General features: G+C 40.1%; 2 protein-coding genes across 7 annotated transcripts; one reads left to right on the top strand and one right to left on the bottom strand.

Annotated features, from left to right (window-relative positions):
- Positions 1-71,952: 71,952 nt before the first annotated feature.
- MSL3 (MSL complex subunit 3) lies at positions 71,953-95,877 on the bottom strand. 4 transcript variants are annotated; one of them, XR_010622491.1, is made up of 14 exons: positions 95,077-95,216; positions 93,442-93,524; positions 92,787-92,882; positions 92,013-92,113; positions 91,327-91,415; positions 89,293-89,415; positions 88,706-88,866; positions 87,220-87,378; positions 86,525-86,787; positions 86,235-86,344; positions 85,943-86,042; positions 85,453-85,537; positions 76,424-77,214; positions 71,953-72,481 (listed from the first exon to the last, which is right to left on the bottom strand). XR_010622491.1 is itself a non-coding variant. In XM_065741323.1 (13 exons), the coding sequence occupies exons 1-13, from the start codon at positions 95,851-95,853 to the stop codon at positions 77,115-77,117; spliced, it is 1,482 nt and encodes a 493-aa protein (XP_065597395.1). In that variant the 5' UTR covers positions 95,854-95,877; the 3' UTR covers positions 76,339-77,114. The 4 variants fall into 4 exon arrangements, 2 of the variants coding, with proteins under 2 accessions (XP_065597395.1, XP_065597394.1); XR_010622490.1 differs by lacking the exon at positions 71,953-72,481 and adding an exon at positions 75,799-76,052; XM_065741323.1 differs by lacking the exons at positions 71,953-72,481; positions 95,077-95,216 and adding an exon at positions 95,842-95,877 and having other exon boundaries at positions 76,339-77,214.
- A 34,409-nt stretch (positions 95,878-130,286) lies between these two features.
- ARHGAP6 (Rho GTPase activating protein 6) lies at positions 130,287-418,008 on the top strand. 3 transcript variants are annotated; one of them, XM_065741365.1, is made up of 13 exons: positions 130,287-130,335; positions 362,201-362,360; positions 377,062-377,133; positions 386,036-386,292; positions 390,659-390,854; positions 393,925-393,980; positions 397,495-397,645; positions 398,765-398,913; positions 402,284-402,463; positions 407,297-407,394; positions 413,437-413,699; positions 415,508-415,588; positions 415,899-418,008. In XM_065741365.1, the coding sequence occupies exons 2-13, from the start codon at positions 362,222-362,224 to the stop codon at positions 416,603-416,605; spliced, it is 2,349 nt and encodes a 782-aa protein (XP_065597437.1). In that variant the 5' UTR covers positions 130,287-130,335; positions 362,201-362,221; the 3' UTR covers positions 416,606-418,008. The 3 variants fall into 3 exon arrangements, with proteins under 3 accessions (XP_065597437.1, XP_065597438.1, XP_065597439.1); XM_065741366.1 differs by lacking the exon at positions 130,287-130,335 and adding an exon at positions 271,218-271,291; XM_065741367.1 differs by lacking the exon at positions 130,287-130,335 and adding an exon at positions 351,074-351,407.
- Positions 418,009-576,716: the final 158,708 nt, after the last annotated feature.

The raw sequence follows: 576,716 nt of genomic DNA, 5'->3' as shown, positions 1-576,716 counted from the left end.
TTTTTCTATAAGAGATGCTATTTTCTCTGCTCCTCTTCAAATCTGTGTGCCCTTAAGAGATCTTGTGAAGAGATACAAATCTTCCTGTAAGGATCAGTGCCAAGATCTGTTATCTCATGAGGAACTCTCCTGTTTCCTTCAGACTCCTCAGGTCTGAAGGATATATGGGAATTTGGAGTACAATTTCTGTGTACACAGAAAAAGCAAACACTTCAATTCATTAAGTAGACTACAAAACTCTACTTAGCCATATTGAAATTCTCAAGGTAGAAATAGTGAATGTTAGGGGAAACATTCAAGAATTCTTCAGGAAAATATTTCTACAGGAATCATTGCTACCCAGAATGGGATGGATATGCATAGACATTCAATTATTGGCAATAACACCTTGAGAGACAGGCAGACAAGTCAGCAATAAACAGTAACTTGCTGGTAGTTATCACTTTTACTACTTTTTCCAGGCCCTAACTTCTGCTAGGTAAGTAGCAAACCATGTGACACCTTCTGCAGTTTGAATGCTGCCTCCTCCCAGGAACACTGTAATATCCAAAATGGCAACCCCATAGTACAGCCCTTCCCTGTGCTTTGTTCCATCTTCTCAGCCTCTAACGCATCTTCTCATCCCTCATGCTATTCACCAAAAGACTTCACATTTGCAGTAATAACCAAAGCCAAAAATACAAAACAGCCCAACAAAATTTCTTCTAATAGCTTTAATACCTTGTGCTGTTTTGCTGGCTGTAAATGTAGCTGAGACTCAATAAGCTCGGTCATATTTTCTACAGAAACCACCTTCTGGCAAAAACAAACAAACAAACAAACAAACAAAAAACCCTGTGTTGGTGACTGGATTAAAAATGGACAGCTTTCATTAGAAAAAAAAAAAAAGATTGTTTCATTAGAAAAAAAAAAAGATATTGTTTTCTTTTTTTATTTAAAAACAACATACCAGAACTGAACATTATTCTTTCTAGGCTGAAAATCAAAATACTTTGGACAAAAGCCAGAGCATTTCAACTGAGAACTAGCCAATGCTTCATCACTGTGGTTAGCAGATGTGACTGGATGCACACAGGGAGTGGATTTGTTCAGCAAAACCTGACAGTTCTTCACAGTCCCTCTTCAAGCAGAAGATAAGCTCTTTGAAAAGTGCTGGATTAAAAGGAGATCATTGATTGTTTGCAGAGGAAAGCCACCCACTTGCCCATATAGTGAAACAGGTACGAGGGCTCTCTTGCACATTTCTTGCTCTGTATTCAGCCCACCTCACAGTTTGTCAGTGCCACTGCAGGAGGCAACAGTCAGACCTGGAGGTAAATAGGCATGCAAAGAGCTGTCACTTCAGATATTTCTTTTAAGTGTATCAGCCTTTCATACACTGCACTCTGGTCTGATGGAGGAGTACCTCTGCTGAAGGCGCACAGCTCTGCATGATGTAACAAGGCAATCTCCACTTAACATGTCCTTTAAGAGAGGAGCCAGATGAGTTTTTAAAACTGTAGAATCACAGAATCGTAGAATGGACTGGTTTGAAAAAGGACATCAAAGATCATGTAATTTCAACCCCCTCGCCATGGGCAGGGTCTCCAACCACTAGAGCAGGCTGCCCAAAGCCACATCCAGCCTTGCCTTGAATGCCTCCAGGGATGGAGCATCCACAACCTCTCTGGGCAACCTGTTCCAGTGCCTCACCACCCTCTCAATGAAAACCCATGTGGTACTCAAAATTACAACCATTCAGTATTTTACTCTCCTACTTTCACACAATGAAATGAAGACTGGTTTGTTTGTTGTCACCTCAACCACAGACCTTTAAACCTGCGTGCATGCAGCCTGCTGCAATTAGCCCACTCTAGTTGCTCTCTCAGCAGAGAGAGCCTGTACTGCATGCTTTCTGAGCACTCTCATAAAGCCCTATGAGCACACAGCCTGTGTGATGGAGCCTCAGCTCAAGGCCAGGGAGCACACATCAGCCTGCTTTCTGCTGGGCCATGGAGGAACACTGCGAGGCAGTCATCACCAGGGAAGCAAAGCCCTGTGATGGCTGTTCAGCACTGTCACAGAACAAAACACTTTTGGAGACCGCAGCCCTGAGCAGGGCTCCTTCTGACAGAGCTGCATTCCCTCTTTTGGCCAGGCAGCTGCTTTGTTTTTCCTGCTTATGAACTTCAAATGTTAAGAATTCGAAATGTAAAGGACTTTTTTCAAGCATTTTTCTCATTGTTCCATTCCTTTCTTACACTTACTATTCTAAAGTGGTGCTGTACTGTTTGCAACTACATCAAATGGTTGTTTTCTGCTTTTAACAGTTCTTTAATACTGAGTTTTTAATGAGCTTTATTCTAAAGCACCCTTGTGATTCTGACCAACAGTGATGTGTAAGTGCTATGCTGATGTTGACCAAGCAGAAGCATTTTCAGCATTCAAAAACTACTTGTGTCATGCACTGGTAAAATATGTGGATTTTATCACAGGATGTCTCATGTAACATACTTCTGTAATGGTGGTCTGAATTTTTTTTTGTTGTTTTTTTTTTTTAATTAAAGCCACAGGCAGTATCTAGAAGAAAAGGCTTTGGGGGGTAGAACTTTTTCGTATGAAAGAGCCTTTTTTTTTTTTTTTTTTTGTATAGGATTGTAATACATTTGATAATGGGCCAAAGTAGAGTGATGTGCAGTAATGGTTCTGGCATGTTTTCAGTGATCATGACAGAATTTATTTCACTTCTCAGCATGAAGGGGTATATTCCATCGGGTAAGGAGTGCTCATTATTTTAGGCTTGACTCAGTTCAAATATATATTAAAAAAATGAATATAACTAGCTTCAGCCTACACAAAGCCATGAAGCCAGATGTCTTTTTTTGCTTCGAATTCAAGTAGGCCCTTTATAAACTGGTATGGAAAAAAAAGTAGAAGGGGAAGTTTTAATTATATGCTACAATCAAGAAGGCATTTTACATCCCAATTGGCAAAGCTCTGACTGTGTATTTTAGGCAAGATGAAGATGACAGAAGAAAGAGGGGGAAAAAAACATCTTTACTAGTTCTCTGGTGCAAGAAACAGCTTGATCTTATTTATTGTATAGTTTTGGCAAGTTCTGATATTTAAAGCCTTACTTGTAACATTCAGGAGGAAACACTAAGTCTTAACTATAGTAGAATGAATTATAAATTAATTTCCTGGAGTCATAGCCACGGCTCCTAGAGGGATATTAACATGCATGCCATTTCTTTTGGCACCTAATGAGGCTCTGTTAGATCTTTCATCATTAATCTTCACCAAAATTTATGAGGATTAGGGGGGCAGGGGAATATCTTTCAGTATTTGCTTTATAACTTTACAATATTTTACCAGGAGAAAAAAAAAGAAAAAGAAAAAAAAAAAAGCAAGACATTATCAATTCCTTTCTTAATTAATTTGCTTTGGCAACTGCCACACTTATCTAACAGCTTTTTTAATATATCAAAACTTTGAAGTGGCAGGTTCCAGGATTAATGCCCAACCCTTACAAAAATTACGTTTTGTAGTTGCTCACCAGTTGACTTCCTTCCCATTCTACAGAAAAGACTGATCTAAATAATCAGCTCTTTGTGCTTTAGTACATTTACTGTACAAATTGAAAATCTTGTTTTTGATTAGAAAATAGGACTCAGGAGCAAGCTTTTTAGATAGAGCTGCCAGTAGCTTTTGGCCAGTAGATTTCACACAAAGTCATTCTCTCCTCATTTCTGTAAGTTTTGCTGTTTGTATGATGAGCAATAATCATAATCATAACCATTAGCTTTAAGTATAAACAGTTTGCAGTGCTGAATAATTTTACAACTCTGAAGACTTTGCTTGATACATCTAGAAATGTAACTACAACACATTAAACCTGAAGTTTCCTGCTTTGTTATGAGCCTGAAGTAAAAAGGGTAATAGTGCTTTTGGGGATAAAATTATCTCTGAAGAGTGGAGCTGTTAATGTTTTCCAGGCAGTACCAGTAAATAGCACTGCCTGTTTACAGAATGTGATTAATGAAGTGTAATGATTGCACAGTTACACACCGGAAGAGCAAGAATTACCACTGTAAACAATAGTGAAGTTTCATTCCTGTAGTATGGACAGCAACATATTTGTTACTTCTGATCTGATTCACAGAATCACAGAACTGTAGGGGTTGGAAGGGACCTCTAGAGATCATCGAGGACAACCCCACTGCCAAAGCAGCTCCCTAAGCCCAGGTTGCACAGGTAGACGTCCAGGATTTGACTCATTTAAAGCAACCGAGACAAACCAAGCTGTCTGATTTCTCCCTTCAGATTTTAATTTGAATTTAGATTTTAATTTCTCAATCCTTCATAACTGTAGGACACCTAAGGATTTGCTTAACTTGATGAAATGATACAACCATTAATATTTCATTAAAAATAGTTGTTACAATTCAGGCTTAGATCTTACTTGTCCTCCTGTTGGATAAGGCAGGAAAACCTTCAGGCACAGATAGTCTGACATCCTCCTTCCTGTTGGGCATGCCAGGCCTTGACATCCCACTGCCAACACTAACTGCTAAATAGAAAAGCTTATGCCCTCCTCAGAAATCTAGCATCGTGTATGCTGTCATACTACTTTACACTTCGAGAAACACTTTGACTTGTAAGGAAAATAGAGATTTTTTTTTTTTCTACAGAGGGACATCTAAGTAAAGGACCTTTTTGACACACACAAAAAAGGGTTTAGAAAGTTAGATAAAAATAAAGCAATGTGCATTGAAAAATCCTTTCATTAATGCTCTCTAAAATCCCAGATGCTCTCAGACTAATGGCTCCCAAGGGTAACACAGCCCTCTTGCTATTCTCAGAATGCACTGGTGAGCAGAGCTGGAGTCTTCTTTTCATATGAAATGGTATGCTTTCTACCATAGACCTAAGCTCCTTACTAACAAAAATGGGCTTTATCTCAGAGATAAATACTATTTTGCTGCTACATATTTTTGTGAATGAGTTACTAAATCAGAAAAATTCCATAATGTCCAACTGGCAAAGAAATGAGGGCTAACCATATGTCTAGAAAACATTATCCAAATAGTTGAGGGATCCTCAGTGTACTAGAAAATATTTTTCCAGTTATCCATTAAATAACATTTTTCACATAACTGCCATGCCTAAGTAGAATTTTATACCTGAGTACAACACAGATATCCTAGTTTTATCTGTCTGCGTTGTCCCCAGGTATGCATTTCATATCTAAAGGCCAAACGTATGCAATGAAGATCTAGTTCCCATGGTCAGTAATATCTAAAAGTAGTTGGGTCACTCTATAAACTCCACTAATGTTAATGGGAGCAGAGGAATCTGCACAGACCTTAGTGAAGAAAGTATAAAATACAGTGGGAGGTAGCAACAGATATAAAATTCACATGACAAGCATCAGCTCAAATGTTCTTCAGTTTTGATGGTTTTCATCCCTTCCTCACCAGCTACTAACAGGCAGTACCCTTCAAAACAATAGGGTTTGGAACATTTTCTAAGGAGCCATAACATCTAGCTTTGAAAGCCAAATACCTAGCTAGTTATGAGGCACATCCCATCTATTGATTGCATGCCATCTGGAACCATGAGCTCAAACAGCTACAGTCATCCATTGCATAACTTGGATAGAGCCAGACCATCAAGCTATGTTATATCTCTGGAAGTGTGGTACCATGAAGAATACTATCTGGCCACAGGAAAGTGGGGTACACAACAAATAATAACTAGTTACATCGGGGGACAGAATTGGACAGGAGCAGAGTAAGCCCACTTCAGATAATAGATGATAAAAGTAAAGGAAAAGGGGGTCAAGAACAGTCAATAGCTGGAACAGAGGATTAGGCATAGAGCCATTCTGGTGGATTTGGGCCAGATACAGCCTGAAGCTGTACTTAAGCTGCTTCGAGTTGGAATGTTTAGATGTTAGTTTGAACGGCTATAAAAGTTTAATTAATGTCTGAGGGGCTTGGGGAGACAGATGAGCAGAGAATTAACATCCAAAAACTGCTTCCCATAATGAAACCCTATCAGTTTCTCATAAACTTACAAAAGCAAGGAAAAATATATGAAAAGATTTTTTTCCTTTGTTAATATAGAGCCTTTGAAGAATTCCTTCATAAGGCTCAGAATTTTTACTGCAGCCGTAATAATTATTTCATACTGCATCTATTTCCTTTCCAGAGTAAGAGGCTTATTTGTAAATGTCTTTGACTTCAAAAACATTGTGACCAGAATGAACAAGCAAATCTTTACACTTGCACTTTTGTTGCACTGAAGTCTGAAGGTGCTCTTCCCTGACATATCTCAGTGTAGCAAACTTAGAGGCAGAACAGCTGAAGAACGTGAGGTCATATTTGTAGGTGTACAAAACACTGCCTGTGTTGGTGCATTACACATTTATTAATTGCTGACTGTGGTCAGGTAGAATTTTCTCCACAGTGCAGCACTGCATAGGTGAATGTGGATGGCATTTGCATCTCAGCAGCATTCAGCAATCATCAGTTCTAGATACAAGATATTTTACCACCTGGACTATTAGTATGTTTTGATTAGGTACGTATTTCATTTCTATTAATATAGATGGATTTATGAATACATTCAGTACACAATATAGTACCTAAAAGACAGGCGCAAAAAATTACACAGCAAAATGCAACTCATTACTCCTGCACACCCATATCTGGTAGTCTCAAAGAACACTCTACTAAAGCTCCTATTTTCTGCGTGCTGCCTTATTTCCTCCATGACCCAAGAAGCTAATCCAAATATATCTCACCTTCTGCCACACACCTTCAGCATGGCCAGCCATGCTCTCTTTTTCCCTCTGAAATAGAAAGTTCTCTTTGTCACCCAAAATAGCACTGGCCCCTTTAACAACATAACAAAATAACACTTAACAAAATAATCAGGACAGGAAACATTCAATCTTGTAACATAATAAGTTTATAAGATTGGCAGAGCATTTTGTCCTTCACATAAACTAGAAGCAGGAGGGCTATGCTGCTGAGAAACATAAATTTACTGTTTACCAAAGTATGCACAGGTACTTATTTTACTTTTTTTCATCTGTCCCACAGGATTCCCTGAAGGTAGCTGGCTGGTTAGATTAATTCCTGTTGAAGTTGCTGTTTAATGCTGTGAGAACATATTGTGTGGTTAATGACAGTAGAAACATATAGCCTTGGATGGATGTCTTTTTTCCTTCCTTGAATCTGAATAAATACATGAAATTCAACCTATTTGTCTTCCTTATTGTTCTCAGTAGATAATAGCTGCTGGAACCTAGGGAATTTAACTGGACCTCCATATCTGAAGACATATTTGTAACCATACTAGATATTTTAGTGTTTTCTTTGACAATTTTTTTTTCCTGGAGTAGAACTGCAGGCTTAGCTTAGATAGGTTTAAACAGAAGCCACATTCAGAAAAATCAAACCCACTTTTTTCTCTAAAAATGCTCAGAAAGAGATATATTTTCATGATAAGCCTTTTGGAACAAGTATGCTTAGATATTAGGTAATTATATTATTTTTCAAACATCTGAATGAAAGTGACTGGATCATCATGAATATTAGCCCCTTTCCCTTTCAAGTGGAATTAACTGAAGTTGAGATTTTTTTTTTTTGCAGTTCAGATAGCCAGTCTTTTCCACACAAGAAGTGTTTGGGTTCAAATGTCTGGATTTTGTTGGCACGGGAATATAGGTATGCTATTCTAAGGAATTTCTTTTGAGACTTCAAATAGAGAAAGAAATCAACAAAGCATTGCTGGACTGCTGTAGCAATAGGTACATTAATGTGTGGCATCTCTACTCTGTCTGGAGATTCCTGTAAAGGAATCTTATATGCAAAAACACCTGCATGTCTATACGTATGTAAGGTAACTTCTGAATGTGAGAGAAAGAACCTAGTCCATAAAACAAGAAAACAAGGAATGAAAAATCACAATCTCAACCCCAAATATGAACTAACTGGTACTGCATTTCAAATATTCAGTTTCCAGAAGAGAATACAACCAGTGGAGGTGCAGCACTTCAGATTTCCATTTCCCAGTAGAGAGGAGCGGAGTCTACAGCGCACTGGGAGTGTTATCTGCTTGAGTTTATCTCCAGACACCTCACTAAAAATTACTATCAGTAATTAAGTGTTGCTAATATCACTGCTGCTGTGTGGGTCCTTTTTAGTATAAACTTACCCCTTGTCTATGTAGGGATAATATTCAAAAAAGATTAAAAAGACAGCACTTGCAAGAATATTTCTACTTTGGCAGCATTCTTCAACTCTTTCCTCTGGAGAAGGAGTGAATATTCCCTAATGTTTTTGCCATGCGACAGATGGCAGCAGAGGGGCAAAATGACAAAGCAGTGTCTGACATGGAAGCGTGTATGAAGCAAAGGGGTGGAACTGAATTCTTTCATGCAGAAACAATGGTACCCACTGGCCTCCATTGACGCTTTCTAAATGCTTCTGGAGACAGAATAGTGGATGTGATCACAGTGAGGCAGTGGGTGGTGCATTTCAGCCGTGGCAACAGCATGTTGCCTCCACTGGTAGGGATTCAACTCTCGTTCATCACTGGTCAAAATGCGCAGCTAGTCATGGTGGCTATGTTGTAGGATAGTGCTTTGCAACTGAGAATTTGCTCTATATTTGTATTTGCTGTAATTTCCATAAACAGGAGGCATTACTTTCAGAGCAGCCTACATAACATCTGCTCATTTCTAGATTCTACTGGTATCCTTACAATGAACCAATTTATTATTAACGATACTATATTTATAGCCAGTACAATGGAAATCAATTCATTAGACTGAGAAGTTTTGCTGCATGACCATCCCTAAAGCCTTATCCTACTCGTTAATTAATGTCAGGTTTTGTCACTAATTACACTGAGAGCATGCCCTAAAGAGAATTATGTATAAACTCCAGCCATTATATTCTACAGATTAAAACTAAGAGGAATGGAAACTCTCCAGAAGTTCTATTTCAAGTCATGATTCATCTGTACCAGCTCCAGGGAAATTTTGTCTGTTCCCTTTAGACCAGTAGCTGCAGAAGAAGTAAAAATGCCTGTATGTATGAAGGACCCCAAGATGCTTTACAATTAGAAAATCACTCCAACACGCCCTGAATGCAGCCTTCTTTGTCTTGAGATGGAGTCGCTGCTCATCTGTGCACATCAGCAGCAGCACACAGCAACATCAAATTGAACAACATCAGTTCTGGAAGCACAGGGGCAAATTTGGGACAAAATATTGCAATTGCCCAAATTCACTTGTGCCCAGAATACTGTCCCCAAATGAACACTCACTACAACCTGCCAACACCTAATTGACCACGACCTTGCTTTTTAATGCTTTCTTCCAAAATAGGGGGGGGGTGGGCTGCAGTTACAATGTGCTGCAGCAGAGAATCTCACACCGCTTCATTTCTAGTTTGACAGAGAGGTGTACAAAGGCCCCATAGAAAACTATGTTCAGAAAAAGGATGGAGGTGAACTTCATATCACACATAAGGTGAAGTCATGTTTGACCAGATCTCTGAAATGGCCAGAACGGGCAAATGGAGCCTACCAGCCCTGAGGACTTCTGCAGAGAGGTCCCAAAGTGAACTGCATTTCATATTCCTCTGCCAAAGGGCAAGTAAAATCATCTCTGGTCAACAGTGCCATCCTGGCACTAGCAAAGCAGCAATACACGCATGAGGTTTCAGTGCTGCAGGCAGCGCTGAAAGTAGGTGAAAACCTTCAGACCTCTGAACTCATCACTAAGCACATTGTCTCTGCAGCATCTCCAGCACCAGGTGTACCTATGCACACCTAACCTACTGGATCCACAAATTCAGTAAAAGAAAGCCTCAGACTCCATGGAATTTTGTACTACTTCAACTACAAAAGTCTTCAGAGATGAGGAGAGTTACTCAGTGTTATCTGAGAGAGAAAAAATGTCTTTTCAGACAAATTCATCCCAAACTCTGAAGATATGTGCAGGGTGGATGCTTACTGAAAATCATACATGAAGCTCTAGAAGGAATCAAATATTGGTATCCTATACAAGTGTTACCTGTTTGCTTTTTTTTTTTTCTTCCAGCAGGAACACATTAAGTATCTCCTCAAGGGAACCAAGCAGCTTGCAAATATTCTTCATTTTACGAGCAAGATTATAGACCACCAAAATTGACTCCTCTTAGATCAAGCTATTGCAAATATCCTTGAAAATGGCTTGTGATGTAAAGAATCATACATATTTAATTGACAACTAAAAAGCATCTGCTGTTAACGTGCATTGAGCTGAAGTGATTGTTTCCTTTGTATCCTTTTTAGAAACACTAGTTTTAAACATCAGGTTCAAACATGACCTTCATTCTTCTTATGTCATTAATTTATTCTCGCAATGACTTAATCCTTATAAAAAACTTAAAGACAACTTTGCAAGCACTTCCTTCTACTGTGCAAATGCACACATGATGTTCTTTCAGGGTTAAGGATTGAACAGTCATTGTCACAATATGGATTTTGCCTGTGGATCTTGTAAGTCATGTCAGGTTATCCTGCAAAGCATGTAGCTGGTATCTTCTTCTGTAGTAGCATGATATACTCAAAGTTCAGTGAAGTTAGAAGCGTTTGGGAGCTTCTATGCACCAAAACTAATTTATTCCACCTTATCAGATTGAGATGAATAAGTCATAAACAAGTGTATCATGGCATGGATTCAAAGAGTAACACAGAGCATAGGAAGACTTTCCAAGTTTTGAAAACTATTTTTTGCTTTTATCATAATCAATATTTTTTTCTAATATCAATAATAATGGGTTTTTTTTTGTTTTTCTTTTTTTGCAATGACAGAATAGTTATTGTATCTTTAAAAGTTTTAAGTCTTAGCTGTATTCCTTAATCATTTCCATAAAGTCTTCATGGAATTAAAAGGCTTTCATATCTTAAAGATAATTTTTATTGCTGAATGGCAGTCCCAGCCAGCTTTTGGTGCCCCTAGCTTGACACTAAAATGATAGATACTCCTTAGTGATAGGTACAAACACGTGAAATGTAGAAGACAAAGTGGATGATTACAGTGATGCCAAGCCAATGAATACGCTGAACTGAAACTTCATAAACCAGAGATATCTTTTAGCCTCCATAAAACATTGAATGCTTTGCTGTCACAATCGAAATGGTGACATAAAGAGCTTTGCAAAATGTCAGAGGGTGTATGGAAGATTCTAGTGGCCTATTTGATGCAAAAAAAAAAAGTGAAAAATCAATTTGGAATATAGCATAGACATGTAGAGCTCATCAGCACAGAGCTGCAAACCACAACCGGCAATGCTTGCCTATTGATTATGGTTTTAATTGTCATACTCAGTATGTTAACTGACCTTCATCGGCTGTATGTTCTAGCTTTTATTTCCATTAGAAACCACTAATGGAACATAATACAATCATTCTATAATTTGTAATTAGATAATTGCCTATTAAATAATAGATATGTCATGCAGACTAGGAATTTGATTATGAAATTTCCTGCAGAAAAGATAAGCCAAGAGGACTGAAGGCAATGCTACGTAGGAACAATCAAGTCTGATAGTCTTGTTTTAAACAGTTTTAGAAGCTCAAGAATTAAAAATCACCATGAGACTGCCTCTTTAATGCAGGGCAAGTATAACCGAGAGGAAAATGTGCCGGTAGGTGGCTCTCTCCAGCGCGCAGAACTACACAGGGCTTTCCAGGAACACCATTAGTTTTGCTGGGTATTGCTGACCTGATTGCTTATTGTTGGCCTCTGGAAATCCTGACTGTTTTATTCCCTGAATGTACAGCTAAAAAGTCACTGCTGACTCTAGCTAGCCAAAGATAGCAAAAATAAATGGAAGCATTTGATGAACAGCAGCACAGTGTCTTTTCTCTGTCTTCAAGGCAGTTCTGAGATTATTCTGACCCAAACATAACAAGTGGCTGTCTTGCGTGAATGGTTGCATAAAGAACAGTCAGTCTGGGGCTTTGCAACCTTTCACTCACCTCCTGCTGACTGACACCCAGTACAACATTACGTCCATCAGCACCACAAGGTCTCAATCCCACCACGGCCCACAACCCTCCACACGGTGTCATAAGGCACACAATGAGCCTGGCCTCATTCAGCCCCTGTCCTGGCCCTGCTCTGGCCAGTGGCTCTGCTGTGGTGTGCTCCCATCACTCACCAACAACCAGCCCAACACTGATGTGCTGTTAGCACTGTTTCAGCTGGAAGCAGAAAAACACAAAGATGTGTGTCAACAGGTTGATCGATAAGGCTCGCTAGGCATGCTTGACAGACTCTCCACTTCCACTCTCCTCAGTGAGAAGCAACCATATTTTTACCAAGCTGAGATCTTCAGGATCCACCTTTCACCAGAAAAATAAAAACAATTAAACACAATAAGCATGCATTATTTTTGTTCTTCAGATAACTAATTCTGATTTGCTCTGAATTTCCAAGGGAAGGGAGTGTTATGCCTTTTTTCTTTGAGTAATTGCTAATAACTCCTTCCATGATCTGTCTAGAAATACAATAAGCACTATATATACACATATATAAACGCATATATAAAGAAGGAGGCAATATTGAGAGTAAAAAGGCTGTCTTCTCTGAAGGTGCTCCATGCTCATCTTTACTGCCACTCTGTGACATCCGTTGTCAAGAACATACTGACAGTCCAGGACAAAGGAGAATGCCTCACCCTTTATTAAGATAATAGATAAATATTTGAAAGTGTTAATACCTGCAAATGTCTAACTATTGTAATGGCCTAACCTATGTCTCTCTATTTCAATTAAAAGCATATATTCTGTATCTGGACAACACTCTTATGCATTTTTGGGATGTTCTTCATAGAGACAGGAGTTGGACTCAATAACCCTTATGGATCCTTCCTACAATTCTATGGCATTTAGTTTCTCAGCTTTCTTCAGCATTATGGCCAGTTAAAGACAGAAAGCTGTTACAGCAATTGGTGTCGTAATTGAAGTCTCAAGTCCTACCATGCTGTGCAAATTATAAGGAGAAGAACTAGAAAAACCAAAGATACAAATTAGTAGGCAACAGAAACCTATTATTTTCAGTCAGCACTTCAGAAATATCACACTGTACTCTTTAAGCTCTCTAAAGACTGCTAAAAAGTGCAACAAACAATCTCTGTCAATTGCAGTTGCTTGTAGAAGATGAGAAAAAAGATGCAGACATTTAGTTATTTCTGTTTACTCGGTAGTCCAACAGACTTTAACAAGTGCAACATAACACTTATCTTTGTTTTAACTTTGCATTCTGTTCTAATCTGTAAGAATCAATACAAGGTCTAAGTTATCTTCACTAGAAAACAGAAAAAGAATAAAAGCTCTGAAATAGCCATTGTAGGGTATCTTAAATCCAATTTATAAATCTTTACTTGGTAATAGCATTCTTATTAGACATGTGACTTAACTACCTTTACTGGTGAAAATGTGTGCACAGAACATAAACTAGCAAAATAGGAAACAAATCACTGTTTCTCATGATAACTGCTTCGAGCCATTCTAGGTCATACAATATTGCATCTCCATTTGTATTAACTAGTCAGATATTAATAATAATTTATCAAGAGTCATTTCATTGTAGTTAGCCTACTATGACTGTTTCATTATAATGAATTCCTCCAGATTCAGCCAGCACACTTCTGCCTCACTCACACATTGCAGGGTATTGGGAAATAGCAGGTATTCTAACCCAGATCCCCTAGGGTTTTCTCCTTAACTGTTTTGGTTTCTTTCAGAGCAAAGTGATCCATTGATTTGTCAGGGTTGAAGTTACTTCAGTTAAAACACACACACACAAAAAAATCTATAGCCCACCTTCCCCCTGCCTTTTCCTCCAACTTGCAATTGTGCCACAAGCATTATAACATGGAATTAATAAATAGAAAACTTATTTGTGGTCTTAGGTTTCTGAATCGAATTAGAAAAGTCTTTCTAATTTTTCCAGCTACAGTAGATATACTAATCCTGGTTTAATATGGATTCAGAGCAGAATGCTGACAGGAATTTCAGTGGGTCTGATGGAGTAATAATTGTCTTCTGTGGGCTTAGGACAGATGCCAGGAGAAATACTAATCAGTTACATCATTAGCTATGGCTGACAAGTTACGGAAGACAACTAACTAAAGAGTTAATAGCAACACAGAGGGTGTGCTGTGGTGACTTCGTAACTTTCAAGGGATACGCAGAAGATTTGTGCTGGAAGATGTCATCAAGCTCCAGGGTCCTCACTTATAAGGGTGACATCAAACAAAGTCTGACCCCTGTGGCTCTCCATGCAGCTGTGAGGAAATTGCATGGATTTCAGAGTGCAGCATGCAGGCAACCAGCATACTCTGTCCTCTAGAAAAAGAGGACACTGTTTTCTACCAGTGGCCATTTTACCTTGGTCTCACAAGTCCCCTTGGTACAGCCCTCTGTGCTTACCTGTAGACAATATTCTGTGTTTGTACAAAGCTCTGTGTAACATCGAGAGTTGCATCAGTCTAATTCAGCTTGGTTACCATGGGGCTGTTTTACTCATCCTCCATTTCTATGCTGACTTCCCAGGAAAAACAAGACTCAGAGGCAAGATTTCTGTCCTCATCTAGAAGGCACTCCATAGCTTGGATCTAAACAAAAGCTAACATTGCTATTGCCCTAAGGTGAGGAATATACCTTTAAAAATCTGCTCCTCAGATACAGTGTTTAACCATTGCAAAGATACAGATGCCAGAAATTGCTTGGTAGAGAAGAAAAAATTGAATCTATAGTGTGAAACATAAATCTTACAGATAAACACAAACTGCCTTTATTGGTAAGTCATACTTGCTTGACCATGCCTTCATTGACAGATCTATAGTGGATACACTATTATATATTAATCTATGCAAAATACGTGCCTATAAGGAGAGAAAATAGGAGAAAGATACTAAAATCAGAAGTTACATTAAACTGTGCTTTTTGTTGAATTAGTGAACCATAGAACTCTGCCACTGCTTACAAGAAGGCAATTAAGAATAACACTTCTTTAAATATTACCCATCATTTTGATACATTAAATACAAACATAGTATTAATATACCATAAACTATGAAATAAAATATTATATCATCTGCTAAAGCAAAATTTAGTTTTCCTTCTTGTTTCTTGCAGCTCTTGGTATTTAAAGACATTCATATAAGTTGATACATCCTTCTGTGAAATACATTTTAATTCTATTAATGCACATCATCTCCTTTCTGTTTTCTGCTTGTCACTTTACAAAAAAAAGAAAAAAGAAAAAAAAAGAAAAAAGATCTCTCAAATAGGCTTAGATAACTCAATTGTTCTAATTCATGACTTTATATAACGATGAAACACTGTACTGTAAATATAGCTCCTTTCTCCTTGTGTCTTACTCAAGTGCCTCTCTTTATGGTGGAGACCAAACTAGTTTAGAAACTGGTGCCTAAACTTACATTCCCACACAAGTCCACTCATACATGTGTTGCTTCAGACAGGAATCTGAATTAGACCAAACTGAAGCAGATGCTGGAAGGTCTGGGAGCCATCCATGTCATTGGATGCTCAGCACCAGCCAAGGTTACCATGTGGGATGAAGCTTTGTGATGTTCTTTTCTGCTGCTCTTGCCAGCAAAGTGTAGTCAAATGGCTACTCATGAGCAATCTCATTTGAGGGGCATCCAGTTGGCACACTAAAAAGCTGTCCTTAAATTACATCTGTGTCCACTGTCAATGCACTGTGAACCAGTTTGAAATACGCATGTGATCAAAACAGATTTTTCCTATGCCAAACTTTGGCTGCATCTCAAAAGAAAGCACACCTGGTTTCTGACTTTCATAGCTTTGTAAGCAATTTCAGATAAAGCAGTGCTAAATATCCATAGAAGAGATGCAAAAAGTTGTATGTGATTAGCACTGCTATGTTCATTAAGACAAGAAAAAGGGGAATTTCTAAAAATAACTTCTGATACCAATAACCTAGCTGAGATGTGCTGGACTTGTTTCAAAGGAATCAGTTTGTGTTCTCATCCAAACCAAACAAGACTTCAAAGTGGGACACCCAGAATTCCAGACCCTGTCTGAAAGTCCTGATGTGATTATTAAAAGATCATCCAGAAAATCCGTGGCAAAACCACGACTAGATACCCCATTCTTACTGCAATCCTACCCACTTATTTAAACCTTTTTTTTTTTTAATAAATCCAAGGAATTATATATAAGCCACTTGCAATGTCTTTAAAATCTCCAACCGAAAGAAAACATCCAAGTCCTTATTTTGCCCCAGGCAACTCTGGCTTACTGGTCTCCTTTCTTTATCTCCGTGCCAGCCCTCTGCAGTGCATTCTCAGTGGAAGTTGGGATTCAGAATAAACAGAGCATGTGTGCAGGCCTGCAAAATTCTCAGCAGAGGTGTCCTGGTCCACACCAATTGCATTTTACAGAAGTGGTTAGCTGCTGTAGAGATGTTATACTAGTCTTTTTTTCTGAAAGCAAGAGTGCACAATGTACTTCAGATTTGATGAGAAAGAATAGTAGATGAGTGCCTGTAGCAGAATGGCAGTACGGAGCAAGGACATCTAAGGTTTTGCATGCTCACGAGTCAGATTCTTAGATGGCAGAACATGGCTCACTGGCACTTCCAGATATCTGGGACATACAAGCAGTCCACCTACTCTTGGCTTTTTTTTTTTTATTTTGTTATTAAATTTTATAGCAACTTATTGATTTACTATTAGTTTACACTCATCACTAGCTGTTCTCTAATTCTTCAAAAGGAAGGACTGGTTAGGGCGTTGGGCAGAAGCTAAGAATCAAGTCTTGAACAAGGTCTGAACCCGACCCATTGGACAGAATAATCCTAATGTCATTCTTACCCTCCCAACGGCTCTAATAGGATAATTTAGGCAACGTAGATCAACCTTTAAGCAGTTTAAACTGTGCAAACTTTAAGATGCACCGTAACTAAAGAGACTATTGTGATTTATATTAGGAAAAATTAATCCTCTTTTAAAATATGACAGTAAAAATACATTTAGGAGAGGCTAATGAAAGAAGATAATACAGCTGAATTTTAGAGGCTTAGCTAAATATACCTGATTTGTGTTCTGAAACAAATGAAATCAAAGTACCCCAGAGGTACTTTGCAGCTAACCTCTGCAGCTGACTTAAAAGGGAATAATATTCATGAAAATTATCTCAGCCTGTCTCTTGGCAGTGCCTGAATCTACAGAAGAGCTTTTGCAGTTTCCAGTTGCTTAAATGTGTTGCTATTCAAAATAGCAGCTTCTCTCTCAACCTGAAATGAAAGTGCAATTCCATTGATTGAAAATTACATTGAAATGAACACTGCCCTACGTATCCTACCAGGCTGCATTCCCTTTGGTTTATGCAGCTTTTGCTTATGTATGCTCTGAAAGGATTCCAAGTGCCTACTAAGAAATCCTTGGCATACTTAAAGGTCTCAAAGAAAGTTTGACATATGTATGCAAGAGACAAAAATTGCAGGTTATTGAGATGCTAAGGGAATTAAAACTGCGTGCAAACAGTAACTTTGAAAGCCACTACCCAGTGTGTGCAGATTTCCTATCCTCAGGCAGCACCTTTCTCAAGCTTGCTTCCCTGCCTTGCTGCTGCACCACTTCCCTTCTGCTTTGGGAGCACAGGTAACATCCTGCTCTGGGACCTGTACTTAAGCTGCTTTTGCACAGAGCAATGGAGCAGTGTGCCACAAGAACCAGGAGCATGGGCTGGAGAACACACATGCTGCGATGGCTGCAAGGGAGGAGGGAGAGAGAGGGCAAGGTCCAAAAGTGACATCCTGGGCACCAATAGCGTTATTAAGACGATACCTTCTTCCTATTGTGTTGATGGCGCATCACTCTGAGGCCGAAAAGACAAAATGTTCTGGTACTGGGAAAGAAGCAAACTCATCACCATTTGGTCTCGCTTTCTTTGAGCAGTTTTTTCATCAGTGAAGGATCACTGTACTTCGGGCTCCTCTAATGAAGCCCATTATTTCTGTGAGTTGAACTTTGCACACTGCAGTGTTCACTGTCACACTCTGAAAGCTCTCAAGATAATATTTCCCTTGACTGCACACACTTCTTGTCAATCAAGTGCTTTTATATCACTGTGAAATAGTTCATTTGATTAATAAGATATGTCTGCTAGGCTTTTGGAAGCTATACTTCATGGGCAAATTTGCTGGTATTAAGCAGCTAATGCTTACTATTTAGACTAAGAACAGTAAAGAATTTGTATCAGGAATTGTATTATGAGAACATCTCCTTTAATTAACCTTAAAAAAAAATCCATGCAAAGAAGGCTCAGCCTGAAAAGCAATGAACATCAGTAGCAACCACTTATTGTAGCATCTGGAGCACTGGCCTGAAAGGCACTTATCCCCCTCCCGCCTCCCCTGCACCACTCATGGCTGCAGCTCAAGCCATCAAAAGCAGTATCTGCTTTTTAGGCCAATGGATGATGCAGAAACACACACACCCCATCATTTTGTTTTTACTTAGGTTAAATTTCAGATACAACTATGTGGCATGAAGTCAACTCAAGAAGACCTGCACTGTCATTCCTTTCATAATCGATTTGTCTGTTTTTTCATTAAAGAGCCCTGTTCAGCTCAGCTCACATCAAAATATTACAGCCTAAATATAATTTACTCAGAATGAGCTTCTCAAGTGTCCCCAGCTCCAGAGTAAGAGGATGCTCTACGTCAGAAAGGGCATGAACCATGTCCTGATATAAGCATACCAGCCCTTTGTGAAGGCTTTCAGTTCTTACATAACAGTAATAATTTCAGACTGCACAAAAGTGCCTCTGCTAGTGGTTTACATCGTGCCCTAGATCAGATTATTTACTCAGAAATCCTTCTGTTTCTCTTATCCTTTTACAAGCTGTTCCTGCTCGTTAGAAGGATCATACTGAGTGCCTCTATACTCCTAAGTAAAACAAGGCCAGGGAGCAAGCTTGATCATTGGATGACCACATGGCTTAATTGTTCCCTGAGCCCTTGGCACTGCTTTGGGTTGTTCCATGCAGCTGCCTGCAAGGCAGCACCAACCTGCAGGAGGATGCTGCTACACAGCATGCGTGTAAACCAGCCCTTGTCACTTGCAGAGAATTTGACTCCAGGCCCTCTTGCATTCAGCAGTTGTTGAAAGCAGTACAAGGACTCTAATCATGGCCTACGTGTATAAAAGCAAGGCAGCTCACTCCCTTGAGAGATGCCCGTTATGAATGCTACCATAACACAATATCTTCGTACACACTACTGTGCTCTGTTCACTTTTCTTTCTTATATTTCTACATATTCAACCTCTTCGTGCAGCAGACAGGATACAGCAGACTGACATTTCTTCTCCTTTCCTAACAAAGTGAAAGCTGCCTTCTGGGAAATGATACTATCAAGTGTAGTTCCTTAACGAGCTTCTGGATGGGAGGGTGGCAAAAATATCAGTGTTTTTTTCCTTCTTTTTTAAATATGGAGATGCACGGGAGATTGATCAACTTGAAAAGCAAAAAGGCAAATAGATTTTCTGGTGAAGCTACCTCCACAATGTAATAAAGAACCAAAGTGAAGGTGTGTGGACAGTTCTTGTATATCTGGGAAGAGTCAGTATTGACTTTGTGAAGAAAGTGCTGCCCCACAAAATGCTGAGTCTATGAGAACTTAGCGGGGTTCAAGCATACCAAGTGCAAGATGCCGTGTCAGGAAAATCTCAGACATGGATACAGACTGGGAAATGAACGCACAGAAAGTAGCTCTGTAGAAATAGACCTGGGGGTTTCTGCTGACAAAGAGCACGGCATGAGCAAGCTGTGCATGCCTGCAGCCTGGAAGGCCAGCTATAACCTGGACTGCTTCAAAAACAGGTGGCCAGCAGGGAGAGGGAGGCAGTTGCCCCTCTGCTCTGCTCTTGTGAGGCCCTGTCTGAAGTACTGCATCCAGGCCTGGGGCTCCCAGCACAAGGATGTAAAGCTGTTGGAGCAGGTCCAGAGGAGGGCCACGAAGATGATCAGGGGCTTGGAATTGGGTGAGCTTTAAGGTTCTTTCCAACTCAAATTATTCTATGAAGTACTCCTCTCTAGGAATCTGCTTCTGATAATTGCTGGACAACATTTGGCTACAGCCAGTACCACTAGCCTTGTTTTGTGGTAGAACAAAAGCAAAAAGAAAATGCATGTAAGGAACAGTAATTAGATTTAATACATTAATTTAAATACCAGGGAAAACTGGTATCACCTACAATGCAAAATTACGTGCTTAAGATGGGGATGTGAAAATATTCCCTGACAAGAATCCACTGAAGTTTTTGGGATCTTTCCTACCGGATTTCAGTTATTTTGCATTAAACTAGGCAGCATGTGCAGGAACATTTTTCTTTTAAATATTCTACATACCAGCATGTGGGAAATCTATTTTATACACAATCAGCAAAGAAATAATGTTGGTTTTTCAGCTACTAATGTGTCAGTCTAGTTGAGCTTTCCTTCCCAGGACCTGGATTCCTATATTTAAAAGTCTCAGATGTGATAATGCTTTTTTGTATGCTTACCTTCATAGTTTGCCATCTAATTCAGTAGAATTCACAGGAAAATTCCATTTATGAACAACACTTTACATTTAAAGAAGGTGCCAGTCGAACAACCTGTGAACTGCCTCTGAACCGTGATATTTAAAATTTTATTTTATTTTATTTTTTGCATTACTGCATTATTCATGATTGTCAGCTGCTTCAGAATTCATTGCTGTCAGCTACGGCATGTGCTTTTTTGGATTATTCTGTACATCTGGGTAAATTGACAGGCATAAGTATTTAGCATCTCTTCCTACACCAAGTACCAATTAATGCAACTAGTTATCTGATCGAGCCTACTGGGAAAACGCTATAGCGGATCAAAAGCTACTTCTTTTTGAAATGACTTCTTTGGACTTACTTTGCATATCATGATTAGAAACCTCTTACCTGCTGCTGATTTTTCATGGAGAAAAAAAAAAAAAAAAGCAATATTTCTTTACCTGGTAGAGATTCTACTTCAGCTTCTGGCAACTATAAATATCACAATAGGCATGTAGCAACAGAAAAATGAGATTATGTCAAAGAAACAAACTCAGGCAATGGCCTTGGAAGGGCCATGAGCAGTTTGCCATTAGCAAGGACCCCAGCCTCCTCTGAAATGAAGCAAGGTGATATTTCCTCCTTCATTTTGCCACCGGCATGGAGGACCCCTTGCAGCTCCTTTCTTCTCACCAGTACTGATTCTTGCTGTTATTTCTCTCCATATCTTCTCATAGTTATTCTTGGAAGGAAAGAATCTGCCCACAGATAGGGGCATTTAAATCAGTTTTATATGAATATAGTTTCAGTTAATAGAAAAAAAAAACTTTTTTTATTATTTAGACTCATCTCCTCCTGATAAGTGAATAAATGATAACCCTTGTTCCAAACAGGAGGATAAAATACAGTCTGGATTTTGTTGCCTGTAAAACTCTTTACAACGTTCACTTAGGGTTAATGTATATATGTTAATGAATATCCAAATCTGTTCCTATAATTTATGGGAGGGAAGTGGCTGTTCTCATTAGGCACGCTCATCAGTGCATAACAACCATTTAACATAGCACAGAATACTCCCAGGAAACTTAGGTGACCATAAAAATGCCATTGACTTTAGACCCAGAAAATTTCAGGATCACTGCCTTCCCGTGTTCCTAGCTCTGTAAATCACAAAGCGCCCAGAGGAGGAAGAAGAGTAAGTAATATTTGCTGCAGCATGTGCTAGTGTAATTATCACATGCATTAAGAGGGACAGGGGAAAGGTGCAGGGCAACAAGTCATCCACTGTTGCTCATAGATTCCAATGAGTTCATAGAGTCAAAATGCTTTTGATAACACTTTTGTCCTTTAGAGCGCAGTGCTAATACCTCTATTTCCATCTGACTGACAGCAACCCCAGAGACCAGACCTAGCAGAGCTGGCTTCCTCCAAAAGACAAAACAACGACCCTGGATCTGCAAATACTCTAGGCAACCTTTGTTCTACATGCATGCTTCTGAAAGAAAGAAGATCGAACGACCTACAGAGCTCTCTGTTCATACATACACCAAGCTGCCAGAGAGCCACTGTCCTTTAGGAAAGATTTCAGATGGGACAGTAAGGATGAAAACAATCTTTCCCACTGCTTACCCAGCTCACAGGCTTCGAAAGCTTCTCAGAGGCTGCCACACCAGAAATCACAATGCAGAGTGTTTTCCTGAAACTACATGTTTACTCATAAAAGAGGAGAAAAATCTGAACGCCTACATGAAATAGAACCACCTGGCTCACCTTTCAAATAATACAATAAATGATATCCTGTGATGAATAAGTATCAATGTAAGTAGTGTGTTATTTTGATGGTGAACAACAAAGGCCATTTTCAAGAGCTTACTGCTGTTGGGAGGGGAAAAGTAAAAATAAATTTTACAGTAAAAAAGAGTTATAGTTCCTTTTCATTCTATAAATACATACATCTCATGCTGACTCACAATCAAAACAGTCAACAAAAGGCAAGTAGCACATCCATTAGCACACCTCCATGGTTAGGAACAAAATTATACAGCAGTAATATATTTAAATGAAGAAAGATAAAATAACACAAAGCTAGGGATCCCCTAGCGAACATGAATGGTTCTCACACACATGTAGAGCGGATTAACATAGTTCTTACTTCAGTGCTGTAACATACCTGTGCAAAGCAGCCATTGAGTGACTAACTTAAACCATGTGAAGTTGTTAAAGGCACACTTTCAGCTTTCTTGCATTATATTGACGTGACAGAGAACAAGTAAGACAGAAAAGAATAAAGAAATCAATCTGCTTTTTCTCACATACTGCAGCATCTGAGCTTATTCTGCTTCTTCTCTGGGGAAATCTCTGGTAGCTGCAGCAGAACTACTCCAGAACACGTAGGGAGCCAAACTGAAAAACAACATGAGCCTTTACAACAAATCCACTATGCAAGAGTAGCTCTCTTTCAGTTAAGAAAGAGGATTAAACACCTGGTGAAAGAAACATCTGGTTGTTACTGAGATCTGACCTACTGCAGTTCTTAGTGTTAGGAGTTCTAACAACTCTTCTTGTGCTCTAGAAGACACAGATGGGAGAGAGGATCTCCTGATCCCAGCCTTGCACATCAGTGTTTGCAAGAGTTCAGCCTTGAAGCTGAAACTTCAAGTTCAGGGAAAGTAAAGCTATTCTGACTGCCTTTCCTAGCACTCTATTCAAAATGTTTTGGAGTGGAGTTAGAAACTCTTTTATTCAAACTATAGATAGAGAAAAAATAATGTTGCAAAAGGAAATGTAGTCTGTCTTCTTAGGGATCCATGGTGTGATGGTGTGTAGCTGATTAACTTCAGTGTTTAATCGCAAGCTCTGATTTTAGTATTTCTATCAGCATGTTGCCTCTTTCCTATTGAAATGCAAAACAAAACAAGAAAAAAAAGAAAAAAGAAAACACTGCAGTCTTTTCTTATATGAGTGTACTTGAAAGTTCTCACTCCTCTAACAGCACACTGATTTGCACCAGCTGTGTATCTCTTCCCTTCACTCAGCTACAGCCAGAATTGACCAGAAAATGCAATAGGGAAAGGAAAATGTGGAAAGAAAGTGGGCAACCTCAGCACACAGACATAGACCATGAGATTGTCAGAGCCATCAGTTCTCATCCAAGCTCTTTACTCGCCCACCCATAGGACCAGAAGGGAAGCTGTTGCTGGTTAGTATACCTGATCCTAAGGTCTACACGTAAAGAAGAAGGCAGGTACTATTGGCCTCTGTACTGGCCACCCAGATGAGCATCTAGTCATGTAATAATGCATAAAGAGCAGAAGTTACAGTTTAACATGTGAAATAAGGCAAAAAAGATTCTTATGTAGTAGGTCTGTCTAGTCAGAATAGATTTTCCCTCTGTTTCTGCAGCTGCAGTATCTGAGCACACTATGCTGAAAGATATTTCATTTATCTTCATGCACAAATGCTGTAATTAAGTGGAGATCATCTGGTTTTAAGTGTTAGCTTTTAATATTTGCAAGTTTGCAATTGTATTCAAAAACTGTGACAAAAGAATATGTATTACAATAGAGAAGTTAATTTTGTCTTTACCTGTAGGGAAAAAAATCCTGTACCTGACATAGCACTGGCAACAAATGTGATGTGTGCATAGACTCCAGGTTTACTGGATTCTCAATGATCATTCTTTGGAGCTTAACATATTTTCTTTCCATAAAAGAGCAATGGAAATGCAGTCGTCATCGTTACTGAGATAGCTTTTAGCTGTAGGAACATGCAGTGGGATCTGTGGTATTGCCTTAGCAGATCACACCATTACCCACTAAACTCATACTTTTCATCTGTCCTCCAGGTGCCTCAAAGCACTGAAGAATCACAGCAGAAAGCCCTGCTGCTAGAGGAAATATCATTTTAAGCCTCATTGCCTCCATGTCTGTAATGGAGCAGAAAGCTGCTCATTAATTTATTTATTTTTTCCTTGGAGTGTAGTTGAATGCTTTCGTTATTGATGCAACTGCCCAACTGCTTGGAGAATCTTGCAAAACCCTTGGGCTCAGTGGTTATCATACAGCAGAAAGATGTACAGACCAGTAATTCGGTGTTGAATGAAGAGTGTCTCAATGTTCCAGCTCATTTGTACTTCAGAGGCACCACATACTTTCTTAAATATATCACCTGGTTGCTCTCCTCTGCACCAGGATTTCATACACCATCCTTACACTTCTTCATATCCTCTCTGAAACAAAGAATCCATGTTTACTCAGTTTAAATTCCTACAGAAAATTGCTGTTCTTTGAACTCATTTCTATAGGGTGTCCACAGACAATTAAAATTTTATAAAAGGCAGGGAAACAATGAAATATATTTTTATTTGTGTATCAAAATCTATGTGTGGTGGTGTTTCTATATACATGTTCTGTACACATATTTTATATATGCACACATAAAATAACAGACGTATTGATGCCTCAGAGGTAGAATGTCACAATACTACACAGAAAATCTGAATCATGCAATTATCTTTTTAAACACTGGTACCTCTGCAAATTCAGCTCAGTAAATGGGTTAATATTTTATGTCAGTACATATATAAACTCAGATGTATTTATGCATTCCCATTCATGCACATGCAGATTTCATCTGAGGATACATCATACAGGTGCAATAAACTGTGTTACATGTACAAAATTACATTGTTTTGTTGATGCTTATTTTGCTATTTAGGCATCCACTCAATCATCACTGCCAACAAAGAACACTGTGGTGATAATTTTAAGGTCCTTCTTTATCCCAGGTGCTGTCTTTTTTTTTTCTTTTGAAAGGTAGTGGTATTGTCCATGACACTGTTTTGTTTTCATATTCCACGTATCGTCACACTGCCAGTTTGCCTAGCTTTGCTAGATCCCTCTTGTACATGCTCTGCTGCACTTCAGAGGTGAGCTCTTCTGTCATTTGAAATGTTTTTGACAGCATTCATAGTGCAGCTCTGCTGTCATCACTTGGCTGGCCTCTTGCCAGCCTGGAATCTGGACATTTACTTATATTCCTTGCTTTTTTTATGACTTGCTACTCTATAATTTTTAATGACTTGCTACTCTATACTCGTACTTTTCCTGCCTCGTCATTTTCCTAACAGCCCCACCTTGTGAATTTTGGCAAAAGTAGTCCTTAAAAGCTCAAAGAAATTTCTTCTGATTACTTTGCTTTAGACATCCCTATGCTAGCATGTATCGTACATTACCAGTACATTGTAAAAAAGCATTTTCTTTTACAGAGTTTATGCTGATTTGTATTACGTACCCTTGTCGTTATTAGCTGGGAAATAACTAATTCCAAAGTTTTCTGTAGTTAAAACAAACACAAGAAAATAATTGAATTTGAAAGACATTCTTTTACTTTCTTGACATCTTCAAAGATACATGGATCTGAGAAAAGTAGCATGATTAAATATGATCCTGACCAAATACTTAAAAGTATGTGTGAGGGAGATGGAAGATTGTAGTATGTATTTGGATCCCTGATCTAATCCCTCAATCTAATGGGTCATTAAACATACAAATAGAAGTTATCATATGTTAATAAGACTCGTCGAAGAATGCTACATGGAAACAAGGTCTTATCATTTCTGTTATTTCAATATATTTAAATGCTAATAATTTGCCTTGAAAACTAAGAATAATCTAATCTTAGAGTGACTATCAGACCCTCACCGAGATGCTTTCCTGAGAGATGTAGATTCAGGGTCCTCAGGCTTTAAAATGCTCAAGCAGAGGAGTAGATAGAGAGGCAAAAGAGGGACATAGCATGGGTTTTACTACTTGAAGTAAGCACTCTTTTTCCTTCAGCCATGTTTTTATGTAAACCACCAGAAGAATTAGACATGCACTGAAAACTGCTTCTGTGTCAAGTAGCAGAATGAGGTGCCCAGGGTATTTCTGTAAAGATGGAAGCAGACTTAAGCATGTAAGTAAGCACATCTGGAACTGTCCCCAAAATAAGACAAGATTCTGATAAAGTTTTCCAGTAGTATTACGTATCAGATAAACTAAAGGAAAACAGCAGTGAATTCAGGTGCCTTGATTTCACAAAAATCCCTTCTTCAATTGAAAGCTGTCCACAGCCACCCTACACCTTACTGGAAGCTAGAGTACCCAAAATCAATGAAAAATTGGTGGCACCAGTACTTCTGAGTGAATGATTTCTGTTCTTGTACATTTCAAAAGAAGAAGAATGCCTGCATATTATTTTGAGAAAGAGCAGTAATCGTTTCTCTGGTAATTATCTCTAAGACAGGACTCAAAGTTGTGAGCTATCTCTAATCAGTCAAAAATAATACTGGCTGTGCATCAGAACAAAACTCGTGTTCTATGCCTCCCTGTTGCTTTCTGCTTCCTGGATAAGTCCTGCAATAGCATTAATTCTCTACACATATTGTCGGATGAGCAGAGACATACCTTCTGAGGGAAATTTCTACTGAATGGAACATCACCTTGTAAATCCACCTTGTGAGTGCAGATTGAACTCTTTATTATTATTTGGGCATATCAATTACATCTAGTTGTGTATCTTTAGTTCTGTCCTCTCACTTCTGCAAAAAGAACTGGCAGGATCTTTGCTAGAGATAGAGGAGCAAATGAGGAAACCCTTTGGCACAGGACTAGCTCAGAAGCACGTAAAAGAAAGGTCACTCTGTCTGGGCCTGCAACGTATTTAAGGACAAAAAATCATGAAGAGCCCTTAAATTCTGCAACATTTTTTTAATTTACTTGTGGTGCTGAGAGAAGCAGGACTGAAGAAGACTAATGCAAAGCTAAAACCAGCCTTTTTACTGAGCTCAGCTGCTGTTGATGGCTATTTTAGACCATAAGGAATGTGGATTTAGTCAGTTGTTCTTCTATCCCCTCTTCCTTGGAAACTCCAAACAGAGAAAAAAAAATCCTTCATTAGCAAAATCAGTCAATCAAAGAAAGACAGAGCAAAAGTTCCATCAAACTGTGCTCGAGGACAGGCATGTTGGCATGAATTTTTTTCGCAAACTCTTCTGCTACCCTATCCTGACAACTTCAGTTTATTCAAAAGTTGTTACAAGCCACTAGATAAACTAATCAAAGGCCTTGCTCTATAGCTGTGTCATATATTGTTCATGGAGTCAGATATTTACTCTATTCCCCCGAGTCATTTCATACTGAAATGGAGTTCTAGCCTAGCATTTCATTAGATTCATAAGCAATACAGGCTGAAATAAATGAATAAAGGCAGAAAGGTATTGAAATTTTTGCAGGCAACTTTCCAATTGGAATGTTTCTCATTTTGTTAAGAATTCAAATGTTGCTCACATTTTACTAATCTGAAAACTGAATCTACACACTTTTTTATCAATTTCATGGGGCACTGACTCTAGAAAGTTGCCTATATACATAAGATGACATAAGGTAATAAGGGAAAGTGGCATAGTCACTCTACAATTCACAGAGCTACTACAGCAGCAGGAAATGCAGTTACCAGCAAATAACACAGTGGCCTGAAGGTGAACATATGGTATTTGTCATGCTGCTCAGCTGTGAAACTTGCCAACATGGCCACAGGAGTTAAAAAACAAAATAAACTATTTCATTTAATCGGTGTGTGTGACTGGTTTGATGTAAGTAAATTCAGTTTTCAAAAGCTGTAAATTACAATTTAAAAGTATTAAATAATCTGAAATATTTTAAATGAAAAAGATATCTCCTTGAACTGGAGAAGACCATGTTATCTATTGCTGTAATCTACTGAAAAAAGTTGGATTCTGAATGTTTAATTATACCTCAGTTCAGCATATCATAATTTTCATCTCATTGTACTCAAAAGATAGCATGGGCAAGCATATGGATCTTAAAAGTGTTTAAATTAGTGAATAATTTACTGAAAAAAAAAAGTAGAAGATATATAAATAAGAGTTGAGGAAAAGAATATTTTCTTTTTACAGTTAACATATGCAAAATTTAATATTCTAGATAAACAGAGCAAGGCTCTTAGCTAAGATAGAATATTACCTCATATCTTAGCACAACAAATACCTGATAAAATAAGGATGGAGATCTTTCACTAATGAGGTCTGTGGCTAAAAGACAGATTGTTGTGCTTGGAAGTAGCTATTTCCACTTAATAAAAGACTCTATGGGTCAGTTGCTCTCCTTGATCTTGAAGGGACAACAGTGCAGACGCAGTAATGCATCTTTCATGTATGGAAGGAATATGCCTCTTCAGAATACATAGACACTACTGAGGCCATGGCACGCAAGGAATTGTGCCAAAAATTAGGGTCCCAAAGTGGTTAAACAAAGGAGCAAGTTTTCCAAAGTGCTCAGTTGGCAATAATTTCCTTTTGAGAGACAGCTGATGAGAGCTCAGCATTTCCAAATGAGTTTATGTACTTAAGCATGCATGTTGGAAAGTTTGCCCCAAGTGCACAGGATTGAGGAGATGGAAAAGTCTTGCTGCCTTAAACCAAAGGCAGAGTGAAAATATTGCTGACTGAGATGATGGTTAGCTGATTAATCTATACAATTTGCTGCCACAAGACCTTATTGAGGTTGAGGGCTTAGTACAACATGCTGTATGTGCAAAGCTGTCTTGGTTTAAAAATACTTGATGACTTACAGGTTGATGGAGTAATTCAGGCTGGGTGAGACATCAGGAGGTCTTAAGTTCACCCACTACCCAAAGCGGGGCCAGCTCAGTGTGACTTGCACTGTTGCCTGGCTAGGCAATGGTTGGAAGGCAGCAGGCTGGGCTTCAGCTGCCTCCTTGCAGGCCCATGGGTAGAGGGGCAGACTCACTGTACAGGAGCCCAGGGCCTCCAGCCACCCAACATGGAAGGTCCCCAGAGTCCTACAGCCTTGCCTAACCCCCCTGCCCCATCAGAGCTCAGGTGGGAGGTAGGAGGCAGAGGTAACCAGGGCTGTCTCCTGGTCCCTCCTCCTCAGCTGCAGGCCTGACCTGGTGCCCTTGCAGCACGACTTGCCACCTTCACAGATAAGTTTTAAATCGATTCAGCCAAACTCCTCTAATTTTAGGTATGAACTCAAGTAAACTGGTTTAAATTCGGCTCACAGTGACTCAGCTGGCATTTATAAACACTAGTGTAACAAAAAATTAATTTTAAATGTGTTCTTGTGTATAGTTGCATCAGTTTAACCATAGCAGCTCACATGTGGATTGAAGCTAAGCTAGCATTGCTCTGTGCATCACTGCCTAGGTTTGGAAAAGGTGACATGCTCATGCACAGTCGTCAATTGCAATTATAAAATGTTTCTGCTAGGGTATCTTCCTGCTGCAGGGCATAAACTAATCAATCACCTGCTGCCATACAGACATCTTTCTGTAGGAGTGAGTGTCTTTCTCCCAAGTGCCTGCTGTTGTCCAGGGCCACTGGAAGGACTGGGAGCTGCACAGACCGCTGCCCCTTCCCTACAATAATCAAATGCTCATGTAAAACAAAGCGATGTTATCATCAAATTGGGACCAAATCCAAAGTAATAGAGAGCATAGAACAAATAGTTCCCTTCCGCCTGATCAGATGCCTTTCTTGGCATTAATTGGAAGTGCGTCATCAGGGGAGGTAACTCTGTTAGCTAAATGAATAACGTTACTGAAGTTTCTCAGGTTATATGTGCCAAATCTGTGTTTAATCGGTCTGACTTGGAGAGGCTATAAAGGATCATTTTATTAATCTCTAAGGTCAGAATTTTAGCAAGAATTTTGAATTATTAAAGAAACTGACTGATAATTAGGATAGGAGGTAGGGTCACACTCAGCTGTGAAATCACTGCCTCAGCAAAACCTTCAGACCTATTGCTGGATTTAAAGGGACTGAGAAATCCCGTTAAACTCAAGAACAGCATTATATAATAAATGATTTAAAATATAGCAGTAAAATCCATCTGGATCTGGCATGTTTTAGGGTTTGCGGAACAAAACTGTCATGTAATTTTTATGTCTTAAAAGACATGGGTAAACCACTGTAATCAGAGATTTAATATTTCCTGACTCCTGTTAAATTAAAATCTTCAAACATGAAGCTGTATCAACTTGAACAGTTGTAGAGAGCTATAAAACATGACTTTGAGAGTTTGGCTTGAGAACTCCCCAGGCAGTCATGCAGAGAAATGAGAGCTGGTTGAGATCTCCCATTGAAGTTGCTTCTCAGCAATGTGAACAACCTCCTTTGTGCACTGCCACAGATATCCTTCTCCCCAAAAGGATGAGCCATTCATCCCGTGTTCGGACATTCTGAGCAGGAGGAAACCTGCAAGAGTCTGACTTTTTTTACTGGCTGCTAGGCTCATGTCTTACCATCACTTTCCTAGGCTGCATGATTTAGTTCAAAGTCACCCTAGGCAGTCTCCATCCTAAACAATGTGTTTTCATTCCCTTTCCTCTTCTCTGAGAGGTGGAAGCTGTTTCCTCTTTACAATTGTGAGAGGACAAGAAGACAGGCGTTATACTACAGGTGCCACAGAGAGAAAGCAGCATCCCTGGAGATCTGATTTATCACTCAGACTCCTCAGGGTAAAATTTCAGCAGTTTAAAACAGAGACCACACTGTTGTGAATGCACTTCTTCGGGGAGACATAGGTTGGTCTAACTCAGCTCACTAATGGAGAAAGAGATTTTCCAAAGCTCTGTTCATCATAGGAATGCAACTATGAATTACTGGACTTCTCTCATCAAAATGATTCAGGCATTTAGCAAACATTTTTTAACACCAGTCATTCACTGTCACTAAAATCCGTGATCATTTGAGAGGCTGAAACATTTAGAGTGGCAAAATCTCTTTGCTTCTCCAATTCCTATATCCCCCTAGCTGAAATTGCACCCATTTATATGAAATATTTCTGTATTTATATGGCTTACTCACCTAAGGTCAGTGTTATCTTATAGGACGTGAAGGCATGCATTCAGACCTCTTTTTCTTTCAATAATAAGGATCTGCAATATACTTTCTCCCTCTCAAGAATTATATTGCACAGAATGGATATATATCCCTTAATAAACTCTTTTTCCATTTGTCCATTGCCTTTACTTTCTCCATATCAGCCTTTGAAAACCACTTTAATAGTTTTCCAAAGGAGAAGTGTCTTTTATTTCCATCAGTTTGAGCTCTTTCCTGTGTAAGAAAAGATTGAGATGTTTGGAAAGGTAATATGCTTTCAGTTTATTAGAAAATAGTTACGTTATTGTTTTTGCAAAGATCAGCAGCCATGAGATATTATTAAATATATTTCTGAAAGTATTTAATATCCAATTACAATGCAGAAAGTAGATGGCTTAAAACAAGTCTCAGGATGAGCAGACTCCTTCGGGAAATGCCATCTCCAAACTGAAGATTTTTAGCTGTAAGGGCAGTAAGCCTTTGGAATATGATCCCAAAGGGCATGAGCAGCATTATATTGTCCAGAGGCTCTAAATCTACACTGGAAACAAATATCTGACTTCTCATTTCAGTAAGGATAGGATTTCAGTCTGAGTATTTTCTGAACTGAGTATCTAAGAGGCTGGAATTCACTGTGGTTTCCATGAAGAGAAGGAAATTTTAGTGACTGTTAAGTGCAGGTTGGAGTGGACATTGCTAATGGATGGAGCAGAGGTTTTAAAACCTCAGAAGGATTCTAAAGTATTTATATTTAACCTTCTAAAATATTTACATTTTCTACATAGAGATCAAGGTGTGCTTTTCTGATATTGATGAATTTTTAGGAGTCCAGTGAGGTCAGTAATTACCTGCTTGCTGCAAATACAGAAACCAAGGCAACCAAGGTTGAAGTAACTTTCTAGGAGCAACAAAAAGAAATAAAAATATCAGGCTACATTGTCTTGTGATCCCTCTGCAACACTTCCAGTCTGACCTCAAACCTGTCTTGCTGAAGTGATTACTTTCAGGTTACTGGCAAGGTACGCCTTCTAAGATACACTCATGGATATCTCTAGGTATGCTTGGCAGAAAGAGAGAAGTAAATTTTTGTCCTGCTGCAGCAGCAGAATTTTGTATTCTTTCTACTTTCTCCACTTAGGTCAATTTTCAAACTTTGTTTTGCAAAGAAAAAGGGAACCCCCCCCCCCAAAACAAACAAACAAACAAACAAACACACCTTTGATCTACATCTTTAATGACTACTGAAAACTGATCTATTTAAGAAGTCTGATGTTTTGTTGTTACTGGTAGGGGTTGGCCTCTTCTCCTGGGTAATTAGCGATAGCATCAATAGAAGCAATGGCCTTAAGTTCTGTCAGGGAGGAATTCAGGTTGGATATTAGGAAATATTTCTTCTCAGAAAGAGCAGTGAAGCACCAGAACTGGTTGCCCAGGTAGGTGGTGGAGTCAACATCCCTGGAGGTGTTCAAGAAGCTTGGAGATGTGGCACTGAAGGTCATGGTTAGTGGGCATGGTGGGGATGAATTGGTGGTTGGACTAGGTGATCTTAGAGGTCATTTCAAACCTTAGTGATTCGATGACTCTATATAAGATCAAACTATGCTATATTCAGTCACTGTTCTCAGGCTAGCAAATTGTTATTAGGCCATGTAGTAGGAAAAAAAGGGTAAAAAAAATCACATCAGAAGAGACAGTTGCTGTGAAAAGTAGAGGCTAATTGAGATTACGCTGGAAAGGACAATATTTGACAACAGACTGACAAATTTCTCCCATTTCTAGTAAGGTAATAATACAGTAATATAATTATGTGAGAAGGACTGATATGGTGCTATTTTCCATCCCATAGAGCTGAAGAAAAATAACAGGCACTTTGACAAAAATAAAACTGTGAAAATTATTTTGTTAATTCACCTGTGATGATTTCTGGTCTTAGTTTTATACATAGATAAGTGGTCATAAGTACTTCTGATTTTTGTTTATCAGCACATAAATTTCCAGTGAAAATTAATTTCCTGGTAATATACTTGACCTGAAGTTCAACGACCATGAAACAGGATTTATTCAGCAGGTGACCTGTATAATCTCCTGGCTAAGGTATTGCAGGTTGGAATGATATCCTGAACTGTTGGTTTTTATGATGTTCCTTACTATGGCTCTGAAAGGCTTCTAGAATTCATTTACAATTCAGGAATGAGTCACAGTAGTCTTTCATTATATATGGAGAAAAAAAGCCTAATGACTTCCACTGGGAGGATACCATGTTCCTGTGGAATGACTGTAAAATTTATTTCTGCTTATGACATTTCTGTGGGTTTTTTTTTTTAACTCCTTCTTCTGAAATTTTCCTGAGAGGCAATAAACTATTTGCTGTATGTATAACAGCCTAAGAAAACTTCCTAAGAAAACTTTAAAAAACTTAATGGAAAAAGGAATTTTCAAACTATGGGGGGAGGGGGAAGCCTAAAATACCATACAGAAGAAAAAAATAAGTCAGCATATCTATGAAAATAAAAGATCATCGATCAGACATTTCTGCTAGATTTCATGTAATATGTGCCCATACATCTTAAGCCATTTTTTTTTGCAGTTATCTGGGAGTATGATCAGTGGATATGTTTACACATTCAATATTACTGTGCAATATCCATTGATGTTAACTGCTGGTTATAAACCAATGGATATTTTCACCCATAATAAGCAGTGTTAGTTGTAACTGGAGATATAGTAGTTGATCTAAAATATCTCAACTGTTGCTAACTGTTAACTCTGTTATCTGCATTTAATTTAACATCACAGCAATTCTACTTGCATGCTTTCATAAACAATATAATGTATTGCCAATGATTCCATCATTTTTTTTCATTGTTTTATCTACCCGTTTGTTTCCTTCTAACACAAATAAATGACTGCTCTGAGAAAAGGAGATTAAAAAAAAAAGGAAGAAAAACAATAAGGAGAAACAATAAGTTTTCACTAATTAACATAAGCATGTGTTCAGTTATTATTTAGTATGCATTTATCTATCCATTCACACTTCAGACTTCTTCCAATGTTGTTCTGTACCATAATTCTCTGTCTTGTTCTTAGGTATGAAAAGGTTAAGTACCTCAGGGACAAAAGTCTTTTATAACTGAAGAGGTGATTATTTTTGTTTTGATGACCAGTAGGATATAAGGAATCATTTGGCACAAAAACTGAAAATCTGGCCAACCTCCACAGTAATGAAGGTTTTTCGCATTAAAAGGTCAAATGTCTGGTGAACACCAATGGGCGCGGGGCATCAGTGCCTCTCTAGGAAGCCAACCCAGTGTTTGAGGGTAGTCATGCTCCCAATAAGACTTTAACATTCAGTTAGCCCTGCAGTGGTCAGGCAGTTGTACCTGATGATCTTTTAGGTCCCTTCCAACTGAACTCCTCCCCTCCTCTCCCCTCCCCTCTTCTCTTGCCAATTTACACATCTGACTGCTAAAACTTCTGTGTATATTTCCAGTTACTCTGCATGTGATAGGAAGAAAGGAAATTCTGATACATTTTTAGGTGAGAGGAAACAATGCACTATCTGGGAAGAGGTTTTTATTAATGAGATTTGCTCACAAATTGGGAGCGTTCTTCCAGGGACCAATTCACATGTGTTTAAAGTGATGTGTAATAAGACCTTTATCTCTACATGCAGCCATTTGTCCTATATGTAGAGAGGAGCAATGAAGATTCAGGGCCAGCACTTGTAACTTCCTAACTCACATGTGAAGAAGCCTGGTATTTAAGTAATCACAGTCAGAAGGAATATCTTTGAGATACTTAATAACAGTGGTTGTAGAATACATGCATTTTTTCTAAATTTAGCAAGGGGTGGAATAAATTAAATCAATTCAAGAAGAAGTTAGACAGTATTTTGGATGAACAATCCAAGCAAGTTCTACCTAAGCCTTATGGTGTTAATGTAGCTATAAGATTTTGGACAGCTGGTCTAGGTAAGCAAAACTAAAAAGTTAGCCAGAGAGATGGAACACTGTTTGATCTATGCATTCCTGTATGTAACCCTTCAAGAAGGCTGGGATGTTGGCATGGATGGAATGAAAAAGTAAATGTGCCTGATCCCCTAGAGAGTGGTGATGGGAGAATGCAACTGCTGTTATCGTGCCTTCAGTGATGCTGTCATACATCCTTATAGGAAGAGAAAATCTATGAAACAATCTATATTCATTTTACTGAAAGGATATGTCTAATTTCAAAACTCTGACAGCTATCTCATAAGGCTGCTTTGATTTATTCTGGGTTAAACTAGGAAATTTTACTTGGCAGATATTTCTGGTTTCTATCCAGCTTAGCTTCTGCTTGTCCTCCAGTATGTATTACTAGTGAGTAAATCAGACTCCAGCTGTGCCAAAGATAAAACTTCATTTACCTACTACCACAACAGCTACATTTACCTTGAAAAATGGTACAGGTGAGTTAAATGGTCTCACAGAGCAACTAAATTACTATAGTGTTGCAATAACTAGCCCATTTAGGAAGTCTTTCTGTCATAGGCATCTTTCACAACTTCACTTTTCTTCCACTTTTCAATGTCTTATTAACATTTAGTTTTCTCCTTCTCTCTCTCCAAAACCAAAGCAAAACAAACAAGCTGGGAAAGAATCCTCAAGCATTGTGTAAACCTTGAAAAGGATGAAAAAAATTAAGGTTGCTTGAAGATTGCTATGTACACTGCTACTAAGAGCATATTGAAGGTTCGGAGATACTACAGAGAGAACTGCTGGCCCAAAAATAGACTGCTTTAAAACATATCTGACCTTGACTGTTACCTATGGTGGAGAAAAAAGCTGTGAGCTAGTTCAGACATGTACTTGAGTTTTTCTCTATACTAGTCCATGAAATAAAGTATTATCTGCTCTCTCACTTCCTAGTCCATAAGTCAAACCTCAGCACCCTGAGATGGTGGCCAGATGGGCCCTGAAGTCACTTGTTGCTTCACCATGAGGGAAGATGTTTATCCATCTTCTTGTGAAGACAAGCATTTGCTACTAAAGACAAAGGAAGGAAGGCTGTGCTAAGGCAGATTTAGTGTGAAAAAAAAATCAAAGCACCTACACCCTCCTCTGCAAGATCCCAGCTGCCCCCTCCCAACTCTGCTGTCACCCCAGCGATCATTCCCTCAGGCAAAGCATAACCCCCTCCATACATTAACTATCTCTCCTCATCCAGTAAGAAGGGATTCAGGACCATGGCAAAAATGGATTCTGGCTGTGACCAGATAAAAGAGCCTGGAGCCAGCAATGATAAGCTGGGAGGAGGGAAAAGTGCTCAAAGGAGTGCTCAAAGGCAGAAGGGGAATTTTTCTTCACACTGAATGCGTTTCCAAATATATACATACCTATATATATATACACACACATACATACCTAGTTTCCAAATATATATATATATAGTTTCTAGAAAAAAAAATCAGTACTCTCCGAAGTTTCAACCAGATCTACTGAGGTAGAGGCCAAGGTCTGAGCATCCTGTTTCCATTGTGCTTGCTGTTTACTCCAAGGCTAGGAAGGAGACAACACCTCTGTCTGAAGCATAGGATAAGGATTTCCTAAACCCCATCTCTCACTGTTTGTCTGCCAAATCTCTGGACTTGAAGCTACTGATATCTACCTTACTGGTCTATAGACTGCCCACGTGTTTATTCTGGGTTGTAAAAAAGAGATGTTGTAATAGTTAACAGAAAGAGATCTCTTAGACAGGTGAGTAGACTGTGCTCAGAATATTAAGGTTTGATCAAGAGCGAAGTGCCTGTAGAGTTTTCTCTAGGGAAAGAGTTGCATCTAAATATAGCAGAGAGAGAAAAAGAAACACAAATAAAGCAGTGGGTGTTTAGAAGGCTCTACTAGGCAGAAGATGGAACAGGAGAGAAATATGAGTTTGTTGCTTTGTCATTTTTTTTTTTGACCAGTGTTCATTTTAGCTATAGGGATTCAAGCCAGATTCCCTTTCATTGCTAAATACATCTATTGAAGTCCGAGCAGCAGGCTAATTGCAGCAGGAAATTGCTGTTTTAAAAGGCATATCTGTAAAGAATGGGAGAATGCACATGGCACATATGTGCTTCGACAGTTTTGCTAAATAAACCATGAATTTTGACAAGTGTGTATCTGTACGTTTGCCATGGAAATAAGATTGTATAACATCAGAGCTGAAACAAAAGTTCAGCCTCTGAAAACTGTGGGGGTGTGCTGCTAAAATGTTTGCTTCCAATGCTAGTTGACTAGTTTCATAACTCTCATGCATCTACTTAATGCTCTTTTAGACAACACATGGAAAGGGTAGATGCCAGGACTGAAAAATAAAAGCATAATAATTGTTATATCTAATGGTCAGAGCTCAGTTTCAGCATTTCACAAAATGACAGGTTTCTTGCATTAGAAAATTTAAGAGATGAGACTTTCCTCTGTGTTTATACAACATTCTATCAAGCAGAGGTGTGGGAAAATATTTAGTTCTCTGTTTAATGAGGAAGCCACGTTATAGGGTACTAATATCATTTTGGAGAACAGGTTAGTTTAGTGAACCAATAAGGAATGGGCTATGAAGACTTTCAGGTTGCTAAAAAGCCATTCCCCTGATGCTGAGAGCGAGAATTACAGTGAGGAGGTGATACTATTCATGACCACACGAATCAGCTCACAAGTCTCATCCAGAACCCAGCTCACAAGTTCTCACTACATAAAGGACCAGTGTGTATGGCAAAGTGTCAGCTCTCTCATCAACCATGACTAAGAACCAAGCAGGTGAGAAAGTCCACACCCACAGAATGCCCAGAAGTGGTAATTCTGGCACAGATTCAGTGTGTTAATTATTAAATTTGGGAAACAAATTGCCATGAAACATAAGACAAACATAGATATCTTTATCCAAAAGATAAACAGCAGGATGAGGGTTCAATGTCCTTTCATCACACTGAACTGTAGAGTTCCCTGCTCTGGCTTTGCATGTCAATTGTTCCCATTCATACTATCTTGCCAGTGCTCAGGGGATGCAAAACCTGAAGTAATAAAACTAAGATTTTCCAGATTTGGTCTGAATTTCAAGGTCGTTGGGATCATTCACCAAAGGCCTGTTTTGTATTTCATATGAACTCACTCACAGTGATTCCTGAAGATACTAGCATAACCATAGCATTTTCTCCAGGTGGCCTTTGCTGCCTTTTGTTGTAGAGGGCTTTCTTACTTTGTTCTAGCGCAGCAAACAGCAAAACCCACCCTGTCCCTTGGCATAAGCACCAGAAAAGACTACTCTACTGCACACCACCTTTTTATCCCCTAAAATCAGCTGTCTAGTGTAGAAGGGAAGGTGTCAAGGTATGAGTACATACATGTGTGTGTGCAGGTATGTGCATACAGCTGTATATATGCATACATTTGTGTATGTGTGCATGTGCTGTCAGACAGACTCCTTAAGCTACAGCCCTAGAGGAAATAAGATGTTGTCAGGAGCCAAAGTGTCTATATATCCTGTTCTGTAGCCACAAAATACACTACGTACTGTACAAGACCTGCCTTATCAAACACTACTTGGGCTGATAGGGAAACATACTCCATGGCATTTCCCCAGGGACAATGGTCCAGCTATTTCTAATTAAATTGTTTCTTTAATTATAAGCAACATCTCTTGGGTTGTATGCAGTACACAGCTGCCATGATAGTGCATGCCATGAAGTGTGCAAACATGGAATTCATGTATCTCCTTTTGCTCTCTTCTCCCATGGTCTGGTGGGAGATAAAATTAAATTAGAGTCTCATTAGAGCAAAACATTGTAAAACTCTTGAAGTTTGTTCACACCTCTCATATGGCAACACTCTAAAGCAGAGGATAATGTCATCTGCAAGACAGGAGCGGTAGAGACATATAGCAGATATGCAGCATCTTGGTAGGAAATTTGAAATTCACAGGATGGCGAAGATCCTGTTACAGTATTTCCCTCCCCCACTGCCAAGACACTTGATCTATTAAGTCACAGAGAGCACAAACCCTGTACTTCCAATGCACTGGGAGGATTGTGTTAAACGCAGTCAGCAATTATCTGTAATACTGGATAAAAATCTTTACTCTGAAAGCAAGCCTTAAAAGGTCAGAATGCAATTGCTGCCACTGATGGTAGCTACAGCAGCTCTCAGCCCTGTTGCAAAGCAATAGGGAAATGCAGACTGTAAGTTGAAAGCAAGGCCTAAAATACCATTTCTGTCATGGTTTTAATGCCAAAATTATAGACACAGCACACATCAGCTTTCTCAACACTTGCTAGCCTTAATAAGTTTACCTTTATTCTTCCCCAAATTTCATCTGCATTGTTGTTCTGTGAACGTTCATGAGCCAACACAGAAATGACAAATGAAACAGGGAAAATGGGAGCTGTGCCAAGGAACCAGTGGGAGATTCAGACAAGTTTTCAAGGCCTTTTGCATTCCTCACGGAAAAGGTAATATGCAACTTAAAGTTGCATTGCCAGATTAGGGCTGCATCTGGACACTGTGCCACTTCCACTGCAACAAAATGGAAAACTCCAGTGTCTGAAGCCCCATTCAGCTATCTGGGACTTGCATCCTGTCAGGAGCTAGAAGCTGTACACTATACTTACACTATAACCAGTGCTGGCAGCCCCTGCTGCCTCACCCCCATGAGCTCAATAGCCAAGGCTTTTCCCAGAACTGCTTCTTCATCTGGACAGCCTTCCCTGCTTGGTCACATCTGCCATTCCCCTCCATGGGTCCTCCAATCCCCCGCATAGCAGCATGCCCTTCACACAATCAACACAAAAGATTTCAGCTGGCCCTTCCCTGCTTCCAGAACCCTGCTGTCTCCCCTCAAAATGTTCACAGACAGCAATCATCAGAGTTAATCCCAATCCACTTTTAAGGTGGTGCAGGTAAACCTCATTATATTCTCACATAGGTGCTCTCATACAGAACTGAGAATGTCTTAAGAGCGATTCATTGCTCAGACTCCAAATTTTGAGGTAAGATGTTACTGCACGCCAGCTCCTGCGTAAGCATCTGTGTGTGCTCTCTGCCCTAGCCCTGCGCTAGCTTGAATGATTTCACAGTTGCTGTAATATTAACAATCATTGACAATTACTGCAGATCCCTCATACATAATAATTTGCGATCTAAGAGCTTGCTGCCTCGACTACACCACTTAGTTTATATCACTTTGAAAATAATCTCTGCTTAATTGAGTTAAGGTCAACTCTTATTGAGAGTGCTGGCACAGTGACTAAATGCAGTTCAGCTTATTTATCCTTAATTCATATTTTAACATTCCTGAGTGTTAACGTACAAAAACCAGATTTTTCATACAGGAAACAAGTAAACAGGAACATCCTAAGCATTGCAGCCATTCAGCTTTGCTCTGCTTTGTGATGCTCATCCTTTGACTACGTCCAAACCCACTGGAACTAAAATAGTCTCCTCTTCCTGGGAAATCGACTTCCTATTGTAAAACCATTCCATAAGTTGCTTCTAATAGTGGCTTTACAAATGTCTCATGTGCTGCTTCAATGTTTCTAATTTGCTTAATAAAAGGACAATTTTTAGTTAATCAAAATCTTCTCCATGGAATTGGAAGTAACAGTTGGCTTGCTGTCAGGTAAAATTAATTAGATTTTTTTTCTCCTGCTAAGAGAGCAAAGTAATCTCTTGTTCAAACACATTTGCGATAGAAGCTACCAGGAGACATCGCAGGCATTTATTTTCTGAAATGCTATAATATCGAACTTTGTCCAAAAAAAAAAAGTTATTAGTATCACAGCTTGTGTATAACTATTTTTACTGTAAACAATCAGAGTTTCTGGCCTTAAAGCCACACCTCCTTCCCTGTTTCATCTTAGTCCTAAAAACCATAGCAACCTACCTGTCCATAGGAGAGGCTGGAAGGCCGTGTTACTGGCATCTTCCCACAGCACTGTGCCTGCCTTGAAATTTTCTTCATTAAAAAAGCAGGCATTGCTGTGTGCAATTGAAGTGGACATTGTCACAGAAGCTGCAGTACCAAAACCCAAATGCCACAAGTTTCTGAGTAACCATCACTCCTGCAGTACCCAAGCAAGGCTCGATATCTCTGCGGCTCATAGCAAAGTGCAGCTTTCAGACAAAACCCCAGCCGACTAATGCAACCACTGATGCTTTAAGGAAAGATGAGACAATTCCTGTATTGACCCAAATCTAAAGCAAGCCTGAATCTAAGGTGACCTTCAGCTTTGGAAGAGCAGAAATTGTGGAGTGGCATACTGCATATCAAAACACTTAATACTTGATGCTCTCTCTTGGTCTTACTCCCACCATTTACTTGCAGAGCTCAGCCAAAATCTCCCACATGCCTCTGTGAGCTCTCCCACAGCACAAGGAGACCTTCTTCCTCCATAGAATAACCTTGGTAGGCTGTGAGCCACCCCGTCACAAGACCCTTCTCTCCCATCCTAACACTTCTTAGGGCCAATGCAAAATGCTGAAACAAAGTAATCTGGTTAAGAGATGTCAGTACATTTATTTGTTGCTCCTGATGAGGTTTGTCTACCACTGCTATCTGTATATTCATTTGTCATTCATTTCTAAGAGCTTTTGGAGCTGCTGACCTATTTCCAGGAAGTTTGACAGAGCATTTGATGAATCAAGTGTGTTTGGTTTGAGCACGATTCATGGAAAGAGGAAGTGAAGCGGAGAAATGACTGCCATGAAGCTGAACCAGTGTCCGCATGGTGACTCAACTTCAAGACACAAATCTGCAGAGAATCAAAGCATGAAACTGGCTCCACTGCTCACTGAACCATTCCACCACCACTCTGAAATCCATCAAGAACATCTGCTGGTACTCTACTGTAAGTGAAGCATGTGTCTTGGTTACTGAGCCAAGGGTTTCACAGGCAGCTAACAAATTGTGTATGCCTCCTGAAGTGATGGTCAGTCAGCTCCAGTGTTACTATATGAAACTAATAATACTTACACTATGACCAACAAACAAGAAATAAGCCAGGTTCAAAATCACTGCCAGAGTTTATCTCACCAACAGTGACCTACATGAGCTTTAGATCAATTCATTCAAAAATATTAACTTCGGTTTAAAAAAAAAAATAGAAGCCCAAACCAACTAAAGTGAAATATTAATGTCGCTTCATCATCTTAAGGTCATTTGTCCTGAAAAGTGCAGGAACTGCAAAACAGAAGTCAAAAGAAAATGTATATAATGGCCTTTTGGTATGTGACATCAACGTTCATGAAAAGAACCTATTGAATCCTACATGCCTTCACATCCCATGCCTGTCCTTCCTGATCATCAGCAGAGTTGACCTCCTCTGGTAGAGTATCCAGATGATTGCAAAAGAAAACTGTACTTGTACCTCTCTCTAGGACTTGCTATTTTCAGCTGTTAGTAACCATTTGAATGGACTTTGTATGTTGTCTTATGGAGGGAGGTTGGAAGCATGCCATATGTGCAAGTATAAATGTATGCTTCAAGATTTATTTTAGCTGTGATTAAACTGATAACAACAATCTAGACAGAGGCTATTAAGATAAAGAAGGGACATTGCTCTGAAACAATAAAGAGATTTGTGTCCATGTTTCCCTTATTTGTTGTCTTTCTTTATATAATTAACATCTTTTAAAGGTTTGTATTTTGTTCTTAGTACTGGCAGAAGTGTTATTATGCTTGTGAGAGGCCAACATTGTTTCTGCTATCTCATTCATTTTACTATTCCTTCCTTTGGTAAATAAAAAGAACAGTTTGTATGGTAATAAAATTATTTTTTTTCTTCCCAAATACAGGTTATTTGTCTCTGTATGGAATGGTCACCAGAAAGGAGTGACCCTAGGTCTGGGACACCCACCGGCGCTCTGTGTGCTGTGGGCAACCCACAAGACTTGTACTCTCAATAGCCAGGCCAGAGAAGCTGATCAATGGAGTAAATTATCCCAGATCTGAACTGGGACGTATTCTGACATATACACCTGTCTTACAGGGCTATGTGGTAGGAAAGATGATCATGACCCTTCCATTGCCTGAGGTACCTGATCATGCCAGGGTTTACAGCAGTTTACAGCTTCTCAGTTGGTCTGTGTTAGTCCTGGTAGACAAAGACATGCTCTGTTATTTTTTTCAAATCCACGAGAGCTTAGAATGCCCTACAAGCAAAGAGGGAGAGGCATACGTCCAAGTGCATCTGTCAAGCCTGAGTACAAGATCTTGACTCAGAAGAAAACCCAGGATAAAAGAAAATTATTTAATTCTACATAGTTCCTTGACTACCAGCACAAAAGAAAGAGTCAAGTTGTTGTGAGTCACAGTCGAAAAGCCAAGACTTTGGCCAACTGTACAGCAACACCTCAACCAAGACACTGCCCTCCAGAAACATGCAGAGAGATCCTCCTCTTCCTTCCCCATGTCTTGAAATTCCTCTCCATAAAATGCCTGTTAATCTACAAAGTTTGGAAGAATAAAGAGCAAGTGGAGCCAGACAAGCTTTCCTGTTCCCACCTGGAATAGGGGAAGCTTGGTCAGGACAATTTTGGAGGTCACTAAGCATTTGAAATAAGAGTATTTCACCCAGCTGTTGCTGTATTTGAAAACTGTCCTTTCCACTTAAAAAATTTGATCATTAATGTACCCATATTGATTGCAAATGACATCTGAATATGTTTGTGTATTGTTAAGCAGTTCTAAAGATTTTTCAGGAGTCTGGTGTATGTACAATAATCAAAAGAGACATCCCCAATTAGTATTGAAGTTCAGCCAAGATTGCTCATCTTCTCAAAGATTAAAACTGAAGCAAAACTTGACTTTGTCACTTCATTAGTCTAAAGTGCTGTCAACATCTTTCACCTTGTGCCAACCTCCCCTCATCCCTCCAAAACCATTCTCTCAGTTTTAGCAGTTTTAGCAGATGGATACTCTGGTCTTCAGCTTCACAAGATACAATACCTAGGCAGAAAAAAAGTACTCTGTACCCTCTAATACCAGAGGGGACTTTTGACCTTTTAAGAGAAGAAAGACTTTCCCTCAGCCCTTTAAAAAAACAAATGTGTACTAGCATCTGAGCCTGGAGCTGGTTTCTCTATCTGCTCCTTCAAGAACTGCATCTATCTTGACTTGCTTCTTCCAGTTGCTCTGAAAACTTCACCGCAAGCACCAACAGCAGCTAACAAATGAAAGGTCACTACTCACTGGCAGAACTGCTCCTCTTCCTCTTCATCTGTGACTCCATCGATGTCCCAGGGAATGCAAAGGGTTTGCCTTCTCCCACTGCCAAAGTCTCTCTCCATGATAGGGGCAGGAATAAAACACTGACTGCACCCTTCCCAGGAGCAGGGAGTGCATGGATCTGCTCTGCACCCACTGCCCTTCAGCCAGGTGAGGATGGAGCCAGCTGGGCTCGGAACTGTCACGGGAAGGGAAAGCGGGTATGGGAGAGAGGGGGAGAGTGACAGCGGGTGCCTGGAGTCCAATCACGTTTCATCATTTTGCAAGTTGGAAATAAGATACTTCTACGAGGTCATGTGCCCCAAGTGATTTACAACTACGATGGCTCTACAGGAAGCTGTGAGGTTTTCTTTTCAACAGAAGCAGAGCTTTTTATTGATATTTTGTCCAACATCCAGTCTTAGAGATTGCCCTTCACATACAAGAGAAAGTACTGAAGCACTTAAAAATATATTAAATCTGCTTCAAAACCCTCACGAGGAGGGGGGGGAGAGGGGGAAGGTGGGGGGAGCCTCCAACCAGCCAGCAGAAATATGGGATTTAGCACTTTCTGAAGCACTCTGAAAATTTCTCCGTGGCAGTAAGTGGAGTCTTGGATCCTGAGCCTAACACTTAGGTTTGATAAGGCAAAAAGCCTTGAAAAGGAAAAAAGCCAGGCCAATTTACTGCAGGGGTGAGAAAGATGACAACGTGAGTGTGGCTGTGTGCCTATCCCCATTCCTCTGGCAAGTGAAAAGTGCAGAAAGCAGCAGCAGTCTTCTGCTCTGTGTTGGACTGAGCTGGGATGTTAGCAGGATGGTCTTACACAATGTAGTAAATAAAATGTATACACTGCCTCATATATCTCTGTCTGGCAGAGGCTAATATTGTAATGCTTGTAGAAATGAAAAGAGATCCCTTGCTTGCAGGAGCATATGATGAACTCACATTCCAAGTGTTTAAAGTCCACCTAAGGGGAAATTTAAATGTAGCACTACCAGTGAGGAAGGGAAAACTGTGAGATACTTCATCAGCAAAAAAAAACAAACAGAAGGGAGGGTGGGAGGGAGGAAGGCAGGGAGGAAAGGAGGGAGGGAGGAAGGCAGGGAGGCAGGGAGGCAGGGAGGGAGGGAGGGAAGAAGGAAGGGAAAGAGGGAGGGAGGGAGGGAGGGAGGGAGGGAGGGAGGGAGGGAGGGAGGGAGGGAGGGAGGGAGGGAGGGAGGGAGGGAGGGAGGGAGGAAAATGAGGCTCTGAGCACACAGGAGCAGACCGAAGGCTGAATGTCTTTGCAATTCTTACCTCCAATTATGGACAACACTGAATGATTTAAAGGGACATTGTAAATTCAAATGCAGGGCTTTAAATAATTTAAACTCAGAATATAAGTCCCTTGAACAGTCTATCCCTACATGGGTTTGCCTTCTTTCATCTGCTTAATGTATTTCACACCTCTCCTCTAGCACAAACTGAATTTAAAGAAGCTGGAGATTTTCCTTAGTTGAAAATGCGGGAAACATTTTGCACACGAAAAACACCTTCTGTCAGATGATGCTCTTAAAAACTTGCAGCAGACTTAGTACCTTCTGAGACTGGAGATCACCTTCAGGCGTCGGGTGAAGGAGAAAAACACAAAGGATCCTGGAGTGCCAGCACCTTCATATAGGCAAAGCTCTGATAGGCAAATCTGCAATCTGGCAATAAGTGCTCATGTTTGGACCATCGAAACCAATCCATGTGCACCATGACTAGTAAGATAGGTCTACACAGCATTCTAGGCATAAAAATCAGAAAGACAGTAGAGACTGGAAGGAGGTTGAGATACTGGGAGAGGTTGCTGACAGAATCCACCTCTAGGCCACAGCCTGGGCTCAGGGTCAGGAGTTCATGAGTGCCACTTTTGTAAGGTGCACAGGTGCTTCACATTTGTCCTTATGTGAGCTGTGTTGAAAATTGCTGTCAGCTTTCTCTGGGAGCTGGCCCACAGTAGCATCTGCACAGGTTAGAAAAGGGACTTCCTATTGTCTGTTCTTGCTGGACCACCATTTGGCACTGCAAGCCTCTGGCTTACGGCCAAGTAGCAATGATGAGACAAAGCAGGGTCAGCACTGGAGTGCTGCTGTCCAGCAGAGGTGTTGCAGAGCTCAGGGTCAAAGAAGTGGTATACTGGATGTCAGGAGGAATTTCTTCTCAGAAAGGGTGGTTATACGTTGGCACAGGCTGCCCAGGGAGGTGGTGGAGTCATTGTCTCTGGAGGTGTTCAAGGAACGTGTAGATGTGGCACTGAGGGACATGGTCAGTGGGCATGGTGTGATGGGTTGATGGCTGGACTAGGTGATTGTATGATCCTGACACATCAGACCCTGGCCTACCACAAAGCACCTCAGAAATAGTTCTTACTCCAAGCTCCAAAACACAGATGAAAACATACACTATAGTTATATCTTCCCTCTGTCCCAAGCTAAAATCCAGAGGTGCAGAAGATCTTGGACAGCACCCTTTTAATGTGATGGCATTCTCATTTCCCACTCCAGTTGGACTGTGCTTGCTGTTCTCCCTTCCTCCCACAACTAAAATAAAGACACTGCAGCCTTTTTGATGAATTTCATATTGAAAACCAGAATGATAGTGAGTATATTATGGAAAACACTTTAAGAGACTGTGGCTCTTCAATTATTTACGGCAATATTATACTCCCAGATTTGCCTTCGCAGAAATAGTATCAAACGGGAGCAGAAAGGGAATAAAACATTGGAGCTATTTTTAAGGCACCTAACACACCACGCAGCTCCACACCCACCCCCGAGCTCTGTTCTCTCACACTGTGCTGCAGCAGGGGGAGCGCCAGCACTGCCACGGGTGAGACAAACCTCACCCTGGAGCACTCCTTTACAGTCTGCAGGGTCCTTTGCAATTAGCACCAGCAATATCATGTTCATTGTTTCCATCACTTAACAAAAGCTCTGAACGTATTTTAATTCATGGTTAATTTCTGGTCTGGAAAATCCTGGCAAGCCTGAAACACATGCAGATGTCGCTTGTCCTATTAGGACAAAGATGATTTTGTAGGTGGTCAGTGGGAGAGCAGATGGCTCCCCTGAGCCCCATTCCCTGCTAAGGTACCCTTCCAGACTTGTTACAGCTGCCTGTTTTGTGCATCCAAATCAGCTGCCGGTGGGAATTTAGGAGCAATTCCTTGTACAAGGCACACACTGCACTGGTATTTATGTCTTTATTTATGTCTGTGGTGAACCGCAGAGTCTGGTTAATACATCCACCCTTGCCTGTATGCGTTACAATTTTAGGAAACTCGAGAAGAAACTCAACCCTCCCGCCATTGCTGAGGACATCCCTTACTGCCAGGATCCTTGCGTCTTTCAGCAGTTTACTGTAGGTACAGCTGCAACAGCAGGGAAGCAAACACTGAGCTGCTCTCTCTCCTTTGAGACTTATTTTACAAAAACAAGTATCAGGCCAGAAGCATAATAATGTTCAGAGTCAGGGAACGCTGACAGAGAGAATACTTTACCTTTGTAGATCCCCTCCTGGGATGGTTCCTGCTCAATCAGGTCCTCCATTAACTCTAATAGTAGCAGAAATGGCTTCATCCCCCTTGCTACCATTGTCCACCTGTGCAGGTGACCTCCTTCAGATGGTTTATGGGTAGAGAATCGCAAGAGAAGGGAATATTGTTTACCTTACTTCACCTTAGACATCTGAAAATACCCTCTTGCTTTGGAAATACAGTTGAGTTGCAGTAATTTTCACAAAACAGCCATGACAATCAAGGAAATTTAAACACAGCTCAGGGAAATGCATTCATATTCTTAATTTGGCTTCCAAGAGCGATTCCATGGAAACTCATGGGACTGCTCATATAAGCAAAGTCATAAGGAGATGCAGGCTTTTGTGGAACTGGATGGGTCTGTATTCCAGTGATTCTTTACAACCTTGCATCTCTGCTGGTCAACACTCTTTGGAAACATCTTCCGCAGCTGTGTTTGTAAGCAGGAGTGTGGTGTACAACAAAGACAGGCTGCGTGCATTGATGAGCCACACACACGCTTGAGGAACTGCATGCAAACCTCACTATCTGAAACCCAGCTGATAGCTAAAGAGAGACAGTTAAAGAAAAGAAGGAAAAGGAAAAATACAAACCAGACAGTTTTCCTGTTACTGTGAGCCTTTAAGAACGTTCATCAGGTAAATCTAAATCACTCTTCCTTTTACTTTTGGAACACTGAAAAAAAAATGCAAAATATGCAATCCAAAAGCTTTTAAAATGCTTCATTTGCCCTGAACATGCCCTTGCATGCTCTCTCCTTCCTAGATCTTACAAGAATAAAAAGCCTTGAAGACCAGCTAAGGGCAGATTCTCTATTGCTCAGCCATTCTCCTACTCAGGGTCCTCTGCTGATTGCAAACCCTGGTGCTGCACAGGCATAAGAATTCCTTTCTGCAGCCTGTTCCTACCCTTTCCCAACCAGGGCGAAGCTATCAGTGCCATGCATTGCTCACCATGTAGTGGCAGTCAGTCATATTTGGGATCCATTTGCAGACATTCACCTTCAGATTGAATCACGTGCACACAACTCACTATACACTTAGGGCAACTGCCATTCATTCTTTTTTCACTGCTTCTATATTCAACAAAAGCACATACAGAGAAATGATAGAGAGGTCTCATTTTCAGAAGAGATAGAGCACAAGCAAGAGACCAAAGTCAATGAAGGAATCCAATGGGCTGTTGGACAGAGCTCACCCACTACCCACGGGCAATGCACCCTAAGTGTGCAGGTGAGGTCACCCATCATGTCTTTTCCAACCTCAGTGATGTCTGAGAAAGAGAGAGAAAAGTCATCTAAGGAGGTAAACATTGCAAATCTGACTTTACACTTTATTTACCTATGTTTTGTAATTTAAATGATAGGAAATGTTTGAACATTAGGAAATGAGACAGGAATGGCAAGTAATAAATAAATCCTTACGGGCTGAAGATTTCTTTTTAATCTTTAGGAAATTACCATTTGTGCCTGTGCATGCCATCTGTAGAAGAACAAAACTGAAATTATGTGAGCTACAATATCCATTATCTTCTCTCTCATCTGCATTTCCATTATCTTCTGTGAGGAAGAAAAAACAAAAACAAAAACAAAAACAAAAAAACAAAGTTTGTGAATGAAAAGGGAGAGAAAAGGCACAGTGTATCAGGTATATCAGCATAACTGCATACTTTAGTTCTCATAGTATGTAACAAGGTAGAAAAAGTAGAGAAATAAGCCTTATCTTTTCTCACAGATAAAGAAGAAAAGAAAATATATTTGTAATTAGTCAAATTAGTTTTCCATTTCTCCTTTCTAGAACAGAAATCAAATGAGAAACATTTCTAACGTAATTATCTGCAAGCAGTTCAAGGCTTCTCAGAGGATATTCAGGATCCAGAAGGTCACTGTGAACTTAATGAGGTTTTCATTCACAGGTAACCTTCAACAATGCATTTTAATCAGCCTAAGGAACTTTAGAAAAGAAGTTGGATTGTGTTTAGGTTTTTAAGAAAGGGAAGATGGGGTAACTTTTTTTTTCATGCGAGATGGAAAAGAGTTTTAGAGACGGTACATGCTGTGCTCAGAACCGATATGCGATATTCACCGGGGCACCAACGGAGGTCCAATACAGTCTGCAAGCTGAAGCCCTGCCGCTGCCGGGGGATGGAGGCATAGGACGGTGTGTAGCCAGGTATTCCTAGGCACACAGTGCCTCCTACAGGCACTCTGTCAGTCTCACTGATTGACGGGCTCTTCTGGATGCCACCTTTTCATCAGGTACCTACATACCAACTATGAGTGCATACAGCTACCTAAAAGCTGCAACCAGGGTAATGAGAAGTCATAATATCGGTCCAGAGGACTCCCTCGCAGATCCTACATTGCACAAGGATTGCGTTTCTAACCCCTTTAATCCCATCAGGAAGGAGAAGCTAAGTCAGAAACGGCTTAATGAATTTTCTTTCTTTTAGTGTTTGAATTGCAGTGCTGGACTTGAGGTTCCCTCTGTTACTGTAAAAACAGTAAGAGGCAGTCACTGGCTACAGAGGAGAAACCTAGGGAGATGGGAGCTGGAAAGACAAATGACACAGAGAGATGCAACGAGTTGTGCAATGCTGAGCAATAGCTAGGGAGACAGCAGCCAATGGACAGAACTGGATTTTACCTTCCTGTCAGAAACGTATCTCAAATCATGATCATTTATATCACTTTATTTCCAATCTCAAATCAAAGAAGCTCTCTTGCCTGGAATATTTTCTGAACTCCTCTCTGTCACTGGTAAGAGAAACTGAACTCAGAAAAGCCAGGAATCAAGGAGCTATCAAGGGTAATATTGTATCCTTCACAGTGCAGTGACAGAGCAGTGGCACAGCTGCACAGAGAGGTGGTGGAGTCTCCTTCTCTGGAGATGTTCCAGACCCACCTGGACGCCTACCTGTGCAACCTGGGCTAGGGAGCTGCTTTGGCAGGGGGCTGGACTCGATGATCTCTAGAGGTCCCTTCCAACCCCTACAGTTCTGTGATTCTGTGATTGTTGCTTTTATTTACATAGCTGCACTTCAGCTCCTCCCAAATTCTATACACAGCTGTAGTGAAGCTGAGCTTTTACTTCTTTCCTTGAACAATATGGGTGAAATTATATCAGGTCTCACTAACTGCTCTTCATCCATTTCACATAGTTTGAGTCTTGTTAGCTGCGGAAGAGAAAAGGGAAAATGCAGTTAAGCCCTATCACTGAAACAACTTTCACTGAAAGAACAACAGCACATCAGACATAGCTTGTCTGTGCCACGTTTGAATCCACCCTCAGTGCTGCCAGCATGCATTTGTGTTGGTGAGCAAAAGCTGACAGTAAAAGCAGAGGCCCCTGGTTATCCACAGCTCCAGGGACATGGCTTTTCCCTCCCCCTCAAGCAGGTCCATGTGGGCACTGAGTTGTCCTGGTGGAAAATATTTGCAAGATAAATCCTATCTTTTCCAAGTCCTGAATGCTAAAACAGAGAGAGGAAAGCCTGCATGGACAGCATGGTGTGTCTCTGAAACTCCGTAAGGTCAGAGGAAGGAGAAAGAACCTGCAGCCAGACAGTATGTGTGCCCTGCTGCTGGCTCAGAGCATCCCACCAGGAGAAGCCCAGAGAAGCTGTGGTGCCCCATCCCTGGAGTCGTACAAGGCCAGGTTGGATGGGGCCCTGAGCAGCCTGAGCTGGTGGGGGGAAGCCCTTCCCATGGCAGGGGTTGGGGCTGGGTGGGTTTTGAGGTCCCTTCCAACTCAATGAATTCTGTGATTCTATGATTCTAAGAGGAGCTCAGCTCCATTTCATTCTAAAGGATTGCTAGGAAACATAACTGTGCAAAACAGTTGCCTTCGTCTTCTTATTTCTGAAAAATAGAGACCCCCTTCCATGCTGGATGGTAACATGACAGCAATGGATGAGATTACACTGCAGTGTCCATTAACATATATTAACCTCTTCAAACATACACGTCTTTATACACAAGTTATAAATGTGACATTTTCTTGAGAATGAGGTGGTCATTCTGAAGTTATCAGGCACTTGCTTTTTCACATATAACTGTATTTAACAACTAAGACAACAGCTCTGTCACATACATATGCAAGGCTGACATCAAGTGAGCTTGATGTCAGATTAATTCCCTACCAAAAAGTCATTGCTTTCATAAAAGTATCCCTATGAAGGCCAGATTTGGCTACTGTTTTCATTAGTAGCCATGGTTGTGTATTCTCAGAGGCTGCATGAGTGAGGCTGCAGGAAGGTGGGTAGAACTCAGCAGGTGGAAAGCAGAGCTCTGCTTTCTCCTCGGAGCTGTTCCCTCCTCCAAGCCAAAGGGCAGTGCTTGAGCTGGAAGCCTAAGCAAAGTTTTTGCAGGGCTGTTTTATCAGCATCACAGGTTCTTTCAAACAGTTTGTCAGCTTGTGATGAAATGATCTCAAAGACAAGATGAGCAGAACAAGACCGTCTGATCAATAGAAAATAAAGACATGCAAAAAAGGAGGTAATGAACACATTTCATCTCCTAATTAATCTATCAAAAGCTCTATTTTTCTTTTAGTCCAAATTAAAAAAGAAATTCATAAGATTTTTTCAAAGAATAGCTGTATGATTGCTGTACTTTTATTGACTCTGATTTTTAACCTTCCCTTATGAGAAAGGATTTTTTAAAACCTATATGTAAGGAACACTTATTAAGAAGCTTTCTCTCTTTCTGTAACATCTACACGTGTGAATGGCAGACAAATTAGGATGGAAGTGTTGAACAAACTCAAAACACATTGCATCTGACTGTGCTGGCAATAAATAGATGAAGGATATAAACTGTTTAACCCACAGTTTCCCAAACTGTTTCTCTCCTTATAAATGCACCTGTCCTTCCTGTAGCAGAGTGGATATTTAAAGCACATCAAAGATATTTTACTCAGGATAAATTACACAAAGTAATCAGTTTTAAAAGTAGACCTGTCCAGACACACACCATCTCCCTTCCCACAGCCCCTCACCCTGGGGCAGAAGCCTTTCAGACAAACTCTTTTCTCTTCTGCTCCTGCTACACACAGGGTGGTTTGCTCCTCCAGTCAAGCAACAGGCAGCACCAGCCTGGATAGGATTGCTAAATGTTTTGACAGTCTGGAAACAATAAAAACTATCATCACAGCGTTGACCCATACAATAAGTGTGGCTGTTTGTATTGAAATTCAGAGACGCTGCAGGAGAACACTGTTTGATTGGGCTGTAAGATCTCATTGCATCTTGGAAACGGCACAATCAATAAGAGCTACATTGCTTAAAAATGGAAGTAATTTGGAAACAATAACAGCTGACAAAACCAATTTAAAGCACCACTGTACAAAGGCCCTGTTACTACTTTGCATCCTGTGTTGGATGAAGTTTTCTTTTTGGCTCAGCTGTGTCATGCCCAAGGATAACAGGTAACCCACCTTGTGCTGAGTGCCACAAAACTGTGTACTGTACATTAAACACAGGGATTCAAATTAACATACCCCTATTTTCAAAACTGAACAACAGCAACGGCGCCTGTCAGCAACATGAAGAGAATGAATCTGAGATTTGCTCCCAAGTCAGATCTGAGCCTTAATGTGAAAGCCAAGATTTTATGAAAAGGGTAGATGTTATTAAGTAGACAGCTAATCAATCAGCCACCACAACACTTGGCTTCTCACTGCCTCTGGTGCCACTTGTAAATATGTTGAATCTGGAATGAGATGCAATATAAATGCAAGGAATGATTATGGGCAATCACACTGCAGTGATGAAGTGCCAAGGAAACATCAATAGCAGTCAGACAGTAATTTTTCTGATTGCAACATGCAATCACAGGGCTGATGCACAGTTTCACACCAACTGTTTCAGACAAGTAAGTTACAATCCGTGACTAGGTAAAAAAACATGTACTACAGCCTAAGCACATACTTGGGTAACATTGTCTTCAGTGGAGCATAACCATATCCCTACTTTTACAAATGTGTTCGAGTATCCTTCTGATGGGAAGGTGCTGTTAATGAGGCTCATTACAGTAATTTGTATTGGAGAAGCTTGTAGGCCAATGTCCCACTGTGTTTGGCACAGTGCAAAAACTGGAATGCAAGTTTCTCTGCTCTATAAATTACAAAGTGCAAGAGAGACAAGCAACTGACTAGGTAGCAGATACATGGAAAGGGGAGAAGAAGCAGCAGGAATATACGCAGCAAGGGACAGTAAAAAACAATGAGGTAACCATGGCCACAGCAAATGGAGAATAGTTTTCATCTCACTTAACTTCAGATCTTAGAACATAAATCTGTGTATCTGAGTTGGCTGCCTAACACTCCCTACATCTGAACCATTTATCCAACTTGCCATTCTGTGCGTTAACATACCTCATCCTCAAGCATTACCATGGAGTGACTGACTCAGATGCAACAGTTGTATAGAGCCACCATCTATGAAAACTAATAATTGAGAAAGAGTATATAAGAATAATGGTACTACTGCCCTGCACAGCAACTTTAGCTGAAGAGTGAACATGCAGGAAAAGAAAAATCTGGAATTCTAGTTCAGACAGAAGGTAATATACTGAGATCAGTTATGTTCTCATATCAGCCACATGAATAAGGCAGCTCCTCCTGTGGAGGAAGATAGAGAGGAGGCTGACACTTATAGATACTTCCTTGAATTTTCGCTTACATAGTATTGTAAGCTTCATAACCCTTCCGATCCAAACTGTTGCTGAAGCCTTCTTTTTGTGATTGTTGGATTCAGGTGCAAGTTAGACAGGAGCTCCTGGGAAACCTGTGGGCTGGTTCAATAAGAGTTTCTTTCTGCACAATCCATCCAAGAGTCTCCTGCAAAATATTTGTAGGGAATTCCTTGCCAAGTCCTCTGCCATATTCAGAACGGCCCTTGCAACAATGTCATATGGGTGGGGAAAGGCAGGCAGAGAGTCCTTCTAAGAAGATTTTGCCCTTTCCTGTGGTTGGTCACTTTGTGAGATTGGTGGGTAGTTGCCATCCACATCCCACACCATGGAAGACCAAGGGACCTACAGATCCATGTTGCTTCCTGCCTTGCTGATGCTCATCCCTGACCTCACCTGACCCCAATGCAGCAGCTGGTTACTATGTTCTTCTTGATATCTTATGTTCTAGATTTTATCTGGAGAGTGTGTTACTGTTAAACGCGTGCCTACCACATGACAGTAGTGTCTGTGACTGTACTGCATATGCATGCCGATGATCCACATCTGAAAGCAACAAATTTGTTCTTTTACCACTCAGATGGCATATGTATCTCCTAACCATGCCCTCTCCCCGCTTTTCAAACATGTAGATTCTCTTGCTTTTTGATGCTGAATTGGCTGAACAAGGGTACCAGTTTCATCTTCAAGCATATGAAATGTCTGGGACTGAACTAACCTGAGACAAAAGCTGCTAAGTAACAGCTGCTCTAGAGTGGATACACCAAGCTTGGAGCAAAGAGCAACCTTTCCTTTCCGTAGAACAGAATCACAGAATATCCCAAGATGGAAGGGACCCACAAGGGCTACGGAGTCCAGCTCTTGGCTCCACACACACAGTTCCTGACTTTTCATAGAATGATAGAATCACCAAGGTTGGAAAAGACCTCCAACATCATCCAGTCCAACCTTCCACCTATCACCAATATTTCCTACTAAACCATGTCCCTCCATACAACATCTAAACGTTTCTAGAACGGGACAGTGACTCCACCACCTCTCTGGGGAGCTCATTCCAGCACCTGAACACTCTCTTGGAGAAGATTTCCTAACATTCAACCTGAATCTCCCCTGGTGAAATTTGAGGCCATTCCTTCTAGTCCCATCGCTAGTTACACAGAAGACAATTCCCATCTTACCATACCCTCCCTTCAGGCAGTCGTAGGTCTCCCTTGAACACCTCTTCTCCAGACTAAACAGACCCAGTTCCCAGTTTAAGCCTATAGCTTAAAGACCTGGATGAGAATCTGCTTTTGTTAAGTACTGCACTAAGGAAAATCATAAAGCTGAGGTTTGAAAGTTTACATGATAAAAAAGAGCAAATGGAAACACGGACCAGATTTCACTGCTCTGACAATCTCACGGTCTCATTAGGATCATCTTTCACTTTCTTATGCACCCTTGGTCTACCCAGACGTTTCTGAAGAAGGCATTAGCCTTGTCATAAAGAATGTATTCTGTTCTAAAGCACACAGCAAAATAAGTCAGACACTTTTTTAAAAAATTGCAATATTCAGTATGCCATGCTACAAATAAGTTTCTAAAACATCAACAATTCCTAAATAATTGCCAACCGTGCCTGTGCAAATGAAATGCTGATAGAAACAGCTATGTTCTATTGTTCTCTGGATACATTCACTGTCTTGGATAATCCTTCATAATGCAGCAAAAGGGGTTTCATATTCATTAGCTGGCTCCCGTTGGTTGGAAGCGGTTGATTTACTAAATATCTTGCTTATTAGTGTGGAGGCATGGAGCAGAAGGCAATACTTCATGATTGCATTTTAATAAACAACGCTGAATATTTTTAGTAAGTAGCTGGCAGGAGGTAGGCTACCAGTTTTTCTTTATGAAAAGATTCAACTGATGGATTCTGAAGTTTCCTTTAAGTCGACCGTGTCCTTTTCTGTCATCTTCCTACAAATACAGTCCTGCCAACAATTCAGGATGGGAATCTTGCCTGTGATAGCTCTATAGATTAAATACTCTGATGAGATCCCCAACAGATAACAACACTCCTTGCTGACTCACTTTTTAAACTTGAGCTAATCGTGTTATCTACTCTTGTAGGAAGTGTGTGAAATTGATCCACAGTATGCACGTACTGCATTTTGAAGAAGTAATAATTGGATAAACACCTCTTTTTGCCATGGGACAATGGTTGGGAAAGAATCAGCTTTATGATCTAAGTGTCCAGTACCTCAAATCCTGACCAGTGTAACGATTATCATTCTTGGAATTCTGTAATGAGCTGTGCCTCACTTGGAAGCTTTGAGCATTAAAAAAAAAAAAAAAAGGTGTTATTTATGAGAAAAGCTAATAGAGCTTCAGTTTGAGGAAATAAGAAAAATATATCAAAACAAAAAGAGAGCACCCACCCTTGGTAATTTTGGCAATATCTAGCTAATGCTATTCTTTATTCATCAGGATAAACACCAAAATACAAGCTGTGTTTGTAACTTCCCTCTCTTCTTTCTTCTTACAATAAATCCTGCCCCTGTGTGGAGGTTAGACATTTCCTCCACCCTGCTCATATGGGAGATGCAAATCAAATATCTATGCTGTCCCATTCCCACCTTAGCAGCCCTGCTGGATTTCAGTATGTTCAGGATTTTGCCCCAGGGTTTGTATGTACATCTGTGTATGTGGCAGAAGGCATAGGAAAGGGATTATTTTTCACTTTTGACAGCATAAGGGATTTGAGCACCGATGTTAGGAACACCGCATCTCCTCGCCAACGTGAAATGAAGTCTGCTCTAAAAACGCAGTGAAATGGCAGAGACGGTCTCGATTGCGTGCTTTGAGAACATCGTTACGGTCACACTATAAGCAGTGCTCAACAGAAAGAGGCTGTGCTTTCCAATTAGTCCAACCAGAAAACAGAGAAACGCAGCAATTAAAGTCTCAGACTGAATATAACTAATCTCCTTGCCATCCATATGTTCTCCACGCAGCGTAGAATGAAACAGAACAAAGCACTGGCTAACTCATCTGCAGCCCCTGAGGACAACAGGAGAACCATATAGACCCCACAGGCTTTTGGGTCACACCCTAAATGCCCAGATTACATTCAGAATTTCCTAAAATCTGACTTAGTTCTCGCTACAGAAAGTTACACTGTGTTGAGCTCTATCCACTCGTTTTTGCCCGCACTTATGCTTCGCACCAATGCACTTCATTTGATTTTAAATTTATTCTTTTCTTTTCCTCGGGGAAAAGATTGCTGAGATTTCAGTGCTGTTGTGATTGCCAAGTGTTCCTGGATAATGCCAACACTTGTTATACTTTGCTAAATGTTATGCTGGTGCACGAGAAGCAGGAAATTAAAATAATTGATAAGTTTTCCTTGTTCAGTCTGAACAAAGCACGAGGCATTAGAAAATGTGTTTCATAAAAAGAAAACATAGCATGACTTATTACAGTGTCCCCAGGAAACAAGCAGTCATAGTTTTTTAAAAGGGTTTTAATCTCCAAGTGACCATATGGCCTATTTCCAGCCATCCAGAAGAGAAATGCAGACATGAACACAGAAAGATCCTTCACAAAACTCAGTCAAATGATACGGACAGCCCAGAGGCCCCCTGTCCAGACAAAATGAGGCATCCCCAGAAACGCCTGTGTGGTTTTCAGGGAGAACTCACAGTGTGAACGAGAAGCGGGCCAAGAAACTGTCTTGGTGACCCTAATCCTGCCTCCAAATAAAACCAATTGTGAGCTGAACCGTAGCAATCTGAAGGTATCCACTCTGCCCAGATTGCTGTACACCAGGCAAGCATCACATCCAAACATTTGTTTCTCCTGATAGCCAGAATGCATTCCAAGGATCTTTCCAAAGGATGGAGCAAGGAAGCTGTGTGACTAATCTCAGCAGCAACTACTGCTGGGGAAGCTGCTGGTCCAGAACGACCTGCTGCCAGCCCTGCCATACACAAGCTCCCTGCAGCTCTGCCCCATGACACCACTTCTCATGGGCACCCGCAGGCTCGGAGGAACACACCGTTCTTCCCTCCAGAACTCCACACGCTCCCAGCCTATCTGTATGCTTCTGAAGGCATACACTGCCTTCTCAAGGCCAGGTTATTAAATGTTGGTGTTTCCTACTATTTTGTTCTCCAGAGGATGGGGAAGAAACAGAAATTAAATTGTTATATTAGCACAGAAACCGAAGAAGCTACAACAGGTTCCCCAAAAGACAGATGATTCATATATTTCATAAAAATTGTACCGTAAGCATTAGCTATCATTCTGAGATAACATTATTGTTGTAGGCATTGTTGTACTTAAGTACTTCATTCATCTAAACTGAAGCTTCGCACTTGCACTCACTCTGCAGGTCTCAGCCCTGCCACAGTGGAGCACAGTGTACATACCATCTCTATCATTTTCAGGATGGTTTCAGAGCTCCTTTGTAAATGTAGACTTACATTTTGGAAGGTGAGTTGTAACTTTGAGAATCTTTATTTTTGGATGAGCATGCCAATATCCTTCATGTAGGACTGATCTTTATTTAAAAAAAGGGACTCAGCACTTCTGACGCATGGGCCAGTGCAGGTCTCTCATTTAGATATTCTGAAACAAACATGAAGAGCCAGTTGCTGCTTTTAAAAATGGTGTAAATTAACTTCTTTTTTTTTTTTTTAAAGACACTTACTAAAGCAGAATATTTTACCCCATCGTGTGCCATTGTTCTGAAGTCAAAACATGATTCTTTTGTTGTTTCTAGAAATCTATTCTTGCATATTTCTTGCTACTTTAATAAGCTATTACAGACCTTCTGTAAGGGCTGGGGAAAAGATTTGTCTCTTATCAATGCAATTACTTCCATTAGATTTTGTCACTGATAACTTTTTCTCCTACTGCTTCTCTGGCAGTAAATATTCGATGGCTTCCCACTCACACTGTGTTTCCCTTCAGTCTTCAGTTTTTTGGAGGTTCGCCTCATCACCTCCCAGAAATTAGTACCTCCTATCATTTACAGCCTTCACTGTGAATAGGGTTGGGTGTCATTCCTTTTTAATGGGCCTGTGCCCACCTTAAGAGTGATGGGAATCCCATCAGCATTAGTGAGAAGTTCTTTATATTCCCAAATATCTTGACCCCTTAATTTTTCTCATATAAGATTTGTGAAGGTGGTACCCACTTTATGATCAACTGAGGCTGTATTGCCAACCTGCTTGAGCCCTGGGGTTGACCTTGTATCACTCTCAAAACACAAGCAAGCATTAGGAAGATGGGGGTTACTCATCTCACAGTTATGGTAGCACACATGCCAGTTTAAATTAGATCCAAGAAATCAAACATTTTTAATAAACAAATGTATTTGGGAAGTGTAAGGACCCACCTATTCACTTACTGATGGAGGAGAGGAAAAGCTGCTGGGAACCTTTCACAATGAAAGTTGCAAAATGGTTGCTGTCACAACTCTGCCAGTAACATTTTATGCTTAATATTTCCAACCATAACTCATGAGCTATTTGCCATCGTTCTTGCCTGGAGAGGCCAGCCAGTATAACCTGCCTGTCCTCCAGAAATGCATTTCTATTTGCAGATATTTTTTGCTTTTCCAAGGTGCTTAAAATAATCACTTGCCTATCCCAGCTCAGCTGCATTTTGGTAGTGAGTTTCTTCACCTCAAGATCTAAAAGCAAAACCTAAGCTTCTGCAACTGCCACTACTGAGCACAGGCTGGAAATTTTTCCACTTTTACATTATCACTTTCACAGGCTGCGCTGACAGTGAAAACTGCTGGAGAGTTCACATTGCCAGAGGTTGGATTTTCACCCCATTGCTGAGTTGTAAATGCATCTAGCTCATGCTGTGACCCAGCTGTAAGAAGACATGTGACATGGGTGCATTAGATCTCTAGATCTGCACTGCCGTAATGCAAAATGGGGTAGATGGCAGAGCACACGTCAACAACTGACTCAGATGAAATTCTTCTTGTTTTCTTTTTCGTAAGCTTTGGAAATATGATAAAGATTTAAGCAGACTACAAAGCAAAACCAAAAAAGCCACCCTCTTCATCTAAAAATCAGAGGTTGTAGTTTAATGTAGTGGTGAAAAACTTTCTAGTTTTTGTTTTCCAGTCTTATGTTCTCAGGTACAGAAAACTTATAAATAAGAAAGAATGACAAGATGCAAAAGGCACAGTAGGTTATGTAAATATGTCTAAAACAAAGAGCTTCTCTTGCCTTGAGACATGTCAGAGTGCACACATTAGCTTAATTTAACTTACTAATATAACTGTCTTTCCTGCAGCTGAGTTAAACTTGAGCCAACGCTTCATTTCATTTTACATAAACTCGTGCATGCCAAGCATGCACATGCAGAAGTCCAGAGATCAGAAGACAAGAGCTTTGTTTGGAAGTCCCTCTGCAACACCTTCAGAGAAAACAAAACAATGAACAAAAATAAAACAAAAAACACCACATTAATTTAATACAAGGCAATTTTTTTAGAAGAAGAAAGGTCACTTCTAAACTCACTGCCCTCGGTACTCAAAGAAAGGGCGAGGGCACTGAGTGGCTTCTCCCTTCTTCCCTCCCAGTAGGGGTTTTTATTTATTCTGACTTTTCGCTGAGCAGACCAATCTATCTCTGTTTTTCAAATACTTATTTTCTTTCCTTGAATATCTTGCATTCTTAAAGCACTGTCCACTGATACTGAAAGATGAAGCTCACAGGTGTCAGGGTGCTTATTCTTCTGGCCAGTCTTCGCCAACTAACTGTAAATCACTGCTTATAATGCTTGCATTTGCAGGGCCCAAGCTGGAGTGTCACTGAAGAAGAACAAATAGTGAATTGTGTCCCATTTAATTTCTTTACAAATTCGGACCACTCATCTGCAATCTCCAGATTTGTCTCAAATCAAAACACCCAACTAAAAAAATAAATAAATAAATGGCACACAACAGTGTATTCATGCTATTGTTCTAGGAACATTCCTGCAGTGGCATCTAAAATAGCCCTAGCTTATTCAGCTGACTCACTCCACCTATTTGTGATACCAAGCAAGCATTATAAGCCCCAGATGTAGAACTTGAAACTGAAAATGAAGCTTGAAAATACTTGAACTTAGAAAGAAATGCTTTTTCAAAGATAAAATTACTTCTCTTTCACTTATCTGATGCCTCTTGGAGACTTCACCTTTGGAGTTCAGAACCAGAAATACAAAAATACTCCATGATTAGAATGCTTTAGCAGGGCTGGAAATCACATGGCACATAAAACAAAGATACTCACTGAAATTTCTAGAGTAAAGAGAAATACCTCTGTGAACGTGAGCTTTCAGATGCTGCCACAATCTGAAACATTTGACTATTTTCCCTCCCTCCCAGATTTCTCCTACAAAGAGGACAAAGCCATCTTAAATGATGTTCTGTGGTGGATGAGTAAACCATTCTTCTGCTGAGCTGACTCCACATTTGCTCTCAGCACTCTGCAGGCGTCAGGTAAGAAATTTTAGGTTGTGTTTCAGTGAATGATGCTTAACAACAGAAAGTGGAAGACCAATAATTTATAGAGCAGTAAATGGTGGTAATTAACAAGCATGATAATTATCACCAACTTGCTATTTGGACAGGACATCTGGGGCTGAGCTTAATCCAAATGAGAGATGCTAGAAGCATGCTGGAAAGCTCTTCTGCTAGAAGAGAAAAATGAAGTCAAAGAAGGAGAGATTGCATTCTCAGCTCACATTTTCTTCCACAAAGTTTTCATGTTTCCGTTCTGATAACTTGAAATATTTGCAAGAAGTTCTGGCAAGGAGATAATTCTTCTGAAACAAGAGGAGCATGTGTCTCTACATCAGGGTGCTTGCCTTCGTAACTCTAAAAATATAGAGCTTTTAGAGCAAGAGCAATTAAAACAGCTATGCATTTAGACTGAAAGATAGGCAATGCCTTCACAAAATTAATAAATAAATAAAGAATAGAAAGCCCTCTAACAAGACCATGCAGTCATTACGGCGAGATGATCACGTTGGCATGAATGCAGCATTGCAGTATGTCTCTGAAGAATATAGATTAACTGAGATTTATTATGAGTTTGCTGCTCACTACCCCCAACTGCTATTTTAGAAGAAAAAGCCAATACGTTGAGAAAACATTTTAGAAAGCTTGAAGCACATTTCAAAGTTTCGGTAAAATAACTGGAACCTTCCAGAGTTTCCATAATTGTGCATTTCAGCTAGCTCCTAAGTCAGTGATTTAAAACTTGAATTAAATATGTGAAAAAAGCCTGTTATTTCACTTGAAATAAGTTTTTGGGTTTTTCTCCCCAGACTAAGAATTTGAATTGTTTTTGTTATATGGGAAGATTCCTATAGATTGTGAAATTATTTTGTCTTGTCAAGTTAAGATGCTTTCATTAAATCATCGCAGACAGACTTGGTATGATCAGCAGAGAAAAGCAAAATATAAAAAATGAAGCTGCAATAGAAAAAATTGCAGTTGTTTTATCAAAATGGTGATTTTGAAGTCTATTAACAACTGTGGGATCAAAAGGGAGATGAAACTGTTCTGACCAACAGACCCAGAAATCCAAATCTCCTCCACTGGAGAAGAAATGAAGATTTTAACAGTATTTCAGATCAGTCGTTATAATGAAGAATCATACTGCCTACCACTAGACAGTGAATGTACTTTTTCTACAGTGTATTTATGGAAAGGAGTAAATTCCAAAATGTAGTGTGTTCCCAAATGTTTATGTGTGGTTTGCTGGAACCAGGCTCACCACGTGGCAGCTCAAGACAAAATGAGCAAGTTCACAAAGCCTATGGCTCTGACCTCCTGAAAGACTGATCAACAGCAAGTCTTGCTGCAGTCATTTTCGGAACACACACACAAGCTGAGCGCTTATAGCTGCCCCAAATGCTGCTTGCTGGCTGATGAAAAGCTTTGCCAGCCACATCCATGAGCAGGGTCATTGGTGAGGAGTGCAAAGGCCTGGTTGTAGCCACCAGCTTCTGTGAAGGTGCACAAAAACAAGGCAAGCTCTGGTTATCAAGTCTGTGCACCTGAAGAACTAGCAAGAGAGTGAGGAGTAAGGGTCAAAATGTTACGTTTAAGATGCTAAACTACTCTTCCTAGCATTTGTAGCCCAGAAGACCAGCTATATTCTGGGCTGTATCAGAAGAGGGGTAGAAGCTGGGAGATGGGAGAGACTGTCCCCTCATTCTCAGCCCTCATGAGGCCCCATCTGGGGTATTGTATCCAGGCCTGGGGCACCCAGAACCAGAAGGAAGCAGGGAGAGCAATTCCAGAAGAAGGCCACGAAGATGATCAGAGGGCTGGAGCACCTCCTCAATGGAGAAGGTCCGAGGCCTTGTTTAGTTTGGAAAAGTGAAGACTCCACGGAGACCATGCTGCCAACCTTCCAGTACTTGCAGGGAACTTATAAACAGGAAGAGAAGCGACTATTTAAACAATCAGATAGCGATGGGGCATGGTAGAATGGCTTGAAAGTAGAACAGGGGAGACTGTGACCTACTTGGCATGTTCCTGCTCCAACAGGGGGATTGAACTAGATGATCTTTCCGTGTTCCTTTCAATCTCCAACATTCTGTGATTCCATGACTTCAGTTTAGGTGTTAGGAAGAACTTATTTACCCAGAGGGCACTGAGGTGCTGACTCAGCTGTCCAGAGAAGCTGTGGTGCCCCATCCCTGGAGGCACTCAAGGCCAGGTTGGATGGAGCCCTGGGCAGCCTGAGCTGGTGGGGGTAGCCCTGCCCATGGCAGGGGTTGGGGCTGGGTGGGCTGTGAGGTCCCTCCCAACTCAAACAATTCTGTGATTCTATGATTCCCATTTAGGAAACATCAATTCTCTATTAATTTAGACCAGCAACAAACTTGAGAGGAATAGCAAAGCCAAAACGCCATCTCTCCAGACCAAACCACTAGGCTTCACTTCCCCTTCACGAGGTGCCTTCCCTGCCCTGCAGGTGACCGATGATTTATTTACAGAGACATAATCATTCTTGCAACAACATCGCATCAACCATTTGTCAGTTAAAACAACAACAAAAAAAGCCCTTTCTAATTAGCTGTCCAACTTAATAGTTGAACACATCTAATTACACACAGCTTCGGCCTGTAGCAAGACATCATCCTTCAGTGACATGCATGCCCTTACCAAGTAAAGCCCTGATACGATGACCATAATCTCAGAGCATCAGCAGCTCCACTTCACAGCCTTTCTTCTGCATTCCCATCAAAATATTTTGCAAGTTTCTGATACCTGCCTTTGCAGATACATCTTTTACTGTTTAATGTTAACATGGCTTCATGGTTGAAGGATCTGTGAACATGTGAGCAAATAAAACTTTACTGATTTCTCTAAAAATATTGTGTTATTCATTCAGTGCAGAAGACTACATGAGATCTATGGAAAAGCAAACACGAAAAAAATAACATCTGAATCACTGCCTCTGTTTTTCCACTACACTTTTTTGACATGCCCAGCGTCTGCAAAGACCACAGGACTTTGCTCAAGCTTCACCTGCTCCTGTCCCTGCAGCCCAATTGCATCTTTCTTCTTCTGATTAGCTAAGAAGAGCTGCTTGTAAGAAAAATCCCTTATATAACTGCTAGTCTACTTCTTCAGAGAGAACACATTGACAGCCGAAGCTCTGTTTTGTTGTCTCATTATAGGCCACCAGCTCATCCAGCAAAGTATTATTTATGCAAGGATGACAAACCTATACAGCTAAACACAACAGTTTTCCCAATCTGCTTTAGGTGCACCAAATCAAAACAAGGAGGCTGTCTCGTATACAAGAAAGTATGCGTCAAATGCGGGTGGGATGGAGATTAATTCAGTCACATACCAACCCATCACAATGCTGGTGGAGGGAAAGTCAACAAGTTTCTCAGGCATGATGATTTTGTTAGAGCAATTAGTAACAGAAGAGTCATTGGCAAAACACAACAGCAGCCAAACCTGATTTCTTTAAACGCAAGCACTGACAAAGCTGGGAACAACAGATGCAAAGTTTTGCTTTATTTCCAAGAGAGAATGAAAACAAGACACTGAAGCCTCTATGCAGAGGGAAACAAAATAGTTACTCTCCCTCAGGTACAAAGCGTGAGAGACCAAAGCCTGCTGTTAAAAAATGGTTTGAACTATTTGCCCCTGGTTATACTATGGGAAGCACTGTTACATGATAGTGCTCATGTCACAAAGAAATCACAATCTATATATTTCTGTTAATGCATTTACATTATTCATGTTCCCTTTATCCACAAAAGAACCTGATAGTTATTGAAGTTGCATCTTGTCCTTGAATGTTCCTTTTTTAATCTAAACCATAAGGTTTATTTCTTGGTCTATCTACCATCCCTGCTTTCTCTGTAATCTCTCAATACCATCTGTGAATTCAGTAGGTATTTAAGTTTTCTTCCAGAATTATTTTAGGTCACTTACAGAGAAATGAGTATCAGTATCATTCTAATCCCCATTGAACTCTACTTCATTATTTTGATACTCAAATATTTGGCTTGTCATCGTTCAGATAGTTTTGCATTAAAAGCACATATTCTTATGTTTTGCTGCTTGAGATTTTCGTTCTGTTTGGAAAAAGGATTTAAGTTAGCTTCCCTTTGCAAAACCCCTCCAGATCTGCAGAAATCTAGCTATACTTAGTAATTTCAGTAGAAAAAGGACAAATTAATCAAATAAAGCAATGAAATCTGTCTGATTTCTATAAGAACTGTGTGGCCTGCAGCATGTCTCATTACATCCATACATGACTGCTTACACTACGGCTTTTTTTAGTACTTACTGTATGGGAAGTAAATATGTTGTATTCTTCTATACATACTGTACTTCTACACACACTGTATGGATGATGGGATATACAATATGTCCACATCCACATTTTACTTCTGATGCACTATAACGATATTGCACACCTCAAGATACATGTTTAGGATTTGTATTATCAGAGTAGAACACTTATAACTCCTATCTCTTATCTCTTCTTCCATGTAAGATGAAAAGATTACTTATGTTTACTTACAAATGCTTCCTTTATATGAAAGTGCAAAAACCAGGGATTCCTTCAAGAAAAACTATATATATATAAATTTATATAAATATTATATATAAATATAAATATTTATATATATAAATATTTCCAGACAGCATCAACTATTAATTTAAAAAGTATCTCAGGACTTCTAAATAGCACACAGTGAGGTGCAATGCTGCATGTAATGAAATCCATATACATCCTTCCCCATTGGAGCACTCATTACTCAAGTGTATTTTCCACCATGAAGCAGGGAGAACAGAAAACACTCAACTGTCCACATCAAATCACCTCTTCACTGTTGCTCAGACAGCCCTGAGTCTTGTCCAATGTTACCAAGACACAGTAGTATAGAAATGGCTCCACTCTAGCCATCTGATGACCCCAATTAATCCCAGTATTCAAGGCTGTGCAGTGTGCTCATCTTTCTGTTCCTATATGTCCAAAGCACTCAGGCAGCTGTACTTACATTTTTCAAGCTATTTATCAGAGACAAAGGTGCTGACTTCACTTTGTTCTTGCACATTACAACTAACGCACAATAAATGCTACAGAATGACTGGAAAAATACCTAACGTAATTCTGTATTCAAGAAAACAGTGTTGTCAAAAGGGGGGGGGGGAGGGGGAAGAGAAAAATTTTAGGAAATATTTTGACTGATTTGCTCTTCTACTCTCATGGCTGTCATTCATCGCTCCACGAGACATGTCAGATTCATTTTTCTAAGTGGAAGATGTGAATTGGAGTGTTTTGTGATCTCTCCATACGCTAAATATTTTTCCCTCTGCACTTGGATAGCATGATTAAGAATACTTCATTTAGAGTTTGAATCTTTAATCGTGGTTATCCTAATAAAATCCTCTCTGGTTTGATGGATTTCACGTTAGTTCTCTTGGAGTGAACTCCAAACTGATTACTTAACGGAGAGCATTATCTAATTAATTATTTAGAGAAACAGCTACCAAATTGCACACAGAGATTGAGTAGCATATGGTGACTCAGTTGTAATCCTCTGCTCCTCATCCTAAATCTGAGGTGGGAAACTACACTCATCTTCTTAATCAAATTCTATCTGTATAATTCCAGAAAGTGAACTTTTTTCCTTCTGAATAATTCATAATTTCATCAATAGTAACAGAAGAGCATACAGCCATCCCAGTTTTGAAGGCATACGTTACATGACTACAAAACCTTCATTTACTCCATATCTTAGAAATTCCTCAGCATTCTGTACGTTCTCCTTTTCATGCCACTCACTCCCATGATCACCTGTACAACTCAACCCTTCTCTACTTCAGGACTACTCTGAGTGCACTACTGATGTGCTGATCTCCCTAGTATTTTCCCAACGAGGGAAGCCCAATCCCTTATTTCATCCACTCCTAGTTCACATGTGCTCTAGATGACGTTAAGGAGACAGACTGAGATTCCAATATTCTTTAGCTCTTATGACTGATCCCAAGTCTATTCAGAGGAGTAGCTGAGCCTCTTAGTGGCTAAGTTCACACCAGGCACTCTGTAGCTTCATTTGATCACATTCAATAAGTGTAGATGGATTTTTAATTATTATTTTTATATTTTAACACAGCTGAAGACTAAAATGGCTTCAACACTGTTTAGACAAAAAAAAAATACATTACAGAGAAAAATTAAGGTCTGCTTTTCAGCCCAAGTATATACTCAAGTGACAAAATTAGTGTCAAATAGATCAGCATATGCACCCTTGGACTTCAGAACAGAAATGAAAACGTAAAAATAAAAATAAAAAGAAACCACCCTATATTCAGAAATAATTCTTCCTGGTGTCCTGCAGCCATCATTAGAGTCTCAAGCATGGCCTGAAAGGAAACACACTGCTAATCCTAACCAAAGCCATGCAAAATCCTGTGCAGCATTGAGTCTTTTAAATCCACATGGTGAACACAGATCAGCTGTCCTCAAACCCTTCAACACACTGTACAGACCACACTGCCACCTCATACAATTATTCTCAGAAGTCAAGATGATCTCCAGACATCCATTCCAACCTCTATGGGCTTTTGAAATCCAATAATTACATACATTTTATATATTTATGGATAAGTTACCTACAAAAGCCAACATCCCATAGGCATTTCCCTCTGAGCCAGGCAGGGATGCACACATAGCTGGTCAGTCTGGGTGCTGCTGTTCAGCCCCAAGATGTCATGGACTACGAGAAGTCCTCATAGGAGGCAGTCTCTGGATGGTCCCTGTTGAGCAAAGGGTTGGGCTGGGCAGACCCAGAGGTCTCTTCCTACCTCGGTCATACTGAGATTTGGTGATTATATGAAATAGTTGGCTTCAATCCCCATAGTACAAGTATGGTTGATGTACAGCTGATTTCTCACCAGTGCAATAGGGCAAGATGAGAAGAGCGGCAGAACTGAATCCAGGTTATATCCTCTACTGATTTTGAGTTACGTGCTCCCAAAAAGAACAATGATTTATGCAAACATTTATAAGTCATGACTGGTCTGGAACTGGAGACAAACAGTCCTTCAGTGAGAAGAGTGCTTAAACTACTGGTAATTTCTCCCTAAACATCATCAGCTTTCTCAGTGCCCCAGCAAGAATTGATAGCATACAGTATAGGATCTTCACTCCAGGATCTCAAAGTACAGGTTTCAGTGACTGGCTATACCCACCAGGACACCAGCCATGACAGTGTAAATGCTGCAGGAAAAGCAAGCAAATGCACAGGGTGAATTTCACCTATTCTTTGCTTTAAACAATGTATTGTGCGCACATGAACCTGTTATTTGCCAGCTCTCTCCTTCCACAGTTAATCATCACTCTTCACACATTCTGTGCACTTTTTCACCTTGTGTTTCTCTTTCCTCACTTCAGAGGTTTCTGAGTGCTGTTGTAATAAGTAGGTACAGCAGTAATGTAGCATCCTATATCAAACTCAGAGCAAGGATGATGCATTTACAAAAATCCCCTAATTACTGTAGGACAACAGCATTAAGTTCTAGCATGCCTAAGGTTGGTTTGAACTTAAAGTACAGGGCAGGATCACCTCACCCCAGCCTGGATTGTTCTTCAGATGCCCACTGTCTTTGACAGAACCAGGCCTACGGCAAGAGCGACAACTTGCTGCCTCTTGTGTTGTAACCACAGAGAGAAAAATAAATCAACGAGAGGATTTAACAACCTAAACAACTTACTACTCTTGCACACGCAGTAGAATCCACATCTTGTTTTCTTCCAATGCACAGTTCCATCAGCTTCATCATCATGCACAGGGCAACTCTGTTACTATGGTAAGCAATTTAACTCTTGCTTTATTAATAGTCATTCCAAACAAGTAAAAAAATGAATCCACAAATTTAGATTTATGCCTTTGGCAAAGACAGACTGTTTGGTAGATTAGCAGATACAACCGCCCTACCCGGAAAACCTTGCTATCTGAGGCTTGTGTTATGTTCTCACAGATGTTCACAGATAAATTCAGTCTCTGATTATTTTCAGATTAATAGCATCCTGTTCTATTAAAGCATTGCCAAATCATCATTTTATTGCCAGTCTTGCAAGGTTTTGTGTTGTGGGTTGTTTGGTTGTTGTTTTGTTTTTCCTCCACTAAGGCCCCAGCTCTGAAACGCATGTGATTGGCAGAAAAGCTCAACTTCCTTTTCTAAAGTCTTGAGCAATTCATGTTGTAAGCCTGACTCATGTTACCCTAGGGACTCAAAGAACAGGAGTTAATCTTCACATTTTCTTAATCACTCTCAAGACTTTTAAGGGTCTGACTCATCATTTTAATGCCTTCAGTTGGCAATACTGCATATACGTTACATGTGTCATATCATCCATCTGCCAGTAAGCAAAATCCTTACAAAATGTCCAATTAGATACTACTCAAGTGTTTCTAATAGACAATTTTATATTTCTTTTAGAAAAAAGTCCAAATGCAATGCCAAAGAAATCACATCATTGCACTAGTCACAGCAACAGAAAATGAATTCCTCCTTATCCTGACTGAAAACAATTAGTAAAATCTACTTCCTACACAGTCATGCATGCAAAATCTAAACACAAATGAACTACTTCATACTTTTGAAACAGAAGTAACAAAACAGGAGGCTGCGAGCAGTGAAAACTCACTAAATATCAGCGATGCTTCCATTCTCTGTGCCCCTATCATTAAAACACAGGGATAAGATGCAACTTGCAAAGGCTGGTTGCACTTGAGGGGTCTCCCACGGCACAAGTACAGATGTGTATACCAACCCCTACCTACCAGGGGAACATCACAAGCAACTTCTCCCTGGATGAAGATGTTGGCAAGTGCTATTTGTTACCTCAGCTATTCCCACCCTCACCAGAACAGCTGCATGACAGCAGATTTGTCATGTACTGTATTTCTAAGAAACTCTTGTAAAAAGAAGGGCAGAATGTCTTTGCTCCTGATGTGGGATGGTAACATTTCTGTGTTTAGAACTAATGACAAAAATGTGATGTTTGGATTACTCATGCTGACATTTTATCAATTTTGCACTCTAGAGAATAGCCCTAATTTACAGTACTTGTCATCAAGTGACCAAGACAAATTGGAGAACTGTATTTAAAGTAGAAATATCTACAGAATTGAGTCTGAAAGCATTCTGTCCTCTTTAGGTTACCCTAAAATTTGACTATATATTTGAGCCCTGCAAGTTACCTCTTCAGTTCTGGCTTTACCTTAAAACCTACCAACAAAATCTTATTATGTTTAAGATAGATTTGATGATCAAAATCAAATACAAATCAGAAACATGTAGTCTGTCAGAACTATTCTCCTCCTATCCGTGAATCTTGCTATTTTACTTACATTTAGTCTAGGAAAACCTAAGTAAGGAAAGAAAATAGGGAGTAAAGCCGAAAAGTACTTGGGAGATATCTTTATTTCAAGGAGCTTAGAGATCAGTAAGTTAAAATACTAGTTCTGTAGATTAATAGATTATAATTAAAGACTAGAAAAACATTCACAGAGATTAGAGGCATGAGAAATACACTACTGCTTTGACAGAAATGTCTGCTGCTCATTTTGCTAGAAACTGAACACATTTATATCCACACTTTTTGCTATGCAGGTGTTAAATACACTCTGGCATCACAGTGAAATATCCACAGGAACACTGTGTAATTCAATGCTTTAATACCTGGATTACTTTCTCCTGAAGTAGATCCAGCATCCTGTTATCAGTGAGAAAGGTATTCTCAGTTTAAACTTCCTCTGCCATTCTTTTCTGGTAGAAATGCCTGAATTTACCCTGCTCCTTGGGGGACAGTGTTAAAGGTTTCTATGAGTGCCAGGATGTATCAATTTGCATCTCATGAATTTCCTTCCTTTTTACCACTGTTAGCCACATTACGTGACGTGATCAACCAACGACATGCCAAAGAAACAGGATGCACTTCTTTCTAAAAAACAAAACACTTTTCTTCTGATTTTTTCTTTTCATCTTTGGACAAGTTTACATTTCACTGATTGTACTCAGTTTGCAACAATCTCAAGCCTCAATGCAAGAAAGTCAGCTGTTACACGGATTAGAAAGGCAAAATACAGAATGCATGCCATAGAGAGGATGCATTGAGTTAGATCTTGCAAGCATCTACGTCTGCCTCTTAGTCATTGCTAATAACATTTTCCCAAGGCAATTTATTCTTCCAACTTTTTGAAGCAAAGATTACCAAAATTGAGGTAGAAACAGCATTCTAGAGTTTCTATACCATATTTCTCTGGCTGTATGCATATAGTACCTGTATTCATTAATTTATCACAGAAAAAATTGTGCAGCTGTAGAAAAAGTTGGCAATCCCTCCAAATACATTGTCTCATAAACAAGTGGGGAAAAAATGACAATGGAAACACATCCAGATTGTACTGATTATCATCACACAAATCAAGAAAGCAACATGCTATCAAGAATCATTGTTCCAGAGAAGCTCATTACACTGAGTTGTACTTACACAGAAGAATAAGTGACTTGGCTCGACAATACTATGAAATGCTACCAAATCATATCACAAAGGAAATGCTACAGCACACAGAACAAAGCACAGATATACACTCCTTGGTGCATTTGGGCTAAGCATACTCACACTGTGATTATCTGGCAGTTTCTCCTTGAAAGTAAAGTAGAATTTACTGAGGGTAAGCTTGCTTTTTTGCTCAGCTAATGGGCCAAGGAGTAGGAAATGATCAAACACTGCTGGCCAGAGGTTAAGACTTGTGGCTGCCCAAGCTTTGCACAGCTAACTACCACGAAAAACGTTTGATTTGAGGCTTAATGATATGTAAACACTGCTTCTTTACTCCCTGAAAAGCTTGCATTTCCACTCCTGTATAAATGCTTTTGGGAGACACACAACTGCAGAGGAGCAACGGATAGCTTTCAGGAAATTAAAATACATACAAGTACGTAAACCCTTAACTCCAATAACCAGCTCCTCAGTGTATTTACCAAATGCCTTGATAACAGTTACAATGCTAACATGAAACGCAGTAACAGCTTCTTATTTCCTATTGGCATTTACTCTTGTGACTGCAGGCACTTCTCAGTGTAAAGCAGAGCAACCTGACCCCACATTTGAGCCCGACAAGCTCACACTGAACATCTCAGACACAGCAGCAGACTCCACACACGCTGCTAGCTCACACTAAATGCTAACTGAAACTCCAACACCTGCATGAGCTTTCTTTCAGACTGAGGGCATAAAGCATACTTTAAAACCAAAGCACTTGTGACCAAGTGCTATTATCTCAGTAAAAGATGGCACTATACAGAAGCATGAGCTCTGGAGCAGTGTTAGCTGTTCAGTGGGGTTTGAAAAACATAGCAATGCTATGAAAGGTGATGCAGCAGCTCTAGGTAGATGGCACACAAGGAAGAACTGCACAGAACCACCTGGATTTTTTGAATAGGTGCAAGTCAAATAAAACACCAGAAACCAAGCTGAAGAATGCTAGGGTTACATTTTGTTAAGCTTCTTTGGTCATCTGAAAACACTTCACTCACACTGTCTCATACTTTTGTAGTCCAGTCTCATGTCACTCAAGCACCTCAATGTTAACAAAAACGAAAGCAAGCAGACTGCAATTTTCCTTCTCCTTCCCACAGGAAGGGTCAACTAGCTCTATTCAAAACCCTACACCATGCTTAACATGCTGACACTGCTCACTCTTGAAGACACGTGCCAGAATTTACCTTCAGAGATTTACCAGCTTAAGTATGCACTATAATCACACTAGTATAATTCCCTTAAACACATACACAAAATACACCATTCAGAACCAAGGCACGTCAGCTACAGCTGTGCCAGTTTAAGTCATTGCTGTCCTTCAAGCTGCTTCCTCAGCTCAGCCCCTCCTCTGCAGTAGGCCTGCTGGCAAGCATGGCCACATAATACTTGCAAGCCTGCTTCAGTCAGGGTTTTGTATTTCTCCAGCTAACCTAAGTCATACTGACTGAATCGGGTTAGAAAACACTGATATGAGCAGCTCTACAAACAGCAACCAATGAGTGACAAAGAGCTAAGCACAGAAATCTCTTTCATCCGTTCAGATAGATATGAATCCCATAAAGAAAATCTGATTAATTAAGGACATTTGAAGAGTTAGAGAAGACAACCATAAGTATGGTTGCACTATTAAGCTTCCCTTAGCCTCCTAGAATTCTGGATAGTTTAGTGTGAATGTTATAACTACGCTCATTCCCAATCTGGTTCAAATTGCTGCAAGACTCTTGCATTGTCTCCAGATAAAAACGAGACCAAAAACCAAACAAAAAAAATCAAGCAAAAAACAGAAACATCACCCCCACAGGTATGACAATTACAAAAAAAAAAAAATCAGTTAAAGGAAGAAGTAACAGCAGGGAAGAGGATGTCAAAGATGCACATCGATGTAACCCAACATAAACAAGTTTTTATGAACTCAGAGATACTGCCCTGAGAGGTCACACCAACTGAAAGTGTCAAGAAGTACAAAAAGGTGATACTTCTGAGAAAAGCTTTTTAGTTGTTATAAGCAAGACAGTCTGGAATGTAACCAGTTTCAAGTGAATGCTATGATCAAGTCTGTTCACATCGGGACTGTGCTAACTGGGCCCTTGGAATTTTCCACCTGCCTTTTGAGAATCATCACAACCTATCAAGTGAGTCAATAATGACAACTGATAACCACTGCAAACAGAGGCTCTCATTGTTAACAGTTAAACAGGCAGACAATTACATTAAATTCCTCATAATTCATCTGGTACTCAGATATAAGCAGTGGAACAAAAATTTCTCATGTCATACACACTAACATTCCTACAGCATAACTGAATAAGGATGGAGTTTCAGGCTGCATTCCAAGACAAATGTCTCAGAGTGTCACTGGAATTTTGTTTTACCTTTATAGAAGATGACAGCCCAAGCACAGAATGAAACACTTGCTGAGTGGATTTTGAGGTACTCTGAATCCATCAGATTCAAAACTTCTGTAATGTGAGAAACACTGAAGCCTGCATACTTTTTGCATTACAGAAACACAGTACAGAGTACCACTGAACACTAACCTTGAGAAATGAGGACCAAATTTGCCTGCATCCATGCAACACACATGTTCAGCAACCGTTACATTCAACAGAATCTTTACACAAGCTTTTCAAAAGAGCACAGCCTGAATTGCTAAAAGCGAAGTCATCCCTAACTTCTCAGCAGAAAAACTTAAACCAGCTTGGTGCTAAAGAATTTGAGTGTCAATAATAGATTTCAGATTTGCTTTGCCCTCTTAGACTGTTTTCCATTTGCATTTGAAAAATAATTCCTCCTAGCTACTATTTATTTACTACCATATTTTGTCTTTTACACTTACAAGTATTCCAATGGAAGTGTTGCAAACTAAGCAGGATGATAAAGTGAAGAGGGCACTATGAGTTTGGAGTCCAATTTTCTGCCCACTCTACATCTTGACAAAGAAGAGAACTCTGATGCACGCAGTTCTACGCTGCGGATGAGGTTTTGATAACATTCAAGACAAGAATATTTCAATCATGTTCTACTGCACATATTGTCAATGCTACAAATGAGTTCTGATTGAATGCCTATTTCCAGAGGGAGTGTGTTAAAGAATGTTTCCTTCGTTGGTTTTAAAGACTGTACAAGAAAACAGTGTTACAGAAAAAGGTTTCTTCCCTACCATGTCAATACTCCCATCTAATGCTGTGCATACTTGATCTCAAAAATATTAATCAAGCACAAACAAGACATTTTAGACAGTCAAAACCACACACTTAAGAAGCAGCCATTATGTTCTTTATTAAGAAAAGTAGTATTTGCCAGTTAAACTGCCATCACTTTATTGACTTTTCTACTTACTTGTAGAAAATCTGTTCTTTTATAATGGCTCTGGAAATCATTTATAGCCAAGGTAGAGGTTGTATCACTGGCAAGGCATGCTCTCCTTGGAACTCTGATAGTCATGGAAAGAGCTAGCGACATCTTTGCAAAACACAAAGTAAGCACCTCATCTTTCATTTAAGCAGAGTCATTCTTGAGGCAGATGTCATACCAGCCAAACAGCAAGAAAATCCTTTAAGTTTAGAAATCTTTTATAAGTTTCACAAAACGAAGTGCAATTTGTAAGGAAAACTTCCTAAGATACCAGTTATGAACACTCTTCATGTAATTGTGCAGTCAAGTCTTATTACTCAGGCTGGAAAGGGTCAAGATAAAAACAAAATCACAACATCCTGTTGCTAATGCATCTGCTTTTACCTCCCTTTTTAATAGTTCTATGCAGTTCTATGCATTAGCAGACAGAGTGAGGCATCTTCGTTCATCTGAAGTAGAGTTTGAGTCAATTCCCTAAGCAATTCACAACGCAGTCTATACACATTCTCTGAGCAGAAGTTCCTCATTCCTGCCAAGTAATCCAGCCATCAGAAGATATTCCCCTATTTCAACTCCGGAAGTTGTTTCAATTCTTTTCATCTTCATCTTGTAGCCACATGGCAGAACAGCGCTGTCACAGGCTACATATAGTAGGATTCAATCTTTATTAATAGCTTCAGTAGATCGCTCGAGGATTTTTAGTACTGTAGTAGGCTTCACATGCAGCTACATAAGCAGATTCTGGGAAGAAATCATCATGGTATTCGGCTAAAAACCTAAGTGAAAGCACACACAAAGAAAACAATGAAAAAAACAGAACACAAAACATTTAAAAGAAGCAGTTTTCAATTTGGTTTTTAAGCTCAGCAAATCTTCAGCCTGCAAATTATAAGTTATTACATTTTGAAATCTGTCACACAAAAAGTTTGCCCTATTTTTATTTATGTCTAAGTTCTATACAGTAAGAAACTTCATTTTGAGAAAACTATTCTCAAATCCAAGAGCATTAAAAGTTTTGCTAAAGCTCCACAATGGAAATCCACAAGCTGCATTCCTTTCTACGTGCAACTTCCAAGAGCTATGAGGGAAAACAAGTGAAAAGATGCTTCTTCAACTTCTGTCAGTCACATGCTCAATTTAGTAGTATCAGTTATGCAAAAACTCAAGCATTTTAGTATCACCTTGTCAGTATCTTAACTGGCCAATAACCAGTAGGTCAAACTCTATTCTTTAAGGCAAGTAAAACTATGATTTGTTTTTCCACAAGTCCGTGCATTTAGGATCTCCACCCCTCTAGCACACTTGATTTATGTATGTCTTCCAACAACAAATACATATCTTTTGCATATCCTGTTCCCTAATTTCAAATCTTTCCAGTCTGCTCTTCAAATATTGGCCACAGCCAAGCACTCCCTTTTTTTCCCCTCAGGTCTGCTAAGATACAACTATTTCCTGGCTCAGTACAGAAGACTAACACCGTTGTTAATAACACTATTAAGAAACAGATAAAACAGCACCCTGGTCCTTTCTTTACATTCAGATAGGTGTGTTATGCAAATGGGGAGACAAGGGCAAAACAGTTCTTAAACCCTGATGCACACAAACAAACTTGACTTCAATAAAAAAAGACATTCAAAAACATCTGGATATTAAACATCAGCATCAATAAAAATGGAGAACGTGTAGCTAATGCTTTTAGCAAATGAGTATAGGACATAATGGAAACAACAGGGAAAAATGTCACCTGCACAATCTGGTTCTTGAGACCCATCAGCTAAGCAGCTGGCTCACCTACTAGAAGCTGGAACTATGAGCTTTGCATCACCAACTCTGAGCTAACACACCCAATAAAAAAAAAAAAAAAGAACTGCAAGTGCAATTAAAACCGTAACATTTCTCCAACACAATTTGCTACTCTGCCTAACCTAGACACATCTTTTGATCTTAAAGCCAAAGTACCAAAGAATACTGATAAGATTAATGTAAGAGTCTTCTACAAGGCAAAGAAAACTTAAAGTAAGAATATATTAATCACTGAAAGCTCATACGGAAAGGTTACAGCACAAAAATGAAGATAAATGATAAAGTTTGATTCCACTCCCTCCCCCATCCTTCTACTAGAGCATGGTCACCTAACAATTGTAAAAGCAGAGGTATACCTGGTTATATCCTACTAATTCTAGGAAAAGCAACGAGAGATACAAGTTTAGAATAAGCCAATTATTTTTATGTGCCACCATTTGTTAAGAAGGCACTTTGTCAGTATCTGTTCTTTCTTATTTCCTAATAATTCAGTAATTAACACTACAGAGGGACCCAGGCTAGTTTATGGTATGAAACATTAAGGTTAAGACATGCAAGTGTACTGACTGTCCAGCAGCTCACTTTCAGAAGATGAAATGGGGGAGGTTATTTTTGCTTTTAGACATTACCCAAGGAATTAATCAGCAAAGTCTTCATTATGTGACTAATAACAGCATCTGAAGAAGAACCTAGTTTCTGGCAACATTCAGCTGGTATAGTTACTGCCAAGAAGGGAGAAAGATGTCCCTTGTATTTAAAGCAAGGGCCTAACTCGCTCTGCCACAAACTGACACCACATAGCTATCATAGCAAATAAGAGCTATGGTTCTACAGTCCTTATTCACAAAATCCTGTGTCTGTCAAATACTTCAGCATCTCTTTTTTGTTAGTATCCATTGTTGGAACCAATGAGAAACTCAGCATACAGCAGCTTTGAACTTAACAGCAAAAAGCAAAACAATTATGCTATACAGTTTTGAGAGTTCATTTAATAAATCTACCTATATAGAAGTCAAACCAATAAAACACCATTTAATATTAAAGTATGGTTACAGCTGTATTATACTAAGTTCCTGTTCACAGAAATAAAGGCATATTTAAATAGATAAAATAAAAAGAATGAAAAATTTTTCCCCTGAATGAACAAGTTGAAGTCAATCAATGCAAAAGAGTACTGATCCAAAATGGTTAAAAGCTAGAAAGAGAAAAAAACACAAAAACAACACAATAAGCCTAGATCAGAGCCACTAATACTTGATTAACACACTGTTTGAACCGTATTACTTAGTGATTTATTAGCCCAAGTCACATTTAAATGTATGCCTAGAAAAGTAGATGGTGACTGCAAGGAAATAAATTGATATTTTATAAAATGATTCTTTCAAAAGATGCAGAGAGACTCCTAAGAAAATGATCCAAAAAAACAGACAATTCACACGGTCAGACCTTCCTCACCCTTCACAGAAGTATGCTGTTTTCTTCACACTACACACACACCCCTTACTCTGCTGAAATCAGAGCAATTTTTCAATTGTTCACTTTTTCTTAAGTTTATTGCTCATAAATGGCACTATGGCTCAAGCCGAAATGACAGCCAGTAATGCTGAGAAATTTTAGCTGAGATGTTTGTGGCATGCCTTCAAGTCCAAAAAGGGAAAAGAAAAAAAAGAGCAGATACAAATTGCTTCTCTACAGAAAGTGGTAGGAAACAGACAGAAGGACACAAGGTCAACTTTTGTCCCTTGACTACCTGTATAAAAATAGCAGCTGCCCTTCTGCAGCAGCTTTCTACCCACACAGTGCAAGAAAAAGGTACAGAAATATTGGGAGTCCCAAAACTCTTAGCTATTAGATATTTTACTAATGCTCTGCTCTTGGAAAGCTGAAGTAGCACAAAGATCAGTTACACTAAGCCTCCAATTTGTGAGCCAAGATTCAGACACAGAGGGCACAGTACTAACTTAGTAGAGTCAAAATGTCCTGCTACAGATCAGAAAAAAAACTGCTATTTATCTTTTCAGAAATTGCTTCAATACTTTACAATCTGGAAAAAAAACACTCGCTTCTACATTTTTGTATTTTTTACAGAGCTTAAACCTGAACAGTGAAATTGCCTTCTAGTTCTGAGACACATCATGCACACACACTTCTTAACATAAGGCTGCACATTTTTGTTTTGCTGAGCATCCACCAAAACAACACTTATACTTTACCCTTGTGTTCAGAACATGGATGTAATGACATAATTCTATTTTCCTTTCTACCACAGATTCCTAGAAAAGCAACACTTTGGAAAGGACTAGAAGGAGATGGAAATCAGAAAATAGATGCCAGAGCAACCTAGTTTAAAGAATTCTTATGTTCTGCATGTCAAATGAGGCAGTCCATTAGCAAGTTTACCTCAGGTGACTCCAAAGCAATAGCCTCACAAACATACCACCATCTGGCTGTGAGTTATACAGGCAGAACTACCGAGAAGAGGCACAGAACTATCATCACGCACATTAAAAGGCCACTTGGCATGTATGTCAGGAACATTTATCAGCAAGGTCACTGAATTAGTATGAGCTCTAAGAGCATCATCTGGTACCAAAAATATTCTCGTCCTGGCAGCCTCAACACTTGAACAATTTCTGCATGAAGAAAACAAATCCTCCAGATGTCAGCTACCAACACGTGAACAAGGTGAGGGACTGCCTGAAAGGTATGAACATTCCACATAAAAGAAATCATTTTACATTATATTAAATATAAGAGTAGTACAGATTTAATATAAATGTAATCCTCAGTAATAGTGGTACAATGTAAGATACATAACATACAAAACAGAAGAAAGGAAGTATTTGCAGGAAGGTAACATCTTGCAGTTTAGCTACAGCTCCGAGTTCTAGAAAGTAAGCAGGTGCCCCCAGAGAGATCAGTAGCTTCAGCTAAATACTGTTTGAAAGGCATCTGAAGATACCTGCTGAAAAAGCATGATGATTCATGGAGCTCAGACTCATCTCTTCAAAATAAATGTCTTTTTCAGATTAAGAAGCTGTCTCCTCTCCCTGACCACTACTGAAAGGCAGCATTTTAAGCCTCAAAGACTTAGTTCCACACAAGGGTTTATGTTAACATCACTCTCCATGTCCTCATCAGCTGGGTGCACTTCTATGGTGCTCCAGCAAACTTCACATGCTTATTCTGATACCCAGCATCACAAGAAACCAGCAGGTTTGTTGAACTGACTAGATTCTTCCAACCAGCCAGGATGGAGCAGAATAAGCAGAATAAGAGACTCCAGAAAATAACAGATTCTAAAGTCACTAAGAGCCTCATACTGAAAAGCCATTACCATCAATGTGCCAAAGTCTGATAGGAGCCACAGTGGCAATTAGCTTTCTAGCCACCCAATGAATACACCAAACCTAAAATGCAAATATGTGCCTTATCATTTCAGAACAATACTCACACTTTCACTGTACAAGCACAGCTCCCTCACTGCAGTGCTTCGAAACTTTAAAGCTACAAACAAGTAAAGGAACATTTAATGATTATTATTTTTGAAACCTCTACCTGGCCAGTGACACTCAGAACTTTGATTCTATCATATTTAAGATGCAATTCATTTAAGCTTTCTAATATGCCATAATTGCAATACTGCATGAGTAGTTTTTAATCAAGTAACCAATTCATCCAAGAACTGACAAGCAAAAAGAGAAGTGCTAATTAACAGGAGAAAAACCAGCAAATCATATGCTTGGACCTTTCAAAAAGGATCATTTTCAATCTGTTGTCACCTTGCAACATTACGTCATAATGAGATGAAACTCAGTCACAAGCAGCTTTACATAAAGATGTTCTGTTTCGCTCACGATGTGCAGTATTCCATTTTTTCCTTCTCAGAAAGCCACTAATAACATTTCATTAATTGCACGTCAGCACAGACTAGTGGCCATAATTTACCACTGCAATCAAGTATGCTATGCTCAAGAAACACTGAGATACCAAGAACAGAGGTCTATTTAAGGTTACTTTTGACAGCTCATAATCCTTCTAGTAAGGGTTTTTGGCTTTGTGGAGCTCTGTAATTTGGTCACTTTCTATGTGGCCCCTCCTCATATCAAACTCAACAACCCTTCTCATCCATGGAGCAGATTCACACAATACGTAAAAGCAGGTTATAAAACATCCGAAGTAAAAATGAAGAATCAACTTACAGGACATACTGAGTTTGAGAGATCAGTGGGTTTCAACAAAACCAAAGTAATTAACAATTAATCCTTTCAGAATCTGAAATACTACATGGTAGCACTCTTTGTTTCAGGAAAGTAGAAACACCTACACCTTTCCAAACCACAAAATGCAAAGACAGAAATTACCTATTCTGAAAACAATAGACAGGTTACAGCCTCCTAACCCTTAAGCATCTACTGCTGGACAGAAGTCCTGGGAGAACAGTTTTGCAAGTCAATGCTGCATTCAAGTAAATGGAAACGGGGAAATGAACTGGCACATTACTGCCTACTGTTTAAGCAGCATCTGGAAGCATGCTAAGCAACTCATAATAAAGAGAAGTCATGTACAACAACACATCTTATTGACAAGTAATTTACTAAGAATACTACTGAAGTTATGGAATTAGTTAAAAAGCAAGACTTTATCTCTACAACCACTATCTGCTAGGGAGATTTAATCAAGTGCTCTTTGCTAATAAAATTACTAGTTAGCAGGCAACAGTTACTGTACTAGCTTTCCACTGTTTGCTCCTGAAGACTAAATCCCAATTAAGAAATTTTCTGAAACCAACTAGCAATTAGGACCTTTTTTCAGACTCCTCCTCTTCTATGGGTATTAATAATTTCAAGACCATACAGTTTGAAGTGAAGACTAAGGCTGTCATTTAATTTGAGAAACAAGTTTATTTAACTTCTGCAAATCCTGCAATTGAGAAATCAATTTTTATCTTCTCCAAGAAGAAGTGTTCATTAAATACACTTACAGAATGCTGCACTATGCACAAAAAGCACAGGCTCTATTTAATATGAAACTCAAAGATGAATTATATATACACTCCTTAAAAAAAAATGCTGTCTGGAAAACTGAGATCAATCTTGACTAGCAGCAATCTGAGAAATTACTGAAAAATATTACTGATGTAGCATCTCAAAGTGAATTTAATGCATCTATCAAGTACTGAGTAAACTCAATCAAGCCAGCTTCCAGACAAAGTGGTATATTAAACAAGTCTCAGTTTCTAAGCCCACATGAGATTAATGGTATAAACATTAAATGAAACTGTAAATTTTAGTAGTATAATCATAATTCATAATGAAATCAGTAGCTATGCCAAAACTGAATCAGCTGTGTATCACATTAAAGTTTTAACAAAGTGAATAAACTGCTTTGCTTGGAGGACTCTGCGTAGAATTCAAGGAAGGTTCGGGAACAGTTTTATTAATGCTATCAGGCAGCTTCAATCCCTTTTCTGCTATTAGAAAAATAAAGAAAGAGTACTTCAAGCTTGACAGTGCAGAGTAATTCACTGTAAGAAATTAGGCCATCTGAAGTGGCTATCTAATGCATACAGACTGAGTAATGCTGTTCTTGTATAAAAAAAACAACTAAGCCATAGCAGAATCAAAAAATATTTTCATTAAGTACCCACTCACCCTCTCTTTCCCATAAAGGAAAAAAAAGTGAAATTTGAGGAAAAAATTAGTACAAGACACCATCTCAATTTTTTCCTCTTGTAATGAGAAGCAGGTAACATAGAAGTATATGTTATAAAAATCAAGTCTGAGCTTTCCAGGAAGGTTAGTTACTTAACCACTTAACCAATAATGCATGGGAAAGAAAAACACCAAAAAGGAAGATGATTTAAAGCATCAGAAACATATGGTTAAAAAAATGAATTTATATCCACTGTTTCCTATGTACCATACATGAATTTACAGTTATCATATCTAGTAAGAAATTGATTTTAAGAACAATGTTTCTGATAGAGCTATGTAAAATTAAACACTTCCTACAGCAGGAACTGTAATTTTGAGTGTTTGTCAGAAATGTTCTCAATTTGACAGTTTCTGACAATTACAGTCTTTTCAGTATAGAAAAGTCTTTTCAGTATAGAAACCATAAGAACAGCATCACCGAAACACCCGTAACAGCTTAGAAAGTATTGTGAAACTACGTGCAATCCTCAGATACTTTCATGTATCAGATCAGATAAGCAATATCCACGTGCTCATTCAAGGGTAGGGGGGATGGTGGTGTCATTTTGGTTTAATTGCAATTCAGTCTTAAGCACCGAATGCCCCACAGCACTGAAGCACAGCTCTGGCTGTTCTCCACAAGGAATCCAGTTTGTGCATTCTGAGACCAGTGTGCGATGCAATACGAAGCATAGTAAGCAAGAACTAATGGGAGATTTGCTCCAAAAGCACAGCATTACCTGACATAAAAATGCTTATGTGGAAGCACTCACTTTTTCCTACTGATAGATAGATAGGCATTTGAACAAGATCAGATAGAAGAATACAATGTATTTGGATGCTGCCAATACAAATCTGAATCACTTTCCTCCTTTATCCTATCCCATTCCACTTCTGCTTATCTATATAACAGGATAAGAACATTTAAGACATTAGAGTTAAGACCTGCTCTGATGAAGAAGTATCAGAACAAGAACAGATCTGAAAAACTGATATGATCAACAGCAAATGAAGCATCCTAACTAACATTCACTATAAGCAAAGATGCCTACTACCTAGCTTCCAAAACCAAGCATTAACATCATCCTGTTTAACATCACAATATTGAGTACTAATATGAATTTGACCAAATAGAAATGTAAAAAGGAATCAGTGAAACTTAATGAAATTATTCAAGAGAAAACTTCTGTAACGTATAAACTTTTGACATTTGAGATACCTATTTTCATTAACACATAAAATGAAAGCACCTTGAAGTTTTCAAGAGGATCATCAGCCCTTCTTAATCAAATCAGAGGTTTGATATCCTAGAGGCATGTTACATTATTTTTCAGTAAAGTATTTGATCAGTGCTGAATCAGAAGTCCCGTATTTATTCCAAATGTTTAACATTTACAGCACTACCTTAAAAGCTTACTCTGGAAAAATCCGTTTTTTGATGTGTTGACATACTGGAATGACTAAATCTACGTAACAGTGCATTCATTACTACTGTGGTAGAGTTTGTCACATTACCTTAGAAACATTTCAAAGTGTTTTACTAAAGCCTTGAGGTTTTTGTCAGGAAAGCACATCTTCCCCAGTATTTCTGGTAGCTTTACTGTAAATAAGAAAAATAATGTTTACACTTAAAAAAAAAAAGCAATTTCTCATCTCATTTATCTACAGTGTAGAAAAGACTAAGAATTTCGCTGCAGCCTCCACTTCTCACTGAAAGATGCTCAATTATCTTCCAAAACATTTTATAACAAACATGCTCAGAAAGCACATGCTGCTTGGTTTAATTATGTTTGATAATGTATTGGAAGCAACACCTCTTCACATTTTTTTGTTAAATACTTAGAGGCAGCAAAAGAAAACAGAAATAATGAACAACATTAAGTTACAAACAGACAAAAATTTACATTTCTCCAAAAATAAAACTGGGATAAAGCAAACAAAATAAAAATCACAAACTGTCAACAAAAACGAAAGAAAAAGCTATTCTGATTCCACAAAGGTTTACCAAACATGCGTAGCAAATGTTGAGATCCATAAATGTATGATGGAGGTGGTGGTTGATCACTTGGTGGATAGTTCTCTGGCATCAGTTTCCAGGACAAAACCTGAACATAAAACATGAAAATGCTGGTTATGAGAATTATAGCATCATAATGAATTTAGCCTGTACAGAAGTCCAAAACTTGAGATAAAAATAAGTAAACTAATTTAAATAATGCTTTTTCTCATGCAGTCTTACTCCAAGATACACTATACCTTTAAACACCGAATCTAGGACAATAACAAAGAACTGTTACCTCATTCAATTCATTGTTTCTTCTACCTTCGAAGCCGGTAAAAACTGCACTCCCCTCTTTGCTAGGAGTCAGAGTTATAGGTGAAGATGATCCACTATGGACAGGGGTTTCTTCAAAAGAGAAACAAATTTATACATAAGACAATCTGTTTTGTGAAACAGTATATTCAAAGTATTAGAACACCAGAAATCAGTAAATGCTGTCTCATGCAGTTCACAGCTCGCACAACATTAAAACGGCACGGGATTCGTTCTTGTTTAGAGTAACCACTACGAAATAGTAAAACCTACTTTTCTCCAGATGCAAGAAGAGCTTTGGCATAGAAGTTGGGGTGTCAAGATGCCGCCGTTTAGGCTGTGGGGAAGCACTACTCTCTGATAACCTGTCACAGTTAGAGGTATGCCGTGTAGAACGCCTCAGTGACTGCAGAATTTCAGGTTCAGCCTTCCGCCTTTTTGGTGTGGCTGGCTCTGCTGCTGCAGGCTGGCTGTCTGTTGACTGAGGCGTTGGTGGATTCAGTAGAGGAGGGCTTGGAGAAAGCTCCTCCTGATTTCTAGGAAACAAACAACTTCACTGAGGAACTGAGGAGATCAAGAGGCCTTTCCTTGAAACAGCATGTCTCGCTCATCTTGTTAATACTTATTTGAATTAAGAGCCTGCTCTCAAGAATGAGCAAAGTAATGACAGCTTCCAGAAGCATGCTTATTTTAAAGGTTAATGAACATAAATTAAAAATCAAAATGTAATTTCACAAAGTTGCAGCACAAATCCAGTCAGTACAAACCCTTTTTTGGAGTTCAGCAGAAATTCACAACAAGCATTCTGAATTCAGGCAAGTAATTCAGGAAGCAGTTTTAGACAATTTACCAAGAAGACCATATTTAAGTCCAAGCATATGAGAAATCATAGCATTTTAAATGTGTAACCACTTCCTACTGCATTTTCCTCATGAGATAAGCCATGAGACTCTTTGTAACCAACATACCTGTTAGTATTCGTTGAGTTCTCTTTGATAGGAAGAAAGAATTTTGATGAAGTCACCTTCTTAAACTGAGCTTGTTCATAAGGATATAGCAAAATTAAAGGAAGTGTAAAGTCAAAGGTTATTCTCAGCCCATCCACCATCTCCTTACACAGCTCAACACTACAGAGAAAAGAAGAAAGGAATTTCAAAGATGCACATCAAAATTTCCTGTTGCTCATGATGTGTATGTAGGGGGAAAAAAACTCCATCTTAACTATGACATGCTGTTTCCATCCCTTTGTAAAAAGCAATTAAAAGCACACCAAGTTTATTGTGCTTTTATAAATAAGAGTCATCTGTAAGGAAAAAGTATTTAATAGATCAAATCCCTGCCTAGAATCCATATGCAGGATTTGAACTACAGCAGCTAAGATGCAGTTAAGGCTATTCTTTGGAGATCTCCACTAAATCAAAATAAACATACATTCCCATTGGCACAGATCAGTTTCCAGTAGGCTGCTCCTAGTATCCACTAGTACTACATTTAGAGGCTACAAGGAATTTCTGATTTACACTAGTCAGTGTAAATCAGATTTAAAACAGTCTTGCTATCAGGTGATGGGCAGAGACAAGAAACATGAACTCAGACATCCAGGCTACCTCCAGCACCTCTCATATCTGTGAAGGATGAAGGTAATCACTTCTCAGTTCTCAAGTGCATATAGACGCATATGGTACAATCAAATAATGTTATTAGAGAATTTCTAACATGGATCTCTTTATCTCCCACTGAATCTGCTTAAACTATAAAAAACACTACTACCTACAAGTTGGGTCAGAGCAGCAACACGTGCAGAAATTCTACCAAGGTCAGTCTTCTGTCCAGTAAGGACTACACTATAGCATTATCAGCTCAAGCTCATCTACTAAACTGCTCACTGAAATTCTGAAATCATGATCACTTCCCCTACTGAAGAACCATTTTTACTAAGTCACAAATGTACACCTTTTAAAATCCTAAGGTAAACATAACCTTTCATTCATATTCCCTCATACTGTCTCATTTAACTTCTTTGAAAAATAATCTCCTAAACAAGAAAGGATGACTAATCTGTCCTATAATTAATGATATCAACAAAGTGAAGCACTCATGCAGACCAAGATATTCCAGGAAATAGCATTGTTATGCAGTGCTGAAAAAAGAATCTTGACTTTCATTATGTTCTGTGTTTGATAAAATGCAAAACTGCATGCCAGTGTAGACTTAAAGGAATAGTCTCAATATTGAAAATCTTTATAAAAGAACACTGCAAATATGCAGACTTAACATGTTACATGTGTAGACTGGAAAAGGATTACACAAAAAACATACAAAAAAAGCATACATACAAAGATGTGATCTATTTTAATAAGCAGTATTGGTGCAACTACAAACATTCAGTTTCCCTGCATTTTGACTCTAAAATTGAAGAATTCTTCCTGTGACTGTATACTGAAGATTACTTACTTCTTCTCTGGTGGCACATAATGAAGGTTCATATTAGCATGTGGAGTGATCTGATGGTGCCGAGACCTTTCATTGGCTGAAAATGCAGCATTAATAGCAAAATGTTTCACATATGACTCCAGGATGGTTATTATATTTGTCTGGCAAGGAAGCTTCACAAGCTGAAAAAGAAAATAAACTGATTTCTTACAAACATTAAGTAAATGCTACCATCTAGAACAGGAACTAATGAATTTGAGCTCTTTTTTAAGTCTCTATTAACTCAAAAGTAACTTCTTATAATTTCAACCTCTAAACTACCTTTTCAACTCATAATAAATATTTAGAAAAAAACAGTCAGGTGAACAAGAGCACAACATTTTCAGCTTTACAGAACCCGCACTCTGAAACATGCTGGGTAAATTAATGTCACACCCTTAAGTGGAATGAAAACTCACTGTTTTAGCTATACAGAACACTGCTCTCTGCTTTTTGTTCTTCCTTACGCTAAGCTTGCCTTTGCAACGAAGCTCAAAAAAGGGGGTTGCCATATATAAGTATATTTGATCCCCACCGCATGCATATTTATTTCACTGCTTATTTCATACCCGTTTTCTTCTATTAATATAATAACAGTCTTCTTCAAGCTTCTTCTTCAAGACTTCAGGAATTTCTATGTTTATTGCTCTTTCTTCCATCTCCCTTTTTGAATGAGTGTCTTGATCTTCTTTCTATAAGAGACCAGTGCAAGACAATACACTATTTATTAATATTAGATGAAGTTCTTTTTCACACATTCTTTGACATTCAGTGAAGTTATGACACACAAGTAATTATAATTATGATAATAATGCAGTTTTAAGTTTATACTAACACCTACAAAAGCAAATAATTTAGCTTGTTTTCTCTATGTAAGTCTTGTGTTGTAAGGGAGAAATAAGAAGCAAATGCGTATTTTTAGATTACTATCATATTTTACAGATTATGTCATATTGTAGCTTTCAAAAACTCAACTACAGTAGACAACTTTTCTTTCTGAAATTATATATTTAAATTCCAGATAAATCACAGACTCATAGAATGCTTTGGGTTGGAAGGGACCTCTACAATCATGCAGTTCCAACCCCCGGCTATAGGCAGGGACGTCGCCCTCTAGAGCAGGCTGCTCACAGCCCCATACCATCTGGCCTTGAACACCTCCAGGGAGGAGACATCCCCAGCCTTTCTGGGCACCCTGATCCTAACAGAATCACTGCCCTCAACTTGCTGGTCATGTTTCTCTCAGTCCAATTCTGGATATGGCTGGCTTTCTGGGCCACAAGAGCACATTGCTAGCTCATGCTGAGTCTTCCATCAATCAACACTCCTAAATCCTTCACCTCAGGGCTGCTCTCAAGCCATTCTCCATCCAACCTGTACCTGTGCTTGGGACAACCCCAACCCAGATGCAGGACATTGAACTTGGCCTTGTTGAACTTGATGAGGCTGGCATGGGTTCACCTCTCAAACCTGTCCACGTCCCTCTGGACAGCATCCCTTCCCTCTAGAATGTCATCCGCACCACTCAGCTTAGTGTCATCCACAAACCTGCTGAGATGCATACTCAATCCCACTGTCCATGCTGCCTGCAAAGAAGATAACAATGGTCCCAGCACTGATCCCTGAGGAACACCACCCATCACTGGTCTCCACTCGGACACTGAGCCACTGACTGCAACTCTGTAAGCGTGACCATCCAGCTAATTCCTTATCCAGCAAGTGAGCCATCCACCAAATCCATTCTTCCTTCAATCTGGCAACCGGGATGTCATGTAGGACTATGTCAAATGCTTTGCACAAGTCCACGTAGATGACATCATTCCTTTATCCACTGATGCTGTAACTCTTGAAAAGGCCACCAAGTTTGTCAGGCATGACTTCCCCTTGGTGAAGCCATGCTGGCTACCACCAGTCACCTCATCTTTATCCTCCATTTGCCTAAATAGGTCTTACAGGAGGATCTGTTCCATGATCTTGCCACGCACAGATATTAAACTGACTGGCTTATAGTTCCCTGTACCATCTTTTTTTCCCTTTCTTGAAAATGAGAGTAACATTTCCCCTTTTCCAATTGGTGAGAACTCAACTAGACTGCCATGATCTTTCAAATATGATGGATAGTGGCTTGACAATTTCAGTCACCGGTTCCCTCAGAACTCGTGGATGGATCTTGTTGGGTCCAATGGACTTGGGCACCTTCAGGTTTTCAGATGGTCTTGAACCTGATCTTCATACAGCAGGCAGATCTTCCAAGTTCTTACCTTTCCTTTCTGCAGCTTGGGTGATCTGGCTAGAGCCCTTACTGGTGAAGACTGAACGAAAGAAGTCATTGAACCCCTCAGCTTTCTCCGTATCCCTCATGACCAGGTCTCCAATTTCCTACCACTGAGGACCTACACTTTCCCCAGCCTTCTTTTAATCACTGATACACTTGTAGAATTTCTTCTTGTTCCCCTTTAAGTCCCTGGCCAGATTTAATTCTAACCAGGTTTTAGCTTTCATAACCTATATAAGCCACCAACTGCGGTGTACATATTCTTCACTTCAATTCCTCCAGTATTTTAAACACAGATTTTTAAATTAAAGTCAAGGAGACAACATACCATTTCTGTCCTCTCTTCTATGTCACTTTCTTCACTTTTTATTTCTTCATCTGTTCCTTCATCACTGTCATCAGAAGAACTACTTACAGCTGTGTAAAAGAGATTTCATATTTTTTACATTATTACACTGCACAGGTTTCAGGCCTAAATTAAAAAATAGCAACTTGTTACATTTATTGTTATTAGAATTTGTCATTCTTATTAAGAATGGTATTTACAGCACACAATAAGCTTCATGAAAATGGACGACAGTAAGTTTACAGGAAATACTTTTGCACCCCTTCTAAATGAAACACACTCCGCCCGAAAAGCCTCCTTATGTTGTTCTATACACACAGATATTTTCAATTTGAAATGGAACTTCAGTTCTGGGGTTAATGTACTAATTCAATCAGTTATGCAATCAGGAGATTGCCAGAACATCAAACAAGTGCCAACGCTCTTAATGGTTTCCTGATGGGAAAAGTTGAGTTGACATAAGGAAGTCTCTGGAACACAAGGTGAAATGTGGTACCTTAGCCTAAGAGAGGGTCAACGTGAAACATTGCGCTCACTCTTCATACAACTGCCTCAGTATAGTTCCATGACAGTCACATCGTACTAAAAGCAAGTTACAGTGCTCACAATACCCCTAGCTCAAAGTTAAAGGCATTGTGCTAGCTACTAAAGAATAAAAACAAACTCACTTTTTTCACTATTATGATCATTTTCCTCAGCAGGAAGGCTTTTTAAAACAGAGTCAACACCAGGCAACCTGCAACGTCTCTTCTTTCTTCCTTTTCTTCTCCTACAGAGCATAAAACAGTTCACGTAAACTTGGCCAGTCTTGTTTAATTTATCTTAGCTAACATCTCTACGTGAAAGCACATAGGATGTGTATCACAGAATCATAGGGGTTGGAAGGGGCCTCAAGAGATCACTGAGTCCAAAGCAGGTTCCCTACACCAGGGAATGTAGGGGTGTGTATGTCTGGGTTATTTTCATGAATTAACATTGAAATGATTTGGACAGTGCTCATTTTAGAGTAAATACCTTCATTACCTTGTGTCTGTGTTCTCAAGCAGAACTTCAAGCCATGGCTAACTGATATTAAATTACTGCCTCTGTCTCAAAAATACCTCAGGTCTTCCTAATTTATTTTTCAAGTACATTTCTTTGAGAAGATGTAGATCCAAAAAAATAAGACATTTCACAACAGTAGGTAAGAACAGTGTATATTAAACATAGACAACACTTAAACATTAAAACACTGAGAAACACTTAAACCTACATGTTCAGTAACAACATGCAGGTTCATACCTTAATATGAAAGAGTATCTCCCTAGAACACACTGACTGAACAGGTATGTACGATCTACGGCAAGAGCTTAGAGATCAAACTCACTTGCAGACATTTAAAGCAGCTGTCTGAATCTGAAAATGAACCTGTTATTCATCTTGAGACCAGAAGTATTACTCACATGCGAGCCACAGCCTTCCGCGCCAATTTACGCTGTAATCTGCGATTTTCGTCAGTATCACGAAGGACATGATCTTCAGCTGCCCATCTATCCCAGCTAAGAAGCAGTCAAGAGAAAACTATTAATGGCTTAAATATATTCCATTCATATTGTCGGCAAATTAATATACGTTAAATGTGAGAAGTTCTATTTTAACATCACTAAGAAGCAACACTGAGTTGCACTCTTCAGTATTTCCACACTGACACCGCTATGTCAAGGCTTGAGAGCTTTCAGACATCACATGGCAGTGCTGTAGCACCAGCGTGCTATAGCCCATGATCAGAGGCTGGCCTCGTTTACTAACCACAGTAAACAAACTACTTAAGCTTAGATTTAACGAAGGGCAAAAATGATTTTATTAATAGAAACCTAGGAGCCACACCATACACAAAATACAGATTTCCAATAATGTTTAAACCGACAGTTATCAAACTGATACACTGATATTTAGGTACAAACCAATCAGTCAACAGCACACAAATACATTAAAAGCATTCACAGACTATACATGCTCGTACAAACATTAGTTCTTTGACATTCTATGTAATAATTTTATCTGGAAAACAAAAAAGGAAGACATGAAAGAAATAAAATTAGCTATACATGTTCTTACCTTCTGTTCCAACCGTTAAAATGGATTAGATATTCTGGAATCTTTCTGCCTTTCTCATCTTTACCAACAATAATATCAACAATCTGAAATAAACAGTGAACAGCACTTATAAAGCTCAAAAGTGACCTTTTGAATATTTAAGGAACACATACACACAGAATATTAAAAACACCTAGAATTTTGTCACTGACTGTATAGGAGGAAAATATATAGATTATACTAGTGGTGAGCAAAAGTTGGTTTTTCATTGGGCACTTCTGAAGTGCGGCTGTGCAGATACACTACATCTGGGCAAGTAACATTTTCTCCCTTGTGCTCGTCCCCTCTTGATGTGGCAACAGCACTACACATAAACCTCAGAAACACTGTTCCCTTGAGCACAAAATCTAGCTATTGAAACACTAATTTTTTTTATGAGGGAGCTTTTATTTCTTCCTCTTTCACTTCAGCAAAGTGACACAATCACAGAAAGGCTTGGGTTGAAAAGGATCTCAAAGACTGTAGTTTCAGCTCCAAAACCCATCCTCTCAGGCGTTCATAGGTTTATTATGACCAAGCGTGCCAAAGTGGAAACAAAAAACACTATTTATGCCAGAGGCATTTTCTGAAAAATTGTTTGGAGAGGAGTGCTTTCTTCATCTTACTCTCAATAGTAAGACACAAAGATGCACTGCATTAAATACTCTTGCTTTCTGTCTCTGTTTCAGAAAACAGAGATTCGGTATCTTTAAAATGTACAGACAGACAAAAGAGAAATACGCTTCACAATGATCAACAGGACTATTGAAAACAAAGGAATAATTCCAACCTCATGTGAATGGGTGCACCACTTCAAGGTGCAGCCAGCAGGCAGGCCGCAGGAATGTTTAATTTGGGGGGGTCCAGAATTTAAGGAATTGCTGAGACCAGGAGAGCTTTGTTCGAGCTCAGGGTATTTCAAAGCAAAGATAAGGTACTACTACATTTCTGCTCCGAGGTTGCCTCAAGGGCCTGCAGTTATGACGGCTGGGATGGTCAGAACGTAACACATGCAGAAACACAAGGACACCTCAAATTATCACGGGAAGCTGGAATTCGAGAAGAAAGAAGTTTGAATTCCCAGCACAAAAGTATGAGCCGGTCAAGAGCCCAGCTGTAACTTCTTTTTTTCCCCCCTCAATGGGGGAAAAGAAAAAACAGCAAACAACCCCCCCCGCAACACACTGGAACTATTTACTATCTGCTAGAGGCAGAAGGAAGCGCGGCCGCTCAGCAGCGCCCAGCCGAAGCCGGGAAGCGGCGTGGCGTTGCCAGTGCGGCCCAGAGGGGCAGCGCCGCTCTCCGCCTCAACACAACGCGAGGCCCCGGCTCCACCCGCCTTTGTCAGCGGGGCCCGGCGGTACTCGAGCGGCCGGGCCTAGGGAGCGGCTCTGGGGCTCGGACACGGCGCGGAACCCTCCTCGGTCCCGGCAACCGTTCTCCGCACCCAGTGTCAGCGGCGGGGCCGCCTCCCCCCCGGCCGCGGTCGTCTCCGAGGCGGCGTTCCCCTCCCGCCCCTCCTCCGCCTCCCGCCGCGCCGACGAAGGAGCGTTATGGGCGGCCCCGCCTCCCCGCGGGCCGGGGCTGAGGGGGCAGGGTGTGAGCGCGGCCGGTCACCTTGGCATCATAGAGCACTTTGGCCTTGGTGGGGTCGGGCTCGAAGCAGAGAACTCTCTCCCCCCGGTGGAACTTAAATTTCATTCCCCGCGAGGTCATTTGTTCATCATGGCGCAAAGGAGAGCGCCCCGCCCCGCCCGCCGGGGTGGTGCTGCCGCCGGCCCCGCCTTCCCCAGCTCCTCGCGCGGAGGCGGCGGGAAGATGTTGTGAGAAGGTGGCTGCAGGATGGTAAATTTCTCCCCATCCGAAAGTTACGTACTGGAGAAAAGAAAAAAAAAAAAAAAGTACAACAACAACAAAGCATGAGAACTTGCTGGTAAGATAGCGAAGAGGGAGAAGTACAGGAGCGCGCTGATGTTCAGGTTAAAAAGCAGGCTCAAAAAATAATCACAGTACGGTTTTGGTTGGAAGAGACCTTTAAGACCATGCAGTTCCAACTCCCTGCTATAGGCAGGGACACCTCCCTCTAGACCATTGCCCAAAGCCCCATCCAGCCTGGCCTTGAATGCTTCCAGGGAGGGGGCATCCACAGCCTCTCTGGGCAACCTGCTCCAGTGTCTAATGTAGATGTGATATTGACTGCAAAAAGTACTACTGAAGTTCGTTTAATTATTATTATTACTTTTTTTTTTTTTTTTTTTTTTTTTTTTTAAGGAGAAATAATACTGTGCAGCTACAGAACAGCTGCTGTCCAGGAGTTACTACACTTAAAGAGGAAACGACAGCAGAGAATACTGAACAACACACTTATGTTCTTATCCTGGCCTGGTATGCCATTGACAGTAGTCACAGCAGGTGATCAACCATTTCTGCCTGATCTACCACAAACTGCCTTATGTTTTGTCCTGTTGTCTCCTTCCTCCCCACTGCTCTTAATTTCCAGATTCTGCTTCTCGTTGGTCTCACTTCAGCCTCTCTGTACTCACCACAGCCCCACCCAGGCTGCTTTTCTTTTTGACTCACATTTCTTGTTCAGGTTTCCTCTTGAGATAAAGGGCATCTGCTCTTATCTCCCTTAGCCACCTGGCTGTGCATCACCCTTGCCAGCACATCCCCCACTCTGCCAGATCTCTTTCCAATGCTACTGGAAGATTTTAAAAGAACTTATTAAGACATGGAATGCACTTAACAAAAATCCATCCAGAGGGAGCTCTGAGAGCACAGAGGTGCCCACACTGAAGAAACACTGACTCTGTGATAGTGTTACACAAAAAATGCCTAGATCTACCAGAACGTTAAATACAAGATGTTAATTTTACAAGATGTACCAGGTTCTCCAAGGGAGGATGGTCAAATGGCTGTGCAAAACCAGCAGAAAAAAAAGCACTTGAAAAGTGGGTGTGTTGTATGCCTGCATATACATACTGCATGTGCAACATTTGTGAAGAGTTGTAGTTACCACGTATAACATAAACAAAAGGCACAAAGTAACATATATCGAGTTTAGCAAAGCTCAAAACAGACCTCTTTCGCTTGCATCTAGCAAGTCCCTTCAAAGTATATATAAAAGTGAAGGGCTGTGGGGCTTCATCAGGTTCAGCTTCTGTGGGGTCAAGGTCCAAAATTCTGAGGAAAGGGACGCGGGGTGGTTGCTGAGAACTGCCAGTAGAGCAGTTTACTTGTTTAATGTCTTCAAGCCACAGGATGAGCTGACCCAATGCATATTTTGATGAGATTCCCAGGACACTATAGAGCTTGCAGGGAAGAAATATGATTTTATAGCTCCTCTGGGAGACAGAACAGCCTGAGAGAGGAAACCCATGCCTGCCGTCAAGACACCCTGACAAAGGGCACCCCAACAGATCATAGGGGCTAAGGGTTTTGTGAGGAAGCATTTCAGCTGCCTCGTGTTCTGCAGCTCAGAAGACAAATTACGGGCAGCTCTGTGGGCACAGTTTTGTCTTTACAACACAACCAGTGCTGTTTGTTCCATGGTACTGGAGAGGACTCCCAGCCTTGCTGCCACCACACAACATGGCAGTGGGCACAGGGCATTCTTGGAGCTGTAGTCCAGCCTCAAGAGACCGGGTTGCTCCCTCACCCCTGAGGGATAAAATATCCCAGCATGTTTGTTGAGGAATCAATTTAGAATTTTCAGAGATGCTGCTGTTCTATTAATGATGCAATGAAGATCTTGTATGTGTAGAACACAAATTGCAAAAGTGAATTTCCAGAAGGAATGATAGAGACACACACTTTGCTGATTGTTAGTAGTAAATCTTGTAGTAATAGGTCAGTCTAAATCACTTTCATAGAATCATAGAATCAGCAAGGTTGGAAAAGACCTACAAGATCATCCAGTCCAACTGTCCACCTATCACCAACTGTTCTCTCTAAACCATGTCCCTCAACACAACATTCTTTAAATACCTCCAGGGTTGGTGACTCCACCACCCCCCTGAACAGGCCATTCCAGTGCCTGACCACTTTTTCAGAGAAGAAGTATTTCCTAGCATCCAGTCTGTATTTCCCCTGGTGCACCTTGAAGCCATTCCCTCTTGTCCTCTCACTAATTACAAGAGTGAAGAGGCCAACCCCCAGCTCACTATTCCTCCCTTCAAGTAGTTATAGAGAGCAGTACGGTCTCCCCTGAGCTTCCTCTTCTCCAGACAGAACAATCCCAGTCTCTCAGCCACTCCTCATAAGACTTGTGCTCCAGACCCCTCACCAGCTTTGTTGCCCTTCTCCGAACAGGCTCCGGGGCCTCGATGTCTTTCTTGCAGTGAGGGGCCCAAAACTGAACACAGTACTCGAGGTGTGGCCTCATCAGGACTGAGTGCAGGGGGAGAATTACTTCCCTGCTCTGCTGGCGACACTATTTCTGATACAAGCCAGGATATCATTGGCCTTCTTGTCCACCGGGGCACACTGCTGACTCATGTTAAGCTGTGCATCGACCAATGCCCCCAGTTCTGTTTCCTCTACTTTTATCCACTCTGCCCCAAGCCTGTAGCATTGCCTGGGGTTGTTGTGGCCAAAGTGCAGTACTCGGCACTTGCTCTTGTTGAACCTCATTGGCTTCAGCCCAGTGATCCAGCCTGTCCAGATCCCTCTGTAGGGCCTTGCAACCCCCAGGCAGATGGACACTTCCAGCCAATTTGGTGTCATCTGCAGACTTACTGAGGGTGCACACAATGCCCTCATCCAGATCATCAATAAAGATGTTGAAGAGGACAGGCCCCAGTACTAACCCCTGGGGAGCACCACTGGTGACCAGTCACTAGCTGGATTTAACTCCATGCACCACCACTCTCTGGCCCTCTAGCCAGCTCCTTACCCAGCAAAGAGTGTACCTGTCCTTTAAACTGTAGGATATAGCTGTTTCAAATAGAAACTCTCAAACACTGTCAGATCACCAAGCAAAATACACAAATTTGCAAGACACACATTGGCTGAAGGATTCACTACTTACTTCATCAGTATTTTCTTCTTGTCTTGATGAAGTTATACTCCATCAGACAGAGGTGAGACCTCTGGATACGATCACAGCTTGAAAGAAGTGTACGGAGAACCTTTCCAGCAAAATCCTGGCAGAAAGCATGCCTAAAGCAGAGACCAAGGACACAGTTTTCTGGTATGCTTGAGATTTTATGTGTAATTAGTAAATAGCTTTGCCTTCAAGGAGAACCTGTTCCATTAACAGCTTCTCCTTCAGTAAGCAAACTATTTTCTCCTAGATATCAAATGCCTGCTTGGATCACATTTAGTGGATATCTTTTTATTTTTTCATCTTATAAGAAGACACACACAGAATTAGTTTAACAAGATATGCACTGTTGTAACAGTTGTTTCAATCCTCCCTGAATTTCATTATTTTGCATGGGATTATGTTACCTGGTAGTTACCTGGGTCATCCAGTTGCTTCAGTGCTTAGCCTTCACATGCTGAGTGGGGAGACACAGCAGTCAAGGTAGCAAGGGTCAGTGGTGCATGCAGCAGTGCTTGCTTGAATTCCAGCATCCACAGTGCTAGTACATTTTGTGTAAGTGCTGCTGGAACACCAACTCCATTATACTTAACTGATCGATATTTTAAGCCTTCAGTGAGTTTTTCTTTAAGATTCCTCCTCTATTCTTTCAGGCTAGGAAACACCAAACAGAATTTTTTAGGCATACTTGAGGGTATTTTGGCTTCAGGAGTCTCTAGCTGTATTGCTTACTTTGAAATCCCTTAAGATTACGTAATTTTTTCCTATGCTTTCATTTAGCAGAGGTCATCTGCATAAGCCATGTTGTGTTCTTTGTTTGTTAGAAAGCAAATATATTCCTTTCGGAGTTGATCAGGAGAAGATAATACATTATCTTTGGCAGAGTGTTCCTTCTTTTTGCCCACTCAGTCTTTCACATGTAATTACAACCAGTGGTTTTAGTATTAGCAACACGGTTTTCCCACTCAGAGGAAGCAAAGGGCATCTGCAGTAAGCAAAAGAGGCAGTTAGAATAAAAGCACTGTTCATGAAAAACAGATCATAACGCTTCAAAAGTATTTTGTTGCATAGAAATGTTGCTGAATTGTGAAGCATGGAAAACATGATATCTCCACTTTACTGAATAGGACAGTCATCATCTCTTTGAAGTTAATAAAAATTAACTTAAATGCCAACATGATACTGTCCAACATTTTTTGATGTAATCCTCAATAAGCTCAAACGGTAAATATTTAAGAAAAGAAACACATTTATCCAGTATCTCTACAAACTAATTGTTTAATTTCATTAAGGCAAGCCCTGTTCTTCTCAAATCTCCTAAATTAAGCCCTGGCACTTAGGCTCATTTTGGCTGTTTACATTGGCTTCATAAACTTTCAGCCTAAACAGAGAAAAAGAAGGAAGGTTTCTTCCCATGAAACAGCTCCAGAGAGACATAACTTAAATGAACTGTACTTCCTGCTTCAACGTAATTAAATGGAGAGGTCTTTACAAAACACCATACACACAAACACCCCACCTCATTTACTGTAAAGCTACAGGCATCTCTGGCAAACACGGGGCTTGGCTTCCATGAACTACAAATAGTGAGCTGATTGGTACCTGTGGGGGATATTCCTCCTAATGTTCATGTTTGGGTATCAGTTTCAAATGGAGAAGATTCAGGAAAAGCAGTTGGTTGCTTCTGGGACAGGGCTGACATCTGACATGCCCTGGGGAGTGTGAGTGTGGCAAAAGGAGAGAAAGCTGGGCAAGGGAGATGGAAAGGAGGCAGGCTGATTTTTGGTGGCCTTTGGTTCATAGTACCTCTGGAATGGGCTCCAGCACACGCCTTCTGATGCATATACTGTCTGGGACAGCGCTGGTTGACATAAGCCAAAGATTTTCCAGGACATATGCTTACAATTAAGCATAATGAGCAATTAGCAGCTTGGTGCTTAAGCTCCCTTCCAGGCCATTTTTTTTCTTGTGTTGTAGACATAGCCTTAGAGAGCTTTGGGCAAAAAAAACATTATGCTGTAGATGGTCAGTAGAGACTTGTTTAATTTTAGAAGGTCCCAGGCCAGGGTTCCCCAAAGCAGCTTAAGAAAGTTCTGCTTCTGGTTCTTTTTTCCCCAACCACAGTCAGCTGTCCAGACACAACTGTGTGTGCAGCAGGGAGGCTGATCTGAAGAATAGGTTGAGATCTTACAGCTGTACCAGAACTGGGCTTGGGCTGAAATGCAAACAATACGTAGTAAGAAATATTATTAAAGAAAAGAAAAAAAATAATAAGAAGAAACTGCAGGTGAACAGCCCAATTACACATTATGTCAGTATTTTTGCCTTGGTTTCTGGCTTGTAAAATCACAGATTCACAGAACCATAGGGATTGGAAGGGACCTCTGGAGATCATGTACTCCCACCCTCTGCTAAGCAGGTTCCCCACATCAGGTCACCCAGGTGGGTCTTGAGTATGTCTAGACAAGGAGACTGCACAGCCTCTCCCGGCTGCCTCTTCCAGGGCTCTGTGGTTCTGACAGTGAAACAGCCATTCCTTGCATTAGTATGGAACTTCCTGTGTTCAGTTTCTCCATTGCCCATTGTCCTACTGTTGCTCGCCAAAAGTAAAAGGGTGATTATATTTCAAAGCCAGCAGTTCTTTGTTCAGAACAGGTTAGAAACGCGTGCAAATAATGATGTGTGTTTGATGAAGGACAGAAAAGCAAATGTAACAAATGCGCTACCTGAAAGCTTTTCAGTCAGCTGAGCACATTGGTTCTGAGAAAACCTTGACCACAGTGGGGTCAATGAAGCTACAGGAGTAAAAAAAAGAGTGTGAAATATTCGTAATCACGCGTAATTCAATGGCTGCTCATTGAGGCTTTACAAATGTGCAACCCCACCCACTATAAGGAATGTATGAAACATTTAGCTGATTTCTTGTACTACTTTGCATTGCTATATAGGACAAAGACTGCAGAGAAAGAAGTAAGGTGTTTATACATACCAGATATCATAAAGATTAATTGTCTGTAGTATCAAATGCTGTCATTCTGGGTATTGAGCATGTTTTGGTTTGGGGGGAAAAAAAAAAAAAAAAAGCTTTATTGGAATCCAAGCCTCCATTATTACTGGCCTTCACACTGAGACATCATAAATAATGCAGAAAGCTGCTGCCCCAAAGCAGGAGCTTGGAATGGAAAAAGAAAATACAGCTCCTATGGCTGTCTTGTGTCTGGAGAAGTGCTGAGCCAGGCAGAGTATAAGGGTGTGTGCAGTTCAAGTGGGGAGGGAGCAGCTGCAGCAGGAGAGCTAGGTAAGAGCTTTCTAGCAACCCAGAAAAGCAGGATCCTGCTCTCTGAAGTCTGGATTTCTGGATGCATGGAGCATGGTGGGACCATGAACCAGAGCATATCCCCAGCTGCCAGAGCAGGTTGCCCAGGGTATGAAAGGCACACCGTGCCATAGGACTCAGCCTTCTGCATTCTGCAGTCACCGCAACACAGAAAAAATGGTCATTTTTTTTGCTGCTTCTTCATTTTAAAGCCACTCCCTTAGTGCTGATGCTTGCAAGAGGGCACTGCCTAGATGTAGTGTGCAGAAAAATCCTCGACTTTAACCACCTGCAGAGACTAAGGTGAAATCCTTGGCTTTCGGTAGGCATCTCTTTCCTCTAAACTCTGCAACTGCAGCAGGAGGGTTTTCTTTTATCTGTTCCTCCATTTTTTATTTAACATTTTTGATTCTGTGGCCTCTTCCACTGCATCCTTTTGTGTCACCCGCTATCACTTGATTTTCCTCAAGTCTTTTCCCGACACACTGCCTATTTTTGTGGGGTGGGAAGAGCCAAAATGACATTTTGTTTTCTAAAGTAATGGGCTGATGTCCATCCCTGTCATGGAAAATCAATGAGAAAATTGACATCTGCATTTTCACAAAAGCCTCTTTTTTATTCCTGCTCTGCTTTCCAAATAAGAAACTTGAGAGCATTGAGAAAGACTCCCAACAGCATAAGTTTCATGCAAGCATCTCGCACCCTGCCCATGCCACAGTTTTTAATCTCTTTTTATAGCCTTCATCTTGCCATACCTGCTTCCCTTCTTGGAGCACAAGGTTTGTAGTCATGATAATTTCATATAGGGTATTTTTGGATGAGTCAGAAAGGGCAGGCAGAGAGGAGCATTGGTTTTGGGTCAATATTTCTCCTCATGTAGATTTAAGAGTACAAATTGCCAAGTCATTAAAATAACTGATACTAAAATTTGACCTTGTGCGCTTATAGAGTCAATAAGGTTGATGTGAAGTATGGGCAGGCAAACTACACTTTTCCTTATGAACTGTGAGATTATGTTCCGCAAAGACTGCCAGTGTGTTGCATATCTTCAGCTTGTATGCTGATACAGTAAAATCCATTTAATAATTCATTTTATAAATCCATTCTTTTGGTAAGCTGTTCTCCACACTTATCTTTCTCCAAAGTAGAAAGGGGGAGGGTCAATCAGTCTTTCAGTCTTTTTTGATAGATAACAGTGTTTATCGTTGTTTATTCTGTAGGGCCATGCAGTCACCACTTTCTGCTTCTCCCTTTACTTTTGTACTTGTGCAGTGAAGAAGTCAGACACAGCAAGATTCCAAGTGCTAAGGTGCTGAGTGCCACTGAAATATGTTTTTCCTGCTTGAAGGAATTCAGTGACACTCCTTGCTTCATCTGGTTCATCATATCACTTCCATGTCAGATGCCATTGTGTCATTTTGCCCCTCTGCTGTCATCTGTCACACAGCAACATGTAATGGGATATTGGTGGAAAGGTTCAACCTCTACTACCATACCATCAACATCCATCTGGCATTGTGGGCCAGTGTCATAAAATAGGAAACATTACGTTTGGAGAAGCCCTCATAAAATATATAATATAGTTAATGTATACAAGTAACAAAACATGTTTTAATTTTTACTGGTTTTTTTTTGTTAGAGCATATGAAAAAGAGAGCAAGAAAACCATAAAAGTAATAGGATATGTGACCTTATCTTTGGCTTATTAAAGTCTCGCAAAGAGATGGGGTCAGATTTTTGATTGCAGCTCTACACATTCCATTTGAAAATTCGCAGGTAATGTATGTGTGTCAAATGAGAATGGAGTTGCAAATAAACTGGTGATTTTTTTTTGTCTATCTTGAAACCTGTTCCCAAATTCCTGTACCAGAATGGAAAGCACGGCTGCATATTTTTTGCTGTTCATGGAACTGTGTTCAGCCAGTGTATCAAAGTGTATAAAGTGAATTGCTATAACTGAGGTAGCACTGCACTGCACCCTCCTCGTGTCCTGTTTTCAGCCCTGATGGTGCTGAGCACACACTGATGTGTGGTTGCTGCTGAGCGATGGGTGCGTGCCCAGGGCTGTGTTGCAGCATTCATTCAGCTGTCTCTGGTACTGCAGGATCTGGACTATACAATTTGTTATATATCTGTGCAAAAAAGCTACCGGGGTAACCTTTGGAAAATGCAAATTAAAATACCTGGAGTAGTACAGAATGCATTCCGTGGAGCATGCTTAGAAGTTTTTCTTCTTACATGAGAAGAGTTCTTTTGAATTATTTTTAAACAAACTGATATGGGGAAAAAAAACCATACTGAAGTAGTTATTTTTTAACTTAATCCACTTTTATTCTTCTTTTTTTTTAAAGCGATGGCTAAGTAACTCGGATTTTGAAGTTTGAAAGTCACATTTCCTCACATAAATAATTTTTCCTGTAGTTTGATATTTTTCATATTTTATTTGACCCATATGCTTTTAAGTGACTTTTTTCATGATTCACAAAAGTCTTTTAGGCATCTCCTGAGATATTTAGACCCTGAACATAAATTTCTGTAGTCAAAGCATTTAGGGGATGTGTATTTTCTTTTCTTGTTCGCTTGGATAACCCCAAAATAACTTCAGTTTGAAACTTGGCATGCAGCTACTTTGGAACAGAATACATTTTTTCTGAGTGCTCAGAGAAAAAATTCCCTCTGAAACAGTAAGGCTCACAACACTGCTCCCTGCTTGATGTGTATTTGCAAAGTAGCTTGGTAGTGTAGTGTGGCAGACGCTGCTTCATGGGAAATAACCAGGAATGGCCTTTGCTTTCCTCAGAGTGAGGATCTGACTAATGGGTTTTGGAAAAATTAGTGTAATGAGGGGTGGAGTTCTGGGAGCAGTTACATCTCTTCTCACATTATCTTCTGCTCTTCCCAAGTTGGTGGAATAAACTGAGACAAATTGCTATGGGCAGGCAATCTGTAGTATTGTAGCCTTGGTTACAATTACAAAATGTGGGATATTTGGCATGAGGTGGAGGTCAGAGGTGGGCTTATGAGTCAAGGACCGTGAGCGGTGAGCAGCAGATGTTGTGGGAAAGAACTCAGGGATCACAGCAGATCTGTGTGAATGAAGCCAGTGCATTGTGAAACCCCACCCTGCAGCCTTTCTTTTACTTCCAAGCTGTGAGTGACTTGGAAGCCAGCTCAAAAACACGGTGTAAACATTCCCCATCCCTTCTGCCCTTTCAGTCCATCCTAATTAAGGAAGGCTAGGAAAGCCAGTCTGCAAGTGGGAGTGAAAAAACAGGAGGTAGGACCTACATCTGTGCTTCCCATGGTCAGTGCTTAGTGGGAAATGAAGTGCCAAGAGGAAAACTCATGCTTGCCTAGCCCAGTAGCTGCTGGCTGCAGCACTTTCTCTATTTTGGAGAGAGGTAAATTTGGAGTACTAAGGTAGAGATAATACTATAGCCACAGTCTGTCCCGTTGTATGTGAGTGCTGCTGAAAGGACTAGGAATAAAACCTCCAACAGGTGTGTAATTTATTTCAATCAAACCTATCTAATAACTTAATATTTGAATTACATTCTGTACAGCCAAACATTAATTTACCGATCAATTGGATTTTTCATTTACTTTTGTTCTATTTTAGATATAAGCTTTGTTATTTTAGTAATATAAATATTCCCATCATGCTTTCTACATAAATATCAGGAAATTTTATATGCTAAATTAAAAAAAAAAAACAAAACACCTTAATCTTGTCTATTACTGATGCTGTTATCACTAGCACATAGAGAATTACAAATGTCTTGTCACATACTATCAGGCCTTGAGTATTCATTTCTCAGCGTCATTATTTTGTTCTAAATGAGTATGTCTTTGTTCCTTCTTGTCTCTTCTGCCTTCTGTTATTAGTGTGCCCTTGACTAAGCAGCTTTTTCCAGGGAGGAATGGTTCATTTAAAGAATGTAGAGTGTAGTTTGTTTATTTTGCCATTTCCAAATTCAACTATCAGAGGTGATATACCTCAAAAAAGAAAGAGCAGGAAAGCTTTTCTGCTTGTGGGATCATTAAATTATTTGGTTCTTATGCTGTAGGCCCCCAAAATAAGCAAAACAAATAAGCCCATGTTAGAAATTCTCCATTTTATTGGAAAAGAAGCACAAGCTAAACTCAGTTCCTACTCAGCAAAGCATATTAGCACGTACTGAAATATTAGTATCTGTTTAAATGTCTTGATGAAACTGTGCCTAAATCATTCTGATTAAGAAAAAATAATCTTTTAGAAAGAAAAAGCTTCTTAGCTGTTCTCCTAGTCATTACATTTGTGTGACTAATTTAGAGACATTTGGAGGCAAGCTGGAAAGTGGGAAATACACATGCCCTGGTTAAACTGGATTTACAAGAACACTTTGATACAGCTCCATTTAATGGACTAGTTAAACTGAAGGCAGCAGGGGATCCTGCTTGAACCATGGGAAAGAATAAAAGACTTGGCTAGAAGACAAAAGAAAATACAGAGGGGAAAAATGGATTGTTGCCTAATAAGGAAAAAGAGGAAGCACTAAACAATTTTCTTACAAGGCCTGTTGTTATTACCTGTCTTTCTAATAGTGAGTAGATCTCAAGAGATAAAAGTTATACTCTTTAGCCTCATGTTTATCTGGAGTTCCTTCTCACTGAAGGGAATTAAATATTTGAGACAGTATAAACTGACATGGTCAGACCCATGAAGTTCTGAGGCAACAGCTCTTCAAATTATATTTTAATCCGTAGGCATGGCTTTTCCACTTGACTTTAAAACGGTGCAAATATTTAAATTCTCAAGTTGGCAAAACAGTTTGCAATCATTTATGTTATGGTAGCTACACTTGATAGGCTGCTAAAAAATAGGAAGGAATAGATAAGAGACATCAAATATCAGTTGTATGAGAAGCATTACGCTTATTTTCCTTGCATGCAGTTGTAAAGAACAACTAAAGGTGCCTGGCAAACTGCAGGCCTTCTAATGGCCAGAAGATCCTAACTCCCGATCCAGCTTTGTTCTTGTGGTGCCCAACTTTTGAGTGCCTAGAAGTCAAGGGGTCCTGCAGGACTCTTTTTCATCAAGGATCAAATAAGAGCTACCTTGGGAGTTGGTGACAAAACCTGCCAATTCAGGAGAGTCAGTGTGAGCTGGAATCTCTGTGGCTGGCAATGTGGACTGAGGTGGATCTTGGGACCTTCTCAGATTGTGAGGAACATAGGAGGAGAGCTGAAAGAGGCTGCAAAATTCATGAGGTGGATCATTTTCAATTGCCTGTGTAGCTCTTTCTGATAGTGACATTGGAAAGACAGGTTGTTGGGGCTATAGAGATGCTAGCTAGAGTGAATGGCTTGTTCTCATCCCATATTAATACAGTATTTGGCATCTGAGGGATGACATTTTGCACTTAGATTCCTGTGTATACTAAATCACTTTACATGACACTGTTGTTTTCATATTTCTACTTAATTTATTTATTGGAGTCAGTTGTTTATATCAGGCTACTTGTGTAATGTCCAAACTTCTTCTGATTGTGTATACTAAGCTGTTAAGCAGAATAGCCTTGGCTATTGAAAGTAGCATAGATTTATATCTTCTACATATTTGAGAATACCGAGGACTAGAAAAAGGTCCTGAGAAATGTTTAAAATACCTTTGAAAGGAGTCTCAAAAAAAACTGACTTAGACCTATACAGCATAATAGAGGGAGGACATAATTTATAAGAAGAATATGGTCTATATAGAACAAATAAACTTAAAAATTAAGACTGAAGGATATTTTACTGCTCAAGTTCCAGAAAACTAGCAGATAAGAAAAAGGCATGGTTATTTAAACTCTGATAAATGAACACAGAAATACTATTAGACTCTGATCATTTTTCAGTGTATAAACAAACCCAGTCCTTCCTTCACAATAACGTAACATCATTCTAAGGCTAAACATAGTTGAAGGTAAGAAAAATGGTTCATCTGATTATATTACAGTAACCTACCACATTTCAGTGATACATTTAAGTGAAGGAATCTAAGTGTGAGCAAGAAAAAAATGGAAATCATCCTATTCACAATGTAAAAGAGACTCTAATTTGTAATGTTGAAGTTTGTCAACCACCTCCTGGAAAGCAAACTTCCTGGGGAGTTCTGAAGCCCACTCACCTGCTCAAACACAAGCTGGGGGGAGGCTTTGACACATTCTTTCTTGTTCAGGATAGGTTTTCTGTTCAAGACAATGTAAATGTTTGAATACAGCACAAAACGTAGTTTCCAAAATACCAGCCTCAGCTCAGCACTGTTCTGTGTAGCTTCAGGTGTCATTTAAGTATGCAGATACTCCCAGGAGCCCTGCCTGTTTCTTTACATATGACGTAATTATGAAGAGGACAACATTTTTCACCTAGATGATTTCTGGTGCAAATGATTTGCAAAGGCCTCCTTGATTTTTTGTGAAGGCATTTACAAACATTCTTCCTGGTACTTGGCTTCTATTAAAGAGCCAAGTAAGGGAACGAATAGCACTTCATATTCCAACAACAGAAGAAAACCCTTTCAGGATGTGTGCTTTCCATATTTTCAGATTTGAAGTGCACCTCTGGTACTGCTGAGAACATCTGGACCTCTCGGCATATGAACCTCTTCAGAAACTGTTCTACCCAGATTAGGCAAACGTGATAGCACCAGTGTTTGGATCCCAACATGCAGAACACTATTCACCTTGCTTTGTATTTCCATTTGAAAGTCGAAAGTTTTCCTTCTGGCTCAGGCTGATTTCTGGGGAATTAGCTAAACATTGCCAAGTTAATGGACAAACGGAGGTGTTCACATCAGATCTGTGCTGCCAGGTGATCCAGTAGAACAGATGCTATGTTCGTTACCATGATTAACATCACTTTTACAGGTGATCTTAATCCAAAAATTAGCAAAACGCTTCCTTCAGTCCATGGCTTTGGAGATCAAGTGAATCTCTCATCTGTTTGCTCTCCCCAAGTTAAAACAAACTAGGTAACCTAACTGTTTTTGATAGAATGCTTCATTTAAGAGAACTGCTTTACCTCATTCTGTAAAATCCTGTTAAAATGACTTTCCCACAAAGCACAACTCTTAAGAAAAAGCATTTCCTATTTATCAGTGCCACGTTTTAACTAAGTTTAAAACTGGTGCATCTATGGGGCTATTAGAAAGAAGTCTTTAGAGTGATTATTATTCTGCTGGTGCATTGCTCTGGGAAGATGAAGGACAGAATCTTTGGTGTGGTGAGGTGCCTGTCAGCCCCTGGCTTGAAGGCAACCCCAGGATAAAGCAGACAGCTGGTGTGCGGATCAGCATTACCTGCTTCAGTTACAAAATGCAGATACAGCTTGGGATTCAAAGGCACAAAAATAAAGGAATGTTTTGATCTGGTTTTGTTTTTCACTTGGCTCTGTTACAGTGACGTGTCAGCTCAGCCTGCTGCTGGCTTTACTTCCTGTTAGCAGACCTGAGTGCACACATAATTCTCCTGATAATGATCCTGTTCTTGAAGTCATATCCACAATAAAGTGTGTGACTGAAAGGAAGACAACAGCTTCTCATGAAACTGCCTCAGCCTTCATGAGGAGCACATTTTGGTTCGTGAGGTGTTGCCCTGTGGTGCCTGTTGGAGCACAGGCCATGCCAGGCAGAGCTGCCATCTCAAGATGGAGGCAGCGGCTGGGAGGTTTCATGTCACAAAGGCTGCACTGTGAGACACACCAGTCACAGAAAAGACCAGAGTTGATGCATGAATGGTTTATGTATGAAAGCAGTGAGCAGGTATTGCAGCACTGCGTTCCTGGCAATGCTCCTTGTTTGTGACTCAGTGCAGGCCTGGAGGTCTGCAACATCAGGTGGCAGAAGTGGGGCAGAAGGAGACATTTTGGTTTTTCTGTCCTATGCCAGTTTTTATAATGAGGCCACAGCACACACCAAGAATCCTACCTGCTAGAGCATAAAGCAATATCTAAGCAGGAACCATTGCACTGTGGTGACATCAGGACTAGTAGGTTCTGACAGGTTAACACCAGCATTTATTTCACCTCTACACAAGCGGTGCCGCAGGAGCACAGAGCTACTTGTACGTCAGCACTTGTTCAAATCAGTCTTGGGCAGTGGTTTTATAACACTGTGCCTGCTGAACATGCACTTGAGGGGACCAGTAGTGACTTGAAGCAGACTTGAGAGTAACAGCAAAGTAATGCATCTCCTGGGTGCAGCTGATTGACTTCCAGTCTTGCGAAACAAAAAGGGGAATTACAGCTTGCTCAAGAGGTTACAGCAACTGTGCAAAAGCTGCAGGTTCAAGGAGAGCTCTGCTTTGGTGTCTTGAGCACAGGGCCATGAAGCCACAGAGGGCTAGGAAGTGGAAGGATACAGTTAAACCAGATTAGGCAGTATTACTGCCGTATGGGCCACTCTGTGAAAGGAGATTATTGAATGATGGGAGTACTGATTAACAGGGGGAAAAAATACAAATACAAATACAAATAACTCCTCCCCCCCAACCTGGCTTCAAAACTGAGTATCATTTGCTTCACCTGTCCTCCTTTCTCCCACCGTACATGATCTTACTGTTGTGGTTTCTATTAGGCCAAAATTTTTTCCACCTTTGCTTTACTGATTAGAGCCACAGAGTTTCGATCTATTTACTTACTGGTTGCAAAAGAAAGCCCAAATCAATGAACACTTTTTAACCTGCTCCCAAGCTGATTAGTTAGGCATGCCAGTGTGTAAGAAGGAAAGTAAAACAGCTCCAGAAGCAGGAAGGAGCCCTTCAGTTTGAGGGTAAGTTCAGAGAGAGGCTATGGAGCCACGTGCATGGACAGGAACATGGGGCCAGGTCCAGGATGGGACCTGAGATGCAGGCCCCAGCCACAAGGCAGGGGAAGAACACTCACGTGAAAGCTAAAAGAGCAGTAAACAACAAAGGAGAAAAGAAACAAAGAGAGTAGGGACTATATGTAAAGAATAGAGAGCTTACAAGAAACTTCAGAAGAGGAGTATTTCAGATTTAATAACTACTAGCTGTGGCCAGTATTGATGAAGAGCACATAGTGTTCTGGAGTGTGCCTTCTCTAATGATGTCTGTCCCTTATCAGTAAGAAATAGCACCAGGTCTATTAACCCCCCTCTAACTTCATCTAAAAATGTCATATACTCTTAAAAAAAAAAAAAAGAGAAATTCAGCTCAAAAAGGCTGAGGGAGTTTTTTAGTTGCAACATTTTGGCTTGCTTTAAGGACTGAAAAATTAGTATGAGGCTCAACCCTAACAATTACAGGTACCCTGCAAGCTGCAAACATCTGACCTTCCCCAGGGCATGCCAGAGAACTCTCTGCATGGTGCAGAGCAGGAGCTCATGCAGCTACTGACTGGTGCTCCACTCCCAGTCAGGCTCTGTAACTTATGGATGTGGCCTGGAAATGTGCCCAAGGCCTATTTGCATGGCTCAGCCAGGGATTTGTTGGGTACATCCCAGAGAGAATGACAGAGTGGCTTTATACCAATGTGCTGCTGTGAGGTTGATCCCAAGGACTGCTCCATGTTGCACCGGTTTGCTGGTAGGGACCTTGATACCAACACCTGTCAGCAGTGCACTAACAGCAGTCTCTCAGTTTCAGCAGGCAGATCCCTGGTGATGGCAGAAGGCCAAATGCAGGTCAGCAGTGCTGACGCATAGGAGCCATACATCCTCCCCCAGTGGTGAAACCCTCGTCTGATCCATGAACGTATCAAAAGGGGATGGATCCTTTCCTAACCCTTTAACTCAAGAGCATCACAACCTCATTTTTATGATATTGATGTCTTGGTAGTTATTGATGGGCATATATGGATGAAACCAAACAACAGAGCCTACAAGTGTGTATTGAATATATAAATGTAATAGAAATGAAAAGGATTTGATTTAACAATACATTGAACTTACTATTTCAATATATTGCCCATTAGTTGGCCAGGAGTTGTTAACATTATTTAATGGAGTTGAGCATGCAAGCATTTAGTGGAAAGAACGGGCAGATTCCATGTATTCTTTCTCTTGACTTAAGATGTCAAAAGACACACGCATGCAAATAAATACCCTTGGATTCTGCTTTCAGCTTCAGGCAGATACAAACTCACTATTTCCATTTCAAATGTTTATTTATTTTGTTTATCTATTCTCATCTTTTTCCCAGGACAAATGTTAGTTCTCAGATGAATTCATCCCCTTAAAACTACAATATGAAAGAGCTCATTTCTTCAGTCAGGAGGACAAGATGTGTAATATTTTCTGTGTTATGAAAACATAGCATCCACTAAAAGTTTGTAAAACTGAAGTACTCATTTTTTTTATCTGCTCTGTAGCCTGCTGGGAGATCTAAAAGCAATAAGTGAAAAGACTGTTAGTACCTCAAGAGGATAACGAGAAGTTTTATTATTCAGGATAGAAAAGTTTATATTGAAGCTCAGCGGATACCAATTCCATGCATGTGAAGATAAAGCCTGTTTTAAAAAAAAAAAAGACCAATATTTTTTTGATATGTGGGAAATGTTCCTGGGATACTAGAACAGTGGGCACAAATAGAGCAATTGGAAAACACTTACAAACCACATGTGGTCAATTTTTCTGTCCTCACTCCACTTGCCTGGGTTAGTTCAATAAAACGTGCCTTGAGTCCTCAGGGCCGAAGCTCTGCGGTGTGCTGCTGAGGTAGCAGCCACCTCCCTGAAGTTCAGATGGCAGCTACTGCTGCAGTTGGTGCACACAGCACCCCTGCAGCTACCAGCACTGCAGCATCAGGCGGCCAGCTTCCAGATAGAAGATTCCTTCTCTTGGAGTAACAGGAAAAGCCTGAGGACTTCATTTCTGAACCACATAGATGCAAATGTGGTATTGGATAAAGCAAACGCAAATGGGCATTTATTCATTTATTTATGCTTAGACTGTTAGCATTCAGTTAAGGTTTGGAAATGAAATTAGCTTTATATTTACATGTGGTTTTCAGATGTATTTATTTAAACTTAGATTTATTTACTGGGGAAAAGAGGAATAAATGTAGACAAGCACAATTCTTTGGCCTCTTGTACAGCAGCTCCCAGTACTGTACTTGATCACACACAAGCCTGGCCTCTGCTGCCATCAGGCCTGCTGTGAGTTGGACCCAGCACTCCCATATGCCCAGTCTGCTTTGTAAGTCACATCCTGGCTCTGTAGCTCACACTACAGAGGTGACATCTGCCTTATCCCTAAGTGACAGACAAGCAGCAGCTCACCTGCTGTACGCTGGGGGCACTGGTTGTGCGAGTGGATTAATGCTGCCTAGGACTTATACTCACCAGGCCAACAGGACACGGATGCTGCTGGGGCTCTGTGGCATCTAAACCCGGGATCAACATAGCTGTCTTGGCACCATGCATATCCCTTCTTCACAGTGAAAGTGAAGCTGTGGCAGTACTCCATCCCCCTGCCATGGTCTGGCACACAACACTAACTTCGCCTTCTTTCCTTGGCTTCTTGGCTGCACTTCCTGGTGGTTTTGATTCGTACTGGTGTTGGGAAAACTTAGTACTATCTGCCTTCTACGTGTGGATCAGATAAATTCAGTACAGCATTACTGCAGGCACAATACCGCTCAGCTACACAAAACACCTTTTGAGAGGCAGCATCTTACAATCGTGAGATGTTTGGTACAATTTGTGTCTTGGGAAGAGTCAGGATACTGTCTGACAAAAGAATCCAACCATCTGGAATCACTTGCGTAAGAGCCCTTCATTTCTAAATCCCTAAGCATTAGATCTGTGCAAGTCTGTGCACACCCAAAAATCCCATTAACGTTGACCAGAGAAATGGCTGCAAACAGTCTTGAAATGAGAATTTCTTCATGTTAAAGGCAGATTAAATTCCAAGTTTAAAGTAGCAATTGAGTTTTGTAATTGCTTCTTTCAGCTGTGGCTTTGTAAGAAGTAGAAAATAATTGCACAAACATTGGTTGACTTAGAAAAGTCTGTTCTGAGGGGAGGTTTTGTGAAATGTTAGAGATAACAGATCATCCGTTTTTACATTGCACCACAAAACCAAGTTAACAAAAAAGGTCTGGCTCCAAGCTGAACCACTGAGATAGAAACCGAAGGCAGTGCTACAAATTGGTTTATATCAATTTTGCTATCCTATAAGTAGAGCGGGGAGTAATTTAAAATCTCTGAGTTGGTAAAGTTTTGAAAAATCCCCCTCGTCTTTTATTAGTGCACACGCCTGCACGCATTAAAAGGCTGCCCGTCATTAACCATGGCAAGATTTTGCAGTAAAGTGAAAGACATTTCTGTGCAAACTCCAGAATTTCCAAATTAATCTGTTTTCCTTTCACATATTAAAAAGGAGCAAAAATATCTTTAAATAATTTTGATGGGTTTTCAGTACCTTTTCTGTTTTATGGAAATCACTATTTTCCTGAGGGGAAAAAAAACCTTTTCTCATGCTGAACTTGTTAAACAGCCTTCACCAATGAATACACTCTCTAAAGTAAAAAAAAAAAAAAAAAAAAAAAAAGGCAAGCAGGTGTGATGCAGAGCATACAAGGCCCATCTGCTGGGAAAGCTTGTAATAATTATTATCTATTTGCTGTAGAAGCAGTGTTACTTTAGACAATGTGGTTGGGTTTTTTATGGCATAATGGTAAATCCAAGGTCACGTGTACAAGCTTTGTTTTGGAAACATGAGAAGCAGAAGCTTGTACTGTAAAGAACAGCAGAACTAACAAGGACAATACAGGCTGGAGAACACAAAGCTTGAGCTTCTCTTACCCTCTAGCTAGCAAACTGATGCTGAAGAGCCTGCACTGAGAAGAAATCAGAATGGATACTGGAATATTTGAAAAATTACACGGATTAGTCCATCTCGAAATGAAGTTCAGAGGGCTCTGGCCAAACATTCTGACTACACAGAACAACACAGATAGCATCCAGTACAAATAAAAGCACAGTAGTACAAAGAAGGTAGACAAGAAGCACAGTACCACCACTGCCTGGTTTCTGGGAACTTCTGCTCAATAAAGCCCAACATATCAAGAGAAGATGTTCTGGGACAAAGACTGGATTAGAATCCACAACAGGAAACACAATGAAGAACTAGCAACATGGCACTCTTCACAATTTGACCTGCATCTTTATAACTCTTAGCTGCATCTCAGTACTGACTGTCTGCAGCACAATATGGAGTAAGGTCTTGCCATTTCCTTACTGTTTGGAAAAGGCTTCCAAGCAAAGAGCAGGCATATTTCCTGTCATTTACTACTGACTGTGTTGTCTCCAGTCCCCTAATGTTCTGCAGCCACAACTTCTGATGCTCACAGATATGTAAAACTGAACTTTTCTAGATATCAGTGAAATTCCTGCTTCTGCCACCGGCTTCCAAAGCAAGACAAGCTCAGCCAGCTGCCTTCCAGCTGTGACACTGCACCAGCCAGCATACCATTATCACCCGCATCAACCCTCCAACAACAGTTCTCCATGCCTGTTCCCTGTAGCATCATCAGCTGTTCCAGCACAACTCTGAGCTCAGGTACATTGAAGGCTATGAAGTTTCCTAAATAGCTGTAAAGCCTTCACACCAAAATCTGAAATCACTTTCCTTCTAGCAATGGCATTTCTCACATAGACAAAGTAACAAACAAACAAAAAAACATCTACAGAATAGGCCCTTTGCTTCTTGTTCATTAATAAGATTACTAGAAACTCACTGTGGTATTTCACAGGGATTAAAATAGCAGCAGAGAAGTTCACTGTATTGGCAGTAGTTTTGAGTAGAACAAACAAACAGGTGAAGCTGTCAAGAGCTAACATCCCTTTGCTTTCAAGTTCTTGCTTGACCAGTCCCAGCATTTATAATACCATTTAAAAAAAAGCTCACTATATTAAACAGGCACATGTGCTCCAGGCAACACCCGGATCTCAAGAAAGTAAATTCTGCATTCCGAAGAGGCGAAATACATATTACTTCCCCTGTTTGCAATGCTAAGCCTCTGAGCCAATCATCTTACACAGACATGTTTTGCCAGATAGCTTTCTCCTCCTCCATCAGCCAAGTCATCCCACACCCATGCCACTGTGCCAGTGCACAGGGTGTGTTGCCATAAACTGCAAGGCAACACAAACCATAGCACTAAGCATGCAGGGCTGAAGCTGCAAAAATGTCAGAGAGGAAAAAAAAACAAGCCCTCCCACAAAGCAGGTGGGTTTCTTGGTTTCCACGCTCTCTGGAAATTCACTGTTCCTGTGGAAATATGGGCTGAAGAGACCAAGAGAATCAAAAAAGTGCACACATCTCTGAGTCCAACAGCTCAGTTGTTGTGAATCATGGGGAACCAAGTGGCCCAAGGTCATGTTGACACTTCTTAACTTTAGGAACAACCTCACCTTAACAGCTTCCTCATGGAAGAGGTGCGAGAAGGCTGCACTTACCCATTTCTTCTCCATTCTGAAGAACAGCTATCTCTCCCTGCAACACAGGGCCATAAGCCTTGCCCCCACTGTTGTAACATGCTAGAACTGTATGTTTCCCATGATTTCAACACTGAGAAAAATAATATTGTTTTTAAATGCTCGCTAACAAAGCCAAAAACATTAAGTAATCTTAACAAAAGTAAATGTGTCATTCAGTACCTTGTTTGCGTCCTAGAAGTCAGTTTCATTCCTTCCCATTTCCAGGCAATCAATATGTTTAATACACAATACATGTTTTCACAAATGTTGCATACCAGTTACCACCCACTCTCCTATAGAAAAAATGCGTTTGCAACTGGAAGTTATACATTGTTATTTGTTGCACTTTGCAGTTATACAAGCTAAGCATTTGTGTCTTAAAAAAAAAATAAAAAAAGGAATGCTTAGAAGCAACAAGAGGAGCAATCTTTCTATAGCCAGTTCAAGTACCCTCGTGCTTGGTGTGTTGGCATCACCAGCAGCCTGCCCACCTGGGCTTCTTTTGCTCACATACTGGCCTGCAAGGCACTGCACAGCAGTAAGAACACATGCATTTATTTACCTTTAATCACCTCAAGATACTCTACACATAGTTTTTTTTTCCACTGATTGATACCACATCAAGCTCTGTAGCTGAATCTTAGGGGAAAAGAAGATAGACTGGACCCCCTTAAGCCACCTTCTTGCCCTTCAATATCACCAAACCTATTATGCTTCTTATGGAAAACCTGCATTCTAGAAGATGTAAAAAGTCACGCATTTCTATTAGTGATCAAGTGTAATGAAGATTTTTCCTGTTATCCACCAGTAACACCAAATCACTCATCTGACTGATTGCTGAGAAGGAAAAAAGGACATGAAAAATGACATGGAAAGGAGAAATATGAAATACTTCTCAATCCAGAGCACTTTGAGAAACCAATTGCTTCAAATCCTTCTCCCTCATTATCTGCAGTCACACTGAAGGCAGCAAGATACACACTTGCACTCTGTGAGCAGAAGCACCCTGAATATTTTCTAACCTTGAACCAATCTGTATTTCATTGCCAGGAATTCACGACTGCAAACACTTCTAACTCCAGAATCCCTGTTAAAGAGTTGTATAAATCTCATTCCTCAGCTTTAAGAAGAAAAAGAAAAAAGCCTGTTTGGCATACAATCATTCCCAGGAGTCACATACATGGTAGAGAATATCTGCGTGCACACTAGTGCTACTCCTTCCTTCCTTCCAAGCACCAGCTGACTGATATTAGACCATTACAGATCAGGGGATGGGGCAAGAAAAACAACAGAAGAGCAGAGGGATCTACGGTGGAAGTTAAAGACCTGAACAACAAAGGAAGGTGGTAGGCCTGGGCAGTGGAGGTAAGAGCTCTCTTGATCTGTTAAACACTTTGAGGAAGTTGTCCTGTTCTGCCTGTATCAGGAACACCTATCTTACAGGGGAAGACACAGTCCAGGGCCCCCTCCTCCATGCTGCCTCTTGCAGCTTAGAGGTGACAGTGCCATCAGCTACAGTCAGCACAACCAGCCCTGCAGCTGACTGTGCCTGCCTCTGAGGAAAAAGCCACACACATGAACACACTGAAGCTTCATATGCAAGCAAACTTACCAGTGCATCCCAAACAGTGCACACAGCATGTTAACCAATGCAGAAGGCGCTTGAAATATCTAAAGCAACTGTAAACCACATTTCAGTTTTTATGCAGTCTTTCTTGATTTAAGATCACTAGGAGAGTCATTTTAATGGAGAATGGCATTTCTGACAGCCACTGAAGTAGATGCAGATCCAATAGTAGCGTTACAAGATTCAGAAAACAGAAAACTGGCAGTGAATGCTATCTGAATTTTATACACTGGACAGAATGTAAAGAATTAAGCTAAATAGTGACTAAATAAAAAGGATTTTATGGCTTCAAATGTTTGCAATTAAACAAATTCAAAGAAAACAGATTTGTTTGGATGTAAACATTCCCCCCTGCTTGCCCTGGAAATACTCAAACAGCAACACTGCACTGAGACACTGAGAAGAAGTGCTCTCTGAAGTAAAGAAATTCAAGAACCACCAAAAAAGGTACAAGTACTTCCCGAAATATTTCAAATCTATGAATATCATAAAGACACTGTACATGATTCTGCTTTTTAAACCTCAGATGCCATTTAGCTGGTTGCCCCGTAGACTACCACACGACAAAAACGCCAACCAGTATTGATGAGAATTCCCAGAAATAAAAACCTGAGCAAACAGAAAGGAGTGCTGGACCCAGATTATACACATAAGAATATATTTGGCTCAACTACAGCACACTGAACTTTGGGATAGTGTGACAGTCAAACTTGAGGGTCAAAATGAGAAGGGAAAAGTAACATCTAGCCTTGTAATTTCACTAGCAAAGTTTTCAGGGATATAATCACTCTGCTAAAGGAACTGCCAAAAGCACTTCCATAGACATTGTCAATTGCTGCCAGTCCCTGCTAAGCAGATGGCCCCCAAAATATTTGATAACTTTACTAGGCAACATTTCCACAAACACTTTGGTTGTTAGCACTGACTCACATCCCACCTCTCACTGCTTACAACAGTCTCCAGGGTTTTGGTTTTGATTTTACCATGGGAGTGCACAGATAGATCTGTGTCCAGCTGCACTGTCCTCTGAAAAACACATGAGCCTTGCAGGCAGCCTCAAGTCTCCCACGTGCACTCCATCCACACAGTTAGATGCAACCTAACTTAAATGTTTATGAAATTTCTTCATAATGGACCACATTAACTCAGTATACTAACTACGTACATCAGTGTGGAAGGCTCTGTGCAGGCAGGCAGCCCAGTGCAGACACTGCCTGATCCTAAGGCTGGCAGAGCAACAATACAGGCTTAATTTGGAAGTCACACTGAAAAACCAACAGGATCTCACACTGGACCCCAAAAGTAAGGATTTTCCTCAACTGCACATGTGGAGGGCTACCTCATGTGCAAAACATTCTGTCGACTTAAGACCCATCACTACAGTAGATAAAAGCAGAAAAGTAGCAAGTCTCATTTTTTAGATGCTCGCATCACACTGCTGCACACAGTTGGGAGTCTGAACAACCACAGATTTGACTCGCTGTACACTGACTCTGAACCTCCCAGTCCTATCGGTTTGCCTAGGTTTATGCAGTTTTGTCTCATCCCTTTCCAACCTGTAACACTCTTAGTGCTGCCAGTCATGCTGCACTGGTTTTAATTAGCCCTTTGTAATAAGAACGCTTATCAATCCAGTCCATAAAAAGCACATCTGTGAAAGAAGTACCTGTACTGCCAGAAATCCCTAACAATAAACTTATCTGAAATTACATGACACAGTTCCAGTCAACACACAAAAACTGTTTTTCTGTACCATGCTGGTTCTCCCAAACAAATCCATTCCCACGCATTTTAGAAGCATTCACAACTGGAAATTATATCAGTCTTCCATCTTTGCAGCAGCTTCATACAAATGTTTGAGATGTATTTCAAGCAAAGCATCAGAAATCGCAGTGACACTGAAGAGCGAGCATCTCCCCATCCTACCTAAGTAACAGAAGTTATCAAAACAGTATTTAAATAATTGTGTATTCCCAATTTCTGCTGCAACTGTGGTTAGAATATGGATAATAAAGTCACGACTCACTTCCAATCTAATCCTCTCACCTACTGTGTGCTGTTATATTCACACATCACTCAGGAAAATGATTGCCCCTAATGTCTGCTTTCAAACAGCAGACATCTCCATGCTGTCCATAATGTTCTGTAAATGACAGCAAGTTTGGTTTGTACACCAGAAGGAATCTACTCATCAATTAGCAGTGAGCAGAAGATAGGAGGCTCTGCACCTCCATTTCAACACAGCCAGCACACTGACCCAACAGACACAGCAACCTGAGGAGCAGTAAGGGCAGGATTCACCCAGAGCCATTGACAAAAGTACATCCAGCAGTAACCAACTGCTCCAAACTGAAGAAACTCTCTGAAGTTGAACTGAGAAAGGGAACTTGCATGCAGAAGCTTACAACACAAACAACAAGCAGGGAAGCACATGTCCAGCAGTCAACACCAAAGCAAAGGCATGCACTGATATTACTGGGTGGCTCAAAGATACTGATGAAAGCCAAGTTTATGAAGAATTTTAAAAATAAAAAGGCAGGGGGGAGGTTGAGAGGAGGTCCCACATGTATTAAAAACATCACTAATGATTTGAAAGGCAAATTTCCTTATGAAAGCAGGAAGCAATTTTAAAGCAGTCACCAACAGTGGAGAGAAGGGCAAAGCCCTGGCAATGGCCTCCAGCAGACAGAGAAGTCAGGGTGGTCCAACCCAGCCTCAGCAGCAGCCAGGAAACTGGGAGGTGACAGGGTGCCAGGAAGGGCACCAGTCTGCATGGGGACTGGAGAGAGCAACAAACAAAACCAAGATTCTTGGCAGAAGGATTCAGCAAAGAGCATAGGAAGTGCAACAGACTCCAGCTGGGTACGCTGCTCCCAAGGAGGACAGGAAAAGCACAGATGCTGCTTTGCTGCTTTGAGTCAGTAGGTTAAGACTAACACTTGTTCAATTTGTCACTGGGACAAAGGTGACTAATGACTGCTCATCCTTCCTTTCTTCTACCACCATCTGATGCCCTCCAGTCCCCCCAGATCCTGTTGCTATTACAGAACATAGTCAGGAGATGCTTGCAATGATTAATATGTAACAATGCTGGGAAGAGACACAGCACAGACCAGTGAGTAACACAATTCTGATTCCTTAAGAAAACAGGACAGGGAAAAAATGCTCCAAGTGATTACCTGAGCTTAAGCACATCCTCAAAAATGATTTTTTACAGATTGTGATAACATTTGTAAAATTATTCTTCATTCTGTCATACTGAATGCTAGTATCAGACTGGATCAGAGTCCCATTTCAGAGGCCACTTAAAATACTGGTCACAAAATCACAGAATCATAGGGGTTGGAAGGGACCTCAAGAGATCATCGAGTCCAATCCTCCTGCCAAAGCAGGTTCCCTATATCAGGTGTTTCAATTCTGCAGATATCACATTATCAGACAGATCCAAGCCTGGTGTACTGTTGTCTCAGCAAAAAGCAAATAGAAATAAGCTGTGAGAACTACAGTTACAACATTACCAAATCTTCAAAAATTAAAATACTGAAAGTCAATATCAAAGGCTGTTTTTTGTTTCTAGACAACAGTTGTGGTTCTGTTGTCCTTTCCTGACAGAAAAACAGAAAAATTGTGAAAGCTCAAGTCATGGAAAAAGGTAACTACAGAACAGGAAGTGACAATGTAAGAGCAAGAGAGAGGGGGAAAAAAAAAGACTAAGATCAAGAACAGTATTTATATATATAAAAATTTATTTAGGTGAAATCACAAACATTTTCTGTTAAATCAATTTACAAACACTTCATGTTAAGCATATCATTGAAACTATCAAGAAAGGAGAGCAGATAACGGCAGGTTGTTTTTCCTGAAACAACTAAAGGCATACCCTTACCATCAAGCGCGTTACTGGATCATAGCATTACCTTGATCATACTCCCTAGTATGCAAGGGGAAAGGAAAAGAAAACAAAATACGGAGATGTAAAACAATTAAACCATGAACCAATGAATGATTTGCATCAACACCAGACCACAGAAGTCTGGTCTGATGCTCAAGATGCTAGCTATTCTATGAGGATAAACCGAGAACAATAATTTAGGTCAAATATTAAATATGTTAAAGAATTTTGCAATACATAATTGGGCTATAAATTACTTCTGGGAGTGACAGCAATGGTTAGAGTTCTTCAGAGAAGGACAAAGAGGTTCTACTGAGCCTCGTGGAACAATTTTGTCAACAACCTGAGTTATACCAAATGTAGGATACTGTGTCAAGTCAAATATACATTTACGTTGCAGATATTCTCAATGAAATGCTAAAATTAACAGGTGTAACAAGACAAGTTAGGATTTATTTTTGAAGCAAATAGAGTACACATTTATTTTTTTTCAAGTGTCCAGTCATGATCTGCAAAGATCCAGGATTGCACACAAGTTTGCTCAAATGAGTAGGGTTAATCTGCGCATTAAATTGGCTTATACTTTCAAAGTAGTATTTTAGGGCAGGGCTCTCCTCCGGGAGACTGTTCCTGACCTCATTCAATCAACGTTCAATTTATTCACCTTCCTGAATCTTTGCCCTCTTTGGATAGTCTGTGACAAGTGCTGCGCTGCAGGAATTCCTGTTTTCCAGCAAACTGGCTTGCTCTGCAGGTTTGTAGTCCATTGTTACAATTGCTGATTGGATAAAATGAATTTCCTACGTCTTCTCTAGCACAGCTTGCAACGCAACAGAAGCAGAGGTAAAAGAATGCACTAGAATACCAGAGCTCCACTTAAACACCAACGGAGTCAGGCTGTTGGCACCAATAAGAAATTCTGTATTTAACAAATCTGTAAATATTTAAAAACCAAAGTTAGTCAGTTTTATATATAAACTCACCCACTTATTCTGCCTGCCATTCCAACTGGCCTTCTGCTTTCACACAGTCTGAAATAAAAAATAAATAAATAAATAGACTGTCCAAAGATAATCCAGGCATAAATTCATAGGAATGAATCTCAGCTATCCTACAACACATGTCCCAATTGTTGCTTTTAAACAAAAACTAGGGTTTCTCACTTGACCGAATGCAAAGCAAAGATAGAGCTCACTACTCGATCTTCAGAACAACTGGCCTCAAATACATCCCTTTTATTTTCATTGACTTTATTCTTACTGGTTGGCCTCCTGTGGAACTGGAAAACTAGAGAAATACAGACACTGCAAGAAGCTGAAATGTAAGGAGTGCCCTGCTGAATGGGGAGATGAAATCCAATCTGGCTGCCTAACGCTGACCTTTGAAGCCATGAAAATAAAATAAATCAAACAATCTCAAAGAAAAGTTCTCTGTAAAACATTTTCCCTTCCTCTTGAGAGTATGAAGGTAAAAAAAGTTCATATTCTGCTCAAAGCATATTCTCTCACATTTAAATTAGAGAATTCTCTTGCCCAAATGTGAAGTCATAGCCTTTCTTACCTTTCAAGCAGTTACACAACATAGTTAGAGCTTGCAAGGAGCTGAGCGTGGGCGAGGGGGAACCCCATAGGTCACCTGGCATTTCCCTGCTGCTGCCATGCCAATGACAAGCTCAAGCTTTATCCCAGTCCTAGCCTACATTTAATAGCTCCTCAGTCAATTGTTTCAGTCAAGGACTTAAAAAAAAAATAAAAAAGAAAGTCATAAAATACCCTGTGTTACCCATTAAAAACTGCTCTAATCATAGAAAAGTAGTTGAACTCATAATGAGCAGTGGCATTTACTTTTTCTTTTAGTTACGTCACTACATCCCCGTAGTTTTTACATTCAAGCCAATCATTAAGCTAAACGCTATTTTATAAACTAGCTAGCTAAAATAAGCTTGATTCTAATTGACACGGCTTCCAATATCTTCTTTAGATGCGAGTAAAGTCAATGCCAACACTAAAATTAATTGGGAAATATCCACAAAAATCAAAGGAGATGGAGAAGTCTGGTGCCCAGCAGCAGCAGCAGCAGCCTTGAGCTCTGCACTGACAGAACAGCTATTGTAAGAACTATGGCCTAGGTAACATAACGAACTGAAGACCCTGAACAGGACAAGAAGAAGTATCTTATATTTTCTGCCTGGTGCTCACATAACATCAATAGTAAAATAAAAACCAAACTGCCGTTCTCAAGAGTGGAGAAATCTAAACAAAGATACCATAACAAGTTATGTAATCTGGAATACCAAACACAGATAGCACCAAGGCCATACAGCTGGCACTGGGATCTATTACAGCATTCATTAAATGGTGTTTGTTTCCACTCTTTTCCATGCAGGTAGGCCCAAAGATGTTGCTAGGCAGAGAAGTCAGAAGTTGGTGTGATGTGCTGAACACTCGCAGACATCCTGAAAAATACTGTCCCTTTCCAGATCAGACTAATTTAGCCACTGCTGAGTATCCTACAATATCTGTGGAGAATAACCCTTTGGGAGTGCAAAGATCCTTCCTATGGGCCTAAAAGAAACAGTTGAGAAATAAATATGAATAATCTAACAGAATCTTTCAACTGCCTTTCAAGTGGAATAAAATTTGAATGTTTGGTGTCCAGCATGTCATACCGTGGATCTGACAGATTCCAGCCACAAGTATTTAAAAACATAAAAAGCTGCAGTACAACCCCAAATATAGGAAGGCAGCACTCTTCTACCTCTGGCACTTGCTGTCACCACTCAAGTAGTGGAAACAGCATATTTGCCAGTGTATGTTTGGGGTTACGCCAATTCTGTGACACTTGGTGCTCATAATAAAAGCAAATCCTTGACAAAAACAAAATCCCCCCTACTTCCCCTAATCACACGCATTCCCCAGCACAGGCCAGAACTTGTGGACTAAACCTACAGAGGCTGAAACCAAACTACATCTCCAGACCGCAGTAAATTTGCAAGCTGCAGCCATTAAAACAGAAGTTCCTCTTCACTGACACCCATGTTTGTGGCCTCCCACAAAGCTTGCAGCTACCACACGCTCCCACAGCAACAGGCCTCTACACTTTGTCTTAGGAACAGTTTTATTGCTGAGAAAGCTATTTTTTTTTTAAGACAATTCAATAATAATAATAAAAAAAATCTTTCTTCTGACACCATTACATCCCAGGGGAGGGAATGACTGAGATTTCCAATTTCTGAGGGGCAGAGCGATAGATACTGCGGCTATCTGCTGCAAGCCCCTGTCCCCACAGCGCCCACCCCCCCCAGCAGACACGGTCCAACGTCCCGCAGGCCCAGGACAAAGCCCTCCACGGGCACAGCGATGGGGAGCAGGCACCCCAGCTGCCCTCGCCCCTTCTCTGCCCCTCCGATGGGCACCACCGGGGCCAGGGAACCACCCCGCTGCCGGCTGTCACACCTGGCTCTTCTCCTCCTTCTTGGGGCTCTGGGACGACGATGAAGGCGGTGGCTGAGCCGGCGGTGCAGCCTGCGGTTCGTTCTCCATACGATTGTGCCTGCTGAGGAGCGACTTGAGAGGGGCCATCCACTTCATCCACAGGTCCAGGTCGACGTCGCCCCAAGGCAGGTTGGGGTCCTTGGCCGCCCGCCGCCGGAAGTCCTCATCGTAGTTCATCCACGAGGTGCCGCCGTAGGTGGCGTGCAGCTTGCGGATGGTGTCCAGGTACTTGAACATGGCCCCGCAGCGTGCCGGGTGTTTCTCGCACACCACGCTGGCGTACACCAGAAAGGCCGACACCCACTGGTCCAGCGTGTCCCCCGGGTGCGGGCCGTGCTCGGGGGTCAGCTCTGTATGGAGCAAGGAAAAGAGGTCAATGAACTCCCCCCGCCAGATGCGCTCCTTGGTGGCCTTGGCCAGCTGGTAGCCCAGGGGCCGCCGCAGCCCCACGTATGGGGTGGCCGCCGCTTCCGCCGTGGCGGGCGCGGGCGCGGGCGCTGGTGCCGCCGCCGCCGCCGCCTCGCCCTGCCCGGCCGACGCCGCCGCCGCCGCCGCGGCCGACGCCGAGGCCGCCGCCGCCGGGTCCCCGGCCGCGCTGTTCGCCGCCGCCGCCGCCTCGGCACAGGGGCTGGCCGCCGCCGCCGCCGCCCCCAGCGCGGCCTGCCGCTCCAGCCAGCGCGGGTTCACGTAGACCGTCCGCAGGCGCGGCGCGGCCCCGGCCGCCGCTGCCGCCGCCGCCGCCCGCGCCGCTCCCTCGGCGCCCGGCTGCAGGCGCAGCACGGCCAGGGCGGCGGGCGCGCAGGCGGGCAGGTCGCTGCCGTCCCGCCGCGGGGCCGGCTGGGCCGCCGCCGGCACCTGGAGCAGCGCCGGCGCCGCCCAAGGCGGGGAGCCGCCCCTAGGCCCGGCCGCCGCCGCCAGCGCCTCTAGGCCCGGGAGGCCGAGCCGCGAGCCGGGCGCAACGGCGCCGAGCACCCATCGGGTCTCGGCCACCGCGCTGCGGTCCCGGGGGCTCCGCGACCTCCCTTCCTCCCGACGCCCGGCGAGCGCCGTCCCCAACGTCAGGGGGGCCGCGGTTCCGGCCCGGCGCCGACGGCGGCTCCGCCGCCTCCCACGTGGCATCGGCGCGGCGGCTCCGGGCAGCGCGCGCGGCGGGGGGCGGGGGCTGCGGGCCGCGGGCGGCGCGAGGCGGGGCCGGGCACAGCCGGGGCGGGGCGGCGAAGCGCTGCCGGGGACCCGGGACCGGGCCGCGGCTGCCCGCAAGACTCTTCCCCCGGGCCTTCGGCGTCAGCGAGCGGCTGGCCCGCGCCTCCCGTCCGCCCGGCCTAGGCTTCAGGCTGTGCTGCCGATACCAATGCGGCCTCACCCGGCCCGGCTGCTCCGGTGCAGCTCGCCTGCCAGCATGGGCAGCCATAACTCCGTCATTAGACGGGTCCGGAGGCGTTTCGGCCAGTTCCCTTCTCCCAGGCATTTGGAATGGGTTTATACTATGCGGCATTTAGTTGATGGCTGGAAAATGACAGAAAAATCAAGAAGTATCTATTTGTCCAGGTGGCGCATTGGACGCTCCAAAAGTATCGCCTCTTATTTATTCCATGGAAAACAACCGATTCAAAGAATACAACACCGCTATTTCATAGAGCAAACTCTCAGCTACAAAACGCCCGTTTCCAGCCCTGTCACCACCATCAGCTATGCATTTTCACCAGCAGTGAACAAGAGCCTGCATGTCATGCTGTGCTGGAGCTGACTCACTGTTGCCCCTGCTGAAATGCACCACCTCCCCTCCCGCCCCTCACTGTGCTCACATCCAATGTTTGGTCTCCACAAATGTTCAGCAAGGGTCAGTGAATGTCAATGAGTACTATTTTTTCCACGTGGAAGAATTCAGTTCCGTATTTTGCTGATCTAGTGGTTGGCAAACATGCCCACGGCAGTGAACTTGGAACTGGATGATCCTCTCCAGCCTAACCCATTCTATCATTCTACAACTTTTCTGCACTTCCACGTCAGACTGCCCCTCTGCTGCCTATCTGTCGAACAACAATAAAATGTAATGGGACATTGGTGGGAAGGTTCAACCTTTACAGTTCAACATCCACCTCTGATGTTGTGGGCCAATGTCATAAAAGCAGAGACATTACTTTTGGAGCAGCCCAGCCTGGGCATCTTCCACTCCTGCTGCACTGACCTCGGTGTGCCTATGGGATTGTTGTCACTTACTCACAACTCTGAGAGGTGCTGAAGATGTCTCAGTGACAGACCTGCAGTCCTGTGCTACGTAAGAAACAGAGGAACATGATGACTTCATGGAAAAACACAGGCAATTTCCATTCTAGCCATGTCAAATCACTTTTGTTGTTGGCATGGCACAGTCACGTACATCTCACCAAGATCAGTGGCAGAACAGTGGCCCCTGTAGAAATAGCATGATACCATCGCAATACTTGGTCGCTGTCCCTGTAGAAGTCAAACACCACAAGGGCCAAAGCTGTTGATAGAGTGCTGGCTTCTTCTGTGTTCTCAGATTATGCACCTGCTCTTCATCTGATTCTGCAGACACTTTTGTAGTGCTCTCCTCTGGAGGAGTAGCTTTGAACGTTATGCTCGAGTTCCCATAGATCAATCACATGGTTGTATGGACAAAAGTTCTGTAAATAACGTAGCTGTTGTGTGTTCACATTAAAAGGAGAGCTGAAAGATTCAAAGAGCTGAAGATTTGTCTTTTGTCCAAATATTGAATCCCAGGAATTCAAATATATGGAATTCTCTTGTAAGAAAAATAGTAAGGTTAAAAGGCAGCTTCACTTTTTTTTATTCTTTTTTTTTTTTTTTTTGCTCAGTGCCCTGTCCAGGTGGGTCTCAGAAACTTTCAGTGTTAGGAATCCACAGTGTCTCAAGGCAACCAGTGCTTAATGACCCTCTGTGATTTTTTTTTTTCCCCATTGATTAGTCCTGTTTTGGTTTACGACTCCTGTCTGTCATCCACTCTCTCTGCACTCCAGTACAGAGACTAGCTCCACTTTCTCTATAACCCCCTTGTAGATACTGGAAGGCTGCAGTCAGACTGTCCTCCAGGCTGAACAAGCCCAGCTTTCCTAGCATCTCAGGGATTCCACCTCCCAGCTGTCCTGACGTCCCTCCACAGGAAGCTGAAGTTGATCAGTGTTCCTTGTATTGGGAACACTCAAACTAGATACAGTATCCCATACAGTTCCTGGCTGAAGTTGTCACGACACAGTTTTTATGGTCTTGGAAATCTGGAGAGGTGGCAGTTGGCCGCACACTGGCCAATGACCCCATTTCCAAGAAAGGTAAGAGAGAAGACCCTGGTAATTACAGGGTCATTTTCAGAACAAAACAAAACAAAACAGACAAACAAAGAAAAGAAAAACAACCCAAACGCATTTGGAAAAATCAGTGAAACTATCTCTTTTGGAGGTGATGGACCGTTGTTGCTGCTGAGCTTGAAATCAAACCATGAAGCGGTGTGCTCCCTCTATCGATGAAAGCAGGAATTGCTGACACCGAGCCCTCCCCGCGCAGCTCCGGGAGGACACCACAGCCCTATCCTGGTGTCGAAGGGGACCAAGAGGGGAAATAACTTAGAGATGTGCTCAAGGGATTTTTTCAAGCTGGACAGTCTGTTTTCTAGGGGGTTCTCTGCGATAATTTTGGGGGGACTGTGGAGATGGTTGTTTCTCAGAAGGATGCTTAAGCCCCAAAGAACCTGCTGCTGCAGCTCCAGCAAGCGGGCAGGAGTCGGATCCCTGCACTGCAGCTGGGATGGGAGCTGATGACCTTTGTTTGCAGTGTTTCCTCACACTTTTGGCTTTCTCAAGTTTCTTTCTTTCTCCCGTTAAAGGTTTCCTTGTCTGCGCTTGTTATCCATGCACTGACGTCCACACAGCACTGCGTTGCTCTGTGCAGGCTGTCAGACGGACGCGGTGCAGCGTGCGCTCAAGCAGGTGCTTGCAGGGTTCAGATAAACGAGGTCAGAGAGGCACAGGATGGGAGACGTGGGCCCGAACGTCTGTGTGGGTCGAGACCCACGGCGGCCCGTCAGGCGCACACCAAGAGCACCCGCGCACCGCTCTGCAGGCTCCGGCTCTCCGCGGGGCTCTTCCCGGGAGCGCTCCGTCCCGGAACGCGGCCTCACGAAGGGGTCGCGGAGGCGGGAGCAGCCCGGGAGCCGCCGCCCCGACGTGGGCGCCCAGGGACGGGACCCCTCTCCGGGCGGGCCCCGGGAGGCGGCGAGCGGTCCCGAGCGCGTCGCGGCCGCGGGGGGGAGTGACTCTGGCGGGCAGCGGCGGGCTGAGATAAAAGCTCCGAGGCTGCCTCTTTCCCACCCCTTTTCTCTCGCAACTTTTCTTTTTTTTTTTTTCCCTGCCTCCTCTCCCTGCAAAGGGACCGCGGCTGCGGCGGCAGCCCCGGAGCGGACGCCGCCGCCATGAACCCCCCGCTGCCGCCGTCGGACCGCGCCGCCGGGGGCTGAGCCCCTAGCCGGGGCTCCCGGGAACCCCGTCCGTCTCCGTCGCGCCCGGGACAGCGGCCGCCGCGATGTCGGCGCAGAGCCTGCTGAGCAGCGTCTTCTCCTGCTCCTCCCCGGCCGCCGCCGCCCCCGCCGCCGCCAAGAGCCTCTCGAAGCGGAGGCTCCGCCAGACGCGCAGCCTGGACCCCGCCATCATCGGCGGCGGCCGGGAGGAGGGCGAGGGCGCGGGCCGGGCGTCCCGGTCGAGGGCAGCCGGCAGCCCCCCGGGAGAGCCCCGCACCCCGCGCGGCTCCTCCGCCTCCACGCCCAGCTCCCCGCTGGAGCGCTCCCCGCCGGGCAGCGCGCTCTTCGACGGCGGCAGCCCCCGCGGCAAGCGCAGCCCCGGCCGCGAGCCGTCCTTCCTCCTGCGCGCTCCCTCGGCCTCGGCGCTCAGCGGCCCCGCCGCCGCCAACAGCATCTTCTCGTCTCCCCGCCGCTGGCTGCAGCAACGAAAGGGGCAGCCCTCGCCGCTCGGCTCGCGCCCCGCCGCCTACGTCGTGCGCAAGTCCGAGGTAGGCCCGCCCCGCCGCGACCCCCGAGTCCGTCCCACGCGTGTCCGCGGCGCCGTCGGGGTGGCAGCGGCGAGCGGCGCGTTCGGAGCGCCTTGCGTGAGCTTCGCGAGGTCCCGTCCCGGCTTCGCACCTCCTAAACGGGGATGCGCGAGGGCTCCCGAAAGGATGGAGGAATTCCTTTGAGCCGTGTCAGAGCCTTTATTTGATGCCGCACGTGTGTCGGAACCACGCGGGGAGAGATCGTATTCCACGGCGAAGGCAACTGTGCGGATATTGACTCCTTTCACTTGGGTGACTTCAGCGTTGGGCTGCAGACACGGTGCCGTGGGCACAAATACATTCATTGAACGTAGCGCTGCTTCTCGATAGCTTTGCTTTGCGAGCAGGCTGCTGTGGGGCACTGCGGGTTCCCAGCTGACCACTCGGTGGTGGCTTGGGTTGTGGCTGGAAGGCGGCTTTCCCATTTATTTTCATGGCAGATACATGCATTAGAAATATCCGGTTTACTCCAGTTTCATGAATCTTAAAAGAGCTAAAAGTTCGCCATGTCAGAGGGAGGCTTTGTGGGCTTCTGTCAGTGACACGGAGCACAGTGGGTGATGGAGTGAGGTGCTTGCAAGGGTGAGGTGCCCACGTACCCCATAGGGCTGGGTAAGGGACTTCAGGAAGTGTGGAATTTCCTGAATCCGAGGCTTTGAACACAGCCTGAGGACTCTGGGTGTGAGCAGGTCTCTGCACTGCTTCCACACAAAGGTGTCATGTGCCAACCTGAAAGGAGGTTGTACTTGGGTCTCTTCTCTCAGGATACAGCAATAGGATGAGAGGGAATGGCCTCAAGCTGTGCCACAGGAGGGTCAGGTTGGATGTTAAGAAAAATTTCTTCTCCAGAAGAGTGGTGAGGCAGTGGCACAGACTGCCCAGGGAGGTGGCAGTCACTGTCCCTGGAGGTGTTAAGGAACCGTGTGGATGTGGCACTGAGGGATATGGTCAGTGGACATGGGATGATGGGTTGGTGGCTGCACTAGGCAATCTTAGTGATCTTTTCCGACCTTAGTGATTCGAATCCGATTGTGTTTCATCACGATGTGATTTGCAGCTGCATGTGCTGAGTATCCTTCATCTAGTAACAAGTGGAAGTTTACACTACTAGAGCGTGGTCTTATATTTTGAAAGCACCCTTTGTGCTGCCAAGGCAAGATGTTTGCAGTAACAGCTAGCTCCGTGTAAGTGCAGTTGGAAAAATCAATCAGCTTGAAGTTAGAAGAAAAATGCACGGGATTCCGCCGCAGGAGAGCAGCTTAGAGCTGAGTGCTGCAAGGAGTGCTGAGTGCCAGTGTCTGCCACCTGCCTGCGGGCCCTTGGTGAAGCGGCAGTGTCACTGCAGTCGCCCTTCCTGCTGCGTCACCGCAGCCACCGTCACTGCGGTGTTACTGCTGTCACTGTCACAGCAGTGTCCTCGCAGGACCCGGTGACCCAGGACCCACAAATATTAGCCAAGCTGTAACTTTCGGTGATGACAGGTATAAATGACTTCCAGTTGCTCTCTCCCCTTTTGTTGTAGGTATGCATCTCATTGCTGGGCATTCAGTCTGGTTTTGCTGTAAAATAGCATCGCTCTTAAAGGATTTAGCTGGTTACTCCTCTTCAGACTTCACTGAAAAGGAGTCGTGAAGCTTTTAAAAGCTTTTAAAATATAAAGGGTTCTGTATTTGTAGGACTTCACCTTTGCTGTGGCAAAGCGATGCTTCCCGTTCCCGGTCCTGCTGAACTTGGAGATGACAACTACCAGTAGTTTTTTTCCTAGGGCAAAGCTGCAGGGGATTTTTAACGGGGGGGGGGGGGGGGAGCATTTATCCTTGGTTCCCATCAGATTTCAGCTGTACTTTTAGGACATTTCCTTTAAGGAAAATTTCTTCTTTTGTTTACAAAATTAAATCTATTGTGGTTATTATGTTTTCATTCATTAAATGTTTTATAAGGTTAAGTGACTGTTTAAGCAGACTAGATATCATGGAAAAATGTGGTAAAAATATGGACAGTTACCTTAGAGCCTTGCTTCTGCCAACACGTAATGACATATGAATGCTCTGCCATGCCTGCAGCATTGTAGAAGTGAAGGATACAGTGAGAAGCCCAGTGTAGCTTAGTAGCAGTAGTTCTGCATGGAGGCTCATACAGTTTCAGCCCTCTGCCTGCTTTTCTGTCCTGAGGACTGGAATGGAAAACTAAAGCACGTATATAGCTGATGATGTAAATGTATTTTAGCAATGTCTTGCTTACCAGGGGAGCCCCTGGTGTCACCCAGCTGGTGGCAGGGTTGAGAGCTGCCTGCCTGCACAGTCAGCACAGCGGCACAAGTTTGACTCAGTTGCTCCATAACTTCTGGTCCAGTCTTACAGAGTGGTAGTTTAAAACACGGTAGTGAATGTTCACAAAACCAGTTTCAGCTAATAGGTGCTTTGGGAGGTCAGCTCCCTTAATTCCACTCATTATATTCAGAATGAAAGTTCAAATCCATTGGGAAGTCCATCTCAGACTCCCTTTTTCCATATCTCCACACTTGCCAAAATTTGCCTCCTGAGCATCGTTACCATGTCACCATGAGTGGCTCACTCAGATCTTTTCCCTTGCTCCTTTCCACTTTTTCATGTCCAGCATTTCCTTCAAAACTATGCTGGTGGAAAGGCGTACGTGAAAAAATTCACAGAGAAAGTGCAAATTGAAATTCTTCAAATAATCTTGAGCTTACTACTCAATTTGACAAACAGAGTATATATCTCCGTATGCTTCAAATGGATATTTTTCTTTGAAGTTAGTAGGGCAAGTTGTTTTGCAGAAAGGAAGGGCCGATTGCAGTCAGCTTTGAGGGACATTTAGAGGAAAGAGAGCTCCTCTTTGTTTTTCCCTCGACTCACAAGCAGTGTTTGGTATCTGTTCTGAAATGTGTGGGATGCCTACAGCCAAGAGAGAAGGAAGGCAGTCTGCTGTTCATTAATTTAATAATATTTATAGAATTATTTTAATGGAACACCTCCTCAGCCTTTGCTCTTCTGTGACAACTCATATATATTGGTGTTTGGTTGCCATAGTCTATCCATGCTGTTGGCCTTGTGTTTTTTACCTCGTTGTTACTGCATTTTCCTGCGTGTGTTGTGTGGCTTGCTATGATGAGATGCTCTGGAGTTGCTACACCATCAGCTGCAATATTTGTCTCTCCTTGGAGAGGAATCACACGGAATGAATTAAACTGCTTTCAGCACTAGCTGATCTGTTTGCCATAATAACCTCTGAGGCGATATGTAGCTGGTTAAAGTAGAGCCCAGTGTCAATCCCACGTTCTTAGCCTTAAGCACCTTCAGACCTAATCCAGACATTTTTCTATATGGATGGAAGAGTTTCGAATGAATCCTTGTGTGGAGCCTTCATTAACTATCCAGGGAACAAAACAGGAATCAGATGGGTTTAAAGGGATTTTGACACCTTCTTTTGTTGGTCTTCTGTCAAACACCAGGCACTTCTTCACCCCCAAAATAGGTAACCTGCATTTTTCCCTTTGAGGATTGGCTATTTAGTGAGTTGGAGGGTTTTTGTTTTTTAAAGTAAAAGACTACATCTGCTGATATTTACCACTGAACTGTTTGCTTTGCTTTCTTCCATAAGACAGCCTGAACTACTAGATGCAGCAGATTAATTCCAGCCTAAGTCCATCCTGCTTGCTCAATGCTGTCGGAGTTTTACAGCTGCCAAATTTGTTAGGCAGACGTATTGTGGGTCTTGTATGAAGAGGAATGCCATGAGAAGTAACTAAATATATTCAACATTTCTGAGTTGGCAAATGTACTCTTTCCATTCCTGACTAAATTACGTCTGAGGACATTTGGTGAGAATGTGGGAACTGACAGCTAGGACAGACAGAACTGTCACCACGTGTGTGTTGCTTGAGTAATGGGAAAGGAACTTGTGGAAATAATAGAAATTAGTCTGAAAAGTAATCTTGAGCAGCTTCTAAAATGCCAACAACCCAGACCTCTGTCTTGACGGTGCTGATACGGAGCTGTGCAGGATGTCCTGTGTGATGGCTGTGGGAGCTGGGACAGCTGCAGGTGGAGAGCTTTGCAGTGCTCACCCTTCACTCTTCTGTGTCATGGTGGCAGTTTAAGCATGGCAGTGTCAAGCATGTGGTTTTGTCCTTCCAGATGTCAGTATGATGATGAAAACCAGCAAAGAGTTCTGAGAAAGCAGGGCTGAATACTCCTTCCAGTATGGCAGAAAGTAGATCATATCAGAGCTGCAGAGTGGATGCGTTAATACGACAAGGTAGTGAAAATTAGAGCTGTAATAACAAGTCTCTCACATTAAATATGAAGGTGCTCCTATTTAATTTTCTGGCTTTGTGGTGAGAGCATGAGTGTGTTTAGGAACACAAGGATCACTGGAATTAAGCTGTTCTAAACTGTATATGTTGAACATCCTGGATTCCTCAGATTATTGACTAAACTGGGTATCTGGGTGGTGGAAGAAGAAGCCAAATATCCCATCTACTTTTGGAAATCAAAAGGGAGCAAGAAAGAGATAAGGGCAAGATTCAGACTTCATGAGAAGTTGATCTTGAGATTCATCATCCAGTTTTGTGAAATCTCAAGCAGTCTGACTTGAATCTAACAGAGTACTCAGACGTGTGCCTTACTTTAGCTGAGTGCATGCTACTCATTGAAACAGAATATCAGGCAGGGAGCAAAGACTGTAGTTACCACTCAGTCATAGGAATTTTACTTAATTCACTTTTCTTTAATATTTTCTGTTTATTGTTTTGTGCATTTTTTAAGTGGTGTCTGTTCAAAATATTTTGTTATTCTTATATATTGTTATCCTACAAAAAATAATTGTATTTATGTATATCCAGGCTTTTTGATGAAGTTTCAGTTTTCCCAAGGTATTTACAGACTGGCTGTTTAAGGTTCCGTACCTGTTCCACTCTGGCTATTGGCACAGTAATATGAAAATCCCTGGGAAGGTTAAGAGTGTTTTGGAGGATCTGATGAACTTCCAGTACTTGATGCTCACCACATCATCATGCTGGAATCAGATGTTGGGTACTACCTGTTCTTGCTTTTGGAGCTATGCATGCCAGGTGCTATGTCACTGGCCCATAAATACGAACACCAGTTATCCAATCTAAAGCTGTCATTCCTGGGTCATCATCCAGTCCTGGCAATGGGATCTGCTTGCATCAACTTTCCAAGGCGTGAGACCAGAACTGGATTTTCTGGATCTCCTTAGTTGTTGCTGCTCTCTCTCTTTATTTTCTCAAAGCAAAGGTTTATGGTATTCTTCCATGATGGCTTTTTGACGGTTTAAAGTCAAAGTGAGATTTATGAGCATTGTTCTTAGCGAGAATGTGGAAGAGTTTTCAGTCCCATGCAGAACCCCTTATGGTGCTGTGGGCACTGAGCACTTGATGAGACTTGGATAGCTCTTGCTTCCCTCATTTTTTCCTGCTTCTTTATGATTTCTTGTTCCATGCACTCTGACTTGTTCACATTGGCCGTACTTTTTACCAATTTCCCATTGTCCTCATTACATGTATTTTCACATCCATAACCAAGCAATAAAAAGGAAGATAATGTGTCTTTTTGTTTGATTTCATCGCTCGAAGTCTGTATTAAAACCTGCTTTACTGCAGCTCCAGGTGTTATTTGGATTGGTTAAATCAAATGTTAAGGAGTCCTTATGTTCTACTAAGTGATTTGTCTCATAAAAGTACAAAATGGTTTTCAGCAAAGTGTAAAGTGTGATAAAGACTTCGCTAGCAAATGGAATATTCAGACTACGTTGAATATATTGGGAATGCATGCTGCACATACACAAACTCATTTTTATATGGTGTGGTTAAGATTACTTTTGTGCAGTATCATCCTTCTCTAAAGGACTGTCTCCTTAGCTTTGATTTTCAACGATACAGCTGTACCTCCACTGATCATCTATAACCAACTTTATAAGAAGACTAGTAAGCTTTCCCTCGCTATTCTTGTTTGGTTTTATTTTGCTTTTCTTCCACTGCTGTATTATGGCAATATTATTTTTGAGCACAGTGTTGTATTTTTTTTTTCTCTTAAGGATAATTTCAGTTGAGTTGCACCCTACCGAGAGTAATTTGGTGAGAAACCAGTTGGCAGTATTTTGTTCAGCTTTCATTTGCCTCTCTCTTAAAGTCTAAAAATATTCCTCCTACAGGAAATGTATTTCATTCTGTTATGGCTTTTGCTTCCCGTAGGATGTATTACTTTTAATTTATTGAATAAACCTTTCTGAATTGTATTCCCATAAGAGCTTAGGCGCAATAGAGTCTCTGGGCAAGTTGTCCAAGAGGTCTCACCATCTTCTCTTTTTAGCAGTGATGCAGTTGTTTTTGCATACATGCAACATTAAGCTCAGGAAAAAGTTTAGAAATGGGAAAGAAATGGGAAAATCGGATGCTGAAGAATGCCGTGACTTCTCATGTTTTCTTGTGCTAATATTCTCTCAGTTCTTTTTTAAATCATAAAGAACCCCTCTCCTTCTGTTTTTCCTGCTCTTGATTTTAAAAGGAAGCTGAACAATAATTTGATCTCAATGTCATTATTACAGTTTCTTCTTTAACTATATATGTGTGTAGAAAGGCCAGATCTTTGTAACATCCTGTTTGGAAGTCAGCTATGGCTGGCTGTTAATTTAATGTGGATGATGGGGTAGAGGCTGATAGCTGAAAAGGGTAGGGAGGGGGAAAATAGAAATTGGGATAGATTACGTTTTCATGGTCCAAAATTAGACCCTATCTACTCCATCCCAAATGTGAAAAATATGCTTGAGTTTTCTTGTGTCTATTTCATGACATTCTTGCTGACAAAATATGCTGGTTTTTTTGCTCACTGCTTCACTACTGTTCCTTGAGCACGTGCTCACGTGACAGCTCTTGTAACAGCACACATGGACAATGGCTTAGATCTTCAGAGTGAGATTATTTGCACAGTGGATTGCTCCAGAGAGCAGGTACCAAACCATAGCCATCTGTGAGAATTAGGCAACAAATTACTTAAGTAAACACAATTAGAATCTTTTTTTTTTTAATTATTATTTTGTTTTTTGTTTTTTTTTTCCAAGGAATACCATCCCTTACTTCTGTATTTATGAAGGGAATGGGATGTAGTTAGCAGTCAACCTGTGCAGAGAGCCTTAAAGCAACTTTAAATAGAACAATGAGTAATTTTTATGTTTATATATTGCTTATTTGAAAAATCTGTGGTACAGCATGCACAGTATAGGCTTCTTCCTTCTTTTCTCCACTTGTGATCTCAGGGCTCAGATAAAGGTTTCCTAAACCTGCCCTTGACAGAGGCAGAGTGAATATGACAGATAAGCATGCATTTCTTCTTGTTGTGAACTATATAACAAAGCATGGATCGGAGGAAGTCCAGCTAGATAAGTTAGTGGATGGTGGAAGATATGTGACGAGGTGAGCGAGAGTCCTGCAGATTGGGCTGTGGGACCAAAAAGATAACTAGTTGGTCAAGAGAAGTGAATTGGCCTCATGAGTCTGCATCTAGAGGCTGAGTTTGGGCTCCCTCATATGATGGAGGTACTGACTTTGGGGAAAAAACTCTTCTCACGTGTTTTGCAGATGTATCTTGATTGTGCCACAGCAGAACTTCAGCAGGGACTTAGTACAATTGCACCTGGCAGTGAAGCTTTAGTGGTGACTTGCTGGGTAGGTTTGCTGCCAGCCCATTTAACCACGCTTGCCTGCACATAGCAACATTAAGAAGCCTAAGGCTTGCAAGGTGTGTAACAGCAGGACAGTGTGCCACCTGCTCTCACTTTGATCTCTGTCTGCTTTTGTGGGCTATATCTCTTTGGATTTAAAAATACTGAATTCTTGCAAAGCACTGTTATTTTTACCTACCCCACTTTGTGTTATCTCAGCATGCTCACAACAGGCCAGATAATGTGCTACATAAAACATTTCAGTTAAACGCCTTCAGTAAAGTTATGGTATGGTATCATCCATAACAGTTTAACTTCACTAGCTTTCATTTTTGTCATGCTCCCAAATGCACTACAAAAGTAAAAGGCAGGGAGAGAATCAGCAGAAAAAAAAAAGAAAAAAACTAAAGTATGCAAGAAAGGAAAGGAAATATCCTGCTGAGCTTTGAGCTGGGGATTTCATTGGATACATGGGAAAATGGGTATGGCAGGAGGAAGCTTATGCCTCATCTGTATTGTCTTACACAGCAGCTGAACCTGATCCTGACCTAACGACCAAGGAGCTTAAGGGCACAGTTATGTAACTGGGATCAGCAAAAGCTAAACTAAACTGGAGTAGGTAGTTGGGGCTGTGCAGCCCAGAAAAGGCTGGTACCAAATTGGTTTGCTTAACTAAATGCTTCTATGTAGCTGCTTAAAATGTGTACGGGGGACAATTTGCTGCTGTTTGCAATGTAGAGCTGGGCTTTTCTGAGCTTCTGGAACTTGTTGGTCTACACCTGCCCTCCTGCGTCTTCTCATCTTGTTCTTGGAAAAAGCTTTTGGTAAGCTTGGGTTGAGCTAACAGAGGGTTTGTGAGGCTTCTGAGTACGAAAGTGGGTTGAGAGAAGGATCCTGCCTGCAATAACACCAACCTTAGTGGTTTAGAGTTGTAACTTTTTCTGGTTTCTTGAGTTTTTGGTTTTGTTTTTTTTTCCTTGAATGGGCAAGAAGGAATTATGTCTGCATGGTTGAAATGGAAGGATGGGAAGGAGAATGAAACAACATAAGAAGTATGTAGCTAACATTCAGGCTGGCAAACAGGTTTACCATGGATGTAGTACTATAGCTGAGAAGAACAGAGCTCAGACCTGCACCTCCCTGCCCTATCCTGTCATGTATTTCACTGAGCCCATGTGTTCTGTGGGGCTGCTCTGTGCATCTCAACTGTGCTTGCCACGTAGCCTGGCCCTCAGGGATGGGGAGGTAGGTGTTTTGGTGCTGCTATGTTTGTCCTGGTAGGTTGCTGTCTGCCTTTTACGCTCCAAGTGGGTCCCACTGTTGCCTATGTAAGTGAGAGTTTCGAGAACTTCTGTGTCACTGTGGAAAGTGAACCTTGAGCACCTAAATTGTTGAGGTTTTTTTTTACTGTAGGTGCTTTTTATTCTTACTTTCTATTGTAATATTTCTTCCTTCCTACCTTCTGGCATCCAGCATGAGATTTACCTGTATGCTTTTTTGGGGGGCTGAAGATAGCAGTCTTAAGATGTCACTTGGATTGCAATTGGAAAGAATGAGGTTGCTGCAGTGAGTTACGTATTCTTGGTTTCCTTACTGTTTTCATGGAATACCCTCTTTTGGGTCACTCAGTAACCATATTGCTGTGCTAGTGACTGGGCATTTTAGTCAAAATGAGACCAAAATATTTGTAGGAAAACAGGAGCTCCTCTTGTTCTGGATCAAACTCAAACAGATGGACTGGAAGCTGTAGGAAAAGGAGCAATATGGTTGGCAGCATCTGGGGCAAATAAAAACAAAGCCAGAAGGGATGAATTAGTTGTGATGCTCACAAGGAGATTGTGAAAGATTTGTGTAGAAGGCTGATAGCAGAGGATGCTATAGAGAAGCATTCCTGCTGATCCCTCTTGAGAGAAAATTCAAGACTAGGAGAGGTGAAGCAGAAAAGTGAATGCCGAGTCTGGCTGGTGTTTTCTTTGGAGCCAGTGATAAAGTGCTGGGGAGGAAGAGATGTTCCTCCAGGACAGAGGGCAGTGCAGCAGAATTGCTGAGCCCTGTTGAGAGCACAGAACAAACAGCTTATGGTGAATGTAATGGGACTTCCCGTCGTGTCCAGAGATGATGATGATGATTATTTTATAGCCCAACATTTGCATGTAGAGAGACTGAGAAACACTGCTGTTAAGGACAGTAAAGCTTTGGGAAGGAAGGGCTGGGATGCCTGGAAGGTCATGTGGCTGCTGAGTGTATGTGGACATGTAGCTGAGGGAGCTGTTGTATTGATGTGCTTGCTATGTTTGGGCTTAAAGCACCACGTATGTTGTGGGATAAGTGGTTTGTGTTGCTGTGGCTTGTTTTATTAGCAGTGATTATTTTGCATGGTGGTGAAGTGTCCTTATCTGCTTTATGAGCCATAATGTAGCTTGGAGTTAAACCCAAAGTGGGAATTTGTGAACTGCATCTCTACTAGATGGAATGTTCTGTAAGCAGTAGTTGCCCAGGTGAGCTGGATCACATGTAGCTGATGGGAAAACAGGGAAGAGCTTGGGAACACATCTCTCAGCAATAAATCAACATTCTATTGTCCATCTTTTTCTTTCTTCTTCCAGGAAACATCTCCTTTCTAAAAGGGATGGCTTCCTGAGAATGAGGTACTCCAAAGCAGGGTGGGTAGAATCTGGAGTGGGCACAGCTGAGGCACGTAGTGGGCACTGCTCAGATGTATTTGAACTCTCATTGTGGTGACCCAGTGGAATGTGTGCCCCCATATACCGCTTCCTGAGTAGCTTCTCAAGCAAGGTGGCCTGCAAACAGCTGTGAGATCAAATAGTTGGAGGGTTACCTCCCTTCTTCAGAGAACTGGAGGGATGGGTGTTTTATGCCTTCTTTGTTCAACTGGCACAGCATCAATGTGTAGAGAAGGATCTAACATGATGAATTTGAAATTGTATTTTATTTTTTCCATGCATTGTATTAGGATTCTGGAAATACTCTGTTTCTGGTTTTGCTTTTGTTCTTCCTGGCTTTCTAGGGAATATTTGAACAAAAGGAATTGAGGCTGTTCTCATGACCATTGAGATACAACTGAATTTTTCCAACTTATAAAGGGAGCAGCTCAAGATCTTTCTGCGGAGACTAATGAAACTTTTGTCTTATTTCTTCTTCCCTGGTGTTACAAACTGGGATACATCTACCTCTGTAAGCTTATGTGCCTTATTTACAGTATGCCTTGCTTAGATGTTTCTTAGCTTTTTTTTTTCCTTCCCCTGAAGAGCAGCAGGAGGCCTGTGATTGCTCACATCTTGGGAGCTGCCTGGGCAAAGCTCAAAAAGTCAGCACTGCAGGCGAGCCTATGCATTTGATATCTAATCCCCACAGGAGCACAGATGTGCCTGGGTGAGGACTGGGTCTCTGTGCCACAAGACACTGCTAAGCAGGACAGTGGGACACAGAAGGTTGGGTGAGCTGCTGGGTGTTTCCCTAATGGGAGAGATGATGCAGTTAGTTATTTTTGGAAACAACCCAGCCTACAGGAGTTATATTTAGCTGTTAGGTAACTGATTTAAATTGGGATTATGCTGAAATTAGAGACGAGGAGATAAAGCTGAGCGATAAGAGTATCTGTTTTTTGTTCCCTGACTGTAGCAGGTTGAGGGACACGAATAAGGATCTGAAAGCATGAAAATCCTTACAGAATGCAGGAATTATAAAGAAGGGACAGCAGACGGACATAGTTGTAGCAGGAAGAGCACAGAGACTCTTCTTTTATGATACTTAATAGCCTCAGAAAATGAAGCATTCAGCAAGTATTTGGGAGTGTTAAGTCATAGGGAAAAAATGGGTTGCTTAGGGCAGATGTTTAGGGGAATCCCTTCAAAATATGAGAGGAGGAGTGAAGTTCCCAGAGCACAAAACTGGGTAATGGGGACATAACATAGTGGAATGAATGTAGGTAGTAACTGGAAAAAATAGGGAGGTTGGGACTAGTTAGAGAGGGGGTGTGTTTGATGTAATACCAGGCTGAGATTTAGTAGGAAGCTTACATAGGAAAGGGTGACATTGTTGAAGCCAAGCAGTCTTGCATACTGGATGGGTGTATGTACAGTGGTATCACATTGGAAAGATAACAAAAGAGAATGCCACAGCCATTGAGAAGATAAGGAGTCTGCACGAGACTTCTAGCTAGGCTTTGTATTTTTAAGACATTATGTAGGGGATTTGTGTATAAGCATATCTTATTCTAACTCCTGGCTGGGGGCAGCAGGCAGGAGGACTGCTGCTTATGCTGACCTCTGCTGACTTGCTGACCCATGTTGCCAGCAGAGAGATGGGATTTACTGTGTGTGCTGGAGAGTATGTCTGGCTGCACTGTGAACCATGGTGTCCCAGCTGGAAATGTGCTGCCTCTCCTACAGCCCCTGGCCTGGGGCAGATGAAGTCTCCTTGTCAGGATGTGCCAGGCAGGTCCCTGACTCCTGGTAGCAGACAGGAGGACATGCTGCCCTGTAGGTAATGGGTGCCATCTGTGGTACTCTCAGCTGGCAGAGACAGAGATGTCTTTATCAGAAAGGAAGAAAGCGATGTATGGCTTTAAGTACAGAAGGTGCAACTCTGTACAGCAGCAACACTTCAGTGTTTTGTTTTCTTTTTTTTTAAGAGCAGCGAGAGGATGAATAGGTGTAGTAATTCCCTTTGTCTGAAAGTTGCTCAGCTTATTCCAAGTACCTTTTGCAATGTTTTCTTTATGCACTGAATGACTTAATGAAGAGCTGGCATTTTGCTGTGAATTATTAACGCTCACCTAACAGGTGTTTACATATGTTTGCCTTGAAACCTGGCTCTGCAATGGTATCTGAAAATGCTGAGTTTTGGAGCGTGTGCTGTAACAAAGGTGTAGGGGAGGTTGGGCAGGATGGCTGCCACTTGTTTGTGTGTAGCAGCTGTGCTGTCAAACAAGCACACCTGGGTTTTTTACCTGTTTGTTACCACTGCTTAACTACTTTCGACCTCTTACTCTGCCAGCCAGATTATGTCATCTGTGGCAACTGTAAAACTCTTATCTAAATCACTTTCTTTTTTGTAATTCCCCTGTGAAAGGAGCAAGCTGGTCTTCTGCCACAATGCTCTGGAGAGATCTGTCACCTCCAGGCCTGTTTGTGCCACAGGGACAGAGGCCAGGGCATGGATGTAACCTCCTCATCTGAGAAGGAAAGGGGCTCCCAGGAATGTGATGCTTTCTTTTGGATGGGTATCTTTACGCTTTTTATGCTTTATGTTATGTTACAGCTGAGGTTGCATTAGGCAGTTATTGAGCCTGATCCTCCTGCCTTCTCCAACTGTGTTGTCCTTCCTGCTCCAGGCATTTCTTCTCTGAGAATTTGCTTTGACTGAAGGCAGGCTTTTTTTTTTTTCCTCAGTAAAGGTTGGTTGTGCAGCTGCCACTTATAAGTACTGGAAAAAAGAGGGGAAAAAATGAAAACAGAAGAAGCCTAAGACCTATTCTCAGCGTAGCAGGTCAAATATCTTCCTTGGGAATGCAAGTTCAGGATGGTGACTTTAATTATTGGTGACCTTGCCACTTGAGAAGATGAATGGGTTTGTATATTTTGCCCTGGAAAATGGTTATTTCTGTGTCTTGGTGTGAGCAGCTGAGAGCACAACAGCCGCTTCTCGTTCAGGGTTCAGCCCTTCAGCCTTGCTGCAGCAGTGGCTTTTCAGCAGGCCTTGCCCTGATAGTTAGCCATTACTAGGAGGGATCTAATGATTTACCCTCACCTGAACAAGCACTTCATGAGGGACCAAACAGCATGTGCAATCATGCCTTCTGTGTCAGCTGGAACTCATTATGTTGGGAGGAAGTGCTCTGCAGTTTGCCAGTGGCCCTGCTGGCACAGCTGGCAGATTGTGCCCTGCACAGCCTGGCTGCCCTTCCATCAAAACTATTATTTGCAAGCTATACACTCCCCTTCTCTCAGATGTGTGATAGTGTACATGGAATAGGAAGAGTAATATTACTCAGTGAATATTTAACCTGTAAGGTTTAAAATGATTTCTTTGCCTTAAATGGCAGTTAATCAATGTAATTCCTAGAATTAACTAAAAGATAAAATTTGTCTAAATTGAGTTTCTATTTGAAAAATTTTTAGTTAGAAAGGAATACAGTTGGCTCTCCTTAAGAGGCAGCTTCCTACTGATTTCTGAAACTGGGAAGAAGGCCCCACACTGAGATTTGGGGATTGATCCTTTCCAATCCTTACTATTCTGTGATATGCTGGGAGAGAACTGATTGCATGCAGAATTAACGTTTATGGTGCCTCACTGGACTGTGTTAAACTTTGAAGTGTGAATCTTTGACTGTTTTGCACAAATACAAACAGTTTTGTAGCAGGAATATTTCCAGCTCGAAAATCAGAAATATTTGTAGCAAGTTCTCCTGTTGTGTTTTGTTAAAAAAAAAAAAACCAAAACCTAGAGGTTGGTATGACCAACTAATAAGATGCTCCATCAGGCAGCGTGTCAATAATAATTGGTGTGGTTTCTTTATCAATGACAGTCTTATTTACAGCATGTCACAACATCTTATGGAATCAATTGAACATTTCTTTGCAAAGGATATAGTGTTTCAGCAGATGTATAAACACTGTGTTCCGCCTGACAGGAAAAGGGCCACAAGCAAGTTGGCCTCGAAATTACAGTTGGTCATGAAGGAAATGCTGTCTTTTATGCAGAAATAATAGAAGGTACCCTGGTTCATATTTTGAGACTGAAGCAGTGTTCCTTTTCATCAGTAGGAATCACAGTGAGTGGCTCAATTTTAATGCATGTGTTTATTTTAATAAAATGAAAACTAAAATTGAAAAGAAACCAACACATAGTCCAATGCTGTCAGTCAGAACTTTGCTGAGGTCCCCACTAGACTATATTTATTTCTGTCTGTGATTGGGTTGTTGTTTTGTTTTTTTTTTTCAGTTAATTTGCCTTCCCGTAGTAGGAAGGACTTTATTTTTTAAATTTTACTATGCCTAATCTAACATGAACACCTGCTGGGGAGCTGTAGTACAGTGTCAACTGTGGCAGTGAGATAAGGACCTGATTTGTTTTTACTTGACACTATTTCATATTTACTATATTTCTTTAAAAATCTTTCTGGAAATATTTTGCTGGTGTGAGTTATTTTCCTAAAGCTGTCCCATCAATCGCTGCTATGTTTTACTTCTGCATACAATCCCTTGCCTATCTCCAGTTTGCCCCTGTGTGATTCTCCTGGTAACCTTGTATGTAAGACACACTCTGCCTTCTTTCAGACTTCCTATGTGCATACTCTTATTTAATTATGAGACTTCTTTGTCTTCACTGTTCTTCTTTGTTCTTCAGATGACTGAACACTCAGCAGCATAGGCAGATACTCATAAAAACATTCATTCATATTATGAGAGATTAAAGAATACTTATTCAGGAAGTGTGTTCATCCTGCAACTTAATCCAATACTCTGATGGGCAAAGAAATGCAAAACATGTATGCGTTATTGTGTATCTATAATGCATGCCCACGTCTTGGAAGCTGACATGTTATGTGATCCATCTTAGTAGGAGCATTCAACAGGATGGGAATTACTTTGTCTTGACGTATAAAAGTAATTGTATAGTGTCAACCTCTTCTCCCGAAAGAAGAATAACCAACAGACAAGCTGATTTTAAAAGCATCAATTTTACGTGTATGTAAATGAGAGATTGTATCAGTGACGTGAGAATGTGTAAGGTAGTACATATTCACACGAAGATTTTTCTTAGTTTGTTGCCTTTATTTTGATGCTGTACAATGTTGATCAGTGTGAATGTACCGTTTGAAGTGTCCCTTGAAACGAAGGACGTCGCTCATTTTGATGTTCTGCTATAAATTTGATGCTGACATCTGAAACAAATGTGTGTAAGAAGATTTAAAAGAACTACCTTGATATAACGTTGTGAGTACTTTTTCATGTGCCCATGTTGTTTTGTGCCTGAATAATTAGCGTATGTTCCAAATGAAGGACAAAATGTTTCCCGCATTTGGCTTTGGCAGGCAGAATGCTACGTGTGAAACATAACAAAAATAAAGATCCTTTATTGGCCTCACATCTGAGGAAGCTCTAGAGCATAACATTCATAATATTTTCCTCCAAAGTCCCCTTTAAACTTGTGTTTAGTAAATTAGCTTCAGATCTTTCTTTCCAGTGCTGTTCTAGTGTATGGAAAAAGAGCTTTAGCTGACATCTGCTCTTCTCCAAATATTGACCAGTGAACCACAACATGTGCATGGTGCATCTTAATATGATTTATGGACAGGGGGTGTTCTGTGCAACCCCCCCCCAAGCAGTGTGAATACAGTGAATCTTGCTTCTTTTATCTAGATCTGCTTTCTCTGCATGTAAAAGTGGAGAGGTAATGGAATGGGAAGAACAGACTTGGTGCAAATCACCAGGTAGGGAAAAGAATCAGTGGGACCTAAGGATGAAGAGGAGCTCTGCTGATCTAAATCTTCAGCTAAATGAGCTGCACTCTAGGAAACTCCACTTTATGAAGCTCATTTAGCTGAAGGTTTAGATTAGTTCCATCCTAGTAAACAGAAGAGCCCTAAGCATTTAAAAGATAGAAGTACCACATAACTGGTTTCTGTATGACTTCTGCAGGTGCTTTTCATTTTGGCATGTGATTGCATATCTGTTCCAGGAGGAACATTCTTCTGTTTACAGTTGCAAAAAAACCAGCATGCAGTGTGTTGTGCTACAGAAACTCAGGGAGATGAATGACTGCTTCCTGCCTGACTCTGGAGTCAGTTATACAAGCAAATTCATCACCAAAAGCTTTAGTTTTAAGTACAACGTTCACAAATTCTGTTCTTGTAAAGTAGCTTGTTATATGGGATTGCAGTTGCCAAATGTAAAAGAAAGGTTCTGTGTTTTTCTGCTCTCTTGTTTATCTGGTTCTTCAGTATGTTAAAATTCTGGGAATTGTCAAAAAATAACAATTTTGTTATGTTCCTGTGCATGTGTGGAAATGTGGAGTTGCTGCAGTCTGTTGTTGTTTTGTTTGGCTTTGTTAAAGGCAAGTTGCAAATGAAATGTCTGAAATTCCACCTCCTTCAGCAGAATCTTCATAAACATGGGCTCTCACATCTTCCATATCTTGTTTCCGCTCCAGTGCGATGACTCAAAATGCCTTGTGCTTGCCTGGCTAATTACAATGCTGGGTGAGGTATACTTGACCCTTCTCCATCTACAGTCCTCCAGGGGTCCTCAGGTGGCTTTTGGAGACTTGTCTGTCTTAGTGAAAATGCCTTCACTCAAGTCTCTTTAGAAGGGATTTCACCTCTTTAGGGTGATGTAACTCTGCACTGAAACAGCCTTCTGGAGTAGGGAACAGACCAGCAGAAGAAATCTAGCTGTCTTCTTTGAGGGCTCTGAGCAAACAGCTTTCTTTTTTTTGTCTATAACAAGTAGGTAAACATCCAAGTTTTTCTTTATCATATTGCTAAAATAAATGTAGTTGCAGGCATGTGCTGGGGGTATTCAAACAAACAAAATGCCCTCACTTTAGCTGTGGAAAAGAGAATAGAAGTCACTGGGAAAACAGCCAAACCTATGTAATTTATATATGCGTACATAAAGGTGCAAATAGCAGCCAACGTTTCCATAGGAGTAAGTTGCAGTAAACTAGAAAGAGCTACTGCATTCATTTATGGTTTGTGCTTGGATGCTTTGGCATCTTGGTTTTTAATTCATTTCAGGGAAGTGTTCCATGTGCTGGAATGGGCTGCCCAGGGAGGTGGTGGAGTCGCCATCCCTGGAAGAGGTGTTCAAGAAACATTTAGGTGCTGTACTAAGGGATGTGGTCAGTGGGAAGTACTGATGGTACGTGAATGATTGGACTGGATGATCTTGGAGGTCTTTTCCAACCTTGGTGATTCTATGATTATAGGGATGTCATGTACTGCCTGTGGCAGAGTTATTGCCACTGCTCCTTGTCTGGATCTTCAGTTGTATTTTTGTCAGCAGCCTTTTAAATCTGTTTCAGTTTTCAGACTGGAGTCATTAGCTAATGTTATTTTAATAACTGATTTTTAAATCTGTACTCAGTCAAGTTTCTTGCTTATTGATTGTTTTGGATAATATTTCATAGTATCATTACAAGATCAATTGGTATTGATTGACAGCTTTTTCTTGTGTTGAGTGTCAATGGCAGTATAACTTCCTTAATTTGGTGTTTCTTTTGCTGTGCAGCCTGACATGCTGCACGTATACTCTTTGCTAGAAATGACGATTTATATATTTATTTAGCATGTGGTCATATTTCACTCATGGTGATGTGGTTCTGGAATTCAGTTAAAGAGGCAGAGTTCACATCGGTGTCACTAAGTTGCTTAATAACACTGCATTACATTTATGAGAAGCTCTGAAAAGTGAGTGAAACCACATTTTACTCTTTAAATTAAAGGAATTATCAGACAATCAGTTAAGACTGCATTAAAATTTGCACAATAATTAGGATCAGGACTGTATGTTTGGAAAGAACTGACTGTCTGCACTTGATGAGCTTCAGTTTGCATCCTGGAGCAGTTATGGAACACATGAACTGAATTTCTTTCTGATGAAATTCAACTGCAGAACATGCTGCTGTGTGTTTGGTCTACATTATGAAAGCTGGACGCTTAAAAAAAAGCAAGCTGTGTTTTGTATCTGCAACTCAGGGAATCATCAATTTGTTAGAAACCCTGAAAGTTGCCTTTAGGTAGGACTGTGGTATCTGGCTGGACTGTGTTACCATTTCTTTTGAAGTTTAGAGCTGTGAGACATCAGCCTCTTGTACAAAGTTTTTGTAGATTTGGAGGGAAAAAAATATATGTTCCTCAGCCTTTAATTGAACTCATTCTTGAACTGGAACGGTCTGAAGAAAATGTTCTTCATTAACAGCAATATAGTTTGTGTTCAAGCAAGCCCCTTTGCTGTTTGATCACTGTGATGCATCTTACAGGTCCTTAAGCATTTTGTTCTCCAGTTCAGTGGTGCAGCTTTCTTGCAGACTTAATCAGCAGATGTGTGCTGATTAATTCTTTTAATACTGTGTGATGATAATAAGTAGGAATTTTCACACACTGATGCGCCGATTTAGAAATAAATACATAGAAGTTGTGGTTAACTGTATTGTTAGATACAAGTGTTTCACTGCCTCAGAGTGTGCTTAGATCTGGGTTAGGCATGAAGGAAATGAGGAAGTGGCAGGAATGGGAGGTTCCTGAGGCAAAAAGCATAGGCTGGGATCTGTATTTCATCCACCAAATTAAATCCCTGCTCTCCACCCACTCCCAGCTGTATGAGCCAGCCATGCTACGTTCCCTCAGGGAGCAGCTGTGTGAGCTTGGCTATGGCTCACGGGTCTTTCTGAAGGTTGTGCTGCCAGTTTGATGGGGCTGGAGGCATGGAGGTTTTTGCCTTAGGTTTGTGGCTTAGCAGAGTGCAAGGTCAAGGCTGCAACAGGTCCAGCAGGCCCTGCGGGTGCAGCTATAGCTTGGACATCTGTGTGACCATGCTCTGTGAGCTAAGGAGGATGCGTGCTGCTGAACTCTTCCTGTGCTTGAGAGCAAGAGGTCCTGAAAATGAAGGAGGATTTTCCCTTCTTGCTGTTGTGCTGTTGAGGGCCAACGTAAGCATTGGTACTGAAAAAAAAAATAAAGATTTTTCTTTGTTTCAGGCAGGGTGTTTGCACCATTTATGCTTTTGTCTATTAAGAAAGAAATATCTTTTTAGTATTTCATTCTTCTAGATAATAAACACTGTGCTAAGCATCACGACCCTTCTGAGCAGGCAGTTTTGTAGCAATATTTTAGTCTCTTGTCTTGTTTCGTAGTGTAGTTTGGTCTCCATTTGGCTGCAGCAGCATCATTTAACAGTATGCCTGCACTTTGGGCGTCCCTTTACAATAAAATTTTCCTCTGGTATACTATGTGCTGTCATTTGATAGTATGATTGTATGTTCTTTTCCTTCTCCCCTGTTCCCTGCTGTGGTTGTGATATCTGTCAAAGTTTTATTGCCATTTGCAGTTATTTACCTTTTTCACAGCTCCTCTTCAGTGTGGTTTCTGTTTTCCTCCAGGCTGTTGCATTTTGCCTTCAGGTCATCAATCTCTACATTCCCTTCCCAGGGAGGTCATGGAGGATCAGACCTCAGAGGTCTCATGGAATTTTCTTTAACGGAGTCCAAGGTCGTGAGGCTGAATGCATTGTTTGAGTATTCATCCAGCAAGACCTTTGGATAGGCAACAACTGAACTCAGCTGAGTACTGCTGCTTACAGCAGTCGTGATCAGCCTTTGTTTATTTAACCCAGCTGTACTTGAAAGAGGCTTTGGTTACAGGCATATTTGGAGGCCTGTATAGATTGCAGCAGCACTGATGGCTTTATATTATCGCTGAGTGTCTATTGCTGCTGAACAAAAAGGGAGACTATTCTTTTCACAGTTACATAATTGAGTTATTCTAATGACTTTTGGATAACGTTATTTGGGGAGATTATGACTGAACTGCAGAAGATCGGGATCTGAAAAAATGAGACTATAATTTTATAGCTTAGAGAGAAACATGCGTGCTTCAGCAGTTCTGGTACAATGCAAGTTTAGTTTTAAATTTATATATATATGTGTATTTCTAGTTATCTTGATTTCTCCAAGAGTTCCTCTCCTGAGTTTGCAGAGGTAAGAACTGCTTTCCAGACTGTGCTGTTAGGCAGCTCCAGAACTTGCCAGTGTGTGAACTTTGCCAAGCTGTAGACAAGTGATTCTGATAATGCTGTGGACAGTTTCCCTCAGGCTATTTAGATTCTTGTGACAGAATGGAGAACAGTAAAAATCCATGTGTTCCCACTTAGCTGTTCGTGCCTTCTCGGAAGAAGTTATAAAAGCAAGTTCACCAATATTCACAGGGAAGGAGAAAAAGGGGTAGTAAAGGATTGAAGTCAAAGGGTTAGGAAAGATTCCTCCTAAGCAGCTGATGAGATGCTGGTGTGTAAGGTGAGGCCATCAAGCAGGAGGTATGCAAGGAGTTTGGATACTGCATGTAGATCTGTTGTTAGATGTATTGGGAGGCATCTCAGAACCTATCAACACTACTAAAAGGTTGGTTGTTTGAAAACTAGAGATACACTGAAGAAATATTAGTCTCTCAGGGGCTTTTGTGAAGCTGCTGCTCATAGTGAGTCTGGTGCATCTCTATCAGATAGTCTGTGGATGCAGGGTGTTAAGACTGTGATGCTTCAGAGTGTCTGACAGTCTGTGGTGGTTCGCTTGTGATCATATCGTCCATCAGCTCCTGGATCTGGAGAACCTCCTACTTATCAGCCAGCCTCACCAGCATGGCACTGGGCTGTCAACCAGAAGAGCCATTTCGGTAAACCACCTTTTGTTAAGTCTGTATTGGCCAGGTGAGCTTTCAGTACCAGTTTTGGCTTGAAAGGTTCAGAGTTATTGTGAGAACAGCTAAGCCAGGAGTCCGGAGCAGGTGTTAATTTCCAGTGAAGTGGAGATGACAGGCAGGACAGGAACAAAAGCCTCTGGAGCCAGCATGGCTGTTATTGCAGAATGACAGGTGGCCATTTGGTGGTTCCAGCTTGGACATTTGAAAGGTATTTGATACCCACAGTGCATTTATTTCATATTGTCATCTTAGATGTAAAACTCCTGCTATTGCTGTTTGGCTTTTGCCATATCTGCAAATTCTGCATGGAATGCAAAAACACTTTGTAGTGTTTGGTTCAGCTGCTTAATAATGGTTGGAGTATCACTGTATGCTCTACTAAAGCCATTTTAAAAACTTTGTGTGATCACGGTAAAAAATGAAGGAATGCAGTATTTGAACATCACTGAAAGGTAATGCCTGTTGCTCTAGAAGTCAGGCCATGTGCCACACAGTCAGTTGTTCTGACTCTGGGTAATGTTGTGGAAGATGAAAAACTCATAATGGGAGTGTGTGTATCTGTGTGAATACAATTACCAAAGGAATTTAGATGCGGTGACTTCAGACAGAACTCTATAGCAAGCAGAAAATCACAGTTTTGCCCGTGTGCTTTATCCTAAGATATCCTTATGTGTCATCATACAATGCATAGTTTGTGTTCTTTAGAGTGTGCAGTATAAATGATGCAACCACAATTTTAGATACTCAGCTAACCATGGCACACTGCCCTGAGAAAAGCTCATTATTCTTTGGCTTTGCTCTTCTTTTTACTTTTTATTTATTCAAACAGATTACATTCCCATTTGGATGGGATTAGTTGTGGTTAAAAAGTATTGCTGTGGTTTGTCCTGTGAAAATGAGTGTAGTACTAAGCTGCGAGATGCCTGTTACATGACCTGAAACACTGGATTGAGTGTACAAGAGAGTCAGCATTTGTATCTAACTACATTTCCTGTCCTATAAAGACATGAGGCACATTTGGGGACTTTTCATGAACTTATTGCTCCTCTACCTCAGGGAAAAGATGGAATTTAGGGCATTATTCAAAGCTTTCCTAGGAAACATGTATTTTCTACCTTGCTGTTGAGCTTCTGGTTAATGCTAATGAATGTATCAAGAACAGGATAAAGCAGCAGCGCCTAACACTTTGAAGTGATGGGGCACACAAGAGTAAGTGGCAGATGTGTGCTCACGTGTCCCTCAGTCATCTCCCATCCCATGCCACACAGAAACACAGGCACAGTTATTTCTTCAGCAGTCAGTAGTGTGCCCTTGACTTGAAAGACCTTAACTTTGCATTTTTCTTAGGATTAAAAATAGCCAAACAAGTACAGTAGATGTAGTTTGCATTTCAAAATGCGGGTCAGGGCATTTAAGCCACTGTCAATAGTTATGCTGCTGCTACGAATGTGAAGTATTTTTCCTAATTTCATTTAACAGCTTTATTTTGGATACAAGTAATTCTGTTAGTGTTGGAAACCCGTGCATAGCTCTGTCTTTTAAGAACAGCGATTTTAATTGACTCTCCTTGTCACTGTGAAGGCACAGTGTAATGTAAACAAGAAAACACAAACCATACATGGTGAAAAGCTATCCTAATGAATTTCCACCTCCTGAGCTGGGCTACTGAAAATTTGTACTGGGTCAGTGTCAGTGGTAAGGTGCCCAGCTACAGAACTAGGAGCAGTGGGAACCAGCTGGAGCATGGGCAGTTCCATCTGAACATGAGGAAAAAAAACCACAAACATCTCTTTACTGTGAGGGTGACAGAGCACTGAACAAGCTGCCCAGAGAGGCTATGGAGTCTCCTTCTCTGGAAATGCTCAAAACCCACCAGGATGCTTTCCTGTGCAGCCTGCTGTCAGAAACCTGCTTTTGCAGGGTTTGAGACTCTCCTGAGGTCCCTTCTGACCTCTCTGGCTCTGTGACTGGCATGTGAAGTTACTGAAGTTACTTTATAAGACTGCAGGATTGTGTTTACGACTGATGCTGCCCTCATCAGCTCTGTCCTGCCTGGTCATGGAGTTGTTCTGCTGATGAAAACCACTTAGCATGATCCTCTGGATCTAACGTAAGGGAGAGATGCTGACTTCAGTGAACTTTGTGTCAAACCATTTCTGAGGAGCTGGACCAAACAGCCCATTCCCACAAGAAAGGAACATGATCTCAGCATTCCCCCGTTCAGAGATGACTCCGGCTTCCAAAGTACAGTTTATTTCATCTGTGAATCAGTGGTAAACATTTAGAACCAAAGCTTACTACTTCTTCAGGCTGGACCTACAGAGGAGAATTTGTTCTTTTTTCTATTTTGGGGCTTTCTATTTTTATACTGCAATGAAAAGAGCCACCTAAGTACTTAACAAGAACCTCTGATCTCTTAAGTGTAGTTCACTCTCAGGATCTTGAGACTGGTGACTCGCATTGATTTTATTTTTTTCCCCCAAGTCTTTTCCCCATCCCTTTTGAACCAGTGAGTAAATCTGTTTTTTTTTTTAATTGCCTATGCTGTGTCTTCATTGCACTCCACAGCTGAAATGATTTCTTAGAACGGGAAACAATTCTCTCATGCTTGTAGTATTTTGTTGATAAGGGTGAACTTCTGAACTTTTCCTGGTTATCTATATATACATTTTTTTTAATTCTGGAATTTGTTCAATTCCCTGCTTAATCTGTTAATTTTTACAGCATTCAGATATAACATGATCAGGGTGGCAAAACTTTTTTTTTTTTTACAAGAATGCATCACTGAGACAAGGATGAGTCTTTGCTTGCTTTCAGATGCTGAAAAAAGAGGCTGTGTTTTAGGTGTGTGAAGCGGCTTTTTGGATTGCAAAGTGCTGTGTAAAGGCATTTAAAGCCTACTGCAGTCATCAGACTTTGTCAGCTTGGTCCAGGGATATCATGCAGAGCTGCAGAAAAGCATTTTATGGTTAAGTCTGGTATCTGGTGCAGTCCTCAGGAGTACTGCTTGATGCTTTCCAACAACATTTTACATTTGAAGCTGTACTCATGATTTGTAAAAACATCTTCAGAATTTATTTATATGTTAGCATTTCAGCAGGGTTTAGAGGGCAGAATATAATAACTGGGGTGAGGATGCTGCCTGATGGGTGCATGTGTGCTTTACATATAAAATCCCATGTGTGTATGTAGCTACTGATGGACAGAGGGATACAGCATTCATACAAAGGTGAGCATTGTAGAGGGGCTGCTCTTGCTCCTTTCCAACTGATTAAGAAGAAAACAGACACAATACACTTTTTGTGTTTTATGTATATATATTTAAGATAAGTATTTGTTGATTGTATTGTTCCAAAAGTAATGCTTCCTACTTATTTCTATGGAAAATACAGTGGATAGAAGAAACACAGTAACACTACTTGATGGAGCAAATTCTTAGCTACAGAACTGTGTTTTTCAACTTAGTCACCACCATTAGTCAATTAGTGTAGAAGAGCTGATTGAGAAGCAGCTGTGTATGAGCAGTCTGGAAGGTGGCTTGTCTTTCATGTTGCTGCTGCCACAGCTGAAACACACCACCCACCCCTCACTGTGCTCACATCCACTATTGTGATCTCAGAAACGTTCAGCAAGTGTGGATGAATGTCACCCTTTTTTCCTGCATGGAGAAATGAAATTCCACCCCTATGCTTCACCTGCACTTCCATGTCAGGCACCACAGTGTCAGAGTGCCCCTCTGCTGCCATCTGTCACACGGCAACAACATGCAATGGGATATTGGTGGGAAGGTTCGACCTCTACTTGGCATACAACCAGCATCTGCTGCTGCTATCGTAAGCAAGGAGGCATTAGTTTTGGAGCAGCCCTTGTATATACACTCCCCAGTCCAGTCTGTAGTTGTGCCCAGCTCCCCTCGGCTGATGCCTTCTGGGCATTTAGGCCCTGAGTCGCAGCTCCACTCCACCCACCCTAAATGAAGCAGTGAAGTCATACCTATTGTTAGGTGCCTAAGGGTGCTCACCTGCCTTCTTTTCTTTATTTATTTCCCAGGGTAGCTGAGCGTCGGGAAGGTTTTCTTTGCTGCACAAATTGGGTGGTGTTTTCCCCTCTTTGTGCTCCTTGGAGTGGTTGGGCTGCCTTTGCAGAAAGCTTCTTAAAAGCTGCAGCCAAGCCCTTGGGGTGCACCCCTGTGGGAGGTTACTGGGGGGCTTTCGTGAGGGCTTTGAACAAGAAAGAAAGAAAGAGAGCAACCAGTTTGCCCTGAAAGGATGGGTTCAAAACCCTGAAAGGAGGCTTTAGTGTGTGTCGTGTTACTCTGAGTCAGTTTTATCGCTGGGAAGATTTAATAATAGCTTTAAACAAGCTGCACCCTGAGTCATTAAGTTACTTGCATTGGATGCTGATACTTCTAACTTAACATGCAACTTAAAAAATTAATTTTATTAACAGTAAGATTAATAGCTGTTTCTTTTCCACTACGTTCATTGTTCTTAGTGTATGCTTTGCAGTGAGGCTACCCCTTGTATATAAAAACAGGAAAAAAGGAGCAGAGCACACTGTGATCTTTTACTACTGAATAGATTTAGGAGAACATCTAGCATCCTGCCAGAGTCTGGTTTTGTACTGTGTATTGTTTTGTTCCTTTTTCTTTTGCTGCACTGGAAGTAGTCTCTTACGGAATGAAAGCTTAAAGGAGAGTGGTACGCTTGTTAGAAATTTTGAGTTTAGAATGTGTTTTTAGAACTTGAAGTATTCAGTGCTTGGTTCAAATTAAAGCACAAGCCCGTGGGCTGAATCTGTGACTTCAGCTGAAGAAGGGATAAAAGGTAGAGTAGCTTTCAGACGTAAAAACCATGATTCTTTTTACATTTAGGGGGGAAAATTGGAAAGCCTTTTGTCTGAAACAAAATGAAAGTGATCCAAGGTGACTTTCTCAGCTCACTGCGCTGGTTGGTTGTGCTGTGAGATGAAACAGCTCTGAGCCAGAATCATGGGGACAGTGTCACCTGTAAGGTGTGCTGCTTTATGCAGAGTGAGGTCTTCAGTTGCAAGCCTTTAAACAATATAAATTTGAAGTAAAAACATTCAATCTGAGACGATGAGCCAGTGTTGACATTAGAATAGTTTTCATCCTGTAACGCTGGGATTTGCATTGAGATTTGAAATCCCAGCTGTCTGTTGCACTGAGATAAACTATAGTGCTCAGGTCTAACCTACCTAAATACTTTCTGCGAACTGAATGTGTGAGACCATGTTTACAATGCTGAAGGTTATTTGATTCCTGGTAGCTGTCAGTGTATGTGATCTCATTCCACAGAAGTGAAATAATTCAGGACGGTTACTGCACTTGGTACCTCTTGGTGTATAAGTTGGCATTGGTTGGAAGCAGTGTACTGACATCAGAGGAATACTGTTAGAGAAGGGACGTTCACCCTCATGGCCTCAGTGCTTGCCTGGTTGACTTTTTTTCTCAGTGCATTTTTCCCTTTGAGAACTATCCTAAATGGATCTCAACTGAATTGTCAAAAGCTCCAATATCCTTGGAGTGTCCTCCACCTTGGTTCAGTTTTCTTCTGAAATGCAAGGAGATTGCCCAGTGAGTTCTGTGTTGGTAGGATTTTCTGAAAACCCTGTAAGGATTTCATTTTCTACCACAGAAAACACAAGACTGAAATTAGAAAAGCTGGAACTTGGCCAACTGGTGATTATTTTTTCCCTATTGATGGATGGGCTTTTCTCATCACTAATCAATAGTTAGGAACTTTTCAGTGTTTCTGGGGTGCTTCACCAGCTGCAGAGCAATTAATGGCTTTTATTAGCAGTGTGTAACCTGTTTTGGTGGCAGACAGAGGGGCACATGAATGTTTCCCTGGAGTGGCTACGTGGATCTTTCAAATCTGGTAAGACACCAAAAAATGAATAAAATAACTGTTTTCCAAATCAAACAAAAGCTAATAATATTTTCTGATATTATAGTTCAAGAATGATGTTATGTCTGACAAGGTACTGTAGTGAAACTTCTAGCTTTGGAGCTTGGATCTGTTCCTATCTTCAATGTCTACCCTTGAGGCTGCCTGTCCCATCTAAGAAGGATGATTCTTGCTACACAGACTTCTTTTGGGCTGACTCACTGTTATCACCCTCATGGGAAGATGGACAGGAGGCCTTGCCTGGAACTGGTCACAACTGTGTGATTTCTAGCCACCTTATCTGTGTATAAAGCTGGATTAATAAACAGCTTTAAGTTTTAATGCTGTCATGAAGTCCACTGAGGCCATTTCAGTTAGGTAGCCCCAGGCTGTGTTGGAGAAGCACACTGCACTTCCTCCTTCATTTTTTTTTTTTTTAATTCTCTTCCCATCCTTCTATTTACACTTCTTCTAAATAACCATAATAATTTAGGGTTAAAAAAAGACATGAGGAAGAATAATATCACAACAAAAACATATGTTTGGAACTGTGAAGAGTTGCAGGAAATCATGTTCTTCCAAGTTTTGTGAAGTTACAGTACATTAACTGCTCTTTTGTTAAAGCCCTTTCCAGTTTTGGCTTTATACACAATTAGGACAGGAGTTGCTGAGTTTTGGAGTAACTGCATAAAGTGAAAGTTACTATAATTGCAGAAGAGTAATGTGATCTTTACTAAGTCTTAAGTATCTGAAGTTTTCCTGAGTATTTATTTTAATAAAATTTGGAATCTGTCAAAAAAGCTTGAAAGATTGCTTTTGTGTATTATGACTGCTTGTATCTGATGGCTACAAAAGTAAATTTAAATGAAATCTATTCACTGGAAAGGCAAGCTAAAAAAGGCTAAAATTAGTAACCACTCTTCTATTGTCCTAGCAGAAATAAAAGACTGTGTTAGGGGTCTGTTCTTGATGAAGGTAGTGTGGCTGGTCCATATGCTCAGGAATGTTTTGTAGGACCCTACTCTAAGTTGAAGAATGAATTACAGGTCATTAGCAAATGCAAAACTGTATGTATTAGTACTGCTATGGCATTTTGCGACCTTAAAATCCTTCAAAAATATTCATTAACCTATCCTTCCAGTATTCCTGTGATGTAGGTGACTGGTTTTCCTGCTCTTTTGAGGTAGAAAGAGATGAAGCTGACAACCTGTTTGGAGCTACCAAAGACTCATCTGAGAAGCTCTGGGGACCTTGCTTAGGCTGAGATCATGTTTCTGGCTTACAAATCATTCTGTTCACAATTTATTAAATCAGACCCAAAAAGGAAACAAAAGAAAAACAAAGCCAGATCTTCATCTGTTACAAGCTGCCTTAGCTCTAGCGGTGCTCTGTTAATGAACTTAGGTCAAGGATGCTTCTGAGCTGACTCCCTTAGGCTAGGAGGAGAGATAATCAAACTACTATAAAGACAGCCTTATAATACTAGGAAAACAAGCATTCAACCATCCTGAAAGGAATATGCAAGGGATCTATAGATTTAACGTATGTTGAAAAAAGCCATATCACACCATTATCTTAAAATCACAGAATGGTTTGGGTTGGAAGGGATCTCAAAGCCCACCCAGCCTCAACCCCTGCCATGGGCAGGGCTGCCCCCCACCAGCTCAGGCTGCCCAGAGCCCCATCCAACCTGGCCTTGAGTGCCTCCTGGGATGGGGCCCCACAGCTTCTCTGGGCAGCTGTGCGAGCGCCTCACTGCCCTCTGAATATTCTGGGAGTTTCCTCTTTACTATAAAATGCACTGTGAAAGAGATGTTATGGTGGTACATAGTAAAGAGCTAAGTAGAAAGGTAGATATTAGAGATGTAAGTAGCATCTGTAGCCTTCTGCTTTCTATTGTAAAAAGAGATCTCGTGAATGAAGAAGCTTTAGAAGCAAATTAACAGATAAATCAGTCCACTTACCTTCACTTTGCTACACTTACCTGGCAGTGAGAGGCCAGGATATTGTAAATTGCTAGGAAACATGTCTAATATTGTTTCCTCTCGACCTGAGGTGGCTTTGGCAGTGCCAAGCAGGATATCTCTCATGCTTACTCTATGGTATTCCCAGTTGGAGGAGAGCACCGTGTTGAGAGCTGGGAGCAAAGCCTTGAGGGCAGCAGAGAGGGTAAGCATGGACTTTCTGCTACCCAGTTCCCACCGCAGAGTGGATATTCTCCCTGCTGGACATCTGCTGACGAAGATTAATCCAAACCCTCCCTGCACAGTGTGTCTTACAGAAAACAAATAACAACCTAGTTTTGTGGAAGGCTTTTACTCACATTTGCTTAAGATAAACAACATCATTCCTTTGTGGTTTTGCAACTCGTTGAGTAATGACATGATGTGGAACTGTTTTAAGCCTTCAGACCACGATGGCAGTGTGTTTTTGTGTAATATTTTGTTTGAGTTTATCAGTATTCTGACAGGTGTCTTAAAGTCGGTAACACTTCTGAAGTGTTTTTTCCCCTTTTTAGAAATCGTTACTGTATTGTAATATGCCATAAATAATGGAAGTGAAACAGATGTTCATCTCCTGAGTGCCTGGAAGCTTAGCCTAGAGTATTCAGCTTTTCTTGGGGAATAGTACTTATGTGGCTGATCTCTTTTCCTCTGATTTTCACTTTTTTTGCTCTTGGGGTGGAACACTTCTGTACCTCTTTCTTCGATGCTTAGTCTGATAAGTTAAGTGTTCAGTTCTCAGGGCCACAGGGAAAATAAGTGCATACAAAGTCCCGTTCCAGCTCTCAGCATCAAGCCTGGATGATAAAGCGTCTCACTATGTCATGAGGAAAGAGGTCAAAACAATGTAACACCAGGACACCTAACAGATGTCATCACCACTTGTACACAAATGTATTTCATAAATAAATAAGCAGTTTTAAAGAGTACACAATCTGTTAGTTTTAATAAAGTTTTCCAATGAAAACTTTTATAGCTAAATACTAGGAGAGATGAAAAATGTCCTCTGTAGAACTGTAACACTAACACAGTGTTTTAGGAATGGCTTTCCAAATGCAACAGCTGTGGGATTTATTTATTTTTTTATGTGAATGGTCTTGGTTTCTAAATAACATAGATGCTTACAGCAGAGGCAGTATGGAAACTGTAATGTAAATATCTTTAATCTCAAAAGCTTGTTGCTCCATCTAATATGCATGCTTATATCTTTATGTTAACATATGGACATGTATTTGCGTATAGATACATGTGAATTTCTAACTGTGTTATAGGCCAATGTTACCTGAGATTTTGCAGGAGCGAGGAGGAGGAGGAGCTGGCAGCTTTCAGAGTCTGTTCAGTGTTCTGCTCTGCATCCTCCCAGATGAGAAGTCATCAGGATTTATTTAGCTCTGCCTGTCCTACAGAGTTTATAATCCAAACAGATAGCAAAGAAAGGGCAGAATGTGATAGCACTAAAGGACGCTATTGCAGTGGTTCATCTCACTTTCTGCAGTAATGAGTTTATCCAGTGGGGGTCCATCATGTTTCTGAACATTAAATAAACACATTTACAATTATGTTAAGAAACTGTTTGTCTTGTGACTCTGAAGTAATTTTGTTTTGTGGCTCTCCAATGAAACAGACAAAGGAATCAAGAAATTGGATCCTAGATCTCTGCTGATACTGTTTAATCCCATTACTCTTCTGAATAACCAAAACAGTTTCTCGTTTCTTATGCTTAGTTCAAAATAGTTATAAAAATCAGTAGCTAACAGATGATGTTACCGGCTTCCAAAAGTAATTCCCTATGCCCTAGCTTTAAATTCAACAAAAGATGCTCTGTGAAATTCACTGTCTTAGCTCCTGACTTAGGGACTCTTGTAAAGGAGCTCCAAATAAACTAGATTGTTGCAGGGACACTTACTTCAGATGAGACTGAATTTTACCTGCTTCCTGATAGGATGTTATGCCAGAAGTCTCTCTCTTCTGTTTTTGTTTTCTATTTTGTCCAGTATTCTCATTTGGAGTAGAAGATGCCTATGGCTCTTTCACATTTCTTCAGGAAAATAGTAGTGTAGTCTGGCTTTCAGCAGTTAATAGTAAAGACTCTACGAATGCGGTACTTGCAGGTTAATTTTTCTTCATATTTGGGCTACCTCTAGGCTTGTGATGATGGGCATATTTCTATAAAGAAATATCAAAACTGGTCATAACTTCTCCGCACCCTCGTGTGTCTGCTGCCAGAAATATCTGCTAACCTTTGCAATGGGAAGGAGTTTGTGCTGCTCATGTTTTCTGTGCCAGCGCTGCGGAATCAACTGATATAAATCAGTAAGCTTAATCTGTTGTATAACTGGGACAGTAATGAGTTGAAGTTTTTGTGTTTGCCTTAATTTTCGCAGTGTTCAATCTCTGTTCTTATTTTTGAAAAACTCTGAATTAGCTATTCTTTTCAGCTATTTCATTATACATATGGAGTAGTAAGCGTTCATTTTCCTACTCAACTGCTTCTTTCACAAATGGAGAAGGTGGCTCAATATGAAAGGAAATCCAAGTGCCAGAGATGTCCTAACACTACAGGCATCCTACACTAGACTACAGTCCATTATTTTATTGCATTAGAGTTTTGATATCCTAAAATCCAGGGTGGATTTAACTGAGCTTAAGCTTTCTTCGATTACTTGAATGCATGATGGAGAAAATAACCACTACAGCCCATGTTACGGGCACCAGGGAAAATTTTAGTGTTTATTATGATGAGAACGGTTAATCTGATGAAATCCAAATCCCATTGCCACCCAGCTCCCACCAAGTTTGCTAAATCTTACCACTTATCTAAGTGTTGCGGTTCACCTTCTCTACATCCTCTAGCATTCGAATTGAGGTGGCAGGGAATCCAGTTAAAGTTATTTTTGTTCCCTGTACAAAGTTTGTATTTCAAAAATGAACCAAGTGGTCTTTACATAAGGGCAATAATGTGTGTGAACATAACATAGAAAAATCACAGTGGAGAAATCACATCCTTAAACACGAAATAATCTGCTTTACAAATTAGAGTTACGCCAAGTCCCATCCTATCTGGGGTGTTTGTAAAGAGACTTTCAAAAACTAAACATCTGTTTCACAATAGATGGGCAGTAATCAGCTGTGTATATAGATCTGGTTTAAGCATTTTACTTTCTTTCAAGTACAACTACACAAGGAAGCTTTCCTTGCATTTTCTAAGGATTTGTTTATGCTCAATGCCAAAATAAAGTCATAGACCTTAAGGCAAGAGCAGGGCATGGTCACCTAGGCTGACCTCCAATGAGGCTGGCTGTTTCTGTATTAACCTCAGCTTCTTGTGGCTAAAATAAATCAACTTGCAATTTTTAAAACTACAAAATTAAATGCTTAAAGGCAAATGAGCAATTACACTAATTTTTATTAGATATGTGAGCTCTAGATGTCTGATACATAGCTTGCTTAAAAATTGATGCTTTTTATTCCCCAGGTTTCCTATATTATATCTGAAATAGAAAGTATATTATGTGGACTGAATGAAACCCTTCTGAATATTTGATTATACCAATCTTCTCTTATTCAGAGAAAATGTGTGGAGGGCATTATAAAATCAGCTGAGAGCCTTGATTTTCTGCAAATTCTGTCTCTTTGGCTAGCATAGAGGTTTAACTTTGAGGCAGCAGAGAGAACTGCTGTCATTCCTAGAGAATAGTTTGTTGAAAACACTGGTGTGGTCAAAAGAAGAGCGCTGGTAAAATGTCACAAAGTTGGAAGAAGTACTGGGAAGAAAATCCTTGGAGAAGGATATTCAGGCTGAGTGTTGGCAGGGTAGGGCTGGAACTGTTACCAAAGAAACTTATCTTTTCTTTGATTGTATTGTGTAGAAGGGGAAAGGACAGTGCATGGGTTTTGTAAAAGAGTTGGTTTTTATCAGAGAAATGAGATTCCATTGTGTTTTCTTTTTCTGACAGAAGTAATTTGCTAAAGCAGAAGTTGGTCTCTATGAGTTGGAAATGCTTCAATGCATTCTCAAAAAGCATAGTCATTTCTGATGCAACAAATAAGCTAAGGAGAATAAGTATTGAAGGTCAAAATCTGATACAGTTATTTGCTTCCCCATAACATACTTCATTTCAATACAAAAATGATAAGAAGCAGGTAGGCATCTAAGCCAATACACTTAAAAAAAGTAGTGAATGCATTTTGTACTGATTGGTCAATTTGTCTTGCTCAAACTCTCTTGGCTCCTAATATAAAATAACTATTGACCTAGTTCTAAAAAGGATCAGGTAATACATTAATTCTGACTAATTTTGTTCAAGCTTCAGGATGCTATCACTTGTAGCTGGCAGGGAACAGTGCCACAGTGAAATGCTACAGGCTGGGAAAAATCACCTGCTTGTCTTGGGATCGTTTCCATCTCTGACTGCCAGAAATGTTGGGCTGGTCTTCCGGCCTCTGAATTGGATGCAGATGTTCCCAATGTGAGAGACATTTACCTACATGATACAGGGAAGAGGCAGCAAGAGGTGACACTCAGATGCATTTGACATTACGTCTGACTTCTTGTGGCAAAAAAAGGATAGGGCTTTTTATTTTCACTCCTTTTCTCCAAAGGCAAACCCAAAATCTGGTAAATATTAGAGCTTGCTCACATACTGGAAGAGATTCAGGACAGCTGTTTGTTTTTGGCTGATACAATTTTAAAATACATATTTTTAACAAAATGATAGAAAAGTGTACCTAAGCATGTTGTACCTTCCTTTGGCATTTGTGGTACAGCGAGTTCTCATTAAAGTTATAATCATATTTATGTAGCAATTGGGTACCTAATCAAAACCCTTCACGCTCACATACAGCCAGACCCGTGCCAGGAGTACTCAAGCAATGTTTTATGTTGGCTTTCCTTATTGCCCTTGCTCCACTCCTTCTTTTATTGGTCACCAGCACTGTGAGCTAAGTTCAGTATTCAGTCCAGATACTGGATTACTTCATTCCCACTTATTCGCTCAAGCTCTATCTTCTAATATTTATATTGAAAATGGGCTGCGATAATTTTTCTGGATTTACTGAAATGGGAAATTAAGCAGGTGGATGCCTTTCCACTTTTAGTTTTTATGTCTCCTTGGATCCCAGCTCACAAAAGAAAGCATCCGGTAGATGACAGGTAGAGGTATTAATCTGTTGCAATCTCTAAATCTTTGCCCTGGTTCAGCAGACGGCAACCAATAGTCAGTCTGCCCTGTTCTTAGTGCTCTAAGGATATTGCTAGATGCTTTTTATTCTCTCTGTTTATAACCTGCTCCTACCCTCCGTGGGTGTGAGGAGGTTTATGGGCCCTGCCCTGTCACCTTGCCTCCCCTCTGAACCTGAATCCTTAGATGAAATCTAGAGGTTCTTGGAGGCCTATTTCCTTGTGTATTTGTTTAATTTCATGCCGAATCAACTGTCTTCCTGCTCTGGGCTTTGTTTTGATGTTACTACATTTTGTTTTCATTATTTAAACTGATTTCCTGTTTCCTTGTAATTCTTTCATTTACTACATTTCAACGTATCTGTCCATGTTTCTTTCCTGTGTATATAATGTCAAATAAAGAAGCAAAACTGGGACAGTATAAAGAAAAGCTTTATCAGCATTAGCTCGTGGATAGTTCTGTTATTTCTGGGCTAAGGCCACAAATGAGTTATTCAAGACATGAAAAAGGGAGGAGAGTCTTGTAGGATACTTCTCTATCACCCACATAAATCACTGAATGCAAGCAGAGGAATACTTTAAAGAATGTTGAAGTCGTTGGCTAGAATGGATCCAAAATAAAAATGTTGCTTTACTAGAAAGCTTGAAGCATATAATAACTTGGAGTTTTTTAGAGCAGTTTAGTAATGCTGAGTTCTTATGAAAGCGAGACAGGCTCTGATGGATGCTTGGCTAGATGAGATTTCTGGCTGACTCCTTTGAGGACCACATTTCCATCTCCTGTGTCGTTTGTTGTGAAGCCAAAAAGTCTGGAGACCTCAGGCCTGAGGTGGGGAGGTACTGTGACATGAAGGTCAGGGTTTCCTTGCCCTTTGCTTGTTCCTCGCCTTAGGATTAGCACCCTTAATGCAACGTGATGAGGCATGTTGTCATTGTGTCTGTAGTGACAGTGTTTATTTTACTGAGGACACACAAGAAGGAGAGAGCTTACATGTTTTTGGCAGAATTACATTTCTGGCCAGGGATGATGTATAACATCTTTTATGTAGGTCCAGTTTGGTCAAGAGACCAACTAAATGCCACTGAAGCAAGCAAGTGCTAGTGAGCCAGCACACATGATTTCTGTCAGCTCTGCCTGGGACTCCTCTATACAGCCAGACTGGATGACCAGCATACCTCAACCTTTGCACCAGGCTCCCCTGGCAGCTGGGAGCTCCCCAGGTATATTCTGTCTGCTTCAAAAGCCCACTCTTTCCAGAACTAGATTATTTAGCTTGATTCAAGTTAAGCTTGGAAAATTTGTCCAGTAGCATTGAGGACCATGTTTCAGTCCTGCGGAGATGCCAGCAGTCAAATAATATTTTTAATGAACTTTATAAGAGATCAGTTACTCTTGGTTACTCTTCCCACTTTTCACAACACTGAGTTTGGTTTGTCAAGTGCTTCCAGCCATAAAGTATTTTATTCTGTGAAGTGGAGGAAAAGAACATCTTCCTCTGGTATGCTTACTTGAAGTATGTAGCTCACTGGTGATCAGGAATGTTGAAAGAAAATGTGAGGGAGGGATTAATTCTGTTTTTTTCTCATTCTTAAAAATAGAAAAAGCTGGGCACAGAAAGAAAAGCAATTTTGATTTATAATGTTTAATTTTACATTGATGATAGCAAGCAAGTGATCACTTACACTTTAGAGATGAGATCTTGCACTTACAGCAGGAAATTGTGTTTTAAAAAAAAAAAAAAGACGAAAGACATGAATAGATTTTTAGGAATCATAGACAAAGAACAGAGAGGGGAAAACAACAAGAGCAAAACAGAAATGGAGATGCCTGATCCATCTCCCTCTGCTTTGGTTTGCCCGTGGGAGCAACCTCAGATCCCATAGGCTGGATTCACTTTAGGTGAAACTATTCCTGAATGCACTTCAGAAGCATGTGTAATGTGCTCAAAGTGCGAATGGGCATTCAGTCTGCCCTACTCCTGGACAACCCCCAAGCAGGCTTTGTGAAGCTGAGTGCTCTGCTTGGCACACCTGGCACGGGAATGGTTGGCATGGAGGTCACCAGGGAGGCTCCTGCTGCAGCTTGATGGGGTGAAGGGAGCATGCCACACATCTGTGCTGCTGTGACTGCATGCTTGTGCCCTGCTCCAAGCACCTCCGGCTGCTGGAGACACAGTGCTGGAAAAGCCAAACCTTTGGCCTGTTACAGCTGTGTGAAAGATATCAGGACCTTAATGGAAACATTAATAAAGATGTTGATGGTTGAGTCACCATCTCTTAACGTGTTTTAAATCCATTTGGATGTGGTGCTTAGGGGCGTGAGATTGTTGCTCTGTAACCTTTTCATTTCAGGTGACTTTTGACTCTCGGTGATGACCTGTCTTAATTTTGCCTACGACCTCATCCAAATTGCCTTGAGAACAACCCCTGGGGATAATTAATACGGGAGAGCTTCAGGTTGCCTACCATTTCTTGATATGTAACAGCCATTAGGTTCTAGTCCCCTTTTTTATGCGGTGCTCACAGTCCATGCATGAGGCTGGACTGTGTCAGCAGTCAGTGTCGGCAGCGGATTGGGCAGCTGCTTCAAATGGAGAAGAAGTGCAGGTGTTCAGGTGATTTTGGTAAGCCCAGTAAGTAATTGCTTCAGTAATCAAAGAAACAGTGGATGTTTTTAAAAGAGACTTCTGCAGAACCAGAGAAAGACTGAAGAGAGAGTTTTGGCTCCGTGCTTCTTATTCAGGAGGTCATTCTTTCTTATTCAAGTATTCTAGTGAACTGTCTTCAGTGGCCCTTGCCTACATGAGCTGTGAGTGTTGGTGCTATTCTTCTCAAGCACATTGGCCCTGGTACACTAGTGCATCAAACTTGTTTATTTATGAGTTTTATATATAAGATTTTTACTTCTGAATGAATGCCAAAGATTAGCAGCTAATACATGTGTATCTATGTAGAAAGAAGGATGCCAGCTGGGCAGTGAGTTGCCACTTCACTTCTCTCTCACCCTCCCTTCTTCTCTCTCTTTGCTTCTCTCCTTTACAATGAGACTTTGACTGTCAGCCCTAGAGCCAGCTGCTGTAGGACTGTAGAAGATTTGATGCCAGCGGTGGCATCTAAATGCCCAGCACAGCTCTTTGAACTATGGTCTTTATTTCTAATGCAGTCAGCATGCAGAAGGAATGTTTTTATTTTAACTTGTCTGGATGCCTTTCTCTTTGACTCACCTTGCATTATTTGTAGTTTATATACTTCCATGGGAGAAACAGGACTCTTTGCAGTTGCTTCTCTGGACTTGTGTGGAGAATCTTTGCAGTTCAAACTCCTTTCTGCCATTGTGTTTGGATGTGTTTCTTATAGGAAATGGTACACTAAAGTTTGTTGCCGTCTGCAAGTTGTTGCACACTTACCAAGAATATGATGAGACAGTGAGTGCAGATAGAATAGTTTTCACATAGCTGGTTGCAAACTTTTTAGCAATATATTTTCAATTTATCCAAGAAAATACTTTCTGTGAAGCATTTTGTTTTCTAATGAAGCTTCAGCAAGGATCTTTCTTTGATCTAAGGTATAATTTCTACCAGCAAGTACAGTTGTGAAAGCAGAAGAATGAACAGTTAGTAACACATCTCTCCCTGTCCTCACCAGGGTGGAATGGAGGTAGGTCCAGGTTATGGCTCTACCCAGTTTGGTGCTCTTACAACCTGGCTAAGATATGTCACCCATTACAACTTTTACTCAGCTAGTTGAGGAACTGAAGCTGAGTCCAGGGCTTTCCTGAACCAAGGGGTGAGTTTGGAAGAAGGAGTGGAATGTCTCTGTCCCCAAAATGATAGAAATCATGGGGTAAATCTGGGTATCAGTGCTGCATCTTATTACAAGGTCACGTCTGTGGTCCAGGCCATACTTGACAGCTCATTTTCCTTCCTTGCTAGCTCTTTTACTGCATGAGACATCTGTGGTGCAGGTGCATCTGCTGCCCCTCGCTGTGTCCAGAGGATTCTTTGCCTGGCAGCAGCTTCCTTGGGCTGCCAGCAAACACACACCCCTCAGAACGAGAAGCCAGAGACTGCCAAATCAGGAGACAGGATTGCTGATGAGGTCTGCAGGGGTACCATGGAAATGTAGAAGACAGCTTTTAGATCTACCAGCTGCTCTGAGGAAGCCTGGAGTAGTTTCTGGAGCAACGGCAATGTTGGGGGATGCAATAAAAATAAGCAAATATTTTGGGGCTGGCTGGGGCTTTCTTTACTTAGGGCTCAGTGGCCTTCACTTTTGGTCCTCTGGAACAACTTCAAGAGGAAAAACTGCTTTTCATTGAGTCTGAAAATGTGGTCCCCAAGTGCATTAGGTGAGTCCTTTCTGGGGGAGCACAAGGCAGTGTGTGGGCACTTCCGTGCAAGTTTAAGATGCTGTCAATACTAATACTAGGTCAGCATTGCAATTCCTAGGATTTCATGTGTTTTTTTTCCTACCTGCACTAGCGTGGTATTTTCCCCCACTTGGCAGATAAATTAATTCAAATAATCCGGGAAAATGTGACTGCAGTTACACATGGTGCTTGGCAAGGACGCTTTGTCCTGTACGTTAGCCACAGATTTATCCTTCTGCTATTTGTACCATCAGTTTTTCATTTCCTCCCTTTATTCTGTATTCCAGTTTCCCTTCTTTTTTCTTCATTATCTTCGCCTTTGCCCAGCCTTGTTTCTCCTCGTAGCTCAATGGCTGCCATCATCCATCTTGGCTGTCTCCCTTAGTGTCCTTGAGAGGAGCGAGCGTGCACATATGACAGTGTCATATGCCACCTGTTAGAGGAGGGAGGGTTGCACACATTGGTTTTACACAAGTGCAACCATTATCCATCAAATGCATGTGTTGGGATCCAAGCCCACATGGGTGTGTGCACATGCCCTGTTATGTCCCTGGTTGGTTTTGCACCAGTAATTTAACCTAAGCCGAGCAGCTTTTAATAAACCCACAACTGTTAAACAGGGCATAGGCAAAAACCTCAAACCATATGTTTCTTCTGTTTTACCACATGCAGTGACTAGCTGAGCTGTTTGGAGTGCGTCGTACACATGATACGTGTATGGCCCCAGTTGAGCTGGAACAAGGGATGTTTACTAGAAGGTGGTCCTTGGATTTGCAGTTTGGACTGAACGTACTGCAAATAAAAATCTACATATCTGTTCTGTGTCTTTCAAATATCGTTGCTAACAGTTTTTGTTTCAGCAGGAGAGAAGTAATTTTGGGTAATTTGTAATACACTGCTCTTAAAAGTAGGGGATCCAAAACATTCACCGTGTTCTAATTCCAGCTCTGTCCTTGAAAATACACATTTAGTCAAACAGGGGGCTTTACGTTCCTGGATGTTATCCAGAGTTCAGGCCAATGACACTTAAAACACAGGCAAGAAGTAGAAAATGTATTTCCTATCCTCTTTTTTTTTTTTCTCTTTATGTTTCTCCCTTATTTCTGTGGAGAGTTAGCTTTGCACTATATTCAAGTGATTGTGCTGAAGATACATTCCCCACATTAAAAAAAAAACAAAACATGAAAACCTTAATTTATAAAGTGTTGACATTGGAGAATGTCCTTCTTCAAAACTGTGTTGCTATTTTTAGCTTTGTTAGCATTGGTATATAGATTATGACAAAGAGGACTGAATGTTAGCAATGATTTTAGGCTTCTGCAACAAATGGTGACGCCGAACTGACCTGTCCTTAAAAACGTGTTAATAAATCCCCACCTAACTTGTCAGTAGTGGTGAGTTAAAGGATGTTGTGCCCCACTCTGACTTTTGTTGAGAAGAGGTATCAGAAAAGTTTCTTTACAGCATAAAGAAAAAGCTTTTCAGTGGAGGAAAATGTTAAGCCTTTCCAAGAACTGAGACTGAGCACGTTTTTAGGAGAGTGAATGGCAGATCCTCCACATTCCTCCAACTTGTTCTTTCAATTTTCATTATCTCAGTTTGGTATATTTCTGAAATATGATTTTGTATTTATTTTCAGATTAAGCTGCTCTAAACTCATCACTGGGGTTTTATCAAGTACCTTCTGGACTGTTTACAGGACACACAGTATGTTAAACATCTTTGTAGCTTTGTGCAGGGCTAGAGCACTCCTCAGGTAACAAGCTTTTCTCTCCTTGATTGAATTGCTGTTGCAACATTTATTTTCTTCCTGCTAAATGCATAGTCTGTCACTATTATCAGGAGCACTCTTAACACCAGCCTACTTTTCACAGTCAGTAGATGTGGCCCGTTTTCTGCTCAAAACTTTCTGCAGAATGCTGCAATTTGGTTTGCTTTGCAGAGTTGGATACAGAGCTAAAAGAAAACAGATTTTTCATACACAAGACTCCCCATTCCCATTTTGAGGTACAACTGAGGAGGCTGCTAAAATCTTTTTTTTTTTGTTTTTTGCTGATAAAATCTAGTCTTGATGGTCAAATGCAAAGTGCTGTGTCCGCAGGGAGCGAAGCACTCATCCACTGCTGACTTGTTCTGCTCTTTCAGATTTTTCAGGTTAACTTCATGCCAAGAAGTTCTTTTGTGAGTCAGATATTGCTCAGGCCTTCTGCAGCCTGCATACAAATGTAAAGATTTGGCTCACTTAGGAAAAATGTACCGACACGGCCGATCCTGAGCTGGATGAAATTTCTGCTGCTGGCTTATCTAGCGGTGCACAGGTTGGTGTCATGGAGCCACGTGAGCTGGCTGCATGCTGTGCTTCAGTGTGTGACAGATACTGTCAGCTACCATAAACAGAATGTAAGTATCTAACAGAGAAATTACCAATGATTTTAGCATTGTCTCACCATGTTTTAAGTGAAAAAGGGAGAAGCAATATAGTTACTTTTCATAATAATTAAGGCATACTTTACGTCCGCTGCATTGCTACTTCATCATCAGTGGTGTTTATTAGGAACTTCAAAGGGATAACACAGTAAGATGAGAATACTAGCAGTTTTTAAAATACTTGTTTTGTTTTTTCGCTTTAGCCCAACTTAGAGTACTGAGCAATGTCATATTTTGAACTATAACACTTCAGCTTTCACTAGTGCTGTGTGACTGATGTGTGACTGAGCTATTGACCAGTGTACCTCATTTTATTTCCTTTGTACTTCTGTCAGTGCTTTTACAGAAGTAGCACAAAAATTTCCTTTTCCCTGCTGTGATTACAATTCATTATCTCAAGATACTTTCATTTTTCTCTCTTTCCATGGTAAAAAAAAAAAAAAAAAACTATATATACATATATATGTACATATGTATATATATGTAATAATTAAGTGCTTGTATACCAGTGAAAAATTGACAAAAAGCATCAGTCTTTAAAGAAAACACAACTCTGCCTTAACATCTGTTTTTTTAAGGGAAGGAATAGTTCCATTCGGGATGAAAAATATGTATTTATGAATACAGAATTGTTCTTTTGCAGTGCTTTGGTGCATTTCCTACATTCCGACACTGGATTTTATGTTAGTGAAGGCAATTTGATGCCATAAAATATCTGCTTGTGCTATCTGGTGGGTGATATACTTCATACCCTCCAGAGTTTTGCACTAACATATTGCCACACCAATTCCACCCCCCCTTTTTTTGTTTGTTAGTTATTCAAAATGGACGGATATAATGTTGCTTTACACATTGAATTCAAGGAGATAAGCTTTGGAAAGAGGGAAATGTTCAGAAAATGTTTGTTATGGCTGTAGAAATTCCTGATAAGATTCCAGAGACCTTTGCTAAGAATATCAAATTGTAACAGCCACAGGACAGCCTTCTCAAGAGATGTCCAAGAGGATAGCCAAGGCTGTATTTGGAGAGAGTATTAGTGGTTGAACCACTGTGGATACTTGAGATCACTGGTAAGCAAAGCTTTGGAAGTTTGGCAGATGTAAGCTTCGTAGTATTGGTTTATCAGCATTGCCCAGTGCCTAAGCAAGTATTTCTGCCCAAGGATTTCCCCCCTCTAGTGAGACAGGCTTTGGTCAGAATAGGCTGGTTGCTAAAAGAGGCAAAAATTCAGAGATACCACACCACTCACTTGGTAAAGCTACCAGGTTATTCCTGGGGTCTGAAGAAGACAATTAGACCAAACCTGGGGAATCACAGAATCTCAGAATTGTAGGGGTTAGAAGGGACCTCTAGAGATCCTTGAGCCCAACCCCCAAAGGTCCTGAATGTCAGTTTGGAGACTGATATCAGTCCTCCAGCACAATTCCAGCATTTTTTGCAATCCATAAGAAAAAACAGCCTCAGATTAATATGACAACTGGATGTGTTTTCAGGCTGCCTGCAGTAACTGAGCCTGGCTTTGCTGGGCAGTCACAGCCATGGGCCCTAGGAAGGCTGCGGGGCAAGGAAGACACATCTGTGTCTCCACTGATGGGCTTTAAGACTTTCAAGTCTTCAAGTGTGGAATCATTCCAGGAGTTGTGTATCGTCAGTTGGAGGCTGACATACGTGTGCTTTTTTAAAGGTCTGACTGTACTTGATGCATTGATATTTTCTTTTTTCTACCATTTCTATTTATCTAATAATAGCTTCTGGGGTGGTGAACCCAGGCAAAATTATTTTCAAGCCATGTAATTACTGATAATGCAGTATCCAGAGAAGAGTTTACTCTGTTCTTGTTGGAATGATCTTAGCTGAAATATAGCAAACTCTGGATGTAGCCAGGTCAACAGAAATGAAAATTTATTACTCTTGGTTGCATTTCTTTTTGTAGTGAGTGGGTGTGAGAGAAATATTTTCATGATTAGTCTCAGATTTGGGACACAGCATTGGATCAGATGGTTAGTAATAATGTCTATCTTGTTGCTTACTACATCAGTTGACTACAATAAATAACTTGTTCTGGAGCACAAAAGTTCATTGTATCCATGTTAATTTTGTTTCAAGACTTTGCTTCATTGCAATCAGGTCACTCATGGCAGACCTTCAAAAAGGAGATGGGACCATGTGTACATGGGTTTGGGGGCAGTATGGAGGGAGAGGGACAGCCTCCTCTTCTTACAGAGAAGCCCTTGTAGGTGCCATTAGGGAAGTCAGGCTGCCACTAGGAGAAGGGAGAACACAGATGCAGACCTACTGTCTTACTTTGCTGCCAGATCCAGGTTACCTGGGAGCACTTGCTGGCTTTCTCTTTTCAACACCTTTTCCTCTCCACAGGACCTTTGGGTTTGCACTGTGGAGACCTTCTTAACTACTCAGGCCTTCCCGGTCGTGAAAGGCAGCGTGAAGGCATTGCGTTGCAAAAAGGGAGATGTGGCTGTTTTTTCTTTTGTGTGATTCCCTTGTATTTACCAATAATCCCATCCATTTTCAGGTGGAGATGATGTTACTGCTTGTAAGCAAAGGGAGGAAATCCCTCCTGAGAGATGAGAAAGTCAGAGGGTAGCTCTGATGATGAAGTAGGCTCTCTAGTTGACTTTTTTCACTCTTCAGGTTTTTTTTTCCATGAAGATTAGTGAAACAAAAATACTTTTATAAGAAGAAAACTCTGGGATTTTGTAGCATTCTCCTGTAAAGCTCAGGAAGGCATTAGTAATATGCAGCACACATTACTTATCCAATGTTGAAAGAAGTGGGGAAAAAAAAAACAACCAACAACCGAGAACTCAGTATTATTGGAATGAAAGAAACGTTATGCCATGACTCTATCATGTGAAGCTATATGGAAAAAGACTATTCAAGAGATTATGGGAATTTGACAAGCACAAACAGTTGTGATGTCTCCCCTTGATTTTGAGATTGATGGAATTTTTGTAATTCAGGACATTTTAATTACTTAATTCAAATGTTGGTGCATTTTCACCAACAATTTGACTTTTTACGCTGATGTCACAGTGTTGAAAAATACTGCATCGTATATGGAAGTAGAAACTATCCATGAACTTTCATTATAAAATGCCCTTGGTGGACCAGAACATTTCAATTGTTTATCACATACACAACAGCATTATGACAGGCTGGCTAAATACAGTAAAGCTGGAGGAAAAGAACGTGGGTCCATAGCTTTCATTTTTCTGAATTATATAACTGCTTCGTAAAACTAATCTCTTTAAGGACAGAGGATCAAATTCTCATCTCTCAACCTAGCTGGAGTTACCCCAACAATTCTGGAATGCTTCAGTAGACTCTCAGTCCTTCAAACTCTTCATCTTTGTGTAAGCTTGTGTAGCATGAGCCACCTGGCCTCGTGGGAGCTGTCAGCCTTCAGTGATAGGAACAGTGAACAGGACTGCGTCCTGAGTCTCACCGAAATTCCCTAAAAGGAAGGAGTGCTGAATGGCCATCTCACAGTGGGAGCCCAGCTGGTGGGTGACACAGGCAGAAAAACCAAAAAGCTGCCAGAGTAGGAGACACAACGAGGTCAAAGTGAATCAATTTACCTGTCTCATTACATCTGATTTTCTTACCATTTTTCTTTTTATCCTTCTTCTCACTTAAAGGGATGTGTATTATAAATGATATATATTGCAACATGTCTGTGGCCCAGCAGTGTACCTACTTAAACATTTATATCAGTGTGAACTATTGTGGATTGCATCAATTTTGACTCAACTACGTGGCAAAATATTTGATAAAGAAATTGCATGTATTGATAAGAAGCAGCAGCTGCTTGTTATTATCCAAATAAAACCAAGAGGCAAGCAGATAACAGGAACCACAAACATCACAGTGGAAAATCTCTCCCTGAGCAGGGCTGCAGTATCTTCTCTCTTTGCCTTCTTTCCACAGTGCTCATATTGACAAGCAGGACGCAGAGACACGGCGTGAATGTGGCACCCAGAGCAAAACCCATCACCTCCATCTGTGAGCAGCTTGGATTGTGCTTGCAGACTCTGCAGGACCAAGGTGGTCATGCCTGTCATCCCATGGACTTTAAAGCACTTTTATGAACAGTCTTTGTGTGCAAAGGGCAAGGAACAAGAGAGAGTCCTTCATGCCAGGCCAGGTGCTGTGACATGCTTGGCTCTTGCTCATGAGATGCAACACATGAGTAAAGCTGTGGGCAGCTACTACTACAGTACTGTTGCCAAGTGCTAGTTAGATGTCTGCCAAGTGACAGTGTTAACCTTGGTTTGAAAGGCCATCTAGCTGACAGCGTGCTCTGTGATGTGCTTGTAGATTACTCTCCGTTCATTGGTCCATCCTAAAAATAACCATTTTTCTTAGAAGGTTCCTGCATTTAAAGTTTGTTGAAGGAATTCATTTTACCAGAGTAGTATCGATCTGCCTTATCCTCCATTAGTGAAGTCCTTGAAGAGTACTTCTCTTTCAAAGGAGGGAAGCAAGCAGTGTTATTTTAATTTTGCTTTGGCTCACCATGCATTTTATGGGCAGATGCTTTGTTGGCACTACAATTACTTTCTTACAGTAGCATTTCTTTTGTTACGCTCACATGAATTTTTATAATGGAGCTGATTTTCATGTAGCTTTCAGAAACATTCCTTCATTAAATTTGCATCTACATTAAAGTGAGATTATGTAAATTGTATTACAGAGTTCCTATAAATGAGTTCACTGAAGAAAATTTCCAATGGGAGAATATTTTACAATTGCAACTTTTCTTAGCAGCATGTTTTCAACAGTATTTTTCTTGCCATGCAAAGTAGCAGAGAACACTGATTATTGAGGTTTTATTTCTGAAAATGCATTTTAAGGTCACAGAAGCCATTAGCACTGACTGTTTTAAAATATCCCAAACAAATGGTGATCCACATTTTCTAATTTCAGGTTTTTTCTTCATTTGGTTATTCCAGTGTTGATCTTACATCTTTTAGTACTACTAAGAAATAGAAGCTTTTGCTGCTAATCTTGATAAAAATTGCTGCTTCTGAGATGTGAAAAAAATATATATTTGCTTCCAGTTTCACTGATGCGTGCTATGGCTGCTTTCCTTGTAACTTGCCCTTGATTCAGTACAGTAAGTTCCGTGTGATTAGTCATGTCTTAATATGTAATTAATAAAAACAGTTGTCCTTGAAATAGAGCTTGTAGTAAACAATGTTTTTCTATTTCTTACCTACATGCCTTGAAAAAGCATTACTACTTTTCTGGGCTTGTTGCAGCACTTCAGATTTCATCTATTTTGCATGTTGATCTCTAGTTGATATAATTCAGCGAGTTTGCCCTTAGTAGGCCGTTGCTGGGCTAAATCCTCAGCCATATTGTCACTAAGCTCTCCACACTTGGGCTGTCCTTGCAGGTCATTGACAGGCAGGCTAACTGCAGTGGAGCCTTCTGTAAGGAGGAGAATTTAACCAGTGAAGAAAGATGCACCATCAGGGCTGAATCAGATGTAAGAGATTATATTGTTAACTTGCTTTTAAATGTATAAATGAAATGGTCTGTTGTTTTTCATCAGCTGGACCTTTCTGAAGATCCTGGTGGTGCTGCTCCAATGTTGTCCTTTTACCCTTCAGTTTCTGATATATGCAACTTTGCAGATTGCACTTCAGCTGGAGTTGGAGTACCCAACAACTCACACAGAATCACAGAACTGTAGGGGTTGGAAGGGACCTCTAGAGATCACTGAGTCCAACCCCCTGCCAAAGCAGCTCCCTAGCCCAGGTTGCACAGGTAGGCGTCCAGGTGGGTCTGGAACGTCTCCAGAGAAGGAGACTCCACCACCTCTCTGTGCAGCTGTGCCACTGCTCCGTCACTGCACTGGGAAGAAGTTCCCATGCACATTTGTGCAGAACTTATTGAATTTATGCTTCAGTTTGTGGCCATTTCCCCTAGTCCTATTGCCACGCACTGCAGAGAGGAGTCCAGCCTCGTCCCTTTGCCTCCTGCTCCTTAGATATTTATAGACGTGGATCAGATCCCCTTGGAGTCTTCTTTTCTCAAGGCTGAACAGACCCAGATCTCTCAGCCTTCCCTCACAAGGGAGGTGTTCCATGCACTTTATCATCTTTGTGGCCCTCCACTGGACGCTTTTAAGGAGATTCCTGTCTTTTTTGTACTGGAGAGCCCAGAACTGGACACAGTACTCCAGGTGAGGCCTCACCAGGGCGGAGTAGAGGAGGAGGATCACCTCCCTTGACCTGAAGAAAGATCATACTATAACAACACATGGGGCTTAGATGCTGATGTAGAGCCCAGCCTGTGGGTGCAGAGGTTCCTATTACTGTTGACGTGGTGTGTGTTCACCTTGGCCATCTGGTCAGCCTCATCGTACAGCTGGTGCTCACTGTGCTGGCCCACAATGCCTTCTTGGCTGCATGAGCTCAAAGCAAGCTACAAATGCCACTCTGGTGCTAGTGCCTGTCTCAGCAGTATGGTCAACAGCAGGGTCCTTGATGAGAGGGATCAGGAAGCAAAACTACATATGATTCTTTAAACATCTATTCCAGTGCTGTAATTTTTGTGGGTAGTACTACATTTATCAGAGGAAAAAAAAAATCTGTCTTAAAAAAAATCTTAAATTACTGGTAACAAATAAATCCTTTTAATTAGTTTCTTAACATAATCTTAATTCCAGTTTAACGTAACACTTAGTTAGAAAACTTTTTATGTCATGTTGCAGGAATAGTTCAGATTTAGGCCATTCGAATATATAAATAGATTTTATTGTGTCATGGAAAAAGAAGAAACCAACAAATATGAATGTTCCTTGAGTCACTCTGACCGGATTTTCTATCCTATGGAATATCCTTTTAATTGAAAATGAGAAAAAAAAATAATAAAAATCCCAGCCCATGTGAAGCAACCCATTTTCTTTCAAGCTTCCTGTCTAGACTTCTAGTCAGAAAAAACCTCCAGGAACCGCTTCTTCCAGTGCCATCTCCAGCACAGGATCCTGCGGCAGGGGATGTGTGGTCTGCCTGGTGCCATCAGGAGCCTGGCTTCGTTGTGTGTGAGTACTCTCAGGAGGCATCACCATTTTTAAGCTAGTGTCCACAGGATCCCTGGGGATAAGAGATGGTCCTGCATCTGAAAGTGCCCCTACAGCATGTCTGTGGGTGAAGAACAAAAGCAGGACAGTGCAGTTGGTCCTAATGAAAATGCAGGAATGGTATGTGGGTATCTCAGCACCCCTGTGTAAAGATCCTAAAAGGCCTCTTGTGCTGACGGGTAGGATTTTCTTCACTTTACTTGTTTGGGTTGTTGGCTTTTTTTTCTTCTTTCCTTGAAGAACAAAAGGTAAAATACCAGCATGGCACTGCAGTCAGTGGAAGGTTCACCAAAGATTTTAATGGCATTCTGTAAGCATAATAAGATTTTATTTTGAAATATTGGGATGATAGGTTGGTGGTTAGACTAGAGGACCTTAGTGGTCTTTCCAACCTTAATGATTCTATGATTTTGCATCTGATGTCCAGACCTGGAATGAGGCTAGCTACAGAGAGCTGGGTGAACTTACGGCTTTGTTAGTGGGAGACATGCAGGAAGGGCTAGTATCTTATGAACAAAGTAAGATGTGAGAAAGCCAAATGGGGCTTGAAGCAACTGTTGGTGTTTCTAGATTGCTTAGCTCTCCCATATTCAGTAACAGTTGTTAAAATAGTGAGGGTCAGAGCAGTGTACTGGTCAAACCTGTAACTAACACAGGTCCACTTCTCTGGAAGAACTCATTCCATTTATTGTACATCTTAATTTCCTTTGGATGTGTACTTTAGGAAATAGCAGAAAGCGCTGCTGTCATTCTCTACTGTGAGGGGGATTGTTCCAGGAGCACCATGTCACCCAGGGAATGAGTCCTTTCTCATCTGAGCTACTGATCCCTAGCTCCAGACCCAGCTGGAAACACTACCCTGGTCACTGCAGTACCTGGCACTCCCAGGGAGGTGCAGCTCCCCATTGGGTAGCCCAGGGTGCACTGGTGCCTGTAGGGAAGCAAGTTGGCAATGCTACTGCACAGGGGGGCAGGGGTTTTCAGTTCTGATTTTGCAAAACACAGTCGATTTGACTGGATGTTGCTGAGTTGTTCTGGCATCATAGTGAAGTAAGAAAGTGAGTAGTTGCTTTAGCACTGAAAAAAGTAAAACCACTGGGTACGAAATATCTGAAGTTTGTAGCAGTTGGAACAGGGCAGACCTGTATATTTCAGGTGTGCAGTGTCAGGCACCATATCAGGCAACAACACGCAGTCTGGTTTTGTCCAGGTGCATGAAAATCGGAACTGAAAGAGAGCAAGGAGAGTCTGCTTTACAGCCCAGCCAGTTTCCTGCATCCCCAGATGGATTTTAGGATGCATTAACTTCTGATGTAACCGTTTGGTATTGCGTTAATTCTTTGCAGAGCCAGCACAAAGGGACACTGTGCATGTATAAGTTCAGCTGCGTGGCGGCATGACGTGTGGAGTTTGTGCAGGCCATATCCCTACCACAGCCCTAGGAAGAAGCCGTAACAATTCAGGCAATGGGCAGATGTTGGATTGTTTTGTGAACTGTGAGCTCAGGGAGGCCAAACAGGTAGGAAGCAATTAGGTGTTCCTCAGCCCTTTGGGATGACTGCCAAATGGAAGACGGGCTAAAGAGCCTTGGTGTGCAGCAAGGGAATGAAAAAGCCCAATGAGGAGAAAGTGAGCTCATGTCCAAATGTGCATATGCAATTTTTTTTTCCTTTGTGTGTTTTGCTCCAGATCACTTATTTGTGCACCACGTTCTTGTCCTTAATAGTCTATCGTACTTTTGGAAGGGGATGAAGGGGGAATTGGTCAGCAACAGCTGACACTTGTTTTTAAACTCATCGAGCTCACACGTGATGGGAAACATTGGAAACAGAGGCTGTTGAGAAGGGAGAGCTACAGCCTTGTCCTGGTGTTGTGTATTGGTACCGAGCCAAATGGCTATGAAGTTTGCAGATTTGGTGGTTATGGTAGTACAAGTATTAAAGTATGATGTGCATGAATTTCCTATCAAGAGCAACTGTGGAAGGAAATTATTCCAGATGTCTTGAAAAGGCAAATTTGTTACTTTTCCTAGTAAAGTTGTTGTGGTGTGATCACAGAAAATCATGGCAAAGCTACAGATTCTATAAAAAATTGATTTCAGACAGACTTCTAATTGAGAGAGACTGCACGCTCTCTGTATCTCTTGTATGTGACTGTTTCTTGCATAAGTCTTGCACAAACTTCACTTTGTTTCACTTTGTTTGAAAAGATTTATTTTGCTTGATTCTTTTCACATCAGGCTTTCTATCTGTTGAAAGACTGCTGCAGTCCAAGTCCTGTTGCAATAGTGTTTACCACTGTGACATATTTCTAGGAACCCAGAGACTCCAGAAGGCTGCAGGTTACAAAGGAGATGAAATACTAGATCCTTCTTCATACAGCTGTAGTGCATTAGGAATGTCTGTATTGGGCCCATCGTACCGTGTCACAGCATTTCCATTCTTTTGAAGAAGGAAGCAGTGGGGCTGTCCTTTGGCATTCCTGAGAGCTGGCTCCCCTTTTTGAAAGCTGAAAGACATTGAGATTGCAACCTGGCACATGATACCAGGGAGGACTCAACTCAAGATACTGCTTTTCCTCCTTGTGAAGACTTTAACACTTATTATGAGAAGGAAATGTAGACTTCTTCACTAACAAATCACATAATGATTCTGGGGATCCATTTATTTTAGAGGCTCCTAGCTGGAAGTCCTGGAAGTGCTTGTGCAGAAGATATAAGAGCTCACACAGCTGACTAAAGCCTGAACTATATTATTTCAGATTGCACTGGAATGAAGTTTAGCAATTTCCAGTGTTGTCTTCACTTCCTGAGTGAGATAGGAGCTTGGAGCAGTGTCCTGATGTAGGGTCAGGGCTGTAACCTTGTATGCTTATGTGGTGGACAAAGTGGTTTCCTCCTGTCTCTTCGAGCAGCGCTCCCTGCCTGAGCAGTGGGAGACACATTCCTGGAGCATTGATGGTGCAGATGGAAATATGAGTCCCTATAGCTGCACAGCACTGGTTTGCTTTTGTGTCAGGAATATGATGGGTTTGCACTGATAGAGATCTGGATGAGGGAGGCCTGGCTGGTCCCAGCTTGCTGTGCAAGAGCATGAGGCATGGATGCCCTGAGAAAACTGATGCCAGGATGCATGCGCTGCAGGGATGCATACACTGCTATTAGTACGTCCCAGTGGGGCCTGATGGCCTGCACGCTCATGTTTGAGTTGTGGAGCCACTGACGTGTGGTCTGTGATGTCTGTCTCTGATGCTTCCTCCTTCCTGTCCCTTGTGCGTAAAAACTGGCCACAGCTGACACATGGTGCCCCAGTAGCATTCATCTCTGTCTTCCCTCTCTTCACATGCATAACTGTATTTTTCAGATGGTGGTGGGATATTTTGCTGTTTCTTCCTTGTGCAATCCAGTTGCTCTCTACATCTTTGTTGAAGCTATGGATTTCAGGCCAGGCAGCAGAGTTTGTAATTTCCCTTCTCCCATGGCTTTCCATTTTTAATTTCAAGCATTTTATCTTGTAGGACATTGAGGTCAGCATCACTATTGAGAGAACATTTTCCAAGCTCTCATTTAACTGACTCTCAAAATTCAGCAAATGAAGGATTTTTCATGAGCCAGTGTGGCCATCCCAAGAACCCACAAGTGGGCGGAAGCTCAGCACAGTGAGATAATTATTGAAGCAATTGCTACCTGTCTTCATAGATCTCCATATGATGTTTCAAAGAGAGGGATTTTATTCTCCCCTCCCCCAGGATTGTGTGGTGTTTGTTTATTTGTTTCTTTCTTTCTTTCTTTCTTCTGAGTTTGAAGGCCAGAATTATCCTGAGTTGAAATCTGCTCAAAATCTGTAAGAATACTTACATGTAATTAACTAGTCTCTGCTTTCAGTCCTTCATTTTATTTATACTCGGTAATTTTTTGTAGTCCAGCTGCTACTACCCTGTATAAATAAGAAAATAGTGAAATATAGTAGAGTTTCCCATCAGATACCCTTCAGAGTGTGTTTGGCTCTTCTTGCCTGTGCCATTTGGTTTTAACAAGAAGGGCTTGGATTAATCAACCCTAACAACTGGTTTAGCAATATTACATTTTCTAAATAGATTGGTATGATAAGTATGATTATATTTGGCATGATATCTGCTAGATTGTATTCCTGTATACATAATCATTATTTTTCAAGAGGGAATCATATTTTTTCCTCTGAAGAGTGTCACTAGCACTGGAGAAGTGGACTGAAGAGGTAAATAATGTTGCATCAAACCTTCTAAAAATCACAGACTCCCCATCAAGAGGACTCTATGCCATTCCCAAAAGAGTTTCTAAAGCAGATGTAATTTATATCCTATATTATAAAACTAGGATCCAAATTATCAGTAATTGTTTCCATATCCTTAGAGCTTCTAGTTGGATGTTACTCTTTCTTCTTCAATATTTCATGTTTTATTATTGCTTCCCATTAGCTTTCAAAGATTATGTTAATTTATTTATACTCCTCCTAAACTCAGCTTGAAGTAGATGAAAGCCATATGTGATCTAATGATTATAGATACAGGCCTTGTACAAGATCTAAATGCTTGTTTCTCTTTTTTCATTCTCTTATGAGCCCACATTGAGGATTTTTGCATGATTTATCATATTAAATAACAGTTCACTGAGAAGCAGTTCATTTGTGCTCAAGAATTTGGTTGAACATGGAATAAAAAGAATGTATGAGTTCAGTGAAAAATTCCAGCTGGAAAAACACTGAGACATTATTGAAAAATCAGGGCATTTGACATCTTATAAATCAAATATTTCCTTTTTTGCACTGTGAAATAACACTTGATACTGAATGTAAACACACTTTCATTAAAAAAAAAAATAAAGTAGCTGCTAACCTCTGAGAAAAGGAGTAAGGAAGTATGGATTGATGAACTCTTTGTTTTAATTTACAGTAACAGTGAAGCTTGGCGCTCCTTTTTTCAGGAAGACAACCCAAACAGTTTATATGCAACCAAACTGTGTTCTCTGCACGTTTTTGGTTTTCACATTTATTTAGACAAAAATGTTTTGTAGCATGATATAACAATGTACATTGCTTCTCAATGCCATAGAGCATTATTATTATCAATTTAAATATATCCTAAAGTCATTCAAAAAATGAGTGGATGCAACACTGTGGGACGTGGTTATTGGGCATGGTGGGGATGGGCTGATGGTTGTACTGGATGATCTTAGTGGTCTTTTCCAGCCTTTATGATTCGATCACACCTATGTGAGCATAAACTGGTTTAATGCATTGAGTACTTAGGCTTGTTTATTGCTCTGTGCAAGAGTCTGTTTCTCCTGGGAGTTAGGACACAACCCCTCATAGGCTTGCTTGCCTTTACAGGGATGCTTCTGCTTCACGTGGACACACCTGTCAGACCTGACAGTGATAGAATGTGTTTGTTTGTTTGTTTATATATATCTGCTATGCATTCTATTTACACTGCTGTTCCTGCTTGTGATTTCTCTGAAGAGGCTTGTGAGGTTGTTTATATTTGATAAACACTATTGAAAGTTTTATGTTACATCAGTTATTAATATTAATATTATAATGGAAATAAATACATTCAAAGTCAGAGCGATGCACCTATTTTCAGAGAGATTACAAGTTGACAGTGTCTTGTTGTTTAATGCCTTTTTATTATCCTGGTTACTTCTGGTTCCATTTCAGATGTGAAGCATACCACAGGTGTATGACAGCTGGGGATGCTCTTGGTTTTGAGTAAATGTTTTGAGTAAATGTAGCTCGGGTGTGGGAGTTTTGCCATACATGGAGAATGGAAAATTGTATGGTTTCAAACTACTGTGATCTGCAAAAGATGACTCCTTAGAATCAGAGTGGCTTCATCTAGACTCTGTTTTCCAGGATACCTCCCATGTTCTAAAATATGAATGCACTGGGAAAAATGTGTTTACACAGAACAGAAATAGAAAAAGCATATATTTATAGCTTCTGCTGGAAAAAGAAAACAAACCATTTTATACTGGTAAAAAAACTAACTCATGTCACGTTTTGGAGGGAAAAGAGCCAGATAGCAAACAGCAATTTCTGTTTTAAATCTCATTGCATTTCATATGCGCACAGATTCATTTTCAATGAAGTTTGACACATAGATAAACCATAGATAAACATTACTTTTTTTTTTTTTTAAGGAGAAAACGTGACCCTCATTTTACCATAGCAAACTAGTGTACTATGTATACATCTACCCTCCTCTGCCTGCCTGTGTGTGTGTGTGTGTATATATATATATACACACATACTTGAACTGAAGAAAAACCTGCAATCCCATTGAAGTTAATGCTGCTGGCTGCTGAAGTATAGAAATAGTGTTGTTCTGATATTTCATTATCTGAAGAACAGTGTGTGAACATTCATATTCATTCCATGTTTGTGGACTCCTACCACAAATGAAAAGGGGAACACAGTTAAGAGCATCTCAGCAATTTCTTCTCTCTTTACCATTTCCACATCTTTGAGCACTTTATTTTGCAGTCTTAATTTTCCCTTCTTAAATTTTTAAAACAAACTTTAAAACAAATCGTTTAATCCACGTGGAAAGATTTAAATCTGAATGCTAAAATTTGGATTTAAATTTTAATTTGTTGGCTTTTCTGACAAACTGTTAAGAAATGAAACTGCTGCTTGTTCATGTTACGTATAGTTATTAAAAGCTTTTCTCAGTATTTGGAAAACAGAAAACGATATGTGGTACAAAAAGGGCAATTTTTATTGTTATCCTTTTCTCTTTCTTGCTGGGGCTTTCCAAATGTAAAGCAGCCAAAGCAGGTTTGTTGGGGGACACATCTGTCTTTGGTTCAGCCATTTCTGAAGCATGACTGATGGTTCCTCCCTACAAGCTCAGACATGGCCCTGCAGAAACAGGGACTGAGTGGTGTTTCAGGAATTGTGCTGTCACACCAATGAATTCACTGTCTTCTGAAACAAGACGGTTGCTGCAGAAATGCTGGGGCTAAGCAAAGCAGTTTATTGGCCAGTGGTTTGCTTTTGGTCGTGACATCTCACCTCTGGGTGATGAGTATCCTGGTGCTGTTTCCATCCCAGCTATTGTGTAGCAGGTGTGCCTGTGCTCCAGCCAGGCTGTGCTTGGGGCAGTGCTGCTTTGCACAGTAGAAGCAGAGATTGATGATGCTCAGCTGGTTGTTCTTTGAGCATTGTTATACTGGGCTGCTACAAACTGCTCTGCTTTGATTTCCTCCAGGTCTCCAGCAGCTATATGTCTTTCAGATGTATTTAAAGGTGAATCTTCACTCCTGTTCTTTCTCTGTTTTATTTTTCCCATACTTCCTAGGAACTGGTACATGCTGCCACTTTGATTCATTAGTGTCTCTTAGAGGAGGCAATACTATCCTGTTACTTTCTCTGCAGCACCTCAGGAAAGCCAGAGTTCAAGTAAACTCTCCTCCTTGCATTCAAGTGTATACACAGGGGCTGCAAGTCCTGCTTTGCACTTTCTTTTACCCACTGTTGATTTTCACCATTTATTATTGATAAGATAAAAATAATTGACGAGATCACTTTTTCCATGCATATGATGGGAACTAGATAAACAAACAAACAAACAAACAAAACATTTCATAGTTGTTCCTTGCTTCCTTATTCCTAGGCTCCTGTTTTTATTAGTTTGTGTGCTAATTCTTTTAGTTGGCCACTGATTATCCTCTCTTTTTGGTCCCTGCTTGCCCTTTAAATGTCAGGTTTCGACTTTAAGCATGATTGGCAGATGATTATCCATAATCCCCAAAGAGAAGTTCCCATCGCTGTCCAAAAGGAAGTGTGCTGGATATGCAGTGTGGAAAGCTCTGCGGGTGGATGATTGTGCTGATCCTTACATATCTGGCAATCTCCACAACAAATTGAGTGTTCCTCGGAGATGATGCTATTTTTGTTTACTGTCAGGGATCTGCCAGTTAACATCATGCTCTACTTAGTAACACGGAGACTGCTGTCTTTCCTTCTCTACACAAAAGCAACTTCCTTTCTGTCTCATCTGCTTCCACCACCGTTGTCTTTGTGATGGAAATGAAATTCAATGAGCCTGTGAATGCTAAGTGGATGAGTAAGTAAACTGCCCAGAGAGTAAAATATGGAGTGAGCAGACTGTTTCATTTGTGCTGAGTGTGTCTCGGAGGTGAAGGAGAGGGGCTGGCAGCCCCATCAGCTCTGCACACCAGCACTGATGTGCTAGCTCCTTTTGCCGGGGAAGCAGCCCCTCTTACCTGCACAGCTGCTTGTGCAGCCACTAGTGACACAGTGCTCGGTTAATGGGGCTGAAACAGGCTGGAACAGGAGGCAGCAGCCCCACATGCAGCACTGCACCCAGACCTGGCGCCCCCAACACAAGAAGGACATGAAGCTGTTGGAGTGGATCCAGAGAAGAACCATGAAGATCATCAGAGGGCTGGAGCCCACTTCCTACGAAGGAAGGCTGAGGGAAAAATAGCTGTTCAGTCTGGAGAATAAAAGGCTCTGGGGAGACCTCACTGTGCCCTTCCTTATAAACGGGAGGGAGACTGACTTTTTACACAGGTAGATAGTGATAGGACAAGGAGGAATGGTCTTAAACTAAAAGAGGGGAGATTCAGGTGAGATGCTATGCAGAAATTCTTTACTAGGGTGAGGCCCTAGCCCAGGCTGCCTAGAGAAGCTGTGGGTGCCCCATCCCTGGAGGCTCTGAAGTCCAGGTTGGATGAGGCCCTGAGCAGCCTGAGCTAGTTGGGGGCAGCCTTGCCCACAACAGTGTTTGAAACTGGAATCTTCAAGATCCCTTCCAGCCCAAACCATTCCCTGATTCTATGATGGGTGCAGGCATGAGAGATGTTAACACAGAAGGAAATTTTGCCCTGTCTGAGCAAAAAACATGACCCACAGGTCTCTTCCAAGTGTCCAGCCCATGCTTAGCACCAGCAAGTCCTTCAAGCTCAATCAGGGCTCCCCCTCTCAGTGAGGTGTTTTGTGTAATATGTCCAAAATGATGCTATTCTGCTAAACCATGCAGGATTTGGGTCTGTCTCTGGACAACTGCGCTGCAAGTGAGGCAGCTTTCTCACCCGGACACATGTGCAGCACATGGCTCTTACAGTTGGCAAGGCAGTCCCATGTAGCAAAAAGCAATGTAGTGTTACCAGCCCAGATCAGCATTGTTCTTCTATAAGAACTGAAAGACTAGGGATAATTAGGGACTGTGGTTGAGTACAGATGCCTTCACTTTGTTATGCTTAGGCTCCATATGTGCTGTGCTGTAATGGCATTCTAAATGGCAATATTTTACACTGGAATAAGGATGCCGAAAGATATTTTCGAAAGGGTAATGAGAATTTTGGAGGCAGCGCTCCCATAGGACAAATTTTAAATAATTACAACAGAGGCACATATCAAGTCATAAAAGGAAATAGTTGGGCTCCTTCTGCTGTCATAAGGTCTGGAGCTTGCTTTGCAGTCTGCCGTGTGCACAGCTGGCCCAGCAGCATAGGAGCTGCCGAAAGGGTGAGAGCTGCTTGGGAAGCAGGCTGGGTTCTTCTGGGCGTGGATCTGTCTCTGTCTGTGTGTGGTTTAAGCACCCTGTTATTTCAATCTTGCATTAGTTCTTGGAGAGCATTTTTCTTTTGTTTTTGTTCTATTTTTTTTCTTTTCATTTGTTGGTTTTGTTCCTACATATGGGTTAGCAGAATCCAGTTGGAAACACAGTTAAGAATAGACAGTAGCATTCCTTTGTTGTGCTATTCCTCTTTCTCATTTGTTTCTCTGACAGTCTTCAAAGGCTGCTATGCTTAAGGAATCCAACAGTGTAGATCCTTCCCTACTGAGTGAAGGAGTTAAGTTTAGGGCTAGATTATGTTTGAGGACCATGCAAACTGCCTCCTTGTGAAGTGGCAGGCAGAGCTGATGTTGCCTGCATGCTGCAGCGGTAGATGAGTGATAGGTGTACCAGAATAACCTGGTCACACTTCATGAAGGTGGGACAATTTGTTTGTTTTGTTTTTTATGGTGCATTTATTTAGTTGCTTTTTCATAATCAGAATTTGCTCTAATTTCAGATTTGAAGTTCTATAAAGCACTGTGATGTAATCAGGTTAGAAATGTGACCTGGTCCAGGGGAAAGGTGTGGAGTAGTTGATTGACACAACTGAACCATGGCATTGCCTTCATCTACTCCTTCCTGCTTTCTTGGTTCCTGTTGGTGATAAGTCTGGAGAGATGACAGCCAGAACTCTCTGGTATTTCAGTGTTACTGTGAAACTAATTCAAGTCCACATTTCTGTAGATGTGTCCCAGCGCTCTGTTTGTTTTTCTGCCATTCTGCATACTGAACAGTGACCTTCACACTAAGGCATGCTTCATTTTTATTACACCAAGTACACCTAAGAAACAAAATAAAGCCATTTACTTTCACGTTCAGGTTTTCCTAAATGGGTTGCTTATGAGAAAAATATACAGCTAAGGAAAAAAGATAATGATTTTAGTTCACACTGAGCAATAACATGCTATCTGGAATTTAAGTGCAACTGTTGACTGCTGTCATGCCACAACATAACAATAAATAGCTGAGTAAATTGCACATGAATCAAAGATTTCAGTCAGTTCATCAGTCAGTCTACCAGTTTATTGTTTCTAAGTTTGGCTGATAAAGATCTATTATTTTAGCATTTATGCTGAAAATTGTTGATTTGTCAAATTAATATATTGCATGTTACTTTCCTGGTATTTATTAGCTATCTTTACAGGTAGCTTGTTTTTGCCTATTTTCATTTTCTGTGTGCAAACTCGATCTTTGTCAGCCCAGATGAAACCTGTGGCTTCTCATGCCTCTACTGTGAGAACTCTTTCCTTATCATCCTGCGATAGAAAGCTTTAAGACTTTAATTTAAACAGAAATATTCCAACGACCTTTGCTGTCTTCATTATCGTTTTTGGTTTACATAGATGTAATGTTGACAATAAAACATTTTGCTTTTGCTATAACAGGGCTCGTTTCTGGAGGGAGACTACCTTTCCATTGTGAGGTATTGTCTGGGAGCTCCTACCAGCCCTCAGAGCCACAGGGTGCTGCCTTGGTCTGGGGGGCAGCTACAAGTAAAACACCAAAATGAAGTGTGCAGAGTGAAGAAGGAAAAAGTGTTTGGGTAGTCAGATTGTCCTGCAACCTCAGCATACCCTGCAGGTTCTGGCCCCATTGCTTGGCTGGCATGTGTAGAGTGAAGGGCAGCCCAGATGGTCAGATGGATGTGTGCTGCCCTTGCTTTGGGATTTTCCTTCTCTGGACACTTTCCTGTAGGCTTCTGCTGGGGTTTCACAGTTTGTGGAGTGCCTCCTCTTTGCTATCTCTCTTCTTCAGTCAGATTTTATTGATTCTGACCAGGGAGTGTAAGTGCATCTGCAGGCTGTGATAGGCAGGCAGGAGTGCACTAGCCCTGCTTCCTTAGAAAACTGGCCTCAAAATGGAAAACAAACAAACAAACAAAAAACCCCACCGAACTCAATTGAACTTCATTTTCCCAGTCTTTTGTATGGAACTGCCTGAATTAAAGTCATAAATAATTCAGAGCCAAGAATTCTGCATGTGTTAAAAGCTGAGAAGCATTTGGGTTTGGAGTTGCCATCATATTGGTGGTTCTAGCAGTGATGACAAAGGGGTATGTGAATAGCAGGCCAGGTTGGCTTCCTACAGGATGGTTTTAAAAGCAAACGTAGCTAGCAGTGTGGTAGTTTAGAAGTTTTTGTGATGTTGATGGATTAAACCATTTCAAACAGCCATTCCATTTAGTTCAGTGGAGGTTTTTAGGCCAGCAGGAAGGATGTAACATCGAACATTTACCAACACAATCCATGTCACTACTGCACAAAAATGCAGTCCTCATGGAAAGTTTTGCTACAGAAAGACACTCATACTTCACTTTTTAAAATTTTTATAAATAAAGGCATGCCAGCATTTTTGGTAGTATGCCATTTTGTTGAGTCTGCATAGAAGGACTTCTTTTTCCTCTTGCATTTCAATTCTTGGCGCAGCCTTTGAAGAAAATAAACCCAGTCATATTTGCTTGATTTAGTGAAGGAGCAGAGGTGGAAGAGAAAGCCTGGGTAGTAGTGAGTAGTGTGTTTTGCCACGTTAATCGTTCAGGGTTTTCTTACTGGAAAATGAAGCATTCCTGATGTTATTCTAAATTGAGTATGTGGTAGGTACAAGTGGATGTATTTATGTACATCTATCAGACATAACATATTTGTTGACCTCTCTTCAGCAGAATACTTTGTTGCTTCTTTGTGCTGAAGGAAAAGATATTTTTTGGAACCACAACCAAAAAATATCAAGTGCTTAAGATCTGAATGTAATTTTGTGGTTTTGTTCACAGAACTTATTTTTAGATTGGCCTGTCTTTGCCTCACTGAAGAAATAAATCACAAATCATTTATAAACAGCAGATAACAAACTGCAGAACTTCAATCTGTGTGCCCTTATCACAGGCTGGTGGACTTCTCTAGAAGTGTTAAGAACTCTCCTAATTTTTACTGATGAGAGGAGCACCTGGCTTCAACTGTACATTCATCAGTCTTGCAGTCTGCTGGACTCAGCTCCAGCTTTAGTCTCCTTTTCTTTTTTTTTTGTCCTTCTCAAGTATTTCTTCAGTATTATTTTTTTCTTTTTAGGAGCTAATACTCCTTTTGAATTCTGTATGTGTGCTTCCTTGGTTTTGTTGGTGAAGAGACTTGTGTATCTCTCCATTCTTATATGTCCAGCCCTGGAGCTATGCAAAGCAGATGGCACCCACACTGACTGTGCTAGCTGTGTGTTTGTACTGCAGTCCAGAGAGATGATGTGTAAGGGAAATCTCTGCTTCTGGAAAAGGCCTTTGCATGGGGCTGTGCTGTCCCCTTGCATCTACTTTCACTGCCACCTGTCATTTAGCTAGGGGACCCTTAGCTCAAACCATTAAATTAAGCAGTGCTTTGGAGATGTCCCAAACACACTTGTCCTCAACCAGGTGACCCTGGCAGCATTAAGAAGCGTGAGGGATGGGGGATTTTGCCTGTCCTTGGATGCACAGAGTCTGTTTTAGCAGCTGGGAGCTTATCAGAAACTGAATGCAGCAGTTGCCTCTTTTTGGCCACGTATTGGATCCTGTTTTCAAACTGAGAAGAGTCATTAAACCATCGGTTTAACCTCAAAACGGAGTTGTAACATAACATGAGGAAAAATGTCTCCCCATCTTCCTCCCCCCCACACACTGATTGTCCTCATTAAGGTATGCCACTTTCCTGTAAATCAAATGATATCCAGGACTATTGGAGTTACGATCCAATTACTATGCCATTGCTAGGCTGCCTTTTGCATGCTTTGCAAATTTGACTAAATATATTTAGCTACTCCAATTCTTTGTATGAATGCTTTTTTTGTAAGCACCACCAGCAACATGTTTATGTGTAGCTGTGCTGTTTCTCAAGCTCATACTAGCAGCAGCAGAATTTGGTAGAGCTGAACGCAAGCCTGTGATGTTTTCCAGCATTTAAAGAAACTCAAGGAATTATTGTGGGGTCAACTGCCCCCAAATTTTTTAGTAAATCCTGGCCAATAGATTTATTTCAGGCTGATTGAGAAGCTTAATTTCACAATTTTTGTAGGTTCTTTTTTTAATGTCTTTTAAGTATTTTTGCACCTTTGCAAAGCACATTTTGAAACTAATGCACTGCAAGTTTCAAAAAAAAAATACTGTTGATGGTGCAAGGGATCATAGGGATTCTAGGGAGAACATGATGTTGCTACCCAAGGAATTGGTGGCAGGCATTGTGTATCTAGCCTTAGAGGCCTGGTATGGCCTGCTCGACCCCCTTTACCTGCTGCAGCCCAGGAAAGGACTGAAGCCATGTACAGCCAGGCACAACAGGATTGCTTGCTGCTGCATTCTGGCAAGGGCAACGTGGGCAGCCACTTGGTGTCATGTACAGCTATCCATTTCACCTACCAGATGTATATATTTATGTTTTTTTGATTTTCAGATTGCTTCCTTTGCTGTTTTAATCACTTTGAAAGAAGTTAATCATTGTTTGAAAAATAATTTAATCTGACACACGCAGGCTGAGACTGAATAAATGAATTATTATTTTTTTTTAAATGGCTGTTAATGCTGTTTCCTGTTGGCTTCATTTTATGCCATTAATTACTATTAGAAAACATCACATAAGATCTATTTCCTAGAGATTTTACCCTAAGGTATTAACTTTTTTGTTCATTATTGTATATAAATTGCTGCAATGGCTTTGTTGTTGTACTCAGCTTGTTTTGGATATGATTTGAGTTTTGAGTTTTGATTCTATGTGGAGACAAGAGTTGCACTCAATCCTTGTGAGTTCTTTCCAACTTTGGCTATTCTGTGGCTCTATGGTTGTTTTCTTTGAACCATTGGTCTGCACATCATACTGACACCCGTGTGCTGCTTGTCCTTGTGCAGAGATGGCAGTGGGAGGGTCAGGCTGCAGGTCAGATGGGGAATTCTGTTTAACATCAATATCTATAAGTCCTAGTCTCAGTTTAATTATTAACAGTAGCATCAGTGCATGGTGGGCTCAGCAGCACACTTGGCATATCAAGCTGTGGTGAATGCTACCCTCCACACAGACTGGGAGCAGAAGCAGTACTTGCCCCTTGGAGGAACTCTATCCTGCAGGATGCCACAGGACCTCCCTTTTTTTTTTTTCTTTTTTTTTTTCTTTCCCATATTTCATTGAACAGCTTCAAAATGCAGAAATGCTTACAGGTAAACTTTAATCCATAGACCCTACCACCTGCTTTTTGCCAAAAGAATGCACATTTAGATCTGCAATGTTAATTTTTTGTACTGATTCTGCATTGTTGCCATTGCTTCCTAGAGTGTCCTTTCCAGTTTGCTAGAGAAAAATGCATATCCAGCTACTGGGAGCTCAAATTCATTTACTGGGTGACCATGGCATTGAGAAGGAGAGTTGGGGTACATGGATGGTTACTAATACTTGAGATGACCTAGGGGCTTATTCTAGAAATATTAAGTTCTTGATTACAAGATCAGAAGCACCCTCACCACACAAGAAAACAAATTTCTGGAAGACTGCTGACTGTGAAGATCATCTGTTGTCTTAGAAAACTGTATCACGTTGCCCAAAACCTCTGTGAAACTATCACGTTCGTATTCTTTTGGTAGAGACAGATCTCAGCTCTTTTCCAAGAATACCACACTTTCCTCTAGTGGCTCTTTCCTATTTTTCATCACATCTTTTCTTTGTTATCCATGAATTTCAACTGTCATCTGCTAGAGCCACAAAACAAATAACACACCTATCTTTGCTCTCTTGAAGCAGTGTCTGTCTGTAGGAAGTGCTATGAATGCATATTTCCAATGCATTCTCCATAAGCTGTAGAGTTTCTTGCAATTCATGGGATGTTCATGAAGGTGGCAAAATTTGAGGTGTATATTTTTAGGATTATTTATAGTGCTTACTACAAACCAGACTCATCTATTTAAAAGAGCATTACAGAGATGTGACAGTCATTAAAGTCTGTCTGTGTTATCTCAGTTGTCCCCATGAGCGTTTTTCAGTTTGTGGATGCTGGATGCCATAAAAGTTCTCAGGAAGCAGCTGAAGGAACCTGGTTGAATGTAAAAAGCCTCCTTCACATCTTCTCAATGCTGAGACTGCTAGTGAGTGCCAAGGGCAAGGATAGCTGCTAAGGTTTCAGTCTGAAGTGAAGATGGAAGAAAAATGAATGCTCATGAACAATTGCTGCACCTGTGACATTCCCCAGTCCAAGATCATCAGCTTTAGAGTATGCTGTTCAGTACCATTCTAAAGCTGCTTATTAAATGCCAGGATATTCAGTCTCACCTGCACACAGCCAGAATGATATTCCCTTACTCACTTGGCTTACCCCTGGCTTTTGTAGCTTGCAAATTAGAGGCATGCTCGAGTCATCCCGGTCAGTTTCCCACCTGTGCTGGCAAACACAAAGGATGGTTGGTCCAGTGAGCTCTGCCTGCATCTCCTGTACGGCAACAAAAGCAAACAGAAGAGCTTTAGATTTGAGCTATTTAGGCTTCCACAGTATAAATAATATACAGGCCGTGATCAGCAGGGTGTGTGAGAAGGTTGGACTTCTCCTGGTTGCTGCTGTGGTGGAGCTGAGCCACTGGGCCCCAGCCTGGTCCCAACACCACCATCCCGCTGGATGCGGATGGATTTTAGCCACAAAGAATTGATTTTTGTCTGTTAGGCAAAGCACTGCACGGAAAGTGGATCAAAGGACCTCAGTAGCTCCAGATGAATTGCCACACACCTCGTTAATCAACTAATAAAATGCAATGGATATCCTGCACTCGGAAAGCCAACTGAGAGGCCTAGCAGTCCCTCACACCACGAATTTCCCACTCTGTCCTCATTTAACCTTGATGTGCAGTGTTTCTATTATATATTACTCATGGAAGTGAATCTTATTGTAATCCTTTCTTCTTCAGCAGTTGGTTGCATCCTCATTAACAGCATCAAGTGCAAATAAAAAAACCAGAGCCTCCATATATTTTTGGAGTTAATTTTACAAACCTGTTTGTAATGGCTAGAGAAGAAAACAAAATTAATAAGGAAGCAGGGAGTGGAAGCTGTGTTCTTTTATCTGAGTATTTGTTTTGGCAGTGAGCTGGAGTTCTCTGAAACACTGGCTTCATTGTCTCTCAAGTTTGCCAACTGCAATTTTCTCTCCTATTATTAGAAATAAGGGCATTTTTTTATTCACTTGAGATTTATTTTCATAGCAAATACATTATGCGGATGCTGTTAATGTAAAAATCTAACATGTTTCTGTTAACATCCTGCGTATAAATATGTTTCATGGATCCAAGCCCAGAGATTTAACTCCTAAGGAGCGTTAATGCATCCTGAGCCAGTCCATTTGTGAGGGCAATTTCCTGCCAAGCAGTCCCCTCTGTGGACCCATACATATCCCTGCCAGCTTCTAGGGCTTTAAGGGAAGGAAACATATTCAGACCTTCTGACCCTTCTGAGCATGAAAATTTCCCTCTGGTGGAGGAACAGCTATATCTCTTACACAGATAACTGCTCTCAAATCATAAGCTCCTGACTCAAAGTATGTGAGTGCTCGAGCTTAATTTCTTAGCAGCCCTGTGCAATTTATAGTTGTATATTGGGCTTCTTTTAAAAGCAAAATCTAAAAGCAAGTAAGGAAAGCGTTTGACTTTTGATACGGTACCAATAGAGGTTTTTTTCATGTTTTCTGTACAGTACTGACACAGAACATTTTCCACAATGGAATATTCACATTACTCGAGGTATCAAGACTAAAACCAATTAAGACTAAACTATCAATATTGCATGAGTTGTGATAAAATTATGATTGCTGGCAAGGTGATTGCTTTTGCAGAAGGGTTTCCTGGGAGTAATACCTCTACTGATAATGCTCAGCTTAATATGAACAAGTACAGAAGGTGGAGTAAGCAATCTGTAACATCCACCAGAGAAGACATTTTTTGCTGTGTAGCATTGGCTTTGCGGAAGCTGAAGGGAGTCTTCAGATCAGATGGACTTTTCAAAGTATTGATGTGTGTGTGCAAATATGAACAACTGATGTAAATTCCATGGTGCTTTAACTGGTCTTTTCTGAAATTCTTCAAGCAAGAAGGCTTCCTCTGGACCGCAGGACATGCTTTGACAGACAAGCTTCAAGTGCTGGAAGCACTGGGAGGGCTATTTCTTACAACTGTTCCATGTCATCAGAAAAGAAAACACTCAATTTTATAATGAAGAAGAGAATTCAGCCTTTAAACTACCTTTCAGCTTATACTGTTTGTTTTTCTGGCAGTTACCTACAATCATTTTGCTTTAATAATTTCAACATGTTCCCTTTTGTTTTTCCTTCCCTCTCTTCCTGTATTGTTACTTGCTTAGAAGCAAAATTTAAACTCTCCTTTGTGGGTTTTTTTTCCACACTGAGGCATTTGTGAGACTGAAGTTTGAGTATCTGCTATCTTTTGTATGACTAGCATTCTTCCTAAAAATAGGTCATGAATCAAATTGGCTTTTAGCAGTTTTTGTCATTATCTGGTTGGTGTAGATTTCCAACAGCTCTTTGTAATAAGATTTCTCTATTTATAGTCATCTTGCTAACTGAAAATGACCTTGGGAACTTTATAATTTTATGTTCTGTAACATTAAACTATCTTCCTCATTAGTGAAGGATGATTTTTTTTCCATCTGAAGTTAAATTTGAAGCGTACATCCACAGTGTGGCAGAGGAAGAGAAATAAACACAAGAGCATTATAGCTTTTAAATATAACATTTACTGTCGAGAAAAGCAATTAAAACATAACAGAACTATGACTTTGGTTGTACTGCGGTGGATAGGTTGGGTGTCAGTTGCATTATCACATTGCTACTGCTTAGTGGTTTACCATGTTTTAGTGAAGCAGCTGTCTGTAGCAGTCTGTGCACGTTTCTCGCTTATGGCAAGTACAAAGTAATTCAATTTAGCTTAGATTACAGTGAAAGTACAATAATTTAAGTCATATTACCTTGCATTTGTCTAGGTCTGGGAATATATATGGAGAGGTTACCACAGCTGGCACACAGTAACTTGTTAACTCATGTAACAAATGATGTGACTGAGCCTTTTAAATCTGCCTTGGAAGGGAATCCCTACAACATTTTATAAAACTTTATAAAATATCTAAAAATCTTCAGTCATTTCGTCTTAGCAAGGAGTAGAATACTTCACATTTAACCGGAGAGTGGTTTTCGTGGATTTTAACATTCTCCGTGGATCCACAGAAACCATCAAAAATGTACTTTTTGGTTTATGGAGCATATTGAATCCAGCTATTCCGACTCTTCATTAAGAACAGACTTCTACTTTTTTGGGGGGGAGGAGGAATAGTTTGCCAAAAAAAGTGGTTTGTCATCCTGAAACTATTTGGAAATTTGGGATGATTTCCTGAGTAGGTTTGGATGGAAAAAGCTTTCAGGATAAAGTGGTAATTGTTCTGCTTTGGCCAATTACTTTGTCATTAGGGTGCTCACAGATGATAATGGAGAGTGGGCTCAAGGCCAAAAGGACTTCAAGTCACATCAATCATATCTTAAGAGAGTAATGTAATCTGCAGAAAAAATGATTTGGGGGGCTATATAATTCTTTATTTGTCCTTTTGATTATATTCCGCTAAAGTAATGAAATAAAAGACCTAAATATTTACTAAGTCAGAGGTATAAGGGCGTGAGTGCCAACATGCTGCTGGTTAGGGCTCTTGCCCTGGCTGCAGACCTGGTTCAGATGCTTATTTATGCACTTAGAGCATCTGACAATGTGCAACAGCATGCTAAAACGAGGGGTTGAGATCCTTTTTTGCTTCAATAAGAAAAAAATATTTTTAAAGAAGACCAATTCTCGTTTTCTTCCTGTAAGATAAGGAAAAGAAGCAATGAGTTATTCACACAGAAGCAATTTAAATCCATGATGCTGTCAAACTCGGTATCCTCACCTGGGCTTGTTTCTGTGTAGCTCTGACCCAAGTGGGGTCACTTCATTTGTTTAAAATGTCTGGCAACCTTGCTATTCCTGAATGCCATCCTTTGCTGCTCACCCTGGATCAGCAGACTGTACGAACTGGAAAGCTGCAGAGTAGAAAATCTAGAACTGTGATAGGTCTTTGCAGTGTAATTATGGAAGTAATTTTGAAGAGTTGCATTAACAGAGTAGAAATCTTGATGGGAAAAAAGGATGCACTGTTATGTGTCCTTTTAACACCTCTGATAAGATGACAGAGGGTGCCAAAACCCAACTCTTTGCTTAGTCTGTCTGTGGAGGGACTGAGCCTACTGCCATGGTCACGTTGTACATGTAGTTGGAGAGAAGATCTCTCAAAGACATTGTTATTTAGCTTTTCTGAAAAATAAGACCAAAAAAAACACCATAGTGAGTGGATTTTATAGAAGCTGGAAAGCTTTATACTAGAGATAGGGAACAGTTTTTCACTGAGGTTGTACCCATTTTTCTGTCCGATGGAAGGATATGGTGGGATGCCTGTAAGATAGCATGCTACAGGCAGAGTTGGCTTTCTAGATGCCAAATATTTGAAATGTGTTTGTTTTGTTTTTATAGCACTTCCTTTAATTGGCGTGAAAAGTTTAAAATCCATAATTTCAAGAGAAAATATGTTTTTAACCATGTATTATTTTGATAGAATTAAACCACTTTAATACAATCAAGTCATAAATTTAAAGTTTTATCTTAATTACGGTGTAGTTGTGGAACATAATCATTTATCAGATAATCTCTTTTTAGTGGAGGTGCTTCCCAGTGGAAGTACTTGCTCAAGAGAACATGTTCCTGTAGTACCTGTAGACCAGAAATAGGGTAGGTGAATTTGTAAACCTAACAGAATTCAAACCCTCTGATGTATATTTTTACTTATTTTTATAGAACTAAGTTAACAGTGTTTGAATTCTAGAAGGATAAAATAGTCATCATTGTTCACTGCTGCTATATGGCATTACAAGAATGCGTGACATTTTAAAAAGAACAACAGGTTCCTTTTAAAATCAGCATTTAATTCAGAAATGACTCTGTCCAGTGAAAGATCACGAGAACAGTAGCAAGGCACGTACTAACGCTGACTTGAATTTATAGACTGCTTATCCTATCCTCCTTCCTAATAACGGCAGCTAGAGCAGAGGGGAGATATTTGTTGAATTTTGAGTTTTGTGGACTCTGAAAGTAGAAGCCACCAGCTAGGGCTGCCAGGAACACTGGCATGGGGTGGCACATGCAGCCTTTTGTGCTGGCATCATCCCTGCAGCTGGTAGCTTATTTGCTCAAGGGGGAAATGTTGCAGCTGCTTCAGGCCCATGCAGGGCTAGCAGCAGGCACGTGATGTAGCAGAGCTTCAGCTGGGCATGATTACAACCAGAAAAGTGAGGAAAAATTTCTAAGTGTCTGTGAAAAACGTAACATCTTGGAAAAAAAAATGAGTAAGGCCTGCATGCTGTCTTGAACTGTCCTTAGTTTTGTCTTTTAATGGAGGAAAATAGTGATGCTGCTTCTTGCCACATGTCATAGTTCTGGGAAGGTGTTTGACCTGGCAGCAGGGAAGTGGATGCATCTCCTGCCATACCCATGTTTCAAGGGGCCCTTCGGAAGGGTGCAAGTCATCAGGGATCCTTGCTATTACTCAGAACCTGCTACCAACTGCTGCAGAGCACCAGGGAAAGTTACTGAGAAAATGGTGGCATTTTTGCAAGAGAAATGAAGTTTCTGTGAGCTTTTCCATTTTACAGATGGACAGTAGGAGTTCCCTCTGCAAGCAAGCAGGCAGTATGGCTGTGCAGAGGAAGATTGATCGGCTGCTGTTCCTGTTACTGTGTCTCTTTTGTAGAGGTTATGAACAAGAGTGAGGAGCAAACAAAGTTAATTTCTCCAGAGTTCATGACAAGAAAGCTGAGCTTCTGAGACCATCCTCCTTTTCTAGTGTCTTGCTTCCCAGAACATCAGAGCTATTAAAAAAAAGGTGTTGTCTACAAGAATTGTATTCTGTTAGAGCAACATGAAGCTGAGAAAGGCAAATTCCTTGAAAGATATATATTTTTTTTATAAGACAGTGTTTCTGCTTTTGTAAAATGTCTGCGGAATTGAAGCTTTTTTCAGCTTCTAGAGAGGAGCTTTACTGGCCTCGTGTACTATTGCCTTTATGTCTTGAGTGTTGCTTTGTTTTGCTCCCATTCTCTCCCACATTCATTGTTGAAGCACTGGACTCCGAATAGCTTTCTGTAGCCACAGAACCACTCTTGGTAGTCACTGCCACTGTGGCATTTGGCATTTGCACCACCTACCCTGCAGCTTGCTATTGCTTTCAGTGCTTCCCTTTGTATAATATCTGGTAAATACAGGCCTGCTGTATTTTCCTTTCAGTAAGTGTGTGTGCTTGAGTATGCATACTTGTGCATGCTTAAGCTAGGTATTATGTTTTGTCTACTCCTAAATTAAATTTGTGCTGATAGGCAGCTTCCCTTTCTTATGTGTAGTGCGCTTTCCTCCATTTGTTGCTCAGCAGTATCTCCTGTGTGGGCTAACAGAAAATTCTTTTGTTTTGCAGTATTTCATACATTAAAAAGCAGAAGCTAGTAAGCGGGCTCAGAACTTGGTTAGCAGTGGCATTAAGTTCATCCTTTTTCCTCCCCACAAATTACTGATACCCAAGATGAGTCACTGCTTTCAGTTTTATTAAATCCCATTTATGGATCCCACCAACACTAATGCTGAACGTGGGAATAAGCTGGATGTGTTATCACTGCTTATTAACTTCCAGTGATTTTCAGTAACTCTCTGAAGCACACAATAAAATATTTCTCATGTGCATAACATTTTAATAACAGGAGGAAGGAAGGATGAGCTCGAGTTTAGCTGTCACGTATTGTTGAATGCTCTGCTTTAGCTGCCTGCAATTGCTGTGGCACTTTTGTTTAATTCTGTAGCAACTGTAAGATGTTCTCAGTGGTGGTTGTTTGTTGTTTTTTTTTTCCATAGGACAAGGGGTCATGTATTAGAATTATATAACATATGCCTTTGGGATTCTGTGTTCATAAAGATTCTAAACAGTCCTAGATTGGTATCTCTCTTTAAAGACCGTAGTTCTCTCTTTTGTATTAAAGAGTCTCTTGTATTAAGTAAAAATAATGGAAGTCTTCCAGTACAGTTAAAGTTCATAAGTTCATAAGTTCATAAGTTCATAAGGTTGGAAAGGACCTATAAGATCATCTAGTCCAACCATCCTCCTATCACTATCTCTACCCAACTACTAAATTAAGTCCTTTAGCACCTCATCTAAACGCTTCTTGAACAGCGCTAGGGACGGTGCCTCAACCACCTCCCTAGGCAGGCCATTCCAGTGCCTGACCACTCTTTCAGAAAAGAAATGCTTCCTGAGGTCTAATCTAAATCTTCCCTGGCGCAACTTGTGGCCATTCCCTCTTGTCCTGTCATTACTTATCAGGGAGAAGAGGCCTACCCCCTCCTCACCACAACCCCCCTTCAGGAAGTGGTAGAGTGCAATAAGGTCTCCTCTGAGCCTCCTCTTCTCCAGACTAAACAATCCCAGCTCCCTCAGCCGCTCCTCATAAGACTTGTGCTCCAGGCCCCTCACCAGTTTTGTTGCCCTTCTCTGAACACGCTCCAGGGCCTCAATGTCCTTCTTGTAGTGAGGGGCCCAAAACTGAACACAGTACTCGAGGTGCGGCCGTACCAGAGCTGAGTACAGGGGGATGATCACCTCCCTGCTCCTGCTGGCTACACTATTTCTAATACAGGCCAGGATGCTGTTGGCCTTCTTAGCCACCTGGGCACACTGCCGGCTCATGTTGAGCCGAGCATCAACCAACACCCCCAGGTCCTTTTCCTCTCTACATTCTTCAAGCCATTCTGCCCCAAGCCTATAGCATTGCATGGGGTTATTGTGGCCAAAGTGCAGGACCCGGCACTTGGTCTTATTGAACCTCGTCCCATTGAGCTCAGCCCAGCTGTTCAGCCTATCCAAATCCCTCTGAAGGGCCTCCCTACCCTCAGGCAGTTTGACACATCCTCCCAGCTTTGTGTCATCTGCAAACTTACTGAGGGTACACTCAATTCCCTCGTCTAGGTCATCAATAAAGATATTAAACAAGATGGGCCCCAAAACTGACCCTTGGGGGACACCACTCGTTACAGGACGCCAGCTGGACTTAACTCCATTAACCACTACCCTCTGGGCACGGCCCTCCAGCCAGTTCTCCACCCAGAGAAGAGTGAACCTGTCCACACCAAGTGTTTCTAAACTTCCTTGCTTTGTAAGAAAAAGAGTATCCAGATAAGATTTTCTGGCAGAAGAAATGTATTAAAAGCAAGCTGGATAGATAGAAGTTTTCAGCATTCGAATGCAGAAAGGACTAGAGCAAATATAGGCTTGGTAAAGGGAGTGTAGAGCACTGTGATGGTAGTTTCTGGTCATCTAAAAGTGCCTGAGGTCAAGAAGGCTTGCATGAAAAAAAAAACAAAAAACCTGATAGATGTTTAGGATCTGCAGTATGAGAAGTGTGCTCTTTTTATTTACAGCGTTCAAGTGGCAAATTACCACACCGATCACATCTTTGTCTTGCGAGACGGGGACTGAGTTTCCACTTAGCATTTGTTTAATACTGCTCAGGCTTCATTTTATTTATGTTATTAAGTTATTGGAGGGAAACAGAGATTGATCTTTGACATCAAAGCTCTTTCTTTTTGGTGCTTCCAGTATGCAGAGGTCACCTCCCATTAAGGACAGGCTGGCAATAGTTCCCCATTTAATGCTGAGGCTCTTTCAGAAGTTCTGAATATTCAAGTAATTAAGCCAAGTAATCACTCAGTTGGCAGAACAAATTTCAGGGAAGGGGCATCTAGAAAGTTAGTGACAATTGCTCAGTGATATTTTCAGCAACACCTTTTGCAGTGCAGATGTACAATTGGATGGAGAACAGAAAAATGTTTCGTGAAAGTGTTTGCATGAAAAACATGTCACATTTTTAAGATGAATTTACTTTGAGATGTGAGCTATTTTACTTAATTCACTCAGATAAGGAGAAAACTGGAGTCATTGTTTATGCCTTGCATCCTCAGCCACCCCTTCTTTTTCTTACCTGCACTGTCATGGAGTGAAAAGAAAGGCAGGGGAGAGGGTTGCATTCAAGAGCCTGGAGTGTGTCTTGTGCTTAAGACTTCTCTATAGCGGTCTGCTTGAAGGATCTGCCCAGATGCATGGCTCCAAGGATGACACTGATCGGTGTCAGCGCATGTTGATGTGGCGTTGCCTTTGCCAGTCTCTGCAGGTGGGATTCCTCATGCACTCCTGCTTTCCCAGGAACAGTTTAAGAGAGCAGGGAATCACTTTTATGCCTTCCTAGTGCTAATGGCCTTTGGATGTGGGTGCAGCAGTGCAGTTTTCTGAGCTCTGACTGCAGCAAGCCAAGCTTGCTGGCTGTGCTTAGTGAAAGTGACTTAACGCATCTCTGCCTTGCTGGTATTCCCAGCTTTGCAGTGACATAAAGATGGGCGTGACACAAACATGGGAATGATGTTTTCTTGCCAAGGTCATTATAGGATTATAGTTATAGGATTATAGTTACAGTCTATTTCTGTGCAGTTTTGCACTCTTCCATCTCACAGGAGCTTAGACTAAACCCAAAATTCAGTATAATACACATAAAATCCTTCTGTTGTCCCTTGCATTTTGTGTGTTGTGGTTTAACTTCTTTTCACAGAGGTTTATGAACTTAAATTTCATTAGATGACGTGCTTTTAAATCATCTCTCTGGCCTCTTCTCCCTTCCCTTTTAAAACAGTTAGTGTTAGAAATTCCTAAAGTATCATCCAAATATGTGGAGAAGTTCTTTTTTGTTAACAGAATTTGAGTCAATGGCAGTAATAAATCTAATGAATTGATTAAACTGAGTTAATCATTCTCTGCATTTGTTAATAAGAATGGCCTTTTACAGTTTATTTTGTAAAACGTGAAGCTTGAAATTAGGAACTGGCAAGAACTTTGTCCTCAGACATGATGCAAAAATGCTGATCCTCCTGGGGAGATGTTGATGTTACATTTTCTTCTGCTGCTTCCTTTTTTCCTGTAATGTGACAAACCCCATTTGTTCTGAACTTAAAATCCTTTCCAGCTTCCAAAAGAAACTTAATGGTGTTGATCTGTTTGGCTTCTCAGGCCCTTTTTAGGAAAACAAAATATTTGGTCTCAGGCAACAGATAAGCAGTAACCCTGTGTTTTTAAAACACTGCATACTCAGGATTGGGTAACAGGGTGATTCCAAGACCTTTGGTAGGACGGAGCTTTGTTTAAATAGCATCTGCTAGTATTTTCTTGAAGCTACTTGTAAGGACAGTCGTGTCCTGTGCTTAAGTTATGAATTGTTTTCATTGCTGTCCATTGTGGGGGTGATGTATCACAGTTTTCTGGACTGTATCAGGGTTGGTACTGATGTTTTCAGAGCCAAACGGAACTGCCTTGTAGTGAGCAGTAGAGTAAGGGAAAGTCAGGCTGCAGAGATTGTCTCCTTGCCAGTTTTTTTGTTTACTTTTCGTTATGATTAAATCCCTGCAAAAATAAGCTGGTGATTGAATCCAGTCCTTAATGTGAAGGGACAAAATGGAACTGGGAGTAGGAAATGTCACGCCTGAGTCCCTTAGTCATTAAAAATCAAAGCCTTTGGTGATGTTTCTTGCTGAATCTTTTCTGTTCACTGGAGGCCTGCAACTTTCAGATAAGGCTCTAGCAAGTCACTTCCTTGGAAGGTCAGTGCAAAATCTTTGGTTTCCATGGAAGAAAGCAAAGTGTTCAGCTACCTGGGAGAGGACAGTCAATACATGGGAATAAAGTGCTAATTTTAGCGTTGTCAGGCTGAAGCGGTACTGTGCGTCTGCCATGGTCAGCAGCAGCCATGGTGGTGTGACTGCTGCTGTGGTCACAGCAGGACACACTGGCTTCACTGTGGGACCCAACATCCAAAAAATGTCTCTTTGAAAACAGCTCTTCCCCAGGACTTGGTCTGCAGCATGATCTGTTGCTACTCTTCCTGTCTCAAGCCATTCTTTCCATACTCATTGGCATAGGTGAGTATAAGTTCACCTCATCCAACTCAAGATGTTTGCAATGTATATCTCTATTTGAGGATTATTCACCCCAGTGTGAAAAATAATAATTCCTATGTCTTTTAGAGAGTGATAGGGACAATACACTGGAAGTACCAGTTTTGCTTATAAAAGTCTACTTCACCACCTTGCATTTCTCATGATCCCTCCTAGCTTTGAGTCAGTCCTCTGACCCGGACTTCATAAAAATGGCAGTAAATTCAAAGGAACAGTTGCAGTTTGATTTTTTCATCTGGATGTGTGTTCCAGCAATATTTTGTGCGCTTAACACACATTTCACATTTGACTGTTCCTTGCCTGAAAGTCCCCACGCTTTCTGTCATTCCTAGGAAAGGCTTTATCATTTCCATTTCAGGGTCTGTCTTTAGGTACCTTATAGTCTGGGAGTAGACCATGCTTTCCCTTCAAGCTGGCAAGTATTGTGACTCTGTTTTATTCTTTGCTGTAACTGAGAACTTACTTTTAAATGAATTAGAAGATCAGTTTAGATGCTAGCTGTGACTTTTGCATGACTGTTAAAGACCTTATTACAGATCTGTGAGATCTCATTTGTTTTGCCTGTCACTTGTTCAACAACCCACATCCTGTCATCACCTGTCACAGTGTCTGTGCTTTTGGCCACGGCATGGATTGTGCTGCCAATGTGTTTTTCCCACAAAGGAATTTTTTTCATGTATGCTCTGGTTTTATCTGACACTACATCCCCAGAAACATTGGGGCATCTGGCTGATAAGGAGTTAACACACTGGGAAGGCATCACTGCAAACTTGTGAGTTTAGTTTAGAGAGGGGGTTGTGTGTTTATTTTTTTCTCTAATCTTTAGTATTGCACAAAACTCTCTTCTCAATTTAGAAAATTTAAGCTTGTTCTCTGGCTTACAGATAATAAAACAATTTTTTCCTTTAGAGTGGCAAAAATAAATAATGTGTGTCCCTTGGTTTTGGAATATGTACAGAACAGTTGCTTTTCTTCAAGAAAAAATCAACAAAGTGGCCCACAGTCTGTCCAGGATTAATAATACTAATTCATTTCACCTCCAACAGGGTCAGGTTGTGCTCTGTCCCTTGGATGTAGGCCTGATGCTCTGAATCTTCTCCATGCTGGTTCAGGTAGATATCAGCTCATCTTTTCTCAGGAGCAGTTCTGTGAGGCACCACCCTGAGGGCCCTTCTTCCATGCAAGGACAAATAGCACACTGGTGCTAAGACAAGGCAACAGCATCTTCTGCTGTTTTCAGGAGAAAGGACACCGAGACCGGTGTTTGGCAGTGGTGCTTCAGCACGACTAGAAGTAACATGAAATGGTAGAGTGGCATGATCACTAAAACAACAGTGTATCTTTGGTGAACCTTTGGGGAGCTTTCTCTGCCCCAGATGTTCTTAAAAACAAACAAACAAACAAAACAAAAATATAAAGAAGGATATAAAGAATATCAGGATCTGTCCTTGTACTTTAAGAAAGCAAAAAAAAAAAGGGCTTAAGTGCATCTATTTGATCATTGTGTGTTTTGGAAGATCAGTTACTTACATGAAGAGCTTGTGCATCATTAAACAGCTATTGATGTTAATGATGTCAGAATGCTAACAAAATTGCCAAATGTTAAACTTAGGTGCTAAATGTGATTAAATCTCCTTGATCCATTGAGGAAGTCTGGCTGAGATTGCTGCTGCTGATACTTCTGCTCATTAATATGGAAGGAGATCTTTAATATATACATGTGGGTGTTTTTGTTAAATTGAGATACTGAAGAAATACAAGAGGGACACAGTCGGAAATTTTCCAGGCTTAGTCACGACCTTTTCTTTTTGCAGAGATTATGCATGAGGCTGGAAAGCACACATCTATTATACAATTCCACAATCACTGTGGAAAATTATTCAAGACCTCTTGCTGTCACCCCTTTTCTTTACCATGTTAGCTTCCAGGACCTACTCTAAAGAAGATCTGATATAAATTTTAACTCTTGAGTTCTGGTGCCAAAGTTAGGGCCTGAAATTCTACTCCTTGTAGCAGATTTCTGGCTATGCCTTAAGTCTACAGGTCAGCTATCTTGACAGTCCCTAAGTTGATGAAACCAAGGAAAACTTCTGCTCGTACAGTATTTATCACATTTTAAAATCTTTTAGCTTTCTACAAAAGGAGCTGCCATCTAGAAGAGAGAGAGGAACCTTGACTGTACACACTGATTTCCTCATGGAAAATATAAAAGCATTTGAGGTCACTTGGGAGAAGAATTATCTACAAAATTATCCCATCCTAGAAGGACTCATTTGTTCAAGCTTGGTTTAATGCTGGAAACATTGCATAAGAAACAGATGCACTTTTTTAACAGATTATCTATCATAGTTTCCGTAGTGCGTATGATACCAGTGGGAATTTTGAGCCAACTGTCAAAGGATAAATTGCATAAGAGTTTATTGCCCCCGTAAATCATTTTTGAACATGAGATGTGTATACTGCAGCACAGTCTGCAACTAGTTTCTCCCTGGTTTGAGGATCCCGCAGTTTTGTGAGTATGTAGGCTAAGCTAAGAAGTCCATCTGCCCAAGGAACTCAAGCAGGATCTGAATCTGTCCATGTTACTTGTTAAAGTTTGTCTTTTAAATCGGATCAGATCATAAGGCTTTTCTCTGTGTAACAGTCTTCTATGGATGTGTCCACATTTGGGAAGACTATGAGAGAGGAAAATATTTAAGAGAAGGGGAGCTGCAGTAAGAAAAGAGAAGACAAAGCTATTAATTCACTACTCTTTAGAGCGAGTTATTTATATATGCTCCTGCTCTACAGAATAGAGGCACTAAATTTTAGTTTTCTGAGATGAAGGTTTCCAATGATGCAGGTCGTAAGGCATAGTAAGGGAGTTTACTATATATATCCTGCAGATAAGGTTGAAAAAAACTACCTTAATTTGAGAAGTCCAAAGCAAAAAATCTTGCTTTGAAAGAGCTAGAAAATCCATTTTATAAAATGATGACAAGAACTGGTCTTTGAGTAGGAAATGAACATTTTCTTGAAAATGAGATACTTTGTAGGATAAAACCTTTGCAAGAAAAAAGCATTTTATGCTGAAGAGTTGCAGACACTTGGGATGTTTTTCAGTTTTGTTATCTCTTTCACAAAATTATGAGAATGAATGGGTTGATATAAAGTCAAGACTTGGTTTTGCATCATCAGTATCCTTTATTTCTTGACAGACATCACCAGTGGGTAATTTCAAACAAGAAAGTGTTCCAAATTACTGAAGTGCTACATCACTTCGACAAAGAAAGTTTGACAAAGGAAAGATGATTCTTAACCTCTGCAAATTCATCCCTTACAATGCTTGAATCCTTGAGGAGTGCACTTTACTTTTAAGTAATAACATCTTAAATTGTTAGCTATTGACAGAAGATTCTTCTAGTGAGTGTTCTTACTGTCCTCATTCTCAGGGTCAGGAATTTTTAAATCCGGAATCCCCAGTATCTACAATCTTTTTTTAGCACTTAATGTGATTTTGTTTTATGCCCCCTAGACAGTTGGTTCATATGGCAGCTATTGGAGGAAGTCCTTTAGAATGTGTTTGATTCAGTTTGCTTTTCACATAGCTGTGCTTCAAAGCTGTCCTCCTGCTGGGATCGCTTTGGGTAGGGTACTGTTGTTGATGTAGCAGTATGGATGGTCAAACTGATTTGATCATTGTCACAGAGTGTCTCCCCACGTACAGTCAGTGGCTTTATGGACAGACTCACCTTGCCGTTCCCTGATGGTGTGCTGAATATGGGTTGGCATGGGAGCTGGGTGCAGTCAATGGGAGCTATTTCCTGCTGACTGAAGAATGCCATGTGGATGCTACTTATGCCTTCACTCAAGATTTGGCTTCCTCATGTGAATTTGTCTTGCTTAAAAAGGGAGGATGCTGTTAAGAAGAAAGGTGAGAGAGGTCAGCTGCCATCCTGAAATGAATGCTGCTGATTCATACAGACTTACAGAAGTTATACATGGGACAAAATGCATTCTGAGGTTCAAAGTACCATTATTAATACTTATTTCTCCTTTGCTTTTGGAGTTTTGGTGGGTACATTCTCGATTTCTAGAATGCATTTGATCAGGGTAAGAGACAGAAAACTGTTTGCATGAATCTTGAAGGAAAAATATTAGTGTATTGTGAGAAAGGTAGGGCAGAAAAGCCAGTATGTGGCATAGCAGAGCTTTGTGGAGATGAGCCTGAGGAGACTGTTTATGTTCAGTCCCTGTGCCAGAAAGCCCTTCTGGCTGGAGCTGTTCCATTTGGCATTACCAGACTGCTGGCTCTTCCCATCCCAGTAGATGTGGGGGTAGGAACAAATACTGACAAAGAGATTTAGGTATTACGAGATGTGTTCGTAAAAGACTTTGTCCCTGAATAACCATTATATTTTATATGTGGTTTGGTAGAGGAACTGGAAGCAGTATTTCAAGCTCAGGATAAATGTTCTACTCAAATAATGAACTTTTTGAGGTGGTTAGAAGTAACTAGTGAGTTTTCCACAAAGAATAGGAAAAAGAAGAACAAAAAGACCAATAAAGAAATGTTTGTCAGAAAAAAGAGACCAAAAAACAAACAAACTAAGTCCAGCATAGTTACAGTAAAAGGAAAATGCCAATATTAAAAGTTCTCAAGCTATACATATTAGGGAATGCATTTGTCTGCAGTGATGGTACAGCTAAGAAGCAAACTGATCAAATGAAAAATATGCATAAGCATTCAGTGATATCCACTGAAGGAAAGAGAATTTATGCCAGTGAGGTTCAGAAGTGGAAAATAGCACAACCAAGAGGAGGACAGCTCAACAGGGTGATTCAGAAGTTGTTTCTCTAATTGTTACCAGGTTCTTAAATGGTACATGGAGCTGTAGATCGCACAAGAAGTATGTTTAATGAAAATTCTTGGTGGCTATCCCTAAAAGAATGCAGGGCAGGAAATGCAGCATTCAAATTTTACAAGGGAAAGAAGAAAGTGGTCTAGCGTTATAGTTTTATTAACTGACTTCCTGTATAATCTGAAGACTTTCAACATACACAGAAAGAAAGACTAATTAAAAACATGGAAGGAGGTGGAAAATAATCTAATGCTTTTCTTTGACTGGAGCTCATTTTCCTCAAAGGGGAAAATGAAGAGATCTGGTCTTTTTTTTCAATATCACTTCGAAAATCATAGGAAGTGTAGAAGATGGTTATCTCTGTCTTCATAACTTCAGTAAACTGCATGTCTGCTTGTGTAGGCATTAATGGAAATTAAACGCTGAGCAAGAGGTCAGTCTGTATAGTGAGCCAAGGCATCTGACATGGTCCAAAATTAATTATCATTTCTAATTAATGACTTGGAAAATTGAGTAGAGTTTATTCACTGTGTAGCTAGTGACAAACTGAGATATAAATTAATCTGCAAACATTGAAGGATGGGATTAAAACTAATTTATTTTGAACAGATAGGTCTGAAATAAGATACAAGTCAAGTGCAAAATACTGTATTTGGTTATTAGCAGACAATATCCCCATGATAGGAGATGAATCGTTAGGCAGTAGTTCTGCCAAGGAAGATGCAGTGATTATTGTTGCCTTAGTTCTAAAGGGAGCAAACAGCAAACCCATGTGTATAAACAGTGATTCTGTATACAGGACTTGCAAAGTAAACTGCCTATTCTCATTTGCCCTGCTGAGGCTTCATTGAAAAACCCACAAAACAGAGTGAAAGGGAGAGAAGTTAAACATTAAGATTTATTTGATGGTAAGGACAGTGAAGCATAGAAACAGACTGCCAAGCCTGTTCCTACCTTTCAGGGACAGCAGTTTCTCAGCTCTGTTAAGTAACCATCCCTGGAAGGGCTCAGCTGGGATGGATCTTGGCTGTCAGGATTTTCCAGCAGGGCCTTCTGAGGTGCTGAGTTCTGCCACAGCTGAGCATAAGACTAAGAAAGAAGTAGAGAAGGTGACATTGTGTTTGTTGTTCTAGACGTAGATGGAAAATTCATAGTCTGGCAGTGATTAATTCTATTGTAAAGTAGGATATATCTTCCATGTATTCTAACTCACCCAACAATGTGTGATGGAATTTGCTGTTAACTGTCAAGAGAAAGAATCAAAGATTGCATGAAGTCCCCTGTTGCCATCGTACTTTAACAAATCACTGAGAAAATACAGTGATTAATAGTAGTGCACATTCTCTTGTGTGTACATAGCTCGCATACCTGGAGATGTCAGAAGGCTGTAGGATTATTTACAAATCCCTCATGTGAGGAAAAAGGCAACTCAGAACTATTGCTGTGAGTGCTTCTTAAATCCAGCCTTTCTTGGAGGTGACAAGAAGCACGCTTCTGGAACAAAGCTGTGCAGCTGCAACTGCACATGAATCAGTCTAGCAAGATGTTTTCTCTGCTTGTTAATTTGTACATGATGTGGCACATGGAGCTGAAAATTGCTCATTCTGTACACTCATTAAAATAATGAGCAACATTTCTGCAAGCATAGTGGGTAGAATCATTTCCATCACTGTGACGAGAAACAGGCTCTGATACCCATGTATGTGTCAGAAGTACTGGCTCTGTCACAGCCTGGCACCAGGAGTCTACTCTGTGCAGGTAGGACAGAGAAACAGGGAGGAAAAAACATTCTCTACATTGACTGGTAAGCATATGGGCAAGTCATTCAGTTGGCATTGCTTTTTTGATGTGGCTGTCTGATGTGGTAAGAAGCAAAAAGAGCATATGTTGGCCTAACCAGTGCCCAAGAGCAGAACTGAGCTTATATGCATGGAAAGCTCCTAAATAAGGTACTTTGAAAAACATAGTTGAGTTGCAGTTTCATCTGTTGGTGGTGTCTTTCACCCACTCCATGGGTGCTATTTATCATTTTACAGTTGTTCTTTTCTTCCACATCTCTGCAATAAGCACTTTTTTTCTTTTTCTTAATGGATTGCAATAAGCACGTTTTTTTTTTAAACGGATTGCAAAATTTTGTGGGAAACGTTTTACTTCCTTTCCTTTCTTTCCTCCCCTTCCTAATCTTCCTTCCTTTCCTTCTTTTCTCTCTTATTTCACTAGTCTGTATCACTTGACAGAGGTTATGGTAGGACTGGATGAACAGTTAAATTAGGACAGCTGAGAAGATGGCAGCTTTAGATGAGAGATGTACTATTGCATATATAGTAAGTGGGGAAACTGCATTTGGCAATAATAGAGCACTTTTTGTATTCTTATGGTCGCTTTTGGATAATCCATTACTCACATTATGAAACTATCTTTGTCCCTGGTGGCATAAAGAAAGTTCATAGCTTGCTGCTACTGAAATACACAGTCATTATTTTTAAAAAAAAATCATTCCTCCTATTCAAGCCTCCTTTCAGGGAACAAAGACCACAATTTATGGGAGTCCACAGATAAATAGAAAAAAAATCCCAAAGTCTGTATGAATGACATAAACAGGTTAAATGTGGCTGCTGGATGGCAATGAAAAGAGAAGTGACTCAACTCTTTGTTTTTGTTGGGAAGTTTCAAGTGCAAGTCTGAGGGAAAGGCAAATTTGGCTCTTCAGTCAAGTTCTTGCCCAAAATGTACACGCTCGTAGAGAGAATATCGGAGCAAAGGAAGAAGGTGGGTAGCAGCATCATACCATGAACTCATTCTGCAAAGAGGATTCTCTTCCCCTACATGTTTAAATCAATTCAGTGGTGCAGAAATCCACTGTGTATTGTGTCCCAAGCTTCCACTTGCTTATGCATCAGGATGAGTGTAGGCAGCCCTGCGCGTCTCATGTGTGCAGTGGGGGATGGACAGGAATGTGTGGCTGCACATTGTTGGTTGGAGTCAGCCTAGGCATACTGAAGCCTGTCAGTTTGGACTGTAAACTCTTTCAAATCAACTTTTCTGCAATAAAAGCACAAGAAGCAAAGTGCTGTACAACATAAGAGGCCCTAACCAAAGGAAGGAAAGAGGTTTCATTCTCAATACCAGATGAGGGCATTAATGAAGACACGGTACAGTTTCTACCCCATGGATATTTTATTCTGGAGAGAGAGTGAAATTGGAAAGTTTGGGCTTTGATTTTGTTTTCCTAAAAGGTTGAGTCTGGGCAAGTTCCTCTGTGCACATACTCCTAGCCATGAAGAAATTCAAGGCTAGCGTAAAGCCTGAGACAAAAATCAATAGTAAGAGAAAATAACTTTGCAATGAAATACATTTCATATACCAAAAGTACATGGTTCCTTGTCTGAGAGTGTGCAAGTTTTTCAATGCTAAAAGTCTAATATGAGTTGATTCTGGTATGTGCACATAAAGACAAAAGCATGGAAGAAGCAGTAGTGGTGGTTTTGAGAAGGACGAGTTAAGAAACCAAATGGAAAGGAATTGTGGTCTAAGCCCTATGATCAAGCCAGATTAAAATGAAACTTAAAAACACATCCAAAATCTTGTCAATATATTATCTAAACCTTTTCCTGATAATATTTGCATATATGGATTCGTGTGTAATAACTCTGGATCCCTTTTTTATTATTATTTGTGACCTCTTCTAACATTATAAAAGAAAAAAAAAAAAAGGATTGTTGACAGTTATTGCTATTTCTCATGCTTTTCCTAGAAGTTATGAGTTGCTGTGACCCAACGTTATTTCTTGGCATCCAAGTGTACATCCTTTCAGTCAACTTAGGTTTGTAACTTGCACTTTGGTTCTACTGAAAAGAAATGGGCAGATGAGTCTTGGTTCATGGTTAGGAAGGGGCAGTTTGGTGATGGGACTTTTGGGGATGCAGATCCAGAATTGTATCATATCTAATTTTATTCTGTACTTCTCTGCTTCGCAGATGGCAATGTCTATTTTTAATATATTAATCCCTCCCTTTTTAGTTTATCCTCTGAGGAGATGTATGTGATTCAGCGTTGCTGAAATCAGTAGTATGAATTAAAATTATCTGTAAGATGTATTTTACAACAGTCTTCATTCTGAAACTATCAGAAAAGACTATTGTGTAACTCAGAAGTGGCAATTTTGCATGTCAGCAGACTGCTCAGGTGGTTTTCCCAGTAAAATGATGTAATTCCATATATTGAGAACAAGGTATGTGAGATGTTTACTTAATTCTGGCAACTTTATGTAGACCACTGCTTCAGCTCTTGGTAGTAATGCCACCCAGTGGAGGAGAGGAGTATATGAGGCTTCCAGCAAGGGAAAAAAGGGAAAAAAAAGTCTTAAGAGATGAAAGTTCAGAAGAGATTCAGATTTGTTCTTTTTCTATATTCAGTAATTGTCCTGTTATTTTCTTATGTCTATTTATTGGAAATTTTATTCTGTTTTCTTCTGTAGTCATTTTGCTTTCTTGCTGCTATTAAAGTACCATCTGTATTTTAAGATCATGAAAACTTTGTATGGAAAATGAAGTCTATGTGACACATGAGTTTCCACGATTTCAAAAATCATCTTCTCTTCTAATTAGAGTGAAAATTAAGCTCTCTCAGTGTTCTACAAGTCAAAAGTTTTGGGGAAAAAAAAGATTAATTAGAATGTTTTTTTCTTGTATAGAAATATTTTCTTACATAGTTAATAATTTCTTAACATACAAAAGAAAAAGAGATGCGGAAAAGTTTAAATTCAGGGTTGGTTTTTTTTTCCACAGTTCATAAGTTCCCATGTACCTTATCTCAAAAAAATTTACTTTGGTGGAAAACTACTTTTTTTTTTTTTCTATTGGGTCATAAATGCATGTTTTTGAAGTCTTGAGATTTAATCAGTGGTGGATTTGCATGATAGACAGTCAGTCCTGACATTCTTGGAGAACCCTAGGATTGCCGTCATTAACCAAAGAAGGATTTGGGAAGCTGCATATTTCTTTGAATCCATTTGTGCCTCTGTTCCAGAGGTGCAAACCACTCTATGTGTTGCCTGCTAACTTAGTGTTAGTTGAGCATCACTGAGCATTCCTCAAAGGCTACAGAGGCTCCTGCAATTGGGTGAGGTTTGCTGCATGCTCATCACTGAAGGGTACAGCAGCAGCTGAGATGGAGCATGAGCGTGTTTTAAAGGAGCAGCTGGATTTAATAACTTTGGTTCTACCTTTGTCTCCTCCATCTGGAACAGAAAGGGTTTGGATTAACTGTGCCTGTCTGATTTACTGCTGAAGTTGCCTGATGGGAACCCACACAGGGGAGCCCAGCACGACACTGCTGTCCCATCCCAAAGAGCTGCCTGCATCCACTGACAGGTCTTGTGGAATGAGATTGTTCAGTTCTGCTCATGAGCTGCTGTGAAACAAGTTAATTTTTCCTGTATTTGATTGCTTGGCAGGTGAAAAGAGATCAAATTACTTTCACTTATGTTACTTGGCAATCTTACTTGTTTCTGTTGCGTTGCGAGGGCGACAGCATCCATCACAGCTCAAAGCCGTGCTGCTATTAGTCATATATTGGCCTGCATCAGTGCTGCACAGATTTTGGAAAACTGAATCCTCACAGGCGAACTGAAGCCTTTGCCAACCCAGCCAACTGATCCTGAACTCAACCTGATGGTGGACAGAAAACTGGACATGAGCCAACAGTGTGCACTTGCAGCCCTGAAAGTCAACAGTATCCTGGGTTCCATCAGAAGAGGGGTGGCAGCAGGGAGACGGAGGGGATTGTCCCCTTCTACTCTGCCCTTGTGAAGCTCCATCTGGACTAGTGCATCCAGGCTTGGGGCCCCCAGCACTGGAAGGATGTAAAGCTGTTGGAGTGGGTCCAGAGAAGAACCATGAAGATGAACGGAGGGCTCCCCTACAAAGAAAGGCTGAGAGAAATGAGCTGTTCAGCCTGGAGAAGAAAAGGCCCTGGGGAGACCTCACTGTGGCCTTCCTGTACTTGAAGGGAGCTTATAAACAGGAGGGAGACTGACTTTTTACACAGGTAGATAGTGATAGGACAAGGAGGAATGGTCTTAAACTAAAAGAGGGGAGATTTAGGTGAGATGCTATGCAGAAATTCTTTACTAGGGTGAGGCCCTAGCCCAGGCTGCCCAGAGAAGCTGTGGTGTCCCTGGAGGCTCTCAGGGCCAGGTTGGATGGGACCCTGAGCAGCCTGAGCTGGTGGGGGGCAGAGCCCTGACCACAGCAGAGTGTTTGGAACTGGAATCTTAAAGGTCCTTTCCAACCCAGACCATTCTCTGATTCTGTCATTGAGGGCTGTGCATATTTTGACTTGGAGCTGTGGCTGCAGGCACATGAAATACCAGATGATAGTGCTGAGTGTTTTGCCAGTCTCTCTGCTACAATTTGGATTTTCCATTTGCTGTTTCATCTGTGTCCCTGGTTTGATGTCTTGTAAACCTGTGGTCCCTTCTGGCACGGGCCAGGGAAGAGCTCAGTGCGGGTGCAAGCAGGCACAGGCACGGCCAGAAGGAAGAAGGCATCGACAACAGTTCACCTTCTTCTTGCTTTGTGGATGCTTTTTCAGCTAGAAAACCTGTTAGTGACCAAAAGATGGGTTTGGTGGTTATTTTTGGTTCTCTAACCAAGACCTTTTTCACTTCTTTTGAGCTCCTCTGGTTCTGTTCTTTGTTCTTTCGTGCTCCTTCTGACTGCATAGTCAATGATTTTATTTCCTGTGCGTTTGTGCATGTCACTTTGTTGTGCCTCTGAACAGAACAGCAAGACATGATTAGAGCATGTACTGATGGAAATGTATTGATGTCAACTGTAAAGCTGAGGTCTGTGAGTCAGGAAGTGAGTCTTTTGTGACATGTCTGCTGCTACCATAGGGACCCTCCGTTTTAAGCTGTTTGTTTCATCAGTATTGAAGCTGATGAAGTCTTCAGAATGCCAATGGTATGCATGTTAACCATACCAGATCCCAATTAGAGGAATATGTCTATGCAGCTACGTAAAATAAAAGGAAATGTCATTCTTGTTTGTTTATGTGCAAGTGTATACATATTTGACTACAGTAGAGCTAGTCTGGTGGCTGCATGGGACATCTGTGATGCAGTTAGCATGCAGTGATTCACCAGTACAGAACATGAGGACGCATGTGATGACTCACTTCTTCCCTCCTGCTTTCTTATCTCACCAATCTGAAGAAAAGCTTGACAGCCTGTACCAGAGTTTTAGGAATGACAAATACAAGCTCTAATAGTATGACAGTGAGATGTATTTGACTGTAGATCGAATTTCCCTTAAGATTGCCTTGTCTCCCTTCTTTCCTTAGATAAAATTGACCAATACAAAACACTTAAGAATTGCTTCAGGGATTAAGCTTGGAGCAATGTCAGTTTTTAGTAAATAACTGTAGCAAAGCTTACTAGTTTGGTGGGGGGAAGATTAAATTAATATGAAAAAAGATTGTGCTCTTCAAAGCTTCAGTATCTCTTATTTACAGATATAAAGAGATATTTTCATTTGAATACCTCTGATTTTTCTGATAAAATAATACAATAAACAAATATATTCTTCTGGAATAAAAAAAGTTGTATTTTTTCCTCCGAGAAGGAAAAACCTGGTATCTGCTTTAGTTTTTGATGGGCTAGGCCCCCTGTAAAAGTTTAGATTTTTCTGTCAGTGTTTTCCTATCTCCTTGTTTGATGTATCTGTTTGACTCGGAAGGACTGATTTTTCACTTAGTTTGCTATTTGATGGCAATTCTAATTCAGTTTTTCGAGAAGGAAGAACTGTACGTGAAAAACCACACGAGGGAGCCGTGTGCTGTGTACATAGCAGATCTCTTGCTAACCTGGGACACTTAAGCTTTTTTTCCTAGTTAAAGGAAAACATTTTCTTCAGCAGTTCTCAGCTTTTTCCAGGCTGAACGAGTCTCTCGTTAACTCAAACCTCTTTTCAGTGGATTATTCCTTAATGATGGCAGATTCTGAGTGCTGGTGCTGCTGCTGGCACTCAGGCTTCGCACCCTGTGCCTCCAACATGCTTGGAATGTGAGCTTTGAGTAAGGGGAAAGCTCACATGGTTGTTTTATGTGCTTTCTGTTTTCCTTTTTCATGCCGGTGTGAGTGCAAGTTTGGTTAGATTTTGGCAAAGAGCCTTTATATTGTACTAACTCTAGTTCATATTAGAGTGTCTTCTATGCCAGAAGCATTTGTGAAAGCCCGTTTATTTTGCACTTTAGATAGTCTCAGAGCATCACCCTTATTGCTTTACAGAGAGGCAGTTTGCTTTAAGGCTTGCATTGACAAATTAGCTGCAGTTGTGTTTTTGGCAGCCCTAAAACTGGCATTTTTTATGAACTCAGTCTTGATGCTCAGTAGCTGCATGTCTGTAAGGCAGCAGCCAGGATGGCCCTTCCGCATGCAGTAACAAGAGGAGTGTTGTTGTGACTGTAATGTGAAGTCAGGACAGGAGTTGATGATGTCAAGGCCAGGCTGGATGGGGCTTTGAGCAGCCTGGTCTAGTGGGAGGTGAACCTGCCTGTAACAAAAGGTTGGAACTTAATGGTCCCTTCCAACCCAAAGCATTCTATGATTCTATGTCGTTTGCTTATCTCATAAGACAGGTAGTTGCTACACATTGCTAGGTGACCTCCAAAGGCCTGTACTATTCAAGTGTTAAAATGAGGTCTCTGGAGTAGATGCTGCCAGAAAACGACTTTTGGCAATTCATCCAACACACACCTTTCTTTCCCTTGAGGAACTGGAACTTTTTTTCTTGGAGGAAATGCTACCACATATTGAAAGAGTGTAATCTGAAAAGCCCTGTAGAGAGCATGGCCATCACCAGTCACTCCAGAGAAACATAATCGGAGTGTGATTTTACCAAGACCTGAGAGTGGGCAGCCCTTTTCAAACCACTGTTGTGAGTGACTCCCCAGCAGTTTCATCTCTCCCTGCAGTGTAATTCTTCATATGTATTTATTTCAGCTACTTCTTCTGTCTACACAAGGCACTTTGCTGGGCAGAGCAAAATACCTCTTTAGTCATGCATGCCTGCTTTTCCCAAGTGGCCTCTGTGTCAGAGGTGGAAATATTTTATCTTTTTTTTTTTTTTTCCCTGTACAGTTTCTCTTCCATGCATTCCTCATTCATGAAATTCCAGAGGTCACATTCAAAGGCTTCAAGGAGGCTGCAAGGAGTTCAAAATACTGACATACTTGAGGCAGTACCATGAGCTGTAGTCATACAGAGTTCTGTCAGTTCAGCAGTGTACTTCAGTTTGGTCGGTGGGAGTCATCAAAAGACAGTTAAGGTAGATAAAGTATTCTGTCTGACAAGAGTAGTAAACGATCAAGTAACACTCAGCACTCCCTAAATAGCTCCAAATAGTTCCAGGAAACACGTGTTTCATCCCCATTGAGAGATGAGAAATTACACTTGTGGACAATTAGCTTCTTGGAACAATCTCAGTGGAGCTAACAATAATGTATAGTGATAGGGTTTAAACATACAGAGGAACACAGCTGCTGGGTTGCACCTTTTATTGTAAGATAAAGCACTACACTCCAGTGCCCTGCAAAACATAGTAAACACTCCATGCTGGAATATCCATTTCAGTCAGCCAATGTGCAGATTGTTTCCACCACACTCAGTCCCAGAGGAGGCAGTCTTCTGTGCTGCGACTTGTATTTCTTCTTCCAAAGTTTAATTTTTTCCATTTTTATGGAATGAATGCCTGTGTTTTGTGCAATTGGCAATTTTTAATTATATGTCCCAAAAAACTTCTTATAGTTCCAGTCAATCTGCAAATGAGTGTGTTTGCTTTCTCCATTTTTTACAGCTTACTTTTCTTTTTTTTCTCTTCTGTTTCCACATGCAAACATATATTTCCTCTCTAGGGAAGTGTATCACAGCCTCAACTGCCCTTCCTGTTGAAGTGGCAAAATACTAGTGGACTGGTTGGACTGGATGATCCTGTAGGTTTTTTCCAACCCAGTAATTCTGTTATTCTGTTCTGCTGTGTCTGTGACCTGTGTCCTTGACAACTTGCACTTTTTGTCCCGGGGCTAATCTCTACAACTCCTCCACATTTCTGGAAGTCTCTTCAGTTCTTGCTCTCACATATCGTCTAGATTCTGCTTGTTAGAGATTGGGCAAATCCCCTCTTAGAAACATACAGGTAGAGAACATGGCTCTGCCATCCAGCTGGTGATCTTCCAAAACCACACAGCTGTTCAGCTGCTCCAGAGTCAGTCACACCTTCCTGTTCACCAGGCTTTCAGCAAAAGACTTTATAACCTAGAAGGCCAAGGGTAAGTTAGGCCCCTGGCTATGAGGAGGATTTTAAACTTCTGCCAAGCTTCTTAGCAAGATGCAGCATTGCAACAAGTCAAATGCATGAGACAACAGTACTGATGATGAATTCATCAACACAACCTGGGGAGCTGCTGGCTGCAAGGATAAATTACAGCCAGCTGGGACTTGCATCTCATTTCCTGTGCTGAGGGCTGCCCCTCGGCTAGATTTCTGCTAAGAGTCTTGGTGTGTACTCCAATACAACTTGTAGGAAAGTTTTTCTTCTCATCTTCCAGTACTGCTATTGCTCCTTGTTTTGATGTGTCTCTGTTGCTGTGCAGTTCTGCTGAAGTTCTGGCTAGGTATGTTCTTTTGCTTATTGCAAACTACATCACAGCAGTAAAAACAAAACTTAGAAAAGCTATTTGGGTGTGTATTTATGGAATTTTTGAGTGAATATTATGATGCATGTTGGTTTCTGGTAGTTATCTGTTTTCTTCTGTAATTTATGGGAGGGTATCTTACACTGGATAAAATATTAGGTAAAAACTACTGTTTTAGTGCTACCTGGGTGATGTGGGAATATTGGACAGGAGAATTCCTCGTGAATGAAGAAGATCTGCCCGTTTTAGGAGTATGTGATTCAATTCTTACAGAGATCAATTTCTTACATTAAAAATGAGTTTAAAAAAAAAACTGATTAGGTAAGAACAAAAATGCTTTGAATGTAGCTTGTGGCAGTCCTTAATCTTTGCGCTACTGAAAATGAGGGAGAAAGCCAGGATAAGGATAACTCCACTCTTTCTCATTCTTTGTATGGCTTTGTTAAATGTGTAGTATGGTGAGAGAGGAATTGACTGTGGTCAAGCTTACCTTTGATGTGATGCTCTAAGTCTCACAGATGCCTTCTCATATGATAGCAAATTTAACTTGTAATGCTGTCTTGATCCTCAATACGAATTTAGACTTTCAGGTATTGATGCATTTACATGTACTCCTTAATTACACATCAGTTCCAAAACAGTTTGGGCACTGAAAGAATTGTAAAGGCTTATAAGGCAATTTGGAGGATGAGTTACTCTGTTATAAAGAAATTTTGAATTAAAAATGAAAGCTGCTTTTACATTTCAAAGTAGATGCAGAAAGACTTGTCTGTAGTAGTTCCCTTCTTGAGTCTGTTAGTACTATAGTTTCATATTTCCACCCTTATGAGCAGATTAGGCATAGATATGACATTGCCATCTTGGAAGCACTTGGAGATCAGTATATTGGTATCACATTAGGAAAAAAAAAAACCATTGTTTTATAAATTAGCTCTACCACAACCTACTTTGTCATTAGTGTTTGGGGGAATGGAAGCTAAATCTCATTCAGGTATTATGAAGGAAATTGTATTTTTTCTGGAATGTTTAAGGATAGGAAAGGATATTTAGGGAGAGGGAAACATACGATCATGATAGAGCAACATAACAGAACTGTGGAATGAAGATGATATCTTGATTTTTGGAGTGAGCAGTAAACCTGATATTCTTGAAGAAAAAGTTGACCAATGTGATTTTTTTCTTACACTAATTACCAGTGGTAGCTATACTTTGAATTTGATTTACCTAGAAATCCAATCCTTGGGTGATGCACTATCAGATGCACTTAAAACCATACCACAGTGACTGATTGATGGAATTTTTCATCCCAGCACTGAGTTTGAGGGGTATTGTCTTCAATAAATGGAAGAATGAGACCTAGTTCTGCCAGTGACTTGCAACGGACACCCTAGAATGCCTTTGCTCATAAATATAATTACTTCATATCATTTTGGTAAGTTTTAGTTTTGAAAATACCTTATGATCCTTGAATAGCTATTGAAGCCATGTATACACAGGTAAATTATTTTAAAAATACAACTATTCAATTGTACGAAGTGTAACTAAGATTTCGTGTATGATTATGGGAATCCATATTCAAGCACAACGACTGAGGACTGGAGTACATCTCAGCTGCTAAAAATCAGGAGGAAGATCAAAAGATTTTAGATTGCTTAGCCTCATAAAAGAAGGACATTGAGAAGGCGGTAGGATTATCCGTTCTTAGTCAGGACCAAATACTAGGGATGAAATGGGAGAGCACAGCTATTTAAGCTGAAGATTTACAGGGCTGTGATGTGTCATTGAATAACCTTAGGACAGAAATTAGAAGATCACTTCCAACTGTCAAAGCAGCAAAGCTCTGAAGCTTGCGAGAACAAATATGAGTAAATGCAACAGGTTTAACGTAGGACTTGTAAGAGAGCTTTTGACTGTGACCTCACCAAATACCACAGTAGTTGGCAGTGGCCTGGACTTTCAGCTCAGGGGTGTCACTTATAGTCCCTGTACTTCACATTTTGCAGCTATAGTCTGAACTTGTTTTACTTCCAGGCATATCTTTCTGTATGACAGCAGAAATAGCGTTCAAGAAGATCTGCCAGCCACAAGCTGCATTAACCCAAATATGTGCTTTAAGCAGGCTGAAAGTGAGCCACAGACCTAGAAATCCATTTCAGAAGCTGGAACACTATCACAGCATGTTTGGTAGTAAAACTTCCAGGTGCAAGATGATGCTTGTGTCTTGAATGTGAAATGCAGTTTTATAGGGGAGCGGAGGCGGCTGAGTGTGTGGCTAAGTTAGGAACATGGCTTGTAAGTTCCCTGGGTGGGTGATTATTGAAGCGATGAACTCTGTTTTAAGACAGTGCTCTTTAAAAATGAGTGTGTGGTCAGCATACTTTGGGAGGCCTTAAGAAGGAAGAGCAAACAAGGCATTGAGTCTGGCCACTATCTCACTTAAGAGAAAAAGGAGAAAAATTGTGTGTAAATCTACCTGGCATTGGTAGGAAAAGTACCAAATCAGCAAATGATGGTTCTATTGGCTTTTGTCTTCCTTTTCTTTCTTCTTTTTATCTGTGCTTAAATTATAAATATATATATTAGTTATGCTTTTGTTTTTACTTTGATTATTGAAAAATACTGATGTGGGAAATGAATGGTTTTAGAAGAAAAATATATTAGACTGTGAACTGCTGTTTTTGGATAATTAGCTAACACTGGACAAACAAACTAAAGAGGCAAATGAACAGATCAAATGTAGCCCTTGAGTGCATGGGAGGTTATAAGAAGACTCTCATAAGCTAGTCTCTGTGGTACAATGCGTACATTTCCATGGCCTTCTTTATACAAAGAATTGAGTGGTCAGCTTAGCTGTTCTCCTCCTTCTCTCTAGGCAGTCTCACATTTTAATAATGCAATTATCATTGGAGCTGTTTAGCACACCTACTGATTATTTCATATTCCCTCACCTCTTTCCTAACACAGGCCACAAAGCAGAACATGATGCTTGAGCAAAGGAAAGATTGCTCTTCCCTCCTTCCAGTTCCTCACAGCAAGAATAGGCCTGGCTTTATTTCAGGGGAGAAGAGCTTCTTGAAGGGGAGGAAAGGGAGTCAGGGAATTACGAGGCTGTTTGCAGAACAGATATGGTCTTGCAGAAGAATGATAAGAGATCTGAAGGTAATCCTAGATAAACAGTGGGAATGGAAAGGGCTGTTCATCTTCACTACCATTGCTTCCTCTTGGTCAGGCTTTCTACCATGGATGCCAGTGACATCAGGATGGACAGAAGAGGCATGTGGCATAGTTGAACTTTGCTATCTTCCTTCGACATGGCCTTCTGGTACTTTGCTTATTTTAGGGGAACAGTTGTGACAGGGCAGAGGGTGCATCATGTTTCACCAGCTCTAGCTGAAGTTCAGCTTGAGAATGAGCAGGTCTTCCCAGTGATTCTGAGCTGCTCAGTTCATTCAGTCTCACGGCCTAACCCAGCAGAAATAGTATGTATGTGGTAAACCCAAACTTCAGTACAGCTTTTATGGTACTTACCTGTTTGGGAAAGAGGAGAGGATTGTTAAAGGGCAGTCAGCAGTACAGTTCACCAATGTGTTACATGTGGAGAAGTCCAGTGAGGGGAGTTTCACGACAGTCTGGACTGCTGTCTTAACTGGGGCCTCATCAGACTGCTTGGACTGAAGTCAGGTGTGTATAAAGTCCTTTCCTCTACAGAAATGAGGGAGTATGCATCAGAAGGCTGTCCTAGAAACAAACAGAGGCTAGCCTAATCTGAAGGCCTTGAAGTGTTTGTGAATCTAAAAGCTGGTGGCAAATATCCTGCTCATGGGACTTGTGCTCGCTGAGACATGTTCATGTAGATGAAAGTTGTTTGCCTAGATGGCACTCAAATAGCTTTGCTTTCCATTTCCTTGTGGTAGTAAAAGTACTACACATGGACTGTATTCAGGAAGTTGGCCCTCTTTATTTCTGAAATGCCTAAATATTTACAATTTTCTTTCTGGATGAAAGAAAGCCAGGTGAAATTGCATGAAGGTCTGTCTATCAAGGGGCATTAAGGGAGCTGATTCAACAGTCACCTGTTGATGGAGAGGATAGCTCTGTGGTTACACACGCAGTCTGAGGCCAGGTTTATATTCCAGTCCTCTGCCAAGATGCCTGGGTCACAGCTGGACTATGAAGATGTGTACTCATGGCTTTGCTGGGCAGAAACATCTCTGGTACAGGTAATTCCTGTGGTAAAACTTCATGTAAATCAATGATCCTCCCTCTTACCGTGGAGGCTTCCCATGTATAAAACTGCAGTGCTGTGAGAATCAGGATGCCCAAATTGGAGGCTGGTTTAATAGATTAGCCTTTCTGTGTAAGAAAAATGTTTTTGAGCCTCAGAGTAGGGAAGTCTAGAATCACTCTTGACAGATTCCACAGATTATCATGAGTAAACTGTAGCTGAGCACTTGGGTATGTAAAAGTTTTCTCATCAGCCTCTTCTTATGCCCCCCCATCCCCCTTGATACCCCGCTTCTGCAAAAAGGCTGAACTCAGTTTATCAATGAAAAATGACATTTGTTTTCAAGTATCTGGAGACATAGTAGTCATAGGTGATTCTGTTTGCCCCACTTGAAGATATTTTAAGAGCACTTAGATTACTTCATACTTACCAGATGTGGTAGTCTGCAGCAAATCTCCCTGTTTAAAATCTTTCAGTTTTTCTAAAGGGGTTGGCAGTGTTGAATGCCTAATTTAGGCCAGCTATCTGAAGATAGAAAGCACAATAAAGTTGCCAATACTTAGTGTTGTCTGCCACTGGACTGGGTATACTATGGCTTATACGCTGTGGCAGATGAAGAAGAATTAGTATTTTTATAGTGTTAAACCACGGCTCTTTTGAATGCAGTTATTCTGTATGTTTCCTTCTTGTCTCCAACAAAAATGTTGTAAAATGTGGTTTATGAGGGTGGAGAACACTAAAATTTTATGCTTTTTGAAGGAGAATTGGCTTGAAAACTCAAGCCACAGAATGGTTTCTTGCTGATTATTGGTTATAGTGCTGTAGGTTTAATGTTCAGGGAATGCATCTTGAAAGTATTTTTGTGAGATAAAGTAGAGTGTGAGTTGATGGCAGACTGTTGTGAGTTCAAAATGGAAGGAACTTGGGAAACCATATTTTAAATCAAGAAATTAACGTTGAATACGTGGCAGATGTACTGAAAAAATGTGTTTTATCTGTGAAGCTGAAATCTCTCTAAATATACATTGGTTTAAAATAAGGACTAATGTAATAGTAGTTTTATGTAATTAGCTGTTGTTGTATCTTTTCTTTTTTCCTGGTATCAACTGTGTGGGTTGTTTGTTTGGGTTTTTTTGGTCTTTCTAGTTCTTTCTGGAAGAGTTTCATTTGTTGATACATTTTATGAAATGCTTGTGAAATGCACTGAATGAACCTGACAAATTGTCTCAAAACGTTTCAAACATCTTACAAGTGTTCACTGTTAGTTCCCCACTCACTGCATTTCCTTCTTCCAGTAGCATCTATTTAATCTCCTGTTACTGTCTTCTCACAGTAGCTTGTAGTTCTTTCTGTTTCACTTTGTGCAGAGGCATTGACAACAGGACAGCTCCTCATTAAGTGATAGTTGAAATGAAGAGCAAGATCTCTATCCAGCTAAATTTACAACATGTTGCTCATTATCTCCTCCAGCAGTAGGATGAGAATCCTGCTGTATTTCCCTTCCTCCAGCTGGGCAAGTGGAGATCTTGCTAAAAAAATAAATGTAGCAGTGGAAATCAGTACAGTTTCAGCTTCAGTCAGTTACCCAAGGGAATTCTGCCTAAGCTGAAAGCTTGCTCATTTTTTTCATGAGATTTACCGTTATGCATGAAATAACAGGCCTTATATAATAAATACAGTGAATAATATAAATATATTTAAGTCTAATGTAGCTGTGAAGTAGCTTTGGCTGATAAATACCAGGATGCTTAAAAATAATGTTGCATGCTTTCCAGCAAAGTACTACTAGAAAGATTTGCCACACTTTGATTATTATAATTTACAATCTGATTTTTAATCCCCTTGGGAAGCATCTATGTTCTTTCGAAGTCCTGGGAGTTCAGTACTAATTTTTCATTTTCATTTTTCATAGGCATTGCTTTTTTTTTGTCAAAGGAGGACCATCTTCTGTGTTCATAATTGTATCTCCTTATGCAGTAAGAGATATGAGAGAGAAGTTCTTGTGAGTTAGCATGGGCAGTGCATACCCTTCTGGAAAGAAGTTGATTTTCTTACTATGGGCCGGCCTGATGTCATTATCTCTTCCAATCCAAGTACTGGATGTTCTTCCATGTTTTGTTATTCCGTAATCTTTTTTGTATGTGGAAGAATAGAGCTGAAAGGTTCCTAGTGGAGTTCAATAAAGTGTGGAACTGACAAAGTTGGCTCCAATGTGATCTTTCCTAAGGGAACAAGTCCAGCAGTGAGCTGTGAAGGGCGCACTGTTCAGAACAGTAATCTTCCCTACAGGAATAGGAAGTCCAGACTGTTTTCTTACTCATGAAGATGAGCATGTATATTATCAAAAAAGAGGCCTTCAAAATTGATAGTATTTCCTAGTTTAAAGTGAACACATCACTGCTCAAGGACTGTGTAACAATTCTGTTGTCATTTTTCTCTTTCTTCTTAAGGGCTTGTGTGGAAACAAGGAGTTTGCAATATTTATCTGCTTCTTCATTTCCATTCTTATTCCTAAGTACTTCCAAAAGAGTTGCAACTTGCTAGTTTAGGTTCCAATCTTTCTCACCTTTATGTATCCCTAAATTTAATATAGATGGATAATTATGGTGAGATCAGTTAAACTCATTCTGTGTGTAGGAATCTACACATGTATGTTTCTTGAAAAACAGTTGAGTAACATTTCTGAGTACAATGTTTGTGCACAACAGAAAGTCGGTTTGTTTTTGCTTTTTTATTTTTAATGTATAGTAGAAAAGGACAGATATGGTTTAAAAACTCCAGTTGGGGTTCAGTGTGCTCCTGTAGTTTTCTGGTGGTTGTTCTCATGTAGACTTAATGATAGTTGAAAGCACATTGATATGAAAATGACACTGAGTTGTTTGTACTAACTGAAGTCATTTTCTGAAAATAGTTTTTCTTGCAGTTTCCTGCCAAAGACTAGGATCATGTGAGGAAAGCACAGTTATAACTCTGCTTGTCAAATTCACACAGGAAGGCACTTGCCACGATGCAAAAGTAAATAGAACTAAGGCTCAAAGAAAGTGGCATTTTTAAATTAGAGTCTGGAGGACTTGAAAAATCTTTACCTCTGGAGTGACTTTGGCTCCTGGTGTTTTTAAGTCATCTTATGAATGGGTCAGATAAATAGCTCACCTCTAACAGAAGGATAGTAGAAAGAAGTTGTTAGGATGTGCATGGAGAAAATCAGAAAGACAAAAGCCCAGCTTGAACTCAACTTGACCATTGGGGTAAAAAGAGAACAAAAAACATTTTTACAAATATAGTTATAGTAAGGAAAGGGCTGAGGAGAATCTCTGTCCTTTACTGGATGTGGTGGGGATCACTGGGGATGAAGAGTGGTCATGTGCTGGAACAGGCTGCCCAGGGAGATGGTGGTCACCAACCCTAGAGGTGTTCAAGAAACTTTTAGATGCTGTACTGAGGGACATGGTTTAGTGGGAAATATTGGCTGTAAGTGGACAGTTGGACTAGATGATCTTGGAGGTCTTTTTCCCATCTCGGTAATTCTGTTATAGTCTCATTCTTTCCTCACTTGATTCTTCTCCGGACCAGTTACGCTGTCTCTCCCCTTAGTCTTGGTGGTGATTCAGTTCAACTCTCAAACATAGTAAAAAATATATATATAGATCTCTCTATATATATCTATATGTATATGCTAGAGGAATATTCCAGGTTTGTATTCTAGAGAAAAGAAGGTGGTGGAAATTAACTAGACTTAACTAGAAATTATTCACTTGTCACTAAAGAAATTAAGCTGTTCTCAGACCAGATCATGAAATTGCAGCATTTAAGCTTGTTCCACCAGGTGAGGTAGAGTGAGGTGTGATTTTCAGTAGTAGCTGTATCCGGATAGTTTTCTGCATGAGTATATGTCCTGGTTTATGTATATTTATTCCAGAGTAATTCTCCATGTAGACAGGTCTGTGCTATTGGCAATTCATTAAAATAAATCAACTTGCATTACTGATTTCAAGCAGGCTTTGCAAGGCTAGGAAAAAAACCTGTTTTGCATAAATTGAACAAAGTCTTGATTTGAGTTTAATAAACTTGATCAGTTTAAGTACTTTTGAACAATGAAGTGCTGGGTTTTTTGGTTACTTTTCAGTCAGAGTGGTTTTAAAAGCACCATGCTATTCCAAAATGGTGATCTTTTCACTTTCAGAGCCTGGAAACCTTCAGTTCTGAACAGTTTCAGTGTTAGTGACAGAAAGCTCTCAGATTCTGCGTTGTTGGAGCAATATCTAATCTGTCACAGAGAAACAGGAAGTACAGCATTGCTGTTCCCTTTGTGCCATGATGTACATAAGCTGCAACAAAACACGTTTTGTTGAGAATCTAGGATTATCACGTTAGTCATCAAGGCTGAGCCCAAGGGGAAAGCAGTGAGCTCAGTGGACTCTTTCTCAATGGTTTTGAAATTCTTATTTCAGTAAGCTATGGGCTTACAAAGCACAAGAGTTTTGTTATGGGAGACCAAGTAGACAGATTGCCAGCTAGGAAGAGCCACCACATACTGTAGTCACTCTGACTTGATGTCACTGCTTTTCCACTAACAGTAGGTTAGCAGGTGGTCCTTCTCTTACATCAGGAGACCATGCAATGAGCTGGCTTTCCCTGAGCTGCTTCCTCTAGTGTATGACTTGCAGAAGGGGATAGAGACACTTGACTCTACTGGGAGCAGTGGCTCCCTGGGGATTAGGATCAATCAAGGCCAGGGTAGGATGGGCCCAGCTGGGTGGGGGTCATGGTCAGGCTGGGCAGGAGCCAGAGCCATGCCCTCCTGCAGCCCTGATGGGATGAGCTGCAAGCCTCCATGATAGCATGGAGCTCTGGAAGTAATGGAATTAATTTCTCCGCCTGATTTTTTTTTTTTTGGAGTAGTTTGAATCATTCCTGGGCACTGTTTCTTCATGAAGCATCCAAATCGTGTATTTTATTTGCATTCAGCTCACACTTTTTCATGGCTGCTGGGGTTGATTCTTCCTGCTTTTGCTTGAGCTGAAGTAACGATGCTGCCTTTTAGGCACAGTAACAAGGTTTCTATTCAAGAGGTTAAATTCATTTGCCATCCTGGTGATTTCATTCTGTCATTTCTGAAGAGCCCCCCTCTTCTGTGCTCTTTTTGCTGAGAAATGTACCACAGTTGAACTTTGGAAGCAGTATCTCCTTGGCATGGGATAGTCACAAGTAATGCTCACAATTAGGTGCTTCTGCTAATTGTTTTACTTAAAGATTTTACACTATTTGATATATGCTTAGTTTTAGGATGCTTGTAGTTCTACTGCCATTTTCTGTGGTTCTTCACTGTATGATTCTGTGATTCCCATAATTCAATCCTGGCCATATTAGACAAGAGCAAAACTTAACATCAGATAGAATTGTGTGGCTGGGTTTAACACTGGAAGTTAAATAGTGTCTGCCCTGCCCTATTGGGTTACACATTTAGTAAGACAACAGTGAACCTCATTCAAAACATTGGAGTCTTTTCTGGAGATATTCAAGACCCGCCTGGACACCTCTCTGTGCAACCTGGGCTAGAGAGCTGCTTTGGCAGGGTGGTTGGACTTGATGGTCACTAGAGGTCCCTTCCAGCCCCTACAATTCTGTAACTTTTAAATGTATAAATATTACAAATAATAAAAAAGAAAGTTGAGAATGTCAGAGCCAACTGTTCTCCCAGGTAAAAGTATCACGATATCAAACTAATTGATGCACAGGAGTAAAACATCTTCCAAGGTGTTCAGATTCTTTGCTTTTCATAAGTCATTGATCTTGGTTTTTCTGAAGGGCTGTTTGTATCGCGACTTTCAGATAATAATTGCTTCTTTGTACAGTGCTATTAATACAATGCAACACAGGCACCCTTAATTCTCAAGGGATTACTATGTCTCAGTGATGAGTGTTGTAGTGTCCTGTCTATTCTGCAAGTGAATATTATTGTGTAGCACGATTCTGTTAACTGGGCTGATACTGAGTTCTGTGGACCCACTTAGAATTGAACTTGGAGGTACCCTTATGTTTCTTTACATTTAGGTCTGCTTAGGTTGCAGTTTAATCTTGTGTTGCTGAGAGGGGAATGTACTTGAGAATTACTGCTTCCAAGTATGCAACTAGAGAGGTGAAGCAATGGAGCATTAAGAGCACTCAGTGATATGCTTCTGGTGACTCCTTTCCTAACAGTCCATTCCTGGCATGTGGTTCCCATTGTGTAATCTTCCAGTAACATTTCAGTTGGCAGAACTGTTAGCTAAGGGTTAATGAAGCATCAAGACTCTTGTTTTAAACAGACAAGAGAGGAGCCTTTCTTTTATGTTTCTTATAGGGTCCCTGTGTTTCCACTCCACCTCCGTGCATCAGAGTTGGCAAGGGGAACTTGGAGACCTTTGAAGCAATAGGGAAAGAGCTGTGAAGTGTGTTATGTAGCTTAAGTCACAGTTCTGTGAACATGATTATCATTCTCATTATCCTTGTACTGAAGAATGACAGAGCTCCAAGCTCACCGCTAGTTGTCTCCCCTTCTGCAGATGTCTGAGTATTCTGTGATCTTTATTTCAGATTTATATTTTGGAATGCAAGGCATTCCTGGGCACTGGAAATCCAGCAGGAACACTCCTGTAATGAGAGTCAAGTAATAGTTCACATTTCTTCAGTGGTGGAGATCACAGGACAGAGGAGTGCAGGGGATAACAACCATAATCCAGGAAGAACCTTCCAGAGGCTTTGCTAGCAGTGTGCATCCCTCATGGAGCGGAGCAGAGCAGCATGATCTCTGTGCTGGAAGGAATTGCTCAATGTTATTTGCTTTCACACATGATGGAGCAGGCATGGCAGCTGATGTGTTCCATAGCAGTATTGTACTACGTTGCTTGAGATGTAGTCACAGCAGTGAGGCAGTGTATTTAGGAGCTGACTGTAAAATAGAAGTAGAATGTAGTTCTCTTTCTTATTAGGAAGTGGTATTGTACACTCTTTGGAGAGCAGATGCAGTATAGTTGTTTATCCTTGGTGCTATAAAGCAGTCACTGGCGTCATCCGTTCCTCATAATTTTATGTACTTCATTTTGTATTGGTTTCAGTTTGTCATACTTCTACCCAATGTTTGATTCTCCCTTGAACCATCATATTCTTAAGTTTTTTTTTCTCTAACATTTTCATACCTTATTTCTTTAGGGTATGATATTTGTCTATCCTGTACTTGTTTCCACAGAATCATAGGGGTTGAAAGTCTCCTCTGGAGATTAACTACTCCAACCCTCAAGGGTTGCTTCAAATTTGCAATGATGCAATTGAATGAGCAAATGCTTAAATTTTCATTGCTAAACTTCTTCAGGAGCTTGGTAGGTTGCTGTCTTAGCCAGATACTGGCAAACTAGTGTGTTTCTGAAGAATGGTCAGGAATCTGAGGCTTACCTCTTAGGACAATGTTTGCTCAAGTGAGCAGCCATTCTTCTGTGTTATTACTGAGGAGTAGAGGAAAAAGCAAGTTAAGGCTCCTCTTAACGAAGCAGCCAGCACTCAGCTGGGAGGACAGCCAAAATTCTAATGCCAAGTTTGTGGCTGTGTCTTCCCAATGACTTCTAAGTGCAAAATCTATAGGCAGTCTTGGCAATCGTGACAGGAACTCGGGTATTTGCCACCACAGGATTAGTGATGGAGAATAAGATTGTCAGCCCCATTTTCTCAGTATTGCCTGCTGTAATGTATTCTTCTACATCATAGCTGTGTAGTCTCCTCTTTGTTGGACGTAGTTAACTGTGATGTCTGCTTACTGTCATAACATACCAGTTTTCCAGGTCTTGCATTCTGACCACTACTGCGTATATAATGATGAAGATACACACAAAAATAAATCAGTTGCGTGCCCTTAAAAGGAAGTGCATTTAGCATAGAGAACATCAATCTTAATTGCCACTTATCTCTTGAGTGGGATCATTTAGCCATTAGTTGAATCAGAATTTACCTGTATACCTGAAGGCGTCTTGCCTTATGATTTCTGTTTTCAATAAGGTAATTTTTTTTTATGTAGCGCCAGGAAGCCCGGCTACATGGGCTCTTTAGGAACACAATTGCAGAGTATCATAACTTAATTACACAGAAGGATTTCTAAGTTTTGATAAACTTGCTAAAATAGACTAACTGCATTAGTGAAGTTAGAGCTGCATAACAAAGAACCCACAATCTGGGATCGACAGCACTCTCTTAGTAATTGTGTCATGGTGCTTCAATGACTCCTCTGTTGTCTTGCTTACTACTTACTAGCAAGATATCATTTGATAGTGTTTACAAGTCAGATCCTTTTGTCATCTGATTTGCAGCTGGTTTACCTTTGCAGCTTTCTGGCTATTTGGAAGTAAATATATCTATAGGTTTAGGCTTGCGGTAACCAAGCTCTGAAGGTCTGAAAATAGTTATGTTCCAAAGCTGCTGCTTTTGTTGCTATTTAATGAAAAAGAACCTGGAGTTAAAAGCATCTGCCATTGTGTGGGATTTCATCATCTTACAGTCTCTAAAAATGAGCTGTCAGAAAAACAGTATTTTGTTGAAAGCCACTAGGGCTGAGGCATGTAGAATAGAACCAAAGAAGCAAATCTTACATGAAATGAAGGATCCTTGCATTTATTTGACCCTTTGATTAGATTAATGTTCTTTGCAATTTTTGAAATAGTTGAGCTTACTCTGATTTCATCAGTTTCTGTTACTTCTTGTTAGTTGGTCTACTACGTACTAATGTTTTTCTTCACTTTACTGAAGTTTATCTTTCAGCTGAAGTGGAGTTTTGTTCCTTACTGTTACCGATAAAATATTGTAATGTGAAGTTTCAAACTTGTGCTTCATGGTGTCTAAAGTTACCAAAAGTCTTCCTACCAGGATATTTTTGTTTAAATCATTCTTGGTGGGGCTGGGTGGTCCAGAACATAAGAGATGCTATGTTTTATAAAAACAAAACCTGATTCTGTACAGCTTTTTTTTCTCAATTGTCCTCAGCACGAATTAGACAAAATTGAGGTCAAATTTTACTTAGAAATCATTTACCGTGATATTTATATTAAAAATATTTACACCATTTTTGTATTTACTGTTTATACAAAAATAAAGCCAATGTATTACTAGCATAAATTAACAGATAGGAAAAAAATAATGGTACAAGTTAAGAGGCTAGAAGTTCAGCTTCTAGATAGATACTTTTAAGTTTCAATTCTGAGGTGGAGTTCACAGAATCACAGAGTTGTAGGAGTTGGAAGGGGCCTCTGGGAGATGATCATAGAGTTCAACCCTCTGCTAATGCAGGTTGCCTACAGCAGGTTGCACAGGAAAGTGTCCAGGTGAGTCTTGAATATCCACGGAGGAGACTCCACAGCCTCTCTGGCCTTTCTCATAAAGTATCAAAACTCCTGTCATCTAGCACCAGGATCTAACACTCCCCATCTTTACCCCCATGCTCCAATCTGCTACCCTCTCTGCTGTGCCCAAACCACTGTCCCTGGCTGGCAGTGGGAATGGGGTAGTGCTGCAATGTGACCCCCTTCTCAGTGTGGTTACATCTGTGTCATGGTGGGTGGTGGTGCTCATTCTGGAGCAGAGGACGGAATGAAGCACCAAGGAGATGGAACTGAAACTACTTGAGCCATTGTTAACTGCCAGATGATTTGTAGAGCTGTGGCCTGCAGGGTCAGTCCATTTGGCTCTACTACCAAGTCGTCTTTTCACACCCTTCCATGTTGCTTTAACTTAAGGCATTTGGTATAGGTTTAGCCTTTGAAATGATTTAATAGGATCAAAGAATGGCTTGGGTTGAAAGAGACCTCAGAGATGATCTAGTTCTTAAATATGTTTGTTGGCATAGTAAGGTTTTAGCTCTTATCTGGCTGGTGTGGTCAAGTTCAGGGTAAGTGAAAAGCAGGAAGTGGTAGGGTCCAATGCTTTAACAAACATAATGAGGTTTTAGCTACTCTACAAAAGTAAGACTGTCTTACTTCAAAGGGCACAGTCATCTTGGAAGATACATGTTAGTGGGATTTACAATATTGGAGATGTTTGGAAATACTTTTGAAGGAGTTTCCTGGTTATGTGTCAAGAATGTATGCTAAGTACATAAACAAGAACTTATTCACCTTCACCCTTTTCATGGTAACAATAAACCCCTCAAAGCAATGTATACTGAGAGATTACTGCACTTCTTGAGTGGGTAAAGTCATTCACTCAAATACACAAAATAACTGATATGGCAAGACTATTTCATGTTGCAAACAGCATTAACCTTCTGTCACAAGAGATCTTGAAGGAAGCATGCAAAAATGTTAGCATATCTCACTTGCAGCAATGTATTGTATGTGGACAATCATCTGCTGATTGATTGTATTTGTGTGCTTCTAGAATTGTGCTAGTAAACAGGAAATATTTTCATTCCTGTTGTAGATTTTTTTCATTCTGGAGGTTCAAAGGTTTCAGTCTCCCAGAGCGTTTTAATATTTCTGGTGCAGTATCTTGGACAACACAAGGCCACGTGCTGCAAAAGTTCTGTCTTTATGCTCAGGTTCTTTCTTACGAGTAATGAATTACTGTTGACAGTCATTATCCGTGAACTGTGTGGAAATCAACTGGTGTATCTGGGTGAGATCACTTAGGTTCAATAAGAATAAATTCAAAGAATTGGGAAGTACCATCCTCCAGTGGACATCTGCTTCATTTCTTCAGCGTGACTGTAGTCGTTGCCCAAAGTAGGGACAGTAGGTTAAGTATTGCCACCCAAAGCACCTGTTTCCTTCCATGCATTTGAGCAGAGAAATATCCCATTTTGTTGTCCTTACTGCAAGGAGAAAGGGGTAAGAGACAGATGGACAAGGCAGACAGGTGGGGATAGGAGCTCCTCACTGTGATCTGGGCCCACATACACACGTGGATTTGTGGCTTGTGCTGTAATTGGTTTTAGAACTGGTTTTGTAGCCATCTCAGTTGCCTGAGGGATATTTTTATTTTAGGTAGATATTACTGATTTGCTAGCACTGGTACTCACAGCAAACTAGTTGAGAAAGGTAAGCTTTTGAAGAAAAGCCAAGTGATGGTTTTTCATTTGTGTGAATTCTTTATATCAGCTGCTATAAGCTAAGGAAGGAAGAAGCTGGTGCTGCCAATGATGAGCTGAATAGGAGAGCACTTCATTTCTTGGTAGTGCATTATCATGAGCTATAATTTGGAACTGCACCTTCAGCTGCCTTTAATTCACTGAGCCTTCTGACTTGGTAGATCAGTTTAAAATACCACCTCTAGGATGCTGCAGAATGTGTTCTTACAAACCCTGCTTCGGCAGTTTGAGAAGTTATCAGTCCTCACTGAGCTGCCCCCAGAGAAATGTGAGCAGAAGAAAAGGTCTGTCAGTTGGGTGGAAATCTTTAAATGTTGGCATAAAAATACTTTAATCACCAGTTTAAGCTGAGAAAGCCAACATATTTCTAAATCAGCTTTGACACAAGTGCTCCTACAATGGAAAAATAACCACGGCTGAGCTTTAAAATCATGTTTTTACTGTTCTCGGTGCTCATACTGGCAAGAGGAGGGGGGGGAAAGGAAATCACATAGTCCCCACTGGAGGGGCAGGGTGTTTAGTGGAGACTTTTACTCTTACAGCTTTGGATGATCTACATAGCTTGAAGATGACAATGAAATATGTGCCTGGGCTCTTTCTTTAATAGGATATCTTTTGAGATATACTTTTCTTAACTGGCTTTAATTTGATTACACAGAGTTTTGTTATATAAAAGTTGGATTAGTAGAAAATCATCTGAGATGAGTAAAAGGAATTGGCTAATAAGAGTATGACAACAATTAGTGTTGAAAGAGGAAATGTTAGCTAGAGGGAAATTACTAGTGAAATTCCTGTTGGTCTTAGAACCAATTTAGTAAAGCAGACCATTGGAATGGAAGAATAATTGTACTAATGAAATATGCTGATGACTCAGCTTGAAGCTGCTATCAATGCAAAATGGGATTAAGATAGCCTTTTCTTAAGGGGAGGGAAAGACTGGGCTATCTTGTGAATCAGACAAGTGGAAGTGCTGTGATAGGAAGAAGAGAATGCCCTTCCAAGGAAGTGAGATTAAAGGTTTGGCTGCTTGGTTTAAGAAAACAAAGCCTGGGAAGATTTGATTATTACCTGTCTGAGGATAAAAGTCAGGGGACATCAAAAACTGTTTCAGTTAAAGGACAGTCTTAGCATACAAAGAGATGACCTGAAGGAGTCCACACTTTGACCTGAAATATGGGAAAAAAAAACTGTCAAAGGAGTAACATCCTGCAGCAGCTTCTCAGTGAAAGAAGTGGAGACACTTACCTAGTTGTGCATGTGCACTTGGTAATTTTACAGAACGTTTTATGTTACAGTAGGAGACTGGGTTTGAGATGCACAGTTAAGCATTCTTTTTCCTGTCTAGGTTAAATAAATCTTGGGGGGAAAAAACCACGCTGACATTACTGTAAATTCTGATCATAACCAACTCAAGCTGCTTATTTCAGAGTGTGATTTTCCTTCTTCTGGTAATTTCATTAGGTCATTAACAAAGCTGATCTTCATTTATCATTGGCTTTCAAAATCAACAGCCTTCTGCTCTGAGCTGAGAAGGGTCACACCTCTCTCAGCTGTTGTTTCAGGTAATTCAAACACTCTCCCACCGGGCTGAGCTGAGTCATTGATTGCTTTAAAAGTGCTCTTTGCAGCTCAAAGGGTTAGGGATTTACCAAAGTTTCTCTTACTTACGTGGTAAAAGATTCCCATTGCAGCAAGGCTTACCACATAGTATTGTGAGCCATCCCATTGACCACCGGGCTTGGCAGGAGGGTGTTGACGCCATTCCATTTGAGATGTGCTGACCCCACTTCCCAACTTCCCAGAGCCTGGAACTTCAAAGGCATGTCAGAGATCTTGAATGCAGCCAGGTGCTGCCAATTGCAATGATTATAAAGAACAGACAGTTAAAATAACATGTGGTTTAGGTCAGGTCAGGCAGACAGCGTGTTTGTTCTGCAGATTCCTAAGGCTTCTCAGCAGAGAGGTCACAAGTTCCTGGATCTACCTGGGAACACAATGGCTCAAAGTGAGGGATAATCGAGTTCAGCTTATTTAGGAGCAGGTTTTGTTAGTCTTAGCTTTGCTTTTGAATTCATTTTTGTGATTTAATGACACAGTTATCCAATTCCATTAGCTGTAGTTGGGATCATAATTCTGAGAACTCTGATGGGCATGGTTTTCCTATGCAGCCCTTACCTGGCCATACCCTTGCTCATACCTAGCTACTCTTGCTGTATAGGAAAAATAAATAAATCTACAAGGATGAAGTTGGTGGTTTTTTTTTTTTTCCTCGAGGCTTTTCTAGTATTTTACATACAAGTTGTGATCTGATAGTATTTTCATCCTATAGATGTTCCCATTGGCTTTCCATTTTTATGATCATTTATGTATCCCTCACAGAGGTAATTACAAAAGGACTTTGCATGTTGCCTGTTCTGAACAATGTCTCTGTGTTGTACGTGCTTATATACACGATAAGAGAGATTTTGGTCAGAGAAGTCTTGCTTGCATAATGGGATTTAAATATCCCTGGATACATAGATCTTTTGCAGTTCTTGATGGAGGTGAAGCTTGCTCATTTTCCCTGCCAATCCAGTACAGTAGGTGTGCTATGAACAAGGCAGGCTGCTTGATGTGATGAGAGGCAGCTATCCAGGGAGGTGGCTTGACAGCCCATTATTTCTCAAAAATGTCTTTTCGGTGGAATATGTTCATGTCACATGTTCAGCCTTTCACTTCATTGTTCCGTTTTAAAAATAGAAAAATAAAAAGACAAACACTGATTATTTTTTCATAAGATGGATGTTTACAAATCATGCTCACCTCTAATTCCTGAGAGTTTAAGAACTATAACATGAATATTAAACTATTGTATTAAAAAGTACTTTCTTGACTGAAGAGTGAAACATTCTGAAGTCTTAACCATCTTTGTTACCTACTGCCTATCCTGCTCCATATCTTTATTTACCTCAATGATACTGTTGATCACATACAGTGATGCAGCTTCAAAAAGTAATACATAAATACAATTGAAGTGGTTTAAGTAAATGGACAATTTTTTTTTGTCATTAATTTGGATCTCTACATTCATGAATCATCAGTAAATTATATAATCTTAAGTTAAATTCTTTAGAGAAGAAAGAAGCAATCACAATGAGAAGTTTAGTAATTTTAGTTCAAAGCCTCTATTTAGGATGCTTAGAGGATGGTGTGTGTGTGTATATGTGAATTTAAAAGAAGTTTTCAGTCTGATTGTTTTGTTGCTCATGTTACTTTTGTTTACCTGCAGTCTCAGACAAGGCCTTATTCAGGCATTCCTACTTATGGTATCTTAGAGGTCTTTTCCAACCACAGTAATTCCAAGATACATTTCAAGTGTTGTCAGAGCTAATGTGAAGGCATTGATCTCCATGTCTGGCCAGGAACTGGACTTGCAGGTCAGGCCTAAGACTGTACCTTTCCTGACGCAGTTGGAGCAGTGGTGTGTCTATGCACAATATTAGTGCCTTCAGTAATTTTTTTCCTAAGGATTGAGTGCACAGTTTCCTTGAAGAGAGAGATGTATCCTCGGTCAAAGTGCAAGTACTGGTTCCTGAAACCCCTTTTGCCTCAGCATCTTCATTTTGTCCTCCCCTGCTTGCATGTGCTCTGATAATGAGGTCTCAGTTTCACACCAATTCATCCAGTGAAATGACAGCAGCTCCCCTTCAGTGCCAGGCTCCCCCTGTGAGCTTGCAGAGGGGAGTGTCAGGAACTGATTGGGACTGCCAGTGATGGATAACTTGCTGATGCTGCCCCTGAACTTACTGTCAGCTGTATCTATTAGAGGATGTTTTTTTTTCTTTTTAAAGGGCAACACAATGCAACAAAGCGGTCAGCCCTGAACTTGAAAAACGTCTTTTTCAAACTGTGGTTACACTCTGAAATTCTGAGAAGTCCATTTTCCATTTTTGTGTTGTCATTGTGAAAAGTGGTTGAGGCCTCTTGGTGTGCTGAGCGCAGAGCAGGGGAGCTGAGGGGAGGCCTGCTGGCGGCTGCAGCTCTCCCAGGGAGCGGAGGGGCAGCGCTGAGCTCTGCTCTGTGTGACAGCGACAGGGCCCGAGGGAACGGCATGGAGCTGTGTCAGGGGAGGGGCGGCTGGGGGTTAGGGACAGTGCTGCACCACAGGGCGGTGGGCACGGACCCGAGGAGTGTTGGGAACTGAACAAATGTGCCATGACAAAGAATAAGAGCCCTGGATACTATTTTAATGAAAATAATTTCTCAGTGAAGAAATATACATTAAGTGTGTGCTGTCTTGGCAGTCCAGAGAGGAGTATGGACTAGAGCAATACGAACTAGGAACTCTGACATCTGCTTCTGGAGAAAGAACAGCTGAAACTGGGGGGAGCAGATCTGCTCTTTCCAGATCTATTTGGGGCTGTAACAATGTTAGTTCCCAGCTACTGGAAGCTACTGATTTCTCACTGAGTAATTGAATATGGGAGCACTTACACTTCACTGTGATAAAATGGTTTGCTTAAATGGCCCTGCTGAGGAGGTGATGATTTCTGGCTGAGATAAGGTAGCTAGCAGCTGTGGCCTACACTTGGTTATTTGTAATTGCCTCATTATTGCTTGAATACATTGAAAAAAAAAATGCTTCTACTTATGTTATAGTTTGGTCTGGTGCTTCCTGAAACAAGTAACATTCTTTTAACAAATAACAAGAACAACAAAAGGCACATCTTTTATTCTTTTATTTATATATTTATCTTTTATATATAATATATATATTTATCGTTTATTTATACTTAACTGTATGTTAAGGCAGAGCAAAAACTGCTAACGTGTGGAAAATACTGCTGTCCAGAATCAAGATCTTAGGGCAGTTTCTCTTTCACTTATTTCATCAAAAAAATTGGCAAGTGTATCAAAGAAAATGTCTTTTGTTTGTAATTCCAAGGGCTCTCTTGTCTGTTCCTCCAGACATTTTCTCCATTTTTGCTGTCAGTCCCAGGGCTGTGGCTTTATGAGCCTCTGCTGTCTCCTAGCTGCTGTGTCATTTTGGTTCTCCTTTCTAGGGGCCCCTTTCTCCAGCCTACAGCTTTGAAGCCACAGTGCTAGTGGGAAGCCTAAGCTTAAACAACTCTGCTGTTGTCCTGCCCTTGTCCACAGCCCTTAGAACTGTTCTCATTTGCCTTGTACTGACCTCCCTAAGACATACAAGTTTGGTTTATGTCAGCACTGGTAAAAATAAATGCACGTGTATTTATCCAATACAATTTTGATGCACTTTAATAATGATTATTTCTTTTCCATTGTCCTTAAGGATGCTCGTACTGTGGAAGGTCACTAACGTGACATGGTTAAATGTTAAGAATTACATGGACAGAAAACCCCATAAACATATAAAAACTCTGTAACCATTTGAGTTAGAACACATGTGCTTTGTATCCATTGCCTTTGTCAGCCCAAGGTTTGGCTTATGGGGTGGTGCTCCCCAAAGAACACTTGTGTCATTGTTTAAGTACTGATATATATGTACGTATGTAGTTACGTGTATAAACCCATCCTTTGGGCTTGGAATGTGCTTTGTGATGACAGCAGTTCTAAAGATTTGAAAACAACATGAGACATTTTGCTTTGCTCTTTCGTAATTAGTGAGTTCAGGCCACATCAGATTGTAGTGTGAATCCTTGCTGGTGCCCTAGCAGAGTTCTGGCTGTGGAGGTTTCCCCTTTCTGCTGCTCAATGGTGAGAGCAGGGAGGGAAATCAGCTGAGGAGTGGGGCTGGCTTCTGCTGGGACCAGGCCTTTCTCACTAAAGAGAAGGGGAAGGCGACCATGTTAAGAAAGATTGGGATGGGAAAGTGAGTAGTGGTGCCTGAAACACTCAGGTGTGTGTAGGTCAGTATTGCCTATGATAAAAAGACTGAGGGTGGAGATTGCCCTGGTGCTACATTTCCCCAAACACAAAAGATACAATGTGATCGCTGTATCCCACAGTACATATGCTTGAGGTTGTGCATTTCAAACTGGATAGTCATCTAGAGAAAACCACCATTTACTGGGTATTTAACAGATGTGACATCTATTAATATGCAATAAGCAAGGCTGATGGTGTAGCAAATACTGTTCAGTGGAAAATGTATTGCATCACTCTGTTAATGCATTTCCTAGGAATCTCCTCTATGCCTGGAAAGAACCTGTCTTTCATTAGTTTGAGCATCAGAGCAGTTTATGTGCCTTGTTGGGGGTTCTTAACATATGCTAAGAACATCAAGATAATATCAGGAAGACAGAATGGAAAATAATTATTTATGAGCTGAAATGTGGCAGAGCTGGAAAGAAAACCCCAGGTAATATTTGGCTTACCACTCTGCTTGGTAACCAGTCCACAGGTTTCCCTGAGGCTGGTACAAGTAGCTTTATGGCCAAGAACCCCATTTGATTTCCTCATCTTTTAGTGAAAAATGAAAGTACTCACATCCATCCATATTTAATATGTATCAGATCTCTGCTAGTGAAAGTCTCTGGGCTGTTACAGTGGAAGACAGAAGATATGCAAGAGTTATTGTAATGTCATACTCACAAATACCCCCTTACACAGCTGGTATGGGGTCAACCCACTTTTCTGAAGGAAGCAATGCTTGCAGATTTTGGGTTTTTTGTTTGTTTTGACACCTGGTCCTTCTTTCATTTAGGAAGACTTTTGCTTATCAGAAATGTGCTCTTATAAAATGAATATTTATGGATGAACGTTTTAATACTTATTCCATTCTACCAATCTCATAGTAAACAGAAGGTGTAGCAGAAAAACCTGTGGTTGTTTCTTCAGTCTCTGTGATTCATCTGGAGTTACAGAATTTTTGCAATAGGAAATGCTCCTGACTGTGGGTACACCAGAAATACCGTTTAAACTCTTCATGTGTTAATTTAAGTTAGTAATCATGTAGAAGATCAAAACAAGGGGGTTACAGAAACAGAAGGATTTGAAAGTTGAGGTCACATCTATTCATATATGTATAAATACTCATACACATATATAAAAAATGAGCATGATGGCTAAGTTCTTAGGGCTGCTTTTACAGGTAAATTCCATGCTATTTGCAGGTAGATTGGCTACTAATGTTTCTAACAAGAGCAAAACAGAGTGCAAATGCAGTGTCCCTGCAATAGACTGATACTCATCAACTTCCTTTAAACTATATTAAATAAAGACATCAATGAAGAGCAGATAATAAAATAATTTGAATACAGACATAATAACGAATAATCTCTTTGCATTTAAAGTATTTCTTTTTTAGCAGTGACACGGAAAGCATTTAGTGCAAGAGCATAATATCAGCATGATTATAAGGACAACGGCTGGGGCAGGTTAGCTGCATGATTGTAACTAAACTCATGTAAAAGCTCTTTTTTTCAATTGATTGTGAGAAGACAGTGAAGGAAAGAAAATCACATCTGGACTTTATTCCGCAAGAGGACGAATGGGTTTTCTTTCTATGTGCATGACAGTTGAGGAGATACCTCTCTGTATTCTCATTCAAAGTTCATCGTCTTTATTTTTTGGAAGCCACTATAAAAAAAAATCCACAGAAAATGTGTATGCAGCTCATTTTTGCTTCCATGTTGATATCAAAAGTAATCCAGTGTTTCATATGCATGGCAGTAGGAAACTGTTGTTAAGAGGCTAGGTGTGGTTCTTGAGCAGAACTTAGGATTCCCTTAACTTCTCATTTGAAAGCTAAGTATTTGTTTATGCTTTTTTTTCTCACAAGGAAGCACAGGAAGCCTCCAAACTAATCAGCTGAATAATGAGGACAAGTATTTGTTGTCTAGGTATGCCATCTTGATTCAGAATCACAGAACTGTAGGGGTTGGAAGGGACCTCTAGAGATCACTGAGTCCAACCCCCTGCCAGAGCAGCTCCCTAGCCCAGGTTGCACAGGTAGGCGTCCAGGTGGGTCTTGAATGTCTCCAGGGAAGGAGACTCCACCACCTCTCTGTGCAGCTGTGCCACTGCTCCATCACTGCACTGGGAAGAAGTTCCCAAGCACATTTGTGTGAAGCTTCCCTCATTTGTTAATCTCTAATAGTAAAAGTGTTGTCAATTCTGTCCTGAAATTTTGGGATATGCTGTTGAAACCAATATGGCAGAGGTCAATATATATTCATACCTGATAGAAGTGAAGAGCTGAAGAATCTGTATTTAACCATCTGTTGCCCCTACAAATTACAGGTTTTTTTGCTATGTTTTGAAAGTCAAAAGTTTTTTTGTAAGGAATATATTGTTAGCTAAATACAGTGTGGTGATAGCTGAAGCTGAGATCCCTTCCTGGATGTTGTTTTCTCCCCTGATCCCTAACGTTGTCCACCCGGTGCTGAAAACCTGAGCTTTTCATTTCTGAGCTGTATTTTTGCTCATCTCTAATCTACTCAGGCGATTTGGATATGTAATTTAATGCGATGAGTCACAAACTCAGTTTTATCACATGAAGAGCAGACAAAAACAGCCATCGATTACGCCAAGGAATTTTGTCCCACTCATCTCTCCATTCCCTAGCTTGTTTCCCCCTTTCTGTCACAGTAAATCAGTTTACACCAGAGATCTGGAAGCAGCCTTCGGGTACAACTGTAATTCATGTGTTCTCTTCGGAACAGTCCTGCTTGGTGCTGATGTTTAAAATAAATTTGCAGATGCTTGCTCTCTTTCTGCTGTTTAACAGCACCTGAGAGGCAGAGGCTGAGCAGCATTCCTGAGCTGTGAGCTTTTCCAAAGGCTCATCTGCTGCAGCTGAGCTATTACTCTTCTGGTAGGTGAGTAGCATGGTCCTGCTCACTATCTAAAAGAGTATCTCAGTGCATTATTATGAATGAGCCCAGAGGAGAGAAGGTTTTGGTGTACTGTTAGGAGTCAACATGGTGAAAACAGCTACGTGGGGGCATTATAAAATGCCTTTGGGACTTGCATACATCTTGTTTTCAGTATTTCCTAACTGTTTTTTTTTACTTTGTTCTGTTTTTCATTGTTCAGGAGGCACATGATGCAAATTTTTCACTGTAACTGTAAATCTTCAAGTGCAGCCTAGATTGCTCAAGCTTAAAGTTGGTGTCCTTGACAGTGTACTTGCACTGCTATTGTTGATTTATGCTCTTGTGTTTGTCTTGTTTTACAAATGCAAATATTGCCTCAGGTATTTAAAAAGGTAGATCCCTTTTTAGTGCAAAAAATATATCCATCCCTCAGCATTCTAATAAATCCTTTAAAATAATTTTAGCTTGAACAGAGCAGCAAACAATAAATAAATCACACACACAACTGTATATCTAGCAAAGAACCTCTCAGTGAAGTAAGTAAATCCGTAACATTTTTTACAGGTCATTGCCTCAGCAAACCTCTTGTGTATTCTGCCTTGCTTCTCCCCAGCTTCCCACAAAGTGTAATAGGTCAATAGACACCATTATGTGTATCTGGGATACGACACTGACAAAATTATTAGACTCTTAAGAAAAATATCATGGGGACACATGAATTTGGTTGCAAGTCCCAGGATTGTTCTGGCTTTTGGAAGGTGTTAGTGTGGGTTGGGTTCCTGAGCAGGCATGCAGAGTGGTTGGCTCAAACAGGTGCTGTATTGTCCAGATGCAATGATGGAGGTATTCAAGCCTCATAAAACACTGCTTGGATGCTTTTGAATTGCTGCAATTAAGATGAACAGGCCAAATCAAGGCAACATATTGTATAGAGATGGCTGGCATGTTTCTCTGGAAATAAGATCTGTAGCTTTTGAGTATAAATTACTCTGCGCAATGTGAATTGCACATGCCAGGTCTTATTAAAAGGCACAGCCTGAAAGCATAGCAGCAGAAGAGAAATCAGGGTGCCCCTATTCATCTTAGCTTTGAAGTCTAAACAGCAATTTAAATATCTATTACTGATTTGTGGCAGAAAGATTGGAACATCCAGCAAATTGTTTTATTCCACTGTAGCTGGAACTGCTGATATTTGCCCAGTTGACTGATTGTTCCATGTGTGTAAGTTATATCCACGATATGAATAAAAAATAATCAAGTTATAAAAACAGTCTAGGGCAACACTGATCATGTTCTGTTTCTCTTGCTGAGAATACATGCAAGGATTTGGCGATTTTGCTGCACAAACATTTCACCTTTAAAGGTAATTTTTAGAAAAGCCGTAGACATCATTTTTACAGGAAAAAAGATGTTCACTCTCTCCTCTTTACATCACAGCCATGAAAATAACGAAGCTGGTGCTGTGTCTGTATTGTCTAAGAAATGATGTGCAGAGATACTGCTGCTTGCATCACTGCCAGTGCAGTTTGGGGTTGGCACTTTGGGCTAAGGCTGGGCTGCTTCATGGGTGCAGTTAAGGACTTCTGTACCTTCTGCCACTGTACCACATAAAAATGCCTGTTTGGATATTCTCTGTTCTAGGTGCCATTGGCCCCTTGGCCAGTTTCTCCCCACTCCTGTTGCCACCTTCTCTGTGACAGATACCAATGTGGCCACCCTGCATAGCACAGGGGGGAACAGTCCCTTGAGCCTCCGTGGGTGCTTATGAGTGTTGGGCTGGCTTTACCCATGCATCTGCTCCACTAGGCTAGTGAGCTGTGGGGAAGGTGTGATGGGAAGAAGGTGTTTCTTCCCATCGCCTTCTATTTCCTGTCCTATTTTGATTTGTGTTGTGGGAAGGTGACCTTGGAGAAAGATGCTTGTGGCCTGGCATGCAGGAGGGTGCTGGGACACCTGACTTGTTCTTAGCCTGCCAGCTGAGCATCTCTGCTACGTTTAGTGTCTCCATGGTAGTGCTTGCATGTGGCTGTGTGTTTGTAGAGGGCCTGCCACAGGGAGGCCTTCTTGTTGGTACCTCCCACGTTGGTGTTCTGCAGAAATCATAGAATCATAGGGGTTGGAAGGGACCTCAAGAGATTGAGCCCAACCCCCCTGCCAAAGCAGGTTCCCTATGCCAGGTCACCCACATATTGCTAGGGTTGGGGTACCTGCATTGTACTATTGAAAGCAATATAAACCTGTATGAAAACCAGGTACCTACAGTTGATAGCTCATAAGCATCACAGCAGGACACTGTTGTTTATAGATGCTTCCTCCTGGAGGCAGACAGGGTGGCTGCTATCCTGGATGCTGAGCTAAGCCATGGTGCTGTGACCTGGAGCCAGCACTGTCTGATAAACAGATCTGTTCCTGGTGATGAAATTGAACAAAGTGCATCTTTTCTCCTTATTCCTACTCTTTGTACTCTGTGCCATGGTATTGTCATTATACGGAATGGGACTTTTGACCTATTAAGTGATGCATTTGCTATTTCTGTGTTCATCCAAAAAGAACAAATGAAGTGAATATGACCACAACTCCTGTGCAACTGAGGCTGAATGCAGTACGGCCAGGAATCTTTGGCACCTGTGCAGGGGGAAAAAACAATATCTAACAAAACATTTTGTGATTTTTCACTAACGTGAAACACTGCAGTTGCAATGTAACGTTCTTGAAGTCAGAGAGTTACATACTGATTCTTTTTTTTTAATTATTTTATAGAGAAGGTTGCATTTTTTTTTACAGTAACAGAATTAACATTAAGAGCTGGCTTCATGCATTCATTTATAAGCTGGCATGAGTCATGAACTTGAAAAGGAGTCTGCCTAGCTGATTAATTTTCTGTGTTACTGTAGATCACGCTATTTGTTCGTGTATTTTCTTTTGAACTGATTTTTATTTTAACAGTACTCTTACAAATGGCTTCCAGTACAGAGGATGGTGGAAATTCAGCTTTAAATTCATGAGTCTTATGCTCGAAGAACCTGTCTGGGATTTAGTGGCTTTGTGACAGAAGACCTACCCAGATGTGCAGTCTTTTGCAGGTTGTTCCCTTTTTCAGCTGCCATCTTTAAAGTGGGGCTTATTCTATTTATTGTGGGGACGGCCTGGGAGTTTGAAGTATTTGTGAAGCCCAATTTCATAATGATAGAGATCCTTGGGTTGTGAACTTCTGTGTCTCGTGTCACTGATCTGGGATCTTGCTGGTATGTTTGAGATGCCCTTATGTCCGTATAGAAATGGAGAAGGCTGAATCATTTGCCTCATTCTTATCAGGCTTCAGCAGTGAGAAAAACAATCACATATTATCTCATATTAGCACCAGCTCTCATAGCAACCCTGTATTTGCTTCAGACCAATTTCCCTCTGGAAATCCTATCTACAGACACTCCTTGAAGTGCTGGGAGATGCCCCAAAACTAAGATGGGACTGCAGAGCATTGTTTCCAGCCTTGTTATTGCATCTCTTGTTGATACTGGCATGTAAATGAGGGGAGATTGAAGGCGTAGGCAGAATTAGTTGAATCTCACAAATGCCACCTCATCAGGCAGTGTCCTGTTGGTGCCAAACATCATGCTGCTACATGAATAAAAACAGTGCATGAGATGTATGAGAAGCTAGTTTGTGTCCCTGCAAGAAACATAGCATACTAGCTTTATTGATTCTGGTGCAAATTACTGTGCTGGTAAGTAAAAATATGACTGGTATAAAAATCCTTGTATTAGCAAATCAGTCCTTATTAAACTACATGCTTTGGGTCCTAATAGTTCCTGACTTAAGAAAGTAGTTTATAGTTAAAACATTTGTTTAATGCTTGGAATGTGTATTTTAACTATATGTTTTGGCCCCAAAGTATTTCTCTTTGGGGGGAAAAAGTAGGATTTGGTAGCTTACTGGAATCTTGTGTACTCAACTGGGTGCAATCCATAGATAAATGCATTTAAAAATGATTAATACAGTTTATAAATGTTATAATGAAAATGTTATAATGAGAGTCAATTTGGAGCAGCCTGAATGCCTAATGTGATAAAAAAAAAAAAGTGATCAGTTTCATGAAAATGTAATGTTTTTCTCGAGTTAGTGCCATAAAACTTTTCCCTTCAGGAAAAAAAAAAAAACAAACCCATAACTCCAAACAACACAGTTTCTCTCTGTTGTTGCTTTGGCAATAAGAAGAAATTTAACTAATAAAAGCTTCTGTTTTACATTGGATTCATTAGTGCCAAATTTTGTTTCATACACATGAAAGAAAAAGATTTGTTTTAGGAAAGATTTCTGAAATAATCTGAGAGAAAAGAGGTTGGATCTGAACCAGAAGTCTGGAGTACTTGTGCTTCTATACTGGGCATGGGCTTCTCCCATCTGATCTTAGTTTGGGATGGTGCTTAAAGAGCATTCTGTTGTATTTCACTATGTCCTGGGACCACTGAAAGCACAGGAGTTCCCTAGCTTCTTGATGAGCATACTAACTCATTAGGAGCAAATTTGCTTTCTGGATGTGTGTGCATTCCTGCTGGAAAAAGCTCTCTGGATGAGTGGTGGTGGTGTGTCAAGGAGCATCATCTTGGGAGTGATCTGCACAGAAAAGGCCTGGAAAAAATAGCCAACCTAGAGCTCAGACAGCTCATGCAGGGAAAACAAGTTATATAAACTCTGTGATCTGTTTCTACTACTGTTTGATAGCTACTTGCTACGTGCCATGACTTTTACTATTTTTGAAGACATCTTCATTTTCATTATCTTTCTTGTCCTAAAGCAGTAGGTATGAAAAAAGACTGTTTCCTACTTTCCTGCTTGTCTAGTGGTTGAACAAATGGAGACCTGAGAATCCATCCGGTCAGTTTTCCCAACCAGAAGCTACTGCTTGAGACTTCTGTCTAGCCTCAACTGAGGTTTCTGTCTTCTTAAGAGGCTTAGCATTAAGGGTATGGCCTCTGTCCTCTCCATGTTGGTTCAAATACTGGAAAGAGGTGAACAGGCAGGAAAACAGCTAAATAATGAAATGTTCCTAACGCTGTGTTGCTAGATGTTTACTAATGTCCACCGGTGTATTCCACTAGGTATTCCTTGGAGGAAAGTGCTGCATGGTCACAGCATACAAAGGCAAAGTGCAGAACTGGGGGACCCGATTGCAATTGTTGAATCCTCTTTCATCTTGGAAATGAACCTGGCAGCGCTGTTTTGTTCTTTTTTCTTTCAAGGGTGGAACCAATTTCTACAAACCCAAGGATGAAAGGCATGTGTTGGAGGTCAAGGAAAAAATCTTACTGCTTAAAACAGTGCTTAAATGTTCCTTCAGGACAGAAGAAATGATATTTATTTTGTTAAAACATCTTAAATCTGGGGGGAGTATAGTCTCTGATTCCTGGCAATTGTGCTTCTCTCTCAGGCTATCATTTTCTAGAGGCTCACCCTTTTCCTGAAATACTTTCTAGGATAGACAATAATTCCTCTGCGGACTTTTTATTTATCTGTCTGAGTTATTTGTTTTTCTTTCTTTCCCTCTGAAGGAAGGGAGTGTCCATTGATTGCTTTTTCAGTAAACTCTGAATTGGTGCTGCTTGTACAGCACCTGGCAGACAGAGGTCTTAGTTCACCTCTAGGGCTCTCAGCTATTACTAAAGCTCTAAGTAAATCACTGGTCTGAAAGCATTGCCAGTGTGGTGAGCTCCGTGAGGCTGCTGGCTGGGCATTTTTAGGTCTCTGACTTCCAGGCCAGTTGGCTCCTGCTTCTAGTACAGTTTTCCTGCAAGTGCTCTGCTGTGGGTTCAGATCTAGGTTACTGCAGGGGACCTAAATCCACAAGCAAGACCTTTCTCTCTGGTACAGTCCCTTTGGGCTCTGTCATTGCATGTGTCCATTGACTGGAGCTGAGCTGCAGGAGCCAGGGGTGGGCACCCCCCAAGTGTGTGAGTGTGCTGCTGTGAGCATTGCTCAGAGCCTGAGCTCTTTGAGGTCCTTTCTGTGAGTGACAGTAAAGATAAGGAGGTGTTTCTGAAGATGTTTTCACCTGTTTTCAATCCCTCTGGCCTCTTTATTCTGGTGCTGCATCTTGGGATGCCTTCGGCACACTGGTAGGGGCACACTATACTGGGACGGAATCTTCATTTAAAATCTTTTACCATTGACAGTAGGGAGACATTTCTTATTGCTGAGAGAAGAGTGAGAACTGGGGTAGGTGGGAGCAGGCACTCCGAAGAGATGCTGGTGTTGGAGTAGGACTAGCAGTTGCACAGATATCTTCTATCCCACCCAGCTAACTATCCCCTTTTACATTAAGCAAGATTGATGTTCACAGGGCTCTGTTTAGCCACTGCTATGTCAGCCTGCTTGGTAAATTGTTTTGAGATAGCTTGAATATGGAAAGTGTGAAGAGAAAATGCCTTTTATTATATTTTAAAGCAAGCCAGAGTGATTTCCAAATGTTGTCAAGTGGTGAAAGATTGCCAGTAAAACAGACTTCACTCCCAGATTAGAGGTAAATCTATGTGACTCATGTTTCTTTCTATTTATTGTATGTATATATGGAAACAATTGGCTTTTGTGATAAGAAGGTTTTATTTGCTTAGTGTGCTTTAGTGTCTATCATCGTCTATTTTATCAACTGAATTACTCTAAGAAGTACTCTAAAGTCTTAGTTGTTTTTGATCCGCTATACAAATTACCACATTGATTATTCACACTGAGAAAGGCAAACTGTCATCCTACCTCCCAAAGGTGGCTAGAACCGTTTGTGTCCTTTATTTGGCACAAAGTTTTGTCCAAGAAGCAGTTCTCAAATCTGTTGTTTTTCACATCTGTGCAATTCTTTTGTCCCCATTGTCCCCACGTGCAGCAGTTCACCCATCCATCCATGTATTCTTCTCAGTGAGTACTAGCTACAAAATACGTTTAACAGTTAACGTTTCAGTTTAATATTGAATATAGCAAGTTTCTTACTAAAATGGGGAAGAACATTATGGTAAGAATGATGGAGCACTGGAACACATTGCCCAGAGAGACTGTGGAGTCTCATTCTATGGAGATTCAAGACCTGCCTGGACACCTACATGTGTGACCTATTGTAGGCTACCTGCTTTAGCAAGGGGCTTGGACTTGATCTCTTGAGGTCCCTTCCAACCCCTGCAATTCCGTGATTCTGTGAATACTGGTTTGCTAAATGACCTTTGGTGCATGACCACATTTAATAATGTGGCCAAGGTTTGGTTAAGTCTGATTTAAATCTTGGGTTGTTTGATTTCCTCTCTCAACTCTATACCTCTCTTCTTTGCAAGCTGTATTAAAAACTTTCACCTTCCAGTGCTTGCTTTCTCCTCAGAAGGCCTTGTGAAGAACTCTGCATGAAGCCAAAAGCAATATTAGTTTGTGGAATCAGCTTTCAGTATGTGCTGAAAGTTGTGTAATCACCACCTTACCTCTCAGAAAGACTGGGTGCTTTCCTTTGGTACATCTCACAAACATGTGGAGCCTGGGAAAGTTGTCTTTTTCAGAAACTCAAGAGGCCTGACTAAAAAAAAATTACATAGTCTGGAAGTGTATCAAAAGTTTATCTCCTGAGTTCAAACCTAGGCCCATCTTGACATTGTGTAAACTCACCAGATGCTTTCTCCAGGCTACAACAATATTTTGATGCCAAACAGTATTTGAGGAAGAAAAAAAAGAATGAAATAAAACTTAAAAAAAAATCATAACTAAAAAAAAGTAATAGGAAAATGCTCATTAAGCTTTTGACTCTTGTTGAAACATAATGTGATAAGCACAGAAAGAGAGATGTGAGGAGGAGAGAGAGATGTTGAAAGTGCTTCATGGTCTGAAGGAGAGCTCTGATGCAGAACCAGGTTTCCAGAGAATCAGAAGTGCTGTTGTGTCCTCAGTTTCAAAGCTGTGTTCCCTATGGAGGTGGCAATGTAGCTGCCCTTAAATGAATGTGCATTCAGAAAACCTTTTAACACAACATAGGTATGTTTTACCTGCATTTGGTGAAGTGGGCCAGGAGCGCTTTAACGTAAAATCCTGCCAGTAAGAATATGATTCTGTGATTTCAATTTACTTTGAAGTACTGGACAGAAACTGGTGCTTCAGATGCTGTTCAGCTTTCTTTGCTGCCTACATCTGAGGAGCATGGATGATGGACTTCAGTGCCCACTTCATTGTCTTGGTGCATGAGAACTGGAGTTACCGTGCTTAGAGATGCGGTTACTTTTTAGCTGGTTTAAATAATATTTGGTTTTAGGTAGTTCAGATATTTATGAAGCATCTTGAAGTCCGCATAAGACAAGTCATTCAGGACTATGCATGTGTAAGCATCTTGTCTCTGCTTTTAGAGCAGCTGCCTAAGCAATTTTTGTGATTAAAAGTTGTATATTTTGGACTCCAGCTCCACAGTGTGAGGGGTTTGGCAGCAGTGCTGGATCAACGAGTTCCTGCTCCTGGCACTGCCTGTGGCTGTGGGTATCAGGGCATTCAGGATAGTGCAAACTATGGTGTAGATGTGGGATTTGCCTTTGATATCTTGTACATCAAGAAGACTTTAACTCTGGTTTTGTTACTAGCCCACTGGTCTTACCAATCACCAAAGGCATTCTACAATGTGAGAAATGCAGCAGAATAACTACAAAGCTGCCAAACATTGACCTGAGAAGGGCTTTTCATTTGGTGAAGAAGCCTCCTCCCATTGTATGGTCCATCAGAAACAGCTAGTGGGCCTGCTGTGGTTGTACATACCCTCATGGGAGTAGGCAGGGGCTTGGTAGGTGTTGAGGAACACCCAGCTGCAACTATTCCCTGCTCCCAGCCCCAGAGCACAGATAGTTCCGATATCTGCACAGTGCTTTAATGAGGAAAAGCAGTGTATTGTTTGTTATTCAAAATAACGAACTCCTGAGTCTCCAGATAAGCAAATCACTTTAGAATAAGCTAGACCTGGAGATCTGGACTTGAGTGTCCTGAAGGGAGAAGCAGAGACCTTCAGGTGATGCAGAAGGGGAAAAGTCTGGCATGTTTTTCTGCTGCAGTATCTTTTATAGCTACTCAGGGAGCTGGTGGTCAGTTAGTCTCACTTCAATATCCAGTACGATGGAAAAACAAATAGGGATTATTCTGTAAATGTTCAGATGATAACTGGTTTACATACAGTGGGAACATGCATTTCTAGAAAACTGCAATTTATGTGAAGCATAACTTAAGTATTTTTGAAGCAACTTTAATAAGGTAGATAATATGAAGTTCATGGTGAATATTCATTTGAGACTGAATTTAGACATTAATGAAAACATTTATACAAATACCTTTGTATCAAGATAAATCTATATTTTTAAAAATTATTCTGCTTTCATGAATTATCTGTAATTTTAAATGCGATTATTATTGCAATTTGTGGAAGGTTATAACTTAGAAGCATTGAACCTGCCAAAGGACATGGAGAGTTTGAGCAAAACATGCAGTTTCCAAGAGGAAATTCAGTGTCATGAAGTTATGGCTGGGGGGGGGGGGGGGGAATCCCAAGCCAAACTGTTATCAATCAAAATGCAGAGGAAAAAAAATATATAATAGGAGTGGGGATTAAGATCTGTGCATTAATAGATAACAATTTAAACACACCACAGTGCAATTTGCAAAAATGCTGTTCTGGGCAAGGTTCCTAATGTTACTTCTGCTTTTAATCCAATTCTTCCCTGTTGGGGCACAGTTCTCTATTCTCCTCAGTCTTTTATATAAAGCTTGCAGAATCATAAATCACAGGTTGCAGATGGTGTATACTAAATTAATTTCATGCCTTTGTTTAAAGCTGTATGCAGTGGGGGATTGTGTGTGTGTGTCTGGATGTATGTTTGGATTATTATAGGTCACGGTGGTAGTTCTGAGTTACATTTATTCCTTGTATTCCTTTTAAGTCTTCAGTGATGGTTTCTTGTAGTACAACACAGGAGAGACCAGGAGTACTGCATGGAGAAATCAAGAACATATCCAAAGACTGTTGATCAAGGGAAAGAGTCCAAAAAGCGAGGAGAATTATATTAAGCTTAGTGAGAAGGCACATAGAACTGGAAATACACAGTGTAGAGGAGGGATGGGATTTTTTTTTAAACTAACATTGGTAGTTTTGAAAGTAACAGAGAAAAAAGCTACTGTGAGTGACCAGTGACCAGAGAAACAAGCCAACAAAAAAAGGTAAATAGAACAATGTTTTAGGAAAAATATGTAAAAGATTTACATCATTTCTGGAGTTAGGTGCATTCACAATAAGATTAGCACTTGGAGTGGATCTGGTGTAAATAGGTTTTATGGAAAACCTGGTCTTTATAAGAACACCTCATTGTTCCAGTAAGTAATTGCCATCCTCCCCTTTTGTCAGGGGACTTCATTAAGTCGAGAAAGTTACTAAATGTTCAGGCTTTCTGTTGTTAATTGACCTTAGCCAATTAGGCAGAAACAGATGCTCAACCTTTTGGGTAAAGGTGAAGGTTTCTCCCAGCAGCTCTGTTACCCCTTTCACATGGCTGAACGAGATGTTCCCATGTGCCAATGCTGAGTGTTGGCAAGGCGGAGACTGCAGCCATACTGGCTGCCCCAAAATCCATCACTGGAGAGGGTAGGATCTGCCTGCCCTGCCATGGCTGCCTCCACAGGGGTGTCTGAGGAGCCCTGATTTCAGCCAGCTCCTCTGTAAAGTTGCATCTTCACCCTCAGAGCACTTCTCACTGCTTGTGGCAGGAACAGCCAGGGACAAATGCCTGCTCGGTCACAGCAGCACAAGGGAGCAGAACAAAGAGAAGGCTTCCTATCTGCCTTCTCAAAAGTGCCTCCCTTCCAGCTCCAAAGTATGGTATCTCCAGTCCCTAAGGCTCTCCTGAACCACTCCCAGCAGAAAAGGGAATGTTCTGCACTTTTCTCCATTCCCTTCGCCTCACTGCTGTGGGCTCTTGGGAAGGGTGGAGGAAAAATGTGTCAGTGGGAAAACAAGGAGTAAAGCTGTGATGTACACTGGCTTTTCTGAATATAGATCATTGAGGCAGAGCAAAAATAACTTTAAAGAAGAACAGGAGGATTTTGGTCCCCCTTCAGTGGACTGCATGACTATGAGACTTAAAAGCTGTGCAATGAGGTGGGCTTTTTTGTTAAGGAAATGCTTTTTTTTTTTTTTTCTGGAGACTTAAAAGCAGCTTAAAGTAAAACAAGCCTGAGCAATCACAGCCTAGTGGTTAATTCTAAGATTGCTAGACCACGAGGCTCGTTTCCAGGTCTGACCTGGAGAGAGCAGGGCTCTGGGTGTCAGGGCTGCTTCAGCAGGGTGAGTGGAGGCTTCCATGCAGCCCCAGCCCTGGGCGGGTAGGGGAGCAGGAAGGTGGTGACAGCACAGGAATGCGGGGACTGGAGGGCTTTGCTTTGTTTTTACCTTTCAGAGCTGCGAGCCTTTCTTGAGGGGGCCTGTCTTTTTCTTGGCTAAATATAGGGCTGCCTTTCTCCTTCCCATTTGGTACATGTGCTCTGCCGGCTGTGGGTGCCAAATCTGTCAGCTTGTCTTTTCTGTTTGTTCTGCTGCTGTCAGCTCTGTACTGATCCTGAAGGGACCGCTGCTCCCAGCTGACCTGCTGTTGTGGCTCACACCTGGAGCAGGCTGGAGGGGGACAGCCTGGGGGGCAGGCTGGGGTTCAAGTGTCACTCATGGGCACCTCCAATGCCACAAGGATGGAAGTGTCTGTCAGGCACTGCTTCACCCTGGTTTGCCTCTCCTCATCATGGGTAATATTAAAAAAAAAAAAGTCATCTTTGCGGATTTCATTTTTCCCCTTTGGCCCAAAAGAGAATGTTTTAGCAGTCACTGTATTTTTCCTGCTCTGTACTTCTTTTTGAGGGCATTTGGTTCAGGGATCTCTTCTTCCTCCCCTTTTCAGTCTTCCTTCAGCAAACAGCTATTTCCAGAGGAGTTCAGATTTGTAGTGATGTGTTGATAATGCTAATGATAGCGCTGTGGTTTTCTTCAAGGGTCTCACTGATTGTGGGTGAGGTGGAGGACTCCTGTGAGATGTGTGCATGCCTAAGACCAGCAGTCGCATGCCAGGCCAGCTCAGGAAGGAGCCCCAACACCACTCTTTTCTGTGGTAGGCAGGAACCAGTCATTAAAAAAATAGTAGAGGAATTGAAGATTAACTATTCCTGGTGGTTAGTGATTTAGGATCTTTTGAACTAGGCAACATCTATAGCATTTTTTTCTTTCTTTTATTATATCCAGAGATGCCTGGGAACTTGTCTATTTGCAATCAGAATGCATTTTCACTCCTGGCTCTTAGAGCTGAAACAGGGAATTCCACAGTGCAGTTACATACTGCACAGGAAAATGCTTACTAGTGCTGACAGGGGCTTGTCATCTTGTACAAATGGAGGACAATGAATGTAACCTCTTCTAGGAGTAATAAACCCTGAATGTATAGGGTTTCAGGAGAGCAAATTGAGTTGCGCAAAGTGTTTTATTCAGTTTAATTGCAGGCCACTTTTGAAAGGCAACACATAGCCATTCATTCCTCTCAATGCCCTGCATTGCTTACAGCAGTTGAGTGACCTCAGGGTGAGTGGATCTGACAGAAAATTGATTCACCTTTTAATTTTCCCTTATTTTGATTCATCAATCCACTATTAATTGTCCTTCCAGTTAGCAGCCTTCCCACAAGGAATTTGCAGCAGAGGATGCAGGAAATCCCTCCATCTGGCATCTCACCACCAGATGGGTTAAATGCAGCATGAGTCTGCGCAGGGTCTCAGTGGTAGCAGTGTTTGAGAAGTGTAAAGCAGCAGGGCAGTATATGGCACATACTGTTTGTCTAACATATCACATAGATACAGTAGCTTTTCAGGGCTTTCTTGTAAAGTGAGGAACTTGTTTGGTCTTTTTGTAATCCACTAAGATAAACTCCATTCTCTGTGGTGTGGGGACAATGGCCACCTAACTTTGAAACAGAACACAGTTTATTAACTGCACTGAGAACAATGGGCTTGTTTCTATTGTGCTGGCATAGCAGGAGCCTCATAAATGTAGTTATCCAATGTGTTTCCCTGACCTCACTTGGAAAAAAATCCCACCAACTGCGCTACAAATGGTAACTACATTTTTCCTCCTCTCTATCATTCCTTTCCAGATCTTAAATCTAGATTTTCCATTACAACATGAGGCTTCAATGCACTGCTGCTTTGTATAATGCAGAGTGCTTAGCCACATATTGGCAGCATCTTTATGTTCCAGTGCTGTAGAAAAGAGTTCAATTGCAGATGAAATGATAGCTACTGTCAAGTTTACTTAAGTATTCGGTTTTTGCATCTAAATTTAAATTAAAAACATCAATTTGTTCAATTTCCTTTCCTTTGTATTTATCTCATTATTTAATGAAAATATTACTGTTTTTGCCATCATTATATTGCTCATGCAGTAATACTCAGAATAAGTGTGATGGTTAAAACAAAAAGATCTGAGTCAGATAAAATAGTCCCAGAGCTCAGACCTTGAAGAACCTTAGAAGTTTTCTAGTAGAGATCTTATCACAAAACAGTCTGAATTTTAAAAACAGGGAGGGGAACATCTGAATCTCCCTTCTCCCCACTCAAAATGGCTGCAAAGTTTTTGTTAAGAAATAATCAGAAAAGGTTCTGGGTAATATACATGCTCCCAAGGGATGCTGTGATCTAGCTGAGGGTTATCAATGGCTCTAGTTTCTTGTTTGCTACACACAGTATTCTCCCTGTTGCTGAGAGTCTGTCCACATTTGTTTTGGTTGGATTCCCACAGAAAATAGTAGAACGTAGGTCTATATGTCATGACAACACTCAAGCAACAGAATTGCTCTGTTCTTATTAGTCTCCATACGGTGGGTACCATGGTTTCTGCTCTGTTACCTCTTTCATTGTTCTATACAGGTGAAGTAATTACTCACTTCACAGTGCAGAGCAAAACACTTTGCCATTGATTCATATTTAAGGGGTAATCCGGAAGAACTGATAAATGGTCATGACAGCAGGAGGGAGGAGGCAATGTGGAAGCTATTCCTGCATGAACTACCACACCTTTCTAACCAGTTGAAATAATGTGTCTGAGAGATAACTTCTCCATCTGAGAACCTTACCTGGATATGAGATCATCCTAGAGGCAGCAGGTAGAAGAGTCACAGAATTGTAGGGGTCAGAAGGGACCTCTAGAGATGGAGTCCAACACCCTGCCAAAGCAGCTCCCTAGCCCAGGTTGCACAGGTAGGTGTCCAGGCGGGTCTCGAACATCTCCAGAGAAGGAGACTCCACCACCTCTCTGTGCAGCCAGTGCTCTGTCACTGCACTGGGAAGAAGTTCTTAATCACATTTGTGCAGAACTTCCTATGCCTCAGTTTGTGGCCATTTCCCCTAGTCCTGTCGCCACACACTGCTGCAAAGTCTGTGAAACCTGGAGGTCTCTGACTTCCTTTGCTTTTGGAGTAGTTTTCCACTAAAGAGGAGGAAGAATCCTAGAGTTGTCATTTCCAAGAGTTGCTGTTGGGTTCACCATACTACCCTAATGATTTATGAAGAATCACAGGAAAAAAAAATAATCAATTTTGACTTAGATCTTGACAAGCATTTAAGCATGTAGAGTTTTAAAAGTCTTTGGACTACAAGCATACTCGAAGATATGTGAGTACTTAGCTGTTACCTTGAATCACAGCCATTGTCTCAGTGGCTTGTGATTAAATGAAGTATGAAAGAAAGATTTGTATCACACTTTGAATGCTTCACAAGTGATTTTGGATAAAGTAACACAATACCATGAGCGTTCGTTCACAATTCAGAAGGGTCACTAGGATCCAGATTTTCCCTTTAATCAGAATAATCTACAGAGTAAACAGGCATATCAGTCTTCTGGATCCCTCTAGGCTGATGGAACAGCTCATAGCAACCATTTGTTCATCGGTGCATTGTGCTGGTAGCTCTCAGAGGTACCAACAGAGCAGGATGTGTGAATGTTGGCTGCTTATGGTTCAGATCTTCTCCAAATATCAGTGTAAACCATTCAAACTAGCCAAGATGCTAGAAACAACAATAACTTGTGCAATGATTCACCTGTTGTTGACATCCTTTGTTGGATTGCCTATCTGTAGAATGATGCTGAGGCTGGAGCACCAACAGCAGCAGCATAATGCTGCTTCTTGCCTTCTTAGAAATTCCATCAAAAAGGGAGCTACCCTTTCCATGTCAGAAAACCTTTCTGGGTCACTCTTCATGACCTCTGTTTTCCTTTGGAGACTCTTGTGGGCCTGTAGCCATTCTCTTTAGTCCTCATAGAGCAGTTCAAGTGTCATGGCAGGGACTAGTGGTGAGGTTATGCTAGTGCAGGAACTGGTACTCATCCTTGTCTGTGGCTAGAGCTAAGCCAGCAGAGATTGCTCAGACCGGGGTCTGCAGCTGACTGCAGTGCAGGGCTTGTCCCATGGAGAAGCAGTGTCAGCTCCTGACATTGTCTCCTCAGTTCCACAGGCTGCTCTAATGATTGGGCTGCCCTGAGTTTATTGGCAACTGGTTACATGAAGATATTCATTTCCAGTTAATATTCAAAATATTTGATCATCCTTGCTGTATTTCCATAGCCATGTCTTTATTCCCATAGCCATGTCTTCATTCTTTTGTTTGCCTATGTCATCTTTTCTCACCTTCTCTGTGGAAGGAAGCTTTTCCCCTCTATTTATGAGGGGACAGCTTTAGTTTGTTGAAACAACAAATTTAGTAACAAAACTTTACCTGTACTGAATACATTATATCATAATTAAGTGGAAAAATCAAATTGTTTTGCAAATTTCAGCTTAATGGTGGATGTGGAGAAGATGTAAATGAAACTGGGGGAGGATCATCTTCAGATCTTGTGACCAGGCCCAGGGAAATCTGCAGATCCTTTTATTCCTGGCTTTGATATCTTCTCTTTGAGTACGTCAGTCTAGGTTTTAATGGGTAAATTTTTATCTGACATTTCATTGAAATATTGTGAATAAACTGAAATCTTAAACAGAGAGACATTCCTTGGGCTATTGGGTTTGCAAAGTACATCTTTATCTACAGTGAAAACTGTGGAATCCTGTTATTATAGCCACAGTAATAATCCTTATAAAGTGATTATAGATATCCTAAGCAATCTGAATGAAACAGGAAATAAAATGTATCCATTCAATCCCTGTAATTGCACCCACATCAGTACTTCAGCTACACGAGTGAAAAGGCACGTTTCTAAAGGGCCTTTTGCAGTACAGGGCCAACCTTGTGTGAGACTTGCATTAAAGCAGATAAGTAGGAAAGCGAAGGAATGAGGGCTACTGGTAGGGAAGAAGAAGGAAATAGCTGATCCCCCTGTTTCCTTTCCTCCAGCTGTGCCATCCAGCTGTTTCTAGCTCTGAGAACAGAGAGCGAAGCAGAGCATGGCAAAAGAAATAGTTAAAGTGGCTTGGAGAGAAGCAGGGACACTGTAGAGCTGTGGAAGGAAAAACACTTCCCAAAATGGATCAAAAACAACAAATACGAAATGTACTGAATGGACTTTTGTTTTTGCTTAAGATTAACTTCATTTTTTTTAGAAGAGTAAAAAACACTTTCTCTAACAACGTGAACCCTGTGTATATTTACCTGGGGCTTATAGACATAGCTCATATGACAAGTCTGGCTCCATAAACTCCGGCTAAGAAGCCTGGATCAGCAAAATTCAATCTGGAAGCTGTCTGTAAATGTATGAAACGTGTCTAAAGTTTCCAAGTTAACTAATAGAGTCAATTTTGTTTTGTAAAAAGATATAACAATTTTATAAAATAATACTGAAATCCATGGAAGTCAATTTTAAGCTGTCAGTGCTTTAGCTGACCTTAGTTTTTATTTTACCAATAACGAAATGCTGATTACATAAACAGGGGCCTATTTGTGAATATGTTTAATTATTTGTTGGAGGTATTTTTGTCTCTTTTTACTCACTGGAGACTTTCAGCAGTTTCATGCTTCAAATAAATCTTAGGGAAGAAGCTAAAGCAAGCAGTCAGCTGCTCTAAGACTGATCAAATAGTGCTTTTCAGCATGTTTTACTAACTGATGAACAAGTGATCCCATTTACAGAGCATACTACATGTTGACAGAGTGCATTACTTCATTTTGGTATTGGCAATTTGAGATCTTAGCAAAACAATGCTGAGGTTGCTCTCATTCTGCATTGCTATCCTTGGAATGCTTCTCAGATTTTCATTAACTCTGTCCCTGCAAGATACCCCAGATGGAGGCAGGTTTTATGGGGGGGGAGGGGGGGGGAGTAATAAACATTAGAGACCAGAGAGTTGTAAACAGCTTAAATTCTTTGTCCTACATGGATGAATTCCTTAGGAGTCTGTGGTGTTTTCAGCATCTGTAGCTGCTTGATCTAGCAGGAGCTGATACCCCCCAGCTGCTGAATGGGGAGAAGTGGTCTTAAACTTCTGCAGCCCATGAATGTAACCTTCAATACAAACCTTAAGTCTTGAGATTCAACCTGGTGTTTGGCTCACAGCTTTCTGGCTCTGCTCAGAGGCACAAATCACACATGGAGCTACTTCCACGCTTTCTTTCCCCTTGAACTTTTCAATCACGGGAGAAGGGCAATGAGGAGGGAAAAAGCACAGCTCTGCTTTAATGCTGCATTATTCCAACTTTCCCCTGTGTCAGCTTTGACTTCATTGGTATTGCATCAGTTTCAAGCTAGAGTAAAGCTGTGGAGGATCAGAGGGAAGCTTTCCAAAGCCTCTTCTACCGGCATGTTCCACCAGAACAGTTAGAGCAGGGCAAGTCACCAGAGAAGAATTTACAGAGGAGCTAGGTGTCCTTGCAATGAGAGCAGGCTTGTGTGGGATGCCTTAGAAATAGCTGTGGTGCTTTCAATTCATGGTTTACCTTTTTCCGAAACAATTGGCTGAGAATAGGCCAGCGTCTTTATACAACCTAGCAGTTCCCAAACTATTTTGCCCAGGGGGATCTTCTTCTCCCACATTAGTAGAAGTGTCATTGCGCTGTGGTTGCGCTACCTCTAGACACAAGAGGCAGTGGGCTCTGCTCTGCTTTCACCTTCCTTCTGCCCCTGCAAAGTGGAAAAACCCTAGTCTGGGATACACAAGAATAATTACACTTAGGCCAGGAGATATTCAAAGTATGTGCCGCAGTAAAGGATCATGCAGCTTAAAAAAGTAGAGCTCTGCAAAGTAGAGAAAACGTGCTTGGGGGATGGTGTATTTCTTATATGAGTCATGCTTTAATATTTCTATTCCCTTTTTAAAATCACTTTCTCAACAGTGCTTGCGCTCAGTTATCAGTTTCCAGGTAACAGTGAGAATCAGACACCCAAGTCCTTGATGATTTAGCCTTTCATTGAATACAAATGGAAGGCAGTTCTTAGCACTAACATACTGTAATGCTTCAGCATTGTATGCATCTCTCCTGGCCTGAGTTTTAATTCCTAGGGAAGATAGGCATCAGACTTGACTACTGTGCCTTAAAGACATCAAGTGCTGTCAGGGCTTCTGTAAGAGAAAACAGAAGTGTAACAAATGCACCTTTTCCAGTAATTTGCCAATCTGCGTTTTCAGCAGTGTGCACTGTGCCTGTGCATGAATCCTTTAGGGTAAGGGATTTTACCTGGACATGTTAAGATTAACCTTTGTGCAAATCTCTTCCCCAGATTCCAACCTGTGTGCATTTTGGTTTATGTTTTGGATACACATGGCCATTGAAACAGTCTATTCAGGAGAAAAGATATGCAACATCTTCTTTGCTTTGGGTAGCACAGAGACCTATTGTAGACATCTGTGTGTACACGTGTCTGTGATGGCAGCATCCACTGGTGGGCATGCATGGTCTGCATGTGCAGTTGGGTCTGGAAAGCTATTCAAGGGGGTCAAACACAGTGTCTGCTTTAAATGGATATAGACTTCTTTAGACTCTAATTCTTTAAATACTTCTGTGTCAATAGACTAGGCTTTCAGTGGGGACCCAGATACCTAACTCATGCGTGTGGATACCTACTGTACGTATCTGAATCTGGAGATGAATACCACCTGTAACATGTATACACGTATTTCCTTTATTGATTTGTTAGTTTGTTTTCCTACCAACTTTATAGTATTTTTAGAGTTAAGGTAAGAGCCACTCTGAGTGTTCAAGATTCTCCATTTTCCCATCTATCCTTGGAATGCCTAAGTCAGTTCCCTCATATTCTCCCTCACTTGTTATGACAGGAACGCTTGAATCGTTAGGTGATTAAAGTTTCTTACCAGGAAGTAAATCTGCTTTGATGCTCCTGCAGCAAGTGAAAATAGAGATTGACTTATGGACAGAGAAAATAGTGCTCAAATAAAAGTTGTTGCTGATGGTAGTCCTCGGAAATCCATACAATGAAACCGCAACCGCATCTGTTCTTCAGAGCAGCGCCATGCAGTGAATGTATATTGTTAGAACACACTGTAAAATCAGTCATTTTTGATGTGGTGGACAGCCGTATAAACAAGTTTAAATTACCTCATGAAGAACTCACAGCATGTGGCTATTGCATGCCATTCCATCGTATGAATCAGAACAGATATTTCAAAAGCCGTTAATCACAGTAGTTGTTAGAAATTTGCTGCAATGAAAAAAGCCCATTTGCTGGCCTTCGGCTCTTTCATTTAAAACTCCTTGAATCCACTTCTAGTGAAGACAAGAAAACTCTCCCTGGGTTACAAACAGGCTTTAGACTCTTGAGTTTACAATGGTGAGGAAACCCATCTGGGCTGTCCCTCAGCCCAAGACCTGGAGCTGATGCACAGTGCTTATCTTTGGGCAAGTCTACTTACGGATGCAGACTGAGGCCTGATGATCCCAAAAATCCTGGGTTCCCATCCCTGATGCGGGGTGCCTGGCATAGTAGTGGCCCTCTTCTGGGCTTTTTGGCTGTGGGACAGACCGTGGGACTTGCCATGGGACAGGCAATAGGACAGACCACCTGCCAGGGCCTGGCATGTTCAGAGATGGCACTTCCATGTCATGTGCCAATGCCAAGACCTTAGGGCTTTGCAGGACTGTGGCACGCACACATTCCTTGGCAGTTCCCAGGCTCCCTGTCCTGCAGCTGAGATGGCCTGGGATGCCCCTGGGGCTGTCATTCTGAAGGTGGTTTTGCATGAGCTCCCTCGGGGCTCAGAGAAGAGGATAGTTTGTATCAGGCTTGTTGTAAACAGTTGTGATAGCAGTACCCAAGCAAACTGCATCATGATTTGATGTTTTATGTCAAAAAAAAACAAAAGTGTACCAATTTACAGTCAACAAGAAATTTTAAGATGCTGTCTTCAGTTTCACACAGATGGAAGTCAGATTTTCTAAAGCATGGTTCCTTATCATCTGGCTCTTCAGCAAACTCCTGTGAATGCTAACTAATTTATAGCTGTTTTCCTGATTCCCAAATTACTGGCAATTGCAAAAACTTGATGTGGGTAACCATTTTAGATGTAGCCTGAAAACTGTTAAACAATGGCTTCTTTTGAAGAGTTATTAAGAATTATGAATATTATTATTGCTGGTCACAGCAGTCTTGGTCTTGTTTCAGTCTTGAAAATTAGTTTACAGATAACAACATTAAAACAAACTTTTAGTAGTTACATTACTTCTTGGGAATTTGTTCTAGAATTATTACTCTGCCCACCAAATAGATTTTAACAATTCTATCCACAAAACAGTATGGAGTAAACTTTTGTTATGTTGAAAGAACTCTTCATCTTCCCAGATTCTTGACAAATATCCATGTGGTAAATTTAGATAGAAGCCCTTGGTTCTGTCAGTTGTTAATAAGCATTTCTATTTCTAGTCAGAGAGCAAATCATGTATCTGGAGCTGATTTTTTTCAAGTTAACGGTTGTTATTTTTCTTGAATAGCTGCAATTTCTGTAAAAGTCACATGTAATGGAAGAAAATTGTGCCTTTCTCCCTCTACAGTTCTCAGAACACATTATAGATAGAAGGGTAATTGATAGTAAGAGCTCAGCACAGTGGTGCATCTTATAGCGAACATGAGTTGCAAGGAGATAAACAAGGAAGGAAACGCATGGAGTTATGCCCACTTTCAGTAACTAGAAATGTCTCCCAGCGAGTTGTTGTTTACCCAAATGGGTATTGTGTACGTTTGCTGAGATATTTTGTTTGTAAGTTTAAATCATTTAAGCTCTTTAGAAGCTCTAAACTTGTAAGTTATGTTTGCTTCCATTTTGCTTCTTTTTCTTCTTCACCCACCCCTTTATTTTTTTCTACTTTATTCCTGTCTGCCTTTTTGGCTTCTTCCATCAGGAAGGAAAAACCAACAGAAAAAAAAAAGAGGCCCAAATGTCACTTATCTTCATATGAAACCATGAATGATCCCATTTATTTAAATTGCAGCCTTTGAGGAGAGAAAAATATATCAAGATACCTGTTAATTTCTTCTGCAGCTCTGAAAACTAAATGAACTATAGCGACTTGCAGAGAGTAAATGTTAATCTTTGTTGAAAAACCATTTTGTGCTACACGATAGGGTCACAGATTTGACTTACAAGTCTGTAGCTTGGAGTTTTGTTTGGAAATGTTATATTGAATTTTCTCTGATGGTGGAGAACAACGCGCAGACACAAGGAATGAGAAGTAATGTATCATTCTTCTAACATGGGAATCTTAAATTAAGATTCTTTGCCAAGCTGTTGGTAACGGTGCAGTAATGTGTGGTGTCACATACAGAACATTGTTCTGTGACTTTAAAAATTAAAGACTATAGTGATTTATTGGATGAAAAAAATGGTGAGTGTGTAACCAGAATGAAACGCACAAGTGCAAGCAGACTTTCTTTATGTTAGTGTTAGTGTGCTAACAGACTTTCTTTATGGAAAAGATTTAGCTTGAGGTTCTGTGAGTGTCTGTCTCTTGTACTGAATACTTACTGGTTTTGGCCCTGGGGCTATTTTGTGCAGCTACTCCTTCCCAAATGGTGCCCATCAAGCAATGGTAGCACTGGCTTTCCTCATGTGTGGGTGTGGGGAAAGGTGTAGGGAAGACTCTTCCTCATAGCAGTGGCTTAGCATTGCCATTCCTAAGAACAGATGCTGTTCCTGCCTCTCTTCAGAGCATTCTGCAGGTTTGAATGAGAAGTCTGGGGCCTGGTTTCCTCTCATGGGCTTTGTAGAGTTGGAGAGTGCTGGACCATGATGTGGGTGTGCACAGAGTATGATTCCTCTCTGCTTGTACCACCTGGAGAGATTGTGTTTGAGGAACACAACCTCTGCTGCTTTCTATTGGCTCCCTAGAAATAAAACTTCAGCTTATTCACTGCTGCTAGGAATAACACTCAGACATCTGTATGCCTTAAGAACTGTAATGGTGTCATGCTCTTCCAGTGCACCAGATCTCATATAAATGGGCTTCAGATATGCACAAAATTAGAGCAATAGAATTATTTTTAAATAGGAATTATTTTGTCTATGAAGATATATGTCACTATTGTGAAAAAGCATCTCTTTAAATGAGATGAGATGGCATTTCATTCTTTGCAAGCATTACGTACCATTTCCCTTAGTTCTGTTACAAAACAGTGAGAAACTATCAACATATTTTGATAGATAGCTAATAAGAACTTTTCTGAAACAAAGCAAAAAAAAAAAGGCTATTTCTGAACAAAGGATTTTTGCAGTGTATTACCTCTGAATTTTAATTCCTTACTTTCTAGTGTCCATTAATGGATGATTGTGCAGTTCACTTACTTGTCCATCATCTTTCCTCTCTTTTCTTTTTGGGAAATTGACTTACACTGTAACTGACCAAATGAATATTTGACCAGAATAAGTGCTGAATCCCTAAGGAAGAAGTGTGCTGCCAGTATCACGCTTGGCCCTGGTTCAGCAGCCACAGAGACAAGCCTTTTCCAGATTTGGAACTAGCTCTGTGTGGAAGCTGCATTCATGAAGCTATTAGAAAGGTCAAGCAAAACAAGATCTTTATGCTTTTTTGAAGCTCCTGAAAACGTGGACTATTTTCACACCAGGTAAGCACTGCTGCTTACCAGAATAAAAAGCCAATCAGGATAGTGTGGCTGTTAAGACCCTTTCTGCAAGTTGTAAGTGAGATGTAAACGCTGAGCCTGTACCTCACCGCTCCCAGGGCAGGCTTCCCCACTCCGAGGGGCGGTCATCTGCACTGAGTGTCCTGGGCAGGCACTTCTGGGCAGCAGTTGATTTGACCAGTTTTAGATATCTGCCTTGAATGTCAGAAACTGTCCTATGGAAGTGTATGCTTCTTCCCACGTTGCAGGGAAGCCTAGGGTGATAACCTGAGATGCAATTGTAGGTGTTTCAGTTTAGGGAGGAAGAACCAAGCTGCCTTCCCTCCCTTTATAGGGTGCATTTTTCTATACGTCAGCTGATGTGACATCGGGCAGCTTGAGTCATTTGTTCCAGGAGTCGTGTCAGAGAGGCAGAGAAGCCATTCCTCTACAGTGTCATAGTTGCTTGCTGTCTGCAGCTGTAGGGCTGGTTTCTTTTTATTTTAGAGCAATTAGTGCGGAGAAAGCACTCAGTCTGCACAGCAATACTGAAAAAAAAAAAAAAACAACACCAAAAAACAAACAAACAAAAAACCCTAAAAGCAAAAACTGGCATCAGCAATGATCAACACTGTAAAACTCACTTACTCATTTACCAGATGCTAGGTTGGAAGCAACTAAAGTGTAGCAGAAACATTGTTGGTTCTTCTTTCCTGTTGTCAACAGTGAGTGATAAATAGGAGAAAAAGAGAGAAGGTTTTACTGTATAGGTATAATGCATGCAGTACAGCTTCTTAAAGCAGCATAGGGAACAGCCACAATGAGAACCATGGAAAACAGAAGAAAATGGAAGGGCGTGAGCAATTAAACATATTTAAAATTATTTACTGGAAAAAAAATAAGCTGTTTTGTATAGCTTTTTCTTGATTGAGTAGCCTGTGGGAGTGTGCAGGAAATAAACTATTATGCTTAGTAAGACGTGTTAAGAGAGGCTGAACTTTTAAGAGGCATGCACTTTCTAACACAGTTTGCATGCATCCATTGAGCAGCTGTTATCAGGTCAATAAAGGAGGAAGGAAATCTGGAAGGAACACGGGGACAAAGCATAAATGAACGTGAAAAAGGGAAAGTTAGCCTGAAGGATCTTCTGTGAAGGATTGGCACGTTAATGGTAGGGGCAAAATGGCTTAAAATAGGGGCAGGTGATAGCAAGAAACTGAGTAGCACAGCTCTGCCTGGAGTGTTCATTTCTCATCAGCACTGTGCTCCAAATGCTGTGAAATGTGAAGTCAGGTCTGGCTTTTGAACACGCCTTCTCTATTTAGCAGTTGCTTTTGAACTTTGTTACTAGGTGCGGAAGAGTGCTGAACTACACTGTTGCAGTTCTGAAACATGCAACTGAGCAAATGTTTTATGATTTAAGAATGGAAATATTTGAAAAATCTTTTTTTATTATTATTTTTTGGTAGTATGAGCAAAAAAAAAAAACCCCGAACGACCAGCACATCTAGTAAATGCATCTAGTAATACCTCTCTGCTAAGTTTTGACCACAACTCCTTCCTTGCCACTGTGAAAGAAGATGCTTTTTTTTTTTTTCTGCTTGTATCTTCTTTATTTTCGGCCTTATCCGCACTGTTGCGCATCCCCTGCTGCCCCCAGCACCCTGCCCCAGCCTTGCAAGCTCCTGCAGCCCTTTGTGCCAGCTCCAGCAAACATCTCCCTGGCGAACTGACCCAGCCTGCTGCACGGGAGCAAGCTGTGCACTCATTGTGCTTCATTACCTTGCAGTGGGCACCTAAAGAGACAATGGCAGGAGGTGGGGGGATGCAGGGGGGTTACGGGCTGAGCTGCTTCTTGATTACGATCAGTTGCCAGGGCAGACTCGTTCAACCTGCAAAACCTCATCTTTTGTCTTATTCCTGACTTTCTTTGATGATCAGTGCTCCCTTTTGCATTGACCACTGCCATCAGGCAGGGCTGAAGAGCAGGCAGTGATGCATGCATCTCGGTCTGCTTTTTGCTGCTTCCTGCAGCCGAATGCCACAGCTGCCAGGCAGAGGAAAAAAAGCACCAGGACTCAGAAGGGAGGGCGTGTGTGGAGTGTCCACTGAAAGAAGTAAAAAAAGCAGAACTTCAGAATGGAGAACCAGGCGCTTCACTCTGTCTCTTGCCTTTTATTTATTTAGTTGGTTATTTTTGCCTGGTGATTTGAAATGTTCAGTACATAGTATTTGCTTCCATTGGGTGCTGCTTTTCAGTGCATTCTCCGCAGTTGCACAGATACCTCCCCACCTCATTTTCCAGGAAAAGGAATAGCTCAGATGAAGAAACAACAATGGGTTTTATGGGTAAATTCAGTTATTGCATTCTTTGTCCAGGGCAAAGTGAGCTGAAACATGCCCTCTGTGTGCATGGGAACTCTTAAAATGCTTTCCCCTGCAAAGGGAATGAAGGCCTATGAAGGATCTGTAGCTTGCTGGGCACAGCACTTACCCAGCGGTGTGCATAGGAATGTTGGCTTAACCTGTGTGTTCTGGGTTATGTATCCTGAGTTCTAACCCAAATGTGTCAAAGAAAAACATTACCTTTCTTTGCGTGTATTGCAAAGCGCTTGTAACATGTTTGCCTGGATTATAAGACAAAAACAGGGCAGCTCGTTAATTTCACGTGCATTGTTTCCATGGAGGAGGACTCACAGTCACTGAAGGACATAAGGTTGTGATAGGATCCTGCACTGAGAAATGATTGCAAAGGTCGGAAGCAGGAGAGCATCGAGCCCAGCCCAGGCCTAGGATCAGTTCTCCTCACTTGGGCGACCGCTGCCTGAAGTTTATGTATTTTTAAACACTGCCGTTGATGGCAATGCCACAGTCTCCCCGGGCAAGTTACTTCTAATTATAACACAGCAGAGTGCAGTTTTCACCGAGAATTCGTTTCCTTTTCTGTGGGTTCGCAAATTGGTTTGGGGGTGGGAGGACCTCAAGGACCATCCGCTTCCGCTCATGTCGCGGACGGGGACTCCGGAATCACACCTAACCAAACACACGTATGAAGAAAGCAATCAAACAACCCGCGGGGGATGACCCTGGACACCGGGCTCTCCTCCGGCGGTGCCGGTGCTGCCGGGCGGAGCGGCGGGCGGAGAGCGGGCCCCCTTTCTCCGCCTTCTTTTCCTCCTCCTCCTCCTCCTGCCTGGGGCTGCCGGGGCGGGGCGGGAGCGGCGGCTGCCGGGCGGGAGCCCCGAAGGAGCGGAGCCGAGCGGAGGCGAGCAGAGCCCCGCACCCATGGGGGACTCGGTGTTCGGCGAGCGGCCGGCGCTGCGCTACGCGGTGAGTGCCGTGCGGGGCCGGCTGCGGGTGCCGCTCCCGAGGGGTGACCCCGAGAGCAGGTGCCGGCGGGCTGGGAGCCACCTGGGGCTGGGGGCCGCTCCCCTCGGCTGTCCCGTGCGCGGGGTTCGGCCGCAGCAGAAATAAGCCATGGGCACGCTCGGGAGTCGCGCAGAGCGGGCTCCGGGGGCTGCCCGCCCCAAACTCAGCGCTGCCCCGCGTCCCTGAGTGCTGCCTGTCCCGGCCCCACCGGCTCCTGCGCTTCGGATGATAGCGAACGAGTTTGTTTTTCGTTTAGTTTCCTTCGCCAAGGCTTAGCGCCGTTGAGAAGCCTCTTCCTTTTTGCGAACCTTATTAGGAGCATTTTCTCAGTTGTTCGGGCAAAAAGAAAAAAAAAAAAAAAAAAGAAAGAAAAAAAACCCCGCCGCGTAAAAACAACCGGCTGCCTCTTGTGCCGTGCTCGTAAATAAGCGGCGGCACGAGAGGAGCGTGTGCGGGCTGCGATGCTGCTGTCGTCCGCGCTGATGCGCGCGGTGATGCTGGGGCCGCGTGGAGCTGCAGGTCGGGGCTGAGCGACCCTCGGGTCCCCCCGCCCGGTGCTGGGCTGCGGCGCTCCCGCCTGGTTCGCGGTGGTGCCTTCGGTGTCAGCGGTGGAAGTCAGCTTCTCCTTGTGCTTTCCTTAAGCCTTGTGCCGGCAGAGTAGAAGGAGGTTTGGGGTTTTTTGTTGTTATTTTTTGGTGGCGAGTTTCTTTTTGAGTGCTGTCATACCCGCTCGGCTGCCGTACAGGCATACAGAAGCATGGCACATCTGCGTCGCCTATGAGCAGCGGCAGGGATTTTCACTGGGAAACTCATTCTGCAGCCGATGAATACCTGTTCGTTTAGTACGCAGATAGCCGATTACTTATTTAAGCACGCAGAAGATCTGGAAGAGCCGTGGCTCTTGGTAGCTCCATGAAACTTCAGGCTTGGTACTTCCCATGGCTGCACTTGGCTCTCACCATCACCTGCTGCAGGCACACGGCTGCTGTCGCTGGTCAGCTGTCAGTGCCCACAGCCAGCAGCATTCAGTAGAAAGCAACAGAGCAAGGAGTGGGATGGCCAGCCAGCCACCCACTAACCATTACCAACCACCACGCTGTATGTTGCAGCAAAGGGGAGATTTGGCACCTAAGAATGCTTCTAATGTTTTGAAATGCTGCTCTTTTAGAATAACTTATGCTTCCAAAAAAACATGTTCTAATAATAAAGTAGTAGGTAAGTGGATTTTGCAAGTGTTGTTGCTGATTAGTTTAGAGGGTGTGGTTCTGGAAAGATCGATGCTCTGCATAGTCCATGCTTACACATGTTGTCTGTGAGTAGCCCAACCAAAAATCAAGTGCTCGTTGACCTGAAGGACTCAATTCCATTCTTAGTGCTGTTCTTATTAACTCTGAATAATTATACGGTCTAAGTACAGATCACGTTCGTGGATTGTTTTGATTGCTGTGAGATAAAAATTATACTGTGTTATGGTATTTAATAGCAATTAATTTATTGGCAGAGCAAATTACAGTGATTTGCATGGAGGGCTTTTCTTCTGCTTTTTAGGACTGATAATTAAAGTCTCATGATTTCCATAAAAGTACGTAAGGAAGCATCTGCTTTGCACTGTGCTTTTGAGGCAGATCTCCCAGCTTTGTTCTGTGGTTTGAGACTCAGGGCAGCCTGGGAGCATGGGAACTGGCACCCATTCAGATGCCAATGGCCTCCTCAGGACTGAGCTATAGGCAGCTTTAGGTAAGCTTCTGAAGTTTGTTTGGTTTGGAGATGGAGTCCCCAATACCACCTCCTCCACACTCTAGTACCTACTGCTGGAGGGGCCGTAGCTGAAGTCAGCCACTGTGGCTCCAAAGTGTCACAGTGAATTGGCAATTATAGTCCACACAAATGAAGACTTAAGACTCTCGTGCCTGCTGTGATGATCGTGTGTTAACCAACGGCATTTGAGCCAGCATATATTATGTGTGAGTGGGATGACTGATAATTATGTCACAATTACGAGCTGAATTGAGCATTGGGGTTGACTCACAGAAGAGCTCCTACTGGTAAAGAGTTTGTATAACCAACTGGAACATTTTTGTTGGTGAAAAGTAAGTTAAAATAAATGTTAGCTGAATGTAGTATAAAGATGTATTACTGAAGGCGAGTACAAGAAAAAAGTTATACCTGCATTGAGTCACACAGTGAAAGCTCTTTTTCCTTTCTGATGCTTGTATCTATGTAGTATTTTCATGAACACTCATAAGGAGTTAAATAATATCTCACTACATGTTGCCTGACCAAGCAATACCCTTTAATTTTTAGGTCTAGGTTAGCTGATTAATCGTCTGCTATTCTCTGCTGAATTTGCTATGATTTATGAGCTGTTTTTGAAATTGTGATGTCTGTAACTGATGTAAAGATCTTCAGTGGTTCTGGAAACATTTTTCAAATGATTTTGTGAAGTGAAGAGGGGTGGTCACCTTCCTTACGTGAGTTTTCTTGAGTTTCTTATGTCTTAGCAACATTTACAGAGAGATAAAAAACAGTGCCATGTATTTTGGCTAGAACATCAGAAAACTGCTTTATACTTATTTCAAGAGATCCATTGGTAATTTGGAATGCAGTTTTCTGTGTAAGTGACTAAAAATAGCCTTGGGATTGCACAACAAACCTCTCAGTGGGGCAAAGCGGGAAGCTTGAAGTGTAGTCTGGTTTGGATATAGCCATGTGAATCTTGATGTAGCATCTTTAATCTTGATTTGTCTTCCAGCATTTACCAGAAAGGATTTCCCTCAAGGGAGAGGGTGCTTGCCCTGGGAGGGAAATCCTGCCTGTCTTTCACTGGGGAGTAGGAGAGCATGGGCAGCAGGGCTTTGGAAGAGATTTCATCTGGAGCTAAGCCGCAGGGCATTTCCCTGGGGCAGGAAACCAGGGCTTTTGCCAGGTTGAGCTATGACTAGAAAGAGGGGACAGCTGGATCCCTAAAGGACACAAGTATGAGTTGGCTTACCGTCACCTCCAATTTGGATGTCACTGTTTTGGGAAGAGAAAGATCCTTCCCTGCCTCCAGTAGGCACTGGCAGTGTCTTATGATATTGACCTTGTGGGGTCAGTAGGTGGGCAGACTTTTCTGCTTATTTTTACCATCTGGAATATGTCAGTTTAAGTGGAAGGGTGCAGAGAACAAAAGAAACAGTGTCACAGTTTCTTGGTGAGCCACAGGATGCTTTCTGGGGTATGGAAGGAATTAGAAAGAAGATAATAGACATTTCCTAGCCTTGTTGTAGTCATGTTAATTGTTATTTGTTAAAAAATTAGTTTACAGAATAATTCAGAGTGCAATAGTGAGATTGGTGGTGACACTTTAAAATGTAAGCTAGAGCTGTAAAATGTTTTTTGAGGTGGACCCACGTACTGACATGCTCCTGTGGATTTGATTGCCTTTTGCAAGAATCTGTTTTCAGAGCCGCTTGCTTTCCTGCCTTCAAGACATGTTGCTTGATGCCCCCCTTCAAGACATGTTGCTTGAAGCCTTCAACCCCATGTAGATTTTAACAACTCTTAGATATCACAAGCAGACCACATTTATTACAATGATGATAATAAATCCTGCAAGAAATTCATTTTGCAGCACTAATACTGTCAAGTTCTTTCTTTGCTCTAGAGCAATTCGCTCAGCTGCCCCATGGCTGAATGAAACTTGCCAAGATGGCTCATCTGGCCTCCTGTCCTGTCAGTTCAATAGGGCCCTTTGGGAATGGACTTGAGACTGCATAAGTTGTCCTTGCAGTTGCAGGCTGTCCCCAGCTGTTCTTTCTTTGGAGCATGCTGGACTCTTTCCCCACCACTCTTGCTATGAGAAAAAGCTGGGTGGCCCTCCAGGAAAAGGGCTGCTGTCCAGGAGTAGGCTGCTGTCACTGGGGCCGTTGTTCTGGTTGCTTCACATTCCCCACAGGCTCTCCAAAAGGGAGCAGAGCAGGAGTGGAGCACAGCAGGAGACCAACAGCATATGTGCTGACCACTTGCACTGTGTTCTTGCAGACAATCTTGGTGCAGTGGGATTCAGGCATGAGAGTAGGTTCTTGTCCACCAGGATCCAGAAGTTAAACATCTCTGCTCCATAGGAGACAGCTGCATATTTTCTAATGCCCAGAGTACTCAAAGACAAAGTTAACTAGTTCTAAAAGGTTAATTCACTCCATAGTTGTTTTTTCTAATTAGGAAACTGTGAAGAACACTTCCAAATTCATCAGATAAACAAGTTACAGGAGAGATGGCTAGAAGGAGAGCAGTGGTTGCATGTTCACCTTCTGGCATCCTGTCCTCATCCTCTCACTAACTGCATGCGTATGTCACTGTTTGCTAAAGGAATATGGCTTGGGTTCACTCTTGAGTCCAATCCTTCCTTTTTCATTTTGGATGAAATTCCAATTGACAGTGATGATTCATGTTGCAAACATGTGATCATTTGAAAGTGCTTTTATTGCTAATCCCTTAAGAACGTATATAAACATAGGAAACGAGCACTATTTGTCACTCTGTTGTGAGCACCAAGGCCAAGCTTTGATTGGGATTGATGGACTCTGAAGTATGTCCAGCCAGCTTTTATTGTCCATGCAAAGCAGCAGGGAGTTAACAGTAAGGAGTCAGGAGGAAGGGATGGAAGAATGAGCTCTTGTGTATCTCATAGGCTTTTGGAAAGCTGCATGAAGCAGATTTCAATTCAGATTTGCTCATATTTTTACAGTGCTTGAACTCTTAATGTGTTCCCAAGGCTCTCCACGCATACTTGTGTATGCCTTTCTCTTGTGTGTGGGGGGAGAAGATGGGGAATGATGCAGGTTGCATTTGGCAAAGCTTCTCAGGTCAGATGCAGAGCTGCACCGAGCTGGGCCCTGTTAGGTCTGTCCCCAGAGACTAGCTGGAAACGGAGGTGTCCTTGTGAGCAGTAGTGGTGGCCTTCAGCTAAAGCTGCCCTTTCATTAGGTTTCCTCTGCCTGTCCCTATCTGGTATCATCTATCACTGCAAAATGGCTACAGATCTTGTAATAGTACTTACAGAGATGCTGTTTAATAAAATGTTGTGACTTAAGCTTAGGGACTTTCATTCAGAGAGGTGCACGGTGCTTTGACTTTGATAGAGCTGTTTACTCACTTGACAATTTCCACTGCTTTCACATCTCTTGAGAGGACCAGCACTATTCCCTTGTGAAGCTGCTGCATGAATGAGACTTCATTCTCTATGATACTGACAAGGTCCATGGGAGCAGTAAGGTCACCTGTGGCAAAAATCATCAGCCTGCACCATGCTGGAAGGAGGGACAGCCAGGCAGATGATTCTTCTGAACTATTGTCCCTTATGTGGCACATACCCTTGTCATTTGCAGAGGCTAGGAGGGTGCTGGCCTCCTCTCTCCTTCCCATGGCATGTCTGCTCCTGCAGCAGCAGCGTGGCCGACGTCTTGTTGGCTTGGAAAAAAGTATACTCCAAGTTTGCATTTCATTCTATTCCTGTCTGGCTGTGATATTTGAGAATACAGAAAGCCATTTTACTCCGGGAAGTGAAATTGCTTTTTCTTGTCTAGGGAATAAAGGAGGTGTGCATGCATTGTGTTACTCACAAAAAGAACTTGAACACCTTTCTGCAGCACGCCCCGGCTGATGAGGCCACGTGGTTCACATTCGCTTTCTCTATGGGGGTGTCAAATCTGAGTGCTCCTGTGGGAGGTGCCTGGGTCTTATCTGGACTGACTGGCTCAAGAAGAAAAAGAAAACTAAGTAATGTTTTTCTTCCTAATGAAGAAAATGCTATTTGCTATCTGAGACATTATCGACAGTGCACAGTTGAAAGGATTTCCTGAATATATCCTCTACTAAGTCAAAAAGCATTAGGACCTGCTAAAGGGAAACTGAATATTACAGCAATGGCTACATAGACTGCAAGGAAGTGTTCATTTGCTAAAGGCAACATGAGTGGAGTTTGGGTCTCTCCAAGCCATGGTGCTCTCAGGTAGGCAGGAAGAGCAAGTACTAATTGTAGCTACCTGTGCCACAGTCTGCTGTTATTCCATAGGGGGATGCTTTACATTCTGGAGCAATTGAATAAGGCTTTGAAAGTGATACTGGAATCTGCTTGGTATTTTACCTTACAGTCAGACTGATTATTTTAAAATAGAATTTAATCCATGTATTTTTTGTGCACTAGTTTATCTGCACCTGATTATCAATCTGCCATGGCTACACTGCCTAGATGAGCCTGTGATTTTATGACAGCATTTTACCTTATAGCCAGTCTTCAGCCTCTTTGTTTACTACAGATGAACACATAGCTATATATTTTTTACTTGTTTTTTAAATCAAACATCTTGCATGGCTTCGCATGTCTGTGGACACCTGATCTATAGCACCCAGACTTTGGCTTGAGTGTCTGTATCTCCTGAAATTTGCAGTTATTTTTTCATGACCTTGATAAGTGCATGATTTTTGCCAACATTCATGGATTTGGAAAGCTTATTGTGTTGTCTAGGCTGTCAGATTTGATTTAGAGACATAAATTAGGTGGTGTTTAATATTGATTACATTCTCCCTTAACCCAGTGGTCTGTATGAGCTCCTGTTAATGCTCATCTCTACATGACTTGACATATGGATGCAGTCCATTGCAGGCTAAAATTCTTCTCATTTTGAGTAGATTACTGCATCTCTTCCAGTCTGATCCTTTTAATACATGCTCTGAGCCTTGCAAAGCACTTTGGTGTTTAAATACAAGCTGTGGAAAAAAAATCTGAAGGTGTTTTTTTCTTTTCTTTTTTTAAATACAGATATTAAGCCTACTTAAAACATCTGAAAATACAATTAAGCACTGCGGGAGGGAGGAGGTCTTGAATGTACATGATACGTAGTGCTGTCTATAAGAAAAAAAGACAAAGCAAACCTCAGCCTGTGCAGGAGGAAAGCCATAGATGCTTGCAGCCCATTCTTTCCTTACTGAAGTATATCATGGGTCTTGAAACAGTTGTTGAGTCCCACACTGTTTTAAAGAAGCCCCACCCGCTGCTTCCCTTGTCAAATTGTCTCACTTTCCAGTGACCTCTGGGTAAAACATCCTTTTATTGGTACTCTGCCCTTATATGTTTCCTTTTTTCCTCTTGGTAAACTGTTCACGTTTTGTATCTTTTCAGGCTGTCGTTGATATTTGCATGCCACAATTATGTACCCCTGTAACATCAGTTTGTAGCTGTGCATATTGCATCACTGAAACATGTCCCATGCCCAGAAAAATTATCTTTTTTTTTTTTTTTTAATTAAAAAAGGCAATTGATTTGTTGTAGTGCAGAGCATGGTACTGAGGAACTTGTGGCAGAATACAGGAGATGATGTTGAGCTAGCTGCAAGCAGAGATATGAGTAATGGGGAACCCCAGTGAGCTGGCTGCTTCCTCTCCCAAATGCCTGTTTCTGTGGTCTTGCCTCATGGGTGCTTTTATATTCAGGTGCACAGCCTATTTCAGTATCTAAGCACATCTGGAAAAATGGTGCAAACATGCTGTGTATGCTGTACATAGAGTGAAAGGGAATGGCCTCAAGTTGCGTCAGGAGGGAGGTTCAGGATGGGTATTAGGAAAAATTTCTTCTCAGAAACAGTGGTCAGACATTGAAACAGGGAGGTGGTGGAGACACTGTGCTGGGGTGTTGAGGGAACACGTGGATGTGGCACTGAGGAACGTGGTTAATGAGCATAGTGGGGATGGGATGATGGTTGGACTAGATGATCTTAGAAATCTTCTCCAACCTTAGAGATTCTATGATTCCAACGTTAATTATTCTATTGAGCCTAAGCATTCCAGGAACAAACAGCAACAGAACTCACCTGCTCCCACACGCATGGCACTGTAGATCAGTATAAACATGTATGTAATTTTCCTGCGTGACCTTGTCCTGAAATGTATTTAAGTGTGTTCTTAATCAGACATAAATCTGAAATTCAGCATGGAGAACAGACTGATGGTATGTGGAGTTGAGAACTTGATTCTTACATTCTTACAGAATGCATCTGCTTTCTAGTCAGGATTTTCCACACACGATCACATGCACAGATTGTGTGAAGCAATATCAAATTGTGTGCTTATGGGAATTTAAGATAAAAATGTTGCGACAGGAGGTGTTAATCTCCCCTGGAATCACAAAGAATATAGAGGTAAAGAAAAGCAAACTGCAATTTGTCAAATGCTTTTGTTACTAAATTTCCTAAGTCTGTGTTGGTCATGTTTACAGAAAGGTTGGCATTGTCTTTTCTGATTGCTTATCAGGTCACCATTACTTTCTGGCTAATTTATTTTCTGGGGGAAATTTTCTCTGCTGTCAGCTCACTAATGGAGACTAATCATCCAAGTAAAGGTACTTCATGGCATCAGAAGTGACCCTTTCATTTAATTATCTGATGGCTCCGTAGTGTGTGAAAGCTTTCCTTGATATGAGAAATTTATTGATTCTTTCTTTTTGCATACGGAGAATTTGTTGCTAGTGGTGCTTGTGATGAGCAGAATCATATACCTTACTTCTTGAGAGGACTGTATAGTAAGTAGCTGGAGAGTATTTAAATTCTTCAGTGCTGGAACAGTATTTTCTACCATGAATTCAAGATGCCAATGTGTCTTTCAGGCCATCACTGAGACAAAGTCTGTGTCCCATCCTGAAATGGGGTGAATTTAGGCTTTTCCCATTCTGTGCCACACCAGTTTATATCACTTTTCATTTATGCCGTTACGCATTCAAGGTCATCTAGTTCTGTATTTGTGTTGGTGCAGGTCATCTGAAATGAAGGTGAGCAGGACCTATGTTAGTTATTTTAAATATGTCGTAGTGACATTCAGATGTGTTCTATAAAGTGCTGGGGTGATATGACGCTTTGGATTCTCAGATGTATTGTCTTTCAGTGACTCTCAGATCTGCTCAGCTGAGTTTAGAAAGATACCTTTTCTATTAGCTGGCCCTGTGAATTTAGCCAGATAAAGCCTAAGGCATGTTCTTCTTCGTGCACTATTGCCAAAAAAAAATACTTGTTAATTGTTACCACGCAGCAAAAGTCTCCTATATACTGTTGCAGCTCTTTTTTCTTTCTGGAGGACTGAAAACAGTAAAGGTCAGTATTTCTCTCCATATAGTAAATAGAGAGTAATTGAAATAAATATGGAGTCTGTCTACTGAGTATTGAGCTGGGTTTTTTTTTTTTTTTTTTTCTGTCCCTAAGCATAACTCCAAAGTGTTTGTCTAGGAATGATTCTGCCAGGAAGCCCTTACAGTTTCTGTGTATGACTATAAATGTGGTACCTTATACCTTAACTTGCATGTAACATTAAGCAGAGTTTATGTATATCTTTCTTCTGGCTTATTTTGTACCAGTTGTTTAAATCGTTTGCCCTTTGCTTAGAATTCATGCCTGAAAAAGGAATTCATCTGCAGAAACATCGTTGAATTCCTTTCCTTTAGTAACACGTTCCTAAGGATGGCTTTTTAAGCTCTCTTAAGTGATCTCTGAGACGTTTTAATCAGTTTTTCTAGCCTGCACTATATCTTTGGTGTTAAAATAAATACAATACAACTAGGTACAAATAATTATTTACTTTGTGTTATGTTTTGCAGTTTATGGCATTCTTTCCACTAAAAGTAACAGGAAATAGCAAGTTTTTCTACTTCTCTCAAGTTTTATGTGTCCATATTTAACTTGTTAATGCACATTCTTCAATAGAGGCTTAATAGAATTCTCCTAAGGTCTTCATGTGGCTCCCTCTTCTTAATAATTTCTTAATTTTACTGAGTCTCTGTTTTGAACCCTTCAAATTTACTTGTGTTGGAGGGCTTCAGTTGCAAAGATGTAGAACACTGAAATGAAAACTATTCCCTCTTTCTCTCTCTTCCTTTTTCTTTCCCCTTGGCTTACATGGATTGCCATTGCATGGCGTTGCGTGTTAGAGACATTTGATTTGGTGTTTGACCCTCTTTCTTGCCGCTGTTCTTCTCTTCAGGGTGCTATTTTGGTCTATGTCAAGTTTGCCTTTCACAAGGATTAATGTGTTGTTTACAGCATATATTACAAATGCTCTGTGTGAAATTTTCCACAGTGCTGCAACTTTGCTCACGCTATGGGAGTAGACTTAAATGATTACATTTGAAAATACCGGCCTTCACGTGGCTGCTTAACAGGGGTGAGAATGGTTTCAGCGTTCTTAGGCTTGCACATGTGATCTTTGTTTAAAGTAGGTTTTCATACATTTCCTCTTTCTGCTTCCATTTATATGTCATCTCTACTGTTGCATCATTCATTCTCTTCTGTGTGTTCCATGTGCCTCTCTTCTAGCTCTGATACTGTGATGCAATCTGTACTGGAGAGAGCAGCATTAAAAATATGTCATATTGTATTTCTTGCTTTGAAAGGCAAATAAATGTTTTATTTTCTCTCTTGCAATCAGTTAACATTGGAGTTGAACATTTTAGAGCAAAGTGTCCATCTGAAACATATCTTGTCATTTTAGAGCTGTATTTGCTAACTGAAAATCAGAAGCAGAGCATATCCCTCTTTAAGGTTTCTAGGGTTGAACATTTTATGCTGAGTATATGATTTCCATAGTTAATAATGATATCAAACTTAGGAACTGCTAGGAGCAGAGCTTGCACTTAGCTTGCTTGGTATTGTTTAAGGCATTTTTTGGTCTAATCAGAGGTAAGAGCATTAGAAGTGTGTGTGTGTCCTTGGTTTTAGCAAATAACTGTCTTGTTTTCATGGTGACTCATCTTGCTGTTTTCTAGCACAAAAATTTCTTTTTCAGCTATTGGTAATACTATGTGTATTTCTGCTAAATGAGTAGAATTGTTGTTTGTCTATTAAGCATGCAAAAGCAAGAGGAGATTAGCAGGTCATATTTATTCTCGGATAAGTACCTGCAGTTAATGGAGTTACCATGAGGAATTAATGTGCCTTACTATTCATATTAGCTCTCTGATTCTACCTGGTCTGGCCTCCTCCTATTTCTGTGGATTCATTTTAAAGCAAGCATGAGTGCAACTGAAATAAGATGAGCAGAGCAAGGTAAGAGCAGATGCTCTGGTTTGTATATGTTTAGGTACTTAGTCAAATATATAACTGCAATCAGGATCCAAATAAGCAGATGAGGAACAAGCATTTTTGATTGAGTTGATCAAAGTAGGTTCATTTTGTGAACTATCTTTTAATCTCCTCAGACCTTCTCTGCTCAAAGAAAAAGCAGGAAACAAATGTCCGCTGATTGCCTGTCACCTCATTATAGTTATATTTTATGATTAGGCTTCTTTGCATTCAGAATTGTGTTTTTGTCTGTGCTATGCCACATGTGGATTGGATGGTGCCAGCCCTGTGAGTGGTGCTTTCAGGCTCAGTGATATTGTACATAAGCATATCTCTTGAAGACTGAAGGTTAGTACCATTGCTGCCTCTTGAGGAGTAGGAAGCTGCAGCTGTGTTCCCATTTGTTTCAGTTGGGGGGCAGTGGGGACACCCTATTCCAGTGAGGATGCAGATAGAGCTTTGCAGATGGTTCAGCTGGTGTCCTTCTCTATGCCCAGTGTGTGCAGAGCAGTCAGTTATCACAGGGGCACCAGCTCTTCAGTGGCCACTACTTGATGCCTGCTCTAGGCACACATAACCATAGATCACAGCAGAACGGTTTGAGTTGCAAGAGGCCTTGAAACCCACCCAGCCCCAACCTCCTGCCATGGGCTGGGCTGCCCCCCACCAGCTCAGGCTGCCCCATCCAACCTGGCCTTGAGCATCTCCAGGGATGGGGCACCACAACTTCTCTGGGCAGCTGTGCCAGCACCTCACTGTGCTCTGAGTAAAGGATTTCCTCCTAACATCTAAACTAAATATCTCCTTTTCTAGTTTAAAGCTATTTCCCCTTGTCCTATCACTTTTTAAATGCCCACGTAAAAAGTTGGTCCCACTCCTACTTGTAAGTTCCCTTCAAGTACTGGAAAGGATGCAGTAATGCATACAAGAACTCCTAGAGAAATTGAGTGGAGACTCAAAAGGAGACTGAAGGAAACCCCCTGTCTGCCTGTGAGTAGTTACTGAATACTGAGTCCTTTCAGCTGACTCTTCAAATAATGACCAGTGGCTTGGTTTTCACTAGTCCTGTAGATTGCTGGCTTCTGGTGGCTTCAGCTGCAACTTTGCTTGCTTAATGTTACTGAAGAGCAGCACCCAGGAATTGAGCTATAAATTCATCTAAACCTTACTGGCCTATAAGCAAGCCTGCTGACACAGCCATGAGGACAAAAACCAAGCCAGAAGGCACCTTCCCATTGCCTTAGTGAGATGCCACACTCAAAAGGAGAAATTTCTTTTGGAAAAGAGTACCTCATAATCACAAACATGTCTTTCTTGTGTGTGTGTGTGTGTTCGAACTTACTGGTTGCATATTGGTGTGCATTTTAGTGCTGTATTTGCATATCCTGTTTGGTTTAGTTTCTTTTAATTTTTCTGCTGGTAGGGTTTCACTTGAGGTTGTTGACAAGTTTACCCACTCAACCTATTGTCACTGGTTTTTAATGTCACAGCTTAGCCACCACATGGGACAGAGTGAGGGAATCACACATTTGCCTCTTCAGGGTGCAACAGAAAAGCTGTTTTGTCTTGCATGAATACATTTATCTAGTCGAGATCACCTTTAGTTATTCATTTGGAAATGTTTCCTTTATGAGTATGGGGATTCCTTGTGTTTTGTTAACAATAGAGCTCCTTGCCACTTCCTAACACAAGGTTACCTTCCTTGACAGAATGCTTTAAGTGACTTTTGGTTGTAGCATTTTCAGTGTTTTTTTTTTATTATTATTATTATTTTATTGAGAGCTCACATATGAGTTTTGGATAATTCCCTAAAATACTGTTGTTTAAAAGCATTTTTTCTCAGTGGTTACTTTAGTCTTTCACCAAAAATTATTAGAAAGTTGTAGTTCTGACAGTGGCAGAAGTAATTACAGAAGTTCCAGGAACAAAGCCACTGTGGAGAAAAATTTTAAGTACCAACATATAAGTATAATTAAAGCAAATAAAGTAATAGCGCTGATGCTTTTTTTGCTCACAGCCGTGCTTCAAGAACACCCCTTTTGCAGCATGTAGTCTGAATCTGATGCATAAAAATGATTTATCCTGAAGGTTTCAGGTCATTAATTTTGAGAGCCTGTTTTCTGGTGCTTTCTTTTAATGCTTGTGTACCTCTTCCTTACTGCAAGATAAAAAATGTTACTTCCATTTTGCATTGTCAGGAGAGTCACCCATGATCTTATAGGCCACTTCTTAGTCCCATGTTCTTATACGTGTCAGTAGTGTTCAGTAGTTTCCTGACTCGTGTACATTTCCCATTGGCTTGTACTGTCTTAAATGTGAGTTCATTCTTAAATGACTGCTGAAGCATGTACTTCCACTCTTAGTAAGTCTGCATAGATCTAACTTAAGCACTGAGGAAGATTGTATGGGGCGGAAGAGTAACTTTTTCTTGACTTTCTTTAAACATCTTCCTGTCACCTGTTGCTTCAGTGCACATCTCCCTCCTGCCTGCAGCAGACATGGATTTTTTTTAGCACTCACACTTTAATCTATTTCCTGGAGACTTAGGCTGTTTAGCGCTGCAGAGGGACTAGAGGAAATGATCTCTCGACTGAATCTATTAATTATAGTTCTCTTGAGAATCTGGTTTGTCCTCAAAAAGGATGGCACTAGCACGCAGTAAAAGTGCTCTGGTAACAAATGCAATTATTACTCATGTTTGGCAAATTAGGGTTCTGACCATTTTCCCAAAGGTTTTGAAGAAAGCGTGTTCTGTTTCGATGTAACTTTGTCTTTATATAAAGAACATCAGTCTTCTTTGAGGCTAGAATTCTTCATAGTTCCTTGAAGCTTACAAGCGATTCATTTGAAAGGAAAATATTTGGGAAGTCTAAAAAATTCCATTTGAACAGTATCTAGGAATGTAAGATGGGGGTATTCCTGGTCTATGTATTCCTGCCCCTTTCTGTTGCAAGGAGCAGAATGTAATTCTTTACATAAACACAAAGCAGTGAGCTCTGCCTCAGAAGCAGTTTTTCTTCAGTTTACTCCTTCTGTTGGAGGACTCTTCCAGATCTCATTGTCTCATAGTAATTTTTGTCTATCAGACTGAATTTGTTCTTGGGGCAGTGTGATCTTTTAGCTTAAACTGCACTTTTGCTGCCCTGATGTTGATCCAAGTCTTTCATTTCATTTTGGCTGAAGAAGTGAACCTTGCTCTTTGCATGGATGTCTTTATTGTGTGCTTCTGCCTCCTTCTTGTGGCTTTACCTCGGAGTGAGCTTCAGGTGTGGTGGAAACAAATGGCTGTGTTGGGGAGCAGGGTGGCAAGAGCTCATATCATGGCCTGAAGTCAAGAGAATACCCACAGCCCTGCTCCCTCCCCAGCTCCAGCTTTAATCGAGCCTGAGCCTATCAGCTCACATCAACGCCGCAGCATTCTCCATGGAGATAAATGCTGCCATTTGCGGCCTTTCTAACTCGTGGGTTGTTTGTTTGGTTATTGTTTTTATTTCCTGTATTTTAACTAGATGCCCTCATCAGCCTTGTTCCTCTGAAGAAGCATGATCCTGTAAGAGAACAATCTGCTGCCTCCACAGGCAGAGGAGATGAGGGAAACTAGAAATAATGCAAACTTTGGTCCTCTTCTTCTCCTTCATTCATGTACTTTACTGGTGCTGTTCTTTCTGTTTTGCCAAGCTTAAAAGAGCAAAAAATATGAAAATCTATTGCAAGTATTATCCATTCAAATTGACTTTATTGCTCTCTTGCATGGCTACAGTTATGACTTGAAACCATTATCTGTTTGCTGTGCTGTGGAACTTGTGCTGTGTGCTCTCACCAGAGATATGTTGTATTTGCAAATTGAATTTATACTTGTAGAATTTGGTGTCACATTAAGTAAGGTTGGGTGTTATTTTGTTTGTTAGTTTGTTTCTTTTTGACATTTCATGAATCCGAATGGAGAAGAAGAATAACAGATCTTGGTATGCCTCATTGTTTAAAGTGCAAGTGTTTCATCTCTAACCTACAACATTTTCCCCAGGGCTTTAAGGTTTTGGTGGCACCTAACAAAATGTTCAAAGGAAATGTATGCCAATGTGATTTTAAGTATAGCATAAGGCATTTTGAAATAGTGACTCATGCAAAGTGTTAATGAATGTTAACTATACTGAGATTTCTTAGAGTTGCCCTTGTTACAAAAATGAGAGTTGCTTTTCAGTTGCCAAATCAATTTTAAATCATCTGTAAACTTGTCCTTCCGTATGTACCTGTCTCAAGTAGGTAGGAGTCTTCTATTAAATTGTCTATTTAATGTCTAATTATCTGACAATTTTTGACAGGGAGTTCCATAAACTTAAAATGTTTTAAAAAACTTCCTGAAGTTTCTGAAATTCTCATGTTTTCTGTCACTAAGAGCACATTAGAAATGGATTCTGAATGAGTTGGTTATGAGATAAACAACAGTTTCTGTCGTGCTTTCCAATCTGTTCACAAGGTCCCCAAATGGTGTGGGAGTGGTGAGAAGATTATCCCAGTTTTGTGGTTCTTCTGGTTAATGGGCAAAGACATAGGAAGTTTCCCATCTTTTGTTTTACATCTTCAGGACAGATTTAATTTTTAGGTAGTCCTGTATGGATCTGATAGATTCAGTCTTTAGGAGTCTGTTCCAACTGAGGACATTCTGTGATTCCAAGACATCAGGTGCAGTGGGATCTTTTCAGGCATCTGCCTTGAAGTCCTGATGCCGAGTTTAGATTCGGTCTAGCAGCCCTTATGTTACCAGGGAAGGAAATACTACTGGGAGATGCATGTTTATGGGAAATTTTTGTTTCTTGGAGAAGATACTATTAATAATGACAGATATTTCTGGATGTAGTAGTCAATATATTTCTCTTCCTTGTAGTTACTGAGTGAGAAGATCACTCTGTCTTGGGCTTAGTTTTTGTATGTGGGAATGACCTTGTAGAAGAGCCATCAGTGAAAACAGTCCACGAACATAGGCTTGCCATTTAATTCATTTCAAATAAGCAAGTGAACAAAATATAATCAGAAGTAATTAAAGTAATTAAATTAACTAATTTTTTTTTAAATCATAAGTCCCCAAACTTCCTGAACTGTACAGAAGATGTTTTATTGGAGATGTAAATGTAGGGTTAACTGTGAATGAAAGGTATGCAGAGATGCTGTGAAGCATGCTCTTGCTGGGAGGTTAAAGGCTTCTGTGAAAGCTGTCAAAAGCAAGGCTTGTTTCTTCACATAGGAAACTGATACAAATAATGGGTTCATCGTAAAAGTGCTCATGGTCTCACCTGGATCCTGAGAACCATGGTATCCATCCCTGTGTGACCACAAGAATACTATCCAAAGTCCTGTGTATGTTTCTGCAAGTCTGAGTCCGTTGTGTCACTAGACATTGTCCCAAATTACAGTAAGGGCCTGACACAAAAAAATATAATTAAAAAAATCTCAGTTCTTTTTGGTGAATTAGTCATGTCAGAGCTGCTCACACAGCTCAGGAATAACAGATAATTCTTATGCTGAGAGGGAGCAAAAGCGTGACTCAGGCACCTACAGATTATTTTGACATCAGTTGTGTGAAATGCTTTACAACAAGGAAGTCTTTATTAAAGACAAAGAATAATGAAGAACAAAAGAGGAACCATAGCTGAATTGTGGCAGAGTAATTTGATGGTTATCCTTAGTGGTTGCTGTACTTTTGTGGAGCTTGTGTGTTTTGCTCTTTTCTCACCTTTGGCCTTGGCTGATGTATCGGGTGTCAGATTTTCATGGAGGAAGTGTTTACACCACTGCGTAGGACACTACTGCAGTTTCTCTGGGGACCTGAGAATGTTTCTAATGTTCCCAGTTCAAGAGAGATGAATTAAGTCTGGAAGAACTGTAAGAAAACATTCCAGGAAATAGAGGTACTGTGATCTTGAGGAATGGGGGAGAATAACTTTGCTTAGTCTGGCAAAAGGAAAGACGAGAAGACTGTGATTATTGTTAGCAAATACATCAAGGGAATAAACAGAAAAGAGAGTTCTTTCAATAAAAGCATAGTGATGGCATCAAATAAATCACAGGCTAGGCATAAATAAACTCGGATTAGAAGTTGAGAGGCTTCTGCTCTGGAAACAGGGTGATCCTGTGCAACTTCTCCACTAGATTGTGTTCCCTGTCCTGTTCTGCATGGTCCTTCTTGTGTTCTCTCATCGTAAACGTTGCCTGGAATAAAAAATAACCATTCTGGCCAAAACTGGTGGAGCTCCACAAAAAGCATTGGTTTTCACTGAACAATTTTAGATTTAAAAGATTTGCATTGAGGAATTTTACTGTGGTTTCTGTGTGTAAAAGACTGTTAGGATTGTGTGTGTCTGTTCAAAGTCTCATATTCTGCTCCAAGTAAGTGAAAAAGAGGGCTGTGTGTATCCATGGAGACAAAATGTGCTGGAGGACATAAAATCTGAAAAAAAGTTATAAGGTATTTTCATCTCCCAAACTTTTCTGTTGAGTGGTCTGTACTTACAATGAGAGCAGATCACTTTGAGACGTCAAATCCTATGTAACAAGTGGCCTTCTGGGCCATTAATGTTAGGAGGGCAGGAAATGCAGAACTTAAGCAAACAAAGCTTGGTAGTCAAGTGCATTGGGTAAAATAAAAATTGAGCTTCAGTGTCACTGGGACAAAAAATAGCTTGTAGTTTTAGTGCAATGACTAATTCAATTCCTTTTTTTTTTATTTTTAATTCTTTTTATATATGCATGTACTGTTTGTAAAGCACTTCTTTTTCTTTAAATAAGAATTCTACAGAGAGTAAGAAATGTCTCCCAGCCATCCTTTCCCCCATGGAGAAGAATGAGGTGGGATTCTGTCGCCATGCATATGGGTGCAGAACACAGTTTTGAATCTTGAATAAGGACAGAGAAGAGCTCTGGGAAGCACTCGTAACCCAGTCCAGCAAATATGTGAGGGTTGTGTTTTGTTATTATTATTTTTTTTAAGCAGAAGCTATGCAGCCTTAAAAGGACTTGTTTAAATTTTTCTGTATGTGTGCTGAATATGTCGAGTCTGTAAGGAGCTAGTGATTCTTGTATCCTTTTAAAGTGAAAATTATGGAATACTTCACTTAGTGTTTCTCACCAAAATGCAGATTCTATCTCTTGCAACAAGGAGAATCATAAAACTAAACATAGTGAGAAACAGCATGTGGACTCTTTAATGATTTGCTATTTAAAAATGGATTGGGAGACCAGGAGCTGCTGTCTTCTAACAACTTTGACGTGGTGCACTTAGAAGGAACCCCTACTCCTACGCCTCCAACCACAAACCCAAACAAGTCCTTTTAAGGCTGTATTAGAAGGAAGGCTTGGGATATAGGTGCTATATAAAACATTTAATAAGTTAATTAAATAACATGAGAAGTACTGGACTGAAACTGAATCCAGAAATGGCAGAAGAGATGAAAAGCTCTGTGGAAATTAGCCAGAGGTTTGATGCATTTCACAGCTTCTTTGCCTTAAATTGGTTCTGAAGGTTGGGAGTATGTTGTGTAATGTTGTACAGCTGTAGACAAACCACGCTATCAGAGGAAGGATGTGAAGAGCGTTTTATAAACAATAACTGGCTTACATGAATTGCTAGAGAGTACAACGATGGAAGATTCATTTTATGTGGTTTGATAACAGGGAACAGAGTGGTAGAGTGCTTACTTGCCTGTCATTCTTCCAAATGCTTTCTTGCCATCAAATCATACAAACCTTTGAGCAAAATGAAAAATCTACTTGTTGCTTTTGGACAACTTCATTCTTTCCTGCCTAAATTCTGTGTCTGACTTCGTCCATTCTGAGCTCCTTTGTTGAGGCCGCACATCATGCCTCACATCCTTTCCACCAGGCACTGTGCTGGCACAGGGGTAGCATCAGTACTTGTAGAAAATGGGTGTTGGGTGGACGGATGGGTGGTGCTTTGCAAACTGATATGACAATTTTGTCTTTTTTTTATTCTCTTTTTCTTTCTCTCCTAAACTTTATTGTTTAGGCATTATCATGGATTTAATGTAATATCACTTAGATTAGTGAAACATTAACATCATTCCTGTGAGTAAAACCCCTTAAGGCATCTTCTCATCATTGAAGCTCCTCTGGAATTGCTTTGGCTTAGCCAAAGCTGTTCTGCAACAGAAGTAGCAGTCTGGGAGCTGTGATCTGGCTATGAAATAATGTAATGCAGTGAATTCTATCCTGATAAGAATTTCTTGCATTGCTCCTGTTATATGCAGAATTTTTAAAACCTATTTGATTTCTGTGTGGTTCTTAGCATATGTCTGTCTACAAAGCTCTTATCCTAATCCCTTTAACATGAATGGGAGTGGTTTCTTCTCTCATTACCATTAGTTGAAAAAATTTTCAGTTGCTTTGTTGTTTCCTCCCCCCACCCTGACACTGCTGGTATGTCAGATGCTCCAGCACCACTTAAGCATTCTCAGGTATCTGTCTCATTTTACCTCTGGAAATGGTTTTGTTGCCAGAACTTGAATAGTGTCTTTTTAACTGCGCATTGACTTCATTTATCATCATCAGGACATGGAGGGCAGAACAACCTTAGCTAATGTATAGGACTCCGCATTTTTTTATTACTGATTATGATTATTGTGACATACCACTGTGCAGACAGTACAGGATGCATCTGAATGCAGCTATGGATAAATGCTTGCCAAACATACCAAGTTCATCATCTTTACCTCTGTTAGTATGGGATGAGAGGCTGGCTGGAGGCATAGAGACTCATGCCATCTCTTCATGACATTCTCTCTTCAACACAGAATAAGCTTCTTTTAGCTCAGTAGCTGTTGTTGTTTGGGCATCAGTGAAAGTCACGTGCTGCATATGTAACTGAGTACACAACTACTTCAAAAATTGGAAAACATCTTTGCTGGAGAATGTAATCAGGATACACTGAGTTGAAACAGAGCTCTTATAGAAATGCATTCTGATAAGAGGGCCAGACAAGAGTCTTGATTAGGGCAGCACTGATCCCAGTAGAGTCCTGGGGTCAGACAGATACCAGTATTCATGGGGTTTTTAATGTAGTCGCTCATCATTCTCCTTTTTGAGTCCAAAAGGAAAATGCTGTTCAATTCTGGTGGAATTTCAAGGCAACAAGATAAGCTTAAGCTCCTCAAAGAAAGCCATTGTCTTGGTTATCTTTATCATTTTGTGACTTCAGAAAGTGTGTTTTTATTTTGAGAATTCCTTTCTTTGATTTGCAGTAAAAGACCAAGAGTGTTTCATTGGATTCCTCCCTAGCCACAGTTTCAGGTAAATTCACATCCAGACTTGGACTTAAATTCTTTGGGTCAGTCCCGACATTGGTATAAAATAGTAAACTGTAATCTAAATGTGATATGTTTCTTTTGTATTGAATGATTTATTAGGTTATTAATTTCTTTGGGTAGCTTGGTAATGAGTTACTCTGCCAAATTTTTAATACATACTCTTTTAGTTCTTTTTCTTATTATTTGTTACCCTACAGGGGATTTCTTGCTTTTGGCAGCGATTTTTATTGGCCACATTTAGATGAAGTACATGTGTGCACAAAGAACACTTTAAGTTCCATAAAGAAAAAGTGTGTGCTATCAGTTTGCTTGATGAATCAGTTTGTTTTCCTAATAACTTTTGAGTATTCTGTTGGGTGTACTTATTTATCTCGATAGGTACATTTTATTTCAACAATGCTCTAATTAGCATGTTTGTACTCTCTAGAGATCCAAGAGTGGTGGTACAGATTTGGGGAAAATAACATCATGTACTAATTTGTTCTTTATATGAAATTTGTCACCTGTTTTTCTCATCTGTCTGATAAGTTACTGTTGGATAAAAATTGCTGCTTGTCTGACAGAAGGAGTTTTATGGGCTTAAAATGTTCTCCCTTTGAGAAGAGTGGAGAATGAAAGTAATAACGTAAGTCTACTTGAGTAGACTAAGCTTAAATGAATGGCACTGTCAGCTTAATAATTGCATCTCACTACCAGTTTTACAAATATACAGTCTTGACGGCAGCATAGGCAACTTGCATAACCCGTTAACTTAGGCAGCATTTGACATCTTGGCTGACTTTTAGGCCTTATGATGGCTACTTAACATATTTACATTGTTCTGCTGGAAAAAGATGGTCCTAGAGTTGAAATTGGTCCTGTGGACTCTGTGCATGCAATGTGGATAAGAATACCCAAGCTGGGTCCTGCACTGAGCTGTCTTCATCCTGGCTACTTTCATGCTGTACCTGACACAGAAAAGTGAGCTCATATCCAAGCTGTTCTGGCACAAGGAGAGTTGGCTCTGTTTTCAAAGTCCAGCACAGTGGTTTGTAGGTGCAAGTGTTTTATCTTTAAAGTGTGGCTCTTTCACTCGTATTATGGAAATGGAAACAACAGTTATAAAATACTGGTGTAAAAGAACAAAAATTAGTAAAATTCAGGAGTAGGCTCAGTACCTGCACCTATTCCTTGCTCCCTTTTTATGTTGTGCTGGATTTCAAGTCAATGCTTTTTGTGTTTCTGTTTATGAAGTAAAGGAACTTGGAAAATATTATGGTGCTTAAAGGATAAGTAGCCCTGCATGCAGACATTAAAACACTTGTTGTGAAATCTTTATCATACTGGATTAATGTTCTGAAACAAACACAAGGAAACCAAAGGTAGTTTCTGACATTTTCTTTGTGACTTTACACAACAGTGCTTTTAAAACAGCATTAATTATTTCTTTCAGACATCTGCAAAGATGTAGCTCTACCTTTCTGAATGCAAAAGACTATCAAAACAGTAATCCCCCTTTTCCACTCAATACTTCTATTCTCTTCACTAAGGAAAACTTCTCCATATAATGAAATAATTAATTCTTTTAATAGATGAATACTTAAAAGTACTGAAGCCTTGAAACCCTTCAGCAAGCCACATCAACAGGCAGCCTTACACAGCAGCAAATAGGTAAGGAATAGGAAAAAAAAAAGAGAGAAATGCCTGAGTCTATACATTAATAATTGTACATATTCCATAACTCTCTTGAAAATAACAGATTGGTCCAAAAAGCAGGTGGAGACTGAAGATGCGAAATGTATTTATATTAGTAGTAAAATCACAGTGTCTTCTAACCACAGGCTGTTGTAATGAGTTGTGTATCTGAAGTAGCTGAGACAAAACGAACTGGACCAACCATCACTGCTCAGTGGGAGGAAAGAGAAGAAGAGGAGCAGTCTGAACTTTTCAGCAGAAAGAGGGAGAGTAGAATCTTTTCTCTCATCTTGGATATTCCTCAGAACCAGTCAGTTGGCCAAATCCTTTCAGTTTTACAGGCTGAGGTGCTTTGTCATCTCTTTAGCCCTGCTCTGGGCTGTGAATGTACGCTCTTGGAGATGTACAAGAGAAAGGAATGTGCCAGAGCTATATTGATGCTGTAGAAATTATTAATCATTTAGGGGACTCTTTCCTTTTTTTTTTTTTTTTCCCAGCAGTGGCCATTTCTCCCTAGGATGATTGGTATTCCTCTTATGTAATGCTCACAGTGTTGTTGGACTGAACCGCTAGTACTCATCAGTTCTCCACAAAGGAATCTCTACAGAAACTGGACTGAGCTAAATACCAGTGTGGGAAGTTCATGAAATGGAGAACGTGCACATATGAACCTCTCTACACATTAACCCTATCTGTTGTTTAAAAACTAGGACTTGATGGTGCTCCTTCCACTTGGGAAAGGATGAGTTTCTGGTGTACTGTCAATAACTAGCCACACCACATTGTTAATGCTTACAAGGGGCATTAATGTTTTGTTATATAATTAAATGTGTATTGTTGAATACAAGTATCCCACTGTAATTGTGGAAGTTTGCAGGGACTGATTTGTTGTAGTACCATTGTCTTTTTTTACTTTAAAATGACAAAGCTTCATGATCTGCCCCTTGTGGACTGCTGCCTGGAGGCACTGGTGTTGCAGAGTCTATCAGAGTTCATCTACTACAACACTTTATTGCTAGAATTATTTAATGGTGACCTACTAACTCCTCCATTGTATCTTAATGTAGGACTTTAGATAGATATATATTTGTGACTGTTTCCTCAGTGTCTCAGTCAAGGTGACCAAGGCTGACTTGCTGCGTATGTGAAAGCCTCTTTACCCTGGTAGCATGTGATTACTCTTACATTGGTTTTATTTATAACTAACAGAACTGGTCTCAGTGTATCAGTATGTGAAAGAAAGGCTATTCTGATATATGTCAGTTAAGTCATCTAGATGGTACAAACTGCTACTTCTGTTTTTATTCGGGTTCTGTTCTAAGAATTGCTTCCTCCCTGGTAATACTGGGAAATAAGGCATGGAGTTTTTTGAGGGGTAGCAGTTGGTGGATTCTTAGTGTGTGGTAAATGGCCACTGTACTTGCATATTGCTTGCTATAAAAGGGCTGGAATAGTAATTTCTGCATGAGAAATTTTGGGGGCTGGACTCAGTATGATTGGAGCTTCCTGTTAAGTGTGTAGGTATTGTGACAATATCCATTTTTGCTAGTGTAACTGGAAGGAAGCTCTGAAAAGGCAGAGTTTTTCTGTGGCTTACTTGTAACCATGGGTAAATAAATTGCCTCCATCCATTGTCTTTTAAGATAATCACTATGTGTGATGTATTTTCTGTCAGGTAGTATTACAGTACCTGCTTTTGACTCTCTGTTGCTTACAATGTTCTTAGAAGGTACAGAGCAACTCCCTCCATCTCATGCATCTATATTTTCTTTGGTAAAGGTGTTGAAACCCAGACCTTTATCCTCTTAAAACTGGACTTTTGACTGTTGTCAGTGATGTTATCTCATGTTAGGGAAGAACGTGAGGAGATTTTGAGATCAGATCACAGAACAGTTTATCTGAAGAGTCCTTGCTGTACCAAATCTTTATGCATAATGAGATTGTCTCTATTTACATTGACCTGGCTGAGCACCGTGGTGATGCCCATCAGAAATGTGCCTGGGTGACCTGCACGTGCCCAACGTGCCCGTGTGGGCCTGAAGGATTAATTCTCTCAGAAAGAAGAAGAGTCAGTGTGACAGTTCAGTGTCACACGGAGGAGAAAATCGTGCGTGTGCTCCCAGGATATGTTGGGCTGTTGATGTAATTGGTTTACGCTGAGAGGAAAGCCTTTTATTAGAGTCTAGTAGGACAGTAAACCACAATGAAAACAGTTACATTCGTACACAATGTTAAGAAGCTCATTTAATCCTCAGGCAAGTTTCAGAGGTCAAGCCCTTTCATCTCATTGCTTTGTGCTGGCAGAGGCCCAGCACTGAGGGTGAGCTCTGTCTTTGCTCTTTAATTCCTCCTCCAGACAGCCTCCTAAACCAGAAGTTGTTCTGTCTCTCTCAGCCTTATAATCCTCTGGACCTGGGCAGTGCTCACACTGAGAAGCTCTGTGAAATGGCCTTTGTGCTGGAAATGCTTTGAGAGCAGCTGTTGATGACTCTTATTACCTTCTACCCCACCAGCTCTTCTGTCTGGCCAGAACCATGCACCGGATGGGGTTTAGGAAGCTGGGTCCTGTGGAGGCTTCTTGTGGTTGGAAAGAGATGGAGGGAGATGCATATAGGTTTCAGAGGAGGTAGAATGAGAGGCATCCTGCACACATGAGAAGCAAGATAGAAGATTTCCTGGCATTTGGGATTTAAAGGGAAGAGGAAAGCTGGTATTCCAAGAAAATGTTGGTAAGTAAGTGTGAGGACAGGACTGAGATGAGAGACATGGACTCCATCTGTTTGAAGCTGTTCCTCTTGCTTGAGGGAAATACAGCTAACCTCTTCTTACACTAGTTGTGGAAAGCTGAGAGACATCAAATCTTATTTATGCCAGCATTATCAGAAGTGCTTGTAAATTGTCTTCTTCCTGATTTTTTAAGACATTCTCCATGCATGTTGCTCAACAACTTGAAAAATGAAAGAACAGTTGTGAAAATCTGGCTACACATTAGTCAGTTTTCACAGATGGGGAACCAGAAAGCACTTTCTTTAATAAAACTTCAGCATCTTTCATCATGTACCCAACTGCCCAGTGATGTTCCCAGTGAATGTGACATTCAAAATATTTATACAAGCTGCTACTTTGGAATTTTCTAGCATATCTCCTGGGTGGTGGGGACCAGCAGCTGCGTGGCCTCTGAAGGCAGCAACGTCTTGCTACCAGGTGGGGTAGCTGTGGGGAGTCTCTGTGTCATCCTGAGCTTTGCCTTCCAAGGAGCTTATTTAGCTCTTGTCAATTATTTATGATAATCAAGCCAGCTGTTACAGTAAAGTCACATTAATTCATGCAGAATGAGCTGTGTAGGCATGTATAACTGAAAAGGTACAGAGAACTGCGTGAATTGAAAAGGAAGATTTATTCAAAGACAGGGCACTGCTCTCATTTCCCTGAATACACAGTCAAGTGGATAGGATTACACTAAATGGGTTGGCACTGTAAAGCTCCGTCCCCGAAAGAAAACATTAAGTTCTTTTAAGCATCAAGCATCGAGGGAACTTCTGGCTTTTCAGGTACTCGGACCTTGCAAGATTAAATGTTTTGAGACTTTTTATTTATTACACACATTTAGCTGCTAACTAATCTGCTAGCTCCTCAGTGGAGAGAGACAAAAATGAGTTAGCACGTATTGAAAGATCCATTCTATAATAAATGATAGTTTTGTTTCTAAATGTTCATTTAGCTCTTGCAGCATTTATTTACTTATTTTAAAGGATGAGAATGTGATGCCCTTTCTTTCTTTCTTTCCTCCTGACATTCTGTATAACTCTTGAAGCCTCAAGTTAAGGGAGAATCCTAGGAGAAAAGGGATTAAACGTTCTTAGTTGCTCTGAAGTTCTCACAGTGCATCTCTGTTACACTGTTTATAACGAGACAAAAATATTTAATTTTTAGTCCCCATTAAATGAAATCATGCTATCAAACAAGAAAGATTGCACAAGATTTAAAAAAAAAAAAAGGAAAACAGAAACAAGGCTCTTTGAGAAGTTTCATGGACTCTGTCTCAAACAGAAGACTCCTTTATCATGTGATAACACATGCTGCATTCTCTGCTGCATTTTCTATTACACATAAGTTCAGTTAACACTTGCACTATCAGTCTTTTATACTTCTCTGGCTATGTAAAGCAGCTAATAGAGATAGCAAATTGATACAGTGAAGATCCAGGATATAAGTGACAGCAAGACCCCAAGTTCCTTTCTTGGAGAGTTGACGTTTTTGAAATGTGAGCAAGTTGCAAGTTTATCTGCTGTTATAGTTACTGTCCATTACAAATGGTCTTGATGCGTGATACCTGAGAAATGGCTTATTCTTTTGCCACTGAAGACTGAGAGTACTGTTTCATATTCATTGTGAGGTTATGGTGTGAACGAAGGCTTCTCAGCTGCAGTCTTATCACAGACTTTATCCTGTGGCAACACTGTAGAAGCTGCTCCATCTGTACTCAAGCTAAGAAGAAATTAGACAAAAGAATTAATAATATTTGATAAGAAGAGTAGAAGCAGAGAAAGCAGTGCAACAATGGAGTTAACTGAGAGGTTAACATGTAATTTCAAAGTAATTGTCCTTTTTTCTTTTTTTTTAACTATAGTGCTAGGATCTAGTAGGGGTGTAAAGGATGTGGGGAAGAAAGCATGGCAAATGAAGTCAAGAAATCTAAGGAGAAAATGAGGAAAGGGAAGTGTAGAGCTTAGCCAGGCAGATCAGATGAATCGGAAGAAAAGTATTTAACAGAAAGGGACAAGCTGAATGAGTAGAGGGTCAGCTGACTCCTGAGTAGATCTCTGAACAAGGAGTGAAGCAAATGGCTCACATTTTGGCATCCTTTTTTGACCTATGAAGTCTCTAGTTTTTATTGAATGGAAGAAGTGAATAATGGTTAATCATGTTGATAAAGGATGTGGGCTATGTCGTTCACCTTTACATACCATGGACGCAATTACATGGGCTGTTTTGGGCTATCAGCAGTAAAGGTTAAAATAAAATTATGTGAGGCTAAGCTAGATGGGTATTCCCACTGACTTCTCAAGAATATTCTATTCTTAAGTTTTTAGTGTCTTGCTGACCAAACCAATAGTATGAAATACTCATGAAGAGCTCTCTTAAAACATTTGCACCTTAAGATCTGCATCTGAAAAAAGACTGCTCACTTAACATTTGAAATCTTGAGTATTTTAGTTCATTGTTCAAAATGGATCAAAAAAATCTCAGATATTAGTTTTCTCTAAGACGATAATGGCATTATGACAGATTTTAACTTATAATTGTCTGAACTGAGGAGAATTGGGTATTCTTCCTTTCCTTTTACTCACTTCTATTGGCACACCACTTTTCAGTGGTTTGAGTTTCCCTGTTTTTGTACTGAGCCAGAGAATGTCTGGCATCACTTTATTATCTTCAGTTATTAAAAATCAACAGTCTTCTTTATTATTGTTTTCATAGATGATGCATGAAAGTAACTTTGAGAGGTGGTAAGGCTGGGATTCTCTAAATCATGAGTGCAGCAGTCACTCCAAGCTAAACAAAGATCTGCCATCTCTGCCCTCTGAGAAGGTTAGCAAGGTTTATGATTCCCATTAATGAATATTTTCTTTCATGAAAAGTGAAGCTTTCTTGAAATGAGTACATTTCCTTACAAAGTTTTCTATAATCCTTTTTCAAGTTCACATCAATGTGCTGCATATTTATGAATATAGTGCTTGTGAAAATGTAGTAAATATTCATGTTATCTTATATGCAGATTAGGGTTTTTAGTGAAAGAAAAAAATGCTGGCAATATGATTTTATATGGATATGCGACCCTCTCTTTTTGGTGGAACTATTGAGCACTTGGTAGGAGGAGGGGAAGGACTGTCTGTCCAAGTGCTGATTTAGCTAGTAACCAACCTTGATTTTATTTTTCTCTTGTGTATGTCCATTTCTTCCAGACAAGTCACTTGTTTTTAAGTTATCTTTCTTGTTTTCTTTGAAAATTTCTAATAACTAATGGCCTGGAGATGCTTCATCCTTGTCTGTGGCAAACACTACAGCAGCCAAAAAGAAAAAAAAAAAGAAGGAAATATGTTTAAGAGTTTTGTAAACCTCTGGAGATGGATGGGAAATTTGGTTAATAACGTATGTTTCTTGCTTTTGTCTTACATCACTTACTATGATGTGAGAAGTGGGAAAAGCTCCTTGAGTTTCTTTGAAATTGCAAAGTATTGCACATTTTGTGGTGGTATTCTTTAAACTTACTTTACCTCCACTTTCTTTAATGTGTCTTTTCAGCTAAACATTGAAGTGGGGCAACAGACAGAACGTAAGATAAGGAAAGAGAAGGAAAACATTTAAAGAATATTTTATATCCATGTGCAACATTTCTGTTCCAGTAGAGAGTGATAAAATATTTAATCAGGACAAGTGGAAGAAAGTTGGAAATAAAATCATAATAGGAGGACTTAACATGTAATGTTTGCACTTGATCATCTTTCTTGATTGCCAATACGATTCTTTTCAGTAATCTCAAATCTGTCTCAGTACCTTACACTGTGAAAAAGCAATTACTGGGAGACCTAAACTGGTACAGAAAAACTATTTGTCATAAACTGGTAGATTTCATCCAGGCGTACAGTGAGAAATCACATTTGAATTGTAAATGGTTCCCATGTGTATAAATAAAAAGAGAAAAATGGTTATGAATTCAAATTTTGTGTCACATTAATAAAAAACAAAACAGGAGTTCAGTTGAGTAACTGTACTGGGAAATACTTTGAAGATGAATAAACTGCAATCTGTTGCTTACAGTAAGTGTTCTGTTTAGTTTAATCGTTTCGCGTTGATTCTATTTTATTTTGTTAGTGGATAAGCCTTGGGTGTTTTGAGCTTTTTTTTAACCTGTATTGTGGTTAAGCTTTGGTTTTTATTACTGGCATTTTTTTTGACATCTGCCCTCCTGCCCTGTGTGTGTTTTATGAAGATTCTAAATGCTATGTCACTGTTTAGTTGCTTCTCCTGATGCTATTGTAAGTCCCACCTGACATCTGTTTCGGAGTCCATGTTCATGAATAAACCAAGCAGCCACAGATGTTTGTCAAGGGTTTGGGATATATCCCAGCAAATCAGGCAGACTCCACTTGTCTCCGGTGTCCCATGCCTCTCAGCAGTGCTTTCACTGTGTCCAGATGGAACTGCAGCAGGGGACTTCTGGGACAATAACAGCCTGACAGACACACAGGCTGGCTGGGCTCAAGTCAGGTTTCTCCCCATTCTTCTGATCTGGTAGGTGTTGAGTTATTTTGTCTGGTCATTGGGCAAGACAAGGAGCTTGTGGCTGCATAGCTGCCTGCTCAGGAGCATGGGATTGGGTGTGGCACAGCTGTGATGCTGAGGAGCACCTCACCAGGGCCAGCACTGTGAGCACACAGCTGTGCTGCAGGTAACCTCTCGCCTTCACATCCCAATTTCAGAATTTCCATGTTGGCACTCAGATCCCGATAAGGGCTCACAGGTACAAGCCTCTCCTTGGCTGACTTTGCTCCTGTAGCTCTGTGAAGTAATGCAGGTTAGGTCACCCACATCTGCTGCTGCCTGCTGGCTGCTTTCAGCAGCTGCTTGCTCAGTGCACCGATGGTTGTGAAAGCCGTTGGCTGACGCTCCCGTGTCCCTGGTACTTCCCGGTGAGACGCAGTAGGTTCTCTTGCGAAAGCTGAGTACTGAACTGTGAAGTATCAGGACTGTCAGTCCTTTTCACAAACCTGACCCTTGAAACTTCTTTTTCCCAGTTGCTGAATGCACTGGCTTTTCCTGATATTAATGAGTATTGCATGCATTCAGCTCTCCTAAACTCCGAAGAGACTGGGGTTTTAGTAGGAAGAAAAAAAAGCTGCTTGGCTCAGACACACCTAACTATTTAAGTAGATGCAGTTGACTTTCTGACCTTTCTTTCTCCCTTAGCTCGCTGAGGTATCTCCTACTCTTCAGTGCTGAATGTTTTTTAAAGCTTATCACTATACAGAGCATACACTTTTATCTTCTAAGCGTGTAAACATGTATTGCTTCGGAAATATTAGCTTTTCTTCTACTTCACCACTGCTCGTGGTTCTAACATGGTTTTGCCAGGAATCATCATCATAAATTGTAAGTCATTAGGTAATTGTTTATGAATGCTCTGACTTAAGCTAATTATATATCTGTGTGGATTAGTTTAACTTCTTTTCATAAATGGAGATGACTTATTCACTGCTGGGGACTGAACAGCTGAAGGGTCTGCAGAAGAGACTTGTCAAGATGAAAATAGGGAAAACGGTGCTGCTCAGGCTTTTCTCCAGTGGTTCCGTGTGGGAAACATGACATCTTTCTCATAAGATAGTGGGAATGTTTTCTTCTGCAGACTTGAGTCACTTGTGGGGAATGTTGAGATTAATGCACGAGATGAATTTTCTCAGTGCCTTCCCTTCTGTTGCAAAAATGGAAATCTGCTTGCCTTTGCAATTTTCTCTTATATCCATTGAAACTACAGGAGCATTTTTGCTTCAGATTAAAATTCATTTTTGTTTAGTGATGCCTCCTTGTCTTTTTGGGACAATGAGAAAAGAAGTCAATGTATGTCTGTTTCACACTTGACTTTTTTGGAGTACAGCAATTAATCTTCCTTTGTTTGCTTTGGTGCATTTTGTGTGCTGCTGCAATATACAGGAAAACATTCTGTTCTCACAGAGCTGTGAACAGGGGTGTTTAATTTATCAGAGTTCCCTGGGCATACAGTATCAATGTAATTGAATTTTGTCCATCTTCAGCATAATGTCAATTACACGTAATGTGTAACAACATATGCTCTAAAATGACATTTATATCTAGTGCTGGATTCTTTAAAGAGATTGTGCCCACTTTCTTCTTTCCTAGTTAAGCATTAAGAATTATTGAAATAATCTTCCTAATTACAAAAAAAAAAAAAAAAAGGAGGAAATGGATGGCTTTCTGGACTACTTCTGGCGAGTAGCAGTGTATACACTTTGAATCTGGTCAAAGATTAATGGCTGACTGTGTGTCAGTTTTTGATGCACTTGATTTCTCTGTGGTCCCATTGAATTTGAGCTGAGAGACTTAAGACTATAACTGAAATGAATAAATCTGGTTGAAGTAACTTTAATAAAAGCAGCAATACAAAAGTAAGTTATTGTTCCCACAGTGAGCGCACCTTCATTGATATCTTTTCAAAATTTAGCACGTGTAGGTCACGGCTAAACAGTTTTGAATGGGCACAGACAGAACTTGTGCACACAGCGTGTACCACTGCTGTGCATCATGGAATGGAATCATCACAGAATGGCCTGGGTTGAGAAGGTCCTCAAAGATCATCTAGTTTCAACCCCCTCCTGTGGGCACTGTCACCAATCACTAGAGCAGGCTGCCCAGAGCCACATCCAGCCTTGCCTTGAATGCCTCCAATCTCCCCTGTCTTAGTTTAAGACCATTCCCTCTTGTCCTATCACTATCAACCCATGTAAACAGTCATTCCCTCTCCTGTTCATAGGCTCCCTTCAAGTACTGGAAGGATCATGTGGCTGAGCATCAGAAAATGCCTGCTAATTGCATTCTCCTTGATTCTTGTGTGGGTGGAGAAGCAATTATTCCAGTCAAGGATATCAAAAACTAATAAAGATTATTTCCATTTTAGATCGTTTACTTTCTCAGGCTTCTTTGTTGTGAACATATGTGAAATCCTACTCTGTTCGTGTCACCAAATTTTCCGCTGTTTTCTTTATTGAGGGTGGAAGTTGAATTGGGGTTCCTATAATGTTGAGGGGTAGAGATTATCTTACAGCAAATGCCCCATTCTGCTCTTTGGGATTGTAATTCTCCATTGTGATGAGCAGATCACAGGCCGAAAAAACATCATGTCACATCAAAACTCTTGGAAGTTTGTCATTTCGTTGAATCAGTGATAAGGTCTTAATTAGTAATTGAAAAGATCATTAAAATTTGACACGTTGCTGAGTTTTGTGTATTATCTTATTTATTCCTTGTTAATAGTGCCTTTGTCATTATCCTTATTCATCATTCTTTTGGCCTTTCACCCTAGCCCTTTCTTGCCTTCCTTCCACTGACTGCTCAAGTTTCTAATATGTTGAGTCTTGATTTGTTTATTGTGGAAACCCTATTTCATACATTGATCTCTTTGTTTACATGTTCTGCTTTTACTTCATAGGTCTCACACACTGAGTCTGCTCTCTTACTCAGTCGCGTATTGGGTACTCATTAACTGCCTTTGAATTGTTTCCTTCAGGCATTCAACAAATACTTCTACAATTCCCCGTGATTCTTCTTTTGTTTCTTTCGTGTTACACTAGAATCAAGACTGCTCATTATTCCTACATACCAACATAATTTTTTGAGTGGTACACTTAAGAATAAACAAAGTAAGCATATATTTCAGTGTGCGTAACAAGGACAGAAATTAATTATGAATATTAAAGATAAAATCTTAACTTGTTTTGTTGCTAGCATTCCTCTCAATTCCAAGAGTCAATTTGAGTTTTCTATTTAGATGACCTTGTTATTTCTGACTATTTGTGTTTAAATCACCCCTTCTGTATTTTTCCCCTTACTAATAATAATTATCCGTACTTTTTCATAGATCAGTTATAACATGGATGAAAAGTCCTCTTAGTTTAATTGGGAAAGAAATGAGTCTTTGTAGGACTAACTGAAAATATGTGAAGCACCATACAACTTCTAACAGGCCAACATTTTAAATTAAGCTCAAGCCGAAACAGAGTAAAACAGAACAAAGGATTTCCTGAGCATCTAAGTTCTTCAGAGGCATCTGTTTTGTTTACGGTCTGTACTACCTAAATATGTTTCTAAGCAAAGGAGAGAAAGGAATTGGTCATGAGAGTATAGCAAAATAGTTGAAAAAACCTTAGTACTGAATTCTAGCCTGTGTCATAAAAACTGCTGTGAGTCATTTGGAGAAGAGAGAGGGATAAGTCCTGATTTTTGAGCTCTGTACTCATGCAGTGAATAGCTGGATGTGGCCTTCACATGAGATTGATGGTGTACTTTACTCCTGCCTCCACCAATGGTTCTCTTTTGACCTTAAATAATTTTCTTCAGGGAAAATTAAAAGAGAGGGAGAGGCATCAATATGCAATATCATGACAGACCTGTCAAATGTTTTTTCAAAAGAAAATCAAGCTCACTCATCCCTTATGCTCTCAAAATTGAGTAAGAAAAGGTTTACCTTCTTCTGAGTTAATAGGATTTTCTGTAACAGCCAGACTGATATATTCCATAGACTAAACTTTTTTGCATTATTAATTATTATTATTATTTTCAAGGTCTTGTGCCCTTTTGTTCACTTAATTATTGCAACATGGCATTAAGCCCATCAATAGCAATTACTCATTTATCACCAGACTTCCTTGTCATTTACCACATGAAATCTTTATCCTGAGAAAATAGACTTCTGTTGCTGTAGACTCTACTCAATCTCTAATACTTTTTATGGAGCCCTTCCTTTTGAATATGTTAAAAAAAAAAAAAAAAAACAACAAAAAAAACCAACCCCATTCTGAAGTACTGTGGGAAAATGCTGGTTGCGAAAAATCAGAATGTTTAATTCTTTTTGTATTCACTGAGTAGTGATTGAACCTGCAAAATAACTGCCTTCAGGATCAGCATGAGAATAGTTGTGTACCTGGGTCCAGCTCTGTTTAGTCCTTGTAGAAAGGCTTTCCCTTCAGTCAAGCCCTCTTCCCAGTGAGGACGTTAGCAGAAAAAGCTTTCAGACAAATGAAGTGTGAAGTTAGAACAAATGAACATGGTACTGCACCTGCTAATGTTTGCTGAATGGCTGGTGTGGGCTTGCTTCAGGTCAGGGGTGCTGCTCCCTATTCCAAGGTGCCATATATCTTCTGGATAGCTTCCACTTGGCTTTATTTTTATGTATGTATTTATTTTCTTAACAGCTAATTTAATTTGATTTTCTGACTTCACTAGGGACTGTGGAAATGTGACACTGTGGTCACTTTAGGGACTCAGCTTTCTGGACTCATTTTTTTGAGCAATACACAGGTTTCTCAGCAGTGAGCAGTGGGTTTGGGTACCTCAATTTTAGGATAACCGGTCAAGATACTATATTTTTCCTGAAGGTTGGGTGCTCATCAGTAACACACCTCGAATATATAGGAACTGATATTCCATGTTAGCTGCCTTAGAGAGCAAGATTATCACTTCTCTCGTTCCTGGAGTGTTACTGTTAACATGTGGGAGGGGGACCACCAGAAGATGCTCACACTGTGTCTCTACAACAGCGAGCTCTCTTGTTGAATGAGGAGCAAGAACAGACTGATGTTTTGGAGTCACACAGACATTTCCTCTAGAGATGTAGAAATGTATAGAAAGATGTACTAGAAAGTATAGCAAACACAAATTTGGTACAGGTCTCTGGTACTTACTTTCTGATACTTAGAAGGAAACTTGACTATTTTACTTTTATGTTTGCAAAATGTACGTAGGATACACTTAAGTATTTTTATCATTTGCAGTGGCAGTTATAATTCTTGGGCTGTCTATCCTTTTACCGAGGAGCTAAGTTTACATCTGTGGCTAGTTTTGTGTATTACACATCGCTACATATTAAAGTGGTGGAAGGTTGGTCTGGATGTTCTTGGACGTATATTCCATCCTCATGATTCTATGATTCTAAAGCAATTTCTCAGATGAGTGCTGATTCGTAAGTCTCTTACTCAGAGTAGCCCCACTTAAGCTGAAGCTGTGCCTTAACTTCAGGAAACATGCTGTAATTAAATGTCAATAGAAATCATTAACTAGGCAAGAGCTCAAGCACTGTACTGTGTTGAGAACTTGGTTTCTTTGATGCCAAGATTTGAGCTAGTTTGAGCAACACTTGATTTGTCCCAATTTACAGGAACATGACAGATCATAATCTAGTTGCTGTGCATTGGAATACTGCCCTGAAACAGAAGAGTACTGATCACTTTTTGTAACTATACTGTTTTTATAGCTCATAGAATATGCTTTATATGTAATTATTAGTATAGTCCGATGGGAGCTGGTTAGCTGATATCAGGAGAAATTAAAAACATCATCAAAAGCAACAGAGAGGCAAAAGTCTGTACTGCATTTATAGAACAAATGGGAAAATTCCCTGCCTTGTGGATTCAGTGAAATATACATGTTCCCAAATATGACTTATTGGGTGTTGTGTTGTTTTGTTTTGCTTTTTCTCAAGATACGTTTCAAGAAATGACAGTAAAATCATTTTATTTTTCAGTTCTCCGACCCCTTTACCCCAACATTTAGCTCTAGGAATAGCCTTGTATCTAAGAAATCCCCCTTCCATTTTTGTACTTTGACTTAGTGTTATGGAATAAAAAGTAGAGTACACGCTATTCTCAGTGAGGAGCAAACAAACTGCAGTATTTCAAGCTGCAGTGTAACTTGTTTACTGAAGATTCTGATATTCACCTGCTTGGTTAGTCAATAAGGATCTTTATTCTAATGCATAAAACAGGTGGCAAATTAAGCAAGCATCTTGTATAGGAAAATCTTTACATTGCTGTTTATCTGTTTTAGAATAATGGAAGCTGCATGTTACTCACTGTTCTGAAAAATTCAGAAGCACCTCTCTAAGAGTTCAACACTAGAAACAGTAAATTTGTATTCATCAGCTCCATTGTGCAAAATTGTACAGATATGGCAGTTCAGATAATATGATAGTGCCGAGCAATTTTCTTCTAATTTGCTTAACTGAGAATGAGATTCAGTCTTCATGTTCTGAGTGCTTTTCAATCTGGTGTATATATGATTAATGTTGGTGAGTCACTTTCAATGGGAATTTTAGCTTTCTTAACACAGTGAGGTAGGGAGACATTCTGCCCCTCCCACCACGGGTTTAAAAGCACTACAAAAGACAGAGTTGTGCCCTATTACAGGAAGCGAGGAGATAACTGCTCCACTGGCAATTGCTGCACAAGTATCTGCAAACCAACGAGGACAGCTGAGGTTGGGATCGAAGTGTAAGTTCTTTATGATTGTCTTGGGAGATCAAGCATTCTCACTGTTTATTTAAAAACTGTATCTGGCAGGGAAGGTGAGTTCAGAAGAGGGGGAAGGAAATAATTTTGAAGGTGCAGGTAGGCAAGTGAATCCTGTATGGGTTTGTTGTCAAAATGAGTGGAGTGCTGGAGACCTGTCTATGCAACATTCCCTGTTACTTTAGAATGATGTTTTTCTTTGTATAAGGACTATAGTATATAGTGTGATTATAAGATTTAACTTCCTCAAAATCCATCCAGTTGGTCAGAATGATTTAGAAAATCTTTGTTGTTATGAAAGTATAATCTAAAACTGACCAACAGAATTCAGAAAATCTAAGGGTCTTCAGTTCACATCTATCTGGAGACAAGATATTCTACGGCACATAAAGTTGGCTTGAGTTAGCATGACCACCAATGGGACTAGGGATTAGGCAACCTGCTTGCTTCTGCCTTATAAAGCCCTGCTAGACTCTGTGTGAATGGTTAGATTTACCTAAAATTGAAGCCTACCCCGCATCACTTCTGACACAGAGCACAAACCACCTGAGTTTGTGCTTTGTGGGTACCTTGCATCTTTTGGTCTCTGGGTCTGTATCATCTGACCTGTTAAGCTGCAGTGTAAAAACAGGAAAGGACAGCAGCACTTGAGGCTGACCTCTCTTAACGTAGGCAGCTGTATCAGATGATTTTTTTTTTCATTACAGTAGTGGTATTCACTATAACATTACAGACTCTTTAGTAATCTCCAGTTGTCTCCAAAGAACTAGGATTTCAGAGGATTCTCAGATGAAAACATAAGGCTGCAATGAGTATGAATATCAATTATCATGACACCAATAATAATGGTGCTTCTGCTTTGGATTCATCTTATTGTTAGGAATGCATTCGTAATTCATTTCATTATGGAGAAAAAATGACATTCAATTTATATTACTGCCAGGTTAGGGGATGAGAAATTAACACTTGAAAAAGACTAAAGGAAAAATAAAGGGCATTATCCAAAGCACACCGTGCCAACTCTTTAGAAGGTGACTTCCATAAAAAGACAAAAGATTTGAGGATTGTTCTGTACTGTCTGAGATTTATTTCTTGCCTCCTGCCTCTGCTCGTCACAGCTCTCCAGAGCTCTGTTTGTTTAGTCAGAAGTACAGTGACATGCTAAGAGTGGCTGAAAAAGCATATTTTCTGCCTGAAAAAGGATGAGTGCTTTGGTAGTATATCGCCAACATGCCAGTTTGAACACTGAGGGAGAAAGTAGATGTTTGGGTCAAAAGATCTTTATAATCTATTTGTTTGTTCTAATGTTGGTTTTCAGTAGTCCCTGCAGACATTTTTTCCTTTCTGAAGAAATAAATGTGTAGCTTCTTCACGAGTTACTTAGCCCCATTGGTTTTGAGAATTCATTTCTTCCTGAAAGTCCCATCCTGCAGGCAGAAGGTGTTCAGGTCAAACTGCTGGCTGCCGTTACACGCACGCTCAATGCTAAGCACACATGCTGGTGGGTACTTGCAGTTATCCAGTGAATAAGGATAACCTGCCAGCAATCCTGCAAAGAATTGCAAAACGTTCTGTAAGGCTGCCATCTCTGAGTTCTTAGAGTACAAACAGCATGGCTCTTTCAATAGCTTTTTAAAAGGCAAGTCCAGGGAAGGGGTTTGGGAGTGGGTAAAGAAAAGCCTAGCTGCATATTTGAGGGCAAGAAAGAGAGGGGTATTCTCCAGGGTTTTGGCTTGCTCCTTTTCTCCTCTGTATTGTCCTTTCCCCATTTCCCACAACTGTCCCTGTTGCACAGAGCTTGCAGGGACCCTTCCACGGAGCAGTGTGTGGGCAGAGGGATCAGTGGGCAGTGACACCAGGGACTGACCAGTGTAGGGCCACCTGTGGGCTAGATTTGCACCACAGCCTACCTGCAGACTTTGAATGTATGTGTTCAGTTGTGTGCATGCCGAGACCATCCGACTGCTTCCTAGTGGCATCTCAAGATCAAGACCCTGCTTGCATTTGTTCTTAACAGAACAGCATGTGGAAAAATACACTGCTTGGATTACTTATTCTGAGTGTAACACCTACACCTGCAAACGGCAGTGACAGCCACTTTCTGAAAACCCTGAGTAGAACATAATGTTTTTGTTATTCTGCTGAAAAGTAATTGGAAAAATAACTTAGTATGTCGCCTCCTTTGAATTCCCATTTTTCTGTACAGCAGTTGGAGGCTGTGCACAGAGGTTTGTCTTTTCAAATCTTTATATCATTTGAAAGCACAAAGGAAATTTCTCTCTGCCTATTTTTCATGTCATCCTAACAACTAGATAAGGAATGTTTGGAGAGAAATTATCAAAGGGTCGGTGAATAGCAGATCTTGATAGACCCAGCTCTGTTTTCATGAAGGCTGTTCTTTTTTATGTGATGCTGATCAGACACGTTCACCATCTTTATAGAGAAGCTGTGGTGCCCCATCCCTGAAGGCACTCAAGGCCAGGCTGGATGGGGCCCTGGGCAGCCTGAGCTGGTGGGGGGCAGCCCTGCACACAATAGAGGTTAGGGCTGGGTGGGCTTTGAGGTCCGTTCCAACCCAAGTCATTCTGTGATTCTGTGATGAAATGGTGACATTTTAATTTCTGGTACGTCACTCGTCTGTGCTGTCTGTAGAGCTCTATTTGTAAATCTTTGAAAATAGATTATTCTTTACAGTAAATGGTCAGTGTACAACAGTTTAAAATAACAAAGTGATGCCATCTGCTGTCTTATAATCTTATTTAATACTGCTTTGGATGAAAGAATTGTTATTGCAAGAAGCGATGGAGACAGCCTATGCTGATTGAAATGTCACAGCTGTGACATATCAAAGTTATGCAACGTAAACATTGGTTGTGACTAAATGCAGTGGACTATAGAATGTCAGAAGGAAATGTGAATTAAAAGTAACTCCACAGTGAATCTATTCTAAAGTTACTTAGAGGTTTTTTGTTTTGCTCCTTTTTTTTTTTTTTTTTGGTATTCCTGAAAAGGAATGTGTAGAATCCTGAGGAAGAACCACTAGGTTGGAAAATCATGACATACCATCACTTTAAATTGTGTGTTTTATCAAAATCTAAGCAGCGAAATTCCCCATATTACAACTATATTTAGTACAACTTGTTACCCACAATGACTTTACTTTTAGGTGCTTTATGGAAAGAGTTAACCTGACCATGGACTTCAAAGAAGCTGAGAACCACATTTGTGTAAGACGTATTATTCAAAGAGAATTTACCCATCATCTCAAAAAGGTAGAACAGATCATAACATTTAACAGTTGAATTTTTACACTGAAGTAAGGTTCAAATTAAGTTGACTTAATTCTACAATGCTCAGCCTTGAAAAAAGCTTTGTCAGAGAATATATGTATATTAATTAAGGTGTGTATATGCATTATTAGATTGCTTGGGTTTTCAACAACTTGAATTTAAGGCCTATTTTCTTCAAATGTATCTACACCAAACTGCAGTTCATGGATTACCTCCAGATAAAAGAATGAAACATCTAAACTGATCTGAAGTCCTGCAGTCATCAGTGCTTAGAAGGTATAAAGTGGTACAGAACAAAAGAGGTAGAACTTGTGTTTTGCATTTAGCTTTCTCTTCCTTCATTTCTGTTCGAGAAGCAAGCAAAGCACTGAATTAATCATGGCCTCGTGTAATTTTGTTTTTTCTTCTTAAGAATCTAGTGACATAAATCTGGACTCTGTGAAAGAGACTATAAATCTCAGTACTGCAGCAATTACTAACTTTGTTTCCCCCTGAACATAAATGTCTTATTTAGTGTGGCATGAATAAGGATGTGTTTGCGTATAAACATATGCAGAATCAATGTCTGACAAATAGATGTTTAATTCCTTGTGATTTTTTTCTCAAGTATCAGTACTTCAGTTATGTGTATTTCTAGTTGTAAATTGAAAAAATGCACAATCTGTGCTCTCTTGTGCTTTTGTGTAGTTTTAATTTTCATAGCAAAACTCATATGATATGTAAACACCCATTTGTAGATGTAATGTGTTAGAACTGTCCCATGCAAATACAGTCATACCAGAAGCCCCACAGCCACCTCTTCCCTCACTACTTGGGAAGCTATCCACAAGGTGCACAGCTTCACAAGCATCAAGTGAACTTGGGAAAAGTCTTCGCATGGTTCCTGCAGACCAAAAGCCCTGCAGATGAGGGTAGCACAGGTCACAGTTTGGCAAGAGGGAAGTTGTGCATGTATTGACATCCTTCTTGTTTGCCATACGTCTTTGTTTTAAATTTCTGTAGAATTCCTTTCCCTTACAGCCACATTTTTCAATCTGGGCCACTCAAAAAGCACAAAATGGACTGAGGAATACAGAGATTTTAAAAATATTTGTTCGCGGTTCTTTTGTTCTGTTTTGGTTTGGTTTTTTTCCTAAACATTTACATATTTTCAAACTTGTCTGTGCAACTCTTAAATGATCAAACCCTACTCTGAGAGGCAAAATGAAATGTAACTTTCAGATTTCCATGTTATCAATCAAGAGTTAGTCTTAAAAATATCAGGAACTTGAAGGAAAAAGGCCTCAGTTCACTGCTGTGTGACAAAGTGTCCATCAGCCAGAAGCTGTGACAATATAGAATGGGGTTGCAGTTACTTAGGTGCAAATCTGCCGTTATAAATGTAACCCCACATGGGCAGAAACTGTAAAGTAGATGTTAGACCTTTACTGAGATACTCTCCAAACAAGTGAGGAAAAGAGAAAATGTAATTTAGATAATGTAATCCATGAGCTCATGTTATATTTCCAGGACAAATCTTAACGCTGTCACGATTAGAACATCAATAAAAATGCAAGGAATTTTTGTGACCTTGGCCACAGAGAACCTTACCTGAAAGCAGCTGTATGTTTAAAGCTCTTGTTGGAGGAAGTAGAAGGTGATTTTTACCCCTCATGAAAACTCAAGGAGCCCTTGAGATGGTGTTTTAAAGAAATTCCAAAAATGTTCCAGTGAACAAGTTAGCACATCCTTCTCAGGGAATGGTGACTGGCTGTTAGCAAAAGTTTTCAGGAAATACCTAGGCATTTGGAGAATGTGCGTTCTGTTACTCCAGGCTGGCTGTGAATAAAATTGAGTGGCAGATTGCAGTTCTGTAAGGTGATGTAGAAAGTAGAATGTGGATGGAAAATATGGCTGAGGGGAAGAAATGGCTAAGAGGTGATGAAGATAGTAGAGTGAAAGAAGAAAAGAAAAACCAGGATGTCCAAATTGGCTTCTTTCAGTCTGCCCAGCAGGATTTTTTTATGCTACGTTAATCTTGCTGCTACATAAGTGCTTGATAAATTCAAAATGTAAACCCAAAGAATTTCCCTTGCCCTTACTCTCCAGTGCAGTTTTTACCTTTGTGACTCTTGTTCTTTTCCACTCGAATGCTGTTTCCAGGGAAGCCAGTTCGTGCATTTTGAAAGTGAACAGGGAGCTCAGGGAGCTCTCAGATCATCAGACTAAAACCAGCATGAAGGCATAAGTGAAGTAGTGAAAGACCTAGTAATGCAAGGAGTGATGCATATGATGGGTATTTTTCATCATTTCCAGTACTATTGTTAGAGGAGAAGAAGCATCTCTGTACCTCATCTGCTTTTTGGGTTAAATGCTGAAAGGAAGGTTGCTAAAATACCAAAGACTTCTGAGTCTGGGTGTAAGGTCCAAATGATCAGAATATCTTTTACATCTTGAGGTACGAGTTTGAACACCATATCGTACAAGGAGTCTTGTTCGTGTTGCTATAGGCATTTGCCTGAGTTTACAGTGGCAGCTCCTACCGTTTAGCATTACAGTCTGACACCTGGCAGGCAGGTGAATAAATTGAATATCATCACAAATAGTGCTTTCTGATCTTCAAGCAATAGTTACTCATTGTGAAATTTTGATCTGTGAAACAAAAAAAAAGTCATGTTACATCCTGTGTTTTTGATACCAAAATTCAGTGTCTCTGGTAGATAGCAAGAGAAGTGTAGTAGTAGTATTGGGACTGCTTAGATTACCTACATCACTGAATTAAAAGCTGGTCAAGATCATGGGGAAGGTAGCTGCATCAAAAAAAAAAAAAAAAAAAAAAAAGCTTGTAATTATAAGCTATTTCCTTGGTCAGTGTGATACAGGAATGTTTGATTTTAAACACAGTATTTCCCTGCAAACTAAGATTGGGTTGATAAACACTAGCTTTTCAAGAAAGTTTAGTACTTGTGGGATGGGTTCCAAACCTGATGTAATACTTGATGGACTTCAGATGTTTTCCTCCATTCTCTTCAGTATTGCATTTTTATTTTTATTTTATTTTCATTTTTACTACCTCAGTTTATTTTGGGGATTCTGTAAGCCTCTTCTTGAAAATTCTGTTGCATTGAATACACTTATAACAGTTTAAGTGAGTATAGTGGTCTGATACTTCAGATCAAAATTAAGATTCAGTCTCTACTTCAGATGAGTCACGGTTTAAACATTAAGTTCTTAGTGTAGTTTGTTGTCAGTTTGTAAAACAATAGTGAGTTATTTTCACTTACCAGGCAAAGCCCATAGTACACGTCTTACACTAAGAGAAATTCTTCTGCTTGTTAGAGCAAAACTCGGGCAGCTGTGTTTTTTAAGATGAATATGAATACTCTTTTGAAGAACAAGAACACTTTTCCCAGTTCAGTAATTTTGTTTTTTCTTTTCATTTTGCTTCTTGCTGGAATTTCATCATACACAGGAAAACAGTAGATTCTTCACATGAAGCAAACGGATTTATATCTATAGCCACTGTATTTTCCTTATTCTCTTAAACCAGATGTAGTAAAAAGAGAAAGATTTTCTGAGTGCACTGTTCTTTTCTGTACTTGCAGAAGTGTTGCAAACTGCATCAACAGTTCAGCAGTGTTTGTGTGGGTGCTTCTAAGGCCGGGGGGTGGGGATAGTAAATCAGTCGGCTGCATCATTTAATTAATCTGTTCTGTGTGTGCACTGCTTTATAGGAACGATTAATTGTAGCTTTTTGGAGAGTGTAAATTGAAAGAAACTGGATGTAAAGTTTCATAAAACACTCCTAAATTCATATGCATTCTGAGATATTTATTAATGTCTTTATGTCATTGCTCTTACTGTTATATTGTCAAGCTTTTAATTGCAGTTTGTATCATCAGATCTTGACTCCAGCCGATCATTGGTAATGCTTTCCAACTTAGGGGCTTGAATGCCTGCTCTTGGAAATTAAGGCCAGAGATTCACAGTGCTGTGGTGGTGCACAGTGGGGAAGACTTTTGAGCTGTTTTATACTGTAAACTTAAAAACAAATGAAACAAACAACAAAATGACACAAAATCCCTGCCCTGTTAAAATTAGACTCATTATGTCTAGGTATGGTGGTGCTGTTAAACATTTTCATTTTCTGTACGTTGTCTTTTATTCATTATCAACTTTTCAAATTTACAACACTGAAAAACCAGCAAAGGGACAGACAGAAAGTGTGCTGGCTATGATGATAGAAGCAGTGGGTTGATCCAGGTTCGTAGTGGTTTAGTGGTTAGTTAGTGCCCAGGGATTGGAGTATCCAGCACCTACTTCTCCAGGCAGTCTATTCCAGCGCTCTGCTACCCTTATTGTAAAAAAATTCTTCGTTATACCCAGTGTAAATGTCCCCTCTTTTAGTTTGAAACCATAACCCCGTGTCCAGTCATAACGACCCTGCTAAAGAGCCTGTCCCTTCCTTCTTACAGCCCACCTATAAATTGGAAGTGGGTCAAGCCAGTAAGAGTGTCACCCTCAGACCATATCACTGTGGGTATGGTGTGTGTGCTGTTTGCACTTCCTTCTTGGAGCACTGCAGCGGCTGTGAGTCCCAGGCTGCTGCTTGATAAATCTCTCTGGAGTAACTCAAACCCTGTACCATACTCTGTCTAGCTGTAGTTAACGTCAGGTTTGTGAAGGCTTACTGGTGGAATGAAGTTTGGCAGATTCTTGCTGACCCAAAGGTCTTACAGGAAATTTAGAGTCCCCAAATGTGGGAACAGAACCTGCAAGAATCTGTAAACTTGGCCGCAGAGAGAAAATGACCACATCCATTAAAACATGAGATAGTGTATCTCCCACGCGCTGAAAAAACAAAAATGCAAAACCAGACTATGTAAAAGCATTATCCAGTATGTCTAAAAACAGCACTGTATGTGTTTCTCCTTCTATTTAAGGACTATTTAACATAAATTGATGTTATCTAACTCCACATGCCTCTGCTGAGGGAATGTTGTTCTGAGTGCACAGGACGTGCACACACTGACTTGAAAGGCTGAAACACTTCACTGAAAAGAGAGAACAGGATTTCCCATGCTACCTTTTACTTCTTTCCTAGATCAAGGATGTGTCATAAGCAGGCAGAGAAGCAAAACCAATCTTTTATTACAACAAATTTGGAAGGGGAAGGGAATAAGATAAAGCCCTGTAGACATCTGAGCTTCTGTAACCTGTTTCCTCTTTGCATCACAAATACTTGGACTGCTCTGGGTTTTGTGCTATATGAAAGCTACCTGGAAACCTGATAATGTTACTTCTCAGTTAAGCCTTGGGGTGCAATTGCCTTCTCTGGCTATTCCTGAATGTCCAAGCAGCTCTTCTATTGAAGACTACTCTTCCTCTGGCTACTGTTCATCTGTTAATAAGTTGATTTATGAATTCATTCATGTGCTGAGCCTGCATAAATGGTTTAGTAAGCATGTTTGAGGAACTGACATAAGAGCACATCTCAAGAGCTTTGTATTTATTAAACTGCTTGGCATATAGGTAAGTCAGTTTAGACAGCTTGCTACTGAAGTCAATTTCCACGTGAAATAGTGTGTCAAGGTAAAATTCCTCCCTTCTCTTCCCACATTTAGCTTAAAAGCACTTCTAATATGGACACGAAGATGCAATGCAAATGTGTGTTTGAGTTATTTCAAGATCGTGTTTTACAATAAAGCTGATGATTGATTATTTCCCATGGGGTTACAACTCGTTGCTGTGTTGTCTTCCTGACCTCTTGGGGTGAGAGCCTTGGGGTTAGGGACATGTGGTGGGACAGGCAGCTGGCTCAGCAAACCTCCTTAGTGCTTCTCTTCCTTCCAAAGTTGCATCTCCCTACTGGTGACTTTGTTTTTGTTTTTTTTTCTTTTCTTTCTGAAGACAGAAGGTAGGAGTGTTCTCCATTTCTGTGTATATATTTATGTGTGTGTTCATACCTTCCCCATTATGAAAGGTTGGTCATTAAATGCAGTAGCTATTCAGACAATATGATATAGTAAAAGACATAATCCTTCTCACAAATTTCATCCTTTTATAATCAGAGGCCTTTTAATAGATCAGAGGGTATCCTTATAATCAGAGGCTTTAAAAAGCTTTTAAAGCTTTTTAATAAATGGAATTGCTTTATCAAAGGTAAGTGGGGTTGGAAGCCACTGAAGATTGCCACTTTCTGGGTTCTCAGGAACCTCTTGAAACTGATTTTGTACTAGCATAGAAAACATAACGACGACTATCATGCAGTTTTGAGAGGGACAGGAAAGCAATGGTAGATGGTGTTGGTTAGGCACATGATAAGTAAAACACTGCTTTCATCTTTTCACTGCAAGCTTTGCCTCTCATGCTGACTGATCCAGCCTCACTGTTTGCCTTTACTCTCCCATCTGCTCAGCTGTGTCCAGCTGTTGTTTCCTTTCCTGTGCTTAAAGTATGCTCTTACTCCGATGGTGTGTTTACAAACAGCGCGTACTCTGCTGCAGTGTCTCTGCTGATATCTGTGTCTGAGAGAACTGGTCATGTTTAGGCAGGAAATTGAGCTCAAGTATAACGCTAGGCTAATGTGACAATGAACCCGCCTGCTTCCTGGAAAGTAGGATTAGTGTGTCTCCATTCAGATGTGAAAAAAGCTCTAGAATTTTATTCCTTGAAGCAGAGACTGTTATTATTACTGCTATTGCTAAGTATTTGTATACCCTACTAGTAATGACCTGATCCATGACCGTAATGCAAGGTAACTGTAACTTTAAAAGCAGTTGAAACGTGAAAGAGCAGTAGATGCCAAGAGCAACTAAGGCTGCAAAGGGGAAGAGGGAATGGTAAGAAAAATATTTTTCCTTTAAACATTCACAGATGTATTTTGTATAACATACTATATATATGTATATGGGTATGAATGTGCGTACATATGCAGCCCTAGTACCAAAAAAATCCCTAGTTTTTTTTGTAAAGATCATATTAACTTTGAGTTAATCCAGTGTCCATTTGGGGTGACTTGATTACAGACAAGCAGCTGAAATAACAGCTTTGCTTAAGTTTTTAAAATAATGTTATTTCTGGAAATAAGCTTGTTGCTCATTTCTCACAAGCAGCTATTTCTCTAGTGCTTATCTCTGTGTGTGTATGTTTTGGCGAGACAGATAGAGCAGTATACATGCATCCAACTAGTACATTTTTATTGAATTTTCTTTACAGTGTACTCCTTCGGATGCTTGCGTTTAAAAAGAGACAGGTCTTATTATTTATCAGAATTTCACACTGAATTTAAGACTGATATTATTACTAAGGACATTTCATGAAGTCATTTCCTATCTGAATTCCAGAAAACTCCCCAGCACTGAGCTCAGAGTGTGTTGTGTTGGTGAGTGCATAACAAGCAGGAGTCCACAGCGGCATCACAGCTTGATACTCATAATTAATATTCTAACTTTTTAAATTATTCTGCAGAATTTTCTGCTATATGAACAGCAGTGTTTCCATCAGAGTAACAAAATGCAAATGTTTCTCAATGGCTAAATGCCTAATGGTACAGTGGTGAGGACAGCAGCATTTTGGTCGTGGGATGGGCACATGTCTAGCTGTAGGATGGAACAGATGCTGAGGCAGCCTTTATTTCTAGTCCTAGTGCTCCCATGTGCTCCCATGCTCTAACCTGGCCACGTGTATACTACTGACTCAATAGGGAGGGCCAGCACTTTGTGATGTAGCTGATGTTCTTCATTTGCATCATTGTGAAGGGACCATGAAGCTTTCAGAAAATAGAGAAGCTGAAAAAGTGGCAGATAATCCAGACAAATGGTTAAACAGGCCAAATCCAAGCTGCTGTATCTTGAGCTTCCCTGCTAAGTGCAGTATTATAAACATGGACAGATCCATAAATAGATGTCATGGTATAACTGGGGCTGCAGTCAGCCTTCTATCTTCCCACAGTACAAAATTAAATTTGACTGGGGAAATTCTCTGTTGATGAAGAGTGGTATTTTGGGAATTGATACTATAGTTAATGTTCTAACCATAGCTCAGAGCTGAATTTCTATCAGGCTCTGAAGGGAAAGCTTTGACTTAGTTCACCATTACTGTTCTTTAGCTCTTCAATAATTATTCAAGATCTTGGAATTTCATAGTTGCTTTTTTTTTTTTTTTTATCATAATACCAACTATATTATTAAAATGCAATTATGCTGTTCTTTGTTGAAAGTCACTGTTTTAGTCTAATACTAGAAGTTCTTGATACCCACTACTAACTCTTAAACAGCACTTGACATGTGCATTAGGATGTCTGTCAGATTTTGTATGAATTCTGCTCTGCTTGCAACAACAGAAACACTTTCTTTGAAATAATATACTTTACTATAAACAAGTTTGTTTGTTTGTTTGTTTAACAAACTACCTTTAAAGGAGATGGAGTAGGAACAGTTTGTGCAATTGCAGTGCATCGCCTTTAAGGAGCAGCAGTTCCTCATAAAATGGAGAGAAAGAAAACCCAGAGAAGAAAAGAAAGTGACTTTGGTTTTTTGGGTACTATTATATGTGATCCTGTAGTTGAAGCTTTCTTACAATTTCTTGCTTTTTCCTGAAACTGTTTACTCCTCTTTCTTTTTGCAAAATGAGAAAGAAATACCTAAGGGTTTGTGCTGTAGTACATGCATGACTCATGCCTCTTTTGGAGAGAAGGAACTTGCTGTACACTGGTATGCATTCAGAAGTAGACAACCCATGAGGCTCAGACAGTTGATGGTTTTTTTATTTCTATCAGGCCATATTCATGCATCCTTCCTGCCTAAGGAAATGCGTATAAACTACTTTCTCTTTCCTTCTCCTTTTTAAAAAATATTTTATTTTATTTTTATTATTTTATTTTTTGTTTTTTTTATTTTTTTTAACTGAGGGTCCTGAATTTCTAGTATTCAACTTCAGGACTGGGACATGTGGGAGATGAGAGACTTTTTGGCTTGTAGTTAAAGCAGAACTCAGAATAAAATGCTGTCAGATATTTGCATGTAAAAAAGAACAGGTTAACTTTAAGCTTTACAATGGACAGATACTGTCTCACAAATTAAAAATTTAAAGATATAAAAACCATTAAAGAGGACTATTTTAGTAACTCTGCAGGTTAGTTTTTCTTCCACATTTTGTAATTTTTTTAGTTTCTATTTTTAAAATGTCACTTCATTTATATATGCTAACCCTTGGCTGGGACCTGTATCCTTTTATGATAATTTTTAATGAAATACTGTAGCACTTGATGAAACAGTGACTTGTACATTATTACTGTTCTAAAGCAAAGCACAAGAGTTTTAACAAAATAAGTGGTACTGAAAGTGAAATAAACTTAAAACAGAAAATACAAATGGAACACCAAAACCAAGTAATGCAATTCATAATGTCCTTTGAAACATTAAGCTGTAGATAATTGAGGAATTGTTATGGAAATATTAAGAAACCTTTTATAATCATATAATCAACTACAGAGATTGTCAGCCAGTGCTACTTAAATAACATTCCAATGTTTGCATCATACAGAATATCGCATTCCTGAAATGGGGCCTGAATCATCAGCAGAACATGCTGAACACTGATGAAGGAAGAGCTCTCTCTTTATGTGTGACAACAGGAAGAATACATCTTTCTCTTATCCTTGTTTTTGGGCAAACTATGATAAGCAGCCTTTTGCATAGTTTGTGGTCTGTGACTATGCCCCTTGTGAGCATACTGTCTGCATGGACTCCTCCCTGAGTTGCAGACCTCAGCCACTCCTCATACATCTTGTCCTCCACACAAGTGTGAATGATAGTCTGGGCACAAGGAAACAAAACTGCTTAGGCACAAGATACAAAAGATAGGCAAGGTGCAGAAGGAAAATAGGATATGGGAATAGTCCAACGATCTGAAAAGGGTAGCAAAGAAATATCAGCTGGCTTGGCATTCCTGATAGAAAGATTAGCCATCAAATACTATTTATATATTATTCTTGATGGAAAGAACTGGGAACCAAAAATGAACCCCCTCACTGAACCTAGCCTAATTATAGCAAAGCACAGAACTGTAGTTGGAAGAGACTTCTGGAGATCACCTAGTCCGTCCCACTTCCAAAGCAGTTTCCCTATTGCAGGTTAAAATGGTTGGTTTTGAGTATCTCCAGAGAAGGAGACTCCACAGCTTCTCTGAGCAGCCTGTTCAGTGCTCTGTCACCATCACAGTAATCAAGTTTTTTCTCATATTCAGATGGCACTTCCTGTGTTCCAGTTTGTGCCTGCTGCCCCTTGTCCTGTTGCTGTGTGCCACCAGAAGAGTCTGACTCCATCCTCAACACACACTCTTTAGGTGTCTATAAGCATAATAAGATCGATAAGATTGCCTTTCAGTCCTTCTCTTCTTCAGGCTGAACAGTCCCAGGTGTCTTGGCCTTTCCTCTTAAAGGAGGTGCTCCAGGCCCCCAGTCATCTCTGTGGCCCTCCTCTGGGCTCTAGAGAACTGAGGAGCCCAGAATTGGACACAGTACTGCAGATGTGATCTCACCGGAGCAGAGCAGAGGGGGATGATCACCTCCATTGCCCTGATAGACATGCTGTAGATAATTTTTAGCCTGGGGAACAGATGGATTTGAATGCTTGCAGTTGAAACTAGTGTTTGTGTCTCCCTGGTGCAAAAAGTCAAGTGACCTTGTTTGTGCTGTGTAGTTGAGTCGATATGCAGCTGTTTCCATTGTAAACACTCATATAAAACTGGTTTCAGGGTATGCCTGTGCATATTACACTGCAATTAACATTGTGTGAACACACATTTTAACCCCTCCTCCACTGGTGCCTAAATGCTTTCTGCTGGAAGTGGCAGAACAAACATATTGTACCTTTTTTTTCCCCTCTCTTCATTTTTGCCCTAGATGGGAACAGGTTGGTGAGTTGGGAGGCATGAAGGCAGTGCTTTCAGCACAGAAGAAATAATCTGTAAGGAGAAGTAGCTAGTTGGTTCTGGTTGTTACTGAGCAATGGGAGTGCACCCACCTGGCTGCTCAGAGTTCAGAGCTGCTGCTGTAGTGATGTGATATGGGGCCAGGACAGGTGCCTTGTGTGGAACCATTAACTCTCCAGTTTATACTTCACAGTAAAATTAAGACTGTAAAACTATGACAGGAAGAGGCAAGCATATCTAAGTGAAATAATTTTAAAAGACCGTGATCTTTACATATTCTTGAATACAGTCTGCAATATTATGTTGCTCTCTTTTTAGACAGCATAATCATCCCATTAGGTAAGAGAACAGATTTGTTTGAGTTCAGTGTTTCTGGTTTTAGGCAGCAAAATGGTTTTAAGCATCAAATTCAAGTTAGAAATAGGATGGAGCTGCTGGAGATAGATGGCAGGAGTAGCTAAGAAGCTGAGGCTATGGAGAGTGGCTGTCGCGTTAGGTGTAGTGATGACATGTATCTTTCCCTTTTCTAAGTCAGAAATGTTGCAGCACGTGCTTTATGCAGTGTTTTCCCCTTTGTGCACGTTTCCCATGAGGGAAGGAATGAAGGAATGAGAGAGGTAGCCATGTGGGAGGAAATGGTTGTATAGGTATTTTGCTTAATGAAGGAAGATGCAGCGATGAAATAAGCTTAATGGAACTGTGTTCTCATGGATACCAAGACAGAATGGAAAAAATGATGAAGTGAAAAAAAAATTAAAAAATGAAGAGATAGAGACAGGAAAAACATCATAAAAATCTTTTAAAATCATTTTATGTGAATAGAGGTGTCAGAAAAAAATTAAGTCCAGTTAGATTCATAAAGTGATAGTATAAAGACTGTAACTGATGTACCTTCCCTCATCCCCTTCCAGTCTTCCACTGTGTTAAAATAATAAGCGATATATGTCTTCGGCTCAAAAATGACTATTAATTTGCCTAGCTCAGTCACGTTTATGTTTGATCTTTATGGAGACAGCAGAGAAGAAACTATGTACCAGAAAGCAAGAATTCAAGCACATCTGACAAGTATGCTTTGCAAGGGAAAAATGCATTCCTTGCTCTGCCTGAAGAAGTGCTGTTGGATGTGGATGTCACCAGGCCAAACCTCTTTTGTCTCCTAGGTTCCTGTCTTCTTCATCTCCTCTCCCTCCCACCATGCTTATTTTTTGCAGATTTTATAAACTCTTGCTGGTTACTGTAAAATTATTGTTTATGTAGTAAAGAGGATGTATGGTGGAGCAAAGGAAGATGATGAGGCCAAGTGGGCCAGGAAAGGCCTTCTGCTAGCCCTCCCACAGCCGTGATGCACAGCCAGCTGCTTGGAGCTTGGCAGGGAGATGTTCTCAAATATCTGCTGTCCAGGGACAGAATTCAGCTGTTCTGAAGTATCTGAGACCCAACTGGCTACTGACATATGTGAGGAGCAATACCAGAGCAGAAAGAAATAAATAACATCTAGAGCATACAGACACTTGCTTTAGATACAGAAAGGTAGCTCACTCTGAGCTTTCATCAGCCAATTGAAGGTTAAGTATTTAAATTTAGGGTGGTTTCAGTAGCACTTGTTATTAATGAAATTTGTGAAATTTTACAGAGGAAGAGAGTTTAGCTGCCACTGGAAATTTTTGAAATCTCCTCCTTGGGTTCTCTATAAAATCAGAATTAATTAATTCAAGATAGAGTTAAGGTTATTGATTTTGGTTCAAAATTAATAATTAACAATTAAACATTTTCATAAAATGAAATATAAATATAAACGGTTATGGAAATCTTAAGTATAGACTTGCACAATTTTCACATCCCTCGTAAGAGTCCTGCTTTCACAAATCAAATGTTCACCTAGCTCTTTAGAAATAAGTTTTATGTTACAGGTATCCTTGGTAATATTATGAGCATCAACAAATCATAACCAGAGCTCTGAGTTTTGTACATTTGAATCCTGCATTTTGTTTTGAAGTTTAAATAAAAGTTACCTTTGAAAATTGCATAACAATTTTAGACTGTGCACTTACCAAAAATTATGACTGAAATAAGATCAGGTTTTCCAGTGAATGACCCTGAGGAATTTTACTGGAATAAGTTCACTGCTCTTGAGTTGTTGAGAAACAGTGCATGAAGCGTGCACATTTTTTTGCACAGATGAGAAAGTAATAAACATTTGCCACCAATGTTATGCTTTTTGAAACTTGGTAGATGAGGAGTTATGACCTTCTAGCCATTCAGTAACCAAATCCCTGTGATTCTTGAAAATGTCAAAATCTTCTCAGATACCCCCCCCCAAAAAAAAAGAGATTGGAAATATTTGTAGGAAAGGGAAGGCTGGTAGAAAGCTTTCTCTTTAGATACTTGCATTTTATTGACAGTATTTATGCCAAAATTAATTTACATTTGGCATCTGCAACATGATCTTTCTCCCCATAGCATAATGTTCACTTTTCCTTTTTGCTTACATCCCTCTCCTCCTGCATCCTTCACTAGATGTTGATAAATCTCATCTGCTGTCTTTCTCTGACTCACTCATTTGCCCCAGTGACTCAACCCCACCTCCACATCTTTTTTATGCTCGCTCCTTCAGGCTGCCTGTAAGTTACCCACCTGAAAGATGCTCCTTTACATCTCACTTCTTTTCCTTACTAATACAAACTTGCCCTGTTATCTTAAAAAACAAGTTGCACTCTTTATTCTCTTCCTATTGCAGCTGCTGCCCACCTCCCTTTTTGTTTTCATGTCAAATTCATTGATTCAGCTACTAGGAGTTACTTTTCTTCAGTTCTGCCTGGATTTCTTCCAGACTGGCTCTCATCCCTGCCACTGCATCTAAATGCTCTCAACCATCATCCCATGACTGCCAAATAGCATTGCATTATTAGAGAGAACTGGGAGAACTTCTTGTACTTGATCACTGTGCCTTGTTTCTGCTCCTTAAATCACATAAAATGGAAATCTTTCAGTGCCACTGAATTCTTCATTTGGAGATGAAGGGAAGATACTCAATTTCCTAGGAAACAGATATGGGTACTTGTGACTGAAAGAAAGGTGCATGTGAAATATATACTTGTGCTAACATTTTTATGCTTATATTGATTTGAAGTGTGCAAAGCAAATGATGAGAATATGTAACAGTTGGGGAGTGATTACAAACCTAGCATATGCGTCTCAGGTGCCTTTGAAGGTACAGTATTTCTCCTCACTTATCTTTACCTATGTTTCACATAAGCCTGATGCTTAATACTGTGAACTATGCCCTGGCGTAAGAAAACAAGGAGGTATTTGTGTTTGCATTTTTTTTTTTGTTTGTTTGGTTGGTTTTGTTTTTCAAAACTGTGTGTGCCATTCCACTTTGATACAGTTCTTGGGCTTCTGATTCTTGGGCATTTCGTCTGAATGCATTAACAATGAAGGAAGTTGTAGCTGTGCAGTATGCATTTGTAAATGACCTGAACAGATAAACTTTTTGCGATTTACTGAGTTACTGGAGTAGTATAGTGTCTTATTTATCCAGCTACTTTAAAGTCTTCTTTAGATAAATAAGCTGAAGTGTCTCACCTGAAGAAATGTTGTAAGCAAGGGGGGGGATACCTGTAGTTAGTTCATCATACCCATCAGTCATCACTGGCATCAGTAAGAAATTTAGACAAAAATATCTGTAAGGATATGCATGTTCATCTTATCCAAGTTAATTTAGTGACCTAAGCTGGAGTTAATTAAAAGTACTTCAAGTACGATGGTTAGTTATTTGCAATTGTCTTGAACATGAATTCCTACTAAATGGCTAGAAATAGCCACTATGAAGTCTTGTCGAAGTAGCCCTAAATCAAAGATTTTTCAGCTATCATGCTGACTGGATTACAGACACAGGGAGTTGAAATGCAGCACAGTTTACATGACTTATGATAGTATTTTATTGTCAAAAAACCACACTCGTGTCTTCAACACTATTAAAGACAGAAAGCAGTCATTTTTGAATTTTGACAGTGGACGATGGTCTGTGTTTTCTGGTTCTTCTGATAGCAGTTGCTCAGCTGTAATGATAAGAGGCTCCACATGCCAAATTCTCCATAAACATTAACTGGCAAACAGTCATGTCTTTGAAAAGAAAGCCGTCCTGGATGGGGCTCAGCTCATAATAATGATGGGATGCTGCTTTGTGCAGCAGAATGGTATGCTTTCCCTCTGGCCTCCTCCAGGCACTCCTCCCTCCTGCCCAGGTCCCACTGGGGACAGCTGGGCAGTACCTGGTATGTGGCAATTCACCAAGCCTCTGAAGGACGCTCTTGCGTAGAGTGCAAGAGCTGGAAGGTCAGTGACTAAGTTGTGGCCTTACAGAAGAGTGAGCTGCAGATAAGGTGTGACGGAGATATGCTGACTTCTGTTATCAAAGAATTGATGCTTTGCAAGAAGGAGTTGTTGCTGGATTTGTTGAATCAGCTTGTGGTCACAGCCTGAGAGTGAAATTTTGGAAAGCCCTGTTTGGACCAGCTCAAGTAATTAATGCTCATTATCCAGGACGGGATCCAGAGTTGGGAAAGTTATGGAGTGTTATCTCTGTTGCCTAATGTGTATGGGTGATAACTACTGGTGATGTGAGACCTCCAGAAAAAGTTCTGGTTGCCTTCTAGGAAAGGCAGTCTGCTCTTTAAACAGGCTCTGTGATATATGATACTCCTGAGTGTTAAATGCAGCTCCAACCTTGCAACTCAAGGGCTTGCAAAATGTCTTAATCCAAATATAGGTGGAGAGCTTTCAGCCTACTTTTTGAAGTATTTAAATGATCAGCATTGCCAGGGATATAGACAGTTGCATGTGATATTACAAGGGGGAATACTGAACATAACAAAAGCACTTTGTGTGGGGACTGTTAATTCTGTACAGTGGCACTCATTTATGCTTAAGTGTCTAACAAATCTTTCATCTTGACTTGCCTTTCTTTTCCTTCTCGTGTGTCATGGCTAAAGCATGGATTCTCTCCCTCACCACCGCCACACAGCCCAGACAGCAGTTGTCCAGTGTGCACATGAGAAGTCAGAGTGAAAAACCTTCCTCACTTCCTACTGGTTCGAAAGCATGCAGCTGAGTTAAGTGTCCTGTTTATGCATCCATCTATTCATGTGTATGTGTAAAATTTATGCTGGAAGAATCTCATGCTTACATTCACTTCCTGAAAATTAATCTGTTAACAAATCCAGATAGACAGCAATTGAAGGAGAGGAACATCAACATCTGCGCTTTTAAAGCTCACTGATAAACAAATCCACCTTCTGTCACCTTCTAACACAAGTTAGAGAAAAGTGACAGCAGGTTTTTCACCCAATCCTGTCTGTGTTTGCTACGGAGAGTCTATGTTTGCAAAGTCAAATTCTTATGCATTGTCACAATATTCATTTTTCAAACGTAATTATTATTACTTTGTCTCTGTGTATTCATGTGATTGATTTGTGTGATAATTTCTTCAGAATTAAAGTCAGACAGACTGTAACAGAGTGTAGGAGTTCTTAATTTGGGGAGCCTTCCTGTTGTCTATGTATTGATTTTTTTGCTGCCTGTCTGCAGAACTGGTGCGAGGCTGTGGGAAAGGCATTGCCCATTGTGGCAAGGTTCATCCTTACAGAGTTGTGGGTCAAAGCAAATTCAAGTCCATCCCATTTCTGAGGCTGAGCAGTTGGGTGTTGAGAGTGCAAACTCCCCAGCAACATTTGTCATCCTGGTCATCTTCCTGGGAAGGGAGATTGAGAGATATGGTGAGCAAAAACTTGTCTTCTCTTCACAGTATGTACAAAGAAGCCTTGGGATGTACTGGTGGAAGATGTTTAGCCACGGAGATGCAGCACTGTGATCCTTGTTATCTTTCAGAATCTGTTGGCCAGGTTATCGTATTTGCAAACTGCTAACAATTCTGGCAGTGTGACTGAAGTGATAGCATGGGTTTCCATGGCTCTGATACTCTGAACATGCAGGATGGTGGATGGCTTAGAAGGGCAGGTTTTGATGTTTTTCTGCTCTTCCTTTGATTGCTTTCAACAGACTGAGAAGCACAGAGGTTCTGGGCACATTCCGAACTTTCTGAAGTGGCTTTTTCCACTGTCAGGCGGGGTCTGACTTGGAGTCAGCTGCAGTTTCCCAGTTCTCACCCTTCCTTTTCATGCAGACAGATGACCTGCCTTAAGAGATCAACCTTTCTTGGAGGGTGAAATTAATCACATCAATTAAATGCTGTGACCGTAAATATTATCTGCCTGTGTACCTATGAACATATTAATCTTGTGTTAGCATTCCCTGATGTGGTGTTTATTGATTGGTTAATTAGTATTTGCACAGTGCTTTGAAGATGACAGTGATATGTACATTTCTGTTATCATTATAGATTAGTATATTGCACCAAGCCAGAAATATTGCTGAGATAATTTGTCTGTATTCTGGTGAGAGAGATGTGTGTTTATTAGGAGAGCTCAATGAGGCATTGAGTGCATCTATTACGGTTCAAAAGGGGAAAAATGTGATAACTGTGGGAGTTTTAGTAGATGCGTTTTTCCCTGCAATGAGCAGGAAAGAAGATATTAATTTTCTTGTCTTCCTCTGTTCGTGGGTTGTAATGTTGGCTAATTTTTCGTTCTTCCCTTCTCCAAAAGTCTCATCACTTTTGTTGCTTTTTGAGTGCTTAAGTTCCATCAGTTTAATTCATGGAAGAGGATAAAGGAAGATGTCTTTTAAGTAGTTGGGGTCCATCCTGGTTCATTCAGAAAAACAAACAAACAAACAACACCTTATCCATCTTTGCAACATACAATCATGGGGAACTTGATCCATACCACTTTAGCATTCATCAGAGTTGGAGGTGCATAATTCTGGTCCTTGCTTTTTTACATTTCCTATCTTTTTGCCTAGTTCATTTAGGCTTCTTTACCATTATTTCTTTTTTTTCCTCTGGTGCCACGCTTAACTTGCTCTGAGTTCATGTTTTGCATGTGATCTGCTAATAACAGCAGGCATGGTTTTTCATTATGGTATGTGCATATCCAGTAATTTAAGAAACTCACTTGGACCTAACGCAATACTTGTTGCACAGACATGAAATTTAAAAAGTTAGTCACGTGAAAAAGTCTGTGTCTGAAAATCTTCATCGCCCTCGCCTTACCTATGGTTCTGATCAGAGGGATGCTGCACTTCTGTGGATTTCAAGCTTGTGGGCTTCGCAAAATGGCAAGGAAGGATTTGGGAGGGAAGCCTGTACAACTGGAGGAACTAGAAAGGTAACTGACCCTGTAGTCCAGTCTGTTAATTGCCTTTTCCTTGAGTGAGTTCAGTTTGGGTTCCTAGTGTTGCTCGGGGCTGCACTCTTTCTTAGCCCCAGGGGAATGATTCATTCTTTAGATGCCTTCAGAATTTTTCCTCTCTCTTCAAGGATCTAGTCAGGATTCAAGTGGACTTTGTCCCTTGGAAATTTTCCACTTTTTGACATAGGATAACACTTCAGATTCATTTAAATGAATGCTATTTCACTCAGGAGATCATTTGTCAATTGACTCATCTTCATGAAGTTCAGATTACCCAATGGACAGCTAATTTCTGGTAGGATACCTTATTCCCATTCAGTAAAGAGGTGAAGACTGTCAGGGTGGCTGCATTCCACCAACAGCTCTGAATTGCTGGGAACTTGCGTGGAGCCAAACAAAATTCTGAACTCGGTTGTTTTCAGAGAATGTTGTTTTATGTTGGTTCCATGGTAGTATAAAAGCGATGGAAAAAAATACCTGAGCTGCTTCATGCTGTTCTTTCTTCACATACTGTGATATTTGAAACAGATTGATTTGGTTGATTTTAGCTGTCAGGAAGAGAGATTTCCCATGGATGCTTTAGACTTAAGAATACTTGTACTTTACTGGAATTTTTAGGCAACAATAATAAATAGTCTTTGCATGTGAACTTGTATCAAAAGAAACAGTTATTAATCCCTTAGGGGAAATCATAACTGTTTTGCTTTGTAGATGAATTTTATTTAATTTCATATGGTCTCACATTGGTTTTCATCTGCTTTTTATAAGCTTTCCTTTCGCTGTTTTACTGTTTGCTTTGCATCAGTGTCCCTGTGCTTTCCCCAGAGCTTCATCTGCCTCTTTCTTTTGTCTCCAGTGATACTCAGTACTGATATGTGATATCCAGGGTATTCAGTACTTCTCATTCCTCTAAGCCTTCCTTGATTAAATATCTGATAAAACTCCTCCACTTTCTTTCAGGTTCCAGGATGTGAGCGTGACACCCTCTGAAATCTGCTAGAGGTTTCCCCTAATTCTTTCTAGTTCATTCTTTCCCTGTTTTCTTCTCCAGTCTGCCCCTTTCAGTCTCTTAAAAGATCTTTTTTTCCAGTTAACAATCTCCTGAAGAAGCCAATTGGCTGTGGCTAAAGAAAATAAAGTCCTTTCAGGCGCTGCTTATCTATGCCGTGATTTCCAACCATGTCCTCTGCCAAATAAATGTGTATTTATATGTTACCATTTTATCCAACAGCAAGTCTGTAGCTCTAGGATGAAGAAGGAGCTCAGCAAGATGCAGGTGATTTCCTTAATTTTCTCAAGTGGTCTGCTCCATGCAAATCTTTCATGTCTGTGTGCTGTTTGAGAGGCTGTGGCGAAGTTAGTGGTGAGGCAACGGGGTGTAAATTGAGGTGTGTAATTTTCTGTCTGAGAAAGGAACGTGAAGCTAGTAGGTAAGTTTGCTCAGTGGTGAGCTCGTATGTTGTTTTACCTTTGCTACAAAGCAAGAAGCAGGGGAATCATTCTGCATGAGGTGGGAGCCTGCAAACTGGCAAATTCTGTTTTCAAAATGAAAAACTGAAATACTAGTGGGATGAATTTAGGAAAAAGTGGCATTAGAATAGTGGGCTACATTTGTATAGAAGTTTATCCTTTAGGTTCCCTTGCATACAGGCAGAGGGCCATTGCCTCAGTCTTCTTCCTCATCTCATTTAGATGAGGTTGTTTGATATCTCCTTTTTTTCTAGTTCTGGTTCCTGATTCTCATTTCCCTAAAAGTCTAACTTTGCTTCTTAGATGCAAATGAGAGCAATTAGCCTGATCTGAGTTAGAAAATTGTTTAGCCTTTTGTTTTAGAACAAATTAGGCTTAGCATTCTCTACCTTAATCCATTGCGCTTCTGTCTACTTCTGGTTAGAGGTTAGTAACTTTTTTTGATCAGTATTCTAACTTCTGTCAGGTTAACTCTGTATATTTGTTCCTCTCTTGTCTCCTTGTATTTTTCCTTTCTTTCTTTTTCACTGCTCGTGTCATCACTGCTTTTTTTTTTCTTCTTTCTATTTGATAATTATTATAGATTTTTTTTTTTTAACGAAGAGACAAGTGAGTTAGTTGGAGCTGTCACCTTCTGTTGGCTTTGGGAGATGATGCCTTGGTCACTAAAGTGATAAAAGCTAGCATTTGTTAGGTCTAGCATCACACATAAAGCACAGGAGAACAGAAAAACTATGCCTTGAAGAGAGATTTTATCAGGGGTAAAACAGAGAAGTGCCAGAGTCCAATCCATGTGTCCAGAGCCAAACGGTGTGAGCAGTTCAGGTTGATCTGAACAGCAAGCACCTTCTGCTGCAGGATTGGCCATAGACACAGCCAGTTCAGGTGGGTCCTTCAGGGCTGGCTGTCAGTGATGATGCTCAATGTGCTTGTAGCAAATAGGATCTCTCCTACCTTTTACCTTTAGATGGCCATCAAGAATATTGGTACAGGCTGGGATCTGGCACTGTGTATTTAATGCAGGTAGATCTTACAGTGTAAGCCTGTCAATTTAATTTAAGATTATTACAGCTACTAATACTCCACGTGAGTTTGCCTCGTTAGAGGAATATAAACATTTAATGCCCTTTTCTGACATGGAGTGAGGAAATCTGGTGACGTTAGTTCAGTATTTTTTTATTCATCTCTCGGTGCCAGGAAAAATGGATCCTTTCTGATCTCATGTGTAAGGGGAGGAGTAAGGTACGATCTTGTGCTCCCTGATTGTTTGTAAAAATAGAATTAGAGACAGTCCATGGAGATTTCATTCTGCACTTTGTCTGTACTAAAAGCCCTGCATACTTTGTGACAGTATCTTGTTCTTACTGTCTGATTTGAGGTTCGCTTGTGAGTCAGTCATTGTGCTAAGTCTGTCCCTATTCTAAGCACATTATTTATTTATTTATTTATTTATTTAGGTCGAGTGATGGACCATACATCCATAAACCTCAGACTAACGGTTCTCAAGGGTAGCACCTTATTCTGCTCAACCACTGTGCTACCTTCAGTATGAGGTGTAACACCTCAAGCTCATCTTTTAAACTCTTAAGTGTAGCGAAGCACAACAGTATTTTTTTTTCCAAGTGTTTTTATTTTCTACTAGTTACACACTATTGTTTTTTCCAGTTGAAGTGCTCACTAACAAGCAGAGTTAATGGAGGCATGCACTGCTGACTACAGGAGATTGATTTTTGAAAGCAAGTGAAAATGCCTAAAATACTTCTGCTTTCTTTTTTTTCCCTTTTTCTATTTTTTCTGTTCTATTTAACCCAGAAAAAAAAAAAAAAAAAGTAAAGAAAAGAAAAGAACGAAATTAAAACCAGCCTTAAAAAGAGTTCTCATGCAGTGGTGATAGGGCTTGTTTTTAGTCTCTTTTCCAGTGATGATAAGAAATGAGTTCTCAGATAGAGAAAGAATGAGATTTGCTTCTTTTTTTTTTCCAAGAAAAAGAATTAATGAGCCTTAAATGGGGACAAAATCAGAAAGCTAAAAATTCTGGAAGCTTCATGTTCTGTTAGAAGAAGGTATTATAATCTTGCTGCCTTCTGAAACATGTAGTAAGCATATATCATATTACATGTTTGGTTTCCTGTAAACATAAAGGCCATATTATTAATGCTATCTGTTGCAAAGGCCGTAATGTTAGTATGTTTTTATTTTCCTGCAGGAAACAAGGTCATGCAAAGTTGAGCCTTCCCTTCGTACAGCATTGCACAGTTGATTAAATAGATTTCTTCTTCTGAAATTCTATCTAACTTTGTGAAGTTACAACAGGACAGATTCAAAACTGTATTGGTATGACAGATCTTCATTAACAGATCTGATCTGACAGTCATCTACCTTTTTTAATTACAAAGATGTTTAAAAATTTCACTTTCTGGTCCAGTCTGACAGAAGCTAGATTGATGCAAATCAGTTCTCATGCATCAAGTGTGTGACTGCATGAAGAGATGCATTGATTTAATTGACCCATACTGTCTGTAATGACTTAGGCTGGGGGGGAGAACCAAAGCTTTCTTTCTGTTTTCCTTTGCTTTGTTGTCTGGCTGCCTGGCACCAGAGATGTGCCTGACAGGTGTTACTTTGTGTATGGGGGACTCCCCAGCAGTGGGTTGAGATTTGCAGGATGCTGAGGCTTTTGGGGCAGGTTTTATTGTTCACCCACCTGCAGTTTTGAGCTGGCACTGTTGGGCTTGGTAAATGCTGAATGGTAGAACTGGACATAGCCTGGGAATTTACATCAGCTGGTGCTGGACCTGTGTTTAAATGGATACTGTGGTGGCACCTAGAGACTCTCAACAATGGCCTCTGTTATGCTGTCCAGGTCATGCAATAAGAGCCCTTGGACCAAAGTTTGTCTTTTCTGCCATTTGATGGTCTGAATCTTTTCAAACCGCAAAAGAACAATTCTGTATTTTCTAAAATTCAGAGCATCTTCTTTTATATTCTCTCCTTCCTGAAGTGGAATGATAGTAGAACAGCAGCATGAGGGAAGAAATATGCATAATACTTATCAATGTGAGACATTTATAGGCATAGTATCTCTACACCACAGTACAGTGCATTTCTGCCCACATAGAGTATTGTCCTGTGGGTTGTCTTCCCTTGTGCCTCTTTCCAGATATGGGGCATGCAGGGAAGAGTTTGTTTTGCTTTCTGTCTCCATGGCAGTATTTGGGTATTTCCTTTTTCAGTTGCTGTGTTGCAGCACTTCTAAATGCTTGGCTTTGGGGTAACAAATGCAATTGCTGCTGAAGGAATAATACACCTCTCCTTGTATAGTCACGGGAAATCAATATCTATGTCAGTCTCTCAGCGATGGAGATTTGAGGACTGGGTGTAACTTGAAAAGCTGAAGAAAATTCAAATGTGATACTTGGGGCATGCTGTGATACCTTTTCAAAGGTGTTAGTCCCTTCCAAAGGGAAGAAAATGAGAAAATGTCAGTATACTGGTATGTCACCATAGGCATATTTCCACGTTGAAGAACAGATTGCAAATCCCAGCATTGTGTTGATTGTGCTGTTATACTGTGAGTCAGTCCTAATACCCGTGATAGGATGATTTTCTAGAGGTTTCCCATTTGCATATTATCCTTTGCATACAGAACAGCATGCAACTGTACAAGAAAGCAGAAAAATTCAGGTAAAATCATTTAATAAAAATGTGTTCATCACTTGGGCCAAAACACACATCTTGATTCATTTACAGCAAATCACAGATGTGGATCATGAAACCACAGGGTCTGTTGAGACATCTTTTAGGTAAGTCAAGAGTCTGGAAGCCCTGATGTCTAATGTTACCTCTATGGAGATGCTCACTCCAAATCACAAATTTTGAGAAGTCCCGAACTTGCTAAGTGAAACTAAAGTAATTTTCAGACTGAGGCATTTTGGCAAGCATTTTTTACCATCTTTTTCCCCAGCCCAAAATCTCCTGCTCTACCACATTCTGAAGTTTTGCTGTGGACCTGATATGGTCTGAAACAAAACACTGTGATTTCTTGAGTATGAAAACCTCTGTGTTTCCAGTTCTATTTCAACTGCTATGCTGCAGTTTGCAAGGTTAAAACTTAAAGCCATCTGGTCTTAGAGGAATGGGAAATATTTTTGTGCTAACTAAAAAGCTACAGTGGGAAAAAAAGATATAATAGTTTCCAAGCTCTGTGATTCTCTTTAAGTAATGATAAAATATTCTTTTATGCAGATATTCTTTTCCAAATATTAAACGCTTCTGAACTTTCTGGTTAAGTATGGGCAAGAAGTTCATCCTAAAACTGGGCGAGGTTTTTGTTTTCTGTTTTTCTTTCTTTTATTTAAAGAATATCTTGGAGTTTTATGACTCTGAAGTTGCTAGAATACAAATGTATGAGCACCTGCCATCTTTATGCACATTCCTTTATCATGCAGTATAACAAAGCCAGTGTTTAATTTACTTCCTGAATGTCCACGTTCAAAACAACTTTCTAGACTGATAGAAGAGAAATAGTACTTGAAAGTATTCCTTATAGTTGATTGGGTTTTATCTGTTGACATCCCTGTGGAATAAATTCTCTCTATCCAAAAGCACAGCGTGCCAGATATTCTTTGTCATGCTCTGGTATTGCATCACTGGAAGCTGGCTGAAACTGATGCAACTCAGGAAGGAATCAGTTTCTTCCTGCTACCAGGTATGTTAAAGGGATCGAGCATGTCAAAAAGATCAAAACATTTTACCTCAGCTGAAGTTGATGAAAGCAGGAGGTGTTAGATAGGAGGGGGAAGGGCTAGCTAAAAAAAAAGATAATTGGAATATATATGTATTTTGTTTACATTTATGGTATGAAGTAAAATTACTCTGAAGTAACATAACACTTGGCCAGGATGTTTCTGACAGTCTTTGAGTTTTTGTAATGAATATAGTGGTGGCAGATTTATCTTGCTCATTTGCTGGTAAGCCATTATGGGTAGAATATTTTGAGCATGAGCTTTCTCTTCTACAAGTTAAACATGTGAAGCAATTGTGTGATACCTCCCTGTAGTCAATATAAGGAAACAGCACCTCTTTAGGTCAAAGCATTCCCCTCCAGGATACTGGAGTGGGTGGAATGGGTTGCTGAATAGCTGAGGCTTGGCTGTACAAAACCCAGTCTACAGCTGTGATTCAACAAAATACTTGCACACAATAGATAGCAGTACATCTTAAATTAAGCATGTACTTCAGTGTTTTGCTGAGTGGCAGATTTGCCTTTTGCTTGAACTCGTTAGGAGCTTATTTCTACATGAAGGACCAGCAGTCAAAACAGTGTTGCTATCTCTGCTTCATTCCTATGTGAAGATTAAATAGTAAGATTGGAGGATTTTGGAAAAGTAATCCAGCACTTTGGCCAGGAGAGGCTGCCAACTCCATCCAGCATATCACTCCATGGCACATCAAATAATATTTCAGGTCTAAGGAGGTTGAATGTTCATACATTATACTAATCTTTTCCTTCACTATTCATGAAAGCAGAATAATCTTCTGAAAGTGGTGACTGCACAGAGTTGTCAAATCTCATGTGCCAGCTCTGAGACTGAGATGAGTGACCCTTTCCTAACTCTCCTCTGCACATCACTGTTGTATTCACGCAGCCCTGCATTGGGACTTTCCTCCTGCTGAGCACCACAGATCCTTCCCCAGCCCATGGCACTGTCTCATAGATCAAACAAGGAATTCTTGAGGGGACCTGAGTAATAAAAGTTAAACTTTGTGGGTGTATTCAGTATACAGGCCAGATGAGCATTCATTCTGTCATTTCTAGTTTTCACTTTATAGTCCTTGTGTTGATGTTGATGCTTCATTGCAAAGTGAAAAGAGTATTCACTGTCAAGTTTAGCAAAGCTGAGTACTGAAATTACTATTACAGTTACAACATGACTGCAGTACTTACTGGCATAGCAAACAGTGCTACTGGGAAGGAAGCAGCCAGTAGTCTGCCCTCCTTTTTTCCTGAATAGTAGTATCAGAAGTAAAAGGAGAAAGTATTTCTTTGATCTATCTTTATAGCAGTAAAGAACAATGCTCACCTTTTAGCATCTGGAACTCAAAATATCTGTAGATGTCAAGGACTAGTCTTCTGATGTCTTTTTGGGAAGCCTGATCAGTCACTGTTAAATATTTGGTGGCAACAGCAAATCAGTGATAAAATTCTTTTGGATTTTGGAATTTGAGACTTTGCAAAACTCTGAACTCTTTTGATTAGCCTTCATTGTTTCTGCAACTTCTGAGAGCAGTTCCCTTTAACTTCGAAGCCCTGTTCATAACTACAAAGAGCAAAAGGTCTAAATGTTATTTAAAAGTAATGTAGCAAGACTTGCCAACAACACAGCTTAAGTAGAATCTGAGAGGAATGTGGGAGCAGTCATAGCCTTAAAAAAACAACAGTTGGTTTTAGCAACTGGAGAATCTGCAAAAACATTTGAGAGCCGAGCATGATCCCTCCTTGATATGTTGAGTTTTTGCTCTGCGTTTTGTGTTTGTGTTTTGTTTTGTTTTTTAAAGAAACGCTCACAGGAGATTTTCAAGAAAAAAATCGATAAAAATATTTACTTAAGAAATTCCTTGAAGACCACTCCCTCACTGGAGTTATCTTTTTTTTTTTTTTTCTGCTTTTCCTGGCAGTTTTATCTACTGTAAGGAAATTTTTGTTAACAGAGCATATGCCAAATTTATAATTCACGTATCGGTTATGATTACAATGGTGTGGTTCATTTATCTTGCTAAAAAGTATTATCTGGGGTGAATTTTCTAAAAATGTGCCTGTCGGAGTTAAAGAGGTCATGTTTTCAAAGCATTGCAATGAGCAGAGTTATGATCTTGGAGGAGCTGATATTTCTACTGCAAGAACCTACCAAGTTCTCAGTGTGTTAAGATCCAGTTGGTTTTCAGTGACAAGATTTCTCAGGTTCCAAATTCAGTGTGGGAGGAGGAGGATTACCGTCTGTTTGCACACAGTTTTAAACAATAGCAAAACTGCCACCTTTGACTTACCCAAAGAGTGAGCACCCAGATCTCTACCAAGGGAACCTCTTATCTCTCCTCAGTAAAAAGAAGAATGAGCAGGTGAACTCCTACTCAGTGAGTGACATTCAGAAAGGTTTTTAATTTCCCAACACTTCATGATTTAATGCCTTTAAAAATAAAGCCCTGAGGTCTTCCATCATTCTTGTCATCACAGTTAGGAGTTCAAAAATACGCTGTTTTGCCTTATAATAAGCCAGTATAGACCATGTCCGATGCTCGTAACACTATGTCAGGCCGTGAAAAAAAATGCTTAAGATAACTGTAAGATTTGATAGTATTTTGAAATAACAAAATTGTATGGGCTAAAATAAATATTCTGATATATAAGGCTTTTTTACTTCTGAAGTATTTAGCTATGTATTTTACCAGACAGGTAAGATGTTTCTGCCGTCCTGATGTGATACAGACATGTACTAACTCCTTCTACCTTGTCATCCACTCTGTCCTGATTTCACTGACAAAGAGATTGAAGTCTGTGTGCTAGGGAGACAGTGCCCTTCAGCCAGGTCTGCAGTACAGAGCAGGGGACTAGGGTGTAGGGAAGCCATGTAATGTATTCCTGCTGTATAGGATCTGTTTTCCCATGCCCACAAGCTACTCCAAAGATATCCTTCCTTTCATTACAGGCAACTGGTATGCTTTGCAGCATGACCTCCAAAATGTATGTCTTCCCATCATGTGAAAGAACCTTGTTACTGTCATGTGGCCTGATGCATGAATACTTTGCTTTTAGGAGCTGAAGTGGGTTAAACACATCCTTAGGGCCATAGGGCCTCTATTTGCTAATATTTGCACAGATACATTAGGGCCATATAGAAGTCCAGTCTGAGGACTTCTGTTCACGCACACCACTTGTGTTAAAATGTTAAAAACCGACCTGTGTGTTGTGGCTGAATGGAAGAAGGTGTGTAGCTAAGGATAGTTTTTCGTATTACAGAAAAAAATGTATGCTGAGCTGAAAAATCTGATTTAAAATGTTTGACAAGGAGAGAGCACGGCTACCATGCTCTTGCAGAGCTAACTGCCAGTGGAATTTGTTGAAAGCTGAGTATACAAGTGTGGCCATAGAAATGATATCCTGTGTATTTTGAGAGATTTATTTATTTGGCTGTCATCAAGCAGCGCACATAATCTTGCATCTAACTGCTTAGACATCCAGTCCTCTGAACTCTGGTGTGGGTTGGAAAGCAGGTGAAGGAAGTACCACATTTTTAAGTAATTATGATTAACTTCAGCTTTCTTTGTTAACACAAGGTTGCTCTTCTGGAAATATTTTGCATAGCTTGGGCAGCAAAAATAAAGCACAAAATGTAATATTACCTTTTTTGTACAAGTGTGAAGAATTGACATGATCAGTCATGCACAAGAACGTTTTCTTTTCCATTTGGAGTCCCAAGGTCAAGGAGTAACACAGGTCTAACACAACCCTGGAAGTAAAAGGAAAGTGAAGGAGATTTTTTCTCTCTCCTTGCTTTAGTCCTGACAGTACAGCTTCATGTCTTTTCTTATTTATGGCATATTGCAATGCATGAGTCATGTTCTTTGAGATGTGTAAATGTCATGACTGCGGGTGTGCCTTCCTTTCCTGCACTGAGAAATTAAACCATGTCAGGGAGCATCTTCAGGTGCCAGATTAAGTCTCTGGGCATGTGGTTTTCTCCATCCTGAAGTGAAATTAAATCTCAGTCTGATCAGGAGTGCCCTGGTAGTGGGGAACATGTGCCCACTAGTAGCCATCATCTCAGGAGCATCTTAGGGCTGCTGAAGTTCAGCAGATCAGCTGGGCTAAGGTAGCTAACCACACATTGCTCTTCAAGTGGTAGGATGCTTTATAAATACACTAATAAAAACGTCCATCACAATCACAAGCTAGGAGGTTTAGTCACCAACTGAGGTGAATCCTCAGCTGCCAAGCTCAGGCAGGATAGGAACCTTGGGCAGACCTTGCAGCAGTGATCCTTGGTGAAGCTGGGCCCGGGCTACATCCCTCGAGTGTAAGAACACACAGCAGGTACATGCCATTTTCTGACTTTTTTTTTTGTAAAATATGATCATCCCTCACTTGTGTACACAGTACCACACGTATGGGAACAGCAGGGATATCCATTATCAGAGGAGTGCTGGCAAGGTGAGGTTAGCTGTGAGCCTCTTGGAAAACCACCTGCCTTTTGGAAGTCTGGAGAGCTTTATCCTGCATCACTCTATAAGCTCAGGTCTGGTTGCCACCTTTCTATGGAAACTTGTTAAAGATGTAGCAGGTTAAAACAGGTCATAACTTCTTATACTGTCTTTCAGTAGGTCTTATTATTTCATTTAGCTAGTTTAATTTGCTAATGTGTAAACACTGTGCATTAGGAACTTTGTGGGCTGTCCCCAAGCTCACGAAGAGTCATAGCATAATGCAGCCTGGGTGTGAACAGGGTGAAGTTACAAGATCTCTGTCCTTATTTTATCCTCCTTTCCTACTTTTCAACCTATAACAATGATGTAGTCTCATTCCTTTAATTCTATTTTGATAATGCAGTCTTCTAAATGTATGAGATCTTTTGTTTAAACCACTGCTGCACTGCGAACACACAGATGGAACATACTTGTTTAAAAATTTTATGTTGCTGTCCCCACTGGCAAAAGTTCCTAAGCAGGCAGGTGTAGCTTCGTCAGAGCCCCTCTGTATTTGTGTGTCACAGTGGTTGCTGCTGGGTTGTTTTACTGGGACACAGTGTCCAGGATTTAGAGAACAGATCCAGATCCAACACAGTATAAATCCACATGATAGCTTAGATGAATGTTTTTTGGCTTGTGGAGTTTGAAAATCTATGGTGGCTGTCCAAAGGACCAATAAATTATCTGTTCTTGGATTTAGGTTATAATAAAATGTTATTGGCCAGGTAGATGTCTGCTTTCTGGAGTTTGTCTTTTGTACATAAGATATGTAGTGATAAAGAATGGAGGGACTGCAGTGCAACTGAGGGTAAAGGAGCAGACCCTGGCTGTGTTTATATGGGGACAAAAACTGAGTGATTTAATAGCCTTATTGAATTCAATCTGGAATGAGCAAATAGGAGTGAGGTCAAATCTGGTGGTAGGTCAGTAGGAAACAACCACTTTGTGTTATTTTTTTGCACTCAAAATGTGGTCCTAAATAATGAAAAAAGATGCTTAAATAAAAGCCTGTCAAAACATTCTGATCAGTAATGGTTTCTTCAACATCAGCGTACTGCAAACTGACCTTTCAAGCATCTTGCTATAAAAAAATGACTGTTTCAGTATTTATTTCATGTGTAGTTTTGTTGATTTTATGACAGCATAATGTAAGCCTAGGCAGCTGTAGGTACACAGATCAGAGGCTACTGAAGACTTTTTGTGCTGATTGTGTTAGTAAGGGCAAAGAATACAATGGTGTTTTTCTTTTCTGTTTGGAGGAGTTGCAGTTATTTGCTGTTCATGTCTTTTGGGGTTGAAGGGGGAGCCGTTACCAAAATGCAGCAGGACTAGAGAAAAGCACTGGAGAAAAACAGGACAATATATGATGTTTGTGAGCATAGTTAGAAACCTGAAACTGATGGCAACTGGGGTGGACATTGTTCCCACCCAGCTTTTCACAGAATCACAGATGTTGGAAGGCACCTCTGGAGATCATCTACTCTCACCCCCAGCTAAAGCAGGCTCTCCACAGTAGGTTGCACAGCAATGTCTCCAGGGGGTGTTTGAGTATCCACAAAAAGTGAGTCTCCACAACCTGTCTGGTGCTCTGTTGCTCTCACAGTAAAGAAATTTTTCTTCATGTTTGTATGGAATTTCCTGTGTTCCAGTTTGTGCCTGTTGCTCCTTGCCCCATCACTGGGCACCACTGAAAAGAGCCTGGTCCCATCCACTTGTGTCCTGTCCTGTAGATGTTTATAAGCATTGTTAAGATACCATCTTGGTCTTCTCTTCTCCAACAGTCCAAGTTGTCTCAGTCTTTCCTCATAAGGAGATGCTCCAGGCCCCCAGTCATCTCTGTGGCCCTCCGCTGGGCCCTCTCTAGAAGTTCCCTGTCTTTCTTGAACTGAGGATCCCAGAACTGGACACAGTACTGCAGATGTGGCCTCATCAGGGCAGAGCAAAGGGGGAGGATCACCTCACTTGCCCTGCTGGCCACACTCTGTTTAATGCACCCTAGGATACCATTGGCCTTCTTGGGCATCAGGGCACACTGCTGGCTCGTGGTCACCCTGTTGTTCACCAGCACCCAAGTCCTTTCCAGCAGGTCAGCCCCTAACCTGTACTGATGTGTGTAGTTATTCCTCCTCAGGTGTAGGACTCAGCACTTGTCCTCACTGAACCTCATTAGGTTCCTCTCTGCCCAACTCCTCAGCTTTTCCAGCTTGATGCTAAATAGCAGTGCACCTTCTGGTGTGTCAGTCACTCCTCCTAGTTTCATATCATCAGCAAATTTACCGAGAGTTCATTCTATCCCCTTATCCAGGTCATGATGAAGATGTTGAACAAGACTGGCACCAGCCACAGGCCTCCAACCAGACTCTTCACCACTGATCACAACCTCTGAGTTCTTGATCCCCCTCACTGTCAACTTGTCTGTCCCACACTTCCTAAGCCTACCTATGAGGATGTTATGAGAGAAAGCGTCAAAAGCCTTGCTGATGTCAAGGTACACAACATTCACTGCTCTGTCCCCATCTACCTAGCGAGTCATGACATCACAGGAGGCTACCACACTGGTCAAGCATGGTTTCCCCTCGATGAATCCATGCTGACCACTTCTGATAACCTTTTCTTCCACTTACTTTCACTTTGTTTCCCCTAGGCGCACTCCTAGTCCTTATGATGGAGAGCATCAATGAGGGAAATGAAAAATGTGAGGCTTGTTCAGAGTCAAACCAAACTGAGTCATTTCTTTATTCCCACAGTTCCTGCGTTGCACGTTCCCCAGTGAACATGAAATATTGGCACAGGGCTAAATTAACTTTTAAGGTCGTGAAGACAGGAGAGCCTGCCGGTACGCACAGCCTGTATTTTAACAAACTCAAGCAGCCAGAATGGCTGCAGGAACTTGCTTTATGCTAAGACCAGGAATCTCACACATCAGTGTTTAACAGCTCCTTCGGTATCTGTTTCGCAGAGGCAGAGAGAACTTTTGTGGGGTCCCAGCAAGCCCTAGCCCTGACAGCTGGTTGCTGCTAGAGGGCTGAGCAGAGCAGTGCATGGGAATCCACTGTTCCTTTAAGGAAAAAGACATTCCACTGCACTAGTGCTTTGGCTGGAAATACAACCTTTGTCAGCTCTCCACTCTCAGGCAGAGCTGTTTGTGTCTTAGTGATGCCAGCCTGTTAAAGGGGCAGCACGGTGAGATGCTTCCTTTAGTTCTGAGTGCAGCAGCATTTATTACGGGTTTGTTCAGGTCACAAGAAGCAATGTAAAGTTAAATCAGTAGTGTGACATGATGTGGTTTAAGTGGTTAGCTAATCTGGAACTTGTCCCGCTTCTTTTCTCTGGTAAGATAAATGAGCTGGGCCAGTGCCTATTCCCTCTTCTTTTCTATTCTTTCTTCCCCCTCCTGTCCTCTCTCTCCTGGACTTCTGAGAAAGGTTTTGTCTGGATAACGTGAAGTTTTAAGAACTCTTTATCTTGCACAGTCTGGAATACTTCTTACTCTCTTGACCACAGTACAGTGAAAAAAACAAGTAGGCACGTTTTATAAAGAAAACTTTAATGGGAGGTGTGATGGATGGTTCCTTGAGTTATTTCTATACTTACCAGAAGATTTGAACCTGAGACATATAGACACTCTAATATATCAGTAGTTGGCATCTTAGTACTTTAACTTAGTGCTTAGTGCTTGGGTACAGGAGTTTTCTTTTTGTTATGCAGCTATTTGTATGAAACAAAGCATAACTTGTTGGTTCTCATTTGGAGTAACGCTGAAAAACAATATTAAAAAAAACCAAAGACTTTCTAGCTCTATTTGTTTGGAGTACTGCATACTATGCTTTCTCCTGATGGACATCTCAGATACACAAATTATATTATACATTTTAATGTGCTTTTAAAGACTGTATATTCTTCTATTGTGTGCTTTTCTGCTTGTTTATAAAAGACTATAAGGGAAGGAAAGAGTGAAGTTAATTTCCAGAGAGAAGTGTTTTAGGATACTGGGCATTTTTCCACTGAACATCTCTGTGGAAATCTGGAAAAAGTATTATTTCAGTTCTCTACAAGAAAATAATGCTCTAACTGTACTTCTCTTTCCCACCATCAATAAACTTGAGAAAATTCTTCAGTAATTATTAACTAGTAGAAAAAAAATGGAGCTTGCTTTTAGAAAGAGCAGCTTGGGACTTTATTTGTTTTTAAATAGCATACTCTCTCAAGTGTGAACTGTGGATGGTATTTGTACTATTGTCTTCTGTTTTGCTTTCATATAGAAGACAGCTTTAGCATTTTGGAAAAGGAGTGGGAGGAAGGTGGTGTTACCTATATCATTAGAACGTATGGATGTTCTTTGCATTTCTGCATTGCATGCTTCTCTGTAAAGCCTGCTGTAACTTGAATATCTTCTGTATAGAATGGGCTGGCAATAACAAAGCCCCTGAGGGAATTAAAAAGATCTCTGGTTCTTTTCATGTTTTTGGCTATGAATGTTTTTTCAGAAAGGATGGATAAAGCCAAGAAAGCTTTAATCTATTACTGGTTTCTATTGGTTTCAATTCCTCATTATTAACTATATAACAACATCATGCATCACAAGTGGAAGTTTAACACATTAATGTTTGATGACTATTTAATTGTGGCATCCATCATTTTATGTTCTGCACTGCTGAAAAAAAGAGCACAATCCTACTTTCAGTGAAGTTACTGCAAATCTGCCATTCATTTTTGTGACAGTTCATATTCTTAGAACTCATTGGGACAGTTTTCAAGGTAAATTTTTATGGTGCTGGAAAATCTTCCTGTAGAGTTTGGCACCAAATTGGATGAAAAACAGTAGTAGCATAATTAAAAATTGAGACCAACTGCAGTTTATTTTGTAATATTGCAGTGTGTGCCCAGTTCCCAGGGGAAAATAACTGCTGCAGCAGTTGAAGAACACTGTCTGTGATCTCTGTCTTCCCAGGGATGGACTCAGCAGCTCCACCCAGTTCCATTGCTATAAATGGCAATTGGACTGAAGGGAATTAGAACAAGCAATGAACTGAGCAAAGGCAGGTTCATCCACAGCTGACATTTTTACTGCTGGGTATGAAGTTCCTAAAATGAAGAATGGCCTGGAGCCATTTTCTACTGCTTCATTTGAGAGGCAGGCTGGGCTCTGCAAGGAGGGCTTGTTGCAGTAGAGGTACTGATGGCCTGACCAGGCTGGAGCCACTTGGTTTAGGGATCAGAGGAGGGACTGCAGCTGAGCAAACACTCCGCCTTGGGAAGTGTGCTGATGAGCTTGCCAAAAACCCTGTTGTTTCATCAGGCAGCTGTGGAGATGACTGTTGATAACTATGTTCATCATCTTCCTGCTACCTGGCTGGAAAAGGTTAGAGCTCAGAGGAAAGTATCAGCACTTGACGACTGGGAAAAGTGGTATTTTAACGTGGAACTTGTCTTGTGTCACTTTATGTCTACAATTGAGCCACGCTGTAGATGTAAATGTCTGTACTGGCTCCTGGTTGTGAATGAGAGGGATGTAGAAAGGTACTTCTGGAGTTTTGTTCTCATCTCTGTAAGCCAAACAAAAGAGAGGGCATCCCTACAAACTGCTGTTCCTCACCACTAGTTGGAACTCAGTTACAGTGCCTAGTTTAGATATGGATGCCTGTACTTTGATGGGAGTCCCACTGTGGGTCTGATCTGTCCCTGAGCTAAGCTGTACGCATCTGAAACACTTCGGTGACTGCTGACTATAGTTATTCTGCCACGTGAAAAGGGTAAAACTTCTCAAAGTCTATGGGATTCCTCAAGGATAAATTAATTCATTGTATAATGAATGATGTATGGTTTAATAGTAATAAAAGCGATAACAGCAATCATAATCATTAGTTTTGTGTTGTGGGAAAAGTCACAGAGGAGCAGCCTTAAGGAGTTTCTGTTTAAAGTTTATTCGGTGCAAGATTTGAATGGAGAAGTTTAATGAAAATAACCTTCTGTGGAATAATGAACGTATAATTTCATTTAATAGATGCTTTTTTATCTTCTCAATATCCATCTGCAAACATCATTGAGTGTTGGTATCCATCTGTATCAATGTATATCCTGTCTACAGGGACTGTAATTCCCTAAGCCAGGGTCATGCGTCTTGCTGATGGTATCAATCCATCAGAGTACTTCCACACGACACAGAGCTGTAGTAAAAAGCACTACTAAGGCAGAAGTGTGCAAAACATGCTTGCAGACATGTCTCTGAAGGTGAGATTTACCTACACTAACTTATCTCCTGGAGATAAAACTCTTAGGAAAATACCAACTGTCATAAAGTTGACTTGTAAAAATATTGTTAACAGTGACAGCATTATAGATGCCTTTAAAACCAGTGTCTTCTTTTAGAAATATACTGAGTTTTCAGCTTGGTCCCTTAAAAGTCGCTCTCATAGCTGAGGATATTTATTCTGATCCATTTCTTGAATGGGATGCAGCTGTTGAATTCTTCAGATCTGAGTAAAGTCTTTAAAGGCTTTATTTATATTGTGCTTTTTTTCTGTTCTCCTCTGGTTTTGAACAAATAGCCACAACTTCAGTTGATGGAAATTATCGTACTGTAGCATCCCCCCAGCACAGACAGCTCTTGAATCTGTTCCTTGGGGATTCAGGGAACAAAGAGTACATCTAAAGCAATCAGCTAAAATTCATCTGCAGTCTGTTAGGAACTCCTTGCAGTGATACTGAAGTGTAGGAAGCTCTCCAATCTTTTTGTATTTCAAAATACACACTTATGGCTTGAGTTCCCCTTGAATAAACCTTACTATTATTAATGAGGTGTGTAAAATATTCTCCCTTGGCTCACCAACGGGCATAATGCAGATAAGGACTATTTAGCTCAAACCTCAAAATGAATTTTGCCTTTATCTTAACCGAAATCTTTGACAATAGGCTGAAATGCTTATATTTTGATGTTAGTGTAGCGTGATGAAAGTTCCAGAGCGATATACTGTGGTGCTCTGTGTATGTAGGATGAGGAGCTCTTTATATTGCAATAATGTGGGACCCAGCAACAAACCTCATTTTTCAAGTAGTTGTTGATTTTGCAAGGATATTGCAGTGAAAGCTCTTTAACTTCCTGTGTTTGCCTGCCCTTTTTACCAGGAGTCTCGTCTCTTAAAACCTACGCTGTTGGTTCCTTCATTTTTTTCTAAGCACTTTCCTCACTCTGTAATGAAAAGTAAAACGACTTGAAAAGAGGCTTGTGTAGATCCTTCAACTGACTAAAGTGTATTTAAATTACAGAATTAATAAGGTTGATAAGAGGAGGGGAGCAGCTGCTGTGGCCACTCATCATGGGCAGATTAAAATAATTGAGTTGGGGCCGTCTGTTAGATTGCCATTAAAAATTTTAAATAGGAGCAGAGAGCATTTGGCAGTCCTCAACAAAAGCTTGCGAGGGGAGAGTGGGTAAGGAGAGGTGCTGGAAATGTTTTGTGTTGTTCCTTCATCTAAAAATAGGCCTTTGGTTTGCCTCTGAGCTTGTTTGTCTTTCATTTGGAGGCTGTAGATGTAAAGTTGCCTTTCTGGAGCTTGAGGACCAGGCACTTTGCTATAAGCTTCATTGATGCCCCAGTGCCACATTTCAAAAGCAGGCTCTGGGGCTGTGTCCATGTTGGTGTGGTTTGGTGTGTGGCAGCTGTTGACAGCCTCCCTGGAGACCCCACTTATGGTGAGGGCTGAAAGAGCCCTTTGCTGTGCCCTCTTCTCACCGAGCACTCTTTCAAGATCTAGTGTGCAATTTTGCAAAACATGGTTTGAATCCGTAGTCCTGTGTATGTGCTTCTTTTGCCTATAGGAGATGTAAACGTGCCCAAAGAAGGGAGTTTGCCTTGTGATTCAACCAGAAGCAGCCGATGGCCTGCAACTGCCCCTCTGCCCAGCGCTGCTGCTCGCAGCAATGCGGGTTGTTGGACCTCTATTGAGGGAAAAGGTGCTATACAGCCTATACAAAAGCAGAGTTGTGAAGTGAGTTTTTCATACTCAGAGTATGTTTGACTGGCTTCAGAAGTCTGAAACAGGGATAAAACAGAGTGCACTCCTCATGTGCTGCACTCCTGATGGCAGCAGTATGGGCATGTCCAAACAAACCCTGCTTCTGTTACTTTGGGGATGGGAATGCACCTCTTCCCCCTCTCCACCCGTTTCACTGTCCCTGCAGCTCCTCACAGCTTTCGTTTTCTAGAAACAGAGATGCTGCTTCAAGTTCTCTTTTAATTTATCTCACGATGTAGGCTTTTATTAGATCCAAATATGACTTGTCAGAGCACTCACATTATCTCTTTTGAAGTCATCAGTTTCTACTAACAGCACTTAAAAGTGCTATTAAAACTATTAAAAATAATAATAATAAAAGGAGTTAATATGTTAATTGCTTTATCTTGCTTTCTGCATTTTAGAGTCTGTGGGATAGATGCAGACAGTCTCTGGAGCATTATGGGGTGTTTTGTGGCTACCAGACCAGATGGTTCAGATATAAGTGCCTTGTTTGCATATGCAACTTGCTACCACTTCTATGTTTTCACAGATCTTAGGAACACATCAAGTGTAAAGCTAAGTGAGGTTCTTGTACTTCTAGTACTTACTTTTCTTTTTGAATGAACTGTGTCACCAGAGCTTAGTGAGCCTAACCTTCCATGGCTGTGAATGCCCAGTTTATCTCTGGGGCTCCCCAGTATAATTCAAAGGAATCCAAGAAACACTGACATAGCATTTTTCAATTGCTTTCTTTGGAAATACAAAGATTGAGAGCATTTTTATTTAAAATAGCACTGCTGTGACCCCTGGAAGCTATAATGAATGTTTTTGATGCTCCAGGCTCTATGTGATGAGATGAGCTGTAAGGGACATTGATCTCTGGCAGTGCGGTGTTGCCCTTTGAGGTCAGGGAAGGGATCTGTCGTGAGAACACTGATCAGGGTGGGAAAGGTAGCAGAGCATGAGAGGCACTGGAATTGCAGCTCCCATGAGACACACCAGCGGGTTTTTGAGTGAAAACATCTTTCTTAGCTGCAAACTTCTTTGAACTTTTTCACCAAGCCACCACTTTTTCCACAGAAAACATATTCTTTGTGACTGTTTTCTAAGACAGAAGCCTTATTTTCCACTGAAAGAAAAAAAAAGGGGGAGAGATTTTTGGTCAATTATATTTCTGAAGCTATTTCTGACAGTCCCATGAGGCGTTCGTGGCCAGCATTGGTCACTGGTGTAACAAGAGATCAGCCAGAGGAATTCTTGGCTGCCTGCTAATTTAGTTCTCCTAATCTCATCCAAGAGGGGTGTAGGTTCCTTGGAATTTTGCATAATTAAGAAACACATTAAAAGTTACATACAGCTTGTCTGTGAATGTTGAATTTTCAGTATCAGAATCGGTTGATCAGTTTCTCAATGATACTTTACCCCACGGTCAGTTGTAAGTTTTAAGAAGAATATTTATGAGTCCTCTGGGAAGAACATAGCCTCTCCATATACTGTATTTATTAGATTACGTTCCATCCTGAGTAGTGTTTTGGTTTGGTTTGATTGTAATAGAAAGTTGTATATTACTGAAAAGAGTATTGTTGGAATGGAAAAAAAATGGAAAAAAGAAAATTCCCCAGGTACTCTGGTAGCTAATACAAATGTATTAACGATGTAAAAATAAGTCTAGATGTAGTCTGTGTGCCAAAATGGAACCTTCGTATTTTTGGAAAGAGCATTATTATTGTCTGAATAATCTGAAGAAGCCTGATTTAAAACAGAACTCAACATATATCACTGGATTCCTCTGTTTCTGAGCAGGAAACTCTTGTTGTCAATGCATAGTTCCAATTAGTAATAATCAATAGATATGTTAATGGAGTTAAAGGAACAAAAGCTTGTCTGGACCTCATAAATACAAGGGGGACGGCCTAACTGTATTCTTCACTCCCGCTTTATTTTGTCTTCTTGCAGACTACCAGAAAACGTTGGGGATTTTTAGATAGCTTGTTTGCAGAGCATGAAAGTGGCAGTTCCTTCCTCATATGGCTCGAGCGAGTGAGTTTCTGAATGAGTATGTCTCCATTTCTAGTTATGGAAATAACATTATTTTTGTTAGAGGAAATGCAAAGATTAATAACACAGGACATAATGGCTGGAGAAACTTGGTTTTAAAGAAAGATGTCAAGTGGGACTGATGTACAGCATAATTTTGAGATGACCAGCAGGAGACTGATCTCTGGCTACAGCATTGTGAAGAGGAGAGATAAGTTTTCCTTCAGTGTCCTTGGTTTGTGTTGAGAGCAAGCACAATCAACTGACAGTACTTGTATAAGAAGATTATTCAGTAGGACAGTTTTTCTTTGGAAGACTTGAATGGTGCCTTGCTCCATGGTGACACCCTGGCTGTTCTTAGCACCACTCTGCCATAGGTAGTGTAAAAAGACTGGAAATGAAGTTGAGAAGCTACGTGGATGTGATGTCTAAACTATGAGGCTCTGAAAGTGCTGAGGTGTATGCTTTGACTTCCATGGGCTTTGCATAAGTCGTTGAAAATAGAGATGTGTGATGTGCACATGTGGTGGTAGCAGGCAGTACTCGTGGCTGCCAGATATGTCCAGCATATGCTTCTGACTCGTGGATGCTGGCTGCCTCACTCAGGCTGATCGTGTCTGCTCAGCCTATCTAGGTGTAGCAGTAAACAAAGCATCTGGGCAGATTGATGGGGAAAAAATCACGTTCTGCATCACCATCACCTGTGACTTCTCTTCAGTGAGCAGCCTGATGGAGTCCCAAGTTGTATGGAGTGAGAAACAAACTTGTCACTCTGCATGCTTATTTGGTGAAAAGCCAGCTAGTGCGGAACTGCAGTTGAAATCATTGGTGATTCAGTGTTTGTTTTTCACAAATTGCCTACACTTCCAGCCCACGCACTAAAGATGACAGCATTGTATATGCGGACTGTGAACGTGACAGACGTTATTTATGAAGTAGTGCCTTCATCAAGGCTTTTTCTTTCCTAGCAAATTGTGTAAAATAGCCTCTGCATTGCTCTTGTCAAAATGGTGTTATAAATATAGCTCCTTTGCTTGTTGGAGCAAAAAGTTTTTAAAGGTGTTTAAAAAAACTGCAGACTGGCTGTATGAGAAGGCCAGACAGAAAACACCAAGTGCAGTTCGCTGTGTGCTCCAAGGAATAGCAGCAGCTGCTTCCAGCATTCTTTCAGCTATTCCTAATAGGGAAAGCTTGCGCAGTTATAATCAGTTTTGAGTCTGTACAGCCATGTGGAAGAGGGATTTTTGAGGGGAGACATACCCCTTCCTAACCACTCCTCATACTTGCTCAAAACATTTTCTCTGAAATAAGAAGTGGGGAAGTCAGTTAGAGCTTGCCTGCTTCTGATGCACAGGCGCTGTGTGACACAGCCCTCAGCTGTGCTGGACTCCCAGCTTGCTTCCACGCAGAGAAACAAAGAGATCAAATTTTCCCCTTAAGATTCATGACCGTAGGAGCCTCTGGCAGACAAAGATATGTGGGGAGTCATATCTGCTTCAGCTGGGCTCTTTCTTGGACACTCAGTGCACGGTCTCAGGACAACTACATTGTTCTTACCTTAAGCTTATTTTACAAAAAGTCGTAGTTGGAATCAACCTTGCAATTCAGGTCTAGTTTGATCAAGTACTGAAGGACACTGAAGACGCAAGAGAGCTTAGTTAATGGGTAAGAAAACTGAATAATCTTGAACATGGTGTAGTAGAGGTAAGTGGAATGGAGATCATATGCTGAAATGTGATGTTCATGGTGACTTCTATTTTTTTTTTTTTTTTTTTTTTGGGTGCTTTAGTGAAGTTTGAAGAAAATAGAACAGCTTTGCCTCTGGGGAAAAGACTGGCACTGCCTAGCACTTGCCAGGCTCTGTAGGTACATCGTCACATGGAGGACCCTCAAATACTCTTTGAGACTAATTTCATTACCTTGCATGTTTTCTTAGTTAGACTTAGAGGAATGAAACTATGGAAAGAGAAGTGACATTACTTTTTCAAAGCAAACTGCATAATTAGGCAGATTAGTATTTAACAGTGTTCATCAAGTGCTGCCTTGCTTTGATGTCTGCAATGCTTACTACACTTATCATGCTTTATATTCTGCCTATGTGAAGACTGTAAACCAGGCTGCTGCAAGAAAACATACTGGGGAGAAAGGGTTCTCAAGAGCTGATGGGTTGACAGTTACAGCTGCTGTTCAGTTACAGTTAGGTTCAGTTTGGCAATAACACTTTCTGTAAGCATCAGGTTTTATGGACTTGACTGCAGCGTTGCTGGATTTCTAAGTTTTGGTTAGCTGTGCTGAGCTGAGTGGAGAATAAGAGCTGTTCATCTTCTGGCTCAGTCCGTGAGGAGCTTGTAACTCTAGCAATTGTTTCTGTTTTTCATAACAGTGGGAACTTTATGGGCTATTTTTCCCTCTCTCTGTCCAAAATAAATGTGCTGCTTAAAAACAAAGACAGAAATGGCAGAGTCTTTGGCAAGCACACGGTATGAACTTGGGGTACCGTGGGCTGGAGGGGCAGTTTACAGAATGCACCTTTCTGAGAACTGATGTTGCACCACAGTGGCTTTATTGGTGTGGACCCATTTTACACTTCTTGCTTTGGAAGTCCACATTTTTAACAATCCTCCACCTTCATAGATAGTAAAGCATCAGTGTGCTTTTTAGTAGTCTTTCCAGGTATATAAGCAGATCCATCAGTCTGATTTGTAGCTATATATTCACTCAGAGCAGTTTGTATAGTTACATTTTAACATGTTAGTCTCTTGGATGATATTTCATTTAATAGCAAATCAGCAGATGCATATGCACAACTGTGGTGGATTTTTTTTTACAAGAAATGATGCAGCAGTGCTTCTTGAAAAGCTGAGGTAGTGACCTTGGCTGTGCATTGCGAGAGCACATGCGCTGTTTCAGTGCGCAGAAAGCAGAGAAAAAGTAGTGACACTGATTAAAATTAATGACAGTGCTAGTGAGCACAAATCCACCTCTTCGTACTCAAAATATTTTCCCAATTATTAGACTTTTTGTATTTTCTGTACTTTCTGAAACTTTCTCTAAGGAAGCAATAGGAATGCTGGAACCTGCTGCTGATATGGGTGGGAATTTGATATCTCATATATTAAAACCAACCAACCAAGCAACCAACCATAGTGCCAATAAACAGGTGTAGATTGACAGAGCATCTCAGCTGACTTGCTAGTGCAGACCTCTGCCAGGGTGCCCAATGTGGGTGTGTAGGACAGGGTAGGGTTTGCATGTGTAAACATAGTGAAAATGTGTTGTGATTATATAGCAAATGAGCAAAGCCACTGAATCTAATTGCTTCCTTTCTACACGTTTGAAATGAGCCTGTTCTTGCCTCCAAAACATGCATTCTATGTCACTGTGTCTGAAGTGACGTTAGTAACACAAACTCAAACTCACAACTCAAAATTTATGTAAGAGGAGGGCTCATACGACACCTTTATTTCAGTACAGACTGGAAGCTGATGTGGTAGCTAATTGTGCCATAATAACCTGAATGACCTGAACCATTTTTTAACTGGAAATGTGTAGTTCACTTGCACATGGATTCAAACTGCAGAGAAATATTATCCTCTCTGTGAGCAGCAGTGAATGTTGAGGGCAGGCCCTGCTGGATGTTCCTACACCAGCTCTAGGAGCCATCCGATCACCTGCTGTGCTTAGCAGGTTGCTCTGGAGGGATATAGCAGCCTCTGTCACAGGCACATATGGAAGTGGGAGTGGATGTTGGAGCAGTCAGCATTTTCCTAGTGAGGGATGGGATGAGGATGAAGCCTGGGTCCAGCTTGTGCTCTAATCTTGGGTGTACCCCTGGTCCTGATACCTCTCTGTTGTAGCTCAATAAGCTCTCACTCTTGTGCTTCTAAAGGCAAATATTTGAAGATGGCTTGCATTTTGTTCCCATCAACTTATGTCAACCTCCACACCTCTCCTTTCAGTAGTATTTGACTTTCCAACCAGAGCTGGTACATAGGTAATTTGAGCAGCTGTTCAGCATGCAACAAATCCTTTCCATAAGTAGTGTCAGAGTTTATAGAAAATAGTAATTTGGACCACTTGAAACAATACAAATGGGGTTTTGTATTGAATTAAAAGCTTTTCTATTGTTAGTCAAATATCAGTCCTTGGAGCCTTGAAATTAATTATTTTATTTTTCTTCATAATGAGATTCTAGCTATACACTCCAGTCAGATAATGCAATCTCTGTGTAACTTAAAAGCTCAAAATCCAGAAGGTAAACTAAAATACTTGTGTATTTGTAAATCTTGTATATGATACTTGGTATGATTTTTCTCAGTCATTTGGAAATGATAGTGTGTGTTCTCTCATGCACATTCGTTCAAATAGTAGGTTATGATTTTTTTTTTTCTTTTTTACTGAATATACAGATGCCACTCCTAGTCAGTTAAATGTATGCTGTAGTCAAACTAATCCTTGTTACTGAATCCAGATACTGCTGTACTAGCTGAGGTCCCAGCAGTTTTCATAGAATCACAAGATTGGAAAAGACATCTAGGCCCACCCAGTCCGTCCATCTATCCACCACCAGTATCTCGCACTAAGCCGCATCCCTCAGTACAACTTATAAACATTTTTTGAACACTTTCAGGGACAGTGAATCCACCACATCCCTTGGCAGCCAGTCCCTTGGCACCTGACCACTCCCTCAGAGAAGTATTTCCTAACATCCAACCTGAATCTCAGCTGGCACAACTTGAGGCCATTCCCTCTAGTCCTATTGTTAGTTACATGGGAGAAGAGGCTGATCCCCACTTCAATATAACCTCAGAAGGTATTGTGTTCCTTACTGCTTCGGAGGGGCATTATTGTATTGCTTCAGGATGAATAAAGCTACAAATAGGACTTATGCTTACATTTGTTTAGTCTAGGTTGTTTAAATATATTTCATATATAATTTAGGCCTTATATTTTCCTTTGCTTAATGTCAACTTCATTAGAATTAAGAAAAAGAACAGTATTTCATATGTTTAGTAAGAGCTTAACAGAATGGTCAGGCATTGGAATGGGCTGCCCAGGGCAGTGGTGGAGTCCTATCTCTAGAAACATTCAAGAAATGTGAATGTGACACTAAATAACATGGTTTAGCTGTGGGATTTGATAGGTATGGTTGATGGTTGACTTGATCTCGGAGATCTTTTCTAATCTAAATGATTCCTTGCATACTTCTATGAATATGGTATGAATGGAAGTTCTACAGTGCACTGGTGTATGCAGCGTATCCTCTGGCTCCCAAGTCTGGAGAATTGAGCCAAGGTTGTTGTCCAGACTGACCCCATCTACTTGTTGATTTGGGACAGAGGTAAGCACAGACAGAACCTATGGCTTGTTGTTTTGCTTCCTAGGTGAGTGATCACTGACCAGGAACATGTTTGTGTTGGTAGCAGAGGCTGGGACAAGATCTATTTAAGGCAGCTTTGCCACTAAAAATAATATTCATGGAGCTATTGTATCTGATTTGTGGTCAGCTGCCATTAGCTTGCAGAGTTCACATATTTCTGGTCAAGCAAGAAACTGTTTTCACACCTCAGAAATAAATTGCAGCAACCTGTCAAAAAACAGTATGGGACTGATGAAAGGAATGAATTTTATTACCTTAATCAGCATCTGGCTATCCCAGATCTCTTGTGGTGAGATTGCTGAAAACACTTGTTTTTTTTAGTATAGGCAATTACTTTGGTTTCAGGCTGTATACTGCAGCTTGTTAACTGTACACGTGACAACTCACAACCAACAAAAAAACACAGTATGGCTTAATTCTCTTTTACTGATGGAAATATACAGACGTAAGTTCACATGAAGTCCAGTGGAACTTCAGCTACATTTAGAGTTTTTTAAAGTGCTCTTGTCTCCATTTTGGCACCTCTGCAAAAGTGTTCAGTCTCTTTTGGCTCTAATTGTAATGCTTCTGGATACATTCCTCCAAGGATACTGATGTTCAGTGAAGCAAGGCATTCTGAAAATCTGATCATGTTGGTTTTTTTGATGCATTTTACTGGAGATTGGTGTTCTGCATAGATAAAAAGTTTGCTACAGAGAGGATGCGTTAGGGATGAATATTTTGCTAGGCAATACTTTTTTTACTTCAGTCACATGTATTAATGTCAGAAGAGGAATGAAATGCATCTCCATTATACAACAAGTTTTTTCAAAGAGAATGCTATTAACTATTCTAAACATGAAACAGTATCCTGAGGTATTTGAAAAACTTGGAGAGGTTGATCCTAAAAGAACAGGAAATATTTTCCCCTTTATTTTAACAATTTTAATACTGCTGTGAAAAGACGGTTATTCTTCCGCTCCCTGTTTATCCTTAGACTAAAGTTAGAAGGCCTTTTTTTTATTATTTTTTTATTTTTTAACTCCCTGATAAATGGAAATTACCATTGTGGTATTCTGAACCATGTTTCTTCACCTCAGGACAGGCCCGTGCTGTCTCGCTACATTAAATATTTCTGCTGGTGATGTGCATTCTGCCTGCCCTGTGGGGAATACCAGCCTGCCAACACCACAGGGGCTGCTTGCTATGCAGAGCACTGATCCCAAGTGTCCTGTTTTCCAGCTGACAGTCCACAGTCCTGGGAACAAGGCAGGATGCAGCTCAGAATGAGGAAGTGCCTCTCCTTAGCAATGCCGTGGTTATATTAATTGCCATTAAATAGCTTTGATTCCTACAGCACTACTTAGTGAAGTGTGATCTTTTGCCAAAACTAATAGCTGTTTCTGTACATGTATTTTTTAGTATGCATAAGTATAATAGAGCTTAAGATAAGCTAACTTTCATACAAGACGCCAAAGTGCTACAACGGATCATCAGGCTGTACTCTTCCTAGATGAAACGTTTGGAATTTTTCCACTGATGTCAAGGGGAACAGGATGTCAACCTAGATAATGACGTTAATGAAGTCAGGCTTTCTTAATGAAGATTAATTGTTGGGGGCTCCATGCTTTGTATGTTCATCTTTGAGTGCCTCAGTGTCATGCAGTAAGTCTTGTGCTCCTTCGTTCTTGATTACATATTTAGAGATGCTGTTTTGGTAATCTGAAAGGCACATCTCCTTTTGTCGTACCAGCAGTCCCTTGAAGATTGTTGTTCTGATGCCTGCTGTATTTGGAGAAGATGTAGCAGTCTAGGTTGCATTAATTTTAACAGGATCTGGAAAGAAATACACTACATGCCTTTGGAGAATCATCTGGAGATGGGATGGCAGAAAGAGTGAAATTGTTGCACACCTATACCATCCAGGTGTTTACCCACTCTTTGTTAATCCGAAGATGGCTTTTTTAAAAGGCTAGGCATTTGCTCCTTAGCTGCATATAATGCTGAATACTTTCTTTAGTTTATTCCCCCTTCCCCTTCCCCTTCCTTTATGCCTCGCCAGGAACTCTGCTTTGTACTCTTGCTCTAGATCTGCAATGAAAGGCTGTCAGATTCGAGCAGCTTCCCATCAACATCAACTTCAGGGAAGTGAGGAAGAGAGAGATTGTATGTACAGACATCCAAATCTTGCTGGGGGGGGATATGAACTGTCAAAATCTGTGGGTTTATGGCTGAGGAGTGTGGAAGTGATTTTAGAGAGAGTTGAAATGAATTACCAGCGTAAGTGAAAAGCTTATAAAGCAGTAATTACTCAGAGTTTCATGAAGCTTAGGGAAGTAATTAAGCAAACAAAATTAAGACATTTCTGCCATATTACTGCAATATAACTTCTTGAAATACTGAACTCCTTTACAGTGGAGATGTATCTAGCTATAAACACATGGTTAAGTATTGCTAAGATAAGAAAAAAAACAAGGTAGGATAATTGGGTTTAATCTTAGTGGTTTCAAACAGGTTTCAGTAAAAGACTAATGAAAAGTAGACAGCTAATCTGATAATGGTATTTACCTAAATGAATACAGACAAAAGTCATTACTGACAATAATACAATAAGATAAAAATTGGCTTTCTGCATCTTGCATTAAAATACTGTACTATCTAAAACTGCCATGTGTGAAGGGCTCCTATTTCTTACCCAGTGCACCATCCACATTGCTTAGAAAGGCTTAAAGCTCCATAGTAATCAGCAGAGGTAATGGCCAGTGTGTTTGTTATCTGCAATCAGGATTCCTTGCAGTATTTGTCATCTTGTTTCTATAATGTACTAAGGATAGAAGTACAAGATTATGCTACAAGACATCTGAAAGACTGTTTTGGAGGCTCAGGGGAAAGATGTAAAGTACACAAGAGTCGCCTACAGATGCCTAAGAGTAATTTAAGAACACAGTGTTGCTGAAGTCAAGATGTACTGCTTGGGTTTATTTCAGAGCCACTGGACACCCAAGCTCTGAAGAAAACATTTGTAAAAATATCGCTAAAACTGCAGTCTGTATCTTGTTAAGAAGTGCTTATGACGGTGGACAAGAAATATGGGAAAAGTGGACAGATTTTTCAAAGGCACAAGATGCAGTTAAATCATTCATCTCCTCTGCTGAGTCATCTGCTCTGGTATTTTAGTTACATGCCTGATAAGTGAACTGAGCGGTTGTGAGGAGGAAAGATGTTCGATGTTAATGGGAGAGCCAGGGAGAAAAATGCGACTGTGAGGGAGAAGTGACTGGTTGTCAGAAGAAACTGGAAAAGGCTTTTAGTCTGGTTAAGGTTTTGTAAAAGTTGATTATGAAAGCACCCTCGCAATTAGCAGTTTGTGCTTATCTGGCCGATCACTTTATCCCAGAGCAATCTTTCTGTTTACAGTCTTGTCTACTGTTTATTTTTCTTCTTGCTGATGAAGGAACCACTTGCAGATCATGTTCTAATTAGTCCTACAGTCTAAAGAGAAAAAGCTATGTATGTATGCCTGAACACATGCAGGGCATAGACTTCAAAAGACAAATCCTGTGGCTTCGTGCTTAAGCATCTTCTCTTCCTCTTGAGCTTCTGCAAGGAGCTGTGTCAGGCTATTAGTTGAATGAGGATGATGAAATATGCCTTGTTAGAGAAACAGAAAATATTCTCTGTGACTGTCTTGTCCTTTTACTCCTTTGGTTGTCCCACATAGTATAGAATAGCTTTACACAATTGAGGTTTTTGTATGTGCACTTGTATCTCTTCCCAAAGGTATCTCAACTTTTCTGGACCTCTCCCAAGCCTGGGTGCTGTTGCAGATATTTGCTGGCTATGTGTAAGAATTCTTCAGTCAATTAGAAGGGAGGTGAAGCTTTTAAGTTACCTTCTGGCCCGCAAAGCGTAAGAGTCTATGAATAGATGAAGATGTAAAATATCGTACTTTGGCTCGTAGAAGACTGATATTTATTTGCCAAACAAAACAGAATTTTTCAAGGAGACATTTCTTCAGCCTCTGCTTTAGCAGATTAGGAGATTCCACTGGTCCTGACACATGATCTTCCAAAAATATTTCAGTTAATTACTCATGTGTTCCATTAGCGTAGTAAAACCCTATGTTAATGTGACCTAGCAGAGATTTTATCAAACACATCAAGTAAAAAAGAAGAATGTCTTGTGTAGTGCACAGAAACTGGGCAGAATGATTCCAAATTCTTTATTGCTGCTTAACGATCTGATGTGGAGTTCGAGGATGCATCCGACCATTTTTAGCCAACAAGGGCCAAGCTGGTGAGTGCCAAAGGCGTTTGGGGGGCTTACAGACTGACAGAATGAAAATCTTGGTTTGGAGGAGCAGTCTTCATCTGGTATGGGGCTTTATTCTTTTGCGTGGATGTAAACCTTCGACATGTTAATTTTTGTTTTTTAAATTTTTTTTTTAAGAGAGAGTTGAGGTGCAGCCATATTAAGGTAAAATTAGCTTGAGTAGGATAGCTAAGCCAGTGCTGAGCAGGCTTATTTGGTCATATAAAGCAGCAGAGCTCTGCAGAGTGGCTTCCTATGATCTCGAAAGGAGAATGTTGGTGCCAGTAAATGTTGTCTCTTGGAGTTAAACTTGTATGGCTGCATGCAACAGCTGAGCTGTGGCATTGTGGTGATACATCTTGCTGCCTGCAGTTACAAAACTAGCTCCGAGGTGAGGCAGGGGTGCAACTACCTGCAGTTAGATTTGCCCATGGTAACTTTTATGCAAAAAATAGCAGTAATTAGTTTGTCCATGCATAATTCCATTTAAGGAGTATCTGTTCCTAAAAGCTCCGTATACCTCCTTGGTTTTTGTGCTCTACAGGTAAACAGGACATGTTCTCAAAACTTTCCAGTCTTAATAAGCTGCTATCTCATAATTTTCTATTTTTCATGCCTTCACATTTCAAAATTAAAACATCCCAGTTATGCCTACTACGGTAAACATCTATCCATGGTACTTTTGTTTATGAAATGCTCATCTAAGAGAAATATAGATAAGATAAAATCCAGAAAAATCCACCCCAGAGGCCTGTACTTCTCTCTTTTTAGCATCTTGACTGTAGAACATTTTGTACAAGGGATGTTCATGAGGATTGAGTTGCATATTTCTGTACTTGTAAATTTTTTTTCTTCTGTATTATCACGATTGGAAAGGAGTTAGTTTCTGGGTATACATTGTCTGATGGTGGATTCTGTTCTTGATCACTTTTAACTATAAATGACAACGGCTTTTTAAAAAATGTAAACATTTACTTGCAGTTTTGCAAAACAGGTTTATATGAATCTTCCTGCTTTGGTTTCACTTGAGTTAAGCTAGCCAGCTTGGTTTACATCACCTTGCAAACCTTCTGTGTGACACTACTAAATCTAGCCAGTCAACAGTGAAGCAGTGAAAGAGCAAAAAAAGAAAAAGGGAAACCCAAATTTCAGTGGTCAAATCCTGGGCTAATACAAAAGTTTGCGTATGTGATACATATGAATATATATATCATAAAAAATATTGAGCATAGTGTATTCATTTAACAGAAAGATACACTGTTGTTCAGATCAAGGTGACAGCTTCATCCATCGTGATTGCCTAATGACGTACAAAAAAAGTTGTACAAAAATAAAAGCTTCTTGAGGAACTCAGACTTATTTAATGGCTTACAAGAAAAGTTCTTTAATGCATTGTTCCTTTTAGCTACATTGCTAGATGGTGCTGCATGTTTGTGCTGTTCTTGTCTCTCGTACACGTGAACACACATGCAGTCATAGATACGTACATATATAGATAGTGTTGTCACAGTATCATATGGAAACACACACGCAAAAGTGTTTCCATACAATAGGATGCAGAGCAGCTGAATAAAGTCAGATTTTACTGATCTTCATAATACGTGGTGTCAGCAAATGTCTTTTAAAGTCAGCTGGCATCCTTTGACTCCAAATGTGTGTGCAGAATGGGTGAAATACAAGCGTTGGTGAAAAATGAGCGTGCAGTAAAGGTACAGATGTTGAAGTTTAAACTTAAAATAAATACTTACAAAGGAGAGTTAAGTTTGTTATTTGAATGCCTACCGTGTAGTGTTGAAGGGCAGGCTGATGGATTTGTCTTTACGTGTCAGCTGATGTAAAACAGAGGTCTTCTGTTATCTACATCAGAATCAAGTTATACCTACTGACAAGTTTGATGTTTATTTTTTTAATACAGTTAGAGTGAAAAACAAATTATTCTTTTTCTTGTAGAAAAAATATGTTCTTTGATGGTGCTTTGATGAATTTTGGAATTCTTTCAAGTTAATTGTCAGTCTTTCAGCTTCTCTGTGTGCTTGTGTTTCTGTTAAACTGATGATTACTGCCCTCACCTGAACTAAATACTAGCTGTGAGAGTGGCTTTTTGTATATGCCATCATATGTGGGAGATAAAACTTATAAAGCTTTTGATTTTATTTCCAAACATAATTGGTACCTTACAGAGATGCAGCATATCTCATGTTGTTTCATTGTATAAATTGTAGCACATATGTTAAAATGGCTTTTCAGAAATGTAAACCAAAATATCCTTTAGTCAGTCTTGCTTTAACCACAGTCACGTCATAACAAGAGGGTAGGATGTATTGGAAAAGTAAAGTACTCACTGAACAGCTTTGGGGAGTGGGATTAGCAGACTGGAGGAGATAAGACATATGATGTCCATGGACCTGTAAAAATCCATGTTCCTCACTGAATGTGCATTGAAGAGAATGAAATGATGATGTACAAGAAACCAAGCTGGGAAAAGCAGACAAGGATAACTTTTTTTCCTGCTTTTTGCTTTTGGTTACTGGAATCCTAGTGTTTTTGCAACAATGGTTGCTTAAATGTTTTCAGGCAAAATTGACTTTGTTTTGCACGTCTGTACTCCTTTTAAGGAATGTTAGTCTTAGGAAAACAAAGATATTTGAAAGGTTAGAGAAGTCCAGGAAAATGGCCTTTTAGAAAAGGGAGCATGCATTGTTTCTCCTTACAGAAGAAGAGATAGTTATGTTTATTAAATTGTGCATACCGTATGATGCTTCATATTTTTCCATTTGATTTCCTGTAGGGTGATTTCACTTGGAACAGCATGTCAGGGCGCAGCGTTCGACTGAAGTCAGTTCCCGTTCAAAGCCTCTCGGAGCTGGAGCGTGCTAGGCTGCAGGAAGTGGCTTTTTATCAGCTGCAGCAGGAGTATGACCTGGGATGTCAGATTACAATCCCCAAAGGTAAGTGGACGATAAAACGTCTCTGTTTAGATTGCTAAGCCTCCTCTTCATAAGCCACTGACTTCATATCATGATAATAAATGGGAGAAAATAGTACACTGTTTACTCCGCAGACTTTGTCTTCTGCTTCACTTTTAAACACCGTAACTACAAAAAAGACTAGTAATGGTGTTTGTTATATCCAACCTAAGCCAGCTGAGGTAGGATCATCTGGTCAAGGACAGATGCCTACAGAGCAGATAAACTAAATCAGACCTATTTATGCTGGAATCCCCTGATGCTCCGTTCAAAGAAAAAGGTTTTTCTTGCACTTCCTTATATCTAAAAGTTTATATCTGTCTATGTTAGATAGATCATTCCTAGAAGTGGTTTTTTTTTAGCTCTCTATTGGCCCTGAAGGAATGCAAACATCACTAGTTTAGGTGCCTTCCACATCAAATAAAATGAATCAAGCCAAGTTTTCCTACAGATAGAGGTCTTAAAATTTTCCTAAAGTTGTAGAGAGCAATGAGGTTGCCCCTTGGCTTCCTCTTCTCCAGACTAGACAACCCAAGTGTCCTCAGCCTCTCAATGCTTTCCAGCCTTATTACCAACTTTGTTGTCATCCTCTGTACACTTCCAGTAATTTACCGTCCCCTTTATGTTGAGAATTGAGGAACTGCACACAGTATTCAAGAAGGGGCTGCACCAATGCTAAATATAGCATGTTGGTTCCAGATTGCCTGATCTAGTGGTTGGCAAACTTGCTCATGGCAGAGGGGTTGGAACTAGGTGGTGTTTCAGGTCCTTTCCAAACCAAGCCATTCTATGAGAATCACCTTTTTGACCAGCTAGCTATGCTGTCTTTAACGCCTCCAAAATATGGTTTGCCTCTTGGCTGCCAGGGCACACAGCTGATGGACACTGAGCCTGCTGTCACCAGCACATCCTGATTCATTTTTGCTGGGCTGCTCCCTAGCCACTCATCTCCTAATCTGTGCCCATGTCAGGCATTTCTCCATCCCAGATGCAGAACTGAGCACTTAACTTCGTTAAAGTCTGTGCTGATGCTGATTGCCTGTTGCTCCAGTGTATGTAGTTCCCTCTGCAAGGCTTCTCATCCTGCCAAAGTCAGCAGCACCTCCAAGTTCAGTGGTAAGGATGCATTCCATTCTTACATCCAGATCACTGATAAAAATGTTGACCAGGACTGGCTGTAAAATATTTCAGTTTAGATCTTTTGCAGAGACAATTCAGATGTCCTCCTTATGTTCCCATCACTCCTGAATGGTGTGGAGTGCAAAAGTAGGAGAGAGGTAGCCATCCCCTTGTTTTGCTTACATCACAGGGCTGTGCAAATTGACATGTTCAAGTTTCAGCAATGTGAAACTTGCTCGGTCACTCCAGGCATGCAGGAGTACAAGTAACATAAAACTCAGTCACAGCTATTTGTGTCCTGAGTTAAAAACAGAATTAAGGTTGTTTAAGGTTTTCTGTAAAAACGAAGCAAAGCAAACCAACCAACCAATCAAAACACAAAAACAATAACAAACAAAGAAATGGAGATGTGTTGGGCCAACTTAAAGGAAGAACTAGTGTGGTATGTTTGAGAGAGTTGAGGGAACTGTCTAGGACTGGAAAGATCCATGTATGTAGAAAGGTATGCTCTACAGCTCTCTTCTTGAGTGTATCTTGCCTGAAAACTTTCAGGAGTTGGAGGTTAGTTGAATAATCTCTATACTAGAAAACATAGAAAGCTGTCTTAAATATTGGGATTCTTTGAGGTTCCTTGACTGTTTTTCAAAAGTTGCAAATGAATGACTCTAGAACAGGGCCCGCTGGGTTTTTGCTTTATATATTTTTTTTTTCATTTGAGAAATTGCTTTTACTGGCACAAATCTTGTGGAAAGTAAAACCCCATTGTTCTTGGGTGACAAGTGTTTGTGTGAAGCATGCTTACATGGAGGTTAAGTCTGTGTACAGAAATATCTGCCTTAGTAGTCTCAGTAACACCCCATCCAATCACTACTGGTAGTTTCATAATGTTTCAGTTCTGCCATGCTCAGAAGGCCACATTATCACAGTCAAGTGCAGTTAGCATTTTAGGGCCCATCTGGCTGTTTCCACACCAGGAGATGAATGGATTAAATGTAATACCTGGTATGTAATCCCTCTATTTCACTTGTATTGCAGCCATTACCCTTAATAAAACACACTGCTGACATTTATAACTTAAATATCCTGTAGTTGCAGAGAGAGGACCACTTCCCACAAGAGTTTAACTGGCATGTCATTTAAAATATGTAAGGTTGGACTTCAGTAAGGAATCAAAATGAATTTTAAAACCATGGCTCTTGATGAATTTGTACGTATGACAGATCTTCGTCAAATTTGGTATTTTATTCTCTTGTTTTTCTGCCTCCTACCTGTCTTTCATTTTCTGGAATTGACAACTTCCTCAGTTCCATGGCACTCCATGTCTGCCAGCAAGAACTATACCACAAATCATTTGTACTCTCTCTAGGTTAATGCGTTAAGTTGAACAGTTAACAATTCCAAGTAGAGCATTAGTGTCTCTACTAATGCAGTTATTCCATTGAATATTTTTAATTTGCTGTCTGATGTTCTAAATAGCGCAGAAAATACAATATATGATAATACTTCTAAATATCTTTATATATGCACATACATCTTAGTGACTTTCCATTTGTGTGTGTACTTCTCTGCCCGTAATGAAAAAAAGGAACCTTTTACAGCATGTCTACACAACAAAAAAAAAACAACAAACCAACAACTTGGTAACTCAGGTCTCATTGCTATTTTCAAAGTAAAGCAAGTATAACAGAGGAGGATAACTTTTTTCCTTCCCCTTTGTTCATAAGCTCCAGGTACCTCTTGCGCAGAGAAAGTATTGAATGAGGTTTGTTTGGAGCAGTTTCCACAACAGGTATTTAGAAAATACTTTTACAGTAACGTTCTACTTCACTGAGCCCCTAAGAGACTCTTGTAGTTTGTATTTGCGAGCACCAGTAGGCACTGCTATTGCCTTATGAGTTGCAGTAAATGAGGAGTTAGGGCACCAACCCTAACTGAACTCCTTAAGCATCTGTCTCAATTTGTGGCTATGTCTTTCTTCTCAGTTTTCATCAGTCATTAGAAAGATGATATCCTCTTAATGGACTAACGAATATTGAGAAGTTACTGAAAGGTCTCAGCACAACCAGGAATTAGAAAGGGGTATTGTGATAAAGAAGATTGTAGGACTAGTCAGTTATGAGGCATCACACTGAAGCAGAGGAAATCTCTGATGTAGAAAAAGGAGTTCTCCTTTATTTTTCAAAGAAGTGGAAAGAAAGGAAAAGTTATGCTGAATTTTTCTATCAAAGTTCAGAAATACTGCCTTAACATGGACAGAGTAGAATGTGAATCATCAAGGGATATATATTATCTGGGTTCTACAAAGACCTTCACAGAATCTCAATCTTTGTTATTAGACACTTTTGGTCCTAAGTTTCTAAATAATTTCAGGACAAAATTTCCGATGTGATAAAGCTAACACCTAATCTTTTATTTTCATATCATTCTTTTCTTACAAATAATAATAAATCCAAGTATTAACCCATGTTTCAGTAGAGTACTACTATGCAAACTTCATTTATTGTAGAAGGACTTAGCACAGGAGTTTAGGCCCAAAGCTTCAGAATGACTTGGTAAAATATCTTTATTCCAATCTCATCTTCAGAATACAAGATTGATGTGTCTAGAGTTGAACTTTGATGTTACGTGTTCACCCAGGATTGTTAACAGATCAGATGCAATAGATTGCAGTACATGCAGTAGGTTGGACGAAGGCCAGAACATCCATCTCTGATGACTTATCTTGCTTTTGTTGGCTTGGGTCACAGCCTTAATGCTAGGTTGATGCAGTATTTTTGTTTTAGTGCGTGCCACATTCCGAAGTATACTTATGCTATGGTATAAGTGCTGCATATATTTACTTTGTACATTAGGGTTTATTATTTTTATGCTTTCCAAATGTTTTGGAGGGAGAATCCGAAGAGGAGCCACAGAATTTTCCTGATTTTCCAGATCTGAAAATAAACATGCCATCCAACTATTTTAGCAAGTGTACAAAGTGCAATCAAAGAAATTAATGGCCTTTACCAAGAAGAGTGTTTAGTGTATTGTTGCCACCTATGACAAGAATGTACGCACACATTTATATTTATTGTTAACAGCAACAAAGTCATACACAACAGTTTCATAATTATAGCAAGTGTTCTACTTTCTGGAGTAATTTCATTTTAGAGTTACTGGGACAGCTGGGGAGAGAGAAGGTGATGCTTAAGTTTAGTGTTTAGCTAGCATTTGTCAAATCTAGCTATCAGTTCATATAGTTAGTTATAATTATAATAAATATTATTTCATGTTAATAACAATCCCAGTCATTTAAGGAAAGATTATTGCTTATGGTGTTTTAACGTGTACTGCTGGACATTTTTGAATGCAAGATCTGTAGCTGATTTCACCTGGTGTGTGGTGCTGTGCATCTGCTCCTATGAACTAAGTATTAGTCTCCTGTAGGACTTCCTTCAGTAAGGTGAATTTGAGATACATAATTACAGACTGAGTGTTGAGACAGCTCTGTCTTTGAAATGGAACAAAACACAAGTAGTTAGGTTTTCTGAAGTTTTATTGTTCATTGGTGCACTTTGTCCCCAGTATGTTTCAGTTAAGTTCCAAATAAAAAAGGGAATTTGGAGCTATGTGTTCCCCACTTGTTGTTTATTTTGGCAGGGAGTAGACTTTTGGATCAATTTTTTGCTTACAGTACTTGTAATTGTATTTCATTATCCATTTTCTTTAACACTGAGAATGAGTTTGATTTTTATCTGGACTTGCATTTTTGTAAGGGCTCCAAGCTGCTCGTTGTTTTTAATCATTGAACATGTTACATACTGTGTAGATAGTTACACCAGGAGAAAGCATCTAAGTAAACTGTAGCTGATGCTTTGTGGAGCTACAAGATTAGATGCATTCGTGCTGGTATGCAGTATGCCTTTTAAGTGAAGAAGCTTACTAGCACCATTCTTCATGCCAACCTTTGCAGATGCTTCTCATATAATACTGTCTCTAACATGGTGCCACGAGTCCATACAGCACTTTTAAGATTTGCTTTCAATAAAGCAGTATTCATGAAGGTTGTACTAAAGACAGACAAGACTGCAAGCTAAATTCTGCTCTTCAATATTGTGTTAGTAAGTGTTTGATCTGTTTTATCAACCTTGCTCTATCAGAGTTGCTCAGAGCACTTAATGAAAGCTATGCATCTTTCTGACTTAAGATGGAAGCTGTTTTTTCTTTTTCATTTTTATTTTCCCCCCACATCCCAATTTTCTGTAAAATGTGAACTTTTCTACGAATTTTTATATTTTCTCCCAGGAAAAAGTACTGTCTCTCAGTCTGAAAAGAGAAAGTAAAATTGACTTAATGTTTTGAGCTGGGAGAAGTCCCAGCTGCAGAATGGAGGTGTTTGGAGCAGTCAGGCTTGTAGTCTGATATGCAGGAGTTTGTCAAAGTGAAGGTGACAGAAGCTTTTCCAGACAGCGAGATATGCAAACCAAAAAGCATCTGTCTTTTTTTTTCTTCTCCTTGGAAGGAAATTTGCAGAAACTTCTTGCTGTGTTTTGATTTGTTTTCAGATTTGCATTTTTGCCACAGTTGAGAGAAGAAAAAAAATGTGAAATATATGAAGCTAGCAAGAATGTAATTTTTCTAATGATAGAACAGAAGAAGTAATAATGTATCTTTGAAACTCAAGGAAATTTTTTTGTCATCTGTTCCTTTTTGAAACTCTGTTGTTAGGCAGCTGTTTCATAAAAGACTCTATGTAATGCTCAGCAAACTGATTTCCATGATTTTCTTCTATCACATATTAGGAATGATGTATCTGATTATGTCAGGTAAAAACAGGCTAATAACAATTTTAAAAGCAAATGCTTCATTGTTCAGTGCAAGGAAAAAAAGGTTTCTCTTTTCATTTGTTAGCCTGTATTCAGGTAAATACGTGCTTTGATCAAGTAGCAGCATGCATTACCATCAGTGCTATAGGAATGCAAAGTACAAAATAGTATGATCAACTTTTCCATATACAAAGGTTACAAAACAGTTATTGGCGACAGGATCCTGACAAGAGGTTTTCAGTATTAAGGCAGGGTAATCCTAAGGGTTTGTGTTGCTGTTTGGATACTGACTTGCATGGGCTTAGGGTAGAGCTCTTATGAATTCAGAGCCAGAGACCGCTGCATGCATGCATTCAAAATATATAAAGTCCAATTGAGTCTCGGTATTACTTCAGAGATATTAAAAAATTCCTGTCTAATGTAGTTTCCTTAGTAGTACTTTCAAAATAGCTAATGACTTAAACTATGTACGAGCGCTGTTCTGAAAGTAGTGCCTCCTATTTTATTATGTTGGCCCACGATATCAGAGGTGGATGTTGGTGGTATGGCAGTAGAGGCCTTCCCACCAATATCCCATTACGGGTTGTTGCTGTGTGACAGATGGCAGCAGAGGGGCACTCTGACACAATGGGTCCAATACGAAAGTGTGGATGAAGCAAAGTGGTGTCATTGAATTTCTCCATGAGGAAAAAATGGCAATCACTGACACTCCTTGACACTTGAGGAAAGTTTCTAGGGACCAACCAGTGGATGTGAGCATTGTGAGGGGTGGCTTGTGCATTTCAGCCGTGGCGGTGGTGACAACAGGTTATCTGCACTGGTGCGGTCTGTTGCTAGTGCAGCATGATGTCTCTTGTTCTTCTCTGGCAAAAGGCATAGCTACTGGTGGTATCTGTGTTGAAAAAGCATGTTTTGTAGCTGAGAATTTGCTCTATGAAACTATTTTACTGTGCTCTTTGTATCGGTTGTAGTTTCCATGGAAGTAAATAGGAGGCATTACCAGCATGGTCAACATATAAATTCATTCAGGATTTTGTTTATATTATTTTGGGCAATGGAAATCTCATTTTCCATTTTTAAATGTTAATCGTGAGAATATTGAAAAAATTCAAATATGGCCTGAGTAAAACAGTTCTAGGAACCAGAATGCATATGTAAAAGCTCTAAAGCACATTGTTTAGAAAACTGGTTCTATTTAATTATTCATTTCTTTTCTAAATCACTGCAAGAATACCTAGTGTAACAGAAGCATTCTTGATGATGTTCTGCCAAATATGTCTTCAGAACTTATTTTAGTCCAGCCCCTTGTTTCTGAAAACTCAGCCAGACTGTCCTTACTTTGCAAGTAATCCACATTAGTGTATGGTGATTCTACTGAAGCTTTATCAAGAATACTGACATTGCAACTTACTGATCCTCATGTTCTCCTTGATTTTGGCAGAGGATTGCTTTAACATGTATATTCTTCTGGTATAAATCTTCTAAACTTTTCAGTTGAATATCAGATTTGTTTCTATTTATACATATTGCTCTTCTTTGAAATGCATTAGGGTGGTGTATCTGATGAAGGTTTCTTCTTGCTTTATGTAGAAGAGTTAGTTTCTCAATTTTATTCAAATGCATGGTTTCAGTGGAGCTGTAGTTGGTGCCAGAATTCTAAGTTATGTCTCTAAATGCTGATTAGGAAAGAAAAAACAAGAGCTTAAAGATTTACATAATCAGAGCTTTGGTACAATGTGTATCTTTGCATTTTTTCCTTTCTTTTCCTCTTCTCCCCTTTCTTAGGGAATCATTTTATAAAATCATAGAATCAGTAAGGTTGGAAAAGACCATCTAGTCCTACTGTCAATTTAATTAAGCCTTCAGCATTATGAGGTGCTAGGAGATGAGCTCTGACTGTGGCTTTGTAGATTCTAAATTGTATTTATTTGTTAGGCTTTTTCACCAAAGAGGATACCTGGGGATCTACGAGAGACCTAATCTGCTAAATGTTTTTAAGACTAGATTAGAAAAATTTCTGTTTGACTGTATTTCTGTGCAAGAAGTCAACAGAAGTGTTTTGTGCAGATCTCGTTTTTTTATCCTTATAACGTACATTGTAAGCACACGCCTCTGTTTATAAATTAAAAAGTAGTAAGCAAGATGATTTGTGCTACAGATGTAGAGAACAAGTAATGATTGCAGTAAAATGTTGTTAGAAGATCCGCTGTTAATTTTTCAAACAAATAGCATTTCAATTATTGTGGTCAGCAGCCTGTCCAGTGAGAGACCTTCTGAGTCCTTTGTTGCACTAAACTCTCATTTCTTGTCTTCATTAAGTCAGATTGCTGTGCATGAGTATTATGGACTGGGCTAAATGCTCTTCACAAATATGTATGAAGGGTTCATGACAGCAGAAGAGATGGCTGGAAGGCAGAAGGGGACCTGGATGCCTGGAAGCACCTCTGTGACCAATGGAACATCCTCTAGATGCCAGACTTGGGAGAATTCCCTGTGTACATATGGAGCTCAGCGCATATGGTGCTCGTGTGGAGAGCACTCTTGAGGGAATTCTCTAAGGGAAGCAAGTGTAGTTGCTCTCTTTCACCTGCCAGCATGGTCACGCAAGTCAGCTTCTCAGTGCTTAAAAAAACCAAAGCGAACTAGTGGAAGTTCCATGTCTGTTCTCCTAGTCCACCCTGTACTTTGGGGATTAAAGGTAATTCTCCTTCTTATTAAATCAAAAGTCATTTTGACTAGGGAAGTGAAAGTACTTTTTTTCTCATTTAAGCTATGACTTTTTATGTAGGTGGTTAATGCCAGGAAGAATCGATATTCACCCACCTCCAGTGGACTGATGTCTGTTCTAGAGCTGTTAATTGTGATGTTCTTGTCTCAGCCAACAGTATCATCTCCTGTTTTTATTTCCTACATTGTTTTTTTTTTTAGTGCAACTAAAATATTTACTTATACTGTCAGTCATTTGTCTTAATATAGTAGTGTAGTCAGTATTAAACCAATTTTACTATCCATTATGAAAGCACTAAAAGCAAGGCATGTTGTTCACTTTCTCAGAGCTCACAAGCACTTGCCCATCATCATGATTCCTGGGTGCCTTATGTGTTAAGTGAGCATCAGCAGCAAAGCCCTAGGCTCTGCTCATGCTTGCCTATTGAAACTGCAGCTCTCTGCAGCACTTCAGACTGAGGGTTCTGCAGCCCTCACCTTGCTGCAGCTCCTGAGTTCCTTATCTGCTCTGTCCCAAGGTTTGGCTCTCTCCATCAGAGCATATTGCATGTGCATTTACCCACGAATTAGCAGAGTCTGTCATAACTGAGAATCATGGAGGAACAAATTTTAAAATATCAAAGGAATTAGTTTCTTTCATGTATACACTTGAAAACTATTTTATATCTTTGTACACTGAGGAAGGTGTAGGCAAGAACTGTGTTTTCTTAGGATCCCTCAGTCCACAGGATTTGAGTAGCATGTGCTGTCTGAATTACAGCACTGACCACAGCCAGTGTTCTTTCTTGAGAAGGATCCGTATCTGTCTCATTACAGTCTGAGACTACATCTGTATCCTCCTGTTTTTCAAGATAAACATTTTTTTTTGCTATTACATTGTAAAGAAATGATGTATAATGTAAGATTTAAACTTCTGTTAGTTATATTATTTAAAAGTGTGTGTTGACACACTATAATTCCCCTGTTTCATTTTAATAATCAGTACTTCAGTAGCCCAGAGGGCTTCTAGACATAAAAAAAAATGTTGTCTATATAAATCTAAATCTGAAGAGGATACACTAAGAACAGATTACTGTAGAGCATAATGGGTTGAGAATGAAGAGCAGAGAAGCAAATGTTTTGAGAAATGTTTAGATGATGTACTGAAGGACATGGTTTAGTGGGGAATATTGGTGTTAGGTGGACAGTTGGACAAGGTGATCTTGGAGGTCTTTTCCAACCTTGGTGATTGTATCATTCTGTGCTTCTGCCTGGTGGTTTTCAGTTTCTTCAGTTAGCTGCTGGTTGCCAAGCACAAAGGAGTGCTGATTTAAAACAAAGTGAACTGAAGACAGCAACCAATAAGGGAGAAGCAGGGAGGTAGTCCAAGTGTTATGAGGCTGTATAATAATCTGCATTGCTAAGGGAATGTATGTGCACTGCCAAGGACAGGTTACAGGGAGACAAGAGAGTGATGGGAAATACCTGGGGGCTCAGCCCTTCCGTTTTCATAGTGCGTGATGTGCCAAAGCCTTTTGCTTCAGGCCCTCTGCTTGGAAATGTTTACCTTCCCTTCCGCCTGTGCTGCAGCTGGCAGCGCTCTGCGAGTTACTGCGTGGGGAAAGCACATGTTAATCTAAATAAATATTTCATGATGGACATTTATAGGCACAAGAATGGCTAAGTAAAACCAGCACTCTTCTCTACACTAGAGCAGCTCCAAGTGGACGTCCAGAAGGAAATTCACATTGTGTAGTGCCCAAAGAAATGATTGCAACTGCAAATGCAGCACAATGAGGAAAGAAAGAAGCACACTGTATTCCTCATTGTGCTCTGTCAGCTTTTAGCAGTACTTTCTGCTTGCAGAGCCTTCAGCACTGCACAGGCAAGAGAGTATGTAGCTTGATATTTGGTTTACCCACTGTGTGCACAAGACTCTCTCTGAGTCATACTTGGTGTTGGTAGGTGATCTTGCACAGAGCAACAGCACAATGTATTGTTAAAAAACACAGTACTCTTTCTGTTCTTTTTTTCTTCATTTTTTAAACGGAAATTTGAATATCCACTGCATGAAAATGGTTTCCTACCTAATTTATATGCTCATATAGACTGAATTTTTTTTTTTTCATTAACTGGACTGTACAAACTACAGAGACTGTGACTGAAAGTTAAAAGGTGATAGTCTTAACACTGTGGATGAATTTCAACCTTAAACCAGAAATGTTCAAAAATAATAACGTCAGAAGTCAGACTGCTCAATTCTTGTCTGAAGTCAGCATATCCGTACAAATACTTCTGTGTTCTGTAGGCTTTGGTTCACTGACAAAGTCTTAAATAGATGACCTAATTTTTCAAATAGAAAAATCTCTTTGGCATTAAGTGAACCTGGAAGTGCTCACCACTTTGGAAAAACAGGTCACATAGCAATTTAATATTCACTCAGGAGTTTCATTCTAGGCTTGTTTTTTTTTTAAATATTCATCATGTTCATCTTAATACATACAGGCCCAGAGAGTGATGTATGCATTGCAGTGTAAAATGCAGTCAACATATAAATTAGTAAGTATTGGTCAAACCAAGGTCATTTCTGAAACAACTGATCTACAGAGCTGCTTGGGCAGTTGTTTTTCAGGAAGTCGGAGAAGGTATACAGAGAAAAATGGCAGTTTCCTTCAATTTGATATTTCCTTGCCTTTTAGCAAGAATCATAGTCATAGAATCAATCACTCAGGTTGAAAAAGACCTTCAAGATCATCAAGTCCAACCGCAACCTAACTGTACTACCCTAACTGAAAGACAAGAACTTCGACTTTTCTCATCTTGCTAATATTCTTGAGTGGAATCTGTTAGACAGCCCTGTCTTACTGATCTGTAGAAAGATGTTCAGCTGGATAAATAACATTTAATAATTTGTGCTTCAAACATTCTCAAACCACAGGTGAACATAGCAGGTCATATATGATAGCACTTTGTACTGATACAGTACTACTTTGCATACATATTTGCTAATTAATTTCTAAATGAACAGTAGGTATTATGCACAGGTAACGATCTGTCTCTTTCCAAGAACACTTAGGATATCAATTGTATGCTCAAAACACAATGCAGATAGTGAGTGCTAAGTGTTATTAATTGGGTTTGTTTAAAACTGCTGCAGTTGCACTAATCCTTCGGTACATTGTGAGAATTTCAGCAGAGATTATGTCTGACGTATCCTAAATCAACAGTCATTTCAATACTTATTTGTTTTTACGCAATATAGATTATAATTAATCATGTCTTTTGCTGGGGTTGAAAAGAGAACTAGAACTGACCTCAAAATTCTTGTCAGGTCTCTTAAGCTTTAGCTTTACACTGACACTCCTGTCAGTCCTACTTTCACATTGATCTCTTTTTCTTTTGACATGGGGTAAACTTTAAATGTAAGTGAATGTGGTACCACTGACTTCATTGAATATGCATCCTTTGTCCAAGTATGTTTCTTCTATCATTCTGCCATCTTACTTTGTCATAGGAGCTCATTCCTGTGCAGAATAGACTTGCCCAGAGAAGCTGTGGGTGCCCCATCCCTGGCAGCATTCAGGGCCAGGTTGAATGGGGCCCTGAGCACACGATCTGGTGGGTGGCAGCCCTGCCTATGGCAGAAGGAGTTGGAGCTTGATGATCTATAAGATCCCTTCCAACCTAAGCCATTCTGTGATTCTTTGATTTTCTGTATTTTCTGTCTTGTCTATCTCTAGAACTTTATCCTTTTTCTTACGTTCCTCTGCACCTGACCGCCACTATACAAAAGTCCAAGATTTGAAGAAACAAATGTACTGATGTTCTCTGAACCAATGATTCACTGATGAATTTCTTCACAATTGGAGTTCAAAGAATCACCCATTAAGAAGAAGGTTCACAAGAAATCATTGATAGTTTGGCCCTAGAAGTCATTAGCTTGTTTTCCATGTGAATATAAAAGCCTAATTTGTTTCTCTCTTCTAAATGAATTAACGTCTTTCTGGTATTTCTGTTTTATTTGACTACACAGCACTAAAACACTCCAGAAGCTGCAGTTCTGTAATCATATTATAAAAACAGTGTGTTTTCAATGCAGTTTCCAACTTTTGTTTTTCTTTTTACATATAAGTGGAATCGTCAGTGAAATATCAGAACATCAATATATAGGTCCTTGGAGCATAAAGGCTCTAAGACTCCAAGGAAATTTTAGGCCATTTATCAAAAAGCTGCTATGAAGCAGTAATCTGAATTTATAAGATGAAAAATAATATAGAAATAATAGTGCAATATATAAAGCCAGAACACAATAGTAGTAGAGAACCCAATGAAAACAAGCAGTACTTTCAGTCTTGTTTAAGCAGGATACTGACTGCTCATATTGCCGAGAGGTAATAGAAGGATTTTTGTAATAAACTCAGTATTATGAACTGGGAATGTCAGAAGGTGTGAAAAGACTTGGTATATTAATCAATCAAAGTATGACTTTGAGTTATGAACTTGTCATGTGGATATGAAAAAGGAAATTCTAGTCATAGACCGTATCAGGCAATGAATTACCACCTTTATATTCTGAAATCTCATTTAAAATTCTGTATGAACTTTGTTCAGCCTTATTTCAGAGGGATAAATTCTCACTGGAGCAGGTGCAGAAAAAGGAGTTTTAACATAACTAGCTAATGAGAATCTACCTTAGGTCGCAGAAACTGAGTATCGTAATTAAAGCAGCTACTGGGTATAAATAAATGCAGAATACAAACACTGAAGTGGATTTTATTGAACAAAAGTAGCAAAAGCAAAAAGAAATTTTATTTTTAAAGTAAAGGGGTATGCATGGACTATTAAAAAGGCAGAATTTGTCTTCTGAGTAATATTCAACAGGAGTAGTGGGAAAACTATGAGGAAATGGCTTGTCTTATGGCTAATTGCAAAGATGAGAGTTAATCCACAGAGATCCACTTCAGTTCTCTGTGGTCTTTTCCCTACTGTGAAAGACCACTTAATCCATTGTTTTACATAACCAGAAAAACATGTTGAGGCAAATTATTTCGCGTCCTTACCATAAGTGAAGCACAGGTACTGTGTACTCACTTTTGGTTTTTTGCCATATTGCAAAAGCAGTATAGCAAAAGTATGTATCCATTAACCTTTAGCTTTAGTGGTGTCTATGTGTATTATTATGCAGTGGAGCCTACGTGAGACCTTTTATATTGCGTTAGAACTAAAAAGAAATAAAAAATTACAAGTTAAAGCAGGCCTATGTCTTAATCTCTTGTATTTGTTGAGACCGAACAAAATGTGTTTTTGTTGACTTCTATTATAAAATATGCTTCTGAAGGAAATAACGATAGCCAACTTTTTCACATAGTTCTTTCAAGAATGGACCTGCTTATGATACCAGCTAAAATCTTTGGTCCTTAATACCTTAGTGAATACTTGGATGATGTATATGGTATCAGAACAATAATTTCTCTAACACTAATCCAACTGAACCAATCGAGACATGCCGTACACAAAACGCAAGCATACAATTCGAGTTCAGATCTAATGGGTCATGTCAAGGTGGGCAGTTACCACCCAGCTAGTATGACTGTTGTGCAGAATTTATCCTGGAGGTTAGTCTCCAGGATGTTATCTCCAAATATTATACCTGTAGCTCCACACTTCCCTCTCCAAAAACTACCTCCAGCTTCACAGCCTCCAATCTTGTGTCTGGGGATGAGAGCTGATCAGTACCTTCTGAATTTATGCTACTTTCTCTCCATTTGCTATCAGGATCATCCAGCAGTAGTCTCAGTTGCTAAGTCTCCATAACTAACCTTCCATTCTGCCACAGGGGCTATGTGATCATGTGTGCTGTGGTGTGGGATGCATTTGGTCTTCCAGTGCACTCTTTACGGCTGAAGGGTTGAGACAATCTTGCGCCTTCACAAAATAAACCCCGCATCCTTCCTGACTCCAAGTGCCGTGGCCATCTCACTTCGTCATGTAGATTACACAACAGTTTGTTCAGCATTCTTTCTTTTCATGCATTTCCTATTTTTCTCTTACAGATGGTCAAAAGAGGAAGAAATCACTAAGAAAGAAACTGGACTCATTAGGGAAGGAAAAAAACAAAGACAAAGGTAAAACTATGTGAGAACATATTCACTGATTGGGTCTTAGTTTTACATATAAGATTTCTTTGTTCTTAAATGTATGCTTTCTGAAACAGAAATGTTACCAAGCTGTTGTGTTGCCTACATATTCATTTCCAGGTGGAAAAATATGTCATATCCTTTTGTATTTGACATTCAAACAACCCAAATCTCTGGAACTGAAGGCTTGTTTCCCAGGAGAAAATGGAGAGTTAAAGGACTGTGTCTTTTCTTCCTCTCCATTTTCAGCAGCCAGTGCAGAGTGAAGTCAGGATAATACGATCCTGTTGTTTACTTCCATATACACTCTCCCTTTCAATTCACAAAGCATGTGAACCCAGCCCTGCCCAAAGCTAGTCAGTTGGTTTGTTTTTCTTTTTTCTAACCTTAGGAAAACAGACATTGTTTAAAATGCATAAATGCTTCAGTGCTACTGATCAATTGGGTCTTAATAGACTCCGTGTGACATGGATTACAGATATGGTTGGACTTTCTTGTTTGGACACTAAGCAGCTTTATGGGCTGGGTCTTAATCCACTGGACTTGACCTGTAGTTTGCAGTCATTTTAACCAAGTCCAGATGTTGAGAGCTGAAATGAGTTTTTCTGAAAGTGAAATTTTCCGCATGTTACGCATCTAATTTTGTGTTCACCCCTAGAGAAGAATTTCTGGAAAAGTAGTACTAAAATTCAGCACTAATATCTCCATTTGAAAAGCACAGAATTTGTAAGAAGAGAGGTGATGGGGTTACTGTGATGTAATTGCTTTTAACCAAATTTAGTAGAACTTTGAGATTGCACTGAAAAAAAAATGAGTGTCCCATTTCAAAGTTCCTTTAGGTGTTTGTTGGAAAGATAATGTTTTCCTTTTAAATTTTGTTTGTTGAATGACATCAGATACATGATTTTTTGGGGTTGAAAATTGACTATGGAAAGCATTTGCATTAATCTGTCTAAAACTGAAAGCCCTGATGTATTTGTTTGGATTAAAGGCAATTGTGTCCTGTGTTGCATTGTGAATAACACGTCTTTCATTAGTTATAAGAATTACTTGATGTAGAACTGAGCTCACTTTTAGAACGAATCTTTGAGAAAGAGGTCTTCTGGGGAAAAATCTGTTTTGTACTGCTCCTGTCCATGCTTTACATTTCTTTGCAGGGTAAGTAATCTATCATTACCCTAATCCTAATCTATCCTTAGTTTCCATGGTTGGTTTTTTGTTGTCTTTTTTTCCCCCTATAGATCTCCACAGTGTTATGAAATGCAAAGCAACGTCGTTCTCTGCGTAAAACCTTCCTGCATTTGCCAGATACTGATATTCATGGTAGTCCGTGCAGTGTGCCTCTGCCCTGGCTAACTACTTTCTGGTTTTTCTTTTAAATAAATGTTCTGTCTCTCACAAACTTTTGATGTGATGAGAGCTTTTATCTTTTCTCCTATAACAAACTGAAGTAGTTTCCTTTGACACTTGCTACTCCAAAGTTTTTTTGAGTGTCAGTATACATGTTAACTTTTTATCCTCAAGTTTTTCATTTAGGGATAATAAATAATAGGGATAATAAATCAAATTGGTAACACATCAAAGGCCTGATTTTGTTGTTTCATCCAAACCTGATAGATATTTGCAGTTGCACTTGCAGAACGCCAATGCTTCTTTTCCTTTGGATCTGTGTCTTAAGAAGTGATAACTACTTTTTGTGATGCATACAAATGATGATACAGAAGTTGCTCTTTATTCCTCTGTTACTAAAGATGATTCAAGCAACAGTCCTTCCATTTTCCTTATACTCTTCTGTGCTGTCTTCATAGCATAATTTTATTTCAGCTGCCTTTAGTTTCTGATAATTACAGAGCTGCATTTATTGGTTGAGGACTTGAAAATGGTATAATTTTATGCTATTATATTTCTTTGTTGTTGATGATGATTTTTTTTTCGTCTCTACCTTGCACGATAGTATTTATACCACACTCAATAACATTTGGAATATGCTTTCTGTTTTTGTTCAGATAAATTTTCTGAGTGCACCTGACCATTTAGGGCTCAGCAGTTACTCACAGCAAAGATCAGCACGTTGTGCTTATTCATTCCTGTACATATTTTTATCTACTTCCCATTTCTTAGTATTGCTCATATCTTCTACTTAACTTTAGCCAAGCAATTTTAAAAATCACTCTGCTGATTCTAATTGAAATTCCTTTTTTACTTCTTTTAACTTCAGATTGTTTCAGCTCTCCCCTCTTCCACTGCCTTCGTCTCATGTGTAGGTTGAATTCCAAGATGTCTTCTGCTTTCTAACATACATTACTTCTTCTAATCCATAAAATATTACAGGAACATCCCCTGCAGGGAAAATACCCCAGTGCTATTTGAATGAGATAATCTGTTTCTGTCCTTTGTCCAGGCCTTGTGGATTGACAGAGGTGTTAGGTTGGTCAATAAAGAGTACAAAAGCCAAGAAGTCTAATGGAATCACGTTTCCTAGCAGAGACAGCAGAGTAAAAAGAAAGTCATGCTATCTCTTGTTGTGATCAGCAAACATTAAGCAAAAATTTGCGAAGGTAGCTGCATAGGGCACCCCACATCTCAGTGTTTCTTTCTAGTGTACAGTTCTGTGCTCTATTGGGTTATTAAATGTCATTTGCCCCACAGTTATTTGCTGAGCACACTTAATCAGTGACTTTGAGTGGATAAGCTACCACAAATGTCCTCACTTGCACCATGTAGGCAGCTAGGCAGACAGGCTTGGTGAAAGACAATAGGAGAGCAGTAGTACCTGCATCTCCTGTCCTGCTACCCTGTTGGGATGCATGTGTGCCAAGAACTGGACTTCATGCAGAGCTTTTGGCAGGGTCATGGAACGCAGAAATTCAAAGCCATGGAGTTGCAGAGCTTTTAGGTAATGAGCTGGCTTTTGCAAGAAAAATGCAAGGCCTTTTGTCTTTGTGCTGCTCATCTTCATATCTTGGCAGAGCTGTACCTGCTTCCCCGAACAATGGTGCCTGTGTTGCCAAAGTTCGAGTCAGAGGTAACCTCTGTCCTTTTGTGTCACAGCAAGCTGAAAGTATTTTCCTGATCTGTACCACGTTGTTTTTTTAAAAAGCATTTCTACCGTTTATTTTATAAAGGGAATATCTTCCATTACTGGGCAACCAGTCCAAAACAAACACTCTGAACTGTGGATGTGGGTGTGTGCACACAAAAGGCCAGCAGCACGCACTGTTGACCCTTGAGCGTCCCTGCACCTTGTGCCTCTAAGGAATGTCTGCCCCTCTTCCCTTTTTTTCTTGAATGACTGATCACACTGTACCATACTGAGAGACGAGCTGTGAGAACAGGAAGAAGGACGTCAAAGTGGAAACAGGGAAGCTGATTTCCAGGACACTATTTATAGATGAGTTGCAGCTGCCTTTAAGCAAAGAGCATTCCCCTCCTCTCACTTGAGCATCACTTTCATAGGCACAGTTACTGCTGAAGAGTACATGAGTAATTCAAAATATTTTGAGTTTCCTGTATTCCAACCCAAGAGGACCCACATATCAGGACAAATAGAGGCCAAGGGGCCATTTAGTTAGGATTCACCTGGAGTATGTGTCACCTGAGAAGTATTGTTTGAATGAATAGCTTTCTGATTGTTAACCTTGTCAATCACACAGCATTGTGGTCTATCACACAGTGTCTGATCCTGTGTGTATTTGCACCCAAAGATCAATAGGATGAAGGTGATGCAAAGAAGGCCAGTGCTGGTGACTGGGGATGCACAATGGAGGCCTTGCTATAAGGAGCATGAGGATTGAGTCCTACGTGGTTTATTTTGCTTCAGCTTTGTGTCTTCAGGTGTGGGCAGTTCCTGAAAAAGAGCAGGGTGGATTTTATACTTAATTTTGCCTAATACTTTAGCACTGACATACATTGAAGTGCTCTGGGGCGTGAACTTGTGGAATTACTCTGCCTGTGAAGGTACAGCATCTCAGGTTGGTCCTGGAAACTGTTCTCCCCAGCCCTACTCCAGCAGATGGCTGTGCTTGAGGATGTGGCACTCATTTCTTATGGGACTGTTCTGAGATTTAATTACTCATATTGTAGGACTTTTTGCAGTCTGTGGAGTTTTTACTCTCCCAGTGTCAAATTTATTTAGATAGACTGGTTAATCGACCTGTGAGAGTTTCAGCAAGCTGTTACGCTTTTGAAGGCCAACAAAGACACTAAAGTAGAACTGAATGCACTCTGAACAAGATTGATATCTTTATTTTGTCCTTTTTGACAGGTACATCTGTCAAACTCTAATTAGAAGGGGAAAAAAAATCTGGAATAAGTGTTTTCATTTGTTTTTACATCTCTGAGTGACTCACCAGTACAGGATATAGCAAAACTTGATGGATGTAAATGAACAAAACAGGAGTGCAGCACTCCACCCAGATATTTAAGTAGTGTTTTCAGCTGTTACCATTCAATATCTTTGCTTTTCTCTACCCTGACTCCTTGTTGTTTATGGACATAGTGATTCTGAATTGTGTTGTCTACATGTATCTCCAAATACTTGCTTTAGGTGCTGACGAACAGTACTATGGCTGGAGGAGCAGTAAAATGTCAGCACTGCTCAGAATAAGAAATTCTCAGGATGCTCTGCATGCTGGTGGCTGGGTACTGTTCCCTTGCAAATTCACTGCTAATTTTGACAACAGCAGAAGTGGAGCCTGTCATCTGTCTGCTGCTAGCAATGCAGGGATCAGCGTAAGCATGCCTACTTGGAAAGTACACACTGACGTTCCTGGGGGAAATGCCTCTCAGAAAGGATTTCTCCTAAAAGATAAACCAACTACATTTTCCTTTGGTTCTAGTGAACTCTACGGGTGAACCGAGAGACCTGCTTAGAAATAATAATCACTTGTTATGGGATTTGTTGAGCAACCTTCTCCTGATGTGTCTGTGTGGAATGTAAATACTTGACACTTTCATCTACAGGACCTATGCAGAATTGCTATATATGCTGTAGTTGCTGAGGAGAATTCTAACTATGGGGTATGCAGCTTCAGGAGTAGATAGCCCCCCCCCGTTTAAATATCTCTTTTAAAGCATGTCTTAGCTGTCTCTCTGTTTCATTAGGAGCACCTCTGTTGAGCTAAGTCACAGGATTTCATCATCTCAAAACAGCATTTAGGTTGTACTTAGGAAAAATAAACAAAAAACCTCACAACAGTAGGCTAAGGAGACTATCTAAATTTGCTGTACTGTTTCCTATTTGCATTATTAGCTTTGTAAACCTCATTAGGGTCTAGAGTATAGACCTCAAAGGATCTTAATAGATTGTTGTAGTTTGTCGGATGGAAACCACAGTTTACACTACTGTAATCTTCAGGTAAGTCTTCGAATCTTTATTTGGGGTCGGAGGCATGAGGCCAAGTAGGCTAACTGTGGGTTAGCATTCTGGTTGTCATCGTTTGGTTAACAAGGAACGGGATTTCTGATTTCTGGTCACAGAAACTCTTTTTTGATCTGGCTGAAAATACTTATGTGAAATGCTGGGTGGGTTTTTTTGTTTGTTTGTTTGGATTTTTTTCTTTTTTTTTTTTTGTGGGTTTTTTTTTGTGTGTGTGTTTTTTTTCTTTTTTTTTAACTGAAAATGTTGATTTACCACAACAGAAGGATTTTTTAGAAACATACCAGTTTCAATCACGATTGTAATTTTGTTAGCTGTAAGATGGACTTTCTAGTAGGAGAAAGGTACACTTCACCAATGTTTCAAACTGTCTCTAATGCCAGTAAACACTCTAAGCAAAATGGATCAGAAATATAGTACGTATATGCTTCTATTTAGATTAAACATGCTAGTTTGCATTTCCAAGGTGACTGCCCATTCTGTCTGCTTGTATCTAGTTTTTACACAGTGCTTATTTTTAAGCAACGCATTCCTCTAATTGGAAAAGTGATTGAAGTTTCTTTGGACTTACAGGCAATAAGTAACTTAGTAGCTTTGTGACTGTGGTACTCCTGCAACTATAGAACAGACCAAAGTTTGAGCCAGTGCGCTGAGGAACATTTTTTCATACAAATGAAACACTTCCAACAGTAGGAATCCCCCAGCCTAGAGCTGCAGTTTGTACTTCTACCTGGATTGCGAGACCAGAACCTGAAACTTGCATGTCTTCCATCTGAGAAGGGGCTGCGTGACCCTATATGAATAAAATTCTTCTTTTTCCTAATGAATCTGAAACTTCAAAAGGGAAAGCATTCACCCTAGTGGGCATGTAATTACAGGTCTAACAAAGAAATTAATGGAATTAATGCTACTGAAGGTAGTGGGAAAAGAGGATTGTAAAACATGCTCTCCTCTGCCACCCACCACCCTCCCACACACAAAATTGTGCTGGGAACTTAGATTCTGTAAGCCAGTCGGTGGTGGGTGCAACCAATTCTCTTGATTTCAACAAATGAACAAAAAGTTACTGATTTTGCCAATTCTGTAATGTAATTACCACTGCCAGCCAGCATCACTTCCATCTGTATTTAGGCTGAAAATCAGCCAGTTGGTTTGCATCCAGTTCCCCATCACTGCCAGATATTGAGAAATTGGGGAAGTGGTTCATGTCCTCTGAGAATGAGGTGTACAGCAAATCAGCATAGAGCAGAGGATCTGTGTCCTTTCATTGCTCTGCAGTGAAACAAGAGCAGTTAAACAAGTCATTTAGCAAATGAAACAAGAGCAAGTGAAACATTGGCATCCCACACCTGAGGACTTGTGAAAAGGACCAGTACCTTAAAATACTGGCTTTTACGTAGCAAAGTTGGAGAACAAAGCCATTTTAATGCAATCCACTTAATGAAACAATGCTGAAAACTCATTCCTTGCTGCTCCCCACCCATTTCATCCTTGTGTTGTATGATCAAAGACATCATTGTGCTGTTGGGTATCACCCACCTCTGTACAACCATCCCATCCCAATTTGAAGCACGATTTACAAAAGCACTTATATATTTATTGTTCAGGTTTTCATTCAGCTCAGTGGCTTTTGTCAGGAAATGTTGAGGAAGGATAAATAAATAGGAGTGCTGGAGGTCTAACAAAGTTTGACAGTCCAAATGGGAGTCATGTTGCAGATGTGTGTTTCAAGTGAATTTTCAGAGTAAGCCTATGGACTTAAATGTTCATTGGGAAGATAATCCTAATATAAAACGTTTCAGTACAATTAATCTCATCATTTTATAATCATACTCACCCGGGTGTAGGAGGAACAAGCTTAACTCTGGGCTCCAGGAACTGGCAGTCTCTGCATTGCTTGACACCCATGTGATGATGTACTTTCTTGTCCTAAATTAAATGCAGATGGTTTTAGATATTCTACTCACTGGTCACTTCCAGACTTGTTTGATATGTGAGGATCTGCTTCCTGATTTAGTTCTGTCTGGCCACCAAAGTTAGTTCACGTCTTAACATTTCGCATTTTCTGAAGAGCAGTAGGCTTTCTCAGCAAATGAGAACAGGCCCTTGTCTCTTTAGTATAATAGGTTAGTAGTATCCTCCCTCAGGATTCATATAATATACTCCTCTTTCCAATTCCTTTTATCTTAATAATCATGTAAATAAAAATAAAATTTGAAGATGTCATCAAAGATGTAGTCAGATTCAGTCCCAGGAAGAATTTCATAGATTCATAGATACATTAGGTTGGAAAGGATCTACAAGATCATCTAGTCCAACCATCCTCCTATCTCCATCCCTACCCACTGAACTACTAAATCAAATCCCTTAGCACCTCACCTAAATACTTGAACAGCGCTAGGGATGGTGCCTCAACCACCTCCCTAGGCAGGCCATTCCAGTGCCTGACCACTTTCAGAGAAAAAATGTTTCCTCAGGTCTAATCTAAATCTAATCATTTAGACAACTGTGAGAGGGTGGATGTGTAAGAATTTTTCATGTGCTCCTTTTTTTTTTTTTTTAAGATGCCTTTAATTTCTAGTACATTCTATGTCCCTGATGCTGGCAGGTCAGAAGCTGGAATCTAGTAAAAGCTCACCAGGATGAGTGGGCTCAATAGCTATTTTATTGATTCCATTTGAACATAAAACAGTTCTGATTTGCAGTCTGACCCAATAGTTTTGATTCTACTAATCTTCAATAAGTAAAAATTTGAAACTTGATGAGAGTTTCAGTTACTGGCTGATTCACTGTGAAACATTTTTTCTGGTCCCTAAAACGTTCTGGACATTTTAATTTTAAGACCTGAATATATGCTGCTTTGTACATTACGGTTATATTGACATGCATATTCCATACTTCTGTTGATATGGGGTGGATTTATAGTACTGTTAAAACTATATCCTTCAAGGCTTAGTCTGATTAGTGAATGCACTTACTAATGTCCTGTGCAAGTAGGGGCACACCCTCCTGACCTGTGGTGGGCCCTATATACTTGCCTAAAGCCTTTCACTCTGGTGCACTGCAGCAGCATTTGTGAGACAAACCTGATGAAAGGATCTGAAGTGTGAGAGCTGTGGCATAGGGGCCAGGCCCCCCAGACTTTGGATAGGATTCCAGAGCCTCTGATGGCCATGTGCAGTGTTCCATTGTAGCAAAGACTTCCGGTTGCTTTCAGTGGAAGTTAAGGTCTTAATTAGATCTGTTCCGATTTTCCAAGGTTCTGTGTGGTGTATCATGCAAGATCCAACTGGAAACAGGAGTCAGATACCAGGAGCTACAATTACCTGGCACTCATCCACTATTATTTTATTGTTTGAATGTTGTTATTATTGTGCAGTCCTGCACCTCATCAAAATCATTATATATTTAAAGAGACTTCAGATTGTTTTTCTTTTTAATAGTTTAATACTGAATTCCTTGTGTACTAAATAAATATCAGATGTTCAGTAAATACTAACTTTTTTGTTGCAGAATTTATTCCCCAGGCTTTTGGAATGCCCTTGTCGCAAGTGATTGCTAATGACCGGGCCTACAAGCTCAAGCAAGACTCTCAAAGAGAAGAGCAAAGAGATGTTTCAGATTTTGTGGCCTTTCTCTTACCGTTTGGAGCAAAAAGGCAGAACAAAGAACTTTCCAGCAGTAACTCATCTCTCAGCTCCACCTCTGAAACACCAAATGAATCCACTTCTCCTAACACTCCAGAGCCAGCACCACGAGCAAGGAGGCGTGTAAGTACCTCCGTAACTACAACCATACATGTTCTGTGGAGGGTATGGCAGAAAAAACATTGCATTTGTGGATTGTGGAGTATTCCCTCTGTCATGTTTAAAAAGTGATATTTTAAGTGGAAGGCAGCCTTGTGAATACCGGAAACCCCTCACTGTAGAGGAAGTCTTTTTCCACTGCTGATGGGAAAAGATCATATGAGCCATGCAAATCTTTTACAGACCCCAAAGTGTCAGAGAAATAATTTAGAAAACCTCACTTTACTATCTTTAACTACCTGCTTATGTTTAATTGTTTTAGATTTGTCAAATTTCTGAATTTCGAACTAATTCTTTCATCTAGGGAAGACTAAACCTATGTGATTAACATTCATATATATGCTTTTGTTATTTTATCTTTACAAACTTGGAAATAAATTAACTATTAATCATCTTTGTCTTAATGTTAATAAAAATCCCCATGGTTTAATTCAAATCTTGTCCTTAGTGCCAAATAAGAAGTTAGCAGTATAAATTTGTACCAAGCTCTTAAAAATAAAATTCTGCACACAGTTTAAGAAAATGCCTTTAGCAGCAGAACTCAGTGCAGTGTTTTGGGTTGAATGTTAATCCTGCACTTAAAATAGGTAACTGGTAGGCCATTTGCTTGCAGGTTTCTGTTCCTTGTAAGTAAATTTTCTGCTCTGAACTCATAGAGATTACCAGTTCTCCAGTGCTGCAGCTAATAACAGTATTATCAATCATTTTTCTTCTCTCTTTTTAGTGGAGTTGCCCATGGGATAGAGTTTCTAAAATTATTGCTTTTTAATTTGATATTGCCGTAGAGATTAAAATGCACAGTAAAATACTTTCAGTAAAACTCCATTTTAAGTAATCTGAGAAGAAATTTAGGATATAAGACCCGATTCTGGAAAATAAAATATATTCTAGGATCGTATCTTGTCCCAGGGATGAAACCTGCTTCAAAGAAACGCAATATAGCATTCCATAATCTGCAGTGTTAAGAGTGGTAGATCTGTAGCAAATTGATGAAGACAAGGTTCAAGAGCCCTGTGACCTGCCTTCTTTCTCTCTAGCTGTCAGTTCATGCCTATACTTGAGGTGTCAGCAGTCTGTCTGCAAAGAGGTGAGGTAATGATGTTGGAGATGTTTGTGTTATAAACAGATTACACATCCATTGGCCTCTCCAGACCACATTAACAGGTAGTTGTTCTTGCACAGAAGTGCAAAATAGACTTGAATATGTGCATGAAGGGAAACCTGTCAACTTCTTTCAGAATTTGGCATAGGCATTGACAAAAAATAGAAATGTGCTATATACTCCCCTTGGCTTCAGAACCTGCTTTCATATGCAAGATAATTTGTGTGTCCAGATGTGGGTCATCTGCTGTTCTTTTTGCATAGTGTGATACGATCTATAACTTGTATTTGACCAGACAGCAAGTAGAAAGAATCCAGATCCTTTGTTACCTCCAAGGAATAGCACTCTGTCAGGACCACGTACCTAGAAGCCTATGGGCTTTTGACTTATATTCTTTTAATACAACAATTGCTGTTTTCAGGCTGTTGAACTTGATTCTTTAGTCTGTAGTCATGAGGATGCAATAGAACATAAGAAGAGTAGACTGAAATGAGCACTATGATGAGAAGGAAGCTGCCGTTCTCTCTCTGTAATGTACATTAGTTACATTGTTTTTTACTTTAACAAAGGGGAAAAAAAGGTTGATTCATGCCGTTGATGCAGCCAGTTTCTCACATAAATGCTGAAAGGCACTTGAAGTGAAGGCTTGCCCACAAAGCCCACTAGCATTTTAAATTGTAGAGATTGTTTGTAAACATGCCATTCACTTCCATGTAACTGTCATTCACTTTTGCATATTCCCAGAGTCTTCAAGCACTCAGCTGAAGTTGTCAATTATGCATATAAAATAATGCTGTCAACAGTCCTCTTGATGTTGGTGCTGTGGTTCTCTCTTTCTCTCTCATCCAAGAACAAGACTGATATTGCAGTAGCTTCTTTTTCGATGTGAGATTTCTGCTGAGCAGTTGAAAGTCAAGGCCCTGGTGATCCTTCAAGACATTTGCTATATGCTTATTCTACAGAGTATTATGGCTGTCTGTTAATATATTACTTAGATATGTTATGCAACCAAAATTTGTGTATCCGGAGCTCAGTCCTACTACTTGTTTAAAGAGAAACTGGGTCTGTCATGATTTGTACTCAAACCCTTTCACACTTGGTAATTTTGCTCATCTTTTCATAAGAGATACTGGTTTCTAAAGCCCCTAAGAAATAAAGAATAGTTTTGTCTGACCTTTGTTCCACACCTGTCCCCCTACCGTTCTCTTTCTTTTTGCTCTCTCCATCTACTTTTTAATCTCCACTTTTCTTTTTGTTTCTTCAAGCTTAGCTTAAGATTGCCCATTTTATTCAGATTCTGAACTTGGCATGGTGAAGGATGCTAGCCTTGACTTGGTGTGGCCAAGTAGTGCTCTACTTCAGCCACTGAACTCACAGTCTTTCTTCCTAAAGCCTGCTGAGTGTTCCAGATAATCCCCAACTTTGATAAAGTGCCCAAGGATAATGGACAACTGACTGTATTTACATCTATTTTAGGGATCTGAATCCGACTTAAGTGACTCTGTGATAATAATGGTTCATGAGATGAGGATGTTTTGCAGATAGGGAACAGTAAGCTAGGGCATAAAGACAGTCACCTGTCATATGTGAGCTGCCTGGGAACAGCAGTGGTGAGCATGGCATTAGGATTTTCAGTGTCAGGCAACTAATTTTGATATCTGAAACCCCAAATCTTTAAAAAGAAAATAGAAAAATATTTCAACTTGGAATTTTACAAGCATGGATCACACACAGAGAATGTTGTTTGGTTTTGGTTTTGTTTGCTTCTTTATTTTTGGAAGGAAATGGTAAAGGGAATCAAGCAGATGTATTCCTGAGAAACCTTAGAAATCAAGATTAAAGTTGCATTCCAAAGAGCTATTTAGAGGTGTGGATCAAAAAAAAAAATCTAAAAATTTCACTGTGTTTTTCTGCTAAGTCTTCAAAGTGTTATGAGACACAAGGCTATCCCTGATCCATTAAATGCTTTCTTTTAGGTAGAATGAACTAAAAATATTCAATTTCATTTGAAATCTCAGTGGAATTTCTTTGCCTTACCTTCAAGGTGAAAATTTTTAGAAAGCTAAGTTTTCTATCTTGAAGGAAGACAATGCTTCTAGAGCTTGCTAATTCTGTAGCAATTGAACAGTTTCCATTAAACAGACAGAGATCTTGCTGTCTGTCTATGAAATACATGTCAGCAGAAAAGCTTGCCTTGAAGAAATCAGATCTCTGCAAAGTTTAGGATGGAAGTTCTGCATTTTCTTCATCTAGATACCTGTACAGTACATTTTAAGTTATGGTAAACTGTATTATTTGCATTAGACGGTAAGAAAATAATGTACAATAGAAAGTTTTAATGGTAGGTGTTTTTTTTTTCTTTTTAGTTATTATTTTTGTTATTTATAAGTCTAGATGTCCCCTAAAATACTTTTTGCTTTATTAAGTTTAATAATAGCAGACCAGCTATGAGATAAATGATAGTTCTGAAGTAACAGTCAAGTTGCAGTTTGAAAAAAAAAACGAATCTTCATTTTCAAATGTGAATATTGAAAAAGGCCATAAATCTCCTGTTGTTTGTGCTTCTTTGTCCTTTGCTGACTGCTTGAACCTTTGTGCCTCCCTGTAATCCAAACATAATGTTCAAAGCATTCTTTGGAATTTTAATGATTTTAAGATACGTAAAGTGAAATTACCCAAAGAAAAAAAAAATCACCTCTGTATTCTCTTGTGTGTCTTTGTTCTGTAATAACATGGGTTTATTTCAATCTCTGCAATCATACGTATTTGTCTAATTAGTCAGCTCTACACACTGTAGAGCTGTATATCTATTTGTATAATTTTCACTGGTACAATAGTTTAAAGTGTGGAAGAAGTAGAGAATCAGGTGTAAAAATGTGCATATATCCTCATGCAATTATTGTACTGCTGACTTGCATGCACAAATTCTGACTCATCCTTGTCCTGAAGAATATCCAGGCTTTTATAACTATAGAAGCTATCAAATAAATGTAAAGCATTTTATTTCTTGTGATATAGTAACAATGGCATTGATACTGCCCAGATTTTTCGATCCATTACTCTATTATTATGTCTTGACCAATTCATAAAAGTGATAGAGCAAATTGTATTTTGTGTAAGTTTTTTTTTTTTTTTTAAACGAAGGTAGGAAAAAAATTGTTAGATGAGATACTGTGGTCATTAGATTTCTACAGCCATACTGAATGTTTATGTATGTGTATTTTACAGGGTGCAATGTCTGTGGACTCTATTACTGATCTTGATGACAATCAATCACGGTTGTTAGAAGCTCTCCAGCTCTCTTTGCCAGCAGAAGCCCAGAGCAAGAAAGAAAAGGCAAGAGATAAGAAGCTAAGCCTGAACCCTATTTACAGGCAGGTTCCCCGGCTTGTAGACAGTTGCTGTCAGCACTTGGAAAAACATGGTAAGAATATTTCATTTTGCCAGGTGTGACAGATATATTTTTACTGAAGTATAAATAAATATTTTAAGAATCATAGAATCAAGTGTATACATAAAATTGCAAGCACATCTTTAAAAGCTAGACAGTACCACACCAATTCTCCCTCTTGCTAAAGATCCTGTCTCACAAATAATTTCTTTGGAGATGATTTCCTCCCAAACTGAAGATCTACACTACAAGCTTGCAAACTGGCTCATTCAGCATGGAGGAAGAGCACTTTCTTGGAGATCATTCATTCAGTGCTGGAGTGCTCAGCTCTTCAAGAATGACTTTTTACACACTACAGGTTTACTCACAGCATGAGAATGAAAGCTTGAAAGCCAACTAGTAATTCTTAGCAACCAGTGGATCTTTGGACATAAAGGCTAAATGAACAACTTATGCTACAGTACCAGACGTAGCTAGAAACGACACTGGAAAATAGAGGTTCAGAGGAACAAAAAATATCCCATGTCAAATTATATTAAGCTTGAAGAAGCTTCTTCATGTTCACTACATGACTTTCAGGCTGCCTATTTGTCCCTGACTTGAATCCTGTTGACCAGTGTCAGGCTCAGACCTGCTCTCTCTGAAGGGAATTATTAAACTGTGCCAATATTCTTCTTAAGGCTTCATGATCATTCTGACACAGACATCCCACCAACTTTCTGTAATGCAGAAACAATAGCAAATCAAGATATCTGTTCAGCATCTCTCCCAATGTATCTTTGCTCTGTAAAGAATTTTTTAAAAGAATTGAACTTGACAGATCTATCACATGACCAGATGAACAACAAACCATTAAGGAATGATGAATGTAGCATCAAATGCTGCATCTGATGCTTAATTTGACCAGAAAGAAGTCATTTACAGTCTCTGAATTAAAGGCTTTGCAGATGAGGGACTGCAATTTAAACAACAATGCTAAGCTTTTGTAATACCCATGTGGCTTACAAATATATAAAAGAAAACAATGAAAGCAAGTCTTTGTTAGCCTTTTTCAGAGACTAGACATCATGGCTAACAAATGTGGGGATGATTAAGTTTAAGATGAATGACTTCCATCGTTTAAGTAAGAGTCTGAACATAAATGTGTCTGAGGCAGTACAAAGAGACTTCAAGCAGTGTATCCTAGCAGTCAAGTGCTTAATCAGCTTAACACACTGTAATAACAAAGACTGTTTTCTACACAACACTTTTTACTAAAATATTTTTATTAAAATTTCCTTTTAAACAAAACTTACAGTGTCTCTGTGTACATTTTCTAAGAGCTCAATATAGTGTCATGCAACACAATCATCTGATAGTTGAGATAGTTTGGGACAAATATTGATGTTCTTCAATTTTCAACTTAATCTACAGCCCACAAAAGTATTATACAACAGACATCAAGACTCGTTGACTTTGAGAAAATAAAGAATTCAGAAGACAGACTCAATTGTTATTTCATTGATTTGGGGTAAAAACCGAGGACAGCAATCCTGGCAGCAGTCCTCTAGAGACATAATTCTGAACTATGTGATGGATCACGTTTTATATTCTGAATATATGTGACTGTATAGATTGGTCTTTTATGACAGTTTTAATTGATTATTAAAGAAAGAAAATAAGTTTATGTTTTTTAGATCCCTGTTGCCCCTGGGATCAGGTCCCAAAGAGTTGTAAAGGTTTGAAGCTTCATGCAGACCCTTAGCGTAAAACAAATATGTCATTTTTGTGGGGGAACTGGTAAACAGCTTTCAGTTTTTGTCCAGAGCAAGTATCTCTGTCTCAGTTGATTCCTTGCTAGTGTTCTTAAACTACTAAATTACTTTTGTGTTATTCTGTCAATTCAATCAGTTCAATTTTCTGCTATCCAAAGACTGAAGAATATTTGAAAAGAGTTGTCACGTTGAGACTAAAAGCTAAAAAATAAAATCTGAGCTGGATTTCTCTGATGAGAATCTGCAGCTCCACATGCTGAGGACTTAGACATCTCCAGCAAGCACTGTGACCTCATGGCTGTTCTAAGGGGGAAAGCATTTGTTTTACAACGCTATTTATCATTTCTTGTATATCAGTAGAGAAGATTAATGCTTCAGAGTAGCTTTTATTAGACCATAAATTTTTAAAAGCTCTTAGACAATTTCATCCTTTTTGAAACTCATGTATGAAATGATGTATATTCACAGATGTTCAAGCCTGTCGGATTTTCGCTCACATTCTCGTTGCTAAAGACTGTGGCACCTCTAAGGTGACACTTATTCTCAAGTATTTTAGATTCTGTTTCTTGACAGTATATGTCCATTCGTCAACCACATGTTATAGTTGGTTTGATATTGTGCCAGTACCTGTGTACAAGACTAGAAGAACATAGGAACTGATTTCTCATGGAATAACAGACAGCAGTCATTCCAAAGCTTAAAGTTTGAAGGATGCAATAGGCAAACCTTCTACATTGCCTGAAGTACAATATTTGTTTATTATTTTCCTTCTGTAAAATAGTTCCTACCACAAGTAGTCCTTTCCATTCATCATCTGCCTGAGTGCCCTATTTAAGTTTCTTTGAAGGAAACTCTCACCTTTGCACTGCTAGGAACTATACAGCCTTTGGGTCAGCGCAAACACCAGCTGCTTCCTGTATTCAAAGCCACAGATCAGTGTCCAATTATTATTGTGTTGACCATTTCCTTCACTGTCATTCTTGAAAGGGCCACTCCAAATGCTGAGCAGTGCCTCACTGTCTGCAGGCCTCTGTCCCTCACAGATTAGTAGTGGCACTACCAAGATGGCATCATGTCACAGAGATACCATTTTGTGGGTTAGGTGATGTGAGTGAGATCCATGAGAGCTACATGGATTGTCTGCTTATTCCAAGACAGCTGGATTTTGTCTCAGAGTAGTAAGTACAACCCTATAGAGAAATACATTGCTTTTGATGTATTTTTGTGGGGTTTTTTAAATTTTTTTTCACTCTTTAAAGCATATGGATAGCCCAGATTGCCTTGATTCAATGTGATTTTAAATAGAAAATTATACAATAAAACAGTTGTCTGATGTGCTATATTTGCAGGTCTCCAGACAGTGGGAATATTCAGAGTTGGAAGTTCAAAAAAGAGAGTAAGACAGGTGAGTGGATATGGATTTGCTTTTTACTCATGAGGTATGGCACTGATTTCTTCCTTGTCCCTCACCTGGAGAAATTCAGGCTTTCTATGTCATTGACCTTAGTATGTTTTTGTTAGCTCATAACAGGCCATTTTCAGCCATCTTTTACATTTGGTGAAATTTTTGCAAGGATCTCACTTCATTGATAGTCACTGTATATTTTGCTCTGCAGAAGTAGCAAAGAGTTGGAGATTAAAATAGCCTACTGTGATGACATTTTCCAAAGATTTCACTGTAAGGAAATAGAAATCTTGGCTGTTTGTTCATCTCAACAGAGCAGAAGCTCCCAAAGTAAACCTAAACTGTAAATCTTTTTTGGAAAAATTACACTGTGAGGAAATATGGAAGTACAGAGCAATGTCTTTGACCCTGTGAGAAGCTGGAGTGAGATAGACACTCAAATTGCTGCTCACAAACATCACCTTGTTCAACTTCAAGGTCAGAGCAGACCTATCCAATTCCTAATCTCAGACAAATGTTGAAAAAGCAGAAGTTGTATATAGCTAGATTCCAGGGCCAAGGTCAGAAGTGAGTTTTTCCTCAGCTATTGCATTGTTATTCCAAGAAGCTGGGAATACTTGTTGAATTAGAGCAGTAGAGAATAGTGCTTAATGGTTGTATGATGCTTAGGGAGATAATAAAAAGTAACAGTAGAATACTCCTGCTAGAAATTTTTAAGACCAAAATGTCAAAATAGAGCGGAGCAAAAGAAATCTTGGCAATGCTGATTTCAGGAATAATAGTACTGTTTCCCAAAAATACACAACATAATTGTTGGCTCTTAGGAAAGTTACCATGAATAGCTAATCTAACTTGAATCTGAATGGCAGGACAGTATAACCTACTGATTTGTAGTTTACTCACTATCAGTTAATATTGCTGTGTAGCTAATGTACCATAAAGCTGAAAACACTCGTGGTCTGCAGAGACAGTTATTAGATCAACCCTGAACTACTGAAAGTATTGAGAAGTGAGTTGCCTGTCAATTGCGTTACAAGCATCAACATCAAAACATTTATTATTGTTCAAAGATGAGTATACTTGCGTCATACCTCTGGGAAAAAAGCAGAGAGCTTGTATCATTTGCTTGTATCCTAAGCCTTACTTCAACCATCACTTTCCCCAGTTTTTTTTTATCTGTTTTAAAAGCTGAAGAAACTGAGAGATTTGGGTATTTATGTATTATATTACATTGACTAATTCATTGAATTAGGTGAACTAATTTATTTTATTAAGCAACATGGAAGCATCACATTGGCCCTGCAGTTAAAATAATAAATGCTGTCAACATGAACACATGGGAAAGTCTGGATTCAATTAAAATTCCATTCATTTTCTTAACCATGGAAAGCCAAACCCAGTACTCAGATTTTGGTGTGCTTTTGCAGCTGCTCTTTAGTTTTTGTACAGAAAGTAGGTGTAGTTTTGTCTCTCTTCTCCCGTTAGAAGTCCTATTTCAACTTTTGCAATAAATACATAAATAAGTGCATGTGATACAGGTGAGCAGGAAGAGAAAATCAAGAACAAGAGTATGCATTACAAACCACTTTACAGCTTTTTACATATTCATTGGGGTGCAGAACTAAGTCTCCTGAGCTGGCATTGACTGAAAGTGCTGGGTTGGGTACACCTGGATTCTAGGTACTAGTTTGTACTCAGAAAGAATGCAGTTGCATGAGCAGAGCATCACTGCTAAGCTTAGAGAGGGCAGCCCTCTCGGTGCCTTGAAGGTAGCTGTGCTGTTGAAGCTACTTCCAAACTCCAGGGCTGAAGAGTGGCTTGGCTGGAGCTCTGTTCTCACATCCCTCTACCAGCGCAAATGCCCTCAGTGTGAGGGGAGTCTGAGAGACCCAAACTTTAAACTTGGAAATTATCAACTTCTTAACAGTTGAGATACCTTGGCCTGAAATGTGCCCATGTTCCACTAATGGTCATCTGATATTGTGCTGATTAGCACGATCTATGTAGGCCTCCAAGGATAACACATCAGAAGAATTATATTCAGGGATATTCTAGCAGTTCATATTTCAGACAGCTATTTGAGAAATGTTCTTGATTCTTGATCAAGAATCTTCCATGTTCTTGATGCTGTGCTGATCTATTTCCTTAGCTTGCATTTGGGCAGTAACTGTGGAGTCAATAATCTGTATGGAAGTAAATGATGGTGTTCCATAGTGATGATGCACATATACCATCAGTCAGAAGAGTGGATGTTAGGAAGGGATGAAATCCCCAAGTCAGCCCTGGAAAATTGGTCAATGCAAATCAATGGGGGAAATCATAATATTAGATAAATAACAAATTCTTGTCTTCATACCAATATCATTCATTATTAGTTATGAGTGAATTTAGTAATATTAATAAGTCAGACAGGAGGCTCTAGTTTCTATAGAATGCCGGAATGCCTTTAAAGTCGTTTATGAAAGCACAATTTAAGCAGAAAATATGAGATTTTTCATCCTCTATGCGCACTCGGGATAGATTTGTCTGTAATAAAGATTTGCAACAGGTTTTCAGACACATAGTTTGCTTGTAACTTCCTCATGTTTAGTAAGATTTATTATTATTCCCTGAAAAAAAATCATATAAAACCATGGTACCTCATAGTATTAGCAAAGATAAGACATTTTCCTAGGAAATGGGTTTAGAACATCTTGGCTATTTTCACATTGAAGAAAAGAGTAAAGACAGAGCACTCAACCTGAAGGAAGTATTCTGCTATTAGTTTTGGAAGTCTCTTCAGAAAGTCAGGCTGCTATCTTCTCAAAAGGCATATTGGTTGAGAAGAACAATTTCTTCTGCCTCTGAAACATTTGATACCTTTGACTTATACAAAAACTGTTTGAGAACTGTAGTGGAAAAATTAGCAATACCTCAAAATGGTGTTAGTTTGGCGTTTGTTAATTTCCTAATAAAGATCACTTAATGAGTTATAACTACATTAGGAAAGTGGAACAAGATGTGTGGGGACTAGTGCCAAGAAGTCTTAATGAACATGTCTGTTGAATTCTAAGGCTTAAATACATGTAATCTTAATCTGCAAGAGAAATGTGAGTTTGGTAGCCTTTAATGTTGCTTTGTTATTATTATCAGTGTTTTGGTACAAAAACATACATGTTATGAAATGCAGTTTCAGTCTTTCCAAAAATCAAAGGATAACACAATGAGGTAAAATGCCTTTCTTCCAGTTTTCATTATTCACCGTGGTTTCTGCCTTTAATATTAGTCTTGCACTTCTACATTTACTTAGCATGCTTTTTCATTGAAGAGTGCCATAAATTAGTTGGAAAGAATTTTATTACATTCTGGTACGAACTTGAAGTCATGTATTATGGACTAAACAGCAATTAGACGTGAACTGAAGTCTGGAAAGTGAAAATGTATTAAGTTACTTCTTCAAAGATCTTTATCTGTTGGAAAATACTAGTTGGGACAATGATAAGTGACTGAGATTTTATGTCATGGTCTTTTCCAGTTGCGTGAAGAGTTTGACCGGGGCATAGATGTTGTGTTAGATGAAGAGCATAGCATTCATGATGTTGCTGCTTTGTTAAAGGAATTTCTGCGTGACATGCCTGACCCGCTTCTCACCAGAGAACTTTATACACCTTTCATCAACACCCTCTGTGAGTTTTGCAGCATCTTGATTTACTGATTTTCAAAAGCTTGTTTGAATTCTGTAATTTCTACAAACTGAATATTCTCTTTTCTGTGCATTCAGTACTCTAGCCTTGATTAGCTCATATTTGTGTACAATATTTGTGTAGAATAATTTGCAGAAGTCTTTCTTTGGTTTTCATACTATGTAAGATTAGTCCTGAGAACTAAAACAGAGATTTCACTTTTACATTGATACATGGGATGAATTTGTGTTATCTGTTAAATCCTGATCCTGTTACTGGTTCAGCAGAAGCAGTTGACAGTCTACCATCTGAATCCTGATAGCATTGTCAGTGTTTAGTTTGTGTAGCCATTCTCTGACCAAAATTTCAATCTGACTTCAAAACGTAGCATCAAAAGTTCAGTTTTCTTGGTAGTTACTGGTCCCCAGAGTCATTGTGTTAAAACAGTCCCAGTGTACTGAGACCAGTATAAGACCTGGGTGCAGTCTGGGAAAAAGTAAAGTTGGACCCTTCAAGCTCAGGCTACTGCCTGGTATGTGTTCTTCAGTTTCTTGCTGAAGCCTTCATGTCTGGGATCCCACATTTGTCACTAGCTACCATTTTAGATGGTTAAAGTCATGTGGTGGTTGAAGTGACTACATAAACAGTAGAATGCCCTTGACACTTCTGGTTGCTTTTCTAGTTTCATATTCCCTCTGTAAGAAGTGAAACTGTAAGTAACTCATTTAAAATGCTTAAAACATAAAGTTTACTGGAATGCTTCCAAAGTGCTCTGTAAACCTGTAGCTGTATCTAAATGAAAGTAGTAAGTAGAAAATTAAACAGAAGTTTTGTGTCTGGTGACAACAGTGGAGTATGCAACAGGGATTTTCTCTCTTACAGGCAGAGAGAAGAGCCTATGAACCTGTGAGCAAAATGTTGACCAATTGAAGCAAAAATATAATAACAGTATTTGTTATGCTTTGATATTTCCTTCAAGTTTTTTTCTTCTGATGTATACAAGGAAAATTACCACTGAACAAAGTTATTCTCAAGTATTGCTTTGGGCTGGGGATAGTATGTTTGTTCTGATTTTAGGTTAGTTGGAGTGCTTTTCTTAGAATGTATTTTTTCCCCTCTTAGTATTAGAGCCAGATGAACAGCTAAGCACCTTACAGCTTCTCATTTATCTCCTACCTCCCTGTAACTGCGATACCCTACACCGACTGCTGCAGTTCCTCTCCACCGTGGCTGGCCACGCAGAAGACACCACAGACAAAGATGGCCAAGAGGTAGGTACTCTTGTGCACTTCTGCCCTTTGACTTTGTTTAATTAATGGACTGGAAAGAGATCTTTAGGGCTGTGAAATAATCATAGTGGTGGCATATTCCTGAAAGATGAGGGAGATTTCTTATTCTTGCCCACTCATTTGCCATTCAGCTGTATACTATGTTCTTAGGGCTATAGGAGGGCTACCCCCTATGGGAAAGTGTCAGGCGTTCAGGAGCATGCTTTTTTATTCTCTTCATTCTCTGACGTTGCTTTCATATATAATATTTGGACATAGTTCATTTCTTGTTTCCCTTTGACTCCTTATGTGCGTTAGATAGTGAAGAATAAAAAATAAAAGAGAGGAACTCTGGATGTGCCCTTCTGTCTAGTAAACCTAATCACTATCTGAAATTAGGATCCGTGTTTTCCTTCTGGCCTACTTACTGTTGCAGTCAGAGGAGAGAGTGGAGTGAACTCATACCCAGAGATAATACATGTAGCTGTGTCACCTAGAGGTACTTAGAATCATGGAACAGAACAATTAAGATTGGAAAAGACCTCTAAAATCAGCAAGTCCAACTGCTAATCCATCACACCACGCCCACAAACCACGTCCTTCAGTGTCACATCTACACTTCTTTTTTGAACACTTTCAAGGGCTCTGATTCTACCTGAGCAGTCTGTGCTGTTTCCTCACCACTCTTCTGGGGAAGAATTTTTTCCTAATAGCCATTGTAGTACTTCTGAGCATTGACACATATGCATCTGAGCCAGTCACTCTAGGAAAGATGTGAGAATCCAGCCTTCCCATTTTCTAGCAGGAAAACATTGGAACTACTGTGCTTCTCTGCAGAAGGTGGCAACTGTGTTATCTTTGAATGAGTCGGATACAACCTGTCGCTGCTTTACAAAACTGTACCTGTTTTTCTGTGGAAAGGATTTCTCAGCCTTCTGAACTACAGCAGAGATTACTTCTGAGGCTACTTCTGAGACTGCTGAAACTCCTGCTCACTTCTTTAAACACTTTTTGGAGTTGGCTGGTATTTCAGAATAGGCACTATGAAGCTGTGTTATGCTGAATTTCTGCCTGAAGTCTGCCTAAAGTTTGATAGTTGAATTTCTACCTGAAGTCTGATGGTTGGACTAGATGATCTTACTGGTCTTTTACAACCTTAATGATTCTAAAACTGTGTGATAAGTCCTAATTTCAAATGCACTGCATGAGCCTTTCAAATGTTATTATTTCTACCCTCAGCAGTATGTTGATAGACAACTGCACCACTATAATGGAAGGCACTTAAAATGAGCAGCCTGTAACAATTTTACTGTGCTTAAAAACATTGTGTATATTAGCCAGCTGAGGCATCCTGTCCAGCAAAATGTTGTCTGTTGGTTTGGGAACATCCCCAAGAGGATGTTAATACAAGGCTAGAGGCTGATGCTGCTTAAAAGAGGAGGTTTATTAAAACACTTATAGTAAAGGCATTTTCATTTTCTTTAAGAGTACATCAGCTCTGCTATATGTATTTTGGCAAGGCAGATTTAGGTAAGCCATATTGACAGTGGTGTAAGCATCAGGAATATTATGTGCAATTTGATATATTTTACAGATATTCAGCATTCTGTTCACAGTTGCTTCAGCTATTCATTAATACTTAAGTGAATAAAAGCATACAGGGCAAAATAAAGTGTTTTATAGACTGCTATCATTGGAATGAATACAGGCAAGCTTTGGCACACTTTATGATTTCTTTCAAAATCCCTTCTCTCACAAATATGGAGATAGATGACTAACTTTATTAAAGTGACTCATCCAGCTAATTTCATTGGAAATGTTTACACCATTTTTTAAGGGATGCCCTGAAGCTGCCCTTAAGAAAAGACACATTGTACAAACAGCCTGCACATGCAGATGGGGGCACAGTCAGGGGCTGCCCTTGGCTCTCTCAGAGTACCACATGCCTGCACATCCTTGGTGGCTCAGTACTCTGACACTGGTTAGAAACTAGGTCACCTAAAAACAGCTGCGTGCACTGTGGTATGCAGTTAAAGGAGTGTTTAACTGTTGTTACGTTGGGGTGAATGTCTAAAAATGAAGAGTCAACATGTTCAGTTTGGCTGCACATGCATCTGTTTATTGCAGATATCTTTCTGAGATTAAATAGTGGTCCTGACAATAAAAGGAAAATCTTTTTTACTACCAGCTCTGTGCTACCTGTTGAGCTCTGAATAAAAAAGAAATAAAATTAAAAATTACAAACAAAAAAACAAGAAAACCAGACAAGTGTAGTCAGTCTATAGTTGTAAATTTAAGTGGAGCATTCAGTGTCGGCCCACTACCAAAAAAATACCACCTAACTGCCTTTAAAGGATTCATTCTGTACCACTCAATACATGAAATGCTGTTTTTCTTCCTCTTTCTGTGTGTCTTTCCATCCTTTTTCAAACTCATTAGATCAAATGTAACCAAAGGAAATGAAGAAAATACTGCTTATCGTATTGGTTTTCTTTAAAAAAAAGAAAAAGCCTGCAAGAAGTACTGGTTCAAATGGTGAAATTCACTTGCATTCTTACATAGTCAAACTGCTGGCATCATCTTCTGCATTCCCAGAATAGCTGTCGAGTGGAGACAGAGAGGAAGCACATGATGCTTGCTTTTTCTCTCTTAAAAGAATAGAATGGGGAAAAAGTAGGCTACTCACAAATTTGACAATTAATATCTTGATTTAATAACCTGTACGACATGCATTTCAGATTGTTTCTGTATTGTATCTAGCCTTCTGCTTCTTCCAAGGTCAGGCTACTACTGCTTCATTAAGCACAGATCTGTAGATGCAAAAGAAAGTTTAAAAAAAAATGTTAAAAATAGTAAATATTTAGCATGTTCTAGGAAACAAGCAAAAACTAGGAGAACAGTAATAAAAACAATGAGCATACTCCTTAAGTATCCAAACCATTTGACTGTTTGAACTTGCAAAAGCATGCTTTTCTTCACTGTGTCTGCTTCATATCGTGAGCGCTACTGGAAGAAGCTAACCGCTTGCAGTATGTGGTCTGAAGAGACAGTGATATGGTGAGGAAGTGAAGTAGGAGGAGGTTTCCCTGAGTTCAGATGAAGTATGCCATTGCTGAGATGACAGGAAATTAAGGACAGACAGCACTTTCACCTTTTTCTCCTCTAATCCATTTGAAAATCCAGCTAGGAAATCCACAGTGCTTCTAGTAGAGATGTCCAAAGAAAGTGTTCCAACATTTCTGAAAATGGTTAAATGTTTGACTAGTACTCATTTTTTGTTTCGATGAATAACCTGTCAAATATCTTGTGTGTGTGGATTTGTGGATACATTAGACCCTGGGAGCCCCCACCTCATTTCTATTCTGTTTTCCAGGTTACTGGGAACAAAATGACATCACTTAACCTGGCTACTATCTTTGGCCCTAACCTGTTGCACAAGCAGAAATCTACAGACAAAGAATTCACAGTTCAGAGTTCAGCTCGAGCAGAGGAGAGTACTGCTATCATAGCTGTTGTACAGAAGATGATTGAAAACTATGAAGCCCTTTTTATGGTACGTGGATGTTTCTTCGTGTTACTTCTAAGCATTTTTAAGTTAAATGAGGAAATACCTGGCTGGTATTAAAAACCTCAAAGATGAAATAAACTGTGGAAACTGCATTAAATTAAGCTTGACTAGTATTAATAAACAGAGTAGCTTTCTGTTGAGGCAAATGCTTTGCAGCAATAGTACTGAAAATGCATACGTGTATCTTGCTAGGAATGGTTTCTATGTAGATAAGAGTATCTTTCTTAGTAGGTTTCTTTGTGGAAATGAGTGGCGGAGTTGGTTATTTAATTGAACAGTAAACCACGCATTATCATCTCTCACTAGTTTTGAAGACAAGACTGAAAATGCCCTTTCACCTCTCAGGTTTAAGAATCAGCTAATTTTACCAAAAGGAAAAGAGCTCCTTGGTTAAAGGAACAACTTTCCCTATCAAAGACTTTCTTGTTGGTCACATGGGAAGCAAAAGCAAAGCTTTCATACTTGTCAGTTCGATAAGAGGAGTAAAGCATAAGCATGTTGTCCCTGAGTACTTTTCTGTTCTCTTGCTGAAGCAAGGAGATTCCTCGTGGAAAGGATGATGATCTTGGCATGTTTTGAGCAAATGATTCTTATATACTCTGGCCTTACCTTTTTCTGCCTAGGAAATCATTGATAAATTTTGCATGATTTGTGCCTGAGGCAGAAAGCTCTACTCGAGGGTAGCAGGGGCCAGTTGGTGGGCACCATCTTATCTTAATTTTAGTAGAAATAAATGTTCTAACAAAAAATGGAAGTCTTGAAGAGGTAAAAATAGCTTTTGGTGTGGCTTGAAACTGAGCAGCAATGTATACACTGAGGAGATCAGTTCTGAAAGTAGGATGTGGAATGCTGTGGAGACCTCCTATAGAAGTCTAGACCAAAGTTGCTGCTGAATACAGCACTGGGTGGAAGACGATGGATGAGGTTGAGCTGTGGGGATGTGGGAGTGATGGACACACAGTACTGGAAGAGAAGGTACATACTAGATTTCAACAGGGATACAAGCATGGAAAAGCAATCAAGGCCCTGTCTATCAATCTTACTTTGAGATGAACTTCTGTATGGCTTTGTCATCTTTTCCTCCACTGCCTTTCATGTCAGCCTTTTCTTTATTTTTATTCTTGTTCCAATGAAGGCACTCAGCAATCTTTTTCTTTCTTTCTTTCTCTTTCTTTTTTCATCGTTTTTCACAGTCTGAGGGAACTTCAGATGTCATTTTTCCTTCCAAAGCGCAAGAAAAAGGTGACAGAACTCCACTCATGTGAGAAGTTCTGTTGCCTAGAGCATGGATGGCACTAACATGTTTTAAATAATACTTTAATAAGAATACCTGCAATACTTAAAAGTATTCTTATTGTTATTTTTCTTTAAGAACTCATTACGGCACAGCACATCATACTTCAGGCATGTGTTCAGTGTGGAAATGCCGGGGCTTAGGATTAGACTAACCTTACATATGGTATCTTTTCATTTTGACAGATTTATTCATTTACTTTTTCAATACTTGAATTTATGGCTGGAAGTTAAATACGGTGTTGAGAAAAGAGAAGCTTTCTTTTGTTCTTTGGAGCACTTTTCAGACTGTAGAGGGAATTTAAAATCAGATTTCAGAATGAAAAGCTAGCTGCATGTGAGGGAGAATCAAACCAGTCACAGATGCTATCCTGAAAGCTGAAAAAATGTTGATGTAAAATTTACAGAAATTCCTAACAGATGAGCAACTCTAGGTGCTTTTACTCTTCCCATTCCCACTGCTTCACAAACAGTATGGCAAGATTTGTCTGTTTTCAGGAGCAATGTCTAGATGAGCACATGATATTTGATTTGTAGGACTGTGTCACATTGCTTACCATTACTGTTTTATAAAGCTTATACTAGGGTTTGCTTTCAACTTCTGCACGTTCATCTCCTAGGCAGCACAGAGAAACTTCTTGTATTCTGAAGGTGATGGACCCAGTGCATTGTTTGGTAATTGATGCATAGAAATGAAAAACTTGTACATTACACTGTACTATAATTTGAATCATTTGAAATCAGGCAGCAACAATTCATTTTGCAAACCTACAGGAGTGGAGCTAAACTAGGACTTCTGTTTATACTTAACATTTGTGCTATTTAAAAAAAGTGAAACATCTGGACTTGAGGATCCAGTTACAGCTATAACATCTAATGTATTCATGCCAAGGTGTTTTTATGCTTTGCTTACCATTAACATTAGTAATATGCAAACATGTGGATTTAGCATAGACGATGCTGCCTTTACACCATAGATTTTAATGACTTTAATACCCAATTCCTATCAATTTCAGTGAGTCTTAGAAATACTTCAGTATGTGTTGCAGGAATGTACAAGGCACTGCTGTTTACAAGTCTGAACAACACCCAGCAATTGAATCCAGGGAAGCTGAACTCAATCACCCTTTCCCTCATTGGCTTTGAGCTGGCACAGAGGATGAATAAGAGAAGTTATGCTTTTAGCAGCTCTGCCATGCAGTTATACTGCCTAAGTGCCCAAAGCCATCCCTTCTGCAAAGAAGCAGTATGTAGAGTCTGAAATTTCTTATTTTAATTGTTAGAGGCTAGTGTGGTTTTACCACAGAGGAGGCAGTTGTACACCAGTAGCCAGGGACAACACAAAGGAGAGACTATAAGGGTCCTTCTGCCCTTCTGTGCCTCAATAGCTCAAAATTATCTCCTTTACCAGAGTCCTGACAGCCCCAAGCCCTCTGATAAGTCCTGGTATGAGCTCAACAGATGCAAAAGCTGTTATTTCAGTAGTGCCTTGGCTTCTGAATGTCCTTACCTTACCTTTCTGTCCCTGAACTTCAACTTCTCATCTATCTACTCAACCATAATTGCCAGTTAAGCAATTAGGTTTCAATAATAATTATTTCAACTCTATTTAATATCATCGTCCTGAGACGTCCATATGGTAATTCTTTATAAATACAAATTGATGTTTACACGCATATCATTTCACCACTTGGAAGTTAGTTAACTAAACTGATATGAATTACCTTCTTAGGAATTCCTCTCAGTAGATTCTTAAATGTGATTCTAAGGTGAAAAGTGATTCTAAGGTGAATAGTGTGTGAAATACAGGAAGGCCTGAAACGTTCTTTACTCTCAGATTTTGAGCTCTACTATATAAAAAGGCTGTCTGAACAGAAAAATCACATGGCCCCAGGTTTTAAAAAATGTATTCCTATAATGATAAGATAATTTATTTATAGACTATTATACCATTGCCCATCATTAAGAATTTTTAGAGGTCAAAACTAAGTTTTTATAAGAAAGTCATAGTCACACAACTTTTACATAAACATTTTGAATCAATTTGAATTAAATGATGCACATCTTCATTTATTTTCAAATTATTTCCTTTGTCAAAGTAATACATCTTTTTTTTCAACTTGACTTCTTAAAAACGTACCTTCCAAATTGAAGTATTCCCTTGAGGAATCTGTTAGTAATTCTATTCCTATTTCCCAGTAAATGTCGGGGAGAATAAATGGCCCATGCAGTGTGACCTGAAGGTCAGAAGATAGAGGCTCTGACAAATTGCATTCAGAAGTAGATTGCACAGTTGATGACCCATTGCTGAGATTGTCTTGCCTCCAGCTCTATCCATCATGAATCAACCTGAGCTGCTAGCTCAGGTTTCTCGCATGATTTCATCCATTTTAGTGTTGTGATGTTTGAATTCAGGATTGGTTACTTGCATTGTAAAACACAATTGGAAACACAGTGTTTAGTTGGGCAGATTTAGAGTGCCATTCCCACTACCTACCCAGGAGATTGTATATCCTAGAACAGCTGAAGCTGTTCTGAAGGTTTATTTATTCCATATCAAATGCACTAGTGAGAGCTGGAAAATCAGAAAGTCGGGGAAGGAAAATGGCACAACTTCTGGCTGAACCTGTTGCTTATATCCAAAGTACAAAGTTTCTAGAGATCCAACAGGATTGACTTGATAACCTTAGTTGTGGACAGATAAACTGTAGAATTTGTATCAGGTAGACAGATTTGTGGTGAATATCCTTACTGTAAATGCATTTCCTGAGTACAGAATAGCTGCAATAATCTCTATTTGCAATTGAAGTTGTATGGCACAATAGCACTGGAATCTTTCATTTTCCTCTGACATAAATGCCACTGTAGATATATCAGTGGAATGAAAATGCCCAAACTGCTTCATAGCAGAATTTAAGTGCTTCTAAATCCCAGAATTTGGCCATTCAGATATCTGAAGATTACGTGTTTGTAAGGCTTAATTTAGGAAAATGTTTACTTTTAGCATCTGTCACTGAAATAAAGCGATGGAGGAGCTATTGAGGTAGAGCTCTTATCATGAAATTTCCATATGAGAGGGACTCAAGTTAAATGCCATGGAATATATGAAGAAACATTCTCCTTCCTGTGTAATGACATTTTGTGTTGCTTCAAAAACAGGTGATACACAGTTGCTTGGAATTGAAATTTTTATGTATCTCCAGATCTTTAAATGGAGATGTAGGACCTTAAACCGTGGCTTTTGTGACTGAAGTAACTGAATAATCCCACTGTTGTTATAATACTCAACTAGATAGCAATAGGGTATTCAACAGTAATCAGCATTTGGCTTTGTACGAAGTGGCCTTCAGTCCTACTTTCATCTGTTATATGAAATTTCTCTTTTAAGCGGGAGCATCTGAATATTTATATACTCTCTATAAATTTAATTTTACTTGATCTTTTAGATTAATCATTGTACCATAATGAATGTATGTGGAAGGAATATTTATCTCCAATTAAGTATTTTTTCTGTTTTCTTCATAGGTTTCCCCTGATCTACAGAATGAAGTGCTTATTAGCCTATTAGAGACTGACCCAGATGTTGTGGACTATTTATTGAGGAGGAAAGCTTCCCAGTCATCGTGAGTAATCACTTTTTTCATCATCTTTGTTTCTGCTGGGAATTTTTATCTCCCACTGGAAGTGTTCTAAAGGTTGTAGTTTTCCACAGCTCTTCTGCACTGTCTACAGTGGAGTAGAGAAATCCTCCACATTAAACAGACTGTGCCAAAGAAATTATGACTTTCGTACCATGTTTCCTAAAGACAAATCTTGTTTCCCGATTCAAATAAAAAATTGTGTTCTGCTGCAGAGAAAAGAATGATATGTACATAAAAATATTCAGTGCACTATTATCTGTCAGGATGTATTCTAGTGATTGGCTGGTTCATGTCTTGGTTTTATTGTAGTCTTCAGTAAGAGGAAGTGTGAAACACACCTTAGAGTGCCTTAATACAATCATGGCTAACTGTTTAACCAGTTTGTTGTTCTTTTCCTATTGTATACACTTGTGAACTAGGTAGAACATTGTAAACAAGTCAATTGCTGCAACAACAGGCTTATGGAAATTCTTTGGGTATTATTTAATCATATACTTTGTGAAATATATGAATAGAAAAAGAATCACACCAGTCACTATTGAGATACATAACATATTCCACCTTTCTGTATGCTTTACATTTGCTTTCACTCATGTGCCTTAACGCTATGACTTTGTACATCTGGATTAACAGGACTCCTGGCTTTCTCACAGGATACACAATCATTGCCTTTATTCTAATGAATCTCAATAAGACAGACTCTTAAAATTACAAAATGTGACCAGCTTGCTTTAAGTAATTTTTAAGAGGTTTCTTAGATGCTAAGCTCTCTGGGACAGATTGGACTTTGTCTTCCTGTGTGTGTGGAAAGTGCCTAGTGCATTCAGAATATAATTAAAATGGAAACTGTACAGAGTTAGCTATGGGTTTTTTTTTGTTTTTTTCTTTTGTCTCCCTGTGAACATTGTACTTTTGGCAGTAATGTAATGGTGTGCCAAGCTTTAAAGGAAGATGTATGAAAGAAATAGTACAATTAATGCATTGGGGCAAAAGGCTACTTTAACAACAAAAATTGAAAAAAAAAACTTTCAGAATTTATCATGTGTTGTAAAGGATGTTACTAGTTATTAGTTTAGCCATATGCACACATAACACAAGGAAATTATTACATATCATCTGATTCGTGGTAATTGTCTGTGTGTTTCTTTAGTGTACTACAGTTAAGAAATAATTTCATTTAGTTTTATCTGACAGCAACTAGCCATGTACATATTTAGTTCACAATATATGCCAAGTATTTAGTTACCTTAGATGTCTTTTACACTTGTTTCACACTTGCCATGGGCTAAGACTGTAAATTGTGTGATATATGCTAATAATCTGGTACTCTGTAGAGACTTCTTTCTTCAAGCCCACAGTTTGAAAACCTTCCTGGTGGAGTTCACAATCTATATGATAGACATAAAATTGTATCTCACATGTGAATTCACATACTAATTGAGCATAAATTTATGTTGCAAATAACTGTTGAGTAAAACATTTTATTGTTAGATCCCATTTATTTTAAGTTTATTGACCTTTCCATGGACATTTTCATTTTCAGCCAACATGCACACCTACAGGAAAAAATAGATCTTTTGTTTATAGCTGGTCACCACAGATCAGCTTTGTAAGAAAAGGTTGCTAAACCAAATAGGAACATTATGGCTACACTAATACCAATTTATTGTATTTGCATTAGTGGGCAGATAAAGTATCACTGGGACAGGAAAAACTTATATTTCTCATTTGCCTTCTATTCTGATATCATGTGAGTGACTTATTCTTAAAATTAATGAAGCATGTTTTCACTGTGATTACAATTTGTTGGTTAAGATATTCCAGGAAATTTGAGGAAATGTTGCTTAGCGTTATTGCTAAGAGTGTGATGCTCTTAAGAGATTGATCTTTTTCAGGACATAATATTGACTTGGAGGTAATGTGTTTGTTGGTTATCTATTCTGTAAGAAGTGTGAGGCAGCAGAAAACAGGGAGATACTTGTCTTGATTTCATAGCAATGACTCTCCAACAACTCTTGGAATTTTATTGATTATGTACTCAAAATGACATCACAAATTCAGATCCATGGAACAGAAAGCTTTAGATATTCTTGAGAGAATCTTCATCAGAAAAGTTACTTGGCTGCATAATTTAGTGATTGAATTCAACTTCAAGACTTCAGTGTTATGTTACTTGATCTAAAGGTCCTGTTTCTGCAATTGCTCTCACATCTCTGTTTTTGAGAAATGGAAGTGCTGGAATGCTTTCTTGACTCTAATCTGACAGAAAACACAATCTCTTTTCCTCCTCAAAGGAGGACAAACCATATGTTTGTCATCTTTCAGTTCTCTTAAGAGTTGAGCATCATGAATGGTGTGTCAGGGACTTTATGGAACATGGTTATGGTAAAGCACCAGTGGCAGCAATTACGAAGGCTGCTTTTGTGGATGACTTAACGTTTTTGTATGTCGGCTCGATGACAATGGAATTTGCAGTTTCCAACTGTAAGATGAAGAATCTTTAAGACAAAAATAAAATGTTTCTTATGAGTATTTGTCACTTATCATGGTTAGCAAATAGAGCAAGTGTGGTTAAGGGTAAATTTAGAGTAAATGTGTTTTAAATGTATAGAGTCTTCAAGTGCTTTTGGATGGTGATGATAGGTTTTAGTCCACCCTAAGCTGTGGCATCCAAGATGAGGCCATACAATAGGCCATGCAGCATGTTCAAATACAGAGCTGCAGAGGGTTCCTGAATCATTGAGTCCACTACCCTGTTACAGTAGCAACTAGTTGTGTAAGAATCTGTTTTGTTGGTGGTACCTCAAATATATATGTAAATTGCTGTTTCATGCTGCCATGCTATCACTCTCTCTATCGTTTGCTTCTTGTAAGGTATAATTGGTTTTCCTCTCAGAAGCATTAAGGCATAGCAGAAAAGGATTTCTGCCAGAACTGAGAGTTCCTATTCTGATGACCTGAACACCACTGGAAATGTAGGAATGTCCTCTGTAGAAGTAATTATTATTATTATTAAAATTTTTGCAAGTCACTCATACTGACAGAATGGTGGATAACTTAAACTCGGCAGTATTTTTGAACCAGTATGTCATAGGATCTTTCTGCAGCTTCTATACCTTTCACTCAGATGGGTATACCTAACCATTTCTTAAATCTTTTCCTTAATGTAGTTCAAAACCTGCAGAAAATATTTCACTTGCTTTCCCATTTCTCACATTTGGTAGTATATAAGCTGCTATTCGTAGACTGCATATAGGTGAGTGTGTACTCTGAGCAGAATTTACATTTGCTTCTATACTTTTTTCCCAGTGTGTGGGTAGACCATCTCACAACTATGCAAAAGGTGATGAATTCTGAATTTTAGTAAATATCTGATTGCTAATGAACTCAAACTGTAAACCAAGCAGATACTAAATCTTTGTTTTAAGGAATACATTGGAATTCTTTATTTGGAAAAATGTGAGTCAAAGTTTTTTAGTTCTTAAATAGCATCTTTAAAATGATGTATGTAAAGCAAATGTATGAGATCAATTTACAGCTTCAAAGGACTCAAACCATTTTGAAGGTTTCTTACAGTATTAATCTTAGTCTTCAGGCATTTTCTTTCATTTCTTTCACTTCTTTTCTAAGCAAATTTGAATATGATATTAGGTATAAATCATTGCATGGTTTTACTAGCAGAAATTGTAAACGAGGTTAGAAGCTTGAAGTTTTCAAAGACATGACAGTTTCCATTTAAGTAAATTTTTATCAGGAGCTCTGTCTTGAGACGAGATAGACTATAAGAGATCATTCAAGGTAAGACATTAAATGTTTCACAAAGCTCAAGTTTTTGTTCCCACATCCTTTCATTTGCATTTCCCTTTCCCCTCATTCCTTGTGTTACCTTGCCATGGCTGCGCAGGACTGGACCTCCTTCTTTGCCCTGTGCAATATAGTTAGGTTTTGGTCCTGCAAAGATTTACATGTGACAAGCCTTTATGTTAACAGGATGAGGTTTAGATGACGCTCAGTTTAGAAAGCTGGAGAGAAAGACATTCGGTCACAGGCAATCTATAGATGCGTACACTGCTTCCCTTTTCTCTCAGGTGTTTCTGACTCTAATAAGGCGCTCAAAACATTACTTCAGTGGTGTATGGGAACTGTTGAATCACAGTCTGAACCACTGATTGGTCACCTGAGGTGAGCACCGAGTCAGCCACAAGGGGCACAGGTGAAAGTGATATACATCTGTGATTAGAAAGGTTGGAGCCTGGCTCCACCTCTCCCAAACCCCATTTAAGGGCTGACCACCACCAGGGAAGGATCTCTTCTTGGAGATCCCTCCTGCATGGAGTCCACAGCGAGCCTTAATCATCCTAAAGGCGAGCCATCCGCTTTTGCTTGCTATCTGTGTACCATGAATATAGACCTACTGAAATATACCATCTTCCATGCTGTTTTTGAGTACCATCCTTGGGGATTATTTATCCTACAAGTGGATTTCATTTTAACTCACGTTTACTGCATAGGTTTGGTGGTTTGGGTGTTATTTAGAATTTGGGAGGGGAGAGAGAGGGCGTAATAAGGAACAAACAAAAAAAAAAGAGGAAGGAGTTTAGTTTGTGATAGCATTTTAGAATCTTAAAGTATATAATGGCTAATAATTCATCAGAAGCTGTAGAGTGTGATTTCTTTTTAATGGTTCACCAGCGTTACTATGCCAGCCATATTGGGAAGCCTGGGATAGTGCTATTTAGCCACGCTGCAGCTCTGATCTTGTAAGTTGGCCCTGACTAAACTTCATAGTCAGTTTGGTGTTGATTTCCTTGCTGGGAGATAACTAGGAGAAAGCATAATTAAATCCCAACACATTATGGTTCCCTTTACACTGAAAAAAAAAAGTATTGAAAAACACTGATCATGATGTTGAGTGTATATATCTTGTGATTCAGGACATAGCACTTGTAAATCAATAAGGAGGAAAGAAACAGCTTGAAAGTAGTATTAGTGTTTGTCAATATCTGTATATCAATCTTTATTTTGCTGTGGCTTACCACTGTGTGTTTTCTTTATTTTCCTTCTTCAGTTTCACTTGATTTGTCTGGGAAGAGGGTTATTGTTCTATAATAAATAATGTCCTTTAGCTCCGCACTCAGTTTAAGCCATCTTTGGATTGAACTCCAAGAAAGGCTGGCCGTTCTCCATATACATGTCAAGAAAGACCCTCTGTCATAATATATACTATTGCAGTAGACATTAATGTGAGGTTACTGGTAGAAAGAGCTTGGATCAAGAGAAGACCAAATGAAAGATACTTCTCTGTTTTCTTTGGGATGTTCTGTGGTTCACAGATTGTCTTCTGTCCACTTAGTAAACTGTAAGTGTGAAGAATTTCCCTTGGTATTTCCAACACACTTCAAAAATGAGAGGTTTCTCTCTGAGCCTGGGATGTACTTTTTGCTGGGGGTTTTGTTTGTTTATTTTGGGTCAAAATTAAAGCCAGTTGCTTGCTGCCTCCATCAGAAATATGACAGATATATTGCTAGTCCTTTGTAGAACATTTACCTTCTGCTACCTCTAGAAGAGTGTTCTACTCACAGTGTGAGAGATAAGCTAAGTACTTCCTTTCACTGACTGTATTACTGTAAAATGGAAGAAGTGATTTTAGCATACTGCTTATCATCAAACTAATCTTCCCTATCATGCCCTCAGATTTATTGTTGCAACAAGCAGAATTGTCAAGGTAACATAAGGAATTGATTCACTGTTCAATTTCCTGTGGCGAGCTGTACAGTGTTTGGTTTTTGTTTTTTTCATTCTTGATAGCAGCATCTTTTGATTTTTAGTGGCCTCTGCTGGCCACTTCATGGCATAAGTTTTACTCGTGGAAAATTCTTTTCTACTGCTTCTGAAGTGTTTTCATTTCAGCAGCTGTGACCATACTGTTGCATTTAATTTTATTTGTGTGGTGTCAAAGTGCATGCATAGCTGTGAACATAAAGCATTTTTCGTTAACGTCATTTGTTTAACAACATTTCCCAGAAGTCCTGAGATGCTGCGGTCAGAAGGTTCCTACTCCACAGGAGAAAGACACTCTTCCACAGACTCCAACAAAGCTTCGAGTGGCGATGTCTCCCCATATGACAACAACTCCCCCGTACTGTCCGAGCGCTCACCGTTGGCAATGCAAGAAGAAATTGTGCACAGCCCAGATAAGACATTCAGGCTGCCGGAACAGTACACACTGGGTGGTCATTTGCAGCCTAAGACAAAGGAGAATTCTTCTGCAGCAGAGGCTGGAAAAGGTATATCTTCCTTGTGTTCCTAAATCTAAATGACCAGTGGGGATTTCTGATGTAGCTGAAACATGTCTGCTCTATAACTACCTGAAGGGAGGTTGTAGTGAGCAGGCAGTTGGCCTTCTCTCTCATGTAAGTAGTGATAGGATGAGAGGGAATGGCCTCAAGTTGCACCAGGGGAGATTCAGACAGGATGTTAGGAAATATTACTTTTCTGAAAGAGTGGTCAGGAGCTGGACTGGGCTACCCAGGGAGGTGGTGGAGTCACCGACCCTGGAGGTATTCAAGGAATGTTTAGATGTTGTGTTGAGGGACATGGTTTAGTGAGAACTATTGGTGATAGGTGGGCAGTTGAACTGGATGACCTTTATGTCTTTTCCAACCTTGCTGATTCTATGATACTATCAGGACTTGAGCTTATTGTAGCGTAGCAGCCTCACAGGTATGACCAACACCCTTAGCTCAGCCTGCTGTCGTGGATGCTATTTGTGTGGCTTTTGTCAGTACTTGGAGCTATTGTGTAGGAAAATAGAAGTCTTTATGTCCAGCTTTTCAGCCTTTTTCTGAGCATGGTAAAGATTGTTATTTGTAGTTCTGCTTGCCAGGACTGTAATACCTGCAGTGCTATACTCCACCCTTTGGGAAAGTCTTAAGTTTAAGATGTCAAGCTGTAAATTTTGTCCAGTTAAAAAGAATTACCTCGACTGCTTTGCAGTGGAGAACACAGCTGGGCTGCACAGCTTTACATCTGTTACCAATAACACACCTAGCACTACCAGCACAGGGATCCATAATTTCCATACCTGTCTAGGGAGCACACACCTGAACAATTTCTTCTGTAAAGAACTCTTGTTAAAGCTGATAGCTCACCAGCTCTGCCAGATGCTTTTCATTTAAAAATGTCAAAAAATATTAACACTTCCTTTCATGAAATATATGTACAGTGAGCCAAACTTAAAGGAATTTCAGTGTGTAAGGGTGCAGAAAACTCTTTGGTAGTATTCTTCAATTTCAGAAGTAGTGGTTAGGCACTTAATTCCATTTGGAATTAATGGGATTTAGACTACTATCTCAGTTGTAAGCCTTATAAATGCCAATGGGCATTTTTCTTCTGTGTTCAGCGTCCAAATCTCTGAACAGGTTTCAAAATGTGGTTAGTTTTCCGCTATGTTAGGAACAGGAAATGACACGAAGTTTCATCATATTAACAGTTTTTTGGACTTTAATGTGTCATAATGATAGCAGACTGTGAAGAATTAGGAAATTTCGTGCTGCCAGATGGAATTAGAAAAGAGTACAAAAAGGTTAGAATCCAGCACGAGGCCTGGTGTGTGCATTTTGTTAAATCTGTAATGTGACAGCACTTCTTTGTGAGAACCAGGCTGATAGAGCTTGCCTTACAGTGAATACTGGGGCTGGGGTGCCTGAGGGACATTTGCCATTCTTTCCTTTCAAAAAGCTAACTGACTTCTTTTGACCAAATCATCCTGTTTTTGCCCAAATTCTCCCATTGACTTCGGTAAAGGAGAGGACAAACAAAATTTCATTCCTTCAGCAGGTTCAGGTGTCCCGCTCATACAGAGTTCACTAAATTCATTTACAGGATCTGAGCCTGAAAAAAATTCAGTAAAGGTATATGTTTGGTCTGTTTGTGCTAGGTGCACAGTAAGCCCGATGCTAGTAGATGTTGACAACTCTGATACCTTGCATAAAGTTTTGTGTCAATTTAACTTGCTGTTCCATTTACGTATTACTAAATAATGGCTTTGAAATAATCGACCCGTCTTTTTCTTCCTGCTCTCTTTACTATTTAGATGTTTCAGAAGATCATTTTGATATCTGGGGCACCTGGCATTCAACACTGAAAAGTGGCTGCAAAGACACAGGAATTGCAGGTCAGAACTGTCTTGGAACTTTCAAGCCCAAAGGCTTTTTGTTTTTGTTTTTGTTGTTTTTTATTTATGCCTGTCAAGGCATAAACGCTTGCCAGGTTTTGAGCCCCTTCCTGGCATTGGGCACTGCTGACAAGAGCCTGGCTCCATGTCCCCAGGTTCAGGCAGTGGTGAGGCTGTTAAACCATTAATTGCATAGCCTGGTGATAAAAATCCCCATCTTTCTTCGTGGTATAATACGGGAAGCAGCAGTAACTTGTAGAATGCCATGTAAATGACTGCAGACTGACATCTTTCTTACTTTGGCCATCAGGTTCTTACGGGAACATTTACGAAAGCAGCTTGCTGCGGCCTGGACAGTGCTCTCTTTCACAAGGGAACCTCTCCATATATTCTCCTCGGTGGCAGGGCAGCTCCTCTGAACTGGATCACGGCAGGCAAGTCATGCGCAGGAGTCAGACGACTGCCGCCATTCCTGAGTGCCAGCTCCAGCCTGCCATGTCCCGGGTATGCAGTAACCCACACATTGAAGCCAGCAGTAGGTGTTTGGACCAGTCGCGCTCCAAGTCGGAGCGGCACTTGACTTTAAGCAGTGTGGAGGACCTCACTGAGCATGACTCACACGCGGGTTGCTCGCAGAGCACTGCCAAGCCCTCCTACAGCAAAGAGAGGCCACCACCTCCATACCCTGGACAGCCCAAATCAAGCTCTGCGTTGTCGCAGCGATCAAGCGTTTCTTCTACGTTGCACTCTTTGTGGAGACTTCAACGCCATGACAAAAGTGCAGGGTCCAGGGCAGCTGGAAGGCCCACAGCCAAAGCCCCTGAGCAGGCCGTCTCCAGGCAGGAGCGCCCAGCCCCACACACCCAAACAGGTAACATCTATTCAACGGCAGCTCACAGTCAGAACAGTAAAAATGTTTCAGAGCCAGACTGGCACGACTGGCAGAGAGAGAGATGGCAAATTTGGGAGCTTTTATCAGCTGATAACCCTGACGCCCTCCCAGAGACCCTTGTATGATCAGACTCCACGGAACTGCCGCTTAAGGTACCTAAGCTCCCTCTCATAGGAAAACAACGGTGACATTGGAGAACTGGGGGGTGCTTGTTTGTTTTCTACCAAATAAGTTACATATAATTTTTTTTAAACCTTGTTCACTTTAATTTCCTAACAGCACTGGCAAGCAGGCTACTTACAAATAAGGAATGTTCCTGTTTTTCAGCAAGCTTCTGAAAAAAAAAAGTGGAAATGTTAGTCCGATAACTCTGTATGCATACATATGCTGTTTATAAGATAAAAGTATTGCTTCGACGTGGCTAAAATGTATTTATATATCTGCAGTTTGATGATTGTATATTCTGTAATGGGTATTGTATGATAATCATATATTATGTTTTCATATACAGATGTCAATCGATCGTGACTGCTTTTTTAAAAAATCACTGCACTTACGTTACCGTGATACGCATTGGAATTCTATAGGAAGTGCACAAGCTGGTTTCTGTGCTTAGAAAAAAGACCTAGAGGGGAAAGTTGTCCTTCTTTTCACTGCCTATTGAAAAACACTAAAACAGAGTGGAACGTGAAAAGCCATATATATTTTATAAGGGTAGTAGTGACTGGGAGGGGGGAATACCAAATATTTTTCTTTTAAATTTATTTGCAAACAAAATTAAAATTTGATGCAAGCTAAATAGTAAGAATATTTTTTTTTTAGATTCTAGTAGGAAGTGGTTTGGAGAAGCAAACAAGAATGAGGCTGTGCCTAAACCAATGGGAGATGTAGCACAAAAGTCTGCCCTACCAGCCTAGAGGAAAAACAATGTTATGTATACAGGATATAATATATATATTTATAAATGTATGATTTTATATATTGTTCTAAAACAATAAACTGGAATCCAAATTATAGAAAACCAAACCCAGTAAGTTGAGTGGTGTAACAACAGAGAAAGAATATGGCTTTTCCTTTGAAACAACAAGGCTTCACGGCGAAGAAAGTTAGAGAATGCAAAAATAGAGCTGGGGATATTTGCAAAAGGGAGTCACACCGAATTTTGGAAGTGAATATGCCATTAGGAGAAGTTCACAGCTGCGTTTCTATAAATATCGTGCCAAAGCCTGGGTCAGTAGTACTTCTTCAATAACTGTATGTTGCGTTGTCAAATGTTGATGTTTTATACACGTTGTTTTCAAATTGCAAAAGCGTTTCTGGCCAGCAGGTGGCAATGTACTTCAGTATTCTACAGAAAATTGTTATCACTTGATAAGGGAAAGTGTATCATATCAAAAGAATTTTATAAAACTTATTAGTCTTAATTTTAATGATGTTGAAGATGTATTCAGTGATGTTGTCTTTAAGTTCTATCTTGTGCCATAATGATGGAATAAAAGGCTGAACAAAACAATGAGCATATTTTTGCTCTTTCTTTTTTTGCTGTTCTGAAGTAAAGTTTATGTAAAAATTGGTGTGTTTTTATTGCATTCCTCAGTATCTCTGTCAAAAATATCTTAAAAGGCTTAGGACCTAAAGGACCACTTTCATATATGACTTAAATATGAGATCTTATGTTTTACCTTTGTTCTAGGCTTAAAATCCATCCTATAGAGAGCCTCCATATTCCTCCATATTCCCAAAAGAAGTGATAAGAAAACAGCACCAATCCAGGTATAAAGGCGAAGGATTTGGCCTTTGGCTGTCATGTTGTCTCACTGGCTGGCTCTTGTACAGGAATACAGAATATTGGGTTCAGAATATATCTTAGCTCTCTCCCTTGATACCATAGTTGATAGGAAAAGATTCTTGTGTGTAGCTTATTGCAGCAGCTCTATGGCAATTTATTTCCAAGAGAAAAAATAGATTTACCTATATTTAAAAGATAGTGGAATCTAAGCAAGGTCAATAAAAGAGCTCTCACAAGCAATCACCATTATTTGATCTTGCCTCAGTTGCTTCAGTATTGTCCCAGGCTTGACACAGACTCGCTACATAGAACTGCTAGGGGAGGATTCATTCTAAAAACCAGGCATTGTATAAATCCTGTGTGGAAGGTGCACTTCATTTTAAATCCCTTTCTCCATGTAGAAGCATCTGCACATTTCTAACACTTTCAGCAGAAGTTGTCTAATGATCGCATAGCTTCATAAGAAGATTCCTTTTTGCTGCTATGTCTCTCTGTATATATGTGTACATAGGTGTATATTACCATCTATTTGGGTATGTGCAAAAAACAGAGAACAAAAAACCAAAGGACAATGTGTCTGCCCACATTCCAATATACAATTGCTTGGAATAAACCATACAGAATAAATTCTGATGATTTAAAAATAACAGTGACTGAGAACAAATCATTTCTATCTGCTGTTTTCATGTGAGTAGTACAGAGTAAAATATCACAGGCAAATTAGGGATGTGGTGGTTTTAAGTTGTACCTCTTGTGCAGATAGGTAAGATCTAACACAAGTAAGCTTATTCTGGTTGCTTACATTTGAGTGGATTTGGGGAAGTTTACACTTTGCTATGTATGTGCAAGGGATGGGGCTGGGACAGACCAAAAAGTCCCTTTGTTTTAGCTGGAGGTTTGGAAAATTGTTGACATGGCCAAAGTTTGACTTGGGCAAAATACTTTGAGAAGAAAATAACATTTGAAAAGTCTATTCGATGTGGCAGATATGCAATGCTCTCCTTCACCTCCTAGTCCTTCTACTCCCCAAAATGCCAAAGAACAAAACAAAGGAGAAAAAAGAAATAGAGGTAGCTGTCTGAAATGTTCTGAGAATTAAATGTTTATTGTTACAGGAAGAATATGTATCTGGAACATACGAGGAATAGATAGATGTGGAAAATAAGTAACCAAATTATGGGGGTGATATGTAAGGCCCTTTCTCCATTAGCTGGTCCAGAAACTATGGAGTGTTTGAGACTGAATTGTGAGGATTCTTACTGCCACCGTGTAAGAAAAGGAAAGTTTAGAGTTTGTAATGAAGTGCCACATGAAGTACCCCCACTGCCAGAGTCCTACCAGACCCAGTCCCTCTGTGGATGTGTCTGTATCAGTGTTCGTGTTTTCAGCTACAAAAAGAAAACCAATGTGGTGGGAGGGCAAAGCAGTGAACACTTGGGTAACTTGGAAGCTCAGGCATTTGTTTTGTGTGATGTGACATCAACAAAGAAACACTGCTGAGACTTAAGACACTTGTCATTCCAAGCTGAAATCAGTGATGTGATTTATTTTGATGTCTGTCTTGTACTACAAAAGAGGATTGTGTAGCTGTGAAGCATTACTTCCAGCTTACAGGGATTGCTCTTTTCCACTGTAGGAATAAGAAAATGAGAGCAACCTGTGCAGCCCTGGGTACAAAATAAATGTGGTGGGCAGCCTCTAAGCCAAGAAAAAATGAAAAAAAATTGAATAGTATTTTACTTCTGCTTCTATTCCTGAAAACAAAATGGGACCAAGACTGTTTTATTGCTAAGGGGAAAGTTGTATCTTCTTCCCCAACCTCTTTCTCCAACCGTTGTCCCTCACACCAGCTCTCAGAGTTATAGCAGGCATCCCAGAGCTTCTTGTGGCTGAAAGTTGCTCTGTACAACAGAGATAAAATTCAGGTAGTTCAGTGGCTTTCACAATTGGTGAGCAAAGGAGAAAAGGTCAGAGATGGTTGAGGAGGAAGGATGAGGCTGATTGTCCCCTCTAGCAGCAGCCTTCTCTTAACCTTGTTTAAATTACTCATGAAAGTATGGAGCTTGCTACGTACATTTGTAGGCAACAGTGGCCAAGCACTTGAGTATTACAAACCTACAGGAACTCAGCTACTGGCTTGAATGTCTGAAATCTCTCAATTGCTCTGCTGTATGCATTGGGAGCCCAGGCTGTTAATGTAGCACAGTTTAATGCTACTTAAAACTCCTGAGCTATTAACCTGACATGGTAAAATTTATCATTGCATCTTCTGTTTTCCAGCCCCACCACCCCCAGCACACAGCCTGCTGTTTTACAGGAAGAAAGATGTAGTGGAAATGCTAAGTCACGGCTCGAAGCAGTGATTGAGCACCTTATGGGAATGCAGGGCCAACCCAGGGGAGCTCAGGTGCTTAGCTAGGATCCACCCCTTCCAATTGAATCTGTTCAATTGGGAACTGTTGAATCATGGCCTGAACCACTGATTGATCACCTGAGGTAGCGCTGAGTCAGCGCCGGGCCACAGGTGAAGGTAATGTACCTGTGTGATTGGAAGGGGTAGAGTCTGGCTCCACCTCTCCCAGACTCCATCTAAGGGCTGACCACCACTGGGGAAGGATCTTTTTCTGGAGTTTGCTCCTTTGAAGTTTCCTATTGTAGGCCTGGGACATAGGTAAGTATCTTTCCTTTATTTTGATTGTCTCTTTCCTATCACAATCTAACTATGCTATCTGTAGAAAATCTTGGTTACAATACCATTTGGTGTTATTCATTCTGTTAACCTCACATCTTACAGGGGATCAGGAATTTTTCTCCTCTCAGAAATGTACAGGGTGTGAGTGTCACTGTACATTTTCTGTTTCTAGTTTCCTCCCCTTTTTTGTGTGTGTTCATTCTCAAAACAGGAAAGAAATGTCTTTGCTGTGTGATGCCGTAACCTCACAGATCTGCAGAGCAGTGGAAATGTTGTATTAAAGAGTATCTTGACATCAGCATGCTCTTTCTCAGTATCACTGAGATAGCAAATACTGTTGTGCTATAGTTGCTTTAGGGGAAGGCATCTGGGTGTCCAGACAGTGCTGGAGGGACCATAGAGCTATTTAGGGCCTGTGTAGTGGTCAGCCATAAGATGGGCTGTCTTTGAAAGTCAAATTCGTCTGACTTTTTTGAAGTCTAAAGTAATCCCAGAGGTGATCTGGGCAAGTTCCTCATAGGCTCACTTTCTATTCAGTGCAGAGAGACAGGTGTTTGTTTCATTATTCATACAGCCTCCTTGAACCTTTCTTTGCAGGGTGTTTTTTTTTTTTTGAAGGGCTTGTTGCCATTTCTTTCCATGGCCTATAGAAAAGGGCTGTGTAATTTGGCTGTGTAGAGGATGCTTGATAGTGGCCCTTCAGTTTTGTCTGAATGGATTGCATCTGATAACCTGAGAAGGAACAGGTAAAGCCTTTGTCTAACACCAGGTAATTACAGCATATGGAGATATAGGTGAGATGTTACACAGAAATTCTTAACTCAGAGGGTGTAAGGTGCTGGCACAGCTGCCTAGTGAAGCTGTGGTGCCCCGTTCCTGGAGGCACACAAGGCCAGGTTGGATGGGGCCCTGTGCAGCCTGAGCTGGTGGGGGCAGCCCTGCCCATGGCAGGGGTTGGGGCTGTGCTGGCTGGGCTTTGAGATCCCTTCCAACCTAAGCCATGGAGGCACTGTTTTGCACTTCTGTAGCCATGTGAGGGAAATGACAGCTACCTGGAGGCCTTGGTGATGTTGGGGCCTGAGAGAAGGCTAGGACTGAGAATGCTGGTAGAGACAGCTCCTGTCAGGTGCTGGGAGCTTCCTTCCAAGGGAAGGAGATCACAATGAACTCTGCTGGATATTGTGCAGGCTCCAGGTTATGTGGGGAAGTGAGGGAGAGACAGTGTTATATCCGGAGTTGTTTGTTCTGACTTTTTTGCCTCTTCTATTGTTTTTAATGGGATAATTATTCTTTGGGAACTGTTTCCATTTGATCTGAGTGTTCATGAACTAGATGTGTTAATTAATAGTTCAGCTAATTTAAAAAACGAATATTCATGAGAACAGACAAGCTGGACAGTTTAAAAACACTGGAGTTAAGGGGTTACCCCATGATGAATCTCAAGTAGCACAGGCAAGTGGAGAATGGCAGATAAAAATCTTCCTTGCAGAAGACAGGTTTTAATTCTCCCTCCATCTGTAGCTAAGTAAACGTATTAGCTGATAGGCATTTAGTGTTACAGAGGTGGTAGAGGAGAGCTGTCTATATCGTTCTTCCGCAATTGCATTTGGGAAGGAGAGGAAGAGCATGTCAAAGCAGGCAAGACCAGCACCTCCAGCTGGATGGCTACTACATGCTGTGAGTGAGGGCTGCAGCCCTGGCCTCTTAACCCTCTCCTAATTATGATTTAAACTTTGCAATAACAAAGGCATTGTTAAAATGTTTTAAGAAAAGCAATTGTGAATCACCCTTTTCTTTCGATGTGAATCTTTATTTTCTGTATTTCCCCCCATTGAGTGTCCAACCCATGGGGATTTCACACTTCTGCCAAGGCAGAGAGAAAAGCACTGGTGGATGTGCATGTGGTCAGGCAGAAATCAGGCAAGGTGCTGAGGTTGGCCCTGGGGAGCATGGGATGTTCTTGTTTGGAACTAAACAGAACTATAAAGTTGGCCTACTTTGAGAAAGGGCTGCTTAAAAATTTATTTTCCTTTACAGTTTAAAAACTATTAGACCATGTCACCTGAGCCCCAGTTGCTATTTTCAACTGTTCAGAGGTGAGTGGTTAAGTCTCCACCTAAAAACACAGAAGAAAAGAGGAGAAAAGCTTGAACTGAAAAGCACCTTCTCATGCAGAAAGTAATAAATGTGTGTGGTAGCCTGTCAAGGGGGGTTACTGAAGTAGAAACACACTGTTCACTTGAGGACAAGAATCACACAACCACTCTGGGGATACTGAGTGTTGAATATGGAAAAGGACTATGGCTTTTCTCCTAAGAAAAGGTTTTTAAAGGGTGAGATGATGAGCAAACACTTCCTTACACCTGCAGGCTATTTCTGTAGCTTCCCACAGCCAGCTAAAGGTTACAGATCTGCTATTGCTGGGGGTGGTATCAACACTGTGTAGCTGTGGCCTGCTTTCTTCCAGGGGTGAAGCTGCAGCCCCGGAGGAGCTGAGAGCTGTAAGGAGCTCCTGAAATCTTCCCAAAAGCTTAACTGGCCCCTAGTACAAGGCGGTACTAACCAGCTGACAGCAGTGTTATCAGCCATTTTGCAGTCTGTGGGGAAAAAAGTGTGCCTTAAAAAAAATATAAGAGGGGGAGCTCTGAAATAACAGCCTCATCCTTCTGGGAGTTTTCTGTGGGTGGAAATTATTTTAGGAGAACCTGTTGCTGTTCTCCCTGTGATCTGAATGGTAAATTCAGCTGGCAGACTCCCCCATAAAAGGAACAGTGCCTCTGGTTTAAAAAAAAAAAAAAAAAAAGAAAACAAAGGAAGAAAGAGGGAGAGAGAATGTTTGCAATGGTGAACTTGTGCTTTTTTTTCCATGACAGCTATTGACAGATGGGAAGGCCTGATGGTTCAGAAACCTATCTTTGAAGAGCTGATGTTTGCAGTTAGAACCACTTGTTTGGTGGAGTAAAGAGGAGCCTGGGTGTGGGAGCACCTGAAGGAGTGGTGGCTGGGGGGACCAAGCAGCATGGGGCTGTGGTGCCTAGATTGGCTGTTCAGGTAGCACAGCCATATCCAGCCCAACAGGGCACCTGGACTGGCAGAATGGGAGAGACCTGAAGGAGGCGGAGGGGCTGAAGGTAGGTAGGAATTGTTGGGTGAGGGGAACAGGAGCTGTAGGAGAGGATGAGGATGGTGAGATGGAGGATCAGGATTTTCTTGAAGACAAGAGTTACAGTGCCTTTGTCAGTGCTGTGAAAGTCAGGAATGGAACATGAATGTCCATAGCAGAGGTTTCTTCTTGGTTGCTACCACAGGAATGCTCCTAACATGCCATGAAAACAATATGAAGGAAGAAGGTGTAAAAAAAGGAAGGATTACAGAAAAAAAAATATATAGGTGCCACTGAGGTGACATCTCAACTTCACTGTAGGCAAACAATGAATAACAGAAGTTATTTCCAAGTCGTGCTGGGATGTGATAGTGCAGACTTGTCACTCAGCTCTGGCTGAAGTGCATGTTCAAGTTACATTTGTTGTTTTAGGCTGTCTTTGTTTTCATTAATCTTTCTATGCTCTGCACCTCAGTCCCAGCAACCTCTGTATACACGTGGACTGTGAGATCTGCTTTGTGTGGGGGAAGGCAGCAGCTGCTCATCCCCAAGGAGCTGCTTTTTAACATTCACAACAGCCTCGGGCAGTTTTCTACCCTGTGTTTTAGGGAGTAGGCAAGAACATGTAGTTGTCCAGTGATAACAAAGGATTAGCTTAAGCATGTGGATAAGGAATATCAGGAATGCACAGGGAAACAGAATAACCGAAGTAACTAGAAGACACTGGGAAGAGAGAAAGAGCCTCTATCCCTTTCTAGAGGAAAAACATGAAATAAAATCTTTCTTACTTCAAATTAGTGAGCAATACCCAGTGTTAAATCTGACCTATCCCAACAGTGGGCTGGAACAAAGCTGAGTGCAGAACAAGCCATCAGAAGAAATTTGGGCACCAAAGGCAATAAAGCCACGTTATTGATTCAAGTCAGTTTTGTGGTTGGATGTCTGTCATGCTCTGCTCTACGAGAGCTTATTTCATTATTGTAAAATGTGGATAACCTCCTGTTTTCTGAGGTGTGTCACCTCACGGGCAGTGAGGCACTGGACACAGCTTGAAGCCAATAGGTATTAGATAAGATGAGAGTTTTCAGGGCATGTTTTGTATTTGCAGCTTACTAATGGCTTCTGTATCATTCCTCCTTTCCTTTTTTTTCCTTTTTTTTAGTGTTTTTTTTTTAATTTTCTCTTGTTTTCCCTTGTAGACTTTTTCTTTAAAGCCACAAGTTGATGCATGCTGACCCTTGTGTTTGCGCTCACCTCCCAACAAAGCCCGAAGAGGTTTATTTGGCAGGAGGGACGTTGCATTTGCCCCTTGGCACATTTCTACTTCACATATTTGGAGCCTGGTGGGTTTGCTGTAATCTCCTTAGCAGCTGTTGAGATGGCTTTTCCCAGCAGCAAGAACCTCTCGACTGTAATTGCCTCTGTGAGGAGCACACCTAGCCTCTGCCCTTATGGCAGCAATCAGTACAGGTCCCAGGCAGCTACATGTGGTGGTGGCAGTTGCCAACCATCCCACAGGGCATTGGAACACCGTGCACCTCCTCCTCTTCACAGCTGTGATGCCACTCTGCAGCCCACCCCCTGCTGCCTGCAGGTTCTGTGAAGGATGAGGGCCTATACAAGGGCCAGGTGCTCACAGGGATGCAGGCAGGCTGCAGGCCCCAGGAGCATCCCATCCTCTGTGCAGCTCCAGGCAGGATCTCAGGTGGACCTGCAGGCATTGCCTACTGCCAGCCCTTGAGCTTTGCTATGTGACAAGCTCAGGCTTCTCCCATTTGGAGAAGTCATTGTAGAGCAGGGATAAGATTATACTATAAGGTTCAGCAGCATATAACCAGAACTGCTTACACTTGTTTCCAATCACCCAGCAGGAAATGTTGGTAATTTGGCAGGAGTAAGCAAATGCGCTCACATGGCAACTGAAGCAGACCATTCCACTTAGAAAGTTTCTGCTCTCTGCACAATTGCGTTAATGTAAATCCTTTGTAATTGGATCAACAAGAGCTGTGCTGAATGCCTTGATTCTTCTACCCAGCCACCAGGCTGCTGGACTGAGTTCCTCATGGCCAGAACCCAAACCCTGCCAGCCTTCTTGACAAAACTGATGTTCAGTGAGCGGGGAGAAAGGGAAAAGGAGCTTTTCTTGAACGTACTCGTATGGGCCTTGCCTTTCAGCATCTTGGTCAAGGTGCATGTCTTTTTATTCAGTAAACTAAGACATAGGGCATGTTGCTATGCTAACTGAAAGCTCTAATACCTGTTGCTTGTCAGAGCTTGTGGGCCTTTTATTTAATGTGTGAGAGTTTTGGGCTGTGCTCCCACAAAGGGATTAACCAGAGAAAGCAGTTCATTGCTCAGCTCTCAGCAAGTCTGGGTGCTGAGCTTCCTTTTATGTTTTCTGAATTTAGGTGAATGTAGATGCAGCAGGTCAGAAATTGAGACCTTTCCTGAGAGTGTTAAACCCATTTTCCTGCTTGTTGTCACGCATCGAACACCAGTGTCAATCTGAAGTGAACCCCGAGTTCTGGGGCTGCCAACATCAATTGGTCATTTTAGGAATTCATGTTAACAGTATGATGTTGCAAGGCAGATTAGGCTCGTGTAATATTGACTCTTCAATTCAGACAGATCAAATAAACTGCCATTTGAACACCTGAAATTGCAGCTGTCAGAAGATACTTGCTTTATGTATGTGTACTGTGAGAGAAACAGTGCTTAGATGCTTCCTGTGCTCTTCAAGAGGTGTCTGAATAGAATGTCCCAAGAAGTGCTCCTATAGCTCACAGATGAAGTAAATTGCAATTTTGCTCTATTTTAAGCATCAGTTTCTGGAGAACTTAGGGGGTACATAAAGATATTACATGTATTTATGCAAGGCAAAGCTTTGCATGGTCTCAGGTGTGACTGGGGAAAAGCAGTGCCAGAGCCTTCCTTCTGCTTCATCTCTCATTCCAAGCAGCGAGAGTCCTCTACTAATGCTTGTTCTCAGATGCAGGAACAGAAGCAAACTATTTCTCAGTATTTGCCTTAGTATTGAATGACAGATGAGCAAAGGGCTGCATTATGTTGTAGATGCAGAAATGTTGTCTCCTGAAGGATTTCTGCTATTGCATGGAAGAGTTGCTGCAGAAACGAAGGTAGTTGTAAGTAACAAATATTCATGTATCTTGAGCAGTCGCTGCTTGCTCAGGTCTTTGCAACCGTGTGCACAAATGTGATGCTTCTCCTATCTGCTTGTAGATGCTCAATAGCAATACTCATACTGAACAGACAGTATATAGGTCTATATATAAATATTTGTCTCAGAGTTTCCCTCAAGAAAACATAGCTCCTATTGCACTCCTAAAATATTTCACATGAAGCACATCCTGCTTGGACCAAAGTAGCAGGCAATTGCCTATTCCCTTCAGTTCCATCATACTGTACCAACTACATTTGCTGCAGCATTTATCAAGGATTTCCATCCATCTATTCCATCCACTTAAAATGTTTCTGAATATTTTCTTGTTTTCTCATTTCCCTACATTCTGTATGTGTTTATTTTCTTGGTCTGTCTTGTTGTATATTTCATGCTTCACGCCTCTAAGTTTTTTGGTCATGAACTCCCCAGAAGCTTCTTCACTTGGAATGGAGTCATCCTTTGGGGCCATTGTATGCTCAATGGTGTGAATTTAGGGTGGGTGAGATGTAGGCTAAGGGTTTTATTGAAGACAGAAGCTACAGTGCACATATGCATTAGAGCTGTAAGGGGCAGGAATGGAATTATGAATATTGTTTCTGCTTGAGGACAAGCTTGAGGGCTGGTGTGTCAGAGAGGGCAGTCTTCCTTCTGTCTTTTTGTTTCCCTCTGCCTCTTTCTAGAACTGCTTACCCAGAGCCCACCCTAAGAAATCCTACCCTGAGGGTCTATATTATCTTCCTTCCTCTCCAAAGCCATGCACTTAAATTAATTTGGCAAGATCAGTAATATTCTCAGCCTCAGTGTATTAGTTGCAGGTTTATTTTCTGGAAATGTAACAAAAGGTTATGTTAAAGATATTAATGACGAATTGTTGCTCTTTATTAGGACTAGGAAATATCTATTTACTGGTTGGGAAACTATTCTGACTCAAGAGATAAGTGCTCTTATGGAGTATTGCTTTTGTATAAGCAAGCCTGGAGGGATGGGCTGGCAGATTCTTGTTAATCCCTTTGGAAGCATGGTAAGGGAGAGGGATTATCTTCTAGGAAAAATGCAGATTTGGCATCCTAAAGCTGTTTGTCTGGACTTGCTGGGTTGCATGAATTTTGTTGTTCTATGTTAGAAGAATAAGTAAGGATCAGGCATTTCTTTCACTTGCTCAATAGCCACTCCAGCAAGGATGTGACAGATGGTCTTGAAAACTTTCTCTTCCTGAGAAGAATTCTCACCTCCTTATTCATATTCCCCTGCCTCTGTGAGGACGGGGCATGAACTGCAAGGCTGTAGGTACTTGCAGATAGATCTTCCTCTGAGAGACTCAGTTGTGCAATACCATGCATTATTCACATGCATATATTCACTGGGGAAATGTATGTGACAGGACATGCACTGAGAGCTGAGACACTCTTGGAGTGGGAGATGTAATCCAATTCCTCCTCGAGGCAACAGCCAAGAGCTTTTCACAAAGCTCTGCAGCGTTAACAGGGAGCTGAGGGAACTGTGCCCAATTGACCTTTGCAGCATGAAGAGCAAGGCATGTAGTAGGCAGATGGCAAGAATGAAATACCCTTACACAGAGAATGGGATTAAACTGAAGTTTTCCATGCCTCGGGTAAATGTCCTCAAAGTTCTTCTAGAAGAGAGTGTGTTTGGGGGAGCAATGGTGCTGACTGAATTGTTTGGTTTAGGTCTTGCCAAGTGTTTGTTTGATTTGGAAATGGGTTGTGGGATTACTTCCAAGAAAACAAAAACAAATTTTTCAGGGATCTGCTCTTTATTTATGTATTCCAGCTCGTGAACTGAAAATATCAATTTCAGGGTACACAAAGCTGCCTAAGAGGGAAGTACTCATCCAGATACAAGTGGACAAAAGCGATGGCACAGGTCTTCAGGCTGCCCTGCCACGGTTTCCCAAGTATCTTCGGGAAGACTGTGGTACATGAATTCTTGCAGGTAAAGAAAAAATATCCATCTTCTATTTATTTTCTTCTTTTGTGATGTTTTGGACCACACTGAGGTTGCGTTTGTTCCTATAAACATAGCTGTCTCTTTTAGTGAGTTTTGAATTCAGTTGTTGCTACAGGATCTAACAGAGTTCAAGAAAGCAGAAAAGTGTGATCATAGACACAGGAAGAACCTGTGTTCCTCTTGCTCAGTCTTATGCTACTTGCTGCAAACAACAGTTCAAAACCTACATCATTTACTTTGTAGGCTTGGCTGATTGCACTCATTTTGATATCTGAAGGTTGATAAATAATATCAAGAAATCTCAGATGACGATGAAATGTTTTGCTTCTTTGGAGTGGAGACAACTGAACTCCCTCTAGGACTTTTGAATCAAGGCCATGTGAAACACTAGGCCTTTATTTGCAAAGTTGGCCCTGTAAAACTGCTCTGAAAACTGAGACTTTCTTCCGGGTATGTCTGTAACCTGTCTTTGTGTTATAACATTACAATCTGCTCCTCAGAAACTTCTTCCTTTATAGGAACAGAGCAATTATTAAGAAATATATACTCCCTGAAATCCACAAGACACTCTCAGTATATGTTCAGTCCTTGCAGTGAACTCTCCTGTCCTCAGGGAAGGCACATTCCATGAAGTCCATTGAGAGTGCAAATGTAGGCACCAGCATTTGTAGGGGTATTAAAATTGCCAGTGGTCCTTGAAAATAGTTGCTTTGTTTGTTTCAACTTGAACAGCGAAATATCCATCAAGAAGGGGCAACAGCTGTCATTGGCAAGAGAAAAGCTTCCAAATGGGATTAATGCAATTGTGGTCTAGAGTAAATATGTATGTAGATAGGTAAAGGCTCGCATATGAAGGAGGGAGTTGTGTCAGGTCTTTCACTTCAGGAGATTTTATCTTATCCTGGAGCTGCTGCAGCTGATTTAAGCACTGCTTTATTGGTTTTAGAGCCCTTAGAGGCAGGCATGTGTGCATTTCTAGAAGGCCTGCTGAACATCCTCTGTGACATCAAGAGCAGTGAGTTTAAATTATCATAACACTCTCAGACAAAATGGATGCTAAATGTCTGATAAGATGTATTTTAAGATTTCAGGTTTTGCCTTGGTAGATTAGCCTGAACTTCTCTTTCCTTACCCCCTTGAGCATGGTATGCGTTCAGCTTGAGCCCTTTTCCAGAAGAGCAAAAATTTAGGTGTGCCATTGTTAAATCTGTCTGTACAGATGCACGTTTGTCAGTGGAAAAAAAAAACCTAATAGTATAAATGATGCTTTGCACTTAGGAAAATCATTTTCAACTGCTTAGCTCAGTGAAAGGGGGGAAGGCAAGCTACAAGGATGGGTTGCCCAGCTTGCTTCAGGGTACTTGTAACTCCAGAAAGCAGCAGAGAATGGCATCTGTCAACCAGGAGCTTTAATTTTCCTCCTCTGAGCACTTTCCAGTGCATTGGGTGCACTGGGAAAATCTTTTTTCTCCTTTTTCCTAGCTCATGCTGAAGGTATGGCTAGTTAGGCTGAATACTGTCTGGCTTTGGTTTATGAGCCACGCAAGCCCTAACCAGTTAATGTCCTTTTTACAATGCATTTCCCATGACATATCTCAGTTTATGATCTACTTACACTTTCTAGCAAATGAATGCATACCTTGCACAAAGTATTGAATGAATTTAAAGAAGTGGATCGTGTTTTCTTAGAATACTGTCAGGATAGTCACAGTTAGAATCAGGTCCTTTCTCTAAATGGGCTTAAACTCTCTGAAGTGCTGCATGTTTTTTTTTTCCTCTCTTAAGCAGCAAAGGATATCCTGCGGTTGCTTTGCTAGAAGATAAATACAGGAATAATCCAATTTCCCTCTCTTCAGTAATTGCCAGGAGTTCCAAACTTTAGAGACTGGAAAAGTCCTATCAAATGAGGATTTGTTCAGTGACCTAGGAAAAACCTTTGAACTTCAGGAGTACATACATTTAGCAAAGGATCAATTTACCCTCATTCTCTTCTGTAATGGGAGTTCTGGCAGAATGGGCAGAATTTAGCTCAGCAAATGTGTAGCACGGTTCCTCAGGGTTAGCCTCTTTGATACCCCCAGCAGCTGTAGGTAACTGCTGTATTTATTACCAAGTGCACAAAACGTGCCACCTCCTCTTCCTGGCCTTTGGCTGCACAACCCCCTCCAGCCTGCACCCTGGGGTGCCTGAGCCCTGCAGAAAGCTCTCTGCTCTGAGGACTGGTGTCATGCAGGGGTATAATATCAGAAGGACAAAATGTTATGTTAGTGCTCCCAGACGGCAGGCGGCAGCCGCTGCTCAGGGAGCAATATTATACGTCACAGCAAGAATAGGAGTGCTACTGTAACATACGGTGCTGAGGAAAACTTTCAGCTCTGTGCTGAGATAATTGAATGAACCCCAAACATAATCCTATTAAGAAACTGATTATGAAAACCTGAACTGAAATTGCAAACAGGGCTCTGTATGACTTATCCCATCCAAATCCTACAAGCAATTTAGAGAAGAGCAATTGCAAAGCCCTGCATACGTATTCTATTTGCAGTTTAAATTAAGGATGGAGATCTAGCCATGCAGACAAGCAAAAGCAAATTCTTGGAGTTGACTTGAGCTATTCTGCTGAATTACTTTATCCAGAGGATTATATAGATTATTTATTCTATGGATTTTTACACTGGTTTGGCTCTACTACAATAACAAAGACTTGAGTGTTTAATTTTCATTGAAGTATCTATATTTCATTTGTTCAGCAAACACAGCATAGCTTCTTTGTAACCCAGCATGGTTTTATGTTTCTATGCACACAAAGAGCTGCAGAAGCCAAACTTACCTTTGGCATCCGTGTGTGAGGAAACTTTGGTATTTTATTCACTAAATGTAGGCCTGAGATGTATTTTATTTCTCTCTCTTTCACAGACTGTATTCATATGGTGATTGTGCTAATTCCTTCCTCTCAGAAATATGTTCTTGGGCGGTCAATCAACCTGAACTTCTGGATGCCATGAAGTCGTGATGTAAGTGGTCTGTGTGAGCCTCATTTACATGCTGAGAATTTATGAGGGGGGAAGTGATAGGAAAAGCACCAAAATGAAGCTTCAAGAGGGTGTGTAATTGAACTTTTTTCTGCATTTTTATTCAGTGGCGTGCAAACTTTGTATGCAGTGCCATTTCTCCCCTGCATTATTTCCAATGCCTTGAGTAGCCCAGGCAGAGCATAAAGGTCTGTTCTTCTGGCACCCAAAACATTGAGCTTGGCTTTATTATGGGTAGGTATATCTAGCAATGGGAGCAGAAAAATGAAGTTTTGGCTACATCCTGACACTTTTTGTTTAGTTTATGTCACACAGAGCCCTCTTTGCATCTTTATTTTGTGTCTTCAGGGTTCTTTTAGTTATAGACTAGACAGGGAAAACTCAGCAGAAAGGACTAGGGCTGTGGGGGGGATTTCAGAAATAGGACAACTTGCTTGAGGTCATGTAGTGTGTTGGAGTAGGGCTGTGCTTACCTTGCCCTTGTCCAGATACAGTTTGTCTCTGTCAGTATAGTGAATAAGCATTTTATATTTTACATCATGTAACGTGCACCAGATCAGCATAAACTATTCAATACTTCGTCTTTGAATGAATTTTCTTGTTTACACTTAATCCATAGAATCATATCTCAAGCTGGAAGGGATTATGCACAGGTATGAACTGCTGCTGCTTCATTCCTGCTGGGAAGCTGGACTGTAAAATCTGGGATTCACAAAGAGATAGGAAGCAGAATGGCATTTCAGTAAAATCTTTCTATCATTTTGTTCTGCATGCTTGAGGTGGCAAAGAGAGGCAAGGCCTGGAGTGGTGACTGTTGGGGACTTAGATAAGAATGAGGAGTGTGCTGCCCTAGTGTTACAAATCCTACAAATCTGCAGAATGCTTGCAGCCCTGCCTGACTGTGCCCTCTGTGCTTTGGGGTGTTATTGCCCCTTGTGGCAGAGGAGCTGTGTTTTGCTGATCAGAACCCTTAACACTACGCAACTCTTCTCCCCACGCAGAATAAAGAAACCAAGAGATGTCTTTTTTAGCATTCTAGCAGTTGTACTGCCAGTTTTAAGTGAAACCAAAACAAATTCCTGAGGTCAATTCCTTCATAGAATCACTATTTTTCTACAACAGCCTCAACCTCAGAATTTGAGCAATACTTAGAATGACTAATCTAGCTAAGACATGGTGTGCTGCAGTCCATTTGCAGCAGCAGAAATGTCCACATTTCTGAACTCTCATGACTTTACTTTGTTTAAGGCAAAAACATTCAGAATTTTAGAATGACAAATTTTTCAAATGGGATCTTGGAATGGCTCACAATACAGAACTGTTTGCATGTAACTGTTGCTAAAGTGCTTTATTACTGGTTATCTGTTAGCTTTTACTATGGGGCCATAACAAATTCTTCAGATTTCTCTAAAGCTGAGTCAGTCTTGTCATCCTACAGCGAGCACTTTTGTTCTTGAACAGACAAATTTGACATTAGCTAAACTCTTCAAAACTGGTGGTTTTTTTCTGGTTGGATGTGTGCACTGGTAACAATAGAGCAAATGTTATTCAAAATGCATGCAGTATTTGTATAGCACTCAGACCTCTGAAATGCCCATATTTGTACTGCAGACACAGATGAATGGGTTAGGTGAAATGAAAGCAATTTGCAGGTTTTATAACAAGGTGAAACATGAACCAGGCAATGTTAATGATTAAAAGTTGTAAAATCTGTACTTGCATTCTTCTCTGACATCAAGGAAGCTAAAATTCTTGGGGGAGGCTCCTGTTAAATTTTTAGGCCACCTAACGTGTCTGGTTGTTATTCTGGATGCAGATTACACATTTTGTAAATAATAGCCAGTGTGCAACCTAGGGTAGGGAGCCTGCTTTATCGAGTGGGGTGGACTTGATGATTTGCAGAGGTCCCTTCCAACTCCTGTGGTTCTGCAATTCAGTGATTTTTAAGGATTAGCTAGTCCCGCATGGATTCTGAACTGTTTGAGATTGCTCAGGTGCGTGTTCAACAAATGTCAAAAGGGAAGGAACAAAGTGCTAGCGAGAAATGAGCACTTGGTTAGTCCTGTTAGATTAAAGATCCCGAGTAAGAGTGACGCTTGTGCACAAACAAGAGATGTCAGAGGGAAACCTGGTACCTCTGCTGAGCATGCCCTGATGGGCTCTAAATTATTTGATGCTCCTCATACCTTTCCAGGCTGGGAACGCACCAGAAATTGTCATCACCAGCCTCAGCAAAAACCCTTGACTTGCAGCGTTCTAAGTTTTATTTGTACTCTTAGCATGGTTATAGTACCTTAAACAATGTAAAGCACTCACGGGCCAACTAAGGATAAAATTTTCTCTGGTCTCTGTAGGAAAATACTGATTGCTTTGAAATACAAGGCCATGTTGAGCAGAAGTAATTGCTATTTTAACACATAGCATATGTGAACATTGTCCCCACTCAGCAAACTTGAGCTGCTTGATTTGCAGTGGCCCAATAAAAAGTGTAAGTCTACAAAACCAGCGTGTACAGACTATCACCTATGTGAGGTCTCTGCTTGTAGCTGTTCTGTTACAACATTCCAGCTTTTTGAAGGAGGAGTGCTAAAAACAATAGACGAAGCTCTGGCCAAAAATTCTTTTGATAAAAAGTTATTTTTTTCTTAGTGTGAAGTGGGTTTTGAAGCCTGTGGCTTTTTTTAATTTTTTTTAAGAGTGTTTTGCTAGACCTATATCTTGAGGAAAAAATTCCACTATGGAGCTGCAAGCGAGTTCAGTTCTTTGGCTTAATGTATGCTTCTTTTAATCATATTTCTAGTAAAACAGCCTGGAAGTGGAGGGAGAGAGAAGGGTGGATCATTGTTTGCTTCTGAGCCCTGGTGTCTGTTAGAAATTACTGATGTTTGTTTCACAATGGGGTGTGAATTACTTGGTTGCAGTCAACCATTGTTTGGAAATATATTTTGGAATGCTTCCTTTATGAAAGGTTTTTATTTGGTTAGGATTCATGAGTCTGTATTTCTTTCAGCTGTTCACATACTCTGTTGCTACAGTACTGCTCACTTTTATAGTAATGGGCTCAACTAATAACCAAACATTTATTTCAAACTACATCTTGAAGCATGGTGAAAATCTGACTCCTGAAAGCTGTTATTAAAACAGGATCTCATACACTGTGCACTCTGCTAACAGTGGCCCTGGGATTTAACTTATAATAGAAATCTTCCATTATTTCCTGGAAATAATTAAATAAAAGGTGGTCTCAAATTTTTGCAAGTGTGGTGAATGTACTTTCAAATGTGATGATTGGGATTGAGCTATTTCAAATGTTTTTAATATCTTGGAAGACAGCAGTTGTTTTTTCCATTTTTTTTTTTGTCTGAGCATAGAGAACAGCTATATAAAATACATCTGAGTTCATTAATGTAGATCTCACAGTGTAGAGCTTACTTTGGGACTTGGAGGGGAAAATGGGGTTTTCTTTAATACTGTTGATTAGGACTAGATAGCTTCCAGATGGCTCAGATTATTCTAAATATTACCCCACCACTTCACCACCAAATTTGTCAGTGTGAAGAATGCGTCTGTGGGAAGAATAGAGGTGGCTGGACTGATGCAAACCTTTCTTACATAGTGCCAAAATTTGAAGGACATTCAAGTTGAACACCTAATTCCGTACTCAGGCTTCTCACTCAAATTTGAGTGCTGGGCACCCAGAAGCTATTGCTTATAGGAATGTGTTTGTAGTTTGGTAAGCAATTCTGAAGACAAATTTTTCACCTTGGGACTTAATGAATTTTGACATCTGGATATCCAGAAATCAAACTTTAAATCACTTAACTACTTCTAATCAAAGTTCTGATATTTCAATTCTTTACCGACTTCTTTCTGCAGGTTTGCAGGAACTGACTTAGCTTATATCCTTCTGGATCTACTATATTTACTTAGATGAAAGTGAACAGATCATCTCAAGAGAAAAATAGGAGAGGTCACGATGTGTGACCTTTGTGTCAGTTTCCAGCTTTCATTGTGTTCATTAGATGGAGACATACAGGTATGGCATAAAAAAGACCTTCCAATTCACTTTGTCTGCTCCATGGCTAATCTCAACAGCTACATCACTTAAATATGAGAACTCCGTCTTGACAAACTTTTTGGTCTTTGAAAGGCTACTCCGTAAATTTGTTTTTGTAGATGATTAGATGCCCTCCTCCAAATGAACGCTCAGTCAGAATTTACCTTGCAATAGGTTTGTAACTTCTTATACTAGTACACTGGCAACTGCTTCTCTAATATGGAAGCTCCTTATGTCCTTCAGTTTCAGTGTTACTAACTTCTCCAGACAAGTGCAGCTGCAAGATGTACCTTGATTTGCTTCCTTCTCTTCCCACTTTTCAGCCTGCTAGTTCTCCCCAGAGAAAGGAGTTAAGACTGAATTTTATTAGGGAGCTATGCCTGAATAAGAGTGTTGTGGGCTTTTCTCCTTTTATTGATGTTTAAGTACAAACTATATATACTAAATTTATTTTTAATTTTTCTTTTCCTTATGTTTATCTGTTCCGCTTGTTTTGAGTTCTGGAAGGTAAGTATACACCTTTGTGTCTGCAGACTCTGTAAAGGAGACTGTGCTTCATCTCTTTTTATGTTCTGCTTTGCAAACTGGAAGTCTTGCTCTCTTTCCTCCCACCTCTCCACATTCCCAGGCGGAGTGGATGAACCAGGAAATAAGTGGGATTATTGTACCCTGACCAGTCTGTTATTTTAACTACATGAATTGATTGCTTATAGCAAATACCATCTTGTTTTTGCTGCAAGTCATTCTGTTAATCATATCATATGCAATTGAATGTAGAAGGCAAATACAGGCAGCCCCAGAATCCTGTGCATTCCCCAGACACTCGGCTCACCTTTCAGGGTTCCTGCACACTCAGCAGTACTGTGGCTTACTTTCTCTTTAGCTGCCTGCTTAAGGAAGCTGGCCTGAGATGCTTGCTTCATGTCCAAAGAAAACCACCTTGGTACTGTTTTGCATCTCCTATATGAGATTGTATTCTGTTGCTTTGCTTCATGGTCAAACTTCTATGCATGTGGGATGTTCAGACTTGGAGTGGTGGTCTTTTGTCATATGTTTTATGCCATTAGTTTGCTGCCTTGTGATAGTAATTTCTAATGGGATCTTAATTGCTGGTCCAGTGATGTCACAGTAGCAACAGTGACTCCCTAGAGGTGAGACTGGCTTCAGTGTTTAGATTTTAATTTTCAGTTTCTGTTCAAAGAAAATCTCTCAAAGTTAACTTTCTTTTGCAAGAAAAAGACATTCTAGGTACTACTTTGTTTTCTGATTCTGGCACATCTTGCACTGTGTATAATTTGGGATTGTAGATGTGTTCATAAGTTTGCCAGATCACAGTGGAAAATGGTATTTAAAAGCGTGGACAGAACTGGCAGCATCAGATGCTACAAATCTTACATGTACAGAGTTTGTTTTCTTCAACGCAGAGTGAGCCAAACATCGTTTTGCTGCCTGGTGATACTGCAGTTTTTATAGCAGTAACCACTGTGAAACAAATACAGTTACACTTATTTCCATGGGTATCAGTGAGTGTGTATTTGATAGCTTCTTTCCTGAAAGACTCACTTCTCTAACTTTTGAAGTCAGAGTTTTATGAACACATCTCTTATGCCTAAATACACAGCAAGCTTAGCTAGTAAGTCCATGAGTTATTCTCTGCTCAATGAAGCAGCAGATTTTATTAAAAAATTTCTTTCACTAGCTGGACACTACAAAAACTGAAGTAGATAACATAAATGGATTTCTTTCTGAGTGCTGTGAATGTTTTAAAATGAAATTGGAAGTCAATGTTGTGAGTCATAAGAGAAGATCTAATCAGCACCATCTATACTCAGCCACTATCCTGTCTTTTTGCTGAGCCTTTGTGAGCCTTGGGGTCTATTGAGTGTATCAGCATAACTTCCATTTCCCTTTTTTTTTTTTCCCCTGATTACCATCATTTAGCAAAGTAGTTCTTACTAACTCCCTAGAGCAGTGTGGGAATAAACCATCAGCTGATGCAAGTCCCATGATTTTACTCTGGCAGTACCTAAGGCCATATTAATTGGGATTGTTTCCTAACAGTCTCTCTGGGGGCAAGTAGAGCTTGGTGTGCTCTGAAATCATACCCTTCCCAGCCCCTTCACCACAGCAGTGCTTGAGAAGAAAAGGAGCTGATCTGATGGGCACTGAAGTTATTTATTTCCATTAGGGGGCAAACTTAAACTGCAAGATTTTTGAATAAATCGTGTTATTTGGGCTGCTCAGATGTGTTAGATAGGAGAGATTCCCCAGTTTTTATATGCTTGGTTCAGTCTGCAGAGAGTAGAATGGGTGTGTGTTCCTTACAAGGCCATCACTAGATATAAGTACTGACAGAACTCCCAAAGACAAAAAATTTAGATGGATTTAGTCTGTAAATTATTCACCTACATTTTAATGTCTGTGTGACTGTCCCCATGAGGAAAAAAATGTGATCAGTAGAGATAAGAGAGCTGTTAAAAGAGACCTGAGCATGATGGGCACGAACTGCCTAGCTCATTTGTAGGTGATTTGAGTTGAATCCTACAATTTGTTTGATATCTGTTTGCTGGGACTTTTCACTGAGGGAAGCAATAGTTTCATTAGAATCATAGAATGGCTTGGGGTGGAAGGGACCTTAAAACTCACTGAGCCCCAGCCCCTGTGTTGGGAAGGGCTTCCCCCACCAGCTCAGGCTGCCCAGGGCCCCTTCCAACCTCGCCTTGAGTGTCTCCAGGGCCAACCTGTTTTGGTGAGTTATCATCATTGTAGTAAAGGCTTTCTTCTTATTATCTAATCTAAATCTGTTTTCTTTTAGTTTAAAGCCATTACCCCTTGTCCTGTCACTATAATCCCTGACAGAGAGTTTCTCCCCATCTTCCCTGTAGGCCCCTTTACGTACTGGAAGGCCTCTGTAACATCTCCCAGGATCCTTCTGTTTTCCAGGTTGAGCAACCCCAGCTGTACCTTCAGAAGTCAAAGAGGACCCCAACAATGCAGCTGAAGTTTGGACTAAATCCTCCAGCAACAGGTACTATCCATCTTTCCCTTACCATCCTGGCAAAGGAAAATGGGCTTCCCATGTTCCCCAAAGATTTTGGACTAGTGGTGCAAATTGGTGGTGGTGGGAGAAGGCCCACCACCAGCAGTGTCAACTGTCCCCAAAACTTAGAATGGGGAAAGTAGAAGTGTAGCTGATGCCATCTCTTTAAAGAGCCTGACATATACACACTTTTGTGAAAATAAGCTACTTCGTGTGATTCTGGCTACTCAAAAGTAAATCTTTTTAATAATATCATGTCTCCAGAAAGATTTTATCTTGGAAAAAAAAATCCTCTCACTTGTTCATTTGACATTAATGAACATGCAAGTTTTGGCTGAGCACTAATGTCAGCCAAAAGAGATGAACTGAATTAATATCTGTACCAGTGGAATGAAACCAGTAACATGTACATCAGATGTTTCTCCCCTCTCTCCCCTTTGCATTCAGGCTGTGTTTCACCAGCGTACTGTACTTGGCACCTGAATAAACACTTGCAAATATTTATAATTCCCTACCTTCTCATAGGGAGCTTTCTGAGATCTTTCCCACAACTCTCCCATATATCTCCATATTGAATCCCTCTTCTTTCTTTATATAAACATGGAGGTAATGCGCCCCTTGTCACAGCGGACATCTGTTATATGTATAGTAGTTATTCCATAGCTCACAGATTAATCATTGTGCTCCATCTCATTTTGCATTGCAGTCTGCAAATTACAGTGATTCCTTGAAGAGACAGAAAACAGGTTTGTTTTTTGTATTATTAATGAACTCTAAATTACTCCCATATTCATAACTGTTTTTATGTGATTTGTTCCATTTTCCAGATGACAAATACTGGCTGCTAAAGATACTTTACTAAGATGAGCTTTGGTAATTGCTATGAATGAGGCTTGAATTTAACATTAATTAACTATTTCTGTAAAGGGCTCATCACAGCAAAACCTTCTGCACTTGTGTAAACTTATATTTAACATCCCATGGCAAATGTATGCCTTTCAACAATTGGTTTGCAGCTCTTGACAAATGTTTCAATTTCATCCTGTGAGTTATGAGTTCAATCATTGCATCAAAAATAGCCATGGTTTAGATTTACATAAAGACAAATTACTCTTGAAGTACATTTCCAGTCTTCTGGGAATCAGCATGTTTTCTTAAAAAGACGATCTTCCTCCAACTTTTTCCTGAATTTATACAGTTTCATATAACAAGAGTATTAAAAATATCCATGAGGGCACCACAATCAGTCATATGTAAGGGAGTGATGGAGTACAGGAACTTGTTCCAAACCAGTGTATCAGTCTCTATCCCATTTTTGGATTATGCTTACATTTTCCATCACCAGGAAATAATTGGTTACACTTGGGATCCATTCTTTCATTGTGCCTGTCTAAAGCCCTTTGATATCAGGGTGAGCTTGGGCTGTGTGAGAGTGCAGGATCAACCTTTTGTGACCATCTTTAACAGCAGTCTTTTCTTTAGGATAGAAGGTAGATGGTTCCCAGTGTAATCCTAAACCAGTGTATAGGCCAGCAGTATCTCATGATGGTGTATACTAAAAAAGACAATGGCATTATCTGATGACAAACTACCAGAACTTCCTCCTTCCTCCAACAGTACCAATAGCAAACCTTCTAAAAGATGGGGCAATTAGGAGCATCAAGTGAGAACTGCAGCAACTCACAGTCATCATTAACTATTCTCAACTAGTGCTCTGGAAAGTGAGCTGGCTTCTGCAATTGCTTGGATCTTACTACAGCAACTGATTCCCTTTTGCTGAACATATTGTAGTCTCCTACTATGTGTTAGGATTTTAGTTTCCATATATACAAACAAGTAGTTCCTTCTGCAAATATTTGAAAGCTGAGCTGAAATATGTGGTAAGCACTCCACTCTGCTTCTGGTATGCAGTGAAATGATGCTTTAGGTGATTCTGTTGTTGAATAAATGCTTGGAGGACAACACATCCATCTTGCACGAGCATGATAGGAGAAAAGGCTAAGAGTAAAATTACAACTACCTGTGAAATCTAATGTTAAGGGTGAGCTACTTGTTTGCTTTTTGTAGCATAGTTTTTTACTTCAGAACAAAGCAACTTAGCCTGGAAGGAGGATTTCAAATCTATTTGGCTTGGACAAGCTTGAGAAGTGAGCTGAAATGTAATGTCCATGTGCAAGGTGCTGCACCTGAGTTGGAGTCATCCCAGACATAAGGTCAAACTGGATGTTTTCCTGTGCAGCCTACTGTAGGGGAACCTTTTCTAGCAGGGGGGTTGGACTAAATGATCTCCAGAGGTCCCTTCCAACCCCTGGGAGAACTTGAGAGTAGCCCTAAGAAGGACTTAGGGGCTCTGGTGGACAAAAAGCTAGATATGAGCCAGCTGTGTGCACTTGAGACCCAAAAGGCCAACAAAATCCTGGGCTGTGTCTGAAAAGGGGTGGAAGCTGGGACAGAGAGGGGATTGTCCCCCTCTGCTCTGCCCCTGTGAAGTCCCAGCTGGAGTACTGCATCTAGGTCTGGGGGCCCCAGCACTAAAAGGATGCAAAGCTCTTGTAGTGGGTCAAGAGGAGCCCATGAAAGTGACCAGGGGGATGGAGCACCTGTCCTTTAGAAATGGGCTAGAAGAGCTGGGCGGCTTCTTCTTGGAGAAGAACAGGCTCCAGGGAGACCTCCTTGTGGCTTTCAAGTACTTAAAGGAAGTTTAAAAACAAGACAGATGGTGACTTGTGTGCAGCCTGGTAGACAAGTGTCTTAAACTAGAGAAGGTAAACTAGAAAAGGGAGATTTAGGTCAGATGTTAGGAGGAAATTGTTTACTCAGAGGGTGGTGAAGTCCTGACACAGCTGCCCAGAGAAGCTGTAGTGTCCCATCCCTGAAGGTGCTCAAGGTCAGGTTGGATGGGGTCCTGGACAGCCCTGCCCATGGCAGGGGTTGGGGTTGGGGTTGGGTGGGTTTTGAGGTCCTGTCCAACCTAAACCATTATGTGGTTCTATGATTCTCTATAAACATATACATTTTCTCTAACAGTTACTTTCCCTATACGTTTGATTTGTGTTATTGAAAATGCTAAAGGAATTGTTCTTGGAGAAGTGTCATACAAATATGTATATCAACTTAAATAACTGTGCTAATAAAAATTCTGTGACTTTCTTGGCCCTGTTGAATTTATGCTATGTACATCTGCTTTACTTTGCTTTTTACAGTATTGTCCATGGTTTATCATCATTAGAATTTTCATCAGTTTTATCCCCATTCTTTGCCCTTCACATGGCTAGAATTTTGTGTAGTTTGGTGCCATGTACATTGGGAACAAGCCTGGAATTCAGGAGAAGCAGAGTTGCTTCTCTTCTCCATTATTTTGAACCTTTTTGACTCCAGATAAGTCCTTCAGTGCCTCTGATTCCTCCTTCATTTTTTTTCCTGATGATGGCAGGCTCCTCAAGGATTACATGCTCACAGAGTAATTTGAAAAATACATTTATTTGTAGCCTAGGTGCCGCTGTGGTTCCCAAAAGTTGTATTCTTTCCAAACGAGAAAAACTTTCTTCAGAAATATGATGCATTTTCATGACCTGATAAATTCATTTACAGGTTTTTCCACAGATATTTTTGCAGCTATGTGGAGGGAAAAATGACTGCTTCTTCCTTGAACGTGGTCTTACATACTTTACTTCTTCACAAATGTTTGTATGCTACCTTCCGTTTTGGTCTGTCTTATTTGTCTGAGCTGTGTGTTTACTTGCAAAATCTCTTGACTTTTCTCATGGAGCAAACCATCTACCAGCACGTTTTGCTTTGGGGTCTGCAGAGTGTCAGGTTTGAGTCAGCACTGTCTTCAGTAGCTAAAACTTTACAGACAAGTTCATGCTGTTCATTTCTTGAAACAACTCTGCAATCGGTAGTTATTCCTATAGATTATACTAATTATCATTAGACTGTTTAACCCAACATTCTTAACCTTTCTCATTATGACGGCTGAAACTAAAGACCGATCTTAGCGAGTTTAGCTGTGGTGTGATGAAGCAGGGGATGAGGTTGGCTGTTCTTGTTTGTACTCTAGGATGATACATCTTCTCATTAGGAAAAGGTTTTGGGTGCTGTTCTTGTTTGGGTCTGGCTGCTGAGAAAGATGCCTTGAACATACAGTGGTTTGTAAACATGGAGTGGCAGATGCATTCAGTTAAAATGTAATTCTGGGCTTGTGGCTTACACTGGAAATGCTTTCTTCCATCTAGAAGTACTACTGAGCTCTCATCCAGTTTGAAGCTGTGCCAGCTGTCTGTCTTCCAGGTACTTATCTTCTGAAGTGCTGAAACATCTTATGGTTTGTGCTGCTTTCTGTGTTATGGGAACCCCAATAAAAGCAAATGACATGAGGGGAGCTTGCCTTTCTGGCAATTCCAGGCACAGCAATGATACACGTTCATGGAAGAAATTTCTACCCAAGCCTATTAAACATTAGGATGCTGATGAAACCTTGGCTTAGGAAGTTTCCCAGATTGTGCAGTAACAGGAACCAATAAAATATATTAGAGAAATAGCTGTCTGCTTGCCCTGGTCTCTTGACCTTTTCCCAAATATTCACTTCAGTTTACCGAAGTAAGTGGGTCTTCGGTGTGGTCCTGTAGAACTGGACTCATCAGTGTCTTGCTGTGTGTCTCATATATTTGAAAGCTTTTGTGTGGTCTCCACAGAAAGTTGGCAAAAGACCCAGATCACAAACTTGACAAAATGTATGCACTGCATGACACTTAATTTGAGATTTTTATTAATCTCTAGTGGACAAAAGGAGTAATCTGGCCTGGGTGGAGGCAACCAGCCAGCATGGCTGACTAAGGAGAGCAGAAGAGAAGCTTTAATAAGCTAACAAGCCCCATCAGCACTCATATTTAGATCATGTGCTCCTGGATGGCTTTGAACAAACAGGGGCTGGAAAAATCCTGCTGAACATTCAGAAAACTTAAGCTAGACAGAATGTTGAGAGGCAACTGAATCAGCAGAAAAATCTGTCTCCCAAAGAGAGGAGGTGGCTGGGAAGGTGGGAACATCCTGGAATTTAAGGTCCTAGGTTCCACAGCGAGGAGAAGCAAGGTAAGAATCTTCTGAAGTAGCTGAGGATTTTCTCTGAGATGCAATTTATTGATTTGTTTCTAATTTGTCTTCATATCTGAAATCCTGTCTTTAAGTCTAGCAGAGTGGACAGTCCTGCCAAAAATACCTATGCATTTATCGCTGAACCTGAATTGAAGTAAGTGAAGGTGATGCTGACGAGCTTAGGATGCATTGTCCCCATGGAACTGGTAGATCTAAGTAAAGATGTGTATTGGTAATGTGAAGGATTTTTTAAAAGAAATTTGAGAATTATGGTCTATTTCCACTACACTAGTAAAATATCAGCTTAGTTCTGAGAGATGCACCTACTTCCTTCAAGAAAGGAAGTAGTGGAGTGACTCTAAGACCTCAAAGTAAGAGTCTTGTACTGAGGAGAAAAGAGATCCTTATCATCTTGTGTCTGTTAGCACATATATGTATTCTGGATCACATCAGGACTTGAGATACAACAAAAGTAACAAAGATCATAATCTTATCATAGAATCATAGAATGGCTGGGGTGCAACACTTTCTTCTTGACCAATCCCTGTATATGATGGGGGGCAGAATTACGCCATTAACTGAAGTAAGATAAATATTCTAAAATGAAGTGAATCGGTCTGAGAAAAATGCCAACTAGGGGAATATAATTTGTCTAAGAAAAAAAGACAAAACTCAAAAACTCTAAACTAAAATGCAGTTTAATCCTGAAACAAACAACTGTTTAAAAAAAAAAAACCCACATCGATATTAAGCTTGATAACCACATTGTCTTTAGAGTGTGTAATACGTACACTATACTACAGAGTAGTTAGTAATTAATACTGCAATACATTATTGAGTATAAAGGGAGCATTATCAAGAATAGTGTGTCACATATTGTGTAGTCCAGATGAGTGTGTGGGCGTGAATTATTGAGTAAATTCACATTAAATGTGAGTAGCAGTCAGTGGCAGACTCTGCCTCTGAGGCACTTCAGCATTTTCCTTAAGTGGCTAATATTACTGAATGCTTGACAGTTTCACTGTATGATAGTTTTCATGAATTTCATGCCTTTGAAATTCTAAGTAGACTGCTTCCATCACTAAAGAAACATTAATTTTGGTTCTTTTTTTTCCCCCCATGGTTTGATTAATTTTTTTTTAATTAACATCAAATAAATAAACTTTACAAAGTGTAAAGTGTTTTAAACAACAGCCATGAAGTCCAGTGAGCAGTTGGTTTGAACCTTTAATGTCCATTCCCACTTTATGTCATTAGGGGCAATCTTGTGTCTGCTTAATCATATACGATTTCTTCTCCCGTTGCCTCTTCTCTTATACACCCCTCTCCTCTTATTTAAACCATTATGATGATTCCAATGGAATAGCAGTCTACTAGGACCCAGTTTTTCAAGGGGTACAGTAATTTTCCACAACATCAAAGCAAGTTACTTTCTCTTCTCTTTAGAAAACATTATTTTTCCACTTGAACTTGTTCATCTTTACTAGCCGTTGCTGCAAATATAATAACCTGTTTATTTCTTTTTTCTGAGAGTAGAGAGTTTAAGTCAGGCAATTGTATTCATCATTTTAATGGAATGTGTTATGTCAGAGGAGCCCACACTCTTGTGCTATTCAAATGTAATTGGAATAAATTAATTTGGCCACACAGAAGATGGTTTTACAAATTAGCTTTGAAAAATTGGAAGGGCCAGAACAGAGCAAACAAATAAATTTTTCATATTTCCTGGCATTAAGGTCTCACTTTCATATCAAAACATGTAACTTACAGAATATTCATATCATAGCTTTAAATTATTCTGTTTTTGTATGCTTCAGTTGAACTTCTTCAGGGCAAAATTTTTCCTTTCATGCACTGCTAGACATCTACTCACAGATGAACTTCAAATACCAGGAACTAATTCTGTAAATTAATGTTTGGCATCTTTTTCATAGAAAGAAAGTTTAAAAAAAGCAAAAAACAATGCTATATGAAACATCATCTCCCTTCAGACCTGATTTGAAAAACAGCATTGTGGAAATTTCTAAAATTCCTTTCTGGTATTTCCTTAAAATAGAGAGAGGAAGAGGGTGAAAAATCTGAAGAGGAATTGTCAAATCCTTTACAAACTGCTGATAGTTAAAAAAATAATCTAATTAATAAGGCATTTTCATCTGTTTCTCTCCTTGCTTAAAAATTGATTATATTTATGCCTTCAAGAGCAATTTGTCTTTTTTTCCTGTGTAGGTTTTGAGAGAAGAGATTTAATGTTGGCTGAGATTTTGTGATGGAAAATGGCTGATGATTCGATGTTAACCTTCAGTAGCAGCACTTGGCAATCTTCATTTCATAAATGAATATATCCAGTTGCTGAATTTAGCTGGCTTGACTGAAATCCTCATTCAAACTGCCCTTCTGCGTTGTCTGATGCTAATCTGGTAGATGACTGATGCAAAATGTGAGTTCATAGTGCAGGTCTAGAAGTAGTAGTAAAATGATCATTTCCAGAAGTTGGGGCTCTCATTTTCTGAGGAGCTAGGAGGAAAGCCCAGTGTAGTAATTTGGTCTTGTTCCTGCTATAGAGACATACCTGGGCCTGAAGTCTTTGCCTGGGCCTGTGTCCAGCAAAGATAGGAATAAGAGATCATGGAATGTAACTTAAGTCCAGTTCTTCAAAAACTTCATTCATTTGTGTTTCCTGGCTTGGCTTGGTCTGCAGAGATTCTGGCAGATTTTTCAGTTGACTTGAATGTTATATATCAATTTTAACTTCTGGATCCTTCCAAGAAAATCTATATTTGGTATGTTCTTACTTGTACCTGGTTCTAGTGAAATAACAGTGAGAGTTGGGGTATGTGTGGAGAGAAATTGTTTTTTTTAATATTTTTTTCATATCTGATGTTGCATTCTAAAGGCAAAACTGTGAAGAGAAAGTTTAAGTATCCAGCTTTTTTCACACTGTTGTGACTAATTCTTCATTTTGTAAAGGTGAATATTGTTCTGGCATTTTCTTCTACTGAATATGTTGGCCAAGATTTCCTATTTTCCATTAAGTAAATGAATACTACTGTTTCTCAGCTTCATTGTTTTGAAATAAAATCTAAAAGCAGCACATTTGGAGATGATTCCTGAGTAACAGTAATTTTTATATCCAGAAATACTATCATGTGTGGTGAAAACTGAAATCATGGTTCAACTTTGTGGGTTTTTTTTAAGCCCATTTTTTGGGAGCATTTCTGTGCCTGTGCAGCACCCATCATGGGGATTTTCCTTGCTCTCTCAAGGCTCATACAGAGACAGGCACAGAATGGATCAGGTTCTGTGAAAAAGGATGCACATAAGAAAGCTACAAAACCTTTTGCAGATAGTGGTAATTCTTAAAAATGATTTTCAACATATAACCGAAGTGCCTATTTTTATTATCGCTGACCTTGGCAATGAGTACTCTTTATTGCACTGAAATGTGAAAAGCAAGCAACACAGTGCTATTGTAAAGGAGCTTTTTTTTTTTTTACTGTTAATGCTTAAGTAAAAAGAGAACTGTTGGGATTTCTTGGTATAACTATAATATGATATGGGATGCAACTTTTCATCTCACTGGTTTAAAGGAAAAGACTAGACAATCTGATGTAGTGTGGAACCAGAAAGGCACATGGTAAACCTTACAGGGTTGGAGGGCCAACACTAGTGCCATGGCACAGGAACTGTCAGTGTTTCTTAAATTAGCATTTGTGGGTTTGCCTGTGCTAATAGGCATCATACCATGACCGTCAAAATTGGCTGGCTCTGTTCTTACAGTAGAAACAGATAAGTTATCCAAAGGGCAAGGACTTGGAGAGAGCAATTTATGTGACCAGATGGAGCTACTGTGATAATCTGGTATGAGCTTCCAGACAATTTAATAAGAATTGGCAAGTGCAGGATGTCAGTTCCTTGATGGTTTTCTGATGGGAGGAGAAAGTGGTGAGATGTTAATTAAGGAGGGAATTAGCCCTCGTTAGCTCTGGATATACATGCTCAATGAGCCATTTTCCTTTCTTTATTCTGGACACAGAGCATTGTGTCCTACAGAATTCTGCCGATGTTTAATTTGATAAATATTCAGGAACTTGAAAGCTGGGGAAAAGCAGGTGCTTGGCTATCTGTAGTAGCTGTGCAGGCAGACTGTCTAGACTCTACATTTACTTGCTGAAAAATTCAGTCCTGATGCCCCAGAGAAGGTGGAATAACAGCTCAACACCCCAGGGGTGCTAAGGTGTTAGTGTTAGAAAGGCTGCTGTCTTCTATTTTGGGTGCTGGTAGCACCGATAAGGTTTAATCAGGGAGTCACAGTACAAGTGTCTGGGGCACAGTAGATTCACTTTTTTAAATAGACTTTGACAGCTAGCCTCTCTCATACTTCACTACAGGGCTGGATCATACGAAGTGCTCACTCAGTGACCAAATGTACATGGGCTCCTGGAGTGATGAGCCGGCTGCAGAGGATGCAGGCATGTGAAGGTCATCACTGGCTTGAGAAGAGGGAATTCTGGAGCCCAGCACTCCCTGTGCCACCCTATTGCAGGGGCTGATGGGGAGCTATCAGAAGGAGCACTGTCAAAAGTGAGGGGGAAAATTGTCATCTGGAAGAGGAGCACTTTGAGAATTTGTTTCCTGTCACTGAAATTATCTCTTCCTCAGTGTACACCTGTCTATGACTGTCTACGAGAATGTAATTTCCCTGTAGAGCAGTGCTCTATACATGACCATTTGAGTGCTTGCTGACTCACTCAGCACTCTGAAAGCAGGCTGCAAGTGCTAAGTGCTTTTCATTTTAACCACGGAACCTCTTAAAGCTTGTAAAACTCTTGAGTATAATTTTTGTTTGGTAAAAAAGTTGTCATGCATAATAATCAAAATTGCAATCATTAGCAAATTACAGAGAAAGGTCTTTAGGACTTATAACTGTGAAGTGTAAGCAACAGAACTATAATTTATAGGTTGACACACCAGTCCAGCTATAAGTAATTCCAGCAGTTGCTTTGCTGCTCCCTGAAATAACTGCAGAGTTATCAGGCTAATTAGAGCAGAAAGCTGTGTAGCAAACTGAAGCCAGACAGTGAGACTGGATGCCTTCTGACAGAAGCAGATCTGCAGCCTTCTGCATCTTGGAAAACTGTCTGCATTGTAAGCTGCTGCTTCCCTAGATGTTTGCAGTGCTATTTCTTTTATACAGCTTCCTTTTGCTCTGTCTCATCCTCAAGTCCTCCTGAGATATCACTGTCTCAAAAGGAGAGGTACCAATAGTGCTTGGGATGTGGCAGCTGCTGCTTTTAGTTTTTTCTCTTGGAGAATGCAAAGCAGACCTGGTGACTCACTCCTTTATTATTAGAGCACAAATTTCAGCTGCTGTCCAACTGTGTAAGGGCAAAAATAAAAAGGAAAGGATTAAAAAGTTCTTCCTCATTCACTACTATAAGTGGAAAGACTGAAACCAATTTTGGAAATGTTTGCTGCTTTGTTAACATTGTAATTAGGGCTGTGGTTGTGTGACAAACCATTTTAGATTATCAGGATTGCCCGAGTAATCAGTTAGCTTCCTGGAGGTGTTACTTTTTATGAAAGGTATCTAAGGTCTGACTTTCTTTGCTAGATCTGGGGCTTAACTTTTATGCCTTATAAATAGAAGTCATGCTACTGTTCATTTTAACTATGTATGTATATCAAATAGCCAACAGTTAAAGGGGCTTAACTCACTTCTGTGGCATAATGTTGTGTTTTATTTTGGCAGTCATCATGTGGTAGGCAGGTTTGGTGGGCCTTCGTCTGTAGAAAAGGGCAGCTTTAGGTGCAAGAGTGCCATGAATGAGTCACACCACTCCTCTTCAGAGCAGGTTTTATGCAGTGTTCACAGTGATTTCTTTGGAGAAAAGAAACAAGCTGGCCTTCAGCTTCTCTCTTTCAGGATGGGCTTTGATCATTTTATTGTGTGTGCCTAATAGCACACAAGCATCCACACTTCAAATCGCAGGCAAAGCTTACTATATGTTGGAGTCCAAACCTGAACCTCACTGCCTTCAGCTACCTCTTAATCACAGCTGAATTGTGTGTTTTATTAGAGAAGATACTTTAGAATATTTGGCAGCAAAAGAAATAAAAGAAATCAAGAGAGAGAAAAGCTTAAGATTGTGCATTTGAAAAGGGCTTTCTAATCTGTCTTGACACATCTGTTGCTTTGGAAGAAAAAAATCTCCTGGCTGCACTCAGGCCCTGCAGCAATACATGTTGGAGGCCTGGTTGTATAATTTGCAGAATGCAATAATTCTATAATTATATTGCTAATTGTATGCTACCACTTTTTCTTATAGTAAGAGAGTGAAGTGATTTATAACTTAGCAGTTTTACAGGAGCTCAGACAGATTGTTAAATGAAAATGAACGGTTGCAGTGTAACTCGAAATAACTGCTGTTGTTAAGGACAAGCTGCACGAATGCCTTGCTGGAAGGTGTAGCCTTGCAGAAATATTTCAGAATCTCAACAGTATTAAAGACTAATAAAAGCTGAAGAAAGCCCTGCCTTTGTGGTATTCCTGGTAGGTATATGAAAATAATGGGGGAGGAGGATGGGAGAAGGTAATAATAGTGAGAAGAAACTAAGCCCAAGCAATACCCCCAAAGAATGCTGAAAGACTGCAAATAACAGAAAGACCATGAATTTCAAATTAGATGATGTATTTATAATGAAAAGCAGAGGAACCAGATTTTGATTGAAGCTGAATTGCTTTCCAGTTCACTAATGAGGAATAACCAGCAGTTTGAGGGGATCTATAAATTAGAAACTGGATTTCAGAGGCAAAACATTTATCTCCTTTTCCTCCATGCTTTGTTGTTTTTGTTGGTTTTTTTTTCCAAGCTGAATTTGTGTCTAGGGAGGAGCTACAGTTGCTTTCTCTGTCTCTGGGTGGAGCTTATCTGGGTGCTGCCAAGGGCACTTTTGCCTCCTGGATTGCTTTACCTTTGATGGAACAGGAAGGAGTAGCTACACTACATCATGCAGGCAGCACATGGTATAGCTAAAAGCCAGTACTGGTAGTTTTGCTCTTCCATACATTATGACATAGAAAGGTACTGCATTTTACACAAACAAAGGGGTAAAGTAATTGAAAAAAAAAATCTTTCAGACGTAATTACATAGAAGTTGTGTGTAAGAAGCATGAATTGGCCATTCTATTGACCTCCAACAGAACTTTCTGCTATCTAAAATCTGTGTATTAAAGCCAAAACCCATCCCAGATTCATCCCTCAGTCCTGCTTGTGGAGTTTTTCTGTAATGATTCATTCAGGATTTCAGCTTTTGGAGATGACTACTTAGTACTTTTGGCTTAGGTTTTTACTGCTTGTAAAGCTTGGTATATAGGCTTATCATTTTAGAAATAACATGAACTAGGTTATGAGATCATTGTGAAAGATTCTTCATTAAGAATCATACATCTCTCATGGAACTATATTATTTTGGGGGATTTCTTTCTCATTTCTCCCAGGAGAAATTTTTAAGCTGTTTGTTTCTGACATAAGATATATATAATACTCATTTTGCACTCAAAGCTTCTTGACATAAAGATCAGTAGCTTAGATTGCACATGCTTTCAGGAGGAAAATATTTTAGTTTGGAAACTGTATTAAAGTGAATATATTTCAAAAATTAAATCATAGTATGTGTGTGATTAGATATGTAATCTAAGTATATTTCAAAATACTATACCAGACATGTTATCTAGCTCAATCTACATGCATCACTTTGGAAAGTTTAGAGTTTGCCTAATAGGCTGAAGTCAAGAGATAAGAATAGCTTGTTCAGCATGTCCAGACAGTGTAATTATGAAGGAAAGAAAGCAAGAAAAGAAAAATTTGGGCAGTGGAAATATTTTAGATAAAGAGACAGGAACCTGGAGTGTTAGAAGCAAAGCAGAACATGTGACTATAATAAGAAGTGATAGAACAATATTGGTTCTTCTTATTGTTCCAATTAAAATCATTCAGGTCTGCTTTTGTTTCTCTCAGAATCTGTGGCAAGTGTCTTTATTTGTAGGATACGAGTGTAGAGCTTCTAGAGTACCCATCCAGCCCATCAATATTTTTTCTTTTTCACTGTGGTGAGGCTATTGACTTTTTCTGGACTTTTGCTCTGGAAAACTGTGTAGTCCATAATGAGCATGTGCCACTACTATTGCTAGGGAAACACAAAGATCTTTTGTTAGGAAGGCAACAGATGATCTTCTTTCTAGCATGGAGCTTGGTTTTGTCATTTCACTCACTGGTTAAAACCTTAAGGTAAGTACAGCCTTTCCAAGCTCTTGTTAAATGCACTGCATTAATTCACAGCATATTCCTTAGCTTCTTATAATGTTATCTTGCTCATATTCAAAGGTTGCTTTAAAGCATATCTCCTTCGATGTTCCCTTGCACAGTTGAATGTAGATCCTTCATAATCTTCACTATTTGCAGTTCAGTATGCATTAATGTTTTACATTATTGCACAATGATACACACAAACAATGAGGGCATTTACAGTACTGTACAAACAGTCTTAAATACAACAAGATGCAGAATCTCTAGGGGTCTCTTCCAACCCCTACGATTCTGTGACTTTTTTTTTTTTTTTTGGAGGACCACCCTTAGCCTAGGAAGACCTGTGGCAGCATAGGTTCATAAAGTTGGAAAGGACCTACAAGATCATCTAGTCCAACCATCCTCCTATCACTATCCTTCACAGTGTGATTCAAGAACATGAAGCTAGGAACCTGTTGCAAACAAATGCCAGACTTCTGTATTGCACCTATAGTCAGGCAAGGGATTCAAGACCAAAAGTTAGCTTTCAGGAACAATTCCCTTAATTTGGGCTTTATTGCATTTCATCTACAATATCTATTTGGGGAGCCTGGGTGAAAACTGACTGATCTGTTTAACTTCACCATGTCAGTGGCTAACCTTTGACAGTTTTAGAACTGGTTGCAAAATAAAACCCTTCTGCAGTGCACAAACCCTCTAAAATCCTTAGTCAGCTAAACTGTAGTTGTCCAACATGAGGGTTATGGGAATGTTACAGACTAACTTTGTAGGACTTGCTCCTGTCTTTATCATTAGTCAAACTTCTAACACTGGTTAAAATGTACATTTTTGTAACTTAATAATTTTAAACTGGAAAATAAGACCACAAAACTGGACACTGAATAAATTTACTTCTTTGAATATGCTCTCTGCACCTTAACAAAATACATCACAGTGAGTTAATAATTACTATTTTTATACTGTGTTATTTTATGGAAAGTATCTCTCACCAGCAGGAAAGTACAAGGACTTCTAGGAATCACTGGGGTATAATGAAAGTTGCCAAAAATGTAAACTAATACAGATTTTCTTATGAACCATAAAAATATTATGTTTAAACTAAAACTGTAACCTCTAGTCTTTGTATGAGAGCAGCAAAAGTATGAACGGGGATTTTTAAAAAATGTGTGTATGTAGACATCTGAGGTCTCAGGCCTTGTTTTTTTATTAAATAAATAGGGTCTGAGACCTCAGATGGCTAGAAAATACCAGCCAACTAAACTAACATCAGAAGATCAATGGGTGATCTGTAAGTGGAAAAAATTCTATTCTGATTAAGTCTTCACAAAGGATCCCTCTTTGTGTTTCTCAAATGCCTTAGTGTACATTTAATTGCAGCAAGATACCTTTTCACTTCCATTAGGACATTTTTTTTTCTGAGATTTTTCCATTCTGTTTTTACTTCCTTCACTCAGGAAGTCAACAGACTGTAGCCAACATACCAGCAATACTCTTAGGACAACAGCAATCTACCCAGCATGCAGCATCCAGCAACACAAAGTCAGGACAAAAGAAATAGTCATCTGGAAAAGGCAAAAATAGTAAGCTCCTAGGATGCTGTTTGTTAGGATACTGGAGTGTTGAAAGAAGCCAGAATGTCATTTCAGCTTTCTAGACAGAAGATCAGCTATGGGCGTGTACAGTCAAACCAGAAAGCTTATGAGGACCACAGACAGTAAAACCAAACATAGATCTTTGATGTGATGTTTGCTTGCTTGATGAAGTTCAGTTGTAGAATTGAGTTGAAACTATTTACTAAGCTAATTCGTATTAACAGTTAATTTTGGCAACAACGTGGGAGCCATTCTTCTCATTTTGAAGTTTAACCAAAAGAAGCTCTATTTTGAGTATTAAGCACAAAATCCAGCAATCTTTGCTGGATGCCTTAAAAATGGAACGGTGTGACTTTTCTATTTTGGAATTTGTTTCCCTTTCTGAGTAGAGCACATCATTTCTTCTTTTTTTTTTTTTCCTTTTTTTTCCTTTTTTCTTTTTTTTTTAAATAAAGGGAATAAAAGGGTTAAATAACCTGAAAGAAGAAAAGGATTAAATGAATGTTCTGCCTGACCCCAGGCATTTCTTCAAGGTTTTGTTTCAATAACCCAACTAAAATATCCTTGTTAACATGATTCTAAGTACAAGGTACCTTAACAACAATTCCCGGGAGATGTTGTAACACCTTTGTCAAATTCAGTTTAATGTCAAAGTGGTTGAGAACATGTTCATTCTATGAAAAAAGAGGTATTTTAACATTTCCATCCTAATTTTGGAAGAAAACAAATGTTGAAGCATTAGAATTTCCCCCAGGATGAAAATTCTAATATTTTGCTCAGCTCCAGTTTCCAATAACTCTTACACTTTAATTTTGTGATATTTAACTTAATGTTTCCCATGTGAGTATTATAGCACTAGTGGGTAAAACTTTAGTCACCTCACAGATTAGGCATGCAAAGGAAAACAGTTCATATATGTACAGGGACAGATTTCTGCCTTCACAAGTGCCTTCCTCTTGTTTCCACTGCTGATGAGATGTCAGTTTATTACAGACTTGATGAATGGAGTTTCCTTTCTCAGGAAACAGTAGTCAGGGCTATGGAAGCACTTATGTAACATACATTCCCCTCCATGGAAGTTTGCTCATTATTCGTTCCCGTGACTGTTTTGGACTGCAGTCAGGGACAACCTGAAGGAAAACGGTGAAGTGCTGCTGCTAGGGCATTAGTGGGAAACAACCCTTAGCAGTTCTGATCTTAAGAGTTGTGAAGCCACAATCAACCCCTACTTGCACTTCTGTGGTGTGCTCAGTGAGATTCTGTGCTGTTAGCCCCTACATGCTCATAAAATCTGATAGAACCTGCTTTGCCTGCATGAGTAGGGCAGCCTTACATACATGTGCACTGAGATTGGTTTCATTGCATGCAACATATAAAAGCTCTCTTTAGGGTAGACCGGGTCTAAAGTTACTTCTGTTATTAGGCAGTTCCTAACCAACCAAACAAGGAGAAATATAGTGTACAGCATAGCTGTACTAGGTACAGTTTCTAATCTAACTTAGTGCAAGGTAATGTGAGTTTTTCATGGCACGTACTTCCCTAGATCTTAAAATACTCCACAGTTTAGATAGATTTAAGTATCAGTTTAATAGATTGAAGAACTAATGTCTCAAGATCTACAGGTACCAGATCATTCAGTGTGTTGTGGCCATCAAACCTTCTTGTACTTTGGCCTTGTGAGGGCTTTCTGATTACAAACCATGCATCAACAATTGAATAACGTGGTAAGTAAAGTGCTCTGGGGGTGCAAGGAGGAATTGAAAGTGGTACACAAATGTTATTAACCTGGGTAGCACAGAACGCAGTAGTGTGATTCTATGAAATGTACAACCCTGTGAGAAAATCCTCTTAACTTCGTTATCAGGAATCAGCATAAATTTTCGTGCAGAACTGGTATAACATCTTTGTAAGGTCTGTTTACACTTTAAACAAAACAAATTGAACTATTTTTGTCACTCTTTTTGACATGAATATTTGCTTATTCATGTGTTGAATGTAGTAGTGTATCTGATTCTGTCTTGCATGCAAGTTGAAATAGCAATGGACCTCATTCACCTATTAGCCATGGCATGCAAAAGAAGGAAAAGGTGATAAAGAAATGTTGTGCTAATGTTCTTTGCCTCTTCATTTCCTTTTGAGTGCTTCACTTGTGTGTGCTGTTCCTCGCTTACCATCTCAATGACTCATAAGAAGAATCCTTTTCAGGATCATTGCCTGAGAAGTGGCCCTGTGTATTTATGGCATTAAGATCATCTCACTGCTGTTTATTTAAGCCAGCACCTATATGATATCGGCTAATCTGTATATGCAAACATTCCAGAATAAACTATCAGAGGTAACAATTAAATACGAGTATCATAGTTAATGGGCTCCGGTACCCACTATTCACCACATTTGATCATTTTTCTCTGCACTTTGGGGCTGTTTGTGTGCTTTGAATTAGCAAATTATTAGATTAAAATACATAACAAGCTTGTGGAACTGGTACTGGGATCCAAAACTCCCTATCAGTGGTTAATCCCTCTGCTTCTGAGCTGCAGAATGATGCTTGGCTCTTTTATTTGGTGTGTCCTTGCCATAAATATGTGTATTGGCCTTTTATCCTTGTCCGCATCAGGGATGGAAAGTGGTCAGTTGACTGGTCAGACTGTCTCCATCCCTCAGCTGAGGAATGTCTGGTTGTGACTTGTAGAGAAATGAGCGGTCACTTAAAACAGTTCAAATGGAGAAATGCTCCATCTCCTGCAGAAGAAAGGAATAGCACTACTACTGTTGTTACAATAACAGTAATAATTTTAAGGGATAAATCCAGACTTCCATGCCCAGAGGCATGTCCTGGGACAGCTCAGTACCTGCTGGAATTTCAAACAGTGGTCTCATGTATGCATGGGACTTCAGATAAACAGACTTCTGTAATGCATTGGCAGTGTGAATGTTTTTTTTATGAGCAACATTTTTTCCTCTTTCCTTTTAGGCTGTTAAGTACCTAAATCAGCACTGGCAGGTATAGATGAAGAGCCAAAACTACAGGTATATTAAGGGCAAGGCTGCCACCCACTAGATCAAGCCACTCAGGGCACTATTCTTTATTGTTACTCTTAGAATAAGTACAACTTATAAACAGAGAAAATTTATTTATTTTTTAATGTCAAATGTGCAGTGGACTCAATTGGCATTGTTGATTACACAGAATGAAGGTTGTTTCCATGTCTTTAGTTCTCGCATCTATTTACTTTCTAATGTTTCAGGTTCATTTTGTCTTATCTCAGAACTTTCCATATGCACTATTAATAGCTGTTCAGTTCTCGCTATTTTAATTTTCACTTTCAAAGCTTTCTGTCTTCAAGTGCATTACCTGTCCATCACCCATCATCAGCTTTCTTTGTTTTGTTTCTAGTACGCTTTATTCCTCTATCAGATATGATTCTTGAAATGCTATGCCATTTCCAAGATGAACTTCATGCATTGAAAGTAGAGTGTTTCATTTCTGTTTTCTAAAAAACAACTGCATGTGGACTTCTAGTGCAATTCTACGTGGCAAACAAAGCATGCTACATATTACTTATACAGGTATTGTCTTATTTATTTATGTATTTATTTTTAAGAAAAGCTAAATGGAATTATAGGATGAAGAAAGGAGCATATTTTACTTAATAACTTGAAACTAAGCAATGAAATGAGTGCCTATGGTGAAAACTGGAGAACATATTTTGAATCAATTAAGATGCTGAAGTTGTGCCATTTCCTACAAAGCACATATTTCCTTTTCTTCTTTTTTTTTTTCTCTAGGTTTTGTTGTAAAATCTGAACTCACCAATTTCATACTCCATTTCATGAGACATGTAGTGTCATCACAGTCAGCTCATGAAGCTGTCAGTAGAAGTCTCTTGGTACTTCTTTTATGATGTCAGGAAGGTGGCAGAGGGAATGTCTGTGCAAGTTCAGATGCTATAGGAGAAACAAAGCTTGTTATAGATGTTTTTTTTTTTTTTTTCTGTTTGAAACAAACCAACCATAGGAAGGAAATCTTGAGTTAATGCCTCTAGAACCCAACCTATCTCTGTGTAACCAATTATGAAGAACTATTACATCCCATTATTGAGTATGGAACTGCGAGCTGAAATTCATGGATCTTTGACTTTACCAAGTATTTGTTAAACGAGATGACTTCTCTGTTTTTATTGTTATTAATAGTTTATTACTCTGAGGCGACAAATGAAGAAAAGCAGCAGCATAGATACAAATAGATACTACACGATTCTTGAGTGCTAGGTAGAAAATACAGTATGATTAAAAAATAGTGCACAGCTGTGATAACACAACTGTGATCTGAACTGAACAAAACACTTGCTCCTTCCCAAGCCAAGGATGGCTGAATGAACATAACATGTATGTTTTGCCAAATTCTTCTAACATCCTCTTAGGAATTACAGTGATAGGGGTCTCTGAGCTTCATTAGGCAGTCTTTTATAAGTGCTTCGTGGTACCTAGTATCTAACCTGAACCTCATTTGCATCAATTTAAACCCCTGTGATTCTTGTTCCATTCACAATGAACTTGTTTTTTGAAGATTTCAACAGCCTTTTACAAAGAATAGTCTTCTATTGCATAGACTGATTACAAATGTGATATAACTACTTATGTTAACTATATATCCACCGATTTTGTCAGTTTAAACAAGCTTAAGTAAGACAATCTTTGTTAAATCTGTGTTTCAGGAGGTGTTTTTCTTTTCCTTTCTTTTCTTTCTTTGTTATTGGGTTTACTATTGCTAGAATGAAGATAAATGCTTATGCAAAAAGATTAGTGATCTATTTTGCTTGAAAAGTGGTGTGATTATTGGCCAATTATACAGAAAGGTGCTCATAATTGCTAACCAAATTCTAAAATCCCTATCTTCTTTGCACTTGCATGCTTTATTTCAAGCATTCAGCTTTATGCACATTATGAAATACTGTGGTTTCTGAAAGGGCCTAACTTACTGATAGCATTTAGGCTCAGGAATTCAATATTGACCCAGTCAGTATGAGTGTGCTGAATTGCTGCTGCCTGCTCCTTAGTAGTACTGTAGTGGTCATGCTGGTGTAGAGAGTAAGATATACAGGAAAGTATATCTGTGTATTTTGTATTAATTCTGTGACCTGCACCTCAGCCTGCATTATATTCTTTCAATTTTTTTAAGCCTGAGAAATTCAGGAAGGTTTCCTGTTAAAATATGCAGGTGATCTTTGGTCTGATAAGTTGGGACAGGCCTCTTCAGCATGAGCAGTCTGACATATCATGAAACATCATGGCACGGATGTTGTGAGCAGCTGAACTACATAAACAGTTCACTGTAGCTAGCAGGTAAAACCAGAGCTGCTAATTCATCCAGACAAAGGCTGACCAGACCAGTGTGCATCTGGATACCACTGCATTGTGCAGTGAAAACATCCCCGTATCATCAGAAAAGAAAGGTGATCTGAAGAATGAAGAGGGTTCACAGCTGGTAGAACAAAATCTTAAAGAAAATGTTGAGTAAGAATAGAGGTATGGAGAAGTAACTGGCAAGCAAATTAAAAAGACATGAAGTTACAAATCTAAAGCACTGAGAAAACAGGTGGACATGGAGACAGATGCAGAAAAGGAAGGAGGAGACATTTTTTAGATGTGTTAGCAGGCCCTGCGGCTTAGACTACTTAAAGCAGAAAAGGAGATATAAATGATGTCTAGCCTAACATGTACATTACTCAGTATCTTGGATTACTGGTACAGAGTTTGTAGCCCAACTGTTAATGTCCCTGGGCTCCCTTTGGCCTGTCAGCCCATTTTTGCATCTGCACATGCTGTTCATGAACAGGTGGCAGCCTTCATCCTTGTGCTCCATGTGGAGTGAAGTGGGTTAAAAGCTATTCACTTCTTGTAATTTTGAGTTTATTCACAAAGGGAATGTGAAATGAAGCAAGAAATCCAGACCAGACTTCTCTGCAGCTCAAAAGTTCCCAAATATAGCTGAACACACAGTTTGGAAGACCACTCACTTTTCAGTTCCTTTTATAAGAGCAATTTGTAACATAGCAAACCAAACACGACATATTAATCAGGATTATTACTAGCTTTCTAGTTAGTTTTTTGGCCAAATGCTTTCAACTAGTACAATGTCATTTAGACAGATAGTACCTATGCTAACAAAAAAGTCCTTACAAAAAATGATGGGTACTATAAGCACATGATATGTCTGCCCATCTTAAAGATGAAATAGCAGTTAGACCAGATGGCCAAAAGATAAATAATGATTCAGAAATGCTGAGAAAAAATGAAATCCATTACTAACCATGCTTCAGTCTTCTCCAAATGCAAAATGATACACTGAGAATCTATGTTTGTCTAATCTTCTGTAATGATAATAATTTTCAGTCCAGTCACTTTTATGCATTATGGTTGCATAGGTTATCTATGACTGTGATACATGCGCCACAATTAAACAAGCCAAGAGGATGAAACCTCTCTGGGGGGAAGGGTGATGGCAAAAGTATAAATATGGGGAGGCGTGGCAGGTTGATTATATCACCCTGCCATGATCTCGCAGTGGTAAGCGTTATGTGCTCACCATGGTGGAAGCAACCAATGGGTGGCTTGAAACATATGCAGTACCCCATGCTACCGCCCGAAACACCATCTTAGGGCTCGAGAAACAAGTCCTATGGCGACATGGCACTCCAGAGAGAATTGAGTCCGATAATGGGACTCATTTCAAAAATTCTCTTGTAAATACTTGGGCCAAAGATCATGGCATCGAGTGGATTTATCATATCCCCTATCATGCACCAGCTTCTGGTAAAATTGAAAGGTACAATGGGTTGTTAAAAACAATGCTGAAAGCAATGGGTGGCGGAACATTTAAACACTGGGAGAAAAATCTGGCAGAAGCCACCTGGTTGGTCAACACCAGAGGATCCATCAATCGCAATGGTCCTGCCCAATCCAGCTCTCTATCTACTGTAGAGGGAGATAAGGTCCCTGCAGTACATGTGAAGAACACATTGGGAAAAGCGGTTTGGGTCCTTCCAGCTCCTGGAAAGAGCAAACCTCTCTGTCTTTGCTCAGGGACCTGGGTCCACTTGGTGGGTGATGCAGAAGAATGGGGATGTTCAATGTAAAAGGGAATTTGATGCTGGGGGAGTGCAGTCAGTAATTCCATGTATATACTTGTATATATGTTGTGTGTGTGTGTATTCAATGCATGTTAATCATTGTTCTTCTATATATATATCAAGCATGATGTAGTGATGTGGAATAAGGGGTGGAATGTCATGGTTTTATGATTTTTGGTACAGGTATTCCACATCATAACATCATGTAGTACATTTAGAGTTAAAGAGTTAATGCTTCAGATCCATGGATCATCGATAGTTCCAGGTATACCTGTCTCAGAAGAGAAGAAGAACCACATTCCCCAGAGGACTGTGCCATTCTTTGCGTTTCTGTGTATTTCTGCTCAGAGGGAAAGATAAAAACTGTCTGCGGTCACGGGACGCTCTCTTTCCTTTGGGATGGACTCAGCAGTGGGTGCTCGCTGCCGTCTGCCTTCAGCGTTAGCGTAAGGCCTTTGGTTTATCGGACACTCTCTCTTGCTCATTTCATTTGATTTATTAGCTTTAGTTCCAATTATATTGTATTATATTGTGTTATTTTGCTTTCTGATATCTATTTAGTAAATCAGCTTTCCTCCTCAGATCGTTGCCGCTGTTTTATTTCTAGGCCCATTTCCTTTTCCCTTTTCCCTTTCCCCCTTCCCCTTTCCTGGGGCGTGGGTCTGCAGGTCCCCCGCATCAACTGTTACGGAACCGGGCCGAACCTGCCCGTAAAACGCTGACAATGGTACATCAGGCTTTTCATCTGTGGGGACTGTGCTGCTGTCACACAGCTGATGCAGACACCCAAGATTGAGCAGTGTGAGAAAAGCTTAACTGGAACAGTTGGAGACAGATGCTGATGTAAGTGGTCCATCATGCTTACTGTTCCTATTTCATTGTATAACAAATGTTCATTCTTTTAAAAGTGGTGGGTTATTTAGGTTAGACATGTACATTTAACTGTAAAGAGTTCTAATAGTTACTTCTTTGAGTGAAGGTACAAATAAAGTATGTTCATTTTATGTAAGCAGAATTATATGTACTTCTCAAAGCGTCATCTGGATTCTTGTGAGTTAGTAAAGGGCATCTGTGAAGAGCTAGAACAGCTTTCTTTTTATAAAATAATTCATTTTACTCTTTTTTCTATTTCATTCTTTAGAAGAATAAAGTAGTTTACTTACTTCAGTCGTATTTTGTTAATGTTTTTCCTTCTACCTTGCCTAGTGGTAGTTTTCCTCATTTTGATGAGAAACTGCTGTTATTTTGAGTGCACACAGGATTTACTTGTATTTCTTTCTGGAAATGTTTGCAGCTTGGGGTTGTCAAGTGGGTTTGTGCAGAGCCTGAAGAAAAGAGCTGAGCAGGCAAACAAAACATAGCTCAACATTTTGTGTTCCTTACGAACAAATTAATCACAGTTACAACTCAATATTCAGTGACATTTGCAAAGATGCACAGTTCAGATGCATTGGGCCTAATTTATTTTCAGCAGTTATTCTACGCAGAATGTAAATATTGAAGGAGAGTTCTTTCAGTCAAGACCCCTTGCTAAAGTCTTCCACAACACATGATGATCCTGATCCTTCAGTATTTATGAGAAATTGATTACAATAATCTCTTAGTATAAAAGGAACTTAGAAAGTGTGTAAATATCTCACATGAATATTAAGGGATGTTGTGATGCCAAAGCAGTACAAAGAGGCCTCTATGTAAATGAAAATCAGACTCTGTATGTTTATGTGAATGACACATCTGCAAAATATCTATAATACAGAACATAGCAGTTGTTTAATTTTTACCTAATTAGAGAGGCTTGAAAACATCTGGTAGTTGACACTGATCCATTTTTCCATTGTATCCGTTCTTGGTAAGTTGGGAATGGAATACAATATATCCCCTGAGATGCCCTTCAGTTTATGACAGGTGTGTGTTTCTTAGCTGGTCGTTGCTTGACACTGTTTCCCACAGATACAGCTGGAAATACATTTATTTGTCGGTGAGGAATTAAGAGGGAAAGACAAACTGGTTTAGGAGGAAAGTTATATCAGAGATGTAGATATATAATATTTGCATAGAAATCTCAACCAAATAACAGAAATTCAATGAAGAGTGTTGGTGCATGATTTCCAACAGTAGTATAAAGAGTAAAGGGAAGAGGTATGCTTTCGGACTGTAATCAGCCCCCTAGCCTTCATAACAATTTTTATGTTAGCTATGAGTGAGTAACTCCTGTTGTGATTTCTGCTGCTCGGAGTAAGGGGAGCAGGAGAGTGAGCTGAGGGTGGCTTGGGCTATGTGTGGGGTCTGTGGGTATAGATCAGGGGATCAAGCTTTCTCCTCCTTCCTCTTCCATCCTGTGCCTTACATTCTAGGAGATGTGAGAGCCATGGGGATTCTGTGAGAGAACAGGGAAAGAGGTGAACATAGTTCAGCATGGATACTCCCCATATGGTTAAATAAAGAGCAGCTCTAGCAGCATTGCTCACAGTGTGCTTTGCTGCAGTGAGAGCACTAGTCCGGTACTTAGTTCAGACCAGTAAAGAAAGCAGAGCCCGAGCAGTACCAGGTCCTGAGACAGATGTGTGTGGGGCAGCTCAGAGCCACTCTATTACGCCTTTACTCTCCAAAACAGTAATACAGAACTCTATTAGCAGTGGACTCATATTAGATCCAAACTGTGCCTGGAAAGGGTCGGAGTGTTCCCTGTCATGTAGGTTAAATCCGTACCAGAACCAGATGATATAATACAGCCCAGGTATAGAACCTGCAAGCATTTTCTTGTGCCATTTGCTGCTATAAGGCATAGCCCGAATGTTCTGATTTCATTTGTTGTTCTTGACCTGAAGTTTCCCTGTAAAACATGCAAGACAAAATACAAACATGTCAAATTTCTAGTCTACTGAAGCCTACACAAAATTTCATGTCATATAAAAGGTCAATTCTGTGTAGCCTAGTGTCACTCCTTACTCTCAACCAAGAGAACCTAGTATGTTTAGGAAGTTTCTGCTCAGGTGAATGAAGGAAGAAATTTGCCCTTGATATGATTTTGGCATCAAAAATAATAATTAAAAAAAACACCAATACTGCATAGTTGGACAGGGACCTTTTTCTTCCTTCCCATACATTGTATGGAAGAACCTCTGCTGCTGATCAGAAGATGCCCAGGTCTAATGTTGCTGACTATAGAGAAGTGGGATTGGTGTGGGCTGTTTATTTATCTCTGAACAATTCCTGTTTTCATTCCCTTGAGTTGTTTTGTTTTGTTTTGTTTTGTTTTGTTTCCTTTGATGTTAAGCTTCTATCATTCTTCCTCTAAAAGCTGCATTTTACACTGACCAAAGAAAAAAGAAAATAGTTGCCAGTGTTTATTCTGATGACATTGTCAGAATGGATTTATGGATTTGTTTATTAACCAGGATTTAGAATGGGATGAAACAAGTTTGCCGCTGGGAATGGATATGACTGATGCTGTTTTCTGAGAGCTTGTTTTTCTGAAAATTTTTAAAAATAGATTGGTAGTAGAAAATGATTTGTGGCTAATGGAAATGGGGAGTAAAAATCTATGTTTTTATATAAGCTCTAAAAATGGCAGGTTGGCATTTCTAAAATCAAGAGGTGTAATGTAACTGCACTGTGAAAAGCATTTTCTCTTCGCTTTTTGGCATGTTCTCACTTATATCCAGGGTGGTCCTGAGCATTTGTGAACTCCAAGAGAATAGGAAAATTTCTTGTCAAATATTCCTTTCCGTCACACTTCCCTCCTTTCTTTCATTTCCCTCCTTTCTTTCCCTCCTTTCTTTCCCTCCTTCCTTTCATTTCTTTCTTTCTTTCTTTCTTTCTTTCTTTCTTTCTTTCTTTCTTTCTTTCTTTCTTTCTTTCTTTCTTTCTTTCTTTCTTTCTTTCTTTCTTTCTTTCTTTCTTTCTTTCTTTCTTTCTTTCTTTCTTTCTTTCTTTCTTTCTTTCTTTCTTTCTTTCTCTTTCTTTCTCTTTTTCTCTCTTTCTCTTTCTTTCTCTTTTTCTCTCTTTCTCTCTTTCTCTCTTTCTCTCTTTCTCTCTTTCTTTCTTTCTTTCTTTCTTTCTTTCTTTCTTTCTTTCTTTCTTTCTTTCTTTCTTTCTTTCTTTCTTTCTTTCTTTCTTTCTTTCTCTTTCTTTCTTTCTTTCTTTCTTTCTTTCTTTCTTTCTTTCTTTCTTTCTTTCTTTCTTTCTTTCTTTCTTTCTTTCTTTCTTTCTTTCTTTCTTTCTTTCTTTCTTTCTTTCTTTCTTTCTTTCTTTCTTTCTTTCTTTCTTTCTTTCTTTCTTTCTTTCTTTCTTTCTTTCTTTCTTCTTTCTTTTTCTTTCTCTCTCTCTCCCTCTCTCTCTCTATATATATATATACATATATATCTTTTAATTAGATTCTACTTTGCCATTCTCCTGTGTTGTGACCAGACCTGAATGGTGGCATCCTTCTGCAGCTGTTCCTCCTCTCTCTGCCCCAAGGGAGGGTCACTGTGCCCAGTGGTGCTCCCTCCCTCAAGGAACAGGGTCCCAATGCAGGGCAAGGCTTTCTTTCTCTCCACCCTGTTCCTTGAAACACTCCTGTCTGCTGGTTGTGTTGTGTTTTTGTTAGGCTGGCTCACTGGTTTTCATAATTGCACTTACAACTTTAGTTTTAATGCCATTGCGTTTTCAGGTCTCTAAGAGTATCTTCTCCTAACTGCTTTTCTCAGTTGCTGTAACCTAATATTCCTTGTTTTTTACATTGAAAATTTAATGCCTTGCTTCTTCCAAAATACACATATTAATACTATTAAAAAAAGCCCAGACCTTAAAACCTACTCAGTGGCTTCAGAAAATGAAGGTTTTTATCCATCATGGGGAAAAAAAAATTCTTACCACTTCCACTTAATAGTATCACAGCCAAAACCAATGATGTGAGAGAACACATTGGCACAGAAATTGCCCTTACTGAGGAGAAGCACATTCCAGAGGAAATTGATTTTCATGTCACCAACTTACGCATATTTTGAAAATTAGATTCTGAGCCACAGGGTTCGCAGCCAATTTATTTGTCTTTGTTTCTTTACTAAACGTGTTCAAATAGATTTTTAGTGAACTAACAAGTTGCCTCTGACACGGGCTGAGGAAAGGTCCATGCAAGGAGTGCCTGGGGCAGGGTGGCAGAGGTCCGGGCAGCACTGTGAAAGCCCTAAGAACCGTTGGTGGTGGCGTGTGACCGATGTCCAGTACAGAATTCTGGGATTTGTAAAGCTTAAAGCTGGAAGCTGATAATGGGGTCTGCTGTCTGTATTTCACAAGCTGCTACGCTTCATCTCGTTATCCATGTTGAATGCAGAGCTTCCTGTTTAACTTAAACATGCCTTCTAAAAGGCATCCGGTTTTGATCTGAAATTAGGCGAAGTTTGCTTTGATAGCTTTTTTGATGATTGACAAAATCCAAGCAAATGATTACTTTTAATTTAACTTTAACTGGCATCAGCATCTAACCACTGAGCATTATGTGGTTCAATTAAAAAGCCTGCTATTTTTAAATATTAAGTTATCCGTGCTATGGCCATGTCACCTGTCAGTCTTCCCTTTGATAAGCCAAATCTTAAAGCCTGCATCTTGAGGACACTTCCTTTGTGTTCCTTTCACAATTCTTTCACTCTCCTTGTAGGAATTCAAAATATGGAATGTATCCACCATCTGTATATATTACTGTGGATCACATCATAGTTAGGTCAGTTAAGAAAATCTGTTATTTGGCATCAACATACAAAAGAAGATGAATGAATTTGGTGAATAAACTTCAAATACATTAATATAAGAATACGGCCCCAGTCACTTTCACATGGAACTTGAAGCTGGTTATATCTTGCCTTCTGCATATCAATATGTGTACGACTGCTACTGGTTCTGCACAATTCTCTAACCATTTTACTCTACACTAGAGGCAATCATTTTTTTCATGATGTTCCTATGTATGTTAAATTAAAAATTCCTCTTCACGGTATACTGTGAGATGTTCTCTTTGTGTTCTCAACAGCAACCATAAGGTGTTTAAAATTTTGCTTTTATTTATTTATATTTTTAAAGAATATTTGCCTAGTCTAAATTGGCTTTTGTTTGTGTTCGTTTTGATAACAATGTGCTTTAGAGAAGGAGTGATAGAAAAGGAGAAAAGCCTAGGAGAAGGTGCAGATAACTTTAACTGGTGCGGCTGCTTCCTCTGGAGCTGGAAACTGGTGATAACAAAGGTGTAATTCCCATGCTGATGACCTTCTTTCAGCTCAGATGACTTCAGCCTTGTGGAATCTTTTGCACCTCCTGGCAGCTGAAGGGAGATAAAGTGCCTTACCAAAAGACCCTTTGCCTTGTCTTGCTTTCTTTAGGTGGCACGACTTCACTTATCTTTCACGTTTCACTTAAGAAAAAGTGCATCCACAGGATATAAACTTGGCAATGGCTTTGATAATTTCTGTTTGTTCTTCTGCACACTGTCAGTGTTTCCCCTTGTTGTTTCTGGTCTCTTAATTGTGTCTGGAATTCTGCAAATGTGAAGAATTCAGGCTAGACCTGGCCTGGGTTTTTCAGGGCAGCTGCACTTTGATCCTTTTTAGATGATTGAAGGGGACTGCTGGAGCTATTAGTTTTCTTTATCCTCGCATCTCCCTCCTCCAAATAAGCCCCTAAAAAACTCTTCAGTGCAAGAGGTCTGCTTGCACAGCTGAGGTAGTGCTGGGAGAGCATTCCAGAGACCCCATGAACAGTGTTTTCATCCCAGTTATTAAAGAAAATAGACCTTTTGTGAAAGAAATGTTGTAGAGATGGATAACTTGCTTAAGTGTGTCATTTCTTCTGTGAAGGTGATGAGGAAAGAGGTTGTAATTAACATTGAATGTCTGGCTCCCCAGCCCCACATGGAGCTTCCTCTTTACTTCTGTTGGAATATTGTATTCTGTACATCTTAAGTCTCTATTTCTTTGTCACATCCAGGCAAAGTTCAGTCTTACAGTGATTTATATATTGCAGCTCTTGCAGGAATGGTTGTAACAATTAGTTGCTCAGATTGTAGCTCTCTTCAGTGATTAAAGACATGAACTATGCAGATGTTTGTGACATGTCCATGGTGTGCTCAGAGACACTAGCCAGGGGGGCACAGAAGCTGTGTGTGACCTATTTAGAAAGATATGTGCCTGGAAGCTCACAAAAATTGCTCATGGTATTTGTAACCCAGTGTCCTGTGTCCATTACCTCCTGTGTTGTGTGATTCATCAGATTGCAAAATTAGCACTGTTGAAAAAAATGAAGCTACTATAACTATCACATTTAGTAAGAGGCTTCTAGAAATGCACTTGATGTGGGTGATCAGATCTCAGTCTATAACATTACTCCTACATTTCCATCTGTATTCAGTTTTAATGCCACTGAACTGAATTGCTGATGGATGACGTGAAATCACCATAATTCTGAAGAGTTTGGAGAAACTCAGCGGGTGCTCAGTGCTCCTGATTGCCTTGAACGTCTAAATGAGATAGGTAATTTGCATTCCCAGTCTTTTGCCTCAGGACTCCCAGTGTAAGAGGTAAAAATGAACATGTTTGCTTACTAAAATTGTATGTCAATGTCTTTGTAGTTTTCTTCTGTAAAAAGTCAGTCAGAACTAAAATGGTTAAATTAGTTCAACTTGTTATGTCCTCATTTGGTATAGCAGTGATCTGAATGGATTACTTGCAAATGCACAGTAATCCTTGCCTCAAACCGTGATAATATAGTGGTAATAAACAGTATCATAAAACTGACATCACTTAGCCCATGTTTTTCTTTAGATTTAAGTGATGGCTTGTACATGCTTCAAAGGGAGAATTCCTCCTATTAGAAAAGCTAAGAGAAAGCACCTAGAAATTGAACTCACCCACAAGTACATGTTTTGAGCTTTGAGTGGGGTGGGGTTAAGTCATTTTAAAATGACAGAGAAATAGGATAGAAAAAAAAGTATACAGCTCTTCTGTCTTGTACATTTTGCAAACAATAGCCAAAGGGATGGCTTTGACCTTACAGTAAGGTTCGCTTACAGCACTGTGGATTTATCTTGCCTGATAGTTAATACTGTTAATATTTATGAGGAGTTGGTTGCTTATCCCAAATATTTGCTTCTGTTCTAAATAAATCATAGTGTTAAAGAGCTATACTTCCAGCATGTGATTTGCCAGTATTGTTCTGAATACAATAAAAATGCATTTTTTTTCCATAGCTGGAAAGGAAATATGTATTTTCAGTTTGACCCTAATCTGCATTACGACAACATTCGAAATCTCAGGCTGGAACATCCTGTTAGAATGAACTTAGTTATATCAAACATTTATAAATATTTCACATAGTACTAGACAAATCCTGGTGGAAAGCAATCACAGATGATACACATAAAGAGCAAAATCATTTGCCCAAAGCTATAAGGTAACAAGAAATTGGTGGAACTCAGACCTTGAGATTTATTACCTGGTCACTTGCATCTAGGCCCTCTAGCTGACTGAATGATATTATATGTCTCTTCAGGATAATATTTTACGAACTTCCACCTTGATAGCCAGATGACGATAGCTGTAAGGGAGGGGTTTTTATTAGTTACTTACAAACAAACACATAAAGTTTTAAAAATACAAGCTGTGGACCACCAGAATTTCTTGCAGAACAATTAAAACACCATGTGAAAACACCACTTTTGATAAGGGGTTTACAACTCCATCACCTCAGGAGTAAAAATAGCCGTTCCCTTTTAAGATATTGACTGGTTTGTTTATAGTTACTTCGCTTTTTGTAACCAGGGTAATTCCAGTAAGAAATACATGTAAGAAGAAAGTTTCTGTTTTAAGACATTTTAAAAGATATTGTGTTAAAGTCAGTGTTTAATATTATAAGTAATAAGCTGATTTTATATGAGGATCATTTACTTTGCATAAACATTTTTTACTTGGGAATGATAAACTGAGAATTAATAGTTTTGCTTCTGATTTTACATGAAATGTGGAGAGGAAAAGTGGGAAGGAGTAGAGCAGTAAGAGTACAGAAGAAAGATGAAGGAAGGACAGCAGGAATTAGCACAGAAATAGACAAATCTTAATCAACTGGTGATTTTCATCCATTTCTTTATTATTGGTTTTGCCAGGAGCTGTATACTCTTTTCATTGGTACAGTATGTAAGTTGGAAAATAAGTCTGTCATAGGTTATATGTAATAAATTTGCTGGCTGTATCTGGGTAGTAAAGCACTCTTTCCTTATTCTTGATCTAGATTGGAAAATTTTTCCCAAGATGATACATGTTTCTTACAAGAGAGAAAGCAAGGTTTTCTTCTACATTGTGCACCATCCATGAGGCATGCATTCTTCATCAGTGTTTGGCCTTCATGCTGTGGAAGATAGCACTGGTTTCTCTCTTCTTGTAAAACCAATGTTTGTATTGGTTGGGTCTCAAGACAGAGAACAGTATGTGTAGACAGTAATGATAAGAATCAGGTTTGTAAGCCCCCCTGTTAGAAAATCAAACACACACTTTGATTTGTTGTAAAGCTGCTATTCCCTCTGTATCTATTTTCTTATTGTAAGAAATGTGTACCAATTGTCTGTGTACTGATGGACGCCAGTCCACATTTAATAGCAGTATAGTAAATCAGAGCCTTTCAGGCTTTCTAAAAGGTCCTTGTTTTTTCCAAAACTTCAGCAGTTGCTCCTTAATTTCTAGTAAATGGACAGAAATGACAATATTGTTCTGGTATCTCAGTGCAAATCTTGTAGATGCTTGTTGGATGGGCCATGGAGGCACAGGGAAGCTTGGTCTGCTGCAGGATAGAGAAGAGCCAACACTGCTCTTGGATGTTGCTCCCTAAGAGGAGAGCTGCTGGCAACCTGTGCTTTACTTTGGGTATTGTAAATACTAGGAAAAAGCAAGGAGTTTTCACATAATTTTTCTAGTGCATAGCAGAGAGGTGGTTGTTTACGGGATGCATTTCAGCCAGCTCTGTTTACTGAAGTCCTGCAGTCCCTTTTATAAACCGTGGTGCTGTACAGGAGTTCTTAAGTGAACTGGGGAAACTTCTTCATTCTGCTGCTGAAGCTAAGCATGTCAGTTCTTGCTTTGATATTGTAAAAGGTATGTCTCTACAAACAAGGAAAGAAAAAATTTAGATTAAATACCCCACAAAACTGACTGACTTCCTTCCCTATACTGTCTGAATCCTTGTCACACAGATGTGTAATTCATTTTCCTTTTCATCAAGTTCAAACTGTAAAATGAAAGTTGAGATTCTAAGCTCTTTTCTCTAACTGCTGAGGTGATTATGTTCCAATTTGATGCTTTAATTTCCTATCTCAGGAAACTTAATTTTTACTGTTTTGCCTTAAGAGGAATGCCATAAGAGAGTTATCTCTATAATCCTCTAGACTCTGGCAATACCATTCACAAGACTGAATAAACTTTCAGACTTTCAGCTTGTTCTTTTGCCAGCTGTTTTTAAGTTGTCACGTTTCTGCCTTTGAACACTGGCCCAGCTTAAATCCAGACTTTAGAAGCTGAAGCAACTGATCAGTCATTTAGTCTCATGTTAGAGCAGGTGATCCATCCATGGTTTGTGGCTTTATATAGTGCTGCTCATTATGGAGTCTGGGCTTTGAATGCCGTGCTGTTCATCATCCTGTTGCAGAGACCCATTTCTCACCCAAGCCTGTAGCTTCTGGCTCACTGCCCCTTCTTCTGAGAGGGTTACTGGGTTTCATGGAGCCTAGGAAATAGTGCCAAACTGCTGCCTTCAGGCACCCAGGAAGGAGGCAGGAGTCTTCCTCATGCCTTCTGTGTAACTGCTAGTTCTGTCTTTTTGTTGTCCTCTTCATTAAATATTCTAATTAAAAAAAAAAAAAGAGAAGTTTTATTACTTGTATACATAAACTATATTATATGTTTTATTTGTGGACCAAGACCATTTCTTTTCACTTAGTGACATCCATGGTTTAAACAAAGAGGAGAAACCAGCAGAAGGGAGACTTGTTTCTGAAGTTACAGGCAAAGTGCTTGGCATGCAGTAGTTTTCAGGCAGTTCAGGCTGAAGACTGTAGGATGCCATAGGAAGAGGCCAGCCCCTGTGCTGGGAGCAAAGCAGCTGAATTCAGTGTGGTAATGTGTGAATTCACTATGTTAAATATGCTGTCTTCAGTTTTGGAATAAGCTTGGTTGGTACTGGAGTAGGGGATTATGTGCCATAACTCATTGCCCTGTGCAGAGACATGGCTTAACAGCTTTCAGAGTAACTAGTGAAATATCATGCTTAGTTGCTCCACTGAATCTGCACTTGAACTGAAGTAGCAGAGCTGAGATTAAAGACACAGCTCTGTGGGTCCAAGCTAAAATTCACTGCAAGTGCTAGGGCAGAAGTAAACTAAAGCATCATGATTGAACCAATTTATCTGATGCTCCAGCAAGCTTCTATAAAATTGCTGTCTAATATATATATATATATATATATATAAAAGAAAGTGAGGCAGCATATGCCAGTTACTAAGGGTCACTGAGACATGTGCTGTATTGACTACCTGTCTCATCATGTCTCATACACTTTGTTGATATTATCAAAGACCTGTATAGCAGGGATGTATGCAGACCTCAAGTATATTACTGTGTTTGCAAGTGAGGGGAAGTAACCTTGCCCAACATAGGAAAGTTGCTAACTATGTGCTGCTGCATGTGCTGAGCAAATAGTTGAGATTCCTTAGGAGTTTTAGGAGACAGAAACATCCCCCTTGTATTTTTTGTCAACAGTATGCTAATAAAAGGAAAAGAAGAGAAGCGAGAAGTTTAAAAGCATTGCTTACAGACTTGAAAGCGGCACCTGATGAAGCATTACAGATTTTCCTGGAAGCCTTTCATGGCTTTGTTCAAATTTCATACCAACTCTACTGAATTAAGCAAGAATGAAATCAAATTTCAAAGGCAGCCGTGTTACAGTGGTGTATCCTGGATGTTCTTCTGAATTGAAAGAATTTCTGCTTACATGTTTTACATCAGCAAATAACAGCTAATGTAGCTAGAAGTCATCCAGCAGAACTTTCACTCAGAAAACTTGTCTGGAATATTTGGTCTTGGTAATAACACTGATTAGAATAAAACTCAAAAAGTCTGCCATAGATTTCTAAGGAAACTTCCCCTAGATTCCTGTTACTTTTACCCTGATGAAAAGAATACAATCACAAGTATTTTGAGTGGATATCTTTGAGGTCTTCAGGCACTGCTCAGTGAAAATAACTTTTTTCAATGAGGTTGTTAGTAATGTCTCCAAGAAAGTAATTTCTCTTGCTCCCTCATATGAGTGGCTATAAATCTGATCCACAAAAATTCTCCTGGTCCAAATTAGATACTAAATAATGCATATTAATGAATAATGCATATAAAGGGTAGGGAGGAATCAAGAACACTTTCAGAGGTCTGTCAAAAAAGGGAAGTCTGGAGGAGCCTTCCACTCTGAAGTTGATAGTAACCCCTATGACCTGAGATCAAATAGGGTTACAATGACAAAGTATGTAACTAGAAATAAAGAGTAAAAATGAAACAAGAGTGCCAACAGATGCTCAGATTTCTAAACTTGCAGACATCATCTCATTTGACATGTACACAATGTTGCTGGTTTTAAATGATGATATTATTGCTGGTTGTGCAGAATTATAATACATGTAGCATCTGTCTCTACAGCAGTTTCCTTTTTTTTTTTTTCCCTTTGCCATTTCAAAGATCGAAAAAAAGTGTAGCAGCATCCTAAATATTTCAGCATAATGAAACAATGTTATGATTTGAAAGCTGAAACCCATGTGGTTTTGAATCCGGAAATCCTGGGGACTCAGAATTATGGTTTGTGAAGTTGTCTTATATGCTGTATAGGGTTATTATAAGAGCTTCTATTTTTCTTTAGTATTTTATTTCACTGATGAATAGATTCCTTCACTTGATATGTTAAAGAAGGGGTGAAAGTAAATTAGCTTCACTCACTAAAATTAGGGATGTGCCTACAATGATGCCAGTGGTCTAGGATTTTTAGCTTTCTTTCTAATGGACTGTCATGTTGACCTTGAAGAATTGTTCAAATTTAGATAACCAAATCTTTGCTTATGTGTGACTTCTCACTGTTAAGGCCCATTCTGAGACACTGATCACTATGAGAAGCTGATATCAGGGAAACTGGCTTTTGACAGGCACTTTAGACATTACAAACTGAAAAGCATTTTCTTCAATCAGTCTCTGATTAATCCCTTAAAGCTGTGCCTAGATTTCTCTGCTAGGGTGTACAGTACACATTTCAGAGTTTGGGTCCATGATGACTAAAACTCTTGCCTGACCTATGCACTTGGATTTCCTTTCTGTGAAAACCAAGGAATGGTTTTGTATGTTCAGATTTTGCCATGAGGTGGAATTGGACGGGGAATGGAGCTGAATGAAAAGTAGGGAAACATTCTCAAGTTCCCCAGTAAGATAGATCCTGAGACCTCACCTATCAGATCAGGTATTTATCCCACACATCTGCATTATACTGTCTGGCATGTCCATTTCTTTTTGCACTATTTGAAAGCTTATGATGGTGGTAGCATTAAATTACTAACGTTTTTCATACTTAAATGACTAAGATAAGTGTTAATAGCTTTTGAGGTGCCAAGTTATTTATCTGAAATTAAATTAAACTTGCTTTCCTAGCTGCTAAAACGTGGGGAGTCTAACTCATGTATGCTTTTGTTTAAAATACTGAAAATTTTGAGGTAAATAGGATAAATAGAGATAGGCAGTAGATTAGATTTTCTTGTGAAGTTATCTAAGAGGACAGAATCTCAGACAATATGGAAGACAGGATCCTTACTGTTATTTCAGGCATTGTAAGAGAGTATGTTTTTTGATAGTGCTAACAGCTCTGCTGCCATTTCTCTCTTGCTGAGGATCAAAAGGTCACCTGATTCTTATGAGGCTCTTAGATCAGTGTGGCAAAGCTGTATGAATTTTGGTAGCCTATTATACTCAATGGTTTACAAGACAGGAAGATTTACAGAGAAATGTGCCTGTCATGCCAAGCACCACATGTGGCCCTTTACCTCACAACCCAAAGAAGTAAACTTCCTTTAAATATTTGGAACAGGTTCTTTCAAGAATCTAGAATGAAAGTGTAATTGTACTTATTCTGCAGTGAGATACATAAACTCTGCCACACTTCAAATAAGAGTATGTGTTATGTAGGTCTCTCTGAAATTAATGCCTTCTGTTTATTTCCATAGAAATTACAACAGATACAAAGAGCATAGCAACACTGATAAAGCAAATTCTCAGCTACCAAACATTATTTTCCAGTTTAGCCACCACCATGAGCTATGCATTTTTACCAGCAATGAACAAGAGCCTGCATGCCTTGCTTGTAACAATCTGTACCAGCAGAGGTGATCCACTGTTGCTGTCACCACTGCTGAAACGCACCACCTACTACCCAGTGTGCTCACATCCACTTTGGTCTTCAGCAACATTTAGCAAGCATCAATGAATGACAGTTGGTGCCATTTTTTCTTCATAGAGGAATTCAATTCTACTTCTTTTTCTTTATCCACACGTCCATGTCAGATGCCATTGTGTCATTTTTCCCCTCTGCTGCCATCTGACACAAGGCAACAACATGTAAGGAGATGTAACAGGTGAGAAGGTTCAACCTCTACTGTCATACCACTGACATCTGCCTCTGATGGGTTACATTAAAAAAAGCGTGGCCAGCAGGTCAAAAATCCTCCCCCTCTACTCTGCCTTGGTGAGGCCTCACCTGGAGTACCATGTCCAGTTCTGGGCTCCCCAGTACAAAAAGAACCAGGATCTCCTCAAGAGTCCAGTGGAGGGCCACAAAGAAGATAAAGGGTGTGGAACATCTCCCTTCTGAGGAAAGGCTGAGAAACCTGGGTCTGTTCAGCCTTGAGAAAAGAAGACTCAGAGGGGATCTGATCCACATCTATAAAAATCTAAGGAGCAGGAGGCAAAGGGATGAGGCTGGACTCTTCTCTGCAATGTGTGGTGATAGGATGAGGGGAAATGGCCACAAACTGATGCATAGCAAGTTCTGCAGAAATGTGAGTAAGAGGTTGTAAGTAATCACTCCTCACAGTGAGGGTGATGGAGCACAGGAACAGGCTGCCCAGAGAGGTGGTGGAGTCTCCTTTTCTGGAGATGTTCAAGATCTGCCTGGATGCCTACCTGTGCAACCTGGGCTAGGGAGCTGCTTGAGCAGGGGAGTTGGACTGGATGATCTCTAGAGGTCCCTTCCAACCCCTACAGTTCTGTGATTCTGTGATATTGTGGGCCAATAATAAAATAGGAGGTATTACCTTCGGAGCAGCTCTCATACATAACAAAATCTTTTTTACTACTTCCATGAAAAAATCTGTGACTTTTTATCATTGATGACAGTTTTTTACTGTGGAACTTCTCAGTAGGTGAAATCCTGGCTGACCTGAAGTCAGTGGAAGTTCTCTGTTTGACCTCTGTGAATTCTGTAATGATATAATTTATTTCTAAAGAAACAGCTTTGTCAAATTTATCAGGAGCTTGGAAATAAAAGATGAGAGTTTTATGTAGAGTAAATTTATTCTGCATCGCATAGAACATGAAAAGGCAAGATATTATAGAGATGTTATCTCAACAGATCCTTTATGCATTCTTTTGACTAGTTTACAGTTATAAATCTGTACTTTGAAGTCTTCGTCTCCCAACAGCACTGGACTTAATACTTGAGGTCCCACTCTGGATATCTTTCAGACAATATGTAATGATCTGCATAGCAAATCCTGATGGAGTTCTTTAGCAAAGCAGTCCTAGTGTTTCAATTGAACTAACAATGCAGTATCTTCTTTTTCTCAGTTGTTAAGGTGAGCTTGAGCTGAGTCTCGGTGATCAATGAAAGCTGATACTCTGCGAAGAATCCACATTCAGAATTATGCACCTTTTCTCTTGCTGCCTTCCCTTGAGCAGTTAAATTAAATGTCTTATGCCTAATGCTGATTAAGATACTGATTAAGAAACTAAGCTGTGTGGTAGCTGAGATCTGTCAGATGTATTGGAAGCACTGCCTGCAACTGCCACATGGGTAGAGCACCACATGAAAAATGCAGTTGTTGCCTTCATTTGTGTATTTCAGATGGTGGTCAAATAAAATGCACCTCGGAAACGAATGACTTGTGCTCCGGGGTCCTGCCCTTATTAGGAGGGTACCTACCTCTAGACCTTTCCAGCAGTGTAACCTGGCTGTGGGATTATGCAGAAAATCATGTGGCCAGGCAAGGAAAGCCAATACTTCCTCCTTGGCCAAATGTCAAGGGTGGCTTTTTTGGAGGTAGGACAGTCGGTTTTTGCTTAGGAGTATTTTTTGGGAGCAGAGGAAGGAGAAGGTTGTTGAAGCACAATGCTTGTGTGGCTCTCCTGTTTCTGATACGCAATGTCTGTAATTCAGAAAGATCCTGACCCCTGTACATTGTATAGGCTATAAGGATAGAATATATGCCTTACAAGATTAATTCTTGTGTCTGCCTCCGAGGCAGACAGTACCCTTGTATGTCTTTGATGCTAACTGAGGTTCTAACATTGGGCTTTCGGTTCATCACTAGAGATGAAATCAATGAAAGGTTAGAAGCCTACAGCACATGACCAGAGGACTTGAAAGCCAGTTTACTGGGTTATGTTTTCTCTGGAAGCCAGCCCATAGCATCCTGATAACTGCTGGTTATCACTGACCTTTCAAGCTCCCTCCACTTGAAACTGTTTCCATGGTGTAGGGCAGGCCCAAATAAACTAATACTACATTTTTCAGTGATGAGTGGCAAATACCTCCACTCAAAACCCTCTTAACAAAGTTCCAGCAGAGTTCCAAAATACTGCAAATAATACCTTAAATGTAAATATTTTATTTAAAAAAACAAATGTATCTTTGTTTCTTTTATTTCTGTTTCAAGTGATGATTAGGTACACAGAATTAATTTGTTTGACTAATTTTCCTGTTACAATGGTATCATCTAATCCAGGTAAAGATACACAATTGTTCAAAGCTTTTAGCATTTGCTTTCAATGTTAATTCTCCAGCTGTAGTTAGAAAAATAACTCCTTCAGAAATTTGATCTGCACTACTTCCTTTTGTAGTGCTTTTAGCTTCTTTCAGCTCTGTTCTAAGCCTGCAGTAATGCTGCTCCTCTATTATTCATATTTGCTTTCACAAACAGTAGTTAAAGAATGCAAGAAAGAAAGAAAGCTCTCTGCTAAGTCAGCAGTGACTTAAACCAAGATAGGGTAAAAATACCATTCTTCTACATTCTTTCACAAAATGTTTTCATCCAATTCATGTTAATTAAGACCACCAAACTTCTGAAAGTGCACTAGTGTTGAAAATATAGTTCCTGTTCACTAAATATTATTAGGAATAATCTCCAGGGATAATAAAGTAATAAAAAAAAATCTCTCTTTGAAGTGGCAAGGTTTACTTTGTTTAACACAGGAAGATGGTGCTTCTAGTATTTTCCTTTATATCATTCTACAGAGGAGGTATTTTTCAATCAAAACCAATTGTATGCTATCTTAAAGCAAACAACCAGTAACAATAACCTACCCCTCTATGTTATTTCAAGATGAGTTTAAACAGGATAGAAAAGTTCATAAAATGCACCATAGATATTACATATAATCTTGAGTTTTGATTTACTTCTGTTACAGTAAAAATAGAGGTTTTTCTAAACTGATATTTCATGCTGTTCATTCTAATGTATGGCATACAGTGAGATTCACGTTTCATTTAAATAACGGCTTTGTCATTGTGATTCCTTATCACAGCTGTTGAACAGTGACTCTAGAGCAGATAATTTTGGCAAAGGCAATATAAAATCTATGACAGCTTCATATTCAAATTAAATCCTTGTTCCGAGGCTCCTAAAATAAAAGTACTTAAAAGATTTTCATCATGAAATTCTATGATTCTATAGCAGAAACAAGATCAGGAAAGTCAAGGCACAGATAGAGCTGAATTTAGCAAGGGATGTGAAAAATAACAAGGAGTTCTGTTGGTACAAAGGCAGGAAGATACAGACCAAGGAGAGTGTTCCCCCTCTGATTAATGAAGATGGAGAACCGGCTTTCTCAGATGTGGAGAAAGCTGAGGAGCTCAGTAAGTGCTTTGCTTCAGTCTTCACGGTGGCCAGGCTCCCTTTGTCTGCCAGGACCTTGGTCCTCTAGATGTGGGTGAGAGGAACAGATTCCCTCCCACTGTAACAGTGGACCAAGTCTGAGACCTCCTCATGAAACTGAATTAATGTGAGTCCATGGGGCCAGATGATATGCATCCCAGGGTTCTGAGAGAGATGGCTGAAGTGGTTGCTGAGCCACTCTCCATCATATTTGAAAAATCATGGCTATCAGGTGAAATCCCTGGTTATTGGAAAAAGGAGAACATTATTCACATTTTTAAGAAAGGGAGAAAGGATGACCTGGGGAACTACAGGCTAGTGAGCCTCACCTCTGTGCCTGGGAAGATCATGGAGTAGATCCTCCTGGGAACCATGTTAAGGCACATACCAGACAAAGAGGTGATCTGAGACAGCCAACATGACTTCACCAAGGGCAGATCTTGCCTGACCAATCTGGTGGCCTTCTATGATGGAGTGGACAGGGGAAGGGCAACAGATGTCATCTTCCTGGACTTCTGCAGAGCCTCTGACATGGTCCTTCACGACATCCTTCTCTCTAAATTGGAGAGGTATGGACTGTTTGATGGATTAAGAACTTGTTGGCTTGTTGCACCCAAAGGTTGTGGTCAGTGGTGGAGGCTGGTCACGAGTTGTGTCCCCCAAGGGTCAGTCTTGAAACGAGTGCTCTTCAACATCTTCATCAGTGACATAGACAATGGAATTGGGTGCACCCTCAGCAAGTTTGCAGGTGACACCAAGCTGAGTGGTGGAGTCAATACAGTAGAAGGAAGGGAAGCCATCAGGAGGGACCCGGATAGGCTGGAGATGTGGGCCCACGTGAACCTAATGAGGTTCAATGAGGCCAAGTGCAAGGTGCTGCACTTGGGCCAGGGTAATCCCAGGTATTTATACAGACTGGGGGAAGAACTTGTGGAGAGCAGCCCTGCGGAGAAGGATTTGGGGGTCCTGGTGGACAAAAAGCTGGACATGAGTCAGCAGTGCATGCTTGCAGCCTAGAGAGCCAACTGTATCCTGGGCTGCATTAAAAAAGAGGTGGGCAGCAGGGAGAGGAGGTGATTAGCCCCCTCTACTCAGCTCTTGTGAGGTCCTGTCTGGCATACTGAGTGCAGGCCTGAGGCCTCCAGCAAAAGAAAGACATAGAGCTCTTGGAACAGGTCCAGAGGAGTGCCAGCTAAGGTAATCAGAGGGCTGGAGCACCTCTCCTATGAAGAAAGATTGAGGGAACTGGGCTTGTTGGAGATAAGAACACTGCGGGGAGACCTCATTGTGGCCTTTCAGTACATGAAGGGAATGTATAAACAGGAAGGGGGAATGACTTTACACGTGTTGCTAGTGATAAGACAAAGGGGAATGGTTTCAAACTAAGACAGGGAAGATTTAGGTTAGATGTGAGGAGGAAGTTTCTCACTCAGAGGGTGATGACACACTGGAACAGGCTGCCCAGAGAGGTGAATGCCCCATCCCTAGAGACATTTGAGGCAAGGCTGGATGTGGCTCTGGGCAGCCTGCTATAGTGGTTGGTGACTCTGTCTGGTTACATCAAAAACTGATAAATGTCAGCAGAGTGGAGTTTGGAAAGAGAAATCCTTAAAACGATGTCACTGTGTGTGACTGCTGCTTAATGGGAAAAGAAATATATAAATACAAAGCTGTAAATTCTAAGGCTTGATATTTTACTCTGAAATAAATAAATCCAGTGAACTTAGGAGAATTTTAAATGAATTTGTTTCAACAAAATAAAGGTAACACAGTGACTTGCCAACATTATCCTGGGCTGTAACAGAAGAGGGGTAGCAGCAGGGCAAGGGAGCAGAGTGTTCCCCTCTGCTCTTGCCTTTGTGAGGCACCGCCCGGAGTACTGCATCCAGGCCCGGGGCTCCCAGCAGCAGAAAGATGTTAAAACTGATCCAGAGGAGGGCCATGAAGATTTTCAGAGGGCTGAAGCACCTCTCCTATGGAGGCAGGCTCAGGGAGCTGGGCTTGTTCAGGATGGAGAGAAGAAGGTTCCACGGAAACCTCATTGTGACCTTTCAAAATTTAAAGGGAGATCCTAAACAGAAGGGAAATAAACTTTTTTACATAGGTGGATAGCGATAGGACATGGAGGAATAGCTTTAAACCAAAAGTGGGGAGATTTTGATTAGATATAAGGAAGAAATTCTTTACTCAGAGGACAGTGAGGCACAGGCTACCCAGAGAAGCTGTGGGTAACCCATCCCTGGCAGCATTCAAGGCCAAGTTGGATTGGGCTCTGGCAGCCAGGTCTGGTTCCTGATCAAGTAGATGGGGGGGTTGGAACTTAGATTCTTTCATTGCTTTCCTTAATTTCTGTTCCTTTTAATACTACAATTAGAACAATGAACTCCTTTAGCAAAGCTCTAGAATAGACCCAAACCAGAAGCTGACATGTTGCCTAGTTAATGTCAGCATCTTTCAGAAACTGTAGTGTAAAAAAGCACAATTTTTTTCTGATTTTTGTTGATTTTATGGTTGCTGTTCGTTTTATTTTTTTCTCTTTATCTCTGTGCAAAATTATGATAGTTGAAATTAGATTTAGTATTGGATTTGTTTTTCTTGTAAATGTATACATTTAAAAATTGGAAAAACATTTAGGAAAAAGTATTCTGTTCCATTTCAAAGGCTTTCCTTCGACCCTTTCAAATTACTTTTTCTGTTTATCTCTTTTTTTTTCTTAAGGATTAGAAATATATAGGTAACTATGAAAAGGTACTTGACAATATTAATGTGCACATTGTAGTGTTGTAGTTATGGTTTTCACTTGTGTGCTGAGAGGTACTTTTTCCTCCCATGAATTGGAGATACTTCTTTCTAGAAAATTATCTTTCTACAGATTAATTCTCACTAAGTGAGGATTTAAATGAAAATATTTTTTGCTGAAGTCAATTTTTTAACATACTTTCTCCCTTTTTGAAATGTGAACACAGCTGGGGCAGAGAAGAGGTGGTGGGATGGGGTGGGACTAGGACAGGCGCTTGAATTAGGCCAAGGTTTTCCCGTACCACATGACACATAAGTCTATAAAGCTGTGGGAAGGCCACATAGGTAGTAATTGCTTGAGGGCTGAGACTTCATGGTGCTGCCAGGGTATCATGTTGGTGCTGTTTGTTGTTGGTAAGTAATTGCGTTTTTGTTTCTATTTTCCTTTTCTATCATAGTAAATAGTTTATATTCCAGCGCATGGGTTCTGTTTTGTTTCTAGTTCTCTCCCTCATCCTGTCTAGGGGGAGGTGAGCAAATGGCTGTGTGGTGCTTAGCTACTACTAGGTTACACCACTGCATTGCACGGTGATGACAGGTCAACCAATGTGTATCAAATGTATGCTGACTGTTGCGTAGTAATAAGTATGTGAGAAAATATTTGCTTGGAAGTTATGCCATTGTAGTAGCTGATGTCAGAGAAATTGTTTTCATTTCTTCTGAAGCCCTTTCAGCAGGTGGATAATGTCTGTTACTATGTGATCCAGAGGAAGTGAGAGGTTGCATTAGGATCTGTACAAAATTTTTGCAGTGTACAAAATGTGTAGTTTGCTTGTTCATTTTTGCTTATTTCAGGAACTGAAGTAGCTTGTTTTCTGCTGTAGGATATGTGTTAATCTCAGACTTAGAGAGACTGTGTATTTCTTTTGCATCCTAAGGCTAAGGGCTGGAGGTAACATTTAGGAAAGAAGCAATGAAGTACTATTTTGATGACTTTCAAATTAATAGAGCAGGATTTCGCACGCAACTTGGAATAGGAGGAATTTATTTTCAGAAAGAGTGGTGAGGCACAGGCTGCCTACAGAGGTGCTGAGGTCGCTGTCCCTGGAGGCATTTAAGAACCAAGTGGATGTGCCACAGAAGGACACAGTTAGTGGGCATGGTGAGGATGGTTATTCTCGAAATAGCTGAGAAACATGGCGGAAGTTCACGTAAAACCTTGAAAGTTGGGTCTAGATAAAGCAATTATGAATATAACTGTGAGGATTTTGTTTGAAACATGCAGGAAATGGTATAAAAATATGCAATTAAGTGCACCAGATTAGAAGTGCATAGTAAATCCTCTAGTTCTGTGTTTCCTTATACCATCTCAGGTATGAAGTAACCCAACAGAATGAAATGGATTTATTTGTGACTCCTACTGCACTAAAGGATTTTGTCTGTTGGTTTTTTTTTTTTAACTCTTTTCTCATGTTGCAAATCCTAACATCTTTGGTCTGGGACTTAATTTCCATGCTGTCCATGTATAACAAAAAAGGTATTCTATAATAATCATCCCTCTCTAGTACTTCACATGGTAGGAGGGAAATAAAGGACCCTCTATACAATGCTGATCTTAAAAATAAACTTTTCATGTTTGCAAATAAGTGAAAGCACAAAGGGATCCTATGTTTTAATCTTGTGTGTGTATTCAAAGTGGATGCTTAATTATGAAGCATCGAACTAAAGCTGAGCATGTACCCCTGGTTACAGGACCCAGGGGGATGACTGGATGCACTGCTTGGTAACTTGTTCCTCCAAGGCCAATTAAAAGTGTGCCAGGTAAAGTTAAATGAAAAAATATACAACTCCTGCATGCTGCTGACTTTACTTATTGCTGGATGCTGGCATCAAGAGAACTTCAGTAGACTACCCTTTTTATTACCTGCTTTTGTGAAACATTTGGCAGTACATGTAAATTCGGATTTCTACCGTCATTCCTTGTCAGAAATATGACTGATGGAAAATTTTAAGTACATAGTTCTTCTAGTATCCTTGTGAAGGGAAAATGTGACCTTAACTGAGAAATTGTTTCTGTACTCCTACAGCCTATGTAAGAAAGTATTCTGGTTCGTTCTCTGCTGATGTTCATGTACAGCTCCACATGAAGGAATTTCAGATTTTGTTTATGTCAGTAATTTAATCTTAGACTCATAAGAGCTTGTTTATTTTAGCTCTGCTGGTGATTAATTCTTTCTGCTTTCAGATAAATCACAGTTAAGAGAGTTGTTGAATAATTCATCAATATGTCTATCAGATCTCAGAAAATACACCTAGAAAATGAAAAGCATAAAGAAGCCATAATGTGTTGCTAATGTATGTGCATGAAAAATATGGGCTTTGTCTCTTTTTTCATTTTTATCTAGTGTTATTTTTGTGTTAATTAAGTTTAATAGGAGTAACACCTAGTTTACAATGGTGCAAATGGTGAAAGAAACAAAAATTTGATTTGTTATGCGTGGATGAAATGGAAAACATAGGAGTAGATATATATGTTGCAACAGTGTATTGGCTCATGTTTAAACATTAATGACTGTATCAAGAAGTAAACAGCTATTAATAAGCATCTGCTAACCCTCTTGGAGATTTTATCATATGCATGAGTACTTTTTGCTAATGAGAAAATGCTTCGCTTATTAGAATAATGTTGGTTTCATGGAGTTGTAATTCCACATTTCTTGTGTTGTATTGGGAATACACAAGGAAGGAAGGAACAAATTAGTTGGTATTGAGGTACTGATATACTTGAACAGATTGGGGAAAAAAAAAAAAACAACTGTGAAGAAGTCTACACACTAATAAGACTGAGAAAGTGTTACCTGACAAACATACGGTCTGTGGAGGGATTACTAACAAATTTACTAACAATGAGCACTGTGATGGGAGTATGAGGGGACAAATAGGAGCCAGGAGCATTACACTTTTGGTCAATAAAATCAGTCTGAAGTATTAGGTACCCTTTGTAGGTTACAGGGGAAAACTGAGCATTATCAGAGGGCTGAACGTTCTGTCCTGAACATAGATGTTTTATGCAAATGAGATTAATTGCTGTCTACAAGTCCTTCTGTCTTGTTTGGTGGGTCCCACATCCCCAAATATTTGTCATATATGAATATTTGTTATTATTATTCATTAATGCTATGTAACAAGTTCTGTTACTGCATAAAGCACACACAAGTAGCCAAATTGAAAGTAGTGACTCATTAATAAATAGATATCAGAATGAAATTCACATTAAACAATATTCTAATGGTAAGTGTTTGCAACTATTAGGATACTGGATGTTGTAGCCCTTTAGAGGCTCTTTTGAAGAAGAACGAGGCAGCTCCATGTCAATATTGTTTCCTCTCATGTTCTTATAACTCTGGTGCACTGAGACATCTGGACACTCAAGAAAATTCCTTAACTTATAAACTGGGAAGGTCAGGCTGAAACATCCTCGGAAACTATGGAAAATCTGAAAGCAACAAAGTTTGCAGTTAATTTTTAAGTGCTTCTAGTCTTTTGCCTGTTGATCCAGCTTGTTGGCAGAGCAGTATGCAGAAAATTGGGAAAACAAATACAGGTATATAAGCTATTAATGGCCCTTTGTGGCTAATATAGAAAATTTGAAAAATATGTATGTGAAGACCTGTAATAATCTTATAGGAGCTAGTGCTTGTAATTGCATAATTCTTTATTACAGCCTGCAGCTTGCATTTTGCTATATTTATTATGTTCATTCTTCACTTCTTGAAGTTAGTCAACTTTAAAGCTTTTAAAATGAGTGTTTAGTTTGGAAAAGGTCTTTACTGCAAAAAAAAAAAGTCTAAAGGTCTTACAGAAACTTGTGGAATCATGAAGTAATGAGAGTTGCTCTTTGCAGAAGTCAGGCAAGCTTGGGCTAGAAATAGAGCAAATAATTGTCTCCTATCTAAATCACAACAGCTGTTGAGGGTATTCATAAAACTGTATGTAATTGCCAATCTTAAAGCACTTTTATCATATACACCAGAACAATAGCTCTTTTTTTGTAGGTTGTAATTACAGTGTAAGGAAACCCCTACTGGAAGTGGCTCATACTCAAAGCAGTGGAGAAAGACAGGAATGTGGCAGAGGAGAAGGCTGAGCAGAGAACATTTGTTTGACAAACATCATGGAGATTCAACAGTGTAATTTCTTTTATTAACTGTATTAAGCTGTGTTAAAAAGGAATATTACCTGGTATGTGAATTTCAAAAGAGCCCCAAAACACCAGAACACAATGTTGTATAGTGTCATAGGAACCATTCTTAGAGAAAAGTTTAAATTCAAGATCAAGGAAACAGATATCTCCATTTAGGATTTTTGTTGTTATGAGTTGAATGTTCCTCTCTTTTGGAGGGGAAATAAAAAAAAGTGGAGTGATGGATCATTTGTGATAAGTCTTGCTGTCTAGTTTCCTGTTATTTGCATACAGATAAATTATCTCTCAAGCATCTTATACTGTCATTGAGCGTATTTAGAACAAAATTGTAATGTTGAAGAATACTCTCTTCACCACAAAGATGACCTTATATGATATATGGAGGATATTGTACTTCACATTATCAAATAGTCATATAAGCATAAAAAATCATATATGTATACTTCTATGTGTTTTCAGTACAAACTTAAAAATGTATTTCATTTGACTGATATGAAATACAATATATCTGTGGAACTCTTCTCCATACTATGGGGAAACAAATCTGGTGGTACTTAAATTTTACATATTTAGCTTGGTAACTGTGTGAAAATTGCTTTCTGAAGAGAATTTACTTCTAAATGCTGCTTGCTTTAGGATCAAGATTTGATTTTGCTGTTTCTTGGAAGAATTTCTGCCAGTGGTTTCAGTGAAAGAAGAGTCAGCCATTGAGGGCTGGAAGAAGGGAAATCATGAAAACAAGGATATGTTTTGTTGGGTTTTTTTCCTCCATCTTGAGAGTGATTAGGTACTGAAGCAGGGTGCCCAGAGAGTCAGTGAAAGCTCTCTATTTGTGAGATATTCAAAACTTGAGAAAACAAAGCATTGAACAAGCTGGTCAAGTTGACAAGGGCTTGGCCTGCATGACCTGACAGGGCTCCCTTACAATCTGAGTTATTTTGTAATTCTATGAGAACAGGGGTATTTTTACAATAGGACTGGCATGCACAGAATTTGAGGCACACTGTTTATTTTGTTTTTAGCAAGTTGATAAGAAATATTAAAAAACAGATAAACACAAACACTACTTGAACATAGGGGACTGAAAACTTAGTTGTGTCTGCCTGGAAGTTCTCATTGTGAGAAACATCTGAGAAAATGTTGCTCGTAGCTGTTCTGTCAGTACAGATATAAGATATTGTAGAGGATGTTATTGATTTAAATAACAACTCAAAAAAATCAACCAATGAGATGAGTCGTATTTGTCACTAAATGAGCTTCCCTGATGAAGAAAAATAATTAAGTATTGGGGTAAATTTGGTTCAATGATTTTTGGAAAACAAGCTGTTTTGCTGCAATTGCATTGTAATGCTGAATACAAGTAATCAACTCAAGCATAATTAAATTGCTTGCATATGGGGGTTTGATGCCCTGTGGGGTATTCTAATGTAGACAGGTCTCTGTACAATTAACAGATGTTATGTGGGGAAAAATGGAGAGAACTGGGTCCTTTGGGATAACAGTTGAAAGCTGGGATATCTTTGGGTATATCCCCATCAAAAATAGCTCTTGATACTTTGGGGGTAACTGAATCAAGCTTTGTGCAGATTTTACTCTGATCATTGCCAAGTAGTGCTGATCAGAAAGCATGCTTTAAGTGCATGTTAGTACAGTGCAAAATAATGAATACTCAGTACCTTGGGATTTCAGGGTGATTGTAGCCTGCCTTCCTGGAAAGCTGGCTTTGGGTGGAGAAATGCTGCTTTTGCATTACACAGATCAGGCTTGGCAAATCCACACAGAAGGCCTACCTTGGAGTTGTCAGCTGATCTTGATTGCCTGGTACTTGCTCACTCTTTTCAGTGAGATGTCTTGGTGTTGTATGGGAACTGCTGAATCACAGCCTGAACCACTGATTGGTCACCTGAGATGAGCACCAAGTCAGCCATGGGGCCACAGGTGGAGGTGATATACCTGTGTGATTGGAAGGGGTGGAGCCTGGCTCCACCTCTCCCAAACCCCATTTAAGGGCTGACCACCACCAGGGAAAGATCTCTTCTCAGAGATCCCTCCCACGTGGAGTCCCCTGAGAGCCTTGACATCCTGAAGGTGAGCCATCTTCTCTTTTGTATTATTTGTATCCTATCTATATAGAACTACTCAAAATATACCATCATCTATATTATTTCTTTGCGGAGTACCATCCTTGGGAGTTATTTACCCCACAGGTGTGAAGGCCCAGCCGATGTCAAATCCTCAAAAAGCACATCAAAAATACCAGCTCCCAGAGGAAAAGTCTCTATGTCCTGACAGTCCATCTTTCAGCCCTGCCTGGAAGCCCTGAAAATCTTGGCTGGGCAAGAGGGGAGTTTTTTGAGGTCCTCCATAGTAGACTTGCAACTGGGAACCTAAGTATGCTCAAATTGATTTCAGGAAGTTGGAGTAGTCCCACCATTGCTGTCTTACTGCCAGGAAGCTGTGAATTCTGGCATCTTCAGAGGCTACCCAGGGAAATCAGCTAATTTAGCCATTTTCAGATTTAACAAGCCAGTTTCACAGAACAGCTGTGAGGTCTAGGTTCCTTCCGATATGTCATATTTCACTGATCCTGATGTGAAAAATTGTATAAAAATCTGACTTGTGATAAACTTGATTTTTTTCTTCTAGATTTGATTCAGATGAAAACAAAATTATTGCTATTATTTTCTAGAAGGGGACTATTTTTTATTTACTCTGTTTTTAATTAATCTGCAATTTAATTTTCTAAAATCTTATTATTTCCCAGTTTCTTTGGGCTAATCCTGAGACGTACAAATTACTTCACCAGACTACAAAGATCTAATTTTCTGTGGGGAAAAAAAAAGACTAAATGTATCTGTCTAAAGGAAGCATAACAAATTGCTTAAGTCTTCTAGAGTCTCTCCTTTCGGAAGAATCACTGTCCTAAATTGTTTTGTTCCTGTGGTACTAAATGAGTGCCTTATTCAAATATCAAAACACCTAGTTATAACTGTTGCTTGCAGCTGACACCAGTAGTTCAATAAATGGATCTGGTTTCTTGTTTCCTCTCTGAACAGGCAGTGGAAACAAATCCTTATTCTTAAGCATGACTTCAGCTAATTAAGTCAAGTTTTCTTCAGTCCTTGGCCTGGTATAAAAGACACATAATTTTAGAAGCACCTAGATGTTAGAGAAATGCCAACTTTATGTTGGCACTCAAAAGACATAATGACTGAAAGTGGCAAGTTGTGGGAATGAAAAAACTCTTTGGAAAAGCAGTAGACTGATGGCTGCTTTTGGAATAGTTTAAGGATGCTAAAGAGGATAAAAATAATGGAGTGCTGAACCAAATATGACATTAAAAATAGTAAGGAACTATGGTGTGCATGACCACTAAGAGCATCCTTTTATATTGTCTAAATCCCAGCCTTATGGCCATGGTGTTAGCTCTAGTGCTGTGTGTAGGCACACTGAGGCAAGTAAAAGGGTTTATCCTTAAAGAGCATCACGTCCCTTATGATTCAATATAATATGTTCTTAAATGCTGTTACTTGAACAGCCTGAGTATTTTACCATTCAGGAAGCCTCCATAAAGGAAAACCTCGCAGACTGTAATTGGAGTCTTTTTGAGGACCTTATTTGGAGCAAAAGATCCCAATTTCTCAGTTACTTTAGCCTGCTGCCAGTATTCAGATCAATTGTAGACCCTGTGTTTTTCATAAAGTAATCCACCATTTAATTTTTTTTCTATTAAGAACTACTGGCAAGCTTCAACAGACTATCTGCCAGAGCCTTAGCATCTCGCCTGACTCCTATACAAGGTTTAAAGATGTATTTCACTTCTTAAGGATGAATTTATTTAATATTAGTATATCACTTGGGTGCTATCTAGAGTAAGTGTGGATGGCTTTTTTAATATGAAAGTGAATGTGGGGAAGTACAACAAAAATGGACAATAAAGTTAGCTAGCTAGCAGCATTATCTCAAGGTGAAATATAATCTTTAAAACCTGAATATATTCAATATTCCAAGATGCTCTATATTTGAGCATGTATGTGATTCTCAGCTGTTGTGGAATTGCTGCCTCTTACGTTATAACACATGGCTCCAGAGCTGAATTCTACTGAACGATGTGAAACTCAGTTTGTGCTTAAGAATGTGACTGTTTTTTGCTGTCATCAATGATTCTTACACTTTTAGTTTGGGTTCTAGTTTGCAATGGTCCAGACATGCAGGAACCACGTGAAAGGGAAGGAAGGTACTACTGAAGTTACCTTTTAGATGAGGTAAAGTTGATCTTGGAGTCTCAGCTGAAGTAAACAAGCTGTAAAAAGGGTTTCTGCTGTACAAGCTGAAGCAAGTCAGAGGTATGCTAAACTAGCAAGTGTTTTTTTGTTTTTGTTTTCAAAACAACTGTTGTGCAGAAACATCTCTCCACTCTTGTTTTGAGCTAGCTGGCAATTACTGTTTGAAATAACCCAGCACTTCCACCATGTGTAGCTATGGTCAGGTAGATCAGCTACTGAAGGAACAAGAGAATAAGATTGTCTGCACTGTTTAATGTGGAACAGTGGGAGAAAGTCATCAACATTTATCTCATTTTTGGTTATTTTTTCCTGATTCTCTTTGTAGTTTCCATGCTTTTTTTTAGAAGCTGGGATGTGCAGGATTATTGTTTTGTTGCCCAGGAGTTAATAATTTTTAATTGGGATTAACAAAGATTAACAACACTAGTCTTAGCCTTTTTTTTTTTCAATAGTGTGGGTTTCTTCATCAAAATTCAAACATAGTGCGAGATGTTAATTGTGAAATTAGAAGTTTCTAGTCCAGGAAATTTCATTTCTGCTCATTTGTAGTTGTTCAGAGCTCTGAATCTGTTTGGTTATTTTTTGGTTTTTTTTTTTGTTCCTCATGTGGTAAAATCTATGTAGATTTGTTTTCTGCTTGGTTTGTGGTACCTCTTGGCTAATGTAATATTACTCTTCTTTATAGAAAGAAGCAACCTTCTTTTTGAACTAGAATCAATATCTCTAGTTTTATATGCTTGCAACAGATTGCTTGGGTTAATCTTGAATTGAGTTAATTGAACAGAAATTTAATGGGAACTGCTTGTGGTTACTAACTCTTGAACCTTTAATTTTAAATAGAACTGCGACTCTGCTAAATACTGAGAAAGACAGGAAATTTGAAGTAGAATCTGTCTTGTTTCTTGCTAGTGTTGGTGCGGCATGCCAAAATCACTCTTTGCTTGTATGCCTGCCTTTGACTATGGACGTGCACAAGATGATGCTTTCAGGTTGGAAGCATGCCTGGTAAGAGACTGCAGTATAGCTTCAGTGATAGCACCGGAGACACGTTTATGAAAAACAACAAAAGGGAAATCGCATTCACAGAAACGATTTATTTTTACTCCAAAGTGCATATATACACTAAATGTTTTCAGATGAATGGCTGAGTTGGCACTCAGCTCACATCATCCAGATTTTGTGCTTTTTGAGTAATGAACCTTATGTAATTACACATTTGACATGTGAAAACTGCCAATGTGGTTTGACACTGCTTAACAATGTGTAATCTTTCATGCTACAGTCTGTAATGTTCCTAGCTGTATGTGAGACTATATGCTGTCAGCTCTCTGCAGTTGTGGCTCATTGGAATGGACAGGCTGTGTATTTGTTAGCATTTTTTTTGCTTACTCAACATGGAACCTTATATTTAATTCAGACTCCTGATTATGTGAACTCAGGAGACAATTTCTACAGCTAGGATGCTGTTAATTCACTCTCACTGGTGTAAATCTTCAGAACGGGTGGACTAGGATTACTGTTGCATATGGAAGACAGTCTAGTGGTCTCTGGTTTTCCATCAAAAGCAGACTGTAGTCTTCAGTTTTAGATATCTGCTCTTCAGATGATTTCCTAATAAGCGATGAAGAAATGTTTTAAGCATTTTAAAATAAGGGGAGCTTTGAACCAGTGACAATTTCAGAATATCTAACTCTCAGTCTTAGTCAGAATTATATGAGAGTTCCAGATTCAGAATCCACTTTGCTATGATTTGTAAATAGTATTATGAATGAAATGCAGATAATAGGCATTTGAGACTGGACTTCAGTGTTCTTCAGTCTTTTCCTTACATATGGAAATGTAATCATCTGACTAAAATAGAAAGTCTCTACAATGATAGAAGGGGAAAATATATAAGGTCATACAACATAGTGTGATAGGCCCGTTGTGGAAATTGTTTTCAAAGATTTGCAGATGGCTCTTAGAATGTAAAAAAAAAAAAAAAAAAAAAACCAAAAAACCAAAAAAAAAACCCAACAAATAGTGCCTTAAGGTGAAACCAATGCATTGAACATACGTTGAGACTCATTTGTTTAAAGATATAGTATAATGTTCTGCTTTCTTTACATGTTGTGTCATTGCAGCTCTTGTCTTTCAGATCAAATTGTGTTCTTGTGCTTCAATTTTCTGTGGGGGGAGGCTCTTCTCTAAACAGAAAAAGCATGTGACATTCACAACTTCATATGTTCTGAACTCTCATGATAATTAGTTAGATATCCTGAATGTGCGTCTTTCAGGCTGCACACACTAATTACTGGATAGTTTGTTTTCCTAACAACTTCTAAAGGCTTTTGCAAAACATTCTCTTCTGCTAGTTTGTTTGTACCTAATCCCAGGAGCATCTGTGAAATTCTTTTATATACTTCATATATTTTATTTTTTCAGTATCTTCAATACCGGATAGGTGGTTCAACTTTTCTTAAGACTGAGAAATAACTGAACAATCTGTGTCTAGGTAGCAAGCACGTGGTACAGATTTTTGTTTAATGCGTGCATGTAATTTTTGTAGGAATTAGAGTTCTCTATTTACCAAAAATTGTTTTCATGTTCAAACTATCTCTCTTTAGAGACATTAGTATGCTGTAATGAGTAAAAGGCTAGTTGGAAAAGTGTCAGTTCATCTGGGGGAGTTTTACTGGAAATAAGGCTTAAGTGAAGAGTCAAATTGAATCAAGAAAATTAAACTAGAGCTTCACGATCCACAGAGGTTCACTGGTTGTCTGTTTATTTTTTTAATGTTTAAATTTACTGCTTTCCTTTTACTTAGCTTCCTGTTGTGCACTTTGCTGTGCTTTCTCTTACTCTTTTTCCTTCAGCCTTTAAAAAAATAATGGGAATAAATACTTCAATTTCTTCGAGTATTTAAGCTGTTCCTTTGGAAAGATGTTTCAGGATGGGGTCTGAGTTCTCAGAATTTTTTTCTGTGCTTTGTTTTTACTTTACTACTTTGTTTTTTCTATAGGCTTTTCATTTTATGTGAGCACTGAAATCTTTCTCTACTAATATATTACAGGCTTTTTTCCACAAATTAATTGTAGGAATGAACTATTGCACTCTCATTCCAAGTTTATTAAAATTAAGGGATTTTTTTTGGATCATTCCTGGATGCAGTGACTACAGTGTGAAGTCCCCGATGAAATATTCACACAGTAACTCTCAAACATTTATTTTGAAGCAAGGTTAACATAGAAATTAATACTGTAGCAAAGATAAGGCTTAGTTGTGGTATCAGTTGTATCAGATACTTAAGCTTACTCCAAGGCCATCAGTCTGAAGGAATCTAGACAGTTGGACTAGATGATCTTGTAGGTCCTTTCCAACCTTGTGATTCTATGATTTTATTAAATGCTTCTTTAGAACTGATGTCAAATTAGAGTACTAAAGTGCTTTATTTTCATGTTCCCAGTGAGATGCCATCACCCTTATTACAGTCCTGGCATCTCCATGTTTGAAAAGGAACAGTTCAATAAAAATAATTAGAGAGGTGGAGGGTGATTGAGTGACATCTATACTATATGTACCTATGTGCACACATCATTTCCTGGCCCTTTTAGCAGTGGAGGAAAATGTAATGTTCTAACAGTGCGCCGCTATGGCTGGTTGGTTCTTTGCCAAAGATAGATCTAGTTGCATGGATTTCAGACACACTGCCACTTTTGGGTTGGAAATGAAGCCCTAAAAATCAATAATTGGTCTTCAATGTTAAGTTGTATACAGTAATTTCATTGTGGTTTTATTAGATCAGTAAAATACCCACTGTGGGACAGTATCACAAGGAACTAATTCATGTACCAAGCTTAAAGTCTAATATATAACTAAGAGTTTAGAGAAAGGGATTTGAGAGAGGTGAAGGAGCTGTATAGAGGTTTTAGTGTTTGAAAGAGTTTTCTAATGAGAAAAGAGTAACAAGAAACTAAAGTCTAATAAAGCAGATATTGTAGGGTTTGAAGTTTCAGATTACCTTCATTTGCTTTGTAAATTGCTAAGGAAACAAGCTCCTGGGACGCTTTCTCAAATACGCCCTTCGTCAGCCAGTGTCTCTTTTCTCCCATTCATGCACTATATGCAGAGCTGAACAATTAATGAAGCTAAGAATTCTTAAGCTTATTTCAATTAAATTTCCACTGCCATTTGATTAAAACATCTGTGATTGTGTTTGTTTTAAACACTGTCGTATGTCTGCCACCTTTACTCATGCTGAGTAGAGTCTGCTGTGAGTTTGAATTTTTGAACAAGTGAAACTTTGTGGTGCTGTCTCATTAGTAGTTCAGACACTGTTCTCATTTTTGTTTGTGTGCAGTCTACCAAGTGTCTTTCCTCTCTAGCAATGTGACTTGGAATCTGGTATTATACTGGATTTCTGTTGTGTTAGGAAATTGGAGTTTGAGTGTCAATAAGGAAATGAAACTTAACTAGACATTGTGCCCACAGACCGCAGTTCTTTCAGAATAATTATGTTGGTAAAAGATGTGCAGAAGGAACTTGTGTCAATGGTATAGCTGGTTTGGTAGAAGCTCTTAATTTAATCACAGCAATGCCAGCAACGTGGTGATTATTTTAATTGTTGTGTGAGAGAAAGACTTGTACTACCATGAATTGGAGCTCTGCCTTTAGTGTTTAAAAATGTTTGTATGTTATCTGAAAGGAGTATTCCTATAGTGATAAAACACTTTTCCTGGAGACTTCTTTCTATTGTAGACTTTAAAACTAAAAATTGCAGCATGAAGTATATAGGACATCAGGGGTCTTACAGTGTGATAACAACGACGCCTGACATGGAACATGTAGTAGAAGGAAGAAGCGTGAAGCACATTGATTTCAGCTTACATCCATCTGTCAGATAGTCAAAAGTGAAATAAATTGTGTTGTAAATTATTTGAAAAATTGCAAAAGATTCTGAAGAATCTTTGAGATCACTTTCACAGTCCTGATGCATTTCAGCACCAACATTCAACACTCCACAAAGGTTACTTAAAAATGACATAATACTGAATACTTGCTTTCTTCTAAGTTTCCTTTTTTGCTTATGACCAAAAGATGCTTGAAGAGTTCTGGTGACAGTGAAGGGCTTAAAGCTTGTGACTAGAGTGCAACAGGTGGGGGAGTTTTGAACCTCAGAACACTGCTGTCATTGCTTTGACAAAAATACTGGTCTGTTAAATTTCTTGTTCACACAGTTGTACAGAATCACTGAGATTTGTGTTTTGAGCTTCCTCTGATAACTGTACCGTAGGAAACTAAATAGTTGAAGAAGACAAATACACAAATAGCTGTTGAAGAGCTATCAGCACGTTCCAGATACAGTCTTTGATATTCATAATTCATTTCCAGTATCTTTCTCTGCTTGAAAAAAATCTGTGGGGCTTGCTTTTGTCTGTGCCAGATGCCTCTGAGATGGGAGGAGGTAGTTGCCAAATTGCTCACCATGCAGGAGGAATGGCAGCTGAGAGTGATTATACCCAGCATATGGTCCAAAGGCAGACATCTGCTAACAAAGATTAGGGATACTGTGGCAGATTCTCACTTGTTATAATGAGCCAAATAATCCTGAATATAAATCCATTAGAATAAATGAGAGTAGCCATCAGAGAATTTTTCATCAGAGCTGCGCTCTTCCTCCTCCTCCCCATCCCCATACAATCCTATGCTTTGCCAGCTTGGATGTGTAGGAGTATCGTGGGAGATGTGAGTGCATTTGCCAGAACTATTTTGTAAAACCTTGTAAATTGGTTAAAAAGTAGTGAGAACAGCACTTCAGTAAAAAGGCAAACCTCACAGTTTTAATGGGACACAGTAAGAACTTGAGGGGTGCACCTGGGGACTGTAAGCAATTTATGGGGAGGACAAATGCAACTTAATTATTTCTCATGTCTGGAGATTACATATGTTCTTCATCTCAGTTCAGTTTTGTCATTGGAGAGGTAACACTTCATATGTATATTAGCAATGGTCTCCTTAATCACTAAGAAATAAGTGGAGCTCACATGTTTCAGGGCAAGACTTTTGAGGGCTTAGGGCCATGTATTCTATATGGTAGGAGCTAAAAGTTAAGTACTTATATGACACATGCCTATCTCAGTCTATTATGAGGTGGCTAATGCTTCCAGGATATTGAAAAAAAAAATATAATGTAGCAAATGACTGGAAGGTGCTAATGTTGTGGCAGTGCCTCATAGCATGGGGATGGCAAAATATGGGAGCTGGAGGATGGAATATCTTGAAATGGCTTAAGGGAGAGGTGAGGGTTGGTCACCAAGGACTGTCTACTGACAGGGGACTAGATCTGAGAGTATGTGCAACGGAATGGGAAGTGATGCTGAAAGCTGTGTGTGTGCTTTGGGGCCAGCAAGCTTTAGGCTAAGAGTAGTAGATGGAGATGCAGAGATAAGAACTGCTGGCTAAAGGGAATGTAGAAAAATAACTGCAGGGTGGTATTGATTGAATTTATGAAGGTGGTATGAAGACAAAATAAGGGTAAGGAAGAATGCTAATCAGACTGGTTAAGCAGTGATAATTTTGCTGTAAAATGATGTCACTGGGAAACAGGTATCTACTTTTGAGTCCCTTGGCAAAATTAGAAAGAAAGTGGAAGCAAAGAGAAACTGAGAAGCTGTGGTATTTATCTGTACTTTGAAAAAGGAAAAATATAAAGAAACACTAGACTTCATCAAAGAACGTATGCATACAGATGCACACAAAGATGGGACAGGCTACTTGGGAAGACTACAGAGAACTGGCCAAGATTTGCAGGCAGGAAGTTAGAAATGCAAAAGCCCGGCTTGAACTTAGACTGGCTACTGCTGTAAAGGAGAACAGAAAATCCTTTTACAAATATATTAACAGCAAGAGAAGAACTAAGGAGAATTTCTCTCCTTTACTTGATGCGGCAGGGAATGTAATCACAGAGGATAAGGAAAAGGTTCTCAACACCTTCTTCACATCTGTCTTTAATAGACAGAGCAGTTATCCTCAGGGTACTTTTTGCCCTGACCTGGAAGTCCGGGATGGAGCACATAATACTCCCCCTGTGATCCAAGCAGAGACGGTCAGAGACCTGCTCCTCCATCTGAACTGCCACAAGTCCATGGGGCCAGATGGGATCCACCCAAGGGTGCTGAGGGAGCTAGCAGAGGTGATTGCCAAGCCACTTTCTGCCATCTATCAGCATTCCTGGTTATCTGGAGAGGTCCCACAAGATTGGAGGCTTGCTGATGTGACTCCCATCTACAAGAAAGGCTGTAAGGAAGACCCAGGGAACTACAGGCCTGTCAGCCTGACCTCAGTATCAGGGAAAGTTATGGAGCAGATGATCTTGAGGGAAATCACACAGCATGTGCACAGCAACCAGGGGATCAGACCAGGGTTCACCAAGAGCAGGTTGTGCTTGACAACCTCATCTCCTTCTATGACTGAGTGACCAGACAGGTAGATGAGGGAAAGGCTGTTGATGTAGTCTACCTGGACTTCAGCAAGGCCTTTGACACGGTCTCCCACAGTTTTCTCCTGGAGAAATGGGCAGCCCGTGGTGTGGACAGGTTCACTCTTCTCTGGGTGGAGAACTGGCTGGAGGGCCGTGCCCAGAGGGTAGTGGTTAATGGAGTTAAGTCCAGCTGGCGTCCTGTTACGAGTGGTGTCCCCCAAGGGTCAGTATTGGGGCCCATCTTGTTTAATATCTTTATTGATGACCTAGAGGAGGGGATTGAGTGTACCCTCAGTAAGTTTGCAGATGACACCAAGTTGGGAGGATGTGTCGATCTGCCTGAGGGTAGGGAGGCCCTTCAGAGGGATTTGGATAGGCTGAACAGCTGGGCTGAGCTCAATGGGATGAGGTTCAATAAGACCAAGTGCCGGGTCCTGCACTTTGGCCACAATAACCCCATGCAATGCTATAGGCTTGGGGCAGAATGGCTTGAAGAATGTAGAGAGGAAAAGGACCTGGGGGTGTTGGTTGATGCTCGGCTCAACATGAGCCGACAGTGTGCTCAGGTGGCCAAGAAGGCCAACAGCATCCTGGCCTGTATTAGAAATAGTGTAGCCAGCAGGAGCAGGGAGGTGATCATCCCCCTGTACTCAGCTCTGGTACGGCCGCACCTCAAGTACTGTGTTCAGTTTTGGGCCCCTCACCACAAGAAGGACATTGAGGCCCTGGAGCGTGTTCAGAGAAGGGCAACAAAACTGGTGAGGGGTCTGGAGCACAAGTCTTATGAAGAGCGGCTGAGGGAGCTGGGATTGTTTAGTCTGGAGAAGAGGAGGCTCAGAGGAGACCTTATTGCACTCTACCACTTCCTGAAGGGGGTTGTGGTGAGGAGGGGGTGGGCCTCTTCTCCCTGATAAATAATGACAGGACGAGAGGGAATGGCCACAAGTTGTGCTGAAGAAGATTTAGATTAGACCTGAGGAAACATTTTTTCTCTGAAAGAGTGGTCAGGCACTGGAATGGCCTGCCTAGGGAGGTGGTTGAGGCACCGTCCCTAGCGCTGTTCAAGAAGCGTTTAGATGAGGTGCTAAAGGATTTAATTTAGTAGTTGGGTAGGGATAGTGATAGGAGGATGGTTGGACTAGATGATCTTGTAGGTCCTTTCCAACCTAATGTATCTATGAATCTATGAAAGTTTGCTTCCTAGGACTATTGAAAGGACCATCTTATACCCTCTTCATCTTCAGGAAGTTTATTTCTACACCATATGCTTTGATAATAAGACACCACATGCTATTCTCACTCTTTTTAAAGGGAAAGGCTGAGAAATGGCCTGGGAGAGTAAAACAAGATGTGTCTGAGAGAATGTTTATTGTATGTATACAAACCCTTGAGGTGCAAGCATATTAAACTATACAAGGGATACATATGCAGACTGAATGTGTATATATCTAGACATAGACAAAATACAGCTATGGCTGTGTGTGTTGAAATACATACAGCCTTATTCAAATTCCTCCTGTTTCAAGGAGAATATTCTCAAGCATCCCCAGGTGAACAGCAGAGTTCAAGTCCTCTCCAGCTTTATTAGAAAGTAACCTCCATTATGCAACCTGTTTTTGCTGAGACTCTGGAGGGTTACTTGATACATTTTCAATATAGTTTGTAAAGCGTGATGGAAGCCTTCCAGTAAAGAGGTGTAACGTTAAATACAGGATTATTAACATCATTCCTTTTGGCTACACAGGTAGGACGTGTACGTACTTTCTAGCTTTCTATCTGTACTATTTTGAATTGAAGTAGTTTAAAGTTATGGCTTCACTTAAGAGGGGTAGGGGTAAGTCCCTAAGAATTTATCAGTTTTCTCTACACTTCTTTATGACCTCACAACCTAAGAAGGTCAAATATCTGCTCAAATTAAGATGTTTAAATGAATTGGGAATTTATGAGAAGTTTAAGAACCCATCTGCTGTCCAACAAATTATTACAGGTGCCTGAGTAAAGGTTAACATTTTGGTGGTTGACTTATGGAAAATACACATAGCTTTTGTAATAGTTGCAAGAAAATCAGTTAATTATTGTTAATTATTTGTTAATTATTAACATTTCAGAGGTAGACACATCACATTATGCCTTCTGATTGGGGATTATTGTCCTTCCAACAGGTCTGGAGATAATATTTTAATATTCTTCTTATGTCAAGTGATTGTGCAATGGAATTCAGGCTTCCCTGGAGTTAGAGTCACCAATTTCAAGTTGCCAAGTGTCTGGCTGCATGCCAGAATTTGGATTTTGTTTTTCCTAGTGAAACAATGAAAGTAGACCGTACTGCTTGGTAAACGCTTCAGCCATTTGTACTCATGCTTTGGCCTTTTAGTGCTTTCACACCAATGGGTAGCACCACCACACCTCTATCCCACTCCTCTTCCTCAACAGGAGAGGAGGAGAAAGCATGAGTCTCGTGGGTTGAGATAAGGACAAGGACATACCTCATCACAGGCAAAACAGACTCAGAGTAAGAGCAGTTAATGTAATCTTTTGTCTTTTTCTAACACACCTGATCAGTGCGAACAAAAAGCAGACTAAAAACACTTTCCTCCCCATCTGCTCTACCCCTGAGCAGAACAGTGGGATGTTGAATGGGGGCTGTGGTCAGTCGATAACGCTTAGCTAGCCGCTGCTGTTCCTCCATGCCACTCTCAGCCCTCACTCCGAGTGGGTCCCTCCCACAGCCTGTCCTTCCCTAACTGATCCCTGTGGGCTTCCCATGGGCTGCAGCTCTTCCAGTACAACCTCAACATGGCTCTGTTCAGCGGGGCCCACCCTTTGTGCATGGCCCCACGTTGGTCCCCATGGGTGGCAGCTCCCAAAGCCCTCCTGCCCTCGGGCTGCAGCTCCAGCCTGGGCTGCTCCTGTGTGGGTACCCACAGGCCTTGCCTCCTCCAGGCCTCCACCACCACTGCCCCGTGGGCTCCCCTGTGGCTTCCTGGGGAGATGTGCTGTAGTGCAGTATTGTTTCCTTTCATTAAATCTACTCTCCCAGAGCACACCCGACGTTGCTCGGTGCAGCTCTGGCACTGGTGGGTCCCTTTGGAGCAGCTACAGATGCTCTGACATGCGGCATGGTGGAGCCCTGCAGCCCTGTGCTACCAAAACCTTTCCGTGCAGAAAAAATGAAGTTAGTTTTCTTTGGTATGCTTGTACAGGTGACTGGTGGGTTCTGATTGGATACTCAGGCTGGGGCTTAAACTGAGGTGACAGCCTCTAGTCTGAAATTTGTCTTCATTTGCATGTTCTGGGAGATTGTATTAAAAAAATCTATTAAAAGACATATGAAATGCATCCTTTCATATGTTAATTTTGAAAAGCTGAGATATCAAAGCAAGTTAAATGGGTGAGAGCTGTCCTCAGTGTACATCCAGTGTGGGCCTTGGTGATTTCACTTAGCATTACATCTGCTGGCGTTTCCCTTCTTTCCTTCATGCGTGAAGCTTTATTTTGTTTCCATTGTTCTTACTTGAAGGAAAACAACTTTGTAAACAAATAAGATACAATGTATGCAGTATCATATGGAATGTATTTGTACTGTCTCCCTGCAAGTGTATGAATTGCGATGGTAGGTGGTGACAAGGGATTACACATCCTATGTGTCTCTAGTCATTGGCTGTTGCATGTAACCTATTTTCAGATCATTTGAAGATGCATTCCTACTTGAAAATTTTTCCCCTGAAATGTATTCGTGAGTCAGTGTCTTTAATTAGTCCTTAATGGAAAGATGGATGAAGCATTAGATAATTCTTTCCTCCCTTAGCCATGCTAATAAAATTAACAAGTACTGTCTTTCAGTCTTTCTTTTTCTATTTACTCTAAGCTGCTAATTAGTTACAGTGATCAGAATTGTATTCTTTTGACTGTAATAAATGGAATTCCAACAAGGAAGGCTGAAGCTATTCTAAAAATAAGTTGTACCCTATTAACTTTCAGCCAGTGTACAGAGCTGTCAAGCTGTTTGCAAATGAGTGCTTCAGTACTTCAGTTGTTTTGAATCATTCTATGATTAACATAGAGAAACTGCTGATTTTTTTGTATTGTAATTATAAAAGGTGAATTGGAAGAGCTACCTGGGAACGGCCTGTGTAATAAACAGAAGGCTTTTAAAACTGTGGTGTGACCTTTTAGCACTCTATTCTTCATCACAAATATTTTAAATGCATTATAAAGCAAACCATTGGCGTGAGCAAGAAGTCATAGCTTTATCTCTTCAGAAGTGTTGCATCTTTTAGACTGCCAAACAATGTGATCAAATTCTATATGTAGGTGCTCCCTTATTTTAAAACAGAAGATGTCTGATATAGCAATCTTATTTCTCTCTGAGCCTGAGTACAGAGCAAACGCGATCTACCAGAACAGTTAATGGAGTATGTACTCAACGAAGTTTGCAGAAGCTGGTGAACCACAAATTTGGAATAATTACTGTTGATGTGTTCAAGGGAATATCTTAATCTACTTACTTAGTGAGGCTTTTTTTTTCCTTACAATGCTTTTGCTAATAAGTGCATAACTGTACTGACAATGTCAGTGAGATCCTCAGCATAGATTTAATCAAGAGACTTGTATGTTATGATATTATGGATATCAAAATTGAAGTATTTATTTATAGTGGGGGAAAAAAAAACAAACAGAAGTGATTCAATAGACTTTGGTCTGTGAAGATATCTATAAGAAGTCATACAGCCTCTTATTTCTAGCAAAATTATTTCATTTGATTTCCACAAATTTCCGCTTTCCCTCCAGATGAATTAATATAGGGCCTTTCTTCTTTTCACTGGCAATGATATCTTGTGACCTGCTTTTCTAAAAATTATCGTGATCGTGGCAAAAGCTCAGTGGGGTTTCTTGCTTACTTCTATCCTTTGCTGCCTTCAGATTCTAACACCAATGGGCACTGTAACATAAAATAGCCAGGCTTTGATTTATTGACACCTTTGAGGATGTTGAGTAATAGGACAAATGTAAAGTCATATCAGGTATATAATTTTTAATCAAGCTTTTTTTATTCCCTAATAGGCAATTTTATATTATCTGTGAGGAACACGTCTAAGTCTTATGCTACATAACTATAAGATATTAGAGGCTCTTTTGAATGTATTGATTTACTGTTCTCAGAAAGTAGCATTTGTGATGTCAAGTCTGATTGGATGGAAGCTGTGTAGAGAATGACTGAATCTTCCCTTTTGTGATGGCTACTCGCCTGAGTACCAAGAATCACACTTGACACTTTGTAATGACCATGGAATGAGCAATAACGGCAGCTAGGGTAACTGCATACGCAGCTACTCTGCTGGGCTGTCAACATGTGGACAGAACTATAATAGATAGCTTATGTGGAATATTTGCTAATGATATTTTGCAGTCCCAAATCTGTAGTTGAGGTCAAGAGGTGCTACAAAAAAAAAAGTAATTATTATGTTATGTAAATTATAGGAAATCTTCAGTTATTGGGGATTTAGGAATGCTCAGTGCAGCTTTATATCTCCCAGGTTCTAATATCCTTGCTATGGGTCACCTTCTGTATCATTTGCTGCAAGAGGGTTTATTTGCAGCTCAACAGATTTTGAAGGATACATATTACACAGTTTGAAAAGGGCAAGGTGAAAACTGTATCCCTTATAATATGCTGCATTTTCTGATGTCATTGTATTTGTGCAATATCCTGTATGCGTTACAGTTTCTTAAACTAGCACTCTAAAATATATATATTGTTTGTTGCTATGCATTTTCAGTACATCTGATGTTTGCTGTGGAAAATGCTACAAATTCAACAAATCTCTGTTGCTATTGCAGATTGAAGCACGGTAGACCTCAACAAGTAGTAAAGGGCTTTGGCTGAGCTACAGACACTGGAACTGTGCTTAAAGACTGGTTGATGCACTGATCAATGTGATTTGATTTCCCCTTAGCTTTAGGTCCTTCATCCTTTCTCTGTTGCCCTGGCATAACTGCTGGAGATCAAAGCAACAAACAGAACTGAAGATCTGCTTCAGTCTCAAAATTTTTACTTCCTGTGACTTGTGACATTCGGGTACCTAGGGACATTTGTCAACCCAGTAACGCTTAACTCCCACCTCTGTTTTAAGTGGAGGTAACAGAAGTGCCAAGAAAATAAAGAATAACACTTCCAATTCACTTGAGTCACTTTGAATCTCTTGGAAGGTGATGCTCATCTGTGTTGGAGAGCAAATAACAGGGGTATAACTAAAGTCAAGTCCTGAAGTCCTAAATTCACTGAAGATAACAGGAAATTTTATACTTGCTGAAGTGATTTCAGTCATTCAGTCTGCCAGTGGTTCTCTTAAGGTGTATGGTGAGTGTCACAGGTCAAGTCATTGCTTACTTCGGAAACCCTTTTCAAAGCATTAAGTATAATATAAATTCACTACTGGTATTTATCTTTTGGTGTTACCCAGAGATATTCTGGAGATATACTTAAGCTTTGTTCTTGCCTGTAGCACCTGGCCATTCACACTGTACTTCTTTGGATTTGCTGCCAGAGCTTTAGCTTCATTCAGGAAAATGTCTTCACAAATGTACCTGTTGCAGCTGCTCATTCACTGGCTGATTCAGTGTATGCTAACATTTCAGTGGGGATTACTGGCTGAAACTTCATTAGTCTTCCACTGGCCCAATCTTCTGAATCCCTGGCTTTGTGTTTTGTGCTCCTTTTTCACAGCTCTAGAAGTGAAAGGCTTTTTTTAGCTGTTTAACCCTTTGTTGCACAGTTATAGTTTAAGAAAATACCTATAAAAACAAAACATTGACTTTGAAAACAAAACATTGACTTTGCCTACTTGTGAACATGAAAGGACCAACGTCTACCTTCATTAAAATCAAAGGCCATTCAGTCTTTAAAAGGCACTTTTCAGGGTTGTTAACTAACTGGTATGACTTTTGATGTGCAAAAGCCTAATAGTTTGTGGAGATAGTCTTTTTTTTTTTTTCTTCCATTTTGTCTTCTGTTTAGGTTCTCTTTAGAGACTTTGTCAAATGTCTTTCTGCAGACAGTCTCTGAATGGAAGAGATTGTCTGCCATTTTGATTTTGTCGTTTCTTACCTATTAGTGCTGTCTTGGTGGGAGAAAAGAGGCAATAGAGGAGGGACTGCCTGTTGGTTAGTCAACTGACAATTCAGTGGCTTATCAGTGGTTGTCTGAGTGCCTTTGAGAAATCCTTCATACTGCTGAATCTGTCATGTTAGTTGATAGAGAAAACTATTGGTCCACCCATGTTTTTGCTAATCTCTTTGCTGATCCTTTCATTTGCAGGCATATCATAGTTGACAACCTCTTATAGTCCTTCAGTCACATCAGAAATGGTGACCTCCACCTCTTTTTTCCACTCTGGGCCTTCAAAAGCTGTATCATTGATGAGTTATCCAGCTTGATGGGTATTACTGAACACTAGCTGACAAAAGAGGGTCTGATATGTATTTTGGATTAGATACATTAAGAAGTCTTGTGCCTTAAAAAAGAAAAAGTGAGAGACATAGGGAAGATGACATCTTTTTGTTGTGTGATTGAATGTCCTATTCCTTTTGATGCAGAACTTGACTGGGTGGTTATTGCATGCAAAAGGGTGGATACCAAAATGGCAAGGGTTATGAACTGTGACTGAATTCCATGTCTTGCACACCATAAATAAATAAATTGAACCTTCCATTAGTTGTAAGCTGAAGAGGCTAAAGATACAGCCATATGCACAGGACAGCAGGAAGAAGCCAGAATTTCTAGTAGAAGCAGAACAGAAAGAAAAATGTATTTCAGCAGTTATATAGGGAAGTGCTGAGGTGGGGAAACTTCCATGCTGCAAGCATGAAAACATCCGCAAGTTCTGTAAACTGTAATACTAAGAACTCAGGAAATGTCTTGAAAACAAGCAGTCTGAGAGCTGCTGCCTATCAGGGATGTTGTTAACAGGGTGTGGCACTGATTAGCTCCAATTCTCTGCTTTGACCTGACTTTGAAGTAGACCCTCGCCAGTGGTGTGTGCAGGATCGGGCAATGAGGACGTTAGCTTGTGCAGGATGAAGTATAGCTTTGGGAGCTTTCAAGCACGCTTCCGTTGCCTTATTGCCTCTGGCAGCAGTAGCCCTTTTCTAAATGTGTCATGCTGAATTCTACCATACTATTTCTCTGTAACTATAACTTCCTGATCAGTCAGGTTATGGATTGGCTAGGTTTTCTCTCAACTTGTGCAGCTCAAGGAACTGTGTCATTCAGACGGGTCATCCTACTGGTCAGATGCTCAAGACAGAACAAGAGGGAAAAAATAAAGGGAACCCTAAGTGGCTGGTGTGATTGCTTTTGAGGTAGCCAGTTTGAAGTCTTGCTTTAGGCATTCAAAGTTGTGTAGTAGTTTGCGCTCTGATTTTCCATGTATCAACCTGTGCAAAGCTTTTTTAGACGTGTTTTTACTAGCAGTCAGGGAGGTCTGACTGTGCTGCTGTGAAGCTTTCTGTTGGTTTCTTGTAGGTCACTAGAATTCTGTGTTTAATTACTTGATTCATTACAACTGAGCGAATACCCAGAGCGGTACCAAAACATTTTATTGATATATAGCAGAGCAGAAAGCAACCTGTGAAAGCCAATAAAAAGATGGCTGATGGCTTACCTCTAACTGGCAAGTAAAGAGTTAAAATTAAATATTAATTTGTTAAGTAAACTCTTACTCCAATCTTCAGAAGCAGTGAGGCCCAGGATAGCCCACAATAATTAGCAGTCCCCTCACCATAGAAATAATCATCAAAAAAGGTCAGCGGCATTCTCAAGATCTTCATTTTGGTGCTATTATAACAATCCACAATATTTAATGATCTGGGGGAAAACCCTTCTGTTTTAGTCCTCGATGATTCATTCAATTCTCAGGTGTTTATTTGTTCATGACTTCTGTCTCCAAAAGCTTAGGAAGGCACTTAAACATTTTTATAATATGACTAATAGATCATTGTCTGTGCAGGCTCTGCTCTATATAAAATTGCTCACTTTTATCATGCAGGTGTTATGGGAGTTGTCACAATCCAGATATACTTTGCTTGCCATCCAGGTGGAAGTAACAACAGCACCATCCTGCCTTCAACTTTCTACTTTTGCACGCATCTACTATTCTGCAACCACTAATGAGGTAGCTGGAGGTTTGGTTTGATTACATGTTGTCTGCATTTGACTTCATGAACTACAGCAGAGAATGACTTGGAGAAATCCAGGGTAAAAAGGTGGTGATAGGATGCAGGTTAACTATACTTTGCCCATATCTCCTGGTAACTGAAGTTATCAGCACTGGACAAGAACAGAAGCAATAGTTAACTCTCTTTATGTTCTAAATTTTCAAAGCAGTACAAATATCCCCAAGTTCTTGGCAAGCTGCAGTTTGTGCTTGAAACATATGAGAAAATCACTGTTTTCATGCCATGTGATGGCTGTTGCTCAGCCTCTCTTGGCTTGGAGTCAGTATGTCTGCTGACATCAAGCAAATGAATCCAACTTCTTTGTCCTCATCTTCTGCTGCATTCCCTTTGGTGGAAATAGGCTAAAAATTGCAAACACTGGTAACTGCTGGCGACTTTTCTCTTATGTCCTATGCCTGGACCAGATTCCCTGCCATGTTTAGTAAGTTTTGTCTCTTGGTTTATCTTCCATATGTGGATAAAAAAGACAAAATATTTTGAAACCATGGATACTATCCATATATGCTTTTTAAAATCCTTTTTTAAAAAAATAATAAAGTACATTACTGTATAAGTGACATGATGAATTGGTCTATCTTCTTGTGTCTTACAGACACATCATAGGAAGTGTAAGATTCCTCTCCAAACCAGTTTAATTCAACTCCTTCATGAAGGAACAAATACTGTGTAAAATACAGTTCAGTCTTCAGAGTTTTTTCAGTAAGTTGCCTCATACTCTAGATTGCTGAGGAACATCATCTCATTTGGGAGTTCGTGTAATATGGACAGAAACTACACAGACAACTGATTTCACAATTGTACTGAAACACTGTCATTTTAAAACATTTGTGTATCTCCAATAGGACAAAACTGATTTCAATATGAAAGATATGAAACACTTTTCCATTTCTAGGTAACAGAAGTAAGTAATTCCTTCACATTATTTTAAAATGACCGAAGTTTCCCTTTGTTCATGAGTTTTTGTAAGAGTAAAAAATGCAGTATTATATAGGGAGGATTTTTTTTTTCCTTGGGTAAATGAAGTTTGCTAGCATTATTTTTTAAATATGTGCATTCACGTTTCTCTCTTTGTATATATTTATATATACATTACTGATACTGCTGTCTCATAAAATGTTTATTTCATATTTACTCACTTGGCAAAAAAGTATATCTTTAAAACCTTTTAAAAACCACCCTAAATCTGTTCCAAGAGCTACTGAAAAATCTTTAAAGCTGTGTTTTAAGGAAAGGCGTGGTGATCATGACAAATTGATGGAGAAAAAAGGTTAACAAAAGAACAGTATCTTGACTTGCGTGTCTACCAAAGGCATCAGTGACTTCTGTTAATAACATCAACAGTACATCCAACTTCCTGCATTCTAAGGAACAGCAGTAATAATCAGGAAGTGAAGATACCAAGTAAATGCAGCAGCAGAAGTGTTTCAGAAGAGATCCTGCTGTTAGCACCATTTTTGTTTTTAACGTTAGCGTGTTTTGATTTGCTTCAAATGCTTACTTTGCAGTCAGCAACTGGAGCAGTGTGCTGAACTGAAGCACATTATGTTTCTTGGTTTCTTGGCTGTATCTGTAAAGCTTATTTTACCTATGACAGAGTGAAAAACTTCATGTGCAACTAGTGTGGCTGAAGGCAGTCTTCAAGAGTATGTGTGTTCCCTCACATTTAAGTGAAGCTCTGTGACTATAAAAACATGTGTCAGAGCATAGTCTGAAGTCAAAAGACTAGCTGTTTCTGAATTCAGTCTGAGTCTCTTAATCCTGTATCCAGTCTGCTGATGCATGCAGAATACTGAAGGGATGAGACAGAGGAGATGTACTCAGACAGACCAGGCACTAGTTGTGGTGCAAAAAGAGAGTTTGGCCAGCATGTTGAAGAAGATGATCCTTCCCCTCTGGCCTGTCCCGGTGCGGCCACATCTGGAGTACTGTGTCCAGTTCTGGGCTTCCCAGTTCAAGAAAGGCAGAAATATCATAGAAGAAGTCTATCAGAAGGACACAGAGGTAATAAAGGGCCTAAAGCTTCTCTCGTGGGGAAAAGAAGACGAGGGGGAACTGATTGATGTTTATAAATATCTGAAGGGAGGTGGGAGGCAAATAGATGAGGCCCAACTTTTCTCAGTGGTTTGCAGTGACAGGACAAAGAGTAGCGGCCTAAACTTGAATATAAGAAGTTCTGTACTACCATGTGGGAGAACTTTGTACTCAGGGTGCTGGAGCACTGGAACAGGTTGCCAGAGGTGTTATGGAGTCTCATTCTGTGGAGATATTCAGGACCTGTTTGGACACCTACCTGTGTGGCCCACTATAGAGTATCTACTTCAGCAGGGAGTTGGACTCAGTGATCCTTTGAGGTCTCTTCCAACCCCTGCGATTCTACGATTCTTTGATATTTTCTTGCACCTTAACAACACTTCTTTCAGTTGGACTAATTAAGATTTTCTTAAGTTGATTATATTGCTAGTATTATCACATTGATAATACCCAAGTACTTGTGTACTAGTCATACCAGCTTGTGTATCTCTACTTACAATGTTTCTGACCGTTGTGATCTCAAAAGTAAACCCCAACTGCATTGATTTCTTCACAATTCTGTGGTAGGAGAATATTTTTCTAGCAGTGTGTTGTTGGGAACACTAACAAAGACATAAAGATTTTGGTAGTTTTTTACTTTGGAGTCGTACATGTGTAAACACTACTGCACTTTATTTCATCACCTGCTTAGAAAAAATATTTGTATTTTGTTAAAACCAGTGTTTTGACTTTGGAGTAGGAAAACGCTAACATTTACTGTGGAAAATATTTGCTGGTGGGAATGATGCCTGTAAGATTTTCATTGTCTAGAAATCTTGTACAGTATCGTGTTCAAGCAGTACTTTCTATGTAATTGTGTGTTTAAATGCCAAATGTAAATTCTGGAGGGAGAAGAAAAGACACTGACTAACAAAATTAGATTCATATACAAGCTTCCTTAAAAATCTAGGGGTGTTCTGACCTACATATGGATTAGGAAGATACCATCAGCTACTATGTTTTACCTGGTACTTGAAGAGATCGCCTAGATGAGTGAGTAAACTAGGTCTTTGCTGGCAATCTGTTTTAAGTAAAAAAAAGCAGGCTTGATGTGAGTCAGAGCAGAATGTACTTGAATTTGTTGGCGTAGTGGCCCAGAGTTCTGTTATTTGTACTGTGAGAAACAGGAAGGTTTTTTAACTTGAAGTACATCAACCACATGGAAACTGCAAGAGTAACTGTTGAAAAGCATATCTATTGTACCATGTACATTCAGTAGTTGCTGGTTTCCTTCTTTTACTTCAGGATATTAAGACAAGATGTTTTGACCATAGATCTACTAGTGGGAACCAGGGGCTTCTGTCTTTCTTTTAGTACTTCCTGTTGTGTCCTCTGCCCTTTTTTTTTTTTTTGACTGGAGATGTTCAGTACCCTGGAGGAATTTATTTATTTGCGTAAGAGATCTAAGTAATACAGAAGTTTGCATGTTGGCTGCTCAGCACATGTGCGAAGAAGCAGCTTTAACCAGATTTATTTTGTTAAACATGCAGGCTGGCTATCTATCCCATTCAGTAATCACCTACACCAGTAGTTTGTCTAATTCTTGTACCCTTCTTGTCTCATTGGGATTTTCCAGATGCATATATATATATATATATATATATATATATATATATATGAATCCTCATAAGATGTGGTCCAGACACCCATGTTCCTTGACACAGCAGTGTGGCCTCTTTTCTCATTTGCTGTGCTGCTCAGACCCAGAGTGCATTTGCTGTGGTCATTGGCACAGACTGGCTATCAGCAGGAAGTGAGAATTATTCCCTTGGCTTTTACAGGGTGTCTGTATCCCAAATGCACATTTCCTCCACCACCACCATTGCGCAGCATATGCCTTATTTCTTTCTCAGTGTTTCTTGATGTGGTAACCCCTAAAAGGGTCTCTTGTGCCAAATATTGCAGCTGTTTGGAATGATCTTTTGGACATGTGGGAAACCCAGGAGTGTCAAGAACTGGTTTTACACTTGGCAAATGAATCGAAGGCATCTCCGCAGATGCCCCACAGACCTGTGCTTTGTTCAGTCAACCTTAAAAATAAGTACCTAAGTCACAATGAAATGTACCTGAAAATTATTTTTCTTCCCAACACTCTTGATTGTTATTGTCCACTTTGGTGCCTCAAAACTATAACAGGATTACAGAAATTGATTTTTGTATAAATATAATTTAGTATCTGTAGGAATAGATTGTATGACTCTAAGTCTAGGGATAGTAGATCAAAAATTGAACCTGGCCCTTTTGTGCCACTCACCCTAGAGTTAATTGTAGAAGAGTTAATTGTAGCAAATCTAATTTAGTATGGTGGGCGTGCTCCAATTTTGTTAAGGACTCAATCTCTGAATGGTTTAGAGAAAAGGGGAATGTCCCAAAAGTGTAAAGCAAACTTACAATGAAGTTTAACTAATGTCTTACTCTCAACTTGAAATTAGATTTTGTGGACCAATATTCAAATGCTACAAAGTAATAAAAATGATATATTCGACTGAAGTGCTCTTGTAAGGCTCTGTATAGCAATAGGATTCAGCCTGTAACAAATCTGCTCTATATATTTTCCATGAACACTTTAATAGATTCCTTAAAATGCTCTGTAGCAGCTACGTTGCACAGCTTAAATACTGGTAAAGGAACTTAAGGGGGCTGTTTCCATGGTTTACAAAAACACATCCTATAAATAGATTTGCCTACTGCAAAAGCCTCTGTCAATTAATTCTTCCAATTTAGCCTAAGTAATATATACTGTGTGAGGATTTGCGTTTGTACATTATGCATGGAAAATACACATAGCATTTAAGTGAGTCATAGTGGTCTTCAGCCTCTCTCAGGATGAAAGTTGAGTCCTTTTGCTTCCCATGTGTTTATTGACAAGTTTTGATTCCATCAATCATGCTGAGGCAATGCCAACTTTGAAGAGGTGCTGCTGAGTTACCAGGAGTATTGTTTTTGCATGTTTGGAATAGTCTCAGACTGTGCTCTCTGATAGTTGTTCTAGTTGATCTTTATTCTTCTTATAGCTCTTCAGTGTTTCATCTTCAGACCTTTTTAGCCTTTTGTTGTTTCTTAAATGCTGGTATCTAGCTTACAGTAGCCTTTTAAAATATTAGATGTACCATGCAAATGACAAGGTTTTATTTCTGAGCTGTCACTTCCAATCTTGGTTTGCTGTCTTGAACACTCATTGGGGCCAAAAACTGCACAGTATTTTGCCTTAGTGAGTTTTTTGACAAAACATAAGCTTTATGTGTGGAACCCACTATCATGTTGGACTAGCTCTTTATTCACAGTCCCTTTGAGGATAATTTTTCCGTTTCCTGTCACTACAGATTGCACTCTTGGAGGCAGTTTTAAGTCAGTAATGTCTTTGATGTTTTTCTTTTACCATGCCAGGAACATTCCCAGAGTGACACTGATGCTCTCCCAGGCTGTCCAAATGTGTATTCATGGCATGCTTCCGCTAAGCTGCTGTAACACTCTCCTGCTCTGTTTGCAAGCTTGCCAGATGTGAATAAGCTCCAGTTAATTGAAAATACCAGATTTTGAATAGGTTGCAGTTAATTCAAAGTGCTGTGGCCAGACTGTGTATGTGGCTAAACATTATGTTGCTAAATCTTAACCACTGCATCACTCTTCTCTGAATGACAAACATTTCTCAGGTATCTCAACTTTTTCTTCTCAGGCTTCCAGTGTCCTTAAACAAAAACGTTCAGTGGATTTTTCTAAAGCAAGCTAAATGCATTTGACATAATCAGAGGTCAGGTAGAGTAAATAGACCATTTGTTTTTAAATGACAGCTGAAAATGAGGTGCTAACATCCTGAATTGTTTTCTGTCACTTCTGTGGAATTGCATACCTACAGATGGGAAAAATTAATTTTCTGTATGTCAGTATAAATGCTTCTTTTTCTTTTGCTTGTGCCCTCCAGCGTGTTAAGCTGCAGTTTACACTTTTCACTCAATGGAACTTTTGTGGTTGCAACAACAACTTAGAAAATGATTTAATTTTGTCATCACTGCCTGTATGCCACACACTTCTATTCATTTTGATTTTGAGTTAGGCTGTTTGTGAAAACTAGATGATGAACACTCATGACACATTTTCCCATGTGTCCTAGTTGCTTGAGAAAACTCCATTAGCTGTTCTCAGAACAACTCAATGTAAAAAGAGAGAACTTGAAGTCAACTTTAAGGAGCAGAAAAATAATTTCTCATTTGCTTAAGCTGCAGCTGCTGAATGCTGTAACTGTGATTCAGAGTTGGCTTCCCCCACCCCGCCCCCTACACAAATGCTGGGAAAAGTAAAGTAATGTATCTGTTATGGAAATTGATGTTTTTCTGCATCCAGACACTAATTATGGGTCTTATCCATCTATGCCCATCCTTGGTACCTGCCTATGCTGTCTTTCCTCTCATCAAAGAGATTTGATGGGATAGCTGTACTGGCTTTGTGATCTGTTGTAGGGAACGGGACAGTCAAGATGTCTTTGCTATATATTTTTCTTTCTTATTATTTCTTTATAAAAGTTCACTTACATTACTGGACTGATGGTTGAACATACAATTCTTAAGCTACAACAAGAAAGCACCGAGACACTCTTGGGCAAGAAACCTGAAGAGCATTCGAACAAAAGCTCCCAGGTTTACGAGATCAAATGTCTTCCATGTCTGTCCTGGTACTGTAGGAGAATAATCCAAACACTGCAGTATAGTGCTGCAAAAATTGGAGTCTTCTGGAGCTTCAATAAAAGCCTTCTGTGTCTAAAATTTTCAAAAGTATAGCTACATTAGGATCTCTGCATGTGCTGAAGTGATAGCATTTTCTGCCTTCTGTCATGCTTACTTGAATTCATAATACAATTTCATTTTCAATTGGAAAGAGTGGTATGAAGACTAGGGGAAAGCCTGTACTTTTGTCAAAGCTGGATGAATCTCTCAGTATCATATGATTCAAACAGAAAACTTGAGTTGCCTTTCTGACAGCGAAGAGGCTCCGGGCAGGAGGATGCGTGCTAGGGACATACTAGTAGCTGGAACTGACAGATGAAATAAGTGAAACTATTAGACCAACCAGGCTGATGTCAGTCCTAGAAAGAAGAATGAAAATCAGATTGCTGATATGGGATTTAATTATTTAAGATTTAGAAGGTGGGAGTGCTGTGAGTAAACCAGATTTTATGGTTTGTGGGTCTTATTATATAAACCTGATCTTATTCTTGTGATAAGTTCAGTTCATTACAACAATTGTTTACACATCATATAAAATGCTTTTCACAAAGCACTGAACTACACGTTATTTAGATTAGGAGTCAACACTATCTGATTCTGATTAAATGCAAATTAAATGGATATAAGCACTTGGTTCTTGGTTGGTATATATGAAGTAGTGTCATGGAAGATTTGTCATCAGAAGTATTTCAAATGGGATTTTTCAGAGGTCATTTACAGGTCAGCTCTATTAAATACTCTTTTATAAATGATTGGGAAAGAAAATATAAAAGCAATGCTAATAAAACTTACGGATGCTGTAAAGTGTGTCAAAATATTGCAAGTAGAGCAGACAAGCTAAACAATTTGGATTTCTTAAACTGCTGGGACACAAGCACAAGTTCATTTTAATGCCAGAGTTCTTGGCCATAGTGAAGCTGTATAGGCTGGGGATGCAGCACTGCTTCTGTGCCGTATGGTCCTCTTCCTTGGCATTCTAATTTAACTGAGCAGGAGGACATGCTGGTGGTGCTGCTGGGCTCTGAGTGTATATCCTTGCCTTGCTGATGCTACCTAACTGTGACAGGCCTCTAACAAGCATGGTATGAGTATAAGGTCAGTGCTTGAAGATATTAAATTAACTCTTCACTATTAGTTGATGCTTATTTACCAGCACTAATACTCAAGAAAATCAAAAGAACACAAATTCATTAGGGGAAATTAAGTCTGCAGGTATTACAGTAGTTACACAAACGGATGGGGTGGAAAAGAAGAATTTAAAGCTGAGGGTTGGTATTTTATTTTCCATGAGTGCCATAAACTAAAGATGTAGTATTATAAAATTAAAATGTTTGCAAATGTGAAGGTCTACAACAATCTTAATATCATTTGTGTATCTGCATGTGTAGTTCTATGTGTGTTTACCAGTCTTCTCTCTGCCATGCAGCTGGTATCAAATTTTATAAAGAACAGTGGGAATTTCAGAATCTTCAGAGGGTGAAACCAGTTACTGGCTTGAGCAGTTATTTCTGTCAGTGTGAGACATATAGCAGCCAGCATAATGGATACAGCAAAGAGGACTGTATATCTTGTTCCAGTTGTATCTTCTGTGTTGGCACCAGTGTTAGTACTGTTTCATGGGGAGAGTGGGACAAGGAAGCAGTTCTTTCTAAAATGAATTCTGCTGAAAAAGGTCTCTTCCAACTCATTTGTTTCCCTGACCTATCTCACTGAGAGGTAATTTAGGCTCTAGTTCTCATGGCAAGTAAGCACAAGGGAGGTACTGCTGCTTTTTGGTAGCATTGAATCGAGGCCTTGCATAACATCAATAGATTTTACAGTTAGTTTTGCAGTTCCATTTGCCATTGGCGTGGTTCACTACCGTTCTGTTTCTTCACATGTAGGACTTCTAGACCTGTGGGTTACTTATTCATCTTTGCACCCTTTGGGGCATGCCTCTCCTCTTGAGATTTATAGTTTTGTTTCCATGGTGGAAAGTAGCTTCCAAGGGACTGAAGTTGTTCCAGAGGTTGTTAGAGATGGTGTTTAAGCTTCGTGGATAAAAATGCAGTGGTTTCTTCATCTGTTATATACTCTGATTGAGTTATTCCAGCATAACACAGAGATTAAACCAGAAATCGATTGTCTGTTTTTTCTTTCAGGCCAGTAACACATTTGAGTTCTCTTTGTCACATCTGGTAAATCACTCCTTTGAGAAGACAGGAGTGAAAAAAGAATTGACTCCCCAAAGCAAATGTCATCCAAGGGAATTAATATGTGGTGCACAGCATGAAGGTGTCAGATGAAAACTTCCCTAACCATATAAAACAAATACCAACTAAATTTAAATATATATTTTAAAGGATGGTTATGCTAGCACTATAGCTGGTCACCTTTTATGCACAGGAAGGTCTGCAATTTGCTTTTGGTAAAATGTTTAAGCTAGCACTATAACACCCATTCCTGTTTCTGTGTCTGTGAGGGCTGAGGCAGAGGCTGAGGATCAACTTCTAATAATGCCCTGCACAAGTAACAGAAAATGCTGATGCAGGCAAAAGCATAAGCTGGCAGCAATGCACCTCAAAAATGCACAGAGAAGCAAATGAAAAGAGGCACATGGAGAGGGATATCATTGTGAGGCTGGGGATGTTTCTGTTAGCATCTTAGAGGCTGAGATTCATTAGAAGTATGAGTTTTCTGAGAAAATCATAGTATACTCAACAGCGATGTAGTCATTTTGCTTGCCAGACCATTATATTGCACATTCTCTTTTCCTTTTTGGAGTAAAATATTGATCCATCTGAGTAGCTTCACAAAAACTGAAGTAATTGCATGAGGGAGATGTGGTGATAAAACAAGGGGAAATTACTTCAAGCTTATAGAGGGTGGATTTAGGTTAGATATTATATAGCAAGAGTGGTGAGGCACTGGAACAAGTTGAACAGTGATGTCTCTTGGAAGTCCCAGGTGACTTTCAAGGTGAGGCTGGATAAGACCCTGGGCAGCCTGATCCTAACTGTGGTGTCCCTGTTCATTGCAGGGGAGTTGGACTAGATGGCCCTCAGAGGTCCCTTCCAACTCTAAGGATTCTGTTTCTATGTGGGGGAGGCAAATAACAGGTGCAGGGGTCCTTTCCAATGAGTGAGGGAAGGATGGGAATCAAGAAGAGCTGTACCTGTGGAGTCGCAGCTGGTTTTTCTAATGCCCAGTCCCAAAAGTTATAATTTTCTCTTCTGCTCCCACATCTCCCCAGTTCCCGAGCTGCCAGACTGATGTGGGATGGGACCACTGCATCATGCTGAGCTCGTCTCCTTGCTTCCCTTCCCCAGTGCTGCTACTTGGGCTGCAAGCCTGTGGCCTCATGGGGCATGGCTATTTTCAGCTGCCTGACCTCATGTAATACCCTGACACAAACTCAAGAAGCTGAACTGTAGCTCCAGCCATGAGTGACCAGGGCACAACTTTCCAGACTATGATGTTGCTCCTGGGCAGCTGCAAGGGTGGAAAGCAGGCAATCCTGAGGGGTATAACACAACTGAACCCCAGAGGAAAGCCTTTCCTTCAGCCATATGCAGCCTCGGGTGGGATGGGGAGGTGAAATTTAAATACGTGATCTGGTTGTAGCGTCTCTCTTTCTTGACTTAGATAGTTGAGTTGAAGTGGGCAAGGAGCTGCATTGGTGGTGGCCCCTACCTGCCTTGCTGCACCAAGAATGTTGGAAGAGCTTCTTCTAATGGCACTAGAACAACAGTGGCTGACTACCATGCTTTGTTATGCACAGCATGCTGAAGTGACTCCTACATTTTGTGATAAAATGCAGTGTTCCTCTTCCTGTGTATTCAAATAGATAGCTTTTCTATTGCTTATGTTTAACTTCCATGCCTCTCTGTTGCTTTGTGAATGTTATTGGTGTTCCTGTTCACGTAAAGAGATCTTTCCAATGTCATGTCTACAGCAAACCACTCAACATCTCATTTTATTTTTTGTCATCTCGCCCTGTAGTCTTGTCATAAAATTCAACCACAGCATGAAGATATGTGTAGTACATTTTAATGGCTATAAATTCTTCCATATGTAAAATAAATTAAGCTCTAATATTGCGTCTCAGGCTATTGTATTGTGAGAGACATTCTGCAATTGTATTCTACAGACTTGTTGATGACTTCTGGAGGGGAATAGGATGCTGTATTATATACCTTATATGTGCTTGAAGCTGTGTCATCTGAAGTACCAGGACAATAAAGAATAGTATATTTCAAAAATAGGGGAGGAAAATTTGTACTGAAGTCAAAATTATGACAGCTCCTCACTTGGAGTTATCTCAGCAAGAATAACTAGTTAACTTAGATGCAGGTATGAGGTCTTTAGAATCACAGAACTGTAGGGGTTGGAAGGGACCTCCAGAGATCATCGAATCCAACCGCCTGCCAAAGCAGCTCCCTAGCCCAGGTTGCACAGGTAGGCGTCCAGGCGGGTCTGGAACGTCTCCAGAGAAGGAGACTCCACCACCTCTCTGTGCAGCTGTGCCAGTGCTCTGTCACTGTGCTGGGAAGAATTTCCCACGCACATTCGTGCAGAACTTTCTATGCAGAACATTCTATGCTTCAGTTTGTGGCCATTTCCTCTCATCCTGTCAACACACGCTACTGAGAAGAATCTGAGTCTGGAGGCTGTAATAGCTGATGCCAAAGACCAGTTCAGCCATTGATCAGTCTTTCTAAAAACAGAAACGATGCTACAGTACTCACATGTCACTCAAAACCTTATGTCTTATTTCCACTGAGAAGTTTTTTTTCCTGCATGTTAGTGGCAGATTGATTTTTACAGATTTGCTCCTAGTTGCTTATGTCCCATCAGGAAACAACCTGAGAAATGTTCACTCATGAGAGAAATAGTTGGTTAGTTTTGTTAGAAGCAGTTGGTGCTTACCTTCTGCCCCACTCATTAACTTGATTAACTGACGTCACCTAACTGCTCCAACTGTTTTCCTACTTTTGGAAGAAAATATATACATATTAAAAAATAAAAAACCCTATCTCCTCCCCCATCTATTTTATGCAAAAGAGATATTGAAATAAATTTTCAAGGGCACGAATAATGTGCAAGCCTATCTCCCTTTGTTTGCTGTTTTCAATTTTATTCTTAGTGTGTTATGCATCAAATCTTACAGCTTAGCCTGTGCACTTAATAGCACAACTTATGGTAAAAAGAACATATATTTAGGCAATGCAAGTTCTTTATTTGTAATCAGAAAGGTAAGGGCTGTTTTTTTCACTTGTCAAAAGTTGTTAGATCACAAAATCTGATTGTTTCTCTTCCAAACCAATTAGCCTTTTTAAACAGAAGCCAAAAAGAGCCACGACGCAGTGTTTAGTCTGAGACTGTGAGAGCTGCAACTCTTCACTTCCTGGTTCGTATTAGAGAGTAATCTTTACTATGAAAAAATAATAATAAATTCAAGTAATTTGTTAGGTTATTCTCTAGGCCTTTCAGGCTTGATGAAGCCCAAGAATTTATCTGAGGTTCACACATCAAATCTTTGAGATGGAGATGTCTGATCTTGCAAGAGATGTACTCAAATGTGCAAAGCCATGCAATGGACACTTTTCTCTGAGCGTAGCCATATATAACAACAGCTTCTGTAGAGTCCTGTGGTCTCTCCAGCACACTTCTGTTGTCCCAGTGGCCCTGCTTTGTGCTGGGTATCCCAAGGGACAGCATATATTTGCTGCTGCCTGCCAGTAGATTAATCCTGGGGGCTGTTCAAGATGGGTGTAACATGGTTGTAGACTTAGTAGGTCTGTATTACCTCCCAAGCAGATGGCTTTTTCATTTCTTAAGAAATTCTGTCCTGAGCCCATTAAATACTTTCTGATAAAATTTTTATTTCAGTTGATATTTTTTTATCCATGAGAAATGGATATATTTCCATTACCAACAAAGGAAGAGAAATTCTCCAGCTAGCTCTAGTTGCTGTCAGCACCAACCCTGAGCATCCGCTGTATTCCTATCATGTCAGGCAAAAAGAAAATCCATTATGCCCTACAACTATACAAGCTTTTTCTAGTTACTGTATCTCACAGATGGGCTTTATGTTATATCAAAGTCATCCATGGGATAAGGCTTATTGCAGATACAGTAGGAAATGAATGTTCTGCTGTAAAGCGTCTCAGCTCTGTGCATTTTGGGCAGCTGTTCCCAGAACAAACAAGCCCCCCTTCAAAACTGGCAGGTGGCCATAGAGACTCTTGGCAGAGAAACCAGGTGGTGAATGGCCGTGGGGTCTGCATCCCTCATGTCCCTCAGCAGTCAGGCTGGCATGCTGTTCAGTAGAGCGATGGATTTGGCATGTTCATTAAATACAGAGACATAAAAATCTTTCTGCTCCTTTCTGGTTTTCAAGTATCTCTTGTGATTTGCCTTTCAAGATTTTGGACCTCTAGTCTCATCCAGGAAACTGTTGTATATGTTAAAAGCATGAAGGGAATAACATGGCAAACTCAGCAACATGCTTGTTCACATTTTCAGTATTCTCTGTTCTTTAGTAGATCTGTCAGTCTCTCCAGCAGGAAACATAGCTGTAACTCAGGAAGGGTTTCAATTATCTTCTTGTTTGCTGGAAATAAAAAGAAACCTCAAGCTGACATGTTTCTGAAGAAGAATCCCAAGGGATGCATACTTCATACCACAGAAACCAGAAAAATAAATAAATAAGAAGAGGAATTCCTAGCGAGCTCCAAAGCCTTTACTGGCCAAGCTGAAGTGGAAGAGAACATTAGTAGCTTTGTTATCTGTTTGCTAGCATCTTATTGCCAGCAATGTCTGAAAACCTTAGCATCAGACATGCTGGGACACCTTACTGTTATGCTAATGAGCTGGCTTGTCATATTTTCAGGGGCCTGAAAAGGGAAGAATTAAAAGGGAAACAACAGAAACCACTACATTTAGAAACAGAGTTAGTTAATATATGTACAACCTACTGCAGGAATCCATAGGCTTTAGAAAGTTGTGAAGCGTGGATCATATACAAGAGGTCACTGTTACTACCTGAACAGTTTCTGCTGAGTTTCAGTAGGGGAAGCATATTTCAGTCTGTCATAAATTACATGAGTAACTATAGAATAGAGGACAGTATTTGTAATGGCCTTTTTCTTGCATGTTAGCACCACCATTTTCTGAAAGCAGAGACGGGAATTCTGTCCTCTCCCAGCCAAAGGCATTGCCCAGGGTTAAACCTGCAAACATCTGTTACTTCCACACCTTGGGAGCAAATGCAACACAATGTCTTTACTGAAACAACCATTTAGTAAGTATTGAATCCTCTTTAAATAGATGAATATTGGAAGCAGTTTTCAGGATATTCCAAATAAGTTGAAAAACAAACCATTGAACAAACTGTTTCTCCTGTGCAGACAGTCTGTCCCCGTTGTGGTTACACTTATGCTGTGGGAAGCAAAATGTTCCCCTTTCCTCCCTGATATTTTCACTCATAGATGGTTTTTGGGGGGTTGGGTTTTTTTCCAGCTGTACAGGAAGCTGTAACGCATAGGGGGCTGGAGGTGTCACCTGCAAAGGTGAACCAAATGTCAGCAGTATCACTCCTTTTCCAAACAGCTCAGTAATCTGTCAACAAACAAATAGCCATAGTCACCCTAGCTACAGTCTTAGCGATTGATTGATTGTTCCTGTTGTTGGTGGAACAGAAATATGTTGTAGATACCTAAAAAGAGAAGGGTGTGGAGCTCTTGTATATTGGTACAAGAGCTTAACCCTACACACGTATCCCCCACCCACATTCATTTGCATTTTCTTCTATAGGCACAAATATTTGGAAGGGATCGGTTCCTAAGAGGTGGCCCTGATGTAATCTGCTGGCAGTGCTATTTGCTGTTTAATTCTCATTTAGCTTCTGAAGCACTTACTGTTAATACCCAATAAATTCCAAAGCTCACATCTAGGTATTTCTAGTATCATGCTGCGTTGTCCAGCCTGGCACTTTGCACGTGTGTAAGACTCTGTTCCACTGCTTTATTCCCTTTCTTGGTGGTTTGGAAACAGAAGTAGAAACACAGGAAGCAGCATGCGCTTTCTGAAAGAAAATTTGTCTGGTGCAAAAGTCACTGTTCAGCCTTCAAGTCAAGGAGCTTTCAAATGTGGAAGGAGAGTTGCTGTTTGAAAGGAAGAGCAGCCCAAGCTGCTGATGTAGGACAGAACCACTTAGTTACTGAAGTCATTTAGGTGATTGAACTGGAGTTGCTCAGGAGAAAGCTGTGCCTTGGACCAGCTTGATACTGCACATCACTTTCAGAGCTGCTAAGATGGAGGGATATACTAGGGAAATACTTGAAGGGGAGAGGAAATTGGGAATTCATTCTGAGGGCTATGGGAGATGATACAAATGTGGAGCACAATGAAGTTTGGTGCATAATTTACTCACGGGATGGATCCAGACTGAAGCCTCTGTTTTTTTAATAAGCCTGTCACAAGACCACCTTTTCAAATGTAGCTGAGAGATTTGGAGTCCTGCTGATTCTTAGTGTTCAGAAATCTGCTGTGAATTTTGTTGATCAGGAGTTCAAAGTTGGGTTGAATGAGGCTTTGAGCGATCTGATTCAGTGGAAGATGTCACTGTCTGGGGGAGCTGAGTAGATCTTTAGATCTTTAGTTAACTTCAACCCAAAACATTCTATGATTCTATGGATGTATACAGTTTCTCAAGTAAAGAGGTGGAAGGTGGTCAGTATAATTGATGATTGAAGGGAGATGCCATGCATGGAGTGATTTATCTGAACTAAAACTTAATTTGAGCCAACTGTTAATACTACAGACTTTATGAAATATACTTATTTTTATTAAATAAGTAACAATGCTCAACAAATGATTGTGAGATATTGCCCTTGGACTGTTGTTTTGCTGGGAATGCTCATCTTTTTTTTTCCTGAATGACGTAAAATGGTAGCATTTTACATGTGAATATTTTCAATTTACACATGACTTTAAGTACTGATCTAGCGTGTTTCTGCTTAGCTCATGATGGATTTTGAGATCATAACATCCTTCGTTGCTATTCATCCTGTCTCAAAATTTCTTTACTGTCATTTCGTTCTCTGTTAACTGAATGATATTTTATTCAACAGCAGAATATATTGTCTTATGCAAATTAAATCAGTGTTTAAAGTTTTAATGTAAATACTGATGCTTCCTTTTGGGGTATGTTTCAAGTAATAAAGTTTCCAGTTGGAATTTTTAAACCAATTTTAGTGCCAAAGCATGTGGAAAGCTTATATTTGGCCACAGAAAGCCGAAATAAATAAGGGCTCTTTGCAGGGATTTAAAGTTTCCCTCACTTCTTGGCTTTGCTCACAGCAATTTTTAAGCATTCCACATTATTCTGGCACCTTCAGACTATTAAGAAAAACCAAACACCTACCCCTTTAAAACTCTGCCATTTTCCCTAATCCAAGAGTTCCCAAAGTAAACATCTTTTTTTCTCTGTAAATGCTGTATTTCTTACACTGTTTTAAACTCCCTTGGTGCAATAAGAACAAGAGAAAACAGAACTACCATCAATTTTTGGAGACAGCTGGTAGTATTTGCAAATTTGTGAAAATATTGCTGCAGCGTTTTCCATAAGGAATTAAACAAATTTGTCCACTTTTTCCTTCAATTACACCCTCTATATTACTGGGAAAGAGTACTGAGAGGTGTTGAAGAATTAGAGGAAAAAGAGAAGATATAGAAGTGTTGTTCCCTGAATGATGAAGCCCCAAGGACAGTGACTACATTTTTTTACCTATAGATCAGCTTATGGGCAGAAGAGTTTTCTTAATGGTTAGATTTAATTAAACTTCTTTTCTGTATTTTCATTTTTGAGCATTTATTTCTCTGTGATTGACAAGGATTACACTGTGTGTTTTGTAATGTTCTGTAGGCTTTGCACTTGAGAACTTTTTTTACTCATTCAAGCAGTTCTAATTCCTTTTATTGAAGCGTGGAGTAGAATCACAATCACAGAACTGCTGATTTTCTGCTTTTTTAGAGAAAAGTATGGTGTAGTTCATGAAGGACATAAATGGAAAGAAAGGGAAAAGTGGAAGGAAAGAAAAATAGAGAAGTATAAGAAAAAGAAGGAAAGAGGAAATAGTTATTTAGAATTTATTTTGAATTGTTTAATTTGAAAGAACCTTCAAAGATCATCAAGTTCTGCTGTTTGACCACCTCAAGGTTAAGTTATAGCATATCGTGGTGCTCAAGGACACGTTCTAGTGGTGGGTTGTTAGAGTTAGGGTAGAATGGTTAAGCTGAGGTTGGACTTGATGGTCTTGAAGGTCTTTTCCAACCTGAGCAATTCTATGGTTTTATGATTCCATGACATTACTGAGGGCATTATCCAAATGACTTGAATACTGACAGGTATTACAGCATTTGACTACCCTCATTGTAAATAAATATTCTTAATAATATCCAGTCTGAACCTCCCCGACTCTGCTTTTTTCCATTCCCATGCATTGTATCACCAGTTACCGGGGAGAATAGTCCAGCAATTCCCTCTGTGCTTCCTCTTCCCAGGGAGTTACAGAGAAAAACAAAGTCACCTCTCAGCCTTCTCCAGACTAGATATTCCAAGTATCATCAGCCCCTTCTCATAGGACATGCCTTCCAGCCCTTTTACCAGCTAGGAAAGGGAAAGAAGGGGGAAATGGTTCTAGCTTACCGCTTTTCTCCATTCAAATTAGTCAGAAGAGTCAGTGTTCCTTTAAGACAAAAAAAAAGAAAGAAAAAAGAAAAAGAAATAGAGAAAGGCTGAAAAATAAGATAACCAACTAATCTTTCCACACCAAATATTTGCAAGTATGAATATACTTAGGCAAGAAAACTAAGTAGCCAAACTTCATTCCTGAAGGAAGTTTACCCATAGCAGTTTCTCCTCAGGGGATCCTGACAATGAGGATTGCTTGTTTCTGAATACAAGACATGTGATAATTTAGTTCTGCTTCCACAGTGGCAGGTGTACTACTTTACTACTGTTGGACCACTTCAATTCATGATCCATCCATGTGTATGGAGGAGTTTGTTCTTTGCTGAATAGCAGCAGAGTACCTTAATAATTAGGATAAACAAATTTCTTGTAGTAGTTGCTAAGATGATGCCCAGTTCTATGGAAAAAAAAAAAAAGATATCTAAAGGTGGGATACAGGTGGTTAAGTGTCAGGACTAGTGATCAATAGTAATTTTCCTGGTCCTGGTGAAAAATAGGCATTTATAGGGCATAATTCCTAAAGCTGATATCCATAGTATCTCAACTGAACTCAGCCCCGAAAATGCTTATTTTTCTCTATTAAATATAGCAGCAGTCTACAGTTTATATCAGAAGTGGAGACAGTTGTATTGTGTATATCTAGAATCTGGTAATTTTAGTATTTTATTTTTTTCTTGTGTCAGATGTCTCATTTACAGGAGAGTCTGAATTAGGGTAAGATGGCATCCACGTATATGCAGCTGATCATTCTTCTGTTACTTGCTACACAAGGATCAAAGAGTTGACTTGATAAGTGGACTTAATATCCCTCCACCAGGTGTTACATGCTGGCAGAGAGGGCAGGTAATTTATCAGGGGCAGTGGTTTCCCTTTGCCTTGGAGCTGTGAGTAGCTGTGAAGATCCCATGTGGAAAGCCACAAGAGCAGCAGCTGGAGCAACAGAGAGCAGAATGATGGTGGAATGGCTTGGCCTGATTAAGTCTCCACCCTATTACTTCCTTTGTATTTCCTGACATCATTTTCATGCATTACATGAGGGGAATGTTTACAGAAAAATGTGACAAAATCCTGCAAACTCTTGGGAAGAAGGTTCCAGTCTTAGGAGGTTCAAATACCATTCAGTAGCAAGTCTAGTGTAACAGATGGCATTGAAAGACTGGGGCAGATGTATGTCTTCCAGAGTGGATAGAAATTTGCCTGTAATATCTCCCATACCCAGGTCTTAAGCTAGTTTCCTTTACATACTGCTAAAATAATATTCAGACTCCTGGGGAGGAGAAACTAACTGAATATTTCAGACCACGTGCTATTATATGAATTAAACTGTCTTTAGCAAAGCTGTTTGCATAGTTGGATAATCTTACAATGGCAATGTCTTTGAAGAACTGGACCTTACCTTTTCTTGCAAGCTACATTTTTATCAGTATATTTTATGTATTTAAAGTTCTTAAAAAAAAAAAAAGACCTGGGAGTATAGGCTGAAAGATGTTACTCAATCTGGCCTCTTACACTTTTAAAGGTTTATCTTCTGCACTATTTTGAGTATATTATCTAACCTTCCTTCAAGTATTTCCTCTTGTGATATCTCAGAGGTCTCCCTTGGCAGACTGCCTCATTGATGAATAACTCCCCCTTTTGTTTAGAAACCCCATGACAAAAGTTGCTGTTCCTTCAGATTTTCCATGTAACAAGGACCTGTAAAGAAAAACTTCCGCATTTTCCTTTTAATAGTCAGAACTCCCAGAATGTAAAACTTTTCCTCTCTTTCCTAAATTCTGATGGTTTTTTTGCATATGGTTAGGCTCAAACAGTTTTTTTGCCTGACATGGACTATGTAAAACTAAGGTTCAAACTAATTAATATGTTCCACCAATAAATAATGTTGTTTCAGTCAAAATAATTTGCATACTATCCATTTTAATCACCATTTTCTTAGTCACATACCTTATGTTTCTATGCTTTTTGGCCAGCAGCCACCTCTCCCAGTTTAAGGGTTGTAGCTGAAGAGTCTAAGTTAGGTGTAGTCATCTCTCTGTGGTCAGTCAAGAGAGTTGCACTGCTGTCAGGCTATCCTTATCTGCCGTGTGAGACACTGCAGTGTTTCTCTTCTAGAAACTGCAGAATACCTTAGACAGACTGTGCTCTGAATTTCAGTGCATCACTGCCTTCATAGTGAGGTAAAATGAAATCACTGGGAAGAAACAGTTGCCAAGCTGTGATTCTCTCAGAAGTGCTAGGGAAAGTGTGTCAACAAGCTGTTGTATGCTGCCTTCCTGACAAGCAAGAGAACACATGGTCCTGCACTGCCTCTCCCGCCACCTCCTCTGGGCTGCCTCTCTTTACTCATTTGGGATTTTCCAATTCAGTCGTCTTCTTTTTTTTTCTTTTTTTCTTTTTCTTTCTCTCTTCTGCAAAAGTACTTCGGACGCAATATAAAAATTCAGCTAACAATGTTTGTTTCAATTACAGCATCACCCTTCCTCTCTGTGTGGCTCAAAATCACTTTACCAATTTAACTAATATGATAGTAACATCAGTTAAAATATTAAGGAACATTTCTAGTAGCCCCACCACTGGCACAACATGGTGAATATGGAAGGTGCTGCAGTTAAAGAGATATTGAAAGGACTTCAGATGAAAGCTTAAGGCACAGATGATTTGCATTAGGCATCACGGTTGTTACAAACCCTAATGTTGATGTTGACGTGAAGGCAGTTTCTGCAGTCTGAAGTCCTACGGTGCTAAAAATGAAGTGTTTTCAAAATGTGCTTCTTCATGTAGGCATTCTGAATGTTCTTTCCCTGGACCCTAAGGAGTTTCCACGGTTCTGAAAGGCTCTTTAATTGTCTGATTTGTTTTCCAAATGCCATTTTAATCCACTTCTAATCTTAGTTAATAACAACATTGTAAATATTTCATTAACTTTTCCAGATAAAGCACTTAAACTCTTCAGGACCAAACAGTCTTTTTGCTGGATCTTGCACTAATTGCTTTGGCTAATAGCACAACCTTGAGTTTTAAATGTATTTAATGGAAACATAAAACTCTTGTTTTGTGTAAGCGTGTTTCTGAAATCTGAAGAACAAGTGGTGCAAGGTTAAAGGTAGTAACTTGTTGTATTACATAGCTTTTAATGATGAATTTTGAAACAGCATCGCAGAGGAAAGCTCAATTTGTTTCCCAAGGGTAGACATAATACCCTTAGACATTAGCCTTTAACATGTTTTGACATCTTTGTTCCTGTGTAAAGGTTAAGTAATATGGTCAAACTTTATATGAAATGCTTTATTAGTGAAGTAACTTGCATTAAGGTTGTAAAATTGAACACCAGATCAGGAAATAGTAAAAAGTAAAGGTTGTATCATAAAGTTAACTGATCCGTACAGCTAGTGTTCCCCTGATAAGGTACATGCTCAGCTGTGTACAGTATATGAAATCTGCTTCTGAGTGCCTTAACCTTTTAGTTTCTTCTTTCTTGTATATTTTCATTTATGGCCTGAATCTTAGATGAATATAGGTTCTGAGATTAATATTACTTTGCATTAGCTGGAAGAAAAGAATAGTATAAAATAGCAGAAAAGAGTATCAAAACCTCGTGCCTTCTTTTAGCTAAGCATATAAATTACTGCTGAGTCTACAGCTCTTAGCTCCATGTTTGTTTTTAGTTTGCCTGCTATCAGGGAGTTGCATAGTTTTTCCTGATGTGTCTTTGCATTCCCAGTTGTAGTCAGGGAACTAGTGGCTGAGAGGCAGCTACAACTTCAGCTTCTTGTCAGACTCATGGTTTCCATTTAGGTGCTTCCAGGATATTTCCATGTGAAATCAAATTACTTCAGTGGACCACTGCTGATGGTAATTTAAAAGGTCAATTTGACTTTCCATGAGATTAGGTATTTTAATGGGCCACTCTGAGGTATCTTCTGGAAGGTAAAAATGATAGAGCCATTTCCAAAACTTTCTTTGCTGTGAGACTATGAACTAGAGAGTTAAGTTGCTCATGTTGTCAGTATAGTGTCAGTGTATGTTAGGAATGATTTGAGGTCTGCTATGATTTTTGCCGTGTGTTGTCCCAGGCTGGCAGGCAGCTACCTCAACCTCAACAGGATGGAGAAATAAAATAGGAAGAAAAACAGTTAGAAAACTCACAGGTCATGTTAAAAAATAAAAATAAATTAAAAAAAAGCAAACAGAACAACAACAACAACAAAAACAGTTTAGTAGGTAACGGGAAGAGAATGGGAAAAAAAGTGCAGCGAAGGGAATCACTCAGCACCATCCTAGGCAAACAGATGCTTAGTGAGTTTCCAGATCCCAGTCATCTGGGAAGGTAACACCTTTCCCCTTCTTTGTCTACCTTGGATTTTACTTCAGAACGTGACATAATATGGCATGGAATATCTCTTCAGCTAATTTAGGCCAGTTGTTCTGACTATGTCCTCTCTCCATTTCTTGCCTGCTCACCAAGGGGATGATTCAGCCAAAGAGCTACCATAAGCCAAGCATTGCTCAGCACTAACCAAAACATTAGCACATTACCAGCACTTTTTTAGCCACAAATTCAAAATACAAAGCAATCCAGGCTGCTACAATGACAGATAACTATCCCAGCCAAATCCAGTATATTTCCTCTGCTCTACTCTACATTAAAGCATTTTGTTCGCATCTTTTTCAGATACTAGATGAAAAGCCAGAGCACAGATTTTATTAATGCATCTGTACAGAATACCACAGCATCTCTGAATGCAAAGTTCACAGTCTGTGTGTACAAGATTTTCACAGCAGTGCAGAAGTAACTCTAGTGCAGTTGAAGATAGTAATATATTTGGACTTTTAGATCTTTAAGCTAGCAAATCTTTTGATATGGAAAGAGATGCAGTGTGCTCCCTTACATCTCTGGGGTGATTTGTATGTTAAATGAAAGCTGTTAGAACCGAATCTACCTTATTTGTAAGGTGCTTACTGCTGCCATTCTAGCAAAGCATGTTGCTTGATTTGAGGACTGGGTAATGAAGCTGAGAACAAACAATGAGCTATTGAAGGAATGATCTTGCTCCAGTCCACAGGAACAGAGCATGCATTGTGGGATGCTCAATGATGCACATCTCTAAGGGAAACTGAAGATATAAAGAGGCAGATACCAAGATGAGGTATGAAATGTTGTCAGTAATAAAGCAATAGGAAGTGTTGCCATTGAACTGAAGGAATCAGAACTTCAAGAATGCATTAACAGCTTAATTCTGGAAACTGTGGGGCAACCGTTTTGCAATGAAACTTGAGAGATCCCTGTTACTTTAAACTTACCTGGCTACATTTAATCAGTTCACAGAGTTGCTCAAGTGTGCCTGATTTTAGCCCACAAAGAACCTCAGAAGGAGATCTTGTCATCGAGCAAGTATTCATTGACAGGAGCCTCAATCTGCTGTGTTTCCCTTAGCTTTCAATAAGGAAAAAAGAAAAAAAAGGCAAGGCAGATATTTAGACATACATGACAAGATTAGGGGCCAACATAGTTTGTTTAATAGGAAATATATTTCTAAGTGTACTGCACTTATCTATTCCATACAATCCAAATTCACCATGGGAATTTATACTAGATTTCCATTTCTAGCATAACAATGTAAACAGTGGAAGGACTGTATATTTAAAAAATGGGCAGAAATACAAAAAGGAAAATCCATCAGCCTTTTTATAAGACAGTGTAAGAGAAATAAATAAAAATAGTTTTTTACAAACCATCTTTGGAGATAAAGAAAATATGGCCAGTGAGGCACACAATTGGAAGTCAAGAGGAAGACAGCAGAACTCTTATCACTTATCAGATCCTGTCTGGGTCTGCTGCTCTACTGGACAAAGGTTGCTGGGCTAACAAATAGTTACTATCTAAAAGCAGGAACTAAACTAACCTCAGTAAACCGTTTATATGAATTGTGCACCGGAAACAAGCTAATGACACCCTGAATGAGAGCAGTTACTTGAATGCTGAGCTTTTGCCAACAATAACGTGGAACGCTGCAACAAAGAAAGTAGCACACTGTCATAACCTGCATTCATTTCTGATGAATATTTTAATGTCTAACATTAAAAAATACAGTACTTTAGATGTTTGCTCAGAGCTTTTCTTGTATCCTCAAACTCTGGATGCAGACTCAGAACTATTAGAGCTCTTTCTGAAGAACGGGAGAGATTGGTTATAATTAATGTTGTATTGGCATCCTCAGCAGATAATGCATTCACAATAGCAAAGTAGATGAAAGTAATACTGAGTGCTGAGATTACTCTCAATTTCAGGAATTGACTGGATTGCTTCAGGATTATATATATATATATATATATTTTAATAAAAAACTTGACAAAAGTTAAAAGGATCTATGAAGTTCTGCAGTAATTAACTGCTTTTAATGCTTAAGCAGAGGTGTGAAGTAAAAGTGTAGGTTTCTTTTGTTTTTTGTTTTATTTACATTTGAGAAAAAATGTATTTTTACTACTTTACTACAAACCTCTCAGGTAGCATAAGCAGGATTTGGGGAAACTTTTAATGTGTTTTATCTGTTGATATCGTGGTTTGGGAATCAGTAGCTAAAGCATGAGGAATCATGCCTGGCTTTAAGACCCCAAACCCTGTGACTGATCCACAATCTGATGTTTGGATCAGGTGAAGGGAATTATCCGGTGAAGAACATGATACTCAGTTCAGTTTTAGATAGGGAAAATAAAGTAGTTACACCTGTATTGAAGAAGCAGTAAGAAGATCCTTGATTGAGAGAGCAGTTTTGGATAAATGTGATGTTTGTTGTGAGCTCTGAGTTGGGTAACAGAAAAAGGCCTAATCTAAGAACAGATGTCAGCTGTACTTGAAGTAACATCTATTTTGGCATCACCTAATTTGCCCTTTTAACCTTTCATTGTTGTTGCATTTTGGGGAATCTGGTGGATTTTAATTGCTTGTTTCATGTGAAAAACTGATACTCAGTCAGGAACTTGTCACAAGCTCACTGGTGGTAAGGGAATACAAGGCTGTATAGTCCAGTGCACATGCTTTGTCATAACTTGGCAGGGCTGACATATTCCTATACTGTGAAGCCACAAGTGAGTTATGCGTCCTGAAAGAGTTCCATGAAGACCATTACACCATGCCCCTGGCCACGTATTCCTGATTCTCTATGTACTGTACAGGGAGACTGTGTTAGATATATTTATTGAGTCTTACAGCTTTTATTGGTATTGTTTTTCATTTTTCTCCACTTATAAGCCAAGCTCCTGCAGTATAGAGAGGTTGAATGTTTATGCCTCAGGGGAGAGGAAAATTATAATGAAAGAAGTATCGAAACTGTAGGAGTAGTCATTAGGAATAGCTTTTCTGCACAGTATATTATTTGATGATCTCTAAGACACATATTACATGAGGATAAGAAAAGTTCTAGTCCACTGGGCAATGATAATTCCCAGCATTTGGGTGGTTCTTCCTAACGTTCTACAGGTCAATAGGAAGCAGAATTTGTCTCTTAAATGTTTTAAATTATAAGCAATACGTCTGAAGGAACAAATGAAAGAAAAAAAGATATTTTTTAGAGTTCAATGTAGAGGTTTTAAAACATCAGCCTTTCATCTTTCAATCAAATCTTTTAACTCTTATTTCTTGTTTTGGTTTAATCCATCCTTTCTTTTTTTTGTTCCTTTTTGTCTTCATGCCTTTTGCTCTCTGTCCTTCTCTGCATACGTTAATGTTGTAGCTTGTAGAAGGAGGGTCATAATGGATAGGTGTCTCTTGAGTGAGTTGAATAAAGGGAAACAAACGGCATGATTTTCCCTATGATTAATTAATTGCTTCTTGAAAACATTTGAGTTGTGCTTTCGAAAGTGGTTTAGTGAGTAGTAGGTGGACAAGAGGAGTCAAGTATACCTGAAAGACATGTGCCACGGCTCTGCAGAGTGCAGTATGTGCTTGTTCTGGGTACACACTCTATATCTCTGTGTGGATGGGTGTGTCTGTTAATGTATGGCAATCACACTTCCCTGACAAAGATCTATCACTAGAAGCTTAGGTATTACATTGTATAGAAAAGGAAGTAGAAAACAGTAAATTACCTAGTCTTGTACCGCTTTATTTATTTATTTTTTCCATTGACAGCAGTGTTGCAACCCTTTGTCATGTAATACTAGATATATAGCAACCTTTCCATGTAGAAAACCAAGGGGATTGGAATTATGTTAACACTATCAGATCGTGCATGCCTGTTACCCTGGTGAACTTGTGCGCTTTTCCTGGAGTCAAATGTATAGGTTAAGGTGGGTGTCCTGTAAAAATATCAAGTGTTTAGTGTAATACTGACATAGCAGTCGGTATTACTATAGCTGTAAGAAATGGAAATAGCTTCATAGGTGCTAAACTGCTGCAAGGAACCCGCTCCCCCCTCCAAAGACACTTCAGTGCCTGTGCAAGCAAACTTCAGGCAGGCAGCCCCATTTGGTATTTGTGGAGTTAACCAAGTTAAGCTCTCTCTCGGCTAGCCTCTTCCACCAGGAATGCAATTAGCGTTCACCTATATAAGGAAACCTGCCAGGCGGAGGGGCTGGGGAGCGCTCCGCGCCCAGAGAGCGGCACTGCACGGGCTGGACAGGGCTCGGCGGCGGCAGTAGCAATAGCAATAGCAGCGGCAGCAGCAGCAGCAGCAGCAGCAGCAGGGCAGCCCAGCGCTAGGAAGGACTATCTCCCTTTCTTCAACTCCGAAGCGAGGAGGAAAAGAGGCAGAGGAGCAAAAATGGAGAGGCAGGTATGTCGGCACGAAGCCCTGCGGCGGGACGGTGGTGGTGGCGGTAGAGTGCGGAGAGGATCGGGTGGGAAGGGGGGGGCTGCCTGCGGGACTTGTTCCTACAACTGCTGCTGCCTCCTGAATTGGCTTTTACAGAGGCTGCGAAGCAAAAGCGTGCTTCTCGTTTGCCGCGACATCTGTATGGACAATTACTTTCGCTTATCTGACATTCCACGCGCTTCTGGTTCACGTGCGCCTTCTTTTTTTTTTCTGGGGAGATTATCAAACTTTCTTATCGCTGATGGAACTCAGATGTGAGACTGGAAGTGAGGCTGAGATGCGTTGCTTAACTCTTGGAACCTCTGCAAATGCAGAATTTGATGACCCTGTCACGTCTGGAGAACGGTCCTTCGCTTTGTAGAGCAAAACATGCCCTTTCGAAAGGTGCACTCCTTCAGCCCTTCCAGGATCCCACTGTTCCTTATTGTGATGTGTATGAATGCAGCCTGGTCAGCATAGCTGGGATGCATTTGCTGGAATACAGGGAGTTCCTGCAGTAATAAAGATTTTTCAGTGAGTTAAAAAATAAACTGCAGGTACTGCTCTAGGAAGCGTAAGAGAAACTTGTTCTTCTACAATAGAGATTACCCCAGTTCGCAACAAGGATGTGTTGCCTGGGAAATATTTGCACATTCTGATAACCTTTACAACGAGTTCTGTGTAAAATCCTGACAGACAGAGAGAAAGAAGGGGTTGGGGAAGTTTGTTCCTTGTAGATTTTGGTCTAGACATAAGAAAAGTCAAGCTGAAAACTTAAACAGCTTTCTAGTTGGAAGAGTGTTGCTGTGCAGTCCTTCAGTACAGTTACTGTTAGCATCAGCATGTGAACTGTGGCAGCTCGCTCAGGTTTTGTGCAGTTATGGTACAAAAGATAGGAATGAAAGAATACTTCGAGTTATTTCTCTGAGAAGTGCCTTTGAAGGGAAAAAAAAAACCTCAAACACAACTATTCAGCAACAGGTGGAGTTTATTTTCAGACTGATTTTCTGATCTCTTAGCAATTGATAGAGATGAGACTGCTTCTCACTTATTTTCATTGTTAATCATATTTAAGTGGACACATGCATGTTAATACACCAGTTATGGGAGTTACAACTCCAACTCTCCTAGTTGCCAAAGTATGAAAGTGAAGTACAGTTTTACAGCTGAGGGCTTAAAAGCCTAGAGTGAAGACATTATTATTTAAAAACTTTCTTCCTAAAAATTTTTTTACATTTTTATGAATTAACATCTACTTGGAGTTAGTAATGTGACATTAACTACCATCAGGGTTATAATTCACTTGTGTTGATGCATACTTTCATTCACTTATATGTATGGCTATTCTAAATTCCTGACTTTGGATGTTTATTGAGGTATCAATGGGAATGACATATGAGAGTAGTTTCAGTAAAGAATTTTATGGGAACATCAATATGACAAAGAAGTTAAAAGCACTGGACAGACAGCACTTCTGAACTACAGCCAGTGAGTTCATTGTTGTGAAACATCGTTGGTCTTGGTGGAAGGCAGTACAGCAAATACAGGGCTGGTGGACCAGAACCATACATCTCCTTTGTATCACTTCTTGTCCTTGTGGTTTTCAGTCCATATTGTACAATCATAGAATCATTTGAGTTGAAAGGGACCCTTAAAAAACACTTAGTCCAACTCCCCTGCAATGAACAGGGACACCTACAGCCACATTAGGATGCTCAGAGCCCAGTGCAACCTGACCTTGAGTGTCTCTAGGGATGGGGCATGCACCATATCTCTGGGTGATATGACCTTTATTAATGTGAACTGAGTGGGAGCACAGTGGATAGATTTTAACAGGGTTGTTATTAATTAAAGTATGAATTTAAAGGGCAGGAGAAGACACCAGATAAACTTACTATTGCATCTGCTGTTCCCTAGTCTATCTAGTAAATCACATTGCCCCCATTAGTTTGATGTCTAGCTGTGCTACAGTCATTCATGGTCTTCTGGCTTCCCAGTGAGATAGAACTCTGATTCAATGCCTACACAGAATCCTTTGGGCTGACATGAGCTTCCTCTACCCCAAGATCTGAGAAGCCATCTGTGTGGCCATCCTGGGGCTGGTCCCAACTGCAGGCTCTTCCAGAGAAATGGGGGGCACTGTGGGTTCTCATGCTCTTCAGCACAAGGCTCCTCATACCCTCCTCTGCCACCCAAAGCATCTGTGATGGGGCAGCTTCAGAGCCTGCAGTATCACACCAGGACCTACCAGGAACTAGCATCTGTGCTGCTATCTTATTTTTTTAACTTCATGCTGCAACTGTGGTATTGCATGAGTTTTCATTGGCTTGGATGCACAAAAATCAAGTCCTTCTCTGACCAGGATATGTGGCTGGGATATACATCCCAAATAAGAATGTAACCTTGTTTACAGTAAGAAAAGAATTGCAAAGTAGTTGAAGCAGCTTGAAGTGAAGGATAGACCTTGTCTATTGTCTGAAATCACAAAAAAATCCAATAGTTATGGCTGGATTTTACAATGACCCCTCTTCTTCCTGAGCTCTGGCAAACCAACCTCCAGCCCTAGATGTTGGTCTTCTATCCATGTTAATAAGTAATGTGTTTCATTCACTAATTAAGAAAAAGGGCTAGCATTCATTAAGACCCCGTTTAAAGATTAATTTTTCATTCAATCAAAGGTTCTTTGGTATCAGTTTTAGCAGTTCACAGTGTAGCAATGGTGTTATAGTGGACCACATAGTTTGGAAATGAATACTCTGAACCTAGGCAAAGGTGCAGCAAGTTTGTGCATAAGCCTGTAGTACTGTCTGTAGTTGTGTAACTGAGACGAGACTGAAGCAAAACAGAAATATTTGAATGTGACAATCCGGAGTTTAATGCATGACTGAACTGGAATTTTTGTTTGTATGCCTGAGGTAAGAAGTACCGAATTATTTATTGGTATGACAACCTTTGATTACTTGGACCAAATCCATTTTTTGTCTCTGTTATATTACGGATGGGTTAAATTCATGAGAAGTCTCACTCATTTGTTGCTTTCAAAATAGTGAGTGCTTGATGCATTTAGCATATATTATTGGGTGTTGTGTTTGGTTGTTTTTTTTTTTGTTTAGAAGTGAAAACTGTGAATGTCTTAAACATTTTTCATGTTTCATAGCCTGTTCATCTTGCAAATAGAATGGTTCATATGATTTCTAGACTTAAACAGAGCAATCACTGCATGTATTTATTTTCTTTTTCTGACTTGTGTGCAATTTGAAGCTGAGTGACCCTACACATTGGCAAGAGGAAGCTAGGCACATCATGCTTTTTTCTGATACCTCTTATCATTTTTCCAATAAAAAGAAACACTGGTTTTCAAAGGTGTAACTGGAGAGCTAGAAATAACAAATGACCATGCTGTATTAGTTGCATGCTCTCTTTAGGGTTCTGTTAAAGGCTTTACCACCCCATTATGCTATCATTTTGTAGTGTAAGCATTTTATATGGCATGTGTGATTTCATTGCCCCAAAGTGACCTTGGGAAATTCCTTATTTCCCCTGAAACACATGTCTAAGTGAAAATTGCTCTCTGCAGTTTAGGAGCTCTATGGAAGGAATCTGGGAATAACGCAAGGAGGAGATGCAAGTCTGGAGTGAGATGTGAACTGCTCTTCTGTAGGATTCATTATTTTACATGCTTAAATCTTTGTTTTGAAGACTAATGATAAGGCAGCATAGGAAGGGCTTCCTAGTTTGTCTACCTGATGTCTATCCAGAGATCCCATGATCCAGAAGAGGTGTATGTTGCTTGAGTTTTACTTGTTTCCCTCTTGTTGCAGCTATCAGTAATGTATCTGGAGTTTTAAGTTAAAAACATAATTCCAAATCTGAACTACATTTTGTAGACCAGCTGCTGTCCTCACTCCCCAGTGCTTGGCTTGTCTCCTCTGAGCCGCTGAGTTTGAGGATAAAGTATGATGACCACAGTCTGCAACCACAACCTAAAACTGAGACGTTGTGTTCCCAGCTAGAAGCCTCTAGCCTAGCCTACTACTGCAACTTCTGTGTGCATGGGTGCCTGGGAGCCACGTGAACGTGGGAGGCTAAAAAGCTGGGCAGTGTAAAGCTGCGCTTTGTCAGATCAGAGGATGTTGAGCTGGACCCTGGATTGAAAAATGAAGTCTGCAGCATCTGTGTATTTATTCACTAATGTGTAACTGAATTGTTTAGGAAACAAAAAATGGAAGTATTTTAATTAAAAAGGGTTGAGAAACATAAAGCATGACAAATCTGTGATAAAGATGTGGAGCTGCAGTTTTCTCATACTTCTTGTATGTTTATTCAGTCTGAAAAGTTCAGAAAACTACTGGGCTGAGGATTAAACTCCACAGATTCTGCAGTCTTGTGTTATCTCAAAAACAGCCTGCTTTCTGTAGGCTTATGAGTTGAATTCATTTATTTCTGTGTTAATTCCAAGTTATACTTTAGAACTACTTATCAAAATTAGAGTTTTGGAACACATGCTTCTTGGAGACTCATACAGGAAGGTTGCATGTTGAAAATATGCAACTTGTTTTAGAATCTGAGTTTACCAGCTTCCTAAAAAATATTTCCTTACTGTTTTTTTTCTTTCATTAAAAATAGTGGCATGAAGTCTCATTTTTGATGCTGTAGCAGATAGTTGAGGGAGTGCAGAGGTGCTTCTTGGCGTACCTTGTGCAGTTCCATTTCATTACTATTTGCATGGTAAGTGTATTATATGTTCAGCAAGATCATAGAATCATAGAATCACCAAGGTTGGAAAAGACCTACAAGATCATCTAGTCCAGTGGTTGATATTTATGATCATATTTGAAGTTGAATACATAAAGAGATGCGTGTTTCCCAGCACCTCTTTGTCTAGGAATTTAACACGTAATCAGATTCATATGCTGCTAAATTTTCTGCTCAATTTGTTAGTTAAAAAAGCTATTATTCTTATATGATACTGTGCCCATAGGGTGTAACAACTGGTATTTGCTTTTAGCTGCATCAGTTAACACATGTAGCATTCTTCTTGAAAAATTCTACATTTTTTACAGGTTCTTGTAAAACTCCTTTGAGCAGTGGATGTTCAATTTCATGTTTTTTTCCTCTGGTATTTTCACTCAGTGGCACTTCTGCCACTGGTCCTCCGGATGTCAGGTTTAAGAAAGAGACATTGCTTTTGTTAGATGCATTTCTATGAAGTTGTACATAACTTCAGCTCCATTTAGGATTTAGTGACATTTACATTCAATGGCCTGAGCAAAGTGATGTTTTTGACACCTTGTGCATAACTCCAGCCATTCCAACAGTCTGAGAACAGCACTGTTTATAATGCATGGGATTACAGAGCTGATTGGGTGTCAGTCTGTTAAGTGCCACAACTTGTCCACCGTGCTCTTCCAGCAATGCATGGGCTCCTGCTGCTGCGTTTCTAACATTTCTGCTTTGTAGCTGCCCAGCCTGGAAAATTCCATATGAAACCTCAGGGCTCCAGAAGTAGATTTTTTTGGGGCACAGTTAATGCCACTGCATATGAAACAACAGTAGTGTTCTTGCTATGTTAATACTGTAAAACAATCCATGGCTTTACTACATGGTTCATATCTTTGTTGTCTTGTTCGCAAGAAATTCCACACCATTTTAGCTGAGGAGTTTAGGTATTAGCAGTTAATTACAAATTCTTACCTTAAGTATGGCAGCATGCCACAAAGCGGTTTGGGATATCCTATTGGTTGTTGTTTCAAAGTTATGCAGCTGTGCTTAACACTCCAGTGGGCAATTCTGGATACGTTGTGTTTTGCCTTTGATACGTTGCCATACCACCGCCATTAGCACAGTGCTTAGACTGCAAACATCTGTTTGCTTTTACTGCACATGTGTTGCTTAAGATGTTCTGTTTTTACATGATGTAAATCACTGGACTCAACTGGCATTGTATGGTTTGTTTACTAAATAAAACTTAAACTGTGTCAGTAAAATGTATGTCATATGGGGTGACATATATGACATATACAGAAGAGAAAAAAGACAGGCTGCGATCACCGATATTTCCAACAATTTCAACAATTCACCAATAAGGATTTTAAATTGTATGAAAAGAGTTGTGCTAATCTCTTTACCAAAGTAAAGATGGCAGTGGCATGGGCACATGTGCACACACCAGATGGCAATGATAGGCATAGAGATAGGCACAGCATTAGAAAATAGAATCAGATGAAATCTGCATATCCTTCATTCCAGAATTTTACCATATGCATGGCACAAAGTAGAGCAAACACTTATTAACAGGCCCTTGGCTTTTCTTATATCACTGTGTATACCTGTTAGTGGCTTCTCAACTGGAAAATTTACCTGGATTTTGAAGTTTAGCTGTTGATCTCAGCAACTCCTCAGCAGTACTGTGTTAGTACACTAGTGTTTCAGACACGTTTTGGTTGTAATGCGTACCACTGCATGCTGCTAGAATGCTCAACAGGATTGATTTGGTTTAGATTAATGAAAACGAACTCAGTGAAATGAGTTACAGTTGTTAGCTCACGTTTTAATTTTGAAGGTTAACCCAGTGTGCCTTGAAGGCTTTTGTTCTTATGTTTCTGTACCTTAAGAGTTGAATTTGAATGTTTTGTCTATGTCACATGAGAACTAAAGAAACAAATGATGGAGAGAAAACAGAGGATTGCGGCTGAGTAGAACCGTCAGCTGAATGTAGTCCCTCTTTTTCACCACAGGCAATTTAAAGTCTTGGTGTGTGCAGAATTGCTGTATATTCAAAAATAAAATGAAAAAGTATTTTTCAATTCAGAATGGGTTTAGGAATCTGGAAAGTTTAATTTATGGAGTTGGTATAATCTGCAAAATTTCTAGTAGATCATCTAAGCTGGTAGAGCTAGACCTAAATTCAAAAGAAGTCTGAGCAGCTGGCAAGCTGTTTGGAAATAAAAATAAAAGAATCAAAAGGAGCACAAGTCAGTATACTCGGGGATAAAAGTATTAGCCAATGATAGAAAGTGGGGAATCATTCAGACAGAGAGAGTATCTGCAAATGAGGAAATGAATTTGAGTCACTGATGTGACAAAAAATTGAAATGTGAAAATGTCATTTTGGCACTTATTACTGATTATATTGTATACAAGAGGATGACAGTTAATTATTTTGTCCTGTTCTACTGTGATAAGCCCGCAGCCTGAATTCTTAGACCAGTTTTATAGGTGATAAAGAATTAAATAGACAAACTGTAGATAATTTATTGGAAAGCAAGTGAAGAATCATAACAAGAAAACTTGATAAAAATCGCAAGAACTGAGTATGTTTTAGGTAAAATTAGGATTCTCAGAGTGTCCTGTGAAAAAATTATTGAGCATTAATAGTTATCCAGCTACCTTTTCCTGCTACACCAGAAGATGCTGCTTGCCCACTGCTGTCTTCATATGAGAACTAAAGGTGAAGCTGGAAGCATAGAAGCCAGCTGAAGCTGGAGAGATTTCTGCAAGTGGACAACTCAGAGTGCTACTTGCAGAAATTGAGTTTGGAAAATCTCCATCTAGGAAAGAGGATGCACTGTACTCCAATAAACAAGAGCAATTAATTGTTCTGCAGCTCCCCTGAGGATTGAAAAAAAAATGCCATTTGCAACCCTGGTGGTTTTGGTTAGATTTGAGGAATGGGTTACCTAAACAAGGTGCCAGATCTATCTTTGGAGATTTTTCACTGGCTGAGGAACTACATATCAGTTTTGATCTGTGATCCTTCTGGGAGCAGGGAAGTGACCTCACATAGATTTCTTGAGATCAGCCTTTCTGTCATTGATTCCTAAGTCACTGATTGCATCCCAAGCATGGAATCTGTGAATGTTTCCTAGTTTCAGGTCCAACGTACCTCATGGCCATGTCGCAGCTGCACAGTAGTGTCTCACCTTAGCATGCATCTACCCATTATCTCCACCTTGTGAGCCTGATTTCTGTTCTCTAACCATGTGGTGTTAGGTCAATGGGCCAAGACTCTTGGGTGCATTACAGGTGACCCTTATCTTAGGCAATAACTGTCTCAGCCTCAGACTGGTATTGTGTCTACAGCGTAATGCTGCCATGTTTTCTTCACCCTTTCTAATGCTGTAGACTCGTTGGTTAGGAATTTGGGAACTTCAAGTAGTCACTTTGTTTTTAGCTTCCACACAGTTGTTAGTCTTAAGTGTCATAGACAAGACAACTATTTAACATTAAGCATTAAGTAAAATGCAGAGATTACATGAATGAATAATAAGCCTAACAAAATCATACCAAAAGAAAGTGGGAATAGTTGCATACGTGAAGCTATTGCCATTTAGTCTACAAAATGTGTACCTTTTCCTCTATTACTGCATTGCATAATCTATACAATAAAACAAAACAAAATCTCTGTAGATGTAAAGTAAGCAAGAATACAGCTATTGCAAATAAATGTGGGAAAGTTAAAACTACTACTACTACTAATAATAATAATAAACTACCAACAACAAAATAAATAACTTTGTGTTACTGCAGGTGAGGAGATTGTTCACCCAAGCACTGTATCCAAGTAGAAATAGATCTGAGAGTTATAGGGCAAGGTTCTCTTTGGACAGTACAGTAGAATGTTTGTTTTGTTGTCTAAAATGTGTTATTGATGTGCTACAGGCAAAAAAAAATAGTGCATCTCCTATGGTTATGTAGCAGTTCTGAGTCATTGATTGTTATCGATCAGTGTTGTACACCGTAGTGCAATATCCATTAACCTCACAATGAAGATACAGGGCATAACATTTGATCAGTCAGGTCCTAGATTAAAGTTGATGTTCCAAGAAAAGGAGAATGTAAAAATAGAAGGAGGTAAACATGTAAATGGAAGAGAGATTGATTTCCTCTGCTTTGTACTTCCCATAACCTCATTCTCATGAGTCAGCATTTCTGAGGTCGGCCATTGCATGAGGTTGGTTAAACTGAATTCCTAACTGGTGACTATGTCTGGAACATGAAGTGTCAAGTGTTTAGCGTCCTAAAATTAGTTCATATATATTGTCAATTGTAAAAATGAGTTTATAAAAGTGTTAGTATAATCTTTTTTTTTCTCTACTAATTTTATATTTGTATTAGCTGTAAACTTATTTAATATCACAACCATCCACTTGAAACTGTCTATCTCTTCACTTGTCTGTGAATAGATTAATTTAATGGGAAGGGTGCAAGGAGGTTGCAGTGGGAATATTCTAGTAAAAGAAATTGCTTTTTATCTCACAGTTCAGTCTTCTATATGTTCACGTAAAACGCATATAACAGGCAGAGGCTGAATACACTTGCTCTCCTTCCTACTGCAGCCAGGAGCTGTTTGTCAAAACCATTTTTCAGATTGATATGTAGTCCAAATGGTGAGACCATGGCCATGAACTTCACACCATCTGGATCATGACTCCATCTTGCAAGAGGGATCCTGTAACACATTCTGCTCATTGCTGAAGGAAAGTTACTGTTTTCTTCCACAGCGAACTCCAGCTGAATCCAGTCCTTATTCTTAGCACAGGAGAAGGGAATGTTATGTCAGGCAACCAACATATAACTGTTTAAAAATATTCATTTGGTGATGGCAGTCATTACTAGGACTTTCAATTACTGTCTTTCAGGACTGGAGCAAATTACGCTTTATATTTGTATGCAACATTACTATCTGACTTTCATTTCTGAAGTTTAGAGTTTTAAATCTAAAAATATTTTGCAAAAATTAAATTGAACCAGACTACTAAAATATTCAGTAATTGTGGGCAACTGTATGGCCGTATGTCTATTCAAAAACAGCTTTTAACATTTTGCCTCAAGAAAAATCCTCTTTAAAGTGCTTGGACAAGCTAAATCTAAAGCTAAAACTTGTTTGAAAGATGACGTTCTTCTGAGGTTCAGTAATTCTCCCAGATTAGAACCCTGTCAGTCGTTTTTTGTGTTAAAGATAAATGTCAAAGTAAAAAATGTAATGAAACGTGTGACAAAAAACTCTTGTACGGTAACGTGAAGTTACGATACTTATATTCATGAAAAAACAACCTGTATCTTCTAGTGAGTTGGCACTTAGTATTTGGTCCATCAGAGTCATTATAGGCAATACTGAGAAAGATATGTGCATTATGAATTAGGTTTGGCAGTGCTTAACTTCTAAGTGCACGATGTGGAATCTTAAACTTTCACTAATGTCTTTTCTAGTCAGTACTTCAGAATAAGACCTATAATACAGAGAATGATGGGCTGCCTGAAGAAATGCCTGCCCTTCTCTAGAGCTCAGGGGACACTTTTTGTATTTGAGGGTAGCTTCATCTGCCTGGGTTATTTTTTCCAAGTGTAGGGTTTGTTATTTTTCAAGTACAGCTAGAGATGCTTTCAATTTCATAGAATGGTAGAATCATAGAATGGCTTGGGTTGAAAAGGACCTCAAAGATTTTCCAGTTTCGAACCCCTTGCCATGGGCAGGGTTGCCAGCCACTAGACCAGGCTTCCCAGAGCCACTTCCAGCCTTGCCTTAAATGCCTCCAGGGTAAACAGTCATTTGTCCTCCTGTATATATGCTCTGTTCAAGTATTGGAAGGCCACAATGAGGTCACCCCAGAGCCTTCTCTAAGATAAACAAGCCCAATTCCCTCAACCTCAGTCTCAAGGAGAGATGCTCCATCCCTCTGGTCATTTTAGTGGCCCTTCTCTGCATCTTTCCTGTGCTTTGGTCTAGCTCATCCAGGAAATGCAAGATGTGTGCTGAGGACTTTTCCCTGCTTAATGGGGCTTCCACTGTATGTTCAGTATTGCTGAGAAGGGCAGTGCTTTCACCAAGATATGGCAATATCTGCACTGATATAAACTGATGTCCTCCTGTAGCAACTGTGCCACAGGGAGAAAGATGGTGCAAGAATCTTGATTTTCTGCTCCTGTAGTGAGAACTCTCACCAGAGGAAGGAGGCAGCATGACTTGTGGGCCTCACAAAGATCATTTTTGTATGTTTTATATTATACAGATGTTAATGAAAAAATCCTAAATCATTGAGTTAGGGATTTTTTCTTTCCACATGGATGTCATAAACACATGGGAGATGAAACAGAGGGAAAACCAAGACTAAATTAAAATAGGCTTTCCATAATCTTGAAGCTCTGTGTGAAGTTAGGCACCTCTGTAGGCTTCTGGGACTTGCTTTAATTTGGGCCTCCTAAATTATGAATAGAAGGAGACTGCAGCTAGGTGCTGATCACTAAACCAGATTTTCACTTACCTAGGATTTTTAAAAAACTGAGTTCTATATATGTTTTGTTATGTCCAAACCCTCAAGAAAGCAGTTCTATCATTTTCAGCTGATTCCTACACCTTGTGATCCAGCAGCTATCTATTTTTTTACAGTAGGATGAACTGGGTCATGACTCTTGAACACAGTGCTAGAAGGTAACAATATGACACTTCTCCACTTCAGGAGGAATCATTTTCAAGGGTGTTCCTTCCCTGTGAATGAAAAGTATGTCTGGTCCACTTGGAGTATTTATTCTGTTGATGTATCTATCACAATGTTGGCTTCCTTTCTCTGAATGATCAGCAGGTGTGGTTTTTTAGAGTAGTAATTTTAGTCTGCCTGCGGTCTCTGATGGGAGAAAGGGGTAATTTATGAACTCCTGGGAGCAGAGAACCCTGTGTTCATTGGACCACGGTATGATTTCTTTCCTCTTGCAAAAATTATTATGCAAGATTTTAAGGTGATGAAGACATGAGTTAGTCCATGAAAAGTGAAATTGTCCTCCTTTTTAAAGACTGCAAGGGGCCTTCTGAAATATCTCAATGTGTTACCAAAACAGTAGTAAATACATTTGAAATATTTTTGTGGTTTTTTTTTTGTTGTTGTTGTTCTTTGTGTGCATGTGTTCACTGTTTAATGCCTGCCACTACTATCTTATGCTCTCACATGAACAGAAGTTGCATGCTCACATACTGTTGTCACCGTAAACTGTACTTAGTTGCTCATACCCTAAATGTGATATCTCTGTTGTCCATCGTGCTGTGTTCATTTGCCTTAAATTTCTGTGGAACTGTAGGAAGAAAACGACTTTAAAGATGTTGTAAAAAGAGAAGGGGTCTTGACTTTTTTATGTCTTTCCTTGTTAGAAGTCTACAGTTGGTTTTGAACAAAAGATTTCAGACAGTTGGCATTTCTCCAAAATGACTTAGGGCTTTACTCTTAAAAAGTGAAATCCCAGGTGCAGGAGACTTGATTAGCAAGATATTTAATGTTAAGTCTGTCGTGTTTTATAATAATCTTCTCTTTCTCTCTTTACCTAAGAGAGGTACAACCCCAATCTTTTAAGCAGTTGCAAGCACAATCACACTCCCCTTGTGACTCTCTTGGTAATACAAATACTGATGTGCTCCACTATTCATATACACTGCATAATATAAGATCACCAATTTCCCACAAAAAGGGTAGAACATAACTTTCTGCTTCAAGAGATATTCTTCAATATATATGTTGCAAGCTATTAAGCTGAAACAATAGGGTCAAGCATGTTATGGACTCCTTTATCAGTGTGGTGTGGTTTTTCCATTGCAGTGTTTATCTGCCTCATAGGCAAAATGATGGTTATAAAGAATACAATTGCGTGAAAAGATTTCAAAGGCATGACGAGGAGGAATTGTTTACAGTGTTTCATGCCAGCATGTATAACAAGAGATGCTGAATGAATATTACAGAAGCACTCAAACTGTACTGATCAACGTACAGAAATTAGTATATGGAGTGTGACGGACTTGGGGAGAGATCTGTATCCAATTATAAATTCCTCTTTGCTTTATGAGTAACATTTATGTGGAACAATCTTTAGAGGGAAGTGGTAAAGCTGTGTACTAAACCATTGGCAAATGAACTGTGCAAAGTCTTTGAAGGCTCTTCAGAAAGGAGATCTGAAAAGAGCGGAGGTATGGATGCGATGACATAATGAAGTTTCCTCATCATGAACATCAACTTCCTCATGAAGTTTCTGGCTTGTGTATTGTCCATCATACAAACTGTAAAGTACTGTCTCGTAACCTTTCAGATATACCAAATTTATAGCATTCAGTGCTGAACATCTTCCTCAATTGCTGCTATTAGAGATTTTTTTAATTAATAGTACTTTATTTGAGAACATTTACATAGTGGAGATCAGAGAAAAGCGTTTTCCAGTTTAAGTAAGAATGGAGTCTCTGTAAAAAGCACAAGAGGCACAAGAAGCAACAAATTCTGAAGCAGTGAGCATGCCACTGGTGAGATCATCAGTCTGAGTTGTGAAGAGGAGACACCTGAGTCTGTCACCTTTCTTCTTTATCTCACGGAGTGGTTTGTAGGTCAGATATGATTAGCATCTCAGTGACTTGCTCAGAAAGGCAAACAGCCAGATTTCAAACTTGCTAAATCTCCTGATAAATGTGCAGTGTGGCTCTGTGTGTAGTACACATAAATATTGGGTAGTACTTGTGAGCACAAAGGACATGCCCTATTCTGAAAGTAGGTACTTAAATAGCACATTTTCTTTTACAAATTATATATTTACAGTTCATGTTGTTTGTTTGTTTGTTTTCATTGAACATTTTTCATGGAAAACTTCAGCTGATTACAACAAAAGGTTTTCTAAGACTGATCTCATCTTGAGTACACTCCCTACAAAGATTCTCATTCTTAAGACTGCCTAATAAAGTAGGGGATGTGGAGAGATGTAGAAGCCAGCTTATTAAGTGCAGATGGGTTTGCTTGCTGTTCTGTGACCCAAACTCTCTCAAAACCAGATTCAAGTTGTTGATAGAATGGGACTTTAAACATGACTCCTGATATTCTACTTTGAATAGAAATGTTCTTTTTTTTTTTCTTGTTGGATTTAGAGCGTGCACCTCAAGTGAGAGTTATAACCATTTTATGAGTCTGAAATGAATGAAGCTTGATTTCTCTCTTCTCTACTGTTTCAGACCACACTAAGATTACTTAGATGTTGAATGAGGGTTTCTGAAAAGAATACTGTTTTCTGCCTAGATCTCACCTTCTAAAACAGAGTAATTTATCTCCATGGCATTTCTCCCTGTGTCTTTCTATGCAGTAACTTAAAAAAAAAAATAGGAAGCATTCTGTTCTGTGAGGGAGGTTGAGAGGACTTTTTTTTTTTTTTTTAATAAAGTCAGACCAGTGCACCTTCTTACACAACACTACCTGTGCCTGGAGCAGGTTCCAGTGGTGTTCAGTGTGGAGTTATGTAACCAGGTGAGCAACCAGCTTCACTTTTAGGATCATAGAATCACAGAATCTTTATGGTTGGAAGGGACCTCTGAGGGCCATCTAGTCCAACTCCCCTGCAATGAACAGGGATACCACAGCTAGGATCAGGTTGCCTAAAGGCTTGAGCCTTACACTATCCCAGAACTTTTTAAACCGTGCAAAGAAATGGTACATCTCACGTGCAAAATTTCAATGTTTAAACAATTATAAAGAGTTAATGAAAGAGTAGCAGATTTGCATATAGTTTGTAAAAGCACTGAAATGTTGTTCTCATGGGAAATTGGAGAAATTGCAGTAGAGGAATTGAATTTATTACAGATATCACTTGCTGTGTTAGGTCATGTGGGCCAGAACAGGGATTTAAGGCCTTGAACCTGCAAACACTTACACACATGCTTAACTTTACTGCCTAGTGTATTCCCATTTAAGGCAGTAGGTTTACTCATGGAAATAAAAAATAAAAAATAAAAATAAAAAGTGTAAGAAAGCATTCTTAGGAATGAAGCCTCATACTCGATTCTCAATACATCAGGAAACCAGTGAAGGATTTTGTGGAGTGGCTTAACAGACCATGCTGGAAGCTAGATGACTTTTTTTTTTTTTTTTTTTTTTGCCTGAATTTTGAATGGATGGCAAGGAGCCTATGCCTTGTAAACTGGAAATATCAGTAATACCTCCCTGTGAGTGTAGCAGTGAGTGAAGTCTAACTGCAAGGATGCAGAAAGACCAGAGTCTGGAGTATTTTACAGATGCTACCTTTCCACTTTGCTATTCCTACGGTTTTTCTGAGATTGGCCCCAAAATGTTTTGACAGTCTTAGAAGCTGTTCCTCCCTCTATACCTATCACTATTTGCTAACTAGTATTTTCATGCAAGATTTGAAGTGGAATGTTGTAAAGTTATATGCTTTTAGCCTGTAAAACTCTGGACTGTGTCCAGCAGACCATTTTTACATGGCCTGGATACTTTTTAGACAAGCAGGATTTGTACTAGGGTGCAAAACTTTAGACAACTGATGCATTCTTTAAAATAACTACAAATTGGCTCTCTGCCTCTCATAGGAGCCTGTTAAGACTCCCCAGCTGCTACCTAGGAGCATATTTGTGGAGAGAGGAATTGTGAGTGCCAACAAAATAACAAATTTAAAGGTTAGTTTTCTTTCCTCTGGCACTCTGAGTATTTCTTTGTAATTTATGAGCCATTTAAGCAAGATGGGTAAGAGCACCTAACGCAGGTCTATAGTCCGAGCCTTCATTTTATCTGAAAATAAGCATTTTTAGATTTATAGAACTCAGATCTGACATGAGGTTTTGTTGTTGTTGTTTTCCCTCTCTCTTTTTTACTGATAGACTAACTTCGAAACAGAAGTTTGTTCCTTGATATGCTACAAAGTAATTTGAGCCTCCGGCAGAAGTGTTCTCCTGCGAGCCCATCTGGGGAAAATTCTATCCCATTTCCTTGCTATAATCTATTTATTGTATTAATTTTATGCTCCTACATGTTTTCCCTTTACTTTTTAGCATACAACTTCTGGATCTTTGTTATTCTCAATCCCTTTTACCTTATGGTATCACCTCTTAACTTCTTCTATTAACTATCTGCTCCTTTCCATAGCTGCAGTGGTAGAATATAAATTGTTGTTTCTCCACTGATGGATTCAGATGGATATATTATATCAGAAGAGAAAAGCATCAGTCCTGGTAGTGGGCTGGAAGGGTTCATGTCTTCTCTAGAGTAAACTGGCAGGTCTCCCTTGTCTGTCGGTGTGAAGTGGCAAGGTTAATAGGGAAGAGGAAGACTTCTACGAGAATGTGGCTGGTGATTGCTTTTCCCCTGACCCATCTAGCAAGGAAACATGGCTCCAGACTGTTAACACGGAATCATCTAGCCTGGAAAAGACCTTCAAGATCTAGTCCAAACTTCTCAGAACATTCTTTCCCTGATGTTACTGCCCCAAAAGCTCTGTCTCTCCTGCCATCATGACAAATTATTGTCTCACCCTGAGAAACCCATATGAGAGAGCAGGTGATCATAATTTTGCTTATTATAAAGAGATATAAAAATCCTTTTGAACACAGCTGAGCATAAGGAAAAATCCTAAATTCTTCAATTTAATTTTTTTCATCATTTATCCAAGACTGAAACTGTATAGGTCACTTGTAAAATTACTCAGAATCTTAATAAAAGACAGTATTTAATTTACGTGCCAACATAGGACTATGTTCATTATAAGAGTAAATCAAAGCGAGTTGTGTTTACATAAGGTAATTTCAGTATTCTCCTAATTTCAGGAAAAACATACTTTCAGGTATGTCTATGTGTAATCTCCACAGCATTTCATCCACATACCACTGAAGAATGAAAACTTCAGCTTGGGGAATGAACAATAGGCATGGTAAAATAAAATAAATGCACCACAATAGACAAGAAATACAAGGAGAATGCAAACACACTCCACGATCTGCTTTGCTCCCAGAACAATGCTATCCCAGAAGCTCCAGGTTTCTTTAATCTCCAGTCTCTAACCCCCACTGCCTTCTCTTGCCTGTGGTTTTTCCTCTTTCTTGACTTGTAATTCTACTTCATGCATGATACTTAAATATTACATATAAATAATGGTTCTCATGCATAGGCATACTCACAGGTAACCTCAGCAGTGTTACTACTTGTAGTCACGTGTGCTTCTAGGAGAATGGTTTGGTAATTAATCTTTGTTTCTTGAGAGTCTCTGTAGGAAGGAAAAAAAAATCCACAAAATAAAAAACCACTAACCATAACAGCAAAAGTGAGACCTCTTTGTAACATCATCTCTTTCACAATATTGTTACCATAACAGTCGTTGTGTTCCCATACCTAAAATGAGGAGCAACTGCTTTTTTCAAGTGAAGTGATAAGGTGAACTTTGTGGTTTAAACCTCCACAGAACCTTTTCTGGAAATGAAGCTACTCTGGTGTAGGCTGTAGGGCAGATTTTGTCTTTGGCTTGTTTTGTAATGGGTCCTTCATTCTTTGGAGCTATTGCATTTTCATCTTACATAGATCTTTAATAAAGCCAGGAAACAAAGAAAGACAGAAACTGTACATCCCTTTATTCAAATAAAGTTGTTAAAGTCAAATTAAGTGAACATATTTAGCTTTATACTGCTATTACTACCTAAGCCTTTGATTATGAGAAATGTTGAGATAGATAGATAGATAGATAGATAGATATAATGATAATAGCAGTGAGGTTTTTAGGATTTTAAATTCATGAAGGCACAAGCAGATATTCTTAGATTTGAGATGAGATATTTGAATACTCCTTGCTAGGTAGTAATCGTTGCTAGAGGCACTAGCAGAAAATGAGAGAATGTCTCCTATGCAGCAATGATGCTGGATGTGAATTAATGCACAACTAGAAAGTCCCCTTTAAACTCAAGCCATTCTTTAATTCCAAACTTGCCTCACCAGTGAATTGTGTGGGCACATAGATTTTTGTGCCAAGGTTAGAAGTCTTCGGTACTGTTAATGCTACAAGCGCATTCCTTACTAGTGTCATGAACAAGCTGTGGCAGTTAAAAAGCTTGTTAAATCCCAAATGTGCAGACATTTGGTTTTTCAAGTTTTCCCATAACTAAGAGAAGCCGTCTCAGACTAAGCCTGCTTGGATTTCCTTGTGATGTGCACCATGGCTCTAAAAAGACAGGTGAGATCAGACTGCCTTTAAAATCATGGGGGAATAATGTAGTCAAGCTGAACTTTTGCAGGTGTGATTATGTGCCTTGGTCCCTCTGAATACATAGGCAAAGCTGGAGTTCATCTCTAAAAAAAACTATGAAACATAAGCCCAGCTGCTTGCCAGTGGTTTTCATGCCATAGGAAAGATTCTGCTTTTGTCCCTTTCCTTACAAATATCACCTGAGTTTGATCACGATAATTATACCATGGTTTACAAGATTGAGCTACAAATCAATATATTTATTTCCATATTTTTCCTTCCTTGCTTTCTAACATTTATTATTTTTTTAAAGTAAGTAGATCTTGGATATACCTGTGTTCTTAAAGTGGGGTCCCGTCTGAGGGCTAAGAGTAAGAGTTTTCATGGATAAAATCTAGATATGAGACTCAGGAGGAAAAAATATTACTGAGTAGCAATATTTTGTTTTAGCTTTTTTTTTTTTTTCCCAGTGGAACCATAAGAAGGATAAAAGGAGAGAAAGTCTGAAAGCAATGCTTTGCAGTTGCAGTGTTTAGTTGGTTTTTAAGCTCTTTCAGATCACTGTCAACCCAATGGTATCTTTTAAAAGACTGTAGAAGAAACTTGACAATTCTTTTCAGGATTTATAGAGTTGTAGGAAAAAAAATATGCTTTAGATTATTTTTGAATAAGATCCTAGCATAATTAAGTAAGGGTGTGACTTGGCCCTGAGTTCCACCAAATAGAAAGCTGTGCATGTGGAGTGAAATGCAGAGTTTGACTATTTACAGATTCTACTTTATGGAAAAAAAAATTCTTTTTGGGGGTATTTTCCTTATCTCTAATAATAATTAGAAGAGGTGCTTTAGATTTCCACAAGCTGTGAAAGTGACTGCCAAAAAAATAAGCTGGGACTGAAGCAGTATGCAAATCAACTTCACAAATTTGACCGCTAATTGTTATTAAGGTAACCCCCCCCAAAAAAAAAGATAAAAAGTGCTGGTTTAGTTTAAGAGTAGAAACACTACAAATGGTAAACATAAACTTCTGACAAGAAGAGTAATCAGTATCTCTTGATTTTTATTCTTTATCCTGAGACTTTACCATATTATGCAAGCAAAATGTAGGAACGTCTCTTGCAGTGTTTCAGTGGGCAGTATGCAGTACTGTGTTCTGTGGCAGTGACCAGGAAGATAAATGTATGGAATTACTCCATTCATAGAAAGGAGATGGTGGTACAGTGGTTTTCCCCAAGGCACTGAGTCTCAGAGGTGCTGTAATCATTGTGAGCTAAAATGACGGTACTGTAAATGCAGAAATAACAATTTGCAATTAGATGCATTTTTGTGTGAAATGTGATAAATCAAGGAGTGGAATTTGTCAGGTATCAATTTCCTAACAGCAAGAATGCATGGCTAAAAGAATCCCCAAACTCTCACAGCTGAAATCACTATTTCCTTATGTTTCTACTCAGATCACAAGAGAAATATTAAAACACAGTTCCTAGAAGGAAGCGCTTTTGGGCTCTTACTGTCTCCGGTACAGAGCATTTGTTATAGAATCATAGAATCCTTAGATGTAAAGGACCTTTAAAGTTCATCTAGTCCAACTCCTCCAATGTTTGCAACTCCCCTTTTTTGTTTGTTTTTCCATATTTTGTTAGTTTGTTTCCCACTGAAAAGCAAGTTATTAAGCTGCTATGGAAATTTTTCCTATCAAAACACCAGACAGAACCTCTCTTGCTTTCTTTTTCTCTGTGTGGAAGTGCGTGAGTCACCCACCTACACAGCATTAATTTCTCTTACTCTGGGGAGTGTTCTGTGGATTCAGGATTGAAGTGCAGGCTGCATTCAAAGCCTGGGGTGATGCTGTCTGCCACTTGTGGCCCACACAATGAGCCTGACCCACGAAGATGTGGGTGATGAAGCTCCTCACCACCTGATGCAGTGTGAGGGCCCAAGTCTCAAGAAATCCCAGATAAGCTTGCTTATCTGGTCCCCCTGGACCTGTAAGGTGTGGAACTGCTGATATAAGGGGGATGCTGGCTACAAGTTGTTTGCTTCCTAGCTGATGATCCCAGAGGCCTGGCTACAGGAGTGGCTGACCTGAGGCCAAGGTTTACTTGCTCTGTACATTTCCCTCCCCTGAAAGGGGTTTGGTTTACTGGAGTGCAGTAAAATTGCTAGTGCTTGAGCATAAAATGCAAGCATGGTTAATATGTGAAGTGTCAGCCAGAAGCAGTGGCAGATAGCTTCAGTGGGTGCTGGGGCTGCTCATGATCCTGGCCAGCAGAAATAAGTTTCCTTTCAGAGTGGTTCTGAGTGGCAGCCAGTGAGTGGTAGGAAAAAACCAATAACTTTCATCTTCCTGCTGAAGCAGCTCCAAAGTGAATATAAGCAGGGATTGTTTAGAGACCGTTAATTAAGCTAAGAGCTATTAAGAGCAGAAGCAGGGTAAGATAACGAATGAAAAGAGAACTTTATAGTCTTGTATGCTTAAAACAATTCAGCTTTTTGATGTTATGTTTACTGGGAGCAGCATTGTATTGATAGTTGTAGCCTACGGTTTGTTTCTGAGGTTTTAGTTTATAAACATGCTACAGACATCAAGGAAGAAGGCCTAGATGGAGGAAATTCTGATGCAGGGGGATGCTTTTTTTATGGCTGCAGTAATACTGAAGGAACATTTAAGTTTATGGATAGAAACGTATGTCTGTCTTACTTGTTAACTTCTGCTTTATAAAAACATACTTAGGCAATCTTTTGTACATTTCATCACACAGTTGGGTTTAGAGATGTTCTTGTTTTTGGCATTTTATATGGATGCAGTTCCTGGGAACCTAAAAAGCCATTTCAGACCAAGGTTAAGAGAAGAAACAATCGTTATCTTCACTTTACAGAGGATTTGAGGATTTGAGGTTTTACAAGGAGAGTCACTGCCTCTTCCAAAATAAAATTTAATTGGCCTTTAATAAAAAAACATCTGTGAACGAAACAAGAAGCTGAGCCCTTCTCTCCCAGTAGCAATTGAGGATAAACATAGATCAGTGTTGTTTATCCACATCTTATCTTGGCAATGTCTTAAATGAATCTTTCCAAAATAGGCAACTTGAATTTATCTTTTCCTTTGTTTTACCACTTTGTTCTTCTAATACTTGAGCATTAGTATTCTGCCCTTCCACACCCACAGCACTTGGTTCCTTCACTGAAATTCGAAGCAGCTGATAGTTTCTTGACTGTCATTCTCTGGAATGACAATTTTAGTATTCAGGACAAAAGGTGACAGAAAGAAATGCTTCAGATGTTAATCAGTCATGCAACCCTAATTTACCGGATAACCTAGGGAAAACCACTTGTTCCTTTTTACCATGTTAAAGTTGCCTGCTGCTAGCTTCAGTGACACAGCTCTGCAGCTGGAGTGAGCTGGTATTGCAGGCAGAGAAAATGCATTGCATGGCTGGTGGTGAAACCAGTGCTCTGTACCCTGGCCTATGAGGCAGCTTATTGCATGGGAGTGACGGTTCTTGCTGCAGCACCATGGTGCAGTATAATGCCAGTGCATTAGTTCTTGCATAAAGAACTGGAGGTCCTGGTCCAGAGAGCAGTGGTGAATGGAGTTAAATCTGTCTGGTCACAAGTAGTGTTCCCCAGGGGTTGATACTGGGGCTTGTGCTGTACAGTATCTTTATTGATGACATGGACAAGGGGATTGAGTGTACTCTCAGTAAGTTTGCAGATGACAGAAAACTGCGATGAAGTGTTGGTCTGCCAGGGAGTAGGAAGGCCTTACAAAGTAATTCAGAGAGGCTGGATATCTGGACTGAGGCCAATGGGATGAAGTTCGGTGAGACTAAGTGCTGGGTCCTGCGCTTTGGCCATAAGAACCCCAGGCAACGCTACAGGTTTGGGACAGAGAGGCTGGAAGACTGTAAGAAAGATATGAACCTGGGGGTGTTGATCAATGCTCAACTGGCCAGATGTTGTAGCCCAGATGGCCAAGAAGGCCAATGGCATCCTGGCTTGTATCAGAAATAGCACAGCCAGCAGAGCAGGGAGGTGATCATCCCTCTGTACTCAGCCCTGATGAGACTGCACCTCATGTACTGTGTTCAGTTTTGGGCTGCTCACTACAAGAAAGGCATTGAGACCCTGAAGCATGTCCAGAGAAGGGCAATGAAAATGGTGAGTGAGGGATCTGGAGCACAAGTCTTAATGAGCAACAGCTGAGGGAACTGGGATTGTTCAGTCTGGAGAAGAGGAGGCTCAGGGGAGACCTTTATCTACAGCCTACAACTTCCTCAAAAGGAGGTTGTGGTGAGGTAAGAATCAATCTCTTCTCCTGTGTAAATAGCAATAGAATTATGGAATGGCCTTAAGTTGCACCAGCGGAGATTCAAGTTGGATGTTAAGGGTAATTTCTTCTCTGAAAGAGTGGTCAGGTGCTGGAATGGGTTGTCCAAGTAGTTGGTTGAGTTGCTGTCCCTGGAGGTGCTCAAGAAACATTTAGATGTACTAAGGGACATAGTTTAGTAGTAGAAATATTGGTGGTAGGAAGATAGTTGGACTAGTTGATCTTGTAGGTCTTTTCCAATCTTGGTGATTCTCTGACTCTGTATTCCTGCATGGCCCTTCCATCCTATACAACTCTGCACAATGGCTGGGCTGGATGAGATAGAGACCTGGCATTGACTCACTCAGATCCTGTTTCACACATGCCACTGATTAGTCCAGTCCATCTGCCCTAAGGGTCTAGAAGGTGGTATCCATCAAGGTGGAGGTGGGCGGAGGTGAAACAAAGGGGCTAACGCTGAAACGTTTGAGGTCATCTTTTATATATATATCTATATATATATAGATAGATATAGATATATATATATATATTTCCTGTCCCTCCAGTGACAGTCTCCCTTCAAAATCCCAGTGAGATACTATCCAGTCTGAATTACCGAGAAGGAAGACTTTCTGGTGCTGGGAAGGAAAAGAAGTATACTTCTGATATGTGCAACAAATGTACTGGGAGATTTCATCCCATTTTTCAGTGGAAGGAAAATAAAACCCCCACAGTGGCAGCTATGTTACCTGAGAGCTCCTGGGCTGTCTGAGTGATAAGGATGACGTGAGGATGAGTTCTAGAGTAAACAGCCCGGGGATACCTCATGGACTGGTTAAATTTCTTAGACATCACCTTATCTGTAACACAGACAGGCATGCTTAACAGCACATGGGAACATACAGTTCTTTACCATGGCTGAACATATGCCTTTATTAATGTAAGAAAGACAGAGTTCTATTTCAGTCAAGCATAATGTAATTTGCTGTTAAATTCACAGTTACACTGAACTTGTATTTGTACATTTGGTTTTAGTTTATCTTAAACTGCCTTGCCATTTGTTTTTAGTTGATCTCAAACTGCCTTGCCATTTTTAGGCCTTAAATATTTATAAAATCTATAGAAATCTTTTTTTCTTTCTTTTTATTTTTTTAAACCAACCAAATGATTCAGTGATACTTATCTGTTATATTTTTATAAAGCACATAATTTTTTTTGCATTAAAATAGATCCAAATTCTTCCCCCAAATGCCTGTTGCTAAATCCTGCAAGTGAATAACCTTGTAAAAACAAATCAGTTTTCCCATACATATAAGAGAAACGTTTAAATTTGTACTTTCAGTGTCTTATAAACAAGAGATCTGAAATCAAGCAAGACAATGATATTGGCTTTGCATTTCAATTTGAATGCAAATATGAATTTAATTAGGCATTCAATTAAAATATGGGGTATAAATATACTATCGCAGCACACCAAGGTTCCCTTTGAAATAAGAGATTTCTTAAAATTTCTGGAAGGATGTGCCAGCCTAGATGTGGATTACAAATAAGCCTTATTTGCTAATGAAACTATATATATCTGCCATATGAATTTATGAAATACTCTGCTAACTACCATAATATTAAACATTTTTAAAACTTGGGCATTAATTACTTTGCTTTCCAAAGTACCAAATTATTTTTCCCCATGCAGATGTACTTTAAATCCTCAGACACTAAAACAATTAGGGAATTAAAGCAAGGATTAAAATTGTCTCAAAATTAGTTTGCTGGCATGATTTTGATTAAATTATAGAGGAATTTTTAATGAGTCTTCAATTGAGAAAAGTTTATTGTGTGTGCTTTTTTTGTGTGTGTCTCTCATACAACAGTTGAGCATTCTTTTAATTTGCATAATTAACTTAGATTCATGTTTCCTTCTCAGGATATTTTTTCTAAGCCGTGAGTATTTTGAAATACAAATGGCCCTTCAATTTGTTTAATATATTAAAAATGTAGGCACTCTTTATTGTGTTGCTGATTTTTTTCCTTCTCTCTTTCCCATTATTTTTAACCAACTTCAGTTAAAAATATCCATTAAACCGGAATGCCACAACCCCCCACTGCCCGAAATGGGATATGACCTGGCTCAGATAAGTTAGGACTTTTTTGTTGCCATTTCCTCGTGTGAACTTAAGTAGCTAGAAGAAAGCACTTATTTTCCTCATGTGCTGTCACAACACATGAGCTCAACCATCATACACCTTAGGAGAAGGTGCATCCTGGTTGTTTCTAAAATGTCTATACTTGGAGGACAGGCTCTTCTTGGCAGCAATAGTCTTGTATTTTTTGGAAAATTCCTAGTGTGCTGGTGGATAGACATAAATACTGTGTGGATTTTTCATGTTCTTACTCTTGGGATGCTCAAATCACGTCCGGTCGTTCCTCCGTTAGATGACACTGCTTGTTTCAGGGGTGCCATCAGTCACTCTCGCTGTGTTAAATTGAAAGCTAACTAACTTACTTGTTATAAAAGGTGTACATGTTATAAAAAAGCAGTCTTTCCATGTGGGCATTAGTTGTTTGTCCATAACCCAAACTCATGAAAGAGGAGTGGACAAATAGCTGGTTTCTCATGACTGAGTGGGAATCCAGTCCTTACGTTGGTGCAGCTGCAATTTGACTTGTATTGTTAAGAAGGAGACCGAAGGAAGCACGCCTGCCTTAATGTGGATGGAAGCTCAGTTCTGAAAAGAGGCCAGCAGGAGGCTCAAGAGGGCTCTGCTAATTGGGAAGGCCCTTGGGTAGAGGGTACAGATTCCAGAGAGTTTTCCCAGCCATGTCTTTGACCTGGCACAATTTTTAGTAGGTCCTATGCATGGTTTGGGTGTTGGGAAGAGCCAGAGGTGAACCTTGTTAAGGCCTGAACCTGTGGCCAGCTTCTTTTGGAGGTTAGGAGAATTTAATAGCGTGAATGTGAGTTATTCCATGCTTATTGGCCTCAGTGCTCCTTTAATGACTTTAATTGACTCATATTACTATATCCCAACAAAGGATACATAGGCTCCATATCCTAAAAAAGCATTAAACAAATTGAAGTTTATCCCGTCTGGACTCCTCAGACCTAGCAAGGCAATGACTTTTGGTGGTGTACCTGTGAATATTTTATTGCACATGTTTTTGAAAATAGCACTGCTCTTGACTGCACGTACAGTGGTTGTATTATGAGAGACTGCAAAAACTTATTTAATCAAGAAAAATAAGAGCAAATGAGTTTGGAGCTCAATACTGTATTTAAATGAGAAGATGGTATGGCCCTGCAGACCAGACTGTGTTGAGGGAAACATGGATCACCACCCAGCTGCATGACTGACTCTCAGGGTGTCAACTACTTCATCTTCAATTTTCAGAATTGTGTCATTATATTTCCTGCAAGCTGGACATCCTTTGTGATGGTCTCATATTTCAGCCCCTGAAATGGTGGTCTACCATACACTTGAGGCTGTAGTTTTTTTTGGTTTGGATCTGTAACATGGGAAAGATAATAACATTTTGTACCATCTTGTTTTTTTTTTCTGTCATTTCTAACGTCAGTTTCTTGTAACCAAAACTGCTTCTTACTCTATGCACCTGCTTGACACCAACAGAATGATTTTTTTTTTTATGGCTGCTACAAAACTAAAACTATATTAACTGAAATATTTCACAATCACACTTCTTTAAAATAGTAGTCATTTATATTAAGTATATCATATATTAGTATAACCCATGCATACAAAACAATATATATATAAAGAAAAATGTTTTGAATCTGTAGAACGGGTTCATAAGAAAAGAAAAACTAAATGTATGTTTTAGTAGTACACTTTGCACAACAATAAACTCTTCACAGCTCAGCCATTACAAAGGTTTAGAAAGGAATTCAAGCAGGTGTGGTAAGTTATAGGTTGAAGGAAAAAATATCTATGAAAACACAGATGCCTTATTGTTAATTTCTATTGAATTTCCAAAATTTGAGTTAAGGCTCAATTTCATTATAAGCAATTTTTCAAGATCTTATTCAAGAACTTCTGGCTATTGCCAGAACCTCAAGGGAGGTTGTAGTGAGCTGGGGGTCAGCCTCTTCTCTCATGTAAGTAGTGATAGGAGGAAAGGGAATGGCCTCAAGTTGCTCCAGGGGAGATTCAGAGTGGACTAGGAAACACTGCTTTTCTGAAAGAGTGGTCAGGTGCTGGAATAGACTGCCCAGGGAGATGGTGGAGTCATAAGCCCTGGAGGTATTCAAGGAATGTTCAAATGTTGTGCTGAGGGACATGGTTTAGAGAGAACTATTGGTGATAGATGGACGGTTGGACTGGATGATCTTGTAGGTCTTTTCCAATCTTTGTGATTCTGTGATTCTATAGGTTAGAAAGTAAGCTATACACAGATATTACTTAAATTTTGCAAATCTACATTAAATGAAAAACTTCTAGCCAATAAAATTATATGTACAACAGTGACTATGATAACCTTTAAGACACTTGAGGATTCAATTCACATTTTTGTTGTGTGTTTCCATTAGTAAAATTTTTTCTATGTTTTTCAATAGAATATAAGCATTGATGAGGTTTTTTTTACCACACATCACTAATCCACTAAGACCTTCCCCATTCTCAGCATGTAAGAGATGGATGGGTAGCAGTAAGCTCCTAAGTAGCTTGGAAATGCTAGCTGGTTAGTTGCAACATTATAAACCTATTTATGTAAAGCTTCAAAAAAGTACGTCTATTTTCTTTTTCTCTCATATAACACATTATTTTGCGGGCATTTAAAATCTTAACAAATTGTTGCGTTGCCTTTCTTAGGTGGACATGTAGGCCAGACAGAAAATCGATCTAGTCTTCTACAGCCCATTGTGACAAAACTATGTTGCCTATTATGGGCCTGGATGCAACACCAGTTGGTCTGATTAAAATTAACTTTAGAAACATAGTTTCTCACACTTCCATGTTTGGAGCATCTTATGTTCTTTGTGTACCCTGTCTCAAATCTTTACTATGCAATGAAAAGAAATCTGAACTTCTTGAGATCTGCAAAGTACATTCTGTTCTTTTTCCCATATTAATAGAAAAACGAAATCTGAGAGATTTGTAAGGTAGACTTCATCTGTGAAGTAGCAGTTACACACTTAATTACACTTCACTGGAATAATGTAGTACCCATAGAAAAAACTCACAGTTGGATTCCCAAGTTCCTCAGGTGTCAAGTTAGTTTAACGTAACCTTCCTATGTGTGCAACATTCTATGAGTTCCTTCTAAAACCACATGTGGAATAGGACCACATTAATACTATGGACTGGCTACAGGAAATATGACAAAGTAATGAAAGAAAAGGAGGATATGTCCTTACAGTGCAAGACAGAGACTAAGAAGCACTCTAGCACAATTTAATGAACTTATATATAGATTTCCCTCCATTTTCTTGTTCTTGGAAAGAGAATAAGCTCAGCACAATATACACGGATTGCTCTGAAAGTAATGCCTCACATTTATTTCCATGGAAATTACAACAGATACAAATAGCACAGTAACACTGTTTGATAGAGCAAATTCTGAGCTACAAAATGCTCTTTTTCAACAGTCACCACCATTAGCTCTGCATTTTCATCAGTGATGAAAAGAGCCTGCATGTCACTCTTGTAACAATCTGCACCAGCAAAGGTGACCCACTGTTGCTGTTACCACTGCTGAAATGCACCACCCGCTTCTCCACTGTGCTCACATCCACTTCGGTCTCCAGCAATGCTTAACAAGCATCAATGAATGTCAATGGGTGCTTTTTTGTTCCGCATGGAGTAATTCAGTGGTACATCTTTGTTACATCCACGCTTCTGTGTCAGACACCATGGTGTCATTTTGTCCCTCTACTGCCATCTGTCACATGGCAACAACATGTAAGAGGATGTTGGTGGGAGGGTTCAGCCACTACTGCCATACCACCAACATCTGCCTCTGACATTGTAGGCCAACAGTATAAAATAAGAGGCATTACTTTTGGAGCAGCCCTTGTGTAACCAACATGTATTCTCTATATTCTTTACTTTCTTTAGCTTTTCTGGTCAAAATTTAGTCTGAAATGTGCTATACAGTTCAAACATGCAGGCAGACAACAGTGTTTTCTAAAACCTGTAGAAAGCAATGCTACAGAAATATTATTTGGTTAAAAAAAAAAAGATAAATGAGTCACAAAAGGAAAGAAAAATGTAGAAATTCCCAGAAGGGAAAAAAAAAAAGAAAAGAAAAAGAACTGTGGAATGGTGTAAGTCCTTAAATTTGTGACCAAATCTGCAGGTTGAGTTCTTGAATATTAGCGGTCAATCAGAAAGAATATGTGTAAAGATTTTGTCCCTAAATCAGTACAAGGGGACTGATTTCTGCTAATTTTAAACTGCAGAAATTAGGTGAAATAAAGTACCATGGAGAGCATACCAGGTGATAGAGTAGTGAAACATCAGGCACAGTAACGTGTAGAAATCATGCAGGGTTACAAAGGAAGCAGTCCTTCAAGGCCATCCAAAGCAGATCTATGGAAACCGGTTAGAAACAGGGAGTCAACACATTGTCAGGGCAGGCCTAGGGCAGGAGACAAATACAGTGGATGCAGAGGCTGTATCAGACAATAGTTCCAACACACTGAGCTCTGCTTGCTAGCCACTCTTATCAGCTTTAATCACTTGGGGAAGAGAGAACTTTCTTTAAAAAAAAAGTCATTCTTGTGAAATGAAAGCAGGGTAGGCATAGATTTTATGCTCTTAAGCAGTGTGTTTGCAGGACATGTCTTGCTGGTTGATTCCCACGGGGAAGTCTCATGTCCACATCTGCTGCCCTATGCAAACACAAAATCAACACAAACTTGATAAAAAGGGCAAGTTTTTCCCTTCTTCTCTGCTCCCAGGGGAGAACTTTTTCTGTAAGGTTATGGGTCAAGTATGTGCTATGACTTCTGTTTGGGGGTCTTTTGCTGGAGTGCCATATAAACCTAACTGGGAGTAGCGTATTGCTGTGGGATGGGACAGTGAGCTGGCTCTGCTTATTCAAACCAGATTTGCACAGGACTTGCACAGCTTAGCCTCAGCTTGAGTACATTAGAGATGGTACATTAAAAATTACAGTCAGCTAAACACTAATAGAAGGATTTGAGGGAAACCAAGGAGGGGTATCTAAGAGGGCTCTTATTTTTTTTTTTTTATCTTCTCAATATAGCATTTATTTGTTGTAAGACACTTTGACAGGTCTGAAAAGATTCTTATTTTAAAGGGGTGACTAGATTTAGTGTTGTCTTGGGTTATTTCCTTTTATTATCACAAGGATATTTCTTTGCTATTCTTTATTAAGTTAGCTTAATTGAGGATCTGAATAACACCCATGAGACAAGCATAGGGGCTGATGGCAGCTGCATATTAGAGTCAAAGTCATTCTTTTGTCAAAAATAAATCATGGCCTTTCTCATTCATACGATTTCTTTCTAGTGTTTTCTCTTTACCTTTCTATTTTTTTTTTATTACGACTTTTCTTCTATATGAATTCTTGATGACTGATAATGAAAATAGTTTATAGTTCACATTGCCTAGAAGCCAGGCAGGAGACAAAGCTAACTGCATTTTAGGAATTCAGTGTTTGGGAAGCTATCATGATCAGATGCCCATGTCAAGTGCAAGCTGCACAAAAGGGTGAAACTTTTTTTTAAGAAAGAAAAAGGAAACTTTTAAGAACCTTTTATTGGTGGTTACATATGACATGAAAAGGGCAGTGCCAGCTCAGTACTGTATTTTCTATAAAATAAGTAATCATTCCTCATGTGATCATTATAAATACTGAAGTATTCACAAAAATTCAAATGTTAATGTGAAGCTGAGATCTCTGTTTTCAAACCAGGAGAAATTGATCTTACAAATATTTTCTCATGTGAGGTGAGAAAATTACTCTTGCAGATAACTTACTGCCAATGTGAAGTGGGAGGTTTCTCCTGATCAAACTTTTCATTGCAAGTAGTGTTATGAGTCTCATTTCTATGACAGCAGGCAATGCTTGGTTTTGTAAACCATAATAAAAATGGCTGGCACCAAGAACAGCATGGTAAGTACGGAAAATGTATTTTCTGTCTTTGTTAGGACTGTGAAAAAAATTATGAGTTATTAGGCCAAATATTCATAGGATTTGTTTCCTGTGTTCTCTCTCTCCCTCTCTCTCTCTCTCTCTCTTTTTTAATTATTACTTTTCTTTTTTATGGAGTCTTGACAACTTATCAGCTCATTTATAGTTTAGATTACTTAGAGACTGGGAGACAAAGCTGACTGCATTTTAGGAATGTAGTGCTTGTGCAGTGCTAAAGAAAGCAAAGCCATTCAGGAGGACAAAACACTAGGAAAGATGAGAGACCTGTGTGGCCAATATCATGAAATCACAGAATCATAGAATGGCCTGGGTTGAAAAGGACCTCAAAGATTGTCCAGTTTCAACCCTCCTGCCATAGGCAGGGTCGCCAGCCACTGGACCAGGCTACCCAGAGTCACATCCAGCCTTACCTTGAATGCCTCCAGGGATGGGGCATCCACAACCTCTCTTGGAACCTGTTCCAGAGCATCACCACACTCTGAGTGAAAAACTTCCTTCTAATATCTAACCTAAATCTCTCCTGTCTTAGTTTAAAACCATTCCCCTTTCTCCTATCACTATCAGCCTGTGTAAATAGTCATTTCCTCTCCTGTTTATACACTACCTTTAAATACTAGAAGGCTACAGTGACGTCTCCCCAGAGTCTTCTTATCTCCAAGCTGAACAAGCCCAGTTCCCTCAACCTTTCCTCATAGGAGAAGTGCTCCAGCCCTCTGATCATTTTAGTTGCTCTCCTCTGGACCCATTCCAAGAGCTTTGCTCACCTTCCCTTCAACAACTTGTTCCCCAGGGGAATGTGGGTATATGTGCTGTACACCCATGCACATCACATGCAGAACAACTCTGAGATCTGGCAGAGAGGAGAGGCAGCCAAGCAGTGCTATGCTGACGGATATTTGCACTCTGGATGACACAGTGTTTAGCAAGCTGGAATCGGTTTCCTTGTACAGACTTTTGGTGCCTGCATTCATTCTTGCTCCTTCATGTGGCTGCTCTCATTTCATTGGATCAGGATGAAACAAAATGGGACTTTGGATTATTTTTCCTCTATCCACCCCACCACACCCCCACATTAGATGTGGGACTTCCCAATAGCATTGCCTTACCCCACCCTGAAGTATTTTCTGAGGGTAGAGAAAACATGATGGTCACTTTCTGACATAGTTGTCCTCTCTGACAGGAGTCCTGAAATGATTGTAATATCCCTGCTTTGAGCAAGAGGCCCAGATAACTTAGAATCACAGAAAGGCTTAGATACCTACCTCAAAGCCCACCCAGCCCCAACCCCTGCCATGGGCAGGGCTGCCCTCCACCAGCTCAGGCTGCCCAGGGTCCCATCCAAGCTGGCCTTGAGCACCTCCAGGGATGAGGCACTCTGGAATTTCATAGGTCCCTTCTAGCCTAAATACACATGAAGTCTGTAATGACATGGTGGCTGTTGAGAGGAGAATAAAAAAGGATCAGTATAAGATAGATACACATAGTTTACAGCTGTTAAATATTTGCATGGTGAAGAAGCAGGATTATTTTTGTAGCGCTTTCCTGGGGAATGAAAACATAGCACTTCCGAGTGAATCCTGTGGTAGGAAACATTCCCAGTGTGTCACAGAATACTCCTGAGACACTGATGATTCGATTATTCTCACAACTTTAGCCACACTGTGGTGCTTAATTAAATAATGTAAGCATATTCAGGCCATACCCATGCTCACCATTTGGGAAGGTTTCTTCAAAGCGGGTGGTACTTGAAGCTGGAATTCTATCAGTGCAACTTCTAAATATGAACTGGGAGAAAGGTTACATTTTTGAAACATCTGTAATCATTTGTGTGTCATATAAGTTAATTAGCTGTGCATGGATTTTAAGCAGTTGACTCCTTTTCTGTTATGTTCTGACTATTGCATACTTTGCATTCTTGAATCCTTTATAGTTTTTCTAGAGGTTGGAGAAACAAAAACTGAAATTTATCTTAATTATGTGTAAGATTCAATAACATGGCTATTAGCCTAGCTTATATTGCCTGCTTGTATTTTTCTTTAATATGTCTCTTCTGTAAAGAGAAAAAGGGTTCCAATGCAGGTTAAGACCTATCTTCTTTTATTTATGTAATACTATAGAAATACAAATGAAAATTAGTGAGAAAGCTACTGCTACATGGGGAGAAAATTGTGCTTAGAAGGTGGCAAAGTACGTAGACCTGCCAGAATGGTGGAGCATCTGTTCTTGGTCAAAAACTTGAATTATCTCATCTCCAGGCCTCGAGGTCAAAATAAACACAATAAAGATTTTATGATAATAAATTGTAACGTTCTGTATAAGGGGTTACCTCTGTCTATACTCACGTTAATGTAGATAAAATTACAGATTTTGTTAAATGAGAACAGTGTCTGAGCAGGCCAGCATAGACTTTTTTTTCTTTCCATTTTCTTTGTTCGTGGTCGCCAGCAATAAATAGATACATTTTTCAGTTTCCAGTTGTTAAAACACTGCTGTATCCCTCACTCCAGTCCCTTCTCCTGCTGGCTTTTTTTTTTTTTTCCCTCTACCTGTAATCCAATGCTGGCTGCAGTGAAAGATGATGTCTTCAACTGTTCCACTTTAATTTTCTTAAATCCTTCTTTCCGTTGTACAGTCAGATGATTGATTTCTCTTTAAATCTAAACCTCACAGCTTTCCTTGTCTCAATTTAAGTACATCTGCAGTCATTTTAAATAGAATAAAATATGTCCTACCTTGGCACAGTGTGATTGTCTTCCTGAATCTCTTCTGTTTGTGTTTTCATTGGCAGTAATCTGAAACCAAACAGTCAGTTATGCATAGTAGGGGTACAGGATCATATGCACATAGGCTTATGGAGTCTGGGAATTTAACTTGATTGTATTCAATCTAACTGGAGGCCACCAAGAGAAAAGTTATTCCCAGCCATCCAGGTGCCTCATCTGAAGCAAAGAAACAAAGCTGTTAGTTGGAAGTTTTAAGTTCCTAACTGAAAGTAATGCCTCCTATTTATTTCAATGTTAACTACAACAGATACAAAGAGCACCAAAATGCTGTTTGATAGGGCAAATTCTCAGCTACAAAATACTCTTTTTTCAACACAGTCACTACCACAAGCTGTGCATCTTCTTCAACAATGAACAAGAGCTTGAATGCTTGTAGAAAACTGCATGGCCATCCAGAACATGGCATGTCACTTACATTGTTATTGCCACTGCTGAAACACACCACCCACTGCCTCACTGTGCTCACATCCACTGTTTGGCCTCCATAAATTTTTAGGAAGCATCAGTGAATCTTAGTGGGTGCCTTTTTTTCCACATGGAGGAATTGAGTCCCTCCCCTTTGCTTCATACACACTTCCGTGTCAGATACCATTGTGTCATTTTGCCCCTCTGCTGCCATCTGTCTCATAGCAACAACATGTCATGGGATATTGGTGGTAAGGTTCAACTGCCATACCAGCCACATCTACCTTTGATGTCGTGGGCTTAAATAATAAAATAGGAAGCATTACTTTTGGAGCAGCCCTCATAGTTTGACAACACTAGTATATGGGTCATATGCAATATGTAGATATGAACATTTTTGCATCATTGCCATTCCTCTGGCAATCTCCTGAAGAAACCAAGGGTGTTATGGAAACGAGCAGGCAATAATGTGTGGTGCTCACCCTCAGCAGCATCTCAGCCATGGTAGCTGATAGGTTTTCAAGGAGTTGTGTTGCTCCTCATCAGACTTGGAAAGAAAATTATTTTCGCTGTCCTGGGTGTCTGTCATTTTTCTGGGTGCTTCCAGGTAGGCTTCTGAATTGATTTTTTGTGATAAGTTAGAATGCAGTGTCTATTTGAAAGTGTTAATTCAGTCTATAGGTGTCTAAGGGAACTGCAAGTGATTGAGGGTTTAAAGTCTTGACACAAGTGGACTCAGTAGTTGTCGACACATTTTTTAGCTGACCTTTGGTTAGGCACATCTTTGGTCTCTGTAGGTTTCTATTCTGGATGAAATCCCACATTCAAGGCAGGAAAATAGTAGTAAAAAAATATTGTGAGTTTTCTTGGATCTCTTCAGTTTTGTTTTGTTTTTTTTTATGTATATAATACTGTGTATATTTTTAACATATTTTTATATTTCTCCAATGAATCTTTCAAGGCATGATGTGTAAGGATTGTGACTGGCTGAAATCCTAATATACTCTAAGTCCCATCTGCTGGTGAACAGCTGAAATTATGAGCAAGTGAGCTAGGTCCTCTTGCTGTTTGGTAATTGCTTTGCCACAGCCACTGGGTGTTTGTGTTCTCTGTAGTGGCTGATAAGAGTCTGGTAATAGGACAACATCCACCATCTACAACTTTGAAAACTTTTAGCCTGAAACAGCAATTAGCCTCTGTAAGAGCACAGCAATAAATCTGCTCTATCGCTCTTTGGTCTTCTTGACAGTTGACAGCAGAGAGACCCTATGTGTAATTGTTGCGACTTGTGTGTCCATGCTACCTCTTCTCTCTGCAGTTTGTTCTTTAAAGATGAGTGCTTTCCATCACTAAGATTGGTTAAATGCCTCCGTTTTCAGTATTTTGCTGTTTGCCTTTTTCATGTTAGCAATTAAAATATTTACACTCTGTTCCAGTTATTAGAGCCCCTTGAAGTCTCTTACCCAATAATCCTTTGAATGCCTCTCTGAATTAATATTACTTACATTTTTAATGTTGAAATTAGAGGTTGGGAAACTGAAATGCAAAAGTGAGCAGCATCTGAGTCTGAATGACTGTTATGGTTTTATGATTTTTGTTGTGTTATTGATATTCCACATCATAACATCATGTGGTGTATTGGGAGTTAAAGAGTTAATGCTCCAGCTCTGTGGATCATCCATAGTTCTGGGTGTACCTGTCTCAGAAGAGAAGAACTATATTCTCCAGAGGACTGTGCGATGCTTTGCATTTTTACGTTTTTATGCTCAGAGGGAAAGATAAAAACTGTCTGCGGTCACGGGACTCTCTCTTCCCTTCGAGACCGAGCTCAGCAGTGGGTGTTTGTTGCAGCTGTTCGCCTTCAGCGTTAGTATAAGGACTTCGGTTTATCGGACACTCTCTCTTGCTCATTTTATTTGATTCATTAGCTTCAATTCCAATTATATTGTATTATATTGTGTTATTTTGCTTTCTGATATCTTAATTAGTAAATTATCTTTCCTCCTCCGATCGTTGCTGCTGTTTTGTTCCTAGGCCCATCTCCCTTTTCCCTTTTTTCCCTTTCCACCTTCCCTGTGGTGTGGGCCCGTGGGTCCCCTGCCTCAATTGTCACGGTACCGGGTCAAACTGTCCGCAAACCATTGACAATGACCTAGACTATCAAATAAATAGGTGTCAGCAGGAGCTGGAAATAATCTCCAGGGAGGGGATTGTCCTCCTCTGCTCTGCCTTTGTGAGGCCAAACTTGCAGCACTGCATCCAGACCTGGGGCCCCCAGTGCAGGAAGTATGTGGAGCTGTTGGAGCAGGTCCAGAGCAGGGCCACAAAGATGTTTGGAGGGCTAGAGCACCTCTCCTTCTCATCAGAGCAAGGAGAATGATAAAACTATGGATCTACTCATGCTTTTAAGTAAAGAGTTGCAATCATTTAAATTCTTAGGGAGCCTACTGCTCAGTCGCATCCTGTGCAGATACTGATGCTTTTTTTCAATTGTCAGGATCATTGCATTATTAGTGTTCTTTGGATTGAAACTGTAGAAAATGAAAACTCAAGGCCACAAATCAATTGATCACTGTAAAAATGGGTTTTCAGAGCCAGAAACTTCAAGCAACTTTTTCTTCTGAGCAGGTGTCGGCCCCTGTACTCCTTGTAAAACTTTCCCATGTGCAATCCATCACTGAAAGATCAAAGTGGCTTCAGTTTGTGAAACATTTTTAGGAGATTGTAACATACTCACAATAACTTCTTATTTGGAAAATAGATTTTTATTACAAAATATGCGTATTATCTATGACGTGGTTTTCTGTAGCACTCTAAATTCTCAAAGGTGTATTTTGCTTGGTCAACATTAATGAAGTACTTTTCCGTTAAAATCTCCTCCTCTACAGAGTGGCTAATAAAATCCCTCGTACCTCCTGCTAAAAACCCAAACCAATGAACAGCCTCCAAATCTTAGGTCAGGCTTTTGCTTCTGCTGCAACAAACATAAAGGTTTCTTATAATTTAATATTGAAATGCAAAATAACAGATGCTTATTACAGCAAGTCATCTTAGTGCTACAAAAAATATTATCCAAACAGATAATTTGGGAATAGTTCCTCACAACTATGAAAGACAAATTTACTGAGCTTGTTTGCATGTGATGATCTTCCCTTTTTAGAGGAAGTAACAGTTTTGTCACACAAATTAAAGGTTCAATTGAATTCTTAGTTATTTCAGTACTTTTATTTGTACTGGCCTTATTCTTATGTTTAATCTAAGAATATATTTGTATGTATATTTATATTTAGTACCTTTGGATAAGAGCTGGACCTTTTAAAACAAATGGAGGAATTAGAAGTATGATTGCTCTTACAGAGATCATTTCTGTAGGACAAAAATCATTCCTCGTGAACAAAAAAGTCCAACCTTATTGACAGAAAAAAAAATAACAGTCTCACAGTTCTGTTTAAAATGTATGAACACATACACATGTGCATGTGTTGATTTTGTTGATTAGTAGTTGTAGGTTTAACTTACAAATCCTATTGACTTACTAAATCACTTGACTTCGTGGGTTTAAGGCAGATGTGGATTTTTTGCAGGAGCTTGTAATAGTAATGCAGTTTAATATTCTGATTGAATATTTTTGAAACTTAAATGCATGGTTCATTGCTTTTTTCATTAGAGGTTTTGTGTTAGACTAGAGAAGACGTCTGCTTTTCTGCTCTCCTTTTCTGTCTTGACTGTGGACCCTGATCAGAGTTACAAGCATACATTTTATAATGGAAGCTATTTCCTTTTTTTTTTTTTTTTTAAGATTTAGTTAAGGGTAATCAAAAACAATATTAGAATTGAACAGGATGTAAATAATGCCTTCAGGAGTTTATGTGGAAAAAATCTCATCTAATTTGAATGAACACATAGAATTTTTCCTTGGTTCACATCTACAACTCCCATTCTTTTTGTCAGTAATTAAACACATGCATTAGGAGAAGAATGTCATAATGTTTTGTTTCTCTGAAAATTTCATTGAGGATTTTGGCAAGAGAATAAAATACACATTCACAACATCTGGAGATGTGACTGACCACAATAGCTGCACAGAAACAATAACACTTCATGAGTTCAATGATTTTGCTAAGAACCAAATAACCATTGTTGCTCTGTGGATGAATAACATGCACCAGATTCACAGCTTCAGAGGAGCATCGTTATTCACATCAGTTAATGACCAGGATCAAGAGCTGCACTCTCCCTCTGGCCATTTATTCTGGAATAAAACACTGGTGTGGGGTAGTGCCATGATGGGAAAAAATTCTCTGGAAAGGCAGTGTGGGAGGCAATTTGAAAATTACACTTTAGTATTCTGTTGCAAGGAAAAGCAGTAGGAGTTGAATACTTTAGGTTTTGTTCTGTAAGTAACCCACTTTTTTTTGTGCTGGAATAAGTTTCATAAATTACATAAAGAAATTTAAGTCACATCCATCCATGTACTGGATCAGGATAACCCTATGTGCTGTCTAATTGAAATCCAGACTAGGGTAGTATAAGTCCAACTGATATAACCAAGTAAAACTTCGGTAACTAGTATCAGCTATGTAAGGACCTTTTATAGCCAAGGATAGACACCTGCAGAGGATGCTGAATTGAACTAAGGACACTGAGGCATACTTTGGGACTGATAATGTTACTGCTCACAGCTCCTGAACAGTCCATTTCTCTGCATGTACAGGCAGGTTAAAATTTTCAGGAGCAGGGAGAGGATAGGTAGAAGGAAAATAATACAGAATCAACAAAATCAAACTGGCTTGGGTTGGAAGGCACCTTAAGGATAATCAAGTTTCAACCTCCCTGCCACAGACAGGGTTGCCAGTAACTAGATCAGGTACTAGATCATATTGCCCAGGGCCCCATCCAGCCTTGCCTTAAACACCTCCCGGGACGGAGGGTCCACAACCTCTCTGTTCCAGCACCTCACCACTCTCTCAGTGAAAACTTCCCCAGCTTCTAATGTAAATCTCCCTTCCTTTAGTTTAAAACAATTTCCCTTGTCCTATCACTATCCATGCATGTGAAAAGTTGGCTTCCCTCATGTTTATAAACTCCCTTTAAATGCTGGAAGGCCACAATGAAGTCTCCCTACAGCCTTCTCTTTTCCAGACTGAGGAACTCTGTTCCTTCAGTCAATCTTCATAGGAAAGGTGCTCCAGCCTTTGGATCATCTTCATGTCCCTCCTCTGGATCCTCTCCAAATACACCACATCTTTCCTGTGCTGGGGTCCCCAGGCTTGGTTGCAGAACTCCATCTGGGGCCTTATGGGGGCAGAGTAGAAAAGAAGGAAAATACTTTATTTAAGGAAAATATATCAGGAACAATTCAGACCGTAAGAGTTTTGGGGGATGTGCCATCCTGCCCTCCTTATAGTATTTCTGATCTACTTGCGGAGGTTTGGTGAAACTTTTAAGTGTAATGATTAGAATAAATAAAGAAAATAGAGTTCTAAATGGAACTCTCATAATTTGTATTGCTTCATGGGTTTTGCAACCTGAATCTTTGAATGTTGAAATAGTTGGCCTTTTTGATAGTTCCAGCATTAAGCACTGCCTTGTGTTCAGGGTAAAGCCCAGAGTGGCTTTTTCTAACAAGGATCCTGACAGTTAAAATCCTGTCATAGACAAAAGTGGGACTGTGTCAGCTGAACATCGCAAACAAGCCTTGTAGTTCTGAATTAACAAGCTGGTACTGACTGCTTTCTCCTTCATGCTTCAGTATTATGGAAGTTTGTATTGCTGCTCATAAAATAAGGATTAATATCAGCAAATTACTAACAGAGGTGTGACTGAAAGCATATGGAGAATAAATAAACTGAGGATTTTAGTTCGCAAGACTTGTTTTGTTTGGGCATTTATACTTTTAGACTTACAGTGAGAGGCCTTCTCAACTGTTATAAGGGTAATTTGCCCTCAGTAAATGACAGGCGTTATTGCTACATAGAGATGCATTCTCTCCTTGCAAAGCCTTCATTGCATATCATTAGATAACAGCATGTGCTCAGTGACTGTGGTCTCTTAGCAACTAACTCTTTCTTTTGAACTCTCCTTTTGTGACCCAGAGGCAGCTCTTAAACATAAACCTCACACCACTTCTCTATTTCCAAGACAGTGAAAACTGGAATGTTTGAGATGCCTATATGAAGTCTGCGAAGTCTGCGTAGAGAAGAGATGTCCTTCTCCAGGAGTCCTGTATATTCTGAATCATATGCTGGAAATATGCTAAAATCAAATCTTCTCATTTCACAATAGATGCATTACATGAATCCTGACAACTTAAAATATAGTTAGGAGTGGGATGTCAGGGTGATGTAACATGAAATTTGGTATTAAGAAAAATATATAATTAATTACTTAATATCTGCAGATTTGGCAAAGCTACACTCATAGAAAATCTGTAAAATCTTTCAATTTACTTTGATTTTGATGCATATAGACTCTTTTCTCCTTCTCTCTCTTTCCTTTTCCTTATGTATCTGTACTGGAAATATGGATGGACAAGGAGAAGCATTTCTACTAGGTAGGAGATTTGAGCCTATGCTTTCAAATTAGTGAGAGCTTTGAGCTCAGGTCTTTTTGTTTGCTTCCAAAGCTGCCACTGAAAGCTTCGCTCACTGGAGATTTTATTACCTTTTCAGTGGCAAAGTATACTGGAAGAACTTTTCATTAATAAAGAAAATTCTCAGATCAATACATATTTTACTGATCAAAATCTTCTATTCATTCAATTAAGGAATATAAAAAAAAGTTGTGGTGATGAATTGGTGTAATGCATTATAATCCTTTTAAACTCCAGATATATTTTTATGTCTAGAAAGGACTGTCATGAGAACATATTATTGCAACAGAATATATCAGAATGCAGCAAAGATGCTTTAGTAATATGCTTTTAATACACATTCACCACAGTCTTTCTTTTTTTTTTTTTTTTTTCTATGAAAAAGGGAGGTTTGTATATTGTTTAGAAAACTTCCTGAAGTGAGGGTTCTGGTTGACTCTTCTGTGTTAAGCTGATTAACTGTTTCTGACCTCTCGAAGTATGTCTCATATAATCTTGGAAGACCACCGGAGTTGAAACTATTCTGTTAGTTTTGATGTTCCCATCAGGCTTTCTGTCTGTATCTGAAGCAATCCCAATTCACTTGTTTTTAGTTAATTTGACAGGTCATTGTTAACATCATTACTAATAGCAAACTGCTACAAGTTACATATGTTTTGACAAGTGGAGTCTTCAAGACATGGCAATGACAGTTAATTAGAATAGATGGAAAATGCTTATTTCTTCTGCCTGTGAACTGGATATTCTCTCAATATTTTGGGAGTAGAGAAAAATGGGGTATGTTATTGCATATAAGCTTATTTCTGGCTGATAGAAACCAAACAAGAACTGAAATGGAAAAGTATCCTCACCCTATCACACAAATCATCACATTTAGAAGATTTCCTTCTGGTAGCTATTTGTCAAGCAGATTTTGAATAGATCATCACCCCTCTGCTGCTACTATATCTATCAATACATGTTATTACCAACATTTTCTTGTGCACACGTAACAAATTGTATTGTCAAATAACAGCACTACTGCTGTGCTCTTTCCATTCCCTGGAGGCAGAAAACAGAAAAGACTTAGATTCTTGGCCCTGTGAATGTAAAGAAACACAACTTTAATCCACTCTTCAGAGGAACTGGGAGAATAGCATCATTTTGGGCAAGTGAATCAAAGATCATCTCCAAAAAGTTTGCTTGATGAAATGCAGTTTAAGAAGTCATTTGAATGAGTAAATGTTTCATGTCTGAGGGAAACTGTGGCGTTCATAAGCAGCTATTAAGAAGAAGAGAGTAAGATCATATGTGCTTTAAGTGGGAGCACATTTTAATATGAAAATGGAAATATAGCACAGGAGTTTTGTAGACAGGCCTGTGCAGAGATTTAATCAGCAACCCAAGAAAACACATAGAAGCTGGACTGGTCTTACAATCTGATATCTGAACAGTAAAAATGGTGTTGTCCTGGTTTGAATGTCCAATTTTTGTATACAATTTTTGAGCAATACATGAAGAGTAATTTGTCTTTAAAACAAGAATGGAGCAACTCTTCAGGAGGAGTGAACTTATTTCCCAGCTTGGTACTATACTTAGCAGTAGTACCTATGCAAGTCAATCATGAAGTGTCTTTATGCAAGGCACAAGGTGCTGAGTCAAAGGTACATCCCCCAAGATGTTCATCCATTCCCAATTAGACAAAAGCATAGGAAAAGATTCTTTGTGGCTGTAGCACCTTTCTGTCAGTGTAATGGCCAGCCCTCAGGGCTGTACTTTAAGGTGTGACTTCTGGTTTTCAGCCTCAAGTCTCATGCTCCAAGGGAGAACATAGTTAAGTCCCTTCATGAATACATGCCAGGCTTTCTTGACACTGTAAATCTCTGTGTGTTGGGGGAGCAGAATGGCTGCCTTTAATCTGGAGTCCTTCAGTCAAAACAGGATACCATTTTCCCATTTAACAGGAGTAATTTGCCCCAGTGCTAAGCAATGGCTGCTGTGCATGACCTGCTGTGCCTGTAGGGATTTGATGGAAATGGGGATCTTGCCACAAGTGGAAGGGTGGGGCTGATGTGGATAGCACTCAGCAGGAGAACGGGAGCCAGTAGGTTCCAACATACCTACCTACAGCAGTGAAATAGATTGTGTTGGCCTTAATTATGTCTGTCCTGGGAAGAGAAAGAGTAAGAATCTCAGGTTGCAGCTGCTTTGTTAAAGAGACTTGGTAGCACAATTGTTATGGAAAATGCTTTCAAATATTAGGGGAAAAAAAAAGCAAGATGATGGTTTCAATGCTATGTGCTTTCATTCTTTGAACTGCAAGAAAATTTTCCTTCTACATCACTCAAGGGATGGATAATAATAGTAGTTTACTTTGTTATGTGCTAGTCCATGTCTTTTCCCTAAGATGTGCTGGAGAGAGCTCTAGCTTATTCTCACCTCCATCTCTTTCCCAAGCCTGCTCTTGTTGCAATATTATTGCTTTCCAGTTTCTTCTGTTTAGTGCCTTCTGTCTTTTTTTTTCATATGCTTAATTTTGTTGAAAAGCAGACAGTGTGTTAAATTACACATCTTCATAAAGTTAAACACTCACTGTACCTATCCCAGTATGCACCTATTATATAGTTACCCTATAATAATGTTCTT

The sequence above is a fragment of the Cyrtonyx montezumae genome, unplaced genomic scaffold (genome assembly GCF_038088225.1).
Source record: "Cyrtonyx montezumae isolate F1298 unplaced genomic scaffold, pur_monq_1.0 scaffold_3, whole genome shotgun sequence".
Classification (NCBI taxonomy): domain Eukaryota; kingdom Metazoa; phylum Chordata; class Aves; order Galliformes; family Odontophoridae; genus Cyrtonyx; species Cyrtonyx montezumae.
The sequence above is the reverse complement of the archived record's forward strand: the minus strand, read 5'-3'. Positions and strand labels throughout refer to the sequence as shown.

What these genes read in the sequence shown, in the direction of transcription:
- MSL3 (XM_065741322.1), bottom strand. Translation starts at nt 95,175, where the DNA reads ATGACCTCGCGGGGAATGAAATTTAAGTTCCACCGGGGGGAGAGAGTT. An exon ending in ATATTAATAGAAGAAAACGG is followed by an intron (nt 88,867 to 89,292) that starts GTATGAAATAAG and finishes TTTCTTTTTCAG; the next exon opens with CTTGTGAAGCTTCCTTGCCA. An exon ending in AACTCAACGAATACTAACAG is followed by an intron (nt 86,788 to 87,219) that starts GTATGTTGGTTA and finishes TTTGTTTCCTAG; the next exon opens with AAATCAGGAGGAGCTTTCTC.
- ARHGAP6 (XM_065741366.1), top strand. Translation starts at nt 271,247, where the DNA reads ATGGGGGACTCGGTGTTCGGCGAGCGGCCGGCGCTGCGCTACGCG. An exon ending in CAAAAAAGAGAGTAAGACAG is followed by an intron (nt 393,981 to 397,494) that starts GTGAGTGGATAT and finishes GGTCTTTTCCAG; the next exon opens with TTGCGTGAAGAGTTTGACCG. An exon ending in TGCAGCAGAGGCTGGAAAAG is followed by an intron (nt 413,700 to 415,507) that starts GTATATCTTCCT and finishes TTTACTATTTAG; the next exon opens with ATGTTTCAGAAGATCATTTT.